Source organism: Martes martes, assembly GCF_963455335.1.
Source record: "Martes martes genome assembly, chromosome: 2".
In the NCBI taxonomy this organism is placed as follows: domain Eukaryota; kingdom Metazoa; phylum Chordata; class Mammalia; order Carnivora; family Mustelidae; genus Martes; species Martes martes.
Genome location: NC_137889.1, coordinates 112,260,276 through 112,836,991, shown reverse-complemented (window position 1 = coordinate 112,836,991; position 576,716 = coordinate 112,260,276). Strand labels below are relative to the sequence as shown.

Here is a 576,716-nt window from a genome sequence, read left to right as displayed (position 1 = left end):
CTAATGTGGCCATGCACAGTCAAAAGTTCCATGGTTCTAAGGCAGTGTGATAGCATTCACCAACTGGTAGCAACTTTCCAGGACTTTGAACCATATAATGCCCCACCCACATCCAAGCATTTTTCACAACATTTCTCAGGTACTACCTCCTTTGGTGAAATTTTTCTCACCTCTCCAGACCACAGTGTTTGAACTCCCAGGCCACTTACTACTGTCAGAACCATTTTTCTCATTATTTAACAACATATGAAATAGGCCTAGGAACTGTCACATATACACATGCAACTTATTGTTTTAAGTATTTAACACATTCGTAATATGCAGATACCACATTTTATCCTTAGGATATACATCTCTCAAACTGCAAATTAAGGTCTACAAAGAGCAACTCTTATTTTTCTGCAACTACACTAGGTCTTTGCCCATTCCTCTTAAGGGAAGAAATGTAATATGATCAATTACAGGTGTATGCAGACATTTATGGATTTCCTAAAAACACATAAATTGTACTTATAGGGTATGTTCACTAATTCTAGAATACTAGGTTAAGGAATTATGCTTTAAAATTTGAAAGTATAAATTTAAAAGAAATTAAGCATTATCTCATACAGCTAATAGTGAAAATCTTCATTTCAGAAGAATATGCAGGTCAGTCATTCATTCAACAGATTTTTAGTATCTGCTATTGATTCTGATCTGTCATAGATACATATAGGGGACAAACCTTGATAAGACACAATCGTTTGTATCAGAAAGCTTTCAATATATCAATACAAAGTATTTCTTATAAATAGGTGTTTTGTGTATATATTTATAACAATGATGGATCTATAAAATGATACTAGTATCTACTATCTAGAAGAAAAAGAAAGAGGAAGGAAGAGACGGAGAAAGAAAGGAATTTGAAGCAAGTTTTCCACTTTTGAGGACAGGGTTGAGAAAGAAAAACCACACCCTTCTATATGACCACCAAACCACTGCCATTAGCTAAAGGTCAGACTCAGAATGATCAGATCAAGAATGGCAGATCTGGTGTTCTTAGGTTCCCAAGGCAGATATTTTTAGTAGCATTGATGTTTATCTGTTTTCACATGAAATGTGGATATAAGTCACAGTGTGTGACTCGACTACTTTTGAGTAGTTATCAAAATGTTTTTCTGGGGGTGGCACAGTCAGTTAAGTGTTGGACTCTTAGCTTTGACTCTGGTGGTGATCGCAGGGTCATGGGATCTAGCCCCACGTCAGGCTCCATGCTCAGAGTGGAGTCTGGTGGAGAGTCGCTCCAACTCCCTCTGCTCCCCCCCAACCCCGCCACTGTGCTCTCTCTCTCTCCCCTTCTCTCTCTCTCTCTCTCAAATTAAATAAATAAATCTTACCAATTTTTTCCCTCAAACTACAACTTTTATTATATTACAAATGAGTTATTCATTGGAAAAAAAAAAAGAATCTGCTATTCAAAACATGTATAAAACTGGTAGGCCCCATATGTGATTCTCTAAAAGTGATAAAGTAAAAATTGGGATTTGTCTAAATTATGATAGCTACATTTAAAATTATTGTTCATATATCTATCCAACAAACACTACTACAATTCTATTATGCATTAAGCACCTAGGAGATCTTAAAGTGTTGTTTATACTGATTTATATTTCCAAGTAGTTTATTCTAATCCAAAACCAAAAATATTTAAATGTTTCTTCTGCTCTTTAACACACAGAAATTACTCTTCTACATAGGTATATAAGCAACAGCAGCTGATTTTAAAATAGTAAATAGGCAGGGGTAAAGGGAAAAAATGAATTTAAGGGCTTTTCAAAATTTATCTTAAAGTACATAGTAAAGACAACACAAAATTATCACAATTTTAGTAGTACTAGAATATTCTATGAAAGACATCTGTTCCTGGGTTTAAATGATGTAATTTTGAGATTTAACATGCGTTTAACAAACATAAAAAAACTAGAAGGGTCATGAAGAAACTAACAGCAACCAAAACAAGCTGGTTACAAAGTATGCCTTATTCAATTAAAGTTCAGATAAACCAGTGTACACATACTGCAAATTTAAGATGTCCCTAGGCATCAGTAACTTGTATAACTAAACCTTACATAGTTGATTTTTTAAGGAACTCACAGTTTGTAGTCAATATGCCTTTGAATGGGTCTTCTCAATTCTTGCTCTTTTCTCTTTTAGGTAAAAAGTTTTCCGCTTTTTTTCCACTGAGCCAAGGTATTAGTCAAGAAACTGCCTTAAAAGTAAGTAGTAATGTTCCTTGGTCTTTAAAAGAAAAGATCAACACTGAAAATAACATGTAGGTTGATACCTGCAAATTTAGATATGTGTGAGCTCATTGAAGGAATTCTCATTTTAATTAATTTTCTTAGGATTAATCCTTACCTAATCTATATCTATGTCCTATGTCAAAATGTATACAATAGAAAATAGATATAGATGGATAAACATACAGTATAATTTATCTCTAATATGTAATTGATATACATATATATATACACATATGTATATATACATACAGAAAGCTTAACCAACAGAAATTTTATTCTTTTTAAGATTTTATTTATTTATTTTTAAGATTTTATTTATTTATCCGACAGAGAGAGAGAGAAAGAGAGAGAGAGGGCAAGCACAATCAGGAGGAGTGGCAGAGAGAGAAGGAGAAGCAGGATCCCTGATGAGTAGAGAGCTAGACTTGGAGCTAGATCCCAGGACCCTGGGATCATGACACAAGCGGAAGGCAGATGCTTAATGACTGGGCCACCCAGGAACCCCAACCAACAGAAATTTTAATGGTATTCTTAGAGCATCATAATACCGTTGCCTATTTATTTAGTGGGTTCCCCCAATTTTTTACTAAATTTGTATTTTTTTTAAAGATTTGTTTATTTATTTATTTGACACAGAGACAGAGATCACAAATAGAGAGGCAGGCAGAGAGGGTGGAAAGCAGGCTCCCCGCTGAGCAGAGAGCCCAGTGAATGCCAACACTATCCCAGGGTCCCAAGACCATGACCTGAGCTGAAGGCAGAGGCTTAACCCTCTGAGCCACCCCGGTGTCCCTAAATTTGCATTTTAAATTGGGATTCAGACTTCTGATTGTCAAGAAAAAAAGAATAAACATATCCATATTCACTAGAACAGAGAAATTTATATAAAAATGAAAGGAAATAAAACCAACTATACCTACACTTAAACAGCGAGCAAAGAGTAGTAAACCTTCCAAGCTGGACCAATAAAAAGGATGCCTTGCAAGGAAACAGTAAACAAACATATTCTATGGAATGGACGCTCATTTTCACTCACCTCATACTCAAGATATCACAATATTTAAAGGAAAAGAAAAATCTGAACTACCCTTGCATATTTATATTTCCACCAGGAGAATGAATACAACTTTAATAAAATATGCACATTTTATTTGATAATTAAGGTAATTCCATTCAGAACTAAGTAACATAACAAACTGTGAGAGACCCTGTCAGAGATGGTTTCTCTTTGTATTAAAATAAAGATACAAAGATCTCTTTGTATCTCTTTTTATTTCTCTTGCAATAAAAATACTGATGTAAAAAAATAAGCTGCAGCTATTCTCCTGGGAAGTTAAAGGCAAAGACGGAAGTATGCTCCCTTCATCTTCTTCATCTATTCTCTGGTTTAATTCAGCTATTCTCCCAAGAAATAGTACTAATTATAAAAACGATAGTAAGGGGGCACCTGGGTGGCTCAGTGGGTTAAGCGTCTGCCTTCAGCTCAGGTTGTGATCTCAGGGTCCTGGGATCGAGCCCCACATCGGGCTCTCTGCTCCGTGGGGAGCCTGCTTCCCCCTCTCTCTCTGCCTATCTCTCTGCCTGCTTGTGATCTTTCTGTCCAATAAATAACTAAAATCTTAAAACAAACAAATAAACAAACAAAAACAATAGTAAGTTCTCAGTCTGTGTGAGTTATTGTATTAGCTGGCTAGGGCTGCCCTAACAAAATACCACAGACTGGGTGCCTTAAACCACTTTCATGTATTTTCTCACTGTTCTGGAGACAGAATGTCCAAGATAAAGGTGTCAGCATGTTTGATTTTTTCTGAAGCCTCTTTGTTTGGTTTGAAGTGGCTATCTTCTCTCAGTGTCCTCACATGATGTTTCCTCTGTGCTGGAGCATGCTTCATGTCTCCAAATTTTCTCTTTTTATGAGGACTCTAATCTCGTAGAATTAGGTCCCACCCTAATGGCCTCATTTCCCAACTTAATCGCCTCTTTAAAGGCCTTATCTTTTTTTTTTCTTTGTTCATTGAATATGCAAAGATTTATTTATTTATTTATTTATTTATTTATAAATTCAATTAACCAACATAAAGCATATCATTAGTTTTTGATGTAGTGTTCAATAATTCATTAATTGTGTATAACACCCAGTGGTCATCACATCACGTGCCCTCCTTAATGCCCATCACCCAATTACCCCATCCTTATCTTCAAATACTGACATTCCAAAGGCAGTGGGGCTTGGGGCTTCAAAATATGAATTTTGAGAGCAATACAATTCAGCCCATAACAGTTATTCTTACTGTTATTATCTTGATTATTACATTAGTCTGAAAACACACTTATTTTACTTGATCTTCATAGCTACACTGAAGGTTTAAGTATATCTCCATTTAACAAAAGGTTCAAAGACCTGAATTAAGATTTTTTAAAGAAGAAGGAGAGAAACTAGAAAACCTTCACTGAAATTAAGTTCCTTTTGGAAAATAAGTACCAAGAAAAATTTCAGTGTAGATTACCTTCCCTATCATCATTCTTTCCAGCCTGCTGCCAGAAAATTCCAACTTGCAGCCAGAAGAAATCTTCCCTTCAAGCAGGCAGAGCACCCACACACACACAAACAACCATAAATGATTGGTCTAGCAAAATCCTTCAATCCTTAGTTTTAAATTCTTTCCCCTTTGCTCAGAAGAATTCAAAGTTGATTCTGGGTAGCTGATGAACATTTGGTTTTCATCACAGGACTTCTTGCATCAGGGTTTGGCTTTAATCTTTAGGAAAGAAAAGCCACCATGTTGAAAGTGGTCAAAAGATTTCACTAAGTACATGAGACTAAAACAGTCACCTTTGCTTAGAAGTGAAGTGGTAGTTTCCATGGCAGCAGCTTTGGGGAAGGAGAGCAGCCGCTACAGATTTCTTTAACTGTGCCTTTCAGAAAGGAAAAGAAAAGAAAAGAATCAGATATTCAAATATATCATAAGCTATTCAATTAAGCTCAACAAATATACTTTGGGACCCTACTCTGTGGCCTCCATATTTGTGAATGTCTTTATTTTACTTAAACTAAGCTCTTTTCAGGAGTTCCAGCATTTTCGCAACTCCATAGGGATCTCTCTACAGGCCTCTATATCACGTTATTCTATCAGACCACACAGATGCCTTTTCCCCTGTTTCTCTTTGCTTTTTAAATTTCATTCCTTTCCTTTTCTCCAAGGGATTAAAAAAAAAAGATATTTTCTTGTTCATACTCAAGCAAAAATCTATTGAGTTCTGTTGTTTCAATTTAGAAGGAATTAGATGTAACCAAAACCTACTAAAGAAATATATGGAAAGCTATGATTACAATGGTGTATCTCAAGGGCACCTGAGTGGCTCAGTTGGTTAAGCATCTGCCTTTGGTCCTGAGCCCTGTCTCCCTGCTCAGCAGGGAGCCTGCTTCTCCCTCTCCCTCTGCCCCCCCAACCTCGCTTATGCTCTCTTTCTCTCTTTCTCACACTCCATCTCAAATAAATAAATACAACCTCAAAAAAAAATAAATAAAACAAAATGGTATATTTCATCCTTTAAAATATTCTTCTCCATGTGTTTCTTTGTTGGGAATAAAGACATATAAGAATCACTGATGAATTAAGCTGGCTGGAAGTGTTTGCTTGTCTTGTCACATTATGTTTTTGCCGACTCAAAAACTGTTAAATGACTTCATTGTTCTCTTGCTCCTACATGCCATATAATAGAAGGCAGTTTTGAGTTAATCTCTCTTACTGGTATATATAAATGATATCTATAACATATTTTTTATATTTTTCCAAATGGGTGACATTTGAGCTGGAAATACAATTTCCCTTTAAAACAGCATAACAACAATGAGAAAAAGAAAACTCCATTTCAAAATGAAAATCAATTCCTCTATATAATAATGATTCAGGACATTTATGCCCTTTTTGCCCATTCCATTTCTTCCACTATCTTATAAACTGTCTCTCTTCATTTATATCCTTCTGTAAGGAAGGGGCAATGTTGTAGCCTTGGTGTTTTTCCAAATCTGCCCAGAACCATGAAACAAGTGGTCCTTGCAGCCTTTTCACAATAGACATGCTGTGAACTGGTGTGTTTTCACACCTCCCCCCAAGTGGCAGCTCTAAGGTAATCCTCAGGCTCTGATGTGGCACAGGGCCTGACACCACCAATTGATTCATATAGCCTATTCGCCAGTTGAAAAGAAAAAGTAGATGAGATTAGATCTGGCATAAAATTTACATATACATAGAGAGAGGGATTGTGTTTTACCATGTTTATAAGATAAATTGTCTTCATCCTAGAAAATAGGTACAAATGAACCAGTTAATTTGTAACAGAACTTTATTAGCAAGTCTATGAATTGCCAGATGTTCTTTTTCTACTTACATATTGAGTTCAATGCTGACATTAAACTCAATAATATATGCAAAGATGCAAACTTTGAGGTATTTTTAATACAAAAACCATATGCTGACCTTTTTTTTTTTTTCCGTTGGTCAGAACATAGAAAATCAGCAGTAAGTTCTTAAGATATTACACACTCAATCTATTGGTTACATGTTTTCATAATTTCTGCCAGTTGGCACCAATATAAGAATTTTACTTACAATTTTAAGCAAAAGTTTAGCAAACTTACTTTTTAAAAAAAGGGGGTGGTTAGATCTGAAGGAACAATTAATCCAAACTCTTAATAAGCAGAAGTCACTGGGCTGATCTTAAGGATAAAATGTGGTCTAAGAAGGAAGGTGTGCCTTCAAGAAGTTTATAAGATATTTTAGGGGAGAAGCCAAAGAAATCTAAAATATATCAAAAACTAACAGCTGAATCCTATAATTTGAGAAATGGGATTTTTAATAGATCAACAAACATTCTTTCACACTCTAGTTCAGCAAACATTCTCTCATACTCTTTTATTATGAATCTTAAGACTTTTTTCCTAAGAAGTTATCCTACATGTATAAAATAATCCTCACTCCTACACCAACTATTTTTCCATAAATTTTTAAAAGCACAGCATCTTGAGATTGCTAGATTTTCAAGATACTTGAAAAGATTATTGGCTAAAAATAAGAAAATTAAATTATACATTGAAATTATTGATAATCAAATGCATACAAAATAGTACATTGTATCAAAGTATTCAACTGCACTGAAAATCAATTTATTTAATATAAAAAATGCTTGATGTGGTAGCATATTAATATATTTGATATATAGTAATAGAGAATCAGATCTCTAAGAATTCCTAGACTCTATGAAGTCATTTAAATGGTCATGCCCCAACCAAATATCCAAATGGCATTGCTAAACATTTTGAGTGAACAACAATGAAACGCAATTAAATAGCAGGGTTAAAGTCATATGAATAATGTAATAAGCCTCAAAAAATATCTTTACTAAAAAAATAATCGGAAGAACACAAAAACATTTTTTAGTATATAATAGTCCAATGATCTGGACCAGGTAGCAAAATTTCAGTAAATGCAGCACCCAAATCAGTACAGCAGTAATACTCTAATTGTTTTATTTTCATTTTCTTCACTTCCAATCTATTAGTAACTGTTGGTTGACCAGTTTTCTCTCTGAAATGATGCTGCCACTCCGACCTCTAAGTCTCAGTTCATGCTTTCCTCACAAGGTAAGTTTTTGCCTTTCTCTCTCAGATCCAAAGCCACCCATTTTTCTAACCATTGTATTGAGAGAAAACTTGCTATGCATTTTAGTGAAAATGCAGTATCATTTTATCGTTATGAAGGACACATCTATTTCTTCATGTTCTTTTCAAATACAAGAAGAATTTTGACTGCTCTCTTCTTTCATATCCACAGACTGGGAAGCAAATAGGGGAAAACTGTGACATCACCACAGACACCATGATCCAGAACTGCCTGCGCTCACCCATAATCCATAATTATAAGCTCCCCACTGCCTGATCCTATCCCCTAAATCTAGGAAAGCTGCTTCAACAGTAACCTAGTGCTGGACTGTGTGCCACCCTCATGGAGGTGGCTGGTTCTCCTTGGATTTTGATTGTTGCCCAGAATCTCTGCATTGGTTCTTGACCTAGAGTTCAGGGGCTTTCTCCCTAGGTTTTGGATTGGTTGTCGTCTCTCCAATATGATCCTTCAACATTATTTGACAGTTTGGTTCTCATTCTCTTCATGGTTTTGACCTTCACTTTTCCTGCCTGCCCACTTTGTTGCTTCCCCCGGCACTCTGAACTACTCATCCGCTTCTTCATGCACCATTTTCTTTTGTTATTATATTATTTCTTAACCCTCAGCTTCTGAACTCTTCTCTAGTCCTACTTGACAAATCCTGTTCACCTGACTAGAGTTCATCTTGCATTATAAAATCTATTACAAACTTTTAAAATAGTGTTTATCTTTCAAATATAAATTTTTGACAGGTATTTTACATATGATTTACTCTAATCTACATAGCAGGTTATCATTCCCCCCCTTCTTAATGATGAGAAAAGTGAGACTCAACAAACTTAGACCTTAGTTTCTCTGACTTCAAGTCTACTCTGGGTATCACAGTCGAGACATTTTTTAAAAATAGGATTCTCAGGACATACTCTAGAACTTCTGATTGTAGTGACTGCCAGGGGCTAAGCTGAGAGAATCCAACCATGAGCCAGGTCTGAGAGCCACGGTACTACACATGTTGTCACTACCATACGATGTGTAACCTTCATTATGGGGTACACAACCCCTAAAATGAAATGTGGATCTTTTTTAAAGCTGGCAGTGTGTTCTTACAGATTTGTGAGGTATAATTTACTCAGGGACCTTCTGTGTACTATTCTCTTTATCTGAAGACTATGTTACACCTTCTAGATCATATATTATGCATATTTTCCTCTTTTAACCCAGACCCAAATTTGAAGAGCAGTTGGATAACCCCAGTAGTCTTGGAGTGAGAATTTTTCTCCTGAGCCACAAAAGACCTACATAAAGACAAAAATTATGACTATGAGATCATAATCATATGGACACTTACAAGTTTACATTATGTACTAGGAGAAAATAATTATACAGTGAAGTGTGCTCTTTTAGTCATTAGCACAAAGAAGTATAAGCAACTGTATTGTTCCTATGAAGAGATCAAACTTTAACCTAATGACTCTAAAAATAAATCTTACTATTGGAAAATAACCATGAACATTTCTCATGACTGAAGGATATACTTTATTGTATCCCTACATTCCAACTAAAAACAAGAGGCAAAAATCATTAATTCATTCCTCTGAGACCTCTTAGGTGCTTCAAAGCTTGAAGTCAAATATTAATTTTTAATGTAAATTGAGATGCATAAGATAGTTGCAATTAATACTGCTACTTGTAGTCCTTAAATGAATCATTAAACACTCAGATGTTTTAAGGGAATATTGAATGAATCTTTATACTGATGGATTACAAAAAAATGAGAACAAAGCATCTAGATAGGTATTTTACCAAACATGATAGTGACCATAATTTTTTCTACATTTATGAAAGAGAGAGAAATAAGGAATAGAGATATCCAGTAATCTTCTGAATCGATTAAGAATTTACTGGAAGATAGAGAGAGAAAACCCAGGATGTATGACTGATGATTGCTCTCTAAATGCAACAGTGCCTCATGATGCTCACATTAGTGTTCCTACCTTGCTTTCCCATTGTACCAAATTGTCTTAGTCAAAAGTGTCAGAAACGCTATCAATTATGTTTTTCTTACAAGTCAATAAAATAATCTAAAAACTGATGTTTTAAATCAAAGTAAATCAGCACAGTGATGGAAACCATCAACAAAGTGAAAAGGCAATCTACTGAATGGAAGAAAGTATTTGCAAATCCTAAAACTGATAAGGAGCTAATGTCCAAAATGTATAAAGAACTTACATTCAGTAGTAAAAACAAACAAACAAAACAAAACAAACAAAAAACTCACAACAATCCAATTAAAAAAATGTGCAGAAGATCTCAATAGACAGTTTTCCAAAGAAGACATAGAGATGGCTAACAGGTACATGAAAAGATGCTCAACACCACTAATCATCAGGGAAATGCAAATCAAAACCACAACGTGATATCACCTCACATTATCAAAAAGACAAGAAATTATAAGTGTTGGTGAGGCTGTGGAGAAAAGGGAAACCTTGTGGACTCTATAGAAATATAAATTGGTGTTGCAACAATTTTGGAGGTTCCTCAAAAAGTTAAAAATAGAATTACCACATAATCCAGCAATTCCACTTCTGGGTATTTATTCAAAGAGAACAAAATCAGTAACTCAAAAATATATATGTACCTCCATATTCATTGAAGCACTACTAACAATAGCAAAGATGGAAACAACGTAAGTGTCTATGGACAGATGAATAGATAATGTGGGATGTGTGTGTGTGTGTGTGTGTGTGTGTGTAATACTATTTAGTCATTAAAAAGGATGAAATCTTTCCATTGCAACAGCATGGTTAGACCTTAAGGGCATTATGCTAAGTGAAGTAAGTCAGGCAGAGAAAAACAAATACCATACAATTTCACTTACATGTAGAATCTAAAACAAAAACAAAAGCTTATAGATACAGAAAACAAACTAGTGGCTGCCAGAGGTAGAAAGTGGGGCATGGGGAAAATGAGTGAAGGGGGTCAAAAAGTACAACCTTCCAGTCATAAAATAATTAAGTCGTGAGGATGTAATGCACAGCATGGTGACTATAATTAATAACAATGAAAATTGCTAGGAGAGTAGATCTTAAAAGTTCTCATCACAAGAACAAGAAAAAAACATCCTGTAACTATCTAAGTTGACATATGTTAACTAGACTCATTGTGGTCATCACTTTATAATGTATACAAATATCAAACCATTACGTTGTACACCTTACATTCAAATAATGGTATATGTCAACATACCTCATTATACACATACAGAGAGAGAGAGAGAGAGAGAGAAGACCAAATAAGGTATGTTGCTTTTGTTTGGATATTTTATCTGTGGTAGCACTATAAGAAAATAGATCTGGACTTCGGTTGGTCAAAACTTCACATAAAAGTTCTGAGTTGAATATAGTTGATTTTGGAATAAGCCCAAATAAGGAAGAGGATCTACTTCTGAGATGGCAGCCCAAGAGGGCATTATGCCAGGAAAGAGTTTAAAAGCCAGGAAATGAATCAGGCTTGTGAATGGAAGGAGTCAAACACATCACTAAATCAGGAGGACCAGGCAGATGGAAAACCAGAAATATGTACCCAGCTTTAAAAAATGCCCATTGCAAAGGAGATTGAGGTCAGATGGGTTGATGTTTTCCTGGTTTATTCATCTATTCCACTGTTCTTTTTATCCACAACATGCTGGGTCAGGGTAATTTTCATTAAAGCAAGGCATGTCTACTTTCGTTATGTGGTGTTCCTTTAACAGAGAAACCGTGTTTTCTAAATTCTGACCTGTTGTCTGAAATTATGCCTTTTATGAACTCTAAAAAATAGGCTAAGAGAAGGATCTCAGCATTTAATATAAATAGCATATTTTTTCAAGGATGGGAATTTGGCATATGTACTAGTGTTGAATTTCTGAAAATTATTCATTCACTTATTCATAATGTATTTTTACCCTAGACAAAGCAGGATCGTGTCAAGTGCTAGAGACTGCATATTACCAAATGGCCACAGCTTATATTTAGTAATGTGAATTTCAAAGGAAGAAGAAATTCTCTAGGTCTTCACTCATATTAATATTGCTCTAAGCAAGCTATTATGTATAAACCCGAGCAAAATAATAATAGTAATAATAATCTATGCCTTGAAGAGCCAAGCAAAAGGAGAATGTATCTAATTTATTTTGTTCTGTTAAACTCCATTTACTTTACACCCTGCCAAAAGATTGCCTTCTTTGCATAACAACCTGATAGATAGTTTTATAAATCTTATATTTATAATTGACATTCAGACAAAGCATCTCTAAGAAGTATTTCAAAAATATATCTCAAAATTAATGCCCAATGGCTTTTTAAGGCTTTTCTGCAAATCTGTACTTAAAGTCAAACCCTCACCTTACCGAAATAATACTATTTTCTTTGCCATAAAATTTTCCAGTTATAAAAAATACATACAATTTTTCATCTGTTATGTTTTCTCTATTTCCATCTATAAGCTTTAACACTTTCGCTGTGCTGGGAGAGAGGGGACAGAGGATGTCCAAGCTTTGCTTCATAAAGCCTTAGAAAATGGGGAGTCTGTAAGCAGAAAAACATTTCATCGAGTTACTTTTAAAAACCAAGCATATTAAACCCTGACATTGGGAGGTTTATTGTGGTTTCTTTTAATTTAACATAGAGTCACTGATAAAGTAAAATACCTCTAAAATGGATGTTTGAAAGTCAAAGATGTTTTTACTTCTCCACTAATAAAAAGGTGAAGAGACCTGGAAATTGAGTTTCTTTGTGTATGTTTGAGGTATGTTTAATTTTCTACTTCTTTAGTTTTCCTTTAGAGTTTAATTTTCCTGCTTATTGTAATAGTTATAAAAATGCTTAGAATAAGCATATATGTATACTTTAAATCCTCACAATAACCCTATGAGATAATTATTATCCTTATTTTATGGATTAAGAAACTAAAAAACAAAAAAAATGCAAATAACGTGTCATGAAAGTTATTGGCTTATATTTCAATGGTGTCACTGATATTCACTATTCAAATATCACAAGTAAACTATTTTTTTTGAGAAGTAAACAATTTCTTGAAGGACTGTCATGTAATAAGAAAAAGATAAGAGAAAGAGGAATTTTATTCCTAATTACTGATTTTTGAAGTTAAAACATAATTACTGTTTAATATACTCTGCTTTCTTGAAGTTGAACAACCAGATACAATGTGTATATGAGTTTAGGATCAAACTCAAAGGAGGCATTTTCATTAAAATTTAACAGATCTAAGTATAAGTCATTATTTGAAAAATTTTCACCTAACATATATAAATAGCAAAGATTTTTTTATATGAAGCAAAATAGATACAAGTGTCTTTCTTTTTCTTGCCTCTTTTCTTTCTATAATTGATTTTTCTTTTTTCCAAATATAAGTATTTTTAAAATTATATTTATTGACTTTATACCTGCATCAAATCCAAAAAGTATTGAATTGTTACCTGTAAATACTTGCGTAATGGCAATTTCTTGATGTTAAAGTAGCCATCCTTAATAAGGGTTACACAATCACATATGGTCTAGGCAAGTCTTTGTCAGTTTTAAAATAACACAGTCCTACTCAGGATGTAGTAAGAACACAAAACTCCACCCAGGTGTGGAATATAAAGCGTGATCATTTCCTGAGAGAGGGCTTAGAGCCCATTCTTCCCAGATGCTTCAGTATTTTTTTAGCAGTCTTCTATTTGCTTCTTCCACAGGGAACAGCAGAATTCCAAGCATCTCCCTTACAACCTTCAAAGTAAGATTTCCATCATTTGCAACAAATATTGTGATTTTGAAAAGCTACCATCAAAAGCGTTAGACTATTTGTTCAGAGGCCATTGCAAATCACAGGGAATCATTTTGTTGCCAAATGCTGACTCTGATAATCTAACTAGGTTAGTAGGTCATTGAAAAATTTTTCCCTCATTTTAAGCAAATCTTTTATTAAGGGGCAAAATGCCATAACCAAATATCAACAGCTCACTTTTTCTGTGGTTTTTAAGAACTAGCTACAGAAAAATAACAAGTCTTTGAACTACATGTTAGAGCTTGAAAAAAAGCCATGCCTTGGCTCATCTCTCTTTATGTATGCTAGCAATAGTAGAGTGACAGATGCCCTTTTCTGCCCCTGTGTCCTCCTAATTTTCTTTACTCACTGGACCAAATTGCAATATGGATAAACATAGCTTCTGCTCTTATTTTATCATGATAATGGTGAAAAATCCTTAATTTTTTCCTTGTTGCCTCTACGTCCTTCTATATTTTTTAGCACTGAGACTTATTTGTGCTTGGTTTTTCTATTTACACAATTCCATTATGAATAATCTGATTAATCTTGTTTATTCCAAGTATTCCCCACCCCCTTTTATAAATTCTCTGTGCAATTCAGATTCTCATGTTCTTTTGTTTTCAATTAAAAGATAGAATTATTTACTGAACAAGAAAGGAAAAGGCAGCAAAATGTGGTTGAAATCACTGGACCTGAGGGCGAAGGCCTGAGTCGAAAATCCAACTCATTCATTCAGACTTTGTCCAAAATAACTGTTTTTAAATTTCCAGTTCTGTGACAGATAATGAAAGAATATCGTACACAGAATATTTATTGTCACCACTCTGTGACACAGTCTGGTGGGGAACTCAAGTGATAACCAAATAATCACACAAATAAACATGTAATTACAAAATGTGATAAATGCATAGGTTGTAGAACTTGACTACACCAGGGATGGTGAGGAACGCTTCCTGGAGGAAACAACATCTAACCTGAGATATGAAATAACAGGGGAGTAGGGTCAGGAACAAGGAAGATTGGTCCAGGCAAGGGAAAGGGTTAGGGAAATTCTTGAAGCAGAGTAGCTTATTTATTTATTTTTTTAATTTTTAAATATTTTACTTGTTTGACAAAGAAAGAGAGAGAGTAGGCAGAAGCAGAAGCATGCACAAGCGGGGGACGGGCAGAGGGAGATGGAGAACCAGGTTCCCCACCAAGTAGGGAGCGTGCTATGGGGGTCCATCTCAGGATCCTGGGATCATGACCTGAGCTGAAGGCAGCTGCTTAACTGACCGAGCCACCCAGGCACCTTCACAGAGTAGCTTGTATAAGGAATTCTAAGGAATTCTAAGCCCCTAGATAAGAGAAAGAGAGGTTCCAGGTATCCCAAAGGATAATTTGAATTATAAAGAAATTGAACTATAAAGTTCAATTTATACTATAAAATTCAAAGAAATTGAATTATAAAGAAATTGAACTCATGTGATCACACATTTGCATTTTAAAAGAATGACTGTGCCAACTCTGTGGAGAATGGATTAGGAAGATACAAGAGCAGAATCAGGGAAGAAACCATTACAGGAATCCAGAATGTAGATCATGGCCATTTGGATCAGTAGAAGGAGAGAAAAACAAATGGATTCAGAATATACTTCACTTGAAAAATAAAACCAGTAGGATTTTATGGTAGATTGGATGTGGTAAATGAGAGCGTCAGCAGGGACTTGCAAATTTGGGGCTTGCATATCTACCACTGACTGAAATAGAACACTTTTTCAAGGAAGATCTTAAGTTTGGCTTTAGACTGCTATATTCGAAACTGAGGCTTATAAGGGGTATCTATAAAATGAAAGAGTGAGCAAATCAGCTCCAAGATTCCCTTTCAGCTACATACTTTGATTTTTTCTTCTGTCTCTTTTAAATCTTATCTATAGGAAAAACCGGGAAATTGAATGTCCTTGTTCTAATAAGTTCCTTGATAATAATCAGAAAATTTTAGAACTGGGAAAGAAGTAACTTTACCCTAATGTTGACTAAGTATATTTTCAAGTGTACTTTCAAAGAAATGACTTTTGGAATTCAGTCTGTCAACTATAGTTTATTATTTTGGCCTCTAAACGAAATACAGTATTAAATTTCCTATCCAATTTTTTTTTTTTTTTGCCAGTGGTTCTCAAACACTATTATAGGTCTCTGTTCCATGGAGAAGAAGAGGAGTAATAACAAAGAATTGGTTTTAAAAAATGCTGTTAAAAAGTGGAAAAGTAGGGGCACTTGGGTGGCTCAGTTGGTTAAGTGCCTGACTTGATTTCGGCATGGGCCATGATCTCAGGGTGGTGGGATCAAGCTCCATATCAGGCTCCACAAGCAGGTGGGAGTCTGCTTCTCTCTCTCTCTCTCTCTCTCCCTCCCTCTGCTCCTCCCCTCACTTGTGCTCTGTCCCTCTCTAAAATAAATAAATAAATCTTTAAAAAATAGTAGCAAATCAGCACACACATAAAAATAAAAGATCAGTGAAAGTAAATTTTAAGGTCAAGTTACAAATGTATTAAACAATTCACACATTCCAGGAAGCATAAATCATGATTAGTTCAAGGCAACACTACATTTTCAGTGATGATACAGAATCCTTCCTGAAAATGGTAATAATCCCAACCACCTACATGGACATGTTAAAGAGTTTGGCTGCCGTGATAAGTAGCTTGTAAGATGGCCTTCAGTGATCCCCATTCCTCGGAATCACATCCTTGAATGAAAAAAAGCTGGTCTTTCTGGACTATACTTGAGACCTAACTCCATATCTAACTAAAAGGTGAGAGCCTATCAGAAAAATCTTACTCATTCATACTATATACAGAGCAGAGCATCCATTTTTTTTAATTTTTTATTTCTTTTCAGCGTAACAGTATTCATTGTTTTTGCACCACACCCAGTGCTCCATGCAATCCGTGCCCTCCCTAATACCCACCACCTGGTTCCCCCAACCTCCCCCCCCCCGCCCCTTCAAAACCCTCAGGTTGTTTTTCAGAGTCCATAGTCTCTCACGGTTCACCACCCCTTCCAATTTCCCTCAACTCCCTTCTCCTCTCCATCTACCCTTGTCCTCTATATTATTTGTTATGCTCCACAAATAAGTTTTTAGCTCTTCTCCGAAAGATTCAACTGTCAGTAGGAAGGGGCAGTGCAAATGCTAGCTATGACCAAAACTTTTAATTTCCTACCCAAAAATTATATACATCTTAAAAATACCTCCATGTTATCTCATGAGAATATCATTCATCTCCACACGAACCTTGAGAAATCTTGGAAAGATAGAAATAGCACGTTAACATGGTAGTCACACTTCAAGTTTCCTGGGATATGCCAATTATTTCGTATAATCTGTACAACTTCATAAAGAACATTAAATAGCACGCTAGATAAAAACCTGGGATACTTTTTTTTTTGAGAAGCACATTATTCAAGGTTTTATCTAGCAATTGATAGAACAGGGCTTGTATGTGAGTCTGTCAGTTTCTGAACTGCCTTTTCCCCATGGCCCTATTCTCATCCCTCAAAGATACGCTTAAAGAAGGCAGCTCCCAACTATCCAAGGGATCTTTCAGACCCTTTCAGATGTCACCAGCTATCATAAATCCTTGTTTCCTCACAGGGCCAGTAGCAGATTTCCTTGCATCCTTCATTATTAGCAATGCATCTGATTATTTTAGAATTCTCCAAAAAGTATTAGATTATCTTTTCAAAGGAAGAACTCCTTCAAAGGATGTCTTTCCAGTGGTACAGAATGGTTTTTCTTTGTATCTTCTGTCAATTTCTTCTCTCTCTGTCTCTCCTACAGCCAGATGTGTATTTCTTTCACATTACTGAAGTGTTTACATTTTATTTTGGTTTTATGCCCTCCATTAACTCTAGCAACTCTTTCATCTCTAGACCATGTGGGGAAGTGCTCGTTAAGCCTTTTCCCTCTCTCAAGCATGCTGTATGGTCTGTTTACGATGCTGGCGTTCACCTTCAGCAGGAAGGAGGAACTCTCCCACCAGCCCCTTAGACAGCCTTCCAGCTTCCATCCTCCTAGTTAGGGCTGGCATCTGTAATAAAAATCTTGCCTCTTAGGGCACAGCACTTACCAACTTGCTTGGCTAACTATGCAATAGGAAACAGACACATATATGGTTTTCTATGTAAGCTGGTTTGGACAGGGCTTCATTCCATACAGGAATGAATGGATAGGGATGACAAGGTTATTTTTTAATTTGAGCTCCATCCCACTATACAGGAAAGAATCTCTGCTGAGCCAGCTAGCTGCATATTAATTCTTTAACCCACCCTTTCTGGAAAGGAAACTGTTCTCTCAGGTGAGCAAGCCCTTGAGTAATGAAACTGGCCTCTGAGTTCAATGCACAATTGTGTTCTGTTCAATATTGCCAGTTGAGAAAGACTTGGCTAGATAGAATTTCATTAGCCTCTATTCTAGTGTTTGCCATAATATACTTCTTAAATATTTGTTGAGCAGAAATGTAAGAGTAAATTAACAAATATGAGAGTTATGTTATCCCAGTGTGCCTGTGGAAGACAACATCATTTTTTTTCAGCAAGACATTTGATGGAATTTAGCAGCATCAGGAGGTCCCAACCAATCTCTTTTCCAAAGGTGGGGATGGGTATTTAACTGAGGCATTTTTAGAAGCTAAGAAGAAATACCAAATATCCCAGGACTTTCATATTCACTGAAGATAATTAGACATAATATAGGAAGGAACTTTGTTTCACACAACATCAGTTTCCATGGCCCCCTTTTCCTTCAGCTAGAGTTTATTAAGAACTTGGTATGGAGCAGCCACTGTGGTAAGCCCTGGGCCTAGAATAGTGAACAAAACCTAACCTAGTCCCTACTTCCAGTATGAGGATTGGCATTAGCTAAATACAATGTCTTTGTAAGCTGAAATAAAGATTTTGGACAAAAAGGAATATGGAGTAGATGAAAAGCAGGACAGGTATATGATGAGATCTGTGATTTTTTTTTTTAAGTAATCATTGAATGTAGAAAATCAATTGGAGAAAAGCCAAGTAATTACTCACTAGTAAAATGTTCTAATGTCATTTTGCAAGGGAACTGACTTTTCAGATTAGTTAATGAAAGTACACATAGAAGAAACCTCATTTTGTGTGCACTTGTCTGGAATTTGAAAAAGAAGTTTTATATTCTGTGAGGGAAAACATGTAAGCTGGGCAAAGCTTACATTCAGGCAAAGCTGCTCTATGTTCATGGTATTTTTGGTGTTTACTGTGTATTCTTTTCATGCATGTTTTAACTGGAATAGGGTCTGAGTGGGTGGTAAGCAACCACCCCTCGTTAAAACTTGCTCTACTCATTTGCTCTATAAAGTTTCAGAATATGGCTACCCGTGGGACTAGATTCAATTAGTTATTATTTGTGAATCAAAGTATTAGGTCAACACGGATCCTTAAAATAAACCATAATATAAAATATACCATCATACCAGATTCCTCTAGTTAGTCCAGAAAATGACATTGACAGGAAATTCAGCTACCATGATATAGAAATGTTAAATTAGAATAGTATTAAAAAAAAAACTTTCTACTGAAAGTAATTTAAATAAAATATATTTCAAAATGTTTAATGAGATAACTCTCCCATCTTTTTTTTTGGAAGATTTTATTTATTTATTTGACAGAGAGAGAGAAATCACAAGTAGACACAGAGGCAGGCAGAGAGAGAGGGAAGCAGGCTCCCCACTGAGTAGAGAGCTCAATGCGGGGCTCAATCCCAGGACCCTGAGATCATGACCTGAGCTGAAGGCAGAGGCTTAACCCACTGAGCCATCCAGGTGCCCCTCTCCCATCTTTATCTTTCCATCTTTATATAATACATTTTTGTATGTGTGCTGTCTCTGACATTCCATTATTCTTCCACTATTCTGCTATGATCTTTTCCTATTTAACCTCAAATTAATTGAAATACCACTATTTGCTTACCATTCCCTACACAGTTTAAACTTTAGAAAGTCTCTGATATTTTATTTACTTCCTTCCCTTGCATTTGATCTTTTCTACTTCACAAGGTATGAACTAGAAATATTCTCATTACAAACCTCATCTAAGTTTACCACACTGAGGAAAAGCATGCTTAATGCAAATCAGAATTATTTTCTATCTATCAATTATTAATTTGAAAAGCACTCATCATACTAGCTGGATACACATAATTACTGGTTATTTTGTGTTGAATTCAAATACACATAAATTAATTGGATAGTTCCACAAAGAGATACTATATGATTAAATGTACATTTACATGTAAATTTTTATAAAAACTATTAACATATCATAAAGTACAGATTCCTTAAAATCATTCCAAATTTATGAATGTTACAAAACTTGTTTTGATGTGGTATTAAACTCAAACAAACAATTAATACACTCAATTTCTTTTCAAAGGTTTTTAAGGAGCATATAGGGTTTTTTTTCTAGATTTATTTATTTTGTTATTTGAGAGAGAGAGAGGGAGAGAGCATGTGCATGCGCACACGCGCACACGCACACACGCAGGGGAAGGGCAGTGGGAGATGGAGAGAACCTCAAGCAGACTCCCTGCTGAAAGAGGACTCTATCCCAGGACCCCTAGATCATGACCAGAACCGAAATCAAGAGTTGGACGCTTAACCGACTGAGCCACCCAGGCGCCACAAGGAGAATATAGTTTATAAAACACTTTGTGGGTCAAAATCCCCAATATGCTAATAGAAACATCTGCAGAGAATCTGTTTTTTTTTTTAATTTATTGTGGTAAGTAAACACAAGATAGCCACAATAGGAAACATGTCTTTTAAAACCTTATTTTTATGAGCCAGATCTTCAATATTAAAAGGAAATTATATCAATTGCAATAACATTTAAAGCACTGAAGGGCTCTTCTCATGAGATTATTTTAATATGAAAAGCTGACAACACTTTTTAATAGGGAATGCTGTTTTAAAAGGCATTTAAAAAAATCTTATCAACAAAATTAATGCTCTCCATTTTGGACAAGAAATATTGCAAATCATGTGCATTTGTTTTAATGTCGCCAAAAGATGGTGTTATTGTTTCAGCTAACCCATTGACTTAAAATCAAATGCTTCCTAAGAGTTGGGCATGGGGAGGCTAAGCAGGGGAAAGGAGAGGTTCCCCTCAAGAACTCATCATAATATAAGAATATATTCTTTGCCAAATCTACTTATTTTCTGAAAATTAAATTCTTTCTGAATAATTGTGCATAAGAACTGATCTTACTAATGATATACTTATGGAGTGCTGTGTTTTAATTATTTTTTAATTAAAATCTTCTGGCCTTTAATTATAAATAAGAAGGAAGACACCTACTATAAAAGAATAATCAAGAACATGTAGTGAAAAAGGAAAGCAGGAAAGCAGAGGCAAGAGTCAATTTCATTGACTCTTTAGTCACTGATTTGCTATGTGACCTTGAAAAGTTAAGGAATGACTTGAAGCCAGACTCTCTTTACTCATTTGTGAAGTGAATACATGGTAATGGTTACCAGCTGTTTCCAGGATTGATGCGTTTGGGTGTGATCCTCCCATGTTACAGAAATACACCCCAGCTAGGCCTGGCTGAGCCTATTACCAAAAGGGACTGGGTATATCAGAAAGCATCCGGCCTGTGCCAGGCACCACACAGGATGCCACCCAGCTGGAGGCGGTCCAAGATGGTGACTAGGAAGATCCTGAGCCTGCCTTCTGCAGACATACCAAATCTAGAGCTACACATGGAACAATTCCCTCAGAAAAACACCTGAAAACTTGTTAAACATTTCCTTCTCAGCGGCCAGTGAGAAAAGGGGAGGAGAGGCTGGGACGGGGTCTTGTCATAAACCCACAATCAGAAGAGAACTTACAAATTCAGAGCTTCTTTCTGAGGCAGGAAAGGTTGGCATCTCACACCAGGACCTCAACTTTTACAATCTGCACCTGAGAGATAAGACCCCGAAATATCTCACTTTGAAAACCAATAGGGCTTTTGTCCACAAGACCCAAAGGGATATAGCAAAGTAAGAAACTGCCCTTAAAGGGATCATGTGCTGCCCTACTCACCCCAGGACCCCAAGAAAAAGTTTGAAATACACCCAGCCTATATGTGAAGGAGATCCATTTGCTAATCTTAGATTGTCCACCAAATGGACAGTGGCCTGTTAGGATACTCTCTGGGGGCTAAGGTGCAGGCAGGTGTAATTTTTGAGCTCTCTCTCTTCCTTGTTAAAGTCAGTAAATGTCAGGGAACTTTTTTTTTTTTTTTAAATCCTTGGGGGTGTTTTCTTCATGCTCTCCCTCTGCAATGCTCCACAATGCCAGTTTCCTGGGGTGGGCCGGCGGGGGGGCATTTATACACACAGCTGATGCCCTGGTTTTTATGTCTGGTGTTTTTTGCAGCTGCAGCCCAGGGAGCACCCTTTGATCTCCTGTCTCTCATGGTCAGGAGTACTTGCATTCCTGGATCCCATGAAACTCTAACAGTCAGACAGTTCTTCACAGACTCAGAGCACTGCACAGATAGCAACTAAAACACACCCCCTGTTTTTCTGAGAAAGAGGCTTGTTTGGTTGTCTGGGAGCTTTGGGCTGAAGGGCAGGCTTCTGGTTGAGCTCACTTCATAGGAGCTTACAGAGGTGCTCTCAGGGAAGGAGGTCAGCAGACTCAGGCTCTGTGCTTTCCCTCTGCCTTGCTCCTTCTCACTGGTATCTTCCAGGAAGGATCTTATAACTTTGTCTGATGCCCTGATTTTTGTAGCTGCTGCTAGAGGACTCCTCTACATCACCTGGTTCTGGTGCCCAGCAGGACTTATGCTCACAGTTCCTACAGGACTGTATATATTTGCATACTTTAAAAGTTGTTGCCCAAGGCTTTGGCTTCCAGTCAGTCTGATTCTAGGTGCTGAGATCTCCCCCTCTGGGACACTGACAGGTCTTGGGACACCCTCACAACTGGAAGCCATGAAAAATAAAATAGGCTAATTAGATAATTACAAAGATTCAAAAAACTACCAAGAGCTAGGGCAAGGTTCAAATGATAATGTTCATCTCTTCTACATGAAGCTATTATTTCAAGACTGGAAGAGGTGGCTGTTACACCTAATACATAGAAACATGGAGATTCAAGCAAAATGAGGAAATAGGGGAATAGGTTTTAAACGAAAGTACAAGACAAAACCTCCAGAAAGAAATGAACCAGAGATAAAGGAACAGGGAAGAGTTCAGAGAAATGGTCATAAAATTGTTCACCAAACTTAGAAGAATGAATGAACACAGTAAGAAGTTTAAGAAAATGACAGAAAATAAAGAAAGTACCGAACAAAAGTCACAGAGCTGAAGAATACAATAACTGAACTGAAAATTACACTAGAGGAGCTCAACAGCAGACCAGATGAAGACTGGATGAAGCAGAAGAAAGGCAATTCGGGTGAGTGTGCAGAGAAGGACGTTGGGCACACTGGGAGAAAAGCCCTCTCCTAGTCACTGCAGAACCAGGAACAGAGAGGGCAATAGGAAAAGGAGGGAGAAGAAGAGAAAAGAGAGACAAAAATCTAGCACATTTTGATCATCACTATAAAATGCAGATAGACATAGTACTTCAGGGTAAAATAATGAGAATTAAAGAACTTGACTCTTTTTGGAAAAACCTTAACAAAATTCCTGAAATATGAAAGTGCTAAGAAAAAGGGGTTTTATGGAGGTGGCTTGGGATCCAGACTGACTAGGTTCAGATTCCTATTCCAGTATATGATTTATGTAACTAATTAATTAATTTCCTTTTGTCTCAGTTTCCTTAGTTATAAAATGAAAGTGATGATACTACCCACTCACAGGGCTGATGCAAGGATAAATATGTTAATAACCACATAGCACAAAGAACGGTGCCTGGCAGCACTAAGCCATTCAATAAATGTTATAGTTACAGTGAGCTTATCACTTCCCGCCAGATTCTGTGCATGTTGCTTTCACAAGATTATCTCATTTTCCATGTCTAATTAATGTTTTCTGGCGCAAAAAAGGCTATATGGTAATTTGTATTCTCTTTGAAAAAGATATCATGAGGATAATATTACATTTATGACTCAAAGAAATCTAATATAAAATAATTTTAAAGTAGATAGCACTGTACAGTATGCTATTACTAATCTTGAAATACCGTAATAAAAAATCCATTGATGTTTTATTTATTCCACAAATATTTACTGTTTTTTCACTATGTACCAGACATATGTCGAAACTCTCTATGCAGAATATTAAAGAGATTTCTTTAGAAAAGCTCTTCTTATTATCTGACAAAGGTTAAGGTCAGAATAAACTTTCTACCAAGTATATTATATTCATTAATTTTATTCCCATTATATTCATTAATTTTCCCCTCTAGTTTTGTACTTCCTTTCTAAGAAGACATTCAGCTTCCTGTTTTCTTCTCACTTTGGTCTCTGCAATCAGTCCTTGTTGGTCTTTCCATTCCCATCTCGAGATGCTTCTCCTTTAGGAAGGCTCCATCAATTCTAATTCTTTGTATAATGTCCTGAGCTCAGATAGAGCCAAATTAACTATAGCAGGAGGATTGTTGCTGTATAGCAAACCATATCCAAACTGAGTAGTCTGAAATAACAGTCACTTCATTTGCTCCTGGTTCTGTGAATAAACTGGGCAATTATGGTCTGGGCCTGCTTGATGGATCTCTATGGTTAGATGGTAACTCAGCTGGGGCTCATGGTCCAGAATGGCCTTATTTATAGCTAGGTGGTTCTAGTATGCCTCATCTCTGGAAGCAGGGACGACTTGTCTTTGCTTCATGTAATCTCCCATCCTCCAGTAGGCTATCACTGGTTTCTACCCACAAGTTCTGAAAAACAGAAAGAGAAAAGGCAAGTCCCCAGATACAAGCACTTTTTAAACCTCTGCTAATATCACTTGTGTCCTACTGACCAAAAGAAGTCATACAGTCAAACTCACATTAAAGGAGAGGAAAAAAAAAGGCAGCATACAGAGATGGGAAGAATTTATGACTAGTGTGCACAAGAGGCTAAGCCTTAAAAAAAAAAAAAAAGGCAAAGTATCATAAATAGTGGATAAAAATTAAATTTTTGGTATTTGAAAATTCTAAAAAGCATTAAAGTGATTATAATGAAAAAAATCAGTACTATGCTGGATTGTCTTACACTTATGATAGAAGATCTTGATGTTTTAAATTACATATGGAGCAAACATAGGCACTAATTTCTTTTCATGACTTATTTTCTTAGTCTATTTGGGCTGATAAAACAAAATAACACAGGCTGGATGGTTGGGGTCTGATCCCACCCTGGGTTAGAACCTCTGTTTTAGACTCTCAGAGATATACATCATCTTCACAGCACTCATTGCGACTGTAACTTATCACTGTTATCAGTTCTCCCAGTAAACTATAATTTCCATAAAGGTGTGGACCATGTCTATTTTATACCCTGTTGTATGTATCACCAATGACTGACTAATAGTGGACACTTATGGGGGTTAATTGAATGAATGGCAAATCAGGAGAGAGGAAAGAACAAAGAGATAAGTATACAAACATATCTTTGAAATTGATTAAGAGGATGTGAGCTAAGTAAGGGAATAAATAGTAGAGAGGCCTGCCTGCAAAAGTTAACAAAGGAAATGGTTATCCCCTGAGAGAATGATAACAAATAAAGATGTATTTTGTAGGAATTAAAGTAGAAGAAGGGTGTGAGCAAAGATTTACCATTTTGAGGATTAGAAGGCCCAAAGTGAAACTGAGCCCAAGGGTGGCTACAGTGGAGGTAAGTAGGACATTGGGCAATGAAAGTAGTTGTTAAATCAAAAGGCCAGAAATAGTACAATAGGCCTTGGCAATAGGGGCACCTGCCATGGGTTCCCACCCTGTGAGAGACTATCGTCTGGCCATCCTTCAGTCATGCTCCTTCCCAAAAGGCAGGGAGCCCACCCAGAATCCATATACCTCCTTCAAGATCATGTTTGGAATGTCTGGGACCTGGAAATTCCATGCAAAGATCACTCTTCATGTCTGTCCTCCTGAGGGTGGGTCACACAGCTACAGTTTGCTCTCTGGATGAAGGGGAAAGCAAGACAGGACTGTTAAAGGGCAGTCTGGTCACATGGCCTGGAGGGGCTACATACTTTTACAAGGGTCTTGTGGTATAGGAGCAGGAGCAGGGGAAGAAAGAAAAAAGAGTGAACAAGGACTGGGAACAACCTAACCCACCAACTAGGAACATGGAACTTGGACAAATCCAGGAATTCTAATCTTGAATCAGGCTTCCAGCTCTCAAATTGGTATCTTTGTTTTCCACATAGATTCCTTTGCTCTCCCTATAAAAAAAGAGAATGCAAGCCTTCTAGGGCAGAAATAAGTTGGACAGAAGCTAAACTGATGAAGTCAGAGATTTCAAACTGAGTCTTGACTTATTAGCTTGACTTATAACTATTAAATATTTAAATATATGGCATATAGACCTCCATTTTTAATCTTGACACCAGCCCTGCAATGTTAGGGGTGGGTCTACCCAGGATGTATACCTTATACTAGAAATCTATGATTCTAAAATGGTCTTTCCCTGTGGGTTGATCTTGGCTGGTTATGGACTTTTCAGTATCCATAACTCTTGTTTTTATGTGGAAAGTTAACTAGACTATTCCACAACCGTTGGCTTAGGGTTAGAGTCCCACCTACTCTTTTCAGACGGACGCTGAGTCATGTATTTGCTCAGGAATCCCTAGAGGTTTTCTGAACTCAGAGAAACGAATAAAATTAGGGAGAGAAGAAGAACGTACAGGCATATGGTATTGGATGACTTCAAAACACTTTCATGTATATTGTCCTAATATGGTTTTTAGAACTACTCTGTAAAAATAGATAGGGAAGATATTACTTCCTTACTTGACGGTTGAGAAAATTGAAACTCCGAGAGCTTGTGCCATGGTGAATTTGAAACTAATCTTCAAATATCCTTTTCTTTTTCAAGTAAGGAAAGAGGTGATGTATTTACAAAATTTGAGGGCTTTTTCCTTAACAAAATAGGATATGTAAACCTACAGTGAATACATATATGTAATCTCACCATGAGAAGATGGCATAAGCACTTTTTGAAAAGATACAAATTCCTCTAAGTTGGTTTCTGTTTGAAATCTCTCTGACTTCATCAGTTTGGCGGGTGTCCAACTGGCTTATGCCCTAGAAATCCTGCACTTTCTTTTATTAATGAGAGAGAAAGGGAACCAAAAAAAAGTGAATCAAAAGATATAATTTTAGGGATAGTTTTTATCTAATTCTTTATTTTTACTTGAGGTCACTGCGACTTAGAAAAGCTAAGTCAGTTGCCCTAAATCTCAGAGAGATAGAAGGAAGAGCTAGCATGAAACCACATCAGATCCAGATCTCTGAGTTTTCCCCCTCTCTGTGTCCTATGTAATAGTCTTTACTTCCTCCAGTTATTTTTATTCTTTCTTTCTTGTTACCTTCTTTTTGACATGGTCTCTGCTACTAGTTTGAAATTATATATAAGATATGCTTACATATGTCTTATATGTTAACATATATTTGTGTATATATAGTTCTGGTGTACAAAATATTTCACATTATTTTCACTATGCATTACTTTAGATGGTACTTTATGTCCTTTATTATATTCATAATTATCATTTCTAGTTGTCATAGCATTGCATCAGGTTGATGACTCATGATTTATTTAACCCATTTTCTAGCACTTAACACTAAGATTTCTATTGTAGATAGTGCTCCCATGACCAGTTTTATTAACTATTTGTTTTATTCTACTACATTATTTTCTTAGGATAAAACGTCAAAGAATGATACTACTGAGCTAATATGTAAAGATATTTGTAGTTTGTATGTGATACTGTGATATATACTGCCATGTTATTTTTTGAAAAATATTTATCAAACACTCTCAGCAGAGTATCAGTTTCCATCCGCTCTTAATGATACCACAAATCATATATCATTCTTTTTACTAGTTTAATAGGTATAGAAATTACAATAGTTTGTTTTACTTTATATTCCTTTCATTACAAGTAAGACCAACATTTTTACTCTCTTTTGATCCATTTCTATTTGCATTGGTTGTCCAAATTCTTTACATATTTATTATTGGAGGTCAAGATATTTTTCTTAAAAATTTGAATGAACTCTTTTAGTGGAATACATATGAACTCTTTTCTTGTTATGTAACTAGAAATACTTTCCCAGTTAATTTTCCTTTTTCACCTTAGTTTTGCAATTAATTTTCATACAGTTAACATTTCCTGTTAAATTGAACAAGAAAAACCAGTAGATACCACAATTTGTTTTTATTTCTCAATGTCTCTAAATTCCGTGGGCCTAGCTTCTCTTGCCCTTCAAACTTCTGGAGTCAATCCTAAAAGCAAATAGTCTTGTGATTGCTTTGCTTCACAAAATCTGATATTCAGATTTAGGATATACATAGTTATGAAAACTCTAAAGTTCATTTAAAGCATATCTTTTGTCCCTTCCCCAGATCAGTACTACTTCAACCTGGAAACCTACAGTATTTCTCTCATTTACTGTTCATGTTAACTTCTGCTACTGTTACTAGCCTGGAAACCTAGAGTATTTCTCTCATTTACTGTTCATGTTAACTTCAACTTCTCCTTCTCCAGGATGAATGTGCAAGGAGGGAGAAAGGTGAGAGAGTCACGTAAGTCCTTAAATGACCAGTATTATGCACTCTGGGCCTGGCAATTGTTCAAGGCTAACTTTTTGTTGTATGTGCTCCCAACCAACTTTTGACCATCTCCTATCTGCAGTATCTCTAGGCATAAAATGGAGAGTTAGCCCTCCAGACTGGACACTTACCTTTTGACTTTTTTTTTTTTTTTTTAATCTGATTGAGTCTGTGGGAGACCTTTCTGAACAGGACCAAAAACAACTCAAGGCCCCCCTTTATTCATACATGGCCCACAACTGGTTCCCAGGAAGGCTTCAAATATCCTTTGTCCTGACAAGCTGTGGGAGAGCTGGCTAGTCCCTGGGAGCCTCTCTCTTTCTCTGCCTCATTGGCAGTCAGTCCTGAAGAGGCTTCTTCAAGCAGCAGCCAGACACGAGACCACTTGAATCTCGGAAGGTTAGCACCTCCCTCCTCAGGCCCATGTGGGCAGGGTGAGGAGTTCTCAGGGCACACCAACAAGTTATTAAAATGTCTCTTCGCTCATACTCTCCAATCGCCACATGCTCTGACCCTCTTACTACCTTTCCATGGGTAAGAATGTTAAGAGTTGTCAAACTGGTTTTTAATAATCTCCTTTGAAAACTGGCATCTTGTTCTGGCACACCTCTTAGGAAATCACAGCTTTGAATCTTGGTATCTTAGTTAAAATTTCTGATTTAATAGTCTGTTGTAAGTATTTTATAATTATCTGTCATTGAAATTTCTATATCACTTAAAAACCAAAAATAGAAGAGTTTCCCTATCTATATTTCATATAATCAATTAAATTTTCTTTTGGGCTTCCTTTAACTTTTTTTTTTTTTTTTACATATAGCTCTCTAATTTCAACTAGATGTTTTTCTCTTGGTATGTGCTATAAGATATGGATTAATCTTTTTTTGATGTGGTTATATAATTATCTAATTATTATGTTCATCATTCTAAATGCTTACTTTCTTTTATTTTGAGAAATTTATTTTCACATATTGTTTTCAGTTTTTGGCCTCTCCTTTCTTTCATCAATCAGTATTAAATTATTGTTGTATAGTAATAAGTCCTATCTATGGTCAGGTAGGATCTTTATGTCATTTGGTAAGAGTTTATCATGCATATAAGAATAGTTCACAAACTGGGAGTTTTCAAATCAACAGTGGAATGAGGCTCAGAGGTATATACTTATCAGATAGTTCATATAGTGACAATACAGGGCTGTTTGTTCTATATGATGATTGGTTATGGCACTGGACTTTTCTTAGTGATAGGTTAAAAGTGATTACCTCAGGTCAATTTTGGGGAACAGCTTGTTTTGTCTGTTATTCTTCTTTGTTGAGTTCTGAATTATCATCGGACTGAGATTTTATTGGAATGACATTACACTATAAATTAATTTAAGAATAATTATAATAGGAATAAAAATTAAAATAAGCCTTAATACTACTTGCAATGGCAAAGGCTATCCTATGTGCTTTCATGAATTAACTCATTTAAGTCTCAAAACAACTGTGCTCAACTTAATTATTGGCTTCATTTCATCACGTCTTCTGGCATCAACAACTTTTTTATAACCTCATCCAGAAAAGGACATATTTCCCACCCCTCAACTCTGAGCTTAGTTATAAGATTTGCATTGGTCAGTGAGATGTAAACAGGTAAACAGAGCCTTGATATGTGTTTGCTTGGTTCAGCTTGATCTCTTGTGCTTCACCTATGCCCCAAGAAGAATTTGTGTCCATCCCACTGATCCCAGGAGGAGATGGGAAACAGTTGGAGCAGACCTGGCCCAGCAAATCCTCAAATCCATAAGAACATATTATTGTTGCTTTAAGCTTTTGAATTTTGGGGGTAGTTTGTTACACAGCATTGTTTGGTGATAGATAAGTAACATGACACACTATGAAATAGGTATTGTTATTATCCATATTTTGCAGATAAGAAAAATGAGGCAAAGAGAGGCTCAGTAACTTATCAGCTAGCAAGGGGGAAGTATGATTCCATGGTGCATCTTTTTGATCAACTTTATAAAACTGAGTCCTTAGTTTAGAAAACAGTTTATTCAAAACTGTGTATTCAAATATTTTCAACTCCCAATATAAATATATACTTTTCCTTATAAAGGCTTTGCACGTCTCATCTGGTTCATCTAACATTTATATGATTTGATGATTATCAATTTCTTTTAATAGATTTTGAGTTAAAAATAAAACCCTGTTTTCTTTTCAAACCTACTTTGTTCATCAATACTTCAATACTACAGAGCTCTATCATTGTCTATGTTGGTAAATTCAGGGAAAGAAAAGAGCTTTAGTAAGTTATTTGCAGAGACCTTGTTCCAATGAATTAACACCTACTATGTTCCTCATCTCCCTGTTCTCTTCACTCTTGGCTTTATTGACCTTTCTCACTTCCTCGTGTGTCAGTTCTCTGCTTCTTAGCTACTTGATAATCTGTTCTCTTATGATGTCCTTCTCTTGTTTTCTCTTGGTACAACCACCTGATGTAACTTAACCTAGGTTTTTTCACATGTAAAATGGTAATAATAGCATCTATCTGCAGAGGCTGAGAGGAGTACTGGGATAGTTCATGAAAAACCACTTAGCATAGTGCTGGCACCATGCCATTATTGAGTAATGTTCAATAAAACTTGCCATCTTTGCAGTTACATTTCTCTTGCTACTTCTTGGTCTTCCCTATCCTAAATAGCTCTGTCCTAGGCCCCTTTCTCACTTCTTATTCTCCAAATTCCCTTGGGAAATTTTACCTACCCTATCTAGATGTGGATACAATTTTCTCTCCTCCCTTGTTCTCTGAGGTCCAGACCCATATATCCACCTATCAACTGCACTCCTCCATTGGGATGCTTCACATATCTCAAGTTCAACAACACCAGAGCAAGTTTTTCCATTTAGTCTTCAAACTGCTAGTCCTTTCAAGACTTCTACCATTATAAATGGTACTACCATTCAGGCAATTTCCCTAAACCTGAAACTAGGTATAATCATTTATTCCTCCCTCATTTTTATTCTCCAATCACCAACTTCTATTAGGTTCACCACTATATCTTATACATTTATATGGTTTTTATTCTTATGACTTACATGATTCTTATAGTCTTTAAAACATATGATTTTTATAAATTGATACAGTCCAAAATTGGGAACACGCTACTTTCTGGATGCCAGATCGGGCACTTAGTCTTATTGAGTAGCCTTGACTCTAGATTTCACTAGCCTCATTGAGACCAGACACTAGCACATTTCAACCTCAGGAGGTCAGTACCTTTGAACAGAACAGACCTTTGGCTCATGCCACAGGGAGAATACTACAGATCCTGCCAGAAGACCTAACTATAGATGAGCCGGGTTTAGAACTTGGCTTTTCCTTCCAGTCTTTCTTTTCAGTGTACCTGAATCCAGCAGTGCCTGCATGGTCTATTACCCCTGTCACTCACCCACTTAAGCTTTAATGCCTTTCCCTTCTTTTCTTGATCCTGGCGGCTTGGCTATATCCCAACTTTAATTCTTCCTACCATCTAACAGAAACTCACTGTGCAGCCCTCAGATGTTCTGACTCTAGATTTATCCACCCCTTTTTCAGCTGTGTTTCCCATATTGTATTGATAGATGGCACCAACGTCATCCATTAAATAATCCTATCAAAACTTCGATGATTTAGCTTCTAAATCAGTGGTTTTCAAAATTCTATACATACCACAATCACCTGGAGAGTTTTTCTTAACATAGATATCCCCAAACTCTGGATATTTTGATTTCAGTCTTGGGTGGAATTTCCTATTTAAAAAAAAAAAAAAAAAAGCCCTAAAAGAATCTGATGAGCAGCCTGGTATAGAAATTGATATGCTACACTGCTATGCAAATAATAAAGAATTTTACTTAAAATTTAAGCAGTAAGAACAGATCTTAAAATTGTGGAAATTACCAGGTTTCCCCACTGTAAAAATTCTGTTTAAAAAGTCTGCTTTCACACATTTGCTGAATGAAAGATCTTGTCTTTGACAGTTCAGATTTTCTGAGTTTCTAATGTCAAAAACCTTGTTACTTTTGGGTAGCTATGTTTATACACTGTTGAAATTTTAGTGTCACTCACATTACTCAAATTGTTACAGCTTATTTCAACAGAGACTTCCCAAGAAAGAGAAGTGATCTTTACTTAACAATTACTGAATCAGTTACTTAACCACCCTAATCAGAGAGCTCTTGTTTCTTGAGACAATGGCTCAAAGCAGCCTTCATTCTGGAGTCTAATGAAGAGTTAATAAAGATGAATAGGGAGTTGATTATATAGAATGCATATCGAAATGGCCATATTAGGACAAATGTTTCTTTTAGACTGTGCATGAATTTAAACTTGGTGACTATTCCTTCATTTTTAAGTACTTACTGTGCTTATAAACCCAAACAAGCAGCAATTGAGTTTTAAATCTTTTTAATAGTCTATAAATCTCTGGAGTGACTATTTTCACAACTTTTTAAGCCTACATTCAAACATTAGCTGTATCTTTGAAGCATCTAATTACATGTTTAGTTGAAAATAAGTGTCTATAGAAGAAAGGGAAATAGGGTAGCAGGCATGCTCTCTTACTAAGCAAAAATAACAACAACGATTTATCTAGGTGTAATGAGAACAACTACTTACCAATAGTAAGCTAGGGCATTTCAGCCCATGCATACTGGGGGCTATGGGAAATGCTTTATGGTAAGGATTAACACGGATGTTTCAAAGAAATTTGTGCAACTATCCATTTTAGTGTTTTTCTATGATTTTCTTAACTTCTCTATTTACTGATAGGCTTTTCTTTTTTTTTTTTCTTTTTTTTTTTTTTTTACTGATAGGCTTTTCATATGCACTCCTGAATTCCACCCTGGCATCCACGACCCATGGTCTGTCCCCTAAAGAGCCCCAGGCCACACTGTGTTGTCTTACTTTGATCTCCTTCTCTGATGGTGACCTTTCTGACAATACCTTCTATTATTTCTTTTCTTTTTCCATCCTCCAGTCAAAGAAGATCCTTTACTGGGTCCCTGATTCCTTTGTCTCTTGTTTTTCTCTTAAGTGATTAATTACTTCTTTCTAAACTTTTAACAAATGCCCCCTCCCAGAAGATGATGTAGTCATAGCATAGTTCTTTAACTTAAGGAGTATACTGCTATAGAAATTTCACACTGTGGCAGTTGTGTGATTCTAGGCTTTGTTCCTTCAAACCACTCCCTAAATATGTCCTGGGATATCTTTTCCTATTTTTATCATGTCTTGCCCTAACCAAAAAAACTTGGATAGACTCAGTGCTCTTAGGGTAAAATTCAACTCTTCAATTTTTTTGGACTGAAGCCCTTATTTGTTGCCTCTATGTCTATAAATCTATACCAGAAAGGACCGTAATATGACTTACTTAAGTACTTTTTCATGTTACATCCTTCTCAAAGGACTTCAACACCCTAATGCCCTCAAGTCAAGTTCCAGTCCCTTATACCTTTTCAAATCTTCTCAATATCTGGTGTGATCTGAACTTCCTAACATCATATACCATACTAACCCAGTCAAAATGTGTCTCAGGCAGCTGGTCTTCCCTTTCCTTTTACCTGAAATGTCCTTCCTTTAACTTCCTCTCTTTCCCAAATTTTGATTGTCCTTTAAGGCATAGCTATAATCCCATCTCTTGATTAAGCCTCACCTGAATAATCAGTCTGCACTAATTTCATCTCGAGGCAATTCTATTTCCTCTCTCTCTCTTTACCGAATCAAATAGTACCTTTAACTTTTGTAATGTCATCCCATGACTGTGTAATGTGACTATATCTAGGCTAAAATAAACCTATGGTGTTGTTCTGTAAGTGAAGCTGATTCCTGAATGCCAAAAATGCTGGCTCTAACGTCAGGAAAAAACAGCTAATTTATAGAGGGTCTTTAATCCGGGATTTCATGAGGACGCTAAAACTACTGCTTAGAGTGCATGAAACCCAATCTTGTTATGAGAAATGTGAAGTTTATGTGCTTATAATACCAGTGTATGTACAGTAAAGGAGGGCACTCAACAGCCTCTGATTTCATTCTCAAGGTATTCCTTGTGGATGTGGGAATAACCATTATCCATTTCCCACTTTGGCTAGGGCACTCAACCAATGGATTTTCCCTTTGACTCACATCTCATTTGGCCTGCTGTAGCATGACTATTCTTGTTTCTTGGCTCTTACTGCTAATTGTAAATAGTTCTTAGTCTCCCTTAATATTCGTACTATTTACTCCAGAAATGGCATTTTTAGGGCCAAAATTCTGCCCTTCTATCCTCAATGTGGACAGCATGTATGCCTTGTGTGAAGATCAGAATTCTCTAACTCTGGCAGCTGTGTTCTCTCTGCTATGTGGCTAGAAAATATCTTAATGTCCACTTGTGGAAGATTATCTTTTGAAAAACATGGGTTTTGAAGACAGATTTGCAAGTCTCAGTTTCCTGTAAAAGGGGATAACAGCTTTTCCTCAGCGCCACTAAGGTGCTCTGTTCTGCAGAAGCGAAGGCCAGGGAGGGGTGAGGCCCTCATTTCATCCTGTGATTAGCACCTTGCCTGGTAGCATCCATTCAGCATTCACCTGCACCATGGCCTCCATCTGGGACTCGTCTGCTTCTATTCAACCCTCATCCTGCACAACGATGAGGTGAGGGTCACAGAGAATACAAGCAGTGGGTGTAAATGTTGAACCTTCCTGGCTGGGCTTGTGTGCAAAGGCTCTGGCCAATGTGAACAACAGGAGACTTATCTGCAAAGTAGGGCCTGATGGACCTGTCCCAGCAGCTGGTGCAGCACCAGCAGAAGGTCCTGCTCCTTCTACCACTGTTGCCCCAGCTGAGAAGAAAGTAGAAGCAAAGAAAGAAGAATCAGAGGAGTCTGACAGTGACATGAGCTTTGGTCTTTTTGACTAAACTTCTTCTGTAATCTGTTCAATAAAAAGTTAAACTGTTAAAAAAGAAAGAGGGGTGGATACCAAACAAAATAACATTTCCCTCAGTTTAAAGGTTACTTCCCTGCACCACCTCACCCACTAACCATACCCAGTCTAAGTCAGATTTCTTTGTTTTAAAATTTCTCTTAAATTTGTTCCTTTGCTTCAGAATACTGCAGAATAGTAGGTAACATTTGGAGTTTGGGGATGATTCATTGATCAGCTTATCTCTTCCCATCAATGTAAGTTCCACAAGAGCAGACGCTGTGCCTAATTTAGTTAACCATTACTTTCCCAGCTACTTGCATTGGCTCAGCTCCTCAGATATTTGTTGAATGGAAAAATATGCCATAAAATTGGTAGAGAAAGAAAAGTAATAAAGTATGTAAAGCACTGTATAAACACTATAAGGCATAGGTATGTATATATGTACGTGTATATATGGTATATAATCAGCATAGAGACACTATGGTTATCATATGGTAAGTCATAAATGTTAACATTATTATTATTATCTACTCTTCCTTGAAATCTGAACTGAAAACTGCCCTCTTTCTTGCAGAGCAACACGGACACTTCTTGCACTATGTCATTGACTAACCCCAACTAAAAGCAGTCAATCCATCTGAATGACTGTGGACACTCAAGAACCTTGTTAGGCCTACAAAGCTGGGAGCCTTACCTCAGTGCTTTCTAATCTCCCAATATTCAGTTCAATCATTACACATTTGGTGATTTACCTTACAGAATTGTTAAGATCATATTTCCAAATAGGACTTCTAACATGGCTCATCTCTCCACAGACTAATCAGAATGGCCTCACAGAAGAAAATAAACTGGTAGAAGCCTACACACATTAGCAAAAATTACCTATACAGAGCCCACGGCAAGTTTCACAGGTGCTAAGTTTCCATTTTACAAAGGTTTTGCCTAGAAACTAAATAGGAACTTTAGCAACAAAGAGGAATTAAAAACAAATGGCTAAGTGAAATGTAGATTTATGCTTAGGCAATTGGGAGAATCTGGCTTTTTATGTGCCAGCCCATAGTAGGTGTTCAATAAATAACTTGAACGAATTTTGGAAAAGAAAAACATGTCTCAATGGTGCTTGCATTGATTGCCTCCTCTATAGGAACCACAAATCCCTTTCTTGATGGAGCAGGGCTTTAAAAACCTGTGATTCTAGTAAAAGCAGGCATATCTTCCTAGTCAGGACAAGCTTTTAAAATACTTTCACTCCACATAGTTAAAAAAAAAAAAGTGATGAAGTTCCTGGAACTATTAGGTGGGAAATGGTTTCTTTACTGCAGGAGTGCAGACTGGGCTCTCAGTTCCCGAGGGTGAAATGTGTAACTCCTCCTCGCCCCACATTCTTGGCTGGAGATGCCCTGTGGGTAAGTTTGGGGAGCGGTAAGAATAAGGGGACAATTTCAATATCTTCACGTAGGTAGAACCTCTTGAGGAAGTCAGCTGTCAAGGCCAGCAAAAGGGAAAGGAAATTCAATTTAAAAACTTGTATTCGTGACTCTTAAAAAAACGGGGGGGGGGGAGGGAAGGCGGGGATACAGGAGTAGGAAAAATGGGGGGGGTGGAGGGAAGAGACTAGTGAAGGAAAACTAGAAGAGGAAGAAAGTATGCCACGCAGTTTGTTGTTTCTCCTGCTCTTCTCTCGCACTCCCTCCAGAAGCTAGAAAAAGTTTGCAAGCGCAGCATTCGGGATGGGCGAGAGAGCTCTTCATCTACGGACCCACGAAAAGAAGCGCCCGCTTCACCCCAACCGATCCGCGCCGCCGCGGTCTGCCCCTTGTCCGGATGATGGAGGGCAGCCGGCGAAACCCAGAGAGGAGTTAGCCCTGGCGGACCCCCCTGGATCCCGCAGGGGTCGAGCAGAGGCGCGCAGCTTTCTCTCCGTCCCGCAAAGCCTCCCCTCCCTCCTCCTCCCGGAAAGGAAAAAGGAAAGACCTAACCTCTACACCAACCTTACCCCTCCCCCTCTTCCTGGAGGAGCTAAAGCAGAAAGTACCGTTCCGTGATTCACTGGACAGAAAAGAGGGAGGAGGCGGCAAAGAACGCCCGGTGCCAAAACTAAGTAAGTTGGCTGACAAAACGCACCCATCTTTCCGCGCCTCGGCCGGGTGCTCCAGCTCCGCGGAGACCTAGTGGGCTCGGCGTGGAACGGCCGCCGGGGCGGGGACCCCGCTTGGCTCCCCCCCGCGCTCCAGCGGCCCGGAGGACTCGGTGCCCGACGTCCCTGGAGGAAAAGGGTGGTTAGCCGCGGAAAGAAATCAGGAAACTGGGCTTTTTCCCCCCTCACTTCGCCGCCTAGTGTCGGGGAGATTGGCAAACGCTCTGGAGAGGACCGGGAGAAATAGCCCTGGAAAAGTGGAGAAAGTGGTCAGGAAGTCAGTCCCCTTCAGGCAGCTGTTTATCGGCTAGAGCCCGAGCGAGGCGTGGCGGCTCAACTTCCAGGGTTTTCCAGGTGAGGGGACGCCGGACGGCGGGTCCCAGCGACCCGCGCGCGCCCGCGAGAGCCTCCCCCTCAAAGTCCAGGGCGCTCTGGCAGGGAAAGCCCCCACAGAAGGTGGCTCTCAATGCCTTACTAGACTTTTCCTCCCGACAACTTTCGGGTTATTTCCTTAACTTTGTGTGGAAGCTGCTCGGGGGAGCGGGGAGGAGGAGAAAGTGAAATTTGGAGGAGAAGAGCGACTCCTTGTTTTTCCGACGTCTCACCATTTCTAGAAGGTTGACGTTGTTGGAGGTGGTGACAGCTGAGAGGGGCGCAGGACTTGTTTCCAGGTGGAGACGGTCCACCGCCTGTTCGGTCGACCCCTCCCGCGTGCATGTGGGCGGCGGCGGCGGCACGCGGTGCGTGGTTCTGCGAGTGGAGTTTCAGCCGCGACCCAAGTGAATGGCCCCCAGGGGCTGTGCGGGGCCTCCGCCTCCCCCGCCTCCTCGAGCCTGGGTCTGGCCGGGAAAGATGCTAGCCATGGGGGCGCTGGCAGCCTTCTGGGTCCTCAGCCTCCTGACCTACGGTTACCTATCCTGGGGCCAGGGCTTGGAGGAGGAGGAGGAAGCGACCTTTCGAGCTCAGTCTGGAGAGAGACCGGAACCCAGTACGACGGCCACCTCCCAACCCCATCTCATTTTCATCCTAGCGGATGATCAGGGATTTAGAGATGTGGGTTACCATGGCTCGGAGATCAAGACTCCCACTCTTGACAAGCTTGCTGCCGAAGGAGTTAAACTGGAGAACTACTATGTCCAGCCTATTTGCACACCGTCCAGGAGTCAATTTATTACTGGAAAGTAAGTGTTACCACTTCGTATATTTATTCCTTGGAGAAATCTTACGCATTTAATTAAGACCGAGCTCCTAATTTTAAGGAGTAGCAGAAAAAAATATGGCAAACGAGTGAATGAATGAAATGTGGTATTGAGTTACGGTGAGTATTAAATTGGATACCTTGTTAATGATCTTGAACGTCTCCTCTCTAGTCTCATTTTCTTACACTCAAAGCCTTCTGGGAAGTGCCCTCCAATTTTTTAAATGAGGTTAGTACTTGTAAAGTCTCACCTACCAACCACATGTCTCCAGAAGGGGTCTCCTTTTCCAAATCTATTTTGTTTTTTGAGCATGCTCAGATTTGTTTCAGGCGTCGCAACAGAATTCACCATCGCCATTACTGATAAGAAAGACAGATGAAAAATGTTCTGCAACTCAGTTTGCTCTTAAATCTAGAATTGAATACTCAAAGCTGTAAGTTCTCATGGACATAAAAGAGGTCAAGGGAACAGATGGAAAGCAATGTAAAATCAGTGTACAAATGACTGTTCGGGTCTTTGATAGGTAACTTTCTCTAACTGGATCAATAACGAGGGCCATGTGTGATTACCAAGGTGATTCTCAAAACGCAAGGAAATTCAATGATGAATGTTCAGCAGGAGTCAAATTTCATCTGAAGTTTTCTACTACTCCTCACATGTCTGGGAATTTTCTGGTTAACTCTAAGAGAAATCAGATTATTTGGATGCTTAAGTAAAGCCTTTTTAATTTGTTGCTTTGCTAAATCGCTAAACCTTCTGTTTAAGACAGTCACTCATTTTCAAAGTTTATTCTATCCTATTAGAAGATAGGTTACTGTTATTGATTTGGATGTCCAAAGTCAGCCTGTGCAACAGAGATAGACCAGGAAGTCTGGAGGTCAAGCCACCACTGGCCAGTGGTAGAATAGAAGCCTCTGGTTCAGTATATGTGTCCTGCGATTTCAGTGTCAGGGAACCCTGCTTCACGAAAGTTGTTCTTGGAATTGGATCCTCTCAAAGTAGCCAGTATCCATTGGAAAAAAAAAAAAAAAAAAGATTATTTTGTAAGAATCTCAGTCTTGCAGAGACTTTTGCTTATAGCATGATTTCCACTGCTTAGCAAACTGTCAGAATGTAGCATCACTGCCAGAAAAAAAAAGGAAAAAAAATCCCATCCTTTCCTTTCCTGAGAATGAGAGATTTAAAAAAGTCTCACTGTACTTCAGAGTCATTTTAAAGGTTATTTGTAGCAACAGAAAGTCAAGGGTGTTTGATATTTATAAAGGAGCAGATTTTTGGCTGGAAAATAAGTCCATCTGGTGGCCTGCAGGTCAAGTTCTTCATGTCTAATCCCAACCACCCTTACATTTGGCTTATGATATAAATGTGTCATAAAATCTCACTAAATCTCTTCAACTAATTTAGAGAATTTAAATTTACTGAGATAGCTGATAGTAGTTGAAAATATGTACATGAATTATGTGAATTTTATCTTTCACAATAGAGCATATGCTATAAGGCTTTTCACCAAGTAAGAACATTTAGTTCCTAAACATTATCTTGCACTGATAAAATATCTGGTTTTATCTTTCAATCTTTATGTTTACTTAATGACATGAAGCAGAAATGAAGCTAGAATAATTCCTAACTTTTTTTCTCTTTTTTAAATTGAAGATAATACACAATGTTTCATTTATTTTAGGCATACAACATATTTATTCAACAACTCTATATATTATGCTATGCTCACCAGAGTGTAGCTAATTTTTCTTTTGTCAAAGGTTGACTCTCTTGTTCTTTCAATGCAATCAAACATCTAATGAAAAGATTTATTCTCCTATTAAAATTTTCTATTCAGTGCGACAAATTGTGTAACTGTTCTATAGATGAGAAGTTTAAATAGATACTGTACTTGATTTAAATTTTTGTTTGATTTAAACAGTTGAAGACATTTTCTTTTTTTTTTAATTTTTTATTTGTTTTCAGTGTAAAGTTGAAGACATTTTCATTTGCAGTTCTCCTTTTAGACTGGAAGCTTCCTTAACATGAACACAAATATAAGAAAGAAAGTAGTGACAGAAGCCTAGTTGTGGGCCTAATATTAATAGTGCATAACTCAGGGATTATGGTCATTTGTCCTCTCCATGAGCACATGTGTATACTCTCTGGATCTTCTAAAGTAAATCAAAACAAAAACAAAGAGCAATAAAAACCTAACTGTCCTGAATTATTTTAAGTGAAAAATGTGTTATGTAAAATATGAGAGGATTCAAATCTTTTATAAAGAAAGTTAAGATGATTAAACTGTGGCTACTTTTAATACTATTAACAAATCAAGCCTCCTTTTAGGTTTTGCTGAAGTTCAAAATGTAAAAATATTTTCCCCTATACTGCATAAATGTGCTGCAAATTCCAGATTGCTTCAATAATTTATATCATACTCATCTGGTAATACTAAATATCAGTTGGACTGTCAGTAAGCATTCACTGTGTACAGAGAGATCCCTGTATTGGAGCTCTGAGGAATAAGTAAGCAGTAAGCCTTAATCTCTGGATAGTGGTCTTCAAATTTAAATCTATGAAAAGAATCACTCAAAAGCCTAGTTAAAATGCAGATTTCCAGGCCCAACTAGCAATTTGGCTTCATTAGGTCTGGGGTTGAGCCCAGAAATCAATAGTGATTTAGCAAACACTTCAGGTTATGCTGATGTTAACAATATCAATACAAATTAAGGGTGTAATTATTAAGTGCTAACATCCATTGTTCCAGGGTAATGCATTTTTGTCTCATTTAATCTTTACAACACCCTATGAGATAGTTGCTGTTGTTATGTTCATTTTTTTATAGTTATGGCAAAAAAATTTCAAGAGACATAGTAATGCAGGGGCTTTGTACATGGGACTTCCTGAAACAGCACTGTCCGTGTTCAGAGTTGGCCTGGTGATAAAAAAAAGTTCGATTGAGAAAGTGGCTGTCTATATTTGATTTATTTCAAAGTAATTTTCTCATCTTTTGTTTTGTTTTTCACAGTTTTACAAATAAAGACATGGATAAATGATATCATTTCTTCTTTTTTTAAAGATTTTATTTATTCATTTAAGAGAGAGAGAACACAAGAAGGGAGGAGGGGTAGAGGGAGAGGGAGAAGCAGGTTTCCCGAGGAGCAGGGAGCCTGATGAGGGGCTCAATCCCAGAACACTGAGATCATGACCAGAACCGAAGGCAGATGCTTAACCAACTGAGCCACCCAGGCACCCCGTGGCATCATTTCTTCTTAAAAGAATATAATAAAGGAATCAGAAAGAGAATTAAAAGTTTTGCAAAATTTAGAGGTACCTGAGTGGCTCAGTCCATTGTCTGACTCTTGATTTTGGCTCTGTGCAGAGTCTGCTTGAGGATTTTGTCTCTCCCTCCCCACCTCTGCTGTGTGCTATCTCTCTCTCTCGCTCATTCTCTCTCAAATAAATGACTAAATCTTAAAAAAAAAAAAAGTTCTGCAAAATTTAGACATGCATTTTATGCAGACTTTAGGAAAAATTGACAAACTGAACTAAATTTATATCTTTGGCAATAATTTTGTTTTTGTACTATTTTCTTGTTAATTTTTCTACTTGAAGTACCATGATGATGATTTTTATAAATGCAAAGGTAACTCAAATGTGTATTTGTAATAGGATATTTGATAAATTCATTTTGTGTTAAAAAAAAAAAAAAAACAACCTCCTTCTTCTTGCCGAGGGTAGTCATTCTCCTGACTTCTAACACCTCAGGTTAATTTTTGCCTTGTGTTTGAACTGTATCTTAATGGAATTATAGAAAATGCACTCTTTCATGTCTGCCTTCTTTCTTTTAACATTATGTTAGTAAAACTTTTCCATGTTGTTGTCTGTAGATGTAATTAATTCATTCATCCTCATTACTGAACACTGTTCTTTTGTATAAATATATGACAATTTATTCATCCATTCTACTGTTGACAGACATTAAGGTGGTTTCCAGTGTTGGGCCATTATAAATAGTGCTGCCATGAATGTATTTGTATGTGTTTGTTGATGAACATATGTATATGTTCTTTTTGGATATCTATCAAGAACTTGGATTGCTGGGTTATGGGTGTATTCATTTTCTGTGGATAGTTTTGCAAAGTGTTTCCAGCAGTTTACACTCTTACCAGTTCACACTCCTAGCAGTGTATGGAGAGTTCTAGTTATTTGATATCTTTGTCAACATTTGATATTGTCTTTTTCAATTTAGCCATTCTGGTTGTTACACACTGGTATACCATTATGGCTTAAATTTGCATTTCTCAGGTGAGTAATGAAGTTGGACATCTTTTTATATTTTTATGGACTATTTAAATAATCCCTTTTAAGAAGTATCTTTTTAAGTCTTTGTCTATTTTCTCATTAGGTGATTGTTCTTTCTTATTGATTTGTGATAGTTATTTATATATTCTCTCTCTTTGTCAGATATTTCTACTGCAGATGTCTTCATCTACTCCATAGCTTACTTTTTCACTCTTAATAGTGTTTTTGATGTCAAGAAGGTTTTAATTTTAATGTCGCCTAATTAAGACTCTTTTTCTTTTTATATCCTATTTAAGATATCTTTGACTAAATCAAGATCATGATTTGATCTTTTTCTCCTAAAAGTTTTATTGTTTTATTTTTATATTTAGATCTATAATTCATCTGAAATTAATTTTCTGTTATGGTATAAGTCAGGGTTCAAGATTATTTTTTCCCATGTGTATGTCCATTTGACCCACACTATTTATTTAAAAAGCCATACTTTCTCCACTGCACTGCAGTGTCACTTTTTCATAAATCAGAAAAATGTAGATATTTGGTTCTATTTCTGGACTCCATTCTGTTCCATTAGTTTCTTTGTCTATCCTTGTGCCAATACTACATTCTTAACTCTTATAGCTTTATAATACTGATATCTGGAAGGTAAGTTCTCTGACTTGTTGTCCTTCAAAATTGCCTTAGCTTTTCTTTAACAGTTCATTCATTTTAATATGGGAGAAGGGAAAATATGAATGTACAAATACAAATAGGTTGGGAGATTTGGTTTTGGAATATGGAGTAGTTCTTTTCTCAATTATTCTACTCTCTAAGTGAAATAACAAATGAAGCCATTAGCTGAAAATAAAGATCTGGAGGTTTAAAGACAGAAATAGAAAACATTCTTCTAAGAGAATGAGAAAATGAATTAAGTAGAGAAATGCTGTACAAATACAGGGCATTCAGCTGAGCCCACTTGAGATTTGCAGTCATAAATTTAAACAGAGATCAGTCATCATTTGTTTGTTTTCCTGTACCATGGCCTGGTGCTGATGTGCAGAAGAAGTGCCATTGAAAAGGTAGACTTAAGGGGCACCTGGGTGGCTCAGTGGGTTAAGCTTCTGCCTTTGGCTCAGGTCATGATCTCAGGGCCCTGGGATGGAGCCTGCTTCCACCAATCCCCACCTGCCTACTTGTGATCTCTCTCTCTCTCTCTCTCTCTCTGTCAAATAAATAAATAAAATTTTAAAAGGTAGATTTAACTAGATTTGGGGCTTTGGCAGATAGTGGGATCATGGACTCTAAATTGGCAAGGAAAAGAAGAAGACAATAAAGGGCTAATGTTCTCTAAGAAATCACCAGGGTCAGTGAATTGACTATCTTGCTGGGGTTGAAGTGAGGATACTGTAATAAACTTGGAAAGCTAGATAGATATTGGTAGTTGGAGAAATTTGAACTTGGGATCAAAATTGTGTGAGTAGTACAGTTTTGGGAAATGTCAGGGGCATGGATGCTAAGGTGAGGTGGAAGAAAACGTCTTCAGACATGAGGAAGGCACAGTTTTAGAAGGGCAAGCTATTGGATAGATCACTTCAGCAGATATTGAAATCATTAACAACAGTGAGAGAAGCAACATTCAAGAGGATGGTGAACCAGGTGCTGGAATCATTTATGAGTGGGAGGTAAGGGTCAGGGCCTGGAACTGGGTAGGTGAAGCAGTCAAATAGGAAAGATAGTCTATGATCTGTTGCCTTGCTTTTCAAAGGAGTTGAGCTTTTAAATGAAGACAAGAGGCAAAATTGTCTGAAAGTGCCAGTGAGGAACTAGGAGGACATTCATCTCTGCTTTAGGCTCTGTGATGACTGGGGTATAAGTAAAAGAACAGCCCCAAGTTGAGAGGATGTCAGGGATACCCAGCAATCAACTAAAGCAAGAAGGTGGAGAGAAAGTCCAGGAAAGAAGGGTGGTCATAGTAAATTTTCCTAATGTCAGACTTTCAGTAACAGAAGGCATCTTGGCAAAAGTTAGGGAGTTAGCAGTGGAGAGGGATCCGTTGAATCAGAGTAGAGATATACAGAGATATATAGAGATTAGAACCTGTATGAAAGACAATACATTGGGAAGACTGGAGTTAAAGTGAAAACACAAATGGTGCCAAAAGACATGGTAGGATTTTCTCTACACAATCTCCTGGGAAATGATGTGTTCAGTTTTAATTTTAGTCTCATTCTGGAGATTGAATGAGCTCCTGACCCTTCATCAGCAACTACTGCAGCCATACTGTATATAGTCAGCCACACAGTCAGGAGCTCTGGGGGCTTCATCTGGTCCAGAAAGTTAGGATCCATGTAGGCCTCCTCTGTAGACTGCAATGGACTATACTGGCAGGAAAACATGTTTCTTGGGAGTTTACAGAGTATTGTTCTAGATATGAGATTATTAGTCAACAACTATGCTAGTGTTGAAAACCCTGAAAAAGTAATTGAATTCTTTCAGCCACTCTCACAGGAGAAAGAGTCACAGAAGCTAAGGAGAGTAGGGTTTGGTGATTCCATTTTGTAGGCATGTGGGTGTACATACCCATTTCCCCTCTGCTTCTATTGTAAACATAACATCAAGAGTCATACATGCTTTCTCTTCCATCCACTTCTTTTATCCAAAGCCTAGTTTTAAGTAGTGTTCCACATACTGAGAATACACAATAAATATCAGTTGCTAAGAGTTTGCTTATTACATTTGTAAATATTTAGTTAATGCATAAACATCTAGAGAAATGTTTATGGTTAGAAGTTTAGAAGAAACAGAATTTTTCTTCCAAGCCTCACTTTGGCTTTGGAAAATGACTGTAACAACAAAGAAGAGGGTAGCTTTAAAGCCTCACATATCCATTTCAAAAAGAACAGCTCAATAGAGAAGACCATTCAACAAATAGCTGCCTCTTCCTGTTTGACCTCACAGGTTTTTCTGACAGTAGAATCACGGTCAAGTAAGCTATTGGCACACTCTTGTGATCAAAGTCCCTAATTTTAAACGAGTCTCTTAAAAAAGGTTCCCTCTGAAATGAATCTCTATTCAGGTAATCCTAAGTGAGTTTCCTGAGTGGCTGTTCTGAAAGGTGGACATTTATCCAGGTGTGGAGAGTTGGGAACATTTTGTTTCATCCAAATGACCTCTCCCAGAGATCAAAGGTGGGAGAAGCGAAAGACTTAGAGCCCCTGATTCTAATATGAGCTCAGTATGAAAGCCTCTTTTATTTCAAAGTTTGGTCTCATTCAGATTTTTTCCTACAGCAATATTCCAGAATTAATTTCACTACAATCTTTTTCTGTATTTTACTTTGATATAATTAGAGTGTGTTGCAATGTTCTTTTACCATTCTAGATAGTAAATATTCCCAGTAGTGTTACCTCATTGAGACATTCATTCCCCTGTGTGCTCCGTTGCAAAAAAGACTTTTTCCTCTAATCATTTACTCCCTCTCTCTTCTGATTCACTCAGCATATTTGCTTTATTCCACCATGACTCTCATTACATCACCAGCCTCAGCAAACACCCTCCCTGGGTTGCCCTGACTACCACAGAATTGGACCAGAAATTAATTTTTACTGACCACCTTATTGTACCAGTCACTTTTCAAATATCCTGTCATTTGATCTTCACACCACCCTGAAAGTAAACTATTTTTATTATTTTGAAAAAAAAATAGTTCTGAAATATCTAACAGACGTCTTCCTTTCATGGATGATATATGAAACTAATAGAGAAATCATATAAGTTGATCACAGTCACACAGCTTCTAAACAACAGAGCCTGCATTTGAACCTAAGCCTGGGTATCTTCAACAAGACCCTTGCTGTTTTCATAACCTCATTCTGCCCAATATGAAAATTGTAAGTATATTAGTCTAGTCTTTAAAACAGTTTTTAGCCTTATTTTCCTCTCTCAAGCTTCACACTCCCCTCCAGAAAAAAGGATGATTCACTGTTTCTTGAGCACATTCCATACTTTACTTTCTTCCTTCTTTTGCACATATTGTTTCCACTCCTTGGAATTCATGCCCTATCTCTCTTTGCCCAAATGCCAGCCACTCAGACTCACCTAAAATACTACCTTTCCTGTATAGCTTTCCATGATTCCTTAGCCAGAAATAATTTATTCCAGTGATGACCTTTCATAATCCTTTCTATTACTGTCTTACTACGCATGATTTCCACCTCATTCATAGGTGTCACTGGACCTCATACCTCTGGTTTATAATCTCCATAAATCTCACAGTGCTTTGTACTAATAGGCACTAAGTATATGTGTGAAGAATGAGTGAATGAACGAATGAATGAATAGATGAATAAATGATTATTTCTCTCTGGAAGGCAATGTGATAGAGCAGAAATAGCATAGAATTTATAGTGAGGAAATCTGAATTACAGTGCTGATTCAATGAACAAATTCCTGACTGACCTTGAACAAGTAGTTTAATCTCTCTAGGATTCCATGATTTCACCTGTAAAAAAAAGGAATAATGTTATTATTTATATTGCCAACCTTAAATTGATCAATTGAGTTAATATATGAAAACAGTGTGAAAACTTTTAAGTATGATACAGCTTTTAAGTAAAAATTATTTTAAATTTAGAGCTACAGCTCTGTAATTTTTTTTAAGATTTTATTTATTTATTTGACAGACAGAGATCACAAGTAGGCAGAGGCAGACAGAGAGAGAGCAAGGGAAGCAGGCGCCTCACTGAGCAGAGAGCCCGATGTGGGGCTTGATCCCAGGACCCTGGGATCATGACCTGAGACGAAGGCAGAGGCTTTAACCCACTGAGCCACCCAGGTGCCCCAGCTCTGTAATTTTTAAGCATATGCAAACTTTAAAGGAATAGTTTCATTTTTTTTTTAAGTTTTCTGTGATACAGTCATATCTCTTTTCCAATTTCAGCCTATCAGTGCAAAAAGTTAAAATTAAATCTCATATGTTTTAATTTCTATACAGAAGTTTTTTTCGTATGATATTGTTAGTTCTGAGATGTTCAGGAAGGTGATTAGGGGCATATATTTTTTCAATTTCTGCACTTGGAGATGGTGTGTGTTGTTGTCATCATGCGTGGCAGAATCTGATGGAACCCTGCTAAGCTTGTGACAACTGAAAGCAGATGCATATTTAAACAATGACATTAAGAATACAACACTAAATGAGAAGAAATGGAAATAGGGTAATGGAAAGGCTGGTGATTAATTACTTCAAATTCTTTCAATCAAAAACAACTTTAAAATTTTACTGAATATCATTAACATATCTCATTCAGCTTTGAATGCCAGTTCACCCCAGGGTCTATAGCTCAGTAGGTCCTCAATAAGTTGTTTTGAATTAAGACATTGCTCTTGGCTTCATGGGAATTGAAATTTTATATGTTCTGTGGCCACTATTTCAGTCACCTTCTAAATGACTATATTCCCTGCAGCATCTGCCTCTAATATTAGGACCCGGGTAAAATTCAACATGGTCAAAATCACACCACTCCCCTGGTTAAAATCTTTTAGAAACTGCCATTACTTATAGGCTAAAGCCTTATTCCTAAGATTTCTATATAAGGACCTTCAAAATATAGCTTCTGATAAAATTCTGGTACAATCTCCCAACACATTCCCATTTATACTTTCTCTGGATTATCACTGCCAAGGTACTTATACTTTCCCACAAGGGCTATGTCTCCGAACCCCCCCGTTTCCATCTAAGCAGATTTCCCTTTGATAGAATATCCTTAATTCTCCAATTTGTTGCATCCCTCCAGATCCTCTACTACTTTTCTCTCTTCTCCAATCCTTCTCTGACCATTTTCTTACCCTACTCCAGGCAGAATCGAGTGCATTCTTCTCTTTTCCTACAGCCTATCCTCTTTATATCTTTATAATATTTGTAATTATTTATGCACCTATTTCCTTCCAATTCCAAAATGCACAATACATTAAACTATAAACTTCTGTCTTTTTTAAGATTTTATTTATTTATTTATTTATTTAAGTGGGGAGGGGCAAAGGGAGAGGGAGAGGCAGAGACTCTCAAGCAGACTCTGCACTGAGCATGGAGCCCAGTGTGGGGCTCAATCTCACCACCCTGAGATCGCAACCTGTGAGGTGAAACCAAGAGTCAGATGCTTAACCAACTGAGTCATCAAGGTGCCCCTGAACTGTAAACATCTTACAACATAGTCTATTTAAAAAAAAACACACACACACACAAAAATTCCTACTGATTAAAAGGAAGGATTCTGTAAGACACCAGCCCCCCTATATATGCCTCATTTTCTCATGGGAAAATGACTATGATAATTACAGTACCTATCTCAAAGGGTTTATTGTGAGGATTAAGTGGTATTCTGTACATAGAACATAGAGAATAGAAACCTATCACATACAAATAAATTTATTTATTTATTTATATAAATCTTAATATCTTGGTTATTATCTTCATGCTGGACAACTTTAAGCTATCCCACAAATAATGACTGTTGATAAACAGACTCTCAATAAATATTTCTTCAATAATTTTACTGAATCACCATTGCTGATCAACTGAGATTTGATACTGTATTTCACAGAGTTAGGTAGACACAAATATTCAGATTGGTAAGAACTTTAAGCAATTGTTCAACTATAATTTTAACTTTATCATGTTCAGAGAAAGCAACCATGTTAAGTGGAAGTTATTTGAGGAGCAGTGTGCTATCTGGGAAGGACAGTAGGAATAGGATGGAAGATCTGGGTCTAAACACCAGTTCCTTCCTACAGTGAAACATTAGATAGGTTACCTTGTGCCTGGTGAGTCTCATCAAATGAGAGGGATAGGAGCTAATAGACCATTACTTTCTGGTTTGGTTATCCTATTAAACAAGACCATGTTGGTGAAAACATATAGAGTATTGCTTGACATATAATAAATAATAAATACATTCTGGTTTTAGGTATAACTGAATTCTACAGGGCATTTATTTTGAACAGAAAAGGAAAAATCTTTCCAAAGTTTCAGGTACTCTTTTAAATTTTTTTTTTTTCAAATTGGGGATGTGTAGAACCTTACCAAAAACTCTGACAATACTCATGAACCTTTTGGGCTTACCTTTTGTAGGCTTTATACACCTTTTCTTGGGTATGCTTATGACAGCCAACACAGTGCTAGAACTCGTAGAATTCAAAGGGATATCACATGTAATTTTTTCCAATCCCTTAATTTTGTGACAATGGATAGGAATTCTTTCCACTGACCAAACAGAATCAATAATAGTACATCGCTATCATAACACCAACACCAGTCTACTAACCATCTGGGCCTCGTAGGGAAGACAAGCCAGAAATAATCACTAGGTCATTGTCCCCATGCTGAGGAGATATAATGGGCTTTTCTCAATACTTGGTTGTTCTCAGACGTAAGGGAACCAGACCTAGATGAGAAAAAGGCTGAGGAAACTAACTGGACCTTATGGGATTACTGGATTCTTCTATGCACAGTATCTGCACAGGCTTTGTGAGCATGGTTTAGCAACATTCATTTTCCAATAAGGTCCAGCCAAGAAGTACATTGCAGCAGGAAGATGAGTGGCAATCAATATTGGATTAAATTCATGATCACAAATCCAAAATAGGCACTCAAAAATGCCCAGTGATTTTTTAACTTCCTTTAGTATATGTTCCATTCTTTAGAACTACTATTTCAAAATTTCTTATCTCCTCACACTGCCAATCATGGGCTCATTACCTTACTTCAAAATTCCATTGACAGAAATAATAATGAATAATCTATAGCACAATGTTAATGTATACTATAAATTATCTACAATTTTAACATTTTTAATCTGTGATTTATTAGAAATTTATAAAAAGATTTGTCATAATCTTGGATCTGAAGATTTCTAGAATTTTTAAATTGTTTTATCAGACTTTAAAAAATTATCTTCAATTTGAATAGAATAAGATTAAAGACTGTATTATATCCTTTGAACACACCATGTTTTTGCACAGAATAAGGCTGTAATAAAAGTATGTGAACTGAGTGTATCGAACTTATCAAATTTAAAATGTTTTAGTTTAGGGCACTTAGTTGGCTCAGTAGGTTAAGTGTAAGACCTTTGATTTCAGTTCATGTCATGATCTCAGGGTCGTGAGCTTGAGCCCTGCGTCGCACTCCGCACTGGGCATTGAGCATGCTTAAGATTCTGTCTCCCTCTGCCCCTCCCATCGCTATAGGAAAAAAATAAGGTTTTGTTAGTTTAGATAATTTTTAACATATTTGAAAATATAATCTCAAATACTTGAAATCAGGTTGAGTTTTTTTTTTTTCTTTTTTTGTTTTGGTTCTAGTTTGGTTGTCTTACAATGCTCTGAAGTATAATTTAATCATAATTTTTTCTAACTAAAAGGTTTAGTTGAAGATAAAATCTTGGGAATAGAGATGTAACATTTATTTGGCACTTAACAAGTGTTAAGAAATCATATATATGTGTGTGTATATATATACATTACATATATATCATTCTATAATATATATTCTCTAATATGTCTATGTATATATCTCTCTTTCTTCCAATATGTATATAGACCTCATAACTCAAGGGTAATTATTATTACCCACATTTTATATATGAAGAAATCAAGCTCACAGAAGTAAAACATCTTGGCCCAAATCCCATAGTAAGTAATGAGTCTAGAATTCCAACCCTAAACTGTGATTGTTCCACTACATTACTCGCTACTCTTTCGAATGGAAATTAATAAATATCTTATTCAAGTAAAGCCACAACAGACTAAAATAGATATAGCTATTCTAAAAAGCAGAAACTCATTTTCAAACTGGTTTTCTCATACAATTTGGGGAAATTGGAATAAGTTCTTATTATTCACTTATTTCATATCTAAATTAAGGATGACACTATTAGTTTACCTTTCAAAATTTGTAATACTTAAATTGTTAATCAAACTATACTTTCTCATATTGAGATGAAACAAAGAATTTAAATGGTCCAAAGGGATTTAAAATATAATCCCAGCTCTATTTTTGTTACGATATTTTGAAGTAATAGATACCTACCTCCTATAAAATGTTTAAATTTGACTTTGGGAAGTTTTAAGGATTTATTTCATATGCATTATCAACCCTAACCTCTTAAATATTAACAATTAGACATTTAGAACTGTAAGATGTACATAATAGTGCAATGCCTAAGAATTACCTGGAGAGCTTGTTAAAGCCTTCATTCCTCTGTACCCCACCCAGAAATTTTGTTCGGAAGGTCCTGGGTGGGGCCTGAGATTCCTCATTGTGGGTAAACAGCCTGGTGATAACGAAGTTGTTGGTCTGGAGACCACAATGAGTGCGGAGTTACACCGCGATACAATTTTGGTCTCTAAGACTCCATGACCGTTTATTACCATCTTCTTTCTTTTTTCTTTTCCCACCACTTAACAGCCACTGTATGCATAAGACCGTTTAATTTAAATGCCATCCATGTAGCAAGTGTAGTTAATTCGTGTGGTTTTCTTTATATCCTCTGTAGTGGAAAACTTGTTTCAGGTTACATGGATCTGGCTCCTGGAAGAGACAGCTTCTCTATTAATGTGCTTTCAGCTCTCCCACAAAATGAATGATAAAAAAGATTCCTATTTTGGGCAAAGCAATTGGCTCAAGAGCAAAAGCAACCGAATTTCTGAGAACTAAATCGTGAAATTAAAGGTGCTAGGAGATATAGATATTTTAGCACATTGTTCTCTTTTAGAACCTTTCTATCACAATGCAAACTTGGAGAAAATGGACATTTATTTTGAGGTCTTGTTTAAATCAATACATTAAGAATTTGATCTAGTTTGCATCAGTTTCAGGATGAGTTCAGACATATCCTGATTTTTTTTTTTAAGTGTTCTAGCTGGTTTGAATTAGTTGAGGTATTCATTGTCATCATTTACCTTTAAATGAAATTAGGTCACTTGGGTCAACAGTCTGAGATTTGCTAAAATAATTCGGTGATTTGGTTTTAACAATAGAACTTCTTAGATCTCTTTTCTGATGTGGCTCTGAGTGATCACAGATGCCAAAATAATAAATCAAAATAAATACATAATTTAAAATAGAGAGTTTTTTTATTTTATAAGACAAATGTTAAGCCTCACCACAAATCTATGAGGAAGGTAAACGTTAATATTTCTCAATCTTACAAAGGAGTCTCCCAAGGTTAAATGCATACCCTTAGAAGTTCTTATAAAGGAGAAAACTACACATTGACTAGTTTGTCACACTCATGTGTAAACCTTCACAAAGCTTTCCGTTACCAGTTAATGGTTCTGGAGGTAATCACCCTTGATTTAATTGGGCTTCTTGTTTTTATTTCGCCAAGATTCATTCAGCATTCATTCATTCAATACTGAGCACCTACTCTTTGCCAGATACCATTCCAAGCACTGGGAGATGTATCAGTCAACACAAATCTACAAAAATCCCTGTTCTCACGACTTTTATATTTTAATACAAGGAGATAGATACAAAGAAGTGAAATATATAGTGTGTGAGAGGACGCTATGCTCTGTGAAGGAAAACACGACAGGAAAGGGGATGGGAGTTAAGAAGGCAGTGTTGTAGAGGTCATGGAAGGCCTCATTAAGAAAGTAAAAGAGGGGGGTGCCTGGGTGGCTAATTGGGTTAAGCCTCTGCCTTCGGCTCAGGTCATGATCTCAGGGTCCTGGGATCAAGTCCCGCATCTGGCTCTCTGCTCGTCAGGGAGCCTGCTTCCTCTTCTCTCTCTCTCTCTCTGCCTGCCTCTCCGCCTACTTGTGATCGATCTCTGTCAAATAAATAAATAAAATCTTAAAAAAAAAAGTAAAAGAGGGAGTCTTGTTATGTTGGTGCTCTGGGCAGACAGAAGGGCAGAGGCATAGGCATAGGCCCTGTGGTAGGAGCACCTTTGGTATGTTCAGGTGACATTAAGAAGCCCATCTAGCTAGACTGATCAGAGGAAGGATAGGGGACAGTTAGAGGAGGTGGGGCCCATGTCATTAAAGGAGCCAGATTCTGTAGTGCAGCGCAGGCCTGGGCAGGATAGGGACTGTGAGCAAAATGGGAGCCATGGAAGGCTTGGAGCGGAGGCATGACATGACCTAACTTAGTTTTAACTGATTTGCTTTGGTGCTTGTGTTGAGGATAGATTGTAGGAGTAAGTTTAAGGTTTGTAACAGGAAGCCCTGGTACAGAGATTATCCATTACCCTGTGTGGGGAAATGACAGGCTGTGGAGAGGGGTGATGGAAAGCAGTAGATTCTGAGTATCCAGAATCTCCACAGGTAGAGCAGATAAAATATTTTCATGGAGTGCAGATAGTTTGGGAGAAAAAAGAGGAGTCGAGGACAACTTTAAGATCATTCATTTCGCTATTAGCAGAAAAAAAAATGGGCTCACTCAAGCAGGTGAAGTTACTACTGATTACAAATTACAGGAATGCCTTCAGCAATTACATTTTACACTTCAAAGCCCACCAATAAATGAGAGCCTTTGTTTCTCCCTTCTCCTTTGCCTGACTCTCTGAGTTTTCACAATATGAAGGAGTACCAGAACATATGCATTTTTTCATTTAGCAGTAGGTCTGCAGAAGGGCATAGTAGGTGGAGTTAGAAGATCTGTATTTGAATTCCAGCTCAGCCACTTGCTAACATTTGGAAGGAAAGATAAAGCAGTACAGGGGAATGTGGAGGAGGTGGCTCTGTCACTACAAGAACAGGGACAGGGCCTCCTTTGGCCCCAAAGTTGCCCAGAATGGCATTCACTAGGTGAAGCCGCCATTCCCATCACTTTGCCACCTCAGACTTGAAGACACAAACCCTACAGAACACATTACTAGTATTAGAGTTGCTCAGATGGTTGCTTAAGAAAGGAAACCAACAAGCACAGCCAGGGTATAAACTGGACGCTCCTCTCTATTGCCATTACACTGAAAATGCTGCTACTTCAAACAGATTCAATGTCAGGTGTATATACCACAAACACACACACATGCATGCGCACACGTTTCTCCTCTTCAATTGGATTAAAGTCAAAGCCAGAGTTGTCTGAGTGGCACTTGGTTGAATCTTCACCTGCATTTATGGAGTAACGACTTTTAAGGACTTATTTCTGGTAAGAATTTTTTTTTTTTTTATTTGAGGTATGCTCCTTTTGTCTCTTAGTTTACAAATAGTTAAAAATAGAACAACTGTTTTATTTTTAGAAAACAGTCATTTAAAAAAATTTTCCATGTTGCCGATCTATTCTTTTTGTTCTCTGAGTTAATAAAGTTGTTCTTTAAATAACTTATGAACCACCCTGAGTAAGTTGTATGCTGGCTTCTGTGTTGTTTTCTGGGGCAAAGAGTTAGCAGCTGTGCAGATACAGAGACAAGCCTTAGTGAGATAAATGTTTGTTTTAGTGTGTTCATTCACCTTGGTTACCCCCTAGTATTAAGACTGAAAGGTCCACCCTGCATCTGACCTAACAGTGAGTCCTCACTTTTCCTTTGTTGGATTTTGAAGGATACGCACTGTAAAAAATTTCATACTGAGGCGAGAGAAATTTTTAAAATTATTTCTTAAAGAACACTGAATCTCAAGAGTCTTTTACAATCTGAAATTTCTCCTCAAAAATCCCCTCATTTTAAATATTTGTGGGAAACTTCAGTGAAACCATGTTGTCCTGTCCTATAGGAGTTGCCTCACTTCCCATTGCTGAGGACTTTCCTGGCCTTTCTGGGTCTGGAATCAGGGCTGTAGCCTCACGCCTCCAGTTTGTCTACGCAGGACCCACACAGTCCCTGCTTTGTCCCAGGGCTTCCTTTTGACCTCAAGGAGCTGGCCAATTCACAGGTTTGTCTGCCACACGTAAATTGATTTATTTCCTTGTTGGACTTGAAACTTGTTCTGTGACTTAAGAATTCTTCTTCTGTGGTGGAACTTTTTATTCAAGTGAGGCCTTTGATGGAAAAGCTCAGTATATAAAACAGATGAGAGTAGAGAGCCTGGCAGAGGTTCCTAGCCTCAACCCCTTCCTTCGAAGGCAGGCTCAGAGCCCCTCTGCCCAATCTCCAGGGTTCCTGGGTCGTGGTTTGAGATATTCAGGCCTATTTTATCTACTCTGTGAGTTATTTCCCAATAGGTCAAGAAAGATACGTGACTGACTTAATGCTATAAATGAGTACTTTGTGGACAATTCAGTCATTCTCAAGAATAGAGAATATGGGCATTTAGTTACAAAATGTACAAATAACGACACAGTAGCAGCAATATAACCTATCTCTCAATCCATCTTCTATAAGTCAATGTTTTGATTACAACGTAGTTTTGTGTTTGTTTGTTTGTTTGTTTGTTTTTATAAATTACGATGTTTGTCATGATGCTTTTAAAGAATTGATCATAGTTTTTAAAGACAAGGCAGTTAGTAATTACCAATAATCTTAAGGTATTGTGATTCTATAGTGCAGGGGCATGAAAGCCTTTCATATCCAAACTAGGGAACATGGAAGTACAAGGGAAATAATAATGAAGCAACAATATCTGTAGGTTAGAGAAGACTTTCCAAGTAATATCAGACTTTCAAGGTGTTTTTCTTTTCTTGTCTGCAAATGCCATTTCAGTAGCCCAGTAGAGAGTACCAGGAAGCTTTTATTTAATTACTAAGTTATAGGTAAGCATGTTGAAGAACAGTTATTGAGAACTAATACTTAAAGTTTGTCCTTCGTCTATGCATAGTCTATGAAATGCCTACGATGACTCTACTGCCTCATTATTATGTCTGTAATTCTGTAGTAACGAAATCAGTGGGAAATTGCTAAAATGAGAAATGAGAAGTTGGAAAGACATAGTAATAAGAATGGAAAAGAGAGCAAAACTTCAAGAGATAATCCATATTAGAATGGATATTGCTGAATCCCCAATAGAACATAGCTTGAAATGAAAGAAGGGAAGCTACAAGACTTTCAGGAAAGGTCTGTTTGGGTGGCTGGTAGATCATATAACATTAATCAAAGTAGACATTAATCAAAATGCAAGGGGGCAAATATTCTGATTTTAAACTGTGCTGCTTGTCTTTATATTTGCATTCTGCTTCCAGAAACCAAATGCCTTTTGATAATATGCAACCATATAAACACATTCTGTGAAATAATTAATCCCACATCATTGCCATCCCATTGTAGTTGCCAAGTGGTCTAAAAATATCATGGTAAATAAATATAAACTAAAACATAGCATATGTCTGTAAAATTTTTGTTTAAATGCTATACATGATCATTGTAAATCCTATATAAAAAAAATTATAGCAAACTGAGGTTCCTCTAGTAAATGTTGAAATTCAGAAAAACTAAGACATGAAAACAGTAAAATCTTACTTCCCTCTTACTCTGGTCTTTCATAAAAGCTAAAAATTCTGTCTCCTTTGAGACTGTGAAATTGTTCACAGGTTCACATATGTCCCTAACATTTTAATAGCTAACTGTCTCAGAAAGCTTTATGACTCTAACTCATGTTTGGCCAGAATGATTCAATGTTAGGAAATCAATTCACTAGATCAGAACTAGTCTGTGCATTTGAAATATTAAACAGAAGATCTTTTAAAGGAAATGTTATGTATATTTAGAAGTAAAGCTGTTAACAAAACAGAACACTGGATTGAGGGTGAACAGAAATTATTTTCCCCCACAGTGTGCTGTTGGCTTATGAGGTTTATGTTCTGTGTGAACCACTCAGAAAGATGTCTACAGCAATTTCAGGCACATTACTTAATTTAACATTTCCCTGGAAAAAAAAGTTCTTTTTAGACAGTTCTAGTTATTATTTTAAAAATTTTATAGTGCTTTTAAGTTGCTATTTTAAGAAGAAAGACATCATTTTTATCACAGCCCCCCCCCCCAAAAAAAACCTAAACCACAAATGGCTTTGATTTTGGAGAGGTTACTAAAAGGGCTGGTGGAATAGGAATAAGAGAGTGGTATGATTTGTGAGAGAAGTTTGACTTTGAAACAAAGGCAAGAGAGAAATATTCTGGTGATTTAAAAAGTAGCAGGTTCAAAGAGAGGGTATTTTCAAGATAGTGAGACATGTGCTTGAGGATGTGGGTGAAGGTATAGCAGAAAATAAAAGGGAATTTAGGGGAAAGTAAATCTTTAAAAAATTGGAAGTGGTACATTTTTATCACAATTGCCCTCTTCTCTTGCCTATTTAAGTCTTATTTATCCTTGAAGATCCAGATCAATGTCTGTCTGCCTTTCTCCAAACCCTCCTCACCTTAAGCACTGTTATGCATGCATTTGTATATATGTTACAGCTAACAATGAGATATTCAGGTTAAAATCCATAGAGCAAAAATATATAAAATCTGTGATGTAGGGGCCTGATATTTGTCAGAGTAAATGGTTTACAGGCCATCTATAATTATCACGGGTGTCTGGTTTGGGGAACATAGTACAAATAGAAAAATTACTAATGGATTTCTTAATTTCCGTACACATAGGGAAACCTTAGACCACATTTTATCTTTAGTCGTAACATTGATAATATTGTACTACCGGTTATGCAATAATTTTTTATTTAACCCTAATTTTGGCGCTGTAACTCTCTCCCTAATTAGACTGGATTTTCATAGAGCAATGCTTTATGTACAGGGGCATTCAATAAGATGGCTGATTTGTCATCTCTTTTTTCACCGAACCACCTGACTGAGTCCAAGTTGCATCAGGAGTGCTGTTGTTCAGTTTCTTTTCCATGGTATTTTGGAAGGAGCGAGTAAGAGGAAGTAGAGGCTCCAGGCAGTGGCAACAGCTGGAAGGCATCTCTAATTAGATTCCAGGCAGACTTGGGCCACATTTATAACTTTCCATATGCTGGCTTACAGTTCCTTTTAAAAAGGTTCCCAAAACAACATGCAAATTTAAAAAGATTCGCTGCACTTGTATATTTCACTTAATATGAAGTTGTTTTCCTTGAGCACCTTAGCATGGAACATAGAATGGTAACCACTGAGTGCTAAGTTAGAAGATGTTATCCAGAAAGGATGTCTTAGGAGGTCTGTGTGCTTGACTGATTTGTTATTTATTCATAAAAGTTTTAAGACTTCCATTACCTCATAAAACTAAAAGATATAAGCCTAGCAGATGAAATTCTATCTGACTTTTAAGTTTTTCTCTCACGTATGTGATTTGAGGCCTCTCTTGTAAGTTACTGTTTTTTTTAAGAAACACAAAAGAAGCAAACCATTGTGTTCAATATACAAACAAATCAGTGGCCGTGAACTATGAAACATGTGTTGTGGATTTGTGATTATAGTGTTGTGCTCAACAGCAGAGAGAAGGTTTGGAGTGGTTGTATTTTATTTTTTTAGCATTCTGTCCTGGAGAGATTGATTTAAAATTTCCCTTCTCAAGGAAGTTAAAAGTTATATTTGTTGCAGAAGAACTTTAAAGACCCATTACTATTCTCAAATAAATGATGAATCCACTTAATTTTAGATTTTAAATTCTCCAGTAGAACTTATTGCTTATTAGTTTTGTACTTATGAAGGATTCGTTTTTGTATTTGCATTCTCCGGAGAGGTATCTGAAATTAACTTAAAAAAAAAAAAAAAAAGATTTATTTACTTATTTATTTATTTGAGGGCTGGGAGGAGTAGAGGGAGAGAAAATCTCAAGTGGACTCCACACAGAGTGCAGAGTCCAACCCTGGGCTCCATTTCACAACCCTGAGATCATGACTTGAGCCAAAACCAAAAGTCAGGTGCTTTGACTGCACCCCATAAGATTTTTTTAAGATTTTGTTTATCCATCAGAGAGAGAGAGAGAGCACAAGCAGGAGGAGAGGCAGGCAGAGGGAGATGCAGGCTCCCTGCCGAGCAGAAGCATGATGTGGGATGCCGGCTCCGTGAGGTGCTGGATCCAAGGACGCTGGAATGGGGGCACCAAGGATCCTGGGATCCAGACTGTATGAGGTTCCCTGCTCAGCAGGGAGCAGGGAGTCTGCTCCCTCTCCTTCCGTCATTTTTCCCTTCTCATTTTCTCTCTCTCAAAAAAATAAAATTTTAAAAATACAAGATAAAAAAACATATGTAAGTGAAATGGTGGTAATACCTTTTGGAGAACTGAATATAAAAGAACTGTCACCATCCCAAGGCATCAGACATCACACTGAAGACTTCATTGCTAATAACTTAGTATGTAATGAATCTTCCTCAAGACCCTCCTCCCCAAACCTAGCCTTACCTCAAAACATTTCATATTTATGAGCTTCCCACAATTACTAAAAACAGTAATTGTTCTAAAGTAAAATGATTCTCTAATTTATGATAACATATATCATTATTTAGGTTCATCTTGCCCATACAACTACAATCGCCTATGAAATGGTCCACTGCCACCAGTCTCTTCTCTTCACCATTTTCCCTCGCATAAGCCCCTGGAATTGTCTCTGTAAATGACCAGCGAGACTGATCCCGTGAACTTTTCATTTTGTGAACTTACCTCTTTTACATGCCTCTTTGTCTTTCCACAGGCTGTTCCTATTGAGGTGTTCTTTACTTCTTTCTCAGTTTATATGTGATTTATCCTTCAGAACTCAAATCAAATTTTACTTCCTTCAGTTATTCCTATAGATGAGTTTCCCTTTTTTTATTCATAGATTTTATTTGTACTTACCAGGATTGTAGCACTCATTGCCATATTCTCCATTGTACGCTGAGCTCTTCAAAGGCATAGGCCTTGTCTCAGATATTTAAATTCACCTTGTAGGATTACATGGCATATAGCAAACAGTTACTAAATATTTATTAAGTGAATGTGTGTTCCCACTGATTCTAGCATATTTATAGTATTTCTTAGTATTTTTTATTTTAATGTCCTAGATCCCTTTCTCTTTATTTTTTCTGTCATATGACTAATAAGTATTTCTTTATATTCTAAGGGAATAATATATTAACCACACCCTGTAAGAAGAGGAGGCTCCTTTATTATTACGAATAATTTGGATCCTAATTTTTTATTCTAAATATATGTTTTCATAAAGAAGGCTTTGCCTCACTTTCTTTCAAAATCAGTGCAAGCTGTATCCTCAATGCTATCCTCATATTTTTAGACAAAGAAATTAAATACTATATTACAATTATTTTTCAGCTTGGGCATATTGCTTGAATGAATATTTAACTTCTCTAGTGCTGGTTTGAAAAATTAATCTATTTCCATACGAGTCTTTTTGTTAAGTTGTTCCATCTACGAATTATCCAGTCTTGGTAAAGAGATAGAGTTCAATGAATACTTGGTTCTCGTTTGCATCTTGGTTACAGCTAGTGAAAGTGTAGCTTATGTCAAGTCAACTGGAGATACAAAGACAAAGGGAAGAGAAAGGGAAAAAGAAATGATCAAACTGCAAACCAAACAGCTACCATTTGGATACAGTTGTCAAAGAGGTATAAATATGTGCTGTATATTTTTTAGACATTTTATATCTATTCAGGTTTGATCATTCATATATCCTGTTGAGAAATAGTTATCCTATACCTCTACCATAAATTTCAAATAAAATCTTTTAAAGTTATAAAATTGTTTTGTCCTTCCTGAATAAAACCCACTAATTTTACTTATTATAAATTATTATGTAAATAGAAATTAAGTAATATAAATTATTTGCTGTATTCCCCTAATATATTAATTTTCCAATTAAAATAGGATATAATAAGCAGAAGTTGAATTATTTTCTGTCTTCTTGTAAGTAAGATATATTATTACCTCAAATAATTAGTAAGTTTTATTTCCTTCTTTAGTAGTTTTGGATATAGTCCATTTGCTTATGTTAGGTTGGAGTTACCTGATAGCCAAACAATCTCCACAAGGGAAAATTTTCATTAAAAAAAAAAAAAAATTCTACAGAAGAAAATTCTAAAGTCTTCTTTAAAAAACTCATGGTTATTTTCAACCACATAGACAGGTAAGTTTTCCTTTGCAACCAGTTGTGAATTCCAGTTAAGCTTCTTCTATCCTTCTTCATATTCAATGGAATTAGAATACTTCTAAGCTATCATTTTCAGGGCGCCTGGGTGGCTCGGTTGGTTAAGCAACTGCCTTCAGCTCACGTCATGATCCCAGAGTCCTGGGATTGAGCCCCATGTCGGGCTCCTTACTTTGCGGGTAACCTGCTTCTCCCTCTCCCTCTGCCTGCTATTCTGCCTGCTTGTGCTCTCTCTCTCTCTCCCTGTCAAATAAATAAATAAAATTTTAAGTTATCATTTTCAGAACTTATAAATGCCTTAATTCATTCCTTAGCCTTCATTTCCTTGACCTTTTGTTTTTGTGGAGTGTTTTCTGTATCATCATGACTAGATCACACATATAATGAGAGCCTGATATGAAGTAAATGTTTACAAAGTACTTTAGTTTTCATAAATTATATAATGGTGTATAAAGATACATTTATATTATAGTTTATATGTGGCACGCACACAAAAATTTTGTGACACTAGATAATCTCTCAACTTAAACAGGGTAGAATAGAAGAGACAAAATAGAACACACTAATCCAACCGGCATTGCATTCTTCTAGTAGAAGTGGATTTACATGAAATTTTTTCATGTGGAGGAAAAATATACCAGTGAAAATAAACAGGTTATATGTTTATCTACTGGATTAAGTTCCTGAATATTTGGGCCTATTTTAACCTATGAAAATGGTACTTTTGTACCTAATACATTACTAAAATGATGATACAATGCCAAGAAGTGGCAGATACGATGAAGAAAAATAAGGCAACTTAAGGAAAAAGAGAATAAAAGGAATTGCCCTATTTCTATAAGGCACCAAAGGAAGGTATCTGTGAGGCGGAAACATTTACAACCTTAATGAAATAAAGCAAAAGGTTACGTAAAAGTGGGCTAGGCTAAGGAAGCAGCAGTGGCAAAGGTGTTGGCCTGTTTGAGACGTGTGCAATGAATGAACAGAGCATGGACAGAAATGAGAACAGAGACAGATTCTGTCTTGCAGCCTGTGGTAAACATTTTGAAACTTAACCTAAGGGTGAGGAGATGCCACTGCAAGGTTTTGCACAGAAGTATGGCATGATTTAATTTACATTTCAGAATTATTTTTTGTAGCTCTAAGTACTTCGGTCAGGCTGTATGACACAGAGGGCTATAGCCTCCCAGAATAAAGAATAGTGTATCTCCCAGGATAGAATGGAATTTGTTTTCCTTACTTAGAGCCACTTGGGATTTTGAGCTAGTTCAAGAGGAGCTGGTCCACAGAAGTAAATTTTGACTGTCAAACTCTACTGTAAAATGTGAACTGACACACCTACACAAATGCAGTCTGACTCCTCATGCTTCCAAGGCAGGCTTCCCCACTCCTGGCTGGAGCCCAACCCAAGTGTTCAGAAGTAGAGAGCACCACCACGGTTCATCACAGGCTGCAGGAGCCTCCATAGCTTATTCACCTTAACTTTGGCCGGCTAGTGAGTGTGGGGCTTTGTCCCTGATGCCAGCGCCCTAGTGGAAGAATTTGGTAGAGTTATGGCAGTGTCGTAAAAAGGCAGCTATCTAGTCATTTTTGGACCTTTCATGGAGGGAAACCATTAGAGGTTTGATGATGACTGAAGAGCACATTTATTTTGGCCTCTGCACAAGATCAAAATCTATAAAGAAACAGACTTGTTAATTGCATTCTTTATTTCTCTTAAAATAACTGAATTGCCATTTGCAAATGTTTAAAGAATAGCATTCTTATTTTAGCTGCTCAGAACTTTATAAAACTATTCCTTATTTCAATCAAACATTTTTACATTTGGCCCCAAACTAGAGTGAATATATTTGCTTAAAATTTGAGATAATTGTCTTCAAGTTTCCTGGAATATTATACTATAGAAACATTTCAGGGTTTTGGTTTTTCTTGTTTTGTTTTGTTTTTTAAGTGTGAGCTCAAACATGCTTAACATCAAACTGCTATAGCAATTACATTTTATAATTAAAGACATGGCTATCTATTCTTCCCTCTTCTGAATAAATGTATATCCTTTATCTTTAGTCTAGAAACACTGATAATAGGGACAGGAACTTTATCAAAGGTGATCAAATTTAGTGTGACTTGAAACTTTCTGTTCTTAGCACATTTTGTTTTAAATCGGTGCTCTTTGTTCTGAGGTATTACGTCACTCCTAATTGTTGGCCCATTTGTGTAGAGCACATGTCAGTAACCATGAGGACCCCTGAGTGAGGTTCTAGGGCTTCTCTATGGCTGCAGTCTACCCAAACTGCAAATTTCAATACATAGAAAAAATATATATTTGGTCATAAGTAGATCCAAATTAAAATGTTTAAACACTTTTGATAGTATTTCCCAATTTTCAGTCTAAAAATGCTGTTTCCATAGTACAAATGGTGCAGAAATATCTTCGCAAATTTTATTAGTCCATAGCCCCTACCATTAAAAGATACTAAAAGACAACATTTTCCAAAAGTAACATTAAAAAGTTTAATCACAACATTATTGTTCTTACAATGAAGAATTTGTTAAAATGTTTTAGAGACAGGCAGCACACCATAGCAGAATTTAGGCTGGATTTAGAATTAAAAAAAAAAAAAAAACAAAACACAACAACAACAAAAAACAAAATAAAAAAAAACCCCTCATCTTGAAATCAAAAGTTATGGCTTAAAACATTGTCTTTTGCTATGTGATGATAATGATCCTCATCTTAGCTTCTTAAGCCTTAGTTGCCTTACCTATCAATGAGGATTCTAATGCTTGTGAAGGGTAAGCAAAGCAACATATAGAACAGAAAGCACTATACAGATGTTAGTCATTATTATTTTCTTGGTATTTATCAAGTTGTACCCATATGAATTTGGTGTTTGAAAACACCAAACGGACTGCATCCTTGTACTCTCTGTTATAATAAAAACTATGACACAACTCCTGCAGGGTGACGCAGAACCTGGGCTTCCAAGTAATTCTGTTGATTTTTTTTTTCCTGAGTTTTCTGTTTAATTATGTAATCGTTCAGATTACCATGAGTCCATGCAGATTTAGGACCTAAAAGAAGTTGGTTAATTGGTTGAGTTTATGTGTAAATAATTACCAGTCTGCCCACTTACTTTGATGGACATATGAGAATTTGGGCGAGGGGGAGGGAAATATAGTATATCTGCCAGTTGCTCAAGCTAGATGTATGCAGTGTCACTGCACACATCTGCCAAAACTTTGAGAGGTGGTTTAGTGTGTTCCTGACAATGAGTGTCTCTGGTTTTCACTTCTATCCTTCCATTATCTCCTTCCTGTGTTAAAAGTACCTTGATCTCCCTTTCCTCAGATTTCTCCAATAATTAATTTCATCCATCTGGCATAGACTCAGAAGCAGATGCTGTGTGCTCACATATGCTAAAGAAAACAGTCAAGAAATTGAGAGGAGGAATAAAAAAGAACACAGCTCTGTTTGTAGGGGTAAAGAATGGGACCAAAATAACACAAAACAGATAAATGCACAGAGAATAGCAAAGGGGAAGCATTACTGCATTAGAACAAATTGAAAATCCTTTCTAAGAGGTTCCAGATATCTGGCTCCTGGGGCTTGGGGTTGAAGATCCATAGACCTTTTTGGAAACAGTGCAAATGTAAAAGGCATGGCTCTATTTTCAGCAAGTGGGCCTTTGGTGGATCGCTGCCCAGTATGATCTGGCTTCATCTGTCTCACTGCTATGAGATAAATTCCCACCTATTGGCAATACCCATACATCAAAAAATGCCTACAGTGACTTTGGAAATCTTTGTCCTGGGGACAGTTTGTGCAGTGAGAGTTAAAGGAGATAGATGTGGACTTCTAAAGTACAATCTCTGTTTAACTTCAAATGAAATAAGGGAAGATATTTAATTTTTGGAAGCTGTGCTTCTTAGGTATTTTGTCTGAGGCAGAATTTGAAATAAACATTTCATTTATTTTCTTTTACAAGTATTTAAAAGCTGTATTTTCATAAAGAATGAAAACATAAACAAGAACATAACCCTAAAATTTTGTTCTATTTCACACTCCTTACAGATTATATATTTTAAGATCAGAGAAAGCTATTATGGAAACATTATTTATTAATTTCAATGAAAATTCTGTGTTATTGCAAACAATATTTTACATATACCAGGAAGGAGGGAGACAAAGAGGAGGGGGGCCATGGCTAATAGATTTCTATACATTCACATATGTAATGGATAGTTTCACATATCTAATGAGATATCAGTGACTCCAAGAAACCAGAGGACACCCATCCCTTCAGAAAACCTAAAATAGATGTTGGTGATAATATATTGTTTTAATTACTTCTTGTCTGAGAAAACCATTAGAAACCCAAAACAATAAAGCTATAAAGAGTCACACTCACTAATAAGACCTATACCTCATTCTAGAATATATTCTAATATACATAGAAATATTACCTTTTGAATCTCACATTTCTTGAAATAATTTTATTCAAACTTATGTCATGCATCTTTGATATAAATGACTTTATCATTACTCCTGCTACTTTTTTTATCCTTTTCACCCCAGAGCACTTTATCTTTACTTCCATCTAAGTTATTTGACATTCAGCACTTCTAAAATTCTTTTCTTGTCCTACCACTGATCATTTCTTTTGATTTTTATAGATACTAAATTGAAAATCTTTTTTTATCCTTTAAAATATTTTCTCCCTTAATTAATGAGTTAGCATTTTCAGGTAGGTTGATCTGGTACCACATATGTAGGGCTGGTATTTGCGGTCAAAAGGTGCAGGTCCTATTTGAAATTAAAATTATTATTGAGAATTCTCATTGCATTACATTTGTCTTAACTCCATTGTACTAAACCAAAGAGCCATATGTTGTCTTTACAAAAGTTTATGTTCATCTTAAGACTTTAAGGAAAATAGAATGTAATAAGAGAATGCGTTTTGTTTACATCCTTTTTAAAAAGCAGAATGAACTTCAAACTGAGGGCTTGCTGAAGTACAGTTACCAGCAAATAGTAGCATGAGACAAATGAGATGTGTTTGCTCCCCAAAGATTCTAAGAGAGATGGCCGATTGTCACAGCTTCTACCATGCTGTCTTCCCAGAGCTCCAGTTTCCTTAATCAGGAGACTGTACAGTCTTTCAGCATAGAGAACACAAGCTTCAGAGCTCAGCAGGCCTCACTCTAGATCCCATGTCTGATACTTCAGTTTCTTAATCCCTAGTATCCCTTGTCTAAAGCTCGGATGCTGTTACTTTCCAAAGGTTGTTCCAAGAATGAGAGATATTGTTGGTTATTGCTCGATAATATAGTGGTCAATAAATTGTAGGTATCATTGCTGAATCTGTACTATTTTGATCTTAGTTTTCAATACAGACTTCAACTGTGGCACCAAGATTCCTGGTGTCAAAGCTATTTTTTGACACTGGTATCAAACTTCCTAAAAATGTTGTCATTGCTGTGTCCTCCAACTGGTCATGTCCCAGTTCTAGCCCAGTTCTTATGTGAACCGTATCTAAACTGCAATTTTTGGATAGCCTAAAAGATTTGCCTTTCTTACAGAGGGTGGGCCATCTCTAACCTGTAGGTCTCTCGGTCCTTTTAACCAAGTGTCACGCACTCAGGTCCCTATTTCTCAGCTCTCTAATGCCCTCTAGTGATTGCTTTCAGCACTACCTCATTTGGTGGTTTATTCTAGTAGTGAAACTCTTGTTTACCTGGGTTCAGACTGTAAGAAAAGTCAGCTGATTTGAGAATCTACAGTGGATGAAATTACACTCCATATTTTAAACATTTACATATGTATGAAAAAATTGAAAAGCAGCCATAACAGACTCCTGAAAAGAGAAGGTATCAGAATATTGAAGATGTGTAGGATCTCAGCGACAAAAAAAGTCTAGATTATAGAAACAAGACTGATTACTTGGTTATAGTGCCCTGATAAAAAAAATTCTACTTGACTAGGAAATGATTGTAATTGATCAAGTTAGTAAAGGAATCAGTGATCAATAGAATCTATTTTAGATTCATTGAGGAAGAAATTATGTCCCCAAAATATCATTTACTTTTCTTTTGGCATGCATGTCAGTATCAGTGGAAACTATAGATATACAATATCTTAGTTTCAACAAAGCTTCTTGAAAAGATGATCCTTTTTAATAAAAAGAATTAGATTGATAAGTAAAAATTTGAGCCATTCAAAGTGGATTGAGTAATAAACCAAAGTTAACCTGAGGGCAGGTTTCCAGTAACACTTTCTAAGGCTTTGATCTGAGTTAGTGTTGTCCCCTCAAAATCTTTAACATGTGATTCCAATGAAGACATATGTTGTCAAAATTAATTTGGGAGGAATAACTGAAGTATTGGATGACAAAATCAAGTATCCGCTGGGTCCCTAAATGGCAGGAAGAATGAGAGAAAGTATCCAGAAATGGAAAATTCTCTGTAGATCCACAAATTAAACTGTTCTTCTACAAAACACAGGAAACCTGGCTTAAGGAAAGTATACATGAAAAAAAAATCATCTTGGGCTTCAGCTGCCTGCATGCTCACCATGTGCCAACACTGTGACAAGCTGCCAACTAAGCTAATGTGAGTCCTAATAAGTGTAGAGTTGAGATCAAGAAAAGTAATAGTCCCGTTGAATTTTGCACTGTTCATACCACATCTGGAGTATTATGTTCAATTTAAAGTGCCAGATTCTAAGAGGGACACTGACAAACTGAACCTCATGCCAAGGAGACCTGGCAAGTGCAGAGCGCAAGGACTGGCTGAAATCACTGAGATGACTCAGACGTGGTAGCTGTCTTCGCGTATTAGAAGAACTGTAACGTAGAAGAGAGTCTGCATTTATTAAGATTCCAGACGAGTCAAACCTGGATCAATCCAAATAAGAAGCTTCTATTAGCAAACTCTTCAGAAACAAAATGAGCTGTCTGGTGAGAAATTGAACTCCCCGCCACTGGAAGCGTCCTAGAAAAAGCCATAGGACTAAGAAACAAGTATGGCTCTTTAGAACTTTACTGTTCGGGGTAGTTAATGCCTTGCTTATAAACCTTTAACTTTTAGGATCTGTATTTCCTTTCTCTCTCTTTACATTTGTTTCTTCACACCCAGAAACCCTCATTTATTTTCTTTTACTCTCCAATCCCTCCGTCCAAACATGTGCAGAGTTGGATAAGGCAGTGCCATAAACAGAATTACAGCGTATCATGGCCAGGGCTGAATGCCAGTGCTTCAACTGTATGCAGATTTCTTTGAGAATAAGATGCTGTCTCAGACCAGACTCCAGAGAAAAAAATTTCCATTCCTGTCCCCAGTTACGGTATAATCAGAAAAGCATAGCTTCTTAAAGTGTAAGCCGTTATATTCGGTGGCCATGAAAATAAAGAGAACACAGTCACTTTAGCATAAGCCTAAGGAGCTTCTGTGCAGCGTTTTGATATTCATATTACAGAACCAAGTAGAGTTGATATAACTTCGGAATTTGCAGGTCTTTCAAAGTATAATCAATTCTCTCTCTCTCTCTCCATCATTCCTTCTTTCCATTCCTGCCTCTTTTCGATCTCTCTCTCTTCCAAGATTTATCTCACAGCTGTTGCATAGTCTTTCTCAGCAGAATGATTGAGTGTCCCATTCCTTTGTTTCTCTTGAGTTGTTTCCTTATTACCAAACCAAACTGACTGCCCGGTCCAGGGCTCATCTGGCTACTGCCTCCTACATCCGTGGCGCTAGAAATAGCTTCCTCTTCACCAGCTGGCAGTAAAGCAGCCATGAGGGTACACAGGGCAGCAGGTTTGGGAAGAGCATCAAAAGAATGGGGAGGGTGTAGAACAGAAATGTCCTTTCTTCTCTGTGATGGATTTCCTTCAGGGCAGCTCTAGACAGCGGAAATCTCTTCAAGGGGAGGGAGACAGAGAAGCTGTTCTTTCGGAAGCAGGTTTCTCTATCAGATGGCCCAATATTTACTACCCCTATGTAATTACTTTTCAGTACATTTTATTAGAAGCTATTTTTATTTCCTGAGAAACCAAGCTTCTTGCATCTGTATAGCATGCATTTCTCTGGACCCCTAGAATCCTGGCATTTACAGTGTCTGACTACATTCCTGGGTTCAAAGTTGGGAAAACCTAGGAAAGAAAGTCTCCACACTACTCTTTTCCCTCCAGAGTCTTTACTGTCAAGTGGAAGAGAGGCTGTGAACATTAATAACAAGGATTTCCTGCTGTGCAGGGGCGCTGGGAGGTGTCAGGAGCTAATATGACACATTTGGAGCAGAGTACAGATTTCAAAAGCATATTATTAGTGATGAGACTACCGTTTCATCTCTTTATGCCTTCATTTCTCCATGTTTAAAATGACACTAATATATCTATTCCATGGGGTGACTATGAGGAGAAAACAGGAAGGAGGTAAAACCCTTAGCATAGGGATTGGCACAGGGTAAATCCTCAATAACACTTGGCTATTCACATCATTCCTGTCTATTTTTAAGTTGGGCAGTGAGGGAACCATCAGTAAATACCTGAGGAATGAAGGCGGGGACCATGGAATACCAGTGTTAGTTCAGTATGTGCAGATCTTGAGCTGCATTCAGAAATGACTTCTCGAGTGTGCTTCCTCAGTTCCTGTTCATGTGCTTCCTTTTCCTCCTCTGATGAAAGTCAAACAGAAGGGAAAAAGGCTGTCTCTGGCATTCACTGTATCTTCAATTCTAACCAACAAAAGAAAGTGTCATTGGTGAGGTAGCACATATCTTAAAGGTGTTTTTTTTTCTATTTTATTTTATTTTATTTATTTTCAGTGTTCCAAAATTCATTGTTTATGCACCACTCCCATGCTCCATGCAATACGTGCCCTCCATAATAAGCAGCACCAGGCTCACTCAACCCACCACCCCTCTCCCCTCCAAAACCCTTAGTTTGTTTCTCAGAGTCCACAGTACCTTGTGGTTTATCTCCCCCTCCAATTTCCCCCATCTCACTTCTCTTCTCCATCTCCCAGTGTCCTCTGTGTTATCCCTTATGCTTCACAAGTAAGTGAAACCATATGATAATTGACTCTGCTTGACTTATTCCACTCAGCATAATCTCTTCCAGTCCCATCCATGTTGTTATAAAAGTTGGGTATTCATCCTTTCTGTTGGAGGCATAATACTCCTTTGCATATATGGACCATATCTTCTTTATCCGTTTGTCCGTTGAAGGGCATCTTGGTTCTTTCCACAGTTTGGTGACTGTGACCACTGCTGCGATGAACAGTGAGGTACAGATGGCCTTTTTTTTCACTACATCTATATCTTTGGGGTAAATACCCAGTAGTGCAATTGCAGGGTCATAGGGAAGCTCTATTTTTAATTTCTTAAGGAATCTCCACACTGTTTTCCAAAGTGGCTGCACCAACTTGCATTCCCATCAATAGTGTAAGAGGGTTCCCCTTTCTCCACAGTCTCTCCAACATTTGTTGTTTACTGTCTTATTAATTTTGGCCATTCTAACTGGTGGAAGGTGGTATCTCAATGTGGTTTTGATTTGAGTCTCTCTGATAGCTAATGATGATGAACATGTTTTCATGTGTCTGTTAGCCATTTATATGTCTTCTTTGGAGAAGTGTCTGTTCATGTCTTCTGCCCATTTTTTGACATGATTATCTGTTTTGTGTGTGTTGAGTTTGAGGAGTTCTTTATAGATCTTGGATATCAGCCCTTTCTCTGTAGTGTCATTGGTGATTATCTTCTCCCATGCCATGGGTTACCTTTAAAGGTGGGTTTTAAGAAACTCTTTGAGCATGTGTTGTTATAAAGAGATAGAGAAAATTCTAAGAGCAAGGGTGCCTGGCAGGCTTAGTCGGTAGAACAGCATGTAACTCTTGATCTTGGGGCTGCAAGTTCAATCTCTATGTTGGGGGTAGTGAGTGCTTAAAAATAAAATCTTTTAAAAAACCAAAAACCCAGAAAGGAAATTCTAAGAGCAAAGCCAAATACCATCTAAGAAGCATAGAAGAGGATGTGGAATAGCTATATCCAGTCCATTTGTGGCACAGGACTGCACTCTTCTCTTTGTGCTTCTGTAGTAATAGAACTGGTATGTTTGCCAATATGTGCTTTATTTTTTTGTATGTGCTTTAGAATGTGGTTCTAAAATATGATTGCCTAGACATAGAAAAAAAAATCCATGAAGTGCAATAAAAATCAAAGCTATAAGCATAACATTAACAATATGCTTGGGAAAAAATTCTAGAATTCAGCATGTTTGCAGATATTATCAGGAAATAATAAAGTATAAGAGTTTGTTTTTAAAATAAACAAAAATGCTTAGCTATTATAAAATATGACATTTCATATAGCTGTAAGGTTCCAGGGAGTGTTCAAACCTTGGTTAACTGTAAGGAAGTTTCTGAAGAAAAGAGTAATAATTTTAAAGTTTTTTGTGGTTTAAATTTCTTGGTGATTGTAAACTATTTGGTTTACTGATCTGTACTTATGAAAGAATATAAATTGTGAGAAGTAATTCCTTACCTGGGCTGATAGATAAGACAGTAGAATGAAGCCATAAATAACTCACAAGCATATTACTTCTGTTAGAAACATTCTTCTCCAACCTCTTTGGGTCTCCAGCTGGGCCTCAGAAGTAAGCTGACATCAGACAGATTAACAGGAGAAAAGCAGGCAAATTGTATTGAATTTTTACATGGACCTGGAAGCCTCCACAAGAGAATGAAGACCCAAAGAAGTAACCAGACCAGGAAGTGTTTACCTTTTAAATAAAGACAGAATACATTTGCGAAGAGTGGTAAAGAAATAACAAGGTTTCTTTACACAGCCTTCTTGGCCCTAAATTCCTAGTGATTAGGATGCCTTTCTTCCTTCTGGTACAGGGAGAGAGCCTTCCACATGGGAGGTTTCTCTCCTGCTTTTTGAGAAGGGGTGTTAGAATGACCTTCCTACTGCTGCTGTTTTCTCAGACTCCTTCAGCTTAGGACATTCAGTATGTCAAGGTGTCATTATTTAGAGTGGTGTGTCCTGAATTCCATCACTTCATAATATAATAAAATACTATATTTTAAAATATTTTCATCAGATAACAAAGTTTAAAGGCCTACTTTTCAAATGTTTTAATTAAAGAAAATACTCTGTATTCAGATATGTTTGGTAATATGTTTTTGCCCTATTACACTTATCTAAAGAAAGCACAAAGTATCTCAAGCTAAATGATCAAAAGCAAAAAGCAAAATTAATTAAAAATGCAGTTTGTATAATTTCCTTATTTAATTGTCAAGGCAGTTTACTCTCTACTGGATAAAGAAAAAGCCATTTTTCACTTATAAATCACAGTTAAAGCACCTACATATCACAATTTGAAAATTTTGAATTTATGTCAACATGTCAAAATACCTTATTGAGAAAAAGAAAGTCAAATGTTTTCCATGTAGTTCATGGAATGGGTGAGAAGCGATATTCATCAGTTTCTTTAGTTCATAGTCATCAAATATTAGATATCACTAATTTTGCTGATGCCTCACTTCTAATAAATGAAAATTTAATTATGTTGAGTTTTAAATTGCATAAATAACTTTAAACTGTTTTTATAATATTCTTAAAATTTGTACAATTAAAAAAATCATAACTGTGTTTAGGAAAAAACAGTACGAACCTAGAATCCACTGTATAGGAAAGCAAAACGGCTATAATTCAAATCACTAAAATAATTTTAATACTACGTTTTTTCCTTCTGGACTACCCACTGGGCTCAATTGGAATAATGCATGTGAAAATAAAGTTATATAATTTATACAAAATACAAAAAATTATAAATGGATTAGATTATTATTACTATTATTAAGGTCAAGGAGAAATGGAAACTTATGTAAATTAAAATAGAAGTTGGAGAGTTTGACATATTTAATATATAAATCATATAAACTGGCATGTTTGAGTGTACATGCATGTGTATGGGGGGTATGTTTGTGTACTGTGTGTATATAATGGAACCTTTTAAAAAAATATTTTATTTATTTATTTGTCAGAGAAAGAGAGCACAAGCAGAAGGAGAAGCAGGCTCCCCACTGAGCAAGGAGCCCAATGAGGGACTTGATCCCAAGACCCTCAGATCATGACCTGAGCTGAAGGCAGATGCTTAACCGACTGAGCCAGCCAGGTGTCCCTAATATAAACTTTCTTGATTTCCTTTTTACTCTGAAATGTTTGTTGGACCCCATGTGCAAAATTTGAGATGCTGATCCACTGTAAAACATATTTAAATTGTCTTTAGAATATGAACATTCTTTCCTCTCAGGTACATTTTTTTAATGCTTCTAAAAATGCCACTTGAAGTGCAAAAGAGTCTTCTCTATGTGGAACTTCCATGTGTGTCTGCATTATTGTATTTATGCATAATGATTTGCAAGTCATTAAAAGGCGGTGGTTACATTTAGGATTTGTTTTCGCTTTAATTTTGGAGCATAGTTCCTATTGTTTCCAGTTTTAAGAAAGTGTAAAGGAGACAGAAAAGAAATCTGTGAAAAAGACATCTAAAAGAGTGAAGGAGTAAGTTCTGGCTTACTATTTTATTTATTTCCTTTTATCCAACCTGGGGAACACAGAAGTGACCTATACCTCCTTCATTTTAGGCTTAAAACTCTTCACAATAACAACAGGCACATTATTTTTATACCAAGGAGGAAAGTGATTCTTATGGGGGAGAAATTTAAAGTGTGGAAAGGAAGTAGTTTGTGTGACATTGCTTTCCTAGATGACGCTGCCTGCAACCTATAAACAGATTGATATTTTGAAGCTACCAGTATCCTCTACCAACAATCAGGATTATGGGTTCAAATCAGAAAAGAAGTTATGTGGAAATTACTGGGAGAATTATTTTTCTTTTCATTAGGATGAGAGTAAGAAGAAATCAAAGAGTGGACAAAATGCAGGTATATAAGTTTCTTCTAAACAATAGTTCTTTCATCTATTTGTATCAATGTTAGATCCGTAAAGGTAAGCCGCATTAAGGATTTTTTTATGAAAATGGAAAATTGCCTGGGTGGCTCAGTCGGTTAAGCATATGCCTTCACTTAGGTCATTATCCCAGGGTCCTGGGATTGAGGCCAATGTCTGGCTCCCTGCTCAGCAGGGAGCTGCTTCTCTCTCCTTTTGCACACCACCGCCCCCTGCCTCCGCTCCTCCTCTCTCTCACTATCTCTCTCCCTCAAATAAATAAATAAAATCTTAAAAAAAAGTTATCTTCCTTTAAAAAAATACTATGAAAATGAAGAAATGGGATTTATAATGGCAATTAAACTGGTTTTCTCATAGTTGTTCATAATGGCTTTTTGAGAGAATGAAAAAAATCCTTTAGAATGTAAGTATCTTACGAACAACTGTATATACACACACACACACACACACATATAACAATAATAATATTATTAATTTATTTTTATTAATTATTGATTTATAATTAATATTAGTTAATAATGATATAAATCACAACAATGATGTAATAAATAATAATATAACAATCACAATAATCTCGACTGGTCAATTATAATTCTAACTATTCAAAGTTTACCAATTTCTGTTATCTCCTCTTTAAATGTCAGAAGTGGACATTTTAAGAGAGACCACCAAAGAACTAATCACAGCAAATCACTTCCTATTCAGAATTCGAAAATTCCCCTTTGATTTTTACTGCACTATTGTTACTCTTGTTAACATAAAATTTCAAAAGATAAAAATACTACTGTCACTCAAATATAAAATAAACATGTCAAAGATTTATTTTATTAAATTCAGTAAGGAGAAATTCATTAAGGAGAACACTATTGAGATGTCAATATTAATTTAAATGAGAATTTGAAGAAGATACATAAGCAATCACGAATACTGAAATGAATTTGTTAGTAAGTGCAAAACTTGTTAGTATTCATGGGGCAATAGTGTTTGGAGTCATCTTTCTGTAGAGCAGAGATCAGTTCTACCTCTATCAGACAAAATTCATTTGTGTTGTTATCACTGAGAATCATTTGTATTACCGTTGGTTTTTTGACACTTGACTTCTAACCCCTACAGAACTGTAAAATAGCCCAGCCAATAATCAGACTCCATTCTTAAAGAATTGATAATCCCCAGAGGATCTGGTAGAACACGCTACCTCCCTGCATACCCCTGAAAGGACATTTGGAAACCTCTTTCCTGTTCTTGAGAAATAGTTCCTTCACTATATATAATTTTATTAAACATACTGATTTTGATCACTGTTTTTGTTTTGTTTTGTTTTTGTTTTTGTTTTTGTTTTAGGTAATGGATCCCTTTTGGTGACTAGATAACTTTAAAATTATGAGGCCATTTTATGAAGCCTCACCCACCTGATGAGGAGCAATGACATTAATATAATAGTCTCATACTTTTAAGACAGAGCTATTGACTTCTTCGTGTGTTCCTTTCCTAGTTTTCCTATTGTCCACAGTTATTTAATCCCAAATCCTAGGAATCTTGTTGACTTCTGCTTATCCATCTCCCTCATCCCAAATGTATAAAGCTACACAGATATATACATATAGAAACCTACATAAACACATATCCCTTGTCAGATCTATGAGCAAATCATTCCCTTCCCTAAGTGTCAGTTCTCTGAGTCTCCTGGTTCTAAACCACAAACAGCACTTGCCTGGGCTAATGTAGCAACCTTCATACTGTTCCCTCTTTTGTCACCAAAATTGCCTTCTCTACAAGTCAGCAGAGAGATTTTGAAAAACTTAAATTGGATCATATTACTTCTTTGCTTAAAGCTTTCCAGTGGCTTTACCCTTTCAGTTAGAATAAAATAAAAATTTTAGGACATAGCCTACAAGGCCCAACACATTCTGGTCCACATCCCTGGCCTTGTTACCTACTATCTTCTCTACTTCACTGTGTTCCAGCCTCACTGTCTTTCCCTCTATTCATGGACACATCTATCTGATTCCCAGCTCAGGACCCTTACTTTTATCACTCCTTTTGCTTGAATGACTTTCCCCCATATCCTTACTTGAGTTCATCTTTTCATTCAGGTGTCATTTCAAAAGCTACAGCTTCAAAGAAGACTTCCCTTGCCTCCTCTCTAATGTACCTTTCTTCAGTCACTCTACCAATTGCTTGTTTTAATTTTTTCCATAGCAGTTATTACTACCTGAATTTTCTTATTTTCATTTGCCTTGTTTATTATCTGACTCCCCAGTGGGGAGAACAGAGCTATGGTTCATATACTCTAGTATACCTATAGTGGTGTTCAATTAATATTTGTTAAAGCATAGGTAAACCCTAGTAAAATATGTTTGCAATATGTACTTAGGAATTTCTGCTTTGTTTAGGAATCTAAACTGCTACATGTAATGTGAGAGAACATAATGGAATGGTGCTCAGGACAGTAATAGGTCTAGTCCCCCATAGTATCATAGAACATAAGAGCAGCAAAGATTCCTGCATAAGGCATTTGTAGGTACTTTAGGACTGGGAGGTACAAGTAAGTCCTCAGATGTGAGCCAAGGAGTAAAGCAGAGATTCGGGGATCATGGGAGCCCCATGATAGGAATAAGAGCAGGGAAGGTTGAAATGGGAGTCTATGGAAGATGCTGACTCCTCTCTGTCAACTTTTAAAAAGTATCTGAGCAGCTCTGGGCTCACATGATAAATGTTGGCCAAAAGGAGGTCAGCGGCCCCCAGATAAATCCTGTTTGGGTTTCAAGACATGTGTTAGAATCAGCCAAAGAGATTCAAAGCCTACCTTTGTAAACAACTGTCTTGTGATGCTTTGTACTCCTGTTATCACTATTATTATTATTATTTTAGTATCTAGATAAATTTCTGACTCATTAGACAAGACCTTTTCTTCACATATATTTATTAGTTGCACCAGTTAATTATTTTAGGCTATGATTGAACATATGACTTGGGTGCTGTTTAAGTAAACATGTGATATATTTTTTTCATATTTTTATGATTTTTCCATTTTAAGAAAAAGTTTCAAAATTCTAGCAGAATTGTGCATTGTGTATGTGCCAAATTAAAATGAAAATCTTAAAAGATCACTCATATCCACTGCTTGCCAAAATCTAAGAACATTCCCTAGTCATTGTTGATTGCGCTTGCTTTGTACCTTAGTGGGAGGAGGAAAGCTCCATGGCAGAGGTGGCATATGAAATGGGCCTTTAAATATGGAATTGGTTCCAAAACAAAGATTAATATCAAGTTAGATCTCAGGAGTAATGTTGTTTGTGTTTATTTAGAATAGTGAGGAAGTGAGTGCTAGTTACCTGGGTCTGTGAAAATATGCAGCCATTAATTTCAAGGGCCACATACTGAATTGTCTATACTATGTACTTTGCAGGTAACTGATTTTTAGCAGCAAGATTTTGTTACTGTGCTATATCTATAAAATATTGAATTGAAAACTGTCTGAAAAATTAACTTGAGGATAAAGGGATAGGAGGCAAGAAGAAAAGGTGGAGATGTGAATTCATTGACTGCATACATAGTTTGACTAGGTCTTCAAGTAATCCCATGATCCGATGTTCCTTTGAGTTTCCTGCTCACTACTCATCTCATCCATTCCAGCAAAACTTGACAGTTCTTGTGCTCTTCAAATTTAACACATTTACCTAACAAGTTTCCTTGTAACTGGTATTCAGTTTTCCTCCTTCAGTTTAGTCATACCTAAGGAATTTCATTCTCTAACCTGCTCTCACCAGCATCCCTACAACTCTCCTTTTGGGAACCATGACCTAAATACATTCCCTACTTCTCTAAACCTCTAACTTCTAATCTGTAATAACAATAGTATCCAGCTCAAACTTGTGCCAAAGTAAATAATGAAAGGTTTTGAGCATTCTCATTTTTAAATTTTGCAGTTCTAACTTGGCAATATTAATTTACCATTTTGTCTTGCTATACAGTAATTTATACACATGATTTATTGTTTCATCTAGGTTCTAATTTAATTGAAAGTAGAAATTGCATATTATTTTCGTTTTGACCAAAGAGTTTATTATGGTGCCTTATACATTGGACATTTATGTTTTCAATTTGAATTAAGTGACATTTTATAGTTGTTAACAGCACACCAGTCTTGAATTATGATTATTGGGGTCTTCTGGACAACACATGCCAGTATCAGACACTTTAGTTTGTTGCAAGCCATTGGAAAGCATATAGACCATGTCTTTTTATCTTTCTTTTAAGGATTTTATTTATTTGAGAGAAGGAGAGACTGAAAGAGAGCACAAGCAGGGGGAGGAGCAGAGGAAGAGAGAGAGAAAATCTCAAGCAGACTCCCCACTGAGCACAGAGCCCAATGCAGGGCTCAGTCCCAGCAGCGCCCTGAGATCATGACCTGAGCCAAAGTCAGATGCTTAACCAACTGAGCCACCCAGGCATCCCCATGCCTTCTCAACTTTGCACTGTCCTATTGCATTCCTAGTAGATTTTCTTCCTACCATTTAGAAGAAACCATATGGTAGGAACCAAGTAAATAGTCACTGAATCAAAACATGAATACAAACACATGACTCTTATATTCTTTAAATTCTCTGAGATGTAGAAAAGCAATCTACTTTGAATTGCTTATTTATGTAATTGAGAAGTGGTTTTTTTTATGTTAAAGTCCCTAGAAACTCTTAACAAGTGTATCTTATTTTCAGAATATGATCTGTTCACATGTTGCTGTGTATATCACATTTACATCGAGAAAGAAGTCATTCATTCTTTCTAGAAATATTTATGAGCCTCTACACTCTTTCTGGCTCTGTCAGGAGCTCAGAAGTTCAGATGTGGAACCAAATGGAAAGATTTATTTACTTTCTGTTGATAACCCCTCAGAGGCTACTCAGGTGAAAAGGCTCTTTATCCCTGTAATCTAGAGGTTGACTTCAGGAAGGTATTGTAGAAACTGGAAGAGAACAAGGAAATCAGCTGGGTAAGGAACTCTTAAGAGCCTTGCTTTAAACATATATGCCAAGATTCAAGAAATATGCTTGCCATCTGTCAAAATATTTAGATCTAACATTAAAAAATTCTCATATTCAAATTTATAATCCATTTTGAATTTATTCTTTAACTCTTTCTTAGAGCCAATTTTAGGCCAAGTTTTAAAGTGGGTGGAATCTATCTTTGGTAACTCTACCTCCTTCTCTGGGTCTTCTGTCTTCATTCACATTTTCTAGGCATTCAGGATATTCCTGTTGCTTTTAATTCTCACTGAGGTTTTAGTGACTTTTAGACTCATTAATTTTCTTGTGTTCATAGACTTCAATGCAATATAAATAAAAGTGCTGGCATGAACATATGAATAGAAGACATTAAAGATATGTTAATATTTATTTGAAATAATCAAATTCTTAGAAGTGTTTTTTTATTTATTTTGCTTCATTATTATTCCGCTTTTATGAGTTACAAAATAAAAGTTTTGGTGTTTGAGCTATAATAAAATATCTTCTCCTCTATGATTAATGACAGTGCCTAATTATTTTGTGATTAAGGAAAGCCTACAGTGAATCTGATTCTGATTCTAAAAGAATCCATTCTAGCTTTTTAAAAAAAATTTTGTACAAGTGTGAAGAGCACAGGGTGTTTCATGTAAGTGATGAATCACTAAATTATACTCCTGAAACTAATATTATACTATATGTTAACTAATTGAAATTTAAATAAAAACTTGAAACTAAAATAAATAAATAAACAAAAATTTTAAGAACTACTTTTATAGTTAGATTATTTAAATATAGTATAAAAAGTAGCAGCCAAAATATTTTTTAAAAAGTCACTATTTCTAATCCTAGATATTAAAAAATATATCTTTATGTAGTAACATTCTCTAAATAATTTTTTGCATTTAAGAAAAAATGTTATTCTGTGTTTCTGGGTTATAGTGGGGAAGACAGTATTACTGTTTTTATGAACTAGGAATTAAAGACACTATAATTTTTTTATATTCCTTGCCTAATATTTAGTAGGTGAATCCCATATAGCATTCTGTCCAAAAATAAACTGCGAATATTCAACAAGTACCAGTTGTTAATGATGAGTCCTTTTTCATGGTAAATTTCTTCATTTGTGATAGCTAACTTTATTCCCTTCTCCATTCCACCATGACTCTACATTAAAACACACATACTGTACTATTTCAGTGGTATTATACATTAGACACTGTACAATGCACCAATAATAATGTAATGAAGAAGTCAGAAAAGGCCTTCACCTGCCTGGAGCTTAATTTACTCTTTCTAGTAAGCAGGGAGAAGGGGACCGTAATAACTCAGTGAGTAAGATAATTTCAGATTATTCTAAACAGGAAATAAACAGGTTAATTTGATTGAGAATACTATTTAACATTCAAGTTTTATTCACACATGTATTCATCCAATTTATTTACTTGTTATGTAACTAGTATATACACAAGAAATTACAAACTCAAGTGTCTGTGTGTGAAGTGTGTAAGGCAGCAACCTAATGCAAGTTGTAGATGTATTTTCAGATGTTCTTCCAATATGTTTTACTGGCTAAACCAGAATCCCCTTTTGGAATGCATCTGGTCTACTGCTGTCTACTTCTAAATATCTTCTTTTTAAGGCAACAGATATATTCTCTTTCTTTTGATTGCCAATCTGATTCATGAACATTCATTCATTTATTCATTCCCTCATTCATTCAATAACCTTTAAAGTGACACCTTTATTTCATTGTGCTTGTACAAAATGGGAAACCAGGATGATAAGACTTCGACTCTACCTTCCAATAAATTATAAGCCGTGTGCTGTATGAACACTTCTCTCATCTTTCTGTCCACCCAGCCAGAATTAGTTTCCTCATCTTCCAAACATCTGAAGAATTTTCTGTCTTATATATTTTTTATATGTCTTATCCTCCCTGCTTAGCTATTTCTTATATATCTTGGCATTCTTCATGTCATCAAAAGTTGTTACTTATTCTCACATATTGTTCAATCTATGTTCATTATATGAATAAGGGAAATGTCAGTCAGAGCTCTTGCTCATATGATCACAATGTTTTCTACAGGTTAGAGGATCATTTTTTCACTTATTTATATCACAAATTATGGTGAGGATATAATGCACAGAACCTCCTCTAATGATCTGGTTTTATTTGACATTTTATTCCCTCAGTTGGTATCCTTAGCTTATTACTTATGCTTAAAAGACTGTTTAAAATACATTTTAAGTTTTAAGAGAGACTGACTTTCAGAAAGAAAAACTATTAATTACTATACTAGGGAAAGTTTGAGAATCGGGCTATACACTTAGGATAAATGGGGAAGTAGGGGAATAGTTGAGGAAGCTAACAAAATAAGGACATAGTATTCTAAATCAGGTTATAGGAAAACTGGTTTTGTTTGCTCTTACTTTCTTAGACCAGTTCCCATTCCAGTATAGTAAAATAAACCCCAATTGTATAATACACAATTTCAAATTATTTATTATTTATTATTTTTATTATTTTTTCAAGGAGGGAGGAGGTAAATAAAAAGTTTAGTTTGGGCTTTATTAAGCATGAGGCATATTTTAGACATTAAAATGAAGTTGTCAGGTAAGCAATTAAATACAAGAAACGGGGCTTTGGAAAAGAGATTATATCTGAAGGCATACATGAAAGACATTAAAAGCTATGAGATTATATGGAATCCAAAGATGAACCCTAAGCACTCTAGAGTTAAGAGGTCAGTGGATGAGGGGGATTTCCAAAAGTATACTGAAAAGAGGCAGCCAGTAAGTTAGGGGGAAAACCGAGAAAGAGTGTTCTGGAAGCCAAGTGAAGAAAATGTATAAAGGAGAGGGAAATGGTCAGCTTTGTCAAAAGCTACTCATGGGTCAAGTGAGAGGAAGGCCGAATATTGATCATTGGATTTAACAACACAGAGGTCAGTGGTGTTCTTGTAGTAGAACGATAAATAGAAAAACTTAGTAGAATATGTGCAAAAGAGGAGAAAACTAGGTGGAGGCAACAGGTATCAACAAGTATTTCAAGGAATTTTGATGTGAAAGTGAAGAGAAAAAGAGAAAAATTTTCTGAAAAAGTAAATAGGGTCAAGAGAAAGTTTTTGTAAGTTGTAATAAATAATGGCAACAGCATATGGTAGCTGATGGGAATGGTTCAACAGAGAGGCAAAATTTGCTGTTGCTGAATATAGAAAGACGTTCTTGAGCAGGTAAGAGAGAATGAGATCTATTGCACAAGGTGAAGGATTGGCATTAGCCATGAACATAGGAAGGAAGACAAGTGTGTTATGAATACAGAAGCAAGGAGGTGGTAGATTGGATTGAGTAACTTATGAAAGTTTGAATAGAATCTGAGTGATCCCGTTTCCTTTGGGAAATAAGTAACTTTGCCAGTGATGGGAAGGTAGAGGGAGGAGCCGTTAGAGATCTGAGGTGAAAGGAATGGTATGAAATGTGTATCTAGGAAAGTGAGAGGCAATGAAGGAGGAAAATAAAGTAAGATGAGGGCCAGCATCAGGACCCACTTGAGATTAGTGAGCATGACTTTAACATTAGACCAGTACACTTCATTTTAAGTTGTTCTCTGGAAATGGTTTAGGCAGAGTTGGAGTTAATCAGAATTGGAGTTTTACCAATAGAGTATGATAAAGTTAGAGGGAAGGAAACAGAGTGGTACACATGTGTAAGAAGGTAATTACGATGATGGCACATGGAATTTAAACTAGGCAATTGGGTATAGGGGTAATAGAAAGGTAATATAATAAATGGATTACTAGTCTCAAAGAGAACAATTTTTTATTAATTAGGATATCAGAAGGAATGAGCAGGAAAAAAATTGGAAACTATGACTAGAGAATGAGGTGCTTAAAATTGTGGTTAGAGTGGGGTTTCCATAAATGATAGTGAGAAGATCACTAGAGTTGGTAGCTGGGTGAAAAGAACATGCGAGGAGAGGAAGTCAAGCAATCAAGAGTCCAAGGCATTGTAAGAAACATTTGTGTGGATACTGAAGTAGAATGAAGAATGTTTTACAGTATGGTAAGAGCCAAAATCTTCAAGAACTTAAAGGGAAGAATGATATGGAGAGGGGGTGCTAGAAAAATGTGATTACAGTAGATTCCATAGTCTGATAACGTGAGATTCAAAGTTTAGGGTTACAGGGAGAAGAAAGAGAATTATTTGGAAGTGGTAATGAAATGCAAGTGGGGTATTTGCATTCCAGAGCACTTCCAGGCCCAGTGGTATGAGAGGTGTCAAAAAGAGAAGAGCCACAACTTGAGAAGGTTATAGGGGATAGAGTGTATTCATAAGAGAGCCAATTTTCAGTGGAAACCAGAAGATAAAGGTCACATTCAAGAGGAGGCTGAAGATAAAGGGGACTATGCTTATGACTGGCTGAGAGCTCCAGAGGGCACAGTGTGCTGGAGAGGAGTCCGAGGTGGAAACAGAAAGATGAATATACAGAGCCTTCTGAAAATTAGAGACTGAGACATGAGAGGCCCAGGTTTTACCTGGGGTGTGACCAAATAGTACTGGTGCTGAGCAGGAGAGTTGAGGAGACCTGTCAGTGGTGTGGGAGAGTGCCTTGTCTATGGTCTGCAGAACTAAGAATATACTATAGGGAAATAAACATGTTTAACAAATGATGTTTGATGTTCATAAGTGGAAAGGTAGAATGTGAATAAGAATAGAGTCTAACTTAAAAAAAAATAATAGAGTCTAACTTTTTGCTAGGAAATTCTGCTTTAGATCATTTGCAAATTGATGGTATTCTGTAGAAATTTAGCCTAAGCTGATCTTAGCTTATAAAAGAAAAGGCCTTTTAGGGATTGTCTTTTATGAGTTTTGTCAGATCTAGGCTGATACTGTGGTTCCAAAAATTCACATATGTTTTGACGTTGACTTCATGGGAAAATCTGGAATTTCACGTAATATGATTTGTTTTCCCCATATTTTTCTTCAGTTCTCCAGAGTCTAATAATATTTAGCTTTATTGTGGTAAAAGGAACTTTGTTCTCTGAGCAAACCAATTTTCTGGTCCATGCATCAGATTTAATTACTCTAAAAATACATATATACCGTGGGGCACCTGTGTCTCAGTTGGTGGAGTGTGTGACTTTCAATCTCAGGGCTGTAGGTTTGAACCCCACATTGGGTATGGAGATCATTTAAACAATAAAATCTTAAAAAATACATATATGTTCTTAAATTCTCTGCTTATGAATAAAAACCAGGCAATTGCCAACTAAATAATAGCAAATTGTATAAGTCTCTGAACTATTTAACTTTTCTTTCATTTCTTGCATCCTTTTCTGACTTTTTAGCAGATTCTCTTCATTGCCATTTTTGAAGCTATGATGTTCAGTTTCTGTCTCTGTTGGTTTCTTATCACTTTTTTCTGATTGAGATTAATAATTTCATTGTCCTCTTGTTTACATTTCAGTTTGTCTTGACATTAAAGTGCATTTGAATTTCTCCTGGATCAAGATATTTTCTTCTTCTCAATTTAATTTTTACTTTTCATTTGTTCTTATAATTATTACTTTTATTCTTACCAATCTTTTGAGCCTCTTGACATAAGTTCTTGCTTGCGCACAAAGCTTCTGCAGAGGAAAGACATTGGTAATTCCAAAATAATCTAAAAATTCTTTTTAATCATGACTAGGTAAAAATACTTTCTTGGAGACATTTACTTTAAACAAAGTTCACTAACATAATAAAATCAGGGATGCAGCAGGGGAGAGTACATCTGTTCTTTCTTGGGGGTTGTTGTCCTCTCTTCTAAACAGGTGGAAATAATAGCCACTCCTTTCATCACTCAACTGACCTCCTCCACTACCCTTTTTTACTTTGGTTATCTCATTAATTCTTTTCTCCTCTTCACTTAATCTTGGATCATGGCAGTTCCAAAAGGAGTGTAAAGTTGTTAATGAAGAGGAAAAATTCATACTTATTATTTTTCTTCTTGCTCAAAATGTTGTATTTGGGTCAAAGCAGAGAAAGCTGAGCCATTAACAGTCTTTATTTTTATGCGTATTTGTTTATACTTCTATTGGCTACAGTTAGCAGACTTAGAAACATGTGTGGACCATATTGAAAAATAAAATTAAAAAGCAGTACTTAATTGTTGATAATTAATTGGATGATATTTAACTTTTTAAGTTTTCTTGATCAGGGTGTGGTATTTTTCAACCACTACATTGAAAATGAAACTTTTTCTGATATTATTAGATCATTATTAGATTCTTAATAGCCAGGATCATAAGATAAAGTACTCATATTTTTGCTGTTAGGATAAACTTGTCTCAGGAACTGGACAGATTAAAGAGTCCAATAAATGAGGCATCCAAATGACAGAGCAGTCTCAAGGACACAAAAGTAAAGACTGCCCCTCTGATTTACTTTTTGGGATGACTTGCAAATTATTGTTCCTCATTCTGAGTTACACATTCATTCTTTTTTTCTATATGTGCTAAGGCCATTGGTAAAACTAACAGTCCCCACCAAATGACTTACATATACTACAATTCTTGCCTAATATGTTATTTTTGTAGCTTAGTTCTTTTTTTTAAATTTTTTATTTCTTTTCAGCGTAACAGTATTCATTGTTTTTTCACCACACCCAGTGCTCCATGCAATCTGTGCCCTCCCTAATACCCACCACCTGGTTCCCCCAACCTCCCACCCCCCGCCCCTTCAAAACCCTCAGGTTGTTTTTCAGGTTGTCTCTCATGGTTCACCTCCCCTTCCAATTTCCCTCAACTCCCTTCTCTTCTCCATCTACGCTCGTCCTCTATATTATTTGTTATGCTCCACAAATAAGTTCTTAACCGGGTTCATCCTTTTTTTCCCCTTCTGAGTTTGTGAAGATACTGTTTTCACACACCCCTTCACAGTAACCCACACTGTTGTATTGTCTACAGTGATGCTGGTCCTTATTCTATGGAACTTCCTTTGATTGACCGGACATTGTGAAAAATGAGGTATATGAAGTTGGCTTCTAGAGCTCTCATTTTCTATTTCAGTATTTCCCTCCCTTGTAACTGAGATCCATTGCCTCATTGCACAGTTCTCTTCTGGTATACCTTGTTGCCTCATACTTCATTTTGTGGAGAGCCTCATGGCTCCATACCTGTCTCTTCCAGATTCCATTTTTTTGAAACTTTATGGTTCTGCATTCCTTAGTAGATGTACTCTCTACTTGCTGTAACTTGAAAGCTAGAGCATCTTGAAGACTATAGAATTCTACTGGCAAAGTCATAGCCGCAGACATCCTAGTTAGCTAGTTTTACCTAAGCTTTTACCACGCAAGGCCCTTACCCCCATCCCCAATCCTGGCACTTGCCTACCATAGTGAACCACTTAAAATTCTGCCACTGCACTTATTCACATCATTTAGCCTCTGTTTGAAAGGTTCTTTCCCACCCTTCTTCACCTTTCCGTTCTACATTTGGTCTCTGCTTAAATATTCCCAGGGAACATTTCCTTGAACTTTCTTGATCTGCAAACATTTGAGTCCTCATATCACACTGTCATCACCCCTATTTAAGCACCTAACCCACTGGATTGAAATCACCTGGACATTCATCTTTTATTATTTGGCTATAAACTCCTTAAGATAAAGCACTATGTCTTGTTCACCTTTGTTTGAGCAGCACATTGTTGGAGAAGGGAGGGAGGGGATAAGTAAAAGAGGAAAGGAAGAAGTTAGTTATACAACTAAAGAAGCCTAAAGAGCTATGGGTCTTTTCTTCTACCTTTAAACAGACAAAAGTAAATATTTGCTGGAAAACCTTCATAAGATGAAGGATAGGGACATAAATCTGAAGTTTTATAGTTATGGCATAAAATAAAACAAATTATCTTTGTTCTGAGCTATTCATCTCAATGTTTCTGCCTAATTTACTTCTTATGATTCTTTTAGAATTTTATATCACTTTGATATGCAAATGTTAGATCCATGCATTGCTCTGGGAATATATTTCATATTTTATTGATTATAGGATGCCATTAATAGTGGAGAACCCAATATATTATATAAAACCACATAAAATATGTAATCAGTTATAAAATACTTCACAATTTGGGAGTTGTTAAGTTATGAAAAATGTGTATTTTAGGATTAAGGACTAAAGTAATAATACTAACAGTAAAATCTAACATTTACTGAATGCTTACAAAATGCCAAGTACTTCACATACATTATAATACTTAATTCTCAAAATAACCCCAGGTGGTAAATCTACTATTATTATCATATTACATACAAGGAAACTAAATGCACAGAGAGGGGTGTGTGGAGGGGTATAGTGTGGGTATGTAGAAAGAGGAAGAGAGAGAGAGATTGATTGTAAAGAATTGGCTCACATGATTATGGCAAGTCCAAAATCTGCAAAATAAGTCATCAGGCTTGAGACCCAGGGAATGGTTGATGTTACAGTTCAAGTCTGAAAGGAGAATTGTCTTTTCTTTTCTTTTTTTTTCTTTTCCTTTTTTATTGTGTTATGTTAGTCACTATACAGTTATAGTTAGTCACTATACAGTTATAGTTAGTCACTATACAGTAAGTACATCATTAGTTTTTGATGTAGTGTTTCCAAGATTCATTGTTTACATATAACACCCAGTGCTCCATGCAATACGTGCCCTCCTTAATACCCATCATGGGGCCAACTCATCCTCCAAATGCTCTCCCCTCTAAAACCCTCAGTTTGTTCTTCAGTGGAGATCAGTCTTCTTCTATCCAGACTTCAGCTGAAGGAGGGTAATCTGCTTCATTCAAATCTGCTGATTTAAATGCTGACCTCATCTAACAAAAATATTTCCACAGAAACATCTAGAATAATATTTGAACAAATATCTGGGTACCATGGCCTACCCAAGTTGATGTATAAAATTAATATCCCAAAGTTCACTGAATACTTTTGTATGCAGTAAAATAAATTACATTGTTCCATGGCTTACACTGGAAAGGAATTTGACTAGTACTGAAGTTAGTTGCTTTTATATAATCAAACAAATTTGACATGTTTAATAAATCACCAGATAGAACACTCTGAGTTGATATTATATTGTCTCATGATATTCTAAAACTCTTTGCTGCTATCTTATTATTGCCAAATATGACTTTTTTGTTTTCTGTAATGTATGAGTAAAAGTATGAAGACTGCTTTAAATGTTATCATTTTCTCCATAGTGAAAATACAGCAGTGATTGATGGGAGTTGAAACCACTGTTACTTCCATCAAATAACTAGAGAACATATCTAGAATAGTTCTATATTTGGAAAAAAAAGCTTAGCAATAAAGCTGATAGGATGATATTATGTTATGCATACTATAATTAAACATTGAACAATAGCTAATCATAAAAGAATAATTAGAATATTTGTTAATAATCTTCCTGTTTATGTTTTAAATATGAAAATTAAGTATTAAATTACATTTCTTCATTGATTACAAATTCCTAGTAATTGGAGCTATTTAAAACAATAGCAATATTTGATTTGGTCTGGTTTTTAATTTCACACCAAGGATTTCAGCTCATTACTTTCCTAACATAGCATCTTTGACTAAGACATGATGTTTTACTTAAGCAGAGGACTGCCCTTGGAAACAGAAGTAGAGACAGAGCTATTTCCTGTATTTTTTTTAAAAAAATTGTTTATGTGTTTGAGTGAAACAGAGAGGGAAAGAGAGAACATGACCGGGAGGTGAGGGCAAAAGGAGAGGGAGAAGCAGACGCTCCTCTGAGCAGGGAGCCCAACCCCGATGACCTCCAGCCCACAACCCTGGGATGATGACCTGAACTGAAGGCAGACACTTAGCTGAGAGAGCCACCCAGGAACCCCAATTTCTTATATTTTTAAGTGATTTTCTGTGCGGTTGACATTACTTTCCTCACAAACTGTGGTGTTGATATTGTTGTCTTTCCCACTAGAATAGGGAAGATGAATCACAAGGAAAAAAATCTTCCCTGTTCATGTTGTACAAGCATGATGGTTGTTACTTGATTGATTCTTGGGACTATTTGAGAACTCATTGATATTTGCCTATTTGTTTAGACTCATTGTCCACCTGAAGTTTTCACCAATTTACCCCATTCCTGGTGTTGTCCACCAGGTGTCTGCATGTGGCTGTTTGAAAGATGAACTTCTGTGCTGCATTTGGGTTAGAAAATACTGAGTTACAGCCTTTATTTTAGTAGTTTGCAAAATACAAAGTGACTGTAGCTTTCTGACTAAGAGGGCAAGCTAAGCCATTTGGCAAGTTTAATGAGCACAAGACTGGTGAGATCATTCCTAGAATTTGGGGTTAATAATCACTAAGATGGTGGCTTCATTTATATCTTGGATGAGCAAACCTGTTTAATCAGCTTTATGTTTAACCTGGCTCTTGGTAAAAAGTTACATTCCTGGTAGATTAAACACATTTTGTGGTTTCAGGTGAATAATTCTGAGAGCTCTTGCCCCTCCTCAACAAACATTAAACAGAAAAACTGTCATTCAAGATAAGAAGGAAAAGAGTAAAAACCAAAAGAATCTTACTTAAATCTTTTGCACACACCTCCCACCATCTAGTCTCCTAACAGCCTGGCTCTTTGTGTTCTTCCTTCTGTTGGTGGAATGAGTAATACTCCACACAGTTTATGAAAGTTGCAGAGCATGTGTGTCAACAAGATTCTTTTCTCTCAAGACTTGTCATCAAATACCATGGTTTCCTATATAGTTTCTTTTCATTTTAAGCAAAGCTGACTCAAAGTTTAAAGCTTCTAATTTTTCTTTCCACACTCTGGTTTCCCACTGGTTTCACAGTTATGGTCATTTAAAATGTGTATCTGCATATCTATTTCAGAGAACTTGAAGCAACATTCTGCGCTCTTTGATGAATCTCATTCAACTTCATACAGTGCCTACACCATCCAGCCATCCCATTTCATTCTCAGTTAATGCTCCAGTATGTCATTGTTGGTGCCATTGCTTTTAATCTAGCACTTTCCAAACCTTGTTAGTGTCCCAGATTAAATCATCCAAGAATGTAAAGGTGACTTTTGTAGTTATCATGGGCCTTAGGGTTATTTAAAAATTCTAAAATTTCAGGTGCGCCTGGGTGGCTCAGTGGGTTAAAGCCTCTGCCTTCGGCTCAGGTCATGATCCCAGGGTCCTGGGATCCAGCCCCACATTGGGCTCTCTGCTCAGCAGGGAGCCTGCTTCCTCCTCTCTCTCTGCCTCTCTCTGCCTGTCTCTCTGCCTGTCTCTCTGCCTACTTGTGATCTCTGTATGTCAAATAAATAAATAAAATCTTTAAAAAAAAATTCTAAAACTTCAGTTTTATTCTAAAATGTGATAATGCATATTAAATACCCAATTGACTTTCCCATAGTAGGCAGTTAAAACAAGCAAATTGTTGTAAGTCATCTCCCTCCATGGACTTTTTAAAAAATTTACATATAATGTATTATTTGCTTCAGGGGTACAGGTCAGTGAATCATCAGTCTTACACAATTCACAGCACTCACCATAGAACATACCCTCCCCAATGTCCATAACCCAGCCACCCTATCCCACCCTCACTCCATCCTCCAGCAACACTCAGTTTGTTTTCTGAGATTAAGAGTCTCTTATGGTTTGTCTCCCTCCCGATCCCACCTTGTTTCATTTTTTCTTTCTACCCCCGTGACCCTCCATGGACTTTTATTTAAGTATGGACCACTCTTTAGTCAGCCTCTAAAGAGACATATAGGCCTCTGGATTCTTTGTGATTTCTCTCCTTAAACAAGTGTTCATCTTAGGAGAATTTCATCCATCTTTCAGCTTTTAACTCCCAATAAAAATTATTTATTCATAGAATGTTAAAACTGAAAGTCTTGGAGGCTCCCTAATTCCAGACCTTTTATATATGAAATTTTACAGTTTTTCCTGATATTGGCTAGTGTGCTTCTTTAAGTATATTACCAATTGTTATTCTGGTCTGTTCCTGCAAATGTATGAATAGTTCATGGTGTACAGAGATGTTGTGAAGTGATACTGGATGATTTTTGTTTGATGCTTTGTGCTATGAATGTGTGCTTTAAGCCTGTTCACCTGTACCTAATAGCTACTGAACACTTTTTTAGAGAATATTTTATGATACTTCAACATTCATGGAAACATACATATTCTGTAGAGCCTTTTTGTTTTCATTCACACTGAAACTAGCCTGTTCCAAGAAATAGTAATTATGACCTTTGGCACAATGGTAGTATTAATTTTTCTCAGAAACTAGCTGTTGGCTTTATACAACGGATATCAAGCTGCCTTCTCTTTTATTGAAATTCAAAGGAATGTAGAGCACTGAATTCGATACTCAAAAGGAAGTGCTTCATTTTAATAGAAACAGTGCATCTCTAGTTCCTACCAGAAATTGCTAATAAGTCTTAACCCTACTCATTTTACAGAGCATGATTTCCTGTTAAATATGAAGCTATTTCAACAACCAGATTATCTCTATGGGAGGGATCTACAGGACTGTCTTGCTTCATGCTCTTGTTACTTAATAATGATAACTAAACTTCCATAATATTTCATTCTTCAAAGAGGGAATTTATATATTTTACCTTATTTAATTTTCACAACAATCTGAAGAGAAAGGCAAGTGTATGATTGTGACCATAGTAAGTGAAAGTCAGGTGTCACAGGAGGTAGAGATTGAACTACAGTCCACAGCTCACTTCCATAGTCAGGACTAGCAAAAGCCATTCCCATTGTTTTTCTTTGCCTTTTTCAGCCTGCACTCCTCCATCACCCCATTATTCCAGATTCCTCTCTTTGTACACTGAACCATGAATCTCAGCCTTTCTCCTGTCTCCACAAGATCCCCAGTGCTTTTCTGAGGTATGATTAACTTTTCTGAGAATGCAGGGTCATGTTGCATAGCAACAGGTTTCTGCCATTTCCCTGGCTCTTCACCTCACAAACTACTCCTTCCCAAAGTCCACAAGCCTCAGATATGTCCCTCCACCTCATACAGATTGGGAAGGTTAGGTTTAAGAAGCGTAAATGATGAATCCAAACGATGAAGCACGATGTGAAAGCCATGTGTCTCATTACAGATTCAGGGCTCCAGTCATGACTTCAACAATATTAACAGTAACCATTTGTTCAGCCATTACAGCTTGCATAGACATTTAATTTGCATTGACATGTTTTAATCTGTTTAATAAACCTATGAGGGAAGTATTATTATTCCATTTTGCAGAAGCAGATATAGATACACACAAAATTGTCTTACCTAAGGCACCGCCTATTTGTTATTATTTAACTTTACACTTTCCTTTGAGATTTTACTTACATATAATTGATTTCAACTACTTTTCCTAGGAGTTGAAAGTAGTCTGGACTTCTTTTTTTCTTTTTCTTTTTTTAAAGACTGTATTTATTTATTTACTTAGAAAGACCACAGGCTGGGTTGGGGGGAGGGACAGAGGGAAAAGGAGAGAGAATCTTCCGCAGGCTAAGCTCCATGCTGAGTGTGGAGACCGTTGTCAAAGGGCTTAATCCCACAACAACCCTGAGATCCTGACCTGAGCAGAAATCAAGAGTAGGTGGCTCAACTGATTGAGCTACCCAGGAGCCCCTTCCAAGGATTTCTGTTAATAACTAGGAACTCACAGTCTCATGGTCACTTCTTTCAATAGCCTTTGATCTCAGCTGAATCTCATATTCTAGTCTAGGTGATATGTCTCTCAGCTTCAATGCAACCCAAATATGAAAACCAAATCCAACTACTCTGCTCAGGGGGTATAGCTCAGGGGTAGAGCATTTGACTGCAACTACTCTGCTCAGTGGGGAATCTGCTTCTCCCTCTCCCTTTGCCCTCCCCCACTCATGCTCTCTCTCTCTCTTTCTTTCAAATAAATAAATAAAAATAAAATCTTAAAAAAATCAAATACTCTAAGAGCAATTTAATAAATATTATAGAACATTTAAAAAGGGGGGTGCCTGGGTGGCTCAGTTGTTAAGCATCTAGAAACTAAAGGAAGTGATATGGAAAATTTTCACAATTAATGTACATTTTGCCAGTCAGCTTACTAAAAAAATATTTGTTTCATTTTGCTACAGAGTTAATAATGGATTCAGTACTGGAAATTTTACAGTTAATCTCATATTCTTTTTATTACAAAATACTGCTTCATAAAATCATTCCTTATTTAGCTTTGATAATGATTGATTTATCTATTCAGAAAGTTTTAACCATAGAATAATTTAGGGAATTTTATGACATCAGTGTTCCTCACTTTTGGCCTCAGGGCCTGCTTACATTCTTAAAAATCACTGAGGATCTCAAAGAACTTTTGTTTATATAAATAGACTTTTTTTTTTTACCATAATAGAATTTAAAACTGATAATTTAAAAAATTTGCTTATTAATTCATTTAAGAATATAAGCCAATTACATGTTAACATAAATAAGATTGTTTTATGAGTACAATAGTCCTCCCTCATCCACAGAGACTATATTCCAAGACCTCCCAGTGGATGCTTAAAACTGCAGAAAGTACCAAAACCTATATATATTCTATTTTTCCTATAGAAAGTTTAAAAATTAAACTCTCTAAGAGATTAACAATAACTAATAATAAAATAAAATAATTATAACAATATGCTATAAAAATGTTATGTGAATATGGTCTCTCTCCCTCCAAATATCTTATTATACTAGATTTACTCCTCTTGTGGTAGTGTAAGATGATAAAATGCCTATGGGACAACATGAAGAGAGGTGAATGACACAGGTGTTCTGATGCAGTGTCAGGCTACTATTGACCTGACAATACTTCAAGAAGATCATCAGCTTCTGGACCATGGTGGACTTTGACTAAATGAAACCATAGAAAGTGCAACTGTAATCAAAGGGAGACTGCTCTATAACTGTAGTCTTCCAAAAAATAATAATGAGAAGATTAGCACTATTTTTTTACTTTTGCCAATCTCTTTAACAGCTAGTTTAATAGAAGAAAAGTAGATTCTCATTGCTATATCTTATTATTATTGAAGTATATGAAGGAAATTCAACTTCATGGAGGCATATAGTTGGAAAAGGAGAGGTATTTGAGCCATGTTTCAGATAAATGTGGATATTCTTCTTTGATACCACATCAAAAATTTGACAAATCGTAGTTTCTTAGAGAGTCTTACTGTGTTAGGTGAGCTCAGACAACCAATAGGTTGGAAAATGTGTTAAGTCTGCCAAAATTCTAGTAACCTCATTGCACTCTATAATTTTTTTCTGTTGTTTTTCTATTTGTTAGAAATTGTTCTAAGCACTTTAGATCTACTAATTCATTTAATTGTCTTGGTAACTCAATGACAAAAGTACTGTTATTAACCTCATTTTATGCAAATACTGAGGCCTCTGAATCTGTGAAATGAAATTTCCATGTTTCTGCTCAGTTCTGTTGTTTTCACAAGATAGTAAATTCAAAGTAAAATAAACTTAATGATAAGGATAAGTAATAGAATTTCAAAGTTACTGATAAGCATATGACATCTGGAACACTAATAATACATTGGTAAATTACAAAGGGAGATAACATAACCCTCCTTTAGCAGGCCAAAATCACTTACTATTTCCTTAGTATATTTCCAATTATATTATCTATTGAAGTAGAATGATCTATTTTTGATAACTTGTTTCTAAAACATTATTTTCCTGAGTATGATATCTAAGAACTACATTAATAGAACTTTTGAATATAATCTAACACATTGCACTTTTGTGTGCACTTTCCCTTATATTGCTATAAAAACACCTTAAACTAATTTTGAGAATCTGTGTTTGGGATTCTCATAAGAAGACAGCTAAAACAACATAGGTTTTCAGGATTTGCATAGCTCTCTAGGATTGCAAAATCTTAAGAACATAGAGATAACAGTTTGGGATCTTATAATACAAGTTTTAGAGGAGTTGTCAGGAAAAAGTATTGCATGAGGACATATAATTCCTCTCAAAGGCACAGGAAAGGAGCAATGAGCACTAGCAGAAGCAGTACCATAAAGAGCAGTTTTTACTGCAACAAATATTAATGGTACCTTCTGGGAGATTTCCAGGACAGAGTCAACTGAGAAACCTATGCTCAATAATGGGTGTGTTTTCCCAAGGTCATAAATGCAGATTTGTATAATATATTGGAAGCCTATTTGTTACGGTATGAATAAAGAAAAAATTGGATAGTATATCCCACCTTAGATTTATCTATCAAATCTTCCTTCTGATAGATAAGGTAAACATTAATTAATATTAAAGTACTCAAAATAGAATTTGGGGGAATAAGTTTATCTCTCCTTCTGAAATATATCAAGATGTATATATTAAATTAATAGTGGAAATTATGACTCAGACAACTGATAAATAAGTTGGGTTTTGTTTACTTATTTTTTTAAATTTTATTTATTTATTTATTTTTTACAGACAGAGATCACAAGGAGGCAAGAGGCAGGCAGAGAGAGAGGAAGGGATGCGGGGCTCAATCCCAGGAACCTGAGATCATGACCTGAGCCGAAGGCAGAGGCTTTAACCCACTGAGCCACCCAGGCACCCCTGGTTTTTGTTTATAAGTCATTATAACTCAGCATACTGTAAATATTCCTATAGACTCAATACCTATTCCTGTCACAAACTATTTCCATTCAGAATATTTATTTCAAAAAAAATAAGGCTAAGTAATTGGCAAGAACTTGGGTCTCCCTATAAAGCAATGTGAATTGTATTTTTTGAATTCCTCATAAACATTTAGAGAAATTGACACATTTGTCAAGTAAAAGGAAAGGAAAGAAACTCTGTGGAGAAAACAATTGACAATTGGAAATTCCAATCGGAATGCTGGGAAGAAAGAGAATGGGCAAGATACTAGTTCACTAGCTCCAAGCAATGGAATCCCGTATTTGCTTTGGTTTGGTTTTGGTTTTATCACTTTCATACAATAGGGCAGTGGAGGAAGAGGACATGGAGTTGGAGTTGAAAAGATGCTGGGCAGGAAGGACACAGGAAAAGACAAGATGTGGTAATAATTAGTATAATGAGCACTTGTATATAATTTTACGGTTTACAGTATGTTTTAAGCATTTTATTTTATTTAATCCTAACCAAAAAGGGAGTGGGGTATCCTGTGGAGGTGACACATTGCTAGTATTAACATCTCTGTTAAAAAAGAAGAGACTGAGACAAACCATAAAAGACTCAATCTCAAAAAACAGACTGAGGGTTGCTGGGGGGAGGAGGGATGGGAGAGGGTGGTGGGGAAATGGACATTGGGGAGGGTATGTGCTATGATGAGTGCTGTGAAATGTGTAAACCTGGCGATTCACAGACCTGTACCCCTGGGGATAAAAATACATTATATGTTTATTAAAATTAAAAAAAAAAAGAAGAGACTGAGGTTCAGGTTAAGTGTCTGTCCCAAGGCTACATAGCCAGTAAAGAGGAGGATTCAAGTCCAGACATTGGGATTCCTAAGACTGTGGGTTTTTCTCAATAATACTACCACATAGGCTGGATTATTTCCACAATACATCCTAGAATACATTTTTGATGTCAAGTCATTGGGCACAACGTCCAGAGATAAAATATGGCCTCTACTAAGCCCTCCACCAACCTGATTTCTAACAAATAGAAAGGTACACATTTTCCCACTTACTATCCAGGAAATGGCTGGCTGTCCTCAATGAGACATTGGGGCTACAGACCCAACCCTGACCACCAGGGCAATCCCCTTGGAGAAAATAAAGAGGATTGTTGCCAGAGCACATGTGAAATAAACACTGTGAACTTTACCGTTAGTGCCCTTTTTAGTCTGTAAGCAGTGAGCCCTCTCCTGAGGAAAATAATATGCCTATATAATGATTACTTTCTACTTTACTTGTAATGTTTGGATAACTTTCCTGGAAAAAAAAAAATAGAGGGCTGATTCGCACCTGCAGCAAGAAGGATAAAGATTAACTATGATAAAGATGTTCTGATAGTAAGCCAGAGTGGGGAGAATCTCCTCCCCTGGTGTATGTTTCAAGGCAATAGGTTTTATCTATTAGAGATCTTCAGGGTGTATTTATTTATCCTTTTTATTTCTAGTTTTAAACATTATTTTTATTATCACTGTGTAACATTTCAAACTTATCAAAGCTTTTTGAGAATACTATGACAAATACTCTGGTCATTTTTCTACTTTTTTTTTTTAAGATTTTATCTATTTATTTGACAGAGAGAGAGCGATCACAAGTAGGCAGAGAGGCAGGCAGAGAGAGAGGGGGAGAAGGCTCCCTACTGAGCAGAGAGCCTGATGCAGGTCTCAATCCCAGGACCCTGAGATCATGAGCTGAGCAGAAGGCAGAAGCTTAACCCACTGACCCTCTCAGGCACCCCTCATTTTTCTACTTAAAGGAGAAGTTTGAGGACACCTGGGTGGATCAGTCAGTTAAACATCTGCCTTGGACCCACATCGTGATCCCAAGGTCCTGGGATCAAGCCCCACATTCTACATTGGGCTTCCTGTTCAGCAGGGAGCCTGCTTCTCCCCCTGCCTCTGCTCCTCTCCCACTTGTGCTCACTCAGTCTCTCTCTCTTTCTCAGATAAATAAATAAAATCTTTTTTTAAAAAGTTGAATGAAAAGAATTATTATATAAAATTAACACAGCTATAGCCATCCTCTTATATATATAGTAGATGAAGGAGTATTTATAATAATTATTAGGACAAGGGGTCCATTCTAATTTGCTAATTTTCCTACTCTCATTTAAAGCTATGTATAAAGCTCAACACTTCAGAATATAAAATATCAGTTCCACATCCTTATCTGCCAGACTAATTGCTTATTAATGCTGCCATTTTAATAATAAATCCTAAGCTATACAAAATAATTCAATATCTGTATTCAAGACAGTATCAATAGTCATCACTGTAAGAATTTAGAGAGAAACCAGCAAAAGGGCAAAGTCACAGACAGAAGTCCGTGAATTCAGCTTTTAGGGAAAAAATTATCTAATACATACCATTTGGCACCTAAGTGCTAAATCTAATGATGCCTGTGTAAAAATGCATGACTCTAGCCTTGAGAATTTGGTCATTACCAATTAATGGAGTTTTTATTCAACAGTTCTCTTTTTCTTTAGTTGAAACTACTATGTAGGATAGAATTATAAGCATCTTTTAAAAAATAACGCTAATCAACTGAAAGTGTTAGTAAACCTAGTGGCTTTGAAGAATGTAAGTTCACAACTCTCTCTGTAGATTTCCTGGTGTAATCTGAAACCTGTCCTCATCCACAGACAGCAGGGAGAGACCCAAAAAATCAGCCACTCCAGGTTGGTAGGTGACATTTTTGGGGGGTGGGGGTAACATTTTCAATAGTAGCAACAGGAACTTATATAAAAGGCTCGTCCCTGCACCCTCCCCCAAAATCTTAAAAGCCTATAAAGAGGCCCTAAGTGGACTCAATCACCTATACGGTGCAGGTCCTTTCAACATCATATTACCATCTCCAGGTTCTGTCCTTGGAGCAGCCTTTGGGAGCAGGGAAGATAAGTGGAACCCACATTCCCAGGACCAGGGAGAGGGTGAGGAGCCTCCCAGTGCCCATGTCCAGCTCAAGGGTTAATTGACAGGCATGTCTTTTTGGTCACATTCCCCAACAATTTTATAATGATTACATATTCCCTGCTAAACCATCTTTACTTTGAGTTTATTTTCACCTGACTTGCAGCTAAGACACTAATGAGTTCTACATGAGTTTGACATGAAATACTTTCACCTATGTGGGGGTAATTTCAGTGCAAAGATACTCAGTTATTTGAAAAGAAATTCCTAACCATGACTAAGAGGAAGTAATTCTGTTCAAGACTGCAAGAATGTTACCACTTTTTTGTGGAGCTAATTCCTAGAGAAGCCATGTGGTGAACATAAATGTCAAACTCTTCACAATTTTTTGTCTTCAAAGTTAGAACTATAAAGAAAATGTTGTACTTAAATATGGCAGCCCTGGGGCACCTGGGTGGCTTAGTCGGTTAAGCATCTGACTTCAATCTTCCATCTGACATGGATCAAGCCCCATGTCAGGATCCATGCTGAGCAAGGAGACCGCTTCTCCCTCTCGGTCAAGGATATTTTCTTTAACACATCCTGTCTCTAGGGCAAAGTTGATAATGTAAAATGTGGTTTAACATTTATGTATTCTCTGGCCCATATCTTCAACTGCATTTTCTGTTTAGAATAGAGGACATTAGAATTTGCACATTAAAAAAAATTTAATAATACTCTGTGGTAGTAAAGAGAATAGCAAAAAAAGTTAGAAAATTTTATTTTGACATTTTGGTTACATTTTGTTTTATGAAATATATATGGTCTTTAAATAGTCTCTATAAATTTAATAATTGTAAATACTTCTGGAGTTCAATTTTACTCTGTAAATAATTTTACAGAAAAGGAACATACTAACTATATAAGTGATTATTCATTTAGACAAGTATTTGGTAATCTTTTATTTATGTCTTAGATTTTTTTTTTAATGGAGTAGAAAGTATCAGTCTTCAAAAGGATAATTTCAGAAGGGAAGACAACATGGAAAAAAAAGTCAGGGAGAAGACCGTCTAGCTGGGAAGTAAATTTGCCTTTTGATGGAAACTACCAAGAATTCACACACACACTATAGATAAGACTGTAAACAAACCAAATAAAAGTTTCATCCACCTGATGTGGATGTGCAGCAAGCCAGTAAAAACTGACATTCAGCTTTTGCTATTTATTATTGCTAAAGAAAGACAGGCTATTTATTGGTATGGTTCCACCCAGGAGAATTGGAGCTAAAACTCTAAAGTTCCAAATTCCCTGATGGCTTGCCAATGAAGGATTTTAAGGGCAAAATTTGGGGTGGGGGTCTCCTGAAAAGGGGGACACTGTTGATTAGGCCCATGAAGTCATGCTAGCAGGTGCTCTGGTGCCACTATGTCTAATTTCCTGGCAGCCTTTTCCATCTCAAGAGACTTGGAATCTGAAAAATATCTTTATTCTTTATTCTAAAGAGCCACGAGGGGCATCTGGTGATTATATCTTTAGAGTAGTACTGATTAATACCTTAAGGTGAGTAGAGTTGCATTCCCACAGTTTCCTTGGTCAGTCCAGCCCTGCTTGGGGCAATATGATCTCTCGTATTCGTTCTTTCATCTGAATTGACAAAATGGACACTGGCTTTAAGATTAAAAGGAAATTTTCCAGAAAGAAGTCACTTAACATGTGATTTGCAGCCATGTTTCTAATGAGACCAGGAAAACTGTATTCAGTGTAGCAAAAGCTTTGATGTTGTAAATGTTAACATATTGTACATGAGCAAGGCAATTTCAAGGATGAACGGTGGGTGCTGATGAGGAGGAAAGACCATTCAAAGCCAGGAATTTTTAAATTTTTAAGTTACTTGACAAGTTAATCTTTTTTTTTTTTTTTTTTTTTTTTGTTAAATGGAGCATCTTCTCTGCTTCTAAGGGATAATTATAGAATTCATTTAGCTCATTCCATCTGCTTTCTTCTGGTCTAAAGGTGGTCTCTTGAGTAGATGTCTAATAGGAAGAATATTCCTTGATGAGAAGAACATTTTCATTCATTTAGAATTTAATTTCTTTTTTTATTTTAAATTAAAAATTAGTCCCATATGCAATTATGTAATTTTAACACCCATTCACATAAGTTTCATTTATAATATATATAAAATATATGTAAATTTATATATCAGGAAGTGAAAGCTTCCTCTTATTATTAATATCTCCCTGGAAATAATTATGTTTAACTATTTGGAGTATACCTTTACATTTTTCTCTTTCTATGAATATACACTCACTCTCATTGATTTACTCATTCAACAAATATTTATCAGTGTCCTGTTATGATGAAACAGGTGATGCAGAACAGCAGTGAACAGTCCCTGCCCTCATGGAATGTACACATTTTTCATTATAAAAATGTAATAATACAATAGAAATTCTGTCTTACCCAGATATTCTTTTAGTCAACAATACAGCATAAGCATTGTACCACATCAGCACTAGGAGCCCCACTGTATTCTTTTTTTTTTTTTCCCTTCTCCTTCCATGTATACATCTTGAAATGGTTTATACTCACCATCTGTATACATTTTTTCAACCAAAAAAAAAAAAGAAAAGAAAAAAGCCAAATATTTTACTGGGAAAATGGGTTTATTCAGGTATGGTTAAGAGTTATAATTCAAGACCTGCAAGCTAGAGCAAAACCATAGATAGGCAAGTCCAACAAAGGAGAGGAAGACTATTTTATAGAGAAGAAGGTGAAAGTTGGGAAAGTTTGCTCTGAACTAAGGTCCATTGGAGAAAAGTAAGAGTTCAGGGTGATTGGCTGAGAAACCAGGGTAGTTGATTTCTTTTAGGAGATGCAGTGTACATGTTTTCCTGGTAGGGCCTATAACTGATCATCCGTTCCTGTTGAAGGTTCTTTTGTTGTGATCCAAAATTGACAATTCTTCCTGTAACTGATGTTGAGTGGTATAGCTCCTTTTAGCTTCCCAACTTCACTTTTGTGGAAAATTAATATTTCCACAGTTTCCATTTCCATTCAGGTCTCCAAGCCACTAAAATCTGGACTTCTTCTAAAATATGGTTTATTAGGTTGTCAGGGAGAAAGAATTTCCTCTGCCCTTCAGGGTCCTTCTAGCTGAACTAAGAATCAAATTGACATAAGACAGATTAACAGGAGAAAATCAAATTTAGTTTCATATGAGACATGAAATTCCGGAGACAGGAAACATGAGGTTTACTTGACTAAGGAAGTACTTCTCTTTGTATGGGGGTACAAAGAGCAGGAAGTCTATTAGCAGGAAGGTAAGGGGAGATGTTTGGAAAATAAAGGTTGCCCAATTATATGGTTAAGTTTCTTAGGTAAAAAGGAAATTATGTTACTGTCTCTCTTTCTGGTACATCCAGGAAGTTGTGGGGGAGGTAAAGAGCTTTTTCTGAATTTGCTGTGCTTAACTCAAAATAAATTTCACCCGGGAGGAGTAGCAGGCTGAGATGACATCAGTAGAAAGAGATCAGCTAGATAGTTTATCAAACCATTCTGAACACCTACAAATCCAACAGGGGATCAAAGAGAAGAAGAGCAACAATTCTAGAAACAGAAAATTAACCACTTTCTGAAAGGTAGGATGTGCTGAGAAGTGAATCCAAAGCAACGGGAAGAGAGACTGCAGGGGGAGAAGCTGGCTCCCAGCAAGCAGTGGAGCAATGGAACACAAAATCTGAACTTTTAAAAGTCTGCTCCACTGAGGGACATCGCTCCAGAGGCTAAGCAGGGTTGGAGCCCTCATGGGGACAGCGTGGTCTCAGGTACCTTGGGGTCACCGAAGGATCAGGGGTGTCTGATTATCACAGAGCTTGCAGGTATTAGAGCAGAGAAGCCAGTCACAGAGACGGAGCTGAGGAGTAAGTTCTCAGCTCAGAGTTACCTTAAACTGTGATCCGTGGCACAGTCAGACCACTGCTCTTTGAGCGGGGACCCCACAAGTGGCAGATCCAGGGAGACCTCCCTGGAAGAGCGGCAGTGCTCTGCTGGGTTTGGAGACTCCAGGTGGGGCTGTGTGCCAGAGACAGAGGTGCTCAGTCACAGGCTGGGTGAGTTCGGAGTGCAGCCGGAGGTCAAGGAGGAGTGATTAAGCGCTTTTCTCTGAGGACACACTGAGGAGTGGGGCCCCGAGCTCTCCACTTCTCTGGGCAGGAGACTGGGAGGCTGCCATTTTCATTCCCATCCTCCAGAATTCTATGGAAAGCAATCAGGGAACAAAAGCTTCTGAGAGCTAACCAGAGCAGATTACTTAGCCCAGGCCCTGGCAAAGGCGGTGCAATTCCGCCTCAGGCAAAGACACTTCAGAATTACTATAACATGCCCCTCCCCCAAAAGATCAGCAAGAAACCCAGCCAAGACCAAGCTCACTTATCAAGGAGAACAGTGGAATTCCAGAGGAGGAGAAAGCAAAGTATGGAATTCATGGCTTTCTCCCCATGATTCTTTAGTCTTGCAAAGCTAAATAATTTTTTTTATTTTACTTTTTTCTTATTCTAATTTTTTCTAACCTTTACTCTTTCTCTTTTAACATTTTTAAATTTGTTTATCTTAACAATATCTTTCATAAAAAAATCTTTTTGAAACTTCATTATTATAGTCATATTTTATCCTTCATTGTATCTAACTTTACTTTTTGTACACACATAGGGTTTTTTTCTTCTAAAAAATTTTGGGATACAACTTCTTCTAATAGATCAAAATATACCCTAAATCTAGCACAGGGCTTTGTTCTAGTCTCCAGCCTGAGCAAATCCTCTCCACTTTCTTTTTCTTTCTTTTCCCAACCAACTTATCAATGCCTTTTTCAGAATTATTTAAAAATTATCACTTTACAGTCATATTCCATCCCTTCATCGTATTTACTTTTACTTTTGTATTTTTATATATATAGGTATATATGTATATACATACATACATACATGTTTTTCTTTCTTTAAAATTTTGGGAAGTAGTATCTTCTAAGAGACAAAAAGTACTCCCAAAATTAAGTAGGTGGCTCTCTTCTATTCACCAGTCTAATATCTATAATGCCTTTTTTCTTTTTCTTTCTTTTTTTTTTTTTGAACTTCTTTTTACCCCTTTCCTCCCCCCATGATTTGGGGTGTCTTTGGATTTGGTTAACACACATTTTTCTGGGGTCTTTGCCACCCTTTTAGTATTTTATTCTCTCCTTCATATACTCTTTTTTGTTTTTTAAAGATTTTATTTATTTATTTGACAGAGAGATAGAGAGCACAAGTAAGCAGAGTGGGAGGCAGAGGGAGAGAGAGATGCAGGCTCCCTGCTGAGCAGGGAGCCCAATGTGGGGCTTGATCCCAGGACCCTGGAATCATAACCTGAGCCAAAGGCAGCTGCTTAACCCACTGAACCATCCAGGCGCCCATCCTTCATATATGCTTATCTGGGTAAAATGACAAGGTGGAAAAACTCACCACAAAAAAAAGAACAAGAGGCAGTACCAAAGGCTAGGGACCTAATCAATATGGACATTGGTAATATGTCACATCTAGAGTTCAGAATGATGATTCTCAAGGTGCTAGCTGGGCTCAAAAAAGGCATGGAAGATATTAGAGAAACACTGTCTGGAGAAATAAAAGCCCTTTCTGGAGAAATAAAAGAACTAAAATCTAACCAAGTTGAAATCAAAAAAGCTATTAATGAGGTGCAATAAAAAATGGAGTCTCTTACAGCTAGGATAAATGAGGCAGAAGAGAGAATTAGTGATATAAAAGACCAAATAATGGATAATAAAGAAGCTGAGCAAAAGAGAGACGAACAACTACTGGACCATGAGGGGAGAATTCAACAGATAAGCAATACCATAAGATGAAACAACATTAGAATAATTGGGATTGCAAAAGAAGAAAGAGAGAGGGGAGCAGAAGGTATATTGGAGAGAATTATTGTAGAGAATTTCCCTAATATGGCAAAGGGAACAAGCATCAAAATCCAGGAGGTGCAGAGAACCCCCCTCAAAATCAACAAGAATAGGTCCACACCCTGTCATCTTATAGTAAAACTTCCAAGTCTTAGTGACAAAGAGAAAATCCTGAAAGCAGACCGGGACAGGAAGTCTGTAACATACAATGGTAAAAATATTAAATTGGCAGCAGACTTATCCACAGAGACCTGGCAGGCCAGAAAGAACTGGCATGATATATTCAGAGCACCAAACGAGAAAAACATGCAGCCAAGAATATTATATCCAGCTAGGCTATCATTTAAAATAGAAGGAGAGATAAAAAGCTTCCAGGAAAAACAAAAACTAAAAGAATTTGTAAACACCAAACGAGCTCTACAGGAAATATTGAAAGGGGTTCTCCAAGCAAAGAGAGAGGCTAAAAGGAGTAGACCGGAAAGGAAAAGAGACAATATACAGTAACAGTCACCTTACAGACAATACAATGGCACTGAATTCATCTCTCTCAATAGTTACCCTGAATGTAAATGGGCTAAATGCCCCAATCAAAAGACATAGGGTATCAGAATGGATAAAAAAAACAAAACCCATCAATATGCTGTCTGCAAGAAACTCATTTTTGACCCAAAGACACCTCCAGATTTAAAGTGAGAGGGTGTAAAACAATTTACCATGCTAATGGACATCAAAAGAAAGCTGGGGTGGCAATCCTTATATCAGAAAAATTAGATTTTAAGCCAAAGACTATAATCAGAGATGAGGAAGAACACTATATCATACTCAAAGGGTCTGTCCAACAAGAAGATCTAACAATTTTAAATATCTATGCCCCTAACATAGGAGCAGCCAGCTATATAAACCAATTAATAACAAAATCAAAGAAGCACATCAACAATAATACAATAATAGTAGGAGACTTTAACACCCCCATCACTGAAATGGACAGATCATCCAAGCAAGAGATCAACAAGGAAATAAAGGCCTTAAATGACACACTGGACCAGATGGATATCACAGATATATTCAGAACATTTCATCCCAAAGCAACAGAATACACATTCTTCTCTAGTGCACATGGAACTTTCTCCAGAATAGATCACATCCTGGGTCACATTTCAGTTCTCATCCTGTACCAAAAGATTGGGATCATTCCCTGCATATTTTCAGACCACAGTGCTCTGAAGCTAGAACTCAATCACAAGAGCAAATTTGGAAAGAACCCAAATACATGGAGACTAAAGAGCATCCTTCTAAAGAATGAATGGGTCAACCAGGAAATTAAAGAAGAATTGAAAAAAATCCATGGAAACAAATGATAATGAAAAAACGACTGTACAAAATCTGTGGGACACAGCAAAGGCAGTCCTGAAAGGAAAATATATAGTGATAAAAGCCTTTCTCAAGAAACAAGAAAGGTCTCAAGTACACAACCTAACCCTACAACTAAAGGAGCTGGAGAAAGAACAATAAAGAAAGCCTAAACCCAGCAGGAGAAGAGAAATCATAAAGATCAGAGCAGAAATCAATGAAATAGAAACTAAAAAAACAATAGAACAAATAAACAAAACTAGGATCTGGTTCTTTGAAAGAATTAATAAGATTGACAAACCCCTGGCCAGACTTATCAAAAAGAAAAGAAAAAGGACCCAAATAAATAAAATCATGAATGAAAGAGGAGAGATTACAACCAACACCAAAGAAATACAAACAATAATAAGAACATATTATGAGCAACTATAAGCCTGCAAATTTGACAACCTCAAAGAAATTGATGCATTCCTAGAGAAATATAAACTACCACAACTGAACCAGGAAGAAAATGAAAACCTGAACAGACCCATAACCAGTAAGGAGATTGAAATAGTCATCAAAAATCTCCAGCAAACAAGAGCCCAGGGCCAGACAGCTTCCCAGGAAAATTATACCAGACATTTTAAGAAGAATTAATTTCTATTCTCCTGAAACTATTCCAAAAAATAGAAATGGAAGGAAGACTTCCAAACTCATGTTATGAGGCCAGTGTTACCTTGATCCCAAAACCAGACAAAGATTCCATCAAAAAAGAGAATTACGGACCAATATCCTTGATGAACACAGATGCAAAAATTCTCACCAAAATACTAGCCAATAGGTTCCAACAGTACATTAAAAGGATTATTCACCATGACCAAGTGGGATTTATTCCAGGGCTGCAAGGTTGGTTCAACATCCACAAATCAACAATGTGATACAATACATTAGTAAAAGAAAGAACAAGAACCACACGATACTCTCAATAGATGCTGAAAAGGCATTTGACAAAGTACAGCATCTTTTCTTGATAAAAACTCTTCAAAGTGTAGGGATAGAGGATACATACCTCAATATCATCAAAGCCGTCTATGAAAAACCCACAGCGAATATCATTCTCAGTGGAGAAAAACTGAGAGCTTTTCTACTAAGGTCAGGAACACGGCCGGGATGTCCATTATCACCACTGCTATTCAGCATAGTACTAGAAGTCTGAGCCTCAGCAATCAGAGAACAAAAAGAAATTAAATGCATCCAATTGGCAAAGAAGAAGTCATACTATCACTCTTTGCAGATGATATGATACTTTATGTGGAAAACCCAAAAGACTCCTCTCCAAATCCACTAGAACTTGTACAGGATTCAGTAAAGTGTCAGCATATAAAATCAATGCACAAAAGTCAATTGCATTTCTATATACCAACAAAAAGACAGAAGAAAGAGAAATTAAGGAGTCAATCCCATTTACAATTGCACCCAAAAGATAAGATACCTAGGAACAAACCTAACCAAAGAGGCAAAGAATCTATACTCAGAAAACTATAAAGTACTCATGAAAGAAATTGAGGAAGACACAAAGAAATGGAAAAAGGTTCCATGCTCCTGGGTTGGAAGAACAAATATTGTGAAAATGTCTATGCTACCTAAAGCAATGTACATGTTTAATGCAATCCCTATCAAAATACCATCCATTTTTTCCAAAGAAATGGAACAAATAATCCTAAAATTTATATGGAACCAGATAAGACCTTGAATAGCCAGAGGAATGTTGAAAAAGAAAGCCAAAGTTGGTGGCATCATAATTCCAGACTTCAAGCTCTATTACAAAGCTGTCATCATCAAGACAGTATGGTACTGGCACAAAAACAGACACTTAGATCAATGGAACAGAATAGAAAGCCCAGAAATAGACCCTCAACTTTATGGTCAACTAATCTTCGACAAAGCAGGAAAGAATGTCCAATGGAAAAAAGACAGCCTCTTCAACAAATGGTGTTGGGAAAATTTGACAGCCACATGCAGAAAAATGAAACTGGACCATTTCCTTACACCACACACGAAAATAGACTCAAAATGGATGAAGGACCTCCATGTGAGAAAGGAATCCATCAAAATCCTTGAGGAGAACACAGGCAGCAACCTCTTCGACCTCAGCCGCATCAGCTTCTTCCTAGGAACATCGCCAAAGGCAAGGGAAGCAAGGGCAAAAATGAACTATTGGGACTTAATCAAGATTGAAAGCTTTTGCACAGCAAAGGAAACAGTTAATAAAACCAAAAGACAACTGACAGAATGGGAGAAGATATTTGCAAACAACGTATCAGATAAAGGGCTAGTATCCAAAATCTATAAAGAACTGATCAAACTCAACACCCAAAGAACAAATAATTCAATCAAGAAATGGGCAGAAGACATGAACAGACATTTCTGCAAAGAAGACATCCAGATGGCCAACAGACACATGAAAAAGTGCTCCACATCACTTGGCATCAGGGAAATATAAATCAAAACCACAATGAGATACCACCTCACACCTGTGAGAATGGCTAAAATTAACAAGTCAAGAAATGACAGATGCTGGCAAGGATGCAGAGAAAGGGGAACCCTCCTACACTGTTGGTGGGAATGCAAGCTGGTGCATCCACTCTGGAAAACAGCGTGGAGGTTCCTCAAAAAGTTGAAAATAGAGCTACCCTACGACCCAGCAATTGCACTACTGGGTATTTACCCCAAAGATAAAAATGTAGTGATCAGAAGGGGCATGTGCACCCAAATGTTTATAGCAGCAATGTCCACAATAGCCAAACTATGGAAAGAACCTAGATGTCCATCAACAGATGAATGGATAAAGAAGATGTAGTGTATATATATATATACAATGGAATACTATGCAGCCATCCAAAGAAATGAAATATTGCCATTTGCCATGACGTGGATGGAACAAGAGGTTATTATGCTTAACAAAATAAGTCAATCAGAGAAATACAATTTTCAAGTGATCTCCCTGATATGAGGAAGTTGAGAGGCAATGTGGGGGATTTGGGGGTAGGAAAGGAATAAATGAAACAAGATGGGATGGGGAAGGAAATAAACCATAAGAGACTCTAAATCCCACAAAACAAACTGAGGGTTGCCAGGGGGAGGGGGATAGGGAGAGGGTGGTTGGGTTATGGACTTTGGGGAAGGTTTGTGCTATATAGTGCTGTGAAGTGTAAACCTGGCGATTCACAGACCTGTACCCCTGGGGCTAATAATACATTATATTTTAATAAAAAATTAAAAAATAAAAATAAATAAATAAATAAGTCAAACATTATATATATATATATATATGCATATATATATATTGCACCCCAACGTAGCCCGTCTTGAGGCAGCCTGCCCTTGGCCCCTACAAGGTCATACATGCTTATTGCCAAGTTCAATTGATGTCTTTTAATTCTCACCTTTCTTGGCTTCTCTACCATATGTGATGCAGTCAACTCTAAAACTGCCTTTTACTACTCTAATTCATGCAGCAGCTATTTCATCTCAAACTCTTTCACTGGTGCTCTTGCTTTTCTTCTGAGTGATTATATTTCCTGGGCTCCATCTTTAGCCTTCAGTCTCCATCTTGTCTTTAGATGGTCTCATGTACTCACATGAATTCACCTGCCACCAATATGCTAATGAATCTCAAATCTTGGAGTTATTTCATCTTTTACATCCCCAGCTGGATATCTTACAGGTGCATCCAACCAAACACAGAGCAGGATTCATCATCTTCCTATTCATTTCTGTTCTTCTTCCTACTTTTCTTAACTTAATGCAAGAAAACTCCTTTTACCCCACCACCCAGCCCAGACCCTTGGGACTCATTTTTAACATCCACTGTCCCACTTTCCGCATAGCCTATAGCACTCTCAGATGTGCCTCATTAGAGTCCTCTCCTCATCCTTACTGTCACCCGCCTCTGTTTCAACTGTCAGTGTTTGTCTCATACACTGGGCAAACATCCCTGCCTTTGTCTTATTCCACTACAATCTACCCTTCACACTATAGAGTGTTTTTTCTAATGCAAACTTTTGTTATGTATTAGTCTTTTCAAAAGTTTTTCAGTGGGGGGCACCTGGATGGCTCAGTGGGTTACAGCCTCTGCCTTCGGCTCAGGTCATGATCTCAGGGTCCTGGGATCGAGCCCCGCATCGGGCTCTCTGCTCAGCGGGGAGCCTGCTTCCTCCTCTCTCTGACTGCTTCTCTGCCTACTTGTGATCTCTGTCAAATAAATAAAATCTTAAAAAAAAAAAAGTTTTTCAGTGGTTTTCTGTGATCATCACATTAAGTACAAAAGCCTTTGTACAGCTGTATGCTATAATACAACTCTGTGTAACTTGGCACTTACTTGTCTCTGTAGTCTCATCTTGCATCAAGATATGTCCAAATCTCTGTTCTCATATTTGGAACTGTTGATCCATACAGGGCCAAATTCTCTACCCTTGTGCATTTGAATGTTCTGTTCCTCTCATTGAAATACTCTGCCTTCCCTTCAACTCTTCACCTGGATGACACCTCCTTCCTCAAGAATCACCTCAGATTCATGTTCCCTTGTGACTTCATGCTTTTGTCCATATTGTTCCAGGTGTTTCAAATATCTGCCTTTTCCCCATATTCACCTAGGTACTACTACAGCTCAAACATGGCCCCTTTGAAGAGCATTTCCCAACCCTCTATGAGTACTCAGAGAATGCTGTGGTTGTCTTTCTTGCAGTATTTACTCCTGTTATGATAATCCTCTAATTGTTGTCTGTCTCTAACACTAGACTTGTTACCTAACTATACATCATAGCCCCTAATTCAGGAAATGAGGGGAAGCCCTGGTGTGTTGCCATGTCAACTGCTCCATCCTGAGGAATCCCAATAAATCAAAAGCATAGCTCCTGGCTGGGTTTGCCAACAGTGTTGCCCAACAAACTCAGATAAACTTGTCACAAGAGAAGCCAATAATTCAAGAGAGGGAGTTTTGGAAAAGAGAGAGAGAAATTTATTTCAGGTGCAGACTGCTGGGAGAGGAGGCAGGCTTGAGCCTTAAAAACAGACCTCTCTACTGGCAACGTAAAATTTTATAAGGAGAGGATGGAGGTGGAGTTGCGTGCAAGAGAGCAGGCAGAAGGTCCATGATCATGAAGAGGGGTCGGTATGTGTTCAGCCCATGAACGTGAAGGGAAGGGGATGTGTGTGGTCTTCTAGGCAGTCCATTGCTCTCTGGACTTTTCTGGCCTGGTGGTTAGAATGTTCCAGTCATTGCAAAACAACTTCATTAATGCCTCAAGAAAGTCTGATAAGAAATAAGCACAATGGATTTTAGTTAGAGCGTGAGGTAAACTATCTTTTCTATTTCTGATTTTAACTGGTGGAGTCTATGGTTGAGCAAGAGGGCTTGCTAACTGAGTGCCTTGTAAGCAGGAATCATCTCCTTCAAATTTATGACCCCCAAAGTTAGCAGTGTCTGGCTAATGGTAGGTAAACGAGTTTTAAATAAGTAATTCATTCCAAACTATAACTTGTTTTTCATCTCATGAATGAATATCCATTCATTCATGAGATAAAAATCTAGACATTGAGTTGTTATGGTACCTCTTTCCCACTTATACCCTTTGTCAGAAGATATAATTAACTGAAAGATAAAATTAAGTTCCGTATCTTGATAAGTCCCAAAAGTTCATTTTTGCTTTTGTTTCTGTTGTCTTTGGAGATGTGTCTTGAAAGAAGTTGCTGTGGTCAGTGTTGAAGAGGTTACTGCCTATCTTCTCTTCTAGGATTTTGATGGATTCTTGTCTCATGTTGAGGTCTTTCATCCATTTAGTTTATCTTTGTGTCTGGTGTAAAAGAATGGTCGAGTTTCATTCTTCTCTATATAGCTGTCCAATTTTCCCAGCACCATTTGTTGAAGAGACTGTCTTTTTTTCCATCGGATATTTTTTCCTGCTTTGTCAAATATCATTTGACCATAGAGTTGAGGGTCCATATCTGGGGTCTCTACTCTCTTCCATTGGTCTATGTGTCGGTTTTTGTGCCAGTACCATGCTGTCTTGGTGATCATGGCTTTGTAATATAGCTTGAAATTAGGCAACGTAATGCACCCAGCTTTGATTTTCTTTTTTCAACATTTCCTTGGTGATTCAGGGTCTTTCCTGGTTCCATACAAATTTTAGGATTGTTTGTATCAGTATTTTGAAAATTGCCATTGATATTTCGATTGGGATGGTGTTGGAAAGTATAGATTGCTCTGGGCAGAATAGTCATTTTAATAATGTTTGTTCTTCTGATCCATGAGAATGGAATGTTTTTCCATCTTTTTGTGTCTTCTCCAATTTCTTTCATGAGTGTTTTGTAATTCCTAGAGTATAGATCCTTTACCTCTTTGGTTAGGTTTATTCCAAGGTATCTTATGGGTTTTGGTGCTATTCTACATGGAATCGATTCTCTAATTTCTCTTTTTACAGTTTCATTGTTAGTGTATAAGAAAGCAACTGATTTCTCTGCATTAATTTTTTATCCTGCCACATTACTGAATTGCCATATGAGTTCTAGTAATTTGGGGGTGGAGACTTTTGGATTTTCCACATAAAGTATCATGTCATCTGTGAAGAGAGAGAATTAACTTCTTTGCCAATTTGAATACCTTTTATTTCTTTTGTTGTCTGATTGCTGTTGCTAGGACTTCTAGTACTATGTTGAACAATAGTGGCAAGAGTGGGCATCCTTGTCATGTGATTTCAGTTGGAAGGCTCTCAGCTTTTCCTCATTGAGAATGATATTCGCTGTGGGTTTTTCATAGATGGATTTTATGAAGTTGAGGAATGTTCCCTCTATCCCTATTCTCTGAAGAGTTTTTCTCAGGAAAGAATGCTGTATTTATCAAATGCTTCTTCTTCATCAATTGAGAGGACCATGTGGTTCTTGTCTCTTCTCTTATTTATGTGTTCTATCACACTGATTTGCAAATGTTGAACCATGCTTGCACCTCAGGGATGAATCCCATCTGGTTGCAATGGATAATCCTTTTAATGCACTGTTGGATCCTATTAGCTAGGATCTTGTTGAGAATTTTGGCATCTGTATTCATCAGGGATATTGGTCTGAAATTCTCCTTTTTAATGGTGTCCTTGCCTGGTTTTGGGATCAAGGTAATGCTGGCCTCATAGAAAGCTTCTGCACGGCAAAGGAAACAGTCAACAAAACAAAAAGGCAACCCACAGAATAGGAGAGGATATTTACAAATGACACTACAGACAAAGGGCTGATATCCAAGATCTATAAAGAACTTCTCAAACTCAACATCCCAAAAACAGATAATCAAATCAAAAATGGGCAGAAGACATTAGCCTACAAAGGCTACAAGACCTACAAAAGGCTAACAGAAACATGAAAAAGTGTTCATCATCATTAGCCATCAGGGAAATTCAAATCAAAACCACACTGAGATGCTACCTTATACCAGTTAGAATGGCAAAAATTGACAAGGCAAGAAACAACAAATGTTGGAGAAGTTGTGGAGAAAGGGGAACCCTTTTACACTCTTGGGAGGAACGCAAATTGATGCAGCCACATTGGAAAACAGTGTGGAAGTTCCTCAAAAAATTAAAAGTAGAGCTACCGCATGACCCAGCAATTGCACTACTGGGTATTTACTCCAAAGATACAGATGTAGTGAAAAGAAGAGCCTATGTACCCCGATGTTCATAGCAGCAATGGCCACGTAGCCAAACTGTGGAAAGAGCTGAGATGCTCTTCAACAGATGAATGAATAAAGAAGTTGTGGTCCATATACACAATGGAATATTCAGAAAGGCTGAATGCCCAACTTTTGCATCAACATGGATGGGACTTGAGGAGATTATGCTAAGTGAAATAAGTCAAGCAGAGAAGGTCAATTATCATATGGTTGTGCTTATTTGTGGAACATAAGGAATAGTATGGAGGACATTATGAGAAGGGAAAAATGAAGGGGGAGAAATCAGAGTGGGAGATGAACCATGAGAGACTATTATCTCCAAACTGAGGGTTTTAGAAGGGAGGGGGTCAGGGGATGGGTGAATCTGGTGAGAGGTATTAAGAAGGGCACAGATTGCATGGGAGCAATGGGTGTTATATGCAAACAATGAATCATGGAACACTGCATCAAAAACTAATGATGTACTCTATTGTGACTAACATAACACAATAAAAAAAAAAAAAAGAAATTAAGGCCTATAAATAGAATGACAGTCTTCAAGATAAAAGAGTCTTTTGGAAGGAAGTGATAAAGGAACATCTTTCAGAATATGGAAAATGAGTTATATTTTTCTAATTTATAAATATCTGAGTGACATCTAATTCATATACTATAGTCTCTTATACCTGGTTCCTTCCCTTCAAATACCAATTTCTCCAGCACTATTGGCTGATTTTGTGTTCTATAACAATCCTAGACATTGGAGTCTGCATGGAACCATGAGGATTCATATTTTATCTTTGTATGTATCTTGTATTTGTAAGGGTACATTAACTATGTAATTGGATTAAAACAATAATGTTGTATTACACATTCCTAGACAAAAGAGAATTCGAAACTACTGCCACTACCAGAACCCAGTGATATAAATTAATATTTAAAAAGATTACAGAAGTCTTTACACATTCTAATGCCAAGCTGAAAGGCCCACTTAGCTTTTGTCTTTTAATTTGGCAGGGAATTGAGAATGATTGCTATTGATTTTAACAGATTTGGCATCAAATCTAGATTTACTATTGTTCATATGGAATTTTCTTCACATGGTACCCAGATGGTAATAAAAAAAAGTAGACTAAATTTCAAAATCAGTTCATTTTTTTAGTCATGATTACTGCATTCAGGAATATTTTGTGAAAAACCTATTTTTTAAGCTAACTTTATATTATTCAAAGAAAGGACTGAAATATATACGGATGCATTGTGGAAACTTCTTTATCAAATACCTGTACGTAATATTATAAACTTGTTTATGTAAAGCTGCTCTGAAGTTGCACGGCATTCTTTAAGGAAACATTGACCTGTCATCCTTGATCCGTGAATTCTTAGAGTTAGAAGGCACCTTAGAGGTAACCTAACACTCCTTTCCCAATTCAGATACATCTTTTTTATTTTTTAAATTTTTTAATTAAAAAAATTTTTTTTAGGATTTTATTTATTTATTTGACAGACAGAGATGACAAGTAGGCAGAGAGGCAGGCAGGGAGAAAGAGGAGGAAGCAGAGAGCCAGATGCGGGGGCTCGATCCCAGGACCCAGGGATCATGACCTGAACCAAAGACAGAGGCTTTAACCCACTGAGCCACCCAGGCGCCCCTCAGATACATCTTTTACAGAATCCCTGGCAGATGATCGTATAGTTTATTTTGTTGTTTTTTTCTTTCCTTTTCTTTTTTTAGTTGTGGGTTTTTTTAGTTGTTGTTTGTGTTGTGGTTGTCTTGCCATGTACCATTTTGTAATGTTATCCGTTAGTCGGAGTTGTATACTTTGGAACAAAACAGAGATCAGATGGCCCATCCACTGTTCACCAAAATATGAAAGCCACAAATTCAGAAGTCCTTGATTTTTTCCTTTTCCTTTCCCACTACCCTCCCTTCACTGATTTTGTCCTATCAGTTCTAAATTCAAATTTTACATCGGATTTATCCACTTACTTCCATTTTTACTGCCACTAGGTGGTAGTCCAAGCCACCCCTTTGACCTACACTACTGTAATAGCCTTCTCATTAACCCCTGTGTTTCAGTTGTCATTTCTTCACAATCAACTTTCTGTACCAGCTCTCTCCATATTGGAATACATACACCACAGGGCAATGCAGGATCGTTCATTAGGATACAAGAACAAATACCAGAAATTCTATTGATATTTATTTTTATCCCATTCTTTTTCATTTCTGTTTTGTGTATTCTTATAATGTTCATAAATTAGTACAGTAGTGCATGTGTGCCATTTATAAATAAATAAGCGTACATTTATTTGGGGGACCATGTTTAAATATTGAGTACTCTATTCCAGATACATTCTGATTAGCACAGAGTAGGATTATTACTTCTTAGAATTTGCACACTGCCCTTATATAATGTAAAATCTTATTAGCATTTTAGCTCTTTCCTGTTTTGCTTTTTTTCAAATTCATAGTCTGATATATCCAACTTCCCAGATCCATAAGAAACATGTAAATCATTGTTTTTTACCATGCAGTGTCTTCCATTTATTCCAATTAGATTTTCTTACACTTTTTTAAAAAAATTTTGAAACAATCTCATATTCCAGAGAAAGTCAAGTACCATACATGTACAACACAAATAACATTTTTTCCTGGACCTTTTGAGAGTTCACTGCCAACCTGATGATCATCTCTAATACTTTTGCTTATATTCCCTACAAACAAAATCTCTTTCTATGCTGGGTCCTGAGACTATGAAAACCAGGAAATTAACATTCTTAATCCCATTTAATCCTTAGACCCTATTTAAATTCTGCCAGTTTTCCAAGTATGTCCTTTATCATAACTATTCCAATTCAGAATCACGTTATATTTATTTGTCATGTTTCCTTATTCTTCTTTAAATTGGAAAAATAAATCATTCCTTCTTTGATTTACATTACCTTGACACATTTGAATAATTTAGACCAGTTATTTTGTAGAATATTCTTCAATTTGGGTTTGTCTCTTGTCTTCTCAGGTTATGCATATAGATTCAGGTTATGCACCTTAGGCTGGCACACCACAGAAACAATGCTGTGCTCCTCTCGTTGCATCCTATCTGCAGGCACAGGACAGTTGGTCCCAGTTATTGGTGATGTTAACTTTGATCAGTAGATTAATATGGCACTTATCAGGTGCTTTCACTTTACAGTTACTCTTTTGAAGATTTTATTTATCTACTTGTCAGAGAAAGAGAGTACAAGCAGAGGGAACAGCAGACAGAGAGAGAAGCCGGCTCCCCACTGAACAAGGAGCCCGATGTGGGACTCGATCCCAGGACCTTGGGATCATGACCTGAGCCGAAGGCAGACGCTTAGCTGACAAAGCCACGCAGGCATCCCTGCACAGTTACTCTCTTATCACATGTTTTGTGGGAGGTATTGTGAGACTATGTCATTATCCTATTCCATAGCAAATTTTTATTATTTGCCAATTTATTTATAATAGTATGGACTCAGCGTTCCCTATTTTATTCAGTGAGTAAAATTTTTTTACTATCGCTATTTATTTTGATACTCACATTGTCCCATATTTGGCCAGTGAAATCCCCTTCATTCAGCCTTCTACATCTTTTTGATGTATTCCCTTCACTCTTTGAACACCTCCTTAATTTTTTATCTATTTTCACCTTCTTTGTTTTGACATTTCAGGCCATTTATATTACTTTGAGTCTTGATTAGGCCACTTATAATATCAACTCTTCCTCCTATATGATATATATCAATATACTATTTTGTATTTTGAAGAATTATTGATCATCAAGCTAGTTGCTGCTGCCTAGTCAAAGTCACTATCAGGCCAAAGATTCTTCCCTGGATTTCAACCATCTTCTTCTTTTTTTTTTTTTTTTTTAAAGATTTATTTATTCATTTATTTGACAGAGAGAGATCACAAGTAGGCAGAGAGGAAGGCAGAGAAAGAGGGGGAAAGCAGGCTCCCTGATGAGCAGAGAGCCTGATGTGGGGCTTGATCCCAGGACCTGAGATCATGACCTGAGCCGAAGGTAGAGGCTTACCCCACTGAGCCATCCAGACACCCTCTCCTTGAAAGAAAATAATTTGCTAACATTCAGTGCTCTTCTCCATGACTAAAAGCACTGACTCCATCCCAACCTGATCCCAAGGTTCAGAGAACTCATACATTAAAGTCACTGCCATTACTAGTAGGATCTTGACTTAGAGCTCACTTAAGGATATTAAAGCTTTGGGTACCAAGAGGTGGTGGACAAAACAAACAACAACTTTGTCCCCGGCACACATTTTTTTATATTTATTTTATTTCTTTTCAGTGTTTGAGAATTCATTGTTTATGTACCACACCCAGTGCTCCATGCAATACATGCCCTCCATAATACCCACCTCAGTATACTGGTTAATTGAGCAAATGAATAAATACAAATAAACTAACCCAAATTTTAAATGGGTCTAACTGTTCAATAATCTGTGAGTGTTCATGGAAAAGCCTTTAAAGCCAAAAATCTGGATTCCAGATTTTTTTTTTCAAGGATTACAGCTGTAAAACTTGACAAACCACTAAATTACTCTGAGTTTCAGTGTTTTTTGTTTTTGTTGTTATTAGATGAAAATAATAAATGGAACATTCTTGCCTCATTCACAGACTTGTACAAGCCAGAGAAATCATGTAAATGAAAATTATCTGTATGCCTTAATTGGTATTAACGTGTAACATTATCATTCTTTTGGTGAATACACAATGTAACCACATGGTTATTTTTTCATTATTTTATAAGAAAATGAGCAGATTTTTGAAATGCCCATCATTTTCCTAAACTGTTTACCTAATGCTGATATTTTTTTAAAAAGAAAATGAAGCTTGTAATTTTTTAATTAATTAAATAAAGTAACATAGAGAAGAAAAGAAAATGAAGCTAACTTAGCTTTTTGAAATACTCACAAATCATCTACTTAAAAATTGTTCTCAAATTTCTCTGGGATCAATATAAACCTCACTATTTGATTTACAAAAATCCTTCCTTTCTTTAATTAGAAAGTTAGAACAGATTTGCTTCTCAAAACTGATGACATTTTTTCCCTGCTCTTTGATTGTTCGAAAAGTACTCATTTTAATTTTTTTAAATTTTATTTATTTGTCATAGAGAGAGAGAGCACAAGCAGAGGGAGAGGCAGGCAGAGGGAGAAGCAGGCTCCCTGCTGAGCAAGGAGCCTGATGTGGAACTTGATCCATGGACCCCAGGATCACGACCCGAGCCCAAGGCAGACGTTCAACTGACTGAGCCACCCAGGCATCCAAGAAGTACTGATTTTAACTCTTAAAAAGAATAGAGAGAGAATCAGATTTAACTCCTGTCTTTCAGGAATCATTTCACAGGTTGGTGGGGCAGGCTGGAGGAGTTGGGGGTCATCTCTATGTCTCTATTCTATCTATAAAATTAACATAAAAGTGTCCTACTTCTCACTGTTATAGTGAGAACTGAACGTAATAATGCATGTGAAAGAATGCCTATAAATAATAAAACTTTGTACAAATATGTAAGGAACATATGACTCAGAACTTGGAGGTAATAATAGCAAAACCTGTCATCTATTGATGTACTCTCCTTATCAGATTCTATGCTCTCTTTCAATGTTACAACAACACAATATGTATTATTATCCCTATTTTACAGATGAGGAAACTGAGGATCAGAGGGGTTAAGTACTGCCCAAAGTCACACAGCTAATAAGCAGTGGAGCAAATTCAATCCCAGGTCTGTCTGACTCCCAAACTCTACCATTAACCCATGACCCAAACTCTACCCCAAACTCCACCAGTTTGGCCCCAAAGTCTTGAATCCATTTAATGAGTCTGTCCTGAAAAGTTCTCTTCTGTTTATGAGCTGCTGCCAAACCTTAATGTTGTTGGTTCTAAATTTTCCAATATGAAGACTGTTCTAGGTTGTGGAAACCATACAGTTAATAGTTCTGATGTCACTTATTTATCTGCTAACACTGTACCCTCTCCTGAAAGAAGCAGATCTTTTCTTTCCTACTCTTTTTTATGTGAGCATTTTCTTTCATGCTTTTCAAAAGGCTCAATTACTTTTGCTTTTAGTACTAGCTGAGAAAATGCCCAGTTTGATTATAAAGACGCATTGGTTAGCCATTCAATGAATTGAATAGATACTCTCACCAAGTACATTTTCTACATAGAATTATTTAGTTAATAATTCATTAAAATTCTTACCCATACAGATTTTTCCATTTTTAAATTTACTCAGTGCTTACACTGATAGGTGTTACCAATTTGTCGTGTACTCATACAAAATCGATGGTTTCACAAGTAAATGTTTTGGATCCTGAACTGGATCATCAAAAATTATCAAGGATAATAACAATATTTTCTGAATTTGGTGTTAAGTAATGCTTGTGAAATGCTTATTTCTTTGAGAGTTTTTATATTTTAAATTACTACAATTGTGATCATTGTGAAACTTTGACAGCTTAATGATCAGCAGAGTAGACAAGTCCATGTGGAATGCTGCTTTGCATTAGTGATCACATTTCCCTATGGGGCCTACCAAACCATCAGTGTTACTGCAATTGATATTTCAAAAGAATTCACAGTTACAATATCCTGTCATTTGAAAATTTTAAGTAAATTGCACTATTCACCCAAGGTATGTATGACATGATGGCCTTTCAGTTTCAATCAGTTTTTAAAATTTTTAATTTTGATCTCAATATTACTCTCTGTAACCTGATTCCAAGAACATTTTCACATCTACCTTAAAACCTTCTGCAATCTTCATTTTCTCAGAATTTCTGTATTTTCTATTTTAAAAGTCCTTTTGAACTTATATAATGACTATAGAATCAATTGCTTTTAAATGTTGTGAACTAATAGGCACATCTTGACCCAAAAGAAAATTCATACACTTATGTGATGATAACCCTTCTCTGAGGAAATGTCCTTGGCAAAATATCCTTGGGACAAAAACAATGCTGGAAACTAACATTCACTTAATTTTAATGTATAGAAGGTGTTGCCTTGTTTTCTTAGACTATAAGTAATGTAATTTTTTCTTAAATTGAGACACTGGAAAAAATATGAAAGGACTCTTTTCCTTCTGTTTTGGGGGAAATGTAATCCTTCTTTAGCATTAGCTGAAACCCTAACCCAAAATGGTTTTTCAGAATAATGTACTGTGAACCAGAAAAATTCCCTTTCTCTTTACAGAGATCTAACAGGTTGGGGACTAATTATAAAATATATTTTGACAATCAAACAGCAGACTTTTATATAACTTTTGCTTGTATTTTTAGTGCTTCAGAATTAGCTTGAAATAGATCTCAGGAAATGATTCGGGAGCTAATGTGAGATCCCCAGACTAAAAACTAATAATACTCCTCTAACATTTGTATCCTTTCCCTCATCACATTAGCTTTGTATGTCATATAATTAATGAAGAGTTTAAAGTTTATTCAGATTAATTCCATTAGAAGAACTTTAAAAACACTGAGATAAGGGTGCCTGGGTGGCTCAGTCGGTTAAGCATCCAGCTCTTGATTTTGGCTTAGGTCATGATCTGGGTCATGAGATTGAGCCCTATGTAGAGCTCCGTGCTCCAAGTTCAAGATTCTCCTTCTGCCCTTCCCCCGTCCCACTCACACTCTCTCTCAAAACAAAACAAAACAAAAGTGCTTTGAGATAAGTGGTGAGATCTTAGTTTCAAAAGTACTGATTTAGAATCAGATGTATTTCAAATGTTAAATATGAAGCTAATTAGGATAATACTTCTGAGTCAACCATAGAAATGCTGAACTGGTCATATTTTACTTGAGGTAAAGTTTCTCTTCATAGAAACATTGTTTAATTTAAGAATCATTGTAATATCTCTTTTATCCTGCACTGACAAAATTTTTACTCTTGTCAAGGTATCAGATACACACCGGACTTCAACATTCTATCATAAGACCTACCCAACCCAACTGTTTACCTCTGGACAATGCAACCCTACCTCAGAAGCTGAAGGAAGTTGGCTATTCAACACATATGGTTGGAAAATGGCACTTGGGTTTTTATAGAAAAGAATGTATGCCCACCAAGAGAGGATTTGATACCTTTTTTGGTTCCCTCTTGGGAAGTGGTGATTACTACACACACTACAAATGTGACAGTCCTGGAATGTGTGGCTATGACTTGTATGAAAATGACAATGCTGCCTGGGACTATGACAATGGCATCTACTCCACACAGATGTACACTCAAAGAGTTCAGCAAATCTTAGCTTCCCATGACCCCAGAAAGCCTATATTTTTATATATTGCCTACCAAGCTGTTCACTCACCACTGCAAGCCCCTGGCAGGTATTTTGAACACTATAGATCCATTATCAACATAAATAGGCGGAGATATGCTGCCATGCTTTCCTGCTTAGATGAAGCAATCAACAATGTGACCCTGGCTCTGAAGACATATGGTTTCTATAACAACAGCATTATCATATACTCTTCAGATAATGGTGGTCAGCCCACAGCAGGAGGAAGTAACTGGCCTCTCAGAGGTAGCAAAGGAACATACTGGGAAGGGGGCATTCGGGCTGTGGGCTTTGTGCATAGTCCACTTCTGAAAAACAAGGGAACAGTGTGTAAGGAGCTTGTGCACATCACTGACTGGTACCCCACTCTGATTTCACTGGCTGAAGGACAAATTGATGAGGACATTCAACTGGATGGCTATGATGTCTGGGAAACCATAAGTGAAGGCCTTCGTTCGCCCCGGGTCGATATTTTGCATAACATTGACCCCATTTATACCAAGGCGAAAAATGGCTCCTGGGCAGCAGGCTACGGGATCTGGAACACCGCCATCCAGTCAGCCATCAGGGTGCAGCACTGGAAACTGCTTACAGGAAACCCTGGCTACAGTGACTGGGTTCCCCCTCAGTCTTTCAGCAACCTGGGGCCCAACCGGTGGCATAACGAACGAATTACCTTGTCGACTGGCAAAAGTGTTTGGCTCTTCAACATCACAGCTGACCCATATGAGAGAGTGGACCTGTCTCACAGGTATCCTGGAATCGTGAAGCAGCTCCTACGGAGGCTGTCACAGTTCAACAAAACCGCAGTGCCTGTCAGGTACCCCCCGAAAGACCCCAGAAGTAACCCTCGGCTCAATGGAGGAGTCTGGGGACCGTGGTATAAAGAGGAATACAAAAAAAAGAAGCCAAGCAAAAAGAAGGCTGAGAAAAAGCAGAAGAAAAGCAAGACAAAGAAGAAACAGCAGAAAGCAGGTTCATTTCCAAATTGCCATTCAGGTGTTTGCCATTATCATGGATAAGTACACATTTTTTCCAAAACTGGTTAAACTTAAGTCAGTCTTAGTCTTTTAGCTGTTTTCTAGGTAAACCAGCAAATCTGGCTCAATAATATCACTGCCATTAGCACCAGACTTATTTTCATGTCATGGTCACAAGGAAAACAGGTCTATTCGATGCCAAAGGTGCTACCATTGCAAGCCACACTTGGAGAAGGATAGAGACGTTTATTCCTTTTGCTCCTTTATGAAAGTGCTCATTCAGGATTTCAGCTGTTGTGCTTCTTTCAACTGCAATCAATGAGTATGTTAATTTGATGGAAGTTACAGGGTAGCGTGATGAAAACTACTTTTGAGTAGTTTTGAGGTTGCCTCGCCTCAAAAGGCCTTGAAAAATATTTTTTCTTAGTGAATTATTGTATCTCTATCTTATGATACTTGGCTTTTCTAAATTAATTCCATTTCATGTATCACTTCCTTTCCTGTGAAAATAAGCTGTTTCCTCCCGTGTAAACAGCTTGCACCTCATTTTATCATGCATGGGGTAATGGCAAATAAGAATGTTTGAGCACACTGCCAAAACATGAATGTAACTATTTTCTAAACACTTTAACAGAATGACATTTCAACATAAAGTACATAATTTATTTTACAGAAAAAAATATTGTTTTCATAAAGTTATACAAATGACTTTTATTTTATTTTTATTTTCTATATACTGTTAGAAGTTTATTTCATGTCTTTAAGATTACCAAGCACTGTAATACTATAAATTACTGTAATACTGTGTGAATTCATAGAATAGAAAAAGAAAATTAGTCAGAAAAAAATGATAATCATCATTGTTCAACTATTATTTTGAATGTAAAAAGATGAATATATTCCTTACAAATTACTTGGAAATTCAGTGTTGTATGGGGTTTGAGAGACACCTTTATTGTTTCTATCATAAACATTTTATTTATGTGTCTTTATTATTAAAATGACTTATTTCACAGCACTAACAAATTTCGTGTGGTTTTCCTGATCCAATTTCTAGATAAAATTATATTATTCATCTTAACAAGAAAAATCTTTACAAATACGCAATTGAAGCTATGATTTTCTAACAACCATAGTAAATAATACAGATTTTGCAAATAAGAGGTGTTTCTACTTGGCTATTTCAGAGACAAAAATATTATTTTTGTTAATCTATAACATTTGTAATGATCCTCCTCTTACACAAAGTAGATATGGTGGGATGTGATTTTAAGCTCTTTATTAATGACCACAACTTTTTTTTTTAAGATTTTATTTATTTATTTGTCAGAGAGAGAGCACACAAGCATGGGGAGCTGCAGACAGAGGGAGAAGCAGACTCCGCACTGAGCAAGGAGCCCAGTGCGGAACTCAATCCCAGAACCCTGAGATCATGACCTGAGCCAAAGGCAGATGCTTAATGGACAGAGTCACCCAGGAATCCCCTTCCATATCTTTTTCCAATGAGAATAAATTAGCTCACAGTCTTCTATCTGGAAATGGCTTCACAGATGTTATTAGCTATTTGTAAGAGTACCTGCCACCTGCACATGATGCTAGGTAGACTGTGATTTAAGAGAAGTCTGTCTTGCAGGGTGCCTGGGTAGCTCAGTTGGTTAAGCAGCTGCCTTTGGCTCAGGTCATGATCCTGGGCTCCCTGCTCAGCAGGGACTCAGCATGCTTCTGCCCCTCCCCCCACTCAGGTGCTGGGCTCTCTCTGTCTCTCTCACAAATAAATAAATAAATTTTTTTTTTTTAAGTCTGTCTTGCCCTTAAGAAACTAAAGTCTAATATAATAATCATGTTAAAATATTGAACAAAAATATTTTCAAAATACTGTCAGCAAATCTCTAGCTATTTCAAGATGTCCAGGAAGGAAAATACCATACAGTTGGCTCTCACGTCCTAATCATTAAAACTATGTTAATACTGGGCATTTAGTCTCGGGTGTCTTTTTCCTAAACTATGATTCTCAGGCTGCATTTCCAGAACTGTCTGTGGCTTTTTCAAGTGTAAACTGCAATTCTTTAAAACCTCTGATCCTTTTACTAGGAGACTGAAAGAAAGTCCTGGACTGAAAAATAAGTTTTCCACTAGTTTTGTCAGAAAGTAGTTTGTGGATATAGCTATGTGTCTTGGGTGAGAAAGGATATAAAACAGTTAATTCAAATAAAAAAGCAACAAAGCAATAAATAGCAAGGCAGCAAACACTTTTGGTGCCTTTTCAGAGAAAACCACCACCCCAGGTCTGTCAAGTCTACTAAAGGAGTTGTTTCATCTATAGTTACATACTCTAACCTCACTTTTCAAAAAAATTGAGTGACTGTTAGTTTGCTTGACTGGGCCGTTTTTGAAAATCTTAAGGATAGAGAAAACACTGAGCCACTGACCGTTGAGTAAGTATACAGTAAATACACTTTAGCATTTGCTACTCCAAGGTCCATGAATTTGGCATCAGGATTAGCTTCTTAAGCATTTTATTCATAGGATTCTTGAGCACCCAAATTGTGAATTTATCAGTAGCCATCAGAATATGCTGGTAGAAATAAGCTGGCTTGCCAAAAGCAGCACATAAAATTCTTATGTCATAAGCTAATAAATTCATTATTCCCTCTTAGGGAAAATTACTTCTCAAAATTTATACATTCATTCAACAAATATTTATTAAATCCTACTATCTGTCAGGTAAAATTCTGGGTGCTTGGGATGGATCAATGAACAAAAGGATTAAAAATGTTTACCTTTGTGCTCTTGCCAAGTTAGGCAGACAATAAATAATGAACATAAGTAATAAGCAAATTATATACATAGTCCCCCACCTTAGGCACAGTTTTGCTCTCCGTGGTTTCAGTTACTCTAAGTCCACTGTAGCCCCGAAGTAGATGATCCTCCTTCTTCTGTATCTAAGGTCAATAGTAGCCGTCCCTATGCCTATGTCATTCACCTTGCTTCATTTCAACATTTCAACATTTTTCATCTCACATCATCACAAGAAGGCATATCATATCAGTACACATATCAGTACAGTAAGATATTTGAGAAAGAGAGAGACCACATTTGTGCAACTTTTATTACAGCATATTGTTATAATTATTATTTTTTATTAGTTATTGCTGTTAATCTCTTAACGTGCTTAATTTATAGATTAAGCTGTATCACAGATATGTATGTATAGGAAAAAACATAGTATATATATATAGGGTTAGGTATTACCCGCAGTTTCAGGCATCTCCTGGAGGTCTTGGGACCACTGTACATAGGTACTATATAAAGTAATACGAAAAGGAAAAAGTAGATCAGGAAAAGGGGAGGATTCATTCAACGCCAACTTTATCCACCTGTTCATTCAACATTTGTGAAGTGCCATATGCAATGATATCTGCTAGGGTCTGGTGACAAGTATCATCAGACGAAGTTCCTTCCTTCAGGTCTTGTACACTTTCCTGGGAGACATACACGAACTGAATAATCAAACCTCCTCATCTCCCCCACGCTTCTTCCCTAATTGATCTCTCTCTGCGGCACTTCTCACCCTTTAATATATTTCATGTTTTACTTACATATTTTCTTTATTCTCTGACTCTTCCCTCCAGAGTATAAGCTTCTTAAAAGTGGTTAATGTCTGCTCTGTTTACATCTGTATCACCAGTATATAAAGCAACACCTGCCTCAAAGTCAGCATTCAATATATAATTTTGAATGAATAATCACATATACTCATATGTTCAGCTATATTTGCTTCAGTTTCCATTTCCCATTTTTTTTGTTTGCTTTCCACTTCTTATATAGGGATTTCACTTTTGAAAATAGAACTCATCATCCCTAATACTTTCCCTCATAATAATAGCAATAATGTGAAATATTATTTCACATTTCTAGCACTATAAAAAAGGTAACTCTGATAATGTATGTTGTAAAAAGAGTGTTATAGCAAAAGCCAAGCAAAAGTCACACAAAATTGAGAGCCAATTTTATCTATATAATCTTTATTACCTAACAGGGCAGAATACTGTTATTCTTTTTTTTTTTTTTTTTTAAATTTTTTTTAAATTTATTTATTTGTTAGAGAGAGAGAGCAAGCACAGGCAGACAGAGTGGTAGGCAGAGGCAGAGGGAGAAGCAGGCTCCCCGCCGAGCAAGGAGCCCGATGTGGGACTCGATCCCAGGACGCTGGGATCATGACCTGAGCCGAAGGCAGCCGCTTAACCAACTGAGCCACCCAGGCGTCCCGAATACTGTTATTCTAACACTACATTGAATATCACAGAATGCATTAGCTGAAATGAGAGTTTCCAGAAAGGAGAGGTGGGGGCTTAAATTGTGAATAATTTTTTGTAGCAAGTGATAGAAGGAAAAAAACATAAATAGCAAATAAACCTCTATGTCTTCATAGAATTTTGAAGCCACATGGACTATTGCTCCTATCCTTGGGTGTTCTATTACAAACCTCTCCAGTCTGGCAGAGCAGAATTCTTCTTGGAAGATAGGTTTTTCCCTAAGCTGGTTGTAGTATCTCTATGAAGTCTGTTGACTTATTGGCTAGCTATGGCATTATTAAACCAGGACACCAAAATGTCCTTGTGAGTTAGGCAGTCACATTACTTAACCTTTCATTTCAGATCTATGACTTGACAGAAATTTCCTTTCTCTCACATTTTTCTACAATCATATACTTGGTTGATTAGCTTATGCAATTTTGTGTAAAATTAATCCCAACAATCACAAGGAGCAAGAAAACAACATAGGCTCATGAGAAATGCCTCATAGTCACTCTCTGCAGAAATTCTCTAGCTGAAAATTTTAAGTGAGGAGCATCTTATGAATCAAGTAAAATTTGTCTTTCAGAATAAAAATCCAAAAACAATTTTCAAGAAGACATATTAATCTCTCTGGAAACCATACCTTAAAGAATTAACGTTCCTTCAGCCTTGAGAGTTGTGAATGCCTGGTAGATATTTTCAACTGAACTTCTAAATCATAAACAACTATGAGAAAAAAAATTTTATAACTAAGGTTAACAAAAACAAAACCTTGATTTTTATGTAGCATCTGAAACTGTATTTTCTCATGTCACCATCACCAGACCTTCCAGAGGCTCTTTTTCAGCAAAAAAAAATGATAACATAATTCATACTCAGTCATGGAGATGCATTCTACATGTCCCACTAACATTTCTCTATTTGTAGCTTTTTGTAATTGGAGTATCAATGCCCTCTAGCACCTGGGACATAGGGAATTACAAGCATATAGCATCCACATTATCTCTCCTTTGCAGTCACACTTAATTTAGCAACAAAATATAAGGGTTCAGAGTCTATCACCCCAAAATATGCTGCCTTGGCATATTGGTTACTTTCAGTGAGTTAAAGTTAAGTTAAAAATGTCAGATGCAAAAAGGGACCTCTGACTTTTCTTTTTTTTCTGGAAAGAGGAGATAAAACTCCCATGAAAAGTGTCCTCCCTATAAAAGAGGAAGGAAGACATGCTTGTAACCAGAGAAGGGTACTGAGAGAAATCTGTACAAACTTGTTAAACTGATCCTCATCTCTCTAGTCACTATTCCACAGTTAACTACCCTACCCCAAACCCCTTTGTTTTGTCATGTTGTCACAATTTGCTACCCTTTGTCCAACCTAGTACATAGCGTTCACCTCTAGCTACTTCTTTGTGTCTTCATTTTCTAGTGAAGGTGCCCATGTACATGTAAAAATAAAATATACAGTCTTTTTATTAAACTTGTCTTTCTCGTCTTCAGGTTTTGCTCAAAGACCTAAGAGTTGACTTAGCCTTTCAAAGATTACAGTGACAGCTGCTAAGATAAGCTATTATTTCCCAGCTGGGAGAAGTGGCTGCAGTGACAGTCAGACTAGGTAAGCGGATAAGTGGAGAGATTTTTCTATTTTTTTCCTTTGGCTCCATGCCTGTGTACTTCCTAGCATCTGGGCTATAGTTGGGCTGTTTCTTTCTGTCCTCTATGGCTTCACATTTTACATATTTCGTACCTTCATTATCCATCCCTGAGTCCCATACCACTTCCTGCCACAGAACTAGGCACAGAGACACCTGTGTCCAACAGATGGAATCCAACAGATTCCTCCCCTTCTAAATTTCCCATAAAGAGATGGGTGTGTAGAGCTACCCTCATCCCCACTGGTGACAGGAAGTCCTAAGCCCCACACTTAAACCTTTAGCAGCAGAGATCATGGTAGAAGGGGAGTTGGGGGGAGGAAGAAGAAAAGTGTTTCCACAGGAATAAAGTGAGATACATCTCCCTTCAGGTTTGAGCAGCTTAGCAGCTGCAATGCCCAAAGCTTTACTTCACTTTTGGTAACTAGTTAATGCTTTCATCTCCTGTCTGCAGGAGACAGCAATAAACAAAGTATTTTCTACTGCTTTGGGTCTACCCAAAGCCCACCTTTAGGAATTCCTGTGCTTTCTCATCTAGCCTGGAGGAGAAAACAACTGAGCCTTCTAACCTTGTCTACCTACCCACAGCCCAATTTGGAGAATTCCTGAGCCTTTTCTTCCCTTGCCTCGAAGAGAAAACAAAAACCAAAAGCTCTATTTGGGTGCTTGTTCCAATCCTACCTCCTGGTCCTCAGCCATCCTTTCAACATGGCGGCTACTAGTTTCTGTTGACATCTTTCAACTCCTGTTAGTCAGCCTATGAGGTTCTCCTGTGTCTCTTCCAGCAAACCAGGTTTCAAAAAGGATCCCATCCTTCTCAGCAAAACTGATACATTTTTACTATTTATATTTCTTCATAGTTATTCTGAAAGAAACCCTGACCTTGCTGGGTTAGAGATCAGAGTCATTATTATTATTTACCCATGATGACATCATCAGTTTCCCAGAGGTGACCTCATAACAGCCCATGGTTAGGACTCCATGTCCGTCCAGGAATTGTATCACAAGAAAAGAACCCAGAGATTAGGAATTGGGGTTTTACATAGGAGCAGGATAACTTCCCCCCCACCCTCCTGAGAAAAAAAGAGAAACCTCTGCTCTGCAGGCTTTCACAATCCTTTGGAATGTAAATGAATTCTCTCAAGAAGAGAGGGGGAAGTCTGCGCCACAGAATGCAAAGCATTTGGCTGTGGAAGAGGTAAGTTTCATTACCCTTTGAATGAGAGCAGATGGTTCAAGGTCAATCTAATACCCTTTAACTTACAAGGCTTGTCCTTTCACCCAGGTGCCAGTAATGTTTTCTCTGAAAGTCCTAACTCTGCAGAACCATGAAAATATCCACTTCTTGACACAGATCAGTGGGTGCCTGTGGCTGAATGTTGGAGCAGGATTGACAGCAAACAGGTAGGAGAAAACCTTCTGGGGTGAGGGAAGAACTTTAAGACTGAACCATGGGGTCTCGGGATCAAAATGGTGAACTGCCTGCTGTTGCAGCATTAAGCCGGGGGCTGGAGGGTATTCAGAAATGGTATCACACAATACCACAGGGTTCAAGAAACTGGAGTTAGTGCGAGAATGATGACCTGAAAGAGGCCCGGAGGCTTCCTGAGAACCTGTAACACCACAGGGTGTTTCACACTGAGAGAGCTCGGGATCTGACCAGGAGGAAACAGATTTTGCCTAATGAGCAGTGGATGCAATACGAGGAGGGTAAATTCTACCTTGAACCCCATCTGAAAGAAGTTCTTTGGGAAACAGAACAGAGAGAAGAATGGGCAAAGAGAAATCATGGAGTGGAAATCTGTGGTTGCAGCTGCCCTCAGATATTTTTAAGAAGTTGGGTAAATCTGAAGTGTACAACTGAGAATTATTTGGGCTGCAAATGTACTACTTTAAATAAATGTCTATCGCAATTTAAAAAAAGTAAATTTAAAACCATGTTAATAAAAAGCTGAGTTGCGGGGATGATTTCACAACTGCACAATGTACTAAAAATTACTGAACTGTACACTTGAGGTAGGAAACTGAAGGGACCCCATGAAAGACTGCTTTTTTGCTGCCTCTATTCTTACAAGGGCCTACAACTCTACCTTACACAGGCCTTAATGTATGTCCTCCTCGTGAAGTTCAAGGAGTTACTGATTTCTTTGGAGTCTTCCAGCATGATAGGTAACATCTAAGGAGTAACTGGATGAGGTCACCACTGACTCCAGACACCTTGATGCCAAGACTCTTGGCTTCAGGGCTAAGTGACTTATGGAGGGGCACCTGAGCACTTGTCCTTGTTTTGACTAGTTCTTGGATGCTTGGGAGGACATGTACACCAGACCGCCATCCTCGGTAAAACCCCCAGACACTAAGCAAAGATGACAGTCTCTCTCTTTCCTTTCCAAGTCTCCTGGGCGCTCGGTCTGAATCTGCACTCTCTCTATATCATCAATAAACTCTCCTCTCATGTCCTCTTGGCTTCCGTTCGATTTCTATACTTCAGGAAGCCAAGGACCCTCTTGGCTGGTCCTGTGGGACCCCCCCTCTGTGTCCTTGGACCTGACCTGCCTACATCACACTTACAATGGGCAAATTGTGTAAAATGTAAGTTATTCCTCAATAAAGCTTTTAAATATAAGCCATAGATTGGGAAGATTATTTATAACAACTATAACTTAACAAAAGATCAGTTTCCAGGTTATATAAGGAACTCCTACAAATCAATAAAAAAAAAAGAAATAAAGTTCCCTCACAAAAGACGACACACCCAAATGGCCAATAAATATTTGAAAATGTGCTCAAAATCTTTAGGTATTAGGGAAATGCAAATTAAAGTCATAATACTATACCATTACACCCCCACCAGAAAGGCTAAAACAAAAAAGACAAAATAAGTGTTAGCAAATATCTTGAACAACTTGGTGAGGTTGTTCATGGGTGTGTAAATTGGTGTAACTGTGTTAGAAACTTTGGTCTATCAATGAAAGTTGAACATAAATATCCCTCTGACCCAGAAATATCACTCCTGGGTATATACCCAAGAGAATGTGTGTGTGTGTGTGTGTGTGTGTGTGTGTGTGTGTGTGTGTGTGTGTGTTTTCACCAGAAGTCATACAAAAGGATATAGCATGATTCATACTAGGTCAACACTGAAAAACACCCAAATGGGTCCATCAACTATAGAATGAATAAATAAATTATGGTATACTCACAAAAAGAAAACACTTCTGTTCTTCTACTCTCACCAACACTTCTGATACCACATATGTGGGATTTTCCACACCAAGAAGTACCCCAATTCTTGGTGGACACTAACTAGGTATCCTCCAATTTAACTCAATTCTGACACAAACTGCCTGGAGTTAGCACAGATCCCACAGGTTAAGTGCTCAGTCCAACAAGACTGCCCTTCCCCTGCTTCTGACTCCAATCACAAGTCTATGCCTCCCATACTTCTGACTGGTGGCAAACAATAAATCAGGAATTCCCAAGACTCCCTCTTAAGGTTTGATCATTTACTAGACTAGCTCACAGAACTCAGAAAAAGAGTTTACTTACTAGAGTATTGGTTTACTATAAAAGCAAACAATTCAGGAACAGCCTGACAGAAAAGATACATAGGATAAAGTGTGGGGAAGAGCACAAAACTTGCAGCTCTCCCCAGGTGTGCCTTATCTCCAAACACCTTCATGTGTTCAGCATCTCAGAAGCTCTCTGAATCCCTTAGGTTAGGGTTTTTTTAATATAGGCTTTATTACATAAACATGGTGGATTAAATCATTGGCCATTAGTGATTAACTAAACTTTGAGTCCCTCACTTCTCCCCAGAGGTCAGGAGATGGGGCTGAAAGTTCCACTAATAATGTTGGGTGTCCTGGCAACGAGCCCTAATCCCTAGGGACTTTCCAAACGTTACCTCATTAACATATTAACTTAAATTTAGGTGTTGTTGAAAGGAACCTATTATGAACAAAAAATGATGCTCTTTTCACCTTATGGCTCTAGAACTATTTCAGAAGCCAGGAACAAGAACCAATATTATAACAATGTTCCTGTGGCTCTTATCACTTTGGAAAACATAATGGTTTGAGGAGCTTCGTTCAGAAGCTTGGAGGAAGACCAAAACACTTTTCTTATTATATCACAATATCACATCCATACTGTGGAACGTTATTTCATAGAGAGAGAGGCGTGTGCAGGAATCACCACAAGTGGAGCATTGGGGTTCTATGAATTATCTCGGTGCTGCTTATGGGAGTACGTTCATTTTTTTACAAATTTATTAAGCTACTCATTTTTGGTTTGTGTACTTTATTTTTGTTATGGTTCACACCAACCGCACCACTACCAGAGTTCATTGTATATGTAGAGTCTATAATATATGTCTACTCTGCATGTGTGTGTGTGTGTGTGTGTGTCATATATATATATATAATAGGTGTGTAAAATAGGCATGTCTACTGTGTACCTACCCTATGACACAGCAATATCTACTCCCAGATATTTGCCCGAACCTGGTGATAAAACTAATAGGTAACTAGCAGAATATTTTACACACTATGGTATACAATTAACCTTGAACACAGAACAAAAAAAGGCCTAAAAGAGTCACCTAATATTTTAATCATGTTTTTTACCACGTTAACCAGCATTCAGAAATCAGTGGGAACTAAATAAATATCACCCCCATTACATTATAGATGACTGCCACCAGATATCATGCTAACAGGTTTCTTTCAACTGATTGAAGCTGTAACTAATTTTATTATTTTTAATTATTCAAATCCAAATCCTTTCAAATTAAATCATAAAACTAGGGCAATGTGAATAATCATATTAAATGGTAAGTGCAATTTTATCTGTATATGCATTTCATTCACAACTGATTCATGTTTAATAATCACAGTTCAAACTCAATTCTAATCAAAAGTACTAACAAATGTAAATTTGAAATAAAGAACCATACCTATGTGCATTTATAGCTTTCTGGTTATATGATACTCTACTGAGAAAATATGAATGCCCCTGCTTAAGATTCCCTCTTGGGGCACCTGGGTGGCTCAGTCAGTTAAGTGTCTGCCTTGGGCTCAGGTCATTGATCTCAGGGTTCTAGGATCGAGCCCCACATTGGGTTCCCTACTCAGCGGGGAGTCTGCTTCTCCCTCTCTCTCTGCCCCTACCCCCACTCATGCTCCCTTTCTCTCTTTACCAAATAAATAAAATAAAATAAAAATTTTCTCCCTCTTCCTCTGCCCCTCACCTGCCTTTCCCTCTCTCTCTAAAAAAAAAAATGAACTTTATTTACTATTACCAGATTCTTAAGTATCATTGTGAATATATTTGTATGTTTAATTATAATCATATGTTTGCTTGAATTATGGTTCTCAGAAGTAATTACAGCTGTTATTGGCTATTAAATAAGAAAATGTATTTGTAGCTCAAAAATTTGTCTTGTTAAATTTCCTGGTGGAAAAAGGCATGTATGCTGACAGGATGTTAATTAATTTTAATGGATTCACATTATTACCCAGCACAATAAAATAATAAACAAGGCTCTACTTTGTGGATTGCGAATTATTAGTATTTGTATTATTTTCTGTTTGCATTGTCAATATTTTTATACATATGATCTTTTCTAAGTAAAATTGATGTAAGATTTAATTTTAAATACTTGTGAACAAAGAATATCTCACCATATTCTATTAAACTGCATTAAGCCGTTCAAACAAGAAAGTTTAAATTAGATTCTACTAACATTCAGCATTTATGCAGTTGTCAAATTACCTAACTCATGCTTATTGTAGGATAATTTTAGTAAAATATATTTTGAATTATTCTAAATTGTCTTAAATAAGTTGACTGATACATTTACAAAACAATAGTGTTTTATGAGGTACATAATTCAATCTCTAAATTTGATTTATTTCAATTCAAAGCAAAGGGATAGTTATGATAAACTTCAGGTTATTAACGCATTATATTCCTCCTTTTCCCTCTAACCATCATTTGACCATTTTTTTCTACTATGAGTTATTCTGTTTCATTTATAATTCTTAAGTAAATCTTGGGGGGGGGTGTCTGTATGAAAATGCTGTAATTTCCTTATAACTTGTTATTAATGCTAATTTACTCCATAATTTATTTGCCCTTTAAAGCGTCTTTCTCTTTGACATTTATCTTAAAATTTCTTTGTAGGAAGCCAGTTACTGAGCTGAAGCATTTCATTAGCTGATTTGGATGCTGTACACGCTCATGAAATACTGCCAAGTAGATCTTTGAACATTTTGCCTGTCATGGCTTGTCTTTTCTCTTACACTAAAAAGTATTATGTACATTATTTACATACAAAATACACATTTCTGAAATCTGACTTCCAAAGTCCATTTTTTTTATCTCACCCTTGAGGAGTGAAGGAACTTAAACACATAGATTTCGACTATTGTTCAAATGTCCTAGCATCTCTTTATCTTAGGAAAGATACTAAAGAAAAGTATATTATTAATATTGTTATTATTATTATTTAATATCTCTTTGAGAACCTTGAAGTATAATTTACTTCACATATGTCCCTTATAAATAATGAGTAATAGAGTCGCATTAGCCAGGTTAAATTCATTCTCTCAAGTCTTACCTCACTTGTCATTTTTAAAATCCTCCGGGAGTCAAAAATTAAACCAGTGTTGATGAGTGAACTTCCTATAGCTGTGTGTGAAAAGAGAGAGAATGCCCGTTTTATAAAAACATCACTAACTTCATTCCATTTCTTTTTTACCCCCTTTCTCTGGATCAGACTACCAGTGTTGATAAATAAGTGGAAGAGACCTAGGTAGGGAGAGGCTTCACATTGCCGGCTACATATCCTCTACAGAGAACACAAGAATTTCACCACTTAAGTTCAGATCTCTTATTTACTTCTTGCTTCCATGACGAGAACCATGAGAAAGTTGTAGGAAAACTGCATTCTCTTCAACCAGCTATTTGTATTTATTTTTCTATAAAAAAGGAAGTTGGGCTAAATCAAAGCAAAACAAAAGGCAAAATTGATTTTTCACAAATTGTAATGTTTAAAAATAGATGTCACTGATTCCCTTGAGCTTGACACATTACTCGTGGGTCTCATCTGAGCCTCACATCATCCTTTGGCTAGAGGCGGTTCACAGAGCAACAAATAATCAAAAGCCTGAAATCAATCAAATGATGAGTTCAGCCAATCTTCTCTCAGTACCTCACGCTCACTTTTCCACCCGGAGAGACTCACAGCCAGGGAAAGTAGCTGTTCCTGTTTGTTTATAAAAATAAAAAGTAGTGTGTACCTAATTGCACATAATAATACAATAATATTATTATTGCTAGTAATAGACATATGTTATTATTTATTATGGTTACTAATAGAGTTACAGTTACTAAGGGGCATATTTAAACATATATCATTGCTAAATTCATTATGAGGCATTAGCTTAAGTTAATTAAAGCTCAGAAGTAGATTAAAATGTTTTTTTAAAACTGTCTTTGGTGGCTCTCTAAAGCAAACTTAGGATGAACAGACAAAATTAGAGAGGTAAATTTTAGGTCAGTATAAACAGAATGTTCTAACGATTAATGTTGCCTTTACTGGAATATGGCAGACCCAGAAGTCTACCTCTGTTTCCTATTATTGAAGGAAATATAACAGACGTGGAATCACTAAATGGGAGGGACATATCCAGACTCTGTGTGTTAGTAAGAGCCAGGAGACTTGTCCACAGCCCAGACTGCTATAATAGTTGGGGTCCAAAACCACCTTCCACAGGCACCCTGAGAAATGGCTCCCATAGTTTCTCTAGCCCAGTGTTCCTTCCCAGGGGTGATTCTAACTAATATATAGTAATTGATGTGAATACATACATATATAGTTTATTTGTTTTCCCTGACTTAACTGAAATCAGCAGAACAACAGAGTTATGCCATATTCAGAAGCTTCTGAGTACACAGGCTCAACTTCTTTCTTTAGAATGTCACTCGAATTTTCTCACTCATGACTTCATCTTTTGTCGACGGCATAAACCTGTCCCAAATTCTTTTCCAAACCTATCTCTAAGGAAAATAAGGCCACTCTAATTATGATTTACTTCACATTCATGTGGTTTTCTCGTTATAATGTTTTAGCATAATATGACACTCTTGTTGTCAGGGCAACCTAAAAGCACAATTGTTTCCTTAAAACTTACACCTACCTTGCCAAACTCCCTCTGTATTCCTGTCTGGTCTCACTTTTGTGTCATTAAGATGTAAGCATTTGGCAGTTTCCCTCTTCTTATTTTGGCATTTTTCACAAGGTCCTGTTGGTCTATACACTTTTTCCTTTGATTCACTGACATTTTATTTTTATTAACTAATTCCAGTACATTTTGCCACATTAAAAACAAGATTTTGTTTGCATCTTTTACATGTTTCTCTCAAATTTTTCATCTCCATTAAGCAAAATAAAGAGAAATCAGCTTACGTATTTTTAAAAAACCCTATATTTTAGGGGTGCCTGGGTGACTCAGTCATTAAGCGTCTGCCTTCAGCTCAGGTCATGATCCCGGGGTCCTGGGTTCAAGCCCCACATTGGGCTTCCTGCTCAGCGGGAAGCCTGGTTCTTCCTCTCCCACCCCTCCTGCTTATGTTCCCTTTCTTACTGTCTCTCTCTGTCAAATAAATAAATAAAATCTTATAATAATAAGTCAAATAAATAAAATAAATAATAATTCAAATAAATATTAAGTCAAATAAATAAAATAATATATAATAAAAATAAAATAAAGTAAGTCAAATAAATAAAATAAATAAATAAATAAATAAAAACCTACAGGAGCATTACAACCACTTGTGCCTTTTTAGTTGCATCATAGAGTCATGTCTTCTTTAAGATACTTTAAAAAAAAGTAACTTGTGCCTTTTTAGTTGCATCATAGAGTCATGTCTTCTTTAAGATACTTTAAAAAAAAGTTCGAATTGACTTTTTTTTTCCTTTTGGTGCTAAAATTGATACATTCGGAACCCCTCTGACAAACCCCTCTGACAAACTAGCCTCTTTATCTCTTTTTCATACTACCTCAGGTATTTCTGAAAGCATCCTTGTTTTTGATAACATCAAGATATTTCAAGTCTATTCTTATTTTCCTAATTTTAAGTGGAGTGAGCTCTACTCCCAGCTGCCCTCATTACTTTTAGGGGAGAAGAATAGTAGAAGCCATATGTTGGCATTAGATCATACATTAGACTATTCCTTGTGATTACAAGAGGTAGGAAGAGTGACACCTGAGAACCAACCCAAGAAGTTCCTGCTTGTGTTATTCACACACACTGAATACTGGAATAGAAAAGTCTATTCACGAATAACGAAGGTATAATATTGTAGCTTTTTCAAAATTATGGAAATTTATAAGGGCAAAAGTAGTTCACAAAAGTGAAATTTTGTGACGGATTTTTCTTAACATAATGAAACAAGTCATATATAGCTACTAGAGTTTGCTGGAAGAGAATGGACCATCAGTAATAATAGTGTTTGCCAATAAAGAGTTCTGCTTTTTCCTCTTATATATTTAAAACTGAAGAATGCAACTTGAGGAAACTAAACCGGAGTTAGTTTCTTTCTATGAATGATAGGGCTTTCAAATAGATGACCTGGGAAAAAGGTCAGAGGGCCTATACTTTCTGATGTTAATCAGTTCATTACTTTAAATAAAACAGCATTGGTAAATGAAAGAACCAAGATCTCAGATGACAATTTGGCATTTCATGGCTGTAATTCATATGTCACAACAAGGACAAATAAGCCCTTGTGTTTTTACCACCTCCTAACGGTTAAAATCTAGACCCCCATCACATCAATTATCTGGCCAAATATCCAGTGGAAACAGGAAAACTTAAAGTAACTTGAAATGATTTTCATGTATGTTTGTACTTTAATAGTATATAAAGTAACAGACATTTTCAAAATGAAGTTCTGGAAATACATCCTGAAGATACATTCCATAAAGTAAAACTTCAAAAATTATTTCTTTTTTTTTTTAGGATGTGGCTTTGTGGATTTGTGAAAAGTATTGCCCTTTGTTTTAACGTTATTTGGAACCTTTAGGGACAGACTAATTATTGCCAAATTTCCTGCAGCTGGCAGCCATTCATATGATGCACATGTTTGCGATCAAATCTCCCTCAAGAGCTTAAGGTGTTGCATCAGATAAGAGTTGTTTCATAAACCTTAGCTGTGTTTCCAAGAGCTGTTGTTTTTCTTAATTGCATCAACTACAAGTTTGCTGAATACATTCATAGATATATGCTGAGCATTACTTCAAGGTTGATCTTCATTTATTATAACTGCTCTTTGCTTACTGAAGGACAAAGCCTGAAATTAACTGTTACTATGAAATCAGTAAGAGTTCATAAAGAACTAAACGTTAAATAAAAACAAATCTTACTAATACTTGGCCAACATATGAGAAGGCAAGGACTTGAACTGGATTTTTCACTAACATATACTTTTGGCTGAATATTTTGTGTGGCAAGAACCTGCCTTTTTCTTGTACTAGTTTGTAGAAGACTAACAGTCATAGTCACTCAAAATTTTTTAATTATTTTACTAGTATGACTGAGAAATGGAATAGAAACGAGAATTGAATTTTGCTTCCAAGTACAGTGTAGTTTAGGATTCAGAATTAGTCTCAAAATTATGAAATTGAATTTATATAGGAAATTAGCACCCTAAAGTTCTCAGGTTGAGTGGCTCTGTATACTATTCATTCTGGACAATTACACAAACCAGAGTGCTTTCTTACCTATATTTCACATATTTTACCTTCATTGTTTATTTCCAATCTATTTGTCGTTTGATGTTATCTCCAACAGCCACAGTTGTCCATATTTTAAAACATGATTGTTTTATTACAAACATTAGTTTCTTTAATATAGACCAGGGAATTCAATGATCTTCAGTAATGTCTGCATACTATTTATGTAGTGGGCAATTTGTGTCTTCAATAAATTATATTATTATAACACAAAGTTGTGAAGTACCAGTGGAAAACTTTCATACTTTCCCAGAATTAATGCCTAAAGGTCCATAGTCTGACACCAAGTAATGCCAGTGTGTTCTTGTTTTCCCAGAAGTGATGCCCAGAATCCACATTCTAATGTCAAATTCTAAAATCAAAAACTACCAGCAGTAGGGCCAACCACTTTGAAAAGATTTCTGAAAGGCACTATTTCAGCACAGCTGGAACCATCCATTACAGCAACTCTCCATTTCTCCACTTCCCCTGAACTATGTACAAAGAAGGAAGTCTAAAAGTCATCCTTAAAGGGAATGAGAGTTTGTGGAGTAGCTTTCCATACTCCTCCCATAGGTGAGGAGGAGCATTTAAAATATTCTTTCTGGAAAATAAATAAATAAAATAAAATAAAATATTCTTTCTGCTCCTACACGGGTCAGGACATCAGAAACACTGCCCCTTCCACTAAGTTGTGACTGCTGATCATCTGCATGTAAAATTTTCTAGTCTACAGAACAGCAGGGCACTTGCTGCCCTAAACTTAAAGCTACTGATGAGAGAAGAGGGGGATAAGAGAGAGGAGGAGAGACAACTACCAGGGGGTATTGCCTGTATCCCCATCGTGGGATGTGGCAAGATTACCTGTTTCCCACAAGCACAATGGGCATAGGTTAGAAATTGAGTAATTTTGCTAGTAGTCTCCAAGAGAGCTACCAACTAGAACAAGAATCCCCAACCACAAGAGGTAATGAAGTGAAATCCCCATGGCAGAAATGGGGAGAGTAAGTGGTTAAGCCTCAGCTGATTCTCCCAAGCCGTGGCTGGAAAGGGTAAGAATCCATTAGGGCTCTTCACAGAACCAGGGAACCTCTGCCCATTAGAAAACAAGCATTTGGATGCCTACCACAGAGAAGTAGCTGGAACTGACAGAACAAATTGCCACGCTGGATTTAAGTAATGGAAGAGCATTTCAACTAACAGAGGAAACATTAGCCAATTATCCATAGGCAGCTGTACGTGGAAACACGTTTTGACTCTTCTCCCTCTCTGTCTCCACACCAGAGGACTAAGAGCTTGAAAAATGACAAGGTTGTAAGAGTGTTTGCTCCACTTCCACCAACACAAGTCCTGAACCACTAGGCTGGACTTAGAAAGGAAAGGAGAGCTTAAATTGGTTATAAAATTTACATTCTAAAATAGACTATCTATTAATAACCACAGTAACTTGTATTCTTTTTCTTATGGGAAATGCCTGTGTACATCTCATTCGTGAAAGAAAGACCTGTTTAATCTGTAATTCCATGGTAACAATTATTTCCTCTCAGTACTTAGAATATATTATTCCACTGTTTACTGCTTCCGTTTCTGCTATTGAGAAATCTAATTTTAATCTAATTGTTCTTCTTTTGTGGTTAATCAATTTTACTCTCTGATGGTTTAAGTAACTCCTCTTTTTTCATTAATGTTTTGATTTCACCACGTGTAGGTGTATATTTGTTTTAATTTATCTCCTTGGAATTCATTGAGTTTTCTCAATTTGATACTGGTACATTGGTGCTTTTATAACATCTGAAATGGCAATGATCTCTTCAAATATGTCCTTTTCACCACCCTTTCTATTTTGTTATTCTGGAATTATCGTTAGGGGTATCTGAAACTCTTCCCTCAAGCCTCTCTTTCACATTTTCATGCCCTTCTCTCTGGTGATCCTGGATAATTTCTTTGCATCAATTTTCCACTGAGTTATTCTTTCTTCGACTGTGTAATGTGTTATTTTATCTATTGATCAGTTTAAATCTAATTTTATATTTTAATTTTTAGAACTTCTGTTTGGTGTTTTATCACTAGTAATTTGGTCCTTGTTTATATTTTTGATTCACTCTTAAAGATTTAAAAAATTATCATTTTTCTGATTATTACATCTATAGGCTTTGCAGGTAGGTTCATCATGTTTTATTTCTGCTAACTTTGCTTATGGCTTATTTCTTCATGTTTTTAATGACATCTTAGTGGGAGATGATATTGATTGGAATTCTGAGAAATGTTTGAAAGTTGTTTCTGAAGTTCTTTTCCCCATAACACATCTGTTTTCTTTTGTAAGGTTCTTGGGGCCACTACCAATCCAGAATCATTTTAACCTAATTATTGGCTTGGTTTTAAAGTCACACAGTAGTGTGAATTCATGCCACATTTCCATGTATGTTAAAATATTCTGATTAGAGAGGTGCCTTGGTGGCTTGGCTGGTTAAGTATCCAACTCGTGGTCTCAGCTCAGGTCTTGATCTCAGGGTTGTGAGTTCAAGCCTCACATTGAGCTCCATGCTAGGTGTGGAACCTACTTAAGAAAAATTCTGGTTAGAAACTCTTAAAAGATTTTTGTTCTTCTTGTATTTGCTCTTAAATTTATATTCTGTTCTACCCAAAGCAAATGTGTTTTAATGTGTGCTTGGAGTTTGTTTTAATCAAGTATGGTAAGACGACAGATAATGAAGGCAATTGCCTCAAAGAAAGACTTTCTTACTCACAATTTCCCAGAGAATGGGCCATGCAGGCCCTGCAAAGCCATGTGGGGAATCACCAAGGTTGGTCAGAAGGCAGAGGAGCAAGAGAAAAATATGGACAGAGGTTTTATCATGATTTTTGCAAGAAGGGAGGGGTGGGCAAGCTGAGCAAGCTTAGTACTGTATAGTTTGAATAACTGGGGGGGCTCTGGACTGTGAAGTGGTCCCTAATTATTGGGTACTTGGTGTTGAGGTGATTTAAAGCAAAGAGAACCTTGGCTTGTGTGAGAGTTACACAAAAGAGGTGGCTGAGCTTAAGGACTCAGGATTACTTGGTTTGCATATGAGTGTATGTTCACAGGCGAGTCCATAGCTGGCTCTAGGAATTAGGCAGCCCTGGGAAGGGTAGTCTTCCAAAGATCAGCAAGGCACCAAGATGACCAAGTATTATACAATTTTAAAACAAACTGATAAACAAATATAATACCCAAGGTAGACGTGCAAGTATTCTCCATATCTTCTTCTGTAAGGGGGTTTCCCCCTCAAGTTCAGTCACTGAGGGTATTGTCCTCTGGGAACCAGGCTCTCAGATTTTTATAGTTATCACTGACTCAGACTTCTATGAAATTCAGGCCCGTGGTTTGCCTCCAGCCCCTGTGGGTACACGGGCCTTAAAAATCCAGGCTCAAGGTTAGTAAGAATTAGCAGGGGCTCTCTGGCAAACACTGACTCTACTGCTCCCAATCTGGTATGTGGGGTTTGTTGTTGTTAGTTCTGCCTTCTGATGATTTTTCTGAATTTACTACCACATCAGCAATGATTTTTAAAATATTATCACATTTAATTCATCGTTTCAGGCATTCTCTGCTTCACTAGTCAAATATTTTGCTAAAATTAAAGTCTTTGGGGTGCCTGGGTTGCTCAGTTTGTTTAGGCTCAGGTCATGATTCCTGATCTCACTTTTGGGCTCTGAGGGCAGAGTCTGCTTCAGATTCTCTCTTCCTCACTCACTGTTTCTCCCCTCCAATCACTCTCTCTCTCTCTCCAACATAAATAAATAAATAAATAAATAAATAAATAAATAAAATCTTTTAAAAAATAAAATTATTTGATTTACCCTTTAATGTCTCTTTGCTTGTTAAAGGTTATTCTTAGGGGCACCTGGGTGGCTCAGTGGGTTAAGGCCTCTGCCTTCGGCTCAGGTCATGATCCCAGGGTCCTGGGATCGAGCCCCGAATTGGGCTCTTATGTTCAGCAGGGAGCCTGCTTCCTCCTCTCTCTCTGCCTACATGTGATCTCTGTCTGTCAAATAAATAAATACAATCTTAAAAAAAAAAAAAAGGTTATTCTTAAATTCTATTAAAAGCAAGAAAAAAATTCTAAAATAGTAACTAATTAAATTTCAATTTGGATTTTTTTTAGGCTTTCAAATGGTTTTGTACATTTTGAGCGATTGCCATGAAAGTGAAGCTACTTGAATTTTTGGCTAAATGTTTTGTAATTTTTATTTTCTCTAAAAATTTGAAAACCTTTCCTGTGACTTCATATCTCGCAATCTGAAATTTAATTTTAAAATCTGAGAACATCTGTATTCCCTTTTCTTTTTTTTTTTTTTTTTTTAAATTTTTTTTTTTTTTTTTAAAGATTTTATTTATTTATTGGACAGACAGAGATCACAAGTAGGCAGAGAGGCAGGCAGAGAGAGAGGAGGAAGCAGGCTCCCTGCTGAGCAGAGAGCCCGATGCGGGGCTCGATCCCAGGACCCTGGGATCATGACCTGAGCCGAAGGCAGAGGCTTTAACCCACTGAGCCACCCAGGCGCCCCCTGTATTCCCTTTTCAATATTGAAACTATTTTTGTAAAAGACATCAATATTTCTTAACATACAGATCAAATTTTCCTATTTGCTCACCTTGGAACATAGAAGCCATAGATCTTACCTTCTGAATATCCGATATCCTCTAAAATGGGCACTAAGAAAACATTTCAAAAGCCAACCAAATTAGACTCTGTACATATTAGATAATAATATAAATGTGTAGTCCATAAATTATTATCAGGAAATAAAATTTGAATTACATAGGATGTTATTTAAATGCTGCAATTTAAATACCAAATTAATTTTCTCAATTTCTTTTCATTTCAAGTTCTGATACTACTAAAAAATACAAAAAGTTGATACTACAACTCTATTATCATGAGACAACTATGCTTGATTGTTCAACACAACAGTTTTAGTTTAATTTATTGTTTCATTATTTTATTTTAATTAAAATAACCTGAAACTTCCTAAGAGTCATTTCAGCACTTTTATGTTACCAAATTGGGAATTCAGGCAACTATTGTCATTAATTAATCATCATTTCCATTTTCTTAGGAGTCACGCCAGATCTGACAGCTAACTAGCAAGCAGGAAGTTTAGAAAGGCTGGTTTAACAAAAGGGATACGAACAAACACGTTCTGTATTTCATGTCTATTCCAAAGTCATTTGCCAATTAAGTTATCTGACTTGTGAGAATTAAAGTAGTCTATTTATGTCAAGATTAGCAGACAGAGGAAAGAGGAAGAGTACTGAATAAACAAATTTCCCTTCCATAAGAATTTGGGTCAATCTCAGTAACCATCAAAGATGCACAATTTAACACAAGATATTTTTCAAAGCCTTTCAGATTAGCGAAGAAAACTGTGTGAAAATACCAGGGTTAGACAAAGTAGAAGTAAAAAAGATTTTTTTTTTTTTTGCCCTGTTTATATACAAATTGCTATCAGCCACAGGACGAATTGACATCATATATCATTAAAAACTTTTTGGGGCGCCTGGATGGCTCAGTGGGTTAAAGCCTCTGCCTTCAGCTCAGGTCATGGTCCCAGGGTCCTGGGATTGAGCCCCCCATCGGGCTGTCCGCTCAGCAGGGAGTCTGCTTCCTCCTTTCTCTCTGCCTGCCTCTCTGCCTACTTGTGATCTCTGTCTGTCAAATAAATGGGTGGAATCTTTAAAAAAAACAAAAAAAACTTCTTAAAATGTGTATATTCTTAATTCAACTCAACTTTCAGAACTTTTTCCTAAACAAAACAAAACAGAGGTAGTAAAGATGTAGATAACAAATGTTTGTAATTGTGAAAGCATCCAACAGGAGTGAGGTCTTTTACTAAAATCAGATGAAGGAATCTGCATAACTCTGCTCTTTGAGGAAAAACATGCCTACCCTTGAGTTGACTCTTAAGTCACCTGCAATGAAAACCTTTCTTTATGAGGGATTTCTCCCATCATCCTGCCTTTTGCCTGGTTGTTTCCTGCCTTTACTAAAATTTATTTCTGTAGTTCATCGCCTCAATTTTCACCTAAAATTTGTTATTAATAATTTATATTCTGTCCTTAATTTTTATTCTATTTTATTTTATATCTTAGATTTTTCTGGCTCTTATTTTCTTATAACTTAAAATTTTATTTCTATAGTTTTAATACAAAAACTTTATATTCTTAAAAACTACTTTTAGTAATCTCTTTCTTAACTTTTTACTTTTTAGACCTTACTTCTTAGGCTGAATCTATTTATTTTCAAGTCTATTTAATTTTCTCAACTCAGTTGCTTTTTCTATATTTTAAAATTAATATTTTTTCTTTGGGATAAATTCTCTTACCTTAAAATTATACTCGATTCCTGCTTCTTTTGTTTTTAGACTTCATCTATTTTAAATGTCCTTTTTCCGTTTATTATTATATTTTAATTTTTTTTTCCCCTGTAATGTTGAACAACCTCATTTCGTGGCTCATGTTCAAGAGGAGAATCCTGGCCATGCCCACCCTTCCTCCCATCTGCATGATGAGGTCAGGTGACTGTTCTGGCAAAGTCCTTATTAAACTCTGCTTTCACAGGAGAATGTGGGTTCTGCTTGCCAGCTCCATTGAAACTTAACTGGCAATTAACTTGAAATGTAACTGGCAACATGTTGCAATTGCAATCCAGTTCTTAACAAAGGCTTATTTGAAAGAAACATGACTGACTGAAGACTGGGAAAGAGTTGTGCAATCCTTCTATGTCTAAGTGCTTCAGTGTGAATCCCTGAATGAAGTCAAATCATCAGAAAGCCTGCACCTGAGTTTATAGTATTCTGGTGCTATCTAGATTGATCATACTAGAGTTGGTGTTCTCTCATTGGTCTATTTGAATAAGTTTTAAGAAATTGCCCTATGAAAGTGTTAATATATCTATGGTAGAGAAGTTCCCAGGAGCTAGTGTCCTGGGAACAACTGTTTTGTTTTTGGTTTTGTATGACTATTGATATGGTCGATTCTGTCTTATTGACTCTCTGAATTGTGTAACCCATTTTTTTTTTCCTTTTTGTTGGCTGCTAGAGAGCACAGAGTCAAAATCATGGCTCTTGTCCAACAAGCACATAGTATCTCTTGGCAAATATTTTACTACTCCTAGTTTCATTATATTTCTCTCATTTCAGTATTCCCTCTGCAGTGATTTTCTTAGTTACATATTTTCATTTTATCCATATATATTACATGCATTGTTATACTTCACCTTAAAGAATTTTGAAATCTGAAATACTCTGAAAGAGAGAGAAGCAGAAAAGATCACCATTATAACCCCATTTTACACATTAAAAAACCAGGACAATGTGATAATAATAGGAAGCCAGTCAGTAGCAGAACTGAAATCGGAACAACCACCGTTTAGTTATGAAATGACTTAAAATTCAAGAATCCAAAGCCATCAGACTCTTCCTGTTATAATTGCCAGCTTTCCGTCAACACTGGGGATCAACCACCAGTCAGAAATAATCAAATTCTTTGTGCTGTTTTCTCTACTTTATTTTGAGTAATATTAAAGTTCCAGAAATATCAGCCCAGGCAAATCCAGCGAGTATAAGTAACTAAAAGTGTTAGCTCCCACCTCTTTGCCATATGTTCAGAAAAATCTCAGGCAAGATCAACTTCGTGTTTTGTGAACCACCCATCTAGAAACATTGCAAGCTTTACTTGGGGGGCGGGGGAAGGAGTTACGGCAATTTTAAACTATACCAGTATGGTCAAGGATATGTAGAAGAACATAAAAGAAAGATTCATTTTGCCATAAAGATTCAATTTTGCCATTTAATATTAAACAAAATACTTAAATAATACTTGCAAATATTTCAGGTATTAGATGAAATGACTCTACCAGACCCAATTTCTAAACCACAAAACTTGGAAACTCAACCTCTGCTCTATAGAACTTTATATTTGTTTTGGAGCTTTATAGTGTGTAAGTACCATCCAGAGATTTTCCTTCAAGACTATCTTTGCTTTGTTTTGTTCTCTGACTGTAAAAGTAGCTATTCTTATTGCAGAAAATTAGAGAAGCAAAAAGCATAGAAATAAAAATGAAAACTTCATAGAAATCATTTTAGCTAACATATTTTCAGGACCTACTTAATAAAAGCAGAAATCTAAGCATCTTACATACATTTTCTCTACTTCCCAACAATGCTATAAAATAGATATACTGCTTAGCTCTATTTTATGGTTGAAGAAAACAACACTAATGATTTCCATCAAGTGATTAAGTGAATAAGCCACTAATTATAAAAGTTGTAAGTGGCATTTGATGTATTACATTCCAGTTTTTATTCATTTGCAATAAATAATGGATGGATAGGTATAGACAAAGAGAAAGACAGATGGATAGATAGGTGAATAAGTAGATAGAGAGATGATAGATAGATGGACAGGCAGATACAGATACTTTTCTTATTGTTAGGACAATCATGTTTGAAACCTGATTCTGCCACATACAATTATCTCATAAGCAATTTTGTGTTTGTGTGTGTGTGTTGAAATTTTACTAAAAATTTAAAAGCCTGCTGAGTCAGTTTAAATTACATTCAGCTGGAAGGGACAGCAAACCTAACAGATAAGCTTAGCATTTAAAACATGTAAGTGCTTATCTACCTACAAGAATTCTGAGGGTAGGTAGATGTGAAGCAGGGCAGTAGTTCCAGGATGCCATGAGCAATAGAGCCCTTTCCATCTTTCCCCATACTGTTCTTAGTATATAGAAGTGCATCCTCCTACTGTCACCTCACTGTCATATAGTGGCTGCCACATCTGTAGCTGCCATGTTTCAGAAAAGAGGAAAAGAGAAAAAGAAAGAGGGACATGACCAAAGGTGTTGTGCCTCAGAAGCCAATCTCACCATTACCCATATCTGGTTCATACAGTATTTCAGTTAACTTACCACTGCTTAACAAACCATCCCAATACATAAAGGCTAGAACATCAACAAAATGGCAGACAACTGCTAAATGGATAGGTTTTACTAAAGAGAGCTAGTCCCTGCTCTGAGTAACATTAGCTGGGGCAACTCCACTGGGTCTGGAGAATCCAAGATGGCTCCTCCCAGAAATCTAGCAGTCAGCTGGTGTGGCTAGAATGACTAGGGGTTCAATGGACCTCTTTTCTCTTTATAATTCCTCCAGGATCCTTCTCCCTCCCCATAAACTTTTTCTAGTTAGACAGTTGGAATTCTTTACATGATGGCTGGCTTCCAAGAGCATGAAAAAACAGAAGCTGCAAAGTTTATTGAGACCTAAGACCAGAAGTCAACCACCATCACTTTCATACAGTCTACTGGCCAAAGCAAATCAATGACTAGTCCATATTTAAGGGTAGAAGACTTTCACCTCTTGATGGAAGGACAAGCATATATATAGAGGGATGGAAGGAATTGTTGGTGGCCATTTTTGGAAATAGTCCACCACATGTAGATACTCCTATTCCAGTTACTGTTTAAAAACAAAACAAAACAAAGCAAAAACTGAAGTAGGGGTGCCTTGCTGGCTCAGTTGGAAGAGCATGTGACTCTTGATCTCAGGGTTGTGAGTTCAAACCCTACATTGGGTGTAGAGATTACTTAAACAAACAAACTTAAAAAATCTACAGTAGATCAAAAAGGATTCAATTAATAGTGAGTCTGCCTTAGTTAAAATCTTTTTTTTTTTTTTAAGGAATTTCCATTCTTTCTCTCACTCTCTGTCCCAATGCACCCTCTCTTTCTAGTTTTCTTATTCTCTCTAGCTCTCAATCTTGCTTTCTCTGCAACACACACACATACACATAATCACCTAGGGTAAAATGATTTTTAAAAAATTGATTAAAAATTAAATATACAGCCCCCCCCCTTCCCTCTCTCTTTCCCTCTCTAAAAAGCAAAAGGGGGCACCTGTGTGGCTCAGTCAGTTAAACATCCAACTCTTGGTTTCAGCTCAGGTCATGATCTCAGGTCTTGAGATCCAGCCCTGAGTTGGGCTCTGAACTGGGTATGGAGCCCGCTTAAGATTCTGTCTCCCACTGGATGCTGGATGGCTCAGTTAAACATTTGCCTTCGGGTCAGGTCATGATCCCAGGATTCTGGGATCAACTCCTGCATTGGGCTTCTTGCTCAGGGGAACCCTGCTTTTCCCTCTGCTTGCTGCTCCCCCTGCTTGTGCTCTGTCTCTCTCTCTCTGATAAATAAGTAAATTAAAATCTTTTTAAGAGTTTTTTAAAAGAATATCTCTCTCTCTGTCCCTCACTTCTCTAAAAAATTAAATATACACTATATGCAGTTTAATCTTAACTAAAATTAGAAAAAAAAATCACACACACAGTTTTCTGTGTGTAGGTGGGCTATAGGTAATCTTTTTGTTTCTTATTTTTTCAGTATTTTCTGATTTTCCACAATAATATGATACTTCTGTATCAGAAAATAGTAATAAATGCTCCTTTCTGAAATCTGATTTTTTACTAATGGTATAATATTCCATTATATAGATGCAAAAAGGTGATATACACATTCCCTTATGATTGGATATTTAGGCTGTTTATATTTTCCCCATTAAATCATGCAAAGATAAGTGTATTTGAATAAATATAAATTTCTTTTCCTAGCAACTATTTTCCAAGAAATGTTATTTCCATTTAGACTTTGACCAGCTGTATATAAATCAGTCTAAGCATATTTTCAGCATCATTGGGCATTTCAGCATTTTAAAAATTTATGGCAACTTATTTTTACTTGCATTTTTTATTATTAGTGAGTTTGACATTTTATAATGTATATTTATTGGCCGTTTGTTTATTTTCAGGTCTAAATTGTCTACATCCTTTCCTGTTTTTCTCTTGGAACTAAAATGTTTTTAATTTATCATTTAAAGTCTTCATACAACAAAGCATATTATGTATAGTAGTTTTCATATATATATGTGTGTGTAGTTTTCAATATGTATACAATACATATGACAACTCTAGTTATCAATTTGTATATAAAGTAATCTGGGGAGAGGAAAAAAATGGATTCCTTAGTCTACACCACTGGGTTTTCAAATCAGGTGTGTGTGTGTGTTCAGGTCAGGAGGAGAGGGCTTAAATGAACTGGGCTTTGAAAATCCCATAAAAATTACTGCTGTAGATTAATTTTATAACAAAGAAGTTTTAGTCTATGAATAATAATTCTAGATTTGTGCTTGGTATCGCTCATTTTATTCAAGCTGAAAAAAGGATTATATTGGAGGTATTTTCTTTAAAGAATCTTTTTCAAGGTTGGTAAATGGGAGGCAGGAATAAAACATCATTTTCTAAAAATAGTGACATTTACTTATGAAATTGTGGAATTCTAAACAACTATACTCTGGGTAACTTAAGGGCTCAAATCCAATAGTTTAGTTTTTTAAAATCTGCTTTATTTAACACTAAGAAGTGTGTTAAACATAAAAGCCAGGTCATTCCTCTTGGCTAGTACTAATGGCTAAACGTTGTATAATTTCCAAAGCACTCTTCATATACTTAAAAATAATGAGATGATACAATCAAACTAATTGCATCATTTTATTCCTTACAATGGAACAAATATTCCTATGTATTCATAAAGAAAGATTCTAGGGGCGCCTGGGTGGCTCAGTGGTTAAGCATCTCCCTTCAGCCCAGGTCATGATCCCAGAGCCCTGGGGTCAAGCCCCGTGTTGGGCTCCCTGGTCGGCAGGAAGCCTGCTTCCCTCTCTCCAACTCCCGCTGCTTGTGTTTCCTCTCTCACTGTCTCTTTGTCTAATAAATAAATAAAATATTAAAAAAAAAAGAAAGAAAGAAAGATTCTGGTGTGCCCATGACATGTAAATTGTCTCATGAGCATAAAAACTTTTTGTTATTGTCATTAATATGGACAATTAATACACAGTTAAATGGGTTACATTTGTTTTGCTTTCGAAAATTACATGGGGGAAATTCTATACTGACATAGTACTATATAATAAAAGGAACATGATAGAATGTATCACCCAGATGCAGAGTTTTAGATTAGTGGGGTACAGTATTACTATATTGGCTATACAGGGCCTAGAGGAGAAAAAAGAGGAAATAAATGGAAAATTTTCTTATGTAATATTATCCACCAGAGGGAGCATAGACAGTCAAAAAGAATATAAATAATAACTAAGGTTGACCATTAAACTAAATAGATTTTCCCCTAGGCTTCAGTATTAAAAAGAAAAAGAAGATTTCCTAAATGACACCAGGCCTCTTTTAGGGAAGCAGAATGTCATAAAAAATCAGATATCATTTTGAACAGTGGCTTTGTGGCTATATTTGTATTTTGAATCAGGCCTTTCATCACAACAAATTATAAATAAAATATGAAACCTTTGCTTCACACATTAATAGTCAAATGCTTATATAATGCATGCTTAAATTATTTTTCACTTTACACAGTGAATCCAAACCAGATAAGAAGAAAGCACCTATTTTTAAAGTCTATAGCCTCATTTAATCTAGGCAAATGTGAATAGGAGAGAAGTAGTTGCTAAGAGATGACAAAGTTCACCCAAACCAACGAAATTTTAGAACATCTCAAAGAGAACAAAGCCAGAGGCTCCATCAGCTGATGCAGCCTTCTGAGGCTACCTGCATATTAAGTGATTCCAATGACTATAGAACTCCCTTTCTGAAATGCTACTGTTTTGAAAAGAATGTAAACCATAGTGTGGTTTTTCAAGGCCAATACTGAAAGTATTTCTGAGCACATTTCAGTTTTATCTTTTTCTTAGGCATTATCTCAATGTTTCTGGTTTCCATCTTTTTTGATCACGCGGTAAACGCTGCTATTGTATTCAGTGACCATTCTATAACTAAAAAGCATCACTAAACATAATTATTACAGAATTACGACAGTTGTGCTCTCCCTTTATATATGTTCACGGAGCTGCCCATGGTTGCACAGATGGTAGAGTAGAAGCCTGGGTTTGCATTCTGTAGGATAACTGGGTGTACCTAATCATACGTGTGATCGCCCCAAGCAGTCCTCCATCTGGGCTTTTCCAGTTAAGATCTGAATCTCTGCAACCAGTAACTATTTTCCCTTTGTGCTTCACAGGGGTCAAGAGCTCACATTCTTCACTATATGAGAGAGTTGTGAAGGGTTGTATTTTGTTAAAGAAGTTTTCTTGAATTTGTGAACATTCTGAAGGAAATTCTTACAATACAGAAAGCACTAACTTTTGTGGTACTACTTATTCTGTAGACTGTATGTATATAATATTATGTCTACATGTGTCTGCATTCTCCTATCTGATACTGCTAGTACTCACTGTAGCTATTAGTAGCGTTTTATACTGAGAATCAGCATGAGATTGGTTGTGTACTTTTGTAAATAACCAAGAGATATTTTATTAACACTTGACAGGTGAGTGAATTAATAAATGATATTGAAGTTTTGGCCTCAAAACTACTTTGATTATGAGATGATTTATTACTGGGTCAATAACTAATGAATTGTCTGATGTAAAAGGAATTTTTTTTTTATTTTACTTTATTGGAACACTACTAAAACATAACTAAATTCTGACCAGTGGTTTTAAACATTTCTCAATATATTTTATCGGCTCCAAAACCTACACCTAAACATACTAAAGGAACTATTTCAAAACCACATTTAGGAATAATTCAAAAAGCTAAAACAAAAAGGAATTCACTACTATGAAAAAAACAAGTAAAAGGTGTTTTTAGCATGTTAAATCGAATTGTTCTGCTTTTTATCAGATTACTAACTAAAGTATATAAGTTTCAGGGCACCGAATTTTGAAAATGCTCTGAAACTTAGGGTATATACTAAAACCAGAAAGTAATGAAAAACATGTAAAAGAGTGGTTTATTTATGTTATAACAGGCATTTGAATATGAAATTTTGTTCTTTCTTATGTGATGTTATTTTTTCTCATTATTTTATACCCAGCAGCCTGAGCTTCAGTACCAGCTGACCCTGAGGCAAGAAAGACAGTACGGCACAGTAATTTGTAAAGTAAAGCTAATTTTTGGTGAATCATTCAAGGAATTCATTGCTTCTCAACATTTCAAATTAACCTTTTCATGTCACACATTATTAGAAATAAATCCAATTAAATTACATAGCTTCTGTGAAATGATTTCCTCTCAAGATGCCATTTCCATCTCTCCAGGGGAAAATGACATTTAAAAAAACTAAAACTAGAGAAATTATAATTTTAAACTTTGTGTGCAAATATATGTGTTGCATTTAACACTATTACTTTCTCATATGTCTGTCTATTCATATGTCATATGAATAGCTCATCCAATCAAAAAGACCCAAGAATGTGGCTTCCCACAGACCTGATTTCCTCACACGAAGGAGACACCAGAGACACTGAGGTAAGAAGCATCAGAAGAAATTTTACATCTTGCATTCTCTTATTTTTTTTTTAACATTAATGTTCTCTTTCCTTTTGGAACTAAGACCAAAAATAACCAAGGAAAGTAGGCAAAACAAGATGATGAATAAAAGGAATTTTTAATTTTTAACCCTACATTTTAACCCTACTAAATGCATTTTTTTTAAGTATTCAAAACAAAGACTTGTAAGGGCACTGTTGGCCCACAGACACTTCCCCTATGTTCCTTTATTAAGGCCTGATAGACTATCTTGAAATGTAACTGATCTCACATTCCAACAGTTGGGATCTGGAGAAACATTTATTTTGTAACATTCACTCACAGCTATAAATGTCCTTGAACTTTAGTAATTGTGTCCTTGTTTTCAAATCAATGGACATTTTTGAGCACCAGCTATTGCTAGGTGCTATGTCTTACGGGCAGAAAATGTGTTCTACTTATAGTTAACTACCTGAATTTGAGCTCAGGCTTGACACTTGCTAGCCTGCCATCTAGGACCCATCCTTTAAATGCTCTAAGTCTTACTTACCTCAACTGCAAAATGGGGATAATATCTACCTTGGCAATGTGAAGTAATGAAGGTTAGATGCATAAAGTATCTTGTCCATTGGAAAACACCAAGCAAGCAAATATTATTATTGTACCTTTAGTACCATTAAAAAAATGCCTCGTTTATTGTTTTTAACTGCTTAAGTTAAATGTGAGTTAAACTGGTTAAATTTAACTGGTCAGTATAATGTGAATCATGTAAACAGTGCTTGACAAATAGCGGATAAACTAATACATTTGTGAATAGCTCATAGCAGTGAAAAACTACCTCACTAAAGAGAACAGTATGAGGTAGAACTATAGTTCTACAGTGGGGTTCCAGTCCCCATTTGCTGCTAATCCCTGGACCTTCTCTGGAGACTGTGTTCCCTAGTGGACCCAGAGACCTGGTTTGGAGATGGGCTGTGCTCTCTGAGGGCAACAGGGTAAGTAGAACCAGATAGTAGCTAACAAGGAGACTTAGCTCCTGCATGTAGACTTATTTCAACACCGGTGTTGGATTTCTGGGATTTTGTTCCACTCTGGTAGATGGAATAGAGAATAAAATGGAATGTCTTCCCTTCACATTCATTCATTCACATTCATCTATTGAATAAAATTTGTACTGTTATTTACATCAGCTGTTAGTAAACCTTGACATCTAAGGAGTAGTTGATTCCATTTTTCAGGCAGTCATTCTATTTAATGTTACCATTTATATTCTATAGCCATTAAGTATTCTCATTTCCTTTCATAAATCTGCCTTTTTTGCTTCTTACTACACAATTCTTTTAGCAGAATAATAGCAGTCAAAAAACACTTTTTTTCAACTATTGCTATTTGCCTCAATATCTTCATGATCAAATGTACACATCCTTTACTTATAAGCTGTAAGACAGATTTAAGAGATATCCTCTGGCTGTTTTTAATCTGAGACTTGAAAGGCATGTTACCAACTTGAAAGGCATGTCAGTGAGAGATGAGAAAATATTAACCAGTGTAGCTCAAATAAATATAGATTTGAGTTCCTACTATGTGTCAGGCTCTATGCCAGGCATTTGGGATTAAAAATATAATAAATGTTCTTTGTTTATGAAGAACTTATAGATAAATGTGTACTATTACTTAGTTAACTATATATAAGATGGAAAGCAGTGAAAGGGACAGAGTGAATCTCAACAAAACCCAGAAGCCAGAAAACTCAAGACCTAGGGTAAAAACTGAAAGACTTCAATTCCTTGTAGTCTCATCACATCTCTGGGACTGTTTTCTCATTTAGGAAAGTAAGAAAATGGCTCAGAAAGCTTTGATGACGCTATGACTTTAGTAGTTTTAAAATACGTCCACAGGTTCTTAGATTCTCCCTTCAAAGAGTGGAGCTTCATTCTCTTCCCTTTGAGTGTGGGCTGGTCTTCCTGACTACTGAGAACAGACTATGGTGCAAGAGACTGGGAATAAGTCATAAACGGCATTGCCTGCTTGCCCCTTGCTCTCTTTTTAAAAAATTATTATTAATAGATTATTTCTTTTATTTAAGAGGATAGAGTATTGCTCTTCAGTTGACAGAAAGTAAGTTCTTCTTGCTCTCTTTTGGGTTGCTAATTCTGGGGGAAGCTCAATACCATGTAAGCAACCCTACGGAGAGGCCTACATGGCAAGGAACTGGGGCCTCTGGCCAAAAGTCACATGACTGAGCCATCTTGGAAACAGACCCTCTGGCCTAGTCAAACCTTCAGATGACCACAGCCCTGGCTGACACTTTTACTGTAATCTCAAAAAACCCTGAGCCACAAACACCTAGCTAAGTCATTTCTGGTCTCCAAACTTTCAGAAACTTTACGAGATAATAAACATTTGTTGTTTTAAGCTGTTAGGGTTTGAGAGTAATTTGGTACAAAGCAATAGGTAACTTGTACAATGACACTAGTGTATAAATTAGTAATGTTATATAATAAAAAATACTATAAATAAATAATGAGTAATAATTTTATATTTTGGCATGGAGAATTTGGGTTTACTTACAAAATCATAGAAGACTAAAAGGAAAAGATACAACTCTGTTAGAATTGGGCCATATAACTTGATAACTTGGCTTTGATTCTACACACAGCAAGAATGCAAGCCCACTGGGGTAGTTTATTATCATACAACGTTTTATGAGCCTGACTGGCACTCAGTAAATATTTGTTGGACAAGGGAGCAATGAAAAATGACAAGGAAATGTGTTAGTCTGAGGATAATATGAACACTAATGTTAGAGAATAACCATTTTGTGCGAGACACCATGATAAAGAGTTCAAATGAATAAACAAAGAAGTACTTGTATTATTCAAAATGATCGATATGCAAGTATCCATTGCTTAAAACTAATTTGGAAAGAGGGAAGATGTAGAAAAGGAAACTGATAGAAATAGAATCCTCTCAGGCAGAGCAGAAACAGTGATTATATGAACCCAAGATAATCCTAGAAATTGTGCCTTATCAGTGTCTCAAATAGATTTTTTTCCCCTCGGCTAGGCGATTTTCCACAAAGAAAAAAAATTTAGTAAAGGGTGTGAATCCATGAAATGCAGTTTTAACCAGTGTTTATTTAAAACTACTTAATGCCCAAAACAATTACATGAATAAGGCCAGCTTGGTTACCATTATCTTTAATGTTGCCAATATAATCATGTATTATTTTTCAAAGGTTTGTCCTTTATCTCATCATATTGAGCTAAAGCCACAAATAAAGACACAATAATGGTGATGATAAATTAAAATTTAAAGATGTTGCAATATTTATTGGTTATATACAAAAATGTTTTACTTAAACCGTGTACTTTAAAAATTTATAAATGTAGATTCTATTAAATGTCACCTCGATTAGGGTCTAGATACATCATTAGAGTTTGACAGAAGAGATTGGGCTTCAAAACAGACCCAATTATCTACTCTCATACCCTTTCTTTTTTACGTTTAATTGGAGTAACAGCCATCTCTCCTGCTGCTTATTAGGTCTAAATGTTCACACACCAAATGACTTGAGGTAGAAGAGAATATTTTATTTTATTTTATTTTTTGCAACTCACATTCCTTCAAATACTAGAACCTGTACATCCTTAACTAACTTGAATTACGCCTTTTACCTAAACAATATCAGCAATTAAAAACAAATAAACTGAGGGACACCTAGACAGCTTCGTAGATAGAGAATGACTCTTGATCTTGGGGTTGTGAGTTCAAGCCCCACGTTGGGTATACAGATAACTTAGAAATGAAATCCAAAAAACAAACAAATAAATAAATTGAACTGTAATCTCTTCAAAAATCCTGAGCACTCATATCTGATACACCCGCTCCAGCTCACTTACAGGCTATACCTAAAAGATATATGAGGCACACATGGGGCATTTACCCAATGACTTTCAGAACTGCCCCCTCACACCTTGCTGCTTTTCCTTGTTCTTCTGTGCCGAACCTTCACCTGTTCCCTCGTGTGCTGCCTGACACACTGATTGGCTGCAGTCCCACTTGGGGAGTTTTGGCTCCGTGTCCTACCGCTCCAAATCACAGTTTTTCTTCTGCACATCATCTCAAATTACACACTGATAAGGAGCTCTTGTGAAAATGCCTCCAACCCTTCTACATACCTATGACCCTCCTCACAGTTGATATTTGGCCAGGCCTGGCCCACAGGGTAGACACAACACATCACAGGTTTGGCACACATATGCAAAGGATTATCCTCCCATGGTGTGCACGCTATCATCTGACCTTCCCAGGAAAACCGGCCTTCTGCCACCTCCAGTCCTCCCTATGTAACTCTTTTTAAATCGATCCTGTTCCTGAAAGAGTTTTCTTCAAAATTTCTCTCAAGTGCTAGATTATTCACTCTGCGTCAAACCCCCAGAGCAAGAGAATAAGAGCCATTGTACATGCAAATACACACACACCTTATTCGTGGCAGGGAGCTTCCACACCTCAAAAATAATTAAAACAAAAACAAAAAAGCAGAAGTTGGAAACTTGGCACCCAATATTAATGGTTTGCCCACCCCTGATATGCACAAACACACAAACCATCCAAAGTGCATTGAACTCAAACAGTGACTGATAGGAGCTCATAACAAAATCCTTGGGCCTTCTTCAATTTCAAAAACCTGACACGGACTACTTGGAAGGGTAAAAACAAGAAAAAATGACTCTGAGATCAATATTTTCCATGGGTGGAAAGAGCTTGTAAGAAACCATAGAGGAGGGGGGCGCCTGAGTGGCTCAGTGGGTTAAAGCCTCTGCCTTCAGCTCAGGTCATGATCCCAGGGTCCTGGGATCGAGCCCCGCATCAGGCTCTCTGCTCAATAGGGAGCCTGCTTCCTCTTCTCTCTCTCTGCCTGCCTCTCTGCTTACTTGTAATCTCTGTCTGTCAAATAAATAAATAAAATCTTAAAAAAAAAAAAAAAGAAACCATAGAGGAGTAAAACAAAAACAAAAAAATCTTGCCCTTGGCCTGTGAGTGTTTTGTCTTTACAAGGTCACACGCCAGTGCATCCCCAGGACTTTGAAGGTTGCGTGGAGTAATAGAGAAGGAGTAGAGCAACAATTATATTTTGAGCCCCCTCCGTGTGTTGGGAGCATCAAAGCTCTGCCTTCAAAGAGCTCACATTCTCATGGAAGAGACAGAGAAAAACAAAAGAAATAAAGAAGTTTAGAACACACGACAGGCAGTGCCAGTGGTTTTAAAAAGAAAAAAGAAAAAGAAAAAAAATTGGGCAGGTCAGGAAGGAGTATGGCAAGTTCTGTGAGGTGAAACATGGGTCCTGGGAAGGCTTTTCTTTGGAAATGACATTTCAACGGAGGCCAGAATGAGACGAAGAAGAGTGAGCTGTGCAGAACTGTGGGGAGAATTTCAGGTGGCAGGAATAATGAACAGAAAAGTCTGGGGCCAAGAACATGTGTGGCGGGTTCAATGAATAAAAAAAGAACCAAAGCGTCTACAACAAAGAAAAAGGAGAAAAGAGATAGAAAGTTACTTCCTAAAAGTAGTCAAAGGCCAGATTGCATAGGTCCTTGTAAACTGTGGTAAGGGCTATAGAACTGTTTTCGTCCCCAAGTGCCCTTGGAAGCCATTCTGGGGAGCTTTGATGATTGGTCCCACTTTTTTCACTTTCTTGTGATAGGATGATACACTTACACACACCCTTGGCCATAGTCCTGCGCAGTCCCCTCCCACGTGTGTAATGTGTATTTCCTTACAGCAGTGACACACACGCCTTGCTTTGGTCAATGCAATGTTCTCTAATGTGGCACAGACAGGCTTACGTGTGCTCACATGTACATGGGTTGTCTTGGCTTCTGGAGCTCCCTTGATTACCATTGGAAGAGTAGGCTCTAGGCTGTCACTGCGCCGTCAGCAAGGGTCCCAGAATAAGACTCATAGAGCACACCGGAACCCATCCCGAAGCCAGAGGCAGAGTGACCCCAGTTGACCTGTGGGCAAGTAATGTTGTAAACTACTGAGAGTCAGAGTGGTTTGTTTAGCAGCTTTATTGAAGCAAGAGATGACAAATACACGACTGGAGGGTTTAAGTCAAAGGAAGACAGTAATCTGATGTATTTTAAGAGGACCACTCTGACAGCTGTTTAGAGAATAGAAGGAAGAAATACATGAGTGGAAATAGAGCAATTCAGAGACCACTGCAAGAATCCAGCTGAGCAAAGACAGTGGCTAGACGTGGTGGTTCCGGGGGGGGATAGTGGAGCTGACGGGATTTGGGGATGACTGGGAGGAAGTGAGGTGTGAGATAAAGAAAGAGCGTGACAACACTATTGTACAGCAATTTTATCATCCAGCTTGTTATTTTATCCAGCCCACCAGCCCAGTCTATGTTGCTAAGCATAAAAATCAGCATATAAAGAGTGTTTTTGTCAACTGCCATGCATTCAGGGACTACAGTTGCTATAGCAGCCAAGCAATTCTCTTTGGGCAGCCAGGTGGAAACCAAATTGTCTTGAAGAATCCTAGAGCTGGATAGGGAGATTTTCTCTAATACCACATGACAAACTTCATCATTGCCTTTTTATTTTTTTAACAAGAATATCTAAATCAGGATGCTCTCTATGGCTTACTACATAATTCTCTTTTTCTAAAACCAACTCTGTTTTTCCATTTTGCAGTTCATAGTTTGTGCTGAGAATTTTACAGATATTGGTGTTTCAAGAGGTCATTCTGTCAAATTCTAGGGCATCTCCCTCCTCAGCTGAATGCGTACACATTGTTCGGTTTCAGAATGACCAGTGTACACTGCTCATTCACATAAGGGCTTTTGACTCAAATATGTATCTTCTCTCCTACCTAGGAATCCAAGTCAGACAGTAATGGAGCCTCAAGGACTGCCTGGCCTCTCTCTTGTCATACTTCTTTCATGTAAGGAGCCAAACTAAACCTGGAAGTCTGATCCTGCTTCTCTTCCCATATGGCTCACCCTGGCATTCCTCTCACTAAAACCAAGATTCTCTACTTGCATAAAATACACCCAGCTCAGGAACTCTTGTACTCTGTTGGTGGGAATGTAAATTGGTACAGCCATTATGAAAACAGTACGGAGGTTCCTCAAAAAATTAAAAATAGAACTACCATATGATCCAGCAATCCCACTTCTGGGAACATGGCCAAAGGAAATAAAATTGGTATCTTGAAGAGATATTTGCGCTCCCATATTCGTTACAGCACTATTGACAATAACCAAGATATAGAATCAACCTGAGTCTCCAGGAATGAATGAATGAATGAATGGATAAAGAAAATAGGTCATATATAATGGAATATTATTAAGTCTTAAAAGGAAAGGAAATTTTGTCATTTGCAACAATATGGATAAATGGATGAAAGTTGAGGGTATTGTGCCAAATGAAATAAGCCAGACACAGAAATACAAATACTTCGTGATTTCACTTATGTGAGAAATTCAAAAGAGTAAAACTCATACAGAGTAGAATGGTGATTGCCAGGGGCTGAGCAGTAGGGGAAATGGGGAAATGTTGGTCAAAGAATACAAACTTTTAGCTACGCTGGATAAAAATGTTCTGGGAATATAAAGTACAGCATGGAGACAATAATTAACAATACTTCATTGTATACTTAAAATTTGCTAGGAGAGTAGATCTTAAATGTTCTCAGCACAAAAAAATGGCAACTATGTGAGGTGATAATATGTTAGTTAATCTGATTTTGGTAGCCATTTCACAATGTATGCATAAATCAATGCATCATGTTGTATACCATAAATGTACACAATTTTTGTCAATTACACCTCAATAAAGTTGGGGGGAGCGGAAGTACACTCAGCCCTCACCAGTAGTATGACAAAGGGAGAAAGACAGCCTTCAGGAGTCCCACATGTACTGCTTTCATGTTTCCCATTAAAGCTTTAGTCTCCAACTCCCATGATCTGAGTGACACACTATCTTATAGTGCACCCAACCCACCATCTGCACTTCTATCTAACACGCTTTGTTTCTACTTTGTCTATTTTGTCCACAATGGCCCCTGATAGGCATTTATGCTCCTCCTCCCTGAGGAGATCAGAATGAGGGAGGACAAGCAGGTGCCAGTACTTTGATGAACTTATTTCTATTTCTGGATATCTACCATGCAGCATAGTAGATTACATACTTCTTATTGTTGTACCATATGACATTCAGAATCAAACAATCTAAAAATGCCTAATATCCACCTGCCAGCCAGGGAGGGAGCTGCTCTGGTAGACCGTAATAGAGAACTAGCCTCTAAAGCTTGCAGCTCTTCACAATAGACAGCACTGATGTAAAAACGACAGCCAAACATTCATTAAACTCATTAAAGTCCTAAGAAACTCAAGAGTATTCAAAATAAATTGTATTTTGGCACAAAGAGTTTAAGGAGAAATCTCCTAGGAAAGAGTTTAGAATTGCTAGAATTGCTTGCAATCTGTAGGAGGGCTACATTTCCTGCATTTTAAAAAGAAATCTCATAAATGTTCGAGAGAGATTTATTGTCTGTGGTTTCTATGCAGCCAGAAAGCACTAGGTAAATAAGATGCCTTACTGGTGAGAAAGCTGTTACTTGTTCTTATATCCTCGGTGAGTATGAACATGCTATCACAGTACAATTAAATCCATATTTAGAGACACTAACCAGGCACAGAACCTGCACAGTGCAATCACACTCCTCAGGGAAATGATTGCTTCATGCAATATCCCTCCTGGGTTCTCTTTCCCTTCCTGTTCAGGGACACATGTGCCACTTAGCCTCTTCCATCACATTAGAGGTCACAGAGGACAGGTGGCCTTAATGTCCTGTCTAGAATCATAAGAATCCAGACAAACTAAAGGATTAATGTCACAGGTTTTTAAGAGTATAATACTCTCTGGAAACAATATTATTAAGACAGCCCTTCAGGAAATAATGGAATCTTTTCCTTGGGGTTTTTAATAAAAGGTCTTTCACATACTAAAGTATGATGGGGAGAACACCCATTGCAATATATCTTGGAGCTACAGTTCACAATATTTGGAGTTAATATTTCCTTATTTTCCCAAATTACATTTCATTAATGTGATTTTCCATGTTTTGCCTTTTTTGTGTGTGTATGTTATAGCTTCAGCAAAATATATTCAGTTGCTGTGCTATTTGGCTAATGGACCTGGATAATGAACAAGGAAAAAATAGAAAGATAAACATAGAACTCAATATTTATTTACAATTATGTGCCACTTTCTAAGATGGTCTTGGACTTGCCTATAACCTAATTTCTTTATCAGTTTCTTTTCTTTCTCCTCCTCCTCCTCCTCCTCCTCCTCCTCCTCCTCCTCCTCCTCCTCCTCCTTCTTCTTCTTCTTCTAGTATTGTGATCCTTTCTCTGCAGAGCTGGTTTACTTTATAGCTGAGATTTTAAAAATATTTTATTAAATATTTTGAATCTAAAAAAAAGGGACAGTCTTTCAGGGATCCATTATTGTTAAATCTTGGGAGAGAAGAGATTGTTTAGCATCTTTTGAGAAAGTCAACTCTATGTCGAATGTTCTCTTGAGATAAACATTTACATTTGAGGAGTCAGGAACTATAGTTAAGTTCTGCTACTCCTTTCCGTAGGACCTTGAGCAAGTTCCATTCTTAACCTCCGTGTATCCATTGTTTCCACGGTGATACGTGGTGTGTGTTTATGTTCCTCCTCACTGAGGGGGTAGGAATGAAGGAGACGTGAGGGAGGCCAACACCTCGTCAACTTAATTCTTCTTTTCTTGATTCTTAGCATACAGTACTGAGTACTGTGTCTAGATACTATAGAATGAGATAAAGCCTTTGATTTTAGAACTAAGAAATGCTTTATAAATTTGTTTAAACATTTTTAAAATCAATATACGTATTTGGAAGAATGTTTTTAAGACATACAATGTATATATATGACCTCTGTATCTCATAGCCTGCTAGACATTTCTACTGGTATGTCTCTGAGCACCTCCAGCTCAACACATTCAAAAGCAAACCTAGTATTTTTTTCCTCCATGAACAGTCTTCCTTCTAAGTTCCCTAACTCAACATTTATTTCATCTGGTCAACAAAGCCCCAAACAAAAGCATTGTCCTGTGCTCCTCTCTCCCCATTTCTACCATCCTATCACACAATAAGTCAGAAATCCTGCCTGTCATAATTTCAAATTTATTTCTTTCCCATTTCCACAGTCACTGCTAGATCTTTATCATCTCTCATTTTGATTACAAAGAAAACCTCCTAAACAGATTCTCAGCCACCTGTCTCTCATTTCCCTCCAATCCATCTAGCCCAGTGCCAGAATTATTTTACTATCACTTAATCTGATAATATCTTTCATTGACTTAAAAACGGACTTTGGTGACCCCCTGTTGTCTGTAAGTTAAACTCAAAGTCATTTCAATAATGATTTTTTTTGATCATCTAATACTACAAGCCACACCTTCTACTGAGTGTGATGAATAGGAAGAGGAAAAGGCGGGGCCTCCTAAGCAGCCCATAGTGTACTTCTGGGAGAATTGGCTATATTAACAGCTATTTACAATACGGTGCAAAGGATGCAACCACAGGAGCAGCAAAGAATAGGGAGTGACCCCTCATATGAGGGGCTTCAGAACGGGAAGATGTCTGAGCTTGGGATGGGTATGCCAAGTCAAGGCAATGGCACATGCAAAACGCATAAAAAGCAAACAGCACTCCAGGATGTATTTTTTGCAGTTATTTTTATTGCTAAGAACATTGATATCAAGAACTGAGACCGGAAACACTGGAATATGAGTCACTCTTGAATATGGTGTTAGGAGGTTGGTAGTGGGGGTAAGGTGGGTAAGCTGGGAGTGGTCAAGACACAAAAACAACAGATGAGGGGGGTGATAAATTTTAGTTGAAATATCTAAGTGCAGGTCAGAGATGGATAGCTTGAGAGGGACTTGACTCCTCACGGCTGGAGGGCAAAGCACGGAAAGCATGAAAAAGAATGCAGGCAGCCAAAGGAGCAAAAACTGGCTCTTGGATGATGGCCAGCAAAGAAATAGAACTCAGCCCCACAACTACAGCGAAGTGGATTCATCCACCAGCTTGAATGAGTTCTCGCAAGGAATGCAGCCCCAGGCGAAATCTTTGTTTCGGCCTTCTGAAGCCCTAAGCAAAGAACCCAGCCGGGCTCGCATGGACTTCTGACCCACAGACATTGTGAGAAAATAAACTGTGTCACTATTAAACTTGTGGTAATTTGTTACAACTGCATTCGAGAACTAACAGCCAGATCATGTTCAAATTAGCTGTGTTTACACACTGATTATACTCATTAGAAGTTCAGTTCACTGAACTTAGGAACCTCCCATTACCCCTCGGTGAGGCTTTGTCTTAGGATATGACTGGACCAGAGAGCAAGTGCAATCAAGAATCAACCGAATTTACTGGAAGATCTTTAGGTTCCTCATCTCAGCCTCATAACGGACCTTCAGATTGCGACGTGGTTGTTATTAGTTTCATCTGAACTTAAGAACTTCATCTTTGGGCTTAGAAAAGCATCTCATTAATACTGGGGTCACAACATGATCCTGAGTTCGCTTTAAGAATCTAGACATTTTGTTTGAGGGTTCCTTCAACAACTTAAGATATTTTGTTATCAAAGATTTCTGTAACCTAGCCCTAATTACGTGCCCTATAACATGCCCATTCCTGTGTCTGCCTGATAGCCGGTTCCCCTGCTATCTTCTCGTGTGCAAGTTGGGTTCCTGAATGTGGTTTCTCCTATTTTGGTCAGAGCCCAGGGCTTCTACCCTGCAAAAGTTACAACTCGAGTTATCCATTTTGTAGCCCTCAGCTAAGAGTCATTCTCCCCACCCCACCCCAGGCATGACCTTCCAGGTAAATTGCCAGTTTGAACAAAAAATTCTGCTAGATCAGAACCTCCTCTTTCTAGGAGTGGTCTCCCCCCGGGCACCCCTTCCCTGGAGATAGGATGTTCTAATAGCTGCAGGGAAACATGATTTGCAGGTTACAGAACTAAAAACATGTTGATTTCATATTAAAATCTTTTCTTTTTTAGAGTCAAATTTTTGAGATCTAATCTTTCAGGATCCATTAAAAAATTCTAACTGCTTCCATTTCCTAGATGCCTGTGTGTCCCTGATTTCTCATGTGAGAAATGAGGACAGTAATAATAACCAGGCTGTGGGGGAGGACTGAGTGAGTTAACAGATGAAAAGTGTTTCAAGCCAGCAATTCCACTTCGGGGAATATGTTAAATAGCCCTAAAAGCATCAGCTAATAAGAATGTATGTGTAAGAATGTTCAGTGCATTTTGCTACCACATTGTGGTAGCAAAAAATAAAACTGGAAACAACACAAATATCTCTCCAACTGTGTATAGTTAAATAAATGTGGTACATACACACTACAGAACATTATGCAGTTGTTTTAGACATCTGTCGGGTATCATCTCACATCCTCTCAGTCCACACTTTACTCCAGCTGTTGCTGTAGCAACCAGCTGCTTATAGGTACAATTGACAGCAACCTCCTTCAGCTGCATCACATATTTCTTGATTTGTGCCCAGAGTCTCGGTCCATCAACATTTGGAACATTTGCAGGAACTCATAGCCATTTCAACACAGGTGCAAACCTGCAATTGGAAAGAACACAGGGCTTATCCTGTCTATTAGAGAGTAGAAACAAGCATATAAGTGGTTTCTCTCCTATCCTTCAAGCAGATGATTCTGAGATGTACTCTACACGGCTCCTCAGAGGTCCTCGTTTCCCGCAGTTCTGGCCAGCTCCTTAGGGTACCACTAGCTGACTTTCCCTTTCCCCCTGTTTATTCTTTCTAGCCCTCCATTCCTGGTCCTTGGGATCACTTTCCAGAATAAGCTGCCTGCAGGCAAGCCCTTATCTCGGGCTTTTTGGGGGGGAAACTCAGATTACAACAGTAACTATTTTATAAAATGAGAAATCCATTTGTTGACCTGGAAGTTTATCTATAGTATATCGTTAAATAAGGAAATACAAAGTGCAGATAAATGTGTGTGATGCCATGTATAAAAACAAGTAACACTAAACTGTGTGTGTTTCTATAACCTTGGAGAGAGGTCAAAGGGTGCCCATCAAGTTGGCATTGGTCTCTTCAGGGAAGTGAAAGGAAATTGTTAGCTTTTCTTTAGTAATTTTTTTTCATTATTTTACTATAGTCAGCGTGTCTTAATTTCACATTTTAAAACATTGTGAAAAGAAAAATGATCTCTGAAATTGGTATCAAGTCAACATGACAGGAAAAAGAACTTCTAACTGGGTGATAAGGAAGCAAATAACAGTACAACTGGACTTAAGTTGAAAGACAAAGTCTACCATAAGCCTTTTCATGAACCTTGGGTAAAAAAATAATTTCTTACCTGAGACCTTCATTGTAAAATAAATGGCAAAAACTATACTCACAAACCTAGCATACTGGCTGTGACTTAGATACACTCCAGAGATCCCTGAATGAGGAATGAGCCACTCAGTAAGGACTCAGGATGATTAATAGATAAACAGACGGACGTCCACTCCTGCAGCATTTCCAGAGGTGTATTCAGCAAGGCTGAGCCACAGAATGAGAACAGCTAGTCTCAAGAAAGAGCCTGGTTGAAAAAATGAAGGCTCTCACAGCACAATAGCGGCAATTCTAGCTAGCATCACGTGCCGTATCAACCTTGGTATGGAGCTCTTCAAACTTCATCGAAAGAGACACACAGTAAGAACTCACACAAGATTTTATAAAACTTAAACATCTAATCTGAATAAATTTCCATTAGCCTCATACGCTTTTATTCCCAGGGGGGTTCATTATGAATTAGGAATGGGCATTGACCACGTGCATGTACGTTTTAAAGAGGATACTTTTGAATACCTCCCCCAAGTGTAGACCTCCGCTTAAGCATCTGGTCCCACTAGTTAAATAAGCAAGAGATGAAAAAAAAAAAAAAACCCTTTAAAATATGAGACGAAAGAATGAAAGAAGCACACTCTAAAAGACATACTCTGTCAAGAAATGGTTAACTTATGGCATGCAACGATAAGTACACGTTTCTATGGCACTAAATAAGTGGACCAAGGAGGCAAACCCTGGGATGCAAAGGCTAAGGTGATTAACCACTGGTTAATTTGATGTGTTAACTTAGCTAGGTCACAGTGTTCAGCTATTTGGTGGTTATCAACCGAATGTTTGGGTCTCCCCCAACCCCTCACCCAACGCATATGTTGAAACCCTAACTCCCAATGTGATGGTACTAAAAGGTGGGGTCTTTGGGAAGTAATTAGGTTTATCAAGGTCCTGAGCCCTCACGTTGAGGTTGGTGTCCTTATAAAAAGATGAAGACTAGCTTGTGCTCTCTCTTGTTCTGTCTCTCTCTCCCCCTCCCTCTCCACAATAAGAGGATACAGCAAGAAGGTAGTCATCTGCAAACAGGAAAAGGGCCTTCACCAGACAATGAAGCTGCCAGCACCTTGATTTTGGACTTCCCAGCCAACAGAACTATGAAAAATTAATTGTATTACTTCAGCCACCGGTCTATGGTATTTCATTTTAGCAGTCTGAACTAACTAAGACATTGGCCAAACATTATCCTATTTCTGTGATGGTGTTATTGAATGAAGTTAGCATTTAAATTGGTGGACTTTGATTGTCTCTCATAATGTGGGTGGGTCTCATCCAATCAGTTAAAATACTGACAAGAACAAAAGACTGGCCTCTTCCAACAAGAAGGAACTGGAACTCAACTGCCATATTGGCTCTTTCTGGGTCTCCAGCCTGCCATATTTCCTTATCAGATTTTGGACTCACCAAGTCTTCCCCATCGTAGAAGCCAATTCCTTAAAACAAGTATCTTTATATATACACATCTATGGTAGTGTTTCTCTGGAGAACCGTGACTAGTATTACCACAATGTATTCAAATGCTCTGCAAAGCAAATTGACTCAATAATATAATTAGTGATAATTATAACAGTGAATACTCACTGAATGCTTATCTGAGTTCCAGACATTGTTCTAAGTGCTCTACAATTCAACTCACTGATTCTGCACAATGATGCTATAAAGCTATCATCCCCCATTTTACTGTTGAAGAAACTATAGCGCAGGGAAAGCACGCTGCTCAGGGTTAAACTGCTTAGTGAGTGGCAGAGACATTTATAAACCCTTGGGTAGTGTTTTATTGCCCCAATTCCTACCATTCCTATAATTATTTTTTAGCAAAGAAACAATACCATGCAAAGACACAATCCTATAATTAAATATCTTGTATTTCTTCCTCCTTCTTCCCATACTACTCACATTACAAACTACCAACTATTCATATAGAAACCTCTAGTCTTCCTTTCAATTCAACCTGCACAATGCTGTACACTCTTCTAGGTTTTTCTGATTTTTACCATTTTAAATATTGGAGATAGCTAATAAAAATGCAAACTAAATCTTGCCTATAGACATGCCAATAAATCCTGGGCAGAGGAGAGACAGTCCCCCCACCTCCAAAAAAATAATTATTCCTCTATTTGCAAATTTATGTCAATATTCCCGATCAATAAATGTGTCTGTTCTTTGGATTCTCTTTTGAGAATCCTCATTCCCTTACTGTGAGTTAAATAAAATCCTTAATACATGCTTATCTTTTATCTTGTTGAAGAATCATGATTTTTACCTTTCTTTAAAAATTATTCTAAATGCGGGGTGCCTTCGTGGCTCCGTCAGTTAAGTGTCCTCAGGCCATGATCTCAGGGTCTTGGGATTGATCGAGCCCCACATGGAGCTCTCTCCTCAGTGGGGAGTCTGCTTCTCCCTCTGTGCTCTCTCTCTCTTTCTCAAATAAAAATCTTAAGAAAAAATTATCTTTAAACAACATTATGTCATTTATCCACTTTCAAACTTTCAGTGCCTCTTTGATGACTAAGATCCAAGATTCTTGCATTAGCATTCAAACTTCTTTATTACCAGAATACAAGCTACACTTATTTTTTCTCTAACTTTGCCCTTATACACACTTTCCTCTTGAGCCTGGAGGTCTTACTCATTGTCCTGAGTGCTTCTTGATGTCATGGCTCTGCCTCTTATTTGAAGTTAGTTTATCTCTCCTTGCATCTAATTCCTATTCTTCCTTCGTGGACAAGATCTACTCTCATCTCTTCTGTTAAATCTTTCATAACAATCCCATACAAATTCTTTTTTTTAAGCATTTAGCATTGTCATTATTCTTTTTAGACTTTATAAGTTGCCCTTTATTCCTTTAAAGTATATCCTATTGCTCCAAACACCATATATTCTTTTATTTCCCTGTATCCACCACAATACCTAGCCCAATCCCTTGTACCATGACTCGATTATTGGTTTAACAACTGACTGGGCACATTAGGGGGAGAAAAGCTTCTATTACACACTCTGTCTCAATCTACCGCCCTATTCCAAAGCGAAAGTACATATTTCACTTATAAAGGCTAACACTTGTTATATTTTGGAAAATTACTATTAAAAAAAACAAGGAGGTAAAGATACGCACACACAATAATAGCTTGATTACACTCAACAGGGAATGCATCTTAAATTCCTAGTTATGAATATTTTAATGAATAGTATCAATAAAAGCCTCTTACCCTTTGGCCTATTTGTGATGCTAAGGATTCAGTTAGTAATAATAGCTCTTTGAGGACAGAGGGAACTCAAAATAATTTCTTTTTCAAGAGCATAAAAGGCAAAGATCCTCCAGGGAAGTTTTATAAGCCATTTCTAAATAGAAAACAATTACCAAACTTTCTAAAAGCACAGATGAATTGTTAGTTTTGATAAAAATAGATTTAAGCTCCATCTGAGAAAAATACAATGAATAGACTTATAGAAAGCAAAATATTTGCCATAAAAAAGAATCCTCAAGTTCTACAAAATACGTACAATGCTTAAATAAAATACACTTGAAAATCTTACCGTTGTTCTGTTAGTGAAGGTCACACATCTAAATTGAGAAGCTTTTGCCATCCTCATTGTCAACCTCTCCCTCATGCTCATCTAGAAAGCTGGGTGATTAAAAGCATGAACTTGGTATTTAAGGTCCTGACTTTACCACCTGTGCGACCTGGAACAAGGGACTCAACCTTCCAAAGCCTTAATTTGCTCTTTCACAAGGTGGAAGCAATGATGGCACCACCCTGCAATATTCCCATGAAGATTAAATGAGATAATGCTCGCAACACACAGAGCATAAAGCTAGGCACATGCTATGTGCCCGGGAGATGTCAATTATTGTTATTGTGACATAATACGTCAGAGGGAGAAAAAAACACACAGCAAATGCTTTTGAAGAAGTAATAATGGTTATTGAGATAGATGATATTTGCAAAGCCAAGAGTATGTCAGAATTGGCCTGACACAGAATTCAGAACAGCTATAAGGCTTAAACAATAAGTTGAAGTGAGAAGCTCTTAATAGGAACCATTAATAGAATTTTCAAGGTAACTTCCTTTACAGACAACTCTACCAGCTAAGTGAGACTGGTGAGACAGAACATATTGAGAAATAGTCAGATCTCCCTCAGGCTTTAGTTCGTTATAAATTGCTTTATTTAATGCACACATGTTATAAACTAAAATCTCTACAGAATAGAGCCCACTACATCACAGAATTTATTTTTAATGACCTTGGACCTAATCCAAAGTCTTTTAGTTACATGAAGTTCCATAAGGACTTTATTAAAATAGGGTTACAACAATCATATGTCCTAGTCTCTGAAGGTGGCATTTAGAAAAATCCAAATAATTTCAAATAATTTATGAATTGAAAGATTCTTACAGAATTTCTCATTCAAATCCACCATTTTATAACTAAGGAAATGGGAACATTGAGAAACTGTCTAGTAATGTTCTTTAGTGCAAATCCGAAAAATGCATTTAAACTGATGGTCCCAGTTAGGGCTTATTTTGACACATCTTCAGGAGCTTCTTAGCAGAGCAGAACAAGCCAGGAAGGAGGCAATAATTCTGAGAAAGATACAAGAAAATTCTAAGCAGACACATATGGTTTTCTTCTTAGAACCTATAATAGTGACCACATGGTCTTCCATTTCCTCACTCCTCCCCCACCTTGTTAAGCCTTGGTTTATGGACCTTTTATTGAGCAGCGGCTCTCACTACTCAGATGCAGAATCATTCTTGATGGTGGCAAATGGCACATGAACACATAGACTCCACCAACATCTCTGGGATGAAACTTGTGATTTTAAAACCTGGAGTGAGGGATGCCTAGGTGGCTCAGTCGGTTAAGCGCTTGCCTTCAGCTCAGGTCATGATCCTGGGGCGCTGGGATCAAGTCCTGCGTTGGGCTCCCTGCCCTATAGAGAGCCTGCTTCTCCCTCTGCCTGCCGCTCCCTCTGCTTGTGCTTTCTCTCTCTGTCTCTGTCAAATAAATAAATCTTTTAAAAAATAAAATAAAACCTGGAGTGAACCCTGGTCTCTCACAGCTTTCTCCTGTCTATATGACTGGTCCTATTCACAAGAATAATAGTAACAATTAAAAAAAACCCTTTGTGCATGGCTAGTGTTACAGTTAATGATAATTAACTGGATTGATTACCATCACATATCAGGCACTGGTCTTAGAACAAACCCTAAGAAATAAATGTATTAGCACCCCTTTCATGGAGGTGAGGAAACAGGAGCAAACAGCGTTGAGTAAATTGCCGCAAGTCGCTGGCTGGCATCCAAATTCAAGGAGTCCAGCTCCAGGACCATACCTCTAATCTTTATCATCTTAATCCCCATATTCTTCATCCCTGGATTCCACTATACATCATTTAATCCCCAACAAAATCTTTTGCAATAGTATTTGTTCCGCTTTACTAGTGATAAAACTGAGATTTATAGAGGTTACGTTTAAAGAGGTTACAAAACATGATGAGTATGTGGGAGAGCCAGGATTATAATCCAGGTCTGACTGATTCCAAAGCACACACGTGATATTAAAAACTGCTTTTCTGGCTTTCACAGCACCATCTCCTGCTGAGATTAGAAACCGGGGGCCCTGGCTCAGCTTCTGGGAGTTGCATCTTGCTCTCTCTAATCCTGGCTTACAGAGAGTCCATCTGGAACTATGATATGGCCATCTACCCTATACCGACTATTGTTACTTCTTGCGAACCCTTCCTGCCCTGAGCTGTCATGCGGCGCTGTCAAGCTGCGCTCATCGCCCTTTGGACACCGTACGTTGGAGGCTGGCCACTGCTCTGTTGGGAACCCAGACAAAAGCCAGGTTAATTTCCTCAGCCCTGGCCCCAGCTTCCTTTCTCATCCCATTATCCCAGAGCACTTACATTCAGTCTCCCTTCCTGTCCAAATTATCCAAGTCTTTACAGTCAAAGGATATTCTTAATTTCAAATAGTTGACTGCGATGCTATTTATCAGCACTTTTGTTTTAAACTATGCATGTGCATACATATATATAAATTATATCTTTATCTTATGTATTTCAATAAATAATCTAAAAAACTTTCATGCTGTGACGGAAACACAGAACCATACTTAGTCGTAAAAACTACTTGTTCATCTTCGTCATGGCGTCTCAGTGCTTTCCTCTGAGGTGTATACATATCTCTTGCTGCTCTGGAATGATTCTATTCCTAAGTCATATGGGTGCTCAACTGCACTGCTTAGCAGGATGGGATGCTTTATCCTTAAGTCATTAAATTGTGCGTTGAAATAGCTATGGGAGATTCCGCAAGGTAATCCAGTTGTGTCCATTTTAGTCAGCACCGACTTGGAAATACTTTAAATTGCCATATCAGCTCCATTGCTAATGAACCGATCGCCCTTGAAAAACAGCAGACACCTTTTTTTATTGCTCCCGGGACTACAATAAGAGCTGTCTGTCAAGAATTTGGCCCAAGAGATCAACAATGCCTTTAAAAGTGTTCACCATGTAATTTTCATGCACATTTTTAAAAAAGAATGAGTGATTGACATAATATTAAAGATACCTACACAAAATTAGGTGCTGCCAAGAGTGGAAGAGAGAGGCTATGCCCCTAAAGTGATTTGTTTTTTCTTTGTGTGCATTTAATTTTAGTCTCTATTAGCTCCTTAATGCAAGACTTTGTTTAAAAAGATCACTGCTCTGAACATTTGACAGATATTTTCTTTTATGTGGACAGGTTAAAAACATTTAAAGCAATGTCAATTCTAAAAGTGCTAACTGTTGGAAATACCTTTCCAACTAGATGTTATTGATGTCTGCAGTTCTGAGGAAACCGTTTCTTTTAGATCTTGACAGTCCCTTAAAGTTATGCATCTTGCCAAAGTCATAACTCTTAAGATGAAGCAATAGTTGCCTATTCATTCCTGCAGACATATTTTGGCCTAATTATGTAATCATAAGCTGAAATGCTCTCCTCTGAATCAAAATGACCTTCCAGAGGTAGAAGGCGTAACATTTATCACCGTTTTAAATATTTTTATTAAATGTCATTTTCAGTCATACACTTAGCAAAAGACTTTAAATTTAGCCAGAAAAGAAAGTTCTGAGAATACTGAAAGATACTATTTGCACATTTTTCTTTAAATACGAAAGGGAAGAATTTCAGCAGCACCATCTGTAAACTCCCATGGCTCTCATCGTAGGTGTACACATTCTTCTTAAAAGGAGTGGCATTTACATTACAACTAAAGATCAACAGAGGCCGATGTCCAGAGCAAAAATAATCAGTGAGGAAATACAGGAATTCTGCTTCTACCCACTGGGGTAGCTATTGTAAGAGATGCCTCACACACTGAATAAGCTCAAGGGTGGGCATGAGTTGTTTTCTGTGCCTGGAAGAGCAACAAATAACAGAGACAGCCTGACTTGTAGAGCCGGACAATACAATATCTGCATCCTGGTTCTTCCTCCTCCCACATGTGTAGTAACATTGGTCAAGTTACCTGTGCTCCTAAGCCTCGAGTCCTTCCCTAATAACAGAATTACCCGTGAAGCATGGAATCCACTTCTTAACGACCCAATTCCATTACTTCTCTCCTGGTTTTGCCAATCAAGGCACTAGAATATTAACTGGAATAACCAGACCTGGGTCACTGCATTTAGGAATTGACATTAAACAATAGCTATCAGGGTTATTTCATTGTGAACTTTATGAAAATAACAAAAATATTTATGTTAATTAACTGAACCTACACTCTATGATGACCGATACACCAAATGTATGGCATAACCTTATCTATACTGTACAAAGAGGTCTATTAGTATAGTCTTCCAAATGATTTGATTGTTTAAAAAAAAAAAAAACTCTTGTTTTTTAAATTTCTAGAAAATTTCTAGCCATCCAGAAATAGAAATAGAATCCAGTTCACTCTTCTACAAAATTGGTTCTAGGATATCTGTTTCTTTCTGACTCTTAATAGGTTTTAATTATGCTTATGTACTTGCCTAAAATACAGTCTTCTAGTACAGGTCTTTCTTTCTCTTAACAGATGTTTATTTAGCTGTTACATGTGCAGGGCACTGTACCTGTTGATTTCCTCAGAGTCGGTGGAGTTCTCCAGAAGGTCTTACACTTTGTCAGGTATGCTTTAACATGCCGGCCATGTGATGCAATGCCTTGTTTGAGGGAAGCAGTGCCGGGGATGGGGCTTAAGATCAGCTTCCTCTGTTTTAATTGCTCCATTCTCTCTGCGGGACCAATATTCTTCTCCACGCTGTGGGAACTTCGCAAGGGTTTGAATGTCTTTAGGCAAGACAGTAATTTCCTGTTTGGAGCATAAAATGAAATCAGATCCATATGCTCAGTGCCATTATACTTTCAATGTAATATATTAAATACTCTTAGCAACAGTAGTTCAAAGTCATTCCTATTTAATCATTTCACGCTCACTATCTCCTAGTGGTCGTGAAAAGTTACATAGCAAAATCCCAGGGAGATAATATTTTCCTGTAAATGCAAAGCATTTAATCCCTGCTGTTATAACCAGAAGGGCATTTAATGGCGGGTGACAGGAAATAGACAAATAGGTAATGGATTTTGAGTAATTTGAGGGGGAGGAGAGAAGAGTAGAAGCTAGGGGTGGGGCAAGAAGGAATAGGCTAGAGAAGAGTGTTAACAGCTGAATCGAAAAATCCTTTCGAAAACCAGCCTAAAAAGAAGATGCTCTATTTTTTCAATGTTATTTTAGAGTTATATCATAGTGAGGGTGATTCTATAAAGTTAGCTGATAATTCTCTACCTGTTCCTGTAATAATTATTTCTTATGCCTTCGAGTATGTCTTTTGGAAAATTTTAAGACCACCTGAGTTATTATTAATTTCTGCTCTAGCCTATATGAGAAGGTAAATGACTAATAAAGACTCTGCCAGGAGGATACTCAGTTTATAACCAAAGAGAGTAGCGTTCAGTGAGAGCGAAACCATCAATTGAGAGACGATTTTGAAGAATCTTAGGAGAAGAAGAAGAGATTAGTGATGACGAGTCAACTTTCAGGGACAGAAAGCGATTTATACATAAAAAATATTTAATACATACCATTGCATAGTTCTCAAGTAAAGACATTATAGGACAGCTTGAGACAGTTGGAGGTGAATTGACTAATTATAGTGTTAGATTCCCTGTGACTCCAGCCACATTCCAGCTTCTGGAATCAATTCTGAACATCTATGGTCAGTTATATCTTGCGCTTTTGCTCATGCAGAATATACCTGGCAAACCCTTTTCCACCAATGTTCCACCATGTTTCTCGTTTTTTAAATTTTAGCTTAAATACTACTTCCTTATAGTCTGAACGACCTGCACCTTCCTCTACACATCCTTGTCATTGGGCTCTTATTGTTAGCCCTTTTGTTTTATTCACTATTACAAGTTTGCCTCAACTAGCTTATGAAGATAGTTTGCCTGTCTCACAGTACTGAAGAGAGTGCTTCATAACGAATAAGCATCTGATATTATATTTAATACAGAATAAGACATAGGGCATAGCTCAAAATATTAGAAGATAGATTTAAATATCTATCCATTAGGTGGCACGGCATTTAGTTAGTTCAGGCTTCTCTCAGAATTTCTTTGACGCTTGTATTCTATAGATAAACATAACAGCGCTGCATTACAGCATGGGATTTTGGGGAAGATCACACAGGCAAGGCATATGAAAGTGTATTATAAGCTGCAGAACACTCTACAGAAGCCAGATCTTACATTTACAAAATAAACTGTGATTTGACCACATTGCATGTGAGTTTCCTTCCATGATTATGTAAGCTTTTCTTTACCCTCCCATGATGACTTTGTAAATGGCTGCAAATTCTTAGAGACTCCTTTCGTGGAGCAGCGAAGTTCAATTCCATGCCCCCCTCCTCTTTCCACCCCTAACCACTAGATTCTTGGCTGTTTTTATTACTCTCTCATAACTAATAGAACGCACAGATGTGACACTGTGTGCCATGAAAAGCCATGAAGCTTCTTCCAAAAGGACCTTCTGGAATGCTCATTCACAGGATGCTTCCTCTCAAATTCTGGCTGCCATGTTGTGAAAAGCCCAAACCACACAGGGAAGTCACAAATGAGGGCTCCTGGGGAGAGGTCCACTTTGGCATGTCCTTTAGCCTCCAACCCAAGCACCAAGCATTGTGAGAAAAAGGCAGCAGATGATTCTGACTAGGGAGACATCCTAGTCAACCCAGTCATCACAGAGCAAAAAAAAAGCCAGCCCCACTTTGTCTTTTCTGAATTCCTGGCCCACAGAATCCATTAGCACTATAAAACACTTGTTGTTTTATGCCACTGAGTCTTGGGGTGGTTTCCTACACAGCAGTAAATAAATGAAAAATGTTCTCATATATGGCCTGCCAACTTGACCCTTATCATTCCTCAGCTGTAATAGCCAGGCCAGGCCAGGCCACACTAAGGCAGAAAACAACCCAATAATCTCAGTGGTTTTAAATAACAGGTGCTCACTCCTTACTCATGCCACATGTCCATTGTGAGTCAACAGGGAAGTTCACCTCATCCTAGTCACTCAGGGACTCAAGCTAATAAACACTGCCAATCACCAGCCTAGAGGCAAATAGAGCTCTGAAGGGTCTTGTACCAGCAGTTAGACGTTAAATCTGGAAATGACACGTTACTTCTGCTGTTGGCTCATTGGCCAGAACTAGTCACATGGCTCCTCCTACCCATAAAGGTGCCAAAAGTATTAGTCCTGTCACTTATTTTGGAGGAAGAGAGCCAGAAATACTCCAGAAGCAGTACTAATGATGACCAAATATGCTCTTTCATAGACCTTGCCTGCCTGGGCTTCCCAGTCAAACCCTCTACCTCACCCTCGAGTTCTGACTTTCTGCCCTGAACTGTGTTAGCTCTCCCCACCTCCCCCCACCGACAGCATATTTTACTGCTACCATTTCACCATTTGGGAGCCATATCTATATCTAATCTTCCTGCCTACCCTTCCTGTACGTTATCTGCATATAAAGCAGTGACTCTGGTGGTCTCCATGACAACCAAGACTATCTAGTGCTTCTGCTAAACTCCTAATCATGGGTTGTTTTTTGGGTTGTTGTTTCTTTCTCTTTCTGTCAGAGCCCAAATCGGGTTTGTATAGAGAGTTCACCATTTCCCTTTCACATGAAAAAAAAAAGTCTGGACTTCTACTCTGGCCTGATATGATTACTTACATGAGGTATCAATTAAAGGTATTTATAAAGAATAGAAGGAGGGATGGAAATGAAAACAAATGAAGTAAGGAAAAAAGAATGAATTTTGCTAAATGAGAACACAGAAAAAGATTCCAAAGTAGGAAAGAGAGGGTAAATATAGAAAGGAATGGACCAGAGTGTATTCTGGTGCAAATTCTTGACTATGTATTAAATTTAAGGTCAAATGTTTTTTACTTATTCACTTTATAACACTTTGAAAGTTCAAATTCCTTGCATATAAAATGAGGAAGTATAATACTTTCCCTACCTAAATAATAAGGTAGTTGTAAGGATAAAATTAGTCTAGCTAACAATATATTAAAAGTAGAAAGTACTATTCAATGGAAAAATAATACTATCACATTTATTTCAAATAAACATAGGAATGATGGTTAAAGAGTCCCCTGGCTTTGGAGGGATCATAGAAGGCATTAGAAATTCTCAACCTATAATATGGCTCACCTTGGATGTTTAAAATTAGGCCAAAGCTGGTGAATGACAGGCATAATTAATGGTATGGAATATGAAGCCACCAAGTACAATTTGGAGGAAGTCTTGCCAAAGGCCAAAATCCAGATGCATAATCCTCTGGTAAATGCCTTTGAATGGTACTGATGACCTAAGTAATTCAAAAGCCTTCTATCCTTAAGATTTTAGCAAAAATTGACCTGCTTAGCAGTTCTAATTGAAATGTGCATGTTTCGAATTCCATGACTTTAAGAGCTTTCCCTCTATTATCTCTTGTTACTCTTTTTCTGATGCTTTTGGTACACCCTTTTCTTTCCCCTATGCTAACTGTGTACACTTTCTCAGGTTTTGAAAATCTATTTTTATCCGTTAAAATGACTTCAACCAGCCAAGTTTCAAGGATGACATGCACAACTATTTTTTTAAAGAGTTTATTTATTTGACACAGAGAGAGAGAGAGAGAGAGAGATCACAAGTAGGCAGAGAGGCAGGCAGAGAGAGAGGGGGAAGCAGGCTCCCCGCTGGGCAGAGAGACCGATGCGGGGCTCCATCCCAGGACCTTGAGACCATGACCTGAGCCAAAGGCAGAGGCTTAACCCACTGAGCCACCCAGGTGCCCCACAACTATATTTTTATTCCTGGAATCTCTCACAATTTATAGACTCACATTTCCTCCTGCCTCTAACAAGACTCTCAGTAAAAACAGCTGGCTACTATTAAGCTGCATGGTATCACTCACCATGAGAAGAATTTTACATAAACCATTTCAATGGATCTATATACTATGATTAAGTGCAAAAGTTATCCCCATTTTACAGATGAAGAGACTGAAACTCAGGGGAATGGAGTAATTTATCCAAATATGTGGTAGGGGAAGCATTCGTGCCTCAGTGTATCTTACTTCAGAGCCTGATCTCCTAATTCCGATGCCTTAAAATTTTTCTTATGGATACACAATCAGCATCTCAAAATCAAGACATCTAAATTCAAAAATCAAAAACTTGCATTTTGTCCTCTCTACAGTATTTTTACTAGTTTGTTAATGTTTTGCTAACCATTTGGGACCAAAGCCTTGGAATTATTATAAACTTACCCTGCTTCCTTCCACTCCCCACCACATACACTAAATTCTGTAGATTAGTTATTCCCAATATCCATCCTACCCAGAGCTTCCATTCCATTTCTGCTGCCATTATCCTCATGCTTGTTCTCCTACAGTAGCCTCCCAGCCGCACATTCTATCTTAAGTCTCTCCTTCCAACACTATTCTCAGACCAGTGATCCGAAAGCATTATTTCGATCATTCCATTCTTACAAGCTCAAGTCCAAACCTTTCGCCTGATGCTGCAAGATTATGCTTGATCTACCCTAGATATATCTGACATGACCTCTTTGTGAAAAAACCAACTGAGCTGCACTGATGACTATTTCTTGAACATTCCTCTCTTCTGGCTTTTTTTCTCATTATTCCATCAAAATCTAACAGCCCATCTCTACTTATAAAATCCTACTCATTGTTTAGAGTTCTGGTCAAGTGCTACTGCCTCCATGAAGCCCATCTGGGTCTCCTTGATAAGAAGAGGTTTGTCTCTCTGATTTTATGAATACTTGGTTTATACCACTATTAATATGCTTATACAATATACCTTAAGTTCTGGTTCTGTGTGGTTAGTTGTCTTATTTTCTCTTCCAATACGAGGGAGGAAAATGCCATCTTTTATTCATCTGTGTATTTCTCGGAGGATCTAAAACAATGCTTTGCAGGTAGTAGGAGATCACCGAAATATTACATGAACGAACATGAAAAAGAAACTCAGACATGGAGCATATCTTCAGAAAATTATCATATAAATCATAGGAATGAACAGTTTGCAAATCTTAAATTGACTTTTTTATGATATGCCTGGTATATATAGTTATATATATTAGTCATCAGTGACTGTGTTCAATTATTTATCTTCTAGAAACTACAACTCGGCAGAAAAGAATTTTGTTTTGAAGAGCCTATCTAATTAAAGAATACTTGCTGGATCTCTAACAGTCAACATTGGAGAAAAAGCAAAGCAATCATTTCCAAAGTTTTCTACATTACCCACTATAACCACGCTTCATGCCAAACGAAACAAAACAACAATAACAAAAAAATCCCCCCAAAACCCATGAGGACTATTTTGTGTGAAATGATAAGTTGAATTTATATCTTATAATGGAGTTGATCACTAAGCTTCTGCAAATTTCAACAAAGCAAAACATCTGAAACATTAAATGTTAAAAATAAATGATTCTCTCTCTCTCTCTCTCTCTCTCTTTTTTTTTTCCAATCCAATACCCACCTCCTCTTGTAAGGCATACCCACATGTTCAATGTAAAGCCAGAAAAAACTATTGTAGCAACTTATGATGAAATCAAATCAGAATGAAAGTATCACACGCAATTTGCGGTTGTGTTATTACTTCTTACATGTTTTGTGGTAGTACCTGTAAAACATTTTCTTTCACACGAAAATATTTTAAAAGCACTGTCTTCTTAAGGAGATTTTTTGGTTGGGAATATTCACTGCAGAAGTTGTGGAGCAAGTGGGAAGCTTAGAGTTCATTTCAAATCTCTCGTTGATGCATGAATTTCTGTTCATCCCTGACAAAAGGCCATGCTGCCTCAGAACATTGCCATATGAGGTCCTCCATGAGGTTACCTACTCCTGTTTCAAAGAACTTCCACTGTCAGGAAATTCTTTATTAGACAAAATTCTACCCCTGTCCTCTGGAGTCCTGAATAATAGGACTGATGTGTCTTAACACTACAATCCTTGAATTATTTCAAGATAACTATCATGTCTTCTGTCTTCCAGACAAAGTGTTGTGAGATAAGGGCTTACTTTTAGCCCAGCGTTAAAGGATATAATTATTCCAAAAGCCTTTCACAGGATGTGAGATTACATGATTTTGAAAATCTTCCCTAATAGTTTCAGCTGAATGTCCTTACTCCTTCACGGTGCTATGTACCTCCAACCACCTCTTCTGTCTGCTCTATCCAGGCGAGTCCGTTATGATTTGTTCCTGGCAGAGGAAGTTACTTAGAGGTGATATTGGAAATTCATTTATTTATTGAATTTCATTAATGTACATAGTTACAGATCCATCTTGCTATTATCTGACCTTGTCATTCCCACAGACTGGCTCATCTCTGACTAGTTGCTTTGAATTTCATCCTGTTTTGTGCCTAACCACCACTCACTACGCCTTCTTCTGTGCCAGATATCTACATCTCTGCTTTAGTAATAGAGCAGCACTTTACCTAAAAGTAGTAATTTGTGTATATTCCGAGTGTTGGCTCTCCCTCTGCTTTCTAAATAGCGCTCTGAGGACATTTCCCCCCAACCCACATCCAAAGACCCAAAGGATGGAGCCATTAGGCAGTTTGAGATGAAAAGGTTTTGAAGCTGCTTGAAGCCTGAATTTTTCCTCTTCTAGAAACAAGATGATTTAGAGGACATGAAAGAGGAGGCCCCTCTAGATAGTAAGTGGTGGAGAAACCTGAGCCTTCAAAGCATGAATGTAGTCTGCAAAAGGTGGTGAGGAATGAAATGGGTCAGGAATGGGTTCAAGAAGAACCTTTCAGGGCGCCTGGGTGGCTCAGGGGGTTAAAGCCTCTGCCTTCGGCTCAGGTCATGATCCCAGGGTCCTGGGATCGAGTCCCGCATCGGGCTCTCTGCTCAAGAGGGAGCCTGCTTCCCCTCCTTCTCTCTGCCTGCCTCTCTGCCTACTTGTGATCTCTCCCTCTGTCAAATAAAGAAATTAAAAAAAAAAAAAAAGAAGAAGAACCTTTCATTAAAGAGAATAAAAATTTTCTTCTTAGCTGTAGTCATAAGAGGACCTACAATTACCAACAGCCATCCATATTTGGTGCCCTGAAAAGTCTATTCATACACCTTTCTTTTGCAGTATTTGAAGAATTGTGATTTCTACATTTGTTAATCACTATTTGATCAGTGTATACCTCTCTCCACCTGAGCACATATTCCCTGGGGACTGCCGGGTCCCCATTGCACTTACAGGTGTCTGGGCCCCTAGAACACAGTCTGATACAAGTAAGCATTCAGTAGATTTTTTTTTTTTTAAAGATTTTATTTATTTATTTATTTGACAGACGCAAGTAGGCAGAGAGGCAGGCAGAGAGAGAGGAGGAAGCAGGCTCCCTGCCGAGCAGAGAGCCCGATGCGGGGCTTGATCCCAGGACTCTAGGATCATGACCTGAGCCGAAGGCAGAGGCTTTAACCCACTGAGCCACCCAGGCGCCCCATCATTCAGTAGATTTTTTATTTGCAATGAGTAAAGTGTGAAAAATAAATTATGCTAATGTGGAAAGACTACAGGTTCGTTAAGAATAGGTCATTAGCTGGGGCACCTGGCTGGTTCAGTCAAAGGAGAGTACAACTCTTAATCTCCAGGTTTTGAGTTCAAGCCCCAGGTGGGGTGGAGAGATTACTTAAAACTACAAAGAAAAATAAGAACAGGTAATTAGCTACCTGTGTATGTTGGGTTTTTTGTTTTGTTGTTAAAGATTTTATTTATTTATTTGACAGAGATCATAAGTAGGCAGAGAGGCAGGTAGAGAGAGAGGAGGAAGCAGGTTCCCTGCTGAGCAGAGAGCCCAATGTGGGGCTTGATCCTAGGACCCTAGGGTCATGACCTGAGCCAAAGGCAGAGGCTTTAACCCACTGAGCCACCCAGGTGCCTGCTACCTGTGTATGTTTAAGTTAATTATTGAGTACCCTGATGTATAGTTTATCATTATGTTGTTCAAGTTTTCCTCAACTAGTTATTCTGTGGTATTCCATAATCCTTTGTTAAATAACCTATTCAGGCATTGTAAAACAAACACATTTGAACTGGGCAGAAGCATTCAACCACCTGGAGGCCACCAGCATAGAGTTCAATAAGAGACAGCTACAACATTGGCATTCTGGCAGGAAGAACTGCACACATGGTGTCTAAACACAGACTCTTCCAGGCTGGATAAGCCAAGTATTACATAAGAAGCAAGTGTCAGCCAATGTGGGTTATTCCCGACCATCATTCCTAGGTTCTGCTCCAATGCTCACTTTTGGACTACCTCAAGGATTTGTTATTTATTTGTTTGTTTGTTTGTTTATTCAGAAACCAGTTTGAATAGTCAAAGTAATAGAGCAGAGAAAATATCAAAGAAGTTGATTATATTCCAATTTTTGTTATTTGAAGCACTTAATCAAGTGATTATGAATTGTTTCTTTGAATAGGAGTAATTTTGAAAGAACTTATTTAACATATGAACTTTATGTGAAAGCTAGGCAGACCTCCTTTGACCTTGAAACCTAGCCAACCAGATCATTTTTCCCCCTTCTCTGTTTGCTAAAGGGCTCAATGTTAGGCTAGATCTCTTAGAATCTCGGAATTGGTATATGTATTTAGAAGGGAAAGGAAAGGACGTAAAAGTGATTATTTTGTTCTTGGAAAGCAGGATCTAGCACCATCGTTCACATCAGCTGTGCTGTACAGGCATCTTTCTGTAATTTCCTCTCAATGGTGGGTTTGTTTTGGTTTTTGTTTTGTTTTGTTTGTTTTCTTAAAGATTTTACTTATTTATTTGAGAGAGAGGGTGCGCTTGCGTGGCTCATGGTGGAGGGGAGGGTCAGAGGCAGAAGCAGACTGCCTGCTGATAAGGGAACTCCAGGTCATGACCAGAGCCAAAGGAAGCTGCTTAACCAACTGAGCCACGCAGGCGCCTGTTTTTTTTGTTTTGTTTTGTTTTGTTTGCTTTTTTTTTCCTGCTGCTTTTTCCTGCCTTTTTTTTTTTTTTTTTTAATTGAGATGGAGGAAGAAATGAGCTGGAATGTTGCGCTTTATCCCTCTTCCACCACAATCCTTCTGACCACCTTTGACCTGAACTTTTTCCACATTCAATCTACCTAAAGCTACTTAGCACTTTCAGGAAGAGAGAGAGACACACAGACTCAGAGCGAGAGACTGAGAGAGAGAGAACAGGGAAGAAGAAAACAGGAAGTCTTATTGAGAGAGGTATGAGAGCTCTTGAAAGTTTGCCCAGGCTTAGCAGGGAGGGGACAGAATGTAAGCCATCAGGGTTCCTCAAGCTCCTTTCTGCACTGTTTGCATTAAATATCACTAGCTTTTGAGAATGGTTGTTCTTCAAAATTCAGTCACTGATCTCTGCCTGATTCAAAATTCCATCTATGCTATGATTTGGAACCATGGGTTTAATTTCCATTTGCTTCTTTTTAATTGACTTGATTTTTTAAAATGATGAATGGAAAGCAGTTTCTCTCAAATTAATATTGTAAAATATGATTGACATTTAGAATTTACTAGTTTCCATTCTCAAAAGCCTGGGGAAAATGAAGGAAACAGTTCCAAAATACCACTAAATTATTCTTAGTATGCCTACTTGAAGCACTGTTAAGCCACTGTTAAATTTACATGTTTATATTCACGTGTCATCTACTTAGGTACATAAAGTTATAACTGACCTCATGGTAGAATTCGATGCTTTCTTGGTATTTCTCAAGGCCTGAAGACATAAAGTTTTCATCTAAACACATAATTATTACTACTCTTTTTAAATTGATAAATTCTTAGCCCCAAGAGTATGAAATATTGATTGATGCCACACATTGTTTGCTAATATTTACTTTGTCTTATTTTAAAAGTGATACATGCCAATCAAGGAAAATACTGTGTGTGTGTGTGTGTGTGTGTGTATGTTTATGTATAATTGTATATAATGTAGAAATTCAGTGGTACATATGTATATAATATTATATATATAAATACAGATGAATAATTATTATAACTGTAACTATTGGTTATTTTATATATAATAATGTATATAATTGACTATAATGTATAAATTATATAGTATTGATACACACATACACACTTGTGTAGTATGTATACACACACTCATACACATAGACATATACATCCCAGAAACATAATGGTGTAAACATTGGTTGGTTGGTATAATATTATAAACATTGGGGCTGTTGGCATCAAAAGTTCCAGTTTTCTTTTGGGATCCATCTCCCATCTCCCCATGTGGCCCCATCTCACCCCTCTTTGCTTTCTATCTGTGTAGTGTGGATACACTTCCCCATTCAGCCCATGAATAGAACAAATGACTCATGCAGAAGCCAATCAGAGCAACGCAATCCTCTCGAGATGGGGATGAGATCAGGGGTGGACACATACACTGTCCTAGTCCAATCAGAGAGACTTTTGGGACATTTGCTGGGAATACTTGGACAAAGATATTCTCTCTTTTCTAACGTAGAACTTCTATAACAATTGTACCACTACATGGAGATGAAGAATGAATTTGAAACAATGATTAACAGAGTAGAAGGATGGGAGAAACTGCTACCTGAAGACATTTTGTGAATCCTAAACCCAATTGTTCTTGAAACCTAATTGTTCCTATTACTTTTGGACTTCATGTGGATTGTATATTCACCATATTCAATTGAATTTTCTGTGACTTTCAAGAATCTTTACTATAACACTGATTATCCAGAGATCACAGGAAATTTCACCTACCTTTTCCCATCTTTTTTTATATCATTATATAATTACAAGTGGGTGACATTTTTCATAACAAAAAGGACCTTATTAAATATGATTCTATAAATGTAATTTCTGGAGTGAATAACAAGCTACATTTTACTAACATCCTTGACTTATAAATAAATTATATCCCTATTAATCTAACTGGTTTCTAAGTAAACTTAAAAATCCATCTAAATAAAAGTTGATGCATTAAAAAAAATTGGAAGAATGCAAGATGGTATAAACACATTGGAAATCAGTTCAGAGATTTCAGTTCGACTGTTCAATAGTTACCCAAAAGAAATAGTCACACAAAAACCCATATGTGAATCTAAATATTGGTTTTATTCACAAGCTCCAAAAGCTGGAAACAACTCAAAGTTTCTCCAGTGGTGAATAAATCAACAAACCATGGTAATCCATGCAGTGGAATACTACTCAGCAATAAAGGGAAAAAGGTGGGATGTGGCAGATAGAGATAAGAAATGGAACAAAAACTACTGTATCAACCATACAAAAGATGGACAAAAAGCAAGCATTATAAAATGAAGACATAAAACAAGGCAGGAATAAGTCTAACAGTAAACAAAAAGTAGTGAATGGATTAAGTTCCTATATTAAGTAACAGAGACTCAGACTAAGCAAAAAAACCCAGGTTTATGAGAGACGCATCTATAACCAGTAACAGAAAAAGGTCAAATTAAAGCAACAGAAGCAAATGGTGATGAACTAGAAGTAAGTGTAAAAGTAACTCAGGTTGATTCATCTCCCTACTGCTCTCCTTTATTTCACGGTTCCTCTCATTGTGTTCCGACGTATTCCATGTAAGCACTGTTTTTCACATATCAACCTATTCGCCTGAGTAGAAAACGATCTTTCCACTCCATAGTTTTAACCAAAGTTAAACCTGAAACCTCTAAGTGGAAGTTGTCCGTTCTCCCAAGCTTCCTGTATGGCCTGCTGTGAGCTTTTTTCCTTCTGTGGTTAATGCAGTTTCCTGTTTTCCTCCTCCAGCCACATAGAAAAATCCCTGGGCCTCTAAGATTCAGAACTATACAACTAGCTCAGCTTTTGTCCCTCTTGTGTTCTGTTGGTCCTTAGTTATTCTCCTGCATTTATTTGTCTTTGGCACCTGGTTCATTCTATCGTAGAAAATCTTAAAGTCATAATGACCTCGGGCTTTTTTCCTTAGTAAGGAAGGACTCTAAGGAGGTTCCTATGATTCCCCCTTCGTAGTGTTCACATGTCTGTACAAGCCCTACCCCTTCATGTAGGGTGCAGCCTGTGACTTACTTCCATCCAACAGAATGTGGCAGAGATGACGGGATGTCTCTCTAGTAACTCTCTTTGCTGCTTTGATGACGTAAGGGCCGGCTGGAAAAGTCCACATGGTGAAGGACTGCAGGCAGCCTCTAGGAAATGAGAGTAACCTCTAGTTGCTAAGGGCTATATTCATCCCATGGCCAGCAAAAAGCCCTGACCCTCAGTCCTATAGCCACAGAGAAATTCAGTCAACAATCTGAATAAACCTGGGAGCAAATTCCTCTACAGTCGAACCTCCAGATAAAAATATAGCTCGGCCAACACTTTGATTGTAACCCTGTAAGACCCTAGGCAGAGGAACATGTTAAGCTGTGCTCAAACTCATGACCCACAGAAACTTGGATAATAAATGTTTGAGGCCACTAAATTTGCGGTATTTTGTTACACAGCGATTGATAGCTGAGGAAATAATTTCCCTTTGTGTTTCTTCCAAAAAACAGGTACCTGCTGTCATAGCTCGACCTGACACCTTGTTGTTCCCTGGGAACTAAAATCTCTGGAAATTTAAACCAAGCTATCTGATACTCTAAGCATATTTCCTATCCATTCTTTCACTTCTAAGTGCTGGAAACTGGAGACTTCTAGTCGCTTGATCTTTCAGATGCCTATACATCTTCTTTACAGACTTCTGCAAGTATCGTTCTTTTTTCCGTGTGTCCTGGACCTGGTTGATGACCTAAATTTTTATCTGACTTGCGCCGTTGATCTTCTTGTACAACTATCCTCTCCTGCTCCTGCCCAGCTAAATCACAAAAATGGTAAACCCAAGGGTTTCATGATCATCCCCCACCACCGCATAAATGATCATCACTGCAAGAAATTACATAGACATTCAGGTCAGCACCTCTGAAACATAAGGATTTCCATGAAGAGATTGCTTTTCCATCACAAACTCTTTCAGAGAATTTAGCTCCAGACACTTGAAACATTTTTACTGGATTTACTGTAATTCTGCATCCTGCTCTTTGTAAAAACAAATGTTTTTGTTTGTTTGTTTGTTTTGCCAAGAAGTACGTAAATTATTTTGACTGTAAATTATTTTGCCAAGAAGTATGTAAATTATTTTGAGGGGCTTTGCAAAGGATGTAAGTATGTTACTTTGAATTACCCCATTTGGACCTTGTCTTAACTCCTAATCCTGTTTATATTTGAGATACAAATGAGCCTCCTTACTCTATTACATCTCTATTAAACTACCTGGAGTCCTTGTTGCTATAATACTTTTACTTTAAAAAAAAAAAATTCTGAATAAGCTATTATTATCCTAAAGAAAATGTTGAATTTAAGGCAAGAAGTTTGAAGTGAGGCTGGGATGACCTGTTAGAAGAAAAGATCATATTCTGAACTTAGTATATATCATTCTGTTAAGCTGAGTTCTTTTTAGCTTTTAGATCAATGTGGTAAAAGATGGATGTGAAAAGGTTCTGTGGTTACTGAAAAGGACTAATATGGTTTGTTCTGAGTTAGGGAAAATTGGTGAGAAAATAGAAAATTTTCTGTAACTGGATTAAATACTTACGGGAATATTGTACTCATAAAGTCACTTGGAAAGAAGAAATGATGGCTGTGTTTCTTCAGGAGCCAGTTGGCGAATGCGATGGTTGGGTGAGAGACCCGAGTTCTCAATCTGACTAGAGCCCACACTGACACGTAGCCCATCCTTGCTTTGTCACATCTTATCCATCAGAAATGATCATCATAAATGTCCCCAGGACATTTTTCTAACTGCTTAGCATGCCAAAAGGAAAGAGTCTCAGCAAAGAAAGCAATTTTATTATAAATATGGACCCTAGTATAATCCCAGTGAAGGTGGCTATTTTCTATCCCTGAGAAAAGCTTTATTTAGAAATCCATCATCTACAGATGGAAAAGAATAAATCTTTTTAAGATGTGTATTTTTGACATCATTAACGTCAATCAAAACCAGAGGACTGTATCCCACCAAAGTCACAACATTGTTGTAGTACATGGTGTCCATGTTTAACAGACAATTCATCAGCTTATCAATCAAGGGAATCGCTGAGAACATTTTCATTCTATTAAGGCCCAGCTTCCAGGTGGAGAAAATGAGCAGTGGTATTATTCTCATTGCTTTGAGCTACTCAACCCTAATGCACAAACATTTTGACCTCCACCCCTCGTCTTCTCCCTCCACATGTCTAAGAACCTTTCAGCAACATGTCAGCAGTCAGCATCTCTTTTCTCTTTCTACTCGCAGGATGGCAACTTTAATTAGTAGTCTCTCCTCCCACTCTCATATGCTCTCTGTACTGTAATGTTTTACTTGCGACTACCCCAGCCCTCCTACTGACTCCATTAGAGAGTAAGCCAGGAGCAGACTCTCTCTGACTCAAGCTTTTGGTTCCTCCTTTGTTTTTCCTGGCAGATACAGTTCCTTCATTATATGTAACACCTACGGTAATTGCTGCTGCTTCAAAAAATCTTTTCTGAATGTTATTAAGAGATGCAGGAGGGAAAGGCGTTCACAAAATAGAGATATTACTGTTATTTACATTCCAGCATTCTCTGAGGGGAAAAAAAAAGTGGAAAGCTTTTTACCCTGGTGTCTCATTAATTCTGACAACACCCCTAGAGGCAGGGAAGTGACAAGACCATTATTCTTGCTACAGTGGAGAAAACACGGAAAAACCCAGAGAGGTTAGATATCTTGTTGAAGGTGACACACAGTTATTGGGAGCCTGGAGGGAAGAAAGCATACACACAAACCTCAGGTTCCTGACTCCCTGGTACTTCAGCCATTTCCCCATTCTGTCTGTAGGTATCTGTTTGTGATGTGTACCTTGCTGTTAAGGGCTTGTAGGCTGTTAATTATGTGACAAAAATGTGGGGTAACTCAGACCCCGAAAGATCTCAGACTAACCTGCTTGTGCAGACTTATCAATATGAAGGATCCTATTTCCAAGTGAACATCCAAGTGTAAACTACAAAGGCTATCGTGATGTAAGGGAATGGTAAATACTAAGGTCTGTGATGCTGGGAGTGTATCCCCTCCTGCTGGTATGTCATCACGTGTGGGCTCGAAACCTGAAAGCTGCATTTCCTCTAAGTCCTTTGCAGTTAGGGTTCTGAGTGCAAATGAGGTGCTGACAATAAGATGAGCCTATGCAAAATTTGGAAGCCACAAGTGAAGAGGAAATATTTCTGGGCTCTTTAATCTGCTCTTGCTTGCAAACGTGGCTCTGGAGATATTTAGGGGTTTTGCAGCACAATTTGCATCCCAAATGTGGACAGGTAGCTAAGCTGGCTTTGGCAAAACTTCCTATTTAGCCGCAGCCACACTGTGGCTCATGGACCATAGCCACATGTTTGTCTCCTGCTTGTGGGACTTACATGATGTAAATGGCCCTAAACCCACCACAACCCAAAAGGACTAGAAGTGGCCTAATTTCCACATAGAATAATCCTTCATCTTTTTTCCAAAAATGTTTAGAAGAGTCATAGCATTCAAAATCCGTGAGATTGCCTGACAATCACTGGAAGAGTTTCTTTCCAAAGGAACTCTCCAGAGGGGTATGCATCACGCAGCTCATTTGCTTTTGCTATGTTTGCTTTCCACAATACTCTTCTTTCTGTTTCTGCTCAGATCCAGCTCCCCATGAAGACAGATCTTTCTTATAATTCCTTCAGCACTTTATTGGATTTCCCATGGTACTTTTTCCTCGCTGTGTGGCATGTAGAGGAGCTGAGGAGGGAGAAGAGGAAGGATGCGCAGGCCACCACGGCAGGACCCTGGGCAAGAAAGGGCAGCAGAGAGAAGTTGTTGTCGTTGTTGTTGGCCATTTTTACTCCAGAAAGAGGGAAAAGAGAATAGGTCATTGGCAAAAGAGGAGAAAGGAAAAATGATGTTAACCAGGAAAGGAAATGAGCCACAAGAAAGCACAAGCACCACGTCACTAGCATGACCATATCTCAGATACTGGTTCCAGAAGCCTAAAAGAAGAGCATCCACTATGGTTTCTGACAGCTTGGAGAGAAACACTTAGGAAAACAAGGCTGTTTCTTATGATTTACTTAGATGTAAGGATAATAATATGAAGACAGCAACAACTAATTTTTATTCAGCATTTATTATGTTCCAAGCACTGTGCAGAGTGTTTTACAAGTATTATTACCCCATTTAATTGTGTGACAACCCTATGAGCAAGTACTATTATTAAACCCATTTTATAGATTAGAAAACTGATACCCAGAGATGTTAAGTAAGTTATCCAAGCTAATAGGTGACTCATGGACTTCTAAGATTATGCTTTTAACTACTATGCTATAATGTCTCTCTGCATTGAGATTGGTCCAGAAGGCATCATAATTTTCACATAGAATTCACAGATATTTAGTAAATATATGATATTTTTCCATTTAATTATTTTCTGTAGCCTTATTTTATGCACAAATGCAAAGAGGAAAAAAGAAGAGCATTGTCCAGTGTAACCATCCTAGTCTTAATTGGCGTGGGTGGAAGTATTTCCAGCAATGGGGACATTGCTAAACAGATTCCCCTGGGCAGTCTATGGCACTTTTTCATGTACATATTTTACCCCAACTCCTAGAGAGCCTGCTCCTCATGGATTGCTTTTACAAACACGCACCCCAGGTTCAAGTCAATTTATGGTGTGTGTGTCAACTTGAACAAATTACTTAATCTCTCTATATATTAAGTTTCTTTATGTGTAATGAAGATATCATTGAACAATTATAAAAATTAAATTTCTATCTCCTTAACCCTTCTGTATCTTTTGCTCACAGAAGACATCCAGTAACTATTACCCTGTGGTGGTGGTTGTTAAGAAACTACTGACGGTTATTGAAAATCCTTTAGTGAGAACACAGGGTAATTCCTCCCTGATGTTTCTTTTCTTAGCCTACCATATTGTTGCATTTGGCAAGTATTGGAGACAAGGAAAGGACAAGCAAGGGCAATTGGGCATTTAATTTTATCCATATATTGGGATTTAGAAAAAAATTGTTTTTCATACATATTGTCGTACTATACACAAGGTGAGGTGGATCAGTTGTTATTTAAAAAACAACAACCACATTTTAATTGAATTTTTAGCTACCACTACCATACCTATGCTTTAGGTAGGCTGTAGCTTCTTCATTTCAATCATTTGCTCAATGAGGAGCTAATGAAATATTTAGGATATTTACTCTTTCAATATTTAAATTTAATTAGCTTTGGAGATAGACAAAATCATCCAAAGAATAAACATTTATAAGCAAGACCCACATTTGTCATGCTTTATCATCTAGACAACCGTAGCTCCTTTTGCTTGACCCTGATTTAAAAAAAAAAAAGGAAAAAAAAAAAGCATGCATGTTCTTTGCAGCCAGATGGGTTAAAATGCAATGCACATAGTCACAGATAGAAAATATGATGAACAAACTCTTTTTTTCTTTAGATTTTGACATAGAATTTAGAGTAGGTATGAAAAAGTGGCTTAGATAATAACAAAGTAGAAATGGAAAATGTCTATGGTTAGATGAGTGCAAACACCAATCCAAAGAAAGGTAGTTGTACGAAGTGCCTGGCTGGCTCCGTCTTAAACTTCTGCTTTCGGCTCAGGTCATGATCCCTGGGATCCTGGGATCCAGCTCAGCATCAGGCTCCCTGCTCAGCAGGAAGCCTGCTTCGCCTTCCTCCCACTTCCCCTGCTTGTGTTCCCTCTCTCGCTGTGTGTCTCTTTCTGTCAAATAAATAAATAAAATCTTAAAAAAAAAAAACCCAAAACCAAACAAACAAAAAAAAACTCAAAAAACAAAGAAAGGAAGTTGTAAAAAAACAAAAGGTGACAACAGGCCCCCAATGGCGTCACCTATGCCAAGCCTATGTCACCAAACCAAGACTTAATACCAAACCTAATTGCAGTTTCAACCTTTTCCAGGAATGTAATCTTATCTGGTCAGTCTGGAATTTTCTGGTCAGCACTAATGAGGTAGTCTGGCTCATAGACCCCTCCTGTCCTGTGTTTTGCTAGAATAACTCCCTTGTCCCACCCACCTCCTTGTACTTACAAAAATCTTCCTTTCTTTTCAAATTTTTTTTGTTTTACTTACTTTTTAAAATCTTCCTTTTTGAATCAAAGCTCTTCAAAGCTCTTTTTTGTTTGTTAGATGGAGTGCTGCCTGATCCATGAGTTGTGGAATAAAGCCAACAAGATCTTTAAATTTATTCAGTTGAACTTGTTTTGTTTTTTTTTTAACCATAGTCAAATTTTCAAACCTACACAAAGTCACATTTTCTTTTATAATTTAAGCATCCACTGTAGGCAAAACTTGGGTTACACTTTGTAGAAGATAGGAGTGAATAAAACAAGTACCTCGTGGGCAGAGAGCCCTATACTGTATCATTAATTAGCATAGTAAAGCAGTGAATCAAGAATAAGTGGCGACAAGGACCTTCGTATCTATACCAAAATACTTTTCCCATCATCACAGCAAATACACTTTTATATAACTTACACTACAGGATTTATCTCATTTAATCCAATGAAATAGATTCTACTATAATTTTTATTTCTCATCTACAGACAAAGAAACTTGGGTCAAGAGTTAAAATTACTTGCATAAAGTTTACATGACAGTAAATAATCATTATAATGTCTTTATAAAGGGTCCTTTTTGGTTAGTTAGACAATTGGTTGCCTTCAGGCATTAGGAATGTGTAATTTGAATGATACTTCAGCTCCGCTGGTCTTGACAAGGACAAATGGCCAGAGGGGCCTCACTTGTCTTCATATATAAAATGAAAGACATGGAAGGTCATATTAAAGTTTCATCCCTTTTTTCAAATGCTTCAGTTTTTTAGAAAATTTTATGAATATTAAATTGCAGCAACATATTAGGCATCGTAAGAGGCTACATGTAGACTTCTGTAGATCAAAAGAACCAATTTTCTCTGAAATTATGCATATACTTACGCAATGAATACCAGAATCTTCTGAAATATCCCAATAATCAACATGAAGATAATACTGCTGCCTATGAATCCCGATCCCTAATTTAAATGGACTGTATAGAAGAAAACTATTTAATATTGCATTCATTAGGGTAGGGGTCAAAATGCTGAGTCAAGGAATACTGTCAAACTCACCAGTTTAGGGTTGGATAGCTTTTCTGAAACGGCTGTTTATGTTTGTTTAAGTGTTTCCAGAAAAAACACAAAGAAAATGATAGGGAACTAGAAAATAATAAGGAAAACCATGATTCAAAGCATATCTCGCTGTAACTCTTGTAACTAATCAACGCATGAGGAGGAGCTTCTTGTGCTTGGTCTCTGGCTTCGGCATGAGAATCTTAATTTCTGTCTGGTTTCCACTCAATGTTTCCATGCCTACTTGCATACTTGAGTACATATCCAGTCTTTAAATAACAAAGGGATATTTAAAGCCGGACAATAAATGAGAAAAGCCAGACATGGAGTGAAACGTGCTCGTCCCTTGGAGAAACCAAATGGAATTCCCGAGAACTGGTATTTCCATTGCAGCTCAGACTTCATCCCTTTTCAACAAGAGGCAGAAAATCAATGATCAAATGTTGTAACTTTCCACTTCAGGGAGCACAACTTGTGTTTTTATTACAAGTATGCCAAAAGTCTTAATTCTTAAATGATGACAAATTGTCTGCATCAATAGAAGTATGATTCAGTTTCATTTATAAACGTATATAACAGATAGTCCCTGAAGTTCTACAGCAGCTTTGCAAGTGGGGTGTTAAATATCAAAGCAGATACAAAGGTTTATTTATCCTGGTGGAAATCTCCTCTAACATTAGAACCTCTTCCTTCCATTGTAAGCTCGTCCCTGTTTAAATAGAACACTTAACAGTTCGATGTTTTGCTAATTGTTCCTGAATGAGGACCAGAATTAGTTCCTATTTCTTGCATCATGGGGAGAAGAGAATACAGACAGCCTATGACCTGGGGGTTCCACTGCAATCTGCCTAGACGAGGTCTTCCTCTGGAAGCCCTGCCGTTTCTTTCTAAAAGGCTCTCAAGAAGACTTAACATTTAGATTTCCTATGAATTTTCTTCTTGTTAGTTTTTCTCCAAAAATGTCACAAGAAACTAGAAACCAGAAGGTGTAGAAAGGGAGCTCAGAGAATCCTGCCATCGTAAGGACAGACTACTCTGCCGTGGAATGATTTCCTAAATCAGATTGACTCCTAAGGATGGCAGAATACTAAAAGCACCTTTTACTAAAAGCACCTAAACAACTGTGTCAGAGATGTCCCTCGTGGGCATTTTGGAGACTTGATATTCTTGTCATCTTCTATCTAAAGAAAGTATAAGGGGAAATAGAATGAGTTGGTTTTGCAAGGAGACATTTAAAATCTTATATGATAGAATTGGCAGAAGAAAAATGCATTTCAGAGGAAGCTTTGGTTATATAATGCTAAGCGCTTTGCCAGGTATCTCCCTGTAATGTATCTTTTTATCACATTTGTTACAAAGCACTTTCCCCACTATAAGTACTCATCTCAACCAATGTAGGGTTTATTGATGATGTAATCATTCCAGGGTCCCTTTTGAAGTACTAATTTGATTTATAAAAACATCTTCTCTTTCAGAGAAGAAAGGTTCGATTTTTGGCTTTTGCTTCTAGCAAATAACATGTTAAAAATGTACTAGAAATGCAACAACTAGATTTTTTCACATCCTAGTTGTTTTCCTCCTGTGAATGTCTTTTAATTCAGGCCATGAGTAATCGCATCATCAAAAAGTATGTGAAGATATTGGCCAAAGCAAAAGGACTATCTTTTAAGAGTAGAGGATAAAGAATTAAACAATGTGTCTTCTTAGTTAACAAATGGCTGCTTTAATTCTTATCTCTCAACTTAAAAAAGTATCCAGTTGAAAAAAAAAGTATCCAGTTGAATGCCTTGATTTTTTAAATTAAGAAAAATGATTTTTGTAATTAACCTTTTTAAATTAAGAAAAATGCCCATAAAAAAGGAAAAATGATTCTGGTAGACAAAATGTTGGTTCACATTTTTCATCAAATTATTTCCTATCAAGGCAGGGAGCAAGAGGAATTTGAATTACTAAAGTGAGTTTTTTTGAAAAAAAAGCAATAGAAAATAGGAGGAAAAGAAATTCTGCCTCTCGGTATCTGATACCTTAAATTTTCAGATACAGGAAAAGTCTCCAATAATGCCATGTAAGTTACCACCAACCATTTATAAGGTACAAAATCACATACTACTAAAGTACAGTGCTTTTCCTAAGATTAGTATCCAATTCAATATGTAATTTGATTCATCATGTAATAATACAACACAAGAAAATAAATGATGAACACACACACGCTTCTATCTACAACACATCAAAATGGTTCCAGAAGCAAAAGAGCTGTGCTGTTTTCTTAAGACAAGAATTCTCAGACAGTCAATAAATTTTACATCATTCAGTATCTCGTAAATCTTCATAGGACTCATCCCTTCAATTCAAAGGCAAATGAAAAATATATAGCTATATTTTGTAGCACATTGTTGCAATCATACTACACATTGGCAAAAGGAATCTGTGGGATAGGAACTTCTATTAATATCCATATAATCACTACTAATGAGGTGATTATCCAGTGCTATTATAATGGAACTACCGTAATTTGAATGGTTTATATAATAATTTATTTTAATAACTTACACTTTTTTTTTTCAAAATGCATCCATTTTAAGACTTTTGTTTAAGGACATTAGTGAAAAGAAAATATTCCTTAGAACATCATGCTTGTTGGTGGCTTTTATAACTACTATTCTCTTTTAAAGGGCAATACCAGAGGGATGGGGAGATGTGACTGAAGCTGCAAATTTAGTGTGGCAGACAAGACAGCCCCTTCCTGCTCTCAGTGCACCCTCCCCACCAAGAAATGCCTCACTAAGATAATGACAACTTTAGAGTGGCAAATGCACAGTCCACTTCCCTGGTAATGTGACATTCCACCACGGGCCCTGCTTCAGAGCATGACCCAAGGTGGGGAAGAGTACAGTTGTTCAAGCTGACAGCAGCAGCAGCATCCTCTCCCACCCCCCATCATCCTGCAGCAACTTTTCCCCTTTGCTCTAAGACTGTTTTACTTCCCCTTTGAAGGGCCATCAGGAGAAATATTGCAATAGTTGGATGCTGGTAGTATGAGAAAATAATTTTTAGCCTTTTTGGTTTGAGTTGTTTAGGTCAGTTCTAAATTCACATAAAGCCAACATTTTGATGATATCATATATAGTTTATTATTATGCAGCTATCGTAGGAAAACAGTCTCCTTCATTTTATTTCCTCAGATTTCAAAATCAAACCAATGCTAGAAGAGCATATCTATGAAAATCAGTAAAATTATCAAGATAAGTAATATTTCCCACTTAAAATATTACCCTAGATTAGCCTTTGGTTTCAGAATGATTGAGATATTTTTAATCCTCTTGAGTTTTAGTTCTTTCTTTTTAAAGTCTAAGTACTTTATATACTTTTTCAAAAGTATAAGTCCCATGAAAAAAACAGAAGATTTTAAAGACTCAGATAAACTTTAACTTAGAAATGTACTCACATATGTTCAATCTCTTTTATGATGAACTGACTTAAATGAGAAAAAATATAAACAATAATGGCACCGTATGGCATAGCACAGAATTATTACCCAAGGTAGTAAGTAATTTGCTATCTAAACTCTAAAAACATATGTAATCTTAGAGTTAAAATTTGCAATCTGGAGATCACAGATGATTGTACGTTAGCAAGTTTTAATATTCTTATTTTTCAGTTCTGCCCAAACACCACAAACAGCTTTTGTCTTTGGGCCCCACTGCATGCCGATGGGCACATTAAGACACATTAATGAACAATTTCCTCAGAGACTATGCTTCCATTCATGGCCTCTTTGCTGGACACCATCCCATCCATTGTTCCTGGGTGTCTCAGATGGCCTTGGTTCTGTTATTTAACTCCACCACTTAGACCACAGCTGTTTTTCCAGCATTGGACTCTGACTGGAGTGCATCCAGTCTACTGGCCGAGTGACACCAATCAGATGACCTCACAAGAATTTAAATAAGCCTCAATTTAAAGGCAGAAACTGTGGTTGTCTGCAGGGTGGGCAACCAACATCCTGAACCAAGCAGCACTTCCAACAACTCCCCTCGCTACAACACTGGGTTTCAGCATGCTTGCTGTAGCTTCGGATGGTTCGTTGGTTTACCTAATATGCTTTCAGTTAGAGTCTTTATTATCTCTAAAATGTGCACGGAATATATCACAAGTCGTGTACAGATCACACGCAGTCTCAGTCTTGAGGCTGCTCCAGGAGAAACGTGGATAACCCAAAATGATATATACAGTGAGTCCTCCTAGAGGTAGAAATTTCAAAGAGAATAAAATTAAAGTTTTAAAAAGGGTGGTGACTTTCTCTCAACACTCCAAAGCTAGTAACAACAGGGCTGGGATTCTCTCTATTTCCCAACTCCAGATCCAATACTTTAATATTCACTCCATTTTCTTACAGGAGTCTAGCATGCTGTGATCCATGTAATTTTTGTCCTTTGAGTTGTAAACACTGTTCATCAAATGGCTGCCACATGATTTTATAAAGGAAAATGAAAACATTGTACCTGTTTAAATGAGCCTAACACCCTTATTTTATATGAGAAAAATAAGGCTTGGGGATGTTCGTTGATTTTCTATGTGGAGACAGCTCGATGATGGTCTAGCTGTGGAGACCGGGTGTTAGACTCTCAGTCCACTCCACACATGCACCTAATCAGTGCAATGCTAGTTAGTTTTCTTGACACAGACTTTAAAGACAATGTGCATCTAGATGTCCTATACGTGACAGACAGCTTAGCCTGATGCATTATGTATACTTATAATAAATAAAACACATCAAAGAGATGTGTTCCCCTCTTGATTATGTGAGTGTTTTCAAGAAAAGGAAATTGGTCTTTGGAAATAAAATGCAGAAAGGGTAAGAGGCTCCTGTATTCTACGATTAGCCAGACTTAAGCTGACTATAACAGAGAGTGTTTTCCCTGCTGCCATCTCTGACTCTACATCAGGAGTGAAGAAATGCATGCCCTTACTTTTAGGATGCTTTGCAGGATCCTAAATACTAATTACATACACAATCATGTCAACCTTGCTCGGATAAAATTCCATATGCAAATAGGAGTTTTAAATTGCTAGCTATTAAATCCCTTTTTGTGCTTTTGCTAAGCCAGAGTATGAGTTTTCACATAGGAAGAGAGAGTTACAGAGATGTTATAAAATCAGGTTACTGAATTAAATTACCTAAGGCTCTAATTAAAGAAATGTATTTTCAGAAATTATTTAAAACATGGTAGAGCATTGCCAGCATCTAGTCTTCTGTCTAGAAATTAATTAAATTTTCCAAACCAAACAGCCATCCCATAATCACCCATTACGTATGCACAAAAGTTAGTGTTGTGGGCCAGTATCACTGCAACCGTTTCTATGCCTTGTCTATGTACCTGCTGTTGGTGAAATTTACTAAAAGGTTTACTCTCAAATCTTAGGACTACATAACTGTTAAAAGCTAGTGAGTCCTGGGAACCTAGGTGGCTCAGTGGGTTAAAGCCTCTGCTTTTGGCTCAGGTCATGATCCCAGGGTCCTGGGATGGAGTCCCGCATCAGGCTCTCTGCTCAACAGGGAGCCTGCTTCCTCCTCTCTCTCTGCCTGCCTCTCTGCCTACTTGTGATCTCTGTCTGTCAAATAAATAAATAAAATCTTAAAAAAAAAAAAAAAGCTAGTGAGTCCTAAATTTTATTTTAGAAGAGTTACTTCATTTAATTTGCTTTCTAACATTTTAGGTAAATTTTTAAAAATCTCCAGGTGCACTCATCAGACTTGTTTATGTGGATAAAAAATTTACCGCTACAAAGGAGAGAGGTCAAGACAGTTTAAAATACTACCGTTTCAAGGGACAAACTCAGAATACATGGAGTGCTTAAATGAATAGGAAATTTTAAAAAAATTTATATCAACTTAATTTTCTTTAATTCATTAATTTGGTTTGTTGTTATCTATAACAATACATTTTCTAGTGGAACTAATTTTTCTTCTACTGTATGCTTGGAAACCTGACCTGTCAAATATCTTACTAGATATCCACCCCTTACTGAACTTTATATAGACAGAATCACATAGTACATATTCTTGCCCAGCAGGCATCAGTATGATGCTTGTCAAATCCTCCGTGTTCTATTCTGTCTCAATGCTGTATCACCCATATTGCCTATTCTACTGCTTACGGACCTCGGGGTGTTTCCATTCTGGGTCTATTAAAATTATACCCATAAGGGGAATCTGGAATATGTATTTTGTCCCATTTTGGTTTGGTATAAACCAAGATTTCCATGTCATAGGGTAGTATATGCTCACCATTAGTGAATAATGCCAAAGGGTTTTCCAAAGTGATTGCACTAATTTATGATCCTACCAGCTTCCATCCTTACAAATGCTTGTGATTACAAGTTTAATTTTGCTGAACTTTAGTCTTCCTACGGGTGTATGGTTACATCTCATTGTAGTTTTAATTTGCTTTTTCTGATTACCGTGGAGGTTAATTCTTCTTTTTATCTATTTACTCACCATTAGGGTATCATATTCTGCTTGCTTAATTCTCTTGCCCCTTTTTAAATCAGGCTCTCTTTTGCATTCACTCTTACTTATAAGGCCTTCATTATATATCCTGGATACAGAATGTTGTCAGTTATAAAGGGTTTAAATATCTTGTCCATAACGTGTCTTTCTGATGTATTAATCTTTTTAAAATTTTTTATTAATCTTTTGATTAATAGAAGGTTTTAATTCCATTGTAGTCCAGATACAATTAGCATGATTAGTGCTGTTGGTGTCACTTTAGAGAGATCTTTGCCTATTCCAAATTCATGAAGATATTTTCTTATGCTTTCCTCTAAAAGGGTAGTGTTTTACTATACACATTTTTATTTACAAATTAATATTTGTGTGTGGTGTAATTCATTTTGCTTCACATGGATATCCAATCAACCCAGTACCATTTGCTGAAAAGACACTCCTTAATCTATTGCTCCGAAATGCCAATATTATTAAAAATCAGGTGACTATATATGTGTGGGTCTGTTTGGGATTTGTACCCTTGATTTATTGCCCAGCCTTTGATCAGCACCACCTGAAATTTTGCGAGCTTCATACCAAGCGAAAACCCTCCACCTTACTCTCTTTCTTATTCTTTCATTGCCACAAGGTTGCAATGTGTTGCAATGTAAACACTCTGGGCTTTGAAATTAATCACACCTCAATTTGATTATCCCAGCTCCTAAATTTACTGTTTTTCTTGAAAATATTATGAAAACTCTCTGTTTCCCCATCTGTAAATGGACATATGGTGAACAAGGAAACCCACACCTTGGTATTCTTGCCCTTGTATAATAAACCCTCCTCTTGAGTATGGGCTGGACCTAGTGATTCACGGATCTAATGAATAGAATATGGCAAAAATAGAATATGGCACCTACTTTCAAGGTTAGGTGACAAAGTGACTGTGGCTGCTGATGTGATGCTCTCTCTTACTCACGTATTCACTCAATTTAATGGAAACAGCAGCTAGGTTGCGAGCTGCCCTATGGAGAGGCTCGTATGGCACCAGCCAACAGTCAGTAAGGAACTGAGACCTCAGTCCAAAAGTCTATGAGGAACTGAATCCTGCCAATAACCATGTAAATAAACTTGAAATTGTATCCTCCTTCAGTCAGGCCTTTGGAAGTGATCACGGCCACAGCTTTCACTTTTATTACAGTCTTGTGGCAAAAGCACATGGCTAAGCCATCCATAGATGCATGGCCCTCAGAAACTAGGAAATAATGTTTGTTGTCTTAAGCCCCCAAATTTGGGAATTATTTGTTATTCAGCAATAGATAACTAATACAGAGTGTAAGCCACCACAAAGTTTACGATCCCCAGCTGGCTTTCGATATTGCTGGCTAGTTAATGAACAAGTTTTGTTGATTTTGCACAGCACTTGGAATTCAATTTAAAACAATGATAGGTAATTGAGCAAGTAATAGAATCTGTGATCTCCAGAAGCATTGAAGTGACCCTCCCAACATCTACACTTTTAAATACTAGAGGAATTGAGAGATACCTGTGATGGAAGGAATCAAGAGTGAGCTCCTCTATTGGCTGTTGGTAATCACCCCAATCGCATCACCAGACACATTTTGGTTGTGGTATTTAGCACAAGAAATTTTTCCTTAAGATTAAGCTGTAAATGGATTCTTCTTTGAATCTCACTACAAATTCTCCACATTACAAAGCAATTTGCAGAACCCAAATCTATCATGACTCTGGTATAAAACCTGATTAATAGTCATTATAAAAATAGAAATTCAGTTCTTTCATGCTATGGTTCTCTTTATAAATCCTAGCACCATACTTATTTTTTCTATTAAACCATTGACCATTAGATTTAAATTTAACTCCATTTATTTGTGATACACTAATTGGAATTTCTTTCTGTCACATCTAACCAAAAGTAGTTTCATCCTATCACACCTTTATTTCTTTAGGTTTTTTTTTTTTCTCCCCTAAACAATATATTTTTTAATTTATAAGTATGCACTTTTCTAGACTGTTTGAAGATATTTTACATTTTTAATTAAATTTCTAGAACAACATCGATAAATAATAGTGTTTAAAACATGTGATAATTAAGATTCCTTTGAATATTTATAGACATACAGTCCCTAAAGGATATAATATAAGGGTAATGAATAAAACTGGGAAGGGAAAATAAATAAGAAAATGAGCTACAGTAGATATTATTACAAACATTTATTGCAATGATTATTGCAATGATTATTACAAATATTTATTGCAATGATTAAGATGCTTATATGCTGAATCATAAAACAGAGCCATTAACTTTAGTGGAATAATCCTACCTAAAGCTCTGTGTATCTTCTGACATTTTTCATAACCCTGTGGGGAAAAAATATCACCTAAATGAAAACTAGCAATAAGCTCATTAAATCATGTCAGGATTTCCTTTCCTTTGTCACGCTTTGTCTAACGGGCTTTCCCTTTGAACAAGGAAAGCAACAGATATGTAACACCTGGTATATCCAAGGTAACAAATGTCATTAAAACTATCTTTTGCTTTTGTGCCTCTTTTTTTTTTTTTAATAGTTTTGAATTAGATGACTCCAATGCTGGCATAATTTTTTTTTTGTAATGTATCCATCATGACTCAGACTCTTTCTGAATCAGGGCCCATGGGCCAGCCATCAACAACATTTTCCTTTTCTAGAACATGAGAGGTCTGAATTTTGCCACAGAGGCCTGTCTGCCAGACAGACAGAACCTGCCAGTGCACACAGGAAGCAGGCCTATAATTTGAATGTTTGGCTTTTCATAACTCTGGCTATAAAATAAGAATCATCAAGACAAAAAAAAAAAAAAAAAAAAGTTGGGTTGGCTGCTGGATTTACTACCCAGCTGCTCAAGAAATTCTCAGGACTTTTTAAATCTTTGAACATACTAGCAAGCAATATAAGTTCACATTAACAGTTTTAAAAGCATAGCATAACTGTCCAGTTCCACTGATGTGTCCTTTACCTGTGACACTTCTGAAAAAACTTTAGCCATGTCTAAGATCCTTCAAACACACATACACACTCACACTGTTAATTAAATGTGTCTTGCAAATATTTTTGAACACTTCCTAAAGCAAGGAACTCCTTCAATGTTCCTTTGTTTCTGGCCCTTGCAAACATTAGAATTAGTATAATGTATTCTCAGGGGCTACTGGTGTGTTAAACATCCAGTGGGCTTTATATGGGTATTTTTGATCATAACATCACACTTAATTTCATATTATTTTTCTATTCTGGAGGTAAAGGCAATTTATTATTTATATTTATAAAATGACTTAAGTTTTGAATGAAGAAACTCTATGTAAGCGTGTCTTATTGATGAGGGAGCAGGAGGCTGGCTGAGGACAAAGCAAAAGCTGGCACCTTGCACCCACTCTCCACCCGCTCCCCTTGGTAATATGTGTGACGTTCCTCGGCACCCCTGGCTGCCCTGAAAGAAAAACAAATAGTTAACTTGCAGAGATCACAATCCTGCAAGGCAGGAGTCTCCCTTGGTTTACAAATGTCCTTGAGATTTACAACAAAGAAGTTACCTTATCAATAGCTCAATTTCCAGAGACAAACAACTCAGTTCCTCAAGCCCTAACATCACCCTCCCCTCCATAAAAACTGGAGGCTGAGGTAGAAGAGAATATAAATAAAGTTAAATTTCTTCTTCCTTTTGTTTTTTTTTTTAATGATTTTATTTATTTGACAGACAGAGATCACAAGTAGAGAAGCGGGCAGAGAGAGAAAGGAGGAAGCAGGCTCCCTGCTGAGCAGAGAGCCCCACACGGGCTCTATCCCAGGACACAGGGATCATGACCTGAGCCAAAGGCAGAGGCCTTAACCCACTGAGCCACCCAGGCGCCCCAACTTAAATTTCTTCTAAACCCAAATCTCACTAACAAGGACGCTTGATGGGAAGAATGTGACATTCCACCAGGAAACTCCCAATTGTCTTCATGTTAGTGCCTCATTAGAGGGAAAACGGCCTTGGCTTGATAGTAACCAGGACTTCAATATCCTGACAGTCTTCTTTACCCTGATAGCCCTTCTAAACACCCCCTTTGTCCTCACCTACCCAACTCCTGTGTATATAATCAACCACTCCTCACATCCCCGGGGCAGATTCTCAGTCTGCCCATGGGTCCTGTCCCCATGCTCTAATAAACCACCTTTTTTGCACCAAAGACGTCTTAAGAATTCTTTCTTAGCCGTCGGCTCGGAACCTCACCCCACCGAACCTCACCTAGGTTCAAGAACTTCATCATTATGTCCTTATGTTATAAATACTAGCCTCAGAGATGTTTTAACACCTTTACTGTAATTCACCTTGATCAATGAGAAAAGATTTTTAAAATCCTACTTCAATGAGAATAACTACCTTCCGTAGGACATGAATTTTGATTTGGACTTAAAGAATATGCTGGATTCTCCCTGCCAGGAAAGAAGGATAACAGCATTGCTGGGTGGGAAAAATGATCCAAGCAAAGGCCTGGAAAAGCAAAGCTGCCTGAATAGTTAGGGAACCCCAGTTTTACAGATAAAACTACAGCCGTGGACAGATGGTCAGGGATGAATTTTAAGAGTTTCCATGCCATGCAATGAATTTGGGGCTTGATTCTTCAGAAGTTGGAGGGCAACAGATGCTTTTAAGCAAATCAGTGGCCTGTTTCAGACGAATGATTGTTTGCTCACAGAAAGGGAGGAGAGAGAAAAAATGACAATAGAAAAGTCCATTTAAATTACTATTCAAATAACAATGGTCAAGGTATTTTGGTCTTAAAAATACTTCAATCTCTTTCATCTAATTTTCTTGAAGCCTTTCTTCCTGGCCAGGATTTTAAAAAATTTTATCATGCTGAATTTCCATTTAGCTCATTATCTTTAAACTTAAAATTGCTAGAAATGCCAATAGATTTCCAGTTCAAGTTACAGGCCTATGTGATTTCTAAATGTATATAATCTGCAAATACTAATATGAGTCATCTTGCTTTAATTTTAAATCTATTAAAAGGTGTTTAAACTTTTCTCTTCTTGAAGAATAAAGTCACTTTCTACTTTTGCCCAATTCCTGATGCCATAAACTCTCAATCACATTTATAAGAAATACAGTTACATTTTTTGAATTATATCAAAGTAAAGTTTATTTCCTTTTTTTTTTTTAAAGATTTATTTATTTATTTGAGAGAGAGCGAGTACAGAGGTGGAGGGAGAAGCAGACTCCCCAGTGAACAGGGAGCCTGACATGGGACTCCATCCCATGACCCAGGGATCATGATCTGAGCAGAAGGCAGACGCTTAACGGACTCAGCCACCAGATGCCCCCATAAAGTTTATTTCTTGGACACAGTATGATTTACTTGATTTTGTGAAAGAAATTCTAGGGAAAGATCGGAATATATCCAAGAGCTATTATGAAGCCAAGACCAGTCGGCTGGCACATTTGATTCCATGTCTCACCCCTCACTGCTGTGTTTCCTACAACCTGTAAAGATGTCCCTCTTTCATCATCAGAGTCCAAAGGGACAATAACAATTACTGCAATAGGGAGCAACAGGCTAGGGAACTGACCTGCCAACTTGACGAACTGCTCCAGCTGGGTGGCTGATTTCAATCAATGTCAGACTTAGACTGGGCCAAGGCTAGGGCTGGCCACTGGCTGTGGAGATTAACTGGAGTCAGGAAAGATAAGTTGCAAGGCAGGTACTAGATCAGCTTCTGAGGCCTAGAGTCTAAGCCAATAAGCCAGGGAGCACCCTAGTCCAACACTCTACAGAGCTTCAAGGACAGGCAGAATCTGGAAAAGTTGTTTATGCCTCACAATAAGAGGACATTTAAAAAGAGACAAAAAGGAAATGAGGGAAGAACATCATGGTTTGGTTTTCTATCCCCTTTAGGAGGAGAAAATGACAGGTACAAAGGCAGGAAACAGCAAGGAGGCCAGTATGGCTGGAGCAGAGTGAACAAATTGTAGAGTGGAGCAGCTGGACTCAGAGAGGTAGCCGGAGGAAGGTCATGTAGGGCTTTGAGGGTCAGAGAAGAGGCTTTGGACTTTACGGAGTGCAGAAAGAAATGACATAATCTGACATGTTCTTTAAAATTCATACCAACTGAGGGATGAAGAATAGATTGTAGGCATCTAGAGCAGATGTAGGGAGACCAGTTAGTGACTTTCAGTAATTGAGACAAGGGTTAATAGTGTCTTGAATGAGAATGGTAGCAATGGAGATATTGAAATGACAGATTCAGGATATATTTTGAGGTATAACCAACAAAATTTGCTGATGGGTTGAATGTGAGATGAAGAAAAGAAACAAGAAAGACTGGAGTTTTGTCTTAAGCCACTTCAAAGATAAAAGTTTTCATTAACTGTACAATGACTTATAGAGACTACTGAAAGAGCAGATTCACGTGTTTAGGGTGAGGGATCAGGTGTGTGGTTAGGGACAAAAAGAGTCTGAGATGTTTATTCATCCGTGTGAACATGTCAAGTGCGTAATTATATGTACGAAAGTGAAGTTGAGAAGAAAAGTCTAGGCTGGAGTCATGAACTTTGGAATCTAATAGTATAGATATCATTTAGCAACATAAAATTAAATGGAGATTACTTGAGAAGTGAATGTAATTAAGGAACAGTGGTGTTCCAAAAACTGAGTTTGGGAGGTTCCTAGAGTTAGAGACTGAGAAAATGAAGAGCAACCCACTGCAGACAGGGAAATGATGAGTGAGATAGGAGAGAGAGTGTTGTCCTAAAATCCAAGAGAAGATAGTGCTTCAAAATAAGAGAACTAATTGACTGTGCTAAATTCTATGAGAGGTCAAGTAATTTGAGGACTAAAAATAGACTGTCAGATTGAGTAACAAAGGTCACAAATGGCCTTGACAAGAGTAATTTTAGCTGACTAGGGAAGAAGGACTTGTGGTGTGGGTTCAAGAGAGAATAAAATAGAGTATAGACAATTCTTCCTTGAGTTTTTCTACAAAGGGGTATAACATGGACAGAAGATGTTATAAAAATGGTTTTGGTTTTTGTTTCCTAGGTGAAAGATACTATAGTATATGTGTATGCTGAATCAGATGATCCCACAGAGACTGAAAATTATGATGATATGGAAGGGCAGTACCCCTGGAAAAAATGGATGCTCGTACGTTCTGGGACTAGCCAGCAACCTTGTTGGGGAACGGAGTGGGACTTGTGCAGTCAATCACTCACATTTAGCTCTTCTCCCTCTCTGAATTCACCCTCATCCTAACCAACCATACTTTATTCTTAGAGTGTCAAACTCAAAATTTCTGGCAGCATGTTAGTATTTTCTCTTCAATTTTGTATCAATTATACACTTCTCTCTTTCTTAGAGCTGTTTGTTATACCTATTAATATTATTAAAAAATAAATGTTAACTCGTTGTAAGTACCAACATAAAACTTTCCTCCTCTGCTCCACCTCCAAAGGTGTCCCTCACCCAGAATCTTTTCCTTTAATATGTCACCATCATGGTAAAATGTAAAGAAAAGGAAATATATATTCTGAGCATGTTAGGTGAGAAAATCAGAACTAATTTTTTTGTTTCATTGCAAATAGAATCACGAATTTTAGAAGGATATTGATTGCTCTGATATTTTGTATTATCTCTCTGTGTTCTAGCTGACCCTTCCGAACATAACCTCTTGCCTTTCTGGTTTACCATATCATCCAGTACAATTCCTACATGGCCAGCCCCAAATCCTGACTTCTGCTTTACTCTATACCCTCAGCATCTAAGTCTTATCAGGATAGTTGGTTTTAGGAGAAGACTTAAAGCTCTGGCAAGAGAGTCAGTAGATAAAAGTTAAAGGGAAAGATAGGATTTCTGAGATCACAGTTGATAAGTTTAATCAGCTGAGAATAGCTAATAACTCCTGTTGGTTCTGTATCCTGTTCAAATTTTTAAATACTCAACAGGATAAACGCTACTGAGATGTATCTAGAAGTTATGTCAGAGAATATGTCTGATCTTAATCACTCTAGACAGAAATTGTTGAGTGTTAAAATAGCTAAACCTGGGTAAACCCCTAAAGGATTGGTCAGAGTCCAGCAGTTTTGGCAGATTAACCAATGAAACTTAAGTGCCAGGACACGTGGGTAGCTCAGTCGGTTTGGCATCTGCCTTCAGCTTGGGTCATGATCTCAGAGTCCTGGGATCAAGTCCCACAACGGGATCCTTTCTGAGCAGGGAGTCTACTTCTCCCTCTGCCTACTGCTCCCCCAGCTCATTCTCTGTCTCTGTCTCTCTTTCTGACAAATGGATAAATAAAATCTTAAAAAAAAAAAAAAAAAAGAAAAGAAAAGAAACTTAAGTGCCAATCTTTCAGAGGTTGTAACCTACAGAGTTAAATTCGAATTTTGCCAGTCTGGACTCGTCCCTATATAGACCTTTAATTATATAATGAATCAGCTACTGCTCCATTTTCCTATAAACTTTAAGATAAGCCTATGAAGCATCAAATGAAGTGATGATTTGCAAATTATCTGCCTATTTGGTTACGAACCACCAAACTACATAATCCAAGACCTTGAGTTCTACTGGCTGTAGTTCTTTTATGGAATCATCTGACTTAGCTGGCCAGTTGGATCAAGTTGAATAAATAAATGCTTTATCTATTAAGGATATCTTTATGGACACCAATCCTCACAACCGTTTCTTGTTCCAAAAAAATACCTGCTGCTGCTGGTGTTACTGTTTGTCTCTTACATACAGTCAAGTTACTGTCACATGCATAGTATCAACAATTGAATGTTTTGATCACTGAGTAGCTGGAATCCTTTCATTTGTCCAGATTGAACTGATACTCCTACAAATGCTCCAGAAGATAAGAATAGGATTCTTTGTTACTTCTGAGATCTGAGGACGGGCTAAAATCTTCCTCTCTCCAGAATGACAGAGAACACCTATTCTGGCCTTACACATCTAAACTTTTATCAGTGAAGGAGATTTGTATGATTCTCTTGCACAATTTACTGCATAGAATTCACAGCAGGGACTCTATGGCATTTGGATGTGCCCAAGCCCAACATGGGCCCTGGATAGTCAACTGCATTCTGCTTAGGGACGGAGAGGACTATGAAGTTAATAATGCATGAGGCTACTTGGCTTCTTATATTCTAAAAGAGTGTTATAATTTAAATAATTTAAATGCAAAATAGAGTATCATATTTTATTACCTACATCAGGATTTCTGTGAAACTTCATGACATTCTAGGATATTTCCATATTTCTTTCTGTCTAGGTAGAATTAGAGTTCTTTGCATATTCTGAGCTGAGATTATTCTCAGAGTATAATTTGCATATTTTGTCCCAAGTAAGTTTTGATCAAATCTGAATTATATAAGCTATTTTTCTTTTATATCATTTATGCTCCAGAAAGATATTTTTGTTTTTTTAAAAAAGAGTCACATTAATAAATAGTAAATATCACAACAAAATTAACAACCTTTATTTTCTCCATTTTTATTACTATAGTATTGAATCTGCATTGGCAATAGTTAGAATGAGAAAATAAGCAGAATCAGGAGAGCAATTTGATAGAATTGAAAAGCTTTAGAATCAGATAAACTAGGACTGAGTCCTGGTTTCACATCCTCCCGACTATATAACCTTCCCAGCTTTCTTACCTGTGAAACTACAATAATGTCGTCTATTGTTATGATCTGAATGTTTGTGTCTCCCTGAAATTTATACATTAAAATCATACCCCTCAATGTGGTAATATTAGGAGGCAGGGCCTTTGGGGATTAATTAGGTCATGAGGATATAGCTCTCATGAACGGGATTAGGGCTTTGTAAGAAGCACACAAGAGAGAGCTTGCTTCTTTTCTCTCTCTGCTCTTCTGGTGAGGATACAATGAAAAGAGAGCCAGCTGTGAACTTCGCCAGGAACCCAACCATTCTAGCACCCTGATCTTGGACTTTCAGTCTCAAGAACTGAGAAATAAATGTCTGTGGTTCAAGCTACCCAGTCTGAAGTGTATTCGTGGAGCAGCCCCAGCCGACAACTTGCAAGTCCAGATTGGATACACACAACACCCAGCACAATGCTTACCCATAGGAAACTCTCAAGGGCTCATAACACTGCTGATGCAGTTTTTTAATCCACTTTAATTCTATCCAGCACTTAATAGGTCCTAAGTTTGGTACCCAGTTGTGTGGATATGATCCACTTTGTGGTGCAGATACAAAGTAAGCCAAAAATTGTGGGTCAAGGAGTTCAGTGTGTACTGAGAGAGACAGATACATGAATAATGACAATGAAATGCCATACAAGTCCAAAGAGCTATTTGTGCAAATCTCTTTTGGTTACAGAGGAAATGACTAACCACGAGACGTGGAGGTTTGGAAAGGGTTCACAGAGCAGGGGACTTTTTGGGCTTCGAGATTCGGCAGGAATTTTCCCAATAAATAAAATTACTTAGTAGAGACGGCCTTAATGGGAAGCAAAGGGCACCAAATTGCTGCTCTTTCACCAGAAATACTAGACCCAAGATTTCTAGATATCCTTTGCTCTGAAGTCTCTGGGATGAGACTATTTCCTCACCACCACCCCACCTCCAGCTGCAGGCAAGACCAGCCACCACATGACCTTTAATCACTGTCCTGTGGCTTCTGAAACAAATCCCATCATGCCTCAACACCAGCTCTCCTGTATCACCACGAGAAGTCTGAGGTTCCCAAATGACCCAGTTTCACACAGATGTTCCCCCGCACCTTGTTCCCAGCCTTCACGGATCTGACCGTATCTCCCACACTCTTGGCTATCCAAGCCCTTTCACTCAAACGTGTTTCCTGACAACAGGAAAGTCCTCTCCTTCCTTAATGTCTTCACTGAACATGTCCTTCAGACTTTTGCTGATATTTAACTTGGTTCCTGAAAACACTGCTTTCCTGGACCCTTAAAGTGAAGGACTTGTTTTTATTTTTTCCTCTCATGCTTAAGTACTATACAGGCCTGGAGCTTGAGGTAGGGTCCTTTCTGCTTCCTGTTCTTACTTCCAAACAATCACTCCTTTCTCCCTTTGAAACTCTCATGTCTTTTGGAACATTCATTCTCATACTGCACCACTCTGTATCCTTCCTTGTCAGGCCACATATGGACCTCTGAGTCATTGTTCTTCACTCATTAATACTTTTCTTGCCATTATGGTTATCTACTTCAAAACCCAGCTATACAATCCAGCTATCACCTTGGCCTCTAAATTCTTTTCTTTCATTAGCTCTGATAATCTTTTTCTCCATTCTTTCTCCATGACCCATATGTCATACCTTCAAACATCTCATTTTGATTGTCATCTCTTGTTCTGTCAGTCTATTCCCTCTAGGACTCCACTCATGTAATTCACCAGCTCATCACGACCACTGATTCTTTGACCCTATAATTCATCCTCATTCATCATAACCCCATGTCTAAACATGTCATATTATCCAGCTTGTTTTTCATGATTCTGCCCTATAATTATTTCTCAAATGAATGTCTTTAACTCACTTTTTCTTTTCTCCCTCAAGCAATCTTTCCTGCCAAAACCTAAACTCTGCTGCTCAAATCCACCTATCTGTTGGATGCATTAATCTATCCTGCATTCAAGTGGCTAAATACTCCTAAAGAATATTACATAATCATGCTTATTGGAGTCACCCATTGAACAACATCTTGCCCAAAACAGTGGCTATTTAATGTCTTCATCTGTCACTTCCTATGTGAAATTTTTTTCCTAGGTATATTTACTTATTACGGTGTTTTACAACTTAGAGCGTATTTATGTTTAAAACCATTGTAAGTACACTTTCACATAGTGTTCCCTCTAGGTAATATTCCATGTGTCAGTGGCATGACCCTTCACAACTTCTTTTTCAGCTCTTCAGAGAGTACCCAAAATGCAGAATTTCCTTACCACTAGCTGGACCAAAACTTCAATTGCCAGAAATTGCTATGCATTCTTAGTGTATCAGGCATTTGTTTCCTATTGTGTCTTGCCTTGTTTCACCCCTTAAAACCATTAAGAATCTATGGCAAGATCAGCCTTTAAATATCTAGCCATCTAACACTATACTAACATTCTCTCTCACCCTGGTCCCCCATAAAAGATTTTGGACCATGTGCAATTTCCCAACTTCTAATTGTCAGATTTTTTTTTTTTAAGATTTAATTTATTTATTTGACAGACAGAGATCACAAGCAGGCAGAGAAGCAGGCAGAGAGAGAGAGGAGAAAGCAGGCTCTCCACAGAGCAGAGAGCCCGATGCGGGGCTCGATCCCAGGACCCCGGGATCATGACCTGAGCCGAAGGCAGAGGCTTTAACCCACTGAGCCACCCAGGCGCCCCTAATTGTCAGATATTTTTAAATGACATTTAGCTTCCTACTATCAGATACTATTAAATGCACTGACCTCAGTTCTCCCAAAGCTCATGAAAGATACATCCTCATCTGAAATCATTGCTTTGTCCTGGATTTTGAATTTAATAAACCCTAAATCTAAGTCTGCTTTAGGAAAGCTGCTTTATATCTACTGCATCCTTTATTGAATTTTTACGGGGGGTGGGGCAAGAGACTATGGAGAAAGTCTCTGTTCCCTTATTTCTAGAATAATAAGAAAAACAGAACAAATATCATGAGGTTTTGTGATATTTCAATGAGTTAATATACAAAAATGTTTTACTAGAATCCTAGCACATAGTAAAAATTCAATAAATGTTGCTTTTATAATTATGATTATTATCTAGACCCATCTCTCAATCCCGGGCTTCACATTGCTAAATGCATGCCAGTCCAAGGGAAGAATACTCAATTTTTTTCTTTTTTCTGTTAACTGTCCTTGCTCATTTGTCATCTTTTCTTTCTTTCTCTCCAGGCAATCTCTCCTAGTCTTTTATTTGTTTCTCTTCCCAGTAGGTATTTTATTGGCTTCTCCCTATCCTTATTGTTAACTCTAATACTTCACTTTAATTACATTATATTCCAATTTCATTAAGATTATCTGGGAAATTTATAAAATAATAATTGTTTAGTAACCATCCTAATGGTACAATTGTTTAGAAGTAAAGATTCCAACAAACATTAAAATTAATTTTAACATTTGTTAGTCATAGGAGAGCCATAGTCAGTGTATCTATTTCTCTTTTCATAATTTACTGGAAGCCTTTAGTGCAATATCTATCCAGTTTTTTGCTCTCTACTAGCTTCCATTTGAGCACTGCTCCTGCTGCACCACACTTGGAGAGAGTTCTCGGTTCCTGCTAAACCAGCATTGCCCTTGCTTCTTTCCAGGTGCCCTCATAGTCATCTGCCAGGGCCTCATCAGCCATGATGATATGTTCTTCAACATCCATAAGATCTGGGAGATCCCAGATCCTATGCCTGGAGGTGGAGGGGGAGATGGTCAGTAGAACAGTGGGTAACTCTGGTGACTAGATCATTGGTGAAAATGTCACCCGTGAAGACCCCGAGGGCAAAGGTAGCAAAAGCACAGTTGTCACTGTTGTTGATATTGTCATGAACCATCCCTAGTGGGAAACCAGCTTCACAAAAGAAGCCTACAAGCACCTCAAAGATTACATGAATTTAACCAGAGGCAGACTTGAAGAACAGAGACCAAAAAGAGCAAAACCTTTTATGACAGGGGCTGAAGAACAAACCAAGTACATTCTTGCTAATTCCCAAAATTACCAATTCTTTATTGCTAGTGAAATGAATCCAGATGACATGGCTGCTCTGCTGGACTACTGTGAGGCTAGTGTGACCCGGTCTATGATTTTTTTTTTTTTTTAAGATTTTATTTATTTGCCAGAGAGAGAGAGAGAGTACACACAAGCAGGCAGAGAGGCAGGCAGAGGCAGCGAGAGAAGCAGGCTCCCTGCCGAGCAAGGAACCCGATGCGGGACTCGATCACAGGATCCTGGGATCATGACCTGAGCCGAAGGCAGTGGCTTAACCAACTGAGCCACCCAGGCGTCCCCGTTCTATGATTTTCTTAAGGACGGTTTGGAAATGGAAAAATGTTAACCAATTTGGCTGTTACTTTGGATTTATCACCTGTTGTCATAATGACTGTTGCTTTTCATCCATACAACACCAGGACTTAGACAAATGGGACTGAAGCCATCTTGAGCTCTTCGTTAATTTGGGGCTTGATTTACTTAGAGCAGAGGCATTGTTTTAAGGGGAAAAAAACACATCATATAGGTTGTCTAAAAACAAAATGCACTCAAACTAAGACAAAAAGTATCTATCAGTACTACTACATTATTAACAAGGACTGCAAATTTCAAGCCCTCTAGTGGTCAATACCATGTTGCTCACTCTAAGACTTCCTCAAAGATAAAAAATACTACACCTTCCAAAAATATTTCCACCATAAGATGACAGACCATTATCTTTGTCCGCCAAACAGTGTACCATGTTCTAGTTCAAGCTGAATAATTCATTATATCAAAAAAAGAGTTGTGAATACCAGTGTTAATTCTTAAAATCGTGTACCTATCTTTACTCTTAATAAAAAAAAAATTGAGAAACAAAAATAAAATTGTCAATAATTCCTGCCTTGGGTCATATCTTTTATACTATATTTAATTTTTAATTAATATTTAATATATTTAATTTTTTATTATGGCATATAATATAGGCTTTAGGAGCAAATATGACTACTTATTACTTATATGCATGTCTTAGAGGAGTTAATAAATATTTCTAGGTATCAGGTTCTACTAGTTTAAAAAATCTAGATCAAAATATGAATCTTATAGGAATTATGAAAAGGAAACAAGATTAAAATGTATACCTTAATTAGCATACTGCATGGAACAGAAAAGCGGTCATGAAATCAAAATAATCATGGTGGTGCTACTTTTGAGTGATAAAGGAAACCTAAAATATTTCTCAAATTTCTTACAAAAATGGTACTCTTACTGGGATTATCTAATTAAGTCTAAACTCAGGTGCATTTTATGTCTACCTAAATAATAATTATTCCAACTTTTTAAGTTGTATATAGCTTGATAAGGTGGTTACCCTGTTGCAAAACTGTATGGGTTTTGTTTCTAACTTTAACACAGATACTGTGTGCCTTTTTTTTTTTTTTTTTTTTTTTTTCGGTAGGGCTAAATCTCAAGGACTAAGGCAACATTGGGTGTGGTTTGTTTTTTTTTTTTAAATAACTAATTATAAATAATGGCAGTGATTACATAGAGTTAATTTAGGACTATTACAAGTATTTAAAATAGAAATGAAAAATAAAAAGAGATGTGACAATATTAATGTAGAATATCTTACTTCTCTCAACTCTAAAAAAGTAAACTAACTTTCTGATGAAATTATGTACTATTTAGCTGGTTATGTTTTACTTATAAAATATCCTTGTTCCATTGTGTGATTAAGTATGTGTATATTACTATGAAAATAATACAACATAGTCTTCATTTTCTTCTACAAAAGAAAGCTTAAACCTTTTACTCATATAGACCAGGTGATTAGGTATCATATTTCACTGTAAAATCATAAACTCAAGCTTTAATGTCCTTTATATATAAAGATATACATCTGTTTTTGTTTCCTTGATTTCATACCTCTGCCAAACTTAGATCTAGAAATGTTTAAAAGTAGTTCTGCAGGGTTCAACTTATAATAAAAAGGAAGTAAGTTTGCCAAATAAAATAAAAGATGCCCAATTCAATTTGTTTCAAACAGTACAGCATTGGTGGTATAGTGGCAAGCATAGTTGCCTTCTAATTTGTTTCAGATAAGCAATGAATACTTAGTGTATGTCTCATGTAATAATTTTTTAAGAATATCTAAGTCTCAAATATTACATAGGTTAAACATATATTAAATAATTATTCATTATTTATCTGAAATTCAAATTTAACTGGGTACCTGGCATTCTTATTTGCTAAATCTGGTAACCATAAAAGGAAGATAAAACTTATTTTGGAAGAAAATGCAAAATAAATATTTCAACAATAATCCCTTATATTTTAATTGAAAAAAAAAATGTGGATCTCCAGTCTACTAGAAATGCAAGGTTAGTACATAAACAATCTTATGAATATGGAGAGAGAAAAAGAACTAGTTCTTCTTCCAAATCTAGAGAGTTTCTGTTGCTCTTGGCACAATTTCCATTCCAATATAAATTTATTGAGTAATTGGCTCTTAGGAGATCTCTAAGAGTTAAAGGTTAGTGGACAGTCTGAAATATAGAAATTCTAGGAATTGTGAATAAATGTCTTACCTACCAATGCCTAACCAATTCACAATTTTTAAAAAACATATCCTACTTTCTGAGTCATAGCTAATTGAACCAGGAGTGGAAACCACTGTCAATCAAAATCTCTTCTCCAGGGAATCAGAGCTTGAACAATATTAAATTTCTTTGTGTGGCTAGACCTGATATATGCAAAACCATGGCCATTTGATGGGATCTCTACTTGCCCATATGCTGCTTTTTAGAAACCAGAAAAAGTCACCCTTTCTAGGACAACTCAACCCTGAGGATTCACAGCGTGGCTAGCAGAACCAGATTGCATTTTAACTATCTTGGCCAGACACAACTTGTGTAGTGAACAACCTGTACAATCTTATGGAATTGCCTTGCCATTTTATGCCCTGCAAAATAAAAAGTAGAGCACAGAAAGAAGTATAAATGGCAGGGATATAAGGCTACTGCTGGCACTATGATGTTTTTCTGTTTCTAAATTCTAAACCTCCTTGAGACAAAGGTCTCTTTCTATCACCGTGTTTTTAAAAATTCTCTTGAATCTTTATAAGAAATTCCTCCATTTTCCTCCATTTTGCTTAAGGTAGATCATGTTCATTCCTGACACTTGAAAACAAAATATTGTAATTAGTTACATAAATATTGGCTTTAAAGTAATGTTTTAAGAATCACTGGCAGATTCTGATAAGATTCTGGCAATAATCTGTGTTGAATTGACATTTGAATATACCAACGTGCATTCATTTCACTTCTGGTTTGATCTTGGTTTCAGAATCTGACAAATCCTTCCGTGAACAAAAAGGTTTGCCTTAACTGCATCCAGAATGAATTTAGTTTTCATTCACTTCCTATGAATAATGAGCTCCTCAGGCTGGGCCATAAGCTGTGTTGTTTGATATAGATGACTTTTCTTTTTTGGGAACAATTTGTAAACATAGAATTAGAGAGGCAGTAAAGAGAAGGAATCAGAAGGTTTTATACAAAAACAGCTTAATGACATGAAAGAAAGAAACACTAGGATAAACAGGAACAAGAACGGAACCACTTAATGTGTTACTAAGACCTCTCTGGGCAGTGGCTTACATCTTACCAAAGCTTTTTGTTTTGTTCTATTTTGTTCTGTTTTTATGATTGTGGGGAGGAAAACTCTGCTTTTTTCATAAATTGTGGGATCTCAAGTCTTCACAGAGCCATTTTCATAGACATTTACCTACTTCCAGGTGAAGATAGAGGAAGCTGTTTTTTCATTGTCTTTCTACCATTTTATATGAGAGGCAAACTCACTCTAACAGTTCACTACAGACATCTTGTGTAGAATCATCTGTTGAAGCTTCCATTTCACACAGTATCATCCAGAGGATGCCCCTACCGTTGTTTTCCTTCTTGACAATCATAGTTTGGGTATAAATACACACTTGGCCATCAGAGAAATTACCATTTCTTGAATCTGACCAAGAAATATAGAATAAATTAAAGTTTCAATACTTTTTTTTTCTTGACTTATACTTAATCTCATCCTACATCAACAAAAATCCTGAGATCAAGTTTCTTAACTTCACTGATTAATTTAAAAATTTTTTCTGACATACAGTCACATATAAAATAAAAATTTTCATCCAGTGATTGTCTAATTTATGCATCTTTGTACAGATGTTAAATTCTTAGAAAAAGCTTTGGAATCCTAGAGACCTGGATCAAATGATAGCTCTATCTGCCTTCTAGTCCATGTGAACTTACAAAAGCAAACACACTGTTAATTGAATCTTGTTTGCTCAAATATACAACAGGTATAACAAGCCTTACTTTCCACAGTTCCTGAAAAGATTAAAAATATAAATATATGTAAAGTGGTTAACAAGGTGTTTGGCACATAGTAGATGCAAAAAAATAATAGTTACTATGAGGGGAATACAGATGAGCCTGATAATTTAGGTTCTCCATTTCTAACTTGGTTTCATTTTTAATATAGAAGGTGACTAGTGGGCATCATAGAAGACTAGAGAAGTGGGCTGGTGATTTGGAGGAGAAGGCTCCATTGGTGAAACACTCAGGAGACCATTGCAGTCACCGAACACCATGCTAATAGACTCCCTCTGTGATGATGACATATAAGCAAGAAGGAGGAAATCCTAATGGGTAGCTTTTTTCCCCCAATAGGTAGTTTTAATGAAGATTTTTTTTATTTATTTTTTAAAGACTTTTGTTTATTTATTTGACAGAGATCACAAGTAGGCAGAGAGACAGGCAGAGAGAGAGGAGGAAGCAGGCTCCCCGCTGAGCAGAGAGCCCGATGCGGGGCTCGATCCCAGGACCCTGGGATCATGACCTGAGCCGAAAGAAGAGGCTTTAACCCACTGAGCCACCCAGGTGCCCCTAATGCAGATATTTTTAATATAGAATCCACAGGATTCCTATAGAATCTACAGGAAATAGGGAATACAAGGAAGAGATCAAACATTACTCTAAGGATTGAATTTGAACAAGTGGGGAAATGGTACCATTAACAGAAATTGAGAGTTTGGAAAGGATACACTGTGGGCCGAAACAGGAAGTGCAATAGAAGAATGAGCAACTCTGGAGGGCTATAGAGGCTAGGAGTTATGATGTGGTTGTTACCTATATGGAGCCAGTAGGCAAGGATTTTGGCAGTATTATCCACTCCAAAGTAGTGGGGAAGGCCTAAATTTAAAGAAAAGGGGAAGGAAGAAGAACAAAGCAGAAATATGAATACTGTAGGAACAATTCTTAGCAGTAGGAAAACCAGAAGAACTGGAATTGAGGAAGTCAAAGGAAGACTCATTTCAAGAGAAGGTGGTAATGGGCTATGCAGATTTCCACACATTCTCATGAGGATGAGCCTTGAGTCAAGTTGCCTGGATTTGGTCATTGGGAGTCCCTGGCCAGTTAGTAGTAGGATTCTCAGACTGGTAAGAGAGATGGAAATGAGAATGCACAGACTTAAACAGATGACAGTGGTAGATATTGATAGAACCCATCTGAATGAGATCCTTCTTTCACACTTTGGTGTTTTTTTTTTTTAAGATTTTATCTATATATTTGACAGAGAGGCACAACAAGAGAAGGAACACAAGCAGGGGGAGTGGGAAAGGGGGAAGCAGGGAGCAAACACTTAACCACTGAGCCACCCAGGCACCCCCTTCTTTTACATTCCTGAGGACCACTTGGAATCTGGCTTTGCCAGCCTGTTGGAAGAGCCTGGTTTGAAATTCAGGGAGTAATCGCTTTCTCGGCCTTTTGGCTAAGATCAAGTGTGAAATTCAGGGAGTAGACCACAGAAATATGCTGAGCAAATGAGGTGTGCTGGGAACGTTAAGGAATAGGGCTTGCCTCTAGTCACTGAAATATCCATTGAGGGCTTAGGAGTTTATTAATAACTTTCCCCCTTATCGCTTAGTCACATTTGCAGATCCTAACCTGGATTAGTCGGTAGATGAAGTAAGAAACTAAGTTGAGGAACAGAGGTACCGGAGCCAGGGAGAAATAAAAATTGGACAGGGCCTACAAAAGAGAGAGGAAGGATGTATTCAGCTAAACCTCTATAGCAAGAGGTGATAGTTACATAAGCAATATGTTTAGAAAATGAGTCATCTATCTCTCTAGAAAAGCAGTTGTTAATTGGCTAATATTATTTACCCACTTAGGCCTTAGTGCAGTTAAATATCAAAGTAGGAAATTCACTGGTTTTCTCCGGAAGACATGACTTCCGCAGTCCATGTGTTTTACGCCACCCTGATTCTCCCCTCAAAGAGCAGCCACACTTACATAGCTAAATATTTTCAGACTTACCCATTTGAAAAAAGTAAAGTGTATCTATGAGTATCTAGCGGTGGCATTTAAAATGAATAAAAATATGGAAGATAATATATAGTAATTTAAAGTACACCTTTTGTAGCTCTGTAGTAGAAAACTATCTCAGAGGGTTGTGAATCATAAGCAAACACTCAAAAAATATGACCTATTATTATTATCTTAGTCTAAAACTTGAGTCTAAAACTTGAAGTGGTCCTTATTTCTACATTTAAACATTAAATGCTCCAGTTTTCTCATTCCATAAAATGAAAAAAGTGTCCTGTTGGTTACATGATTACTGGGAAACTGACATGCAAAGAATATTTACTACTATTCCTCCATCCTTTTTTCCCCAACACCAAACAAGGAAATCTCCAGGAAGAAACCACAGAATTGATAAATTCTAAGCTTTTTTTTGATTCTGGAATGTACATTCTAATTCTCAAATATATGCAAATTCAAAAGTTTTATCTCTTTAGAACATTCATTGCTTTTAGTATACACATAAAAGGTATTCAGTGAAGGAAAATCCAAAAACACTGGAAAGAAATAATTCATACACCTACCCCCAAAGATAATCACAGTTAAAATTTAGGAAATTGTTTGAAGTTTGAGAATTTTATCTATCTCTCATCTCTCACTTAGCTCTCTCTCTCTATCCATCCATCCACCTAAATAACAAACATAAACCAAATATAAAACTGAGATTAAGCTATACAAAACTAAATTGGGATTAAAATAGACTCTTCAGTTACTTGAATTTTTAGTTAACATATTATGACATTTTTCCATGTCAGAACTTTGCAAAGCACGATTTGATGCAATGATAGCTGCATATATTTTATTGTACAACTTGCTGGTATTTGAAAGAGCTTCTTGAGTTTCCATTGTTGAACTCCTCCAGATTATCTTCAGGCAACCTGTTAATGCATTACCAACTCATTACAATAGGGAGAATACCAAATAATGTTTCAGAAGAAAGAAGTCAGAGATGAGATATGCATAGGACTTGGGGCCTGGCCTCAAGATATTTAAAGAAGTCTTCCAAGAAGAGAAATGGAGAATTAGACAAAGTCCATGATACAAGAGCTTAAAATTAGCAGGTACTGTAGAGTAGCTCTTGATAACTAAACTGATAAGTATGTTATTTAGCAGGTGAGCAGATTACTCTGATAACTTGATCTGAAGGAATTACCCTGAAGCAAACAGTAAAGTTATTTACTGATTTATGGTATTATGTTTCCTGAGCAGAGTTTCCCTAAAAACAACAACGGAAAAACCAAAATCTAAGTCATGCTAACATAGATAGTCTAGAGTTTTATCTAATTCCTATTAACACAGATGGTCTCAATTTTCAATGTGTTTTTTTAATCACTTTAATATTAAATTTACAAATATATTTTAAATATTCAATTATCTTTATTTTCACCACTACTGCCTAAATCCACGCTATCACTTTTTCTTACGTTGCCTTCTAGCTGATGGCTTTAAATTGCCAGCATTCATTTTCCACAAGGCAACCAGACTGAACTATGGGATGCATGCATTTTAAAATCCTTGCAGTGTTTCCAGTTTTCTTTTTTCTTTCTTTCTTTCTTTCTTTCTTTCTTTCTTTTTTTTTTTTTTTTTTGAGTAGGTTCCAAACCTAGTGTGGAGCCCAATGTGGGCCTTTTACTCACGACCCTGAGATCAAGACCCGAGCTAAGATCAAGAGTTGGACACTTAACCAACTGAGCGAACCCAGGTACCCCTTCAATACTGTTTTTCATATAGTTTTAAGTTCCTTGTGAGACTCACAGACCCATCCCTACAGCCTCTTTGGTTTATTGCATGCTATCCAAGGAAGACCACCTTTGGTTCCTTGAATTTGCCATGTTCTATCTACTAGAAAGCTCTAGCCTGTACTTTTTTTTTTTTTTTTAAGATTTTATTTTTAAAAGTAATCTCTACACCCAACATGGAGCTCGAACTCACAACCTGAGATCAGAGTCACATGCTCTTCCAATTGAGCCAGCCAGGTGCCCAGCCTTTCTCTGACTTTTTTCTTTTTAATCTAGTTAATTCCTACTTATTTTTCAGCTCTCATTTGCTCATCCACCCTCAGAAAAACCTTCTTTGCCTACTCCACTGGACAAATACATTCTCATAGCTCCCTATATTCTTCCTTTATACTATTTACATTTTAATGTAATTAATAAGTAATGATTTATATATTTAATAATTTCATTTATTTAATAATATAAATATATTTATATATTTAAATATTTATAATATTTAAATAATTGGTTTAATGCTTACCTCCCAAATATTCATAACACTATTTATTTAGCTCTATATTCTGTCCTCAGAATACGTGGTATAATATTTGAACACACAATTTATACAATAAATGTTTCAAAATTAATGGCAACATTCACATGTGGGCTACAGAAAGAAGTTCTTTGTTTTCCACATACTTTGATAACCCACCCAGCTCAATTGCCTCTGATTCCAAAAACACCTTTAAACTCTTAATTTGAGGGCAGTACCTCTTTGTTAAATGAACCAAGTAGTTGTGGAAAAAGTGTTCCTTACAAATAAGCCATTAATTGAAGTTATTTTTTTTTCTTGGAGTAAGAAATGAAATAGAAAAACATTAAAGGGAGCCCTGGGTGGTTCAGTCATTAAGTGTCTGTGTTTAGCTCAGGTCATGATCCTGGTGTCCTAGAGTGGAGCCCCGCATCAGGCATCCTGCTCATTGGGGAGCCTACTTCTCCCTCTCCCACTTCCCCTGCTTGTGTTCTGTCTCTCGCTATCTCTCTCTGACAAATAAATAAATAAATAAATAAATAAATAAAATCTTTAAAAAAAAGGAAAACATGAAAAATGGGAAAGTTTTAGAGAAAAATGTGCCTGGCCCTTTGCAGTGGCATTGCTAGAGCTTCCAGGACCTCTAAAATTTCCCCTATTGAACGAAATGTGTGTGTATAGTAGTAGTAGTAGTGGTGGTGGTGGTGGTGAGTGAAAATGGTAAACTGGTTCTTTTATTTATTTTTTAACTTACCTTATAGATACTTGTTCTGACTGGAGTTGGACCATTTTACAACACAGCTAAATCTCGATAACCTCACTAATGGAAACTGGCATAATATGGAAAAGTAAAATATGGTCATAACCCAAACCACCTATTTCCTTTAAAACTTTTTTAAAAAGATTTTATTTATTTATTTGATAGACAGAGATCTCAAATAGGGGGAGAGGCAGACAGAAAGAGAGAGGAGGAAGCAGGCTCCCCACTGAGCAGAGAGCCCCATGCTGTGCTTGATCCCAGGACTCTGGGATCATGACCTGAGCCAAAGGCAGAGGCTTTAACCCATTGAGCCACCCAGGCGCCTCACAAACCACCTATTTCCATTCATTCATTAACTGTACTTTTATTTGGGGCGCCTGGGTGGTTCAGTGGGTTAAGCCTCTGCCTTCAGCTCAGGTCGTGATCCCAGGGTCCTGGGATAGAGCTCCACATCGGGCTCTCTGCTCAGCAGGGAGCCTGCTTCTCCCTCTCTATCAGCCTGCCTCTCTGCCTACTTCTGCCTACTTGTGATTTCTCTCTCTGTCAAATAAATAAATAAATAATCTTTAATTACACTTTTATTCATAAACTTTACGTTATAGTGATACTTTACATTTATGCAGGACTTTCGATTTTAAGAGGGTTTTTTTGGTTTGCTTGTTTGTTTTATATGCTTTGTTTTAGATAAGGGCAGGCTAAACTATAGAAACAGAAAGGATCCTTAAAATTCAGTTCCTTTTAGAACAAAGGTTTATTTCTTTAGTTTAGAGCAGGGGTTCCAGGTTAGCAGCAGCTCCGCTCTCTCTTTTCTGTTTTTAAAGACTTTATTTGAGAGAGAGAGAGCAAGAGAGCACAGAGGGAGAGTGAGAGGGAGAAGCAGACTCCCTGCTGAGCAAAGAGCCCAGTGTGAGGCTTGATCCCAGGACTCTGGGATCATGACCTGAGCAGAGGGCAGACACTTAACAGACTGAGCCACCCAGGCAGCCCCTAGCAGCTCTGCTCTCATGAAATCTTTCAGGGACTTGGGCTGACCGTGGGTCTGCTATCTTCAACATGACCCTTAGAAGATTATCTTGGGATTTGCCATCTCAGTCATTCAGGAAATGTGAGGGACATTAAGGAGCATGCATGGGGAGCTGTTTTGGAGGGCTGGGAGCAAGGGAGAATGCAAAACCTGAAGTGGTATGCATCATTTCTGCTCATATTTCCTTGCTAAGAATTTAATCTGGAGATAGAAAAGTCTGGTAGGTGTTTTTTACCTATGTGCTCGGCTCCAGCCCTATTTTTTTAGAAGGATAGAACAGATTCTGGTGGATAGGTTTAACCACATGTATTATCTCATTGGCCAAATAAAAATTTAAAGCCACTTCTCTTTCTATGTTTTAAAGGAATGAATGGGCATGTCTATAACCAACTTCTGAGAAGTGAAGAAGCAGAGAGGTGAGAAATATTAGAGGCCTTGGTGATCTAGAAAATTAATAAGTAGTGTTTGAATAACAAATTATAACAAATAATAATAAATTATCTAGATCTGTCACGCAAATAAGAGAAGTTACTATAATTATATAGGATTTGATGATAATAAACTGAGTAAGAAAACATTTTAAAATCTGTTCTGATTTGAGTTTGTGTTGCCTAGTTAATATACCAAAGCCTTGACATTGGCCCCTTCATGAAGAAAAAAACAATCTTCGACTTTTGGCAAAGATAATTTAAACCATTGATTTTTTTTTTTTAAGTTAAGTTTGAAAATGAAGAAAGATGAGGGAAATGCTACCCTCCTCTAAAGTCACCTGAATTAAGAGGAGTTTTAGAACAGATAAGGCAATAAGGGCACCTGGATGGCTCAGTTAGTTAAGTGTCTGCCTTTGGCTCAGGTCATGATTCCAGGGTCGTAGGATTGTAGTCCCATATTGGGCTCCTAGCTCAGCAGGGAGTTTTCTTCTTCTGTCTAGCCCTTCTCCCTGCTCATGCTTGCTGTCTCAAATAAATAGATAAAATCTTTTAAAAAAATGAATAAACACACAGATTAATAGAACATAGAAAGTAATGAAGTAATTCCATGTATAAATGACTACATGGCTTTTTAAAAGGTCTTTTAAAGAAGTGGGAAAAGATTAGCAAAACTAGCTATTTTAGGGGAAAAAAGATGAAAGTAGATAACTGCCTCATACCTTTCACAACAATAAATTTTATTTTATTTTTTTAAGATTTTATTTATTTACTCGACACAGAGAGAGATCATAAGTAGGCAGAGAGAGGGGGAAGCAGGCTCCCCACTGAACAGAGAGCCCGATATGGGCCTTGATCCCAGGACCCTGAGATCATGACCTGAACTGAAGGCAGAGGCTTAACCCACTGAGTCACCCATGCACCCCACAACAATAAATTTTAGATGGGTTAAGATACTAATCATAACTGTATTAGGAGAAAATATAGGCAAATATATAACCTTGTGAATAGGAAAGACTTCTTAAACAAGTTGTAAGAAACAGACAAAAACAGATCATGAAGGGCTTTCTAAAATACATGTAAGATTTTGATCTCCATTTCAAGGTAACTAGAAAAGTGATTGAAATATTTTAGCAAAGGAATTGTGGGATCAATTTGTTTTCAAAAGTTCATTTAGATATATGGAGGAGATGGAAACTAACATAAGAGTTAATGGAATTGAGAGGCTTTTCTTAGCAAACTGATAGAGAGATGACAACACTTCGGTCTAGAATGCCAGTGATGAGAAATACGAAGTGGACAGATAATTCTAGAAATACCTGGGACTCAAGGTATGGGATGGTGACAAGAGAGATCCATCTATGAAACTGAGCGGGGTCCAGACCAGGATATGCCAGATAGGGCACACTAAAGATTTTGGACTTCTTTTCTAAGGATATAAGTAAGCTGAGGAGTGACATATTAGATTCCTTTAGTATGAATTCACTACAGAAGCATGACCTAACGCCCTAATCCAAGTGAGAAAAGGTGGTGGCCTAAAGGAAGGCATTTGCTGTGGGAATGGCATGAGATATAGGGACATGTGATTGGTTGGGGGAGTAGGGGAGAGGGACTGTTACAGGTGACCCTCAAGTTTCACTGAGATACAGAAGAAGTGCAAGTGAAGAGGGAATATAGGAGATGAATTTTTGACATGTTAAACCAGACATAGAGGTGGAATATCTAAGAGGAAATTTCCAATAGGAAGCCGGAAACACATCTCTGAAGCTCAGGGAGAGACTGGAGTTGGAGATGAAGATTTCAGAGTTATTAGCATTTTTTTAAAAGATTTTATTTATTTATTTGACAGACAGATCACAAGTAGGCAGAGAAGCAGGCAGAGAGAGAGGAGGAAGCAGGCTCCCCGCGGAGCAGAGAGCCCGATGTGGGGCTCGATCCCAGGACGCTGGGATCATGACCTGAGCGGAAGGCAGCGGCTTTAACCCACTGAGCCACCCAGGTGCCCCTCATTAGCATTTTAATATCTAGCAGACTCTTATTTTTCTCCTTCCCCATTCGCTGTGTGCCTGTGAGGGAGAGGGCCTATTTGACTCCGTGAGGGGTTATGTCCCTTCTTTCTCCTTCTCCTTACCTAGGCGTGAAGGACTGACTGGTGAAGAAATAGGAAAGTCCATGTGTGGAAGGGAACAAAATCTAGATGTGATCTCTCCTCTAGAACTGCATGTAGGTCAAGCTGAGGCTGGGACTTGGCCTGAAGTCACACACTGGGTTGTTGTTTGTTGGTTGGTTGTCTTTTGTCCTGCTTCCTCCACATCCTTATCCTTTTCTCTGAGAGCTCTGTCTCGATAAATCACTTGTCTAGATATCTTTGTCTAAGGGTCTACATCTGGAGAGCCAAATTTAAGACAGGCAATAATCAAAATAATGAGTTATTAAAGTAGCCTGTGAAGGGTGTGTGAAGTAAGAAAAAGAGCAGCCTAGAATGGAGGGCTGAAGCACACCATTTACCATAAAGGTGGAGAAAAAAGAGCTCAGGAATGAACCCGAAAAATGTAGACAGAAATGTTGTGGGGGCGGGGAGGTGCTGTGAATGGAAAATGTGGTGTTAGACATGGAAACCCATGGAGAACATTCTAAGTCTTGTATGGAATGATCCAGAGAAGTAAAGGAATGGAAGGATTGAAAATGATCCTCATTATAGGAAAAAGACCTCATTATACCCTATAAAAGATTGGGCTTTTTTAATATTTTGGAGACAAAGACTGATGATAACATATATTCTTTTTTTTTTTTTAAGGTTCTATTTATTTGACAGACAGAGATCACAAGATCACAAGTAGGCAGAGAGGCAGGCAGAGAGAGAGAGAGGGAAGCAGGCTCCCCACCGAGCAGAAAGCCCGCTGCGGGGCTCGAACCCAGGACCCTGAGACCATAACCTGAGCCAAAGGCAGAGGCCCAACCCACCGCCCAACTGAGCCACCAGGCGCCCCCCCCTTTTTTTTTAAATAAAAGTATTTTTAGGCACCTGTTATGGCACAAGCCTCATACCAGCACTGCAGTAGGAGACTGAAAGTTCCTGCCTCCACAGAGCTGATAGTCACAGTCCAGTGGGGGTAAGTGTTGCAACAGTAGTGAGAGTCATTACCCATGTACAGAGGAAGACTCAACACCAGCCTATTTGTGTTTCTGTTTTGCTAATGGTTAACAACCATTTTATAATAGAGTTGTTTTGGTTTATGCATCATATTTAATGTAGTCTCCTGCTACAGTTCTTTCTAGCAATGTGTTAGGTAGCCTGGTGGAGGATCAAATATGCTAACCCATATACTTGGAAGTAATGGGAAAAAAGCTACTTCTTCATTGTGGGGCTATCCCTTATTTCCTCATTTATTATTTCCTCATTACACATTTATGTTTATTTGTAGGGAAAAAATTCTTTCAGGACATGATGAAACAAAGAATACCTTTTCTGTTGTGAGTTCTTGTTTTATGAATAGGTCATTTCTTCATCTGCAAATTCATCTTCCATGAATGTATAGTTTGGTGAATAGATTATCCACTCACTAGTGACTATATTTGTGTCTGGCTTTCTGTGGTTAAATTATTATACCTTGAGAAGGTTAACTGGAAACACCACCAGCAAGCTGCTTTCTCCTCTTTGCCTCTAAATCTTCAGTAAAAAGTGGCTACAATACAGACACTGCTAAAATTCTCAAAGCAGTCTACTTATTATTGATAGTCTTTGCTCTGGAGAGCTATGGAGATAGTATCATCTGTTCATTGTTTCTTATCTTATAACTCCGTAGCAAGGAAAATCAATGGTTGTCAATATCCATTTTGTTTACTTAAGTATTAGTAATTTCTCCTTTCTCAGTGGGTCTACTGAACACTTGCAATTTCTAATTGCAAATGGCCTAAAAGAGAAACAATATATCTTCTATCTTTGGTTCCCCCCCCCCGCCCCTGTATTTGTATGTAGAGATTGTTTCAGTCTATCTTCTATCTCTTTGCTACTTTTTGTTAGTTAATGCTATCACACACACACACACACACACACACACACACACACAAGGGATGGAATATATTTAGAGCAAAATATTGTGTGGTCTTGGTACTAATGTGATTTCATCTGATCGAAATCTAGCAGTTTAGGTAATGATAGGGTTCTGCTTACAACTAGTTTACCCCCAAGTCTCCCCTCCTCATACTTTACCCCTCCTCCTTTGTTGGCTGTTACCCTTTCCTGTATTAAAGAATACATTTTAGGGGAAACTGGGTGGCTCAATCTGTTAGTATCTGCCTTCAGCTTGGGTCATGATCCTGCAGTTCCAGGATCCAGTTCTGCATTGGGCTCTCCCTGCTTGGTGGGGAGTCTGCTTCTCCCTTTGACCCTCCTCTCTCTGGTACTTTCTTCTCTCTCTCAAATAAATAAATAAAACAAAACAAAAATTTTTAAAAGAAGATTAAATTTGAATGCTTTTCTTCCATCTTAGCAAATAGAACATTAAGAGCTTATAACACTAGCTGATCTCAATTTTTTGTTATTAACCTAAATCAATTGAGAAACCAAGTATGTACATGTTTATAATTTTTTTACATTTATATTTGAACAACATATTTTATTTTTTATATGATATTCAAATTTTAGAAAATGTCTTAACTTTAGGGGCGCCTGGGTGGCTCAGTTGGTTAAGCAACTGCCTTTGGCTCAGGTCATGATCCTAGAGTCCCAGGATCTAGTCCCACATCAGGCTCCCTGCTCGGCCGGGGGTCTGCTTCTCCCTCTGACCTCTCCCCTCTCATGCTCTCTCCTCTCATTCTATGTCTCAAATAAATAAATAAAACCTTAAAAAAAAAAAAAAAGAAAATGTCTTAACTTTAATCTGGTAATCCTTCATTCCCATTCTGTAACTTCTGACATTCTTTTCACATTTATGAATTCCTACTTCTTCCATCATAAGATGGATCTTCTTTCATAGTAGTAGTGGTATTTAACTAGTTTAGGAATTACAAAAACTCATTTCAAAGCCACATTTTTCATTTCCTCATATTGACTTGTGTCTTCACAGTGAGATCTAATCATTTGAAACTTTGGCATCTGTCTTTTTTTTTTTTTTTAAAGATTTATTTATTTGACAGAGAGAGATCACAAGTAGGCAGAGAGGCAGGCAGAGAGAGAGGAGGAAGCCAACTCCCTGCTGAGCAGAGAGCCCGATGCAGGGCTCGATCCCAGCACCTTGGGATCATGACGTGAGCCCACGGCAGAGGCTTTAACACACTGAGCCACCCAGGAGCCCCTGGCATCTGTCTTTTATTACAATGTAAAATTTAGTAAGGCTGGTATATCTAAAAAAAAAAAAAAGGAAATTCCTTCTTCCTTTATGGACCTCAATGGCAAGAAAATTTGTACTAGATCCTTTTCCTTTGATGTAAATTTTTAATGTATTTTTAAAATCCATTTCTCTGAATAAGCACTTTTAATCATGGGATACTGTAACTATGTTGACTGAAAATGATCACCTTTAGACTGAATTTTAATTGGCATATTAATTGTCAACAACTAACTTTAACATAAAAATTGTAATTAGGTAATTTAAACCCCAAAATAACTAATTTGCCCATTCAGTAAAATTGTTTGAGCAGCTATTATGTGCCAGGCACTATTCTAGTTGCTGGAAATAGAGTAGTGAACAAAGTAGACAATAACTCATGCCCTTGGGGAACTTACATTTTAGTTGGGAAGTATAAACAATTAACAAGGAAAAAAATAAAATTTATAGCTATACTAGACAGTAATAGATATTAAGGGGAAAAATAAAGCAGGCAGTACAAATAGAAATCGTGTCTGAAAAATGTGCAGTAATTGACAGAGTGGCTAGGGAAAGCTACATCGATAAGTTGATATTTGAGAAAATACTGGAAGGAGGTGAAGAAATGAAATAGGAGAAATGAATATTCCAGGAAAGAGAGAATAGCAAATGTGAAGTCCTTAATCAGGAGAATGCCAAGTCATGCTCCAGGAACAGCAGAGGCCAACGTGGCTGGAGTAGAATGAGCCAGGGCACAAATTGAGGGTAGGAAGACTAATGGAGTCAGGGTGGAGGGCAGATCTTGGAGGGCCTTGTAAGTCATTTTTAGAATTTTGGTTTTTGGTCTAATTGAGATGCTAAGTCTTCAGAAATTTTTGAACAAAGGCATGATTTATTCTGACTCAGATTTTAAGGGGACCATTATGCCTGCCGTGAAGAAACTAGAAGGAAGGGAGTCAAAGGCAGAAGTAGGAGACCAGGAAGAAGGCAAGAGATGATAATCCAAGTGGAATTTCTATGTAACTTTAGGATTGTTGTCTTAAGAAAGCTCAACTTCAGAAATAATGTCAATATTTGTTTAAATAAGATAAATATTTTAATGAGTCTAAGATATAAGTGAAGGAACAACACAAATACTGAGCAAACTGTTAAAAATACACATTATTTCTTAATAATACATCAATATTAAAACTGTTATGTTTCCTTCATTGTATCATACAATCATCATAACCATTCACAATTATTGATATTTAAATAACTGAGATAAATACTGTAATTATATAGTCCTCATTACTTGAATACTTAAGAAAACTTTTTTCCCTGAGTTGTAAAATTTAATATTATCTTTATTTATTGTTTTAATTTTACTTTTTGTTTCATTTTTAGATTCAGAGAATATTAAATGATTGCATTATAACTTGGAACTATATTGCTAAATATTTAATATATAAGTTAAAATCTTTAGCATGGACCAAATCTCCTTTTTAAAATTTTATAGCTCAATTATTAATATTTAGACAGCTTTTTTTTCTTTATATAAGTTTTGGTACCATCTTGTATTATTACATTTTACACAATGTTCTAATTGCTTTTTTATGGGTGGGAAAAATATGTATAAAGTTCAAGTTTGTTACAATAACTGTTAAAATTTGTGAATATTTTGAAAACTTCAGTAAAAGCTCTACTATTGCCAGAATGGTATTCCCCAGGAGGAAATGACCCTGCGCGAGGTAATTTACTAATCAACAGCAGCCCCTGGGAGCGAGCAACGATTTCTCTAAACGTGTGTTCAAGTTATCTTTTATCTTCCAGCTGTGGAATTTTGAGTCCATGATATAATGCTAGTGAACAAATTATCAGAACTGCAAAGTTTTTAGGGTCCCATATTGTAAAACGAAGGACAGTAATTTGGAAATACTGTTCATAACCCTTTTGTTCTGCCTTTAAGTTTACAATTACATAGTTTATTAAAGACAGAAGACAATAAGAAAGGCCCAGAGGTTGTTTTAAAATCAGTGATTTATTTCAAATGTAATGCATAATTGTTTCCCCTATCTACTGTATGCTAATGAATAGGACGTATTCTTGAACTGTTAAGTGGCTTTTCAGACAGTCAATTACAGAGTATAGTTATGTGTCACTATCTAGCCAGATCTTTGATCATACAAGCAGAGCACACTCCGCCTCCCCTTTTCCTTTTCTCCTTTGCAAAACGAAACGGGCTAGATAGTGTTCATGTGATGCTAGTGACGTCAGTCCCAACCGGGTCGCGTGACCGACACCCAACCTTCTCAGCACCGGCCCCCGCCTCCGAAGCCGGAAATCTCGCGAGAAACCGCCTTACTATCAGAACTCACTGAGGTTACAGGGGAGTTACACTGAAGAGAAGGTGTGGCTCTGTGGGGGGGGAGTTTTTGCTTTTCATTCTAGCATTCAAGGCCGAAGCAAAGGCCTTCGGGGGTTGCCGGAGTCCCAGCAACCCAACCTAGAAAACGGCGGGGGGGAAGTGGAGAGTAAGGTGGCAGTCATATCAGAAGTGAAACGTGGCGCAAGGCGGGCGTCGCCCCTCGCTAAACCGGCTGGGAGCCGGCGGCGCGGCTTCTGCTGTGGGGGAGGGGGGGCGAGAGTCACTGGGAGGCTGTGGGAGGCTGGGACCCTTCTAAGGAAGCAGTCAATTGCCCACATCCGGTCCCCAGTGTGTCAACACCTAGCGACGCCGAGATGAAATGGTTGCGCACCTCACGCTCCCACTCGGGGCACCGCGGCTCGCCGGTCGGCTTGGAGCGGTTTCTAGTGCCCCGCGCCCACAACAGGGCCGGGGGCCTCCACGGGCCCCGGCAGTATCCCCTTGCAGCTCACGATTTACCCCGCACCTTTCCGCTAAATCAACCCCAGATTTAGGCGGCAGCTTAATAACGAGTTTAACTGGGTAATTTTGACTTCTCCCCTCATTCACCTGAACCCTCTCCAGGCTTCTCCCTCGTACATCCTCCGCCACCCACTTGGTCTCTTCCTAGGCGGGTTTGCGCGAGTGTGAGACCTAGGGCGGGAGAGCGAGATCCGCGAACGCGCAGGGCTGGGAGTCGCTAGAGGGAGGTGTGGGACCGGCGAGGAGGGGGCTTCGTAAGGGAAGGGGGCTGGCAGGCGGAGAGAGTAGTGGGAAGAGGCGGGAGGGGGAAGGAGGCGGAGGGCTGGGGACGGCGGACTAGGCTTCGCCCCATCCGAGCGCTCTTTCTCTCGCCGCGCAGTCTCGAGGCGGCGCGGACTCGTGGGGGAGCGTCAGGCAGCCGAGGTGCCCGCGGGAGGCAGGCCGGCCCCGGGCGCGCACGCTCGGCTGAGCCCCGGCGCGCCCTGCGCCCGCGCCTGCTGACAGCTGCAGCTGGGCTCGAGCTGTCCGCTCGCAGCTACTCGGCCTCCGCCCCCTCGGGCTCCCTCCTCTCCGCCCTTACCCTCCAGCCCCGGTGCGCTAGTTTCGCAACTGCTTGCCTCTCGCCCCGTGCCCGGCTGTTTTCCATTTCCCGGCCCCTTCTTCCTGAGTAGTTTGCCCCCCGCATTTGGGGAGAGGGGCTGGAAAGGGGGCGGGGGGAGCCTCCAGAGGAGAAGGAAGCAAGGGCCGGTGGAGGAGGAGGAAGAGAATCGCCGGACCTTGGGGAGGCGACCCCACACCACCCTTTCTGGTCATCTCCCCTCCCGCCCCGCCCCTGCGCACACTCCCTCCCGGGCGAGCTACTTTCGGACGAGGAAAAAGTGAGGGCGGCCCTGGGTGACAGCGCCGCGGGGCCAGTCCCGGGGAAGCCGCGCGTCTGTTCAAGTCTTGTCTGCCACGCTCCCAGCCAGGGACTGAGGATGGCTTCGACCACAACCTGCACCAGGTTCACGGACGAGTATCAGCTTTTCGAGGAGCTCGGAAAGTAAGCCTGCATCTGCACGTCCCCTTTCCAGCAGAGGGCGGGTCGCGTTACCCCCGACCCACCGGCCTCCCGCGTGGGGCGAGGGAGTTTGGGAGACCAGAGGAGAGGGAGGAGGGCCAGTGGTGTGGCAGCTTTGAGAAAGGTGCTGGTTTAGCAAGAGGAGGGGACAGAGACGGGACCAGACCCTCCACCCGGGCTGTGGCCGATTCCGATAATCCTAAACCCACCTTCTCCCGCTCCCCCACCCTCTTGCACTAGAGATTTAGTGGATTTACGATCCCTGCAGTTGTAGATGTCATCCTGAGAAGTGTACGAGCGTGTGTGTGTGTGAAAGGAAACAAGAACCCTTGTAAAATGCAACATAGATCATGTTTTCTGTAAATAGAGATGCCTCCTGGTTAGCCGGCGTGTCGGCCGTACGACCCACGTACGGATGAGAACTCAGTGCCACAGACGGTGCCATATTTATTGATGCCGAAAGTTCAACTTGGCGTAGAGTCTATTTCGCATCCAGTAGTTGTTCTGTCCAGGAAAAGGGTCACCTAAAGGAACTCGACCCCCCTGCCCCGTATCCACAATTATTCTTTGTACCAGATTATTCGCTCATCACCATCCTTCCTACGATTTACATGTACCTCTTGGCATTCTCTGGGAGGATTTATTTATACAGGCAGCGGAAAAGACTTGGAGACCGAGAGAAAGCTTCCCAAGGGTAGCCTAGCGTTGTATAAAACGACCTCCTACACTCGACTGGCAGAACTACTCGGAGAATTTAAGGAAGGGGACGGGAGACCTCCTGAGGACCTTGTGCTTAGGGACCTAGGGGCCAAATCGTGAATGTTGATTTATGTAGCATCCAACCCAAACCCAATTCCTCTATCACTAGTGCCAACTATTACTTATGAAAGGGGTGCGTTTATATATATGTGGTTTTTTATACAATTGAATTCATGAAAATGTAATTATCCTTTAAATGTAATGAAAATTAAATCCTTATATATTTATGTTGTCTGCTGTTAAAACATGGAGAATATGTCGGAAGAGCTGCTTAATTCAAATCTCTCCCTTCCCCTAGCTCAAAACAGGGTACAGAGAAATCACCATATCAGGATTTGTTAAACCACACAACTATTCTCAAGATTTATATTTTAATGAAAACAATCGCCATATTTACTTACTCAGAGCCACATTAATTTTTTTTGGGGGGGTAACAAAATAAATAGGCAGCAGATTTTTGCTGCTCCTCCTCAGCCATGCTCTTTGCAAGGTTTCTTCTCTTTTCTTTCTTTCTTTTTTTTTTTTTCTCAGAGCATTTGGTGCTGTGTAAGTGTGAATTGTAAAATGTTTTCAAATTTCATGTGCAAACAAGAGCCGTCATAATTGGCAGTTCCTTTCATTTTGTTGATTAATAATGTGTGCTCCCAGTTAAATAAAATTTACTTTTATTCTTCAACATTAAAGAAGGTTTGGGTTTCCAGGAAGAATCGTTCATTTTCTGGATATTACTGTCGTGCACAGATATTTTACAAATCATTAAATGCAATAAAAATGCTCAGATTGCTATAATTTTTTAAAAGAATATCAGAGCTGATTATATTGATGACATGCTAATTATTGGTTTTCAGGGGGGCTTTCTCAGTGGTGAGAAGATGTATGAAAATCCCTACTGGACAAGAATATGCTGCCAAAATTATCAACACCAAAAAGCTTTCTGCTAGGGGTGGGTATTTTCAACCACATATACGGTATATGTTAATTTGTCATGTTGATGTTGGTTCTGTTGTCTGTAGATATATAGTTCTAACTGAACTGTAGACTTAGGTGTCCTATTACGTTTTGAGATTATTTCCTTCCTGAATGCCTCTTGGTATGTATAGTTTTAAAGTAAGTGAACACAAAGAATTTTAACAACAAATTATTAAATAATTACAACTGTCCTATGAGCAGTACCATACATAACTCTATTTTAAAGCAAATAAGTGTCACTAAGTGCATTTTGCCTTTAGCTCTGCTGTGAAATAACTTTCAGAAATACCCTGGAATGGAAAAATGTAAGTCTCACACTGTCATTATTCTCTTTTGCTTTTAAGAGGAAAAATAGGTCACAGCTCAGTTGAATCATATTTCAGTTGTAGTTACACTTGAACTTAATTCATCAAGGTATATTTAACAGTAATAGCTTTGGGAGGAAACATTTATCATTGCTATGTTCTAGGAAGTTCAGCTTGATTTTCATGTTTCTGTGTGCAGTCCAGACCTTTGCTGGGTCTTCCGCATTAAGCCTTCTCATGGACTCCTGTGTTGTATTTTACACACGTTTTATAACCACAGAGATAATTCTTATCATAAAATAGCTGTTGACATACGCAAAAAAAACTTGAAGGGACCTCAGTGCATACTTTCTATTTTGTTGAACTCATGTGAAAGTACTTACACTGAAATGTTAGGCATTCTAATTATTGTGAGCACGTGTCTGAGGTATTTCCATGGGAATTTATGGTTTAATGAAATTTAAATGAAATTAAAATGAACAAAATGCCACAGTATAAGCCCATTTCGGTGACCTGGTTTATTTTAAGTAATGAGAGAAGAAATCCTATTAGGGTTATTTGCCTCGTTTAATTTGTCTTCTAAAAAGTCCTGCTTCGTAGTATCTTGGTATCCTTGAGTTTGATCTGTGCCATGATCCCCCCCACCCCTATTGTTACAAATTCTACTTTTAGCAAATACTTGAGGTTTAGATTGGCATTTCAGTTTATTCTTTTGAGTGAGATTTTGTTGTTATTTCCTTCATCCGATTTTAACAGTATTCTGAGGAAAATCTATGTGCAGAACTAACTAGTACCATAGCTTCACAGCTTGAGAACTAATGAGAAGCACGTTATGCTTGATTATGTTCTCCTTTCCCTTTTCTCCCCAGTCAAGAGGAGTTGCTAAACTGTAAATGACATTTTATTTTTTAAAAAGAAAAAAATGAAAATGTGTAATTCTTTCAGTGCTTATATGTTTTCTTCCTGTGTGCCAGGTACTTTTGGCAAGAGCAGGGATATCAGTTCTTTTGGAGGCATTATGACCCCTGTCTGAAATCTCTCAGTGGCTTTAGATTTTCTCTCAAAACAAATCAGTCTTGTGCTTCACTTTTACTGATTTCCTTAATTAGAGTCATCCCTCTACACTACCCTAATTCATACTCCCTACATCAGAAAGGCAAATACACGTGTCTCTGCTCACACGTATTTTATTTTCCTTTCTTCTGCCTCCAGTCTATGGAAGATAAGTCTTCTCTAACCTGATGGAATTTCTTCTTCCTGCCAGTGTCCTCACCTGCTTATACTCTGCTTTAAAGAACATCTACACCCAAAGCCACCTTGCCTCATCTGGATTCAATGATTCCAATTACATTTAGGAAAAGTAATTAGGGTGAAGTACTAGAAGACATGGTTCTTCTCCTTCTCCAGTTTTCTTTCCTTGTGACTGATTTTGGGCAAGTTTCTTAACCTGCCTATGTTAACCCTTCTGAGGAGTGAGGTGGTAAAGAAGCAGGTGTTGGAACTAAATGCCCTGGATTTAAATTCTGATTCTCCTCCCTATTAGCTATGTAATCTTAGGCAATTTACATACTTTCGATGAGTCTTCATTTTCTCATCTGTAGAATGGAGTAATAATGTAACCCTTCCTCTTATAGGGTTTGTGAGGAGTGAATTAATATGGTATAGAAGAGCACCTGGTACATAATATGTCTTCAATGGATATTAGCTGCTATAATTATCTCTTGGGTTGTTGTAAAGATCAGATGAGATTACTTACATGAAAGAATGTGAAAATTATAAACCCAGGGGCAGCCTTGATTTAGCTGTGAGAACCCAATTTGAATCTTGGCTTTACTACTTCGTGTATAAATTTGGTTTAGTCACTTAACTTTTCTTGATCTCAGATTCTTCATCATTAAATGGGGCAGAAGTATTCATAGGGTAGCATGGGTTGTTTTGAGGATTCAGTGAATTTTATGAGAATCACTTCTTAATTGCAAAGTACTGAGTCAGTTTTACCTATTATTGCTCTCTTGTAAAATGTTATAGTACTTTCCCGCAAAATGTTCAATTTATTTTATCACCACAATAATTAGAGCTGCTTATAGCATATTTATACTTTAAATGTGTACGTTTGTTTAAACTATACCCGTATTAAGTTATAAACTCTTAAAACAAGCTTTCATTTTTTAGTGTAACATTTCACGGCATTGAGTATATAGGAGGGGCTCAGTACAGAGTGACTAGGATCAAATGTGCCTATTAAATGGTTTGTGAATAAGTTAAATACTTAGTTTATCCCTAAGAACAACCAAATACTAGATGTAATCTATAAAGTAGTGTATTAAGAGCATATGCTTTAAAATATGAACATTTCTTTAAAAACACTCCCTTCTCAGAGTATAATAATCATTAAAATGATCTTAGCAGAATAATTTTAAGATAATATATTTAGAGGGAAATTAGAATGATATGTAAATTAGCATACTTTATTTTCCTTAACATACTGATTTTTTTTTCTTTTGACTGCGCTTAGCAGTTGTTGTAGAGCATGTAATTTTTTGTACAAATTTTTGTTTGTGTTATTTAAAATACCATGCCTTTGTAAACCCAAGCTTTAAGCCTGTTTGTTTTAAAGAGCAGGTAGGTCCTCCATCTCAAATAATTTTCTTTAAATGTAGCATTACAACTGAAAAGGAAAGACCATTGTCAATACATTTAAGACCATGAGGGATTGCCAAAAATTTGGCTATCTTCCTGCACAAATTTGCACATCCAACTATACTGTCACCCAGGCATTTTTCTGTGCCTAGATGTTAATGGATTTCCAGCAGACAGTTTCAGTTGCATTTCCTCTCAGCTGTTAGTCACACAAACCATATTTGGGAGACTCAGAGTCTGTTGAAGAATTTCTTCTCTTTTACATTAACACGTGCATGCACAGAGCATTCATTATATGATACTGATCAGATCAAGTACACTGATATATAATTTGGCTTGTTTTAAAAATAATGTAGAAAAGTTTCAAACATATGTGAAATTTCTGTCTTAAGTTTTTCATTAGATGGGATTAGAAGGCATACTTAATAAGTGGTGGTTAGTGATGATAGAATTTTATCTCCTATTTTTACCATGGGAAGTGGAAATCGTATCATTTTGGTTCCAGACAATTAGGTTGGTACTTCACAAATGCTAATTTGCTCTGCGGTTTTGATATGTTGTTGATTTTGACATGTTTATAACTGTAATGTATTTGTCAGGTTATGTGGAATCAATGAAGGGTTGTGATTGCAGTTCAGAATCCAGTGGACTGCTGGTTCTGATGGAAGATATCCTTAGAAATAGTATTTGTGATTTATTTCACATTTTAAAGGCTTCCTGTGGTAAAAGATTTTTTATGGTAGTAATGACTTCTTGATGTTCATTTTCCAATGTAATTTTTGATCATTAGAAAGCACTTTTTATTACATGGGGTCTGATATGCCACAAGTCATTGCATTTGTAAAATGTAAACTACAATAGAAGCTTTGAAATAGTTTACCCTATTACAAAGATATTTTAACTTTACTCCTTGGTAAAGTTAAAAAAAATTTCATTTTATATTTCTGTAATACTTCATAGATACAACACAGTTAAATCATTTGGAATTCGTTGATTTTCTAGTTTTGTTAATTCCCAAATTGATGATCTTAGTAGACTATGAATCAGGACTCTTTTTTTTTTTTTTTTTAAAAGATTTTTATTTATTTATTTGGCAGACAGAGATCACAAGTAGGCAGAGAGAGAGAGAGAGAGAGAGGAGGAAGCAGGCTCCCCGCTGAGCAGAGAGCCCAATGCGGGCCTCGATCCCAGGACCCTGAGATCATGACCTGAGCCGAAGGCAGAGGCCTTAACCCACTGAGCCACCCAGGCACCCGAATCAGGACTTTTTAAAACTACTTGACCATATACACCAAATTAGGTCTCCTCTGTGAAATCTGAATGTTGCATATATGTCCTCAAATAGTCTTTTTTTACATTACAATAGAGATGTCAATAACTAACTTTTGTTACTTTTTGTTACTTTTGTTTCTTCCTTGGCATCCAGGCAGTCAAGAAATTACTGCAGCTTTTCAGCTTTGTGGTTACTTGTTTTAAATTGGAAGCAGAACTGAGATGTTAAAGATGAATCAGATTGTTCTGATTACACATTATTGATTTGGCAGTTTGGAGCTAATTGGGCAAATTAATATTTTTGAAAGTTTCTTGGTTTGAGCAGTGTTTTAAGAAAAACTAGTAAATTATTTTTATTTTTGCATATGGAATTTCTACAACTCTAATTACTGGGCCCCAAAGTGGCACATATCATTTTTAGCATTTAGTGTCCTTTAGTTATGTTTAGTCGTATTTACATTCTTATGTAGGTTTTAATATTAAATATCTGTTTTCCTCTTTTGGTGAATGAGAGCATTATTGATATTCCAGCTGGTTAGGGGATAAAAATGTATATCTGCATTTTTAGGAAATAATAATCTTTTCTGTATTCCAGCATTATTCAGATAGGCAAACTTAATAAAGAGTAGGTTGTCAGATGCCTCACTGTGATATTAATAACTAGTGTCAACTGATCATGCAGTAGGAATTGAACACCTGGAGAAGAACCTTCATTGTTTATACAATTAGATTAATACTTTTCATTTCCCTTGAAATATTGAATCAACTCAGTATAAAAATTAAAATTTAGTAGTAAATTTTTATGAGCCCTTTTAAGGTTAATAATCATGAATTGTTATAAAGCACACACTGGGATTGTCTTGGGCATTTAACTTTGTTAAGTGCTAAGTAGAATTTGTTAAGTAGAATTTTATTTAATTTTTAAAAGTCTTTCTTGGGCTGATACCGAGGCAGACCAGCTCTTAGTGTCTCTAGGACTGAGTTGGCATTTTCTTTTTTTTTCTTTTTTTTTTTTTTTAACATCTGTCTCTCTGCATTTATTAGTGTATGGTGTACACAGTGTTTCTTATTATTGACAATTAGTTAATGATTATTTAGTAAATTGTGCAGCTATACATTAAGTGGAGTCTTAGCAATTTTGTTATTCTAAACAAAAAAACCTTTGTAGTAATTTACATTTCATACTATATAGATTATTAAACACATTCACTTTTGTGGCCTTATTTTATATATTTTTATTTGTAAATATTGAATGAATACAGTAGGCAGAGTGTTAGGAAAAGTAAGTCTATTTACACAAATAGACATCATAGATGACATAAATGGTTTAAGTCTAGCATGAATAAAGTGCTGTTGATTTTCAAAGGAGGGAAAGATTATTTCTGCCTCAAGAGGTGATAAAAGGCTTTTATATAATGTGGATTTAAATAAAATTTTAAAATTATAATGCAGGTAGGGTTCAAGTACAGAAGTCTAAATAAACAATTTGGTGAGATTATTCAGGGTCTTTTGTAAAAGGACTATCTCTTACACATCTTTTATTTTCTCAGTGCAACATATAGAATCAAGTATTTCTTTGGGAAAATATGGAGTTCCAAATTGTGAGAGAAGATAGTGTTTTCATTGCTATAGTAGCATGAAATCAAATTGAAGTTTGACAGTCCCTTCATACTGTTTTCTGGAAGGAAAACAGTGTGGTGAAAAATCTTATTAAAACATTAAGAAAATGATTACAGAAGAATTAAGTGTTTTGGTAAATTCAGTTAACTGATTGAAAATATCTCAATACACAGTAAGTTCCTAGGATTACTTCTTCTAAATGTTTCAGTTTTTGCTGAAAAGAGAAACTCAGTCCTTAACCAAAGCACAGAGTTATTCAGGCATTCTGTTTCTCCCAGCTCAACTTGTTTAACCAGTGAAGAATGGAAGACAAATGTTTGTTGTTTTTTGTTGTTTCTTCTTAGAGAACACTGTTGTATGTGTCAAATTCATACAAAAAAGTGGCAAGTGAGAGAAAAATATAAAACTCTCAAGTTTTATAAATATTTTATAAAATTTATAAGTTATAAAACTTGACAGTTTTATATTTGTTGGAAAAGTAACTTAAGTGCAGTAAGTCATATAAAGGTATATAGATAATATTGTCATGTAATATTTATGTACTGTTAATTATTCTACCTAAGAGTCTCTTTTTTTGGTTAGATTATATAGGGATTAAAAAATTTTTATTACATAAAATCTTAAAAATGAAATTATGTTTTACATATTATGAAACAGCGAGTACCCAATAAACCTCTAGTTAATAGCTAGAGTATTTCCTCTACTTTTAAAGCTACCTGTGTGTCCCTTTCTGATTCCCATCTCTTGCCTTGCTCCAGGAATTAATCACTATCTCTTACTTTTAAAGGAGAGAAATCTCTTTTTATTTCTCTATCCCCTGGAACTTTTTAATTAATTGGTTGATTTCACTTGGCCAATCAATTACCAGTGGAAAATCTATGCTCTCATTATCTAGGTATATTTAATTGTCTTGTATATGTATATATATTATATTGTACATACATAAATTTATGAAATAAACTGCATTAATTCTCATATTAGTATATAATTTTATCCTATTCCTTAAGGCTAGGGAAGGCGTAAATTATTTGGAATTTATTTAGTAGTAGGAACTTATTTTCTTCTTATGTCTTTCTGAAGTAATTTCATTAATGATGATGCCTACACATTGAAATAAAGCAAGAGCAAGTTATATAAAACTATCTTGTTAAAGGTAAATATAGTTAGTGAAAACTAGATTTTTATTCTATCTTATAGAGAAGTTGCAGAGCTGAGATATGTCACATCATGCCATAAGTGTTTAAATTAAAAGTTGATATCTTGGTAAAGAAATATTTTTGTGATTTTTGGAAACTGTGTTCTGATAACTTGAATTTCTGCTGTGAAGTGTATTCATTAGTAATCCAGGCCCAAACTCTACTCCTCCCTGATGAACTCAGTAATTTCCTCCTTCTATGAATGGTGCCATAATTTTCCTGGACTTTCAAGCGTGCTTGATTTTCTTTCTCTTCCTTAACGCATCTCAATGCTTTCCATCTCTTCCTTTTTCACCAGTCTAACTTGAGGTCCTTTTTTCTTGCTTCAGCTCTTTTAAACAGCTTCCTAAACAGGTTTTCCAGCTGATGGTTTCCACGTTTTTAAAATTCATTTATTCAGTTCATCATTAGACCTTTCAGTACACACTGTGCTGGGCATCTTGATAAATTGTAGGGATACAGAGGTGAAAAGATAGAGATCTGCCCTTAAGTACTTTGTGGTCTATTAGTGTGGATGATCACTTGGCAAGTACAGTATAGTTTTTGAGGACTATAATAGAATTATGCACAGGCCTTTCATGTAGATACAGGCTGAAGGAGGTTGTTGTCACACATTTCTTGAAGAGATGTGTGAGATTGTGTTTTTGAATGGCAGTTGAGCCTGGCAGAGGAGGGAGAAATGGTTGTCCAGGCAAAGTAAGCAGCCTGTTCAGAGGAAGGGAGAGCGTTCTGGCTCCACCCTCCAGAAGAGTGAGTACAACTAATGCTGTTGAGATTCTTGACTCAGTTCAGGTGCTGCTGCCTCCATGATGCTGTCTTTAACTCTTTCTCTACCCTTCCTTTCCTTCTTTAGGCCAAAGTGATTCTTTTCCTCCTCCTTTGAATAGCTTTTTCATGTTCCTTAAGCAGCGGATCACATTTCTCCTTTTGGATTTTAGTTACATATGTTGTAGATTTCAAACATCTTGTGGACATTTTTAAGCTTATCTTTGAATCTGTGTGCCTGGTACAGTAATAACAATGTTGAAGATACTTGTAAATGTTTGTTGGATGCTGGACAAAATAATGAGTAAGCAAATAAGATTCTGTCTCCAGAACTACACATACGCTTAACACAGAGAGACCTGTGACAGAGAAAGTAAGTGAAAATTGAGTTAGGGTTTCATGTCAAATGGGATACAGTAACTCTATAAAATAATTTTTAATCCATAAATTATTTCATTGGTTCCTTGGTGACAAATTATGCTTCGTTGGAAAAAGTATATAATTTAATAAGTTTTTGAGCAGCTATATGTAAATTCTTATTGCTGTCTTTTTAAACCGTGTAATGTAACATGGCTTAATAATAAGGGGTTAACATTTTCATGGTCTGTGTGTCCATTAGTACCACTTCAGTAATGCCAGATTCATGCTATCATTAAATTATTTTAAGTGTTTGGATTTTTAGGTTTCTGTCCATTCTCCAGAGGTGCTTACTTTTGACTTTTTTTTTTTTTTAACTTTATTTACTTATGAGAGAGAGCATGAGCAGGGTTTAAGGGCAGAGGGAGAAATAGACTCCCCATTGAGCAGGAAGCTGGACATGGACTCAGCTCAATCCTAGGACTCCGGGATCATGACCTGAGCCGAAAGCAAATGCTTCACCGACTGAGTCACCCAGGTACCCCTGACTTATTTTTTAATGAAGCTCATTTAAAAAAGAATCTTGGCGATACTTTATATAGTTTTGGATACACAAATCATAGATATTATTTGTTTTTAGAGAGTATTTGATCTTTTTAGTAAAGGCAGTTGGAGGCCAGCTGTTAGAACTGCTGTGTCTGTCAATTCAGAAACTTGGTAAAAGGACTAGAAAGTGTGCTTTTCAGTATTGGGACTCCCTTAGAACAATATATGTTTTAAAGCACTTATTTCTTTATTAGGGGTTTCACAATTCTATAATTTTATGGTGTATCATATATGTATGTATACATATATATATAACATATATTCACACACATATTTTAAGAAGATATGCTGTTATTTTCATAAAAACATGCAAAATATTTGTATGTAATCATGGTGGAAAAAGTGAGTTGTGATTTGTGAAATTAGTTCAGCTGAACATTATGGCCATTTTGTAGAAATTTTATCCATGATTAATTTTTAATAAAGCAAGTTGTATATGCTTTCATATTAAAGATTATATATACATTAATATTTGCTAGGTGCAGATAGAATTGTATACTTTGGACATATCTCTGAAATAATTTTTAATTATTCATTACCAATTTGTATAGTACATTAAAAATTGTATCATAAAAATATATGTATACTAATTATGCAGTCTGGAGAAATACAGAAAAACAGAAAGAAGACAACATATTCATTGTTCAGTTTTCCCAGTTACTGTTGAGGTTTGTCTTTTGTTTTTTTAATTGGTCAGAATACTGTACTAAAATATACAGTTTTGTGTCCTGCTTTTTTGCATAATATTTTAAAATTTCTCTGTTACTACAAATCTGTTGAATTCTTAATAACTGAATTATACTTCACTGAGTAAAATATTCGTATATTTAGTGTTATTACTTTTTAAAAAAATTTTGCCTTTTGGTATGATAACTGACAAAAGAGTTAAACATTGGTGAAACTTTTCCATATTTTTGATTCTTAGGAGATATTCACAAGGAGAATTAATGGGTCAGAGGATGTAATAGCAAAATTCTTGATGAATTATTGCCAGGTTGCATTTGCAAGTTTAGTTCATTTCTGCTTTTGGGGGAATCATGATCTTAAATTTTGGTTTACTCACCTTCTTCCGGGCCCTCTGCTAGGTATGGATAAACAAAGGTGCAAAGATAAGGTCCTTCATCTCACAGTGAAGTAGATGTGGAATCAAGGAAATTACCATATAGATTGTTGAGTGTCACAGTGGAAATCTTTACTCATTCTGAAGTGTAAGGACAAAACTGTTGGGTTGGTGAAAGTTAAGGGAAGACTTCCTACAGCAGTTGATATTGAACTGGGTTTTGAAAATAACCAGTTTTGAATTTAAAGATGGACAGAAAAAATAAATTAATAGGAGATTATTTAAAAAATTCATGAGAGGGCACCTGGGTGGGTCAGTCAGCTAAGGATCTGACTCTTGATTTCGGCTCAGGTCATGATCACAGGGTCCTGGGACTGAGCCCCAGGTCGGGCTCCATGCTCAGCTCAAAGTCTGCTTTGAGATACTTTCTTTCTGCCCCTCCCTCCACTCATGTTCTCTCTCTGTCTCTCTAAAATAAATAAAATCTTTAAAAAAAAAAATTATGAGAGGTGAGGTACTCAGGAAGTGTCAGTAAAGAGTGAACTTAAAAGAAGATAGATGCATACTTTTTTACCCAGAATGACTGATTTATCATGTATAAATTTTCACAAAAGCATGCAAAAAACTGGTGAAAAGTGATGAAAAGTTCTTTTTGCAGTGAATTATTGAGTACAGCAAGATCTGTTGGAAGGTATTAAATAAGGTGGGTTGTGGGATTTTATAGCCCTGAGTCATTAGGGGTGAACAGCTGATAAGAGAGGAATAGCAACTTCTTATCAACCTCACATTTTGTTTTATTTAGCTCTGGGGCAATCAAAAAAAAAAATTCAGTGACTAAGTGGAAGATAAAGGTGAGGAGGATAATTAGTTTTTTTTTTTTAATTTGCAAGTAGTGTTATAAAAGTGCCCTAGGGAATCCCGTTGGTGTTTATAAACAAGGAAAGTTAGTCTCTGCAGTTGTGATATTAGATTAATGGCTGTTGTAAAAAATGCTTGTATGTTTCTGTTCATAACCAAAAATAAGATGTTTAATATTCTCTGCCTGAATTCCCAGTGTCTGCATTAGTACCTGGTACCCTTCACAGATATCTATTGAATAAAATGAACGATTCCATGACTCCCAAACTGCATCATTTTAGGATTAATGAATATGCATTTAGGGACCCAGAACTTTTAGCACTAAGATTTGTATACATTATTTCCAGCTATTGCCTTTTCAAAAAAGTTTTTTAAGGAAAGGTCAAAATTGCACAGGCAGATTAATTCTGTGATATAATTTAGCACAACCTAGTGCTTCGAAAATAAGTCATTTATTTCTATCATTCGATAATGGGAATTTACTCATTTACTCATTTACTACTTAGAAGATAACTTCAATTTAGATATTTAACCTCCCTAGCTAAGTTCAGTCATGCAGTATATTCTCTCTGTCTTTAAAAGGATCTTACAGCTGTTACAAAAAAAATTGTAAGATTTCCCCAGTTTATTAATATTAAGGACTGTATAAGCCAAAGGAGGAAATATTGTTTTACTTTCTCTCTCTCTAATACATAAAATTCTGGGTAGAGTATTTTGGAGTTGAGGTAGGAGCTTTGTTGAGCAGAAAATCTTCTATTCACTTCAAAAGCAGTGATTCAAGGTTGATATAGTCATTAGAATGTAGGTTGGAAAAAATTCTGATTCCAGATTGCTAGCAGAAATTTCAGGGTCAAAGTCTACTCTGTTCTCCTGAGTGTAGATCAGTCTCCTGATTTCAGACCATTTCTTCATCCTAGTAGAATTGGAGAAGGCAAAGAAAAAATTGTCAAAGAGAAGTTTGCCTTCTGTAAATAGGATTGAGACTTACTTTTCTCTAATGTTTATGTGATCTGGCAATCATTTTTGGAGAAAACCTTTGGGTTGACAGCTTCCTATGCATCGTTATGTTCAGGAAAAGGGCAAACAAAATTGTTAACCTTAAGTTGATTTGAAAGAAGAAATGATATTTTATATTGACAACCAATTACTGGATTGCCCATAGCTTTGTATCCTTCATTTAGTCCTGATAATCATAGAGTCTGTATTCTGCCAACGACATTATAAAAAGAGGGTCCTAAGGCATGAACAGGGATGGCTGAAGGATCATTGGGAGAGTTTATCTTTTAAAATAGTAATCGTTCTTAAAAATGGAGTTCATAGGGGCACCTGGGTGGCTCAGTGGTTTAAGCCTCTGCCTTCGGCTCAGGTCATGATCTCAGGGTCCTGGGATCGAGCCCTGCATCGGACTCTCTGCTCAGTGGGGAGCCTGCTTTGCCCCCCCCCCCGCCCCCCGCCTGCCTCTCTGCCTAGCTCTGATTTCTCTCTGTCAAATAAATAAAATCTTAAAAGAAAAAAAAAAAACTTTAAAAAAAATGGAGTTCATATTTGTTGAACACTTGCGAACTTTATTAGGTAGAGACCTTAAGGTATATGTTTGAATAATCCAAATGGAATAAATCCAAATTTAGAAAGACCAGCATTAGAAATATTCTGTGAACACACACAGGCCAGTTTTAAAAATAGTGCTTAGCTTTGAAAGGATAATTTCTCCCCACCCTGCATGAAAATGTTTTATTCAGACCTTCAATAATAAGCTTTGGGGGAAAAAAAGTGTTGGGGAGGGGGAATGTGAAATGAGTCTTCTGAAAAATTCTTGTATTTAGCACCTTTCATGCAAGGATTTTAAGACATTCCCTAATGAACCTCCTAGTACTTCTGTGGTGTGAGTAAAGGACATTGAGGGATTCTTGTGCCCAGTGCCATAAGGCCTCCCATCCTCAAGTGACATGTTGCCATTTGTTTCATGGTGCACATCACATTCCTTCCAGAGCCAGAGCCAGGGAATGGAGGAAGCAGTATTACCCAGGTGAAGGAGCATAGGGGCAGAGAGATTTAGGTAAAAAGGAGTTAATTACCTAATTTGGAAGTTGGTTAAGTCTCTGTGTCAGTAGTCTCATTCCTACAAAAATGTTCTATCTTTAAAACATTTGATATGCTGCTTTATCCCCAAGAAAATAAACTATCTCACTTTTCCTCTGTGTGACTGTGTACTTTTGGAAGTTTAACATTTAATAGTGAGGAATATGACAGTTAATATGTACTATTGTTGAGGAAAGAAAGCAAGGTTAGCATTTTCTTTAAAGACAGTAGAAAAGAATCATTTGTATTATTCTTGGGCAAAGCAAGCTGTAAGGGACATGGAAATAATGAGACATGGTCAGTTCCCACAAAGAACTTACAGCCTGGTTTGGAGAATAGGAGACACACATAATTATAGAAGAGATAAAGATGAGTAGCAAAAGATGAGTAGCAGAAAAATGTAATATGATGATTCCGTGTACCGAAATGACATTTAGTTGTGGAAATGAGCAAAGTAATATTGAGGAAGTAGAAATTAAGGTGGGTGGATAGAAGGAAGGAAGAAGAACAAAGACATTGGGGTGCAGAAAGTCACGTAAGATTCAGGGAAGAACCAAAAATACCCGTTTAGGCAAAAGATAGATAATCTGTGGGCATCTGGGTGGCTCAGTTGGTTAAGCATCTGGCTTCAGCTCAGGTCATGATCTCAGGGTCTTGGGATTGAGCCCTGTGTTGGCTCCTGCTCAGCAGGAAGTCTGTATCTCCTGCCCCCACTTGTGCTCTCTCTCTTTCTCAAATAAATCTTTAAAAAAAAAAAAAAAGATCTGTGTAAATCAGGGAAAAGGCTTAGGGGTACCCGTGTGGCAGAGTCGGTTAAGCACCTGACTCTTGGTTTTAGCTCAGGTCATAATCTCAGGTTCGTAATCTCAGGGTTGTGAACTGGAGCCCCATGTACTGACAGGCTTTGCGCTCAGTGGGAAGTCTGCTTAAGACTCTTTCTCCCTCTCTCTCTGCTCCCCCCCAATAAATCTTTTAAAAGAATAAAAGCTTAAAACCATGTAATGTGTTTGATTGCCAAGCCAAGACTATTGTCTTAAATACAGTGAGAAGACACATTAAAGAAGGCATCTAGGACATTACTTGGCAGAAGTGAATAAGCAGGATGGATTGGCAAAGAGTGTGAGATACTGAGTTCCGAAACCTTATTATATGAAAGGATAAGGAAGAGAGAGGATACAAGGATAACTGAGTTTGTAGTTTGAATAAAGGGGAATGTTTGTTCATGTAACAAACTAAGAAGTGAAAATCAGCTGATCTTGATAAAGATGATGAGTTGACATGCGTTTGATGTACAAGCAGTATATTCAGATTGAAAGATCTAAAAGACCATTGAAAATTGGGTGTGATATTTGAGAAAGGGCCTCAGGAAGCATATTATATTGGTTAAGAGCATTGGCTCTGAAACCAGATTGCTAGGGTTCAAGACCTGGCCCTACTACTTCCTAGTCCTTGTGATCTTGGAAAAACTTCCTGATTTTGCCAAGCCTTGGTTTCCTCACCTATTAAACAGCAATAATCAGTTTAGCTACTGTTTGTGATTTGTCTGCCCAGAGTTGATGGTAAAACCCATACTAGTAGAAAAGGTTGGAAAGGGGAGAATATAGAAAGCAAGGAATGGAGAGTCTAGGACAGTGGTATGGGGGTGTACATCCATTTTAATGGGTGAAAGGAGGAAGTAGGACTAGTGTAAGAGAAATGGAAAGGTATGTCAAAAAAGGAGGAGGAAACTGGGAGAATTCAGTGCTTTGACTCTGAGGGAGAGAAGTTTTGCAAAGGAGGGGATGGTAATAAATGCATGCAGTGTGATTGAGAAGTATACAGAAATGAAGACTGGGAAAAGGCCTTGTGTTTTCATTTGGCAGAATTTCAGTAGTGTTCAGGAAGTGATCATGAGTATTGGGCCAATCTGTTATTCATCACTACATTCTTGTGACTGAGCATGTGGCATGAAATATAGTAGGTATTTAATAAGTATTTGCTGAATGGATGAAGAAAAATTATTTCTTGGGATTAAAGAATAAATGGAGATAACATGAAAAACCTTGCTTGTTTAATAAAACAGGAAAAAAGAGACAGACATACTCAGGAGTAATTCCAGGGATTAGCCAGGTCAAGGGAATTAACTTTGATGATAAATAAAGCTGAAGCTTATTTGTAGGAAGAGAAACAAAAAATCAGTAAGGAATAGAAAGACTGTTAATGCAAGGCAAAAGTGTGAAATATATTGGGCAGTCATGGGGACTGTTGGGTGTTAGTGGGAACAGATTTGTTTAGGAAGAAAGACATTTCTTCCTAGAGAGAGCAGGATAGCAGGAGAGCGAGAAGGTAGCACACATGCTGAGGTGTTTTGAGATGGAGAAGAAGACTGATACAGTTCAGCTGAGATTAGTAGAAGTAGAAGTAGGATTGAGAGTTTAGAGGGAACATACTTGTTATGGTCTTTGGGGTTTGTAGAGAAGAGTCTACCAAAAGCATTCTGCAGTGGATCTTTAACAGAGCTAACATGAATCTCACCCCATGACGACCAGGGAGGTATCTAGGAACCCACTAGGGCTTGACAGGGTGGGACAACAGGGATCCTGGTACTTTTTAAACATTTAAGATTAAAAAAAAAAAAAAGCCTTAAAAAAAAAACGCAACACATTAATTTTCCTTAGTTTGAATAGCTAGTAAGAATAGAGCAGCTAGAATTTAAAATCCACCCCTAGGTAATAGAAAAAGCCCTTGCCATTGTCATTCTATTTTGTTCTCTGGGTATATCCAGCAGGAGAGATGAGGTAGGGAGGCAGTTAGAAAACAGAAGCTTGGAAAGAAAATTTTATTCTACAAGAATGACAGTCAGAATAATTCCATTTAGGAATGTTTGGTAGCAGATTTCTTTTTTTATCTGGAAAGAGAAGCCTGGGGGATCTTTAATTCAGAATCTAAATTTCCCTTATTTCTATTCAATTTTGTTCAGTTTCTCTGCATAAACAAAAGCCTCTGCAGGCAGCTTTTAATGGTTCAGAGTTGTACATAATTTCATCAGTAGGAAGGCACTGTTTATGTAGAAAAATTACTGTAGATCAGGAATATGAAATAAAACTGTAAAGACATAAGCTAGTTCATTTTAGATGTTTTATTACCAAAGTTTGTAAGGTTTATCACTGTGAATATTTTATTTCTTGTGTGCCTTGCTTACTTTCCTACCTCCGTATCTTTGGTTCATCGACTAAGATGATAACCGTAGTTTGACAATTTTTCCCCAAAGCATTGGTATTCTTAATAATTTCCTTAAAAGTCCGTCATTTTTCATTTGGTTTTTCTAAGTTCACTAAAAAAAACAAAGCTTTCTTTGCTCCCTGAGAAAAGCAATGGACTCAACAATTTTTATCAAGGTAGATGTGATCAGAATGTGGGTCATTTTTTTTTTTTTTGCATAAAATATTTTTCTGGTCCCTTACTCATTTTCTCATGGGTTCCCTTTGCTATTAACTATTGATGTGTAATACATAATTACTCCTACTTTTCTGTCTCTCTACCACCCAGTTTCTCATATAGAAAATTATCCTGAGTTCAGACTTTTAAGTTCTAAAAAGAAAGCATCTCTACAACTTTATCAGTTTTTAGCTTTTGTGTAGTAATTGGAAATTTTATGTTTTTTATGCTGATGATTTTTTAGCTCTGGACTTCGTTTCTCTGGTTCCCATAGTATCTTGTGTCTTATCTTACCCTCATTATGTTAGTCATCGTTAATTCATTTATTCACATTAATTCACTCATGAACAAATACTTAAGCAGCTGCTATGTGTAGACATAGTTCTTGATTTTGGGAGATACAGAGGTGAGCAAATTTGGTATAGGAGAGGCTGGAAGAATCATCTGGATATGAAGTAAGTAAAAAGGACTACAAGTTAGTGACCTAAAGTGAGGTAGCTTTAGGTACCTCTCTGAGGATGTAACATTTGAGCTGAGGCATTAATGATGAGAAGAAGCAAACCATGAGAAAATATGAGGGAGGAAAATTCTAGGCCAAAGGACCAAGGTGACAATGAGCTTGCACAAGGATAGAAAGAAAGTAATCATAGCTGGAGTATAATTAGCAAGGAGGAAAAAAGCACACAGTGATCTTGGGAGGAAGGCAGAGGACAGATTGAGTAGAGCCCTTTGGCCAATGTTAGGGAATTTGGAACTTATTTTAAAAGCGGTCATAAGCCATTTTGAGGATGTGAGCAGGGAAGTGATGTGACCAGCTTTTGGCTTAAAAAACCTCTCTGGCTGCCAGGTGGAAGATAAATTGTAAGGGTGTGTGAATGAGAACAAGACCAGGAGAGTCTTGCAGTCTATGGGAGATGTGATGATAAGGGAGAAGATAGTTTTTGGAAGGAGAAAATATAGGACTTGCTCCTGGAAAGATTGTGAGATATAAAGGAAAATGAAGAGGTATGACTGCTGGACTTATGGCTGACTCAGCTATCTAATGGTGATGCTGTTAACTGAGATGGAGAATAGTGGAGTCGAATTAGATTATGGTGAGAAATCAGGAGTTAAGGTTTTGATATTGTGTGACTCATCAACCCCAAAAAGAAACCTCTTACTTTTTAGTGTTCCCATTCTTGCTTCTCTTCTTCTCCCTCAACTGCAGGCAACCACTAATATTTTCTTTATAGATTTGTTTTTTTCTGGGCATTTCATATTAAGTAGAATTGTACATTATATAGTCATCTGTGATTGACTTCTTTCATTTAGCATAATGTTTTCAAGGTTCATTCATGTTGTAGCACATTTTATTATTGAATAATGTTCCATCTTAGGGATATAGCACATTTTGTTTGTCCCTCTATCAGCTGATGAACATTTGGTTTGTTTCCACTTTTCAGCCACTACAAATAATGCTGCTATGAGCATTTGTGTCCCAAGGCTTTTATATAGACCTATGCTTTTATTTCTCTTATATAAACCTAGGAGTGGAGGAAATACTATACACATGCAAACACACACACACGCACACATTGAAGAGTTCGATGCAAAGTGAAGAGTTCGATGTAGATAGTACCCTATAGTTATAGTGTAAGAATTATTGATTATTAACCTGATTAATTTGCATTTTGACACATGTGTATGTAACAAATAGGTAACAAAATATTGTAATTTAGATATTTTGACGTGAGATAAAAATGGAAATAGAATTTCAGTGTAAAAAAGTGAATTATGACCATTTTCCCTTCATGTGTAGGAATAGAGATATCACACCAAATAAGAAGGTCTTTATTTAACCATTATTTTAAAATAGCTGTGCCCACGGTTGAAAGGAACATCTGTTTCATGTCAAAGAATCATCAATCCCATCTGTCTATTCCTTGTGATCTCTTTACTCATGTTCGCTGTTACTAGAAAGAATTTGGTGTGGGGATCATTATTTGTATCCTGGGTTTTTGTTAGAGTATTGATGCAGATGGGCATTTTTCTGTTTATTGAGTGGAAAGTATGGTTAAATTCTTATCCTAGACCAATGCCTTCTGCTCCTCCTTTGTCAGAGAGGTGCCTGTTTCTGCACATTACTTTCCAGGCTGTAGTATATACTCGTAGTCTGTTGACATTGGTGTAAAATTTGCTAGGATTTTTGCTTTTGAGGTGGCGACTGTTTTGGGGAGTGTTGGAGGCAACAAGGGCCATGAAGGCTGAGATAAGCAGGCTGAAGTTGTCTTTCACTAAAACCCCAGATTAGCTGATAATTAGTGAGAAGTTTCATTTCCATCTTCTACATTTAAAAGTAAATTAGGATTCAGTGAAGGCCTAAGAATGCAGCACCCTGCCTTTCTTTCCCGTAAAATTTGGATGACAAATTTGTTTTCTTTTGCAGCATTGTGTTTTCTAGACCTGCCTGACAATACAAGATTAACCCATCTACGGAGTATTTCAATGTAGTGTACTTTTAAATGCTGTAAATGTTTTAGGAGTGGGGAAAAAAAAAAACTAAGGAAGTTGCTTTTTAGGAGGGATATGCTAATCTACATTAGTATTTATTTTTCCCAATATTAAAACCCTGCTTTGCACTGATGGCAGGACATTTTTGGGTGGGTTCTATATTGTATATATTAATAATTTGATGTATATTTCAAGTGAGTTAATAAGTATTGTTCCCCACATTACATCTTTCATAAAATGCTGTAATTAATTTTAAAGACTAGGTTAGATTGATAGCTAGATCAATAGCTAGAGAGATTTATGTCTTTCACAGTTGACTTTTCTCAAGAAATTTTTGGTGACATGGAGAAATCTATACGGGAAAAGTTTGCCTTAGTATTTGAAATAGTGAATATCTGGTCATGTTTTTTCATTCTGTTTTTTAGTATCATATTTTTCATTCAGACCATGTGTATACGAATGGAAGCATAATACAGGCATGCATTATGTAGTCTTTCTGAATACACACACACGCGCACACACACACGATTCCTAAGAAGGACATGTAGAAATTATGAAAAGTACTAATTTTTGCCAGAATCCAAGTAGGGCAACAACACATTTAAATATTTTGTGTGTTCACTCATTATGCAATATCCTATTTTCATTTTAAAAAATCAGGTTGGCAAGTGAGCTGGAAATATGAGACTGGCTAACTTTCCCACACATTCTTTCTTCCTTGTGGGTTTTTATACGGGTATATTTAAACAGTCTCATGAAACCATTATTTGTGGAGGATGGATTGGAAGAGAACATGTACAGACCATCTTGTATAATATCAGGGCTAATTTGGGGAGAGTTATTAGAAAACAAAGTACAGTGATTTCATAAATAGGCATTTAATTTGTTTCATCTACCTTAGTTTTTCCTTCTCACAAAGTGATTTTCGAAGAAATAACATCAATTCTTTGCTCATTCTTTGCATGTGCAATATATAAAAGCTGTAATTTACCATTTCTCTCATACAGAGTTGTAAACTTTAATTTCTAACATCAGCGAGATGACCTTAAGCAATTTGTTTAATGTTTTGTTATTTGAAAGCCTAATTTGGATTTGTGAGAAATAATGAGGGAACCTGCAAGGAACATTGTCTTGAAATCTACCATTTTAATCATTTTTAGGTATATAATTCAGTGGTGTTAAGTACATTCACATTGTTGTGTAACCATCACAAGTATCCACCTCTAGAATCTGTTTATCTTCATACAGAAAACTCCGAACCCATTAAACAATAGCTCTCAATTCTCTCCTCCCCTTGGCCCAATTCTCTCCTCTCCCTTGCCCCTGGCAATGGCCATTCTTCCTTCCTTCCACCTCTGAATTTGACTACTCTAGGGACCTCATATGAGTAGACTCCTGCATTATTTGTCCTTTTGTGACTGGCTTATTTCACCTCGTGTAATATCCTCATGGTTCATTCATGTTGTAGCATGTGTCAGAATTTTCTTCCTTTTTAAGGCTGAATAATGTTGTTTATCGATATACCACATTTTGTATATCCATTCATCTGTTGGTGAACACTTAGGTTGCTTCTACCTTTTGGCAGTCATGAACAGTAGGGATTTTTAAGAGTGCTATCTAAAAAGCTGTTTATGATCATTAAATTGAATTCTAATTGGATGAAATAAAGGAGGGAAAGGAGGAGGGAATATATATTATATACCTTATAATTTTGATTTCTTGATTATACACAGGAATGTGTGTGGTTGTTTTACTCCAAGATACTTTTCTCATTTTGTAAGCTGCTTATGTTGAATATTCTACTACATGAATAGAGATATTACAGTAAAAGTCATGATGCATATTTATTTATCCAAAAAGAAAAATGGAATTCCTTATACTATACATATTTAATATTCTGATGCAGCTTGCTAGTTCTAAAGTCTGATTTATATTTTGACTTTTTAGTGTAGTAATATGATTTAATAAGTCAAGGGGAGCCAGAGAGATATTTCTTCCTTTTCTAACACTTAGCTTTGCAGTATATATTTATTTCTTTTGCCTTTGCTCTGGCTTTCATAATTACTTTTCATTTAACTAGTTTTATCATATTAATGATAATATGAATGAAAGACCATAGTGTTTATGTTTTCCAATCTAAAATGTCCTGTACTGTTGCTGAAGAAATATTGATTTGTTGAGTACTTAATTGAAGTGATATGGAGTATTGTCTGTGCTCTAAACTTATAAGGTATCTGCAAACATTTACTAAACTTTTGCAGGTACTTATTTAGGAAGTATATGCCATTGAAAGGGAGGGAGTATGTGCCATTACGTTATCTGCTTCTTCCTTCGTTTCTCTTGTTTTAAAGCAATACAACAAAACTGAAACAAAGTTTAATTAAATTGAGCTGATTAACTTTTGCAATGAATTACTTTTCTAAATCAGAATCTTTTATTTTTTAAAGATTTATTTCTTTATTTGAGAAAGGGAGAGTGAGCACAAGCTGGAGGAGCAGAGGGAGCAGGAGAGAGAATCTTAAGCAGACTCTGCCCTGAGTGTGGAGCCCTTCTGCCTCAGGGCTTGATCTTATGACCCCAAGATCATGACCTGAGCTGAAACCAAGGGTCGGACACCTAACTGACTGTACTACCCAGGTGCCCCTAATCAGTATCTTTTACATGCTAGAAGATATTGAAGTATGGCATGTTGTTTTGGTTTTTGGGAATAATCTAAATGAAGAGTTTATGATTTAGTATGTTTCATTGTGCACTTAACACCTGACACTGGATAGAATAAAACTATATTCAGAATACATTAGCATTGAGGTACAGCATCTAAAAGCCTTCAGAATAAGTTGGATGACTTGGAAGATCTGGTTGTATATGAATATTTCAAAGTAAAATTACAGTCGTGAGTGGGAAAGAAAGCTGTGTTTTGCTTAATTTTTGTTTTTGTGGGGTTTTTTTAGGATTTATTTGAGCAAGTGATCTGATCATAGTTCCACTGCCTATAAGTGATGGGTTTATTGTTCAAATATGGCAGACCCCAAATATACTCTTATACAATTATGGGCCTGTTAGTAGGTTGAGGTCTTTTTATTCTGATAATGAATCTGGTAGACTTCTAATTGAGTATGGGTTGTAGATGAGGAGATAACTTCCTTTTAAATAATCTCCATCTGTATGTCCTTGGTCAGGAGTTATATAAAGTTGGTAGAGCTTCTTTAAGTCTTTCTGATGATCTAACAAAGAAGATAAAAGGATATTTTTAATTTTTATTATTTCTGATATTCAAAATATTGGCTATTTTCTTTTGTAGAAAGTTATGGGAACTCATTTTCTGTTGCCATTTGCAGTGGTGAGAGTACTAATATATTTATATAAATATAGTTTCTTTAATGTCATTTGGCTTTTATCTGTGTACTTGAGTCTCCTTCCTTTAAAAAAAAATTTTTTTTTTACTAGGTAAACTCTATGCCCAACATGGGGCTTGAACTCATGATCCCAAGATCAAGAGCTGTGTGTTCACTGAGCGAGCCAGTCTTCTTTTTGTTTTTCCTTTCTTTCTAATTGTTTTATGTTAAGTGTAAAATTTTCTCAGACACCTTATTGTTTCCTAGAAAAATGCTATTTATTAAGTTACTACAGCTTTGTTTTAATCTTTCTGAGCTTCATATCTTCATTATTAGAATTGGAATAACCTTTGTCTTATGTATCTCTTAGGGTTATTGGGAAAATCAAATGATTTGATATGAAAACACTCTGCAAATTATGAAAGACCATATACATTTTATTTATCTCTATAAAATATAGATATAGTTACATACTATAGAAGTTTTTTAAAGGCAGAATTTAACATATACTATTCCCTATATGTTATGCTGACAAGGCTCCTGTACGCTCTTGATGTTGCAGTTTCTCTGATAGGCAAATTGTGTTGTTTTGTATATGTGTGTGTTTTGTTCGTATGTTTCTTGAATCATTTTCAGAATCCACTTTATTAGTTTGGTGATTTTACATCATAACCTAGAAGTTTACCATATAAAATAATTTAAAAATCCTGACTCACTTAAGTTGATTTTTTTAATTCCTCCCCCCCCCCCCCCCCCCCCCCCCCCGCCATCTTCCTAAAGCTGTTAGGAGTAAAACTGGTTTTAAAAACATCCTGAAGCATTTAAAAAGATTACGTTTTTGCATTTTAGTCTTGTTTTCCCTTGGTTTTAATATGAGTGAATATGTTGTATTTAGAGAAATATGTGTTCACAGTAAAATGTGTTTTTCCATCAGCTTTTCAAATCGCTATATCTTGTTGATTATGAAAGCCTTGTCATTTTAATAACCAGTCTTTCTAGGCTGTCAGCTAGTTCTTCAAATGCTAAAGCTGCTTTGGCATTAATGGCGAAACCTCCTACTTTCTTATTGTCAATAGATAATACTGAACAATTTGAACTATTTGATTTGCATACTCGTTAAGTGATTTGCGTATATGCCATCCATTTGGAAAAATTATTTTGAAAAGGCTAAATCTAGGAGATTACTACAGGAATGAAAAAGAACAAAATACTCTGCTCTTAGAATATAGTAGAATATTATTCTGTAAATTTGTTGCTGATGATTCAGTAAGTGGTTCTGTGAGCTTTCCTTCCAGTTACCAACTCTGAAGTAGATCCAGTGAAAATCACCACAAGGTTCTCTGTACCCATGTAATGTTATATTTTATGAAGAACTTAAAAAAAAAAAAAGTTTAAACAACTGAACTAATGTCTAGTATAATCAACGTCAAGAATAATGCTTTTTATATTATTCTTTAACTTCTTGTGTTTTTTAGGGATTTTGTGTGCAAAGATTTTATTTTATATCCTCGAATGAAAGCTAAAACACATTAAATTACCCTTATTAAAAAAAACTGTTAAACACCAGAATTTCAAACAAAATTCTTGTTCTTTTGTTCTATTATGGAAGTCAGGTGAGAATCTTTTTGATATTTGAAAATTGAGGTTTTTTTTTTCCTTAATAAACATTTTTCTTCTCAGTTCTGTTTAAGCCAGAATGGAAACTTACTCTTATTTGTACATATTTGGCCTACCCTTTGGCTTACCAGTGGTTGAGTCATGAACAAAGTTACTTAATGTATGTATTTTAAAAGGCAGATGTCAAGTAATCACCTTATAAAGAGGCTCATTATAATTAGATGTGTGCATCACCGTTTACTCATGAAGAAAATAACATTTATATAATTTCATACTTTAAAAGCTACATGCTTGAGCAAAGCCTATATTTCTATATTTAAAAATGAAATAGCGTTGTACCTATATGTAAAAACATGTTTAACAACTCTTTTTTTTTTTTCCATTGCTCTGCTTTTAGAATGATAGCCAAACTTTCAATAGAGTGGCAAATTGATTTTGATAATTTTAATATTATTAGTATTTTATTTGAATTTTTGATTGTGTTTGTCCACTTGACTTTTCTTCTCTTTGAGGATTTTTAATTCACTTAAATGTGTCTGAAAAAAAGTAGGAAAAAACAGATGTTCAGTTAAGCAATTATAAAAGGATTTGTACTTGCTGAGAACAGTTTTTAAAATCAGACCAGCATTTAATTAGTCTTTGATCTTTTCATTTCATGCCTCAACATTTTAAAACTGACTAAAGACAAAATGCTTACGCAGGAGAAAAGACGTTGAGGACCAAACTCCTTCCATATATACAAAGCAACTGCTATTCAGATGCATGGGAGAGTCACAAAGAATTTTTTTTTTTAATTGCTCAGAAGTATCACAAAATGGTACTTTCCTGGATTCTAGTTTGCTGGACACCGCAAGCAATCATTAGCACATTTCAGCTTCACCATTTCAGTCTCTGCCTCTTTGCACATACAGCTCTCATGACCCAAATTGCTTTGTCCCTCTTTTCCACTAGTCCCCCTCACCTCCTTCTCAAACTGAACTCAGATTTCTTAGTGGGAAACTTCTTGATCAATTTGTCCTACATGACCTCTTTTACTTTATATTCATTACATACTTAATTTTTATCCTATATTAATTTGAAATTATTTGGAAGTTACGGGATAGCCACTCCTATGTCTTCATTTGTATTGTGTAGCACTTCTTGTAGAGAATGACTTCCTAACACATATTTTTTTTGATATGATGCACTAGATTGATGAGATATTCCGTAAGTTGTAAATCAATAAGCATGAATTATTCATGTCACTCAAATTTAGCTTTTTTAAAAAAAAAATGTGTGAAAAGTCACACTTTAAAGAGCACTGAAGAAAAGTTACTATGGAATGAAAAAATTTCAAGTCTTTTAAATGGGATTTATTAAATGGAAGCTTTAGAAAAACTAGTGTTTGCTTTGAATTATTAACCTACTCTTTGGGTGTTGCTGATATTTCTACTGTGAATATTGATATTGTGTCTTTTAGCTTATGCTCTCCGCTTGTGTAGGATCATGTCTTGCAATAAGTAGGCACAGAGCAGGATGGGGGAACTTGGAAAGCTCCAGTTTAAAAGTTCCCAAACCTTGGGCCCAGGTCTTTGTATTCATGTATACTGATTAACATATGTGAAAGCATGTGAACTACCATGTAACTAATACCATTATGAATTAATGCCATTTTTAATAAAGGCAAATTCACTGAAAAGTTTTATTGAATTTGTAAAAGCTTGACCACTAATACTAGAAACCCCATCACTGTCGTGTGGCAGTCAAGTGCTTTGACATTGAAAGAGGGTACCAGTACCCCAAGAGTCTAGGCACTACTGCTGGAGTCCAGTTATCTAATTTTAAAGATGAGAAAATGGGGCCCAAGGAAATGAAATAACCAATCTGGCCTCATGCAGAGAGTGTTAGAGTTAAGACTAGAGCAGAACTCAGGTGTCCAGTGACTTGTAATCATAGTACTTCTCATTAGAGCTATGGTCTTTATAAAGGGGAATGGAATTTGTGAGTGGGTGGGACAAAGAGCAATGACCCTTTCTTAGATTACTTTTAATTTGAAGTGACTTTTTTCTCCAACAGGGAATAAGAGGCTTGATGAGTGGAGATAATTGTTACATAGTGGTTATGAAAATGGGTTCATTTATTACACTGTTAATTTTTTACTTTTAGGACCCTTAGTAATAGCACAATCATTATTTTCATAGTACTCTTAAACTTTTTGAAATCATTTTTACAGTTATAATTTTAATATTTTAATATCTTTATAAAGCCTTGAGAGTATCTTTATAAAGATTTGGTGAGACCCCCCTTTAAGACCTGGGAATGTTGATACACAGAGAAGTTCAATGAATGGCCTGTAGTCATGGATTTCTCTGTCTTTGAATATGGGTCTCTTAACCCTCAGTTCTATTTTGTGCCCATTACCTGTGTTTTAATTTTGTGGCATGTCTTTGCTTTTCCATGTTCTTTAGCAAGGAGGCAGATTTACCAGAAAGGTTGAAATGCTAGGCAGTCGATTTGGCTTTTTCCTAGTACTTATGAAGAAAATCAGTTTACGAATGTATTGAAATTGATGACTTAAATAACATCTAAGGGTTATATGTGTTGCCTTTTTAAAGTCAGTGATTTGAAATATGTGGTAATACAGTAACTGCTAAATAAGTGACTTCCTGTTTGTGGTTTTTCTGTTCAGTGGTAAGTCTTATAACTGTCATGTAAGTTGACAAAAGAAGATGTAAAATGTGATACCTTAGATGTATGGTACACATAGTACAAGGGTTATAAGAATTAACAAGGGTAGAAAAAGCTCAGTTACATACGCAACTCTACAGAAGGAGGGTTAAGACAGTGAATTGAACTAGGGAGTAAGTAGAAGAAAGTTGGTATGAGAAAACTGATTTTAAAAGCAACACTTTAAATCCTTCTATAGCCAGGTGAAGGAATTACATTAAAGTCCCAGAATTTCATGAATTGGAGTAAGAAAATGTCATATAATGGAAAAGGGACCTTCACTGTAGGATTGATTCTGTTAATGTTATATTCAAGATAAATGTTCTTTTGCAATATGTGTTTGTAGTTTGGTAGAAAAGGTCTTTATAGCAAATAAAACATAGTATATATGACTAATATTACATATGACTGAAATATAGTATATATGACTAATATGACTATAATATATGACTAATATATAATATATATGACTAATATTATTCATGAGTATCTTAGTAAAACATCTCTAAGAAATAGGAAGAACTTTATTTTCGTGTGTATGAAATTCTTTCACCTGATAAGGGGGGCTTTGTTTCATTACTGTCCTCATAATTTTAATTTATCATGTCACTTAGAAGAAGTATAAGACAAAACGAAAGTCATGAGAATAAGAACAAAACAAGAAAAAGTCATGAGAATAAGAAGTGAATAGAACCATATAATGAGGAGCTTAGAAAAAAAAGTTGACAGTATGTTGCTGAAATGAAATGAATTAGTATTAATACTAACTGAGAAGTTAAGAACAAGTTATAATCATCCTTGTGGGTTCATTAATTAATATAATTAATTATATAATTAATATAACAGATCTGTATTAGGCACATACTATCTTTAAGGATGCTGAGTGAACAGAGTTTCTGTCTTCATGAAGCTTACAGTGTAGTGATGGGAGGTGGAGCAAACATACACGTAAGGTGTATGCAGGAGTTGATATGAGCTGTCAAGGTGATGTGTAATAGAAACTGATTCTGGAAGACCAGCTTTAAATAGGATATCCAGGAAAGGTTTCTGAAGATAAGACATTTGAATTGAGGCTTAAGGGAAGAGGAGAAGTAGGCAAGACCACATGAGGCTGAAGAGATGACAAGTGCAAATATAGGACAGATTTGACATGCTGGAACAACAGAGAGAGCGGGTGTAGTTCAAATGCAGTTAGGATGGAGGGGCTGATCAAAACTGGACAGGTAAGAAGTTGGGTCATGCAGGGTCTTGTGGGCCGTGGTAATAAATGTGGTTTTTATCTTGAGAACATTGCTTAGCCATTGAAATAATTTAAGCAGGAACACAACATGATCTAAATTATGTTTATAAAATAATCACCCTGGCTTTCCTAGGATAACAGATTGAGGGAAAGTGCAAAAGCAGAAGCTATAAGAGTAGTTAGGAGACTGCTGAAAATAGTCAGTGGTGGTTATGATGCTGATTTGGATGTATGTTTGAATTTTGTGGAGTTCCCCCCCATAATCTACATTTATTATGGCTGAAAATTCAATCCTGCGTTTTCCCATTGTCCACTGGAAAGCAGTTTTACAATAATCACTGCTTTTTGATCAGACCAGTGCCATAAGAAGCTTTTTGTTGTAAACTACTGTGGCAAGAAATTAGTTTTTGGGAGAGATTGCATATGCACTTACTTATGATTGAATTAGGCATGTTCTTTATAAAGCTTTGACTAATAATGAAATAATAATAGTTAAAGTTTTTTGAACTCTTATTTTGTGCACTACATATCCATTTTCTCATTTAATCTTCACAATAATCCTATGATGGAGACACTGGTATCATCTACAATTTGAAAATAAAGAAATCAAGGGATTGAGAAGTTAAGGAACTTTCCAAGGTCACACACACAAAAAGCGGTGCAGTCAGAATGTGAACCTAGTTCTTTGTGATACCACAGCTAAAATGCTCACAAAACAACAACAAACTAACATATCTCTTATTGAGAAACAATTTACATGTAATAAAATGTTCATATCTTAAGTGTATAACTGTATAAATTTTGGCAATTGTAACCACCTATGTTGCCACCTCTCCAAACGAAATATAGAACATTTCTATAACTGCAGAAAGTTCCTTCTAGTCAGTTCTCCCCCAACATCCTCCCACCCTACAGACAAGTACTTTCTAGCTTCCATTACCATATGCTGGTTTTGTCTCTTCTTGGATTTCATATGAATGAAAACAAACAATATATTCTCTTGTGTCTGGCTTCTTTCACTTAACATGATATTTTGGGAGACTCATCTATTCTGTTGTTTATTTCTTATTCTTTCTTATCTCCAAAGAGTAGTATTCCATTATATGAATATAGCATAATATATCAATCCATTTACCTGTTTATCTGACACTTAGATTGTTTCCAGTTCTTTGCTGTTTTATGAATGAAAGTGCTATGAGCATTTGTGTGCAAGATTATGCTTTCATTTCTATTAAGTAAATACTTAGGAGTACAGTTTCTGGATTAGAAAGTAAGCTGTGTATTTACCTTCTTAAGAAACTGCCAGACAGTTCCTAGAGTGCTTGTACCATAATACTTTGCCAGCAGCAGTGTATGGAAATTTCAGTTGCTGAACATATAACCGACATTTGGTATTGTCATTGTTTTTATTTTAGCTGTGCTAGTGGGGATACAACATGGTATCTTCTGTGGGTTTAACGTGCATTTCCCTAGTGACTTACGATGTCGGGCGCTTTTTAATGTGTTAATATGTTGCCCATTAGTATTTTTTTTTTTTTAGGATCTTTGCCTTTTAAGATATTCTTAGATTATTTGCATCTTTCTTTCTTTTCTTTCTTTTTAAATTTATTTGACAGATCACAAGTAGGCAGAGAGGCAGGCAGAGAGAGAGGAGGAAGCAGGCTCCGCACTGAGCAGAGAGCCTGATCTGGTACTCAATCCCAGGACCCTGGGATCATGACCTGAGCTGAAGGCAGACGCTTTAACCCACTGAGACACCCAGGCACTCCTATTTGCATTTTTCTTATAGGTTTTTAAGGTTTCTTGATATGATCCAGGTACATTTATTTTTGTCAGATCATATATATATATATATATATATATGTACATATATATATACATATATAGTATGTTTTCTCCAAAACTATTTGCTTATTCATTTCCCTATCAGTGTCTTTTGATGAGCAGAAATGTATAATATTTATGGAAGTCCAATTTATCAGTTTTGTCTTTCATAGTTACTGTTTCCTGTGTCCTAAGAAATCTTTGCCTTCTTCATAGCCCCACATAGATTTTCTCATGTGTTTTCTTCTGGAAGATATATTTTAGTTTTAGAGCTCGGTTGTTGATCCATTTAGAATTTATTTTTGTATGTGGTATTAGGTAAAGGGCAAGGTTCATTTTTTTTTTCCATGTTTATATTGTCCCAGCACTTTTATTGAAAAGACTTTCATTTCCCTTTGAATTGCTTTGGTGCCTTTTTCATGTCGCTTGACCATATATGTGTGGGTCAGTTTCTGGACACTTTCTTGATTCATTTGTCTTTAGTGCCAGTATGACAATGTCTTGTTTATTATAGTTTAATCAGGTAGCGTATGTTTATTTTTTTCAAACTAGTTATCTATTCTAGTTCTTCTATTTTTATATAATTTTTAGAAATGGCTTGTCAATTTCTTATAAAAAACTGCTAGGATTTTTTTTGGAATATCCTTGAATCTATAGACCAATATTGCAAGAATGGGCCTATTAATATTGAGTCTTCTGATCAACAATTCTAAAAAAATATACATTTGGTGTTGAGTGGTTATCCTGTGAAAGCGGGTGAGGTATGTGTGCTTCATTACCTTATGAGGAGTAGTTAAAATTTCACCATTGTATATGGTTCTTAAGAAACATTGTTTTCCAAAAAATATGTAGTCTTTTGACTACAAATGTATTTTTTATACTGATGAAAGTACATCATCTGTCATATATTAATTAATTTACCTAGTAAGCTGGTCTGTGGTGACTAGTATTCTCATAAAATATTGCATGTAGAATGTGGAGACAGAAAATCTCTTAAAGTAACTATGAGAGTGGCTGCCTTTTCTAAGTCTAGGGGAAATGTGTTTGCCTTATAAATACAACAGAACTAATGAAAATAACAGCTTTTGGGATTTGAGTTTGCCAGTAGTAGTAAAATAGTGATTCAGAGTATTCATCTTTCAATACATAACACTGGAGGAGTAACAGAATACGTAGCTTATGGGGTTACTGTGATGATTACAGCAGGAAATCTACGTCAGGTGCCAACCACATTGCTTGCAGTAGGGTAATCTGTCCATAAACTTCTGTCTCTTTATCTTTATCTAGATCCAGGACAAGTTCTGGGTACAGGTGTTCAACCTGTGTAATCTCATGTGCTTTTGCTTTAGAATGCTGTTGTGGACCTTAGTATTCAGACTTTTTGTAAACATGCTACTTTTCTCAAATATTAGTTTAGTTTTGAGTCCTACATCTCACTCACTCTGTTTAATTGATAGATGGATAGATAGATGAAACCTTAGTATCCATTTTAACTTGAAGTATTTTTTTTCTTTCACTGGATTTGAAAATATTGCTAACTTAAAAGAAAGAAATTCCATATTTTTTTTTCCTGAATCCAGTGTTAGAAGCTAATTTATGAAGTCATGGCATTTGTTATTACCCTAACACTAAAATATGAATTGTTTTTTACTTCTGATTCCTAATTTATAACGAGTTTTAAGATATTCATTATGTGAGATGTTATATCACATCATCTTTAATGGTATTACTTGGAATGTGCAGCTAATTGGTATAAATTGTTACTATTACATAAACATAATGGGCTTTCAATGTAGATATCAGCTCTGAATGTAAGTCAGAGATGGAGATAGGGAAGCCTGAAAGGAAGAAGGAATGTATGTAGATGTTGTTTAATGCTTTTTATCTCCTATTTAAGAAAACAAATGATTAGTAAGGGGATGATTTATTTTAAATATAAATAAAAATAGAATTTTATTCCAAATACTTTGATTAATATTATGCATTATTATTGGACTTAAATTTAAGGACTCCTTTTTCTTCCTGTGTCTAGTGCGTGAACATCTCTGTGTGTGTGTGTGTGTATGTCTCTGTGTGTGTTGTGAATTTATCTCCATATCTCTAAATCTATTTTGCAAATTCAAGTAATATGCAGATTAAATAGGGTTACCCTTCTTTGGCAGTGTGCCAGGGAACCTAGGGTATATTTATTTCTAAATACTGAGTTGATGTTTAGGCGTTAAATGGTTTATGATTTTACATTGGAAAGATATTGAGGAGCCGAGAGATACTGTTTGGTTTAGAATTTTGTTTTATGGCTGGAGCATTTCACTTGCAACACTATGGAGATAAATGGTCTCTCCCTGCCGTCACCACCCCCAAGGCAATTTTAGTCTGCCAACATCAGTTAGCCAGTGACATTATGTTAATGGTTTCTAAAGTCTTTAATGGGTATTAATTTGGAAAAACATAAGATAAAATTCTATGTAATAAACACATCTTTTAAACAAATGTTTTTTATGAGATCTAAAAAACATACCCACTAAAATATTTAACATTCCACTTAAACTCACTTACCCTGTTTACTAGGTGCTTTATTTCTTATTTGAGTTTTGGTTATCTAAGCATAGTTTAATTATGATTTTTATAATTGTTTTAAGTATAAAGATTTTAAGAAATATTATTGGTACAAATAAATCCAATAACAAAACTAGATTCAGTAGGATTTACATATTGGAAGCCAGATGTGATGGTTCAAACTCATGGAACTGTGTAACTTCAGGTATTTTTTAATGAAGGTGATCTAAACAAAGAGCAGCTTAGCATGCTATGCCCTGACATTAAAATAATTGAATTTTAAAAATGAACAGTATTCGGCTTTTCACATTATCATACCTTTGAGAATAAAAAGTTCTTGTCAAAATGGTAATTCAACACTTCTACCAAATAAAATTGATTAGCTGTATTGATCAACTAAACCTCCCCGCCCCCCCAGTCAGGAAACAAAAAGACACTATATGTATAACTGTATATGTGTATATGGATGTGGTCTATATATATTTGTATATATTATTAAAATTGCTTTGAAATACAGTAAGTTTTCAAAATAAATTACTCAATTAAAAAAAATAATACCTTTTTATCACTAAAAAATTACATGCTTGTTTTTAATTTGTTAGAACCAAAGGAGTAAGATGTCTGAGAATGTATTGTTAATAATATATCTGAATTATTGGGATGCTTGGGTGGCTCAGTTGGCTGGGCAACTGATTTTTGGTTTCAGCTCAGGTCGTGATTTTGGGTTGGTGATCTTGAGCCTGGCATTGGGCTCTACTTGGGATTCTCTCTCTCTCTCTCTCTCCCTCTGCCCCTTTGCCTGCCCATGTTTCCTCTCTCTAAAAATAAATAAATTTTTTAAAAAAGATAACTGAATTATCAAAATTCAGAGGACTGAGTGAAATCTTCCTTAGTGTTAGGATTCACCTTATTAATACAAATTGAGAGAAAATATTCTCAATTCTGGGAGCATAGTGTATGATGCTGCACAAAAAGGCACAAAAAGTGTTTTGGTTTTAAAATCTTTCTCTGTGCTCACAAGATGAATGTTTGTTCTTTCTTTCTGTATATCTACTGACTTTAATTTTTAGAGCTTTTAGGTTCATGGCAAAAGTGCAGAGCTTTTCCATAATACTCTCTGCCCCAACATGCACATCCTTGGCAACTATCAGTATCTGTCCTCAGAGTTGTAATTGTTTACAATTACAATTGATGAACTTACAGTGAGACATCAGAATCACTTGAAGTCCATAGTTTACCTTAAGGTTCACTCATGGTGTTTACACTCTGTGGGTTTTGATAAATGTATAATGACATGTGTCCATCTCTATGGTACCATACAGAACAGTTTCACTGCCCTAAAAATCCTCTGTGCTCTGTTTCTTTAGTCTCCCTCCCCACTAAGCCGTGGAAACCGTTGATCATTTTTTTTTTTTTAAGATTTATTCATTTATTTGACAGACACAGAGACAGTGAGAGAGGGAACACAAGCAGTGGAAGAGTGGGAGAGTGGGAGAGGGAGAGGCAGGCTTCCGGTGGGTGTCCATGGAGCCTGATGCGGGCCTTGATCTCAGGACTCTGGGATCATGACCTGAGCTGAAGGCATACACTTAATGACTGAGCCACCCAGGCAACCCCCCACCATTGATCATTTTATTGTCTCTGTAGTTTTGCTTTTTCCAGAATGTCATATAGTTAGAATCATATAGCATGTAACCTTTACAGATTAGCTTCCTTTACTTAGTAATATGCATTTAAGTTTCCTCCATTTTTTTTTTATGGCTTTTGATGGTTCATTTCTTTTCAGAACCATGTATTACTCCATTGTTGGATGAATCCCAATTTATTTATCCATTCACTTACTGAAGGACATCCTAGTTGCTTTCAAATTTTAGCAGTTATGAATATAAAGCTGTTATAAATATCTTTGTGCAGGTCTTCATCTGGACATGGATTTGTAACTCTTTGGGGTAAATGCCAAGGTGTGTAGTCACTGGATTGTATGGTAAGTGTATGTTTAGTTTCGGGAGAAACCACCAAACTGTCTTTTAAAGTGACAGTACCATTTTGTATTCCTGCCAGTAAGACTTCCTGTTGTTCCACATCTTTGCCAGCATTTGATGTTGTCAGGGCTTTGAACTTTGACCATTCTAGTAGGGGTGTAGTGGTATTTTATTGTTGCTTTAATTTGCAATTCCCTAGTGACATATAATGTAGAATATTTTTTTGTATGCTTACTTGCCATCCATACATTTTCTTTGGTGAGATGTCTTTTCAGATCTTTGGCCATCTTTAAATCAAATTGTTTTCTTACTGCTGAGTTTTAAAAGTTTTTTGTACATTTGGATAATAGTCCTTCATCAGATTTATCTTTTGTAAATATTTTCTCCCAGTTTGTGGCTTATCTTCTCAATATTTTGACAATGTCTTTGTAGAGCAGAACTTTTAATTTTAATGAAGTCCAACTTATCGGTAATTGCTTTCATGGGTCACGCTGCTGGTGGTATATCTGAAGAGTCATCGCCATACCCAGGTTCATCCAGATTTTCTCCCACTGTTCTCTTCTAGTAACTTTATAGTTTGGCATTTTCTATTTAGGGTTATTATCAATTTAGAATTAACTTGCGTGAAACATGTTAGGTCTGTGTCTAGAGTCTTTTTGACATGTAGATGTCCATTTATTGTAGCACTATTTTTTGAAGGGGCTATCTTTTCTCTATTGTGTTTGTCAGATCAGTTGATTGTAGTTATGAGTATATTTCTTGGCTGTGTATTTTGTTTCATTGGTATCCTTGTCTATTTTTTTGCCAGTACCAAACTGTCTTGATTAATGTGGTTTAATAGTGAGTCTTAAAGTCATATAGTGTCAGTTCTATAACTTGTTATTCTCTTTCAATATTGTGTTGACTCTCCTGATTCTTTGTCTTTCCGTATAAATATTAGAATCAGTTTGTTGATATTCACAAAATGACTTGCTAGGGTTTTTATTAGGCATTTATTTATTTTTAATTTTATTTTTTTCTTTATTTTAATTCCAATATAATTAACATACGTGTTATATTAGTTTTAGGTGTGCAGTGTAGTGACTCAGCAATTCTATACATTTCTCAGTGCTCATTTTGATAAGTATACTCTTAATCCCTTTCATCTGTTTCACTCATCTGGTTATCCACCTCCCCTCTGGTAACCATTAGTTTGTTCTCTATAGTTAAGAGTCTGGTTTTTTGTTTCTCTCTCTCTCTTTTTCCTTTGTTTCTTAAATTCCACATGTAAGTGAAATTATATGGTATCTTTCTCTGACTGAATTATTCCACTTGGCATTATACCCTTTAGATCCATCCATGGATGGCAAGGTTTCATTCCTTTTTATGGCTGAGTAATATTCGAGTTGTGTGTGTGTGTGCATGTGTATGTACATTTATTCATTTTCTTTATCCATTCATCTGTCAATGGACATGGGTTGCTTCCATAACTTGACTGTTGGAAATAATGTTGCAATAAACAGAGGTGCATATATCTTTTCAAATTAATGTTTGTATTCTTTGGGTGAATATCCAATAGTAGAATTACTGGATCATAGAGTAATTCTATTTTTAACTTTTTAAGGAAACTCCATACTGTTTTCTAGAGTAGCCACACCAGTTTGCATTCCCAGCAACAGTGCAAAAGGGTTCCTGTCTCTCCACATCCTTGCCAACACTTGTTTCTTGTGTTTTTTATTTTAGTGATTAGACATTTATTTTTAATTAATTTTTTTGTTTTCTCATTAAAAATTTTTAATTAATTTTTTATTGGAGCCTAATTTAAGTTTCCAGTGAAATGGACAGATCACAAATTTATAGTTTAATGAGGGACGTCAAATGCATTCACCTATATAACTCAGGTCTTAGATCACTTTCATCACTACAGAAAATTCTCTAGGGCCGTTTTCCAGGCCTTCTGTGCCCTACTTCCCACCGACCAATCACTGTTTTGATTTCTGTCACCATAGATTACTTCTTTTTCTTTTGGAATTCTATAAAAATGGAGTCACAGGTTATTTTATACTATTCTAGAACTTCATGTCAGGGAATCATGCAGTACTCTTTTGTGTCTGTCTTCTTTCATTCAACATTGTGTTTCTGATATTCTTTGTTTTTGCATTTATCATTGATTTGTTCCTTTTTATTGAAAAGTAGTATTTTATCATATGAATATTACCACTTCTATTGATATATGTACTTATAATGTATATAATACATAATGTGTGTGTGTGTGTGTGTGTGTATACATGTTTGTATGTGTATATATAGTTTCAGTTTAGGGCCATTATGAATATAACTAAGAAACACTCTTATATGAGGCTTTGTGGACTTATGGTTTTTGGATAATTTATTTTGGATAAATTTCAAGGAGTAGAATTACTGAATTCTAGGTTATATATCTTTGTTAAGAAAATTCAAAGTAGTGGGCAGCTGGGTGGTTCAGTCAGTTAAGCATTCAACTCTTGATTTTGGCTTAGGTTGTGATCTCAGGGTTGTGAGATGGAGCCCTGCTTTGGGCTCCACGCTGGGGGTGGAGCCTGCTTAAAATCCCCTCTCTTTCTCTCTCTCTTCTGCCCCCACTCTAAAAAAATGAAAAATTTTGAAGTAGTTCTCTAAAGTTAGGCCATTTTATATTCTCACCAGCAGTGTGTCAGAGTCCCTGTTGCTCTATAATCCTAAATAACGTTTGGTGTTACCAGTTATTTTATGTTAGTCATTTTAGTGGATGTGTAATTATATCTCATTGTGGTTTTGATTTTCATTTCTCTAATGCCTAATGTTAAACATCTCTTGTGCTTATTGCTATTTTTATACTCTCTTTTGGTGAAGTATTTTTTCTTAATTTTATTTTAAATAGGGTAGTTCTTTTTGCTCTTGTCTTAAAGGAGTTCTTGATATATTCTGGATACAAATCCTTTATCAGGTAAATATATTGAGAATATTTTTCCCCAGTCTGTGCATTACTTTTTCATTTTCTTAACTATGTGTTTTAATGAGCCAAAGGGTTAAATTTTGATAAAGTCTAATAATTCAGCAATTTTTCTTTCATGGTTGATACTTTCTGTGTCCTGAGAATCTTTGCTTACTTGAAGAGCACAGATTTTTCTCCTGTTTTTCTCTAGAAAGATTATAGTTTTAGCTTTTATGTTTAGGTCTACATCTATTTTTAGATGTAATTTTTATGGTGTGAAGTAAAGTTAAAGATACATTTTGTACTATATATGTATTCAGTTATTCTGCCATTGATTTTGAAAAGACTTCTTTTATATCATTGAATTACTTTATATTTATTGAAAATTAATCACCTAATTGTTGGACAATTACTGGACCCTGACATGTATTTTCTTTATATATCCTTCTGCTAATTCTATAATACCTTATTACTGTAGCTATATAGAAAATCATGAAATCAGTTTGTTCTTTCTTTTTAAGATTGTTTAACTTTTCCCTCTCACCCCACCATATATATTTTAGAGACCACGTGCATGTATGAGCAGGAAGGGAGGATCAGAGGGAGAGAATCTTAATCAGGCTCCATGCCTAGTGTGGGCTCAATCTCATAACCCTGAGATCATGACCTTTGTTGAAATCAAGGGTCCCATGTTTAACCAACTGAGCCACCCAGGCAGGCACCCCTTGTCTAGGTATTTTGTACTTCATTGTAGATTTCAGAATTTGTTTGTGAATATCTACCACATTTTGCTGGGATTATATTTGGCATAACAATAATCTACATAGCAATATGGGGAAAATAAGCTTCTTTTTTTTTTTTTTTTAAAGATTTTATTTATGTATTTGACAGAGAGAGAGAGATCACAAGTAGGCAGAGAGGCAGGTGGGGTGGGGGGCGGGAAGCAGGCTCCCCGCTGAGCAGGGAGCCGGATATGGGACTCGATCCCAGGACGCTGGGATCATGACCCAAGCTGAAGGCAGGGGCTTAACCCACTGAGCCACCCAGGTGCCCCGAAAATCAGTTTCTTAACAATATTGTGTTTTCTAGTCCATGAACATGACATATAAAATAAAAAGCATAAATTTTTAAAAAAGTATTCTTTAAATCAGTGATTTGTAGTTTTCATTATTAAGGTTCTGCTCATTTTCATTAACTGTATCCCAAGATACTTTATTTTAATGTAAATGATATGGTGTTTTGAATTTCATTTTCTAATTGTTCATTTTTAGTATATAAAATAGAAAGTAATTTGAGTTTTGTATACCGCCTTATCCTGCAAACTTGTCAAATTCACTTCTTTCATTGTTTTGTAGATATTTAAATAGTTTCTATGCACAGAATCAAGTTGTTTATGAATAAAAATCCTTTTACTTTTTCCTTTCCCAACTTTAGCCCTTTATTTCTTTTTCTTGCTGTATCATACTAGCTAGGACCTCCAGTTCAGTATTAAATAAAAGTGATATGAATGAAGACAGTAGATATTCTTGATTTGTTTCTGATGCTAAAGGAAAAGCATTCAGCCTTTCAGCATTCAATATGATGTTAGCTAATCTTTCTTAAATCCTTTATCAGATTAAAGTTTTTTCTATGCCTAGTTTGCTGGAGTCTTCCTCCTTCCCCCATCTCTCCTCCCTCTTCCTATCCTTCTTGTGACTATTTTTTTTTTTTTCTTTTTGGTCAGTATTTGATATAATTCACCAGTGAAACCATCTGGGCCTGAAATCTTACACATGTGAAGATTTTTATTATGAATTAAGTTTCTTTCTTTCTTTTTTTTTTTTTTAAAGATTTTATTTATTCATTTGACAGAGAGAGAGACAGCGAGAAAGGGAACACAAGCAGGGGGAGTGAAAGAGGGGAAAGCAGGCTCCCTGCTAAGCAGGGAGCCTGATGTGGGGCTTGATCCCAGGACTCTGAAATCATGACCTGAGCCAAAGGCAGCCACTTAACGACTGAGCCACCCAGGTGCCCCATGAATTAAGTTTCTTAATAGATGACAGGCTATTCATAATTTCTGACCTTTTCTGTGTTACTTTTGTGTGTGTGGTTTTTTTTTATTTCAAGGAATGTGTCTATTTTATTTATGTTATTGAATTTATTGGAATAATATTCCCTTATATATCCTTTAAATATTTTTGTGATATAGAAATATGTCATTTTCAATACCTGACATTGGTGCTTTATGTTATTTTCTTAGTCTAGAAAGCAGATTTATCAATTTTATTAATCTTATCAAAGAACAGATTTTTGGTTTCATTGATTTTTGTTTTCATTTTTCTATTTCATTGACTTGCTCTTTCTATTTACTTTTGGATTAATGTGCTTATATTTTTTCTGGCCTCTTAAGGCAGAAGGATATATTGTTGGTTTTAAGACTTTTCTAATATTAGCATTTAAAGATAGAAATTTCTCTCTAAAATTGAGTTTTTAAACTCACATTTTTTAAAATTATACTTTATTTCAAGATAATTATTGATTTATATGCTGTGGTAAGAAGTGATATTAAGAGAGTCCATGTACCCTTTACTCATTTTCTCCCAGTGGCAACATCTAGCAAAACTTTAGAATAACTCCACAACCACAAAATGAACACTGATACAATCAATGAATCTTATTCCACCAGTTTTACAATTTACACACATGCTTAGTTCTGTGTCATTTTATCACTTGTGTAGGTTCTCGTATCCACCACCACAGTTAATGTACTGAATAGCAAGATATTTTCCATTGTCCTTTTATGATCCTCCTCCCACCCTGCAAAATTCCCATATCTCATGCCTAACCCTGGTAGCACTAATTTTTTTTCAACTTTATAATTTTGTTATTTGAGAAATATTATATAAATGGAATCATATAGTATATAGCCTTTTGAGATTAGCTTTTTAATTTTTTTAAAGATTTTATTTATTTATTTGACAGACAGAGATCACAAGTAGGCAGAGAGGCAGGCAGAGAGAGAGGGGGAAAGCAGGCTCCCCGCTCAGCAGAGAGCCCGATGTGGGGCTGGATCCCAGGACCCTGGGATCATGACCTGAGCCGAAGGCAGAGGCTTTAACCCACTGAGCCACCCAGGTGCCCCAGCTTTTTAATTTTTAAAACATTTTTGAATATTGACTTATTAGAGAGAGAGTGAGAGAGAGAGAGAAGCTGAGGGGAGGGACAGAGGGAGAGAATCTCAAGCAGACTCCCAGCGGAGGACAGAGCCTCATATGGGGCTTGATCCCATGTCTCATGAGATCATGAGCTGAGCTGAAACTAAGAGTTGGACACTTAACTGAATGGGCCACCCAGGCACCCTGAGATTAATTTTTTAAAAACTCAGTGTAATTCCCTTAAGATTCATCCAGTTGTTGCATGTATCAATATTTTGTTCCTTTTCTTTCTTTCTTTCCTTTTTTTTTTTTTTTTTTGGTATGGATCAGCCACAGTTTTAACCACTCACCTGTTGAAGGACATCCCTATTGGCTTCAGTTTGGGGCTAGTAGTAATAAAGCTGCTGTGAGCATTTGTGTATAGGTTTGTGTATGGGCATAAATTTTAATTTCTCTGGGGTAAATGCCCGTGAGTGCAATTGCCGGGTATATGGTAATTGCATGTTTAGTTTATAAGAAACTGCCAAACTGTTTTCCAGACTGGCTGAGCCATTTTAAATTCCCACTGGCCACATATGAGTGATCCAGTTTCTCTGCATTTCATCAGCGTTTGTCACTGTCTTTTATTTTAGCCATTCTGATAAATGTATAGTGATAATCTCATTGTGCTTTTAATTTGAACTCCCTTGATGGCTACTAATGTTAAACATCTTTTCATGTGCTTATTTGGCATCTGTATTTCCTCTTAAGTGAAATGTTTAGTTTTTTTGTTCATATTCTAATTGAATTGTTTCGTTTTTACTCTTAAATTTTGAGAGTTCACTGTATATTGTAGTTACTAATCTTTTCTTGGATATGTGGCTTGCAAAAGTATCCTCCCCATCTTTACAGCTTGTTTTTTCATCTTTCATCCTTTACAGAGCAAGTTTTTAATCCCCATGAGGTCCACAATCAGCTTTTCCTTTTATGAATTGTACTTTGGGTGTCGAGTTTAAAATTATTTGCCTAGCCCAAGATCCTGACAGTTTTCTCTCATTTATTTTTCAAGTTTTACGTTTTGAATTAATTTTTTGTATAATGGTATATTTCGGTTGATATTCACTTTTGGGGGCTATGTATAACTAGTTGCTCAAACACCATTTGTTGAAGAGGCTGTCCTTTTTCTATTGAATTGCTTTTCTACCTTTTGTCAAAATCACTTGAGCATATAATGTGGATCTTTTTCTGGGCTATCTGTGCTTTTCCACTGATTTACATGTCTACCTCTCCTACAGTACCACACTGACTGGATTAATCTAGTAAGATTATCCTGTAGAGTGATTTTTCCTCCTTTATTCTTGTTTCAAAGTTCTTTCAGCTATTCTACTTCCTTTGCATTTCCACATAAATTTTAGAATCATCTTGTCAATATCTACAAAAAGTATTGCTGAGATTTTGACAGGAGTTATATTAAATTTGTAGATTAATTTAGGGAGAATTAACATTTTTATTGACCTTTCCATCCTATGAATATAGTATGTCTCTTATTTAGATTTTTGATTTGTCTTATCATTATTTTGTAATTTAAGTATACAGATCCTATACAAGTTTTGCTATATTTGTACTGTGGAATTCCCTTTTCTGTTCGTTTAGCAGTTGTAAAAGGTATTTGATTTTGGTTTCCACATCTTCATTGTCAGCATATGGAAATATTATTGATTTTTCTGTACTGATTTTATATCCTTTGACCTTGCTTTTTTTTTTTTTTGTAGATTACTTGAAAATTTTCTTTAACGTATTTTTTTAAGACTTTTATTAGAGAGAGAGAGAGAGAGCATGAGCAGGGGGAGGGGCAGAGGGAGAGAGAGAGGCAGACTCCCCACTGAGCAGGAAGCCCAGGGTGGGGGGTGTACTCCATCCCAGGACCCTGAGATCATGACCTAAGCTGCAGGCAGACATTTAACATACTGAGCCACCCAGGTGCCCCATGATCTGACATATTTTTAAAAGATCACTCTGGCTGTCCTGTGGAAGATAAATTGTACCAGGGCAAAGGTATAATCAAGCAGTACAGTTAGGAAGCTATTAATCCCAGCTAGAGTTATGGTGATTTTCTATAGGGTAGTCATTCAGTAGAAAGAAATGGTTGGATTTTGATATATTTTGAGGATAGAACCCATGGGAACATTTTTTTTTTTTAAGATTTTATTTATTTATTTGACAGAGATCACAAGTAGGCAGAGAGGCAGGCAGAGAGAGGGAGGAAGCCGACTCCCTGCTGAGCAGAGAGCCCAATTCGGGGCTCGATCCCAGGACCCTGAGATCATGACCTGAGCTGGAGGCAGAGGCTTAACCCACTGAGCCACCCAGGCACCCATGGGAACATTTTTGAGAGGAAGAGAGAAGTTAATACTTTCTCCAACAGTCAATTTTAACTATACTGTTACTATTGTGTCATTATTATTTTAAAATAACTTGCTAGAGATGGGTGTGTGTGTTTGTGTGTGTGTGTGTGTGTGTGTGTGTGTGTGTATATATATATATATATATATATGAATGTTTGTTATAGGATACAAAGAGATCATCCTTCAGTTTTTAAAGAGTGTTTAAGAATACTATAAAAGAATTGAGTTATTGGTAATACAAGTGCCCAAGTTGTTTCCAGTGTTTCCTGGCTACTCCAGAAATCTATGTTGAGATAAATTTTAAAGTGATTTGTTATAAGCAGATTAAACCTATTAGTAGCTGCTAGAAGCTGCTTGTGAACTATTTAGGGCAAGAAAGCTTTACTTCACATTAGTGGCTTAAAAGACAGAAGGACTTATGGGGGGAAAAAAAAGGACTTGCTTCTTCTAGGCAAAGAATTTGATGCAGAGAGTTGGCATACACATATTTTAAAATGTATTTTATATTGTTAAGAGTAATTCTTCTTTGGAGTAAAATTTAATAGGCCACAGTTATAAAGTATAAACTTTAAAGGTTCTTCATCAAACCCTCTTTTTACTTTGCAAAAATAATCACAGTTTATCTATTAGTTACCTGTGTATAAGATTAGTAGGTGTAGTTATTTAACTGGGACTACTAATTTCAGAAGGAAATAAAAGATAATTAGGTATGTGAATAGTTCTCTATTCAGTAATCAAAGATTTTAGGAAGGCAAATTCAGCCTTCCCTTCCTCTGCCTTCATAATTTAAAACTAGAACATAGAGATTTAGTAGATCATTTAAAAGCTATATTTACAAAAAAAGGTATTTGGTTTACCTCAACACTCACTTTTGGAAGTAAATACTTTGTTTTACTATTGCTCATGCACATGATAACAGTACATTTGAGAGATATATTTATTGCACAAGTGTCATGTAGTTCCAAGCCCCTGCATTTTTTGAAAATTTAATTATGAGCATGCTCTAAAATTCATCATATTGGATTCTCCTAGAGGCTTGCATAAAATTTAAAAGCCATTATATTATCATCCTTATATTTTTAAACTTATATTAAATGAAAAACATCAAAGACAGTTTTTCTGCCAGCAAGGTAAGATATATATTGCTTTCTTATGTTTTATAATATTTTTACAAGCGTTTTATTGATACTATTTCTAGTTAATCTTGAAAATTAATATAAAGGATAGACAATTCTGGAAAATATAAACTACCTACAAATTAAAATGTATTGCTTTCTGAGACATCTACCTTTCCCTCTTAATTTGTAACAGTAGTTGCATTCTGAGAGAGAGTGAAAAGATGGATCTCAGTGGTTTATTCAGCAAAATGTAAATTTTGAAATTGTGGATTTATTTGACCTGGTCACTTTTAAAAGTTAGGGAAGAGCAAAATAGATTGGAAAAAATTAATCTTTTAAAGGAATAATTAGAATATTAGGAGGTTTTGTCTGTTTACTTTTATGTGTTCATAATAGTATCATTGATTGTTAGTTATTCTTTTGGTTTGCAAAATATCCCATATAGTACCGAGTATGAATTTGTGGGGATTCGTTTTTAGAAATGCATAAAGCTAAACATTCTGCCCGTTAATGAGTGTCCTTCCTTATGTTACTAGTACACTTTTGCTGGATGTCATTATTTTTATGTAGTTTTTTATTATAAGGAAAGATTTTGACTTAGAGGTGAATTCTATAGGCATGTGATTTGTTCAAGATTCATCAGATGAGAGCAGTGTCATTCAAGCAACAAACCCTTCCTTGTGGCATATAATAGAACAGTACTCAGCTCTTCAAATTTGTGTTTTGTTTGATAAAAGCTGAGCACTTGATTAAAAATATAGATCAAGTTTAAGTAGTCTAACATTTGTGATCTATATTTTTTACTACTGTCAGAGCAAATGACTGCGATGGAGCAATCATGAGAAAGGTGGTGTGTGTACATACTTAGAGTCCTTATACCTTGAGGCAATCCCGGGAACAAACTCCTTAGCAATCTTAGTCTTCTGTGATGTGACAGGAATATGGCCTTTTCTCTGTTTCAGAGTGTTGAATTTTTCAGAGAAAGTAATGTCTCTTAATTTGTGTGATAAAGTTTAATGACTCTTGAAATTACTCCAAAGCAAGGTGTTGTCAGTATTTTGCAATACAGTAATGCCCTGGAAATGCCAGTAAGTTTTTCTGAGAAAAGATAATTATTTGATCAAGTCAGTTTGAGAAACTTTTGTTAATCAAAAGAAAAATATATATATGTATTTACTCTAGGATATCTCAGAGCCAATGTGTAGTGACATATGTTGTGAATTTCTAAGAAGGAATGTATGGTTCTTGGTGTTGCCAAAACCCACTTGATCACATAAACCACCTGTAATATCGGGAAGTATGATAGTGCTGCATAGATATTGAGAAATATATCCTAAACCTGACTTTATTTTCTTGTAAGAAAACAGATTGGAAACAAATATGGTGAAATGTTAATATGGGTTTAAACATGGTGAATGGTAAATTTTTTTATTGCATTATATTCTATATAATTAAAACCACAGAAAAAATGCATTCACAGAGATTTGAGTTTTTGTAGTTTTAGTGTTAGGGAAGCATGGAAGAGGAGACTTTTGCAATTACCATAAAGATAGCTTGTGCCTAAATGATGTTTGAATGTACCTTGAAACTTCCAAAATGTCTAATTTGAGATGAAAGAACTAATGGCATATAGCTTTTCCTGGTAGTTACATTTAAGTGAGCCAGGAGTAGTTAAAGTCTTTAAATAGCAGTATACTTGTACAACATCTAGACATCCAGCTTGGGAAACATGAATTGCCATTAGCTTTAAATTACAACTCTTTATGTGTCTATGAACTTGAACCTAACTCTAAAGATAATGAGTAATTTAAAATAACTACAAACAACCATAGTCCTCTTGGGTCATTCTTGGACCCATTTTCAAGTAGGTCAAAGTTAATTGTTGTCTACCCCAGGCTTCCCTCAAGCTTGACTTTGTCCCTCAGGAATTGGTGACTACAGCCTTTTCTACAAAAATATGTCATGAGCTGATAAATTTACATGCAATAAAATATAAGTGAGGTTGAATAATGAGTTTCATTTTCTAATGATACTTGCATTTTGAGTAGCTTAAAAGACTTACACCAAAATAATGAATTTCTAAAAGTGGAAGTTAAGGCTTTCTTCTGTAGATTGGGGGTAGATGTTTTGATAAGTGCCTTTCTATGACCTCTCAAATCCATCACTTTGAGAGGTGATGACTCTCACCTATACTGAGGAGACAGTATATACTCCTGTCTATAGGAGAGCATATGGAGAGACATATAGCATATAGAGACATATAGCATATGTCTATGCTATACTTAGGAGACAAATGAACACTTGATTTTAACAAGGAAAATAAAGTGAGGGAAAAGTTTATTTAGTAGAAGGATAATGTTATTTTTAAAATTACAAATTAGAAACAAATTAGAAATCATATACTCTCTTTACCCTGAAAAATATTCAGTATTCAGATACTCTTTATATTCATAGAACAAAGTATAGGCTAAGGTGATGACGTAAGAGCAGAGTTAGTGAAGGCCCAGTGATAAGCTTCCAGTAAGTTGACTGTAGGGTCATTTTCACCCGATAGTCACTATAATAAAATAAATTTCCTATATCATTTATTTTCATAGGCCAATATAAAGGCTAGTTCCATGCTGATAGGAATCTTTGGGGAATAACTATTTCTTTCTTTTTTTTTTTTTTAAGATTTTTTATTTATTTATGTGACAGACAGAGATCACAAGTAGGCAGGGAGGCAGGCAGAGAGAGAGGAAGGGAAGCAGGCTCCCGCTGAGCAGAGAGCCCGATGTGGGCCTCGATCCCAGGACCCTGGGATCATGACCTGAGCCGAAGGTAGAGGCTTTAACCCACTGAGCCACCCAGGTACCCGGGGGATAACTATTTCATTGCAAACCAATATTATTATTTTATTTTAATTTAGTTTAGCAGTTGCCTTGAGGCCAGATTTCATCAACTTATTTACATTTCTCTTTTAGTTTAAACAGGCATAAATCGCTAAGTAGAAATATGTTCACACCTATGCAAGTAGATATCTATAATAAAGATAAAAGATTTAATATAATATTTAATAATAATTTGAATTCCTCAGTATTAAATATTTTCTTTTTGAGGTTTCTTACAGTTTCCATTAAGATAGTTTGTGTAAAAATGGGAGAACCAATGGCATTATCCTTGGCTGTATTAGTATTTTGAAACAGTATTGCAAAGAATAAGTTGGGAAGTTCTAATTTGTACATATATTTTATGTATATATTCAACTTTATATGTGATAAAATAGATAATATAGCATAATTGATAGTATATTTTTACATATTCACAACTATGTTTAGATGCAGAAATATTTTATATATTTACATTTAATAAAATTATATTTTGGATAAATTCATAAGTATCAGAAATTAAAACTACCATGAACAGTTCCACAGGATTCAGATTTTAGAGTGTGAGCTAGATGGTATTTATTATGTAGCACACGTTTCAGAATTAATCCAAAGAAGACATGTATTAGAGAAACACTTGATCTCTCACTGTAGGAGTTGTGCACTTGACCAATATCTAAGGGCTTATTAAGGCTGTTTCCCATTACTCAGTATGAATTTAGTATATCTTCAGTCAGTGATCTTTGATTCTGTATTTTCTCTGAAAATACCACAGACTTGCCTTCCACTTCTGGCATTGTCTCACCTAGTTGCTGAAGTTGTGGTGGCAGCAAGAGCTGAGACAGCAGCACAGTGTCAGGAGGAGTAGTCCATGGGGATGGGACTGCAGCCACATACAAGATTTTAAGATGTGTTTCAGGTTTGGTTAATACAGGAACATTCTACCAATCAAAATATTTATCCCTCAATTATAATCCCTCTATTTTCATCTTTGAATAAATAAGGAAAAGGAATAATTGATTGACACTTGGGACTGATTGTGTGTGTGTGTGTGTGTGTGTGTGTGTGTTGAAAAATTTCAGTTAGGTGCCAAAGAGCAAGGTGTTTATTGTCTTCTTTGTGGGTAGAAGCACATGGCCTCAAATAGTCCTGGGAGCTCAGAATGTAACTGTATTTATAGCTTTAGATCCTTGGCTTTTATTCCTCCCACCTTAAAGACCTATTTGGATATCTTGAGTTTGTGCCAGGTGGGAATCAAAATCCAGACAAGGATTTATTAATTACTATGTCCTATATGTTCTAGAATTGTCCTTTTTCATTGGCCTCTAGGTAGTTATGAGTTTCTAGTTTATGTCCTGTGTAGCCTAGAAAATACATATAGCTTAGCTTGCTGCAGACATATATGTCATGGAAATCTTTTGACTCTTTCACAAATACATAAGTAAGTCTTACCAAAGTATCTTTGTTCTTAAATATCCTGAAATGCAAGTCTGTAGTTCTGAGATTTGGTGTATTCAAAAAGATTGGAGCTTTAGATTTCTGCCTCCCAAATATCTTAATTCTTTCTCTATTTTACTTCTCATATCAACATCAGACAATGGAAATAGTGTTAAAGATAAAAATGCAGGTTTTCCCCTTTCCTGACATGACATTAAAGTAAAAATAAGTGCCATCCCCAACCCCAGGTTGCTTTTGCTCACAACAAAAATGGAGTTCTATGTAGTTAATTCCTGTGTATTTTCTGGAAAATTTATATTTAGTTCTGAAAGCTCTCTTATATAAGCCTATATCTCTTGTAGTAGTTAGCTTTTTTCCTTCTACTGTGTATGCAAACCACAACAGATCGGACTGTTTATCGATGTGGGTACCCTGTGACATTTGGGTTTTTATGGACACTTTGCATACGGGGATATGTGACATTTGGAAGGCTGTCAGACTATATCAGTTATCTAGTGCACTCTTGTTAGATTTAGATAATCAGCTCCCAAAGTATTTAAATCATTCCACCCTATTCCTTTTACCTTTTAGGTGAACATTCTCCTGTTTAAAAATAATCTCCTATTCTTTGCTAGCTTTTTTGCTTGTCCTATGTTCTAATTGAATTGGAAGGTAATAGACCAGTGTTTTAAACACTTGTTTCAATTGGAACCTAATATTATTTAGTGAATATCAGTGCATTTAAAATAAAAATACATAGAGTCTCCTGGGTGGCTCAGTTGGTTAAGTTCTGCCTTTGGCATAGTCATGATCTTGGGGTCCTGGGATAGAGCCCTACATCAGCCTCCCTGCTCAGCAGGGAGTTTGCTTCTCTTTCTCCCTGTGCCCCTCCTCACTGTTTGTGCTTTCTCTTTCTCTCAAATAAATCTTTAAAAAGTTTTTTCATGTAGTTTGGTTCCAATAAAATGTGTGTGTGCGTGCACACATACACCCACACACACACCCTCTTATTTTGAAGGGAATAACACATGCCTTAGTTTGATAACCTGTTTTATGGGATAGACTATTAGGAAGGTTTAGCTTTTAAAAAGATTATCTGTAAAGCTGTGAAGAAAACTTTTCCCACTCTTGATGTAAAAATTGCTAGGTGATTTGCATGCTAGAATAATTTTACTGTAGTGCCTGTGAAGTGGTCAGAGTGCAGAAGTACTCCTAGTTACCTGGCAACAAATAGCAGGCTAAAAGATGTGAGCTGCAATTCTTGAATTTAATTGTCAGTAAAGAGATTCTCTAGTCATGCAGCCCAATTCCTGGCAGTTGTTTGTAGACTTAGTTGCTCATGGATAATCTGTCCCCAGATTTTGTTTTCTGAATGTGAAACACCTTGGAAGCCTTCAGATTATACTAACATTGACCTTGCTGTAGACCACTTAAAAAGTGATAACCTGTAAGGGAAAATATGGAGCCCTTTTGATTTACCCCAGTTTGCCTATGATACAGTAACACAGTGCTCTTCAAAATAAGGCTCAGATCCTTGAACTCCAACAAGAGAGAAACAAGAAGAGGAGAAAAAATTAGAGGATGGGAAATTATAGACTGAAGAGAGGTCTTTTTTTGATTGTTGGTACTAGTACTTTCCTACTTTATAGTTCTGTGAATAGTGAGAGCAACAATTCAGTTTTAAGTTATTATATCTCTATTCCTTTTGGAAAATTGAAAACCTCATGTGTTTGTGTCTGTCAGGGAATGGAAGGGAACTAACATTACCTGAGCACCTAATATGTCTAAAAAATTATACCAGATACTTCACACAGATTATCTCACTTTTTATCATCCTCACTTTTACAAGGTGAATGTTGCTATCTATAATCCCCTTCCAGTGAGGAATGCTCCCACAGAGTTGAAGCATTTTGAGGTTCAAAGTCTTGCCCAATGTCACATTATGGTTTGATCCAAAGCAATTTTCCTTGCATTGCTTCCTATAATTCAGAGTATTTGATGATGTTTAGTAACAGCAAATAGTTCTCTATATGCAATTTAATATGTCTTGTTAAAGAATATGTAAAAAATAGAGTTTAAAAGGATCTTGTAAATCAGATTGTAGTTCTCACTCTAGTACCTTAACCACTCTAGGAAAATCAAATTTCTGTGTAGTTTTAAATAATTCTGGAAAAGATTCTATTATTTCCCTTAATAACCTAAATCTGTCATTGCTTGGATTTAAGCCGTTTTCTTCTCGTTTGTCCTATATAGAAATGGAGAACAGCTGGTTACCGTTCTCAGTATAATAGTCCATATATTTCAAGGACATTAAAAAGTATCCCCTCAACTCTGTCTTTAAAGCCAGAATACTTGTGTCCTTTTGATCTTTCTTCTTTTTCCAACCCTTTCATCATCAGTGTGGGCTTCCTTCCTTTTTATTTCTCTACATTCCCTTTCAGATGTGGAGATCATAACTGGGCATGGATATCCAGTGTGAGTCAAGCAGTGAAGAGTAAAATAAGAAGCTTACCTCAGAGTTCCTAAACTAATTTTCTATTTATGAACCCCAGTAATGTGCTTGCTTAAAACACAACGAGAATGGTGGCTTGCTCTCACATTTCACTTAGAGGTCTGCTATGGTGCTGGATTTTTTTTCCTCCCTGTTGTACTTCACTTATTTTACCTAGCAGATTATGTAAAAGCTATGTATTTCATATTCTAAAACATGTTATTTTGCAAAATGACAAATAAGAACTGCATAAGTATAAAGAATATTTTGATGGTAAAGAAACTTTTAGAAGATTTTAACAATGTAATCACATGGAACACATTAAAAATGCTTTGTTTTTTATATACAAATCTTGAAATATTTCATATATACCTATTTCATATACCTAAATGGTTGATAATGCAGCTTTGCCTTAATGATTCAATTAATTACATAGGGGTTTTCTAATATACCAACTCCATTTTGAATACTATTTGAATCCATCAAAGTTCCTTGTTTCTAGCTTATTTACTAAGGGGAACTGAAGCTTGTTATCTATTATAATGATCTACTTTCCTGAGGAAATATTAAGTAGTATGAAATATCAGGCCAAGTTTTAACCATACCATCCTTTAAAACTTACTCCAAAATGCACATTCTTTATTAAAATAGACAGCATTTGTTTCTTTCCCATTTCAGAACATTTTTAGTTTATAAAATCACTTTGTTTCTTGGAAAGTGTTGTTACTGTAGTATTTTTTTTCCAATTTTTGATTTGCTTATTTTATTACTCAATTTGATGCCAATACATTATCTTTTCTGTTAAGGGTAAGGAGATTAAGGGGTGCCTGGGTGGCTCAGTCCTTAAGGGTCTGCCTTCAGCTCAGGTCATGATCCCAGGGCCCTGGGATCAAGCCCCATATCCGGCTCCCTGCTCTGCTGGAAGCCTGCTTCTCCCTCTCCCACTCTCCCTACTTGTGTTCCTTCTCTCACTGTGTCTCTCTCTGTCAAATAAATAAAATCTTAAAAAAAAAAAAAAGTAAGGAGATTAAAGTTATTTTTATTTAGCTAGGGAATATCTTGTTTTTATCTAACTTAAGTGGGTTAGCTTTTATTAGTGTTTACCATTTTCATTCTATTACAGTGTTGTAAATTTGCCAGTTCAGAATTGGAGTTTTTCGCACATGCTTTCCAGTTTAATTAAAAGTTTGTGCTCTCTCAGTAAGTGCTACATAAAGTTCTTGAAAGGCTGTTTATCACTGCGTGTAATAACATCAAATCAGTCCTTGATAAAAATTAGCTTCTCTCTATAAAATGTATTCCTAAAAAAATTTTGGCTGAGTACAACTATTGGAGAAGCATTTTGAAGTCTCTTCTTGCCAGTTGGTTAGCATCTTCTTTATGTAACAATGACCCATTAAGTTGGACAATTTTTAGAGAGTAGCAGTATTCTCTCTTTAGCCTTGATCTTGACATGAGACATACTTCTTGGGTCTAGTCACTTCTTGTCTTCCCTTCCACCACTTTCAGCAGTGGTATTTTGTGACACAGGGATACATACCTCTTCCTGACAACTATTCCAGTGCTCCTTTTCTCTGAGGCCTTGCCCAAAGACTAATAGAATGGGTTTCTTCTTTGAATTCTAGACATAACTCTTTACTTCCTTTTAATATGTTGGGGAGGCTTACTAACATGATGAATATAATAGTCCCTTTAAATTCCATTCATCATCAGTTTTTAAGAAAATTCAATCTCCAGTCTAAACAGATATACGGAGAAAATAAAAACCACTACTGAATAGTCTCTCATAAGTACACTTTTGTTAGACCTTTTTATCTTGAAATAATTTATGTTTATGAGACAGTTGCAAAGAGAGTATAAAATTTTCTCCGATACACATCACTTAGTTCAGAGCTAAAAGTTTTAAAGGCAGAATAGCTTACAGTGTTTCCTGTTTAAAAACCATGTGCTGGCTCCCTTTTAAAGGCATATGCAAAGGCCTTTGGATGGTTGAGTATCTGTAGATGGTAGTATTGTGGAGCACATAGCTGCTGAAGTGTCTGAACAAGCTTTTTTTTTTTTTTTTTTTTTTTAAAGATTTTATTCATTTATTTGAGAGCGAGAGACCAGGAGCAACGAAGATTCCCTGCTGAGCAGGGAGCTGGACATGGGGCTGGATCCCAGGACCCCTGATCGTGGGATCATGACCTGAGCCAAAGGCTGGCATTTAACCTACTGAGCCACCCAGATGCCCCTGAACAAGCTATTTGAAGTAGGGAGTGCTAAGCTACATCTACCACTTTTAAGAAGGAAGGGGTATTTCTGGAACCACTCTTGTTTCTGATCAAACATAGAATGGTGGCAGCAACTTTGACATAGAATGTCAAAGTAATTGCTGTTATTTTTTGTTTTTCCCACTATGGTTTGACCCCTGCTTTATCTTTAGACACTCTTATTTTATTGAAGCAACTTATTCTCATGTGACTTGCACTACTATAAAAGCCTTATTGATAAAACTTTTTTGGTAATTCAGTTTCACTGCTTTGTTCTTCACTGATTGATGTACTTTTTAGTAGAAAGGTTCTTAACCTGCTGGTGATGCACTATAGTTGATTCATTGTGGGCTTTAGAGTGTGTATGGGAATTTGGATTTTTTAAAAAGGGGGATATATAGATTTTATGAGTTTTTTCAGAAGTGTGTGTAATCACTCCCTGCTTTCTTCCTTATCCCCAAATTAGTAACCCTTCTGATCTAGTGTGAGAAAGATAGCTTAGAAAATGTCAGATAAATTAGGTTGATATTCCACATTGCTAGTGGGATTTTAAATGTATATTCTCTATTAGTACATGTAAAAAGGTACATGTTTCTGGGTGGATCAGTCAGGTAAGCATCTGATTCTTGATTTTGGCTTAGGTCATGATCTCTGGGTCCTGAGAGCAAGCCCTGCCTTGGGTTCCATGTTAGGCCTGGAGCCTGCTTTGCTTAAGATTCTCTCTCTCCCCCACTCTTTGCTTCTCTGCCTCCACCTTGCACACATGTGTGCTCTCTTTCTCTGTCTCTCTCTCTCAAAAAAATATACATATTTCTATCTGGAATGACATTTAGTTTTGGACTTACTCTAAATAAAATTACTTTAGAGTAATAAAATTTAAATTCCAGTCAGGAAAATTAATTTTCCCTTTTTCTTATAACATCAAAAATGTTAAAACATTATAACATTTTTCTTCTTCTTCTTTTTTTTTTTTTTTAATTTCTGCCTGTGAGAACATCCTTTTTTTAAAGATTTTATTTATTTATTTAAGAGAGCGAGAAAGAGATAGCAAGAGAGCACCGGCAGTGGGGAGAGAGAGAAACAAATTGCCCGCTGAGCAGGGAGCCCATGTGGGACTCAGTCCCAGAACGCTGGGATCATAACCTGACCTGAAGGCAGATGCTTAACCAACTGAGCCACCCAGGTGCCCTATAACATTTTTCTTATAACATTAAAATTTCTTTTTTATGATTTGTAAAATGTGCCAGAATATCTCAAGGGTAGTTAAATAGCTTATAACCATGAAATTTTAGTAGGCACAAAGAAAAAAAAATTACAGATTATGTTAACTTTTATACTAGAAATGTTAAGGACAAAAAGTATGGGAAGCTTGTTATGTTACCAGGGGAAAACTAATGGAAATACTAATCTTATATATTTATAGAAGACATTGAAATTTCATTTTAGTATCCCTTCTGACTCCCAGGTAAGTACCTCTTATCTCTTTAAGAACAATATTGTGTTTCTAAGGCTATTTTATATCAGTTGTATTTTCTGGGGAATCGTATAATTTGCACAAAAACAAGAAAAGGGCTTTTGAATTATTGAGATTTCAGAAGGCATGATTTTGCCACATGAAGCATCTGGTCTTTAAAAAATTAAAAAAAAAAAAAGATGTGATAAGAAATAGAAAGCTGTACCTGTGGCAGAAGTTTGAAATATATTTTGAGGAAATATACCTTATATTTTACGCCTTCTATAAAGTAGAAAATCAGTTCATCATGAGAGATTATGCAGTTCTTACCTAGTTGTCATAGTTATTTCATTGCATCTCAAATTTATTTTTCTCATTCAGAGGGTATTTAAAAAAAGAAATATTTTTAAAAGCCTGAATCATTCTAACTTTTTAAAAATTATGATTTGAGGAATCTATAGTGCATTGAAGAAATTCTCACAGATTTGGTGACCAATTAAGACTTAACTCCTTTTTATTTTTTATTCTACTATAGTATTTTTTGCAGACCACTAAGTGTTGTTATTATCATCTATCTGTGTTCCCCACTCAACTGTGGACTGCTGAAGGGCAAAAATTGAACCCTATTAAATCTATATTTTCACATTTAGCACAAATCAATCTGTATTCTCAATAGCTAGAAGTCAGTAAATGCCATTTAAATGAATAAATTCACATTTGTCAAAACACTATCCTTTGTAGTCTTTAACTGTGCTATCCAATATGGTAGCCACTAGCTATATGTGACTAATGAGCACTTGAAAAGTACCTAGTCTGAATTGAAATTTGATGTAAGTATAAAATACACACTAGATTTCAAAGACTTCGAATGTAAAGTAGTCGTTAATATTTCTATTTTAATTCCATGTTGAAATAAGAGTATCTTTTCTAGTTTTTGATTAAATAAAACCCGTTAGAATTGAGTGCACATTTTTTGCCTTTAAAAAAAACTGCTAGACAATTTCAAATTCCATATATTTGTAATGGGATTACAAATATATATACATATATTTGCATTAAATTTCATTTGACAATACTGTTCTGAAGCAAAAGTTGGTAAATGATGGCCCATGGGCCATATCTAGCCTATTTTTATATGGCCAATGAGCTAAAAATGGTTTTTATATTTTTAAGGGGGTTGTTTCTTTTTTTAACAAAGGGTATGCAACAGAGACCATATGAGATACACAAAGCCTGGAATATTTACTCTCTGGCCTTTAATATAAAAAGCTTATCCCTGTTCTAAAGAAATTAGGAGGATATAAGTCATGGTTCTTACCCTCCAGGTGCCATGTAGTTTAATGGAAATAACATTTTTGAAATGTTATATATAACACAGTTGAAGTTTTATTAAGTGAGAGTGTTCAGTGTTCAGGCATTGTAAGAGGTACAAGTGGACCAGAGGTAGAACGTTGAGGTGGCTTGGGTAGGCAGAGTAGTGGATGTGTTGCTGTGCTCCCCAGATTCCCCTTCAGTATGTGCTTACTTTCTCAGCTGGTTGTGAATGTTATCAACCCCTTTAGGGGATTGCCTTTGTAGAGCACCACCCTACCCAAGGTCACACCCGTCCCAGGGTGGCTGGTTTCCAGTGAGTGGTCAGGTTGAATAAATATACAGGTCTCACCATTTCAGCAAATGGTAATAGATAATTCTGAAGGGCCATTATAGCTACAGAGCTCCTGGAAAGTGTTGGTTGAGGCTGTCATAGCTCAGCTTTTCCCTCTTCCCAATTCTACATCCTTCCCCTTTCCTCAGGTTTTGATCCCCAGGGCATTCTCTAATTAATGTTCTACCTATTAAAGTCTATCTCAGTCTGCTTACCTAGAGAGTCAAACCTGCCTTGGGCAGAAACAGTAAGTAAATAGTATTCCACATGTTGAGAGTTGAGGTGAGAAAGGGACAGAGGCAAAAACAAACAAGAGCTCTGTTAGGGACAGTGAAATTAATTACCTGGGTAGTGTAGAGTGTTTATGTTTGAAAGGATAGGCTAGAAGATTGCCGAAAGGGCTTTCTCTTGGGAGAACAGGAAGCTTTTTGAACAGGGATGTGACATGAAGAAAACAGTGCTCTAGGGGAGTTACTCTAGTAAAGAGAAGTGCAGATTATAAGAGCAAAATTATTAAAAATATATCCATTTCTATGCTAATTTTTCTTCAGTGTCTCATTCTGTGGGTTGTCAGTAAGTGATGATTGAATGCATTGTTTAACTAAAATCTTACTAGTTGAGATTTGAGAACTTGAAATTATTCTGAAGGCTGGATCAGGTTCCCTGTCTTGAGTCTAGTTCCCAAGAGGGTAGGAAGAGTGCCCTTCTAGAGTGTCCTGGGCTCATCCAAAGGGTTGCCTGGCGTTTTACCCACTCCAGTTTTTCCAAATGCCAGCTGACACAGCTGAGCCTACTCTTGCCAGTTGAGTTTGCTGTGACCACTTTCTTCTCTTCTACAGAGAAAACAGAGTTGCCCACAGCTAGAATCAGGAGGGGAAAACTGAATTGGGTGGTCTTCCTAGATAGGTAGATGGCACAGTTTATCTGTGGCCCCTTGTGTTTCCTTCACAGTTTTACACTGTTCCGTCTGATTTGGAGGGAAGTGTTTTATTTTTGTTGTTGTTTCTTGATCTGAAGGAGTTGGTTATTTGATATTGCTATTTAGAGCTAAGAAGGAGAAGCCTTTGTTACTAGGGTTGGGCACTCTGGCACAAGAATAGGCTTTAGAATTATGCAAATGGAGCCGGTGTCAGTGACCCTTCTGGAGTTGAAATAGTCTATTCTCTTACCAGGGTTGCATCTCCAAGAACCAGCAGGAAAAAGAAATATTATTTATACTTACACACACACATATATATGTATATATATAAAATATATGGTAATTTTCTCAACCTGAAAGGTTTAATCCTCCCTTGGTTTTTATTAAAAATTGCTGGAATTTACTTTACTTAAATTTCATTGACAAAAGCAAAGATGGGTAACATGCAGTTGTGAGCTTATTAAAAATAATGCTTTGGGTCACCTGGGTGGCCCAGTGGGTTAAGCCTCTGCCTTCAGCTCAGGTCATGATCTCAGGGTCTTGGGATCCAGCCTCCAGCCCCTCATCAGGCTCTCTGCTCAGCAGGGAGTCTGCTTCCCCCATCTCTCTCTGCCTGCCTCTCTGCCTACTTATGATGTCTGTCAAATAAATAAAAATCTTAAAAAAAAAAACAACAAAACACTTTGACAAGGCAGTGAAATGGTTTCCTATTTGAAGTTGGCAGATTTTCTTAAGGTGTTTTATAAAAAGTAGCCTCAATCTTTGCTGGCTTTGGTCACAACCTCTGAAGTAAATTCAATTTCAGTTGGCCATTGAATATTATATGCGTGTCTTTCCATGAAATAATTTTGTAAAATCTGATATGCAAAAAGTACCAGATGGAGAGATTATGGACAAGTAGGAATGTAGGATGCTTAAGTACATAGTCTTTTGAAATGAAATAAACAAATAGTAGAATTAGCTTCTTAAGATGATTCATAGTTGCAACATTTGCATTATAAAAGTGCCTAGTGTTTTCTTAAAAGAATGACTATCTCTTCCTCAAAACTTTTCTTAAAACTTAGTGTCACTGATTCAAAACACAAGTTAAGATAGGAAATATTTTTAATGAATGCAGATCCATAGGAATGGGTTTCTTAATTTAACTTTGCATCATAACAATTTGGTCTCTACATTAAAAATATTTTGTGTATGCTCTCTATATAACTATATCAGAATTCCCAAAGTGTGTTTTGTTTTTATTTTATATAGGGCTAACTTTTTATTTCCCATAAATCTTATCTTTGTTAGGGATGGGAACAAGATGGTAATGGGTTCGATCACTTTTTAGGTATGGAGGACGATTGGAAAGTGGGGCAGAATGGGAGGGAGAATGTGGTAGTGTCACTTTTCTTCTAGAGCTTTTAGACTGATCAATCATAGTTAACCTTTTGATAAACCGTTTAGATTGTATGCTTAAGCATTCATGACACAATGTTAAAAGGCATCTACAGTACTTATATATGTCAGTATATTTCTGAGAGAATATGGTTGTCTGGAAAGTAACATCTTGGTAGTACAAGTGTGTGAGTGGTGTTATGGAAAATAAAGTAAGAAAAGGATATCAGATAAGCAGAATAAAAGTAGTATTTTACGTAATGGTTTTTGCTTTAATTTCATGGCATATTAGAGATACAGCTCTACCTCTACTGTTTTCCAGAAAACATCCTCTGTGCCTTTAATCTGTTCGAGCTGGTTCCTTAATCTCCTTTAACTCCTTGTACTGGTAGATAAGCCTAGGGATCATACCATATTTCTTTAGTTGGTAGAATCCCTATATTTCTATTCTTACTAGATGAGTGTAACATTTAAGACTTTAAAAATATATTACTGAGGTAGGTATATCCTTTCCTAGAGGTATGTGGGCAATATCTTATATAATTGAAATACAGATACTGCTATTGATCTAATAGACATACTTCTAGAATGACATAATCCCAAATGTGTGTGTGTATACACATATAGAATGTTTCTTGAAGCATCGTTTGGTAATAGAAAAACTGGACCCAACATCCGTGTCTATCAATTGTTGACTAATTAAATAAACCAAATTATTGAGTGTCATGTTAAAAAGTTGATATAAGTATAAATAGAAAGATGTACATGATATCATTAGATGAAAGAAAAACAAATTGCAGAATAGTTTATGTAGTGTGATCTAATGTAGGTGGATAAAAAAGAAAATGCCTGGGTACATAACTGTTTCCTGTCATCAGATATGTCTGGAAGGACATGTAGGCAGTGAAATTTTGGGAGAGTGGGAGCCAGAGGAGAAGAAGATAAGCTTTTCATGTTTACATTTTCCTTTTTGTACTATTTGAATTATTTTGGCAGTAAACTATTTGTATTATGTTTTAAATTTAAATGTTAACCACTGATAGAAAAATTAAAAATATATATACATGTATAATAATGATGATAATGGTAGCTAATATTTGTTGAATGCTTATAGTGGATCGGGCACTGTTGTATACATGTGGCATATATTTATTCACTAAATTATCACAGACACCCTACCAGGTAGAGCTGTTGCGATCCCTGCTTTTTAGTTGGTGAGTCTAGGTACGAAGAAATAATGTAGTTTTATGTCCAAGTCAATGTATGAGTAAAGAGATAGTGGCATTGGTATAGAATGAATGTTACCATTTATAAATGATCTCTCTTTTTGTGACCTACAAGACTAAACACTGTGGCTTCCTAGTTTTGTGAGCAGGAAGGAAAGAGAATGTAGGTTCTTTTACCCTATGACTTCTGCAGCAGTTCTTAGGCGTTTAATTCAAGGAGAAAAATGTCTCTGATAAATTCCAAAGACTTCTTTGAGGGAGTTGTTTCCAGGGGAGAGATCAACTATGCTTGGGAATTTTTTGTAGGTATTTCAAAACAGAGAGGTATTATGAGCCATGTCTCATAAGAACTGGCCTCATAAAGTAAGAAAAAAATTATTTTCATATTTTCCAAGATTATCGAAAGATGCTAACAAGTGATTTTCTTTTTTGCAATAGTTATCCAACTACAGAAAGGCTTTGAATGTATTTTAGAATAGGATTCTTTCATTCAATAGATATTTATTGTGTATTTGATAAACCTGTAATTTAGTATATTTTAACAACCAAATTGAAACGCCTGTGGCTCTCAAAATCTTCCGCAATCACTTCCCCTTGTGTCAATTAACTTTTTCCTTCAGTGTTCTGCAAGAAACTCCCTCAGCATCAACTGTCCTGTTCAATCTGGCGTTTTCATCATTCCCCTGGAGCTACTTGCCAGGAGATGAACTTAAGCACAGGGTTTTTAGTGTCCTTGACATCTATAACAGGGCCTGTACCATAGGAGACTTATAGCTTTTAAACAAATAGTGAATGAATGTATTCATTTTGGTCTTCATGCTCTTTCATATACACATTTCCATATGTAGATCTTTCCCTTCCTTTCTCTCCTCAACCTTTTCAAAACCTTTGCACCAGAGTCATTGTACTTACGGAGAGACCTTTAGTCAGTATCGCTGACCACCTCGCTCAGTCCCACTGCCTCCTATACCAAATCCAGACTCCTTTGAAGTTTAGGGACATTGTGCTCCTCATACATCCAGGCATTATTTCTTTTTAGGCTGTTTTTCAGACTACTTCAAAACATACTTACACATTATCTTTTCTGTGCCTCATGATGGAACCATTTTTCTTTTAGATGCAAGAGTTAAAAACATGGCCTTTGAACAGATGACCTGAATTCAAATGGTGATTCTTTTACTTCCTAGCCATGTTAAAATTTCTTAAAGTCTCTGAGTCCCAATCTCCTTTTAAAAAGAAAGATAGTCCTAGAAACTTGTGTCTTAGCATGTTGTAAGGACTCACTAATCTATTAAAGTGCTTAGCACAGTGCCTGGCATATTGTAAACATTCATTAAGTGTTAGCTGTTATGAACAAGTTGCTTCTCTGTGTATTTTTTCTTATCTCTGAAGTTGAGGAAGTAGGGATTGCTTCTGGACTGCACAAATACTGCTACTTAATAGCTTTTGTTAATAGATTATTGGTAAGGTGGATGAGAACCCTTAAGAGGACAAGGAAGTTGATGGAAATCTGTTATGAGTGATTGTGTAGAGATTTTAATTCCTTTGGTTGTTTCTTATGGGTCCACTAATTTATTAAACACATAGTGATTGGTTACTTACTATATGGCAGGCACCATTCTAGGTTCTGGTGATACAGTAGGAATCATGGAACTTACATTTTTAGTCATAGGTAAAATATAAGTATGTGAGATGGTAATAAGGGCCATGAGAAAAATGAAGCAGCAGAAAGGGGGTAAATTGTAGATATACAGAAGTGTATGTGTGTATGTCTGTCAAGGGGTGTGGATTACAATTTTAAATATGATGGTTAGAAAAGATTTCACTTTGTATGGCATACTTAGGAAAAATTCTGAAGAAGGTAAAGAAATAACCGTGTATACCTGTAGGAAGCTTTCTAACCAGAGGGATCAAGAAGTGTGAAGGTCCTGAGTTGGTAACATACAGGCTCTGTTCAAGGAACAACAAGGGGGCCAGTGTGTTTGGAGCAGGATGAGTCAGAGAGAAAGTAATAGGAAATGAGGTAAAGTGTGTGTTGGGCTGGGGCAAGTACAGAACACACACAATACTGTAGACCATAGCCATACCTGCGTCTTTTATGCTGTGTAAGGTGAAGAGCCTTGGGAAGGTTTTGTGTGTGCGAATAATATTATCTGATTAAGTTGCAGTGAGATTACTCCAGCTGCTGTGTTGAACAAAGACTAAAGTGAGCAAGGGCGGGGGCAGGGAGACAAATTAGAAGCTATTGCACTGATCAAGGAGAGACATAATGTTGGCTTGGACCTGGATGATTGTAGGGCAGGTGGTGAGAAGTGGCTGGATTCTGGTTATCATTTGAAAGTAGAGCCCATAGGAGCTGCTGACAATTGTATCTGAGGTATGAGGGAAAGAGAAGAATAAGGAGTGAGATGTGGGCTGAGCAACTTAGAAGGATAGGGTTATTTATTGAGATAGGAAACATTGAAGAATCATAGGTTTGGAGGGAAAGAACAAGAGCTAAGTTTGGACATGTTAAATTGGCATGCCTTTTAGACATTCAAGTAGAGATAGAGAGCTGACCCTTGGATATAGTTTGGAATTCAGGAGAGAGGTCAGCGTTGGAGATCTAGAGCTGGGCTTGTCAATATATAGATGGTATTTGAAAGGTAGAGATTGGGTAGTGAATAATTTGCAGGTTTCTCCTGGCCCTCTCATACCTTTTTTCCATTTAGTTTCTCTGTCTTTATTTTATCCTTCTTCTTCTTCTTCTTCTTCTTCTTCTTCTTTTTTTTTTTAAGATTTTACTTATTTATTTGACAGAGAGAGAGAGAGAGATCACAAGTAGGCAGAGCAGCAGGAGGGGCTCAGGGTGGGGAGCAGGCTTACCGCTGAGCAGAGAGCCCGATGTGGGGCTCGATCCCAGGACCCTGAGATCATGACCTGAGCTGAAGGCAGAGGCTTAACCCACTGAGCCACCCAGGTGCCCCTATCATTCTTCTTATTTATGTTCTCATCCCATAAAATCCAAAATGACAGTATTGTCAGTTATCATTCAGCTTGGTTGACATGGAGGGGCATTCTATTTTTCTCATTTTGAGATAATCAGAAATAAGTATTCATTTTAGTGAGATGAAGGATTCTTCTTGATGACTCTAGTTGTGATAGATCCTGTTCTAAATAGGAAATTGGAAATTTATTTTTATGTTTGTTTTAACAGAATTTTTTATCAGCTGTGTGCTAATCAGGGTCTACCCATCCACGAATCAGTCTATAAATATGTGTAGACACTAGGTACCTATGCTGTGGATGATATTATAGAAGTGTTTTTCTGAAAGTTTCTGGACTTGGAAAACATACTAAGTTGAGAACCTGGACACACACCTGCAAACCAATTAAACACAATGTAGGACAATATGCAATTGTGCCTTAGGTTGTGTAGTTTAGCAGTATAAGGATGAGCTTATTAAAACTGACATTTTGATATTTTTGGTAATGTCCTGGTAAATTACCTTTTTTTCATCATATGTGGGTGAGATGTGGTGTCCCTGCTCTGTGCCCAATAACCCATAAGTCTTGATGATTCCCACGAGGGGTATTAGAATCAGTGCCACTAGGTACTTCTCACTGAGGATAATGAACGTGTGACCAGCATTCCCAAAGTAAGATCCTCTTGTAAATCCAGATGTTGATGTTTTCATTCATAGAAGTGTTCACTTTTTGAAAAATAAAGTATTTTTTAGTGAGTTGCAGGTTGCCTCTTATTCTGGATTATTAACTTCTCAAAACATAAACATATTGGTGGCACTTGAAGAGCAGCTTTGTTACAAGAGCTGAAAGCATTAATGAAAGGTTATATTAATGCTTCATTAATAAATCACCAGTGGGTAAGAAACTAGATCTTCCTTTTCCTGAAGACCTTAATGTATCTCCATGCTCTAGTGGTTTAGAGGTCAGGAAAGTCCTAAAGTTTGAGGTCGGGTGATATCGTATGGCATTTCCATTCTCTGGACAGATTGGCTGATTCTTACACCCCTAGATTAATCCACTAACTCAGTAAACTAACTACTTCATGTGGATAATGAATGCATCTTTTACTTGCATATAAGATTTTTGAAATCTAAAAAACATAAGAGGTTTGTACTTAGAGGAAGAGAATTTTGGTTTTTGCTTGGTAAACAAAAGTGAGGGAGAGTGGATACAATAAAACTCAATTTCATTTAGCTTTGAGATGCTTAATAGAATGGTTTTATAGTAGATAATGTCTTCCTAATTGGGTTCATTTTAGTAGGTATTAAAATATTACTTACTTAGGGTAGGAAAGTCTGAAACATTTCCTTTGAATAATCCCTAAAGAGTTTTCATCTAGATAGGTGAAAACATTTTTACATTTACATTTTACATTTTACAATAATAAGGTATTATTTTATTTTTATACTTACATTTTGTAATAACCATATCCAACCTTAAAATTCATAGGAGAAACTTTTAAATTCCTAGGTTCTGAGCAAAAATTTCCAGTAGAACCCTATTAACTTTCAAAAACCATCCCAGTTGGAGTGTAGGGATTATGAGTAACAATTAGACTCAAGGAGAAAGGAAATAAGGCATTAATTTTTCTCCTCTGCAGCTTGTTGCCTTTGCTTGATGTTTCCATTTTTCTCTATAAGGATCGGAAACAGAGGAGTATTTAAATATGAAGAAGTGAGTTAGCTGATCTTTTGCAAGGGCTTGACTGAAGCTACCAATAAAAGACAGTATTTTTTTGGGTCATCTCCAAATACCTCACATCAGTGAAGTCTCAGGAAAAAATCTGTTTACACTTTGGAATTTAGCCAAACTAGCTAAGTCTGTCTTTGGCTCTCCTGACTTCCAGGCTGGTCTCCTAGGAATTTTTTTATGGGAACTTTGGAGCCCATAAACTTTACAAATGTTGTTTCTGACAACACAATGGAACCACACTGGGAAGGACTGCTACCCAAGGAGATTATTTAGGTTTGACTTTCTTATCCTGACCCCTTACTCACAATCTTCCTTGCCCATTGTTCTCTTTTGTCCAGATATAGGTAGGAAGGTTAGCTCAAGAACCACTTTATAGCCAGCTGCTGCAGATTTGTTTTATTTATTTTTTTCACATCTCCTGTGGGTCAGAGGGAATTTAAATGATTTCCTGTGGACTTCTGCCTAAAAAAGGAAGTAAGTTTAACGTTTCCTTTACCCTGGGATGTGATGAAAATCATTATAAGCAAGTCTGAAAGTTGTATTGATATGTCAATGATAGCTTTGTTTTAATGATAGTCAATGAAGATAATACTCCTAAGAATAACATAAACTTTATACGCTTGTATTCAGGAAATATATTAGGTGTATACATTGATGTTTTGTGGATGCATGTTTCTATTTCTATGTTTTCTTGTGCAATAGGAATTTACATTGTGTAAATGTAAATTATCAAAACTTAGTATTACTCAAAAAGTTGACCCTCTGAAGATTATAGACATTTTTATTTAGTGGATATTATCAAATTGATATTACTTGATTTTATTTTTATTTTTATTGCAGTATAGTTAATATACAGTGTTACATTAGTTTCAGGTATACAATATAGTAATTCCATACATCATGCTGTGCTCATCCCAACAAGTGTACTCCTTAATCCCTGTCACCTATTTCACCCATTCACCACCCATCTCCCCTCTGGTAACTGTCAGTTTGTTCTCTGTAGTTAAGAATCTGATTCTTGTTTGTCTCTCTCTCTTTTTTTCCTTTGCTTATTTGTTTCTTAAATTATGCATATGCATGAGATCATATGGTATTTGTCTTTCTCTGACTGACTTATTTCACTTAGCATTATACTCTAGCTCCATCCATGTTGTTGCAAATGGCAAGATTTTATTCTTTTTATGGCTGAATAATACTCCATTGTGTGTGTGTATAGATGTATACATATATATATATATTGTATCACATCTTCCTTATCCATTCATCTATGCATGGACACTTGGGTTACTTCCATATCTTGGCTATTGTAAATAATGCTGCAGTAAACACAGAGGTACATATATCCATTTGAATTAGTGTTTTTCGTACATTTTGGGTAAATACCCAGTACTGTAATTACTGGATCATAGGTTAGTTCTATTTTTAATTTTTTGTGAAACCTCCCTATTGTTTTCCACAGTGGCAGCACCAGTTTGCATTCCCACCAACAGTGCACAAAGGTTCCTATTTTTCCACATCCTCACCAATACTTGTTTCTCATGTTTTTGATTTTAGCCATTCTAAAGTCATGTGGTGATCTCTCATTGTAGTTTTGATTTGCATTTCCCTGATGGTTAGTGATATTGGACATCTTTTCATGTGTCTGTTGGCCATCTGGATGTCTTCTTTGGAGAAATGTCTGCTCATGTCTTCTGCCCATCTTTTAATTGGATTATTGTTTCTTGGGTGTTGATTTGTATAAGTTCCCTATATATTTTGGATACTAACCCTTTGTCAGATATGTCATTTGCAGATATCTTCTCCCATTCAGTAGGTTGCCTTTTTGTTTTGTTGTTTCCTTTGCTGTGCAGAAGCTTTTTATTTTGATGGAATCTGATATTTATTTTAAATATATTTTATTAGGAGGGCTAAGGGTATTTGTTTTCATTCTTTTCTGGTAGGGTTGCATTGGTGTTTCGGTGTACGAATGGAAGAAGTATGGTCAACAGAGAAATTCTTATGCGGAGACAAGGCATCTGGAATGAATGACAAACTTTGAGTGTAGAAATAATCTTTTCTTAGGTAAGAGGAGGTTAAGACTGAGACACCAAGCAAGGACTCTTAAAGTATTCAGTGATTTCCTCAGAAGCATTTTAAGTTGTGCTTATGTAATTGTTTCATGGTTGACTTTATTCTTCTCATGTATTGCTATTTTTCTTTGTCCTTTTCTCAGGAGTAGGAAGAAAATTTCATTAAAACACAAAACAGAATTATATTTATTGGCCACACTTCACAGAAGAGTCATCGTGTAATTTGGCCAGTTTCCTTCACTACCCATTTAAATAGTGTGGCAAATGTAATTGGGATTTCCCCAGCCATTTAGGAACATCTATAAATCTTTTTAAATGTAAATGTAGCCACAGAATGGCTGTAGCCCAGGAAAGTCTATTCAGCCTGATGGCATTGCCTTTATTCCTACCATCAGATTTCTTGTCACCCAATTTTCCAATTTGAAAGGTATAATTAGCTTTAATCTTATAAGAAAGTATGCATCTTCATGTCCTAAAATACTGGTAAAGCAGGTATGATACTTAAGCCTAGGAAATTATGCAGAACATGTAGGGTTATCAGTCTCTGAGTTTAGGAAGAGAGTGTTGTGATGGATAATCCATGGAGAGTGTTCCATTCTTTAAAAGAATCTTTTTTTGTGACAGATATAATGGTGAATTGTCTTGATGCATTTGAGTTCTTGTGCATAGAGGTCACTCTATTAAGAAATACTTTGTGTTGTAAATCTCAAGACAATCCTGTATCTTAATTATTCTGTGCTTGTAATAATAATTTTTTAGTGCAGTAAAATAATCTCATTTTATGTCTGAGAGTTTTGAGTCTCAGGGCATTCACAAACAGTCCCTTTCTTATTTCCTGTATAATCTATTACCAGTATCAAATAGAGAATTCAAAGAGAGTAAGTGTCACAAGACTACGGGGAAACTAATACATACAGAACTGCAGTTCTTGAATTTTGGTTTCATTGTAGTTTATACATTTAGCACAATACATGGTAAAAACAATGAATATGTCAAATGTAGTCAAATTAAAGCTGCCTAGGATTGATCTGGAAGTAGTTCAACATTAGTAAGAAAAAATTAGCTATTTTAAGGTAGAGGAGAGGTCTAATCATCCTCATATGTGGGTGGTTGCCTGGGGAAATCATTCAGTAGATACTTTGAAAATGTAACTCTGGTTATTCAATAATAATAATAATAATAATATTTCCAGTTACTCTTCTGCTTCAGTTTTTCCAAGGTAATAACTGGAGGCATAGGACTAGACTTTAGCATAAGCACAGATCTGCTTAGGAGGACCTTCTCACAACTGGGAGTTCACTTTCCATTATGTCACAGATTATTTCCTTAAATGTCCCAGAACCCTCCCCCATACATTCCTTGCCACATGCTGTAGGAATTCAAACAAGGTATTTTATTGGCTGGGGTGGTTAGACCTGTGACCTCTTGTTCTCTTATATTTTATTAGCACATTTACCAGTATGAATTCAAGAATGGGGGTGAGGTTGCATTGGAGATGAGTTATAAATCATGCTGAATTGTACCAGAATCTTCTGTTGCTTTCTTTGGTCATCACATTTTGAACATTCTTTTCTTTGGTGTAACTACATTTGGTTCATTTTACCATTCTTGATCTGGTTTCATGTGTCATTTTTACATGGATATTCTCCCATATCACCCCTTTCCCCACCATGGTACTTTGGGTATTCAAACCAAGTTAATGTTAATTCCTATGCAGTAGTTTTGCCATTTAGTCAACTAATAATTATCGAGCACCCATTATGTGCTTGGCACGTACTCTTTGGAGAAACAGTGTTAAACATGACAACAAGTTCTCTGCTTTTAAGAAATCAGTAGTTTAGTGGGAGTTAAAGAATGGGAGGAGATGGGAACAGATATAAGTAAGTAATCAAACACATTGTGTTAAGATTCAGATTGTGTTAAGTGCTATGAAGGCAATAGACAGGTAGAGCAATGTGATTCAGACTAATAAGATGATAGTGGGGCTGCTTGGGAAAGAGTGGTAAGAAGAGGTATATTGGTAACATTTGGGCAGAGGCCTGAATAATGAGGAGGAGCTACCCATTGGAAAAAAACTAAGGGAATAGTAGTTATACCAGAGCGGGGGGAAAAGTGCAAAGTCTCTGAGACAAGAATAAGAAGGGCATGATAGAGGAAAAGAAAAGGCGATAGTTTGTGTGGAATATAACAAACAAAAGGGAGAGTGGAATGAAATGAAGTTGGAGAGTTAGGGAGTGACTGGTTTATGTAGGTTACTATTATAGGCCTTGAATCTTAAATTGTGTTCCCCATGAAACACTCTGAGATGGAGATTTGCATGAAGGAAAGTTATTGGGGAATTATCTCTGGATCAACATTTGTGAGGGAGTGACAATGGACTGGGCAGAGTCAGGTGTTGGAACTATATATAGTATATCCAAAGAAAGGCCTCCGTCTATCTTTTGGTAGGCTATAGAATGGGGTTGGCCCTTCAACAATGTCCCATCTTTAGACAAGGAGCTGGGTCTTTAAAAGTGACCTATTAATAGGTCATTAATAAATGCAAATACGACCTTCACTGAGAGGACTTAGCTGATCCAGCTCACAACTCCTGGGTAAAGCCTCTGCTAAGAGCCAGCCACCTCCAACAATCTCAGCAGCTAAGGAATGAGTGCTTTGGTCCTGAACAAGGGTGCCTCAGCACTTATCACACTAAGCATTCAGTTTTGAAAGTTCAGCTTGTTTTTCAGAACACTGTTTACACTTATATTTTTAAATAGTTGGTAAATGAATGAGGTGACAGCAGACCCAATTATATACATACACACCTCAAACAGTTTTGTTTTCATTCAGGGAAGGAGGACAGGAAAAGGTGTAGGGATTAGGGAAGAGTCTTCTCTCATTTTTTTCCCATCTTTATCTTCTATTTTGTTCTGATTTCTCTGTTTAGCTATTTTTTTCAAATGTGTTCGTAGTTCTCTTTATACGTTAACCTCTTTTGCTATTTTTTCTTCCATGGTCACTTTTTAGTAGAGGACCAATTTTGAAAGAGACTAAAGACAGTGTCATAAATCCATCTCAACTGTTTAGACAGGAAACGATGATGTGGCTTAGGGCAGTGGAAGTTGGAAGGCAAAGGTAAGGTAGATTTTAGGTATTTCGGGTTTGGAGAGTTGTTACTCTGTGTCAGAATACATGAATGAAGGAAAGAAAGGAGTAAAAGGGGGAGGAGCATGTTTAGGCTGCAGGGACTAGAAGAGGATAGGTTCTGTTCTATGGAGGATGTTTCCAAAGTGCCTCATAGCACAATTATATGAAGATGGACCTCTGGCAGCCAGAGATGTTTGGAAATCAGAATAGGGGTCAGGCTACAGACATGGATTTTAGAAACATTTATGTGGAGAGGATAATTGTGTGAATAGATGGTTTACTCTGCTATTTCTAAAGTCAAATACATGTAATAGAAACCATGTCATTTAACTGGAAAATGGTGGAAAATTGTTTTATTCTCACATATTTAAAGACAGGGGCCTGGTTAGAAAGGAGAATGACCCTCTGTACCCCCAGGGGTTTCAAGGTCTTTTGAATAAGGCTGCTTTCCAGATGAAATTCTGAGAAGATACAGATCTTGTGAAGTTCGCACAGTTTGGCAGATCATAATGTAAAGAAGAGATCCACCTAGTTGGCCTCGTGCTGCTTTTGGATGGCAGGAGTTTCAGACTACTTTGGAATAGATTTAGTTTTGATAGTTGATGTTGGAGTGCAGAATTTTATGAAAGACTTGTTCAAATTTAGCAACTATAGAAATCAGTTGTTATTTAACAATTAAGAGACTGTTTTTTTCCTTTGCTGGGTCTGATCTATCTAATCATTGTGTTATTTGGTAAGGTATGACTGTCTAATTAATTGAATGAAGTTTTTTTTTTTTTTCTGTGTGTTTTTCAATTTGTAAATGTAGGTGTTACTCTGTTATACTGCCTAGGAAGTTTTAATTCATGTTTTATTTTGTAATAGAAAATCACCTGAAAATTACAGTGTTTGTAGGAGATTTTCTGTAATGATTGAGCCAAGAAGAGATATAGGAAACAGAGAGCCTAAAGATTTAATATTTCATGTTAAGAGTAAAAGGAGAATAAAAATATCCCATTTGTATTTGCCTGCTTTTATTTTATTGACCAGATCAGTCAGGAGCTACACATTTTCAGCTGTGGGTAGATTTTCAAGAAGTTCTTGAGTTTCTTATTTCTTAAAAAGCATATACATCAGATAAAAGGCTTTAGAAACAAGATTTCCTTGTTTATTATTTTTAAAGATTTTATATATTTGAGAGAGGGAGAACACAAGTGGGGGTGGGGGTAGCAAAAGGAAGGGGAGAAGCACACTCTCCCACTGAGCAGGGAGCCCGGTATGGGGCTTGATCCCAGGACCCTGGAATCATGACCTGAGCCAGAGGCAGACTCTTAACTGACTGAGCCACCCAGGCGCCCCAAGATTTCCTTGTTTAAGCACAAGACAAACTTGGTCTTACTGTGGCAGACTGTTTTATTACCCCTTGTGGGACTGTAGTTAATTCTGAGGTGGAAGGCAATGTCCATCAGTCCATTCTAGTTACTAGTGCTCCTAATAACAGGACTGATAATTTTTTAGGCTATCGGTTCTTTCCATCCTAGTTGGTTAAACCATTTGAATTGGATTTGATTGATGGTGACCTATCTTGCCCTTAGGAAGGTTTATAGGGCACCTGGGTGGCTCAGTGGGTTAAGCCTCTCTCTGCCTTTGGCTCAGGTCATGATCTCAGGGTCCTGGGATTGAGGCTCTGCTGAGCAGAGAGCCTGCTGCCCCTCCCCCTCTCTCTGCCTGCCTCTCTGCCTGCCTCTCTGCCTACTTGTGATCTCTGTCAAATAAATAAATAAAATCTTAAAAAAAAAAAAAAAAAGGAAATGGTTCATATGTACCTGCATGCCTCAGTCGGTTAGGCGTCTGCCTTTGGCTCAGGTCATGATCCCAGGGTCCTAGGATCAAGTTCTGCATTGGGCTCCTTGCTCAGCAGGGAGTCTGCTTCTCATCTATCCTCTCCCCCTTCCTATACTCTCCCTCTCTCTCTTTCACATAAATAAATAAAGTCTTAAAAAAAAAAAAGATGATTTATGGCCATAGGACAATTGATGTTGATTTAGTCAATAAACATTTATGTATCACCCATTTGTATAAACATTGTACTGTTAGAGGTTTTATTACTATTGTTGATCATGACTAAGTAACGATTTGTAACCAATTAGCTGGAAACATAAAAAGTTATTACTGGCTCTGAGATAAATTTTCCTCCCCTTTGAGAACACATGGCTGAGGGGCACCTGGGTGACTTAGTCAGTTAAGCTTCACTCATGTCATGATCAGTCCTGGCATAGAGCCCCACGTAGGGGGTGGGGGTCGGGGCGGGTGTGTGTGTGTGTGTGTGTGTGTGTGTGTGTGCGTTCCTGCTTAGTGGGGAGTCTGCTTCTTGCTTCTCCCTCTGCCTGCCACTCCCCCTGCTTGTTCTCTCTCTCTCTCTGACAAATTATAAACAGAATCTTTAAAAAATGGCTGAAAATCTAATGTAAGGACTGATGAACTTATTTCCTTCAAGTGAGGGAAAGCCAGAAACGGGGAAAAACTATTAATTTCTTGTGCTCAGTTTAGGAAAGGTCACAATAGAAACAAATTCAAAGAAGAGTGCACTAGTGCTCCTGGCTAGTTCCCAGGTGATATTATATTGTCTATTATATTGTCACTCCCTTCTTTTTTTTTTTGCCTTCTACCTATGTTATTTTCTTAAGGGAAACTTATTTTAAGGAAAAATCATTTGAGCAATTCAGTGTGTGTGTATATGCACACATTAAAAACAAGAAAGGAGCTTAATATGTTTGCATTAAAACTTACGGCATAAAATTCCACACTGACCAGGATGGATGAGAATCATTCTTTTAGTGATCAATCAGGGTTGAAAACTTTTTTTTCAATGATCGTTTAAAAAATATATTCATTGTTTTATAAAATACTTAGTTTGTAGCTCAAAACTTTTGCAGATTTAATTCCCCAAATTCCTAATTATTTGGGGAAAGAAAACGATTCCAGAAGTAAGTTGTGTACTTCCTTCTTAAATTTGAAGGTAAACTTCTCAAAGGGGCAATAAAAATCCTCTTTTAAGAAAGTTAGAGATCCCCCCAAAATATTAGAATTATTACGGCATTTAGAAAAATAATTTAAGATTTTGGTTTGCTGTTTGCAAAAGAGGAAAAGTAAACTATTCTCTTTAGTACCATTGGTTATGGATGTTTTAAAGATAATGGAGAAAACCTACAGATACATGACAGGTGTACCAGAATGTACCTTTTCATATATATAAATCTCAATTATTTGAACTCAGTTATTTGAAAATATTTTGATAAATGTTTCCCATTACTTTCAAGGTAAAAATTAATTTAAATATTACTGTGAAAGATGTTGTTTAGAATCAAGTATAGTACGTTTCAGTTATTTGACATTTATTCATCATTCATTTATGTAATTTATCTTTTTAAATTGTAACTTTCAAGGAAAATATGAGAAAATATTTATCTCTCCTAGTTCCCAAAGGTATCTATTTTTATTCTAATAAATGGTTAATTTTCACGACTATATTGACATAAAGTTAAAATGTCTCAACACTTTACAGTATTACCTGTTTTTGTTTTCATAATTTACAGATCAATTACTGTCCTTTAGGTTTATGAGTTTCCTTTTTAAAATTTAGAATGTAGGTTATGTACATCTGTTCAGATGATGTAAGGTGGCATCACGGGCTCCTTACACATGATGGTGGGCCCAGGGAATCATTTACAGTCTTGGGAGATAGGTTGAGATGCCGTTTGGAGAAGCTGTTGGATTTGGAGAAGCTCCCCTTCATTCATTTGCTCTCTTCGGGTGCCTTAAAGAAGGAGCGACTTTGCTCATCTCTTCTTAGAGGCACATGTGCCCGTCAGAGAAGAGGAAAAGCAGGCCTAACTTTTCGGGGAACCCGCTGCTGACAGTGGGGTGGAGTGGTTCCACTGCTTATGTTGCTGAAGCACATTATTTAAAACTGACCTCAAGCCTTTGAACTGCTCAGTTTATTTTTAGAAATAATGACACTAGAGCACTTTGAGGCCTGGATGTTATTTCTAGACTGAAGAGTAATATTATTTTTCTGAGAAATTGAATTTGGGGATTTTAAATGGATTTTTGGGTAAAGATTTCTGAAGCTTTTCCAGTAAATAAGGCTTTCTGGGCAGAAAGAGAAGGGAGCAGTGTCCTTCCTCTATTTCTGCTGAGCTTGGATACAAAGACTGAAAGACTGCCATGGAAGGGGTACATAATTTTCCTTGTCACTCATTCTGAATGAGTCCCCTAATATACAAAGGAGAAAGAAGCGTTCATTATTTTTAGTCATCTACTTTCCAAGTTACTAAATTTTAAATTCCTATTACACATATAATATCTACTAGGTTGTCTATAGGGAGTACATTTGTGTTTATAAGTTGTAACCTGGCATGTCTCTTAGCTTGCCTAAGAGATTGGAGATGGGCAGACACATACCCACCCAGCCCACACACACACACGTCTGATTTGGAATGTATAAATAGTAAACTCTGTGTGTGTGTGTGTGTGTGTGTGTGTGTGTGTGTGTGTATATATGTGTATATATATACATACATATGTATTTTGTATTATGTGTTATTTATATGGTTCATAGTTATTGTATTTGATACTTGTACAGAGAAATGTCTTCACTAATCCATTTAATTTTTGCAGATACAGTTTTTGTTAGCCTCCTAATTAAAATCCTTGCCTTTCATTTTCTCTGGTTTCATGTTCCACAATTTCCATATTTTTCTAAAATAACAATAGCCAGTACTTATTATATGCCAGGCATTCTTCTTTTTTATTCATAAACTTCTCAACAACTCCATGAAGTAGGTACTATTAAAAATCCTCATTTTATAGAAGAAGAAATTGAAGTGCAGAGAGGTCAAGGAGCTTGCTCCAGGTCGCAAACCTCCTGAGTGTAGAGTTGATATTTGAACCCAGGCAGTCTCATGTTAGAATCTGCACACTTAACCACTATATCATACTGCCTTCCAAACAAAAATGTGTTTCCTCAGCCTTCTAACTAAAACCCACATTTTCTGCAGCAGGACATGCTAACTTCTTAGCACAGGACTGATTTGTCAGCTCTTTATGATTCTCCTCAGCTCGTATTTGGGGTCCTTGTTCCCAGTCAAGCACATTAGACTATTTGTCCTTCTCCAAATATTCCAAATATATATATATACACATACATATATATATATATAAATTTTACTTTATACTGTTAATCTTGATATGCTTTTGTCTATCATTGTCTAACTAGAAAGCCTCTACTTATTCTTCAATGCCTAGCTCAAACTTTACCTCTTTTATGCATTGTAGTAAAATTGTTTTCTTTTTCATCTGTACTTAATATGTAACTGTTTTGGTACTTGTCTCATCATATAGTGTTTTTTCTTAATATTTTTTCTTCTTGATCTATGGGACTTCCTGAGGTTAGGGATTGTTTCCCTCAGTTTTGTATCCTCAGTACAGCTAATACAAGTGTGTGATTTATAGTAGGCACTCATGGAATAGTTTCAATATTAAATTGAATTCAACACTGAATCAGAGTGTTGCATCCTAGGACTGCAAGAAGGTAGAAGCAAACTGAATCTGGCTGCAAATCTCAATTGTCAAGAAAAGGTGTTATGTACCTTTCACTGGGAGTGCTGTGTTCCCACTGATGATTTTATGTGACCATCTTATAACCACACTCAACCCTTGGGCATGTTGCCATGTTCTGGGTGCTGCTGTGAGGGGCCCTGCCTGGTTTGCAGTCAGAGTTTCCTGTGCAGGTGGTGGAGGATTTTGAAATGCCTGAAACTAAACCATTACACCCACTTAAAATAGTTTCTCTTGTCTGTGTATGATAAGAGGTAGGTGGAAAAAAATTAGTGTACACAGACTATTTCTTGGAGTTGAGATTGCCAAGAAAATGTCATGAATGGGGTAAAATAACACCTCTGAGTTGTGTTTAAAATCTTTTGCCCCTCCATTCTTCTATTCACTTTAATTTAGAAACTCAGTTTCCAGATGTTGGATGAGCATTGACTGGTTTCCCAGTACCCTCTTTTATTCTGTTTTCTTAATTATAGGTCATCTGATGCAAGCGTATTTAGGGAAACTGGCAGATGATAGAACATGGTGAAACCAAGAGCATTTTATTTCTCCAAGGAAAGTAGTGAATTCAGTCAGATTCTTTATAGTCATAGAGCACTGTGTGTTTTCCCTTCTTTGGTACAGCAAAACTTTGATGAGTTTATTTTGACTTTAATTGAAGAATGTTTGAATTAAAACATTCACTTTAATAATAGTGGAAGAACACTTTCTTGTGTTTACTGTATTAAATGATAAGATGACATAATTTCTAATTTTAAGTAAGGTAAATGAGAAATTAGAGGTCTCTTCATGATTTTAACAAAACAGAGGACAAGACATGGAGATTACTTGAGGATTTTAGACACCTCTGTTGGAGTAGAAAAGGAAACAAGATGAATATGTTGATCATCTACAATTTAGAAAAATTAATAGAATTACCAGTTTTAACTTAATTTATAAAAATCTGAGTATTTTTCTCATTTCTGTTTTTAAAATAGTCTATTTAGAATTATTTAAAAAAACTCAATACATTAAAATAATATATTGTTCTTCCTCTTCTATCAAAATAGTTAAAGCATTTAGCTTTATTCTGTGATGGAAGGTTTTATGTATATAATCTAATTTAATTCTTGCAGTTGCCCTGTAAAGCATTGTCCTCTTTTATCATGTAAACATAGAAAAGGAAGCTCAGCAATTACTCCAGAAAGTAAGGAGCAGAGTAGAATTCAAAGAGACTTTGATTAAATAATGGGCTAGCCTGGTATTTATGATTTTTGCTCTCGATAATATAATCACCTGTATTTATAGCTTGGAATAAATTCAGAGTAAAATTTGAGGTCAGATTTTGTTTTTTAGTACAGTTTTGAAGTTTTCTGTGGCTAGCGAATGATCTGTTGGGATTGGCCATGTCACTCACTAACTTTGTACTGAAAACAAAGAATATACAGTGTATCTCATTTTCCATTTTTAATCTAGAAGCATCATACAAGAGAGATGAAAGGGAGGAAAGGAGAAGAAACATAGCTTAAGCTTAAATACAGCTAGCAATAAAACTAAATATTTGCTTTGGTAAATATAGTCAACAGGGACCTGAGACTTGGTCTTCCACTGGTACTTTCTTAATTTACTGAATATTTATAGGAAATTTACAGAAAATTCTTTTGTATTTCATTCTCTCTGATTCTTAATTTAGGGTTATGCTCTTTGTGACCTACCTATTTCACAGAGATGGTATTGATTAATTAGACCCTGCCAGCCAAATGCCCAGTGCCTGCTCTAGAGAAAGGTGTTGCATAAATCTGACCTGTCATTAGGAGGCCTTTGTTTGTCTCCAGTCCCTGAACGGGGTGGTGCCATTATTCCATATCCCAATGCGATTCATCTACATTCAGGCCAAGGGCAGGTTTTCCCATGAAACACATTTTTTTCTTCTAGTTCTATGTACCAGGCAGATTTCTACTTCTGTGGACCTCAGTGTCCTCATCTGTGAAAGCAGCAGTCCCTAGCCAGATAATTCCTTATTTATTTATTTATTTATTTATTTATGAGAGAGCAAGTGAGTGCACGTGCATGGAGGGAGGGATGGAGAGAGAGGGAGAGAGAATTTTAAGCAGGTGCCATGCCCAGCATGGGGCCAGGCCTGTGGAGCTCATTCTCATGACCCTGAGGTCATGACCTGAACTGAAATCAAGAGTCAGACACTTAACCAGCTGAGCCACCCAGGCGCCCCGAGCAGATAATTCCTATGGGAATTTACCCTAGGGTAACTGTAATTTATAAATTTTTTTTTCTTCTCTTGGCCTCTCTAGCTTCTCTGACCTATTAAACAATTTTTTTTAGCTCATGTGCTGTTAAAGAACTGTGGCAGACACTGAGATAGGCCATTCAGATCCCCCTTTAAGGAATGCCTTGATGGCCAGAGGTGGGGAGAGTAGTCACCAGAGCCTCTAACAGTTAGTCAGCTTCAGCTGCTGAGAGCTGGCTCTCCCAAGGTCCAGTTGTTTAAGGCATTGCATCATAGTTCACATTCACACTCAGCCTGACCTTTCTTCCCTCCCCATTCTTTTACAAGTATTGATCCCTTTAAATATCTTGTACCCCACACTGTCTTAATTTCTGCCTCCACAGAACCTGAACAGTGATAAGAATTTAAACATAATAAGCAAATGGTACTAGTAAAAAGGAATTCCTCAAGCCAGAAATGAACAGACTTCTCTGTAATAGACTTGTGCTGTGTTCTGTAGTTTATTAATTTGGAGATAATATTTTCATATTAAAACAAAGCTTAGAGGCACCTGGGTGGCTCAGTGGGTTAAGCGTTTGCCTTTGGCTCAGGTCATGATCTCAGGGTCCTGGGATTGAGCCCTGTATCGGGCTCTCTGCTCAGCGGGGAGCCTGCTCCCCCCACCCCTGCCTGCCTCTCTGCATACTTGTGATCTCTCTCTCTTTGTCAAATAAATAAAATCTTTAAAAAAAAAAAAAAAAGCTTACTCAAAAAGGAAGAGTTCAGTCACTATTAGGTTTTGATAGAATTTTAATATAGAATAGTTGCATAGGATTTTTCCATTGGACATGGAGCCTTTGAAAGGTGAAGTTCTTAGTTCTATTAGTGATATTTATAATAAGTTTTAAAATTTTTATTATCATTTTGATCCCTAAATAAATCTACCTTAATCTTTGTGTTTAGTTGACTTTTATCAGTCTTTGGAAAGAAACATCAGTACATCAAGTGTTACAGCTCTTTCCAGTATTCATTAGAGATACATAAAGTATTTTTTACCTGGTCCTCAAATACATCATTGTGTTAACAGAAACCATCCTTCCCTTTCTTCTTTCTTTTTTCCTTTATTCCTCTCTTATGGTTTGTATTTGGTTGTCTTTGTTCTAAAATACTAGTAAATTTGACAGCTACTATGAGCTGTATCCTTACAAAGAATGTATGCTGAGTGTTTCCAAGAAATTAAATTTTATATTGTAATGGAGGGCTGATGTTTCCTTGTCTGTGCTTTGATTTTGAATTTGCATTTAGATTTGGCATAATTTTGGGGGATTTTGAAATGACAGTTCTACAAACTCAATTATGTGACTTTTTGAACATTTGATTTCTCTTTATCCATGATTGAGGGATATAACTTAGTATTTTTCTCTTTTCTTTTACATGTTATTGTTGATTTTATTTTAACCCAGAAGAGCAGAGACTGGTCTGTATGGCTGGCATCTAGAGAATAGTTAAAGAGAAGTAAAGGGGCTTGGGAGAAGCAAGCATTTGAAAAATAACATGTGTTAATAAAGAGAATAAGAGACTAAATTCTGGCATGTGGGTGTTACTAAACCTTAAACTACTTTTGATTTTACCCATTTTTTTGTTTATGTTGGGGTCATAGAGTAAATATGTTAGTTACTATAAGCCTCTGTAAGTTTAAATAGGTCTTTAGCAGTAACAATGTTTCATACTATTTTTTTTTCATCTACCCATGCATTCATTTTAACAAATTTTCATCTCTTAATGATATTGGTACACCATACTCCCAGAGCAGTACTGTGTGAATGGAATGTGTTCCAGGGATAAAATAAAACCAAGGCAAAGAACACGCTGTATTATTTCTTTCTTGTTAAGTACAGGCACAAGCTAAACTATACTGTTAGGAGTCAAGATAGTGCCTACTTGGGTGTGAGAGATTGGGGCTGGGAAGGGTTCTGGGAGCTGGTCATGTTCTGTTTCTTCATCTGGGTGCTGATATGGGTGTGTGCATTTTGTGAAAGATCATTGCACAACATACTTATGGCATATATAATCCCATATGCTTGTTCATGTTTTTTTTTACCTAAATAAATATATTTTTTTTAGAATCCCAGATGGGGGGAATGCCTTTGGGTTAGATGTACTTCACATCCACCTAGATTTTAAGAATTCCAGAATCAAATATAGAATCACTGAAGTGAAAACATTTCAGTCTACCCCACTATGTCATGAGGGGGTGTAGATGCCTAGAAGGCTTTGGAGTCTTGCAAGTGTCCTATGGTGCTATGATTTCACATCTTACAACCAAGGAGAATGATGTACAGTGGGGTCCCACCTGCTGAAAAGTACCCTGATCCAGCTGCTCCTTTGCTTGAGTTCTTCCTATTGTGGGGCTCAGCCTGTCACATAAAAGTAGCTCCTTCATAGGATTATTCTTTATTAAACAGGGGATTTGAGTTAACATAGCTTACAAAGACTTCTAATGACAATTCATACACAAAGATTTTCTTTCATTTAACCCTCAGGTAACCTGATTTTCATCTGACCAGAACGGTCAAGGTATAAAATAGTCTGTTTGTTTGAAATTTTACTCTAGCTTTTAAAATCTTTGCTGTCAAAAATAAATTAATAAAAAATCTTTAGTTTCATGGCAATTTATTTCACAGCTATTTAAAAAAAAACAAAATAGCTTTGGTTGATCTTTGAGACTTGAATCAGGTGCTACTAGGTACTCTTCTATGTGTATTTATGCAGATTTCCTACATAACATTAGTATGCTATCCCCTTTAGGTTTGTACTTACTTGGCCACCAGGAAAATCAACTTTTTTTTACTGTATACATGGGGCTGTTTTTACTTGAGCAATTACTTCACTCAAGGCCTATAGTTCAGATTTTAATTTTATCGTATTATGTTACATAATGATATATTAATATATATAACACAAACTTGATTTTTACCTTTCTGATAATATAATGAGTAATCCCATCTTTGTCAGTCCAACAATCTGAATTTTTTAGAATCTATGCTCAGTTCTCATCCAGTGGCCAATGCTGACACAGGGCCTTCTTATTTGGATGCTTTTTGTCTTGACTGATTCTTACAAAAGCCTCTTGATTGATTAACCAGATTATCCTCATATACCTGTGGCCACTGAAGAAGGAAGTAAACCAAGTTATATCAAGAGTAGTCTCCATTCTTTCTTACTCCTGCTTTCTTATTTGTACCACATTTTCCGTGTTTATTTACCTATTCACTAATATATATTTATTGTTTCTTTACTATGTGTCAGACATTGTCTTAGGTATAAAATATAAAATTATGAACAAAAAAATCAGTAGATCCTGCTGTCCAAACCTTACAGTTTGTTGAGATAATCATTTTTTTTAGATCCTACAACTGAATTAAAAAAATCACAAATGTGGCAATTAACAATGAAGTGGGATTTGTACTATGTATGAGAGCCAATAATATAGTATTTGAGCCTGTTAGAAATGGCTTCCTTGAAGAGAAAAACTTGTTTTAGAATATGAAGAATGAATAGGTATAAATTAAGCAAGTAAAGGAGTATTCCGGCGATGGTGATAGCATGCTCAAAGGTTCTGAGGTGGAGAACTCATGGCACATTTGAGGGACCCAAATGGCTGGAGGTGAGAGTGCACAGGGATGGGGAGGAAAGTGAATAATGGAGAGGACTTATGGATTGGAAGAAGTGGTTGTGTCAGTGGATTGGTGGTCCTGATGGTTGAAAAAAGTTACCTAGAAGGCTTTGAGCACACTGTTTGGAAAATGAACAGTTGGTGGTTGGGGTTTTTAACTTCCTGACTCTGGAGGAGAATGACCAAGTTTCAAGGAATGACTACAAGAGAAGTGACTGAAATGGGCCAAAAGTAATCTCCAGATCACTGGAGACAAAGGGGTCAAGGAACTGAGAAGCCCTGTGTGAGTGAGTTATCCCTTTGTTGAAGTAGCCTAACATGTTGGCAGGCAGCAGATGAAAACTGGCTAGGTACTACATCTCTAATAAACAAAGTAGAGTGAATGGTTGGGGTACAGGGAACAGATAGGGGAAGAAGACCCACTAAACCAAATAAAAATTTCCCAAGATTTGAATGGTTTGTATGATAGAGATAGCCTGGATCTTGAATGATCTCTTTTCCATATTTTCCTTGTATTTTGGCCAGTATATGGACATAAAAATCAGAGCTAAAGGAGTCTCCTTGTTTGGGTTACAAATTCCGAGATGACAAGAATTGTGTCTTAATCACTTTTGTAGAACCTGTGTAGATCTTGGCTTACCCAAAGACAAATGGTAGATGTTGATGAATAAAGCATAATAAATTATGAATGAAGTGGACAGTGCAGCTATTTTTAGATGGAAGATTTTGTTGTTTTTATTTTCATACAAGCCTGCAAATTTTATCAATTTTACATGACTTTTACCTCTGTGACTATAATTGCATTTGCATGTCCACTATTTACATATTAGTCTTGTGTTTTTTCTCCCAAAAAGTGAACTTTTTAACTAAAATACTTAATTTCCCTCTGATTCCATGGGAACTTTACCATTTATGCAAATATTTTGAGGAGCAAATTAGTCACATCCTTTTGACAGAAATTGCATGGAGGGGCATCTGGTATGATTAGGGTATGTTTCATCTGGGAAGGATCTTCCTGCCTCCCCAAATTCCAGTTTGTAAGCTTTTATCATTCAGTTGTTTAGCCATCCATCCAGAAGTCTGTCTTTACTAAGCAATTGCTTTAGAGATTCAGGTAGTTTACAAAAGTATACAAACTGTGATTTTACAGTCCGAAGTAGTGTGTTATGAATATGCAAAAAAACTCCCCAAAAACCTGGCAGGACATGGATCAAGATGTAAATAATGATATATCTGGATAGTGGTGTTTTAAGTAATATTTATTTTAACTAAAATGTGTCACAATATATGCCTACATTTCCTAGTTGAAATCTATCATTTTTACAGTAAGATTTTTAAAAATAATATTAGGGTGAGAGAAGGTAAATAGGAATGGGGGCAAATAAGTCAGGAATAAGACTATGTGAAAAGGAAAAAAAGATTTATTATGTAGGAGATAGATGACTTGTCAAGGATGGAATATACACAGGGGGACTATAGCTGCATATTTGATTCTGCTGTGAAAAGCTAATGCAGGATGCTCTCTTCAAAGACCTCTGGTCACAGTCCCATATTTCCAGGTCACTTGGCAGACTTCCTACAGTCTCATGTTTTAAGGAGCAAATGGTATGGGTTTCTCCCTAGTGCCAATGGCATTTTATTCCCTGGGTGAGGGGAGAAGTAGCCATTGATTTCTTTAAGCTGTGATACAAAAAAGTGTTGAACTCCCAAGGGTTCCCTTGCCCTCTTTCCAGCTGTTAGGGAGTCTTGTTTTGACTCTCATAATACCTGTGGATTGACATAAATCAGATTTTTTTTTCAGTGTCACTCTACAGACAGTAGACATTTAGCATCTGGGCCGTGGGTCTGTTCATTATAATGGGAATAGAAGTTAATTTCATGTGTCAGTCCAGGACAGTTTTTTTTTTTTTTTTTTTTTTTTTTTTTTGCTGATGGCTTTAAAATTTTCCACAGAGAGGCAAGCATCTTCCTATTTAGAGTTTAGAAAGAACCAACTTCAGTTTGGGTGACATTTAATAGGCCTCCTTATAAACGATAAGCATCTAGCCAAGCAGGGTTACAAAAAGCTTTTGCTTTAGAGCTGGCCCAGTTTGTAATGCCATGCCAATGGCAAATATGTCTTCTAAATGATACAGCACTTACTTGAGATAGAATATTCTGGGTAAAAGATAAATACTCATTACCAATGAATGATGAAGGAGGACATCTAGGATGTTGAATTAAGAATGACACTCTCTTAAGTTCAGGGAATTCTGTCCTGCATTTTAGACACATTATAACTTCAAGAACTGATGGAATAAGATTATACACTCTAAACTGTAAGTTTATCTAGAAAGTTTTAAGGTGATTGTAAAGTATACAAACATATTTCGCAGGTATTCTAATGTAATTAGACATGGGAACTCTGAAAGCAGAAGAATGCAATGTGAAAGAAATAACAATATTCAGCAAATCCAAATTCTAGATGGTTTTAGACTTCGTTAAAGAAAATATTTGTAACCTCTATTATATGAAAGCCCTATAAACAGATCATATGCACCCCACTGAGACCACCCCCTCCTCAGCTCCCAGAAATCCATGTAACCTATTCACTCCTGCCCTGGAAGAAGTCTTGGTCAGATCTCAGAGCTTTGGTACTTCCTTTGAGTCACAAAAACAGTCTCATTTCAGAATTAAAAAGTTCTGGCCAGTGTAATATCATTTGAAACTTCTCTCCTCTGCCAAGTCAGGTCTGTTTCATACTTGAGAGACTTCAGGGATCAGAGAAGGTATAGTACCCAACACTTTGTCACCTCACTTCCTCTCCCACTCCCTGGTTGCTGTGTGTGGCCCTTTAGGAGCTATAAGGAGTTATAAGGAGATGTGCTTATTTGATTTCACTGGTACAGTTCTAATCCAGACTGCTACTGTCTGAGAAATGCTTGATTACTGATCTCATGGGACATTTTTATGGGTTTTTGGACAGTTCCTCTTAGGGACCACTGATGACCATTTTGCTAATGATGGCCATATTTCCCCTGTCTGGATGGCCATGTTTTTAGCTGCCTATCCAGCTCCTGGGCTTCTGCCATTCTACTCCACTTTTGGGTCACATTGGCTCTCCATGTAGTTCTCATGGGGATTGTCCATTGTAAGACAATCTATCCCATTAGCCAGACAAAATTTCATGCCTGTAGAGTCCGATTTAAAAGGAAGACATTCTTGTTTTTCTCAAACTGTAGGAGATGAATCTTTTCAAATATTTCTCTCAGACATACCTTTCTTCCCTCAATTTAGTGCTCTTGAGTAAGCTTTTCAGTGTGGGATAAAAGGGGATGCAGAGTGTTCTGAGGACTCTTTGCAGAACAGTCCTCCCTCATGTTCTCATTGTCTGCTCTTGTACAGCTGGAAGTGAGAAATGGGCTCATAATGGTAGTATGGCTTCAACTGACCACCTGACAAGTCCTGAATATATGGTTTTAGCATCTTGTATCTGACAATGTTTAATTTTTAGCCTTCAGAATTTCAATTAAAAATGAAATTATTTTATTTTAATGTCTTGTTTCAGTAGTTTTTTTTTTTTTAAATTTAGGTAGCTACATTAAACTTCCTATTGTATGTGTGTGTGTGTCTTTTTGAGTGTGTATAGGAAATAAAAGCATCCATAAAATATGGGTAAAATAGAAATATATGATTAAATATGTAGAGACAAGATGAGGTATCTTGAATTTTTCAACTTGGTTGAATAAATGATAGTTTATTAGTTCAATAATTGTTCAATAAATTAGTTCAATAATTCAATAAATGATAGTTTCACTTTCCATCTCCACTTCGAAGGGTATTATTATTATTGTTATTAAATCTGTGATTTCTGATTTAATTATTAGTTCATGAGTAGTTAGACTATAATAAATTACTTTATCTTCCAAAACATCAATCCATGTCCTTGTGCCTGCTTAAAAAAACGCTTAATAAGTACGTTCATAATGGGTATGTATGTTTAAGTACCATGTCTGATCTAGGTATTTTTTCCCCTAAATATAAGCATAAATCATCTCAAATATGTAACATTCTCAGGGGAGAGAGTATGTATGAATTATAATTCTTCACTTTTATAAGATTTGCTTTTTATCCTTAATTCCTTGCAGATCTTATACTGGAAGTCATTCTTTTTCTCCCTGATTTTCAACTTGGTGATATTTTTGCTATGGTTGGTCACTCATGACTAATGTAATATAAGTCATGTATAGCTTTTTAATGAATAGCTTAACAATATAAATAAGTATCTTTTTACTTAAAATTAATATAAGTTTTGTGAAGAACTTTATTGTGTGTGATTTTTTTATGTTCAGAATTTGAACAATGTTACCTTCTTCTACTTTTTTTGTAACTATAATAGTGAGTATGGACCCAGAGATTGCAGCTTATGCAGTTTAGGAGATTCTCCCTAAAGAAAGAAAACAAAATTACAAACACAAGATGAAACTCAAAAGGAAATATATATTTAGAATAAAATAGTCATAAGAAATTATGAATTTTGAGAAGCTGACACATATTGCAAAGCAAAATGAAATTTAGAAAATTAGCAAAAAGTTGCTCTTTCGCCTCTGTACACCCACACTCGTGGGATGATTTGTAGTGCAAGTTCATGTACTGCGGTGCCCTGCCCTCTCATCCCACCACAGACTGGGAGGTGGGTGTATTCCAGGAAGCAGTCTTCCTTTGGGATGACCAGTCATAACACAACTATACCCAAAAGTGGCTGTGAACCAGGTTTAAATATGTTTCATTATATCCAAACTTAAATTGTATCCTCCACTTAGCTTCCCCTTGGCTAGATCTCAAAAAAGTTTGTGGCCACTATAGTATCACTAAGTATAAGGGGAGATATGATTGAAGGGAAGAGGTAGTGGAAGGAAACAGTGATCATAATTGATTGTCTTGAAACACCTTGTTTTGCAAGTTTTATGAGAACATATGATCATATAGCTAAGATTCTGTTAGGAGTCTGAAGTTTAAGATTTCTTAGCTTCACAGTTACCTCTTCATGAGGGAAACTCATGAACAGAAAAGTGAATAACTGAATGTTCCAGATGCTTAAAGGAATGATGAAAGTCCATGTATCTCCTTTCTTTCCTTCATTCTTCTAAATTGTTGTCCAGGGGCACCTGGGTGGCTCAGTCAGTTGAACATCTGACTCTTGATTTCTGCTCAGGTCATGATCTCAGGGTCATGGGATCAAGACCCACATAGGGCTCTGCACTCCTCATAGAGTCTGCTCGTCCCTCTCCCTCTGCTTACCACTCCCCCAAACCCCACATCCTGCTCCTGCTCACTCATTGTCTCTCTTCCTCTCTCAAATAAATAAATAAATAAATAAAATCTTTAAATTGTTATCCAAAGTTATTTTTTATCTTTGTTTTTAATGTATTAATATTAAACTACATAAAGAAAAACATCCTGTGAGAACTGTATGTTTTCTCCTTTTCATGTTTTGAATAAGTTGTGTGTATTTGATTAGTAAAAAAACATATTTAAGAACAGCAACATATGTTTACCACAGTAAGAAAAATTTATTTTTTGTGAAATCCCTAAAGTAAATGCTCTCTTGTGTTACTGTGCGACTGACTATAAAAGTCATCTGGACCAGTGGAAAAAAATGGTAAAACGTGGATTGTATTTCTCTTCAGTATGCCTTCTTTCCATTCTGGGTCCCCGTGGTCTCTAGGTAGTAAGTTTAAAAGATTTTAATACAGAATGTCTCAAGTGACTTATCTCTGTTATGCCTAAACATGAGAATTGAATTGTGCAGCTAAATTCTTCTAAAAGCACAAGTAAAATTACACTGAGGGGAGAGTACTATATAGACCAAATTCTAGAAACTGAGGACAAAATAAGATACAAAATTCATCTCATTACCCTTCTACAGGAATATGATCAGAATAATTTTTTAAATGTCATAATAGGGTGCCTGGGTGGCTCAATGGGTTAAAGCCTCTGCCTTCGGCTTGGGTCACGATCTCAGGGTCCTGGGATCGAGTCTTGCATCAGGCTCTCTGCTTGGCAGGGAGTGTGCTTCCTCCTCTCTTTCTCTCTGCCTGCCTCTCTGCCTACTTGTGATCTCTCTCTGTCAAATAAATAAATAAAATCTTTTTAAAAATACCATATGAATTATTAATATACAATTAAAATAAAGATATAAATTTAAATATCTGTAATTCTTAATATGCATCAATGAATATCCTCATAATTTGTTTATATAAAGGTTTATTTTGGAGTTTTGTTGGCTCAGTCAGTAAAGCATGGGATTCTTGATCTCAGAGTCATGAGTTCAAGCCCCACATTGGGCATGGAGCCTACTTTAAAAAAAAAAAAAAATTTTTTTTATGATGTTAACAGTCACTTGAGCCAAAACAGCTTAAAATCATATTACTGAATCATCTATCTGTTCTGTGTGAACTCTCAGTCTGACACCTTGTGTTCTAAATGCCATGTAGGGAAGTTTGCTCTCCTCCTGTGAACATGCCTTGACTGTGACTTGCTGCAGAGACTTGTCCTAGCTATCTGTCTTTTCTGGATACCACTCTCCTGGTCTTTTGCTTCCTGATTTGTTTCTCCTGACAAAATTCTTTGGTGATCCTCACAGTACACGTTCCTTGCCTTATAACATGTAATGAGTGATGCCACCATGTTAAAATGAGAGTCTCACAGGCAGGCAGAAGCACCTCCTATGAGAGGCTTTGAACCTAAGAGGAAAGCTGGCTGATGTCACCTAGTACTAAAGGGGCGTAAGCAGGGTTTCCTATCCATCTCTTCCCTTAATCATCTGGAGGATATCTACACTCTAGCAAGAATCTTTACAGCATTCTCTGCCCTATGCCTAAATTCTATACAGTTACACTCCCTCTTCCTCTCAGAGGAAAAAGCTCAATTCAGATTCTTTTAGCATATCACCTAGATCTAATGAGAGGCTTAATAGGAGATTCTCCTAAGATTTCTGGTTTGTCAGAACAGAGTATTCCCATCCCTTGTTACATTCTTGGTAGGTATCTAGATATTCTATATTTTCTGTATAATCATATATTAAGTATTTATATGAAAGTATTTTACATAAATTAATACCCACTATTTGTAGTTCTGAGAGGCCTGTACATATTGTGTGCTTGCTTAAATTGCTACTCAACAAAAGCCTTATAAAATATTTTGTCTTGTATTTCATAATTTTATGTAAAGCATTGTTTTCATAACAGATATGTCATGTATCTGACTGAATGTCATTTTTGTGGGGCACCTGGGTGGCTCAGTCAGTTAAGTGCCTTTGGCTCAGGTCATGATCTTAGGGTCCTGAGATCTAGCCCTGGGTCAGGCTCCCTGCTCAGTGGGGAGTCTGCTTCTTCCTCTCCCTTTGCCCCTCCCCCAGCTCACTCACTCACACTCTCTCTCTCGAATAAATAAAATCTTAAAAAAAAAAAAAAGAATGTTGTTGTAGTGGAAGAAGAAAAACATTTCTCCTACAGGACAGCATAAGAGTGGTACCATCAAATTTCACTGTTTATTCCTTTACATTCCTAGAAAATAGGCTAAATATATTATCCAGTAGCTTTTTCTGAAATAATATGATGTGATAAATTATTTGTCAGACATCATTCATTTTGGATATGTGAAATGAATGAATAAAAATATATAGTTTGGATAGAAAACTAGTCAGTTTAATTTGTTTAAAAATTTTACATGCACATTTTTTCCCTGTATTCTTGTTTTTGAGATATTTAGATTATACTGTAACACTGAATAACTATGAGTTTTTGTTCATATTTTACTGTATTGATTTGTCTCTTTTTGACCATAGATCTCAGTGGTTATCCCACTGTTTCAATTAACAATGAATGCCTAACTAGCATAATCATATGATTTTATGGAAAAGTTATTTTCATAGTATATTAAAGTACATATAAAATGATTAATGCTTGATGGAACTAATAACATCTGTTAAGAATTTTGTTTTTTTAGAGTTACAGGTTTCTAGTAATAATAGAAATAATGATGGTAACCATAATTTATTGAGTACCACTTTGTCCCAGATATGCTGCCTGGTGCTAGATATTTTATGCTCGTTTTATAGATGACTCTTTTGAGAAGTCAAGGAACTTTGATACCCAGCTAGTTGTGAGTGGTAGAACCAGATAGCAGCTCTTGGGTGTTCTACTCTGAAACCTGAGGTCTTTCCATCCCTCTGGGTTGTCTCTGTGTCTAGTTCTGCGATATCAGGAGCTTTCATGATGAGCCTTTTATTTCTCTGGCGCCCGTGGACAATTCCATCTTCCTCCACAGGTGAAACTTCAGAAAGAAGGTAAAATGAAGTAGAGGCCTGGTTTATCTTCCATGTGATGGATGTTTAAAAAGGCCAGGGAAAAAGGGTTTTCTGTAGAAATCATAAACCGTGGTTTGTGGTCCATATAGAATGAAGGTTTGACTGACATCATAATTCAGAATTTAACATTTGCATGAGCTTCCCACACAGGGGGGGGAAAAATGCTATTCAAAAGGTCTCACTCCTAAGTTCAGATATATGAACTTTAGCACATATATCTAATTCTACTTTACCGTGAAAGGAAGAACATTATCCTATATAATTATAGAATCTTACTGATTTACCCAGGATATTAGTGGGCAACAGAAAGTAGTGGGAAGTGACGAGTACCTAATGTCAGAAATAATAGAATCTAGGTCAAATAGTTAAAAAAAATAGATTTATGATATGGATTAAACTAGTTTAAAATAAAAGGATAAAATGAAAGATAATATTTATTTATGATTTTTTAAAAAAAACCTTTGTTAAATGAATATGATAGCTTTAAATCTATATACATCATACTCAGGCTTTGTAATGAAGTGACCCCTTTAAATAGCTCTTTCTAACTTACAGTGTGGTTTTAAATGTAACCTACTTAAATAGACAGAATCTATATTCCTACCAAAGGAATGCCTCATTTAGCTTGAAGTAATTTCTCTAACAAGAAAAATGTATTCAGAATGTAATTCAAAAAAATCTTTAGGAATAAGGCCTATGAGTAGCCACATTATAGTGCGTTAGAATTCCTGCACTAAAGATTGTACCTTTTTTTCAGAAAAGGTCTCTTCAGGTTTTCACTGCTAGGTTATTTGTAATTATTTTATATTCTCATATCCTTGTTTTCATCTGTCCTTAGTTCAAAGCAGTTATGAAACAAGGTAAGGGCAGTTGTCATTAATTCATTTATTCATTTGACAAAGGTTTGTTTAATGCCTGTTATGTGTACCTGAAATCGTTTTATGTACTGAAGATACAGCAGTTAAGAGCAGATAGTGAAAAACATGTGAAGAAATAGAAAAGGTATAATAAACAGATGCGACAACACAAAACTTAAAGTAGTTTAGGTCCATTTTGTTTAATTGTCCCTCTTCTGAAAATGGATAGCCAGGCAGGTGTGGTTCTAGATGGTGAGCAGGGCTGTCACTTGCTTGAGAGTGTCGTTTCTTTGAAACCAAACAAATGTGACAAAGTTAAGAATCGAGTTGGGTTGGTTGTAGTGGAGAAGCCAGAAAAGCAGGATTAACCTGCCCTCAAAAACTGATAGATCTAAGGCATTGCTCTCATGCTGGTGCAAGGATCAACCAAGGAGGTAGGAACAGGGAAGGTAGTAGCTTAAGCTGGCAAGCCAGAAGGTCAGCAGAACAAACATTAATGATGGAGTTGGATTGTAAACATTCTGTTTTCATGGGCGTGAGGGGTGACTCCTGCATAAATGCTATATAAGATAATTTTATGGGTGGGAATTTGTCTGTGAGGAGGGGCATCTAGAAGAATTAAACCCTCTTGGGTGTGGCAAATCCATGTCTTCCTTAGGTTGCATGTTTATACTCATGTGTGTGTTTGGAGTGAAAGGGGGTAAGTGACCAATTATGATAGCTACCCACCTCTCCCTGCCCAAACCATCCCTTTGCATTGCCTGTGCTGACAAGGTGATTCCATATTGAGGGGTGTGGGGCAAACTGAACACAGGGCAGTACCCTGTGGGCTTTGACACCTCTGTAGCCTCTGAGGGCTTCACTGAATTATAGGAGAGTAATAATAATCATAATAATGACCCAAGGGTGTCAAAAAGTTTAAATTATTTTGTATGTCATTTATTTAAGAAAGCAGTGATTAATAGGTTTACCCCCAAGGGGTTAATGTTTTAAGTTGTCATTTGGGGTAGGGGAGGTAGTTACCTTTGAAATTTACTTGATGGCATTTCATTGGCTGATGTTGGCTGGATAAAGAAGTTGTTGCTTTATGTAACTTTAGTGATACTCCTGTTGCTATGTGGAAGTGATTAAGGGCTAGCCCTTTAATTTTCATTTGTGACCAGAGTTATTTTCCATAAAGATTAAAATTTGATTTGGAACAGGAGTGTCATTAGGCTTGAACTCACATTTAGGACCTTATTTGAAATAAATACCTTATTTAGTTTAAAAAGTATCTAAAAAGAATCTTAAAGCTGAGAAGAAGTGACTACATTATTCTCAAAATTCTCAGAAACTTTTAAAATGCTGAGGTCTTTGTCCTGAGTAAATACTGTTACCTACTGATACCATATCAAAACTGAATGATGATAGGGGCACCTGGGTCGCTTACTGGGTTAAAACCTCTGTTTTCAGCTCAGGTCATGATCCCAGCATCCTGGGATTGAGCCCCACATCAGGATCTCTGCTCAGCAGGGAGCCTGCTTCCCACTCTTTCTCTCTGCCTGCCTCTCTGCCTACTTGTGATCTCTGTCTGTCAAATAAATAAATAAATCTTAAAAAAAAAAAAAAAACTGAATGATGATATATTTTCTTTATGGCATTGTTTGTAGGGTAGATCTTCAGCCATATTGCTAATAGCATGTATCTTTTCAGACCTGACAAATTATAGCCTGAAGGGTTGTATTTTTATTCATGTAACAGTGTGGACTTGAGCTTCAAGGGAAGAAAAAAGTCAAACTAATAAAGTTTGAATATTTTAATAAATATTAAATGATAAATCAGTCTGGTTCTATAGTAGCTGCAGCATGTGTGGGTAATGAAAGAAAATTTTTAGATGATAATAAACAGTATTATGGATGTCTTGCCTTTTATAATCTGTCTTTTTGTCTCTTACCATTGTGAGAGCTGGGAATGGTGAGGTAGGGATGCGTGATTTTTTTGTTGCTGACTGAATTAAAAGTAAAGGAAATTTTAAATGTAAAACTTAATCATCTCTTTAGAAGGATAAATACAGAAATGTACTTTTGGTATTAATAGGTACTTAATCACTCCTCCTCACCTGTCTTTTCCCTCTAAAGGAAAGTTGTAAACTTGATGCCGAATGTGAAGCATTTCAATTATTGCTAAATTCTGGTTTTAATGAAAACTTTAGTTCTATCATTGTGTTTGGAATGTCAGAGCATGCCCCATTAGGGGAGCACAGAATGCCGTAGAAGTCATAGGAGATCACTAAGTTATGTGACTGTATGGAAGAAAAAGTAAATGAAGCGAAAGCTCATGAAAACATCAGCACTATTATAAAGTTAAATGTGGCAGGCAATCTATAAGATGGCTCCAGTGATCTTTGCTTCCTGGTATTCCTGCCCTTGTATACTTACCTCTCCTTAAAAGTGAGACATCTTCATGACTTGTTTCTAACCAATCTAATATGGCAAATGTGATGGGATGTCACTTCTGTGATTAGGCTAGATATTTTGGTGGCAGATTCTTTACCAGAGTGGCTTCGATGAAGCAAGTTGATGAAGCATGTTGACACATAACAAGGAAATGAGGGCAACAACCAGCCAAGAACTGGCTAGGAACCAAGACCCTCAACTCAACAGATTTGAGGAACTGAATACTGCCACCAACCAAGCAGGCTTGGAAACAGATCCTTCTCTAGTCTGTAGATGAGACCCCAACCCTAGCTGATATATTCATTGCAGCCTTTTGAGAAATCCTAAAGCAAAGGGCTCAGTTAAACTATGCCCAGGTTCCTGACCTACAGAAACTGTGAGATTATAAATGAGTGTTATTTTAAGCTTCTGTATTTGTGGCTATTTGTTATATAGCAATGTAAAACTAATACTTTGGTGTATTTATCAGTTAGGGCTGCCGTAACAAAGTAACACATATGAGGGGTTAAACAACAGAAATTTATCTTAGCAAATTCTGGAGGCAAGAAGTCGAAGATCAGAGTTTCAACAAGTTGGTTTTCTCCTGAGGGCTCTCTCCTTGCTTATAGATGTCTTCTCCCTCTGTCTTCATGTGATCTTTGTTCAAGGTGTGTCTGTTCTAAATGCCTCTTTTTACAAGAACACCAGTTATGTTAATGTAGGGCTTACCCTAATGACCTCATTTTAACTTAATTACCCCTTTAAAAATCCTGGGTCCACATACACAGTCATTCTGAGGTAGTAAGAGTTAGAAGCTCAACATATGAATTTTACAAGACACAGTTCAACCCATAAGAACAAGCTATATAAAATTCTGTAATTATGTTTATCTTTATAGCTAAAACTCTATTACCACATACTGTTGGTAAAGATCTTTTGTCATCTTGTTTTTCTTTAATATATAGGTATCTGGTGATGTATATAAATATTAAATAATAATATATACATAAACATATCACATGGTATAGCGTATGTATTTGCATATCCCTGTCTCCACAACAAAATTATAATTTCTATAAGCATATGTTTTACATAGGATACTTTGCAGGATTTAAGGTAGTATTAGATGCTGTTTCAAATTGGATTTAACCTTTTGTGTTTACTTGTGTATTTTTTTTTTAAGATTTTATTTATTTGTTTGATAAAGAGCACAAGTGGGGGGAGCATCAGGCAGAGAGAGGGGAAGAAAAAGGCTCATCACTGAGAGGAGAGCCTGACATGGGGCTCGATCCTAGGACTTGGGGATCATGACCTGAGCTTAAGGCAGATGTTTAACCAACTGAGCCACCCAGGCACCCGTACTTGTATATTTCTAAATGAGAATATTCTAGAAGTAGCTTATCTTAAGAATGAGAACCTGTTAAAGAGATAGGGTGTTTGAAGAATTTACGTTTTACATTTACTTGAGGCACTTCTAGTTTTAGGCAATGGTAAGGCCAGAGAATACCTGTCTTTATATTTCATAATCCAGATATAATGGATACACTGTTAGATCCAGTCGAATGCTGTGCTGATTCTTTAAAACACTATCTCTATTTGAGTTATTAATAACACCATATACCCTCACTGAGTATAGAGATTACTTAAAACAATGACACTATACTATATTTGAAATATTTTTTGAAATTGCTAAAAAAAAAAGTTATATGACACAGGTTTTTTTTTTTGTAGAATATACCAGTGGTTCTCAAAGGTGTAGTAGATCCAGGAGTCCCTTGAAACCCTCTTAGAGAATCTACAAGTTCAAAACTACTTTCATAGTAAATCTAAGATACTATACGCTTTGTGTGAGTGTGTATGTGTTTTGACATTTATACTGATGATACAAAAGAAATAGTGGATGTAATTGCTGGACCTTTGCATGAATGAAGGCAGTGATATCAAACTATACTACTCATCTGTATTTTTCAGCTCCATGCACTTATAGACTAAATAAACCTTTCTTCACTGAGGATTTCACATGATGAACCAGTTAAAATTATTACCATCATTAAATCTTGACCTTTGACTGTATATCTTTGCAACATTCTACATGATTAAATGAGAATAATGTGTAAAGCACTTTTGCTCCATACCGATGTGCAGTGGTTGTCTCAAGGAAAAATACCTTGCAGTTGTTTGAGTTGGAAGCTGAACTAGGTACTCTTTCATGGGATACCATTTTTACTTGAAATTACAACTGAAAATCTAGCTATGATTATTCAGACTTAGATTATTGAGAGACATTTTCTCAAAATGAACAAAATGAAACTGTTGCTTAAAGGAAAACAACTGACTGCATTTTTTGGCAATAACACAGGTCAGGCTTTCAAAAAAAATAGACTTTTAGAAAATTTGTATTTATCCATGAGAACAAGAGGAATTCCCAAATTTAAAGATTATTCTGGTGATGTTAGTGGTGATACTGTTTTTATAATAGTACATAATGAAATGTATCCATGTTTGGAAGAACCATATAACATACTAAACCAATATTTTCCAAATGGTACATCATGTTATAAAATTATGCCTGGGTGTAAAAGAAGTACAATAAAGAGCAATGAATTTTAATGTAGCAGAGTAAAATTTTATTACATTAGAAAATTTATTATATTCATGTTGAGAATTAATTTGATTTAAACATTAAAGTTTGTGACTATTGATATGGTTCATAAAGTGCATTGATAAAGTTTTAGATTTCACAGGGCAACTAACCTTTAAAAAACTATCACTTGTTTAGTTTTGGGATGATTTTTGAGAACAATATACACAATTATTTGAAAAGGCTGTGACGTACTCTCTTCCAACTACATACCCTTGTAAGGTCAGATTCTATTGGTATACTTCAACCAAAACAATCTAGTACAGTAGATTGAATATAGAGGCAAACATGGAGAATACAGCTGTCTTCTATTAAGCCAGACATCAAAGAGATTTGGCAAAGATGTAAAACCTTGTTACTCTTTCTTATTTTTTTTTCATTTCAAAATCATTTTTTTAAGTATAATTGACACAGTGTTATAGTAGTTTCAGGTGTACAACATAATGATTGGGTAAACATGCTCTGCTTACCCCAAGTGAGCTACTCATTGTCCTTATACATTCTAATTATAATGTCATTGACTTTTTAAAAAATAACAATATTTTTCCATGAAAATGTTATTGTGCTGGAGTTAGAAAATCAACATTTTGCTACTATCATAGTAAAGACTGGTTCATGCAGGAATCATCACAGAATGTACAATCTATAGGGGAATTTTGATGAAGACCAGGGTGTTTTCTTGGCCATAAAAAGTCTCACCACATTTTTGTTAGTGACAAAGGAAAAATTAAAAGAGAATATTTAGCAGAGAAATTCAACAGCACATTGACCTGGCAATCAAAGTTACCATTTTTGAGAAGCAGTTGGACAGTGTATACTTCCATATGTGAGAGCCGGAGGAGGATAGTGTTCTAGCTGAGAATGCATAGCCTAAATCAAATCATGAGCAAACATTTGACAATACCAAATGAGAATCATTCTTTTTTTTTTCTTTTTTTTTTTTTTTTAAAGATTTTATTTATTTATTTGACAGAGAGAGAGATCACAAGTAGTAGGCAGAGAGGCAGGCAGAGAGGGGGAAGCAGGCTCCCTGACAAGCAGAGAGCCCAATGCAGGGCTCTGGTCCCAGGACCCTGAGATCATGACCTGAGCCAAAGACAGAGGCTTAACCCACTGAGCCACCCAGGCACCCCGAGAATCATTCTTTTTAAAAGATAGACATGGTATTCTTCAAAACTGTCAGGTCATAGAAGACAAAAACTGTGGGAATACTCCAGAGTAAAGGAAACTAAGGAGAGATGACAACTAAATGCTACATCTGATCCTAGGCTGGATCTGCATTAGAGGGCAAATACCCTATAAAGGGCATCGTTGGGTTAAATATACAAAATTAACATATGGCTGGTAAAATATTGTACTGATGTGGCATTTGCTGAAGTTGATAACTATACAATGATTTTAAGAGTATCATAATTTTAAGGTAATATACACTGAAATTTTAGGGGCAAAAGGGGCCTTCATTTTTGTAACTTACCTTCAAATTATTCAGAAAAAATTTAGGTATAAATATAAACGTGTGTGTGTGTGTGTGTGTGTGTACATACATATATATCTGTATTTGGTGTTAAATATGTGAATACATATACACATACACAGGCACATATACAAACATAGAATATAAATGATTTTTTAAATGGGTAAAATGTTAATAATAGATGTATCTGAGTAATCTGTTATATAAGTGTTTTTAGTACTGTTCTTCAAATTTTCTGTAAGTTTCAGTTACTTCCAAATAAAAAGTTTAAAAATTAAATGCAATAACTTATGTTAATGTAATGGGTTCATTATTTTTTTAAATGAATTAATATATATTTAACTTTTTTTTTTTTAAGTTTTGTTTCTCATAAAGTAAGCATGAATAGATCTAATCCATATTAATAAAACTCTTTGGGGTCCTTGATAATTTTTAAGAGTGTTAAGAGGTTCTGAGACCACAAAGTTGGAGAACCGTTGGTATAGACTATGTGTGGGTAGTTAGGTAAGTGTTCCTCTCCTCCATTTAAGGCTATTTTATGACTCTAGTTAATGAGAGCTGATTTGGTAGATGCCACTAGTAACTTAACCTCTTTATACCTTAGTTTTTATAATTTTAAAATAGGGATATAATATTGCCTATCCTCAGAGGACTATTGTAAGGTGTAAGTCAGGTATCTATATAAGGCTTTTAACTATTGACCATTCTGCAGTGGTGTCTTTATTGGCAATGTGTGTTCCTGCTCTGTTGCTTCTTTTTGTCATTTATTATTGTGCTTTGGCCAGTGATTTTGGTTCTAAATATATGCATATGAACCACCACAAAGAAACCAAAGAAGAGTATCAGATAGTTCATAAACTGCAAGTTTACAGTGGTCATGCCCCTTCAAAGAAATGATTAGGGAAACATAGAAGGGTAAAGATGAGCAAGCAATTTGGGATTTTGGGAAGTCTCTGATATAATAAAGAGCATCATAAACCTGGGAAGGGGGTGCCTGGGTGTCTCAGTGGTTTAAGGCCTCTGCCTTTGGCTCAGGTCATGATCTTAGAGTCCTGGGATCGGGCCCCACGTCAGGCTCTCTGCTCAGCAGGGAGCCTGCTTCCCTTCCTCTCTCTCTGCCTGCCTCTCTGTCTACTTGTGATCTCTGTCAAATAAATAAATAAAATCTTAAAAAGAAAAATAAACCTGGGAAGTTGGACCAACGATTGTATGAAGAGTAGTTGATAGAAAATATGACTGGACAGGAAATACTTCTTCATTGGGGACAGACTGGAACCATACTTAGCACTATTTCCTTGGTATGTCAAATTCCAGATAGGCATTCTCTGATTAAATGTGTATGTGTATGTTGGGTTATTTAAGTTGTTATAATAATATATACTTAAGGTAGAGAAAGAACTACTATTTTGTGACATTTTCCCTGTTTTCTCAGCCCTGTCTAAATTCAGCTCTATTCTGTATCTCACTCTATCAAGCATCAAGCCAATGAAAAAGAAAAGAAATTAGATTTTTAAACATTATTATGTTCACCTAATTGCAAATTATCACTTTTTTTTAAAAACAAGTGTGGCTTTATTTTTTTCAACTTTTTCTCTTTTACAGATAACTATAACTGTTAATACAAGAAATTATCACTTTTTAAAAGATCAAAAGATACAGAAATGTAAAGGCTTTATGTCATCTCAGTATGCTATTTTATTGTCTTTTTAACCTTCTTTCCTAAGACTTGTGATTTGTTTTTTTTAAACAGATCATCAGAAACTGGAAAGAGAAGCTAGAATCTGCCGTCTTCTGAAGCACCCCAATATTGGTAAGGAAATCTTTTCAATGTATTTTAAATGTTAGTGTTTGTGTTATGTATTTTTTAACCACAACATGTGCTTTAGTAATATTACTTTAGTAATCTAGACTGTTTGCAACTTTTAAGAAATAAGTTCCTAATTTTTGGTTTTGGTTACATTTGATTCTTCAAGAGTTTTTGAAATGTTTTTCAAAGGGTAGCAGTTAATATACTAAAACTTTAAAAATAGTATAAAGTATTATTAATTGAGTAGTGCTTTTATGTGTCTTCAAGGATTGTTCAGCTGCTGCTGCTGAAATTTGGAGAGACAGAATTTATGTCATTATTTTAGTCAGCTAAGTTACTTTTTACCTATCCTGCAAGGAGTTTTTCGTATAGTTATTGATTTTCCTCCAGAAACTAGTAAAATTATTTTACTCTGTTATCCCCCATGAATTATGAAATAGCAAGATAATGTTCAAAATAAAAAACTGATGAATATAAGAAAAATAGAAGAAACAAAGGAAAGAAAAAAGAATACAAAGAAAAACAACAAAAAGAACAAGAACATGATTCTGTGTTAGTGGTGTTGATTATTTTAGATCAATGTCACTGCCCCAGCTCTGTGAGTTTTATTGTCAGCCAAATTATTTGTGATGTAGAAGTTGTGAGAGAAAGTGATAATGCAGTAGAATTGCAAAATCATTCACTGAGAAAGTTTATAGTTCTTCTATTTTTGTGAATGGGACCGTTAAATTTCTATTCCCGACTTGAAGTTTCTAGCATCCTGCATGCTTCTTAGGTTCTTAAGTGAATGAATGGACACTACCAAGTAAATCTGGAGCATTAACAAACCAGCAGCTGTCTAATATGAACCTTCTGGTTGGAGAGAGAAGAACTCTGAAATGTAAATCTACCTCTTTTTCAGTGTTTTACCTGATAGTCTTTGGCATTTCTTGGTTGGCTATCTTATTTTGCAAGGGCTGTCATAACAAAGTATAACAGATTAGATGGCTTTAACAAAGAAATTTATTTTCTCATAATTCTGTAAGCAAGAAGTCTGAGATCAAGGTGTTAGGGTTTGTTTCTTCTGAGACTCTTCTCCTTGGGTTGATAGAAGATAGATATCTTCTCCCTGTGTCTTCACGTGGTCTTGTCTCTGTTGTAAATTTTTCTTCTTATAACAGCACCATCATATTGTATTGGGTTCCACCCCGATGACCTCATTTTAACCTAAATGCCCTTTCAAAGACTTCAAATACAGTCACTTTCTGAGATCCCAAGGTTGAGACACAATTTTGGAGAGACACTATTCAGTCCATAATATTGGCTAATGAGAAATTATACAGTATGAACTACTATGGTTCAAAGAGCACTGTTCTTGGGGCGCCTGGGTGGCTCAGTGGGTTAAAGCCACTGCCTTCGGCTCAGGTCATGATCCCAGCGTCCTGGGATCGAGCCCCACGTCGGGCTCTCTGCTCAGCAGGAAGCCTGCTTCCTCCCTTCTCTCTCTGCCTGCCTCTCTGCCTACTTGTGATCTGTCTGCCAAATAGATAAATAAAATCTTTGGGCAAAGAGCACTGTTCTTGCTCAGGTTTAAGATAAAATAAAATTTTTGTTTGGTTCACTTTGTTATTCTTGTGAAGAAGAGTTGTTATTTGTTTTGTTTTTAATCGAGGTCTTTCTGTGAAACTCTGCTTTTGGAAATAATAAAACTGGTTGTCCTCATTTCCTCTAGGAGACCAAAGTCAGACATTCTAAAGACACTCAAACTAAAACAAGAACAATTTTCATTTTGAAACCCCATGCAGAATAACCTTACTAACAAAGGGGAAGTTGTATACTGGGGAAATTTCTGAAGTTTTTTGACATAGCACCATTAACACACTCTGACACTACATATAATTTTTTTCAGTGGTCCATAGCCACCAATGCCGTGGCTTTTTGGTCACTTCACTTGAGATTTTCTTCCATCTTTCAAGATTTTGGGAGTACAAAAGCATCTATAGAAATTTCAGGTCCTGAATTCCAAGATCCATTCCTAATCACAAGAGAGATTTTGTAGTGATTTTGTACTATAAGATGGGAATCAATAGATTAAACTAAGACACACTCAAAAATCATAACAGTGGCAAATTACTCATATTATTCATTCACTCAGCAAGCTCATTTTCTGGGAGTACAATAGGAATACAGCAGACCATTATACCTGCCCTCACATAGATTGCATTTTTGGGATAGACAGACAGTAAGCAAAGTATAGGATGTTATATTGTCATAAGTACTGAGGGGGAAAACAGGGAATGGAAATTGGTTTTGTTGGGGGATTATGATTTCAGATAGGTTGGTTGGGATGACTTAATTGAGAATGAAATTGGAATAAAGATCTAAAAAAGAACAGGAGGAAGCAAGTCATTTGGCTTCCTGGGGTGGGGAGCATCAACGGATAGAGGAAACAAACAGTCTGTGTAAAAACCCTGAGGCAAGAGTTTGCCTAGTTGATTCCACCAAAACTTTTTTTCTAATTGGAGAAATGTGGATGAATTATTTTTCATTCTACCTTACCTTAAGTGATTATCTTAATTAATCTTCATGTTATGTAGTTTGACAATGTTGTATTTACTCATATGAAGAGAAATGATTAAACACCAATAGTAATTGTCAAAAAGTAGTAAGCAGTAGTAAACAAAGGAATGGTTTCAAGATAGGTGCCATGATGGATATCTGATTATCCTGGAGAGCAGGGGCGAACAGTGCAGTAAGCAGAGTGCTGCTGCTCCTGTTTGTCACACTTGGTTAACAGCTTAACACGAGTCACTCGCACTGGTTCAGTTTACTCAGGGAAAACAGCATTTGGTCTTGATTCTCCTGAAATAGATAAAGTGATATCCAGTGTGAGACTCTTACCTCTTCTTCCCTTTCCTCCATTCTGTTATGTGTAGGTTATCTTAAAATCTGCCAGGTTTTAAAACTTGAAGGAAGGAAATACTACTTTGGACAGTTTTTCCTCTGGTGAAATTTTTGCTTGTTACTTTTTTTTTTTTTTTTTTTTTTAATGTGTCTTTCTCTTGGCACAGAATCAATAATCTGGGAACTTGCAAGTAAAAGGTTTCTCTTGGAGAAACACATAAACCAACGAAAATTGGTAATTCATAAACCACTTTTTTTCCTTAGTGTTTTTTTAATGTTTTTCTAATTTTCAAAGTAAAACACTGTGGAAAGTTTGGAAAATACAGTGATGTCTAAAGATGAAACCAAAGGAAATGACTTTTAATATTTGTTATATTAATTTCTACCTTTTGTTGATAAATCATAACTTTCAGTATTCTCTTCTACATATTTTCATACCCATTTAGGGTAAACCATGAAAACATAATTTTTAAAATTATCTTAATAAAATTTATTTAGTATTGTGGTCATTGTCAGCCATGTTCTAGGCTCAACACACTGGTGATGAAGTGGTAATCAAGAGAAACAATATCTCTGCTTACCCAAAGGTCATACCCTCGTGTAAGGAGATAGGCCATAAACAAATGACCATCATTATAATGTCATAGAGGTTAGTTCTATGCAGAGAATTAAAATAGCGTAGATTGACACCAGGGGATTGGGTGACTACTATCAAAGAGAAACAGAATCAGACACATGTTTAAGTCAATAGACAGATTTTATTCAATATTATTGTATTAGGAGAAAGAGCTGAGCTCAATTCCAAATCCAGCAAAGACAACTAGGGATTTATAGCCAAGGAGCAGAATGAGAATTGAAAATTGCTGAGAGGAGACATCAAATGTAGGGGGATTCTTACTGAACTTACTAAACTATAGACGAGATTCTTATTAAAGGAAGGCCAGAGGTTTAGACATCAAGGGTGAGGGATGAAGAACTTGATCAGATGTCAAGGGTGATCACGTATCAAAGATGGAAGGATGACTTTGTAGGATTCTTTGCTAAGACTAACTTAGGCAGGTTGAGTATAGAGCCCAAGAAAAGGCCTAGTCAAAAAGAGGGCTCAAAGGAGCCTGCCTAATTTGGGGGATAGTCTTTGTCACTACATTGAGTGGCTTGTCAGGCAAGATACATCTGCAGGTGTCATATTTAAATTAATATCAAAAGATAAGAATCCATCAAGGAAAAGCTCAGGGAAAAAGAGTTTCAGGCAAAGTAAATTTCCCCTGTTAGAGAAAGAGTCAGAGGATTGGAGTGTAGCCCTCCATGAGTGAACGAGAGAGAGTGACCTGAGATGGGTCAAAAGGATAGGTAGATGCGTGACCACATAGGGCATTGGAAATCAGGTTAGAGCATGTAGGTTTTATTCTAAGTGCAGTGGGAAGCCAGTAGAAGAATGATAAGCAGGAGTACATCATCTGATTTGTTCTGCCTGCTGTGTGTAAAATGGATTGTAGTCACATGAACACAATCAGAGATAATAGTGCCCATTAGTTTCATTAGAATCCAGTATTTATCACCCTTGGCGCCATCTTTTTGGTAAGAATTTAAATAGATCCAGACTGACCTCTTTTCTGTGTGCTCCTCATAGTCCATGAAAAGTACCATGCACTTTTTGGCTCAACAAATTTGGGAGTGCAGGCAGTTTCCTAAGCAGCTCCGTCTTTGCTCTGTCTTCAGAGGAGCTAGACAGACTATTTTGTTTGAGCCCCAAATGAGAAAGATTGTAGTTAACCTTATCTTGAGGTGTTGAAGCAATTTGGCAAAAACATCTTACCTCAAGTTTCTGTTTAATTAGCTTATTTTTTATTATTATGTTTATCCTTTATTTTAATAAAATGGGATTATTTTCTCTTGAGTTATAAACAGATCTGTGATAAATCAAATAATTTGAGCTATATGTTAGCATATCCAGTAAGTGAAGGAAAATAACTTTAAGGCAGTGAAATAAAGTACTTGAGGTAATAGCCAAATTGTTCTCAAAATTATTTTATATTTCCACTGTTTTTATACTTGATTTTTGATAAGCATTATTACTGAGGAATTTTTTAAACCTATGGCAAAATCCAAATAACTCAAAACAAGAGAAACTAGGGAGATCAGGCAAAACGCTCATTTAATGCAACTGTATAAATCTGAAAAGAAGTGGGCCAGGAAAGGAAAAGAGAAAATATCAGGAACTTTGATCTGATTCATCTGAGGTCCCAAGGGAGAAGATAACCACTTATTCTTTATTTGTAAGGAGATCAATATTTGAGACAACTTTTCAGTTGGTGGGATGATAAATTTTGTGGCTGGGCTATCCCATTCTCTAAAGACCTGAATTTACACTTTGTGTAGACTTTAGAAAGAGCAAGACAGTTTTGAAAGTGTAAGGGAACATTTATATTTGTAGAAGATCAATATCTCCTTTGTAAGGTAAGCCTTTTAGTGAGTGATATGGCTCAATGAATTCCAGTAGCTAGAGAGCTAAAGGAAGGGCTATGTGGCCTTTAATAAAAAGGATCTAGTCTGCTCTAGTGCCCTGGGTTTCTAGTACAATGAGTTAAATATTCTGAGATCACATCATAATATCTTAATGATTATCACCTTCCTACCAGCTCTCTCAGTCACTACACCAAAACACATGAACACACTCATACATTGTTGTAAGGCATAATAGATAAAGACATGGTATTAATGGAAAAGTCTATAGACTAAGTGAACTCCACTTTATTCTGCTTCTGACACTGGGTCTGTCCAATGAACTGCTGAAGCATTTTCCATTTGCTTATTAATGTCTAGTTGCTCTCTTTGTACAGCAGATAAAATATTTGCCATTTTATTTTCTTAGAATTATTAGGGAGAACTAGATAGTTCATCTTTTTGGTGAGGAGTTAATAAACTTTGGAAGATACTTAATGTAAATAAACAGTTGGGTAAATTATTAAGGGGCATTACTTATACCATATACTGACTAATTGATCATTTCTTAATGTCTAGTAGCTTTTTCCTGAGAGATATATATTCAACAGTGGAAAAACATTTCAAAAACTTTAATGTATCACTCATATACACATACATATGTAGTCCTATATATTCATATATCTGTGTGTGTGTGTGTGTGTATAAAATTAGAGAATCACAATATTGCAGTAACAAAGATCTTATAGTTATCTAGTACAAACTCTCATATATTTTTTTTATAATTGAAGAAACTAAAATTTTCTGTACCTATATGACTTATCCAAAGTCACAGTTCTTTAATGATGTATAAAGAGGCAGTCATGTTTAAGGGAACCTGTGCAGCAGCAAGATTGAAAAGGCATGGTAATCATTTTCCCTTTTGAGGAGAATTTTGAAGTTGTTTTTGCTTCAAATCAACCCTCCCCCAAAATAGGAAAAAAAAAAAAAAACACAGTAAGTTAAAAACTTCCAATACTAATAGAAGAAAAGAAAACTTTGGGAGAGCGTAAGTAATACCTGTCTATTCTGATATGGAGCCACATGTTCCATAAAAATATACCTAACAGGTTTTATGGTTTGATGTATATAACAATACATAAAGTTCCATATGCTGACAGGTAGATATTAGAAAATATATAAAGCCTTTACTTACTATATAAGCAGGTTTTCCGTGTCCATGAGGGATAATTTATGGCATCTAGGATATACATAATTTCCTTTTCCTAAAATGTGAAACTGGAAGAACCCTTAGGAATTACCTAAATCCAGCCTAGATGCTACAGATGGAATTTTGGAGGTTTCAGTAGGAAGGTAATGCCCAAGGTCACATGTGGATCTCCAGGGGGATTAAAAATGCACAACTTGCTTTGCATGCAGTGTTAAGATTTGAAAATGAGCTGAATAAAAGAAAAAAAATTAGGTTGGAATTCTAGTGAACTTTGTCACTACAATTAATAGCAGAGCTGTTAACTGTGTTATCAGATACCAATCTAAATGCTTTCCATGCATCCAGACTTTTAATCTTCAAAACAAACAAGTGCCATTCTTGTCTCCATTTTACAGACACGGAATAGAAAGCCCAAACAGGTTACAGAGTGAACTAAGGTCAGACAGCTAGTAAGTAGTAGAGTTGAGATTCCAGTCTGCACAGCCTGGTATCACCATCCATACTCTTCAACACGACACTGTATGGCCTTTGGTTGTAGGACTCTGAATTAGTCACATTGTTATTTAATAAGTGAAGAACATCCAGATTTTATGAAGATTGGTTGTAATAACAGGAGACTGTTTTCCTAGAGATATTATGTAACTTTACTGTTTATTTCTAGTCCTTACTCTAGGGGGAAATAACATAAGATTATTGAAACACTTAAGGAAAATACAGATATTATAGAACTAATTATATTTTAATGACAATAATTTTCAGCATCTTTGTGCAAAACCTTTTAAGTGGTTGTATCTGGCCCTGAATTAATTATTTACTTGCCATGCAAGACTACTTTTTACTCTCTTCTTATTGATGGGAAAATGAATGACAAATATTTGTCAGAAAACAATGAAGGTTAAGGAAACAAACCAACAACAGTAATTGATTGTGTAACATATGACAAATTTTTTTAAAAAGCTATTCTTTAAATTGTAGAAAAAAGATCAGGATATAACACTTGTGAGATGGTGGATTTCTAAAATCAGATAAGCCCTTGGAGTTGTATGTTATGTATATGTATGTTATGTATATGTATATGGAGTTGTATGTTATGTATATGTATATGTATAGGGGGGAGGCAGGTGTTTTAAGCAATCATTGCTTATAGCTTATTTTATTTATTTAGTTTTGCTTGTAACTTATTTTAATAGAATACAGAGGGAATACTAATTTAGAGTTTTGAGATAACTTTTGAAAGTACAATTTAGAGTCCAGTTATAGCATTCATTTCTAGCATTTGTAATGTAAACCATGGTTTAAAGTTGCCACTTTAGGGGAGGTAACTCTATATTCCTATTACTTATAAATTTGAAAATAAGAATTCATTCTGTCTTAAAATGTTCCATAGGTAGAAGTGTTTGCTTTCTGTATTTGATTTGCATCTGTTTCACAAAAACTTCCCCAGATCTAATGAGCTTGCCATAGAGTAATGATTATGTCAGATTATTGTTTGATAGATTCATTTTGATGATTATTTAGTTTAAAAAGCTAATGGCTTATATTGAATAAATTAGGTACATACAGTTATATGACTTGAATTCTTCCTCTTATTCTTTCACATTTTGTACTTCTGTAGTAATTTATAATATATTTCCTATAAAATAATAGAAGTAATTTGGTAAGATTTTGTTCACACTATTGAAGTTCAGTAGTTTTTGTAGTTTATTCTTTAAATATTACTTTCAGCTTTTAGTCATGAATTTATTTTGTAGATAGCTCAACCAAAGGCTTAGTATAAGAAAAATTTCTGTAGCCTACAATGTTAATCACTGAAGTAGATGGCAATAATTTTTATGAGTCTATTATTTTGAAGTATAGGAAATCTTGTCTTTCATTTGTTCTGCTCGGAATTGACTTATGAAAATTGGAAACAAATTGTGTAAAAACTTCCCTCCATAAGTATATCCTGAATTGTGATTTCCTTTGGTATCAGTATTTTTGCATATATAGATGAGTTTACATTGGATTTGTTAAAAAACATACACAACTATGCTTTAGTTGTTAATCTGTTTTTTCACTAAGAGCAGAGCTCTCACTTTCAAATTAAAGTGGTGAAGCCTAGTGTTCTATTTTAATTAGATCTGAAAATTTTTTTAAAGATTTTATTTATTTATTAGAGAGCAAGCATGAGTGGTGGGGAGGAGCAAGGGAAGAGGGAGAAGTAGGCTCCCCCCGAGCATGGAGCCTACTGTAGGGCTCAATCCCAGGACCCTGGGATCATGACCTGAGCTGAAGGCAGTTGCTAAACTGACTGAGCCACCCAGGTGCCCCAGCTCTGAAAATATTTCTTAAAAGCTTATGAAAAATATAATAAAGAAAATATACCAATTTAGTTTCTTTCTACCTATTATTTTTTCTTCCAGTTTCTTAAAACAATCCATTGGATTAGTCTTTTTTTAAGTCCACATTTGATTTCAGAATTAAAGAATAATACCAGCCTGGGTAAAGGTAAAATGAAAAAAAGATGAGCAAAACGAAAGTATATTAATCTGCATGTTGTCTTCTCTTCCCAGTGATTAGTATTAAGCACTGAGTTGAATACTGCTAACTCTATTGGAGTTAAAATACTGAAAGATCATTACAAGGATGAATGAGCCATAGTCCTTGACCACACATTCATGATTTTGGAGGGCAGGTAGTTCTGTGTGCAACTAAAATATAATGTGGTTATGTACTTTAGTGACGCTATTACTAAGGTGCCATGAGAGCACTAAGGAATAAACTAAGAATTTTAATTAAAATACATTGGATAATGAAAAGAATTTTTGCCATAAAGAAGTAGGTATTGTACTCAATAGCAGTGAAGGAAAGACAAAACAACAAAAGGAAAAAATCAGTTTTAAAAGTTCATGTTACACTTGAAGAATGATAGAAAATCAGAATGACTGGAGTAACTGAATTTGCTGGCTATAATGTTTGATTGGGCATTATAACAGTCTTTTGACTTTTCTGTGCTGAAGTGTTTGATCTCTAATCTTTAGAAATGAGGAATTATTAAAGACTTATTTATTTGACGCATATGATTTTATTGGTTTCTTAGGAGAACAATTTTGGCAGTAATACACATGACTTTCTGGAGTCGGGAGAAATTTGTGTTAAAAGAGTATTTGAAAGTCTTTATATATAATTAATTTATATATAAGGCAAATGATGAATTTCTGAACCATGATTAATTTATATATTAAGGCAATTAAGTTATATATGAGGTAAATGATGAATTCCTGAACCATGATAATGGGAACAGAGGTGGCAAGAAAGGTAAAGATAATAGAGATATTGTGAGGGTAGAATTATGAGATCTTGGGCAGTAGTTAAATTGTGATAAATGAATAAGCTAGAAAGTGGTTTCTCAGAGGTTTTTAATATGGGTGACTGGAGAGATATTGATTTTATTAAGGATAAGGAACAAAGGAGGAAAAGGTAGTTGGGAGAAATTAGAAACTTAGTTGATTTAAGAACATGCTGACATGAATTTTTTTAAAAAGATTTATTTATTTAATTGAGAGAGAGCACAAGCAGGAGGGACAGAAGGAGAAAGAATCCCAAGCAGACTCTAACCTAGGGCTCAATCTCACAACCCTGAGATCACGACCTGATCTGAAACCAAGAGTTGGAGGCTTACCCAACTGTGCCACCCAGGCACCCCTAATGAAAGTATTTTTTAAAGATTGGGAAGTACCTTTTAAGGGGGCCCATGGACAAAGAAGGAACAATAGAAATAGCGAACAACATCCATAAGACCCTGATCATTTACTTTTTGCTAAAAACTCTTAGCTTTTCCCCATTTGGGCATTCCTCTTCAGGATGGAAGTGGTTGGCAGTGGTTATGACCATCCCTCCTAGGCGAAGAGAACGTAGCTAGACTTTTGGTTTTGGATCCTTTTTTTTTTTTTTCCATGCAGGAAATAAAGATTGTCAAGTTGGATGCTCACAGTATCTTTTGAATAAATAAGATAGTTACTGCACCAACTGTATCACTGAACTGTGGCTGAACATTTCTAAAATATTCCCCCACATTCTGTCAACTAGAGTAAGGCTCACTTTTCATGGATCTCTCGTGCTTTAGTGAAACATGTATCTTTTAAATGACTTAGTAACTTGATAATTACTTTGATTAGGATATAGCCTATTTGACTTGTGTGTGGGATACTGCATAGAGCTCTAGAAAGTGTGAATATGTATTTTGGAGACATTTACATGTAGGAGAGTGAAAGTGGATAAATGCACACAGCATTGTATTATGAAGAGGGTCAAAGATAGGTGATCACTAATACCTAGTCATGAGGAGCATGAAAATTATTTTTTAAGAACAATAACAATAGTAATATTCTTAGATTATTTTTAATCTGAATGTGCTTTAAAACAAACATAAAATATATAAAATTGTATTTTGGATGAAAAAAGGAAGTAACACTTGGGGACAAAATAGTATAAAAATAACAGTTTAAGGAATGCAAGCTGGTGCAACCACTCTGGAAAACAGTGTGGAGGTTCCTCAAAAAACTGAAAATAGAGCTACCCTACGACCCAGCAATTGCACTCCTGGGTATATATCCTAAAGATACAAACGTGGTGCTCCGAAGGGGCACGTGCACCCGAATGTTTATAGCAGCAATGTCCACAATAGCCAAACTGTGGAAAGCGCCTAGATGTCCATCAACAGATGAATGGATAAAGAAGATGTGGTATATATACACAATGGAATACTATGCAGCCATCAAAAGACATGAAATCTTGCCATTTGCGACGACGTGGATGGAACTAGAGGGTATCATGCTTAGCGAAATAAGTCAATCGGAGAAATATAACTATCATATGATCTCTTTGATATGAGGAAGTGGAGATGCAAGGTGGGGGGGTTTGGGGGGAGGTAGGAAAAGAAAAAATGAAAAGATGGGATTGGGAGGGAGACAAACCATAAAAGACTCAATCTCAAGAAAGAGACTGAGGGTTGCGGGGGGGAAGGGGGATGGGAGAGGGTGGTGGGGAAATGGACATTGGGGAGGGTATGTGCTATGATGAGTGCTGTGAAATGTGTAAACCAGACGATTCACAGACCTGTACCCCTGGGGATAAAAATACATTATATGTTTATTAAAATAAAAAAAAATTAAAAAAAAAAAAAAAAAAAAAAAACAGTTTAAGCTTCATTTTAGCAATAATAATTTAAATGTGTTGATTTTAGATAGGCTTATATCAGTTTTTGCTCTTATATCTATAAGGAAAGGACCAAGACTATGTTTGCTTAACAGGCTTAATTTTGTTGGAGCTATAATAAAATTACTATATTGAAGATCATATTTTTTCTTCTTCCAGTTGCCATCCCCCAAACAATGTCTCATTTAGAAACTGGCAGTACCAGATACAGATTTAAACTTATTTGCTGGAACTTGACAAGTGAAGAGCTCTGATAAAACATGGTTTTCAAATGTCTCAAATTTGTATTCTCATATCTGTAGATTATTCCAGTGACCTTTTCTTTTGATATTCCTTTTATAAATCTGCCCTTTAAAATTTAATTACATCTCCTGGTCACTTTCTAAGAATACATTCATAATATGGACAAAAATACATTCATAAAATGAGATAAGGCCACTCCCCTTCCCCTACCCCCAAAAGCCAAAGAACCATTGATTTAAGGTAGGTTTTCAACCTTGGGAGATTTTGTAGCATTTACTCTTTCTTCTTCCTAGGGATATTTTAGCGCTATGTGTTTGGGTCATTAGAACCGGAGGTGTCCATCTGACATCAGTTCAAGAGAGGCCACAGATGCCACTAATACCCTATAATGGATAAGACAGCACCTCACAAGAGTGAATTATTTGGTCCAAAATATTAATAGTGCTGAGATTGGGAAGGCCTGATTTAAGGTAACAACAACAATAACAACAATACGGCAAAGGGCTAGACTACTTGGTTTAGCTCTGGACCCATGCAATTTTCTTATATATATTAAGAAGAAAATAGTCAGTATGTCCCCTTAAATGAAGGACAAGTAAGCAATGACACTTATATAGACTATCCTGTGAACAGAGATTTCTAGAATATTCCCTTTTAACCGAAGAGTAGAAAAATAAAGAACGAGTTTAAATGTCAGCCATAAATGAAATGAAGTCACAGATTAGAATATTGGTGTTTTTTCCTAAGTCATTGAAAAATGATATTTATATATTTAAAGTTTTTTTTTTTTTTAAATTTAAAGTGAGGAGTAAACTAGTAAACTATTTAAGTTAATATTGAAGTAAAATGAGGAGAGTATTTCCCAAGAATCATAAAAAGAGAAGTAATTCTCTGGGAAATAATTTTATCTTCATTATGAATCATTTTGATTTTATCCTTTTTGGATCTTGAAACTTGTTCAGATAAACTTTTTTATCTGAACATAGATTCTTCTTATCCACAAAATTGCATATTAACACCAAAGATTCTTCTTATCCACAAAATTGCATATTAACACCAAATTTTTCATGTAGTTTGAAATATTTCATAGACTAGTAGAGCCCAAATATGGACCATTCTCCATAGATTTCAAGTTAAAATGGAACAGACCTTATTTTGAAGAAATATAGTTCAGTGGTCTCTTTATCTTAAATGTGATTCTCACGTTAGTCTTAATGACCTTGTAATTCACATAAAAAGATTTACAAGTTTCTCTCCTTCTCCCTCTCCTGCTCCCCCTGCTTCTGTTCCCTCTCTCACTGTGTCTCTTTCTGTCAGATAAATAAATAAAATCTTTAAAAAAAGAAAATGAATAATGTAACATTTTGGATATGTAGCTAGTATAGAGAATAAACTGCTTTTGACATAGTTTAGAAATATCTAATTAAAGCAAAGCGTAGAAATCGCATTATAAGCAGAAGTTAACCTAGCATAGACTCGTGCTGACAGATGCTAATTAAAATCCTTTAAAAATCTGTTTATTGGAATGCCTATATGGCTCAGTCAGTTGAGCATCTGACTTTTGATTTTGGCTCAGGTCATGATCTCAGGGTAGTGAGATCGAGTCCCACATTGGCCTCAATACTGGGCGTGGAGCCTGCTTAAGATTCTCTCCCTCTCCTTTTCCTCCTTCCACCACCCCCCCCCAAAAGAAATCTGTTTATTAAAACATATTTTACTAGGCAATTTTGGCAAGCCTGATTTCTTCCTTCCATGCTAAAGGTAATAAAATTCATTTAAATAAAATAGATCATTTAATTTTTTAAGTAATTTGGGCAGGTCTTCTCAGTTAATCCAAATCAGTGATGTGTCAGTGTAGCAGTTGCAAAGCATCTCTCAATAAAATGAAAAGAACAAATGTTGTAACTCTCCCAAGGTTTTTCCAAAAACTAGAAAATGTTATTTTTTGAGACAGTAAGTGAAGGGGCATGTTTATATTGTAGTCACTTGTTATTAGTTTGGGAACATTTTAATGTTTAGTGAAGTGGCAAATTCCACTTAATTTTAACAGGATTCTTTGGGTCACTGTGAGTCTGATCATGTCTCTCCGCAGCTCAGAAGCTGCTTAGTGTCTTTCTACTTTACTCAGGGGACAAGTCCTAGAGCCCTCACAGTGGTCTGAGGCCTTATATAAGGCTCACTTGCCTCTTTACCTTCCTGATCTTAGCTCTTCCTCTCTCCCTCTCACTTGCTCTGCCCCAGCCCCTCCGGGCTCTGGGGGTGGGAGAGGTTCCTGATCTGTACCCTGTGTTCCTTCTGAGGGCACTGCTCCTCCCCCTCCCCCACAGGGATGCTGGCTCCCTTCCTTCAGCCTATGGCTCAACTATTACTTCATCCAGGAGGCTTTCCCTGAGCCCTCTGCATAAAAAGGCAGCCTTCCTCCCCAACCTGCCCACCACCTACCACCCACCCACACTCCCTATCTTCCTTCCTTATATTTTTTTCTCTGTAGCCTTTATCATGATACTGAATATTTACTTGTTGATTGATTTTCTACTCATTAGCTCTGTAAACCCCAATGAAGACAGGGGCTTTGCTTATTAACTCTATCCCCTGTACCTAAAATAGTGTTTCACTGAGTCTGTGCTCAATAAATAAATGTTGCAGGCATTAAACAATACATGTTAAACAATAAGCATATTTTTATTAAGTGTAGATAATCTGAAGGGGAACAAACTCTTCTGTTAATGTAATTGGAAAAAATATATACATTTTAGCTTATGACACAGCTGTTTTTATTCAAGCAGAGGGTCTGTCATAGAACTTTGGTTTTCCTCTTGTTAAAATGAGTATCAGTGGGCTAGGGTAAGCCCATACCTAAACAGACTACAAAAACAGGAGAGCAAACAGAGCTTCTACCTGGTTTGGAAGATCAACAAACCATATGAACTAGCATACCTCTTTTTAACTGCCTGGTCTTCCTGAACAACCCTTATCACTTAGTCTAAATTCCCATCCTACTGACTAGAATCTTGGCCCAGACCCCACTTGGGGTTTCCCACACAACCTGGCAAATCTGACTCATCTTTGTTGAGTGTCAGGGCCATTGTCACTTTTATCTAGCCCATACCTAAAACTGTCAGCTGCTTGCCCACCTTAGGGAGCATTTTAATGATACCCAGGAAGCAGAACTATACTATCAATAAATGTCACCAATTTTTTTTTCTTTTGCCAGATCATCTACAGATTTGGTTAGTGAACCTCATTCTTAGACATTTATGGGATAGTCCTTAGTTTGACTGCGCCACACTTCAAAGTCAATGCCTACTGTTTAGACAAAATTGCCAAACTTTTGAGTAAAGAAAGAGGGTTGGTTGTCAGTGTAACTTCTCCTTTTTTAATGGGCTTGTCCTGTCCTCACTAGTTCTTTTGGCCTTGCTCTGCAGCAAGGATTGGCAAACTTTTCCTGTAAAGCACCCAGTAGTAAGTATTTTAGGTTTTGCAGGCCATGCCATCGCTTGTCCTTATTTTCAGCTTTGCCATTGTAGTGCAGAGCAGCAAACGCTTCATAAATGAGCTTTTAAATAGTTGCTGCCCACCTCTTATGTCTCACCAGCCAACTAGCACACATGCCTAACCTACAAATGTCAAATTCAGTTTACAACTTGAGCTGATATCACTCAAAGCTTACCAGTTTTTTTTTTTTTTACTTGAAAATTGATTTTCTGTTTCAGATTACATCTGAATTTACATGTCCTTGTGCTGTCTCCAAAATAACTTTGAGCCCTGACTTTTTCTCAGGGTGTTATCTTTTCTGCTTATTCTGATATTGTTGAGGTATTTTTTCTTTTTGTATCTAATCATCCCCCCTCACCCCTTACTGTCCTTCTCAAAACACCCTGAGTCTACCAGGGTCTGCACCTCTTATGAATGGCCTCAGTTGAGAATTTGCCTTTGTTAATAATGCAAAACCATTATGACCACTATAGGTATGAACTAATTTTGATATAATAGAGGAGCCTTCCTGTAAGAGTATAGAAGAGGACATACTGTATTTATCTTCATTTACAAGTATCTCATAAGGAAATCCCTGTATTCCTTAAATCTGTTTGCTCTTTTGGAGCTGACATGGATCTCCTTAAACACTCTGCCCAGTTTAACCAGAATGTGAGCCCTCGTGGGCAGCCTGATATTGCTCAGACAGGGCAATACCCTTTGTCTCCATTTTGAACATCTTGGCACCTTAGATAAAACAGAAATTTCCCCTGGTGGGAGAAATGAGCAAACCACATTTAGGCACAGAGCCATTTCAGTAGGTTATCAAGATGGTCAGTGGAAGGCGAGACTTCTGGTTTCCGCTGCTAACCCTGGGAAATACTGACCCACTCTCATTCACTTATTTGTGTATAAATGTCGACTGTGAACTGCCAGCCATGGTGAACAATTCTTACTTTGTGTCGACAACTTATCAGAATTCCCTGGTTTCAAAAGACCATTAATACAGTCCCAGACCCTGTCCTACTGCTGGTAATTGATACTGCTGACATAGCTCTTGTTTTTTGACTTGTTCTTTCTGGGCTTGGGACTATTTGTTCTACACATTTGAAGTCTGGGCTCGTAAGCCCCCGTGTGTGACTTTGCAGACAGCCCTGTTTGCAACCTGAACCTGTGATAGCTTTCTCTGGCCTTGACCTTCCATCCTCCAACTTCCCACACCATCCTCTGCTTTCTTCTCTGTACATTAATGCTACTTGCCCTTGCTACCTGACTTACCTCTAATATTGTGGAAGACAAAATTATCCCATTCCACTCAAAGTCACATTTTTTTAGACATATATTTGAATAGATATAGATTGAAGAAATACAACTGGTCTTCTGAGAAACATTTTCACTTCTGGGGATTTATTTATTTGATTGTCTGATTTCTAATCCTTGAGTTATAGAAAAGAAAGTTCCTGCTGTGCCTAATATAATTTGATTATAGATCTGTTTATAAGTGATTTTGTAATCTGCTTGGGTATTCTCTTTTTCTTGTTCATATTTTAAAATTATATGTCTTTTATTTTGCATTTTTTAAAGTTTTTATTTAAATTCCAGTTAACATACAGTGTAGTGTTGGTTTCAGGTGTAGAAATTAGTGAATCACCAGTTCTGTATATCAGCCAGTGCTCATCACAGGTGCACTCCTTGATCCTTATCATCTATTTCACCTGACCCCCCCCCCCATTCACATTTTTAACGTTATCCCTGTGTTTATTTTGCAAACTGAAACCCATTGTCTAAACACTTTTCATAATTATGTTTAGTATTATTTTAATATTAATATTTAATTAAATATTAATTTAATATTAATATTTAATTTCCCCAACAACTACTCTTTAGATATTATCCTCTCCATTTTTTGATTCAATTCAATAGATATTGAGCACCTGCTATGTTCCTTGTATGTATGAAGAAGCTCAGTCTCAAAAAGATTAATTAATTTGCCTGAGGTGACTTAGTTTATGAAGGGTGGAACCAAGATTCAAATACATTTGTTTGATTCCAAAGTTCACATTTCTACTCTACAAGCCTTCTGTTCCTTACTTCCTCTTCTGCTCAAAGCTATGTGAGCTCTTTGTGCAGCTGCATTGCTTTTTATTTAAATAAAGCCCTAGGATATGGCATACATGGCACCAAATATTGTTGACGTGTAACTTCCCTTGTGCAGGAAGTTCCCATTTGCACATGAAAATACTCAACAGTTTAAAAGTGCATGCAGTTAAGTGCCCAAATTGGATATACAGAGGACAGAGTCTCGTGTTGTCTGTGGAATGTTTTATGTAGGATATTGGGCAGATTTGAGCACCTCTAAGGACAAGATTTAAGGAGGGAACAATGTTGTCCCCAAACCATAAAAATTGAAAGGAGTCCTTTCTAGGGATATTGCTGGGTAATCATCCTTCTCTAATTTAAAAAATTATTTAAACAATCAGTTTAAGTAATTCTTCCCCATTTCCTTCTCACTGAATAGTTGTTTGTTTGCTTTTTTAAAGAAGCACTTTGTTTCTATTTCCTCAGCTTCGGCATTCAGGATTCTTCTCTTATGTTACAGTGAAACTGCTTTCCTCATGATTAGCAGTCACCTCCTTGTTACTAAGTTAGTGAAACCTTTTAGATTCTGGTCTTACTTGATCTCTCTCTAGTGGGAAGTGTGAGTCACCTGCTTTGGCTTTGGTAACACATTGTGTATTCTAGATTTCTTCTTTGTTTCTAACAACTTATTTTCAATCGTCCTGAGTTCTTCCTTTGTCTGTCTTTTAAATCTACCCAGAACATCTCTTTCATATGCTGTTTACCCCCAAACCTATTTTTTACTGGTTTAATATTTCTGTCCAGATATGTTTCCTAATACCTACTGGAATATTTCCTTGAGTGCTATACTGGTACCTTAATAGTAATACCATGCATAAAATGGACCTCCTTTTCTACTGCTGCCCCACCTGACGCCCACCCAAACCTGCTCCTCTGCTTGGGTTCCCTGCCTTACCTTGTAACCTTACCTAAGCCAGGAACCTGGTATCATCCTGCCCACCTCTCTTTCCCTTGCCGACTTATATAATTACTTAGCAATTCCTCTTACTTAAGTTCCTAAATGACTTTTAAATCTGTTGCCCCCTCTTTATCCACATATCCGAGGATAGGCTCTAATAAACTTTTGTTCTTCTCAACTCTTCACTTTGCTTCTAAGAAAGGGGCTTTTAAGAATGCAGATCAGATTTGTCACTCTTCCCTTAAAATCTTTCCATGGGTCTCTATATCCTCAGGTTAAATTCTAAAATTCCAACTTTGCAAAAATCTTTTACATTTCAGTTCCCTTAATTTTTCTCTACTCCTCAGCAATATAGACCACACCTCCTCCTCCCTCTACCCCCAGACTCTAAGTTTTCCATCTTTTCTAGATGCCTTTTTACTTATACTGCTTTTGTGGGAAGTTGCTGCCCCACCCGCTGCCCCCAAGCACAGATAATCCTTTTTTTTAAGGTCTATCTCTGCCATCAACCCTCTGCCATCCTTGACACCTATAATGGGTAGTCTGGGGGAAGGTTTTCAGTGTACAAAGGTGCCTACCTGAAGGGATGAGTCAGGCTGATTGCAAGGGCTGCCTTTTTAAAATTTCACAGAGGAGCTGGGCAGGCTAGCAGCTACTCTCGTATATTACCTATTTATATATGCATACTCCCCCCAGATTTAGTTCATTGGCTTTAGGGACCTCATTCGCATTTTCTCTTCAGGGCCTAGCACATAAGTTGCCATTAAGTCCAGCACAACCTATGGCATAATAATCATGTCTGTTTATGTTGCTTTCACAATTTAGTGTGAATTTTTATATTTATTATTTTTATCTGTTTCACAGTGAGTGTAAGTCATTAGCTACCTGGGAAGGGGAGGAAGTAGCTGAAAATGTTATCTTTTACTTCAGATGGGAAGCTCTGCCCTTACCACATTTTGTCCCAGACAGGGCACTTTGGATTATCCCTATGTTTGTCTGAGTCATTCCTTTCCTGTTGGCTAGGTCAAATTGGCAGCAGATCTGGGGAATACACACACACACACACACACTCCCGAGTGTGTGTGTGTATGAAAGATTTATTTATTTATTTGAGAGAGAGCACAGGAGTGGGGAGAGGGGCAGGGAGAGAATGAATCTCAGGCAGACTCTGTGTTGAGTGCAGAGCCCAACGTGGGGCTCCATCTCATGACCATGAAATCATGACCTGATCCAAAACCAGGAGTTGGATGCTTAACCGACTGAGCCACCCAGGTGCCCCATATTAAATAGTACCTTCTCTAGAGTTGCTTGAACAAAAGCTGGATAGGAGCATAGCCCTGATGAGTTTGCTTTTTAGAAGCAGGTATCTACTTAGTGAGGGTGAAATTCTTAATTTTTCAAAATCTGTCTTTGCTAAGGCCATAAACTGATCCAGTTGCCTCCTACCTCTGTTTTCCTAAAAGTATACCTTGCAGAACAGAGAGAACATTGCATCCTGCTCCTTGTAAGTATCTAACCTTTCCCCCTAAGGAGATAACCCCAGTAGGAATCACAGCTTAGGAAAGAGGACACTTCTTGTCTGGTACTCTCATCCTCAGGCCACTTTCTCCAAACACCTCTCACTCTTGCTCTCATACTCTCTCTCCTTTCTTTTCTCTCTCTGTGTGTCCCCCCTCTTCCCCCCCCCACCCCCAACACACTTGCTTAATTGCAGCTGTTTTCTGTGTTTCTGTTCAGCTGTGTAGTTTTCAGCCTCATCTTCCCAGTCTGGTTTCCCTTTTCTTCACCTAAATTTCTTTACACTATGCCCATGCAAATGTACAGAATTATTTGCCGACACTACTAGCTCATACCTTCTGCTTAGAGGTTTTGGAATTTAGGGTGACTGGTGGGTCAGGCTTTTCAGCTACAAATCAGGTGGCACCAAGAAGTGATTTGGGAGAGGGAGGATAATGAGCTGTACATCCAGTTAAGGGCACACAGGGACAGGGTTGCTATTCTTTCTTGTGGGTGTAGAACCTTAGGGAACCAGTTCAGAGACTCAGAGTCCTTGTCTGAAATTTTAAAATTGATTATTATTTCAAGAACATTTCAACTCTTGTTTGCCAGGCCAGCCAGGGCCTACATACTAAAGGCCTACAAACCAACCTACAGGTAAAAAACTTACACTTTTGTAGTTTCTGAAAGAAAATTCAGATTTTATCTTACCTGATATTTTATAGCTATTTCTGTCTAAGTTTTATATCAGAGTATATCTATAGTTGATAGATTTCAGAGGACCTACTGAATAGTTGGATTATTGCTTGTTGGCTGCTAAAGATTGTTAATTATGTGCCCAAACCAAAACAAAAGAATGCATTTAACTTCTTGAATGAGCATTTCTGAAACCAAACACGAATGAAACCAAAGAAAGAAAGATAAGGGCTCATAAGTTTATGAAACCTGCTAACAGGATTTAAAATAACTCCCCTTTATGCTTTATTCTCCCTCAACTTTCTTGTCCTTCTTGATATATTTTATGTTATTTTGAAAAATAAAATTGAGGACATGCTCCATTTTGGATGTAGAACTATTTTGGAAATTGTAGGAAAATCATTACAGGTTTAGAATTATACTTGGCTTACAAAATCAGTTATTCATCCATTTAACAAATACTTGTTGAATATTTGTCATGTTATTTACTCTTATAGCTACCTATGATATGGCAGTGAACAAAGTTGATAAAATTTCTAGGCCTTATTCTGCTTATACTCTGGGGGTAGGGGCTTAGGATAAACGAATTGTGATAAGGGAGCCAAACCCAGAAGTGAGTGAGAGAACAGACTTTGCAATATCTGAGGAGGAATGAGCCTTGCAAGGCTAGTGAGCTGGAAGCTTGCCTGGCATGGTTGAGAGCAGCACACAGGCCCATGTGGCATGATATGGTATGGAGTGAGGGGTCAGGCAGTTGTTGGTGATGCCACCAGAGAGGTGACAGGGGCCTTCATGTTGTGCTATAGACCTTCACTTTCTCTCCTACTAAGATGGTGTTATGGACTAAATGCGTGTGTCTCCCTCAAATTCCTATGTTGAAGCCTTAATTTCCAATGTGGTGGTACTTGTAGGGCCTTTGTGAGGTTATTAGGTTAATATGAGGTCATGAGAGGTCGACCCTCAGGATGGAACTAATGCCCTTATATGAAGAGGAGGAGACTAGAGGGCTGCCTGCCCCTGTTCATATGAGGACACATTGAGAAGGCTGACCTCTGCAAGCAAGGAAAAGAATTCTTGCCAGGAACCAAATATGCCGGCATCTTGATCTAGAATTTCCCAGTCTCTAGAGCTTACCACATTGCTTAAGCTACCCAGATTTGGGGTATTTTGTTATGACAGCCTAAGCTAAGATGCGAAGGTTTTGGAAAGTTCTGAGGAGAAAAGTGAACTGATCTGACTTCTGTTTTAAGAGAATTACCATGGCTACTATGTTGCTGGAGGCCTGGAAGAGCAAAGCAGAGCCTGGTAGACCAGTTAGGGAACAGTTACTGGGATGGTGTCTTGAGTCAGAGCAACAGTAGTGGAGAGGGAACATCACAGTCAGATTCAGGATGTATTTCGAAAGTGAAACTGAGTATGTTGTGGTTTGGTTGTCAAACAGAGGGGACTCAAAGATAAATTTTGAAAAACTGTAAGGATAGAGTTGCCCCAGGTGGAAATGAGCATGGCTCAGGGTTGGGATATGTTGGAAGAGTAGAGGATTCATTACACATAAAGTTAAAATGACAAATGAATCTTCAAATGGAGATGTCAAATAAGTCATTGCATATGAGTCTGCAGTTCAGTGGGAATTTGGGGCTAGATATGAAAAATCAGGAGTTGAGGGCAACCAGGAATGATATTTAAAATAATTTTAACAACTAGTATGGCCTGAGTACAAACCAGCCAGGATGGGTACCTGCCTTAACAACAGACATGGCTGTATGGCTCTGCATTAGCAGAATATACAACATACATCACATTTGCTAAATATTCCTTCTTACTTATTACAGATAAACTATAAATTTAACAGATAAACCATAAATGTAGATTTCCTGTAAAATCCAAAAAGATATGACCTAGAAAGTGTAAGCACAATTATGTTCTCATTTTTCTACTTCCTGATTCATATTATGTCCAAACTATTTTCCCTTAGGGGTTAAATATAAGTACTTAACATAGTAACATACTTTGTTGATTGATTGATTGATTGATTGATTTACATACTTATTTACTTACCTGTACCCTTGAAACATACTGACATATTTTTAAAGATTAAAATATTTAATATTTTTAAAATATTTAAATTTAAAAGTATTGGCTTTCAAGTACAACAGACCTGTTTTGGAGTCCTGGATCTTTGTACAACTTATATTTATAGAAACAAGTTTTTTTTTCCTTATTTTTTCTGAAAAAAATCTATAAAATTGAATAAAGTACCTCTTCATTGTATAATGAGGTTTAGAAATTCAATATGTAAAAAGCCTATCATAGTGTCCATTATTTGTGGTATAATTCCCTATCTAAATCATAAGATTTTAGATATTGAAAGGACCTTACTTTCTGTTATATTTCTATTTTTTTAATTTAAATTCAGTTAATTATCATACAATTTATTATTGGTTTCAGAGGTAGAGGTCAGTGATTCATCAGTCTTATATAATACCCAGTGCTCAGTACATTACGTGCTCTTCTTAATGTCTATCACCCACTTACCCCATCTCCCCACTTCCCTCCCCTCTAGCAACCTTCAGTTTGTTTTCTGTGATTAAGAGTCTTTTATGGTTTATCACCCTCTCTGGTTTCATCTTGTTTTATTTTTTCCTCTTTTCCCCTATGATTCTCTGTCTTGTTTCTTAAATTCCAAATATAATTGGGACCATATGATAATTGTCTTTCTCTAATTGACTTATTTCACTTAGCATAATATCCTCTAGTTCCATTGATGTCATTGCAAGTGGCAAGATTTCATTTTTTTGATGGCTGAGTAGTATTCCATTGTATATATATACCATATCTTCCTTAATCATTCATCTGTGGATCAACATCCAGGCTCATTCCAGAGTTTGACAATTGTGGACATTGCTTCTATATAAACATTGAGGTGCAGGTGCTCCTTCAGATCACCACGTTTGTATCTTTGGGGTAAATACCCAGTATTGCAATTGCTGGATCATAGGGTAGCTCTATTTTCAACTTCTTGAGGAACTTCCGTACTGCTTTCCAGAATGGCTGCATCAACTTATATTCCCACCAACAGTGTAAGAGGGTTACTCTTTCTCCTCATCCTCGACAACATCTTGTTTCCTGACTTGTTAATTTTAACCATTCTGACTAGTATGAGGTGGTATCTCATTGCGGTCTTAATTTATATTTCCCTCATGACAAGTGATATTGAGCTTTTTTTCATGTGTCCATTGGCCATCTGTATGTCTTCTTTGGAGAAATGTGTTTGTTCATATCTACTGCCAATTTCTTGATTGGATTATTTGTTCTTTGGGTGTTGAGTTTGATAAGTTCTTTATAGATTTTGGATACTAGCCCTTTATCTGATACATCATTTGAGAATCTAGGCTGTGGGTTATTTTTGGTTTTGTCCACTCTTTACTTTGCTGTGCAAAAGCTTTTTATCTTAATGAAGTCCCAATAGTTCACTTTTGCCTGTTTCCCTTGCCTTTGGAGTTGTGTCTAGCAAGAAGTTGCTGCCTGTGTTCTCTAGGATTTTGATGGATTCCTATCTCACATTTAGGTCTTTCATCCATTTTGAGTCTATTTTTGTGTATGGTGTAAAGAAATGATCCAATTTCATTCTTCTGCATGTGGCTGTCCAATTTTCCCCACACCGTTTGTTAAAGACACTGTCTCTTTTCCGTTGGATATTCTTTCCTGCCTTGTCAAAAATTAGTTGACCATAGAATTGAGAGTCCATTTCTGGGTTCTTTATTCTGTTCCACTGATCTATGTGTCTTGTTTTTGTGCCAGTACCATACTGTCTTGATTATTACAGCTTAGTTATAAAGCTTGAAGTCCAGAACTGTGATACCACCAGTGTTGGTTTTCTTTTTCAGCATTCCTCTATTTGGAATTCCTCTACTTGGGGTCTTTTCTGGTTTTATACAAATTTTAGGATTATTTGTTCCAGCTCTGTGAAGAAAGTTGATGGTGTTTTGATAAGGATTGCATTTAATGTGTAGATTGCTCTAGGTAACATTGACATTTTAACAGTATTTGTTCTTCCATTCCATAAGCATGGAATGTTTTTCCATTTCTTTGTGTCTTCCTCAATTTCTTTCATGAGTGTTCTATAGTATTCTGAATAGATTCTTTACCTCTTTAAGTTTATTCCTAGGTATCATATGGTTTTTGGTGCAATTATAAATGGGATCGACTCCTTAATTTCTCTTTATTCTGTGTTGTTATAGAAATGCAACTTACTTACGTGCATTGATTTTTATATCCTGCCACTTTGCTGAATTCTTGTATGAGTTCTAGCAGTTTTGGGATGGAGTCTTTTGGGTTTTCCACATAGAGCATTATGTCATCTGCAGAGAGTGAACGTTTGACTTCTTTGTCAATTCAGATGCCTTTGATTTCGTTTTGTTGTCTGATTGCTTAGGCTACGGCTTCTAGTACTGTGTTGAACAGCAGTGGTGATAGTGGACATCCCTGCCGTGTTTCTGACCTTAGGGGAAAAGCTCTCAGTTTTTCCCCATTGATAATGATACTTGTGTGGGCTATTCATAGGTGGCTTTTATGGTATTGAGGTATGTTCCCTCTATCCCTACACTGTGAAGAGTTTTAATCAAGAAAGGATGCTGTGCTTTGTCAAATGCTTTTTCAGCATCTATTGAAAGGATCATATGGTTCTTGTCCTTTCTTTTATTTATGTATTATATCACATTGATTGATTTATAGATGTTAAGTGACCCTTGAAGACCAGGAATAAGACCCACTTGGTTGTGGTGAATAATCCTTCCAATGCACTGTTGGGTTCTATTGGCTAGTATTTTGGTGAGAGTTTTTGCATCCATGTTCATCAGGGATACTGGCATATAATTTACCTTCTTGGTGGGGGTCTTTGTCTGGTTTTGGGATCAAGGTAATGATGGCCTCATAGGAAGAGTTTGGAAGTTTTCCTTCCATTTCTCTTTTTTGAAACAGCTTCAGAAGAATAGGTATTAATTCTTCTTTAAGTGTTTGGTAGAATTCCCCTGGGAAGCCATTTGACCCTGGGTTCTTGTTTTTTGGGAGGTTTTTGATTAGTGTTTCAATGTCCTTGCTGGTTATGGGTCTGTTCAGGTTTTCTATTTCTTTCTATTTAGTTTTTGTAGTTTATACATCTCTAGGAATACATCCATTTCTTCCAGATTGCCTAATTTATTGGCATATAGTTGCTCCTAATACGTTGTTATAATGGTTTGCATTTCTTCAGTGTTGTTTGTGATCTCTCCTCTTCATGATTTTATTAATTTGGGTCCTTTCTCTTTTCTTTTTGTTAAGTCTGGTCAGGGGATTTTCAATCTTATTAATTCTTTCAAAGAACCAGTTCCTAGTTTTTGTTGATCTGTTCTACTGTCCTTTTGGTTTCTGCTTCATTGATTTCTGCTGTAATCTCTGTTATTTGTCTTCTGCTGGGTTTAGGTTTTATTTGCTGTTCTTTCTTCAGCTTCTTTACGTATAAGTTTAGATTGTATATTTGAGACCTTTCTTGTCACTTGATAAAGGCTTATATTGATGTATATTCCCTACATGGGACTGCCTTGTTGAATGCCAAAGGTTTTGAGCAGTTGTTTTCATTTTTATTTGTTTCCATGATTTTTTAAAATTCTTCTTTAGTTTTCTGGCTGACCCATTCATTCTTTAATAGGGTGCTCTTTATCCTCCAGGTATTTGAATTCTTTCCAACATCCTCTTGTGATTGAATTCCAGTTTTAAAGCGTTGTGGTCCGAAAATATGCAGTCTTTTGGTACCCATTGAGACCTGATTTGTGACCCAGGATGTGATCTATTCTGAAGACTGTTCCATGTGCACTCAAGAAGAATGTGTATTCTGTTGTTTTAAGATGGAATGTTCTCCAGACATCTGTGAAATCCATCTGGTCCAGTGTGTCATTCAGAGCCCTTGTTTTGTTGTTGATCTTCTGCTTAGGTGATCTTTCCATTGCAATATTATATTACTATCAATGTGTTTCTTTAATTTTTTTTAAGATTTTATTTATTGATTTGATAGAGGTTATAAGTAGTCAGAGAGGCAGGCAGAGAAAGAGGAGGAAGCAGGCTCTCCGCTGAGCAGATAGCCCAATGTGGGGTTCGATCCCAGGGCCCTGAGACCATGACCTGAGCCGAAAGCAGAGGCTTTGACCCATTGAGCCACCCAGGTGCCCCTCTTTAATTTTTTTTATTAATTGGTTTATATTATTGGCTGCTCTGATGTTAGGCATAAATATTTGTAATTATTAGGTCTTCTTGTTGGATAGACACTTTAATTATGATATTGCTATATCATAGTGATATATCACATTCCTCATCTCTTATTATAGTCTTTGGTTTAAAATCTAACTTGTCTGTTATAAGGATTTATACCCCACCCCAGCTTTCTTTTGGAGTCCATTAACATGATAAGTGGTTTTCCACTCCCTCACTTCAAATCTGGGGGTGTTTTTGGGTCTAAAATGAGTCACCCACAGACAACATATCGATAGGTCTTGCCTTTTTATCCAAACTGATACCCTTTGTCTTTTGATTGGGGCATTTAGCCCATTTATATTCCAAGTAACTATTGAATTTAATACCATTGTATTACCTGTAAAGTCACTGTTTCTGTATATTATCTCTGTTCTTTTGTGGTCTATGTTACTTTTGGTCTCTCTCTTGCTTGAAAGATCCCTTTTAATATTTCTTGTAGGGTTGGTTTGATGATCACAAATTCTTTTAGTTTCTGTTTGTCCTGGAAGCTTTTTATCACTCTTTTTATTCTGAATGACATCCTATGATAAAAACAGTCTTAGTTGTATACTTTTCTCACTTAGCACCCTGAATGTATCATGCCAGAGCTTTCTGGTCTGCCCTGTCTCTGTGGATAGGTCTGCTGCCAATCTAATGTTTCTGCCCTTGTAGGTTACAGACCTTTTGTTCGAAGCAGCTTTCAGGATTTTCTCTTTGGCTGTGAGATTTGCAAGTCTCACTATTATGTTGGGGGTGAACCTATTTTTATTGATTTTTGAGGGGCATTTGCTGTTCCTCCAGGACTTGGATGCCTGTTTCTTTCCCCAGACTAGGGAAATGAATGCTATAATTTGCTCCAAAATCTGTCTCTCTCTCTCTGTTTGCTCTTCTTCTGAGATCCCAGTGATCCTAATACTGTTTTGCTATATGGTATCACTTATCTCTCACATTCTCTCCTTGTGATATCACATTGGATCCTTGTGATCCAATAGTTGTTTATCTCTTTCTCTCAGCTTCTTTATTCCCCATCATTTTGTCTTCCATATCACTAATTCGTTCTTCTGCCTCATTTATCCTAGCAGTTAGAGCCTCCATTTTTTATATCATCTCATTGATAGATTTTTGATTTGACTTGGTTAGATTTTAGTTCTTCTATTTCTCCAGAAAGGGATTCTCTAGGGTCCTCTATGCTTTTTCAAGCCTGGCTAGTATCTTTATAATCATTATTCTGATTCTAATTCTGAGATCTTACTTATGTAATACTGATTGGGTCCCTGGCAGTCAGTATTGCCTCTTGTTCTCTTTTTTTCAGGTGAATTTTCCATATTGTATTCTTCCCTGAGGATAGGTGAACAAAAGAACAAAATACTAAAATGACAACAGTGAATCCAGAGAAATGTACACTAAACATATCAGAAGAGCCCTGAAACTGAAAATTAAAAAAAAAAAAAGAAAAGAAAAGAGAGAGATAGAATATAATCAGACAGCTGAACAGAATAGAGCAATACACTGGATCCTGTTTAAATTTTGGTCTGTTTGTTATAAAATTGGATCCCAAAATTATAAAGAAAGAAAAACTTATATGTGTACAAAAATAAAATTAAATACAATGAAAGGATAGAATGTAACTGTAAAAATGAAAATTAAAAGATAAAAAACAACAAAAAAGTAAGGTATATAAACAGACAGGAGCGAACAATTCACTATATCCTGAGTGTATTTTGGTTTGTTTGTTAAAAGAAATTACACGGGGCGCCTGGGTGGCTCGGTCGGTTAGAGCCTCTGCCTTCGGCTCAGGTCATGATCCTGGGGTCCTGGGATCGAGCCCTGCATCGGGCTCTCTGCTCAGCGGGGAGCCTGCTTCCTCCTCTCTCTCTGCCTGCCTCTCTGCCTACTTGTGATCTCTCTCTCTCTCTCTCTCTGTCAAATAAATAAATAAATAAAAATATTAAAAGAAAAAAAAAGAAATTACACTTTATAATTGTAAGGAAAGAAATACTTACATATATACCAAAGTAAAATTAAATACATTGAAAGGAAAGAATGTAACTGTAAGATGAAAATTAAAAATGACTTTAATAAAACAAAACAAAACAAAAAAAAAAACAAAAACAAGCAAAAAAGAGAATGTGATCAAACAGATGAATAGAACAGAGCTATACACTAGATTTTGGGTATATTTTGGCCTGTTAGAAGAAGCTGCATTGCAAAATTGTAAAGAAAAAAAACTTCTATATATACAAAAATAAAATAAATCTTTTTTACTTTTCATTTTTACAGTTACATTCTATCCTTTCACTGTATTTAAGAGAAGAGTTGATAAAATAAGAAACTGGTTGATAAAAGAAAGAGAAAAAAATAAATTAAAATTGAAAGACTAAAGAATCATGAGAAAGAAACCATGAATTCTATGTGCTATATTACCCTAGTGCTGGAGTTTTGCAGTTTTCATTGATCAGTAAACTTGGTCTTGGCGGGATGTTCTTCCTGATCTTCTGGGTGAGGGACCTGTTGTTTTGATTCTCGAGTGCATTTTCCCCTGGTGGAATTTCACCGCCCTTGCCAGGGGGCCAGGCTAAGTAATCTGTTCCAGTTTGCTGTATGTGGCTTTTGTTCCCTGAAGGCTTTCTGAGCAGCTTTATAGTATGAGAATGATAATGGCAGCCTCCAGTCTCTGGCCCTAGAGCCAAAACCTTGGGCCTCACTCCTCAGTGAGCCCTCAGAGAAAAGCAGTCAATTACTCCCGTCTCCCTGGTCTCTGTCCATAGTCTGTGCCCTCCCAGCCTGTGACCAAGTGTTACTATTTCTGGCACAAGACCCTCGTCTGAGTCTCCAAACCCAGCAAACTCCTATGGGGCACACCCATGCCGCTCCTCTGGGGGAGGAAGGAGGGTCTCACTGGTTCTGCCACTTTTTGGGCCCCTGATTGGAGAGCAGTCACCTGACTATGGCACAGTTGGAGGTTTATGGCAACCCGAGTCCTGGGCTCACTGCAGCCAGCTTCCTCACTCCAATGCCTGGGAACTCTGCTGCACTCAATTACCCCTAGTCTTCCAGTGACCCCGAGGATCCTGAGACCACTCTGTCTCACCTAGGATTCTACTCTGCTTCACCACCTGAGCACCTTTCAGGCCGGGACATCCCTCACCAAAGCAGACTTCTAAAAGTTCTGATTTTGTGCTCCACTGCTGTATCACTTTCTGGTAGCCAGCTTACAGAGGATCCCTCCCCCATCCTTTATCTTCCCATATATCACCTTGGATTCACTTCTCTGCACCTCCTACCTTTCAGAAAGTGGTTGCTTTCCTATTTGTAGAGTTGCATCTATTTTTTTCTTAGCTCTCTGGTTGAATTTGCTGGTGTTCAGGATGATTTTAAAGCTATCTAGCTGAATTCCTAGGACCAGGTGAAACTAAGGTTTCCTACTCCTCTGCCATCTTGGACTCCTCTCTTGAGTTTGTAATGATAGTCAAACTGTTATGGTAATATTCGTGCCACCTAAATTGGATTGAGAATGTAATCTGCATTCAGAAATCTTTGGGCTTAGATTTATGCATACCAAGAGGAAATATAAGTAGTTATCAAAGGGAAGACCTTGATTTTGATTAGTTCTTTCTTGCAAGTAAGACTTTGAAAATCTACCAGAAAATGCTTTCTTATACTGTGTAAGCCATCAGTATATCTTTATATAAATATTTGCTTGTTATACCATCACTAAGCAGTGGTGAGCCCCTTACCACTGGTTAGTTGGTAAGCTTCTATAAGGACACAGATTCTTTTCTTTCTTGCTCTGATTTTTCATCGCTATCACCATTGTGTGAAGATAATTACAGGACCAGGTATATATGTGTCGGGTAGAGGAGAGTCTGGTCTTCTAAACTTCAGAAGATCCTGCACATTCGAGTCACTAATGCAACTTTTTTCTAGACAGATGTGGGGAGAATGCTTGGCTGTCTTCCCAGATGGGTGGAAGTGAGGTCAGAGACTGTTTTGTTTGCTGTTGATTCCTCAATGCTTAGAAAGTTTGCTGGCACAAATTGGTGCTCAAGAAATGTTTGTTAAATTAATACATAGAAACAAAGTAGTATAATGCTAGTTGTACCTTGGTGTCAGAATTTTTGAGGGAAACAAACAGTGAGTATCTCATTTTTGTGAATGTAGCTTGTAACTGATTTGCAAATGTCATTACCTAGCTATGACTGCTGGTATTGGACTTAATGTCCTGTTGTGCTCGATGTTACTGGTTTTTTCTTTCCATTAAAATTATGGATTTTACTTACCAAGTTTTCTCTTCCTATCAAAGAGATAGAGAAAATACTGTAGTTTACATTTAATTACTGGGTCAGTATTAATTGCCCAGTTCTCTCTTTTCTTGGAAAGAATTCTCTCCTTGGAGAAATCTGAGGCCCTCTTTAAAGTAGATCCCTTTTCTAATTTGTTAGATAAGCTAAATGTCAGAATCCAGCTGTGGACACAGCCATGATTCAAACTGCTGATTCCCCCCAGTTGAAAATGAAAATATGGACACCTTTGAAGGATCAGAGAAGGGAAAGAAGTACGGAGAAACCTTGATGGCAGCTGTTTTGCGAACAGCAATCTGGTAGGCTGGCAAAGGCTTCTCAGTGTTTTGTAGGACTCTACCGGAGATCAGACTATGCTTTTTACTTGTGCTTTTTGTCCTATTTTTAAAAGCAAAGAATTTCACCAGAACTATTTCTAATAAAACATGTACAATACCTCCCAACTGTTATGTGATTATACATTTTTAACCTAATTCTTAAAATTATATCATCTACTAATATTTTATTGAATGTATGTTACATGCCAGGACTGATGCTAAATGCTCTGTATACATTATCTTTTTTAATAGTCATAGTAACCCTCTGAGCTTAAATACAGTATTGTGTTCATTTCTACAAATGAAGTAAAGAGGCAAGGTATATGAAGCACCTTGCATAGTTACCCAGAAAGTGGCCAAGCTGGGACAGCATGCCAGGCGTTCTGTGTCCAGAGCCCACACTTGCCTCTGTACTCTCTCACTCCATGATGGCTCTGGAGGCCTGGGATTATTTTGTTTATCCTGCTGAAGGGACAGCTGCAGTAATGACCAAATATACTGTGACATTAATTCCCCCTGGAAATGTAATTTGATTATGTTTGGTAAACTGAATGAATTTCTGAATTCTGTAAATGCAGCTTTTAATTGATTTACAAATGACATTGTTTGGAGCTTTGCTGGTATTGGACTTGGTATCCTGTTGTAGTCGATGCTACTGTTTCTGCCCTCCACACATTGATTGTGTTTTCTGTTAGGTTATTTTAATCATGTCCTTTCAAAGTAGCCATCTTAAGAGAAATAAGTAAAGGTGGTGACTATGCTGAAGTAGGCTTTGTGTGGAAATAAAACCTACATGTAGTGGGAATTACCTTTTCATTATTGCTCTGCCCCAAAATTGGCAGTGAGACAAATGAATAAATAGATAACCTTTAAAGAATGCAGTTTTGTATATGTACACTATTAAAATCAATGAAAACTATTGACATAGGATACCTTTTAATGTCTACATTTAGTTTCCTTAAATTGATTTGCTTATAAAATTCCTAATACAGTCTTCAATACAATTTACTATATAGTCTGTGGCCAGATTTCCTGACTTTGATCTTTGCAAGAGAAAGAAACTATTACTCCATTTAGAACAGATGGATGTAGGAAACAAGTTACCATATGAATGACCTTTTATGCCTAGGCATAGATATCCTAGAAATATATGCACTGAACATTACTTCATGCCACTATAGTACTTGGAGATTCTGTGCCATTCTTGCCACTTTCCAGTTGAAATTGAGAACTTAAGTTTTGGGGCCTGAATTGCTCAGATTATATTCTGTTTCTTCCTAAAAATGTTTTTCAGTGTCTATAGACTTAATTTTTATAATTCTTTTCTTACGAGGACTTTTAATATTAAATCTCTTAGCAAGTTCAAATGTACAATCAATATTTGTAACCACAGTCACCATGCTGTGTGTTACATCCCCATGACTTAAACTGGGAGTTTGTACCTTTGATCCCCTTCTTCCATTTTACCCACCCCATAGTCCCTCCCTTCTGGCAACCACCAGTCTGTTCTCTATATCTATGAACTTGATTTTGTTTTTTAAATTCAACATATAAGTGGGATCATAAGGTATTTGTTTTTCTCTGCCTAACTTATTATTTTACTTAGCATAATGCCCTCATGGTCTATCCATGTCATTGCAAATAGAAAGATCTCATTCTTTTTTTGGTTGAATAGAATTACATTTGTGTATGAACATGTATGTATATGTATGCGTATATCTTTTTGAATTAGTGTTTTCATTTTCTTTAGGTAAATACCCAGAAGTGGAACTGCTAAATCATATGGTAGTTCTATTTTTAAATTTTTGAGGAACCTCCATACTATTTTCCATTATGGTTGCACCATTTTACACGACCGCCACCAATGTACAAGGCTTCTTGTTTCATTATATCACTTGTTATTTTTTTGTCTTTTTGTTAATACAAAATTACAACACATGTGAAGCGATATCTCATTTTTGTTTCAATTTTCATTTCCATAATGATAAGTGATGTTGAGCATCTTTTCTTGTGACTGTTGGCCATTTTAATCTCTTTAGAAAAATGTTCAGATACTCTGCCAATTTTCTAATCAGGGTTTGTTTTTTTTTTTTTTCTTTTTCCTTTGCCAATCAGTTATATACATTTTTAGAAATATATTTTTGATATTAACCCCTTATCAGATAATTTAAAAATATTTTCTCCCATTCAGTAGGTTGTCTTTTCATTTTGTGGATGATTTCCTTTGCTATACAGAAGCTTTTCAGTTTGATGTAATCCTAGTTGTTAATTTTTGCCTTCATTGCCTTTGCTTTTGAAGTCAGATCAAAAAGTTCATCACCATGAACGATGTCAAGGAGATTGACGCCTGTTTTTTTTCTAGGAGTTTTATGATTTCAGGTCTTATATTCAAGTTTTTAATCCATTTTGAATTTATTTTTGTCTATGGTGTAAGATAGTAGTTTAGTTTCTTTCTTTTGCATGTGGCTGTCCCAGTTTTGCAACACTGTTTATTGAAGAAATTGTCTTTTCCTCATTATATATTTGCTTTATTAGTCATAAAGTAATGAACCATGGATGTGTGGGTTTATTTCTGGGCTGTCTGTTCTGGTAAATTGGTCTATATATCTGTTTTTATGCTAATAACACGCTCTCTTAACTACCATACTTTTGTAACGTAGACTCAAATCAAGGAGTATGTCTCTACCTTTGTTCTTTCTTAATATTGCTTTGGTTATTCTGGGTCTTCTGTGGTTTCATATAAATTTTAGGATTGTTTGTTCTATTTCCATGAAAAATCCCTTTGGAATTTTGATTGGGATTTCATTGCATCTGTAGATTGCTTTGGGTAGTATGGCTATTTTAACAATACTAATTCTTTTAATCCATGAGCATGGGATGTCTTCCCATCTATTTGTTTTTTCTTTAGTTTCTTTAACGTCTCATAGTTTTCAGTGTACAGGTCTTTTGCCTCCTTGGTTGAATTTATTCCTAGGTATTTATTCTTTTTAATGCAGTTATAAATGAAATTGTTTTCTTAATTTCTCTTTCTGATATTTTATTGTTAGCATATAGAAATGCAACAGATTTCTGTATATTGACTTTGTATCCTACTACTTTACTGAATTTATTAGTTCTAGTAGTATTTTGGTGGCATCTTTAAGGTTTTCTATATATAAAATCATGTCATCTGCAAATAGTGATGCTTTTACTTCTTCCTTTCCAATTTGTATGCTTTTTATTTATTTATTTGTTTTTTCTTGCCTAATTGCTGTGGCTAGGACTTCTAGCACTATTTTGAATAAAAGTGGTGAGAGTGGGCATTCTTATCTTGTTTCTGATCTTAGAGGAAAGACTTTCAGCTTTTCATCATTGAGTATGTTATTAACTATCAGTTTGTTATGTATAGTCTAATTATATTGGTGTTTCTTCTGTTCCCACTTTGTTGAGAGATTTATCATAAATGGATATTGAATTTTGCCCAATACTTTTCTGCATAGATTGAAATAATCATATGATTTTTATTCTCCATGTTGTTAATGTGGTGTATCATGTTGATTTCTGTGTAAATGTTGAATCATCCTTATGTCCCTGGAATAAATACCACTTTATTATGATATATTATCCTTTTTTTAATGTATTTTTTTTATTAATTTCTTTTCAGCGTAACAGAATTCATTATTTTTGCACTACACCCAGTGCACCATGCCATACGTGCCCTCCATAATACCCACCACCTGGCTCCCCCAACCTCCCACCCCCTGCCCCTTCAAAACCCTCAGATTGTTTTTCAGAGTCCATAGTCTCTCATGGTTCATCTCCCCTTCCAATTTCCTCATCTCCCTTCTCCTCTCCATCTCCCTATGTCCTCCTTGTTATTTGTTATGCTCCACAATAAGTGAAACCATATGATAATTGACTCTCTCTGCTTGACTTATTTAACTCAGCATAATCTCTTCCAGTTCCGTCCATGTTGCTACAAAAGTTGGGTATTCATCCTTTCTGATGGAGGCATAATACTCCGTAGTGTCTATGGACCACATCTTTCTTATCCATTTGTCCGTTGAAGGGCATCTTGGTTCTTTCCAGTTTGGTGACCGTGGCCATTGCTGCTATAAATACTGGGGGTACAGATGGCCCTTCTTTTCACTACATCTGTATCTTTGGAGCAAATACCCAGTAGTGAATTGCAGGGTCGTAGGGAAGCTCTATTTTTAATTTCTTAAGGAATCTCCACACTGTTTTCCAACGTGGCTGCACCAACTTGCATTCCCACCAACAGTGTAAGAGGGTTCCCCTTTCTCCACATCCTCTCCAACACACGTGGTTTCCTGTCTTGCTAATTTTGGCCATTCTAACTGGTGTAAGGTGGTATCTCAATGTAGTTTTAATTTGAATCTCCATGATGGCTAGTGATGATGAACCTTTTTTCATGTGTCTGTATATCTTCATTGGAGAAGAAGCATCTGTTCATGTCTTCTGCCCATTTTTTGACATGATTATCTGTTTTGTGTGTGTTGAGTTTGAGAAGTTCTTTATAGATCCTGGATATCAGCCTTTTGTCTGTACTGTCATTTGCAAATATCTTCTCCCATTCTGTGGGTTGCCTCTTTGTTTTGTTGACTGTTTCCTTTGCTGTGCAGAAGCTTTTGATCTTGATAAAGTCCCAAAAGTTCATTTTTGCTTTTGTTTCCTTTGCCTTTGGAGACATATCTTGAAAGAAGTTGCTGTGGCTGATATCGAAGAGGTTACTGCCTATGTTCTCCTCTATGATTCTGATGGATTCCTGTCTCACGTTGAGGTCTTTATCCATTTTGAGTTTATCTTTGTGTCCATGTATTATCCTTTTAATGTGTTGTTGAATTTGGTTAATATTTTGTTGAAGATTTTTTCATCAATGTTCATCAGGGATATTGGCCTATAATTTTCTTTTCTTGTGGGATCTTTGTCTCGTTTTGGTATGGGGTAATGCTGGTCTTGTAAAATTCATTTGGAAACATACTATTTTTTATTTTTTTAAGAAGAGTTTCAAAAAGATTGGTGTTACTTATTCTTTGAATGTTTGGTAGACTTCATCAGTGAAGTTATCTGGTCCTGGACTTTTGTTGGGAGTTTTTTGGTTACTGATTCATTCTATTTTCTAGTAATCAGTTTATTCATATATTCTCTTTCTTCATGATTTAGTCTTGAAAGATTGTATATTTCTAAGAATTTATTCTAGGTTGTCCAATTTATTCTAGTTTTCCCATATACCTTGTTGGTATATGATTGTTTTTAGTAGTCTCTAATGATCCTTTGTATTTTTATGGTATCAGTTTTAATGTCTCCCCTTCTCTTTCATTTCTGATTTTATGTATTTAAGGTCTCTTTTTTTCTTGGAGAGTCTAGCCAAAATCTTGTCAATTTGGTTTATCTTTTCAAAGAACCAGCTCTTAATTTCATTGATCTTCTGTAATGTCTTTTTAGTCTCTGCTGTATTTTTATTTCCTTCTTTCTTCTAACTTTGGGCTTAATTTATTTCTTACTTTCTAGTTTCTTTGTGGTATAAAGTTAGATTGTTTATTTGAAAATGTTCTTGTTTTTTGTGGGTTTTTTTTTTTTTTTTTTTTTGAGGTAGGCCTGAATTGCTATGAACTTCCTTCTTGGAAATGTTTTTGTTGTACCCCATAAATTCTGGTATATTGTATTTCCATTTTCATTTGTCTCAATACATTTTTTGTTTTGTTTTCTTTTTTTTTTTTCATTTTTTGTTTTCTCCTTTGATTCTTCATTGACTTATTTGTTATCCAGTTACATGGTGTTTAATCTCCACATGTTTATGATTTTTCCCTTTGTTCTTGCAATTGATTTTTAGTTTAAACCATTATGGCCAAAAAGCATGCTTGATAAAATTTCAGTCTTAATTTTGTTATGACTTGTCTTGTGGTCTAACATATGATCTACTCTGGAGAATGTTCCATGTACACTTGAGAATAATGTGTATTCTGCTGTTTTTGGATGAAACATTTTGTATATATCTATTAAGTCCATCTGGCTTAATGTGTCATTCAAGGACAATGTTTCCTTACTGATTTTCTGTCTGAATAATCTATCCATTGTTGTAAGTGAAGTATTACAGTCCTCTACTGTTGTATTACTCTCTATTTCCCCTTGTATCTGTTAATATTTGTTTTATATATTTAGGTACTTCTATGTTGGGTGCTTAAATATTTACAAACGTTATATCCTCTTGTTGGATTGGCCCCTTTATCATTTTGTTATGCCCTTCTTTGTCTTTGGTTTAAGGTCTATTTTGTCTGATATAAACAAACTATCCTGGCTTTTCTTTGGTTTCCGTTTGCATGGAACATCTCTTTCCATCCCTTCACTTTTGATATTTGTCTGTGTCTTTCTTCCTATCTTGCTCTTTTCTTTTGTGGTTTGATGACTTTCTTCAGTGGTATGCTTAGATCCCTTTTTCATTTTTTTGTGTACCTACCATAAGTTTTTGCATTTTTTTGACTACCATGAGGCTTATATCTAACAGTCTAGATTTACAATAGTCTATTTTAAGTTGATAATAACTTAAATTTGAATGCATTCTAAAGGTCTACATTCACTCCTCCACTCACCCACAATTCATGTTTTTGGTGTCACATTTTACATCTTTTTATCTTGCATATCCTTTAACTAATTATTGTAGCTATTATTTTTACTACTTTTGTCTTTTAACCTTCAGATTCACTTTATAAATATTTAGTGTACTACCTTAACTATATATGTACCTTTAGCAGTGATATTTCTAGTTTATGTTTTAATGTTACTAATTAGCACTCTTTCTTTTCCTCTTAAGGAAATCCCTTTAACATTTCTCGTTAGCAGCTGGTTTAGTAGTAATGTATTATTCCTTTAGCTTTTGCTTATTTAGAAAACTAGCTCTCCTTCAATTCTGAATGAAAACATTGCTGGGTAAAGTATTCTTGGTTGGAATTTTTTGCTTGAGCACTTGGAATATGACATGCCACTCTTCTCTGACCTGTAAAATTTCTGGCAAAAAAAAAAAAAAAAACTTCAGATGGGCTTGTTATCTTGTTCTCTACTAGTTGTTTTTCTCTTTCAGCTTTTAATTCTCACTTTGTCTTTGATTTTGATATTTTAGTTTTAGTGTGCCTTAGTGTGGGTTTCTTTGGTTGTAAGTTATTTGGAACTCTCTGGGCTTCCTGGATCTAGATTTCTGTTTCCTTCCCCAGGTTGGGAAATTTTCAGCCATTATTTCTTCAAACAAGTCTTCTGCCTCTTTTTTCTCTTCTCCTTCTGGGACCCATATAATGCAAATGTTGATTCACTTGATGTTGTTTCATAAGCCCCTTGAGCTGTTTTCACCTTTTTCATCATCATTATTATTGTTTACTGCTCTCATGGAGTGAGTTACACTGTCTTGTCTTCAAGTTAACTGATCCTTTCTTCTATTTGTGTAATCTGTTACTGAACCCCTCTAGTGAGTTTTTCTGTACAATTATTGTTATTGTTCAACTCTGGCTTCTATTTGGTACTTTCTTATATTTTCTATCTCTATTGAAGTTATCACTGTATTTATTCAGTTTTCTCCCATATTTGATGAGCATTTTTATGACCATTACTTTGAATGTTTTATCAGATAAATGACTCATCTCCATTTCATTGAGTTTTTTTGTTGAGGTTTTATCTTGTTCTTTTCATTTGCAACCTATTTTTTTGTTTCCTTATTTTTCATGACCATTTGTTTTATGTTTTTGGTGAAAAAGCTATCTCTCTCTGACTTACAGGAGGGGCCTTGTGTAGGGTATGAACCTTACTGTTCAACCTTGCTTTAAATCTTGGTTGATTCTCAACCTCTGTGATTATCTTAGCAGCCTATTTTATTTTTAATACCTCTCAGTTATTGAGGTTGTGCCAAGACCTGTCTGTGTCCCAGTAGAAGAGATCTCAGTCTGCACCTAATTTCAGGTTGATGAGAAGCTAGGACTTTAGGCAGCAATGTACAAAGTATGCAAATATATATAGTCCTGTGAGAAAACAATTGTAAACCATTATGGCTTCCAGACCAGGTGATCTGGAGTCATCCCCAAGCAGTAGTTATAACAGTTGGGGCTCTAGACAAGCATATAAACTCCTTCTTGGGAGTTACCGGTGAGCTGTAGTGAGGTAGAAGGAGAGTATAAAGACAGCATGTACTGGTTTCTGTTTCCTGAGAGCACTTTCAGGGCCTCTAGGAGGCCTCTCAGATTGCAAGACCAGGAGTTTACCCCAAGGCCAAAACTACTAGGAACTCAAATAGGCCTTTTTCTCAGAAAGACTGGGGTGTGTTTCAGTATGCTATCTGTGCAGTGCCCTGGGGGTAGTAGTTTGCCAAGGAACATCTCCAATTGTTATAGAATTATGAGATCCAAGAATGCAAGCCCATGTGCTCCCAAGCCAGGTGCTCAAGGAGTGTCCCATAGGCTGCTGATATGAAAAATCAGGCATCACAGGTAAAAAAATAATAATAAATAAAACAAAGCAAAAACACACACACAAAAAAACCCCATCAGTTGTGTCTAAAATCTCTCCTCCAGAGGACTGACATTCAGAGTGTGGTAGGCCCCTGCCACCTGTGAAAGGAAGAGATAAACCACAGGAATGTTGTCCATTGGCTGTAGGAAGGCAGAGGGAGGTGCAAGTATGGTTCCCACTGGCTTTAGCAAGGCAGGGGAAGAGTGCCAAGACGGTGTCTGCCAGCTGGAGTCTAAATATGGCTTCCTTCATGAAAAGGAGTTTAAAAATGTGCCCACCTCCCACTGGCTTTAGCAAGGTGAAAGGAGAGTGCAAAAAATGGCACCCATCAGCACCTCTGTGCCCAGAGAGAATCCCAACAGGCCTGTACCCTACTAGAGGATGCTTTAAAATTAGCAAATTAATTTTTTCCACATAATTTCTGGGTGCTTTTTAAACTGCTAACTTTGTGCTGGGCCCTAGAGAAAATGAGTCTGCCCTTTAAGAGGAGTCTCTCAGTTTGCTACAGCTCTTTGGGTCTCATAGACCCAAACCCTGTTGGTTTTCAAAGCCAGATATTTTGAAGGCTTTTCTACCAGGTGCTGGTTGTAAGAACTAGGGTGTCTGATGTTTGGGGTATGAGCACTTCACTCCTCAGGGGGAAGTTTTGATTTGTGAGTTTCCTCCTAATTATGCATTGACGTGTGGGAGGTGGGGTTTATGGTGAGACTACATCTCAGCCTCTCCTACCTGCTTTGATGTGGCCCATTTCTTGTTTGATGGAAAGAGCTGTTTAGCTAGTTTTCAGATCTTTTCAAAGGGAATTTTTCCTTCTGTAGCTATCGATTCAGTGTGTCTGTGGTAGAAGGTAAGTTTAGAATCTTCCTGTGTCACCATATTGGACTGCCTCCTATCTCTATAGACTTTTAAACCAAGGCCTAGCAGGACAGGTACCGTTTAGTGACCATATCATGTGTTACACTGTGGCAAGCTGATGACCTGAAAGTCATAGGTGTACTTCTATTAACTCTATCTCCTTTGATTTTTTTTTTAATTTTTTAAATTTTTTTGGTGTTGAGGAAATGCATTTGGTTGACTATTTTCAAAAGTTTTCTGAAAATATTTTGAAGTTATACTTTTATGATTAGAACCTGTCCTTGTGTGAATCAATTTATTATTGCAAATTAAGTCAGGGAGCTGGAATGCTCATGCTAACACAGAAAACAGAATAATGGATGAGAGATTGTTCTCTTTTTTGCTCTAAGAGTTATGTCTCTATTTGGAAATGAGTCCTGCTTTATGTTCTATTGGCATTAACACTGAAGTTGATAGCAGAGGTAAAGATTTGAAAACCAGAGGGATACATGAAGACCCTTAACCTCAAGAATGACAGGGAAGCTACAAGAACCTTGATAAGCACAGATTTGAATTTGGGGGAGATTTTCAATTGCTCAGGAACCTCTCTATTTACATCATATAAGGTTTCATTTTATAATAAATGTTTACTACCATACAGACATAATTTGTTTTATTGTTCTTTGCATATGGTCTTCTCAGATATTGCATTTTTTGTTTTGTTTTGTTTTGTTGCAAATTGAAGGTTTGTGAAAACCCTGCATCAAACAAGTCTCTTGATACCTTTTTTTGAACAGTGTTTGCTCACTTTGTGTCTCTGTGTCACACTTTGGTAATTTTCACAGTATTTCAAACCTCTTCACTTTATTTTATTTGTTATGGTGATCTGTGATCAGTGACTCCAAGTTGCTGAAAGCTCAGATGATGGTTAGCATTTTTTAGGAATAAAGCATTTTTCAATTAAGTTATGCACATCTTTAGATATAATGCTGTTGAACACTTAAACTATAGTTTAGTGCAAGCATAATTTTTATATGCACTGGGAAACAAAAACCATTTGACTCATTTTATTGCAAAATTTGCTTTATTATGGTGGTTTGGAACTGAACCCACAATACCTCTGAGATACAGCTATAGTTATTCTGTAACTTACTATGCCAGAGTTCCTGAGAGAAAATCATTTAGTGGCTTGGGCCCTGACGTCACAGTTAACTCCAGCTGTTCACTTTCCCTGCCCGGTGCCTAGTCCAGTCCATTAGCAGGTCTTGGCTGCTCCATCCTCAAATTACACTTCCCAAGTTGCCTCCCCACTTAAGCTGCATTGCCACCAACCTGGCCCACACCACCACTATGACTGATCCACAGGTGACTTTGGCTCCTTTACTGGGCTCTTTGCCTCTGTTCTCCACACAGTGGCCAGGTAAACTGAGACTACTCCTTCGGCCAAGTCTTAGCCCTATCCCTGTCCCCAAGGCCCTGTTCCCCCACCCTAAGCACACATGCCTGTCCTCTTAGGTGTGATGGAATTGCCATAACCTATGATCTTTTAAGTAGTCTTTCTAAAGTTGGGAAATCACAACATTTTGAGTCCCATCTTACTAACTTAGAAGTCAGAAATCAAATTTTCAGCCTCTCTTGCAGCTAGTACACAATCATGTTACCTAGGAGTGTCCAGTCTGACAAATTTTACCATATGTAAATTGGGGATTGATCATTGTCAGGAATCAGGTTTTGCATGGACATTGTATTTTGTTAGTGAGTATGCTAGCATACTGCTCTGATTTGAGGCATTAGCAGTCATATAATATCCAATTTTTTTTTAAGATTTTTTATTTTTGTTTATTTGACAGAGAGAGATCACAAGTAGACAGAGAAGCAGGCAGAGAGAGAGGAAGGGAAGCAGGCTCCCTGCTGAGCAGAGAGCCTGATGCGGGACTCGATCTCAGGACCCTGAGATCATGACCTGAGCCGAAGGCAGCGGCTTAACCCACTCAGCCACCCAGGCACCCTATAATATCCAATTCTTGACACAGAATTGACATTTATCCTGGAGGCATTGGCAGTTGTACATTATTAATATTAATGATGGCGGATTTAGTGGCATCTCTATGTAAATATTTCTCACATTGAAAATAAAATTCTTTTTTTGCTATCCAACAAATGGATATTTAGTACAGTGACTTGAATTAGATGTGAATAGGAAGATAAAGATGAGCCTAGGTAAAGTGTTGGATTTATGTCTAGATTGTCTGGTCTATGAATAATATGGACCTGATTCACCATCTGCTAAATTAAATTGTTCTTTTTAGTCAATATCCTAAATGTCCACTGAAGAGCTTTTTAATTTTGTATATGTGCTGCCGAAGCGAGCACAAGCTTTTTAATTTTGTAAATTATGCATCATTTCCTTTGTATAAGTCTTGCTGATGGAATTTGGCTTTGAGAACTATTAAAGGAAAATGGCAGGATGGAGAATTTATTTTTCTATCCTTTATATTTTTACTAAGAATATAATCCAATTGTTGGGAGTAAACTTATCTGGCATATATTATTACCTAAGGAAATTAAGAAGACGTGAAATCTTTTTCACTATTAAATCAATTCACTACTAGCACTGAGACCCTGAACTGGGAGACATAGGACAAATACTGCTGTCAGGTGTTTGTTTGAACTGTATATCATGATCCATTACTGCTAGATGTAATGAAATAAATATTTAATAAAAGATATCAAAATGCCTTACATGTAGTAGGGTTAAGTATCATTTTGTGTAACATTTTTTGGTTTTATGTATGTGTATTTTTACATATATGCTATATAGAATATAATTTCTACTGAGAGTCGTTTCTTACTGAACAAGTTAAAAAGACCAAAAGCTTACTTTTAGTCAGTTGATGCCTTGTATCTTTTCTTAAAAAAAACAAATTATTAAAATTCTTTTGAGTCCATTTTTGGTTTTTAAAATTAACTATGTCATAAATGGTCACACAGAAATTGTGACCCTAGGAATTTCTGATGCAAACTTATTTATTCATATCATTCAGTTACACCAGCAGTTTATAAAAGGTTTCTGAGGTTCAGCCCATCGGGTAGTTCTCTTCAGTCTGCATTTAGCATAGTTTCTTCTTCATTATTGTGTAGATTTAATGAATTATGCAGTTGAAAGAATACGTTTGAAATAAAACACGTTAGTTCCTTAAATCCGGTGTATGATTCATTTATGGTTTTTGTTGTTGTTGTTTGACTGTTTAGGTTTTGTTTTGTCCAGTTCTAGAAGTAAGTAATTTTTCAAGTTTGTGGAAATGTTCTTTCACCTGTGCTTGACATTGTCGGGTGCAGTTTTGCTTTGAATTACTGGCAGCTCAAAGCAAGAGGAACAGGTACAGCTGTTCTTTTTTTTTCAGTTCTTAAGATTGTTCAGGCAAACCTTCAATCTAGTTCAAAACTTTTTTGTTTAGGAGATATTAAGAATTTTAAATTTCCCAATATGACACTGAAGTGATATTTTTCTAAGATTTTATTGCCCTTAAAAAATGAAAATAATTTTTTTTAAAGATTTTATTTATTTATTTGACAGACAGAGATGGCAAGTAGGCAGAGAGGCAGGCAGAGAGAGAGGAGGAAGCAGGCTCCCCGCTGAGCAGAGAGCCTGATGCGGGATTTGATCCCAGGACCCTGGGATCATGACCTGAGCCAAAGGCAGAGGCTTTAACCCACTGAGCCACCCAGGTGCCCCAAAAATGAAAATAATTTTTAAAGAAGGAATTCACTTTTACCAAATAGAAACCATTGCTTTCATTTTAATTACCTCTCTTTTCTACTCTTGCTCTTGCCAGAGAGCCCCAAATATTTTGTGAAATGAGGAATAATTTGAACACCCAGAAGCTTTGTAGGAGGAAAGATAAGTCCTTTGAGAGAATCAGAGAAGATGATAGATATCGAACTCTATTCACACTTTACTGTTCCATGGCAGGAATCCAGAAGAAAGGTCACCTAGACTTCTGATTTAATGCTCATATTTAAGTATAATTTTCACATTAGTGTTAATCATAGTTCATTTTAATATTAAAGAAGTCTTTTTTTTTTTTTTTAAAGATTCTATCTATTTATTTGACAGAGAGAGAGAGATTACAAGTAGGCAGAGAGGCAGGCAGAGAGAGAGAAGGGGAAGCAGGCTCCCCGCTGAGCAGAGAGCCCGACACGGGGCTCGATCCCAGGACCCTGGGATCATGACCCGAACCGAAGGCAGAGGCTTTAACCCACTGAGCCATCCAGGCGCCCCCTATTAAAGAAGTCTTTTTAAAATTAATGAGGCTGTATCTCTTACTCCTTTTCTCTTTCTTTTTTATTTTCTTTCCTGAATGGAAGCCCATCTTATAGTAGTTTATAAACTGCAGCGTAATTTGCTAGTGTAGTGTCTAACACAGTGTTATCATATATAGGCATTCTTTAAATAATGTTTATGGTTGTACATAAAGTATTAAGTATTTAGGAAGATTGTATCTGGAAAAAGGTAAGATTATAAAATAGATTGATCAGATGATAACTGATATATTTTTACTTTATAAATGATTAACCACATAGGTTTGATTTCCTCAAATACAATTAAGTATTTGTGTTTATTAATAATACTCGATACTTGATAGTGGTGCTGAAGAGCAGTTAAATATAATTAAAGACCTAGGAGCCATGGTCAGTTGAAACTTCATGAGTATATATTCCTCATTATTAGCAGCTTCCATATTTGCAAATTCACTTGATTACTTAAATCTATTTATAATCCCATCAGTACCTGGGGCACTTTTGTCATCATTCTTGGACATTCACAGACATGTGCAGAGCAGCAAAAAGTTGGAATCACCTGATGTGCATGGCATTCCCAGCTGAGGTCTGACAAGGTCACAGTCTGCTCTCTTACATCAGCTCTCATACTTGAAGCAAGTGTCTTTTTCACTATTTAATGCCATATTTTTGTGCTTTTTCTTGGTAATTTTTCTGTTTAGAATGGTCCCCAAGCATAGTGCCAAAGTCCTGTTTATTTTCTAAGCTCAGAAGGGTTGTGATGTGCCTTTTGCAGAAAAACACACGTTAGATGTTTTGTAGCAAAACTTTCTTCAGACATGAGGTATAGCACCGTTGACTGAGTTCATCATTAATGAGTCAGCAATATAAATTAATTTAAATAAGGTTTCTTTAACCAGAAACACATATAAAATGTGCTATGATGAGTGCTGTGAAATGTGTAAACCTGGCAATTCACAGACCTGTACCCCTGGGGATAAAAATACATTATATGTTTATTAAAATTTAAAAAAAAAGAAACACATATAAAGCAAAATATGCATTGATAAATTGACAAAATGTTGGGACTGGAGGTTTGCAGGCAGCTAACCCTGTATTTTTCCCAGAAGCATTGGTTCAGTATTTACTAATGCAGCATCCATTGTGACTTTGTAGAGCATAACTACCACAAATAATGAGAAATAACTGTTTTAAGCAGTCTGAAATTTGTTATAGGGAAAAAATGATGGGAAAAAAATGATTTGGACTGGAAGAATCAAATTTACTTTTGCTTTTAAGGGAACATATTTCTACATAGAATTAATAGCATAATTATTGGAAAGACATTTTTCTCTACTTCCTTTAGCTTTGAAGAGAGCATAATATGGCAATGAGTGATCAAAAAGAAATACTGGATAACTGCCAAGTGATAATTTATTGCCTTATTCATAGATAGAATATAGCCTATTATTTAAAAAAAATTTAAGAATCCCTGTGAAAAATATTTACTCTTTATTTGTATAATCAATTTTATAAGAAATGTTGCTTAAAGTTTGGTGCTGGTGTACTGTTTTAGGTGAAGCAGATAGCCAAGACCCATCTAACTCCAGCCCCCCAATTTACATATGAGGGATGGAGGCCCACATCCATTCTGTACTTTGCCAAGATTGAAGAGCAAGCTATTTGTAGTTAGGGCCTAAACTAAAGATTCCATATTCAGTGAAGTATTTCTGTTCTTCCTCAGGCTGTCTATTTGCTGAAACCCAACTGTTATACATCCTCCAATAACTGCCTAGTGACAGCCATAAGTGTGAAAGATTTTATTTCACACAATATTTTATACAAATAAATTGATCAAATTTTTGATACAAAATTTACTTTTTTAAAAAAATTTTATTTTATTTTACTTTTTCGGTGTTCCAAAATTCATTGTTTATGCACTACACCCAGTGCTCCATGCAATACATGCCCTCCATAATATGCACCACCAGGCTCACCCAATGCACCACCCCCCACCAAAACCCTCAGTTTGTTTCTCAGAGTCCACAGTTTCTCATGGTTTGTCTCCCCCACCAATTTCCCCCAACTCACTTCTCTCCATCTCCCAATGTCCTCTGTATTATTCCTTATGCTCCACAAAAGTGAAACCATATGGTACTTGACTCTCTCTGCTTGACTTATTTCACTAAGCATAATCTCTTCCAGTTCCATCCATATTGATACAAAAGTTGAGTATTCATCTTTTCTGATGGAGGTGTAATACTCCGTTGTGTATATGCACCATATCTTCTTTATCCATTCGTCCATTGAAGGGCATCTTGGTTCTTTCCACAGTTTGGCGACCATGGCCATTGCTGCTATGAACATTGGGGTACAGATGGCCCCTCTTTTCACTACATCTGTATCATTGGGGCAAATACCCAGTAGTGCAATTGCAGGGTCATAGAGAAGCTCTATTTTTAATTTCTTAAAGAATCTCCACACTGTTCTCCAAAGTGACTGCACCAACTTGCATTCCCACCAACAGTGTAAGAGGGTTCCCACATCCTCTCCAATGCTTGTTGTTTACTGTCTTGTTGATTTTGGCCATTCTAACTGGTATAAGGTGGCATCTCAGTATGGTTTTGATTTGAATCTCCCTGATGGCTAATGATAATGAACATTTTTTCATGTGTCTGTTAGCGATTTGTATGTCTTCATTGGAGAAGTGTCTGTTCATGTCTTATGCCCATTTTTTGACGTGATTATCTGTTTTGTGTGTGTTGAGTTTGAGGAGTTCTTTATAGATCTTGGAAATCAGCCCTTTGTCTGTAGTGTCATTTGTGAATATCTTCTCCCATTCTGTGGGTTGCCTCTTTGTTTTATTGACTGTTTCCTTTGCTGTACAGAAGCTTTTGATCTTGATAAAGTCCCAGAAGTTCATTTTTGCTTTTGTTTCCTTTGCCTTTGGAGACATATCTTGAAAGAAGTTGCTGTGGCCAATGTCGAGGAGGTTACTGCCTGTGTTCTCCTCTATGATTTTGATAGATTCCTGCCTCACATTGAGGTCTTTTATCCATTTCGAGTTTTTCTTTGTGTCTGGTGTAAGAGAATGGTCAAGTTTCATTCTTCCACACATAGCTGTCCAGTTTTCCCAGCACCATTTATTGAAGAGACTGTCTTTTTTCCACTGGATATTTTTTCCTGCCTTGTTGAAGATTATTTGACCATAGAGTTGAGGGTCCATATCTGGGCTCTCTCCTCTGTTCCACTGGTCTAGATGTCTGTTTTTGTGCCCATACCATGCAGTCTTGGTGATCACAGCTTTCTAGTAAAGCTTGAAATCAGGCAGTGTGATGCCCCCAGTTTTGTTTTTCTCTTTCAACATTTCCTTAGCAATTCGGAGTCTCTTCTGGTTCCATACAAATTTTAGGATTGTTTGTTCCAGCTCTTTGAAAAACACTGGTGGAATTTTGATTGGGATGGCATTGAAAGTATAGATTGCTCTAGGCAGTATGGACATTTTAACGATGTTTATTCTTCCAATCTATGAGCATGGAATGCTTTTCCATCTTTTTATGTCTTCTTCAATTTCTTTCATGAGTATTCTGTAATTCCTTGAGAACAGATCCCTTACCTCTTTGGTTAGGTTTATTCCCAGGTATCTTATATTCCTGGTGCTATAGTAAATGAAATCAATTCTCTAATTTCCCTTTCTATATTTTCATTGTTAGTGTATAAGAAAGCAACTGATTTCTGTACATTGATTTTGTATCCTGCCACATTACTGAATTGCTGTATGAATTCTAGTAGTTTAGGGGTGGAGTCTCTTGGGTTTTCCATATAAAAGGTCATGCTGTCTGCAAAGAGAGAGTGTTTGACAACTTCTTTGCCAATTTGAATACCTTTTATTTCTTTTTGTTGTCTTGTTGCTGTTGCTAGGACTTCTAGTACTATGTTGGACAGCAATGGCTAGAGTGGACATCCTTGTCATGTTCCTGATCTCAAAAGGAAGGCTGTCAGCTTTTCCCCATTGAGGATGATATTCACTGTGGGTTTTTCTTAGACAGATTTTATGAAGTTGAGGAATGTTCCCTCTATTCCTATACTTTGGAGCATTTTAATCAGGAACGGATGCTATATCTTGTCAAATGCTTTTTCTGCATCATTTGAGAGGACCATGTTGTTCTTCTCTCTTCTCTTATTGATTTGTTCAATCACATTGATTCATTTGTGAATGTTGAACCACCCTTGCATCCCATGGATAAATCCCACCTGGTCATGGTAGATACTCTTTTTAATGTACTGTTGGATCCTATTAGCTAGGATCTTGTTGAGAATCTTGGCATCCATATTCATCAGGGATATTGGTCTGAAATTCTCCTTTTTGGTGGGGTCTTTACCTGTTTTGGGGATCAGGATAATTCTGGCTTCATAGAAAGAGTCTGGAAGTTTTCCTTCTGTTTCTATTTCTTGAAACAGCTTCAGGAGAATAGGTATTATTTCTTCTTTGAATGTTTGGCAGAATTCTCCAGGGAATACATCAGGTCCTGGGCTCTTGTTTTTTGGGAGGTTTTTGATCACTGCTTCTATCTCATTACTAGATATTGGTCTATTTCTTCCTGATTCAGTTTTGGAAGTTTATAGGTTTTCAGGAATGCATCCGTTTTGTCTAGGTTGCTTAACCTAGATATATGCTTATTGGCATATAACTGTTGATAATAATTTCTGATGATTCTTTCTATTTCCTTGGTGTTAGTCATGATCTCTCCCTTTTCATTCATAATTTTAGTAATTTGGGTCCTCTCTCTTTTCTTTTGGATTAGTTTGGCCAGTGGTTTATTGATCTTATTGATTCTTTCCAAAAAACCAGCTTCTAGTTTTGTTTATATCTCTAGTTTCTATATCATTGATCTCTGCTTTAATCTTAATTATTTCCCTTGCTGTGTGTGGAGTTGGCTGAATTTGTTGTTGATTCTCCAGTTCTTTAAGTGTAAAGAGAGCTGGTGTATTCTGGATTTTTCAGTTTTTTTTGAGGGAGGTTTGGATGGTTATGTATTTCTTCCTTAGGACCGCCTTTGCCGTATCCCATAGGTTTTAGACCAAAGTGTCTTCATTCTCTTTGGTTTCCATGAATTGTTTACGTTCTTCTTTGATTTCCTGGTTGATCCAAACATTCTTAAGCTTGGTGGTCTGTAGCTTCCAAGCATTTAAATTCCTTTCATACATTTTCTTGTGGTTGAGTTCCAGTTACAAAGCATTGTGGTCTGAGAAATATGCAGGGAATAATCTCAATCTTTTGGTATCATTTGAGCCCTGATATGCGATCCAGGGTAACAGTTATCCAGGCAATGGCTAGGTTGGAGAGAACCATAAGTGACAACATAGAATCTCTAAGGACAGAAGTGAAAGGTGCCTGGGAAGAAGTTAAAAATGCCATCAATGAGATCTAATCTAATCTAAATACTCTAACAGCTAGGGTATTGGAGGCAGAAGATAGAATTAGTGATCTAGAGGATAAACTGATAGTGAAAAAGGATCAGGAGGAGGCATGGAAGAAACAGCTTAGAAGCCATGAGAACAGAATTGGGGAAATAAATGACACCATGATACGTTCCAATGTCAGAATTATTGGCATCCCTGAGGGGGGTGAAGAAAGAGAGAAGACTAGAAGATATAGTTGAACAAATTCTGGATGAAAATATTCCCAATCTGGGGAATGGAACCAGCGTTCGTGTCCTAGAGGTAGAAAGAACACCTCCCAAGATCAACGAATCTAGAAGGATCTCGAGGCACTGGATTGTGAGACTGATGAATCATAATTTTAGACGAACTTTTGAGGGCAGCTAGGAGGAAGATATTCCTTAGGTACAGAGGAAGATCCATCAGAATAAGGTCAGACATGTCCACAGAAACCTGTCAAGCCAGAAGGGGCTGGCAAGACATATTCAGGGCACTAAATGGGAAGAGCGTGCAGCCAAGAATACTTTATCCAGCAAGGCTGATATTCAGAGTGGATGGAGAGATAAAGAGCTTCCAAGACCAGCAAGTTTTAAAAGAGTATGTGACCACCAAGCCGCTACTACAAGAAATATTAAAGGTGGTTCTATAAAAGAAGTAAGAATGCAAGAGTGACATAGAACAGAAATTTACAGAAACAATCTATAGAAACAAGAACTTCACAGGCAACATGATGTCAATAAAATCGTATCTTTCAATAATCACTGTCAACGTGAACGGCCTAAATGCTCCCATAAAATGGTACGGGGTTGCAGATTGGATAAAACGACAGGACCTGTCCATATATTTTCTACAAGAGACCCATTTGGAACCTAAGGATACATCCAGAATGAAAGTGAAGGGAGGGAGAAGCATCTTTCATTTCAATGGGCCTCTAAAGAAAGCTGGGGTAGCGATTCTCCTATCAGATAAATTAGATTTTAAACTAAAGACTGTAGTCAGAGATAAAGAAGGACACTACATCATTCTTAAAGGGTCTATCCACCAAGAAGATCTAACAGTTGTAAATATTTATGCCCCCAACATGGGAGCAGCCAACTACATAAGACAACTGTTAATCAAGATAAAGAGTCATATTGATATGAATAATAGTAGGGGATCTTAACACACCACTGTCAGTAATAGATCATCCAAGTAGAAAATCAATAAAGAAACAAGAGCATTGAATGACATATTGTACCAGATGGACCTCATAGATATATACAGAACATTCCACCCTGAAACAACAGAATACTCATTCTTCTCGAGTGCACATGGAACTTTCTCCAGAATAGACCAAAATTTACTTTTATTAATAATTATTTTCATATAATAATTAGTCATTTAATTTAATCATATCACATTTAGTGCTTTTATGTGTAATGAACTGTTTTGAACTCCTGACATATATTATTTCCTTTAATTTTCACAGTGGGCTATTGGAATGATTCTCTTATTATCCCCATTTTACAACTGAGAAACTGAGGCATGGAAAGGTTAAGTAAGTGTCCAGGATCACATGGTTAATATGTGACAGAATCAAAATTAGAGCCTAAGAATACTAACCTAAGAACTCTGGCTCTTAAACCCAATAATGTTCTGATACCTACTTTTATTAAGATTTACTTATTTATTTGAGAGAGAGAGTATGGGAGGTAGGGGGGCAGAGGTAGATGGGAGAGAGAATCCCAAGCAAACTTCACAATGAGCATGGAGCCCAATGTGGGGCTTGATGATCCCAGGACCCTGAGATCATGACCTGAGCAAAAACCAAGAGCTTGACTGACTGCACCACCGAGATGCCCCCTGATATCTTCTTTTCATATTATATTCAGGGAGGCCAAGAGTGGATTTCATTCACTAAAGAGTGAATGCATTTATATACTACCTTCTTGATTTCTCCAGTAAGATGTATATTAGGTGTTTCTAATTTCTTTCCATCGCCCCAGCCTGCCACTCCTCCATCTTTACTTAGTCTCATATACCAGTTACTCAGAACAAAACCCTTGAAATCATACCTTCTTCCTTTCCTTCTCTCATATACCACATCTATCAGCAGTACCTATCAGCTCTGCTTTCAAAATATATCCAGAATCTGATGACGTGTGTGCTTTCAGTGCCACTACTCTTGCCTGATATTCCATTATCTTTCCATCACCTAGCTTTTTATATTAGTTTCTGTTTCTGTCTTTGCTTCCTTACAGAGTATTTCAGCACGCCATTTACAGTGTTATTTTTAAAACAAGCAGAACAGTCTTCCCCTCCTCAGAAGCCTGTAGTGAATTCCCATATAGCTCAGAGGAAAGATCAAAGCCCTTAATGGCCTCTTCCAAAGCCCTATAGACCCCTGACACCCCACGCCCCAACGCAAGCATGCTCATACCTCTGACCTCCTCCATTACTATGCTCTCTCTTGTTGAATCTGCTCCCGACACAGTTTCTCAAATGTATCAGTTGTAGTCTTCTATCACATTTTCTCTGAGCCATCTCCGTGATTTGCTCTGTTCATTTCCTTCTGGTTTTTTCCAAAATTTTTTTGTTTTTTCCAAATACCCTCCTCTCTCCCTTTTGATACTCACTTACCCCTTACTCTTCTCTTTTTTTTTTTTTTTTCCAGAGCACTTAACCACACTCTTACATATATATATGTCTATTTGTTTGACATTGATTTGTCTTCACACATTTGAACATTAGCTTTGTGAGGGTTGTAAATATATTGTTCCCTGCTTCATTCCTAGTAACTGTAGTACACTGAGGGGATCTCAATAAATAATCACTGGAAAAATAATTCATCATCAGCAACTATTTATTGAATGCTTGCTCCCTGCCTTCAACACTTTGTGGATTAAGCAAGGCATATATAAATAACTAGAAGATAAGTCTGACCTGGCTGCGGTCTTTTGTGTTTGCTTCACTGATCACCAGACATCTGGCCAGCTAGGCAGGTGGTCCCTTCCTCATTATTGCACATGCTTAGTTGGAGAGAAGAGAAGATTTTGCTTCTATCAAGGACATAAATAAAACTCTAGGACAAGACAAGGTTTGATAAGCATTATAGCTAAGATGATCTTTTTGTATGAAGTTAAAAGCAATCCTTAGGATGCCTCTATGTAGATTATAGGTCACCACATGGTCCAAAGTTTATCTTTATTTTATAATTATAGAAAAGTGGTCTTATCGTGCACCAAGAGTCGTTTTAGGAGACCAGCTTAGCCTAAGCCAACCCACTGATATGCTAATACCAGAGTCCATTAGTTCCTTAATAAGCATTTACTTAGTTTCTTTTATATGCCAGAATATACTAGTCATGGAGAATACAGAGACCAGAAATACAGCACCAGATTTTGTGGGGCACTGTGTTGTTGAATGTACAATGTGTTGTCTCATTTGTATGAGAGTTTGCATTAGAAGGCACATGAAGAACAGGAAGTTGTTTAATTCTACACAATCAAGGCTTTTCTATCAAGTGAGCAGGAATGTTCATTTTAACTGACTAAAGCACTTAAGAGCAATAGCATTCTTATTCTTTCCTTTTTTAAAATCATTTTACAAAAATATTATATCAAACATATTACAAGGCTATTGAAAAGATTCAGTTTTGATTTTATTTTGTATTAGTTACTTTCAGGCCATGTTTCCATAATACACCTTGGGCCTGAATGGAAATTTGATATAATTTCTGATTTTCTTTACTTGATTATGTATCAACAAAAACCTTAGAATGTGTTATTTCCAAAAGGATTAAACTAATTCAAGATTGATAATGTTTTGTATTTTTATTTCAATGGGTAATTTTTACTTTGCCTTTTCAAATTTTCCTGAAGTGAAGCTCGAAGGACTATAGGAAATAAAGGAAGAGAAGTCATTGTTGAGTCCATGGACCAAGGGCAGCTGACATTGAAGCCTAAGGAGTAGATAAGCTTTCCATAGTAGAGACTGGTAGGTAACCTTCTAGGAAAGGAAACTTTCGGGTCTCAAAAGTCAAAAAGGGTAGGTTCCTTAGGGAATAGTAAGATGCCCTGCTTGTCTGGAGTATAAAGTATAAGCAATAGATCATCAGTTAGTACCTCAAGGCCAAAGAAGGCCTTGAAAGCCTGGCTCCTATGTTGTTGCATATTTATTTAATAAACAATGAGAAGCTCATTGAGGACAAGTGATAGCAATGGAGCTAAAGAACAAAAGTCCGAAAACAATCCATATGTTCTTTCAGAGGAGACTGGTTAAGTAGACTGTGGTGTATCATATAGTGTGATACTATACACCAGTTAAAGTATTATATATTATCTAAAATGTCAAAAAATTTACTAATTAATAAGTGGACTAACAGAGTGTCAAAGCCAGTTTAAAAACCTGTAAGAGTAACAGAAATATTTACAACAACAGAAAGAATTCTGGAATGTGATTGCTGTAGGCAATTATTGCCTATAGGCAATAAAACTATAACCTTTGAGAATCTATTTATGTCTGTATAACAAAGCACTCATTTGTATTGTTATCAGACAAGAAGCATTTGCACTGTTACCTGTTTTGTACAAGTGAAATACTCTAACCCACAGATTGGCAAACTTTTCCCATATAGTAAATATTTTGGGTTTGTGGGCCATATAAAGTCTCTGCCCTTTGTTGTATGTTTTTTATTTTACTTGTCTTTGCAGTCCCTTAAAAATGTAAATGGCAACAACAAAAAATTAGCTCACTGGCTGTGCAAAAATAGATTGCTGCCCTAATTTGGGCTGTGGACCATAGTTTACACATTCCTGATTAAGGCCTAATCAATAATAAATAATAAAACAGAACAAAGATCTGTCTTAGAGAATTGGGTAATCCTTGGGTGAGTCAGTTAGATGGTGTTCCATTATGGTGTTCAAGAGACATGTATTCATCCTTTTTCCCATTTGCAGGTTTGGGGTATATGCGCATTGTTTTAACTGAGGTGTCTGATGCTATGAAAGTATTTTCTGGGGACATGCAAATCCAGTCACCCAAGGAAATCAGTTAAGCAGGCACGACAGTGGTAGTTGAAGGATCAAACAGAGGTATTGCAGGTGTGTCCGTTGTTATGAGGGAGAGACAGGTGATGCTATGGGAATTTGTTTGAGAGGCCAGAGGGGACTTCCCTGATGAAGTGATACTTAAATTCTGAAGCATAGCTATGGGTTAAGTTGGAGTGCAGGGAAGAGAAGGCCAAGCCAAAGAATTAGCAGTGAAGATGTGGCTTGCTATATGAGGGAGCAGAGTCCCTTGAGTCTGAAAGAGGACTGCTGTTGCTGGAGGGAACTGGAGGGCAAGTGTGAGGGAAGTTGAAGAGGTGGAGCCTGGTGGGTGGGATGACCACTCTAACCTCTTTTCCAAGGGCTGTCCTGATTTACTAGTGTAAAAATTAATCACCCTCTTTTACTCTCAAAATGTCCCCGTTTAGATGATAAATTATGTGATTAAATCAGTAGGAAGACATTAAAGAATTTTAAGGCTGGCAAGTGTGATCTAATCAGATTCACATTTTGAAGTGATGGCTGCCTTGTGGATAATGGATTTGGGTAGGCCACAGGGGATGCGAAATTCCTTTTTAGTAGGAAATTTATCTTTCAGGTTAAACAGCTTGTTCAATTTTCTCAGTAGCAAGTCAATCCAGGAAAAAAAAAATCAGGGGACTATGTTGTTTGGTGAAATCAGTTGGTCAGTAGATACAGACTGTTGATTCAGTAGCCACTAGCAGGTGAGGGCATTTTACAGTACATTTAGTTATCACTGATGCTTTGTGTAGATTTGTTTGTCACCTCGTCATGTTGTGTTCCTGTGTTCCCATAGGCGTGTATAATGAGAAGACCATAAAATAAAACTATCAGGATATGCTTTGTAAAGCTGTGAGTCTGATCCTCTGGACTACAGAATCACAAAATTAGCAAGGGGATTTTGTCCCAAAGACTGCACGCTGTGTGAGGACAGGAATCACCACTGACTTGTTCATAGTTACAGCCCCAACATGTGGCCCCTAAGTAAACTGGCTGAATGACTGAAAGAATGAACTCCCCACCTCTAACAAGAACTTTGTTTCTTAAAAATCTTAGGTACAACATTTATAAAGCTCCTTCAGACATTTATGCCATAAGCTTAAATCTGAATGGAGACTGTGGTCAAGATTATAGAGATAAAAATATTTACCAAACAAATTTGAAACATATTTCCTGTGAATGTTTTTCTGTTCTGTATTAAAGGATGGTTTGACATAAATTTTGCTTAGTAATAAAGATGGCAAACCAATTTCCATCAAAAGAAGAATTAATGTCATGTAGTTTCTATTGAGAACAATTTAAGATGTATCTTCTTTTTTCTAGTATTCCTATCTGGAAAATAACCAAGAAGAAAAAAAATTAACCTGATTATGAATATATTAAAATTGTTATGATATAAATGAATAAAAATCAGATTATCCTATAATTTAGATGCTGTAAATACAGGAAATATGCATAAGCATTTACAATCACAGTAACACTTTAATAAGATTAGAACCCCCCCAGGAGTATATATGATAGTAATAAAATGACAGAAACTCATATTCCTTAAATGTGATCTTTAAAAATTAATATATTTATTTAAAAATATGTCTATTCTAAAAAAGAAAAAGTAAATATGAAAATTTATCAAAGAAGATCTTCAACAATTTGTTTAACTATTGGGTTAATATCTAGATTGAGAGAATATTGCCAAGTTTTAATACCTTTTATTATTTTTTCCCCTTTGATTATATGACAATAAATCTGATGTCATAATATTTGCAAAAGACCCTCTGTTCTCCCAGTGGTCTCTGAATTATTTCTTCTTCTTGTGGTAACTGCAGTCTGCCTTTCTCTTGAGTTGGCTCTTTTCTTTCCTCTACATACTGCTGAACCTGGGGGTGGAGAGGTGTTTTCTTGCTCTTCGCTGCTTTTATAAAACCACTATTAACACCTTCTCCCTCAGTATCCCCCACCCCCCATCTTTGAAACATTTTCTCAGATTTTAACATCCTACGCTTCTTAGTGCAACAATTTCCTGCCATTCGTTTGGTTACCCCTTGATTTGTTGTGTTCTGTAGGAACTACCTTCTCTTTCACCACTTAAAACCATCAGTCTCGGTGGCTTTAATTAGCTACATAGATTATGGGAGCCACACGCAGGCCTCTCACAACCAGTCCTCTCCCTTTCAACAATCTTTTCTTCTACTCTAGGGGATCAGCAATCTTTATCTATAAAGGGCCGAACAGTAAATATTTTCAGTTTTCCTGGCTGTATAGTCTTTGTTGCAACTATTTAACACTATAGTTCTAGCTCGAAGGCAGACATCAATTATAATATATAAACAAATATATATAAATATATATAATATATAAACAAATGGATATATAAACAAATGAATGAGGCTGTGCTGTAGTTAAAACTTCACAAAAAAGGCAAAAAGCTGAGTCACGATTTGAAGAAGATGAGGTAGCTAGCTGAGCCGTATCTGGGGGAAAAGAGTTCTAGGCAGAGGAAACAGCCAAGTGCAAAGTCTGAGGCAGAAATTTGCCTGGGGTTCTCCAAAAGCAGCAAGGAGTCCAGTGTGGTTGGAGCACAGTAAGCCAGAGGAAGAGTGGTGGTGGGAGAGGACAGGGAGATGATGGGGGGCAGAGGGTGGACTTTGAGGGATCTTATAAGCCACAGTTGGAGAGCCATTGGAAGATTCTGAGCAATAATCAGATTTAAGTTTTAACAGGGTTGTTCTGGCTGCTGTGGTAAAGACAGTGAGGGGACAGGATAGAATATATATATATATATATATATATATAGAGAGAGAGAGAGAGAGAGAGAGGGATTTGCTTTCAGATGAGCAACTGGAAAGATATGGAAGACACTAGGTAAAGCAGGTTTTAGAGGCAAGATCATAAGTTCTTTGGGCTTGTTTTGAGATATCTTTGAGGCAGGCAGATGCCCCCAGTATTTGAGATGTCTGATATTCGTTATAACTTCCCTGATGTCATGATAAGAAAAATTTAGTCTTTACTTAAAAATAAATTAAAAATCACTGACCCAGGTGAACTAACTGTTCATTGAATGCTTATCCAGAAACATATTCCCAGGTACCTGATGCTGATTGCTCCTGACTGCTGTAATGGTGCTTCTAGCTAAATTTATTAATATCCTTTATTATTCCCACAGTATTGAATTTGTGAATGAATTCACACATAACTTTTATGTTTTTCTTCAGTTGTGAGCCTAAGATCACAGTTCGTTTTCATGTGTTTCATGTTTGTGTATATTATACAGAGGAAATAAACTGATGTTTTTAAGTAATTTCAGCATAAAAATAGTTAATTGAAAACCATTATGAGATAATATAATATGGACACTAGTTTTATAGTAAATTTCTTATCATTTTAATAGAATTTTTTAAAAAAGATTTTATTTATTTATTTGACAGAGAGAGAGAGAGAGATCACTAGTAGGCAGAGAGGCAGGCAGAGAGAGAGGGGGAAGCAGGTTCCCTGCTGAACAGAGAGCCCAAACCCGAGCAGAGAACCCACTGAGCCACCCAGCTGCCCCTCATTTTAGTAGAATTTTAAACTCAGGTGTTTTCTGCTTGTGGGATGAATCAAACTTGTAAAATACTTTATGCAAGGAATGATTTTTTGGAAAGGGATTTGAGAGATGAGACCATTTGGGCATGTGTGTCTTCAGGGAAAATTTAGTTGCAAGTGTTAAGATAATATGGTAGTAAGCTGCAAGGAGAGGATGATCTAATAAGTTTTCCATTCATTCTATGCTCTAAGGGCTATTGTCAGAAAAACAATTCATCTGCTCAGTAATTTTTGAAAAAGCCTTCTTTTTAATTTGGCAAGATAAATGTTTTAAGCTTTCCCTCTAGTTATTCATTTAAAGTAAATAAAAAATAAAGTCAGGTGTGTTTTAAACTTAAATTTCTTTGAATGTTAGAGGAAGAAGTCTTATTTAGGGGATTGTATTCAACCTTGTATTGATAATAACTGTATTATTTATTTTGTGTACTGTTTATTAGCTGTAATCATCCAGAAGTGTAGAAATGTAAAAAAGTTGGAAAAAACCTTACAGGGTCCTCTTAAAGGATTAAGCAATACAGTGCTTATCAAGCATTTTTCGTGTGATCTACAGTTTAAAAAAATAAAGGTTTTATATCATGACCCAGCATATAACATATATGTATAAAAGTCAAGCAAAAGTTTCACAAAGCTATGATTACTTTAGATGGGAAATATTTTTTGTTTTAAATGCTGTCTTGATCTTCACTATGAAAAAAAAGAAATCCTTATCTTGTCTGTCCTTTGGCATGATACAGTCTCCTTCCTGTGTGATGTCCTTAGTTTATCATAAATCACAAAGCCTTGTTTAATTTTAAAAAGTAGCTAAGTACTGTACTGCTTTAAGACATTTAATGTGTTTGTGTCTTGCTGTTAAATATGGACCCAAATGAGCAGCATGGTGTGAAATTACTGATAGGGCTTCTCTTTTTGACCCAGACTGTGGAATGCAGAGTGGTTGAACCTGCATTGGATTCCACAATCAGAAAGATAGTAATGCTGTTCAGGTACTTAGAGCTGAGAAATTACTAATGGCCATTTTTTATCTTCTTAACCAGACAGTCTTATACATTTAATACATAGTAGATAGGTGTGTACATTTTGAATAAATTTAACATAAAGATGGTATTGGCCCAGGGCACCTGGGTGGCTCAGTGGGTTAAGCGTCTGCCTTCAGCTCAGGTCATGGTCTCAGGGTCCTAGGATTGAGCCCTGCATCAGGCTCTCTGTTTAGCAGGGAGCCTGATTCACCCTCTCTCTCTCTGCCTACTTGTGATCTCTCTCTGTCAAACAAATAAATAAATAAAATATTAAAAAAATATATGGTATTAGTCCAATGCTCTGTTAAGTCCTTATAATTACAGTACATAAGAAAGTGCACCATCTTAAGACTTGTGTAATATACAAGTCATATGATAACAATAGTTTCTTTTCCTTTAAATATTCCTAATATTTAAGAATATCCATGAGTGATCACTGATTAGCTTTATATAAATATTAGAAAGTGGAATAACTAAAAGATGAGGCAAGGAAAAAGAAAATGAAAAATCTGGAACCACTTACTGAAATACATAAATAATTTTGATGCAGAATTGAAAAAGGAAAGATTTTTTTAAATGAAGGAAACTTGAAATAAATACTAGCTTTTCCAAGAAGTGAAATCATTTTTCCAAAAAAAACAAATTTGAACAAGTAAAATGGATTCATGCAATTAAAATATGCAACAAGATAATCTCAAATTATTTGAAAAGGAAACAATATTTCTAGATACTACTAGGCTTAGTAATAAACCTCTAATTTAATTTCTCCTCACATATACGGTTTTATTAAAAATGAGCAGGAAAGTGTATTAAATGAATTATCCATTGATTTTTTTATTAATCATCTCTGAAATTCTATATTTAGCTCTTTATGACTTTTTTATTTCAAGCAAAAGGATTGCTTGCTCTTTCATGTTATTCATGGTGTTACATGATTGCTATAGCAGGTAGACATATAATTAGCAACCACTGGTCGTGTTTTTTCACGTTCTGTCATCTTCCCAGGTTGAAATTTTTCTGAATAATATATATTTTGACAAGTCAGAATCCTCTTTGAATAATCTGTTTTTATGACTAGCTCTGGCCTATTAGAAGACATCATTATTTGTTCCAGTCAGCCCTGAATGTTACTAATCTGATTTTATAGATAGTGAAGCTAATATAAACTTTCTTATTTTTAATCTGGAACCAGCAAATGGGGTGAGAATTTGGGAATAAGGATGGAGATTATGGTCAGCATAATTGGTGTGCTTTGATTTTCAGCACTGATGTTCGGATCCGATGACTTTTTTGTACTTTTTAAAATAGTCTTAAAATTAATGTGGTTGACATTCCCCACTGAGTTTTCATGTAATAATTATATTTGCTTTTCAAAAATGAGTTACTAATTAATTTTTCTTAAGTATAAGCACTGAATTGCTTTTAAATATAGTTTAATTTTTTTTAAAGATTTTATTTATTTGACAGAGACATAGTGAGAGAGGGAAGACAAGAAGAGGGAGTGGGAGAGGGAGAAGGAGGCTTGCTTCCCTCACGAGAAGGGAGTCCGATGTGGGGCTCAATCCCAGGACCCTAGGATCATGACCTGAGCCAAAGGCAAATGCTTAATGACTGAGCCACTCAGGTACCCCTAAATATAGTTTAATTTTTAAAACATTTTCTTGTCATGACAGAAAAGTATTTGAAATTTTATTAAAATAATTTTTGTAGTTCTGATGTTAAAGTTATTTTAATATTTGAATACTGAATAATAAAGTTTATTTGGCATTTATTAATGAGAACATATTGGTAAGTATTTGTCAAAAATACATACCCTTCGTGCAACTCTAGGAATTTGAGTTCAGGTATTTAAGATTAGGACAGATCATGGTTTTTGTCCTGGTTGAGTTTATTTATTTGTCTTAGCCAACAAAGTCAAATTTCCACATTTTATGCCTAAATTTTAAAAGTATCATATTAAGACAAACAGAATCAAAGAATAAATGCTACAAAATATTGACTTCGATAATAATAACAAAGAAATATTTATATATCTATATCTGACTATGTTTTTACTCAAAATGTGAACAATGTACGTGAATCCATATTTCAAAGAACTTGAGTGTATATATTTTTCAACTATGCAAATCTAAATATATTTTAAATGGTATTGTTTTATTAACTATTACTTGTGTTATAAGAAGTAGAAATTTAGAAAACATGCACATACAGATTTGCCTTCAGTGTTTGAGAAATGTTAGTCTGATTTTGAATTTGGTTTTCAGTGTTTTTATGTCTGTTTGAAAACTTTTCTCTCTAGAAATGATCAGCTTTGTCACAAAAGACCCAGTAGCAATGGCTGAGCTCAAATTTCTCTCTAGAATAGTGCCACTTGAATGTTACAATGTTTGAGACTTGTGTGTGTGCTTTTTTTTTTTTTTTTTAATTTAACAAATGAACTCATTGTTGGCATCCCTCTTTTAAGAAGGCTATGGTACATTGCATGGCCATACTTGGCTAGTGCTTACTCTAGCTCTGAAATATAATTCACTACTGGTGGGAATATAAAAAGCATCTGACTTAAAAGATGCCATTTTTTCCATCCCAGTATGTGAACCAAATCCAAATCCAACTTCCTCAATCCTTGTAACATAATAAAGCTCAAAATGCAAAATCTACCTCATTTATAACCAGGACTATTGCTCAGAGCTGACAAATAATGATTATGGGAATGCAATATAATCTTTTCTGTATGAATTATTTTATTAGCAGTAAGATAACATTGGCAACATTGCCTTGCCATGTTTAGTTTTAGAGGTTTCTAATAACTGATATTTTGAGGTACAACTCATTCTTTTTCTGCTAAAAAAGTTCCTTGTGATAAGGAAAGAATTCTTTGAGGATAATGGGCCAGTCACAAATTTCAGATTGTTTTTCTTGTTTATTTATCTATTATTGGTTAACAACTCCCACTCCAAACTTAGTGGCTTACAACAACACCAGTTTACTACTTCTAATTGCTCTGCAGACTGACTGGATTCATTTGGATAGTCGTTCTACTCCGCATGATGTAACTGAGGTGATAATTGCATTTCCCTTCAGCAGTGAGTTCTGCTAGCAGTGGAATGTCAACATGACCTCTCATCCTCCAAGGTTTCTCTCCATGTGGCCTCTTGTCTAAGTCTATCCCAAACTTCTTTTTAGCATAGCATGTGGTTTCCAAAAGGACAACTCCAATATATATGAGTTTATAAAGGCTCTGTTTGCGTCACACATGCTGATCACGCAAAGCAACTCACGTGGCCAAACCCAGAGTCAGCGTGGGAGAGGACTACATAAGGACATGAGTATTAATAGACATTGATAGGCATGGTCTATTGGAAGCACCAATGTAATAGGCTGCCACATCTTCATAATAAATTCTAGTAGAGAACAGCAGGTAGTGAGTATAGTTGAAGGGAAGAATAAAAAGTAGTATAATTTGAACCAAATGTATGTCGTATAAATAACTTCACAAAATTATACTTACCACCCTTGATTGTATTTAGAGGATGTTGTTAGGAAATAAACAGGGAGGGAAGTATGCTGCGATTGAAACAAGTGGCTTTGTATGCTATTAGTCTTTTTTGAGAGATAACAAATCATCGTAAAAGAATATGTTCACTTTCTTTTGGTAGAAATGTTCTTAATATATGTCATCAAAATAGATAAGATATACCTAATAAGCAATTTTAACATGCTTCTATTTAGAATTTAATTTTCCTAGTCTTTCCCTTTTCTCCCTTACATACCCATTTCCACTTCCTAACACCTGCACACACACATACCTCTGTCTCTTGCCATGTTATCATAGTATCCATGTCATTGGAATGTTAATTTTGGAAACAAATAGTTAAATTTATGGTATTTTACACATTGTCCAATTTTTTAGATTCTTTAACTAATTAGGATTTTTGGTACATTAAATGTCCTATCAGGTAAAGTAGCTGAGTCATTGGGTATTCTAACATTCCTAATTTGAAGAGGAGATTAACAGTTTTCTAGGGATTTAGGGACTGCATAGAAAGACAAATGTGGCTGGTGTTAGCTCTGTATCTTAGATATCATCTAGCTGTCTCTATATCCCCCAAACTACAGCATCACATTTTAAACTTTCTAAACTCAAAGTATTTTTCTTTTTTCTTTTTGCTTTTTTTCTCCTTAACCCTGCTTTTCATTCTCTAGTCTAATATTAACTATTTCTTCCTCTTTAATTCTTTTTAAAATATTATTTTATCCTGACAAACTAATTTGTACTCTGTGTCTTGGGGTGAAGAGAAGTAGTTCATTGACAGATGTACTTTAGGGATTCCATATAGTATTCTGAGCAAGAACCAGGTCTTTGGAATCCTCCAGCTCTGGTTTACAGCCCTAGCCCGCCAATTACTAGCTGTTAAACCTTGGAAGTTTCTTTCACCTCTTCAGGTCTATGCATATTCATTTGCAAAACATGATGGGAAAAGATCTTATATATTAACTAAAATAACTCTTGAAAAAATTATTTGCATTGTGTTGACATAGTAAAGACTGTAGTTGTTATATCTTTTAACCCCCTAAATGAAAAGATGTTTTAAAATAAATAGGAAGCTTCTTTTGCACTTAAAGAAAATTAATTTCTCAGATAATTACAACATCCTGTTTAGTCTTGTTTGGCCCCTTTATGGAACCAGTACTTAACTAGAAACTGCAGTGAAATCATACAGGAATGTAGGACCAGAAGAGAAAGCAGTGATCCCATGATAATTTGAATGCAAATGACCAAATGAATAACATATGAGGGGGAGAAAGAAAAAGAATTAGGCCATGAGTCTCCTGAATTTTGGAAACATTTTAGCCTCAGGAACACCTTTTCTCCCTTTATAAGTCTAATACTTAATGCCCTAGAATTTTAAATTTTATCCTGGATAAGAACTGTTACATGGTTACCATTTATGAAAACTCAATTATTCATAAACTTTATTTTACCTTTGAGCAAACTTCCGAAAAGAATGACTACCAGGATAGATCATAACCTGTGTTCTCAAATGCTTTCCTCATTATCTTCTTTATTGTTTCTGTCTGAAAACCTCTTAATGATGACTGTGATTAATTGTGTCCACCCATATGTACAGCTTATGGCAATACAAAGAGCAGTCATAGCAAGAACATAGTGCAGTATGTTTCAACATGGAGCAGCCACAGTCCTCTCAAGGCTGGCCATGTCTGCAATCTTGGGCTAACATCTCTGGTGAACAGAATATCTTGTATTTCCTTCAGCACGGAAATGAATCGACAGTTACTTGTAGAAAGAAACTAATGTGAGTTTTTGTGAAAGTAAACACAGTTTCAACCCATGGCAAACTGTTAAAAAAAGACAAACCGTGGGGCGCCTGGGTGGCTCAGTGGGTTAAGCCTCTGCCTTCGGCTCAGGTCACGATCTCAGGGTTCTGGGTTCGAGCCCCACATCAGGCTCTCTGCTCAGCAGGGAGCCTGCTTCCTCCTCTCTCTCTCTGCCTGCCTCTCTGCCTGCTTGTGATCTCTGTCTGTCAAACAAATAAATTAAAAAAAAAAATAAAAAACCACTTCGGTGTTCATTTAAAAAAAAAAAAAAGACAAACCATGAGAGACTATGGACAATGAGAAACAAACTGAGGGTTTTGGAGGGAACTGGGGGTGGGAGGTTGGGTGAGCCTGGTGGTGGATATTATGGAAGGCACGTATTGCATGGAGCACTGGGTGTGGTGCATAAACAATGAATCTTGGAACACTGAAAAAAAATTTAATTTAATTTAATTAAAAAAAAAAAGAGGGAGAGGATGGAAGATGGATTCTTTTTATTGATTGAAATGGCTTGAAGATAAAAAGGTAATATCCTTGGTGTGTAAGACATTGTCTTCAGACTACAGAAACATATCATCAATTCTGAAAATGATAGAGTTCAAAGTCTCAAGAGGAAACCAACCCATCCTTAGAGTATTTGTAAACGGTGGAACATCCATGCAAAGATGAAATTATATAGTTTGGTTAATAAATGAAAAATTGTGATGATTTCATTTAGTTTTGTTTTCCAGTTCTTTAAGAGTGGAAGGAGGTAGAGAGATCATAAGGAAGGAAGGAAATGTGTACATATTTATCCCCAGTTTTTTCTGCTGTATCAGTAAACTCACTCATTTATAATTGATCTCACCTGGTTAAATGGCTGGTTAGAAATAGTGGAGGTTGTTTTGGAATTGTGTGATGCAAAAGTAGTGAACTCGGGCCAAACAGTTTATCCTTAAGTAATTATTATGTGCTTGCTGGCTAAATACTTTTGTGAAACTAGTCATCACCAAAACCAATATACGTTGATCGTTAGGCTTGCATCCAAGCAACTCTTAACTTTTTAAAAAAAATAATGTACTTCCAAATGATGATGTACAAGTATTAATAAGAAAGTGATAATCATACTAAGAAGATTTTATTCCAAATAGAACCAGAAAGTAATATTTCTCCAGTTGTACCTGAAATTTCCACTTCTGTTTAGCTCTACAACCCTTTGATCTGAAAACCTGAGATCCCCATCTCCACTTCAACTTTTTATTTTGAGATAGCGGAAGAAAGAAAGAATCATTTCCTCCTGCTCACATTGTGATTTTACTTCTCATTTTAACTTCGATAGGATGGAAATCATCTTACTTTCACCGAATAACTGTCTGACTTAAGTAGACATAGCATTCGTTGGGCTTATTTAAACACAGGTTGTATTAGCAGCTGCTCAGTGAGGTAGGTATCTGTGAGACTGTGTCATTCAAGAAAGCCACTGAATTACCTGTCATCACCTGACTTTCCTTACTGTGCTGAATGACTATGAACAGAATACACCATTGAGACTAACTTTTGGTTTTCTTTGGCAGTGTAAGTTTAAACAAAGGTAGTGGGCATCTTTGATTTTGGTAAACTGAAGAATACCCTTCACACAATTAAAGTTATGGGAGAATTATTTGATATTAATAGTTTTATTTTAGGCATATATAGGTATATCGAGCTTTGGTGGGGGCGTGGACTTGGAAGAATGCCTAGCACATAGTATAGTAAGTGCTCAAAGCAATTATATGAAAGACCATCTACCATTTGTCAGGTCTCTGGGAGGGATTAAAAAACCTGTGAAATACGATAACTGAATGGTAGTAATGATGAGAAAGAAATTCTTTATAATGGAACAAAAATTCTTTCGTTCTCTACCTTAGAAAGGTTTCTAAAGAGCGATTCAAAAAAAATTTTAATAGCGGCCCAAGGATGGTGTCTGAAGGGGATGGAACTAGATTGTAAAGAATGGACATTATATTAAGTCTGTGACCTTGAGAATTTCCTGGGTACTGCAGACTCCCTCTGTAGATCATTAGAGTTTGTGTGACGATCTAAATGTTCTTCGAAATCCACATTTTCTATGTGATGGTCATCATTGCATGGGGAACATACTAAGGACCAGTGGTAGTAGAAATCATTATCCTTTTGTGGTGACTTCTCTAAAGCAGTTGTGTCCTGCAGATTTGTTACTTTTTCTGCCCTCTGTTGCTCCCAGTGAAGGCCAAGCCACTTCAGGTGATTTAGGTAAATAGGAAGCATTAACCATCTATGGGGATGCATTGGGGGAGGCAGGGGACTTGTGCAAAAATAAATAGCAGGAAAAGCAGTATGTAAGTTATATATGTATAGTTTACTTTAGAGTTACAGTAGATAATGAGTGTTTTCCATTCAGAAGAGCAAAATATTTGTTCTGGATAGCTATCAGTGAAAGTCTAGCTCATTGGAAAAATTGAAGTAGTATTAATTTGAGGAACTAGTAGATTTTTTTATTAGAAGTTCTACTTACATATTTTTGGCTGACTTGGTAAATGAATTTTGGTGACTTGAGTTTAGAAGTAGCATAATAAAAACTCTGTTGACAGATTGGCCAGGAAATGCTATGTAGAAACTCTCTCCACCCCCACCCCCACCAAAAAAAGCGGGGGGCAGGGAGAGCAGAAGTCCTAGAACCTGGTAACTTCGCATAGATATATTTAGTATTATAACAGTCATTAATATTTATTTATCCCAGCAACATGTGGATTATTTTACTTTTGTTGTCTCATTTAACCTTTTCAACCATTTTGTAAAGTATAGGTACTATTGTCATTATAAGTTGATTAATTTGATTAAGCCCACACAAGGGCACCTGGGTGGCTCAGTCAGTTGGACATCTGGCTCTTGATTTTGCCTCAGGTCATGATCTCAGGGTTGTGGGATCAAACCCCACATTGGGCTCTGCACTGAGTGTGGAGTCTGCTTAATTAAGATTCTCTCTCTCTCCCTCTCCTTTTGACTCTCCCTCTCCTGCTTGCCCTCTCTCCTCTCTCTCTCTCTCAACAAAAAAAAAAAAAAAGAAAAGAAAAGAAAGAAAAGAAAAGAAAAAAGATTAACTCTACACAGTAATAATAATCAGAACCGGAATCTAAACCTTGGGTTTATCTGAACCAAAGCCTTGTTATAAAGGATACTAGTTAACAGAGCATAGAAAAAAGATGTTGCCAGCACTTTTAGTTAGGAGACAGAAGCCCATTAGAAGTCTGGTTTAATGTTAATCATTGGCATATGTATAACATAAACTTTTTTCTCCCCCTGCCTTTTTTTTAGTGCGACTTCATGACAGCATATCAGAAGAGGGCTTCCATTATTTGGTGTTTGATCTGTAAGTACAACATACTTTGTGTTCATTTATTTTTGCTATTTGAAGACCATTTTGAATTAAACATTTTTTTTCCTAATTTGCAGTCTAAATTAATGACCCTGTATATTTTTTAGATATTCTTCAAATAGCATTCAACTCTAATTCTTTTGAAAAAATGTGACTGTTCAGGAGTGTTTATTTAAAATTTATATTAATCTTCATAACTGAAACAGGAGTGTTTGAATTGTTCACTGTGATACCATAAGCAGTTCTCAGTTTTATCTCTGGGCATACAAATGGCTAATATGAGCTAATTTTCCATTGAATTTCTTGGACTTTGTATGATTTATCGTCTTATATAAAAAGAACCATAGCTTGGGGCGCCTGGGTGGCTCAGTGGATTGAAGCCTCTGCCTTCGGCTCAGGTCGTGATCCCAGAGTCCTGGGATCAAGCTCCGCATCGGGCTCTCTGCTCAGCGGGGAGCCTGCTTCCTCCTCTCTCTCTCTGCCTGTCTCTCTGCCTACTTGTGTCTGTCAAATAAATAAATAAAATCTAAAAAAAAAAAAAAAAAAGAACCATAGCTAACATCATACTAAGTGGTGAAAAACGAGGGGATTTTTCTCTAAGATCAGAAACAAGGATGTTTACTTCACCAGTTTTATTCAACATAGTCTGAAAGTCCTCACCACAGTAATCAGATAAGAAAAAGAAACGAGAGGCATCCATATTGGTAAGGAAGAAGTAAAACTTTCACTATTTGTAGATGACATAATACCATACATAGAAAACCCTAAAGACTCTACCAAAAAACTATTAGAAGTAATAGTCAAGTTGCAGAATACAAAATTAATATGCAAAAATTGGTAGCATTTCTATACACTAATAACAAAGTAGCAGAAAAGGGAAATTAAGAAAACAGTTCCATTTACAAATGCACCAAAAAGAATAAAATGCCTAGGAATAAACTTAATCAGGACGGTGACCTGTACTCTGAAAACTATAAAATACTGATGAAAGAAATTGAAAACAACACAAACAAATAGGAAGATATTTCATGCTCTTGGATTGGAAGAATTAATATTGTTTAAATGTCACCAACACCCAAAGCTATCTATACTTCCAGTGCAATCCCTATCAAGATACCAGCAGCATTTTTCACAGAACTAGAACAAATAATACTAAAATTTGTAAGGAACCACACATATAAAAACAAAACAAAACAAAACAAAAAACCTAACAGCCAAAGGAGTCTTGAGAAAGAAGAACAAAGGTGGAGGTATCACAGTCCCAAATTCCAAGATATACTACAAAACTGTAGTAATCAAAACAGTATGGTACTGGCACAAAAAGACACATACATCAATGAAACAGAGTAGAGAGCCCAGAAATAAACCCATATTTATGTAGTCAATTAATCTACGGCAAAAGAGGCAAGGATATACAATGGAAAAAAGCCAGTTTCTTCAATAAGTGGTACTGAGAAAATTGGACAGCTACATGCAAAAGAATGAAACTGGACCACTTCCTAACACATACATAAAAATAAACTCAACATGGATTAAAGCCCAGTAACTTTGATATCAGTCATAGCAACATTTTTCTAGATATGTCTCCTAAGGCAAGGGAACCAAAGGCAAAAATAAACTATTAGGCTACATCAAAATAAAAAGCTTTTGCACAGCAAAGGAAACCATTAGCAAAAGTAAAAATGTTGCTTACTGAATGGGAAAAGGTATTTTCAAATGGCATATCTGATAATGGATTAATATCCAAAATATATAAAGAGCTTTTACAACTCAACCCCAGAAAACCCAATCCAATTAAAAAATGGATAGAGGATCTGAATAGACATTTTTCCAAAGAAGACATCCAGATAGTCAAGGGTCACATGTAAAGATGCTCAGCAGCACTCATCATTAGGGAAACACAAATTAAAACTACAATGACATACCACCTCACCTTTTAGAATGACTAAAACCAAATACACAAGAAATATTAAACGTTGATGAGGATGTAGAGAAAAAAGAACCCATGTGTACTGTTGGTGGGAATGTAAAAATTGGTGCAGCCATTCTGGAAAACACTATGGATGTTCCTCCAAAAATTAAAAATAAAAATAACATAAGATCTAATAATTCCACTCTTGGGTATTTATCCAAAGAATGTGACAACCCTAATTTGAAAAGAAATAAGCTCACCTATGTTTATTGCAGCATTATTTACAGTAGCCAAGATATGGAAGAAACTTAAGTGTCCATCAGTAGATAAATAGATAAACAAGATGTGGTGTGTATATATGTACACACACACACACACACACACACACACACAATAGAACATTACACTGTAACAAAGAAAGGGTGAGGTCTTGAGAAAGACAAATACCATGTTATTTTACTTGCATGTGTAATGTAAAAAACAAAAGTGAATAAACAAACAAAAAGCAGATTCAGAGAACAAATTGATGGTTGCCAGAGGGTGGGGGTTGTGTGGAAAGGAAGGGTAAAATTTATGAAGGAGAGTGGAAGATACAGGATTCCAGTTATAGAATGAATAAATCAGAGAAATAAAAGACATAGGGGAATATTTTCAGTGATATTGTAATAGCGTTGTATGGTGACAGATGGTAGGTAAACTTATGAGCATAGCATAATGTATGGAGATGTTGAATCACTATGTTGTATACTTGATACTAATGCAACATTGTGTGTCAAATAGAAAAAATTGAAAGTGAACTATAATTCAAATAATGGAAAAAGACTAAAAGTAGGGTCCTTGAAGTTGGTTAATTCAGGGGTTCAACAACAGTATCAGATGTCTATCTTTTACTTACTTGGCTTTGTTCTCAAATTGGTATGGTTCAAGGTATTATATATGACATTCTAATGTCCAGTGAAAGACATTGTCTCTTGTTCTTTATAAGAGTGAAAAATTTACCCAGTAAATGTTTCATTTCCTCTCACTGGCTAGGATTAGGTCATATATCATTTGACATAGTAATTTCACTTCTAGAAACATAATCCATGGAAATCATACCCTAAATTTAGATAAAACTTTATACCAAAAGATGTTCCTTGCATCAGCTTTTATAATGGGAAAAAAAAGAAAAGAAAGAAAGGCAACTTAAGGATCCCATAATAGAGAAATAGTTGCATAATTATGGTAAATTCATATGATGGACTACTGTCCAGCATTTTCATGTAATGCTTGGGAAATAGATAAGAAAAAGATATTTTTTGTAATATGACTCTAAAGGTAGGTTAGTGTTAGATCTGGTTGATTCAGCCCTTCAGTGATGTAGTTAAGAAATCAAGTTTTTTCTATCTTTTTGTTTGTGCTCTGTAGTATGTGAGTTTATTCTCAGGTTGGCTGCCACATTTTCAGATATTAGTGACTTTCACAGTGAGAAAAATGGACAATATTAATGCCATTGCGTATGTTTTTATCCTTTCTCAGCAGTCCCTCAGGAGATAATCTGTTAGTGAATCCCTGCTATTTATTTATTTATTCACTTATTTATTTATTTTAATGAATCTCTGTTTAGAATTTCTTCTTATGCCCCTGCCTGAATCAGGTATTGATGAGGAAATGGAACTACAACAATTGGCTTTGACCAACTATAAATTTAATATGTAGGTCTTGGGAGGGAACTGGCTTCTCTTGATTCACCATGTGCATGGTCAGGTAATATCTAAATCATGGCTTTGTTAACAAGAAAATAGGAGAGTTTTGCGTATTAGATAAGCAGCCACGTGTGTCTACCATGTTCATGATTGGTGTGTGCCAGAGAATAGAGACTGAAGCTCTGATTACGTACAGCCCCACTGTAGTGCTCCTCTCCATAGTCACAGTCCACCCATGGCTTGTTCACGTGCCTGTAGTTTGGCACCTCTCCATATTGCACTAGTCCTTCCTCTTCAGTCCTTTCTCAGAACTCATATTTTTACTTTTTCCATTGTCCTTTCTTCCATTCTCATGTTGTAAGATCCTTTTATTTTTTTAATGATTTCCTTTCTTCCTTAATGACTTCCTTAGCCATTTTTTTCAGAGTAAATATGCTAGCAACAAATTCTTACTTTCCTTTTTCTAAGAATGCCTTGATTTCCCCCTTCACTCCTTTTTTCTAGATAAAGAATTCTAGGTAAACAGTTATATTCTTTTACTGTTACATCAGTTCCTTCTGGATTCTCTGATTTCTGATGAAAAATCTTTTGTCATTTTGTTTTGCCCCTAAGAGTAAGGTGTTCTTTTTTTCCAGCTGCTTTAAAGATTTTTTTTTTTCATTGCCTGTAGTTTTTAGAAGTTTGACCATGATGTGTCTTGGTTTAGATTTCTTAAGAGTTTATGTTATTTTGTGTTCACTTAACCTCTTGAATATACAGGTTTATGTCTTCTGCCAAACTTGGGAAATTTTTAGACATTGTTTTTTTTAATACATTTTTTTACCCTTGCCTTCTTTCTCTTCTCCTTCCAGAACTTGATAACATGAATGCTAGATCCTTTGTTATAGCCATATAAATTCCTGGGGCTCTGTTCATTTTTATCTTCTTTTTTTCTCTTGTTCACATTAGAAAATTTATACTGTTTTCTTCAAGTTGACTGATCCATTTTTTCCTCACTTTGCTGTTGAATGCATCCATTTCAGTTATTGTATTTTTTTCAGTTCTACTGCAGACTGTTGGTTTTTCTACAAATTCTCTGTCTTTGCTAAGACTTCCCATTTTTTCTGGTCAACTGTGTTTTTAATTGCTCACGGAAACATTTTATTAGGCTGATCAAAAATCCTTGTCAGATAATTCCAAGTAGATTGTCATCTTGGTGGTGTTGGTGTTGGCATCTGTTCATTGTTTTTTTCTCATTCATATAGAAATTTTCTTGGTTCTTGATATAAGCAGTGATTTTGTATTATATCTTAGACATTTTGGGTATTATTTTATGAGACTGAGGATCTAATTTTAATCTTGTTAACAGGCCTCCTCTGATAACACATTGGCAGGAGTTATTAGGTACCATCTTACTACTTTCAGGTGGAAATAGAAGTCCAGGTTTCCTATTTAGCTTCCCATGGCACCCCAGGGGTATTCCTCCTCACTGCTGGGCAGGGCTTGGGAGAACAGGGATTTTTTTTTTTTTTTTCAATGCATTTAGTTAGAGAAATGTATCTACCCTATTTTTTTTTTCAGACCTGTTGTTATTTCTTAATAGATATAATTTGTTAGCTATCCTTTGCTATATAAATCACAGATATAGTATTATAAACTGGGATATGTTTTTCATGCTATAATAAATGCTGAAATGAAAAACACTTTTGCTAATGTTCATTTACCTGAGTACCATTATTCAGAATTGGATTTGATAGTGGCTCTATCAGAGAGGATATACTTTCCTATACCCTCTTATGTTTAGTGCATGAAGGCGTGTGAATTAGACTAAAGGCAGATGAACAGAATAAAAGGCACATGTTTTTTATTAATATGTGCATGAGAGTTTGTAGAAAAGAAGTGAAACTGAAAGAAACAGTGAAGGTGTCAAATTCTTCTTAGATGATAAAAATTGCTCTTCCCTCCCTAGTACTTGGAACAGATACCTTCCTCAAAGAGAAATTTATGCCCTGCTTTTGGGCAGATAAGGGAAAGGTAGAGAACTCTTCCTCTATTTGTTTGTTCTCAGTTGACTTTAGCTCAAAATGGTCTTTTTGCCAAAGTGGTATATTGTAGGGTGGTGTATTCTGTTCTGCTTCAGCTTCAAGAAGCACATCAGTGTTGGGTCAGATATAAAAGGGCAATACTCTTCTCAGGCCATGCCATATCACTTTTCTATAGTTACCAAGTTATATTCACATTTAAAATTGTATAGTTTTCTATATTATTAAATGGAGAGAATGATAAGAATCACGGAGTTGAGAATAAAGTTTATTTTTGTATGCATCGTATTTTAAATAATTGGTACAGAACATATAAAAAAGCAGTTCATGTGAATACAAAATAAGATTTTCAGTTACAGTGGATTGTATCTGTCACAATGATACTTGTGTTATTAATGTCTGAAACCAAAGTGTAAGTTTACATTTGAACCATAGTAACATTAAATATGCTACATCAGACAATTAAACCTCTTTTGCTAGACTGAAAAGCTCAGACTCTTTGCAATTGTTCTTCAGTGTTTAAAGTTTTAAATAGGAGTTATGAGCAGTTTTCATCAAAATTCTTTGCCAGTAAATGAGATTAATGAATTAGTTAAATACAGTCCAATAAAGCATCCAGCTTTAGAGACAGTTGGAAAACAATGGTTTAAAGTATAGATTTTCAGTGATTAAAAAGAGATTACAACAGATGTAATCCCTCTAAATTATCTAATTGTGGTACTTTATAAAGAAAAATAAATAGCTTTAGAAAAATGAATATTTTATACATCAGTGAAATACTCATATGGGTAAATTGGAAGTCATTTAGCCAATCAGTTCCAAGATAAAATAACTACTTAAATTCCTAAAGAAGGAATGTTCCTGTGTTTGTCCTTTTGATGATGGTTTTGGCAGTGTGGTACTTGTGCATACTTCCTGTGGAATGTCAGCTATTCACAATCTAATGGGAAGTTCTATTTTTATAGGTGCCCTGAGTTTTCTTCTAATGGAATACTTTTCCCTTTCTAAAAACCAAAACAGAAGAGGCAATGAGTTCATTTAAAAAGAAAAAAAAGTTTCTTTTTGTTATTTTAAATTTACATTTTTCATTCAGGTATCTAGCCACCTTTTCGAACTATACAGCAGTAGTAATCACTTTTGCAAATAGACTCAGTAATCAGTGGGAAAGACCTGCCTGAAAGCAAAGACCTCTTCACAGCAAATGATGAAATCATCCTTCCTCCGGGTTTGCACCCAGCAGGGTTTTCCCCACACACCTCAGCAGCTCAGGGAGATAAGACATGTGGATTTATCTGAAATCTAGGGGAAGGCCAGGCAGGGAAATGATGGAGCTAGAATTGTAATCCCTAAGGGAGAGGCCTGCAGTCAGAGCCATTGGCCTTAGGCACATAAGGCAGATTCAGTCCATTTCTTTGAAAATAAAGCCTTGACAAGGGCAGTCATCTGAATGTGACATATATATTTCAGGAACTGCATGTCAGCAAAGATTTGTATTATGTGCATGTTGGGTGAATGTATAATGAAGTATGGAAATATCACAGCCCTTTCTAAGTAAATGTATAAGAGAATAACACTTGGGTTGAATTTTGTAATCTCAATAGGGAAATAAAATAGATGGATTAGATTAAGGTTTATGGGCAAAAGTGCTGATCCAGGATGAAAAGACTTAAGTTTCAGTCTCAGAGCTACCCAGCGCTAACGATTTACATTATATTTTCTCTAATTATTTTTCTCATACGAAATGGGGCTGTGGGACCAGGTGAAAAATTTGTCAGACATCTCTCAAGTCCTTTCCTGTTCTGTGAGGCCAGGATGCTGTTCTCATTAATTTGAGATTTCTGGTAGAATTAATAAGGACTCCTGGTGACATTTTTAAATATTAGAAAATTGTTTATGCTTTTAAGTTATTAGAGAAAAATTCTATTATTACATCTTTAAAAAGAACTTTCTTTTCCCCTAGCAAAAACACATTTTGGAACATGAAATACTTCTTCGCCCCCCCCTCCCCCCGTTTTAAAGTATCTGTGTTTTTGCTCCCATATGAGAAATTATGTTCATCAAATATCTAATGGGTACCTACTAAATGCAAGACACTATGCCTAATGCTTTAGGAAAAAAGGTAGTGTTTCTGAACATTTTAAAATAAATGTCCCATTTTGATAATTTTAAAATTGAATACTCAGAGAATCTGATGTGCTCCCTCCCTGTATCTCATTTTATCATTTTTATACCAGCCAGAAAGCTTGGTCAGGTTGCATGCTTTGTAGTTATTACTGGGAAGACATGTATATTTTTCATTTTTACAAATTTGAAGTTATATCAGTATTAAATGCTTTTCAGAAACTATGCCCCTTGGACTGGTGAGGAGCTGATTATTATATTGGCAATATCAAGACTAAAAAACTAAAAGAAAAGACACCATTCCCTTTTTTGAAGATTTTATAGTTCAGAAAGGGGGTTAGACAGCTTTAAAAAATCTGTAGTATAGACCTAATGTGATAGAAGCTGTTAAGAGGTAGGTGAGGTTTGGGAGAAAGAGCCAACATTCACTTAGTCAGGAATACCCACAAATGCAATGGGAAGAACTAAAGTTGAAGCAGACGTAATTATGTCTTTTTCTGTGTCTTCATTCAACAAATGTACCCTTAGTCTGCACTATTCTCTATCAGGCACTGTGGATAAACTGATTGAAGGGAAGGTGAATGACAGTTTTTCCCTTCAAAAGAACTAAAAGCAATCTCGTACAGTTATAGCATTCTTTGATCTTCTAGAATATTTGATTGTATAACCCACAGGTCAGCAATTTTATAAAACACACAAATATAGTATAATAAGTTTCACAGAGTCTGGGAACACACCTGTGTGTGCCCTCATCATTTGGTCATCTTTATGGTTGTTTAGTAAAATTCTTCTCTCATGCTGATAATATTCTGTGTCTCACAAGGAATATATATTCCATTTATATTCTAATGATTATTAAATCTTTTTAGGGGTAGAGGGCTAGTCTGATTTTTCTGAACATCTTTGGCCTGTTAATCACAGCAAATTTTATCCTTCTTAAAACCTACCTGGTATATTTCATTTGTCTTATATTTGATTTTAGTATTATTTGGTCACATTTGATTTATAACAGTGCATATAGGAAGTAGTGGCAAAAATAATTTCCACTCTCTGATCAAAATGTGGAACACACAGATTGAAGATTACTTGATCTATCAGTGCACTGTAAACAGCACTTGAGAATAGGCCTCTGGGTTGAACTCCTGTCAAAAGAAAGAAAACTGAATCAGTAATTATAATATAGCAAAGTATATTTTGTTGTGAGCATGGATAATGGAAGCAAAGAGATCAGATCAGAGATATGAACCCTGTCAGAAGTTGACTACGCTAACATCCAGGTAGAAGATAGTAAGTACCTGAAGTAAGATGTTGGTAGGAACAAAAATAGAAGTTATAAGGTATAAACCCTCTGAATATACTTTTCAGAACCAAGTTGAGTCTCTGAATTTTGTTTTTAGTTGGCACTTTATACGCAAGAAACAGTCAATCTACTTAAAGTAGATATTTCAAATAACAAAGAATCTCTAATGCTGTAAAGATATTGCATTACATTTCTCATTTGGTTTTAGAAAAGTGTTTGAATGAAAATATTTTGGTTATTTTAAAAATAAATGTAATGTCCACTATAGTGGAACTCTCTAATTCTAGAATTATAGAGGGTCACTAGGAAAATACAGCTTTTACAAAGTTATACTAAATAATTTCAGTGTCCTATTAGTTAGAAAATTAATAAAATAGTAATGCATCTGTTATATTTTTTACATAAAAACATTTATTTGTTTTTTTGTTTTTTTTTGGGGGGGGGTTATTTATTTATTTTAGAGAGAGTGAGAAAGCACGAGCCGGGGAGGAGGGAGGTGCAGAGGGAGAGGGAGAAGCAAAGCCGATTCTCCACGGGGCAGGGAGTCTGACACAGGACTCCACCCCAGGACCCTGAGATCATGACCTAAGCTAAAGGCAGATGTTTAACCTACTGAGCCAGCCAGGTGCCCCCAGAAAAACATCTTCAATGACCATGACATATTATACCTTTAATAGAAAGTTATAGAGATATTCTTTTGATTTCTTTCTGAATAGAAAGCAAAGTAAATACTCAGCTTTTGTCATGTACTGTGGTGCTGCTACAAGGTCGCAAACTCAGCTCTTTTACCGACACATCATGGTTCTTTAATGTTCATGGACACTTTCAGTTTGTATGATATAATATATAACCTTGTCTCATGAATATTCATTAGTTAATAACCTAAAGGAGAAGGAGGCTCTTTGTGATGAATACTACCTGATGGCTTCTTTAGAATTTTTGTCAGGGATAATTGTCTTAAATTCCAAAAGGCCAATTTCTTTCTTATTTGTTCATTTTGTAGTTCTTATTCTTTAATAGAAATCTGAATTTCTTGATATTATATCAGCCCCATCTTTATGTTTATGAAATTGGAGAAATTAGGAATTCAGGATTTTTGAAACTTTATAATATTTATAAAATTGTTTTCTACTTTTAATAAAGTATATTTTTTAGAGCAGTTTTAGGTTCAAAGCAAAATTGAGTATGAAGTACAGAAAAATCCTACATATGACTATTCCTAATCACGTCCAACCTTGTCACTATTGCCTTTCTGCACCACACTTTGTTATTTGTTACAGCTTATGAATCTACATTGACACATCATTGTTGCCTAGAGTCCATAGTTCACATTAGGGTTTACTCTTAGAATTGGACTTCAAAAGGGTTTTGACTAATATAATGTCATGTATCCAGCATTGAAGTACTATACAGAATAGTTTTACTCCCATAAAAATCCTCTGTGTTCCACTATCCATCTCATCCTCCTCCCTAAACCCTGGAAACCACTAATCTTTTTACTGACTCCATAGTTTTGCCTTTTCCAGAATGCCATATAGTTAGAATCAGACAGAATATAGCCTTTTTCACATTAGTTTCTTTCACTTAGCAATATGCATTTAAGTTTTCTTCAGGTCTTTATTTTTTTTTTAAAGATTTTATTTATTTATTGGACAGACAGTGATCACAGGTGGGCAGAGAGGCAGGCAGAGAGAGAGGAGGAAGCAGGCTCCCTGCTGAGCAGAGAGCCGGATGCAGGGCTTGATCCCAGGACACTGGGATCATGACCTGAGCCAAAGGCAGAGGCCCTAACCCACTGAGCCACCCAGGCACCCCTCCTTCAGGTCTTTAAATGGATTGATAGTTCATCTCTTTTTGCACTGAATAATACCCCATTCTCTAAATGAACCACTGTTTATTTATCTCCTCATCTACTGAAGGGCCTGTTGGTTGCTTCTAAGTTTTGGCAGTTCAAATATAGCTGCTATAAATATTCAGGTGTAGGTTTTTATGTGGACATAAGTTTTCAGCTCCTTTGAGTAATATCAAGGAGCACAATTGCTGGATTATATTTTAAGAGTATGTTTAGCTCTGTAAGAAACTGCCAAACTGTCTTCCAAAGTGACTGTATTATTTACACTCCCACCAGCAATGAATTAGAGTTCCTGTTGCTTCAAATCCTGTTAGCATTTAGCGTTTGTCAGTGTTTTGGACTTTGGCCACCCTAATGGATGTGTAGCAGTATATCATTTTTGTTTTAATTTGCAATTTCTTAATGACATATGATGTGGAGCATCTTTTCATATACTTATTTTCCATCCATGTATCTTTGATGAGATAGCTTTTCAGGTCTTTTGCCCATTTTTTAATCAGATTGTTCATTTTCTTGTTTTTGAGTTTTAAGAAGTCTTTGTATACTGTGGATCACAGTCCTTTTTCAGATGTCTTTGCAGATATTTTCTCTCAGTCTGTGACTTGTCTTTTCATTTTCTTGACTGTCTTTTGCAGAGCAGAAGTTTTTAGTTTTAATGTAGTTTACCTTATCAGTTCTTTCTTTCATGAATCATGGCCTTGATGTTCTATCTAAAAGTCATCCCCATATCTAAGATCACCTAGATCTTCTCCTACAGTATCTTCCAGGAGTTTTATAGTTTTGCATTTAACATTTTGGTCTAAGATCAATTTTGAGTTGATTTTTGTGAATGGTGTAAGGGGTCTGTGTCTAGGTTTTTGTTTGTTTGTTTTTAACATGTGGCTGTTCAGGTTTCCAGCGTCACTTGTTGAACAGTCTGTCTTATTGTATTGCCTTTGCTCTTTCATCAAAGATCAGTAACTATATATGGGTCTATTTCTGGGCTTTCTGTTTTGTACCATTGATCAGTTTGTTTATCCTTTCATTAATACCATACTATCTTGAGCACTGTAGCTTTCTCTCTCTCTCTCTCTTTTTTTTTTTTTTTTTTTTTTTTGAGAAAGAGTGAGTGTGAGGGGCAAAGAGAGAAGGATAGAGAGAATCTTAAGGAGGCTCCATGATAGGCATGGGGCTTCAGTGGTAGGCATGGGGCTTAATTGCACAACCCTGAGATCATGACCTGAGCTGAAATCAAGAGTCAGATGCTTAACTGACTGAGCCTCACACATGCCCCTTGATTACCATAGCTTTATATTAAGTATTAAAGTCAGATAGTATCAGTCTTCCATCTTTGTTCTTCTCTTTTAGTGCTGTATGCTATCCTGGGTTTTTTAGCTGTCTGTATAAACTTCAGAATCAGTTTGTTTACATCCGCAAAATAGCTTGCTGAGATTTTGAGGGGCATTGTGTTGAATTCATAGATCAAGTTGGTAAGAACTGGCATCTTGACAATGTTGAATCTTCCTCTCCATAGACATAGAATATGTGTCCATCTATTTAGTTCTTCTTTGAGATCTTTTATCAGAGTTTTACACTTTTTCTTATATAGGAAATATTTACATATTTTGTCAGTTTTATACCTCAGTTTTTCATTTTGGGGGAAGTGAAATGTAAATGGTAAAGTGTTTTTGTTCTTTAAGATTTTATTTATTTATTTGAGAGAAAGAGTGAGCATGAGCAAGAGGAGGGGCAGAGGGAGAAGCAGGCTCTCCACTGATCAGGGAGCCCGATGCGGGGCTTGATCCTAGGACCCTGAGTTGAAGGTAGGCACTTGACTGACTGAGCCACCCAGGTGCCCCAAATGGTAGTGTTTTTAATTTCAATTTCACTTGGTCATTTCCAATGTATAGGTCATTTCTTAATATAGTAAAGTGATAGACTTTTGTATGTTAACCAGGTATTCTACAATTTGCTATATTTGCTTATTAGTACCAAAAACTTTGTTGTTGATTCTTCAGGGTTTTTAACATAGATAATCGTGTTATCTGTGAACAAAGACTAGTGTATTTCTTCCTTCCCAATTTGTATGTATGCCTTTTATTTCTTTTTCTTGTCTTATTGCATTAATTAGGACTTCCAGTATGATATTGGTAAAGGAGACATTTTTATCTTGTTCTTGATGTCAGTGGGAAAGCTTCAAGTTTCTATTAAATTGATGTCAGCTTGTGATATTTTGTAGATGTTCTTTATCAAGTTGAGGGAGGTCATTTCTGGTCTTAGTTTTCTGAGAGTTATTACCATGAATGGGTTCTGAATTTTGTCAGTTTTTTTTTTTGCATCAACTAATATGATCATGTGATTTTTCTGTTTTAATGTTGATGTGATAGATAGCATTTATTGAATTTCACATGTTAAACCAGCTTAGTATACTTGAAATAAATCCCTTTTTTAATGATATGTAATTCTTTTTATATTCTCTTGGGTTCAATTTGTCAATATTTTGATGAGGATTTTGTATCTATGTTGGTCTATAATTTTCTTGTAGTGTCTTTATCATGTTCTGGTGGTAGAGTAATGCTTGCCTCACAGGACCTATTGACATGTATTCACTCTACTTCTGTTTTCTGGCTGAAAATGTAAAGAGCTAGTATTATTTCTTAAGTGTTTGGTATAATTTACCGGTGAATCCATCTAAGCCTATTTTCTGTTTTGGGAAATTATTAATGATCTGATTTCTTTAATAGATAGGCCTATTTGTATTATCTATTTCTTCTTGTGTGATTTTGGCAGATAGTGTCTTTCAAGGAATTGGTCTACTTCATCTAGGTTGTCAAATATGAGGGCATAGAGTTATTCATAATATTTCTTTATTATCTTCTTATTGTCTGTGGTATCTGTAATGATGTCTTCTCTTTCATTTCTGATACTAGTAATTTGTGTCTTCTCTCTGTTTTTCTTAGTTAGCCTGATTATAGGCTTATGCATTTCATTGATCTTTTCAAAGAACTAGCTTTTTTGCCTTTGTTGATTTTCTCTATTGATTTCCCATTTTCAGTTTTATTGAATTCTTCTCTAATTTTATTATTTCTTTTCTTCTGCTTATTTTGGATTTAATTTGCTACTTTTTCTTGTTTTTTTAAATGGAAGCTCAGATTATTGATATTATATCTTTCTTTTCAAATATAGGCATTCAGTGCTATGAATTTCCCTATATGTATTGCATCCCACAAATTTTGATAAGTTGTATTTTAACTTTCATTTAATTCAAAATATTTTTAAGTTTCTCTCAAGAGTTCTTTGACCCATGTGTTGTTTAATCTCTAAGCATTTTAGATTTTTCAGCTATATTTCCAATATTAACTACTAGTTTAATTCCATATAGCCTAGAAGAGACATTGTATGATCTTTATTCTTCTACACTTGTTAAGGGGTGTTTTATGACCTATATTGTAGTCCATCTTGGTGATTGTTCCATGTGAGCTTGAGAAGAATGTGTATTCTACTGTTGTTAGATGAAGTAGTCAAAGATGTCAATTATATCCAGTTGATTTATGGTGCTCTTGAGTTCAGCTATGTTGCTAATGATTTTCTGCTTGCTGAATCAGTCTATTTTTGATTCACCTATTTCTTCTTATATTTCTGTCATTTTCTGCCTGGCATATATTAATGTTGTGTTGTTAGACACATGCCTATTAAGGATTAATAGGCATGTTATTGCCTATTAATCCTATTAAGGATCCTATTAAGGATCCTATTAAGGATCGTCTTGAAGATTCCTTTATTATTAAATAGTGTCCATCTTTTTTCCTAATAACTTCCATTTCTCTAAAGTCTGTTCTGTCTGCAATTAATAAAGCTACTCTCATGTTCTTTTGAGTAGTGTTAGCATGGTTTATGTCTCCATACCTTTAGTCTTAATCTGTGTATGTCTATAATTAAAGCAAGTTTCTGACAACATGTTGGGTCTTGTTTTTCTGACAGTCTCTATTGGTGTATTTAGTTCACTGATGTTTAAAGTGATTATTGATGTAGTTGGGTTAATATCTACGATATTTTTACTGTTTTCTATTTGTTTTCCTTGTTCTTCATTCATATTTTTATCTTCCACACTTTTTCTTTTTCTTTTTTTTTTTTTTTTTTTGGAACTTTCTGTTGTCATTTCCTCAAGTTCAGAGATTCTTTCTTCAACCGTGTCCAGTCTACTAATGAGCTCATCAGTGGCATTCATTTCTTTGTATTTCCTTTTTTCTGTATTTCAGAAGGGTTCCTTTTCTCCTCTCATTGCTAGAAACATGAGATTTCTCTTTGATAGTCACTGTGAGGGCCTGGTAGAGCTCCTGAAGGAAAATGTACAAAAATCTGTTGGCACCCCTTGATTGGTCCCCCTAGAGTTTTATCTTCCAGGCTTGTCCACTGAGCCTTCAGTAATTTATCAAGTATAGTTCAGATTTTCCTGTCACATACTTGTTCCCGCAGAGGTTTCTGCTCCATTAAATTGTTATTTTCTGTGTCTTTCTAGTTCTGGAGGCATCAGTCTCCTTTGTGACCTTATTTAACAGATCTATGAAGAATTGTTAATTTTTCAGTTTGTTCAGGTATTTGTTGTTAGGAGGGAATGACAACTTCTAAGCTCCCTATATTTCAGGCAGAAACCAGAAGTCCTCACAATGTTTTTTTTAATCTTAAATTTTATAAAATTCAATTAAAAATTTTTAAGTATTATTGGGAATTAAAAAGACAAGGCAGTAATCTATTAGCTGGAGGTCAGAAATCAAGGCTAGAAATTTAGATTTTTCTTAAAGATTTTATTTATTTATTTGACAGAGAGAGCAATCACAAGTAGGCAGAGAGAGAAGGGGGAAGCAGGCTCCCTGCTGAGCAGAGAGCCCAACACAGGGCTTGATCCCAGGACCCTGGGATCATGACCTGAGCTGAAGGCAGAGGCTTAACCCACTGAGCCACCCAGGTGCCCCTAGAAATTTAAAATTTTAAGACCTGTTTTAGGACAATTAGAAGTCTGACCTATGTGTTTCTCGTATACTGTAGGCTACCAAGAGTGATAGAATGAGTAGTTTGAGTATTTCTCAGGAAACAGCTGAACTGTACTTAATTACACTCCATTGGAATTTTCTGTCCAGAGTCATTAAAGAGATTTACTACCTCTTTTGTTCAGATTTTAAAAGCAAAATTTTCTCAAGAAGTTAGTTATATGTAAAATAAGAGATGTTTATTGAAGTGCTAACTTCTTAAATAAATGCCTTTCACCTCCTGGGTCATATGATACTCCTTGGGAAAGGCTGACATTACTATCTTAGGTATTGTCATGTTAGAGACAGGTAGTGTCTGTGGACTGTCAGTGACATTCTGCTGTGTAAGAGAATCTGGAAAAGTTACAGTTTAAAAGATGTTAGACTAAGTTTAGCAGTCCACTTCTTCAGTATGTGATGATATTTTCTGCAATGCTCTCATCCATTCTATCTCCCAGCCTGGAGTTTATAGGCAGGAAGCCCAAGTCCCACTTGATCCCTGCTTACTTTTCACTTCTGCTAGAGACACCCCAAATTGGCAGGTGCTGCTATTAGCTTGCAGTTAATTCTCTGCCTAGCTTTGGTACTTTAGACATTCTCTGTAAATAGATTTGCTATTATAATACATTCATCCAATGACTAGAATACTGATTGGGTGCTAATTATATGCCAAGCACTTTGCTAAATACTAGAGATAAAACCATGGATAAGACATAGTCCCTGCCCACTAGGAGCTTACAGACAGATTGGGGAAAAAGGATAGTAAACTATGCTGAGCCCTAAGACAGGGAGAGCTTGTGGGAAGGAATGGTGCCTAATGAGTTCAGGGATGAGAATATAGAGGAGGAAACTCTATTCTGAGATTTTAAAGATAAGAAGAATCTAGTTAGTCATTGATTCTAACTCCTCCCTGCAATGCCAAGAGGAACAACATAATGCAATATCCCAAGAGAGACTGTAGACAATTCTAGACATTTGTACCTCAGTGTGGATGAACCGTCAAGTTTTTTGAGGGATAAAGAGGGGAATTATGAGGTTATGTGACTGAAGAAGCAGGAAGTAACCAATTCTCAAAGCTTTTTCCTTATTTATCATTCCTTGAACTAAAACCTGAAATGAACTAAAGCCTGTTTTTTAAAAGGAGAGTTAATAAAAATGATATAATAAGATACATGTTTAGAAGAATCATTCCAGCTACAAGTTGAGGAACATATTGGCATCCTAATGTGAGATACTAGTTTCTGGGACTAAACAGTGCAATGGGAATGAAGAAAAGTGGAAAGCTTTGAGAGTAATTTAAGAGGTAAAGGTAATAGAGATGATGATTAATTGGACTTGAAACTCTTTTGTTGAAGCCTTATGTATCTTGAGAACATTCCATCTTTAAGATAACTAAAATAATCTGATTAGAGAAAAGAATATTTTATCTCCTTAATGCTTTCACTAGCTAAATGATAGCCGTGCAATTGAGAACAGTTAGAACAATGACCTTTTGTTACTAGACAGTTAGCAGACTCAGAAATAGTTACCAGGTCAGTGTTTTGGAATTTTGACTATGTGAATAAAACAAGTAAAACATCTAAAAGTATGTGGCTTGACAAACAAGAAGACTTCTCTTTATCCTCTAAAGCAAGGATGTAAACAGCACTAAAACATAATTGGCACTTCATAAATACTTGTTGAATAAATGACTTGAATTATTTAACATTTTAAGCAACTCAGGAAAAGTAGAGGCAATTATTAAGATTACTTACATCAACTTTAATTGCGCATATTCATTCTTGATCTATATATACATAATATAAACTCCTATTGTGTGATGTGCGCCAGTTTTGTGAAGGGATGAGGGCAAATATCCAATTGAATAGAGTTATTCTTTCCCAGTAGTCGGGATAAAACTTGTGAAAATTACTGGTTTGCTAATTGATTTGCTTTATAAAGATCAAACTAAAATATATGAAATATTAAAAGTGGTGATTATGATTTAGAAATCATTTTGTAGGTAATATATGACTAATAATATAATTTCAGTATGAGTCAGTATTTAAACATTGTTTCTTTTATTATGCCTGTTATCTGTCAGTCTTTCAGCCTGCTTACCTCTCTGTTTAACCATCGGTCTCTGTAGACATCCAGCAAGCCGTGTGTGTGTATATGTGTGTGTGATTTATGTGTTTTGTGTATGTGTCGGTGTGGCTATAAATTTGCCAAGATTTTGGCAGAGAAGAATAGTTGTTTTAAAGGAATATGTTTCTTTTGTTTTGAAAAATATTTGAGAAAGAAACAGAAGTCTTATTTTTCATAAATGATTTTGAATTTTATGTTTTGAATTCCAAATCAGTAACTTGACCTCAGTCAGGACTTTCATTAAACCCTCAAGAAAAAAGTTTTATCATAAAATTTTGAAGAAAATTATGTTATGATATTGTCCATTTTTCTGCTTTGCTCTTTTAGTGTAGTGATGATGTGTTTATGAAAAGTTTTTTTATATACTAGATTTACCAACTTGAATCATGAATTTTCCATTAACTTTTACTGTAATTTTTATATATCTTGCTAAAAGGAGAGTAGGGAGTCAAATCTTAATTAATAATTTTTTAAAGGGAGACTTATTCTTCCTTTTAAAGAACCTAATATTTTTACCCATACCTGATATGTTTATGTTTACTGGCTTGGTGCTGCCCTTGACAAGAAATTAAATCAATTTACTACTAAGTTTACCTCTCTTCTATATCAGTTAGGTCTCTACTGATTTATTTTCCCAGTGTCTTCTTCAGTTTCTGGAACAAGAAAGTGCTCAAAAACAACTACAGGATCCTGAATTCATGTATTCATTCATGTATTCATGCAACAAATGCATTTAGTATTTATTTTATAGTTGGTACAGTGTTGGTTCTTGGGGCCCATGATGAGTTTGGTTTTGTCTCTCTCTTCAAGGCATTTGAAGTTTTTTTAAGATATTCATTAAACATGCATGTATTCAAAATATCATAGAGGTTATTTAGCTCTACCATATTAGTAATTTCCTTCTACTCTTCTATATCTCCTCTAGTTTTTTCTCATTTCCTAGACATCTAAACATAGGAGTGATCCAAGGTCTTGGTCATTGGGTATCTTATATTTTCAGTTTATACTTACTTACTAAATATCTCATCCAGTATTATGGTTTTACATTCCATCTATAAACTAATGCCACCCAAATTTATAATTGCAGCACAGATCTCTGCCTGAATTCCAGACTTGGATATTCTGTTGCCTACTCACCATCTCCACTTGGATGTCTAACTGATGTTTCAAATTTAAAATGTCTGAAACTCACCTATTCATCTCCCTACAGCAAAACCTGCTCTTATCAGTTCATGGCAACTCCATTATCCCAGTTGTTCAGGCCAAAAACACTGGCGTAATTATTGACTCTTTTTCTTACATACTCTATCTGATTGATCAACTGTTAATTTCAAAATATATTCAGATTTTGGTAGCTTACCACCATGTCTGTAGTATCACCTTGGCCCCAAATGCTGTCCTGTCTTGCCTAGATCACCATAAAAACATTCTGACTAGTCTCCAAGTTTCTGTCCCCACCTTTCTGCATCTACTCCCAATACAGCATCCACAGAAATATCCTATCAAAATCCAAGAGCATGGCACTCCTCTGCCCCAAGCACTCTGTTGTGTCATTGTTTATTACCTTCCTCCTGCCTACCTCAGCTCCAGTCACACTGCCTTCCTCATAGCTTGAAACAAGCTAGGCATTTACTCTGCCTGTTTCTTTGGCCCTCAATGTTCTTATGCCTGAAACTTGCCTGGCTCACCTCAGGGCTTGGCTCATAAGTCACCTTCTCAAGGAGGCCTTCCTAGGTACCCATCTGTAAGTTGCCATTCTTTCTTCATCAACTATTCCCAACTCTTTCTTTGCCTTTTTTACCCCCCTCCTTGACACCTATCACTATTAATCTAGGATAAATTAAACTTAATTTATGTGGTTAGGTATCTGTATTACCCACTAGAATGTGAGCTCCATGAATGCTGGGACCTTTTTTTTTTTCTTTTGTTCACTTTCTTATCCCCAGTTCCTAGAATATTCAACAAATATGTTGAATAGTGGGCATTCAACATATTTTTTTAACGTAACAGTATATGAGGAAGCTTTTGGAAAGAATACACAATTATTTTGTAAAGAGTTTAGAGAGTTTAAAATGAATGTTTTAGGTCTCCTTTTATTTACTTGTTACTTTGGGTACATATGGTGCCACAGTGCCAGCTATTTGAAAGTCCAGTTGCCTAATTACTAATTAGCATGCTCAGAATCATAGAAGTAGATTTTTTTTTTTTTTTTTTTTTTTGCCAAAACTAAAAATGGAGATTTACTTTAGCCAAGTATCTATTTTGGAGCAAAATGTGACATTATGAACACACATTTTAAGAAATGTGAAGGTAGCTATGCCTGTATGGTCAAAATGGATTATAATGTTCTCAAGCATGATAATTATGATGTATTTAAATTCAAATGCTGATTTTTCTTTATTGTTATGAATGCTTAATTAGCTGATATTTACCATCTATCTTAACTTTTTCTTAGGGACATTTTGGTTACTTATTTTTAGTCAGCAAACAAAGTAGGATATTCAGATACCCTGCAAGCCTGATGCTAATGACTAATCATTTAGGCAATTAAAGTCATTCCTCTCATTCTTTCTCAAACCCACAAGGTGCCAAGATTGAAACATGCAATGTATACATGGTCTAATGTATTTCTTTAGCAGTCATATTTGTCGTTGGAGCCTCAGGAAAGAAAGACTCTTTTGTTTGCTTTTTAATCTCTTATTTTGGAATTTGAAAACTATTCAGCCCTTTACAGATACATTGACCCAACTGGGGAATTTTCATGGGCAATACAAAATCCTTTCTACCTGCTCTTACTGGAACAAAGAAACCACTGATCTGGGTGCAGGACATGGTCAGCGTTTGGTTTCATGTCCCAGCTATTAGTGATAATATGGACATTTCCTAAGGACTTGCCTAACAGGCAGTCTTAAAACCCAGAACACTTGGGGACTGAATAGAAGTGAAATGGTGAATAGATAAGGCATAGTGCCAAGACTTAAGGTATTTAGACCCTTAAGATTTATTCCTGGAGTTCGGAAAAACTTTGCAAGCAACGGTTACTCATACCCTAGGGAAGGAACAACGCTTTATATGCTCAGACTTCTTAAAGCCTTGATTCTATAACTTTGACTTCAGTGTTAAATATTTCTCTTGTTGGCCACCTCAAAACGGGAGTTCTTTGGTTATTTAGATAATCTCTTTACTTAAAGAAAACAGAGAGGGATTAAAAAGAAACATCATATTCTTTGTTTTGAGTGTTGCAATGTAGAGTTTTAGGGACTATGATGTTGACTTGGTTTCCTCTGAGTAGAAGTATGACTATATATGAAACAAAGTTCCTGACTATGTGAATAAAACCAAGAATAAAAAGAAAACATACTCAAATGAAATTTGTTTAGATGTATGTTATTGAACTGCCCTTATCGACACTTTATATTATTGGAAAAGCATTTGGTTTTTGCAAAGGAGTGTCTGTAGTCGGAGCTAAAAATTTGTTAAGTATTATGAACCTCCCTTCCCAAACCATGACAAGCATATTTTTACATACTTCTTCATTTATGCTGCATAGTATCTCTGTGAGGCATATAGTATTATTTAATTCTTCTTTATAGATAAGGAAATTGAAGCAAGAGAAGTTTCTTGTTTTAGTCCAAGGTCACAGCATAAGTAGCTCTGCTAGGACTTAGATTTTCCTGACATGGAAGACAGTGTTCTATACTTGCAGAACTTAAATGGTGGTATACCAAGTAATTGCATTTGGTTTTGAATGATTTGTTTTATCTTTTCCCCCTTTAGTCCAAATGTTAATGTAGGGTTCTCAGAATTCTGTTATTTTCATTCAGTCTACCTTTTGCACCGCTCCCTCACTCCGTGGGTCTACTCTTACCTGCGTGTCCTTAATATGCAGCTAACAGAATACCAAATTCATCCCCCTCTTACCATAACTATCACATTTTCATAGGAAAAGAGGGGGGCTTTTCTATAAACTTTTGAAAGTTACAGCCCTCAGTCAGTAGTATTGGAGATGGCTTATTTGTTGAATATAGAAATAAACTCTAGATTTATAGGAGTTGGCACATTTGAATTAAATCCAAATGTGCACAATCACAGCATATTTAGGAAAATGGAGACTGAGCAGCACCTCCCATCCTAGGTGATTCTGTTGAGAGAAATGGAACTAGAATCACTTGTTAGATAGAATCACCTAAGAGATAGACTTGAGTTTTGCTTGGAAGTGGTGACAATAACATGTAAAGGTTGATGTATTCTTTCAGGACTCTTTATGTTGCAAAGGACAGAAGTCTAAAATAGCTTCAGCCAAAAGGTTTATTTCCCCAAATAAATGAAAAGTCTGTTGTAGATCTGGTTTCAAATGTGCTCAAAAGTGGTTGAGTTTCAGTTGACTCCATGTACTCTTTTCTAGTTTATTATTAGACACATTCTCCCATTATGGTGGCCTCCAACAGTTCCAGTCTTACATTTTTCTTATGACAATAAGTCTCCTTGCAAAGAAAGCCTCCTTTTCCAGTTAACCAGCAAGTTGTACCAAAATTGCATTGTATTATGCACCCCTGAACCAATGACTCTGACCAAGGGAATTACACAGTTAGTAGCCTGTGGACCTGGAAGAGGATGGTGGTGAAAATAGTTTACCAAAAGAAAAAGGAGTGCAGCTCTCAGAAGACAAATAAATGCCAGGTAGATGAAAAACAACAGAGGTCCACTGTAGGCAGGAAAAAAAGAGGCCGATGGGAGTCAAGCCAAAGGAAAAGTGTCTTTGAAGAAGAGGAAACAAGGACCAGAAGTCAGTAGTCTAGGAGAATAGTAGCAAGTCTTGCTGTATGCTAGTAACATTCTCTTCATAAACACAATTACCTCCACTTTAGTACTGGAGGCAATATTTAAAAATTATCTACATAAGAGGAGCTAAATACTTTTTATTTTTTAAACATAAAGGTCTATATGCTTATCTTTAGTGGAAATTTAAAATCTTGCATATTTAGTTCACTCATTATCAGATAAACTCAGATGACTCTATTTCTGCTTAATGCGTCTTTCATCATGTGGTTCTCTGATTCAGAATGTCAAAAATAATAAAGATACATAAGGTAGTATAAATTTTACAAAATTAGAGAATACCTGTGAATTATTCTGCATATGTTACATATGTTTTATCATATACAAAGAGTACCCATATATATGTGTATATATGTATGCATCTATACATATACATATATATTTGTATATGTACATATATATACACATGAGGCTGGGGAGGGACATTCAGTGAAGCTTAGGGGAAAAAAGTCACATTAGAGTTTCAGCTTCGAAACTGAAATCTCTTAGGTTGATTATACAAAAATATCTTTTTGTTATTTTTTAATTTATTACTCAATTTCTAAGTTTCAAATTCAAGTAATACCTGCTCTTATATTATCTATAGATATTTTAATGAACAAATAGGCAAATTTCTAACTTATTTTATCACCTCTTCTCACTTGAAAAAGTTATGGAAGCTATTGATTAAGGAATTGAAAACATAATGTTTAACTAACAGTTACTAAAAATAAGCTGCAAAGTCCCTAGTTAATGTTTGGTTAAAAGTGAGGTGATGAGAAAGGACAGCAAGTCAGTATGGAAAGCACATAAACAGCAGGAGAGTGACTCAGCCTCTGGTCTCAGTATCAGCAGGTATCTGTGAATAGTGAGTGATCCCACTACTGGTTTTAATGGGTCATTAGGCAAAAATAGATAGACATGAAGGACAATTATACACAACAAACATAATAACAGTAAGCATTATGAATAATTTTTTACCCAGCATCTATTCTGCTCTTCTTTGGTAACCACCACAATTTAACTATGGGACCACCTCTCCCCCATTATGTAAAACCCCATGGATCTGTCCTAGAAAGTGTCCTGTGCTCCCTTATCTAAAGGGGAAGCACATGACTTGAGCCAGACCTGTCAAGTGCTCCTCCTCCCACCCAGAATTTGAAACCTGAACCAAGTAACTGAAATATGAAAAATGGTAGGAGTAGACTCATGGTGGGGGTTGCCTAGAAGATCCCCAGTAGTTGCTATGGCCTGGAGACAGAAAGATTTCCTAGTTCTTCACTTCTGGGCCTGCTACTTCACGCTTATCTCTGATTCTGAGTGATCCCATGCCTGCCAATAAACTCTTTTCCATCGTGCATAAGCCTGAGTTGGTTTCCATGGCCTTCAAGGCAATGAACCATAGTTGAAGCAGAAGAAAAAGTAAGGGGAAAAAAGAGAGAAGAACAGAAAGGAAAGGGAAAGAAGAAAATAAGTAATTGAGGAAAGAGAAGAGGACCCATGCCTCAGCCTGTCTAGTCTCAAGGAACTGTCACTCATTTTTTTCTCCAGAAATAATTCTTTTAAAACTCCAGCTCCACTCTTACTCTGTCAGCCCCAGAGTAAGGTGGTAAGGTGGTGACTCTTTAGTCCCGAAACTCACTTGCTTAGATATGACTCCCAGCTCTGCCAGCTACTTCCTCTCTGACTTTAAACAATTTGCTTAATCTCTTAGGGCTTCATTTTCCTCAATTATTTTTAAACAAAAGTAACAGTATCATATAACTTCTAGGATTTCTGTGAGAATCAAATGATTTGGTTAATGTAAAACTTACAGAGCAATGCTTGGCTTAGAGTAAGCACTTAACAGGTGTTACCTGTGATTATGAATCTGAGCTCTGTATAGAAAGAAAAAAAATTGTTTCTATTCTGTCCACCTCATTTATACCTCATTAGGAGAGTCAGTAATAATTTATTGAACACCTAATGTGTGATTTTATTGTACTAGGTGCCATGGGGAATACAAAGACAAAGGCACAGTTTCTGCCATCAAATTGCTCACAATACGATTTGATGGTTGATGCAGTTAGATATAATGCAGGTCAGAAAGATGCTGTGAGAAATGTGGAAAAAGTACTTGGGGAGTTTGGAGAAGATTTTTTTCCAACAAAGAATAAAAAACATTACCTATATTTGATCTTTAAGTATGTTTAAGGTTTTGCACATAGATTAGGAGTTGTAGTCAGAGATCAGTTTGAGCAAAAGTGAGAGGTGAAGTGTGTTTTGTCTGAATGACAATAAATAACCTGGTTTGGCTGAAGATGTCTTTTACACTCTTCACCTGGAGTCAAGAAGAGGCCTGCCAACAAACACTTGCCTCTCCTGTGTTTTTATTCCCATCATCAGGGGTGAAGAGGGAGGCCAGGAAAACCCCCCTCTTGCCCCCACCCCAGCATCTTACAACTCACCCAGCCTTGGTGCTTTGAATCCACTTAAACTCAATTCATTATGTACTTCTTTAGCCCTGCTTTTGGTAGTCACCCCAAGATATCCCAGATTCTCAGGTCACTCCTCATTTCTTACATGAATAGAATGTAATAGAATAGACCCAAAAACTTTTGTACAGCCTTACTGTACTCTGACGCTGACAGCCTAAGATCCCAGAAGACACATTCCAGGGAGCACTGAAGGACTAGCAACTCTTGACCCAGTTCTGTAGATAAGGAGCTCCTTTCTGCCGACAATGGAGAGAGATTGCTGGAAATACTTAAGATATCCACATACAACTCTTACATTATATTTTATAATGCAAATACAAGAAAGAGGTTTCTCCGCATCCCTGCTAATGATTAAGCTTCATCTAAGGATAGTTTAGATTTTTCAGGTCCATAAAGGCATGGATAACATGTACCATCAGAGCAATGGTGGCCCTGATTAAAGCATTTCAGGCATTTCAGTCTGTCTGCACCATACACTGAGCCAATGGGAGGTTACTTACAATGGAAATAAAATGCACTGTCAGGTGAGATGAATTTATGTGTAGGAATCTATATTGTATAACACATGGAAAAAAATTAACATGTAGTTGGTTATATGAACTGTGTCTTTCTAAGTACATTTTGCTTATACCCTTGTCTTACATAAGTTTAGCTGTGGCAAGTAAAACTGCAAATTTCATTTTCTCCCAAATGCTTCAATTTTAAACTGTAAGTGCTGACAGTGTTGGTTTTGAGCATTTATCCCGAGGAAACCTGCTGCCTCACGTTTTAGAGGAGTTGAATTTCATAATGTATGATAATACCTATTTGTTCTGAGTCCAGGTAGCACCCATAGCGCTACCATAGCATATTTCTAAGTAGTATTTGAATAGGACTTCTAACTTTTTTTCTAGGAAACAATTGTTTTTGTTTTCTCCCTAGTGGATTCTGTCATCCCAGAGAGTGATACCAATAGAGATAAGTATTTTTGTATGTTAATTTAAGTATACCCACATGAAATATATGAAAAACAAATACATGAGGTTTTTAAAACTTAATTAAATTACATTGTTTGTACTCCATGCAGGCTGTGCATTAAAAGGTACAGATTAAAATTCATAGCCCTGGAAAATTCTTATTTAAAACCAGTGGTATACCTGAACGAACTGGGCAGAGACTCAGGGAGATGCTCAAGATCAAATTCAGCATGGCAGTAATTTAAAATTAAAAGCTCTTGATGACAGATGAGACCTGTTTTAGCCTTCTAGGTGAGCCCCACCTTTTAAAGGCAGGATTTGATTCTGTGGAAGAGAGAAGCAATCACGGGAGGACAGAGTGTCTCTGCCCCAGTAGGGAGTGCCTGTCTTCCTATTTAGTGTGTGATGGTGTTAAATAAAGCTGTGACCTTTGATTATCTCCCAAGCTTTTCTACCTCTCCCTTGGCGGAATGCCATGGATAGTGTATATTTATCAGCAAGTTATGGTCTAAATTCAGACATTGTCTAAAGCTCATGACAGTAAGTGTCTACTGTATGTACTGTGCAGACTATTCAGCTGAGAGGCACTCTGTCAATCCCTAGAGACTGGAGACCTCTTATGGGTTTCATTAGGTCCTAGATTAGAGGATTAGAGTAGTCCCTTCTTTATTTATTTAAATAAGAGCCTAAGGTAGGGGGTGGGGAAAAAGCCTAAAGGTAGGCTATTAGTAGAAACAGTATCTGTTTTCTGTTTTACATATGATTCAGTCACTCAAGTCCAAGTATCAATATATACAATTTTTATGTTATTTCTTAAAGACATATTTTTTTAATGAAAGCTCCTATAATAGCTTATAAGCTTGTTTCTTTAAGGTGGAAAGAGGAATATTTGAAATATATAGTTTTGAGAAGTTTTAGATATAAGTTGATGATGGAAACTTTCTCTATCTCAGTCTTCTGTGGTTGTTGCATGACTATATATTTTTGTCAAAACTCATAGAACTATGCACTAAAATGTGAATTTTATTATATACAAATTATACCTTGATAAATGCAGGTCAAAGAGATAGCTGTATGAAATGGAAGTCATGTGTCCTAAATGCTTTATTTGTTTTATGCTTTACCCTCATTCTATTCATGGAGAGCAGATCCCACTCACACCCCAGAATGAGCCACCCTGCATATCATATGATTCTGACCTTCTAGACACAATTTATGGTTTAGGTATGGACACCTAACTGGAGCTAGGTCAACTTGGGTTTGGAACCAAGACACAGACTGAAACTGTAAGTTAATAGATTTGGAGCCAGAGTCAAGCTATGTGCTCCATGAATCTGTGGAAAAGTGAGAGTTCTAGAGAATTCCCAAAATGTAGAAGAAGCTAGTATCAAGGAAGAAATATTGAGTGGGTATGTGGAACACTGAATAAGAGCCCTTGTATCTTCATAGGAAGAGAAATGAACATAATACCCTAATGATTTTCAATTTCACAGAGGTTTGGCTGAACTTGAAATGGGTCTCTCTGACTTTCCTCCTCCATAAATCATTTACTTAATGTAGCCAATGTGAGTTTTGGTTCTTATGTAAAGGTCAGGAAAATTATCCAATGACATTTGATGTTCTTCATCCCAAATTATGGGCCAATACCAAATTGTTGATAGCATCACCCTTTTTATTCCTAAAATACATGGCTCTAGTAGGGGGAAAGAAAAATGGAATCTTACAGAAGTCTGAGCCATTTCTGTTAGCTCTGTTTTCACCTGGAAATCTCTTTCTTTTTTTTTTTTTAAATAAAGTACCATCAGAGTAAGAATTTCAGACCTTACTTGGCATTTTTCTTCCTTCCTAGAAAATTATTTAGATACAAAAAGGTTAAATAGAATCATAGTGATTGATTTTAGCTTCTTCTACTCATAAAATTATCTTTTTTGTAAAGAAATCATTTTACCTTTACTTTTACACCCAAGTTTTGATGACTAATCGATTTTAAAAAATAAAACAAGATAAAAGAAAACTTCCAAAGATTGGAGTAGAGCTTTAAAAGTTAATTATAGCCAACTTGAATTAAGTGCTTAACAAGTGCTAGTGGCTGCACCCAGTGCCTTGAATATATTATTTTATTTAATCCTAAAAGTCTGATGAAGTAATTATTATCATCAGTTTACAGGAAATAAGCCTTAGTGAAGTTAAGTAAACTACTTAGAGCTCCACAGTAGTAAGTTCTAACACCTAAATTTGAGCCCAAACTGATGACCCACTCTGACCTACTCTTGAGTCTGAGCTTTTTTTTTTTTTTTTTTTTTTTTTTTTAAAAACTCACAATCCCAAGATTAGGAGTCACATGCTCCACCCAGTGAGCTAGTCAGGAGCCCCTTCAGTCTGCACTTAACCGCAGTGAAGAATATATCAAAGTATTAGAGCTAACGAAGGAATCATCAGATCATTTTTGGATTTTAATCTGAATCTCTTATCTAACTAGATAGATAATTATATATAGGTTATATATAATTATAGGTTACATATAATTATATATAGGTTTTAGAAAATGTGGTGAGTCTTATAGAACCAGTACTCAATATACCATAATATAACATATTAATCTTTATGTTAAAATTATTTTTCATCCTTCAGAGGAACTCAGTTTTTGAGAATTTGTAATAGTAATTATCATTTAACAGTGGTAGCAAACTATAGTTCAATGTTGCTTTCTGTGAAAGGCAAGAACAAGGCTGTCCAAATTGCTCTTTACTACTTTAGAAGATGTGAGTTGACATTTTAACTCTTATTTCTTCCTAAACTTCTCAGTTAAAAATCTTAGGAATTTTTTTGGGCAAGTATTTAGGAAAAAAAAAGATGAAAATAATTGGGTGCATCTTACCTTTTTAATTTCTCTGTTTTGGCTATCATTATTAATTAGTCTTTATCCTCAAAGAGAATTTTAGGAACTTAACTATTAGTACGTCTTATGTTTGTGAAATATTGGCATAAATAAATTCTGGCCCTGATAAATAAATAATCCTCTCTCTCTTTCTTTTTAGCTCTATTAAAATCCTTTCTTTGAAAAAGTTTTAGTAATCTTTCTGGCTTAAGATGGCATATTGAAACTGTATCAAAAATTTTGCCTCTTCCCCCTCCACCCCTGCCACCTAATCCCTACCACACAAGCAAAACTGGCTAAGACTTTAAAAAAAAAAAAAAAACAAGGGGCACCTGGGTGGCTCAGGCATTAAACATCTGCCCTCTACTCAGGTCATGATCCTGGGGTCATGCATCAGGCTCCCCCTGCTTGGCTGGAAGCCTGTTCTCCCTCTCCCACTCCCCCTGGTTGTGTTCCCTCTCTCCCTGTGTCTCTGTCAAAAAAATAAATAAAATCTTTAAAAAAAAAACCGAAACAAGCAAAAATCCAAAAATTAATATGAACCAAATAAGGAATGGGGCATAAATTAAAGCAATATATTTGAAAACCTTGTTTCCAGTATAAAAAGCAAATGATTTCTGAATTGGAACAGAGAGGCATAATATAGCTTAGTTCTTAAATACACTCTGTACTTCTAGAATTGTACCACTGAGTTGACCCAATCCTGACAATTCTCACAAATACCCAAATACTTAAAGAAACAAACTTAGTGGACCCTTATCCTTTTGTTCTTCTGACTGAGAAGTATTTGAAGCAGAGAACTAGGACTAATAATAAAAGGGGAAATTTGGACAAAAGGGCAGATTATGACAGAATTGAATGGGCATTTCATTGTTGAAAAAAAAGATCCAAGATATAAGGATCTCTTCCAGTGGGAACAGAGTGTTTTTCTCCAATGAGGTGGGTTGAACTCTGGTACAAAGAATGTACCTCAACTTTAGAGTAGATCCCCAGGTATTCTGGAAAGACTACATACCACAGACCCAGACTCTGTGACTCTCTCCACCCTGTCATTCTCTCAAGCTACAGAAACATGGTAGGAGTGTGAAACATCACAGCTGTTAGTCAGTAGCTTGGAAGATGGGGAGGAAGCATGTGGTCTTATTTATGGTGAGGAGATAATCAAATCAGGCATACTCCTTCAGAGCAAATACAAGGTCTTGACTGAGATGACCAAACATGTGGGAGAATGTGAAGGGAGCTATGACATAGCACTTAATGCAAATAATTATACAAACCTACTAGAGTTAAATGAAAAAATAAAAATAGTGTGCACCAAAGAACCCCCCAAAAAAAAAACTATAACACACTCAAGAGCAACATACTAAGAACACACTCAATAAATTAAGAACCCAAAGCCTAGAAGTTAAAAGGGATATCCTATACCTGAGGAAACAAATTGAGGATCAAATGAACATCATTATTGAGTAAATGACTGACAAAATATGAAGTGAACACCACTGATTACCTAATTAGTGACATAATAAAAAGACTTGTGATAATTATAGCATATGTGGATGAAAGAGATGAGAATATCTTAATTTTAGGAAATAGAGTAGAACAGAACTAAGCTAATTCAACATAAGAGTAATTGGTGTCTCTGAATAGAAAACCCAAAATAAGGAACAGAATATATAACTCAAGAGAACTTATATAAAATGAAGAGAGAATTGAATCTGTATATTAAAAGTACAGTATGTTCCAGGAAATTTTGAATCAGAACATGAATCCAAAATGTGTCCTAGTTAGACTGATACATTTGTAAGGTGAAGAGAGAATTCTTTAGGCATCTGGGCAGCAAGATGCTATTGAAGAGAAAAGACAGTGTAAAAATTCTCAAATATAAGAACACTGCCAAAATACAAAATTCACTGGGCTCTTACAGGGCCAGGGTAGGGGTTGGGGGTGGGAGACCTGGAGGAACTACTTGAAAAATTGAAATCCAGAGAATGAAACAAAATTAAGAATTCATGAATGAAAAGGGCTGTGATAAAAGGTCTGGCTATGAGCATTTAATCCTCTCTGAGATGATATGAATACTAAACGTTCTGGGTATCATTGACAACCAACAGAATGTGAATGTATTAAATCCAGACAATTTAGAATTTATAACATAATTAACCAAATAGGTGAGGGAGGAGTATTAGAACGGAACATGACAGGGGCGCCTGAGTTTCTCAGTCAGTTAAACATCTGCCTTAGGCTCAGATCATGATACCAGGGTCCTGGGAGGGCCTCCCTGCTTGGTTGGGAGCCTTCTTCTCCCTCTCACTCTGCTATTTCCCCTACCCCCCACCATCTCGCCCCCCACAACCACCCCCACTTGTGCTCTGGCAGACATTCTCTCTCTTTCTCTGTGTTAAGTAAATAAATAAAATCTTTTTTAAAATTTTTTTAAAAATTAAAGAAGAGGGGTGCCTGGGTGGCTCAGTGGGTTAAAGCCTCTGCCTTCGGCTCAGGTCATGATCTCAGGGTCCTGGGATCAAGCCCCGCATCGGGCTCTCTGCTTGGCAGGGAGCCTGCTTCCCTTCCTCTCTCTCTCTGCCTGCCTCTCTGCCTCCTTGTGATCTCTGTCTGTAAAAAATAAATAAGTAAAATTTTAGAAAAAAAAATTAAAGAAGAAGGGAATATGAAAATATTAATGTGCTTACCTATAATTAAAAGCAGAGAGTCTATTGATACCATCTAAATTAAAGCATGTAGTTAAAAATCATTCTTAATTTCTTAACTTTTGTTCAAAATTCTTTTTTTTTTCATTTTATTTTATTTCTTTTCAGTGTTCCAGAATTCATTGTTTATGCATCACACCCAGTGCTCCATGCAATATGTGCCCTCCATAATACCCACCACCAGGCTCACCCAATCCTCCTCCCCACTCCCCTCCAAAACCCTCAGTTTGTTTCTCAGAGTCCACAGTTTCTCATGGTTTGTCTCCCCCACCGATTTCCCCCAACTCACTTCTCTCCATCTCCCAATGTCTTCTGTATTATTCCTTATGCTCCACAAAAGTGAAACCATATGATAATTGGATCTCTCTGCCTAACTTATTTCACCCAGCATAATCTCTTCCAGTCCCGTTCATATTGATACAAAGTTGAGTATTCACCCATTCTGATGGAGGCATAATACTCCATTGTATATATGGACCATATCTTCTTTATCCATTCGTCCGTTGAAGGGCATCTTGGTTTTTTCCACAGTTTGGCTACTGTGCCCATTGGTGCTCTGAACATTGGGGATGGCTCTTCTTTTCACTATATCTGTATTTTGGGGGTAAATACCCAGTAATGCAATTGCGGGTCAGAGGGAAGCTCTATTTTTAATTCTTAAGGAATCTCCACACTGTTTTCCAAAGTGGCTGCATCAACTTGCATTCCCACCAAGAGTGTAAGAGGATCCCCCTTTCTCTTTTTTCAAAGCCTCAGAGTAATCTTTTAAGAAATATGCCTGCTAGCAATTTTTAAGATAAAATTCATTTTATTTTTTCTTCTATTTCAAATTTAATTAATATTTTGCAAATTAAGTTTAATGAGTCCTTTTTTTTTTTTAAATGTCTCTTCACGTTTCTATCATCTATTTATCTTTCACACACTCCTGCACACACACAATTTCTGGTTTATGGATTTGGAATACATTTTACTTCTTTTTACTTTTATTTTGCACTTTTCTGCGTTTTAATTCTCTGTACTGAGCAAAATTAAAAATAATTGATTTTTTTTTTCTTTAAAAAAGAATCAGGTGAGGGAAGATTGGAAACAAATACAATAGTATGTAAACAGGATTAAATTTGGGGAAGCTGCAAATATAGATTTTTATTTTCTGTGTTTTCTTGAAATGTCAAAAATTAAAGTATTTAAAAGAACTTAATAGTTGATGTTTGCATATCTTCTTTAACTAGAAGATACTTATAAGAGATTAACATGTGTTCTCAAAAAAAAAAAAGAGCAAAGCAGTTTATGCTTTAAATCTCCACTTATAAGGAATTCAGTAAGTAAATAAGGTCTTTATATAACTAAATTTTTATTCCCCCCCCAAAAGTTTGCTAAAGCTCATGAACTTCATTCCATAAAGAATCCCAGACCCTCCATCAGAATATATCAGCTTCATATGTTTTAACAGGTTTTATGATCTATCCAAACCTGCTGACAATTAGAAGCTGAATATTCAAGAGGAGAAAGAGAGGCCAGAGAGTCCCTGGAAGCTGATACGGTGATTGCAGAACAAAAGGAAGAAAGAGCTTGACTGCCTGACTGAGGGAGGAAATAAGCACATTATAAATGAGGGGGAAAACCAAAGCAGAACCAGAGAGGACTTAGTGTGGGAGCAGATTTTTCTGCTCACCTCTCTAGTTCTTAGGCACAGAACACAGAATTTTATAATCATAATCATGCTCCTGAGCCATTTAAAACATTGTATTCTATATATTAAGAATTCAGAGGTATTCAAAGTACATTTTTGTGTGCCCATCAAAATAGTTACACTGAATTTTGTAACTTAAAAGATGATTTTTTTATTTGGAAAAATAAGAAAATATCCCATTCCTAATGATGCCAGGAAAATGAGGCATTTCTCTAATTGTTATACATTTTGTTTCATGAAAACACTCAATTAACATATAGGCACATAGCATTAATCTGTCTTGTTTTCTTTCTGTCTAAGGAATGGGTGGCAGTTTTCATATAAACAATTATCCTTCTTTTTAAGTTCCTTGAAACAACAAGTGCATAGAATATGCCCTCTTAACTTTGGTAGTTTAACAGCATAATATTCTCCAGAGGGGAAAATAATTACATTTATTGCCTGAGTTTTGTGGAGCTATAAATATTAGTGTAGAAAACCTAATTGGTTGTTAAAACTTGAAGAAATGAGCACACAGATGCTCCATTTATTTTTTTCTTCAACTTGTTCCACCTATAACACCATATGCTGTTTACAAAGATGACATGTCCTAGCCTTACAAGAACCTTTCTGGAGTTCTCAAATCTGGTAGTGGTGAATGACAGCATCTTTCTGCTGTCTACTGAATTAATGTTTTCGTGTACAATGATTTCTAGCCATATTTGAATGCATACTTAACATTTAACAGAGTTTGAGAGTTGGCAAATAGTCCTACATTTTCCCATTGGCTTCAACAGAGAGAAATATTGTCCTCAGTGAGGATTGTCCAGTAAAATACTTTTGTTAAAACTTTTCTTAGTTCTAGAACATACTTTGCTTTACAAATTCCTCATAATGTGTGTTTCAAAAAGCACTTAATGATTGTGTAGTATTGACAATGAAAAATAAGTGTCTCAGTTTGCAAACCAAGACTCAAATTTGGAAATAATCTTTGACATGTATATGGTGAGGAATCAGGACTTTCGGATTTTTGGATTCTGACACTAGATCTCTTAGTGATTAATGTCCTTGGAGATATTAACCCACTGTTTTTGCTACAGTAAATTATCTCAGCAGTCCTTTCTGGGCTCCAAAGTATTATAATTTATTCAGGTGCTATTCATGAAATCTAATATAGTCATACTACATTTTAGAGTAATAACATAACAGCAATATGGAGAATATATCTGTAGAAGGGAGAAGTGAGTTTGGCCATAAGAGGCAGTCTGGTAGTTAATGTGAGACATGGTAAAGCACTAACTTTGCGATAGAGGTTGGAGAGGAGGTGATCACAAGTCCAGAGATGTTTTGGAGCTAGAATTTGGCAGAATGTGATAAACCACTGGATGGTGTGGTAAGGAAGAAAGTGGAATTTAGCTTAATTGAGGTAGGGCTATGTAAATAGTAACTCCATTGTAATATGAGAAGGTAGACTAAAATGCATATATTTTTGCACGGTGCCTTTGGGATGTCCATGAGACATTGGCTGGAGCTAGGTAAAAGATGGGAGGTTAATATTAGGAGAGAGAATGAGGGTAGACAGATTTTGATGGGAGATTCATTATTAGGCTGATCAGAAGAAGCCAGTGGAGAAGCAGATATTGAAGACCCAGGAAAAAGAAGTGGGGGTGGAGTGAGGGGGGACTAAAGACTAAAGTTCACAAGGAAAAAAATCAGGAACAAACTAAGATCATATCTGAAGCCTTTGAACTTTGAAGGAGGGAGAGGTTTTTCTCTGAGGTAAGAGAGAAGAGTAAGTCTGGATTTATAGCAGTTCAAATGTGGGTGTTTGAAAATGTATAGAGATAATTCTGTAAAACCTGTCCAGTTTTTATCCAGAAGCTTCTGTTTGCTTGATTGTACAAAGTCTGAAGGTTATATTAGGAATCAGTATTCATTATACTGCTGAACCAGGGTCTTTGCTATTTCCCTGTCTTTTCACTTGCAGATTCTCCATGGGCCTAGTGTGTTTTATTGTAGTATTCAGGGTAGGGCCAAGTGGGAGCTTAGTTGAGGAAATGGTTGGTAATTCCTTCAAACCCTCATATGTTGTGTTTTTCCTAAAAGGACGGAATTGAAGTCAAAATGCCCAGGCAAATCAGAAACATAATTGTAGTTTCTGAATAAATTGGTAAGTATCAAAAAAATCACCACCTCAAACAATTTCAGTTCCCGCTAATAAAATCAACTTCCTTAAAGATCGTGTGTGTCTGTGTGTTTTAATGACAGTTTCAGCTCATCTACCAGCTTGTAACTGCTACTATTTACTAATAATACTAAATATTTTTATTTTTTATGAGAGATGTCCACTTTTACCATTTTTTTTTAACCTTCTAAATGATTTCAAAGGGCTTTCAATGTAAAAATAAGATTTCAAGATCAATCAGTCTTTGTCAGCTAATAATGTTATTTCCAGGCACTTTTCCCTTTACCTGCCAACATTTATAATAAAACGATTCATTCTCTGGTTTACTAAGCCATACTATGGAGAGGAAGAAGGGACCATTTCTTGAAGGTACCATAGCCATTGTTTTTTTGTTTTTGTTTTTGTTTTTTAAATAACAGGTACTGAGTCTGTTGCTTCATTTTTTTGAGGACTGTTATTATGGTTCTGCTTTTTACCTGTCTTGAAGTAAAATAATCTTGCAGGAATCAGGATAAACATATCTCTCCACATAAACAAGATTGATGTGGGCTTTTGAAGTTCTTTGAGAATATTTTTTTGAGTTAATTGAATGTATTGTGGCCAAATTGGTATTCTCGACTCTCTAGTGCAGTCTGTGTTCTGTTAATAACATTTATAAAACTAGCATCTCACAAAGAAAAAGTTTAATATAGGTAGATAACTGGATCAACAGACAGCTGTACATAGATCTTATAAAAAGAAATTGGAAAGCTATCCATAAGTAATAATTAAAATATTAAAAATTATATAACTTGTTTTTCTCACTTAGCGTTTCTACTTTTGTGAATATTATTGGGGAAAACATGGTATTTGATTTGGTCTATCTTCATTGTAGTCTCCAGGATTTTTTTTAACTAATACGAAGAATACAGATTAAGTTTTCTAATTATCTGTCAACTTAGATGATGAACTATTAGCAATTTTAAACTCCTGACTTAAAAGAAAAGAACAAATTGAATGAAAGAAAGTATTTTAATGCAAATCATAGACTTATAATTAACTTACTTTTCGTCTTATAAGCCTTTTTAACATTGACACTATGTTAGTATTCAGAGGCTAGATCTCAGAACAGAGATCTTTGTTCATTTATACTAACATGCAAATGTATATTTTCCTTTTTTGTTTCTGTAAGGATTTTAATCTGAAATCTTTTCGGTTGTCTAACTGGCATTTTCTCCAAGGCAACTTTGAAGTAACCTGACCTAGAAGTTTCTATAAATATGCCTTTCTTTGAAAATATGAGGTGAATGAGATAGGTCGCAGAGAATGAAAACCCAATGTCTATATAGTGTCACTGGGCTGTGGCCCCATTTGAAACACTGAAGCTTTCCCAGTGAGGAGGAGGGATGTAGAACTGACAGTTATTATCAAAGTTAACCTAACCCTCTAAGGCAAATCACCTGGAGCTAAGTCAGAGGAGCCTTTTTTATATGTCCTATGCCCTAAAACCAAGTTCCCTTCCCCAAATATAAGCAAAACTATATGAGTCTTGTTTATAGTAGAACTTTGGTTGATAATTCCTTTTTGCTTTCTCTTTTTTCAGACGTTTACATTTAATTTTTAGCATTTGCTTAAGCTTTCAAGATAAATGTCATTTACTCTACTATGTGTTCATTTTAGAGTTTATAGTTTCATTTTTATTATTTTCTATATTTTTCTAGCATCAAATACAATTCCATATAGTTGATGCAAAATAAGTATTAGATATAATATAGTCTATGCTAAAAATCCATGGTTAGAAATATGGTAAAATCTAAATGTGCTGTTTTTGGTACCTTATCATTGTAGGATGCAGTAAACATTGTGGTTGAGACCATGATATATAAATTCAGATCCATATATGTGTCCTGTATCAGCTGCTTTCTAGCTATGTGATTTTCTGCAATTTATCTTTCCCAGGCCTCATGTTTTTCATCTCGAAAATTGACATAATATTATTCATAAGATGTTTGAATAGATTAAATAAGACAGTCACAGTGTGCCCCAACAAAGCAAGTGCTTAATAAATCTTACCTTTTTCTTTAAATGTCAGCTATTATGGCAAATACCCTCAGGGTGTAAAATCACATTTGGTATTGGCTACCTTGATGACTCCATCTCAGTTACTTAGCTATGTGAGTAGAAGTATGTACCCCTCCCATTAAGGACACGAAGGCAGGCAAAGACAAAGGAAGCAGGGCTAGGCTAATCTTTCAAAGGACCAAGTCTCAGGTATATTAGCTCTTTTGAACCCTTAAAAACATCTTGTCTTTAAGCAGTTGATTGGTCTTACAAAGGAAAGAATAAAATGTTATGAGAAAAAGGTATCTGGAAACCAGTGTTTAGTGCTAGATATAAAATATTGTGATGGTGGGACCTAAGAAAGATGAATTTTTATGCTATGAAGTATGTGTATCCATTTATGGATTGAGTATCCATTTATGATTTTTCCTTGTTGATAGAACTCAGGGGGTGCAAAAATTTACATTTTTACTTTTACTGCATTAATCTGACAAAAAAAAAGACTGCAGAAATTTGAAACCCTGAAATTTTAATAATTTGCTTATTATAAATGTATAGCCTATTTGTGTGACTTTGGATGCACCAACTTCTCTATGCCTTAGTGTCTTCAGATAAACAAGACAATTGAAAGAATAACCTATGGCTTAGGTAAAAAGCTCCAATAATATACAGTTCTCTGTATTTTTCTTTAGAACAGGGTATAATCTTTTGAATTATTTCCTTCACACAAATTTATTCTTTTCAGTTTCTGTATAGACTTTTCATTGCAAATCTCTATTCATGCTACATTACCTTCAAGAATAGAAACAAGACATAACAGTTGTTGACACAGCAAAAGTTTATGCTTTTCTATCCTATAATAATAGGTAACATTGTTGAGCTATTAATATAGGCTAATTATTTTTCTGAGTATAAGCTTTATCATATGTAAACTGAAAACAACTATTGATTTTGTTACTATATAAATGATGGATAAAGAAGTTTAATAACTTCCCAAAGAATAGTAAATGATACAGCAAAAATTAATTCAGAGTCTGACCAGGACCTTGTGGATGGATGGCAAATACTTTCCTGAATGCTACTAAGAGTATCTAAGTCTTATTATTACATTATTCCTAAGTTGTATTCATCTTCACATTTTCTACTCATTTCTTCCTTATACTTATTTGTGCTGCTCTAAACATGGATGCCCTTGTCCTAGTTGATAAAGGGCATTGCTTCTTAAAAAAAATCTCAAAATAACTTGTTATTCTTGTGTTTTTTCATATTGGAATAATTAGTTAAAATCTTTTCATAAAGAATGTTATCCTAAAATTAATTTGATTACTAAGAATGAAACATTATAGCCTTATTTTTTAGTAATATTTTATACCCTATAGAAAAATGGATGGAAATTTATGGATCTCTTAAGTTGTATACCTTTAAGTTTGCAATAGGGGTGATTCATCTCACGACAAGGTTTGATATATATACCTTGTTATGTCAGCAAGTTGTTTCAGCTCTTTTGAAATTGTGGAGAATTGCAGTCTGGGGTTCAATTAGTGAAGTTGTGGAAAAGAAATAGAGATGTATATGCCTGAGCAGAGAATTTTCTGATCTGTTTAGAGCTGCATTTTTAACAAATTAGATTATATTTACTATAAAGAAAAAAACAAGAATAAGTTTGCTTCACTGGTGCTATTTAAAGTATTTAAAATTTAGGAGAATCTTTTTGTACATATGTATGTTGTTGCTACAAATGGTTTTTCTAAACTTCAACATAAAAGCCAATTTAATATTGTCCATAGTGTTATTACCCTTAGAGAGGGTAAAATTGCGTCAATTCTGCCTTGTGAAGAGGGTCCTGTGCTATAATGGCTTGGATTAAATATGAGCAAATTCTCCTAAAACACTGTGTGAGGTACTTACAAGTGAATTGTTTGAAATTCTGGTATTAGATATGTTGTATTTTTTTATAATCTATATATAAAAAGAAACTTTGAGTGCATTTTTAATTAATCTCTATAGATGTAAACAAACTTTGATAGCTCTTTCAGCTATTTTCCCATTATACCAAATTCATTAGAGAATAATCTATAAAATAATGGGATTGGACCCTTACCTTATACCATATACGAAGCTTAACTCAAAATGGATCAAAGACCTAAATGTAAGAACTAAATTGTAGAACTCTTAGAACAAAACAGGAAAAAATCTTCATGACATTGGATTTGGTAATATTTTCCTGGATATGAAGCTGGAAGTACAGGCCAGAAAAGAAAAAGATAAATTGGACTTCATAAATTTTTTTTTTTTTTTATCCATTGATGTGCTGACAGAGTGGCATACTCCACAGGTGGACTAGAGTTTCTGTGTTCAGGACCCTTTCAGACCTTGCCCTATTTATCTCTTCATCTGATTCCTTCATTTGTATCCCTTATAATAAAGAGCTAATTGCAAGCAGAAAAAAAAATTGTGTATCAAATGACACCTTCAGGGGAGCAAAAAGATGACCCACTGAATGGGGGAAGATATTTGTAAATAATATATCTGATAAGGGGTTAATGTCCAGAAATCCAGAATATATAAAAACTCCAAAAATTCAATAACAAAACAACACAATTCAAAATTAGGCAAAGCATTTGAATAGACTTTTTAAAAAATATATACAAATGACCAATTAGCCCATGAAAGAATGCTCAGCATTGCTAATCGTTAGGGAAAGCACAAAATAAAACTACCATGAAAAACCATTTATACCCATTAGAGTGGGAATTATAAAAAACAAAGTTTATCAAGGATATGGAGAATTTGGAACACTTGTGCGTTGCTGGTGGGGATGGGAAGTAGTGCAGTCATTTTGGAAAAAATTTGGCAGCTCCTCAAAAAGTTAAACACAGAATTGCGGTATTTAACTTTTCAGTATATACCCAAAAGGATTGAAATCAGGGACTCAGATACTTACGTACCGAAGTTCCTAGCATTGTTCACAATAGCCAAAAAGTGGAAACAGCCCAGATGCTCATCAACAGATAAACGGATGAATAAAATATATATATACAGTGGACTATTTATTCAGCCTTAAAAAAGAATGAAGTTTTGGTACATGCCATAACATGGATGAACCTTGAAAATATGCTAAATGAAGTAAGCCAGACACAAAAAAACCAAACATTGTATAGTTCCGTTTCTATGAAGTATCTAAAATAGGCAGATTCATAGAGAAAATGGGGAGTTTCTGTTTAATCAGTGCAGAGTTCTGCTTAGGGTGATAAAAATTTTTGTAAATGGATAGTGGTGATGGTTGCACATTGTGAATTGTGTTTCATGCCACTGATTTTACAGTTGAAATGAGTAAAAGGATAAATTCTGTTATGTGTCCTTTACCACAATTAAAAAAAATCACTTTACCACAAAAAATTATTAGAGATAATCTAAACATACTATATGGATATTTTCTATTTATAAATATGTGGTTTAAGTGTCAAATTATTATTAATAAACTTCTAAGTTTGTAAACTTGATATCCAGTACAGTAATGATTAGTTAGGTGCTTGCTGTATATTAATCAAAGTGGACTCACTATATTGAAATAACGGTAATTATATCTAATGTTCACTGGGTACCTATTGTGTACTTGACACTATTTATGATCCTCAACCATACTAATTCCTTTAAGGCTAACATCAAGTAAGTACTAGTTTTTGTTATTTTATCAATGAGGGCACTGAAGCTCAGAGAGGTGAAATGACTCTCATAAGCCACACAGCCAGTAACTAAGTAGCAGACCCATAATTCTAACACAAGATGGCTAACTTCTAACCTTGTCATTTTAACCAACCTCAGATTTTATCCATATTTGTTATAATATCCATATTTTATCAATATTTGTTATAATGTTCATTTTTTAGTTCTGATCTGCTTTTTCTTGTTGATCAATCTTAATGCCAATGAATATAGTAATTCATTCAATAGACATTTATGTCTTGTCTTTTATTTGCATTTACTCTTTTTTTTTTTTTTTTAACAATTTGTTTATCTATTTGATAGAGATCACAAGTAGGCAGAGAGGCAGGCAAAGAGAGAGAGAGGAGGAAGCAGGCTCCCTGCCGAGCAGAGAGCCCAATGCGGGGTTCGATCCCAAGACCCTGAGATCACGACCTGAGCTGAAGGCAGAGGCTTAACCCACTGAGCCACCCAGGCACCCCTGCATTTACTCTTCTAAGCTCTGGAAATATACAGTGACGCACAAGATAAACTTACATTGTAGTAGTTAGAGGAAAAGGAAATAGATAAAAAATAAGTACACAATTAAACTCTGCAAGATGATTTAGATTATTTGTAGTGCTCTGAAGAAAACAGGATGATATCTGGTGAGTGATGAGAGGCTGATGGCTGATTTAAAGGGATAGTTAGGGGATGCTATGAGGTGTCAGGAGCAGAAGCCTAAATATTAAAAAGATCTGGAAGTAGAGACTCCACACACAGTGAGCAGTAGGCACAGCCCTAAGAGAAAGTGACCTCCGTGAGGAGCAGAAAGGAGGCCAGTATGGCTTAAAACATCACAAGTACCAGGCGATAGGGATCCAAAGCAACACATAACTCAGGTATGGGCCAGAGCTCAGAAGGCCATGTAGGCCAAGAAAAAGAATTTGGATGTTATATGTGTGTTGTGGGGAACCGCGGAGGGAGAAAAGCCAGGAAATTAAATGATCTGATTTCATTTTACAAAGCCTTATTTTGCTATAGTGTGGTGGAGGGATTATGGGAGGCCAGAAGGGAAGCGAGGGAAATGGATATTACGGAAGTTCAAGGGGAAAAAAACAGTAATTCGGACAAGGGTGAGGACAAGTGAGAGAAACTGAAGTGCCACTTGAAAGGGTAAATTGGACTTCTTAAGGTGAACTGTACATGTGCATTGCCAATGTATAAAGGATCTTAGACATTCAGGGCTTTAGGGGAAAGTATGGGTTTAACAAAAGGAATTCCTGCTCCTCAATCTAGGTCAGAATTAGAGATGATTTCAGGCTCATAGGATGATGACTTGACTTTTCCCTGGAGAGAGCCTTTCCTTCATTGGTCCCTCTTCTGACTGAATCTTTCCTGTTAATAGTCAGAACTCAAGATAATATTGAAAGAAAAATGTGGCATTGTCACAGAATAAGTAATACAGATTAAAACATATTTTATTTTGGGAAAATATGTAGAAATTCTGTTTCGTATTTCAGAATATGAGATAACACAACAAAATCTTCCAGAGGTACATGTGGGATCGTTACTAGCCTCTGCTAAATTCATGTGTTCTGCAAGAAGCCAAACTCTGAATTCAGAAAATCTTCCTCTACTTCACTATCTTTCGTCAACATCTTTCATCATTCCCCCAAGTGATTTAGATCTCATATTAAGGTGAATCTGTCGTTTGCATGGCAGAGATGCAAAGATCCGTAGCACTTGTCTTGCGTGCACAGATTCATACATTCTTTTACTGTGTAATTTCTATAAAAAGGCATTCTTCCAGGCATTTGGAAAAAAAAAAGTATTGCATGAACCCTTTTTAATTTAGCATATTGAACAAATTTATACGACTGTAACCCTGTCTAATCACTGACCCCCAGACCCCATTTATTCTCATTCACAAACCAGTGCAGTGTGGCACTGGCTAGAAAACATTTCTAATCACAGGCTTATCTGCATCTAGTGACCTAGTGGCAAGATATTTGTGGTCTGATTGGGGACTGACCACATCCTGTGGTTACATGTCATTTTTTTTTGAAGACTTTTTAAATGTCTTAACTGCTTTCATTTGATGTTCCCACTGACTTATTTGTGGTAATAACTAAGCATTTATGCTTTGAACATTTCAGCTGATGTCTTTTTATGTATTGCTTATGGGTATTTACATATACCTGATGATGTTCTAATACATTGTGTATTTTCTAGGTTTGGTTTTTTTTTTTTAGGCTCTACTACATGGGCTCTAATACATTGACACTTGGTAAATACTTATTAAAAAAATAAATGTGCAAATGACTGGAAGGACAGGAGTTTAAAATCGCCCCTTTAAAGGAAAACTTTAAAAATTTTTAAAAACTAGTAAAAATTATTCAGAATTCTACTACCCTATTTCACTGATTTCATATTTGCACCTTCTTCACAATAATGTTTATTGAGCTACTCATTTGTCTGAGGCATTGTGATAGGCTCATGTGTTAGACATAGAGGATACAAAAAAAATAATAAGGCATGGTTCTTGCTATTTTTGATTTTGAAATACAGTTGGGGATTTAGGTGTATAGCAGATGGTCTCAGTGTCTTATGAAATTTAAATCAACTAAGCACAGTGTGTTGTATGTGGGTTTTAGAGAAGGCTTCTTGGAGAAGTCTAGGGCCTCTCTCTTGAAGAAAGTATAAGCTCAAGGAAAACAAAAATCAAGGCTATGTAGGCATTATTATCAGTGAATAATATTAAAATACATGAAAACATAATGCATATAGCTAGAGTCCAAGGCAATCGGTATGGAGTAAAAAAGTGAGAGAGCTTTACAAGTGAGAGTCAGGCCATGGAAGTCTGTGTATGTCATGGTAAGGATGTGGAACTATGCTCCAGGCCAATGAACCTTAGATTTTTGGGAATAGGTCACTGATGCCTGGACACTGCACTTGAAGCATGTATGTAAGATGATCCTAGTGAGAAGCCTTGATATAGGGAATGGGTAACCATGGAAGAAGTTTTTAGCAGGGAATTCACATGGACAGATTTGCTTTTTAGATAGATCATGCTGGTTGCGATATGAAGGGAGATAAAACTGGAAGGAGGGTGATCAATATATTTCTCCAGTTGAAAGATTATATGGCCATGACAGCAGTAGAAGGGATGAAAAAAAAAAAAGGATTGTGAATCAAGAAATATTTAAAAGACAAAATTAACAGAGCTTATTAATTGATGGAGAAAAGTGGATAAAATTAGTCAAGGATGAGTAGCCAGGTTTTTGGCTTGGTTGGCTTTGTGGACAATTGTTTTGTTAAATGAGTTTTGGGATATGAGAGGAGCAGCAGGTCTTGGGAGACAATAAAGTTAATTGAATTTAAGATGCTGGTGGGTCATCAAGTTCCATATTCATTGGCATGCACATGCCAGCTTATATCATAAGAAGTGTCATTTTCACAAGGGAATTACCTTATTCCATATCAAACACTAAGGAGGTGACTGGAAAAAGAAAGTGTCTATAAGTAAGACAAGTAGGAGGAAGTTCCGAAGAACAGAGGGCTGTGGAAACAAAGGATTATATAGAACAGTCGTCAGTGTCAAAAGTAGTAGAGAGAGCCAATATAAGATGAATAGTGGCTTAAATGAGTTTTGAGAATGTTGATGTGTTGTGGTGATCCTTCCCTCTCTCTTGGCTGGATGAGAACATCAATGAGATTAGGAAGGAGCCTGGAGGAAATGGAGGAGTCAAAGGGCTAGGATTCTTTTTGAGGAAAAATCACATTCTGTGGTCACAGATTCTAATATATGTATTTATTTATTCAAACTTTAAATTCATATCAGCTTCTCCTCCCAACGGCCATACCTTTAACCTTGTCATCACCCAGAACTACTTCAAGGAACTAAAGGGATAGATGTGGGAAGGGCTGACCAAATGGACAGTGAAGTCAATGAAAATAATAGCAGGATATGTGGAGGAGAGGGTTGAAAGTGACCATACATAATGGTAAGGGTAACAGAGATGAGGGGGTGATAGGTGGTAATATGGCAGATGGCACAAGCTTTGAAGGAGAAGGATGTTTTGTAGGTAAATGAGGGAGAATTCATATGTATTTATATTTGTGCAATGATAAGCATGTACTGAATTATTTTGTATTCCAATACTTTCACTTGTACTGTAAACATATTTTTCATGTTCATACATCATCCTCATTATTGTAATTTTAGTTTTAGTGTAGCATCTCATTGTATTGTTGCATCATAATTATTAACCTATTATTGTAAAGGTGGTCATTTAGGTTGTTTTCTATACTTCTGCTATTAGAGATAATGCTTCATTAAATAGGTCCAATTATATAGCTTTGAATTTCTTAATTTAATTCAGATGCTTCCTAAGTTTAGTGATTTTGCAGCTTTCAAACATCATAAAATGCAAATTCCTAAAGGGGAATTTTTAAGTAATCTTAGATTCCTTTTGTGAATCTAATAGTCCCATTTTTATCCAACAAATGATACTCTAAGCATAGTATACCTCAAGTCAAAGAATCAAGGATGGTGGTGAGAGTAAAGGGCACAGAGAAAAAGTCATGTCAGAGTAAGAAATTGGAATTTTTACTTTTAGGGAATCAGGGGTGATGTTTTTCTTTCTTTTAAAAATTTCTTTAATTTAAATTCAGTTTAATGAACATATATGGATATTATTTGTTTCAGAGGTAGAATTCATTGATTCATGAGTTGCATGTAACACCTAGTGCTCATGACTTCAAGTGCCCTTCTTAATGCCCATCACCCAGTTACCCCATCCCCCACCCATCTCCCCTCCAGCAACCCTCAATTTGTTTTCTACAGTTATGATTCTCTTGTGGTTTGACTCCCTCTCTGTGTTCATCTTATTTTCTTTTTCCTTCCTTTCCCCTATGTTCATCTGTATTGTTTCTTAAGTTTCACATATGAATGAAATCATATGGTGTTTGTCTTTCGCTGACTGACTTAGCATAATACCTTCAAATTCCACCTATGTCATTGCAAATGGCAAGATTTCATTCTTTTTGGTGGCTGAGTAATATTCCATTGTGGGTGGGTGTATGTATGTATATATATGCATATATATACATATATATGTATTAGTAATATATTATATCTTATATATAATATAATAATATATTTTATATATATGTATGTGTGTGTATATATATATGTGTGTATATATATATATATCTCACCTCTTCTTTATACATTCTTCTGTTGATGGACCTCTGAGCTCTTTTGGCTATTGTGGACATTACTGCTATAAACATCGGGGTACATGTGCCCCTTCAAATCACTATGTTTATATCCTTTGGATAAATACCTAGTAGTGCAATAGCTGGGTCATAGGGTAGCTCTATTTTTAACTTTTGAGGATTCCCCATACTGTTTTCCAGAGTGGCTTCACCAATTTGCATTCCTACTAACAGTGTAAGAGTGTAGGTGTGATGTTTTCCTTAAGAAGGTGAAAATTCATTTATGTGTGAAAATCTTCCTATTTTCCTTTTTTTTTAAATCTTCCTATTTTATATTAATCTATTCCAATTTGGTTGCCAGGCAGTAAAGTTGTTTCAATATAAAGAATTAATATAGGAAATACTTTATAAATGGAAAGTAGATATTTAATAGACCCAAGTGGGAGTTTAGTTATCTGCAAGGGGAGTCTCTGTATCATAGATTCACTAAAGAATTTTCAAATTCTAGGATGGCTTCCTTTTACACTACCATAATCTGTAATATTTTTCATTAAATTCTTTTCCTCCCTTTTCCCCCAAGGACTGTTGAATGTGAAAATTTATTTAAGCAAACTACAAATCTTGATATTGATTATATTGATTATATTTGATATTGATTATATTTGATACTATGCTGAATTTGCTTATTGTGATCTTTATGTAGTAAAGAGTTGAGTATAGGTATCCTCCAGACTCGAATAATGAGGTTAATTAAATAGACAAGCTCTGAGTGGTCATCTAAAATAGAATTCTTCTACCACCTCTTCTTCCATTGTTTTCAAGAAGTACCTCCTAGAGAATAACCTTTCCTTCTCTTTCTCCAACATTAAAGATACATAGAATAGCACCATCCATCAGTCTATCCATCAAGCAATCCATCTAAGAGTTGAAAATACAAGACGTTGAAACATACCAGGGTTTCCTTTTTAGGGTCTCAAAATGATTTAGAATGTCCAATACCCTCTTTCCTCTGGGGCTGGAGGCAGGGAGAGGGGAAGAATACACAAGAAAAACCAGAGTGAGGTTTCTATGAGAGACAAAGTGAAGAAATCTGTCAGTGAAAGAAAACCCACACATTATACTTTAAACACCCAGATTCAGGGTATCCGAGGATGCTTTACATTTTGATATCATGCTAAATCTGATTTGTATTATACTAACTTAACATTTACATTTCTGGCCAGGATGAATTGCTCTCAATAATGATCCCTATGAATATTATGTGTAAGAGTATTTTTTTAATTTTCAAATCCACATTCTAAAGATCATATTATCTTATCACCAAATAGTGCTAAAACTACTACTAACTGTGAATTAGGAGTTTGTAGCTCTGTGGGAATGAATGAAATTAAGCTTTACATTCCTGATAACCTAATTGTCTATGGAAAAATATTTCCATTAAACCAAGTGACTAAACCAAGCTTCAGTACATTAAGCACTTAAGAGAGTGACTTTCACATAATAAGCAGCAAATAAATACTTTTTGATTCAATAAACAGTTATTAAATTCAAGTACATTATATATTCCTGAGCTGTTGTGATTTTAAAAAAATGGAGGTAATCCAAGATTTTTGTAGATAGCAATTAAGTATAAATTTGTTATTCCTTTTTTTGCTTGTTAGCCTGAATAAGAAACATAGGTACATATGTGAGGAATTTTGATAATTTAGATTATTTGATAAGGTATCTCACATCCCTTTTGGAAGGTGAAATAAGTAACACACAAATACATGAGTAAATGAATAATTTTTAAAATTGATAATAATTTGAGTGATCTCAGCCTAAGTATGTCTTTCTATTCTAGATAGGCAGTATGCTTAGAAAGTGAGCATAAGATTTAAAATAAGTACTTAACACAGTAATTTGCATGTAGCATGCTGATGTAAGGTTCTTAGCTATTTCTTTTTTTTTTTTTTAATAAACATATAATGTATTTTTATCCCCAGAGGTACAGGTCTGTGAATCTCCAGGTTTACACATTTCATAGCACTCATCATAGCACATACCCTCCCCAATGTCCATATCCCCACCACCCTCTCCCGTCCCCCCTCCCCCCCAGCAACCCTCAGTCTGTTTTTGGAGATTGAGTCTTTTATGGTTTGTCTCCCTCCCAATCCCATCTTTTCATTTTTTCTTTTCCTACCTCCCCCCAACCCCCCCACATTGCATCTCCACTTCCTCATATCAAAGAGATCATATGATAGTTGTCTTTCTTCGTTTGACTTATTTCGCTAAGCATAATACCCTCTAGTTCCATCCATGTCGTCACAAATGGCAAGATTTCATTTCTTTTGATGGCTGCATAGTATCTATTTCTTAATGGAACGCTGGCAGAACGAGGCAAAGAAGGCTTTATTACCTTTTATTTAAAATAAAATATAGTGTCCTTTCCTTAGAAAAATATTCTGTAATTCAGAAATATGGCTGTTCATTAAGAGGTACAAACTTCCAGTTATAAAATAAATAAATCATGTGGATATAATGTACAGCACAGGGAATATAATTAATAATATTGTAATAACTTTTTATGGTGACAGATGGTAACAAGACTTATTGTGGGGATCATTTTGTAATGTATAAAAATATTGAGTCACCATGATGTACACCTGAAACTAATAGGATATTGTATGTTAATTGTAATACTTCAATTAAAAAAATGGCTCTTTAGACCAGCCAATTAATTTGAATTACTGCAGCTTTACTGTGATGCTATTTTTTTATTTTGAAATTCATTGAACATTTTATAGCCAATAAAAAGTAAGATTAAATTACACAGTAAATGGTGCTACATTTTTTCACTCCTACTAAGTAAGTGGGTATGTTTGCAAGTGTATGCATACACTTGTGCAATAAACTATTCATTACTATTCTAGCGACCCAACTAAAAGTGCAAGCAAAACAAGAAATCTGTTATCCAATAACAAGTGTACTACATTGGCAGTAGGATACTCAAGCTGAAGGTTGGAGAAGAACCTGTGAACATAAATGCTAAACCTAGAAACAAGTACTAAATTACTTGTTTATTGTCGACTAAATCAAAAGTCTGGGAATAAAGCCAGGAATAATTCTTGGTATTTTTTAATGAAATTACTGTCCCAGGCATCCCTTCAAGAAGCATTGTTTCTATAACCTTGTATAAAAATTAATCCAGCATTATCTTTCTGAAAAACCACTAGTGTTTGGTTGTTTTGTTTTTTGTGTTTTTTTTTTTAAATCCTCATTGGATGATTCTTTATTCAGATATTTGGGGAAATGTTGTGATACCAGAAATTAATTTACCAGTGTGAAAGCATAATCACATAATCCCATACCAAAAAGAATCTTGGTAGAAAGTGAAACATTGATAACATTTGGGAGAATATAGCTTCTGGAATTTCCAATAGTGGTAAGGTAAACCATGAGTACCTGTTGTGAAGAATGGAAGGAAACAATATTGGAACCAAATAAGAAGAGACTGTGATTCCCACTTCGATCCTTTTGTTCCCTTTCTCTCTCCTTTCTCCATTTAGACCCCAAGGCTGCTTGGGCATTCCTGTCCCACTTTTCTTTCTGGTTAACTTCCTCATTCATGTGTGTTCCTCTTCAACACCTCATCTGTGAAGTTTTCTCTGACCCCCAGAAAGAATTTATAATTCTTTCCTCTCTTTTCTTTTATTATTTGCGAATTTTTTTATTTCCTCCTCTCTTCTTGGCAAGCCTTTGTAGATTGTAATTTCCTGAATCCGGATAACAGTGGTCTAGAAGCCTCTGTGAAGCCTAGAAAATGGGACAGGTAGCAGGAATTCATCGTAAACTGCAGTAAGTGACAAGATGTGAAAGGACTCCTGGCCTTATTGGCATTGGGCATCAGTTGATAAAATGCTCCACTGTGCATGTTACTTACTGGTTATTCATCAGTGAGCTCTTACAGAGACCACACATGTTGTTGCATTTGTGCTAATTTTTCTTCCTTCTATCTCACCAAAAAGATGAGTGTTGGGTGAAACTCTTCCTCTGTGAATGAGAAGATCCCCCGTTCATTAGGATTTGCCATGTCTTAAGGATCCTTGCTTTATATTCATACCTATGCTTTTGTTAAAGTGTATTTCACAGAAACTTGATTTTGATTTAGGTTTCTGCTTTTTCGATAAGACCATATGATAGATTTTATATCCTTATATTCGTGTGTGTGTGTGTGTGTATTCTTATCTATATCCTTTTATCTGTTAGTATGGACAAACCTCATATATACTAGTCACAGCTCAATGTTTGTGGAATTAGTGTATAAATGACACTTATGTATAAGTGACAGGCTTACTTCTACATGAAGTTACTTGTGTTACCAGAATGAAAACCATGAGAACAAATGCGTCTCTAACTGGAGAACTTAGTAGGGGAACTTCTGTTCCCCCCCCACCCCCCATTATCAAAACAATAAGCACCATTTAATAGCTTGCAGCCACAGGTAGCTTGAGTCCTTCCTTTGTAAACAGCTAGACACTCACTGTGATCAACAATAACAGTATGTCCTCTGCAGCAGAGACTCTTTTGCTCTCCTGAGTATTTAAGACTGATAAATGCTAGTGTCTCCTCTTGTCTGTCATCTTAGAAAACTCTAATGTTCCAGAACCTGGAAAATCTGATGTCTTGGGGGATGTATTGTCAAATTACTAGCTTGACTCATCTGTCACCTCTATTCCAGGATTCTTTCTGGAGTACTGTTTGTCAGAAATATGTTAAAGTCTCAGCTCTGGGTATAAATTCACTCATCATTTGTACAGACTTTGCTGCTTTTATAACATGATCTAAACATTTTGTGGCTAACTGTGGGCTCATTCCTCTGATGACTAAAGCCAACTTTTAGATGAATTACTGAGACACAAAAAGTGTTTCAGCCTAATTAACTTGTGAAATTTTTGCTGCAGTGTTTTTTTTGTTTCGTTTTTTGTTTTTCAGTCAGAGACAGTTGCCTTGACACTAACAATGAAAACTTATATTCACAGGAAGATTCAGCATAGCCTCAGCAGGACTCCAAGGCTGTTCAGCAATCAGTAAAAATATTAATGATGTATTGTTTATAAGGTGATGATGATCACTTAGTAACATTCATCAGAGGGCTAATGGCAGATTTTTAAAAAGTGATTATAATTTTTCTCTGAGGATCACATAGGCATGATAAAATAGGAGCAAAAATTGTGGTAATACAAGAGATTTTTAAGGTGGCAATGATTTTAATATGCAGATAAATTAAAAATAATCATGTCCATATTGCTTGAAACAAGTATAGTGAATGATAAGAGATAGCACAGGTGTCAAAATTTTAGTTTAGCTTTTATGTAGCAGTACTTCTGATTTACTGAATTCCAATTGTGTAGTTCATAAGTTATTTCTCTGCAGTACTCAAATTATTTCTAATTAGGTAAAATGTTCTACTCTTTTTAAAGATTTTATTTATTTGACAGACAGAGATCACAAGCAGGCAGAGAGAGAGGGAGAAGCAGGCTCCCTGCTGGGCTCGATCCCAGGACCCTGGGATCATGAGCTGAGCCGAAGGCAGAGGCTTTAACTCACTGAGCCACCCAGGCACCCCTGTTCTACTCTTTTTAAAACATATCTTGTAAATATTCTCTTGTATTTCTTTAGAATATCTGTAATATATGTAAATCTTTAAATGGGCATTGCTTTTACTTCTGTTTGAGGGTTTATATTTTTTTATATACATTAAAGCATAGGGTATCAGGTATCTTGTTAAGATGTTTGGTGTATGTTAGAAATTTTCCCTTCATTTCTTAAGTAGGCATGTTGTTTTACAAGTGAGATCTTATAAATAGATGATATATATGTAAAACAAATGCCATATGTATGTGTATGTGTGTGTGTGTCTGTGTGTGTGTGTATATATATATAGCACTGGGTATAAACATGTAAAAACATCTTTTAAAAATGTGACTAATGGGGTACCCAGATAGCTCAGTCATTAAGTATCTGCCTTGGGCTCAGGTCATGATCCCAGCTTCCTGGGATAGAGCCTTCATGGGGCTCCCTGCTCAGCGGGAAGCCTGCTTCTCCCTCTCCCACTCCCCCTGCTTGTGTTCCCTCTCTCTCCGTCTCTCTCTCTCTGTCAAATAAATAAATAAAAATCTTTTAAAAATAAAAAAATAAAAATTTGACTAAGATATGCAATTAATTTATATGGATAATGCAGAAAATTAAGTGGATATTATAAGAATGGAATTTTTATGTATATGGTTTATTTACCTTGCAAATCCCCTGAGTATATTAAGTAGTATTTCTCCTTTGGTCTCACATCTTCAACTGAAGATTATTTTTGCCCAACTGTGGGTCCAGGCTATAACTCTCTTTCAGCTAGATCCCCTCACTTCTAAGAGAGTCTTGTGTATTTGGATATGAGCCCAGCTTTGACTATAGGGACTGGAAATGTAAGGAATAGACCTGATGCTTGGCAGGTGGGCCTCAAGTCTCAATAGACCATTCATCATTGTCTACCTGGATGGATTATCAACTTTCTATTTTATTTTATTTTTTTATGTTCAGTTAGCCACTGTTTGGTACATCATTGGTTTTTGATATAGTGTTCATATCAGCTCTCTCACTTTATCTGTGTGTACACATATATATATGTACTCACACACACACACAGGCACTGTGATATCAGTTGTCATCTCTTCTTCAAAAGAGTTGAGTGTATTATTATATTAATTCATCCATCCTCATAATGTGAGTGTATGTGAGAAGCAGAATTTTGGTGAGCTAAGAGTGAGACTGGTGCAAAGCTACGTAATTTCAAGTTATCAACTGCCAAAGAGATAAGCTGCCCCTTAGTTGACCAGCCTCAAGTTGGAAGAGAGAAGTACCATGATAAGATAGGAGAGAGGCAAACAATTCTGCTGGTCTCTCCAACATAGCTTGCACAGCACTATTTAATTTTAAAATTTCCATAAGGACTTAGTAAAGGATTCTATAAATGTGTCATACCTCACAGACACCACAGAAAGATCATTTACTTTCAAATTTGGTATTTCCAGGACAAGAACACCTTGGGTGTCTCAATGAGTTTGTATTTCAAAGAGGTTCTGGGGTTACAATAGTCAAATCTTGGTGAGTAGGGGATAGCATGAACTGAATTACTTATGGAACTTTGTCAAATATCAACAGAGCCACTGTATGCCTGTTAGGTATTTTCTGTGCCATTAGAGAAAGCTCCTGGTATGGGCACTTTGCTCAGAGAATGGAATAAGGCTGGCTTACAGCCCTCCCTTGCCTCCTTGGTTTGTGCCTTCGTGTAAAACACAAATTGCACAACCTTTATCTGGTGGGTGTGAATTGTGAGAAATGCTGTCTTTTCTTTTTGCAATTTTTGAATATGCAAAATACAGCAAAGAAAAATTTTGGCCTGACCTGACCTCATACAGTTGGCTAATATCAAACCAGAATGTTGAGGCCATTTCATTTCTATTTGACCATGCTGCCTAACAATGAAACAAATTACTAATTTTCATAACTGGCTAAAATAGGATTGTTTATTAGCTTTCCAGAGTTTGGTATAGATAATTTTCTAAAGCCCTCTGAACCCACAGAGAGAAATAGGAAATAGCAGTATGTAGTCTTCATTAAATTATACCCTTTATTTCTTCATTGTCATCATCATCATCAGATATTTTGGTTTGATTTATTTTTTATTGTGGTAAAATACATGTAGCATAAGCTTTGTTCTCTTAGCCATTTTTAAGTATAGTTAAGTGTCATTAAGGTACATTTACATTGTTGTGAACCATCATCACCAACCATCTACAAAACTCTTCATTTTGCAAAACTGAAACTCTATACCTTCCTCTCTGAGACCCTGAGTTCCTGGCAACTATCATTCTATTTTCTGTCTCTATAAATTTGACCACTCTAAGTACTTCAGTACAGTATTTGTCTTTTTGTGACTTGCTTACTTCACTTAGCATAGTGTCCTCAAGGTTCATCCATATTGTAGCATATGACAGGATTTCCTTCCTTTTTAAGGCTGAACAATATTTCTTTATCTATAGATACCACACTTCGCATATCTGTTTATCTCCCAATGAACATTTGGATTGCTTCCATGTTTTAACTGTTGTGAATAATGCTGTTGTGAACTTGGGGGTACAAATATCTCTTCAACACCCTGCTTTTAGTTCTTTTGGGTATATATCTAAAACAGAATTGGTGGGTTATATGGTAATTCTAGTTTTAATTTCTTCAGGAATTGTTGTACTGTTTTCCACATCAGCTGTACCATTTTATATTCCCATCAATAGTGCACAAAAGTTCCAATCTCTGTATCTTCACCAACACTTGTTTTTTCTTTCTTTCTTTCTTTTTTTCTTTCTTTCTTTCTTTCTTTCTCTTTCTTTCTTTCTTTCTTTCTTTCTTTCTTTCTTTCTTTCTTTCTTTCTTTCTTTCTTCCTGTCAGTCATTCATCCTAATGGGTATAATTGGGCATCTCATTGTGGTTTTAATTTGCATCAAACTTTGTTTCTTAATGTATAGCCTTACAATTTATTCCTTTCCCTCAGGACGCATTCATTTTGTTATGCACATCTTTGTAATGCATTGCCTGAGTGTTTAATCAAAAAATCCTAGATTAAGGCATCTTGTTAAACCACACACACACACACACACACACACACACACACACAGATTATATAATAAGCCTAATGGCTGATTTTCTCATTTGAGGTTGGAGATATAAACAGAACAAAAAATAATCCATTCATTTCTGCTTTTGCTTTATCCTGTGTGCCCTTAACTGTGTTTAGCAGTGTTGTTTTCATTCATGCTTTTTCTTGGTCATTGAATAGGCAAAACAGTTTAAGAATATGAGTTATGATAGTGGTTCATATTTTTCACATGAATTCGTGAAAGCTAGGTGGAATGAGAAAGGAATTGTAATGTAGAATTGGCATGAGTTTTAGGATTGAGGGAGGATACAGAAGGTATCAAGTGTAAAAGTAAGGTGAGAGAAAATGAAATCCAGAATGATGCTAAAGGGATAGATTCAGCAATTATAGATTAGGCAGAAAAACAGGAATAAAGTAAGTGTTCTTTTGAAGGATTTTGAACCATGCCATCCTATTCCTCTTTCCCACTCTGTTTAGTGAACATAGGTTGGACAGAGCCCATGAATATACCATCCTCCTTCTAATATCCCAAATTGTGCCTCCCCCAGTAAATCGCCTCTCTCCTTCTGACTAGAATCAGTTTTGAATGGAACAGTTCCAATGGCCTGTCTCAGTTTTATCATCTCAATTATGATTCTTTGTCTAACTCAGCAAATCTGTTTACATCAGGATCAATAAGAAACTCTTTGGACCTTCTATGAAAGAAAACTCTCAGCCTTTTTAAATTTCCATAATTCAATTTGGAATTCATTCAGAAAATCATTTCTGAACAACTTCAGATAGTCCACTACTTCAGAGGTGTCATCAAATATTTGGTATTCAGCTAGAAAATAACTTACATAAGAAATTGATCTTAGGGGTGCCTAGGTGGCTTAGTTGGTGAAGTGCCTGCCTTTGGCTCAGGTCATGATCCTAGGGTACTGGAATTGAACCACCTGTTGGGTTCCCTGCTCAGTGGAGAGTCTGCTTCTCTCTCTCCCCCTGCCCCTGTGCTCGCTCTCTCTCGCTCGCTCTCTTTCTCTGTCTTGTGCTCATGCTCTCTCTCTCTCTCAAATAAATCTTTTAAAAAAAGAAAAGATAAGAAATTGATCTTAACTAAATAAGATACTAACAATGGTATTAAGAATGAAACCAGACTTGTGCTTTGAATCCCTCCATCCCCAATTTGCATCAGCTCCCCCCTTTACCTACCATTGTAGCTTTTTTTTTTTTTTAATCAGCAGAAAAGTTTTATTTCTTTTGACAGAGATCACAAGTAGGCAGAGAGGCAGGCAGAGAGAGAGGAAGAGAAGCAGGCTCCCTGCTGAGCAGAGAGCCTAATGAGGGGCTCGATCCCAGGACCCTGAGATCATGACCTGAGCCGAAGGCAGAGGCTTAACCCACTCAACCACCCAGGCGCCCCGTAGCTTTTTTAATAAAATATTTTATTTATTTGAGAGAGAGGGAGCTTAAGTGGAGAGGAAGAGCAGAGGGAAAGGGAGAAACAGATTCCCCACTGAGCAGGGGGCCTGATGTGAGGCTCAATCCCAGGACCCTGGGATCATGACAGGAGCCAAAGGCAGATGCTTAACCACTGAGCCTCCCAGGCATCCTACCACTGTAGCTTTAATGGGACTGCAAATATCTGAGTCTGCTTATGTCATGGTTATACCACTTGACTAATCTTGAAACACTGATCATTGACCATGTACTTTGAAAGTATGCAAACATATGAGAGAGGCATAATGTCAAATGAAGTTGGACGTATAGATGTTCTTGTTCTCTATATTTATAGTGACAAGAGGCATAGGGTCAGTTCTTTAAAAACTGAAATATAGCTAGCTGTCTTCCAGAAATTGTAAAAACACCATGCTTTTATTCCCTTCTCAATCTCTAATCCAAACATATGCCTTATAATGAATTCAAATAATTCTGCATTTGTGATCTGACATGATTAGTTCATAGACAAACTCTGTCTTATGGGAAAGATACTACAAGATCCAGAACTGAGATAAAGGATTTTTGGGGGAAGACTGCTTGAGAAATCCTTACCGTCTTACCAAAATATAATGGTAAGTAATATGATACCAGGAATTAACCAACATTATGGCATTGACATATGATATTCTCACACATATACCTTTCTGTGAGATATAAAACTCTGGAATCATTCACTTGAAAGCATTTTAATGAGCTTGTCAAAGGCACTATGACTCAGCTCTAGTTATTTTATAGTGAACACATAGGACATTCTTCCCTCTCAGAACTACCATGCTAGTAGAGAGACAAACATTAAACAAATGAGTACATAAGCAAATACGTAATTATAATGGTGACAGGTCTTATGAAGAGTAACATAGGGTTCTGGGGGGTAAGATAATGTAGATGAGTGGAGGTCTAAAGATATAAAATTAAAACCAAATTTTAAGGATAAGAGGGATTTACTCAAAGTAATAGTGGTAGACAGGTTGGGAATGTCGGGGAAGAAAGATAAGCATGTGAGAGGGCCTAAGGATGGGAAGGAGTTTAATGTACTTGAGTAACTGGAGGAAGGCCATTTGTGGTTGGAGCAGGAAGTGTCAAGGAGAAGGAGTGTCAAGGAGGGTCAGAAGGCAGGCAGAGTACAAATTAGGGAGATACTTGAAGCCCATGTCCAGTAGCAAAGGACAGCTATTTAAAGGGCTTCCTGTAGGCATCAGACAAAATATGAAGCATATTTAAAGCTTTTATCCGGAGAACTGATGGCAGAGGGGAAGTTCAGCCAATCAAGAAGCTTTTGGAGAAGTACAGGTGACAGACAGTGACTCCTCAGGCTGGTAACATTGTAGTGGAGATAGAAAGAAGTCTTAATTCAAGATCTATTTCAGAGATAGAATCAGCAGGATTTAGTTAGAGATTGGTAGATAAATAATACAAAAGATAGGAAAGCTTCACCCTCAGATTCTAGCTTACAGGTTAAACCGTGGAACTGTGACAGATGCTTATGGTTTCATTCACCCATTTAATTACGTAATCATTTATTCACTTAGCAGATTTACTAAGGTCCTTCTGTATGTCAAGGACCTGTAAGGATACTAAAGATACAGTGTTCCATTGTAGATGTCTGCCTAAATGTCCTTTCCAGCAGTGGTTAGCTTGATTGACCATGGATGTTAAAACATAGTGCTGAGAAGACCTAAGTTCTTAATTATATCTCTGTAGATTTTGTTCTCTTAGCTCGGGGGTTCTCATCAAGGATGTCTTGGGGGCTTAGAGGGGGTGACTGTAAATGATGTAAATAGACACACTGGTTGCCACACTGACAAGGTAGCACCATTGACACCTAGTGTGGGGCCTGGTGCTAACAGTCTCATCATGCAAGGGACCATCCCACATGGCCAGAAAAGGGGGTAACACTCTTGCTGGTGAACACTGGTCAGCTTTACTTTGACCGCTGACTTAGTCTCCAGCCCTGGCCAGGAGTTTGACTTTAAAAAAGAGATATAGGGGCACCTGGGTAGCTCAATCAGGTAAGTGTCTGCCCTCAGCTCAGGTCGTGATCCTCCCCTCTGCCTGCTGCTCCCTCTGCTTGTGCTCTCATTCTCTCTCTCTTTGTAAAAAAAAAATAAATAAATAAGTAAATCTTAAAAAAAAAAAAAAAGGATATAAATGGAATGCCTTTACATCAGTATTCTTTCCAGTCTTTCTGCATGATCCTTTGGGCTCTCTCGAGACCCTTGACTTGCTCCTCTGCTCTCCAGATTGTGTCCAGGGGGCTCCTATTAGGGCAGCACAGATGAAAACAAACCCCTTTTCCTTCTTGTGCTATATGTTCTTGGGAAAAGCCTTTAATTTTCATTACTTGCATTTTCTTAATTGCAAAACAGAAATAGCACTAGTATCTACCTCATGGGCATGTATTGTAACCTATAGAGACTTAGAACAACACATGGCCTTGGCACATAGTGAGCACCCAATGGGTATTTGCTGTTGTTGTTCAACCACATAGAAGGCCGTGTGCTGGGCATCATGAAGGTAAGAGACGAACACATCACTGTCGTAGCTTCTGTCTTGGAGGAGATGACTAGAAGACATGCCTATCACCCAAATGCAAGGCAGCATATGATATGTTTTTTGACAAAAATCTGACTGTAGTGATTCTTTGTTAATATGACTCTAGCTAATGTTGGAAGCCCTAACATCCTGGAGATTCTGCTCAGAGCCTTGGATTAAAGGTCTGGTGGCTTCAACTCACTGGGTTTATTGTTCAGCTTTATACTTAGTGTTTGAGAGGAATTGCTTCTTTTTCCAGGGGATATTCCTGGCCTTGCTTTGGTGAGGTTACCTCCTACTGTGAGTTAGCTGGGCCCTCCTCTTAGCTCCTGTTTTTCAACTTGGCTGCATCCTGAGATTCCTGGGTTTCCCCCCACCACCTCGGGCATTTCTAATCACTGTATCATTGCTGGTTCTCGGGTTAATGTGGTACCATTTGATCTTCCAAAGCCCAGTTTTGCACTATACTGTCTGCTTAGACTCATAGTCAAGGCTGTAATCCTAATGAAGTTTTATAAATGTTTCATTCATTATGAAACTACTTTCAACCATTTCTGATACGAATCATATATAGACTAGGAAGAAAGGAACAATTCATTCTGCTGGATAACACAAAATGAACCAACATCCCTATAAATAATAATAGCAATAAAAATATTTATCTTTTTGATATGTGAAATCTCATCTTTTCATGATTCTAGGATTATCTTATTTTTTCCCCTGGAAGCCCTAATATTCTAGAGATTCATAAATGATAATTAATGCTTCAGATATATAATTGATATGCCTCATATCATAGCAGTACTCCGACATTCATTTATTCACTAAGTCTCTATTTAGTTAACAGTTTATTCATGAGACTGATTTAATTTGACTTTGTATGAAATTTTACATAGCACACTAAAAATTTTGTTTTAAATCTGTAATAACTACTGCTTAATTTTGTGCTCCATTAAGCAATAATGTTAGTATAGAAATGTGTTAAAAGTTAGAAAATGTAATAGTTTATCTTCACAGCAGCATGTTCTATTAGAACTCCATTTTTTCCTTCCCAGACATTTATTATACATGTAACAGAAATGATAAAATGGTTTCATTTGCACAAGGATATTTTTAAGTAATGGGAAGAATAATGTTAGAAAATGAGAAACAGTGCTGTCAGAGATGCTTAACATAAAACTCTGTACACCTTAAATTTCTTTAACAGCTAGGGTAGTTCATTGAAAATTACCAGAATGGTAGGCCGCAAGAGTTTTTAATATTCGTCTTTAAATACAAACACCTAGAAATAAAACCTATTGCTATAGAGAGCCAAATTAATGTTTTCTTTTTCCTTTTTAATTGCACATAAAGTCCAGACTTAAAAGTAAATGGACAGCATGATCTTCTGACTTGGTTAATTCATGTAATCATTACTTCAGTACTGCTTAATTGAGCAAATATTATGGGTTAGATGCGGTGGTAGCAAAGGTCAGTAAGTTGTGATTCTAGTGATTTAAGACATGACAGAATATACAGTATACTTAAGGAGCTACTATAAGCAGCAATTTCATTAATGGCAAGAAGTTTCTTTTTTTTTTTTTTTTTTTTTTTTTTTTTTTTTTTTTAGCAATGAGCTTTTTATTCAGTATCTGTTAAACACTTTACAAACCACACTTGTGTATAATAGAGAATCTCTAGGTACCTATGATCAAAAACAAAGATAAATATGGATATATATCATATTCAACTTAGTCACATTCAAAGAAAGAAATCCCACAAACTATTATTATCACTATAGGGATGATAATGGATTTGTTGGAAGTACCTTCTATCTAATATTTAATTATTTTCTATTATAATTTATCTTGGGTGCATTATGTGATTGCATTATTATTGTTACTCTAACTGGAGATAAAAACTAACTGAGCTATTAAACGGAAGTACATGTACATGTAACCGTGGCTTTCAGAGCAAACCCATATGTAGTTTTAAATAATTTCAGAGGCACATTTTAAATGTAAAGAATGGAAATAATGACTTAAGTCTTATAGGTCTTATAAATATCCAGAATACCATGAAGAAGAGTCAAAGTTGCATAAACTTTCAGACACATTAAGTTTTTAGTATTTCCTCTTTTCCTTTAGGAAAGGAAAATACAGAAGAAAATAATAACTGGTCATCTCTGGAATGTTATTATTTGATGATTTAGAACTTACTAAAGCAAATGAAAATTTTTTTGAAAAGCTATCTTAAGAGTAATTTTGTCTCCCATTCCATAATGAACATTAACCAAGCTTTATACCTTCACCCAGTACTTTTTCTTTTCTTAATTTTTAAAGATTTTATTTATTTACAAATAAATATATTTGACAGAGAAAGACACACAGCAAGAGAGGGAACACAAGCAGGGAGAGTGGGAGAGGGGGAAACAGGCTTTCCGCTGAGCAGGGAGCCCAGGGCGGGGCTTAATCCCAGAACCCTAGGACCCTAGGACCATGACCTGAGCCAAAGGCAGATGCTTAACAACTGAGTCACCCAGGCGCCCCCATCCAGTACTTTTTCAAATGACCAATGCCTTCTAAACTTCTGGGAAGACTGACAGTGTAATTGGAATGGTTACATTGTGTGTGGATTGAGAGCAGGGGCTGTGAAATGGATGGCCCACCTGTGCCGCTTAAGTCTTGGGCAAGTCACTCTCTATACGTCCACGTTCTTGTCAGTAAACTGAGTTAGTGGTAAAACTCAGACAATAATTGCAAGGATTTTTGAGTTAATATAATAGTACACTGTGTAGCACATAGTAAGCAAATATTAGCTATCACAAGGTTAAGCTCCAAAGCTGAAATTTCCTTTTAAAATCAAGCCATATCATAAAAGAGGAAAAAATGGCTGATAAATGCATGAGAAAATGGTTCACTTCACTAAAAATCAAGAAATATTAACATGCAGTAACTTTTCTAACTTTTTTTAAACTGGAAAAAACCAGGCACCTTCACAACATGCAACCATTGTGGAAGGCAGTTTGCCCTGCCCTTGTATACATAAATGTCTATCTCTTTATTTCTTATTTTAAATAAAGAAAATGTTCTTACATGAAATGGTGCCCATGACCTAAAGTGAAATGAAAATACAATAGTATGATTTCACTTTTGTGAGAAAAAAATGTGAGAAAAAAATATGTGTTTTGTTTTGTTGTTGTTTTGTGTGTGTGTGTGTGTGTGTGTGTGTGTGTGTGTGTGTGTGTGTGTGTTTGCTAGGGAGCAGTGTGTTTAAAGATACACAGAAAGTTAAAAGGATATGAATAGTTAAAATTAGTTTATTCCGGAGAGTGGAATTGGTGTTGAGATATAAGGGCTTGGTACACGTCCATATTTTTTGAATTTTGCAAAAAAAAATTATGTTAAAAACATGTATTGGGGTGAGGAGGAGCCTAAGCCAGAGAATTACTGGTTGGGGAATTCTAGCCCCAGAACAGCAGAAACAGATCCCAAAGGTAGTTCTATCTACTTACCTAGAGAGCCTTGAAATCCCTGGTTTGAATGTACTTTGTAGAGTAACTAAATCCAGTTGCTGAGTTGTGGGAAAGTCTTCACTTAAAGATGGAGAACAGATGTGGCTTCTTAGTTGGCAAGCGATCAGTGCTTCCTTCTAGGGACATTTCCAAAAGCCCTAGGTCTGTGTTCACTGGCAAATGCATGGAGCATAAAGGAAATCGGGGTGCTTAACAAGGAAAATCTAGATAGCACTCAGCCCAAAAGTGGTATGTATTTTGAAAGGCCACCTCTAGCCCATAAAGGCATGTTTATTGCATTTTAAAAAACAAGCCCTTTCAGAGAGAGAAAACCTGCAAACACATACTCTGCAGGCTTGATAGTAATCATCTTCTCTTATTGTTCAGAAAATGTTTCTAAATTGTTTCACACACTTCATCAGACCTTAGTTAATAGAGAATTTAAATGAAGAGTTTCATAGAGATTATTTTGTGTAAGAGATATCACTGAATATATTTATGTCATACAGAAAATTGTGTCCTCAGGATCTAGCAATAGAAAGACATGTAGAAAAGAGGACATGTTTAGATCAGTGTAAATTGTTATGAAAACTGTTAAGTCTTGTAATGTTTTACAACACCTTGTTTTGGTACTTTTCAAAGTAATCTGAAAACAAAAATTCTACATGAACACGGTGCAAATCCATTGATGCATATTTTTGTTTTCTTTTCTAATGTCAGTATCTTGTTTGTCTTTACAGAGTTACTGGAGGTGAACTGTTTGAAGACATAGTGGCAAGAGAGTATTACAGTGAAGCCGATGCCAGGTAAGTGACTTGCCCCAGGGGCAAGATACAAGACTTAACATTCAAATGACACTTGTTCAGTATATATCTTTACAAATGCATCATAACCCTTAGTATTTATGAGACTCTTATAATACCATCTTGGACAACTTCTCATGATGAGTCCCTCTTAATTGCTGTTTCTCTCTCTTAAGGATTTCCAGGGTAATTGTTTGGGGAAAACAAAACTAGAATCTGGTCTAAAATAGCATCTACAGTTAGTCTTTTTAAAAATAAATAATAAAATCTGTACCCTACCTGGAAAGATTTCTGCTGAAGAAATTTACTTTTTTAGTGAAGTTAAGAGACCAAAAATTCAGATCCTCTGGTCTCTAGGTCCTGAGCTGCCCATTATGGCAGCCGTTAGTAACACATGGCTATTTCAATTCAGTTAATTACAATTAAATAAAAAATTTAGCTTCTCAGTTGTACTAGCTACGTTTTGAATGCTGAATGGCCATAAATGACTAGTGGCTACCAGTTGGACATAGCAGATATAGAACATTTCCATCATCACAGAAAGCTCCACTGAACAGCCCATGTTTAATCAGAGACCATAAAAAGGACTACAAAAATCCAGTGGTCTCCTTAACGCATTATTAGCTGTTTAACTCTTTGGAAATTCCAGGATGGCTTTTGTAAACCTCATGGGAAAAATATTTGTTCAGATATTTCAGAAGATTCAAAAGGATTTTCTAGCCTTGTTAACTGGCATCATCTTTACAGAGGTTAACAATGGCTATACATTTTCTCTCATTTGAAACTTCCTACGCTACACAAAGCCAACATTTTTGGAGTGAAGTGACATTGATTTACTCGCCTAGACATTAGTTAGACTTTTTCATGTTAGTTTTCCTTGGCATTTCTTTATACATATTCAGTAGTTGGTACTTAATTTGAAAGATCTGGCCTTGAGCTATTGACTCATTATTAACAACGTAAATGAGATGTTGTGAAAATTAGTTACTTACTGTCTGCCCCCATTCTCTAATTCTTTCAGAGCTTCCTAAAGCTTGCTAATCCTACTGTAGCCTGCACTCAGCAGATAGTCAGCTGATAGCAGGTTCCCTCCCCGTCCCTTCAAACTAGCATATGCACACACAGGCTCACTTGCAAACCTCTAATTAATCTTCTTGGTTTTATGCCAGTTTATGACATTCTGTGAATCTTATCTGTACATGACTACAGTCTAATTTTTAATGGAATTTTTACTGTCAAAGTCAAATAGAAACTTCTGTGTCATTTATACTATCATGAGTGACTCATCACTTGCTCAGTTCACCCCAGTTCCCATGTTAGGGCCCTGAAAAGGGGCTTCAGAGTAGCCTTGCGAGTAGCTATTTGCCCACTTGCCCTGAGAGAGTAATCATTTTCATCAAGGTAGTTAACAAGTTAGGGAGTTACATTTATTTTGTTTTTTGAAGTTATGTTAAACAGGTCATTGTGTTTGAAAAGTATTGTTTGAAATTAAAATAGAAACTTTTTTCACTGTTGAAGAGCCCTATAGATAATAGGGGAGACCCTATAGGTTGGATCATTTTATATGCATGTTTATATTAGGTTTTCAAATTCACTAGAAGTGAGTATTTTTTAGGATAGGTCTCACACAAAACGAAGCAGAAGGAACATTCTCTTCCCAAGAACAAACATAAAGAAGTCTTTCTCTACTAGTCCTCAGGGGCTGAAGAATTGAATCCATTCTCACCAGTAAAAAATGACGAAGTTTATTTAATATGAATTATTATGTACTTTATTTTGCATTATTCATTAAGCCTAATGACATATCTGTGGTTTGAGAAGAGAAAGTGAAATATTTCTAAAACATAGTACAAAGTAAAGAAGAAAAAAGTCACAGTATTTAAAAAATAATTACCAACACTCAAATAAGCTCTGTTATCAAAAACCAACCAATGTTTAGCTCTTTTGGTGGGACTCTTTATAGAGTTAGGGCTGGATAATCATAACCTTGATCGCTTTTTTACATTCACATTGTAAAAAATCAGATGGTGATTACTTTTTATAATTCAAGAATTTACTTTCAAGTAATATTATTTTGTACATTAAATAGTTGAAAATGCCTTATTAAAATGTTTGCTAATGAATGTAGCTCAGTACATAACATGCATTTGAATTGCACAAATGTAAATTTATACCAAATGTGTCAGTGTGATCTATATTATTTTATGTCAGCTGACAGCTCATGGGACCTTACAGGTGTCAATCAATGATTTATCCCCTCTAATTTAATTAGCTGTCTGACATCAGTGAGCCTTTAATAAGAATAGTATAAATTGTGCTTTTTGACATAGTGTAAGGAAACTTTTCCTTCACTGAGGTATATGGAAATATATCTGACAATTACCAGTGTTCCAGGGGATTTAAAAAAATTTTTTTTCATAAGTTCCTAGTCCTTCTCCAGAGTATGCCTGTCCTGAAGAGGGGTTTATTTTATGTCATGGGTTTACTTGAAATTCCCCTCTGTTATTGGATACTTGCATTAGTTTTCCTCTTACTGTATTCTTCAAGAAGCACCATTTCTAAGTCAAAATGATAAATGTGTCCCTCCATTTTTTTTTAACCCTTGTTTCACATGCCACTTCATCTGTGTGTACCCTCTTGTTTCAACACCTATGTTTAATTGTGACCTCAGATTTTAAACAGTTTAGATGTGTATGAGAAATACCCATAAATTTTATATTGCTGAAGAATTTTCCCAGAACATTATGGGAATATTTATAAATTTTTCTCCTTGAGTATGGAAATTTTGACTTCTGTATACCAGTGATTTAATTTGTACATTTTCAATGGGAAAAAAAACACAGCTCAAATTGTTTTGTCTGAACATGTCACAAATTCTATGTTGGATGTCATTTTTGTTAGAACCAGAATTAGCTTTATTCAGCATTATTAAATTCCAGTGTAAAGCCAAAAATGTTGTGAGAAAATAGAATTTTTGTTTGTTTGTTTGTTTCATTTTAACTTTCATTTTATTTTGTATTCAATGTGATTATGTACCTTTAAAATGTTCTCCCTTCCATTCTGCCCTTGTATCTTTACAGTCATTGTATACAGCAGATTCTAGAAAGTGTAAATCATTGTCACCTAAATGGCATAGTTCACAGGGACCTGAAGGTCAGTATATGGAGTCCATAAATCTGAATCAAAGGAGGTTTTTTTTTGTTTTGTTTTGTTTTATTTCTGGGGAAAGGGCAGAGGGTGGGTATTTAAAATGGTTCCCTTGCCTTTCCCAATTTTTCCCTAAAATGATTACATGATGAAATGATAATGCATGATGCCTCTTTCAGTTTGCTCATCTACAGGCTAAATATACATCATAGCAAAAAGGGAAGGACAATATTAAGAACACAACCTGTCAAGTTTCCAAGCAGTAAACTACCAGAGGCGGTTTGGGGGCAGGCTTTTCTGAAATGTCCAGCATTTGCCTGGAGATAAACGTGGCCTGTGATGTATGTCCGCCTGTAGATTTAAACACCACTTCTGTTCTGAGACCATGGGTTGCTGTAGCAAAACAACTGGTTACACATTGCTCCATTTGAGTCTGATGAACCCTCAGGCAAGAGATAATAATTGCCAGCTAAATTAAAGCACAAGAAGTTAATGATTTATCAAAAATTCATTACTTATCCTAATTTAACCTTAATAGTGCCTTAACTGCTACCGTGATGGCTTTGGAATGATACTAGAAAAATGGGAGGGAATGGGGAAACAGTTTTTTTATGTGGGGTGGAGGTGGACCACAACAGCTATAAAAATTTTATTTGCATTCCAGTTCTTTTCCTATCAGAATTCGTAACTAGGAAATGAGCTACTGAATTAAATATTTTTAAGGTGGTCTTTTTCTAGATCAAGTGGATCCACATTTTCGCGCACATCTGGCAAGATCCTGATTGCTCTGAGGTAGTAGTCACTCTACTTGAGCAATATGTTTACAATACTGAAGGTGGTAAAACACAACCCCAGTTGTCTGCTGGTTTTGCACTTTAACCCGGTCTCTCTGAGGGTGTACAGACAGTGAGTGTAAGCTTGGAACTAACACACGCCCCCTGGTGTTTGCATGCAGTCATTGCATTCAGCAGATCCTGGAGGCTGTGCTACACTGCCATCAGATGGGCGTAGTCCATCGGGACCTGAAGGTGAGTAATGCTGTTGGAGAAGATAAACCACCACACAATTCCTAATGACTGTTCAGCTGCAATTATGCCTGTAAAGGCAAAAATATGAGCAAGAAAGTTGTGTGGACTCATTCCAACACATTACGAAAACACTTTCCCTCACCACAGCCTTATTTCATCTCCCTCATCCACACTTGAGATTTACATAAATCCCATTTCATCCAGAGGAATAATGTCCTACCATTAACAATAAATAGGGTGCTGTATTTCCTTCCTCCTAAGAATACAGCATTTGATGTGACTTTGCGTAAGACTGATGATCTCTTCTTCATTCTAAACCTGTTCTGTGGACGTTGAGCAAACATACTATTTTAGAGTCATACTGTGTATACCTAATATTATGTAAATAGTTATGGAAATTATAAAGAGAATAGAGACAAAGTTATTAAATAGGTTCTTGGCATTAAGGAACCTCCATTTGGGGCTCTGAAGTCTCTTTTCCTTAATAGTAGTCCCAGGAATTCTGAGGGCATTGAGACTTCCTGGTTCTTTGTTTATTTACATTTCTAGGTAGCAAGATACTAGTGCCTTTTAAAACAGAAAGGAAAAAAGTAAAACAAATTTTAATATAAAATAACATTTATATAACATATATATGGACTAATATTTTTAAGACTCCACTCTGTTTCTGATACCACTGAGGATGAGAAATGTTTAGATCATTTAGAAATTAAATAGTTCAGAAGGAGACTACTCTTTCATTCATCTTTCTGTCCCCTTCTCTCAGAGTCTAGTTTCACTCATGGAATTTCAGAGATATAGTGAAGGCCTAAAAATTTAAATGAAACCACTGGGTAGGCAAAATAGCAAATGTGAGTACTATATAGTTGTCATTCTTTGTTTCAAGCTTCATCCATATTCAGACATTAATATACAAAGGTGCCACAAAGGTTTGCAATGTCTTCAACTGTATGTGTTCAGTGGGAAGACCTGGGCTGGTTTCTCATGTGCAGACTTCTCTAATAATGATAAATCTGTAGTTTCCATTCATTTAGTATGCTCTAAAAGAATATATCTCTAAGGATCCATAATAAGTTATTTGAAGATGTGGTTTGTAAGCAAAGCATTGCCTTAGGTTTCTGGAATTTTCCTTTGATTTCAGTTTGAGTCTTAGAGCTTTAAATGTCAAAAGCAAAGATATGGTTAATGGCTTTTTTTTTTTTTTTTTTTTTTTTTGGAGAGCCAAGATAAGACTGTGTACATCTGCTAACACTTTACCAAATGTACCCATCATGATTAAGGGAAAACAATATGTTCCTCTAAAAATTCATGTCTTTGGCAATCACCTCAAGAATTCCTTACCAGCCATGTAGAGAGAGAGAGCCCCTTTTTGTTACTTCTCAGAACTCACAGTACTACTTTCCTTTTTAAGTGAATATATATGGGCATGCATATTTATTTATGCGGTTTTATTACATACTCTATTTAATAAATTTGTCATTTGAAACATTTTACTCTACGTTAAATAATTAGAAGTATACTCTAAAAACCAAGGATGAAAAATGTGAATTCTCTTACATGACCTTTAAAATATATCTTGTGGGGTTATGATATTAGACTTCTGTAAGTGTTCAAACTCAAATGAGCTCTTCAAGGCTGGAACTTTAATCAGAGATAGCAGTGGGCCTAGGATGTGGGCTGAGAAGAAGGTCTATTTTCTGATATATGAGCTAAATCCACTAATTAAAAACTCAGGCAGGTGACTTTTAGGGAGGCTAACTACCAAAAGAAATAACCTGCTGAATCACCCATCAGATTTCTTTCAAGGGATAAAAAGTGTTTTTGTTCTCCATTCTTATTCTGATTTTAGGAGAGAATGGGGTGAACTTTTTATAGAGCTAGTTATAATTTTTGTAATTCTTTTGGTTTCTGTCGAATTGCTGACTAGAACAGACTTCAGTTGAGTCTAGTTTTCGGTGCATGTTTCAGTAGGCCATTTCATAACATACTAAGAGTATATTAGAGGCATTTTACACACACCCTGAATGTGCTAAATCCCTGGCTTTGTTTTATGTCTTTTATACCCACACGTATACTTTATCTGATAAGTATATAGCTTGTGATAGCATATTTGCCAGTATATTAAAATGAAAATATTGGTAAAATTTCTTATTACCAAGCTTTAAACAAAAATTTGCCCTTATTATTCTTGGGTCATATATTTTGTTTCCCTACCCTGACTTATATGTTAATTCATATAGAATACATATGTTTGGTGCACACTTTAATTTGTCCATATCACTGAGAGAAAACCACAGGAAATGTTATGTTCTTCATTATTAAAAGTACCTATAAGCATATGAGTGCTGTACATTTTGTTTATAAGCCCCTTCTAGAACAACAGCTATATTACTGTACTGGGCCTACCTAGAATACTGTTCTACTCCATGGTATCTAATATAGGACTTAATACCTAGTAAATACTTGTGGCATATGCTTTCAATTTTGGAATGAATGAAATTCAATCAAAAGCACATTTATAATATAAAAGGCATCACTGAATAAAATAGATTTTTATGTATGTTAATTAATATTGAATAAAGAGGGCAAGTATCACTCTTTAATACAGTGATATCATTAAGATCATTATTTGAATAACTGCCACTCTTGGGAGCTTATTAGACAGTGGAATCCACCAGATGGAAAATTCTAAGAACCTAGAGACAAGGCTGAGGCACAGCAGAAAATTGGATGATGTCCCAGAAACAAGCAATAGGAGAAGGCTCCATGTGGTGGGATATTAGCATAAAGGAAGCCCATCAATCACAACCAGGCGGTATCCAGTGGATACGTAGACCTTTCATCTGAGGTGAATCCACTGTCAGATCCAAGCAGTATTAAGGAGTGTAGTGGTGACATAATTATAGTACTATAGTTCAGGAATATGACTCGTCTTTGGGAGGATTTGGATCAAGGTGGGACGTTAGTAATAAAAATGATAATAGCTACCATTTATCGGGCAGTTACCCATGTACCCTGCACTGTGTTATCATACGAATCTTAACAACAGCTTTATGAGGAAGCCACTTTGATCTTCCCCATGTTGCATAAGGAGAGATTTAGCAACCATGAGTGAAAGAACTTTTTCATGGTTGCTCAGCTAGTAAATTGTGAATTGTGCCCAAGCATTTTGGTTCCAGGGTCTGCATACTTAATTGCTACCACTTCTCAGCTCATTAGTTGGATAAATCAAAAACTTTAGAAAGGCCAAATAATAGGTCAAACAATGATGGAAAGTAATTTTGCCAGCAACATTAAGAATTGGGAAATGGGTCTAAGTTTAGTGAATCAAATGATTAAAGTGATCCTGCTTATGGATCTTCCAGAGCTGTACAAGATCTGTATTATTAGAAATAAGGAATAAGTTTAAGTTATGTTTAAGATACAGTGTGGAGTTAGGGGGGTGCGCAACATAATTTGTTAATAGATGTCCAAAGAAAAAAATTCTTATTTAACAAATTAGTAAGGTGGCATTGGTCACAGCCTTTGGAAAATGAGACACAGAGAAGAATGAAATGCATTTGGCACATTTGATTTAGGCCACATCAAGACAATCAGTCTGGAGTGCCTAAAAATAGATTGTTTATAAAGAGTAGATTACTGTAACTTAGTCTTGAGTGTTTGTGAGCTGATAATTGAAAATTTAGGTATAAAAAGAGAGGATTAAATGTTCATCAAACATTTCTTAAGCACCTATTGAGGTTCTATCAGAGTTGGTGGGCACAAATTATAGAGCGAAATCAGAACAAACTTTGTGTGGCTAGAACATACAGGCCACGAATTAAAGATAATTTTAAAATATGTATCAGTGCTATTCCTCCCAGAAAAAAGGAGATAGGTCAAACAAAAACTGGTAGTAACAAGTGACAACTCTTGAGGTCACATGAAATGGAGAGAGGTGTTCTTTCATTTAACAGTATGAAGAATGTAGTTTCTGTGAATCAGGGAACAGAAGTAAGTCAAAGCAGACAGTTTTATAGCTCTGCTTTATCATATAAGTATATTTCACACAAAATAGTAAGATTTCTTCGGTTCAAGGTACATCAGAGATGGTTACCAAACTTCATGAACAGCATCTGGATAGAAGGCTTCATACATAAAACAATCTTTTAGCAACACATCAACATCTGTGAATTGTCTCAGCAGAAAATGGTGCTTTTTTTCTTAGCCTACCTCCTGAAAAACAGTATTATTTAATGGAAAAATCATCAGATCGGGGGATGGATATGAGAGAGAAGCAGAAGAAAGGAAAGAGAGGGAAAGGGCAGAGAGAGAGAGAGAATAGATTTTAATGAGGATAATAATTTTGGAGATGGGGGAAGGGATTTTAAATCTAAATTAAATACAGGAATAAAATTAAAGACCAGAAAGGAGAGAAATTAATTTTCTGGGGGAATATGACATGTATTCAGTAAATCCTCCTTAGTAGTAGATACATTTTGAATAATTATAAAATTGCAATTGTTCCTCTTTTCTCAGAAGTATACTCAGATAAAAGTTTAAAGAACTTATCATTTGTGTATAAAGTATGTCTAGGTGTTTTAGATGCAAACTGTGTAAGTGATAAATTCCGTAATTCATCGGTCATTCTTGTGTTTCTTTGTTGAACCTGACCGCTGTGTGTCAGGCAATGGAGAAACAGTAGGTAATTGGCACAGTCCCACTGGTCTGCTTCTTTCAGAGAAGTATTTGCTAATAGTATAGAAGTATGTGCTGATAGTATCTGCTAATAATGTAGAAGTCAATAAGAAAACAGGAAAGGAAAACAGATGATTCTTAGGAACTTGCTCATGTATGCTTGATGTTGGAAATAGTACTTTGTAACCACAGACTTTCAACACATGGCATCAGCTGAGAACTCCATGCTTAGGTACATAAATTCAAGTATCCATTCCATATAAAAATAAAAGCAAAAGTCACTTGTACCATTTGCACAAAAGAACTTCTGCCATGTGCATGAGTGAGCTTGATATTCAAGCTTTTCAATTCATGTGCTTTCACTTAGTTTATCTCTAGGAGTGTTGTTCACACCTTCTGTGGCAAAGGAAAAGTGACTGAAAACACACCAAAGCACGGAACGCTTAACTTCATGTTGAAATAATTTACACTGTCCAGTAGAGGAAAGAAATCTAAAAAGATCATGTCAATTCTTAAAAACAAATATCTACAGAAATGAAAGGATTAAATAATATAGAATGATAAAACTAATAACTGTTTATGATATTCATTAAAAAGCTATAAAAAAGTAAAACACACATGATTTCACTACACATAAAAATTCCTAATGTTTGAGTTTTGTTGGCTAGATAATCACATATGTGCACAGATCCTACCTCATTTAGAGACTGAAGGGTTTGAGTTATTTTATCTCCTAAGTCATTCCCAGTCCTAAAAGTGATACCAGCAACCTGCCTGGGTACTTTGAGATACTTGGACAGATTCAAGAAAATCTCAAATCACAATGAAAGAAGTTGCTGTTGCATCCATATGGAAGCACAGAACAAAACTGCCAACAGTTGCTGCTCATTACAGCTGATATGCTATAAATGGTTGTTGACACTAAGACCAGATGTCATGGAAAATCCTGCATCATTAGGAAGCAATTGGGTGGGGAAGGAACCTGTGTGTGAGAACATCAGTAGAATCTATTTAAAACCCAACCTAAAAAGTGATTGCATTATAGGAATTTAGAGATAATCTCAATATATAAAGATTAGCATAATAGATTGCATTAAATTTAGGAATATAGACATCCCCCAAGTTATGAACATTCGCTGCAAATATTCAGCATCGTGCACGTTGACATGGCCAGCTGCACTGGAGTGTAACAGCTAATCACCAATATGTATATTGCTCCATACTGAGGACAGAGCTCTGGTGATAAAATCCAGTGAGATTTTATAATTGTATATACTGTTATGAGAAATATGCATATAATGTTCATTTGAGAGATGAAAGAACTAATTAGCTCCAACAGTCTATGAGTTACCCATGTCCACACAGGTAATAACAGTCAGTCCTAGGACATAGACCTAGTTCTGCATCTTTTTTCTAGATCATCATGTTCCCCATTTCTCTCATGTTCAGCTATACATTGGAAGACCTGTGTTTCTGATTTCACCTTTCTCATTTGCTTTAGAAAATCAAATTGCTGAATAGTAGCGGATAATGGTGGTGGTCCTTTTAAGGGAGCAGCCACTAATTAGCTGAAAGAGTCTACCATTTCAGCTTTTGTGAATTACAGTCACAAATTATCTTCTTTTCTGTAGGTGTTCAGAATTTGAACTAACCTACTTGCCAGTGAACTTTTGTAATACAACACATATTTAAGTTGGATGCCATATAAATGGCAGAATGTGATAACAGGATTATTCAGATTTTGAATATATTCCCAAGAGTTGTATATAAATCACATTTGTATGCTATTTCTAATGTTTCATTGAAGCTGGCCATTAGAAGCAATCTTGTGAAGAAATATTTTATAAAGAAAATAATCCTTTAGTAAAGTCACTAAGCACCTTTATTTTTCAGTTTGCATTCCATAATTCTGTATTTTAGGTTTGCTTAAAAGATATGTATAAACATGAAGCCATTTTAGTTCTATTAATTTTTAAATCTCCACAGTAACCTTGAAAGAGCCCTGCCTTTTCCTGTACATAACTGCAGCTGAACAGTCTTAATGGGTATAAGGTAAAACACTGATCCAGATGGATTAATTATTTCCCTGGATGACTCACAAGGCCCAATAGAGAGGTCTTCTAGGTCATCTCTAGGTATGAATATTTGCCCCAGTCATTCAGAGGCCATGTATGATAAAACTCTTAGGTGTTCCGTTTCTTCTGAATTGGCAGATACTTGGTTTAAAGTTTAAGGGCGTAATGCACATAGCACTGCCCAGAACTTTTTGATCTAGTGATAAGAATAAAAGCACATTAAATATTTTAAAAGTTTATTTACTGATGGCACTGACATTTGCTCAGCAAACTTCAGTACTATTTCATTAAAAGATCTAAAATGACTGATTTCTAAAGTAATTGTGAATGAGTCTGTGGTTGACAAATTAGGACAGATGTGTATTAGCAGAGATCTCTGACATCTCAGTGCTTTTGAATGTAAAGGTTACAAAGAATTAAACTATTGCTTACAGTTTGGTGCGGTTTTTCAAAGTCATTTATTTAATAAATTAATAGCTGGAAATCACTTTGTGATTAAATTAGAAAATGCATGAATATAGTAGGCCATAAATTTTAGTTGTGAAAATAAAATGTCAAATATTAATAATATGATATGGTTAGATACTGTACTACATTAATAGATAACCAGAGTCCCCATTTTGGATGTTAGGTTTTTCACTGAAGGTTATTTCAGCATGGACATCTTTCATATTCTTGAGACATCTTCATCCCAGTGTCCAAATTAAATTATCATGTATTTAGTGTTGAAGTGATTTAAAAAGCCCCATCAGCCCTAAGAAATTACAAAGTTTTCCTTACAGTTACCTATTGTCATAATAGAGATGAATCTGATGGCAGTGAACAGCAATAGCCTGAAGAAGTCTGGTACTTGATTAAAACTTACTTGCCTACACTCTTACTTCTTATAGACTAAACCTAATTTTTTCAAGTTCTGGTTATGAGTCTTTGCTAATTTGCATGGCTGGCTTAATTAATAAATTAAATATTGGTTTAGGCTGTGTTTATACAAGGTCAAAACAGCCAACAGAATTGCCTAATTCAGTAAGGAAAAAGGAGCCATTTCATGAAAAAAAATATTGAATTAGTTTGCCAACACATAAACAGAATCAATTTGAATGACCTGAATATTTAGATTTCCAGACAATTGTTTTGGCACTTGTAGACTCCATTGTTTCCCAACTTCTTTCAGTCCAAGGCACACCTCTAAATTTGCTAGGTTTTAGCCCAAGGTAAGGTGTTGAACTAGTCTTCCAAATGTGGATGTACCAGTCCAGCTGTATGTTCATCCAGATACTTAACGATGGTAGACTTCAGTGTATGTATTAATCAGCCTCCTTTTCCTGACTGTCTTCTCTCTTCAATTCCCAAAGTCCACAAAGGTGGTTGGGGGAAATTCAAGACTTTGCCCTCATGCCTATTTTCAGAGTTCCTGTGTGTCTCGATGCCCTGGTTGGGAAACAGTGGTATAAACACAGCCTTATTCCAACACCGAGTTATCAGTCCTTGAGTAATGATTAATACCCAAGAAAATGAAAATGTATCTTTGTTAGTATTTCACGATGCGAGAACAAATATATAAGGAATGCTTTGAATCACACTTTGTAGACATCTGAATTATATTTTAAAAAACTGGCTTATAAGGAAAAAATGCTAACTATAACATTTGGCAAATAGTATACTCTTTCTGCCTTTAAGAATAAACAGATTCTTAAAGACAGCAATTTAATATGTAATTCAGAATAAGACTCCAAAATTTGTACAGAAATTGTTTGGAAACATTGAGGAATCAAATGACTACATTTGGGTCCAAACTCTTGAAGTCAACTAGGATTTAATTTGCACAGTTTCATTTGCCAAATGTCTGTAGATTGGTCCAACTCTTGTTATCATTTTGCCAAGTTTCCTTCTGCTGAAAATGTCTGTACTCTTATTAGGCTTCTAAGTCAATGTCCATGGCCAAGTCTGGACCTCAGCAGCCCTTGGAAACATGTGAGCAGGTCAAGACAGGTGCTTCCATTCATTTGATCTCTCCCCAACTATATTCTCTTTTCTGCCTAGTATCTCTCTAGTACATTTATGCATCTGTCTGAAACCTGCACACATGATAATTTTTAATCATTTTTCTAACCATATTTTCCCTGGGATTTAGGAATGACAGGCTCCGGGAGAGAGGACAGTGCATGACTTCCCCCCCCCCCCACAATCTTACAAAATGTTGTTAGTTTTGAATAGTCACTTAAAATAGGTTCTCACTTCAGTCTCTTTTTTTTTCTTTCTAAATAAAGCCTGAGAATTTGCTTTTAGCTAGCAAATCCAAGGGAGCAGCTGTGAAACTGGCAGACTTTGGCTTAGCCATAGAAGTTCAAGGAGACCAGCAGGCGTGGTTTGGTGAGTAGGGCTTCTTTCTACTTTATGTTGCTCATTCTCTTCTGGCTCATCATAACCCACTTCCCAGCCAAAGTAAAACAGAAATATTCCTTCTAACAATAGCCTGACTAAACTGAAGACATAAGACCTTTATAAGCATTCCATTTTATTGACATTAGAAGGTGTATAATCTAGAAATAATTTAAGAGAAAATATTAGTAGGAGAGCAGTAATGTGTAGACTTTTTCTTAAAACATGAGTGAGAAAATAGATCCTTGTACTAAGAATTAATAAGGCAAGTTTGCATTGTTAAAAGAGGACTTTTTGAGAGAAAATTGACTGTTCACATAGAACCTTACTTGATGCCAAAAACTGCTGTGTAAATAGTAGGGACATGGCAAATACAGAATATTTCCACATACTTCGTAGTTAGCAAATTAAAGTTTAAAAATATTATAGCATATGTGTGTGTGTGCGTTCATCTTAATTATCTTCTATTTCTTCACACTGCCAGTTTCTGCTGTAAAATTTTGATAATTTCAAAATTTCTTTTTGGTGAAATGTCTGTTTCTTTACAATTAAGAAAGAAATTAACTCTAAATTAGAGCATTTCTAACCAGGCTTGTGTATTGTTTCAGTATTTATCCTGTTGGATTATTTTATTCACTGTTTCTTTTTTTATGCCTCTGTTTTTGCCATTTCCCAGTACTGACCCATTTTTTTTTCATGTAATCTCCCAAAATATAACCTCTCCCCAAGCCTCTAACTTCTTTTCTGACATTCAGTGTATTGAGGTTAGATCATTTTTAAAATGCCCTTCACTTCTAATTGCTTTTCCTCTGAACAACAACAGAAAACAGCACTCAAAAAGTGCTTACTTTTTTCATTTTATATGCAGAGACTTTTTGTGTTTTCCTAAATCTAAGGTGTGAACAGGGCCCCCAGGGTTCATCATTGTCTCTAATCTGTCCCAGCTAATAAGTGGGAGTGGGTGGCAAGGCTGCCTTTCCTCTACAGGCAGCTTAATTTAGGATCTTATTTTTTGCTTACCATCCTATTTCTGTAGTACCTGACTGTTACCCTTGTCCACGATTCCTCCTAAGCTTAATACCGCTGTTTACAGTAAGTCTCTCCTCACCTACCAAATGAATTTACAATCTTCAAATTTGGCATTTGGTTTGTCATATTTTGACATATGAATAAGCTTATTTCTCTTAAATGCAAACTGAAAGAAGGTAGGACCTCGAATAAGTACTGTAAATTGGAGATTCAGTGGCATCTTTGTATACTGTATAAGGACACAGTTGACACAGATAAAGAATATATGGTAACTTGGAATTGAGGTCCAATAGAAAGTAGGAGGGCTGTCACAGAGGTGGGCAGAAAAATTAATGGGGATGCTTAAATTAAGCAGGAGGTCATGCCCCTCAAGATACTGAAACTTCTGTATCAGTAACTGTTTCCCATGGAGTGTGAGAGCATTTAACAGGGCATGCAGGAAGGTGCCCTGCAGCACAAGAGAAAGATGAAATTCTGCGTCTGGGGAACATTTTGGTGATTGGGGTAGTGCTTCTGCTTCCCTAGTGGGTGAATGAGAATTTGTTGACTAATGTGCAAGGAGATGAAGGCCAGACTGAGGGATCAGCACATGCAAAAATCTCCGAGGCATGAAACTACTGTTTCTATTTATGGAATAGCAAGAAGTTTGATATAGCTAAAGTATAAAGTATACTGGGATGAGTGGTAGTTAATTAGGTGGGAAAGGATTTTATGTGCTTTTGAAGGATTTGGCTTTTATCCTAGAAGTTTCAAGAACCCAGTGAAAAATTTTCATTAGGGAAGGACATAATGGGGTTTATATTATATAATGATGTTGTAGGTAACAATGCGGAGGGTGGCTTAAGGATACTTACTCTGAAGGCAGGGGACCAGGTAGGCTAATACAGGAGTTCAAATTATGTATGATGACAGCTTGAACTAAGGAGTATGCAAGAGCAAGCAAATTCCAGATAATATATAGAACAGTCAGTGACTCTAAACTCTAAGGAAGTCTGTTTAGAGGAAATCAATGCTCCAGAGTTTGGACTCTAATCCCATCTAGTCCCATTTGCTTCACAAGACTCAGGGTATGAAGCAGGACACCAAAACAGAGACATAGGCTAGGAATGTAATTGCCAGAGCTGGGTAGAAGGTGGTGATAGGATATTAGGAACAAGACAAGCCCTATTATCAGAGCCAAGCTACAAATTAACATCAGTAACTTGGGTTGGTGCATAAAAGAGTGATATAATTGAGCACCTTAAATCTCCCTTGTTTTTGAGCTCTGTGTTTTATCTACTGTGCTAGATCATAAGCTGCTTGATGGTAGGATTTTGTGCAGTAGAAAAAAATTCTGGTTTTTGAATTAGAATACCCAAGCTTATATCCTGGGTCTGATTCTTAATAATCATATGATATTGGGCAAGTCACTTTAAATCTGTGAGGTCCATGTCTTCTTTGTAAGCAGTGATAATAAACATTTCTTTGCAAGGCCAGTTACGAGTCCATAGGAATATGCCTGGGCTTTGAAAGGTGTTGAATAAGTTTTCAAAACCACCTAGGTGTGAAACACAATGCCACAGTTCTCTGCCTCCTCAGTGAAAGTTGTTGAGCAAATCGATGAGTGAAAAACCAATTATCAAGTTAGTGAAAGCAATAGCATCCAAATGAAAGTACACAAATTTCAAATTGTGATCATTTATGTTTAAAAGTGATCTGATTCCAGAAAAAGAAAGACAGATTGGGAATAAAATCCCCATTTCTTTTTCAGTATGATACTATGACTGTTGTTTTTGCTAAGATACCTATTAGAATAACAACTTTTAAGAGGTGAATTTTAAAAAGTGCTCAACATCACTCAGCATCAGGGAAATACAAATCAAAACCACAATGAGATACTACCTCACACCAATCAGAATGGCTAATATTAACAAGTCAGGAAACCACAGATGTTCGAGAGGGTGCGGAGAAAGGGGAACTCTCCTGCACTGTTGGTGGGAATGCAAGCTGGTGCAACCACTCTGGAAAACAGCATGGAGGTTCCTCAAAAAGTTGAGAATAGAGCTACCCTATGACCCATCAGTTGCACTACTGGGTATTTACCCTAAAGATACAAATGTAGTGGTTAGAAAGGACATGTGCACCCGAGTGTTTATAGCAGCAATGTCCACAATAGCCAAACTATGGAAAGAACCTACATGTCCATCAACAGAAGAATGGATAAAGAAGATGTGGTGTGTATGTATGTGTATGTATGTGTGTGTATATATATATATACACACACATACATACATATATATACATATATATATACACACACACATATATTCCATTGGGTGTGTATGTATGTGTATGTGTATATATATACATACATACACATACATACACATACATACACACCCAATGGAATACTATGCAGCTATCAAAAGAAATGAAATCTTGCCATTTGCCACGACATGGAAGGAATTAGAGGGTATTATGCTGAGCGAAGTAAGTCAGTCAGAGAAAGACAATTGTCATATGATCTCTCTCATATAAGGAATTTGAGAAGCAGGGTGGGCAGTCTGGGGGTAGGGAAGGAAAAAATGGAGCAGGGATCAGGAGGGAGACAAACCATAAGAGACTCTTAATCTCATAAAACAAACTGAGGGTTTCTGGGGGAGGGGGAGTATGGAGAGGGTGGTTGGGTTATGGACATTGGGGAGGGTATGTGATACGGTGAGTGCTGTGAAATGTGTAAGCCTGACAATTCACAGACCTGTACCCCTAGGGCAAATAATACATTATATGTTAATAAAAACTAATTAAAAAAAAAAAAAAAGGTGGGGCGCCTGGGTGGCTGAGTGGGTTAAAGCCTCTGCCTTCTGCTCAGGTCGTGATCCCAGGGTCCTGGGATCGGGCTCCGCATCGGGCTCTCTGCTCAGCAGTGAGCCTGCTTCCTCCTCTCTCCCTGCCTGCCTCTCTGCCTACTTGTGATCTCTGTCTGTCAAATAAATAAATAAAATCTTTAAAAATAAAAAAATAATTTAAAAAAGAGGTGCATTTTAAGTCCCAAGAAAATTCCGCATTTCAAAACACGTAGAAAAAACAGTTTATAAGCTTAAGAGAATGCACAATTTTTTTTCTTTTTTTTTCTTTAGTTTGTTTTCATGTTATTCTATGCAAGTGAATCCTCATGGTAACCAACTTGAGGAAAAGGAAGCATGTGATATATTATATATCTTTTTGTTGTAGTACCTGACATATCAGATTTTTAAAGTAAAAGCATGTTTTAGTATGAATTACTTGATATGATATTTATTCGATATTATCTACCATCATAGTCTCGTGTATTTGATTATTTTTTATCTAAATTAAAGTTAGTTAACATATAGTGTTTCAAAGGTAGAATATAATGATTCATCAGTTGCATGTAACACCCAGTGCTCATTACATCATGTGCCCTCTTTAATGCCCATCAGCTGTGACTGATTTATTTTGTCTTTTAAAATGTATTATCAGTGATGGGGAGGGAAGCCTTTTTATTTTTATAAAGTAACTTAATTTAATGTTAAGAGAAGAGCAGAACTCTTTCATTATATGTAATGCCAGAATTTCAGGCTTTTGCTCAATTTTATTTTATTTTATTTTTATTTATTTATTTATTTTAAAGATTTTATTTATTTATTTAACACAGAGAGAGATCACAAGTAGGCAGAAAGGCAGACGAGGGGGGTGGGGGAAGCAGGCTCCCCGCTAAGCAGAAGGCCTGATGCGGGGCTCAATCCCAGGACCCTGAGATTATGACCTGGGCTGGAGGCAGAGGCTTAACCCACTCAGCCACCCAGGCGCCCCCAATTTTATTTCAATAAATATAAGAGGTCTACTACAAATAAGAAAAATAAAACTACACAAGGCTTATAGCAGCTATTTATTGTGTTTTTCTCATTTTTAAGCCTAAATCTTTCTGTTTCTCGTGATAATTTCTTTTGTCTTCCTAGCTCTGATCTATTTTATTACTAGCCAGAAATGCTAGGAGTAACACCCTGTGTCACTACACTTGTTAAGATGGCTAGAAAATTTACCAAAAAGAAATATCCAAAACAGCCCATTTTTCCTGTGGGATTAGAAGTGGTGTTTGCAGTATGTTTCTAGTTCTTTGTTGCTACTAGGAAAAAAGGGTAACTACCACCACCTTCCTTCATGGAATAATTGTTTTGCTTGATTACTATTATGTCTCTTTTTAAAGTTTGCTTTTCTTAAGGCAGTGGATACATTGCCAACAGTAAATATGTTTTGTTTTTGGTCTGCTCTGATATTCCTATTGGTTTTTCAGAGTGAGAAACACATATTATCTGTAAAGAAGGTAAGCTCTCATTAATTTCCCTGTTAATAGCATATATCATGATAAATGAGATTCTTATGAGTTTAATCTCCTGCTAGAAAAGACTTTCTCTGTCTTACTCCCAGTATTTTGGTGTTCGTGAGAACACACTGCACAGTACACAGTTCATTAATGTTTATCCATTTAGAGTATGCTTCAGTACTCTTAGGAGTAAGGACCCCACTGACTGTTCAAATGATAATTACGTTAAATAAGAATGAACATTGTGGTGTTCTGTTAGCATTTTAGTCTCCAGAGAAGGTCTGTAATAATTTAAGTTTAAAATTATCTTTTCATTTCTTAGTCACACAGTGACTTCATATCTTTTCTCTCTAAATGAAATATCATTAACATCCCGCCCCCCAGGAAATGTATTCTACTAAGATATTTAAGGCGTATATTAAGGTTTACTAATTCTAGAAAGGAGATTATAGATTGTATATGAAAAGGTGGTAAAAATTCAGAATAAGGAAGGACCACTGAGAATTGTAGTTAGCTAAGGAGATCTCGAAATGGAAATAATTTAGAACCCACTCTGTTAAAGAAAAGGTAGAGATGGAAATTGAGGCTTTAAGGAACAGAAAAAGTAACATCAAGTGCAAGAATGAACAGTCTGTTTTCAAGAGACCTTAAATAGATTAATCAGGTCAAATGCTCAGGACTAGAAAGAAATCATGCTGAATGACTGAAGGAGAAACGAGGAAATAAAGGGTCTTAAAGTGTAGGCTAGAAACATGGTCTTTAATCTGGAGTTTGGCATTGGTATCTCATTGAGTTCCTTTGTCTGTGTCTCAACCTGGGAGGAGTTGGAAAGGGACCATTGGAATGAGAGCAGGTGTGGCATACCAGTAGCTCTTTAGAACTCTCATGCCCATCCTTGGAATTAGCTGACTTCACATCACTCCCTGATGTCATCCTCAAAGTTTAGGTAATGGAACCAACATGATTACTAGGAATTCTTTCACCTCACAGCTGTCAAGTAAATGCTTCCTTTAAGTAAGTTTGAGAATAGGGGTAGATCCACTATGGTCCATGTGAAGCTTAAACTACAATACAGGCATCTTTTCTTGGAGTCCCTTCTTACTGTCCACTCCATCTTCCGCTATAACAAAGGAAAGGAATAGTAATAAAGGGGCCTAGGGGTTAAAATCCACAATCCTTTGCCTTACTTTCCAAGGTAATTTTGTTCAGAGGAATAACCATGCTATTTTTTCTATCTCTATATATGTATATACATACTTACTTTTATATCTGTCTGCACATTGTATTTAATAAGTTTGAAAATGAGAAGAAAAGGCTCCTTTCTTGGGCACTTTGAATCCCAGTAAATATAAAATGAGTTTCTTCAGTGATTTGTGGTCGGAGGAATTCCTGATTACATATCCTTGTAAAGAAATGTTTCCAGGTTTTAGGTGTGCCTTTAAATAAAACTTCCAAGTGGTTATTTCGGGTCTTTTTAAAAGTACCTATTTTTATTTGCAAGCTATTATTTTCAGAAATAAGGAAAATGTCACTCTAAGTTCCAGCTCTAAATTGATTATTATTTAAGCATACCTTATTGGAATTTACACTGATTTATACAATAATGAAACTTTATTTTGCCATCTAGTTTCTCCTACCTCATCTCTCTCTCTAAATTCTAGTTGGTACTTGTTCAGTAGTGATTCTTCCAAATGTTCCTGATTCTTTTTCTTAGTTGACAGTGATAAGTACACACTGAATATTTATTAGTACAAAGAGATCTCTTTGATATATTTAGGACTTATTTCTTCTCCTGGTGAATTCTTCGATTACTCTCAGCCCCATCCCCACCACACAGACTACCTGACTTTCAAAAATACTGACTTAGGATCTACCTTTTTTGTTCTTTTGTTTTGTAGGTGAATGCTTCTCATAATAAAATTATGTCGGTATCATGAAAACTATCATCTCTTGCAGAGTTCTAATCCTGTCTTCAAATTTCTCCCTGTTTCTTGTCAGGCATAAGGGAGGAAGGACTTTTTCTCTCCCCTCTTAGGTCTGTGGCTGAGGGTTGTGAGTCTAACTGACAAAAGACTAATGAACAGGAGAAAAGCATACAATTTTTTTGATGTTAATATTTTAACTTTTATGTACACACAGAGGCCTTTCTAGAAAGTATACGAAGACCTTAAAGAAAGGCCAGACCAAGGGACATATATCCCATTTTTAATGAAGAGTGATAAATTGTGGAGATTTGATAAGACTAAGGAAAAAGGGGTTTTGACTCGGGATATTAAATTGTGGGGGAAATAATGAGGAAAAACATGGGGAAACTAATGGAAGATCAAGGTTATTTTAGTAAGGTTGGTTTGTACATACCCATCTTGGCACCAACTCCCATCCCAGGAATGTTCTCCTCTTCCTGTACAGGGAGGGCACCTTTTCACAAGAAATGAATGCCCTACTTTTAGGTAGAAAGGAGATTAAAAAGCCTGTCATCTACTGATTCTCAGTTGACTTCAGCTAAAAATAATCAGTATACCACAGTGGCATATTTTGGGGTGGTGTGTTCTGATCCCCTTCACAGGTTTAGTTTCAAGTCCTGCATAAATAAGTGAGAATAAGAACTGCTAACCAAATAGACTTAAGTATACGTGCTGACTATATAGCACAATAGAGTAGCCTTCCCCTTATCTGGGGAAAAATGCGGGGTTTTTTTCCTAATAAGCTACAAAGCAGATTAGTGTTGATACTGCTATAGAGAGAAACTATTGTATATTATTTTAGGCCTCGTTTTATTTTGGCAAACAAATCATCCGATTTAAAAGTCCCAAAAATGTTTTCTTCCTTAGTTTCCTGTTTCACATTGATTTTGTCCAGTCAGCTTTGACTCATTAACTTCCATTTTCCCTAGGTTTTGCTGGCACACCTGGATATCTTTCTCCAGAAGTTTTACGTAAAGATCCTTATGGAAAGCCAGTGGATATGTGGGCATGCGGTAAGGAATCATATTTCCATGCAAATTTTGCAATATACCAGTATAGTTGAAACTAGTATTTTTCAAATGTGAAGTTAATGTTCTCTTGTGACCAGCTTAGAGCAGTAGTTCTCAAACCTCAGCCTACAAGTCACGTGGAGGGCTGGCTAAAGCACAGATTACTACTTCGGACTGAGTATGTCTAGGGTAGGAGCATCTGTGTTTTTTCCCAAGTTCCCAGACAATATCAGTGCTTTCAGGGTCAGGGAGCACTTTGAGACCAGTGACACAGAGCGTCCCCAGGAGCGGCTGTGCATTTATGCTGCCGTTGTCCCACAAATGCCATGTTTGCACCACATGTTTGGCAGGAAGTAAGAGAAAAAAGTGGATCTTGGAAAAGAATGACACTGGTCTGTCCTATGGACTGAACTCTGATTTAGGCCATTAGCAACCAACTCCAATCAAGTAAGTATCCTGTGCAGGTTCCAAGACATAATAATGTGAAGGATTCCCACCAGTTTTTCAACGAAATTTCTGTGGGTTAACATATACAGCAAATAGGTGAAAAACTGAAATAAAAGGGATACTATAGGATGCTCTGAAAGATTTTTCAACTGGGATTATAGACACAAACTAGTCCTCTAGGTTCCTGACACTGTATCATCACTATAAGTCTGTAAATAGTTTGGTTTTAGTGTGCTGCAGACAGACCTTGTTGCCTTTGGTGTCTGTCAGTAAGCCTGCAATGAGCTGGTTTCACAAAGAAAAGGAAAGAAAAGAAAAGACTTCGATTCTGAAAGTAACTTTTTAGATTTGGTTTTACTGAGAAAAAAAATAATAAATTCATTACCTCTACTTCATAGTGATGGGTTATCCCTAACCTATAACTAACCACCCTGTATTTCTTGTCAGCTTTATCTTATTAGCAATCTTAAACTGGGTGCATGTTGGGCCTCTAGGCTTACCTCTGTGCCTAGGAAAGCAGTTATGGGAGGAGTCACAACACCTGCATTCAAGTCTTTGCTTTACACCTACAAACCCTATCTCTAGTATCTTAGAGTTGGTTTCTTCACTTGTAAAACAGGAAAATATTACCCTCATAGGATTGATTGTAAGGGTTCAAACAGTTTGTAAAGAAATTTAAAATGCCAACAGCTATTACTCTAAAAGTTTGGATAAATTAAAGGGTAAGGTTGTAGGTATGCCCCAAGCTCTGACTTCCTCTTCCCTATCTGAGATCATCTAAGCATGAACTCTATGCCTTTGGGTTAGAGCACTGTCACAGAATGTCCTTGCTCCAATCTAAATGCTAATGGCAAATAACTCACATGTTTCCCTTGCAACAGATCAGATCTCCTCACAGATCTGTCTTTGCTGATGAATCTGAAAAGCAGCAAAGAGCATGCTGAGAGACAGGCAGACACAGATGGGTTTTCCAGAGGATACATACAGCTGAGGGCAGTGTAGCTGGTGTGTTTTGCTCAGACCCTGAACACTAGCGGGTTCATGTGGTAGAGACTGGTCAGTAGCTGAGTCAGGCCACTCAAGAGGCTTTCCTTACTGCCTTCATCGAAGGTCACCTCTAGCCTCCTCCTGTCTCCCTTTCTCTTCATCCCTTCTTCTTTTCATCTTTCTCCTCCTCCTGTCCACCTGCTTCAGGGGCAGGAGGCGGTATGTGCAGGGGTTGAGAACCCTCACCCAACTCTTCAGTGCTCTTGCTGTAGGACCTGGCACCAATTTTAAGTAGGCCTGGTATCTCAGCTTCCTTGTAGGAAATGGAAAGTAAGAAAGTATTTCTTTAAAAAAGAAGTTCCTAGATAACTGATATGTAGCCGTGTGAGAGATACACATTTTATTAGATGATCCAGCATTATTGTTTGGATCATCAGTTGAATATTAGAACTTCACCTGGTTACCTGAATACCAACTGTCTGCCTCTCTCATTGCTTTCTTCTCATGTCAGTTCTTCTCTTGCATGCCTTTGATTCTCCAAATGTGTTATTGTGGACCAGTTTCACAGCTCCTGAATCATATTTCATTCATTCAAATACTCTAAATAAACCATTCATTTAATTCTTTCATTAGAAACATATTTTATATAACATTTATCTATATCTATATATAGATATAGATAAATATCTATATCTATATATCTATATATCTATATCTATATCTATATAGATATAGATATAGATATAGATATAACTGATTCTGCTCCACAGAAGAAACCCTAATACAAAATACCAGTTTTGGGGGGTTTCTTTTAAATAATCTGTTATTCTTCGGCACCAATAAAATTGATATATTATGATATATTATGAAAAAATGTGTGTGTGTGTGTATATATATATATATATATATATATATATATATATATAAAAATATAAATGTCCAGCCCCTGCATGGGCTCTCTGCTTTAGTGGGTCTGAGCTGAGTACAGGCAGTTGCATTTTTAAAAACTGACATATCATCAGAGTTTCAACTCACTGCCTTAGACTCATTAAACACACTATGCTCAATTTTGTATTGCTTTGGTAAATTTGAGTATACTTGGCTTTTGGATTTTTTGTTTGAGTGCATTGTTTGTATAGATAGCATTTTAAAATGTTAAAATATTAATAAATATTAATAAATATTAATAAATAAAATGTTAAAATATTTTATAATAGGATTTCACATCTGTAAAATGTGAAGTAACTTATAGGGTAGAAGCTCTAACTCTCTTGGCTGGAAGAGGGAAAAAAGATGGGCAAAGAGTTTCTTCCCTCCTTATTGTCTAAGCTGTAGTACTTTCTTAAGAACTGTGAGGAAATAGTAGATAGCACATGTATACCTGCAGACACATGTGCACACACATACAGGTCTCATGATGACTCTAGAAACAGAGCCATAGGGCATTTCCCAGATTTCAACCTCAGTTTTTCCATAGGAAGAGCCACCTTTCACTTTGCTCAGTTCTTTTTTTTTTTTCCCAAAAAATTTTATTTATTTATTTCAGAGAGAGAGAGGGAAAGAGAGAGCAGGGATAGACGCAGAGGGAGAGGGAGAATCTCAAGCAGACTCTGTATTGAGCCTGATGTGGGGCTCACAACCCTGAGATCATGACCTGAACCAAAGCCAAGAGTTGGATGCTTAACTGATGACCACTCAGAATCCCCTCACTTTGCTCAGTTCTATTCTTACCTTTGCTTTCTTCCCACAATTTTCTACAAACAGCCAACTCCCTTTGTGACAAGCCATGCTCCATTTAGAGTATATATTTCCTAACAGTTCTCATTTTCCTTAGAGATTGTGACTTTTTAAAAATTGTGTGCCTTGAAATGCATTTGGGATCACACAGGTTACTACAGAAATGCCTTAGATAGTCCAATATCACATATTTGGGGGAAATGGTCCCCCTTCCATGAACATCATAATAAAGTCTTCTGCTTTTTGTTACATTCCTGGATCACTGCAGTGGGTTTGGAATATTGTTTTACCATTTTATTTTATTTTCACTTCACTCCAGTAACATGAAAGTTACATTAAATTCTCTTTATTTCTAAGACAATCCACCCTTCTTCACAGAACCACCAAGGTAATGTACACATCATTAGATTGTTTTAGGTAATGGCACATCTTGAGAGAAACTCTTTTTTGGCCATTCATCAGCACTGGCTCTTGCCTACTGAATACTTGTTTTCAAGTCTAGACATTGGGTAGTGTGATAGGAAATGACACTGCCCAGATAACAAAAGAAATGCAGAATAAGACACTTAGCAGAATGGCAGCTCATCTTCTGTGAATTAAGCTGTGAACGCTCACTACAGCAGATTGTCTTTTTAGCAGTTGACATAGAGCAGAGTGAAGCACACTGTTGGTATAATGGCTAAAAGAAGTCTGTACATTATCTTTATTAGAAATATGCAAATATTGGTACCTAAGAAATTCCAAATGCTTTACCAGCATTACCTTGCTTTTGAGACCTCACATGGAATGTAATCTTACCTGTACTCAGTCTTTGAAAGCAACTAGGCCAAATAATAGACACTGATGAAGCAAGAACATATCTATGTGTTGTACCATTAACAACAGTAAATTGATTTTGATGGCTTTCTTGCATATATAGCTGTTTCCATTATTCCCTAGTGGAATGAGCACATGTTCTTTATAGATGTCACTGAATCACTGGATTTTAACAAAACTTTCTTCTACATCTTAGCTCAAAAAATAATAAATGTAAGCCCACATAAACATAGCTAACACACACACACACACACACACACACACACACGTGCGTGCGCGCACACACACACACACACACTCACCTTTCTCTTAACTATGGCTCTCTCTGAATTAGATATCACTCAGAACAGTTATGAGTGATAATGAATTAGTGACTATCACAGAATGATCATGACTTTTCATGAATCTTAAGTAAGATTCTCTGTGGTGATGCCAAAGAATTTCCATTTGATCAGGCTTGCTAGGTTATCCTCATGCACACCAACATTGAACAGCATTACCCTAGCTAGTTGCAGATTTCTTTAGGGCAGCATATTTTAGGACTCTTGCACAATATAGCAGAGGTTGCAAATAGGTGGTTTACAGATAGGTTGGCCAGACTAGTGGGCCTTTCACTTTGGGAAGTGTTGACATTTATTACTTATATTTATAATTTATTATCAGGAGATTTTTTGTAAAACTAACAGTTTCTGGCTTCTCTAAAGTAATCAAAAGAACTAATAACAATGTGCTTTTGTCCTTAAATAGCAGCTATACCTGTCAGATAATGGACATGTGCTCTCCCCTAGGTACCAGTGCCCCTGGCCCCCATACACAGTACAGGCTCAGGCATTCATTTCTGTCTGATGCTGAAAGAAATGTCAGTTTGCCACCCCTATTAAATGGCGTAGTTTCCATCATCTGGAAAATAACTTTCTATCTTACTGACATTGATCGTCTAGATCTTTGTTCTACTGATCGTTGGCCCTGTAGGTCAGAGTTAATTAAACATTTCCTATTTGAATTGTATGATTTTTTTTGCATCAGGTATTACACTATAAAAAAAAAGCCATACCTATTCCTCATATAGTTAATTATGCATTTCCAAACTCCACTCATAGTATGCCCTTTATTGACTGAGAGCATTAAGTGGATGTCTTGTTAGATTGTTCCATTAACTTCCCATGGAACTCTGAGTTTCTCAGCATTGCTTCTTTCTTACTCCTTTCATCAGAGCAGTCATTAGAATGCTTTAATCATTAATGTGATTATAAGTTTAATCATGTTTCTAACTCCAACTTTTATTAAAATCATTTTTGAATGTTCTTGATAATGTAATCTTTCTACCTAATCAGTAATCAGTGCTTCTCAGCTCTTATTAATCAAATATCTCTAGCATCACCCAAGCACAAATATGCATATATGACAGTTAAAACTAATTTTAACTTCCATTTTTAAATGTTACATGAAGCTGACTATGTCAAAATAGTTTTTTAAACTTTTTGTTTTGGAAATTTTGAAGCATACAGAAGTTGATAGAATAATATGATGAACTGATGGCTAATCTTATCTCATCTGTACCATCCTATTCATTCCTCATCACCCAGATTATTTTAGTCAAATCCAAACAATATCAATACATCTATACACACTGTAATGTTTACATTACAGTTCTTTTAAAAAGAGTTCTTTTAAAAGGCTGACAATGATAGCAACACTTCAAAATTTAATATAATAATAACTACTTAAAACCTTCAAATATCTTCTAATGGTGGGGGATTTGCTCTCTTATCCCTTAGTTTTGTTATTTTCGTCTCTTAGGTCTCTTTTAATTTGTAGTTCCTGCTTCTCTCTCTCTCTCCCTCTCCTTACTTTCCTTCCTATTTCTCTGTTTGTTGAAAAAACCTGCAGTTCCCACAGAGCACTCCTATAGAGTACCTGATATTGATCTCTACATAATGTTTGCCACTATAAGCAACCAGGATTCCTTGTAGAAGTGGCTTATTGCAAGGATGGATCTGGAGCACAAGATGATACAGGTGTACCTTGTTATAACAAAGAAAACTGTTAAAGGCCACAGACTTTTTTTTTTCCTGGCAAGAACACTTCAGGAATGATATAACCTCCAAAGGTTGGATGTTTCTCATGATGTTAGTAGCCTTTGATGTTCGCTACCTAGATATTAACAGGACTCAGGAGCCAACTTGAAGAGGCTTCTTCTGGCTAATGATGGGACAATTAGAGCATAAATGAGAAAAATAACAGTAATGGATTAAAACACATCAAACGAGTTTAAATCTCTGCATTCATGATGATAATCAAAATACAATAGCAATCTTAACCTTTGGATTAGGGGTTAGTTAATGAGGAAGCAATGTGTCATTTCAAAAACTGATTAGCAAAAGGGAAAAAAAAATCTGTTACTCTACCTTTCCTGTATGACCTGTAAGACAGGATAACGAATTAATTAATTAAATAAGTTGTTCTCAGACTAAAGAAGGTATAATAGAATTACAATATCATTATTTTGCAACCCCTAATGAACTACTAGGTAGCGATCATCAAAGGCACTAATGTCATGAGAAACATCCAACCTTTAGAGGTTATGTCATCATCCCTGAAGTGTTCTTGCAAAAATAAATTAATTAATTAAATAAATAAAAGTGAAGATTTTGATTGGTTTTTAAAATTTTACTGCCTTAGTTATAGAGAAATTTAAAAAAGGGTTGGTTTTTTTTTTACATTTTTTTCTCTGACCTAGGAGAAAAAGGTAAATATTTGAGCTATAAATTAAAATGTAAAATATTAAATTAAATAAAATTAAAAGGTAAAATATAAATTAACAGGTTAAAAAAAGGTAAAATATTAGAGTTATAAATTAAGAAAAAAGTAAATTGCCCCCTTACTAATGGGGCAAAGATGCTCAGACAATAAAAACGTTAAAATAATCAAGTTAAAGTACCTAGCTAAAGGAAAAAGTGGATGCAGGGAACATTAAGGCAGGACCAAATTGAAACCTTACCAGTAAGAGTCAAGGCCTCTCAATTAAACACAAACATTTTAAAATTTAAAATGACCATTCCTGTTAAATTTCATAGATGAAGAAAAAGTAGCTGCAAGGAACTTTTAAGACATAATTTTGTCAAGCCTACTTGTGGCTGAAACAGTTAAATCACACAAACTCTCATACTCCATTTACTCATCTGTAAAATGGGGACAATAACATTATCTACCACACATCATTGTACGTGGAGTAAATGAGGTAATGCACTAAAGCACATGTAGCTGCTCAGAAAAATGTTACCTACAATAAAACTTACTATTATAACATGACTCTCATATTATTATAAACTTTGAGTAAATAGAACTCCAAAAGTATATAATTCAGGAAGACCTAAGACTCCAATCTAATGATAAATCAAAGTAAGCTTACAAAATAATGTTTATTTAAATAGGCACTGAAATTAAACATCAGTCTACTTAATAATACCTATGTAGTTTTTGTCTTAAAACTTCTGGCCTGTTTTAAAATCTTCTCTATTTGTATAATTATTTTAGTAAAAGTAGATTTTTTTTTGATAGAAACTCCTCAATCAAACAATTAAATTATGGGCATTTATCTATGTAGTGGCTGACAGTTCTTGAGGAACCAGTCATCAGTGGGCCTTTCCCTTCACAGAGATAGACTGTATCAAGTGTCGGCCAGCAGGGCTATAGACATAACACACAAGGACAAAGCCTCAGAGGCAGGCCACGCTTGCAACCCAGCCTAGGACCAGAATGCTAAATGACTCCAATGGAAGTCTGTTTTATAATTGCATAACAGCTTACCTCAGATGTTTATTAGAACAATGTCTAATTAAAAATTAGTGTAAAAAAAATTAGTGTAGGCTAATAGTAGAACAAATCAACGAAACTAAGGGCTGGTTCTTTGAAAGAATTAATAAGATTGATAAACTTCTGGCCAGACTTATCAAAAAGAAAAGAGAAAGGACCCAAATAAATAAAACCCTGAATGAAAGAGGAGAGATCACAACCAACACCAAAGAAATACAATTATAAGAACATATTATGAGCAACTATACACCAGCAAATTTGAAAATCTGGAGGAAATGGATGCACTCCTAGAGACATATAAACTACCAAAACTGAACCAGGAAGAAATAGAAAATGTGAACAGACCCATAACCAGTAAGGAGATTGAAGCAGTCTTCAAAAATCTCCAAACAAACAAGAGCCCAGGGCCAGATCGCTTCCCAGGATAATTCTACCAAACATTTAAAGAAGAATTAATTCCTATTCTCCTGAAACTGTTCCAAAAAATAGAAATGGAAGGAAAACTTCCAAACTCATTTTATGAGGCCAACATCACCTTGATCACAAAATAAGACAAAGACCCCATCAAAAAGGAGAATTACAGACCAATATCCTTGATGAACACAGATTTGAAAATTCTCACCGAAATACTAGCCAATAGGATCCAATGGTACATTAAAAGGATTATTCACCATGACCAAGTGGGATTTAGTCCTGGGCTGCAAGGTTGGTTCAACATCCGCAAATCAGTGTGATACAATACATTAATAAAAGAAAGAACAAGAACCATATGATACTCTCAATAGATGCTGAAAAAGCATTTGACAACGTACAGCATCCTTTCCTGATAAAAACTCCTCAAAGTGTAGGGATAGAGGGTACATACCTCAATATCATCAAAGACATCTATGAAAAACCCACCGTGAATATCATTCTCAATGGAGAAAAACTGAGAGCTTTTCCGCTAAGGTCAGGAACACGGCTGGGATGTCCACTATCACTACTGCTATTCAACATAGTACTAGAAGTCCTAGCCTCAGCAATCAGACAACAAAAAGAAATTAAAGGCATCCAAATCGGCAAAGAAGAAGTCAAAACTATCACTTTTTGCAGATGATATGATACTTTATGTGGAAAAGCCAAAAGACTCCACTCCAAATCTGCTAGAACTTGTACAGGAATTCAGTAAACTGTCAGGATATAAAATCAATGCACAGAAATCAGTTGCATTTCTATACACCAACAGCAAGACAGAAGAAAGAAATTAAGGAGTCAATCCCACTTACAATTGCACCCAAAACCATAAGACACCAAGGAATAAATCTAACCAAAGAGGCAAAGAATCTGAACTCAGAAAACTATAAAGTACTCATGAAAGAAATTGAAGAAGACAAAAAGAAATGGAAAAATGTTCCATGCTCATGGATTGGAAGAACAAATATTGTGAAAATGTCTATGCTACTGAAAGCAATCTACATGTTTAATGCAATTCCTATCAAAATTTTTTTTCAAAGAAATGGAACAAATAATCCTAAAATTTATATCGAACCAGAAAAGACCTCAGATAGCCAGAGGAATGTTGAAAAGGAAAGCCAAAGTTGGTGGCATCACAATTCCAGACTTCAAGCTCTATTACAAAGCTGTCATCATCAAGACAGTATGGTACTGGCACAAAAACAGACACAAAGATCAATGGAACAGAATAGAGAGCCCAGAAATAGACCCTCAACTCTGTGGTCAACTAATCTTTGACAAAGCAGGAAAGAATGTCCAATGGAAAAAAGACAGTTTCTTCAACAAATGGTGTTGGGAAAATTGGACAGCCACATGTAGAAAAATGAAACTAGAACATTTCCTTACACCACACACAAAAATAGACTCAAAAATGGATGAAGGACCTCAATGTGAGAAAGGAATCCATCAGAATCCTTGAGGAGAACACAGATAGCAACCTCTTCTACCTCAGCCACAGCAACTTCTTCCTAGACACATCACCAAAGGCAAGGGAAGCAAGGTCAAAAATGAACTATTGGGATTTCATCAAGATCAAAAGCTTTTGCACAGCAAAGGAAACAGTCAACAAAACCAAAAGACAATTGACAGAATGGGAGAAGATATTTGCAAATGACATATCAGATAAAGGGCTAATATCCAACATCTGTAAAGAACTTATCAGACTCAACACCCGGAAAACAAATAACCCAATCAAGAAATAGGCAGAAGACATGAACAGACATTTCTGCAAAGAAGACATCCAGATGGCCAACAGACACATGAAAAAGTGCTCCACATCACGTGGCATCAGGGAAATACAAATCAAAACTACAATGAGATACCACCTCACACCAGTCAGAATGGCTAAAATTAACAAGTCAGGAAATGACAGATACTGGCCAGGTTACGGAGAAAGGGGAACCCTCCAACACTGTTGGTGGGAGTGCAAGCTGGTGCAACCACTCTGGAAAACAGCATAGAGGTTCCTCAAAAAGTTGAAAATAGAGCTACCCTATGACCCATCAATTGCACTACTGGGTATTTACCCTAAAGATACAAATGTAGTGATCCAAAGGAGCACATGCACCTGAATGTTCATAGCAGCAATATCCACAATAGTCAAACTATGGAAAGAACCTGGATGTCCATCAACAGATGAATGGATAAAGAAGATGTAGTATATATATATATATATATATATATATAATGGAATACTATGCAGCCATCAAAAGAAATGAATACTGGCCATTTGCCACAACATGGATGGAACTGGAGGGTATTATGCTGAGCAAAATAAGTCAATTAGAGAAAGACAATTATCATATGATCTCCCTGATTGAGGAATTTGAGAGGCAAAGTAGGGAGTTTGGGGGGTAGGGAAGGAAAAAATGAAACAAGATGGGATCGGGAGGGAGACAAACCATAAGAGACTCTTAATCTCACGAAACAAACTGAGGGTTTCTGGGGGAGGGGGAGTATTGAGAGGGTGGTTGGATTACGGACGCTGGGGAGGGTATATGCTGTGGTGAGTGCTGTGAAATGTGTAAGTGTGGCAATTCACAGACCTGTACCACTGGGGCTAATAATACATTTTATGTTAATAAAAAAATTAATGTAGGCTATTCCCATTACAAAGCTAATTTTCTTCTTTACCCCCTAAACCATAGCTGAGGGATAAAACTACTTAGGTATAGCCTTTCTTCTACCTGTGTCCTAGAAACACAAACACAGACACTCATCATCATCCTTATTATTAGATGCATCTGTTACATCTGATTGTAAAAATAATATAAAAATAAATTTCAATTAATGTACACTAAGTTTATAATGTGAAAAATAGAAAAATATTTTTTATGTTGTGAAGATGAGGTAGCAACATACTGAAATTTTTTTTTCATGGTCTTTTTTTCCTTTTTAATTCCACTATAAAATAATTTTCAGTTTTGATTTTAAAGCTTTATAAGTTTTTTATTTAAGAATGTTTAAATATATTGTTATTTAAATTGTTCTACTCTGGTTGTGATTCACACAAATTTAAGAATCTGCTTTGAAATGGAACTTCCTGAAATAGGCTGTCATAGTCTAGGGTGATTAAACCACCTTTAAAAGCCATTTTAGCTGCCACACTGTCTACTATATAAAGATGTCAAGTCTGATGGACAAGAGCATGGCTAGAGCTCCCTAACAAAGAAAAGCTAAAGAAATCCAAGAGATCGACACTGGTTTAAAAAAAAGCAATCTTTGGCCATGCCAGTCAAAGTTTTACCTGTCTTACCCATCTGTCCTTTGTTTCCATGGTTTAAGGGAAACAGCAAAACAAACAAACAAAACAGTAGAGGTCAGAGTAGTGGCAGAAACTAAAGACCTCATGCAGGCCAATAAACTTTTCAAAAGTAGAAGGGGATTGGTTCAAGATGGCAAGGTTAGAAGATCCCAAATTCACCTCCCCCCATGGATATCCTGACTCTGCAGCTTCATATGGAAAAATTTCCTCTTTAATAAAAACAACAACAACAACAACTAAAAGCTGGCTGAGTACATCTGGCAAAAGAAAACCACACTGAAGTGCATAGCAGAGGCTGGGACACAGTCTCACAATAAACCCTGCCCATGGTTCCATGACCAACAATGAGGAAAAAACTCAAAACCCAGGCCTTCTCCTTGAGGAGTAAAGGGTTCATACCCCATAGCCAGCACTTCAACTTTTAGGACATGCACCTGAGCACCAAAAACATCTAATTTTGAAAACCAATAAGACTCATGTCCCAGATGCACAAGGGTATCGTGATCTGAAAGACAGCTCTTAGTGGGCCTGGATGCTTGGACATATCTGCCCTAGGGCCCAGCTCAGAGGCAGTCTGATTGCATCCAGACATAAAGTAAAGGAGGTTGACCTGCTTATGTTACAGTATCAGCCTGTGGGCAGGCATCTAACTTAACACACATATCTGGGAACCTAGGAATATTCTCTGAGGTGGAGACTGGCAAGTGCTGTGTCCGTGCTCTCCCTTTGGGGGTGCTCCAGAGCACCAGGAAGGAAGATTTTACATGTGTCTGGTGCCCTGATCTTTGTGGCTGCTGCCCAGGGGATGCCTCCTGACTGGCTGGCTCTGGAGGCCAAGGGGTTTTATATTCTTCATCTCATAAGACTGTAATTATCAGCATCACCCAGAGAGGAGCTTATATCCATGTCTGGCACCTTGATTTTTGTACCTGCTGCCAGGCGACACCTCCACATTACCAGCTCTGTTGGTCAGTGAAGCTTCTGCTTGTGGGTCGCACAGGACAGTAATTGATGGAGAGATAGTTCTTAAATAGCTACCACAAGAGGCAACAGGTCTAGGAGCTTGGTCTTTCTGTGAAGGGGGCCTATTAATTAAAAACCATTGTGCAGCCTGAGCAGCAGGTTTCTAATTAAACACACATCTAAGGAATGACTATAATCCTTTCCAGAGATGTCAGAGAACACCACTATCTTCATGCTGTCCTTCTGCCACACTCCAGAGCACCAGTGTCTCCTGGAGGGAAGCTTTGCATGCAGCTCGTGTCCTGGTTTTTATGTCTGCCCTGTTTTTGCATCTGCCCCTTAGAGTATGCCTGGCAGGTCAGGGAGACTTGCATTCCTGGGTCCCACAGAACTGGCAGTTGGAGACAGAATTCTTGGCTGGCTGCCACCCCAGGATACTGCACAGACAGCAAATTGAGGCATACCTCCTTCCAGTCTTTCTGTGAAGGGGGCCTCTTGGCTTGTCTTAGAACTTTGGCCTGAGGAGCAGGCTTCAGGGTTGGTACACATCTAGTAGATTAAGAGCTATTCTCTAGGAATGTAGGTTGTAGACACCATCTCGGCACTCTCCTTCTGCTTTGTTCCAGCTTGCCAGTATCTCTCAGAAAAGAGATGATACATTCATCTGGAACCTCCATTTTTGTGACTGTCACCCAGGTGACTGCCAGATTGCTTGGTCAGTGGGGCTTATGCTTGTTCCACAGGACTGACATACTTGCATAATTTTTAAAGCTGGTACCTGAGGGTCTGGCTTCCATACAGCCTGGATCTAGGTAATGAGCTCCTTCTCTTTCAGTCACTGACAGGTCTTGGGACATCCTCACCTACTGAGGGCTCATAAAAATATAGTAGGCTTTTTGGATAACAATAAAGGTTTGAGAGATAGCAGAGTTGAAAGACATCTTTGAAAGTTCATCTTCTACACAAGGAGAGGCTGTTGTTTTATCTACTCTAGGGATCAACACTTTTCATTTGAAGTAAAATGGAAAAAAAAAAAAAAAAGAGGCATATATTCCAAATGGAAGAATAAAATAAAACTTCACCAAAGAAAACCTTAATAAAATGCAGATAAGTAATTTACCTAATAAAGAGCTCAAAATAATGCTAATAAAGATGTTCATCAAATGTGGGAAAATAATGGATGAACACAGTGAGAACTTCAGCAAGGAAATGGAAAATAAAAGAAAGTACCAAATAGAAATCACAGAGCCAAAGAATACAGTAACTGAAAAACATACTAGTGAGGTTCAACAACACATTGCATGAAGTAGAAGGAAGGATCGGTTAACATGAATCCAAGCTGCTGGTGGAACTCACCCAATCACAGCAGCAAAAAGAAAAAAAAAAGAAAAGAAAAAAAAAAGAGAAAAGAAAAAAAATGAAAATAACTTAAGGGACTTATGAGACAACATCAAGCAGACCAACATTTACATTATAGGGGCCCCACGAGGAGGAGAGAAAGAGGCAGAAAACATGTTTGAAGAAATAATGGCTAGAAATTTCCTTAAGGAAGATAAGGAGGGAAGTGGGGAAGGAAACAGACATCCATATCCACAAAGCCCAGAGGTTTCCAAATAGATGAAATCAAAGAGACCCACATCAAGACACATTATAATTAAAATGTCAGAAGTTAAAGATAAGAAAATAGTAAAAGCAATAAGACAAAACAAATAGTCATGTACCACGGAACCCCCATAATAAGTGTTTCAGCAGAAACTTTGCAGACCAGAGTGAGTGGCATGATACAATCAAGGTGCTGACAGGGAAAAAAACTTCCAACTAAGAATATTCTACCTAGCAAAGTCATTCAAAATTGGAGAGATCATGAGTTTTTCATATAACAAAAACTGAAGGAGTTCATCAAACTAAACCAGCCTTACAAGAAACGTTAAAGGGATTTCTTTAAGCTGAAAAGAGAGGTTACTAATTGGTGACAAGAAAACATATGGAAGAATAAATCTCACTGGGAAGGTAAATACATGGTAGAGATAGTGGATTAATCAATTATAAAGCTGGTATATGGGTTAAAAGACAAAAGTAGTAAAAATTCTATGGTCGTGATAACTAGCTAAAGGATGTAGAAGTAAAATGTGACATCAAAAACAAAGTGTGGGACAGGGAAGAGTAAAAAGGTAAGCTTTAGAATAGGACCAAACTTAAGTTATCAACTTAAAAGTAGACTGTTAAAATTAGAACTTAGCCTCCTGGTAACCACAAAGTGAAAACCTGTAGTATATACGGAAGAGAGAAAGAGAAAGGAATATAAGTATACCACAAAGAAGTCATCAAACCACAAAAGAAGAGATCAAGAGAAGGAACAGAGAGAACTACAAAAACAATTAACAAAATGACAAAAATACATACCTATCAATAATTACTTTAAATGCATATGGACTAAATTCTCCAATCAAAAGACATAGAGTGGTTGTTTGGATTGGGAAAAAAAATAAATAAATTTACACTGCCTATAAGAGACTCGCTTCAGATCTAAGGACACATAGACTTAAAGTGAAGGAATGGGAAAAACTATTTCAGCAAATGGAAACCTAAAGAAAGCTGGAGTAACTATACTTGTATCAGACAAAACAGGCTTTAAAATGAAGGCTGTAATAAGAGACAAAAATAAGCATTACATAATGATAAAGAGGTCAATCCAACAAGAGGATATAACATTTGTATATATTTATGTACCCAATATAGGAGCATCTAAATAAATAAATATTAACAGACCTTAAAGGGAGAAATAGATAGCATTACAGTAGTAGTAGGGGTTTTTAATACCCCATTTACATCAATGGATAGATCATCCAGACTGAAAATCAGTAAGGAAATATTGACCTTAAACATGTTAGACTGGATGAACTTAACAGATAATTACAGAATATTCCATCCAAAAGCAATAGAATACACATTCTTCTTGAATGCACATGTAACCTTTGCCAGGAAAGATCATACGTTAGGCCACAAAACAAGTCTTGTTCAGGGACACAAAGAATATGTCATCCCGAAGACAGGTGAGTTTCATCTTTAGGTATTGACCTACTATGCCTCTTCAGGATTCTTTGGTCCTTAAGTTAATAAGGAAATTAGATAGTATGACCCATTAGGCCAGATGCACATAACAGAAATATGTTTCCCATCCAAAAGCATCTGAAAAGCACATTCTTTTCAAGTGTACATAGAATTCTTTGGTTTATGTTTCAAACTGCCACATATTATCAGAGTTCTTGAACATAAGAACAGGAGTATTCACCCTCCACCGAATGCTTCAGATTAGATCAGAGAATGTCTTTTGAAAGTTTTCCAAATACCGTGTTTCCTCTCTTTGGATGGGTGTGGCTTAGTGTCATTGTGGATCTGCCACATTTAACTTATTGTTGCCTGAATGATTAAACATTATGTTAATATGCTCATTCTGTCCAGGTGTCATTCTCTATATCCTCCTGGTGGGATATCCACCCTTCTGGGATGAAGATCAACACAGACTCTATCAGCAGATTAAGGCTGGAGCTTATGATGTATGTAATAAATGTTCATATAGCTGTAGATGAGTGTTTGTGTTTTGTCTTTTGACTAAGAACCAGATTTTTTCATTACAGGTTTAACTATAATTTTCAACTGTTTCTCTTACTTTTTTCTTTCTCCTAGGGAAAGGGAGATTAAAAAGTAAGGAATGTAGCATATGTATTCAGTTTATATTTCCTTTTAGTTCACTATCTCCTAGGATAGAAAGAAATACAGTTGGAAGTCTCTAAGGAAGAGGACCTTGCTTGTAAAAATTTTGGGATCTGAGTGCATTTTAAAACATAGAAAAATTAAAAGATTTTTGCTTTAGAAATGATTACTGCTTGTTAAGTTGAATTATATTCCCAAATGTTAATCACATAATTTTAAATAGTGTATCAGTAGTACTTTGCAGTGATCCATGTATCAAATAGAGCATTGTTCCATTGTATTAGCTTGACTTTTTTTGTCCTGTTTCTATAATGGGCTTCTGTGCAAGCTTTCATTTGAAAAATGGGTTTCATAATTTTAAAATGTTTGAAAATCACTGTTCTAATACATTTAATTTACAGTTAAGAATATTTGAAAGTATGAGTATGAATTAAGTCCTAAATCTAAAAAGTAAGGCCTTATCAATTTTCTCTTTATGGCTTAACTTTGTGTTCATTGATATAATTTTCTCTCCTTTGACAAATATATCTGTAAATATAATTTACCACTACCTCTGGGTATACCTCACATAGTCAGCCTTCTGAAAATTAGAGTTCAAAGTCTGGAGGTGCTTTCCATTTATTATTAAGTGGGGTTACTAAAAGAAGTAGGCATTATTGGTCTGTCCTGCTGTGCCCAAGTTAAAAGCTCAATGTGGAAGTGAAAGGAGTTTTTTAAAAGTCTGTATTATATTGTATCAGGCCTCATGAACTCAGCATGTCGTTTCTGTATTGCATGGAACACTGGGTGTTATATGTAAACAATGAATCTTGGAACACTACATCAAAAACTAATGATGTACTGTATGGTGACTAACATAACCCAATAAAAAATAATTATTCTACATATGGATGTGTGTATTGCAAGAATTTAAGATGTATATTCTTTTAATTTTGAAGCATTCTATTCTAGTCAGACTAATAATTGGACCAAATTATGATTTATGTGGCCATAGCTAGCACATTCATCATTTTTACAGACTACAACTAGGCACCCCCCTGGGAAGATACAGCTATGCAGATGCACTGTTTGATCAATGTGAAGGAGGGACTTTGTTAAAATTTTAAAAATGAGAAAAAGGCACACCTTTATTTAGGCTGAACCAGCCCCCAGTTTGCTGTCGGAAGATCTGTACACCATGAAGGAGCAGCCTTGAATATTTCTTCAGTAGCTCCTAATCATTAACAAGTTTTTAATAACATTTGGAATTAAAATGACAGTTGTTAAACTGGTAAAATTTGAAGTATTGAAGAGTCACTATCATTTCTTTTCGTATTTCATTTTTCCAGTGGGTCACAAAGTACCCATTTTATAACTACTAAAAGTGAACTAAAGTCCATGATACAGTGACAGTGGCATTTGTTCCAAGATTATCTATTGAAATTCATGAACTGAGAAAAGGACCTGATATTCTGTCTGTTGCTTAGAAACTAATGTGATGTAAATTTTTCTGAACCTATCAAAAGTAGTATTTCTACTAATAAATTATGTGAAAATGAGGTTGCATTTTTATCAACACAAATTTTAAATGAAGAAACTTAGAATAAATAGTTTTATTGTACAGTTATTCGTGCACAGATGGATTACTTAGAGAAGTTATGAATACTGGTTCCTTTTAAGAACTTTGCTTTGATGAAATTTGTAATCAGGCAGATTAACCTTTCTGAGATGTTAAAATGGAGTCCTGCTAAGGTTCTTGTAGTCTGAGATTTCTTCCAGTACTGTATTACAAATAGCCACAAGTAGTAGGTCAGTTTGGGCACAGGTAATGGAAGCTGTGTTATTATCTCTAGTATTCCTGCTCATGAGTTATGAAAGTATGTAATACCTCATATTTTTTTGTAATACCTCCTTTTGAATCTTGGTGTAATAGCATGATGACATCAATACATGTGACAGCCTGTCAGCTTTATTGATGCTTGCAAATAAAAGATTGCATAAAATTTTATTTTCAAACCAAATAAGGATGCCTTGAGAGGACTAGAAGATTCTTAAGTTTATTTTTCTAAATTTTAAAGTGTATTTACTAGGTATAATATGCAATTTAGGATAGATATTTAGCCCTTATTGGTTATTTTTCTTTAATATATGTAAATATAGACAGAGGGGATATATATTGCTGTATATCAGTTTATCTATCTGTAGATATAACTTCTACAAAAAGCAAATGTATGACAAAATTCACTACTTAAGGAAATGATTAGTTTGCTTGGTTCTTCCCTGTTTGACTGAGTGTATCTATTTTTTAAACTCTTTATAAATTTGTATTTTTTAAGTTTCCGTCACCAGAGTGGGACACAGTGACTCCTGAAGCCAAAGACCTAATCAATAAAATGCTTACTATCAACCCTGCCAAGCGTATCACAGCCTCAGAGGCACTGAAACACCCATGGATCTGTGTAAGTGACAATTCTGTAAAGACCTTAGAAGAAAAATTAAAAATAAATTCCTCTTTAAAATTGTTTTCATGGATTTAAAATGATTTTTGCAGAAAAAGATGAAACTAAAATTGAATGAATATTTCACTTAAGGTGTTTAAGAAAAATTTGTAATGATGATTGCTGTTTGGGATAGCAAAATCTAATTTACATAGATTGATGAATATTGCCTACAATAATACAAAGAATGAGTATTTCCCCTACCAGTTATTGATAATACTCATGAACAGAGGTCAAGGAAATGACACCAAGATTAACTACATCCCAGTAGAGAATACTGGACAAAGTTCAATTATTTATCATTAAACAGCTTTAGTGGGGAAAAAATAAGGTTTAGAAGCTTGTAGTAAAGTTATACTAGCAAGAAAGAATGGCCATAGTAGCCTGAATATACTTTAGATGTGCTAAGAAAAACTGAAATTTGGAAGGAATGTAGAGATTTCAGTACATTTCTAGGGTTAAGTGTCAAATGTTAGGGCAGTAAATATGGTCCTAAGTAAATGAAAGACAGTCCAATAGAAATATAATTAAAGACATTGAAATAAAGGTGATTTGGGGAACTATTGATATTCATTTCTATACTTTCTATAGATAAATGTTGCAAAAATAGTCTTGGCAAAACTAGTCATCCATTATTAGGGAACTTTTTTTGCAAGTAAATAATCACAAGTTCATCATATGGGTTCAGGCCCCATTAATGTAGATTTGATGAAGTTGAGATAATGTAATACTTAGTATGTTTTGAATACCCTAAGTTTCCTTTCTTCCTCTTCCAGCAACGCTCTACTGTTGCTTCCATGATGCACAGACAGGAGACTGTAGACTGCTTGAAGAAATTTAATGCTAGAAGAAAGCTAAAGGTAAGTAATTTTACATTTTTGTGGGGAGGTAGACTTGGCAGAGTGAGAAATGAGATTCTCTATGAGAAAATAACTTTTCAGCAAGGCTTTTAAATGTGCAGACCTCAGTAGTCCCTCTTCTTCTGGCTCTTCAGAAAATGGAATAGCACACTGGAAGTAAGTCTACAGTGAAGAGTTAGGATCTCTGTGCAGTGTGTGCTGTGGTTCCTCCCTTCAGAGGAAAACAACTGTACTGTGTCTTGGTAATTGGAATCTGGCCACACACATGAGGGCAGCCCCAGCATTATGTAAAATATAAACCTGCTGCTCTCAGGAAACAAAAACCAAAAACAGACAAATAAAAATCTCCCGGCTGAAAGTAAGGCTAGGAGAAGATATGTTATCAAAGACTATTTATCAGGACAAAGATTGGCTTAAGCAACATTAATTTCATATTCTTTATTTTTCTGACAGGGTGCCATCTTGACAACTATGCTGGCTACAAGGAATTTTTCAGGTACATGTATTAAGAATTCTCCTTATTCACTGCTCTCTTCTTTAGTAGTCATCTTAGAATTAAAAAAAACCTAGTAATAGAAAAACACTGTTGTTTAGGGATAGCAAATATATGGCATGGATTCTTTCCACACAGTGCCTGTCATTAGGAATCCGCCTGGGTACTATCTCCACAGAGACATTAGGCATGTGACTGCACTCTTCACGAGAGCTCTCAAGCAGCCCCTCCCCTGGTCAGTGCCATGCAGCCTGTGAAACCCACCTACCATCCTAGCTGGGGTACACATAAGTTGAAATATGTACTTCTTCCTCTTAAAGCTCAGCATTTCAAACCTAGAATTAGTTCATTGATATTACATCAACTAATAGCTATAAATAAAATTTTTTTGTCTCATTCTCATAGGGAATCCCAATAAGCAAGATTTTTAAAAGAAGACCATTATTGAGGAACCCAGTTCTCTTAGGCCCAAGTTCTTTCAAAAGTACAGTTGTATCTTGGCACACTATAAGAATGGTTGCATATTTCAAAGGTATCTAAACTCAAGAATTGACAGAGGACCCTACCTCACAGTAATATCACAGGATAATAAATGTTCCTCAAAATGATTCCATGGTAGAGAAGTGAGTTGGGGGAAATCGGAGGGGGAGACAAACTGTGAGAGACTGTGGACTCTGAGAAACAAACTGAGGGTTTTGGAGGAGAGGGGGTTGGGGGGTTGGGTGAGCCTGATGGTGGGTACTATGGAGGGTACGTATTGCATGGAGCACTGGGTGTGGTGCATAAACAATAAATTCTGGAACACTGAAAAGAAATAAAATTTAAATAAATAAATGATTCCATGCTAAAAATAAAAATTATTTTTTAAATAAAAGAAGCTAAGCCATTTCTTTTTAGAGGAGTGACTTCCTAAAATGAACATAAATATGTCCAGAAATTACTTGAATTTTGGAACCCCTTTCTTTAATAGATGATCACAAAGGACCATGTTTCCGAAAATCAAATTTTGGTAAATGCTAATTAGTCTTATGTATGGGGAGGAACTGAAATAGCAAGAAAGCTGCATTTGGTGAAGTGCCTATTGAGACATGGAAGGATTATCAAAAAATTTGCCAAAAATACTACCACTTTACTTTGCTTACTATTTATATAAGAAAGATCTGAGACATCAAATTACCCAGCTACTCTTCAATGATTTCTCCCTGTACATATTTAACTCCTGGGTATTATAGTGCATAACCTTATCAGATGTTCTTTAACCTTTTCAACCTATTTTTCATTACTGTTCCCTGACTATATTAAATGGTCAGCTTTTGCCCCCCATTATATTTAGTTATACATAATGTGAAACATAGGAGGCTTTCCAAAGGCTTCCAGTGACCTGTTAAACAACAAAGATGAGAAAACAATGAGTAATGCTACAAATTGAGGAACTGTGTTAGTCAAATGTATGTATTTTGTCCAGTTTGTTTGGTGTAATAAAATGTTGTTACTGCCTTTGTCAAGTTACCTGTTTTATGAACAGTTGGTTAATATAGTTGACATTTATATGGGTGAGTTCAGTATCATCTCATTAAATATTAACTAATATATACTATATTCAAATAAATCTTTCACTGTGGCCCAAAATTAGTGAATTAATAAAAGATAGGATGATTAACATATTTTGTTAAAGATAAACTAACTTGAAAAAATCACTAATATTATGTATTTTGTTAAAGTCTTAAATACACTCTTAGGCATAAATTGGGCCTTCTTAAATACATAAAACACTCATGTATAGAAGCTTTTTGTGTACATCACATTTTCCTTTTCATTATTGTGTAAACTAAAAACTCATGACTAATGTGTGAATTTTATATTGTTTCTGATGTCTTAACATGAAAGGCAAACTTTTTTTTTTAATCCATCACTTCAAAACCAACTGAATAACTTGGACCGAGTTACAACATCTTGTACTTGATATTGCATTTTAATTTTGAGTATTTTATTCATTCTGCTTCATTAGGAAACATGCTCTTTATAGTAATTTGTCCATAAGTATATGGTTATAAAGTTGTTTTTATTTTTTTTTCTTTTCTCCCTTTATGTGGAATGTATTTCTTGTGAGGTAAGGTGAATAGTAACCAAAAGGGACATTTCTGCATCTCCCAGGCCAAATCCCTGCTTACCCTGAATCATTGTCTTCTCTTTGCTTGCTATTGCAATTTCAATTATTCTGAGTTTGCTTTCTAACCTATTAACTGCCACAGAATTTACTTAATATTGCTTTTTAACTCTAAGCAAATGGTATTATAGCTAAGGCAACTATTCTTACAATGCCAATTAATAATAAATTAATAGCTTTGTTGCTAAGGACTAAACATAATTAACATTTTTGTATTTTAAATAAATTTAAAATTATACCAAAGTGATATCAAAATAATATCCCAAATCAAATGGATGTCAGGAAATTACATGTTCATGCAGTTCTATTATAGCTAGGTATTTCCCTTCAGATGCCAAAGTCTATACTGATACACTAAGTAATTATATACATACATATATATAATTTATATATTTTATAGATACACATATATATAAAAAACATTAAATGGAAACAGGTGTATACTTTGTCCTGCATATTCATAAGTGTTCTACATTTGCTGTACTAATTGTCATTAGCAGTTATGTAATCTGTTCACTGTGTATGAATGTACCCATTCATTAAGTATATTTTTTGAAAAGATAACTTCACCTTCTGATATACTCAAGAAGCTCAGTAACAGAAAGAATGCTAAAAGCTGTCCTTGGAGAAATTGAAGTTTCATATGAGACCATATACTTCAGCGGTTCTTTAATTTAGTGGAAGATTGTGTTTTGTTTTATATCTTACCTCAAATTTTATGATTTTTAATTTTTGATGTAAAAGGCTTTTGCTTATGAAAGCCTTATATTCTGATTTTGAAGTATAAAGGAAGACATCATGCCTTTTTTTTTGAAGGTCCTATGCTGTTTAAAAATTTGCTCCTAACCAATAATATCCCTTTTATTTTAAATAAAATTAATATCAATTTTTGTAAAAATGAAAGCTCTGACTTCAAATACATATATTTTAAAAGGGTGTTATTTAGCCAGAGCAAATTTTCACAAATAAATTTCAAACCTTTAGAAAGAGGGGCTTAAGTGGCAGAACTGACATGGTCACCATACTTGTGGTATGAATGAACATGTAATACAATCTGTCAGCTAATGTCTGAAGACTGAAAGCAACTTTCTGGATTACAAAAGCATAGTCCAGTTAAAGTTCCAGTATCCTTTTCGCAACCAACAGTGAAATAAAGTCCAGTAGCATAACTGGCAAAGTGTTCAATTATATGCAATGAACTAAATAAGAATTTAGTGCTAAATTTGATATAGCAAAACCAAGAAAAGCGATACTGTATTTCAATGTCCTGTAAGCTCGTGCTCATCAGTGTGACCTTGATAATTTGGCATATGTTGGCCATAACTCAGTAAAGGTGGTAGAAGGAAATAATAACCTGGTTTGTCGCCTGGCATGGATTTCTGCGGATAACTCACTGAAATGATTTTACTCTCTCGTTTTGCAGCAGCCAAGAGTTTGTTGAAGAAACCAGATGGAGTAAAGGTAAGTTAAACTTAAACAGGTGCTCCTAAAATCATTACTGACTTTCAGATGCTGGATCATTTTTAAATGTTAAATATAATTTGTGAGTTTTCACAGCTTGTATTTTTTATAGTTCCTATAAAGGATACAGGTTGAAGTATAAAATAATATGTAAAGGTGACTAATATGTATGGCAAGAAAAAGTATATTTTTCTCTTCTAGTATAATTAAGTAATCTGACAAAATAATACTTTTATATGGGGTTGTTGTAGAAACTGAATGTCTAAATCCTCACTGCTTTACTACAGTCCTAAACTACCATAGTGACCTGAAAATCAACAAAAACCATATGTTTTGCAACTAGTTATGCTATGTTCTTGAAGTCTGCTGAAATGTATAACCTGAAAAAAAAAAAAATCAAGTCATAGGGTCTGGGAAATTAAATGTCAAATAATAAATTTCTCTGCTTGGGCAGTTTTTATAAAGGTCTTAATTGTTCTTGCTCTTCTATCATATGGTATTGAGACATACTCAAGGTGAATATTCTGAAAAATTATATAAAAATTTTCCAGAAAAGATAACAACAGGATCTTTTGGCTTTCTTAGATTTCTAAAGAAAGTAATACGACTTATTTTCTATTGGTTCTATTTTGTTTCATGGGAATTTATCTTTGATTGAATATAACCTTATATTTGTATTATGTTTGTTATCTTTCCGGAGTATTACCTAAGTATTTTGTTTCTTTAATCCTTTTCTTTCTCTTCCAATGACAGATGTGTACATTCCTCATGAACACTTAAACATTCTTGGGAATTAGTTAATATTCTAACATTTGAACTTGACCTAAAGTTAGTTGGTCATTTCATTTTGAAAATATAACATAGAAGATCATTTATCACATCTTATGTTCATGCCCAATCATTTCTTCACCTCCTGTTTATGTGTGATTTGGGAATTTCCAGAGCTGTGGTTACCATGCACTTGTGATTCCCATTAAGATGGCATTTGCCTTTTACCAATTGCTTTCCTCAACCTGTAATGTTCTCTTCCTTCTGTTTAGTTTATTCAGTTTCAGTTTCATTAATGATGGTTGGTGTTGCCTTTTTCCCAATGTTACATTGGTGAAAATGTGATATTTTAAATTTTCAAAATGTTTCATTGTGTGTTTTTCTGTACCTTTCAGTGATGCAGAGGCCACAATCCCTATCAAGATATTTATTTTTACTACTATCCTTATATAGAAAGAAACATTTCCAGAGCAGACAACTTATAGCTCCTCTTTAAAGAGAAATTTATTCTGTGCTCCTTGCTTTGATACTTTAAAAATTCAACCGGTCATATTTTTTTCTTTTCCTTTCTCTTTGACTGGTCAATTCAGAAAAGGAAGTCCAGTTCGAGTGTTCAGATGATGGTGAGGATCTCTATCTGCCAGATTTCTCCTCCTCTGAAAATTCACACTTAGGAATAAAAACAGTCTTATTTACCCAAGTTAGTTTAAGTGGAGAAAGTGTAGGACCATTACACATCAGTGTCAATTAACTATCAAAACACAGTACCCACATTCACATAATACTGTTTATCTTTGAAACTGAATTTCTAAAATATGTAAAAAGTTCATACTTTTATCCATGTGCTATTAAAGGATCTTTTATAAGACCAGGGTCCAGCTTTCTCTTGACACTGAAGAGATCATGACATAGTTAATGCCTGTTTAATGATAAGTGAAGGAATACTCTAGGATTATTTTTAAGTGATGATCATGATTACTAAAACAGTTATTTTTAGGTCAGATACACTATAATGCATCTACCATGAAGTTTATAAATAGTGTGAAAGTAAGCTTACAATGGACCCATCCTAGTTAAGCATCTTATAGAGGAAACATTTATTAACCTCAAAACTGAATAACCTTAACACCTGAGAAATAAAAATATCTTGCCCATGCCTCATAACAGTAATTCAGTGAATTACTGAAATATCTGGTTTGATTTAGTTTTGTTAAAGAAAAATAGCTTCCATAACATGAAATAACTACATTTCATAAACAGAAGTTTTAATATGTTTAAAAGACAGCTTATAGTTTAACTCGTACTTAATATTTGACTCTTTAATAAAAAAGAAGTCCTCCTAGTCTTTTATTTAGAAGTTCTTTTACTTAGAAAACTTTTACTTAGAAATTCTCCTATTATTTTTCAACTAATTAAAATTACAAGTACCTTCAAAAGACTTCCCATAGTAATAAAATATCATTAAGTTTATCTTTACATTAACTTAAAAAGTTTGTAACTGTACATTTAAACACAATTAAAAGTGGTGGTTGAGGCTCATATTCATTTAACTCCTATTTGCCATGCCTGACAATAAAGCATAGCTCATTCAGGAAGAATGGCCCTCAATTGGAAAGGTTGACTTGGTAGTGTGTATACACTGTGTACCTCTGTGTGGATGTGTCTAAGGGTGTGTGTTGTATGTGTGTGCACACATTTGTGCAGAGAAGTGTGTGTGCATAGTTGTGCATGTGTGACGTTTTCACTGAAAGAAATCAGTTCTTCACAACCATTCTAGAAAACTATTCTCTTCTCTCAAAACAGAAATAAAAGTATCTCGAAAAAAAGAAGTAAAAGTATCTCAATATATTCCTCTTTTACTTTTGTATCCATTGATATAAACTGAATATAACATCATAAATACATGTGGTGCTTTAATTATAAGTACTTCTGATCATTTGACAAGAAGTCATCTGTGTTTTGCCACACACTCTTCCTGATAGGAAATTGTGTGTGCATCCCTCCTTTTTTATCATGTATTTCATACTAACATAAGTACTAAATTTTGATCTCTTCTTAATAGATTCCATTATCTCTTATCTCTTTCTGGCTGTTGCACAAATTTGATACTAAATTCTGTATACTTTTATGTAAAGAAAAATTTTAGACCATTTGCAAAATAGAGATTTATGGTTTAACATTTAAAGAGTTTTTCAGTAAAGGGCACCAGAAGTTTTCTCTTTTCTTGCATGTCACAGAGCATAATGTTATAGCTTATTTAAATAATATTTATACCAAACAATCACACAAATGTGAATAAATAGAAAAGCAAAATATTATATACCTAAATTAGTTTCTTTAACCTTCTATGTTCTTCCCAGTAGTGGTTTCAGTATGATCTTCAGGTATAAAATACAAAAGAAAAAAACTCCCAGAAAGTCCAATTAAATTGGTGTAATTACTTATAAACTCATTTGGTATTTATCTGTTTTATACAGTACGTTTTTCTCTTTGAGACCCTTAAGAACATTTATACTAAAATTATGGAATATGTTCCTTTAGATAATAATATGTAAAGAAAATAGTAGTAGATAATGTAGTACAAAAGAATGAATGTTAATTTATACTTCTGTTTGGTAACCATAATGTAAGTTATCATACATGAGTTTAAATGAACGTTGACTATTACTGTTTAGTTTTTTATCCTTTAGTGCCCAAACTCAGTTGTGATTTCAAGTTGTCGCTTGTCTACCTTGATTTTTCTCTGTGCATCCATTATAATACTTATTGACGCCTGAGCTGCTTTCACAATGTGGCTTCCGTTGTGATATGATCTTTCTTTAAGGTCAACCCCAATATGTTAAAGCAAAGGAGTGATATTACCAAACACAATCTTCAACAGTAGCACTTTGAAAGGAAAGCAAAAGAGTAACACTTTGTCAAGAAGCACAGTGTTTTCCTCTCAAACAATTGTGAAAAAGGTCTTTTGACATTCAGAATATAGTAAAGAATTCAGTTTGCCCATTTATAATTGGAGATGTGTTTTTTTAAAGAGGCCCAGATGTACCATTTAAAAAATATAAAGCCTGCATCTCATCAGAAGATAGAGGTTTTGAATTGGATACCTACTAAGCAAAGTGATGATGGCTTCTCAGAGAAAGACAGTCTATGTGTGACTTCAGGATCAAGAATAAAATGAAAAAAAAAAAAGTGTTCATAACAGAGAACAATTGGAAGCTGGAAACAGAATCCACCTTGAAGAGTATGAAAGTGTTTATATTTATTTCATACTCTAAACTTGATTTGAACTCCACTGAAGCAGTTCTTTGGTGGCTAATGTGCCACAGCCAAAGCACCAAGTCTGTTTTATCATTCCACTGTCACAGACACGGTCCTAGCGTGTATGACTGTAGAATTGATTATTATTCTTGTCAGACATCACAGTGTCTTTCACGTTCATCCTCAGTGGCTCTTTATTTTCAAGTCTATATCTCCACATAGACATGCTGCAATATAGAGACGTTAGCTACGAAGGGGTTTAAGGCATCTCTGTTTCTATTTTCTGCATACCTACAGATAAACAACAAAGCCAACGTGGTAACCAGCCCCAAAGAAAATATTCCTACCCCGGCGCTGGTATACCTGGACTCTTTGTAACCCTTCTTAAGTTCTTTATTGTTTATGTCGTTTCTCTCATTTGCTTTCACTCTATAGATACATATATTATATAAGTACTTTATTTTGTTGGGTTTTCTTTTGCTTACAAAGATAATGAGAAAAGTTCATTTTGTTTCTTTTTTGTTGTTGTTGTTAAGGTAGTTGCCAAGCAGTGTGTTTCTAACATGAGATGATCTCATTTCATTGTCGAACATTATTCTGATAGCTGTGGTCTCTGTAGTTGAAACTATTGCATGCTGCTTTAGAATACAGTAGAATGCGCTTTGGTTGCTCTTAGCTCTTCTTCTGATGGTAGCTCTAGATGATGCAAAAAACGGTTTCCTCCTTTCATGATAGAAATATTGACATCAAGGAGAGCTAAGGGGATTATTGCTAGACAACAGTAATGTAGACCTTATTCAAAGTTCCCGTTCCCTCTTACTAAAAGACAGCAGGGCTTTGTAAGACCTCACTTTTTGAGATAAAGAGGCATTGGGTAATTCTGAGCTTCTTGTTTGCTGTGTTTTAAATGATCACTGTTTCACTTTAATCCAAAGAATGAAGTATATAACAGAGAGCTTTGAATGATCAGTGGAAACGAGTTTTGCCCATTTTAATCAATTCACACTATTTACAACTAAATCATTTTAATACTTTGAGATAGTGTTATGTTAAAAGTCAAGATTTGAATACTGGCATTCAGTACTCTGAGTTCCCTAATGGTTTATTCAAACTATTACATATTTTGATATAGGTTTTCTGAAATAGTTCTGATTTTTTACTATCCTCTGTACTGTTATTTTGAATGAATAAAAAATAGTAAGGGATTATTTCACTTGGGTTAACCAGAAGGTTCAGTTTAAAAACAAAGGAAAAAGGACATATCAAGACAGTGTTATCTCTGAGTAAAAAACAATGTCAATCACACCTCTCGCCAGGGAAAGGAAGAAAGGTAGCAGTAAATGTGTTCTTTGTTATGGCATAAACCGTGGTGAAGAGGAGATCCTAGAGGACAGAAGAGTGCTTATAGTGGGAAAAAATTTTCAGTGGGTTGCAGTAACTCTCAGTTACCAAGACATCATGCAATGAAAGTGCCAAGCATGCCAGTAATATATGGACACTGAATCTTTTTTAACATCAGTCATTTGAGTGTTATTTTCCACTTGGGAATGTTTCTTCAATTCTCTGGTAGAAAGCAGAACGGAATAATATTTTCTTCTTAGTAAAGCATGACTTTACAAGCAAATCTGTATATGTAGTCCATAAAGCTGAAATTTATTTTTAGGTATAAATTAGCATGGCATTTAATAGCAGTATGTCTCAGATTATAGTGGTTATATGATTAGTCCTAGAATCCTTTAAATGAACCTTTCCAATATTCCATAGAATTGCTAATGGACTTTGGAAATACATTCTTTAGGATAGCCTTTTTTTTTAAGCAAGGCACAATGGTCTAGATTTTCAGAGTATTTATCTGTGTATTAACTATACATTACTAACTATAGTGATGACATCTATAATCCATTCTCAAAGATGCACCTGAAAAAAAGTCCTCAGAAAGGATTCAAGATCATTTTAAAGAGCTCTAATCTCCAGTGTTCTTGGTCCGTTTTCTATTAGGACACACATTAACAGCCTACTCACTAAAGAAAAAAGAAAAGTTCTGTTTCAGAACTTTGTGAAACAGTGAGTGCCTCTTTAGGTCTCCAAACTTCAAAGCCTTGTCTGTGTACCAGTCACGAATAAGGTCTTTTGCATGCTGCTGCTGTGTACTGAGGTATCCTATCTCATGGACTCATCAGGGAGATCTTTCATCAGTGATCTTGTCAGCTGCTACCTCTGACACTAGTTAACATCGCTTAAGCTCTTGTCACTATTTAGTTTTGTCAGCTGGCTCACTCTGCTCTGTCCCTCAGACTAGTAAGAATGTACTTACCAATGCGAACTGTTTCTTTCTCTATTTTGTTCTCACTCAGGAGCCCCAAACTACTGTAATCCACAACCCTGATGGAAACAAGGTATTCAGAAAGAATCAACATCATCTTGCTTTAACAAGATGACACATTTCATCAAATATCCAAAGCAAAATTCATTATCTAAATACGGGAAAGAAAATTCTTACCCTTTTTTACCACACTTTTTTTGGGGGGGGGGACCTCATTTATCTAGAATTTTATACATATTTCTTTCAAAACAATAATGAATGACATCTTGAAAAAGAAATGAATGGAACCATTAGCCAATAAAAGTCGGTTTAAGCAAAGTCTTTATGTCAAGATGATTATGTATCTTTAGCAATTCCATCTGGTCTTTTTTTTTTTTTTTCCTTCTCCATGCCCGTTTGTGCATTGTACTTTAGTTATATTCTGCATGAAATTTTAGAATTTCTTGCTATCTCATTTCACTGTCTTCAAAAAAATCAACTTGAGTTCATAAGTGTTTGTTTAAATTAATGTTGCTTTTGAGTTTTATTTATTCTGTTGTCATAGTGCTTTTTCTGTTAATTCCCTATTGGTGTTGTTTTTGTTGTTTGGCATGAAATTGAGGATAATCAGGGAGTTTCAATTCTTATGAAATGTTTGTTTTTGTTGAGTTATATGCATTTCAGTAACAGATATTTAACCACTTAGGCTGAAAGAAGACTGTAATGTTTTCTGTCTGTTGTAGATTGTGTAGCCTGTTAACTAAATAATAGTACTTGTGTACATGTCTATAGGACAAAAGGAGACATTTTCTGAACATATTCCATGTTTCCAGTTTACTAACTCTCATATGTTATTGTATCTCTAAGGGAAGGAAAAAATATTTCATCGATTTTTCTCAAATACTAAATATAGTCACAGGTCTAATTTCTCCTTACTCTTATCAACAATGTTTAAGTCTTAGAGAACACATTTCCTCTGGTTTAACATTTAGTTGATCAATATTAAAATCATTAAAGTTAAAAAAAAAATCAAGTATTCTTTAATATGAGATGTATTTTATGGTCATAGCACAAAATATTTTAAGTCCCTAAAAGACTTATAGGACTCACGAGCATCATATAGGAGAAAAAATTTTTTAAAGTATCATTAGCAAATGAAAGACCAAGCATAACAGCTGGAGTGGATACTTCAATAGCTCTAGCTATATCATTTGTAAGAGTTGCTGCATGATATTTCTTGCTTACATGAATTTTTTTACTTTTACAGTGCATGGGTTTACCTTCATCTTGAGTTTAAATTTGAACACTAGGTCACATTAAGAAACGCATGAAGACTATTTGCTTTTGTTTTGTGTATATGGAGAGCTTCTGGATACACATTTAATTAGTCTGTCCCTTTGGCTTAAATATTATATATAATATTTATATAAATTGATTGCTTTTTTGGTTATTGAATCTCTACAAGGACACTGATTGGTATCTGCATCATTTTCCAAAATCGGTTTTTCATCACTGAGCACATAGCTCTGGATTGGAAGTTTGTTTCCAACTTCTTTCAGCTCTAGCCTTTCATCATTTCAAGTAGATAATTGTGTTCTTCTTATGAATACTACTAAATTTCTTTGCTAGAAAATATTTTGTTAGCACATTATTAGCGGAAAAAATTTATCAAACCATTTTAAGAAACTGTATCTTAATACTGGCAGTTACAGTATCCTTTTAAGTGTGCTTATTAATCTTCAACTTCATTTGTAGTTTTACAAAGAAATAGCTTTGTCTTTCCATTATGGGAGCAGGTTTCTTATTGATAACAGCCAGTTTCTAATTAAGAAATGGATGAAAAAATCAAATTGTCCTTGAAAGTAAATTATTCATATAATTCCATTGTGCTGATCACAAACATGGAAATTCTTGTTAAAAGCAGTTTCAGGGCGCCTGGGTGGCTCAGTTGGTTGAGCGACTGCCTTCGGCTCAGGTCATGAACCCAGAGTCCCGGGATCCAGTCCTGTATGAGGCTCCCAGCTCCATGGCGAGTCTGCTTCTGTCTCTGACTTTCTCCCCTCTCATGCACTCTCTCACTCTCTCTCTCAAATAAATAAATAAAATCTAAAAAAAAAAAGGAAATTTCAGCATAATTCAGCTTAGTACCCCTAGCTTCCTGATCGAATTGATAGAATGAAATGCTTTCTGTCTCTACATAAGAATAAGACAAATAGGCTGTGAATTCAGTGCTTGATACAGTTCCTTATACAAAGAAGGGGTTATTTACTGATTAATTAGTTGGTAAGAGAAATTGTTCTATTTTAGGGTCAAATTCATTAGGCTAATATATTCAATTCTGATAAATATATAGAAAAAGCACACCCTATGGGGCACTGTAACCAAGTATGGCCTTACACAGCTCTTAAAATAAGTTGCATACTTTGGCTGCTTCTACAAATAACCTACATTTATCATACTTCAGAGTAGGCCACCAGAGCACTCCCTTTTTGAAGTGTTTGCAGCATTTGGCATTTTATTTCTGTTAAAACCACATAATGTACTTGTCCATCTGCATGTCAATATATGTACACAGCTTGCTGATGAATTTTGCATGATATGTATATCACTTGCCAATTTTAAGAAGAAAAAAAGTGAAGTTTTCCATTGTTTGCAACTTAACACATGTTTTCTTCTCGACAGGAGTCAACTGAGAGTTCAAATACAACAATTGAGGATGAAGATGTGAAAGGTATGATTAAATCAGAAGTGGAAAATCCTAATTAGAGTTCCATATAAATCAGAAAAATAGTTGTTACAAATAACAAGTTTGGGAACTAGGCTTCTTCTAAAAAGCAAAAGTATTTTTCTTTTCATACGTACACATTATGTTGATTATATATATAGATTTTGTCAATTTTTTCACATTATATTTTTTCTCTGTTTTGAAATATACACAAACATAGGACATTCGGGCACATTGTAATTTTAAACTTGTAATGACAGTCTGGGGACATAATATCAAATTGTAAATGTATCCGTTAGAAGGTAATATAAAATGTTTTTCTATGTCTAGAAAACAGCTTATGTTCAAGAACAGAGTATGGAAAGGACCATTGTTTAAAACCTTTAATGGTCTCAGTGAGTTTCAACATTTGTCATCCTTTTTATCCTAGGTTTTTGTGCACTTTCCCAGTATATTCTTGACCTCCATTCACTTGAGTTGCCCAGGTTCTTTCAGAAATATAAATGAGTCATTGCCAGCATTTCTATGAACATCTCACTGCCTCTGCACATACCTCTAAACATACTTTGACTTCTTTTTTGGTCTCCTGACTGTTTTAGAAGAGTTAATTTTGCTTCAGTTGCTTTCACAGTTTTGTGTTCTCATTTTCTTAATTCTGTGTATGTAACTACAGTTTCTACTGGCCATTTGTCGAGAAGCCATTCCAAAAAAAAAAAAAAATGGTAAGAATAGGATGTTTAAAGAGTATTAAAGATGGGGGTGCCTGGGTGGCTCAGTCATTAAACGTCTGCCTTCAGTTCAGGTCATGATCCCAGGGTCCGGGGATAGAGCCCCACATCCGGCTTCGTGCTTAGCGGGAAGCCTGCTTCTCCCTCTCCCACTCCCCTTGCTTGTGTCTCTCTCTTTCTCTCTGTTAAATAAATAAATAAAATCTTTTAAAAAAGTATTAAGGATGTATTAAAGGAAAATAAACATAAAATAAGTTCAGAGAAATGATTCATCGATAAACATTATTTGGAAAGATTATTTACCTAATAGTGTCAACATGGGCTTTCATTTTGTAGTGACATTAGTAAGACAGTTTTGGAAAACTATATTCATGTTATAGAATAAAGAACCTGGAAACTCTCAGGTCAAGGAGACAGATAAGAAATTTAGGAAATAAAAATGCATGTAGAGGGGTGCCTGGGTGGCTCAGTGGGTTAAAGCCTCTGCTTTCGGCTCAGGTCATGATCCCAGGGTCCTGGGATCGAGCCCCACATCGGGCTCTCTGCTCAGCAGGGAGCCTGCTTCTCCCTCTCTCTGTCTCTGCCTGCCTCTCTGCCTACTTGTGATCTCTCTCTCTCTGTCAAATAAATAAATAAAAATATTAAAAAAAAAAAAAAAAAAAAAAAAAAAAAAAAAATGCATGTAGACTGCAAGTTACCAGTCACCTATGCTGACTTTTTCCTCTTTGGTTGAATAGAAGAGCTGACTCTATTATATTAAAGTGTGCTCTCTATTTATAATTTAGTGCACTGACCTAACTCTGCTAGAGGTAGTCAGTCATTTTTTTTTTTCTCTTACAGTGGAAAGGTGGATAGCTGTGTCAATGATTTTATTTAGTAGGTCTATTCATCTCGCTCTTGCCCCAGAGCTAAAATTTGAACAGAAGTAATTTTATGAATCATTGATGCCAGTCACATTATAAGGAGATTTTTTAACCAGATAAGCAGATATGCCATTTAGCTTTCTCAGTGATTCAGAAAGCATCATCTTTGTAAGTATTTTGGATTCATTAGCTCTTTCAGCCAAGCAAAATGTTTATATGACTTTATACATTCTTCTCTTGAGCAAGAATCAGGGGAAATAAACCTGTGCATTATCCACTAGAAAGACTGAATCTTTAAACAGCTGAATAGTATTAGAATAGCAACACCTCACGATAGCAATTAGTCCTAATAAACATATTTCTTGGTGATCACAAGCAGGGTTTTAATAAGTGATCTTTCTCACCTGAATTTGAGTCTTTACTAAGTTTTGGTTTAGGATGATCGCTATTAATGTATATAGATGTCAACATATAAACAATCCCTGTCAGCCCTACCTTATAGTTTATAATCTTTTTTGATGAAATAAAATTGTATCAGCACCTCTCAGAAAACAGTTCTCTCCATATCACAACAATGATACTGGTTTCCTTTGCCTCTGGGATTCCACAAATTGAGATAGTATTTGTCTTTATGATTAGAGGCTACATACACCAAATATTAGCAAAATTAAAGCATAATATTAAGATGGAAAGAAATGTCCAGTTGATTACTGACCCCAAAGTGTTTTTATTTATTTCTTTAAACTCAGTGAATAAGTTATTGAAGTTTTTGCTTAATTTTCTTTGCGTGAATGTGGCCACAGAGTCACAGATATAACACATTAAGCATCGTTTGTGTTCTCTAAGACCCACACAGCTCTTTGGTGGCTGACCTTTTTAAATATTGAATGATGTCAGAAACCTGTCAGACTGGAAGACACTTTAAAAAATCACTCAGGCCATTGTTCTGACTCCAAGACAAGCATTATATAAAACTGTCATTTAAAAAAACTGTCATAAATATTTTTAATGTATTTATTGTGCTGGTGATGTGCTTATATGGGAATCTCTTCATTAATCAGGACACAGTCCATCAGAAAGACCCTAATTGATTTCTGCATCTGTATGACTGTGCTCTTTTCTCTTTACCTCAGAGTTTGCTACATATAGCTCTGGGTAGCTTGGTAGAGAGTGTTTTTTGACCAGCTCTGTTAGAATCCAAATTACCTATTATCTAAGCTCTAGGAACTCAAAAAGACATCAGTTATATAACCTGACCAAAGCCACAGCATCTCTACAAAGCCATATCCTACCTACAAAATTTCCTCTCTTTCTTCCACATATACTTTCCAATCCTTTCCCTTCTGTATACTACTCTGTTATCAGGGTGAAACACCAGACTTCGGGATATATTCTTAAATGCATATTCCCCTATCATGCTCCTGCATTCAGTCACCTGCTCCACCCATTCCTGCTGGCTGTCCCACATAACACCTACACCTAGACTTCTATTGTTTCATGGTAGTGTATGATCCCTGGAATACCGTAGCACATGCTCCCATAGTACATAATTCCATGCCAATGGAGTACACTTCTGTCTGATCCCCAAGGACCAACCTGGCAGTGACGGTTCTACACACTCTCTGCTGTAAAGAAACACGGCAGGGGGGATATTAACACATCAGGGTGATCTAAACAAGGAAGAAATGAAAACCAACAGGAGAATACCTTTTGTTGGCCTTTTCAGGGGCAAAAAAGGTAGGCCAACTACTCTTAAGGAGGAAGAAAGTATTAGTCATAGTAGATGAGTAATCCTTCACATTCAGGGAAGCTGGAGCACCTAGAGAGCCAGAATTAGTAGAAAACTCATTTTCTTTGAGCTCTTCCTGTTAGTTTCCATTCAGAAAGGCCTTTAGTTTTCATAAGGCCCCAATCTATGTGTTATTCTTGAACTGTATGTAGGCTACCTCAGTTTTTTCATTCAGCAGATATTTATTGAATGGCTAACTGTTTGAGCTCCACATCTTTTCTTGGTGACTAGTCTTATTCAAGAGCTTTCATCAACTCAGGAGTCAAGATGTTCTTCTGTACACTTTACATGAAGCTTTTATGCTATAATTTAAGCTGTTTATCTCAGCTAATTCAATAAATATCAACAAAATTGACTTTAAAAACTGAGACCCAAGATAAATGTGTTTTATTTTTAAAAGTCCTTTTTCATTTTTAAAAAAACTTCAGTATATAGTTTTAACCACATTTCCCTTCCTAAGCTCACAGTCATCCTAAGGGATTGTTTTACAATTTTTCTTTTTAAAAAGCTTCTAAGTTCACTGTTTTCTCTGTCCAAGCCAACGTGGACTTCCTAGTGTGAACCTCTTGAGCCATTTCTTAATTTTGTCCTATATTCAAAAACCAAATATTATCTCTATGTCTGTAAACTCAGCAGGAAACTCCGTGTAATGGAAAGACTGTAATGGCTTAAAAATAAATGGGAATCGTAATGAGGCATAGCTATGACCGTAGAAGCACTGTGCAGTAAAAACAGCTTTACGTACCCCAAAACAAAAGTTTTCCTATTAGAATTCACTGGTGTTTCCAAAATACGGATTTTTAGGTCTAAAATTGTTGAAATAGTCATTCCACTTTGAATACATTTCTAGTAAAACAATTGCTTTTAGATGGCAACACTTAACAGTGCGGCTCTCTATGAGTACGGGTGTCCTTAAAGCTAATGATACATAGCAATGGTCCTCTCAGCGCTGTATACATTTGAAGACTGTCCTTTGGTTTGTGGCTTTAGCCACAGTTTGCAGGGCCTGTCGCTGTATGCCACAGTGTCTCTCCACCTCATAACCTGCCAGCGCCATTGCCCAGAGTCAGCTGCTTCTTCCTGATGGGTATGCATCAGTTTGGTCCATCTGCTGCTCTTCCCTAGACTTCTAGAGTTGTGCAACACCTATCGAAGTTGGGCTCCTCTGTGCCCTTATGTCATCTCTGTTACACATCCTGCTTCCAGCGTCTCATTGCATACAGCTCACCATTGAGTAGCTGCTTGGATCTCTTGCTGCGTTTCATTTTTCCTTACAGTGGAGCTCTGTGCAACACGCAGAAATGTATTGCTATGAGCAGGACTGTGTATGGGGACTTCATTCTGGTTTATCCTCTTTTCCTTTTGCTGACAAATAGATGATGATAATGAGGTTGCATTGTTTGCAAAAGGCCCAATTAAGGGCAAGGGTTGACACCCTTAGCATTTCAATGGGACCTGGTTTTGATGACATCTGGATATAAAGGCCTTGGCTCATCTGCAAAATCATGTGGTTAATGAGCTTTTTGTGTATATCTTTGTGAATCTGTACATTAGTGGACAGTGTGATGACTAAATACTCAGATTCGACTATTCTTACGTTCTATGTTAATGAAAACCTTCACTGCTGGGTAGAATTCCCTGAGGCAGATGATCACATATTACCAGTCTTCTTCAGATCCCCTTGTGGTTTGTAACTCAGCATTTGTCCTGCATGCCTTTCTCTCTTCAAGAGAATCTGCGTATCAAGAAACTTCTGGTTATTTTATTGAAGAACCTTTGAGGGGCGCCTGGGTGGCTCAGTGGGTTAAAGCCTCTGCCTTCGGCTCAGGTCATGATCCCAGGGTCCTGGGATCGAGCCCCACATCGGGCTCTCTGTTCAGCGGGGAGTCTGCTTCCCTTCCTCTCTCTCTGCCTGCCTCTCTGCCTACTTGTGATTTCTGTCAAATAAATAAATAAAATCTTTAAAAAAAAAAAAAAAAGAACCTTTGATAATTATGTCATTCCATTAGCTTAAAACTGTCTTAGAAGACCTGCAATGTAGTGCATAACTTCTTTCAGATTTCTAATCCAATTTTGATTTTTAAAAAGGTTTATTTAGAAAAATTCATGTCTGTATGTGTGTATCTGCCTGTTAATCTTTTAACTTTTAAATCAGGATCCATAACTTATAGAACTGAGGCAGAATTTATTCTGCTCTACCACCAATATAAAATAACTTCATTTCTCTTTATTTTTCTTTTTTACATTCCTTTATTTTACCTCCATACTCAGTTTTTTCATTTACTCTTTGCCTCCTACTAGGTTTGACAAATTTTAAATTTGTCAGTGATAGCCTCAGGCTTCTTTGGCCATGCTGACAAAATACAGGGTCAAAACAACTGCCAATCTCACTTAAAACAAAGTCCTAAATCAAAATGAACAAAACCAACTAACAAAAACATGTAGCTACTCATTTTATCATTAAGAAAACGCAGGTTCATCCTATATTAATAAATTTTCTCAGTTCAAAGTTTCTTTTTTAGCAAGTTTGCAAAATTCTATATACTTTTAGAGAATAATGGAGCATTATTTTATTAAATACTTCATAAATTCTAAATCACATATACTCTAAAATTCCTGCCATCAATTTCCCAATCTTTTTTATTATTAGGTAAAAATCTTGGTATTTACAAAACATGCTTTTCATAATGTTTATATTAAGACTAGGCTACAGGTTTAGTATGTTTACTGACAAAGACTTGTGACATAGAAAACATATTAATGTATTGTATTTTGGTCAGGTTTGGTTCTCTCATAAGAAAAAAATATAATTTGTTCTAACATACCTTACCAATACTTATATTTAAAATGACCACCAAGGACCTAGATCAAGGCAGAACTTGTTAATTGAATTAGCAGTTGGCTTTTAAAACTGAAGCATAAAAATATTTGCTAATTGCTGTATTTTTTTATATTATTTTTTGAAAACAGATGAACTCCTATTTAAATTTTATTTTTACTTTCTCCTTATTTGGGGGTTTTTTTTGGTATTTTTAAAAATTTTATTTTATTTTTATTCCAGTATAGTTAACATACAGTGTTTTATTAGTTTTAGGTGTACACTACAGTGATTTAACAATTCCATACATCACCGGGTGCTCAACACAAATGCCCTCCTTAATCCCCATCACCTATGTCACCTCTCCCCCCCCCCCACCTCCCCTGTGGTAACCATCAGTTTGTTCTCTATAGTTAAGACTCCGTTTCTTCATTTCTTTCCCTCCACCCCTATTTGTTCCTTTGCTCATTTGTTTTGTTTCTTAAATCACACATATGAGTGAAATCATGTGGTATTTGTCTTTCTCTGACTTATATCGCTTAGCATTGTATTCTCCAGCTCCATGCATGTCATTGCAAATGGCAAATTTCATTCTTTTTTTATGGCTGAATAATATTCCTTTGTGTGTCTGTGTTTGTATATGTATATACATTCACCACATCTTCTCTATCTATTCATCTATTGATGAACACTTAGACCACTTCCATAATTTGGCTCTTCTGAATAATGCCGCAGTAAACATAGGGGTGCATGCATCCCTTTGAATTAGTGTTTTTGTATTCTTTAAATAAATACCCAGTAGTGTGATTACTGGATCTTGGGGTAGTTCTATTTTTAACTTTTTGAGGAACCTCCATACTGTTTTCTATGGTGTTTGCATCAGTTTACATTCCCACCAACAGTGCATGAGGTTTCCTTTCTCTCCACATCCTTGCCAATACTTGTTCCTTGTGCTTTTATTTATGTTTTTATTTTAGCCATTCTGATAGGTACGAGATGATATCTCATTGCAGTTTTGATTTCCATTTCCCTGATGATAAGTGATGTTGAGCATCTTCTCATATGTCTGTTGGTCTTCTGTCTTCTCCAGAGGAATGTCTGTTCATGTCTTCTGCTCATTTTTATTTGGATTATTTGCTTTTGGGGTATTGAGTTGTATAAGTTCTTTATATATTTTGGATACTAATCCTTTACCAGATATGTCATTTGCAAATATCTTCTCCCATTCTGTGGGTTGTTGTTTAGTTTTTTTTATTGTTTCCTTCACTGTGCAGAAGTGTTTTTTATCTTGATGTAGTCCTAATAGTTTTTTGTTTGTTTGTTTTGCTTTTTTTTCCCTTGCCTCAGGAGACATATCTAGAAAATTGTTGCTATAGCTGATGTCAGAAAATTACTACCTGTGCTCTCAACTCAGAATTTATGGTCTTAGGTCTCACATTTAGGTCTTTAATACATTTTGAGTTTATTTTTGTGTTTGGTATAAGAAAGTGATCCAGTTTCACTCTTTTGCATGTTGCTGCCCAGTTTTCCCAACACTGTTTATTGAAAAGACTATATTTTTCTCAGTGGATAATCTTTCCTGCTTTGTAAAAGATTAATTGATCATGTAATTATAGGGTTCATGTCCAGGTTTTCTATTCTGTTCCATTGATCTATGTGTCTATTTTTGTGCTAGTACCAAACTGTTTTGATTACTACAGCTTTTTTTTTTTTTTTTTTTTTTTTTTTTGATTACTACCGCTTTTGAAGTCTGTATTTGGGATGCCTCTAGCTTTGTTTTTCTTTTTCAAAATTGCTTGGGCTACTTGGGGTCTTTTGTAGTTCAATATAAATTTGGGGGTTTTTTATTATAGTTTTGTGAAAAATGCTGCTGGTATTTTGATAGGCACTGCATTAAATCTGTAGATTGCTTTGGGCAGTATAGACATTTTAACAGTACTTGTTCTTCCAATCCCTGAGCATGGAATATCTTTCTATTTCTTTGTGTTACCTTCAGTTTCTTTCATCAGTGTTTTATAATATTCAAAATATAGGTTTTTCACCTCTCTGGTTAGGTTTATTCATTGGTATCTTATTTTTGGTGCAATTGTAAATGGGATTATTTTATTAATTTTTCTTTCTGCTGCTTCATTATTAGTGTATAGAAATGCAGCAGATTTCTGTAGGTTGAATTTGTATCCTGTAAACTTACTGAATTCGTTGATCAGTTCTGTTAGTTTTTTGGTGGAGTCTTTAAGGTTTTCTGTGTGTAATATCATGTCATCTACAAATAGTGAAAGTCTTACTTCTTTCTTACGAATGTGCATGCCTTTTCTTTTTGTTGTCTAATCACTGTGGCTAGGATTTCCAGCACAATGTTGAATAAAAGTATTAAGAGTGGACATCCTTGTCTTCTTCTTCTTCCTGACCTTAAGGGAGAAGCTCTGTTTTTCCCCATTAAGTATGATGTTCAGTGTGGGTTTTCCATATATGGTCTTTCTTATGTTGAGGTATGTTCTCTCTAAACCTACTTTGTTGAGGGTTTTTATCATGAATGGATGTTGTGCTTTGTAAAATGCTTTATCTGCATTTATTGAAATGATTGTTTTAATCCAGAAATGTGATTTTAATCCTTTTTCTTATCGATGTGGCATATCACATTGATTGATTTGCAAGTGTTGAACCACCACCCTTGTATCCCAGGAATATATCTCATTTGATTGTGGTTAATGATTATTTTAATGTATTGTTGGACTCAGTTTGCTAGTATTTTGTTGAGGATTTTTGCACCTATGTTCATCACACACATTGGCTTGTACTTCCTCTCTTTCTTTCTCTTTCTTTTCTTTTCTTTTTTTCCCCAAAGATTTTATTTATTTGTCATAGGGAGATATAGAGAGAGAGTACAAGCTGGGGAAGCGGGAGGGAGAAGCAGGCTCCTCCTCCTCAGCAGGGAACCTGATGTGGGACTTGATCTCAGGACCAGGAGATCATGACCTGAGCCGAAGGCAGACGCTTAATCAACTGACACCCTTCCTTTTTTTTTTTTTTTTCCTTTCCTTTTTTTTCTTTTCTCTTCTTTTCTTCCTTTTCTTTTTTTTCCTTTTCTTATATCTTTTCTTTTTTTTTTTTTTTTCTTTTCTTCTTTTGTGGTATCTTTATCTAGTTTTGATATCAGGGTGATATAGGCTACATAGAATGAATTTGGGAATTTTCCTTCTCTATTTTTTGGAATAGTTTGAGTACAATAGGTATTAACTCATCTTTAAATGTTTAGTAGAATTCACCTATGAAGCCATCTGGTCCTGGATTTTTGTTCGTTGGGAGTTCTTTGATTGTTGATTCAATTTCCTTGCTGATAATTGGTCTTTTCAGATTTTCTGTTTCTTCCTGCTTTAGCTTTGGGAGGTTAAATGTTTCTAGGCATGTATCCATTTCTTCTTGGTTGTCTAATTTGTTGGCATGTAGTTTTTCATAATATTCTCTTACAGTTGTTTGTATTGCATTGGTGTTGGTTGTTATCTCTTCTTTCATTGGTGATTTTGCTTATTTTGAGTTTTCTCTCTCTCTCTCTTTGATGAATCTGGCTTTTGTTCATCTTCTCAAAGAACCAGGTCTTGCTTTCATTGGTATGTTTCTCTGTTTTTTTAGTTTCTATATCTTTTATTTCTGCTTTAATCTTTATTATTTCCTTTATTCTGCTGGTTTCAGGTTTTATTTGTTCTTTTCCTAGCTTCTTTAGGTGTAATGTTAGGTTGTTTATTTGAGATTTTTCTTGCTTCTTGAGGTCATCCTGTATTGCTACAAACTTCCCTCTTAGAACCACTTTTTCTGCATCCCAAAGGTTTTGGACCATTTTGCTTTCATTTTCATTTCTTAATATGATTTCTTTTGATTTCTTCTTTGATCAATTTACAAATCATGATTAAACGACCATTTTTATAACTTTGAATTCATTTTAATAATTCAGAGTTTAAAAATCTAACAAATACTATTCTTAGATATTTATGTGGAAGTTAAAATAAAAGAGGTAATGAGACTTACAATTTATATAATCAAAAATTTTGTAGTCAACAAGATTTAATTTACATTATACTATAGTTGCATATATATTGAGTGTAAAACTTTCTTGTTTTTTCCATGTATCTCTATTTCCTGTTACCTAATAAAGTGGTCCAATTGAATAAGCAACTAAATTTAAAGTTATGTGCAAGTTTTAACATATTTTATTACTTTCTCTGTCTCCTTTACCTTTTCAGATTGTAATTTCATTACTTTTTTAATGACATAAAAAATATTAGCAAGGATGTAATTGGAATCCAGAGTTTACACTCTTGTTTAATAGTTCTTTTATCTAACTTACTTAGAGCAAGTTGTATAACTTTGTGCCTCAGCCTTCCTGGTTACATAATTTAGATACTGCAATCAATAATACAGAGTTATAAGGCTTTTATCTACCCTACTTTAATGCAGTACTACTAAGATTGTTATGAGGTCTTATATTTTTTATGTGTGAACAATTATACATTATAAAGTAATATATAATAAATATAGATAGTAATAATATAAATTATCCAAAGCAATTATAAAAAGACATTTAATTCAAAGTTGAATACAGGAATAAATTGCTGCAGTTTTGTGGAATATTATTACAATGGAAAAAAATGGTGTCTACCAACCTGTATATTCAAAATGTTATCATGGCACTAATGGACTGTAAAATTAGTACTTTAAATACATCCCAGTAAGAATTATTATGGGGCTATATTTCATGTTTTTAAAATATCTACAAATATATATATATAAAATATAAAATATCTACTATATAAAATTATTTTACCTCATATATTTCTATGCAGAAGTTAAATTACAACTATGTTTTTATTAGCTATGAATTATATAATTCTGAAATTATTAGATTAAAATGCTTTAATAAAATACTATCTCCTTTGCTGAGTTTGTATTATTTTCTATCAATAACTATATCTAGAAATTATGTGAAATTAGGTCTGTATTATTTAGTGATTCTTCTTATACATCAGTGAATCAGTAAAATGGCCTTTGTTGGTGGTGGTGATGGTGGTATGTACTTCTGCTCAGACCCCTTTGATTTGCGCAGGAGGCATTAGGAGTAAAGTACTCAAATAAATCTGACTCCTGGGCATTTTTACTATTTTACCTGATTACATATCATTCGATTTCAGACCATGTTAGGTGGAGAACTAAGATATTACAAGAAGTAACAGAGAAGGCATTACTGAATGAAGGATCTTGATGGAAGAGATTATGTAGAAGTAAAGGGTTTTTTTTTTTTTTTTTGCATTTGAAATAGTGGTATTTTCATTATTCAATTCAAATAGTCAATGACCTCTAGTGTAAGTTTACTAAGGAGGCACTAGCCACATTCTGGCCCTCATGAACAAGGCTAGAAAAGACAGAGATGATTCTGCATGATAATATACCTTCTTTGTTTCTGGCTGGTATTCAGATAATTCTAAAACAAGGAATAATGTTCATTAAATAACTATAAGGGCACAGAGTCATATGTGAGCGCTCAGAAAATTTTAGATGCATGTAATACATGTAATTCCTTTTTTATTTTAAAGATTTGTTTATTTACTTGAGAGATTATGCATGTATGTGCAGATGCCCATGGGCACCTATGAGTTGGGGGAGGATCAGAGGGAGAGAATCTTCAAGCCCACTCCCAGCTGAATACCTAGCCGAGACAGGGCTGGATCATATGTAACATATGTATACATATGTAACATATGTAATTTCTAACAAAGAGACCTCTACTTGAAAAATTTGATCCAATTTTGATTTTTAGAAAGAATTATTGAACACTCATTGTGTGCTGGATATGGTAGACTAGGCTGAGGCTAATAAGGCTTACCTTTTTCCTCAAGGAGTTACCCGTCTTAAAGTATCCTCTTTAATGAAATTATACCTGCTGGTACATTTCCCCAGTAAATGGCTATTTTTGCATACAGTTTTGTTCTTTGTTAAAGAAAATTTCTTCCAGGATACATGAATAAAATGTTTGTACTTAAAACTTAGTGAATTAGTCTATTTTCATTCTTTTTCCTTCCTTCCTGCCTCCCTCCCTTTCTTTCTTTCTTCCTTTCCTTTCCTTTTTTTAATATGTAATGTAACATTGTTCTCTTGACCAGTGTTGTTTAGCAGAATTTGCCAATCCATTATATGAAAATAAGCATCATGGTTGGTACAAAAGGACTGATTTAGTTACTAGGATTGCTATGATTTGTTTAACTGTGGTAAAATAAGTGTCCCTGCTAAAGCCATGTTATACTACTAATTATATGTAAAGTGTATACTTCATTTTATGTATATTTCAGTACCCAAAGGAAACAATTTGCTCTATGCAAATACCTTTAGATGGTTCATTTGATCTCTTTAGATTAGAACAGAAAATTAAAAACCTATACTTAGGTTTGAATATTCCCAAACTATTCAGTTGTGTGTTCTTTAAAAAGAAACATAAGAATTCCTTGTAAAACTGTTTCTTGTTATAGATTAAGTCATGCTTTTAAAATGTCAGTGCTTACTGACACCTCCAGAAAACATCCCTCTTTATTTCTCCTCACCTACATCATACTATCCATGCAAGTCTGCAATGTTTTGATCTGATTGCATTATTCCAATACTTCATATCTCCAACTTTTTTCGTGTATCTGTGTTCAAATGCATCTATGAAAACTGAACTTAACATACCTATGGTATATTCTATATCCTTTAATACTCCTGGGTCATCATCTTAGAGCTTTGTCTCCTCAGTTTTGCTTACACCCTACATCCAGTCTATCAATCAGTCAATCAGCAAATCCTACTGTTTCTCCTTTTAAAATACGCACATTTTCCCCCCATTTGACAGCTGCTCACCAACCTCCACTTCTACCACCCTGGTCCAATATACTATCATTTTTGTTGCCCATATCACTGACATGACTTCCTTAGCCACTCTCCTTGCTTTAGCATTACCTGATTATAGTGGATTCACAACACTGTAGTCAGAGTAACACTTTTAAAATAGATTGCATAATGTTCCCACTCTGTATTTTCCAGTGACTGCCAAAGCCATTTTGTTATTTTTTATTTTTTACATTTATTCCAATATCGTTAACGTACAGTGTTACATTAGTTTCGGGTGTACAATATAGTGTACCAAAGCCATTTCAGAATTAAAAGTCCCTCTATGACAAGAACTTCCACCAGCTATGCCACCCAATACCATCTGGCCTCATCTTGTATTATATACCTCAAGAACACAGTTCCGGAAACTGTATCAAGCAGGTTCCTGCCTTAGGGCCTTTACACTTTCTGTTCCTTGCCTGATACACATTCCATGTTGCTTACTGCTTCTTATCTTTTTGTCTCTGATTAAATGTTACCATCTTAAACATTGATGACCCTACTTTAAATTGTCCCTTCAGATCCAGCAATTCCATTCTCCTTCTCTGCTTTGCTTTTTACCTAGTGCTTTACACCATGTGAAATATTTATTTACTTGTTTGATGTCTCTCTGTTCCTCTACTAAAATGTAGATTTCTTCAGAGCAGAGATTTTTATTTTGTCCACTGCTGTATCTGCAATATCTAGACCAGCGTTTGGTAATAATAGGAATAACAAATATTTAATTGATGGAGGAAGGAAATATGGTGGATATCAACCATGCCATTTCCTACCAGCCAATAAAATGATAATCCTCTAAAATTATGATCTCATCGGGACGCCTGGGTGGCTCAGTTGGTTAAGCAGCTGCCTTCGGCTCAGGTCATGATCCCAGCGTCCTGGGATCGAGTCCCACATCGGGCTCCTAACTCGGCAGGGAGCCTGCTTCTCCCTCTGCCTGCCACTCTGTCTGCTTGCGCTCACTCTTGCTCCTCTCTCTCTCTCTCTCTCTGACAAATAAATAAATAAATAAATCTTAAAAAAAAAGATTTATGATCTCATCACAACTTTTTATCTTTATAGGTTTTTATGCACATGTCCTCTGCCCCTCCCCCCATGCTTAAGAGCTAAAAATATAAAATTGCAAATTTAAAAAGTAATCCAAATAGAATCCTCTTCCCTGTTTGGGTGGAGCACGTGCTTTGATGTCAAAAATACTAGGTTTGAATCCCAGCCTAGCCCTTGATGGGCTATGTAATCCAATTGCTCATATAAACCTCTCTGAGGTTAATAGTATCTCACTTCTTAACAATTTTTTTTTACCTTCAAAAGTGACAGTGTCATATGCAATATTCATAATAATAATAAAGCATGGTCATATTGATAATGTTTGTTAAATGCCTGGCCCATGATAGTTGCTTAGTCAAATTATACTATTTCTGGCCGTTCTTTCCTAGTATTAGATGGTATAAGCACAAAGGTTCACAATTAAAAGAAACTATAAATTTAAAGGGACCTGTTTTTCTTTTTAATTTTAGCATCAATGTTTCTACTTTCTAAGCCATTTATTTCAGATAAGTGGCTAAATATCTCTAAGTGTTAAGATCCATATATAGAATCCAGCCAACTTACATACATAAACATAAAAGCTGCCCAAGTACAGAAAATTTCATTTTTTTGCCTTAAAATAGAAGTTTTTTAAAGATTTTATTAAAGTAACAGTATTCTTTTAACTGATGAATTTTAAAGTTAGATTATTTTAATTCACTGCTTTTTTCCTTCCCTGGTACCATATGGTAGACATTAAATAAATTAATAAATTATTTATGAGGTTTTTACATTAAAATTTTGAGTTCAGAGACATACTTTGTTTCTAATTAAATATAAATATTTTAAGTAATGATTCAGTCTTCCCTTATCTAAACTTATCTTTTGTCCTTGAATGTTTTCAAGTGTTTTGAAAAATTAGCTCACTTTTGGTTATTTTGATTATTCTTGTTGAGAGTTAAAAATATGTAGACTGATTGTTTTCCACAAAAGTAAAACACTTACTTAAAAAGAAGCATATATATGCAAAATTATTTACACACTTCTCAAGCAAAATGTCTTGAGAACCATAACATAAAATATCCCTCTTGGAGATTATAATTTTCCAATTCAGCATTTCCTCAAAGGGCCACTAACCATCTCCATAGAAGTTAGCAAATCAAGTGTGAAAGACCTATTTGTTTGTTAAATAATTTATTACAAAGGATTGCTGATTTCTTTAACATCACTACATGTGGTTATTTAGTATATGTCCGTATAGCAAAACACAGATGACAAATGTTGAGGAGAGAATTTTAGATTCTATTACTCAAACTTTTAGGAAGTTTGAATAATAGAAAACCCATTGCTATTATATGTTTTCAAATTTAAAATGTGAGGAAAGGAGAAAAAATGCTTCTCCAAATTCTCATTCGTTTATAATTTGAACTAGGGAATATTTTCAGTTGGGGAAAGTAATTTGTGGTGGTGGTATCTGTTTTGAGTAGAGAATATTTTTATTCCATACCTAGCCTACATTACTCAGACTTCTAGTATTCTAGTGAAGTATTGTATCACATTATACAAAATTAAGGTGAACAAAAACGTAAAGATATTCCTGAATGGTAGAGACATACCTCTGAAAAGGTTAATTGTCTTTAATGACAGAAAAGGTAGCTTATTTGAAAGAGACAGCCATAATTTTTTAGAGGTATTTTACCAGTACAGAAAAAGTGTGAGTATATGGGATTGTGTATTTTTAAATCTTTATTTAAGAAAAAGAAGCTCTTCATTCATAACCTATACTAGAAAGAAGTGTAGGGTAAGATGGGATTTTATAATAGTATCATTTAAGTAAAGAGCTAATAAAAATGAAATGTGGTGTTTACTTGTTATGGAGGATAAAACAACAGAAAACTGTTTGAGATGAATGTCTGAGGATCTTTACCAGAGTTGGTATCCTTAGAGTCTGTATTAGAATTTTCTAACATGAGCAGTGTTGTGAGTTATTGAAGAATTTCCTTATTAGTGTTATTTAAGTTATACCTCACTTCTCACCCTTTTTTTTTGTGTAATCTGCCCATAGAAGTGCAAGAGATAATTTTTAAAGATGTTTCCTGTGGTCTGCCCTGCTGAACTCCCAAGTCAGTATCTCCTTTTTAGCTCAAAATTATTCTCTATGGAAGGTTCTTATTGTTGTCTTAATCTCAGTTAACATAATATAGACTTGTATTCTGTAAGTGTGGACTGTTAATTACTCATCAGATAACCTGAACGTTGTCTTTGATGAATGTTCGTCATTTGAATTCAATGGAAAAAGGCAAAGCAATATTATTCCCTACTCAAAAATACTGTATACACTCTGAGTTACATTTTATAATAATTTGTTAATTTATTATAATTTACATTTATAATACTTCCTAGAATAAATGGGAATGACAGTAATATGTTCTGAAATGTATGGTTCATAAATTTAATTATTACTGTGGTCACATTGGTTAAACCAAGAATAACTTTACTGGATTTCTAAAATTTGGCCAAGATAGTCCAACAAGTACTTTTATATTAATTTCCTAAGCTAAATTTAGCACAGGATATCCTAGAGCTGAACTGTTAATATAGTGCCAGTGTGAGGTATCACTTGAATAAAAAGCATTTGCTCTGAGAACTCACTTAAAAACTTCTGGTCTGATAGGATATTTTCACCTTTCCAAATTAAGCTTTGAAAAATGTAGTAACTAGTCACAGAAATGACTCTTGGTCCTACGAGTCTTACCAGTGTGATCTGTCAGATGCATGGGGACAACAGAAAAGTTATAGGAATTCACATCATTTTGTGAGAGGAAGTGTGTGTGTGTGTGTGTGTGTGTGTGTATGTGTGTGTGAAAAGTGGGAGGTATGTGTAAACAATTTTCCTCTAAATCTAAGTAAGTTTTCCAAGTTGTGACAAACCATTGTAAATTTATATCCAGACTGACTGCAACAATGCCTTTTCAATCCAGTGGTCTGGCATCTCAAAAGGCAACAATGGTCATCAAAGTTAAGCATATAGGTACATAAATATTACATTGAACTTTGGTCTTTGTACCTACAATGTCATAAACGACTGTATTATATAACTGACTTACCAAGAGAATTTATCATTATTCCATAATTTTCCAAGTTAAAAAAAAGCTCCTTATTTATGTTATTTGTCTTATAAGCTTGTTCCACTAGTTCCCTAATTTACTATTGATTATACGTGCTCTAGTACTCTTGAATAATGTATGAGTGCAACTGGATTCTATGATATGTTTTGTGAATTGGCCTCTCTCTTCCCACTTCATTGGACCTCATCTGCCCTTTCAGTTCTCATTTATTGGTTCTGGAAGCTATGGATTGGATAATGATAGACTTTGTAATGAAAGCACAAGCTACTATTTTTGCAGCTGTTGAAAATGAGAATTAGCTAGAAAGTGTAGAATTACAATTACAGGAGATGGTGCCGCATATTTTTGGGTGGTAGTAAGATCTGCTGTGTTATCTTAGCAGCTTCATCAAAGGGAATGGTTCAAAATGGGACAAGCAGAAGTACTTAACACAAAAATGCAAAATGACATTCTTAGAGGTAAAATATCCATATAGTGGTAGGTGATTAAAAAAAAAACTGCTTTAACTTCAGTCTTATTGAGACAACACTGCTGTGAGAAGTTTTGAAATATGACTAAGCTTGTGTGAACCTGGAGACAAGGAGAAAAGACATTAGAAGGTCAGCTGGGGCTCAATAAATGTGGAGACAGAATAATATTGTGTACCCTTACTATACTCTAACTGTTACTATAGTTAGCCTAATTCTTTCTCTAAAAGCAAATCCAAGGATATCACACTTCAGTTAATTTTGGTAGGGTTTTGTTTGTTTGCTTGCTTGCTTTTTATTTTTTGTTTTTGCAAAACAAAGATTTAAAATGGTTTTATAGTATAGAGGACATGCTCTTAAGCTTTTCTTGCATTCTTGATCCAAGGGAGCACTCACAAATCTACCAGTTGAATTATTCAGGAAAGTGTAGTTATCAATAAACTTACCCAAGAATATATTGAATTCTATTTCTTTGCTAAATACAAATTATATACTTTTTATATAGTAATGGAATAAGTTATTAAAAATAAAATATCAAGCTAAACAACAACAATACTAACCGGGGGGGGGGGGGCCTACTCTCATCACTGCGGTCTTTTAACCCTTCTCAGTATTTTTTTTTCTTTTTTTAACTTCTGGCTATTCATACTGAAGGACAAAGCATTAATACTTTGACAATTACCTTGACCTGAAAGACACATGCTTTTTTTTTTGGCTGATACTATGTAAAATTGATTGAAGTGGTCAATTGGACACATTATAATTTTGGAGTTTGGGGAAAATTGAATTTCCTTCATATCAAAAAAAAACAAAACGAAAACAACTTCCCAAATACCTAAAAATTCTAAGTCTCATTGTCTCTTTTCCAAGTCTTACTATTTGCTTTTGAGAAAATAACTTTGTCACCTTAGTTCTGCAATGAAAGAGATACTCCTTGAGAAAGTTTAGTATTTCTCTTATCATTCAGTATAAACTTGAATGCCAGGAGACTACAAGTTTTTTTAAAGATATAATTGATATATAGCACTATATAAGTTTAAGGTATACAGTGTAATGATTTGACTTACATATATTTTGAAATGATTACCATAATAAGTTTAGTTCAACATCTAAAATAGATAGCAAAAAAAAAAAAAAGGTAAAGAAATGTTCAAAAATTTTTTCTTCTGATGAGAACACTTGGGATCAATTTCCTTAACAACTTTCACATATACCATCCAACAGTGTTAACTGTAGTCATCATGTTGTACATTACATCCCTAGGACTTATTTACCTTATAAGTGGAAGTTTATACCTTTTGACCACTTTCCTTCAATTCCCCCTTCCCCTATTCTGGTATTGCCTCTGGTAACCAGAAATCTGATTTCTTTTTCTATGTTTGTTGTTTGTCTGGTTGGTAGATCCCATATATAAGTGAAAGCATACTGTATTTATCATTCTCTGTATGACTTATTTCACTTAACATAATGCCCACAAGGTCAGTGCACATTATTGAGGAGACTACAGTTTTAATCCTCAAGCAGCTGATGTGAATCTTTGAACTAGTTTCTTAAAATCTTTTTCTTCCATGTCATCATCTCTTAACTGCAAGTACTATCACACCTATCTGATTCAGACACATCTTAATACTAAAATACTCAGGGTGCCTGTGTGGCTCAGTCCATTAAACATCTGCCTTTGGCTTAGGTCATGATCTTAGGGTCCTGGGATGAGTCCCACATCCATCCGGCTCCTTGCTTAGCAGGGAATCTGCTTCTCCCTCTCACTCTGTTCTCTCCCTCCCTCCCACTCCCTCTTTCAAATAAATAAATAAAACCTTTAAAAAAATACTAAAATACTCAATGGTCTTCACAATGTTGTGCTATTTCTAGCTTAAGTTAGCTGAGGATTGAACAGTTACTCAATTGCTTTTAATGTGGCTAGACTGAATTCTTTCATATAGCAAATATTCTATATAACCATGTATAGTTTTTTAAACTCTAAAACTTTTACTTAAGCCATTTTTAATGAAAAAATAAATACACATCCCTTAACTTTTTAAAAAAATATTAAATATTTTATTTCTTCTTTAGATCTAGAGTCATTTTAGGAATGACCTCACCATACTTTATAACCCAATGATATCCTCACAAACCTTTTTAAAAATGTAATCCTAGGGACACCTGGGTGGCTCAGTGGGTTAAGCCTCTGCCTTCGGCTCAGGTCATGATCTCAGGGTCCTGGGATCGAGTCCCGCATCGGGCTTTCTGCTCAGCAGGGAGCCTGCTTCCCCACCTCTCTCTCTGCCTGCCTCTCTGCCTACTTGTGATCTCTGTCTGTCAAATAAATAAATAAAATCTTTAAAAAAAAAATGTAATCCTATTTTCACTTATACTAAATGACCCCAATGCTAGAGTTTTCTGTTTTTAAATATTTGCTAATCATTTATTGTCAGGTAATAACAACATAATGGGGCTAAGACTAATAGTATTTCTTCCCCCAATTAACATTTTATGCTTTGAAACTTTGAAACTTTGAAACTTTGTTCTGTTTTTATAGAACAAAGTACAAAGGTGATGTGAATAATTTTTTTTTTTTAATTTTGAGGGCCTCTAGTGATTAAAGAGGTGAGTTTTTTACTTACTGAACAGGTGGCTTCTGGATAAGTGAGCTTTACAACAATTCTTGAATAGAAATTTGGTAATTTCCAGGTTTTAATTTGAATAAAATATTATAGATTAAACCAGTCAACTCTAAAATTTTCTATGGGCTTGATTTTAAAAGCCAAAATAATGGAAATTACTCTCCTAAAGGTTAATACATCAAACTAGTGAAATAAAAATGAAATCACTAAGAAACAAGCTGTTAATTGCATAGGAAATGACAGACAGCTGAGTTGATAGGCACCTTTTTCTATAAAACTATCAAGAGCATGAAAATAATCCTAATTTGTAGATTTGCCTAAGACAATAACTATTCCTAAGAGTTATTTTTGTTAATGGCAGCATGGAAAAAGACAGTAAAAACATGGGGCACTTCGTTTTGTGAAACTGGTATAATAATTAATTACAACCTTGGCCCAGTAATTCAGTAGTCAGTCACCTTGCCAGAGTAAGTTCAAAGTCACTTAGGTGGTTCGTTTAAGTTTATGATTTCAAAATATTGAATTAGGCACTGTGGGCTGGAAAGGAACATAGATTAGCGAATTAAACAGATATCTCAGCCAAATAAAGCTCCAGCCCTGGCACAGCTTCTGACTTCGCTGGATGACTTGAGCAAGTCACTTAACCTCCCCGTTCTTTAAGTCTGTGCCCAATACCTCTGAGAAATGTAGGAAGAAGTTAAATTAAATAGAACTGTACCTATTGGCAAAACGTAGGTGAGTGGAGCACCTGGGTGGCTCAGTCAGTTTAAGCATCTAACTCCTGGTTTCAGTTCAGGACATGATCTATCCAGGGCTCCATGCTCAGCAGAGTCTGCTTGAGATTCTCTCTCTGCCTGCCCCTACCCCCAATCTCTCTCTCTCAAATAAAGAAATCTTTTTTTTAAGTGAGCAGAATTGCTAATAAGCTAATATACCTCAAAAGGCTATAATGTTAATTGTGCAACTTCTGATCATTGAATAAGTTATTAACCTTTAGGCACAGTTCTCTAAAAGATTTCAGTGTGTGATACTTTGCTAACATTTTAGTAGAGATCAATTTGCATCAATAAATTCAGTTCATTTCCTAGTCCAAGTTTCATAGTAGGCCAGATAGCCTTCTGAATAAGGTTTATTATCAAGTAGTTTAATCTCAGCGAATTGGTTAATCCAAAATCTGTAACTATTGAAAAGCTCAAGCTTGAATAACTAGAACCTTTCTCTGTACTCAATTCCCTTGAAAAGAAATTATAAGTTTAAACATTGACTAGATATGCCTAGTTTCTCTTACTGGGCCTATACAGATTACTCTGGCATCTAAAATACCATGGCCTCTGCTGATCCTGAGAGATGCAAGATCCATGAGCACCTTTTCATTTAGCACCCTCACATTCAGACTGCTATCAGACATCATCATCATCACCTATATACTTGGCATTTATCTAATGTTTCAAAATGTACATAATATTTTATAGGCCTTATTTGTGTATTTATTCATATGTGCATGCATTTACAGACATTTACTCAGTGCTAGGCATTGAAGCTAGAAAATGGTCAAGTCCTGGGCAGAAATGTGAACATCCTGTGGTGATGCTCTAGCAGGACCACAATACAACCAAAAAGCTTCAAATAGAGCCTAAGGAAAGGCTATAAGGAAGAGATAATTTTGGAGCAGAATATTGAAGATTTTCAGACAGAAGAGGGAGGGTTTCTGGAGAGGAAAGTCACAGCATTATCAAGAGCCAGGACCAGCTGAGGAAGAGTGAAGCCTTTGGTGAAGTTGTAGAATAGGTTCTGTGGGACTCCTGGGGGAAAAGAAGTGTCAAGAGTCAAAGCTAGAAAAATAAAGTAGGGAGACCTTTCAAGAACAAAGAAGCTTGGGCTTGGCCTCTAGATGGTGGAGGATAGGCATGGTTAGCTCTATTCTGTAGAGATGATTTTGCAACAGTGAGGGGTGGATGGTGGGAGGGTGTGGGATGTGACCTTGGAGCAGGAGGGGTTAGGAACAACTAAAAGCCTGAATCTGAGTAGTGGCCATTAGCCTAAAGAGGAAGAAATGGATCTGAGAAAGATTTGGATGAGTGAAGAGGACTGGTGATCATCTATATGAAGAAGTGAAAGAAAAGTAAGTGTCAAGGCTTTTGGTTTGGGCAACTGAGTAGATAATGTCTTCATTATCCAAGACGAGTGATACAAGAGAAGCAGTGGATTATGCAAGGGAGATACTTGAGGTCCATCTTGGGCACCCCTACTAGGTCTGAAATGCCAGGATAACCGGAGATGTTACAGTGCAGTTAGAAATACGAACTTGGAGCCTAGAAAGGTTTAAGGTTAGTGATAGAGATTTGGCAGTCTTCATTATGTGGTCAAAGGCAGAGAATAAGTAAGATTGCCAGGGACAAGCAAAAAGATGAACAGGCTGAGGATATACGTTGGGAAACATCATCATAGCTGATAATGAAAAATTATGACTTGTGGAGGACAGAATATGAGGACAAGACTGGTAAAATTGTGGTCTCATTAGCAAAAGTGAGGAAATCAGAGAAGGAAATTTGATGTTTAGTTTTAGACAAGTTGAAGACTTTTCTTTCATCATCAGTAGGCAACAAGACATGCTTCTTTATATCTGAATTGGTTCCATTTATCAAATATATATTTTTTAAAGGCTATCTGACCCTCACTAAAAAATGTATATGTTGGAAAGGCCACTGGATTGGGAGTCAGAAAGTGCTTGAGTTTGTTCTGGACCACTATTCATTCAAATATTTATTAAACATGTACTATGCTAGATATTGGGTTGCAGTGGTAAGGTATCTGCCCCCATGGAGCTTACAAATAGAGAAAATGTAATCAAATATACACAAATAAATATGTAAATACATGTGTACTAACTGATTTTAAACAACAGTTGTAGGATATGTGTGAATTTAAAACATAGAGATAGAGACCTCTCCTAAAATGAGGGTCAGGGAAGGCTTTTTTTGAAGAAATAATAGTTGAAATTTGATTAAAGTGGAAGCAGAGATAGGGGACAGTTTTCCAAGAAGAGAGGATAATATATACGAAGGGCTGACAAAAGAAGGAAAAATGCCCCTTTTGAATTTCTGAGAGTATCCTATATGGATAGATTGGAGAGGATAAAGTAAAAAAGCCTTTAAATGGGTCTGGTGAGATGGGCAGAGTCTATATTATTGAAGATTTCATAAGTCTCCAGATATTTATTCTGGACAAGAAGTGGTGGGTGCTTCTACCAGAGTGGTAGTGAAGAAGGAACGAAGTAAACTAATATGTAAGACATTTTAAAAAATAAAATCAGCAGAACTTGAAAAATTAATGTGGGTGGGGTGAGGGAGTCAAAGATGAATCTCAGGGTTTTTTCTGGTTTGCACAACTGGATGATGATGATGCCATTTTACCAAGAGGGAGATCCCTGGAAAAGCAAATAGATTTGTTGGGGGGTAGGAGTTCATAAGCTCAGTTTAGGGTATGTTGAGTTAAAGAAGCATTTGAAATATCCAGGTGAAGATTCCAAAATAGGCATTGACACATAGATCTGAAGGAAAGGACTAGAAAAAAAGAAGCAACAAGGCAGGAGTCATTGGACCATAAATGGCAATATAAAACACTGGTGTGGACAGGATCATAGGGATACAGTGTCTGTGGAGAGGAGGGCCTCAAATCGAACCTTTAAAAGGAATTAAAACATATAAAGTCCAGGTAGAGAAAGATAACATAGCAGATGAGAGTGAGATCATGTGACCACATAATTAGTAAGAAAAGCAGGAAAAAAGTGAGTATTTCAGGAAGGAGGGTAGGAGTAATCAGCAAACACTATGCCTTTGGGCAGTGCCTATAATCTGTGTGTTTACCTGTTAAACAGGTAATGTTTGTCTGCATATCATTGTTGATCAGATCTGATATTGTTGATCTGATCAGATAAGATCTGCTAATGTTTGAGAAATGTTGAAATCTGTCATTTTCATTATGTAATCATTCTCAGTTCCCAGGGCTTCTTGTTTGGTTGGTTGGTTGGTATTTAACACTGGGACCATTCAAACTCTTATCTTACTCTCCCAGGCCTCTTTAGAACAATCAAAGAGCCAAAAAGATAGGAATTTGAACATGAAATATTCCTAGTTCTTTTGCGTAGTTGCATGGAAGCAATTATATTCAGGATCTGGAGCATCTCTCCCACTTACTTTTCTCTCCTGCGGTTCCCCTAGACACCTGGAAGTCCCCAGAAACTACTTTGGGACTTGTGGGTCAAGGCTTGAGTGCCTCCATTCTGTAAATGAAACCACTGGGTAATCAGTTCTCTGTTATTAAAGTGCTGGCTAAGGATGGAAAAACTTTTGGTATTCAGAGGATGCTGTATTGGTACACTCTTCCTTCATCTTAAGGGTTAATTAGTGACACATCACAAGCTGTCCCCACTTTGACTTCTGGAGTCGTCATTACTTAATCTTTTCAAAGAGGGAAGGCCAGATGATAGGGGCCTCTTCCTGCAGATCTTAGACATCCAGTCACCTGGGACAGTGATTGTCCTTCACCCTCACTGCTGAAAAGTAGAGCTAACTAGCACCAAAACCTCACTCTTCCTGTAGGTCACTGTGGCAATAGTCTCAACCACAATAGACTACTGTGTACAAATGATTCATTTCCAGACTTCTGCTTTCCTTTAAAGAGTCTGCTGTCATGTGCTGCCTGTGACTCATTCAAGCTCCTTTGCCCCAGGGAAATAAGCACTCTCAAGATTCCTGAGTTCCAGGCTCCTCCGAAGCCAAGATAGTCATGTTGTTTTTTAGATGGTGCAGCACAGAAGCATTCTCACTAATTCCCACATGCTCTACTGCCAGTTAAAGGACCATTGTTTCTGCGCCTAAGAACTAAGAGAGAAGGGAATTTGTTGCTTTGATTATGCAGGCCAAAATTAAGCCAGTTGTAGCATGTAAACTATTAAAGAGCCAATAAGTATTTCCACAGTGATTCAGAGGGTGAGAGATGGCCATATATATACTTGATATTTTAATTCCATATTTTGCTTATCAGGGAATGCAGAGACTTTTGGAAATTTCAGAAAGTGACCTTGAACTTTTCAAACTCAATAAACTGTGTTTGCCTAATGAAGCTCTACAAAGGGCACTGATTTTGTGTTTGTTTCCCCCCTTCTTGTTTTTAAAAATTGACATGGTTTTCTAACCTGTAGTTTTTTACTTAGCAAACTGAGAAATTTAGCAGTTTTAAATAAGGATTTAATATTGAGGAGGAAGTTTTGGTAGTCACACTTTCTTAATCTCATTTCCTGAGCACCATCTCACCAACATCCTTTATATTCCAGAATCGGGTCAGCTGTCATGCATTTTTGCCAAATGTTCATACTGTTGAGGCCAGAGACAGATGAATCACTTATTGCCGAACTAAATTAAGCTAAAATGTGCCATTGGCGGCATCTCTATTACAGAATTATTCCCTGCTACTACTTGTGTCAGTATGTTTTGGATGCTTGGATATATTATATTCATAAATCAAATGAACAAAGGCAAAAAATGTTTTAAATGTGTGTAGGAGCTAAAAAACCTTATGTTCTTTTTTTTCCCCTAATATAAATGAAAGCTAAATATGTAACTAAATGTCAAATCTAGTCTATATAGTGATTTTTAGATACTATCAACCTTGACATTATTGTCAAGCATTTTATGGACAAATCATATTTTATAGTTTAGTCTCATAGAGTATAAATGAAGTCAAGTTCGGTTTACTGGATGTTTATTTTAAATAAGGAATATCATAACCTGGATAATGTGAACATTTAATTTTGTGGTTAAAACCTGTTTAATGAAGATCTGCTTCATTGAGAATACATACTGGTTGCCTTTAATCAATAACAAACTAAAACCAAGCTTTTCCTATGATGAATAGCAACTTCACTAAGATAGAATGGATATAACTTTTTGTGACTCTCCCAGTTTATTTCCAGTGATTTAAGGAAATTTCACACTGTTCTTAAAGCAAAACTCAGAGAAATTTAATTTTTAAAAATTTCATGAATTTCGTTAGTAACAGAATAGTATTCTGAAGTCAAAAGATTATCATTAATAGCAGTTGATCAAATTCACAAACTTATTGAGCATCTCTTTTATTAAAGACATTGGAATAGGGGCGCCTGGGTGGCTCAGTGGGTTAAAGCCTCTGCCTTCAGCTCAGGTCATGATCCCAGGGTCCTGGGATCGAGCCCCACATCCCTGCTCAGCAGGAAGCCTGCTTCCCCCCTTCTCTCTGCCTGCCTCTCTGCCTACTTGTGATCTCTGTCTGTCAAATAAATAAAATCTTAAAAAAAAAAAAAGACATTGGAATAAAACTTAAAGGATACCAAATAATAATAATAATAATAATATCCCCCACCACCCCCCACACAGGGAGCTTTTAATTTAACAGAAAGGTAGTTACACAGTGAACAAAGTTTAATAAGAATTTAAAACCAGTAATTTAACTAAAGGTGTCATGGTATATAGCATATGCTTAATTACCAAATGAGTGATACACTATAGGCATTCAAAAAAGGCAAAGAACACTTGGAGATGTAATCAGAGAGGAATTTACAGGAATAGGTGGGATTTGAGCCAAGCCAACTATTAATAATTTTACCAATTGTGGGCTAGAAATAGAAACAAAGCGTGTTTGGTGTTGGAGTGACAGCTCTGCGGGGCAGCTTCTATCTAATTATCTGCCTACATCCACATAGTGATTCATATGTTTGTCTTCCAGTTCACAGTTTACTGAAGGCCATTTGTCTAAATATGATGGCAGTTACAGTGTTGGCACCCCCTTTTGTAGAGTTGATTGGGCTGAAGTGTAAAAAATATACAAAGTGTCTCATTGTAAAAGAGCATCTATGCTCTGAAGATAGACATTTGTTAATATTCAAGAGAAAAAACATTTACAAACTCAAGTTGATAAAGGTAACAAGAACTTATTAAAAAAAAAAAAAGTCTTGAACTTCAGGTGCCTGAAGGTCCTGTTAAAAATATAGATTCTGAATCTGTAGGTCTGGAGTAGAAACTGAGAATCTTGTGTGTCCATCAGTTTCTCCGAAGAAGTAGATGATGCTGGTCTCTGCACTGTGAGCAGCAAGATCACAGAGAGAATACACCACGGCTCAGGGAGGGCTATGTCTTCAACAGTAAAACCCCATTGAAGGAAAATAGCAATATTGTTAGAGTTTTGTGAGAATAAAGGACAAAAGCCACATAAAATGCTCTATCTTTGCCTTTAGCACGAAAGCAAGAAATTATCAAAGTCACTGAACAACTGATTGAAGCCATCAACAATGGAGACTTTGAAGCTTACACGTGAGTAGAGGCACACTTACTTTGCTTTCGTGCATATGACAAAATATCTTCTATGTGAATGCATTCTTCAGTGTACCAGAATTCATGTATATTTAACCCCAGGTTGATGTTAGCAGTAGTTTTATTTCAAGGTATAAATTAAGTGTCCCCAGAGGAGAAATCAATGTAAGATCTAGAGAGGAAAGACAAGACCTCTCATAGCAGGACTGGGGCTTTCTCTGTCAATTTACAGATGTAATCACCAGCACCTCTGTGTGGGGAAGGCATTCCAGGCAGAGCATCCATGAGAGCAAAACTATGAGAGAGAAAAGCACAAAAAAATGCATTTTGTTTTAAGAAATGTTTTGCCTCACTCTGTCGAGGTTCTGGGACAGAGAGAGAGAGAGAGAGAGAGAGAGAGATCAGGAGGCAACGTAAGGCAGCCCTCTTCCTCTTCAGCCAGTATACCTCATCTCTATCTCCATCTCTTTTATGAGTTTGTTTCTTAGATAACAATTTATTTGAAGGAAGGCCCAAATGCTTAGTTTATGAACTACTGGATCATAGAGTGTGTAAAGGAAATCACTCCAATCAAATAAAAATAAAGCATTCAAATAAATAGGGCACGAAGGCCTATTTCACAAAGTATGTGGGTCAATAAGCTAGCTATTTGGGGGAAGATAAAAATCAGTCTAAGCCTCCCCCTTATTCCATACAAGTGAGCTCCTCTTGAATGAAAGAGTTAAATGCAAAAAAGAGATTGAATTTGATCTCTGATTGGAACAATTTTTCTAAGTTTAAAAGCAAAGGAAATAATCACAAATGAGAAGATAAAATGATTAGGCAACCCAAATAGATAATACTTGTATACTTAAAAAAAAAGCCAAAATAATAATTTTAAAAAGCCAAAATTTGCAAATTTCAAGGCAAGAGCATTTTCTGCCCATCAGTTCAGCAGGGATAAGAACTGCTGACAACCAAAGGGGTGCAGATCCTACAGGACTATGGTGACTTTCCTGGATGGGGTATAAATAGAAACAAACCTTTAGGTTAGTTGTGGTGGCAGGAGTTGGGGGGACATGTAGCTCTTATATACCAGAAAGCATTTATGAAGTTTCAAATTGTCTTAGCCCTCTAATTTTACTTATAACAAAATTTAACATGGTGTGTATTTTTAATGTAAAGCATGGATAAAAATTATAAACATTTTTTGAAGCAGCATTCATAATAGTGAAAAATTGGAAGCAACTATCCAACATTAAGGTAACCAGTAAGTAATATGTGGTGCATTTGGTACAGTAGATGTTTTTGCAGTTTCTGGCACTCTGGCAAAATGCTTATGATATAGTCATGATGTCCATAATTATTCCAGCTACATTTTTAAAAAAGCATTAAAAATGGAATGAGATATACCCAACTGGTTTTAAAAAGGATAAAAGGACATTGCCTTGGGAAATGCAATTATGTGTGAAGTTTTTTTTTTTCTTTTTTTCCCCAATTTTATGTAAGGTATTTCTTTAATCATCAGTTACAAATAGTAAAATATAAAATAAAGGAAAAGAGTAATTGAGGGTAAGAATTAAATCCAAGATTGCTACTTATAAATTGTATATGTGCATATAGATGCAAACACATGCATATACATATGTATTTGTGTCAACTGTTTAACATGATTTAAAATAAATACCTGAAATGAAGTAGTACAATATGAAGTTTGAAAGAAAACTATGTCAGAGACCAGAGTTCCCTTTTAGACAGTTGTGAAGTCTGTGCCATAGAACCTGCTCTTTTATACTTTTTGCTGATAACTTTGTTAGACCAATAGAATTCTCTAAACATGAAAATACTCTTTAAGAACATATGTATTTTTTTGGTACTAGCATTCTCCTGTGGAATAGTAAAAAGTGTGTTTTGGTGGGGGTGGTAGCCAGGCAAAACTGAGATATTTCCTATCTTCTCCAACAGTTTAATGTAAGGTGTTTTAAATAATGCAATCCCTTGGAATCGCATCAGTTTGCCTATGGAGGCCTGTAATCTGGCCTGATGTTGCTGATAATCCAACAGGACCTTCCACTTGGGAGCTTTCTGGATGATAGAATACATTGGTCAAGTCCTTCGAATACCTGTTCAGAGCATGTGTGCCACACACATACATCAAGGGGCAGCTTTGTGAATCCTTTATTAATCCAAAGCCTATGACAGGCGATAAATGCATACATACATAGGAGAGAGAAAGAACAGATTAACAGGTTTTCAGATCTGTTGACTCTTTTGATGGTTAGGTAAAGAGATTGATCATGGCACAGTGATTCTCAGATGATTTTAGTGCCAATATGAGGTAGTAAAAAATTTTGATTCACCAATGTTGACAACCAAAAGTCATATTTATAGAGGAAGTAGTAGCCCCTGGCAGAATAAATTCCATTATCATAGAAACAGTGCTCTTCCCATTTGCCTCTTAGAAAGAGATTATATATATTTGACTTTGAGCTTGGTAGTACCTGCCCACCACCAAGTCTAGGCAAAATGTAAAATGTAAATGTAAAATGCCTCCTCACTACACCTGCTACCCCTGCCTTTAAGGCTTTTTTTTTTTTTTTAACACAAAGGATAATCACTGGTTTGTTGTTTGATTTTTAAAGTATCTTCTACTTTTAAAGTTTTCCTTAATATCAGTTCCACATTCTATGAACAATATTGCAAAGAACCATAGTGAGCTTTTGAAACTTGTATTTCTGTTGAACAGTTAAAATGTTTTACCTCCCAAAAGGGGAATGTTTTAGATATAGCCCCAAAATAGTCCCAAATCCTCTTATCTACTTTGTAAACTTCCACTGATTTGTCAAATCCAGATCTTCTGTCACTTCCTCTGAGAAGCCTACCTTCATCACCACAAGCCCAAGGAACTGTTTCCCCCTTTGTTTCCATGGACTTACACAGATGGCCCAGTACTCACCAGATCAAACGACTAACCATTATTCCCCAGACATACTCTATGTTCTCACACTACTATGCTATTGTCATTGCTACCCTCCTCCTTCCTACCACCTTCCACACACTCGGACAATTCCTACATATTCCTGAAAGCCCAGCTCACATTTTTTTTTCTCTTAAATCTTCTCTGTCCCATATGTAAGTAATCTGGTTTTTAAGCACTTTGTATTTATTTCTATTTCAGTCTTAATTGTTGCATTGTAATTGTTTCAAAAAATATCTGCTACATAGTAGGTGTTTAACAATTCTTTGTTGAATGAATTTCTCCAAAGAAAGTTTAAAAATGTTGCATCTCTTTATTGAATTACATTTCTAGGATTAAAAAGGAAACTAATTTGTACATTTTATTACTTTTATTTTTAAAAGTTCAATAACCTTTGAATACAGCTTTTCCAGGAAGTAAAGAATGTGACACATGCCTTCAAATCAATAATATAGATTCTTGACAGGAATGTAGAAGGTATCAGAAATTATTCCAACTTATTTAATGTCAGAGACAAAGTTGGTTTTGTATGACTTGGAGAGTGTACTGGACTTAGTATTTAAAAACTAAGAGAAAAACTGGAGAAAGACTAGAAAATTCACCTTGGAAATATGAAAAAGCAGAATTTTTTTAAAAAAGAGATTCCTAAAGTAGTATAGATTATCATCTGCTGGAACTTGCTATATTATCTTTCCCCATCAGAGTTCTCTGCAAAATGCTTTTTTAGCATTTGCTCCTCAATCCACCTTACCAAAGCCTGTGAAAGAAATTTTATATTGTTTTTTTAAAGAGACTCCTTCACTATTTGATAAATAAGAGTGGATATGTGGGAAACAAAATGTATTAACTCATGTATTGATTACTTTAATTATATTTTTGGTTTTTGTTGTTGTTGTTTATTTGTCCCTACAGGAAAATCTGTGACCCTGGCCTTACTGCTTTTGAACCTGAAGCTTTGGGTAATTTAGTGGAAGGGATGGACTTCCACCGATTCTACTTTGAAAATGGTACATTTATTCTAAATTTAATAACATGCCTTTTCCAACTTCTCTTTGAATTTCTCCCAGATTTGCAGTTTTCTTTGCTGTATTCTACAATGAGAATTTTCACCTTAGTCCAGCATTTTATATCCTAAAATTTTCTGTATTTGAAATTTTTTTAAAAATGACAAGCTTAAAAGCTTTGGTATTTTGAACACTATCTGATTTATAAAAGACAGTGTTGATTGAATATACCCCATAGAAGTCCCAGTAAATGTATAAGCTGTAAAATGAATCACCAAAAAAGTAAGTTTTCATAGAACATTGTGTGTATATGAAAAAATAAAAGACACCACAGCATGTCAGAATATTTGACATAAGGAATGCTTTCAAGCATATTTAGTGCTCATTTTCAAAGTAAAATATACGTGAAAATGAGTGATCAGGTAAATATTTCAGTTACCATTAAAAGAATTTTAGTGGTCTCAGAGCAAAGAGCCACACAAAAGAAACTCCTACAGAAATCCTTGAGGTCATCAAAAAAGAAGTAACCTAGAAATTCCTTTTATCCTCTTTTCCTTATGCCTAAAGACTAGGTATTGTGTTTCATTTGCATGATGGAAAGAATGAATTCACCTCTTTTCAGTGATATCTTGGTAAATTAAGAAGTGTAGTAATGATTAGGATAATCAAGTTCACTTCTAGTAATTATAAGCATTAGCAAGAATGTCTGCCTTGGCATGGGTTTTTTTTTTTTTTTTTTTTTTTTTTTTTTTAATATTCACTGGGCATTTGCGAGACAAAGAATTATGTGGTAAATTGGCCTTACAAAGCTTCAGTAAATTTTCTCATCCTCATAATGTATCTTTCAGTTGGTTCTCCATTGACACCATCTCATCTCTAGTAAAGAATAATTAACCCCTTAAATATTTAACTTACTTCAACACAAACTATGTATCATTACTTACCATAAATACATATTCTTCATAGTGAGGTATTCTTCTGTGTATGATTGTGGCACTGGGTAGTTTACTCAGATCTCTTCTGAGAATAGGAAGCAGGTTTGGACAGCAGGTAACAACAGTTCAGGCTGTGGTAGTGATCTAAAAGAATGACATCAATCATCATTTGCACTAAGTCTTCACATCTCTTGATCACTGAATAATTAGAATGTGTAGCTATTGTCAAAACACCAAAGGCTAGAACCTGCAGAAGGCTGCCTAATCAAAGATTGAACTAAAGAATCAGAACCAGGCTAGATGACCAATAACCAAATTTTGGATTTTCAGTGGTTGACCACCACTGGACTATTATGGAATGGACTTTATGAAGTAAAGGAGTCACAGGATGAAATAGGAAAACAAATTCATGCTATAGCCAGTTTTTTCTTGTTTTGTTTTGGAAACCATTATCTGCATATTTGATACTTGTTATATTTCCCTTGTTCCATGTTCTTCACCAACTAACAAAAACGAACAAGACCACAGGATATCCTGTCACCTGCTCCCTGCATCTGGGCCAGGCCTTCTCCCTCTGTTTTTGTATCATGGCTTCTGTTTCTAACCACTTCCCATTGTAAATAAATACATCTCCTACCAAAGTTTCCAAAGTGACATTTAAATTCTCTAATAAAGGGAAACACAGAAAATAATGACTATCTACTTTTGCTTTTTCTATTTTCCTTTATACTTTGCCAGGGACTCAATTACTGCAAACAATTCACAGTTGAATGAACGAATGAATGAATGAATGAATGAATAGCATTGTGTACATTAGCCCCAGGTGAAGTTATTGGTTTTGATTTACTTTATGCAGAAACTAAGTTCTGTTTTTCATGTTATTCTCTTTCAGCTTTGTCCAAAAGCAATAAACCAATCCACACAATTATCCTGAACCCCCATGTACACCTGGTAGGTGATGACGCTGCCTGCATAGCATACATTAGGCTCACACAGTACATGGATGGCAGCGGAATGCCAAAGACAATGCAGTCAGAAGAGACTCGTGTGTGGCATCGCCGGGATGGAAAGTGGCAGAATGTTCATTTTCATCGCTCTGGGTCGCCAACAGTACCCATCAAGTAAATATTTCCAGGCTGTCAGCTTCTTTGTTAATACACCCATGGTCAGCGTTTTTTTACTTATTCCATTGTTAATAACATGATATATGTTATTTAATGCTAGCAGTCAGTTACATAGGTGGGAATGCTCAAGAAAAAACAGATTGTAACTATAGATAGATCAGACCAGCTGTTTTTGTGTTGAAACACACACAGTAGAAACTGGAGGATACCCTAGCAACTGGTTTCTTTTTGTTAAATCATGTAATGAGGCAAACTATGACTTCATCGTCACAATTGGCAGAGGAAGGTGAAGAGTTTCTAAAGTGGCCAATATAGTGTCAGGAACTTTATAGATTATCTACTGGACTCAGTTACAGATATTAGAAAAAATTTATAAACATAACATTTAAAATACAAGTAGCAGTTACCTCAGGATCTTCCTCCCTATGCCACTCTACCTCAGACGTTATGTCTGCTCTTTCAGTCAGTAATTGGATGAATACTTATTGTACATCTCCTAGGTGCTTAACTTGTACCAGATAAAACACAAGGTAAAAGTTATATTCTAGTTTAGAAAAAAACTTAAATTCTACTTTAGAAAGCAAGTTATCACTGATACCAAAGAAAAATTATGAGGTTCATAATTTCAGAGTAGAATGGACTAAATGACCAATATAGCAAACTGTTAATAACAGTTTGGAAGTATACCTTGTGTAGAAGATATCACTTAAGACCTTGTCCAACATTCCAAGTGGCATTTGGAGACCTGGAACAAATAAATGGTAGAGAATCAAGGAATATCAGAAAGATATGACAATGTCAGGATGTTAGTTTCATATGGTAGAGGAGTATAGGTAAGGAAGACTGGCTCCAACTAGAGTAAAGGGGAGTATTAAAGGGAAATAAAGTTGCATAAGTGAAGGGAAGAGATGAAAACAAGAAGGGGAATTTAGATTCAGAAGTTCGGCGCACTGCTGATCTCATTCCAAATTCTCTCACCAGAATCATCTGTAATATTTGGGGGGTTGGGGGGGACTGGGATGGGAGAGTCAAATTTATACAAACAGCCATTCAACTCCAAAGAATCTATCAAAATTACTTAGTTTAATAACATACCACAGTGGTTTTCAAAGGCCTTCTCTATAGCCTTAATAATTACATATCACTGTTGGATATGTAAAAAGTAGATGAAGGGAAAAAAGATAGCTGTTATTTTTAGAATGAATTCCAGCATATTAAGAGAATGACAAAAGGAATATAATAATGAAGACACCCATGTTTGTGTGTTTTTTACCCCAAAGAGGTACAGCACTAATTGCCAGTTAATATGGAAGGGATTACATTCATACAGTACTATAGGGTTAGGTTTTTCTGCAATTCCCTGAAGTATTTATGGGATAGAGCCTATTTAAGAAAACTTCATTTTATGCCAGGTGGCTTAAATGGGGCTTCTCTTAATAGGCCATCCTGTATTCCAAATGGGAAAGAAAACTTCTCAGGAAGCACCTCTTTGTGGCAAAACATCTAAGGCCTGAAAACCATTCACATATGGGTCTTGTAAGTAACATCCTGCTCCGTGATACGTTGTGAATGGAGCTAATGACTAAAAAGCTGCATGGCTGTTTTTTCTTGCCTTTAAGGATATTTTCTTTTGCATTATATTTGATGGAAAATATAAAAGGTCTTTGAAAACTTAAAGGATTTTTGCATGAGCTCTTGAGTCTAATGTTCGGCCTTGTTTTATAGCATAAGCCTTGTTTTAAAGGTATTAAGTGCTGAGAAGAGCCTCCCTTTAGCATATGGATCTTGGCATTTTCGGATATCCTGGAGTTCCTCATCGGAGGTCCAGTCTGGGTCAATTCAGACAACTCTCAATTATCCAGACCTAATATAAGTCAAGCTCTAGGATTTTTTTGGTCTCTGTTTTTCTAGAGGTAGTCATTTGTGTTACACACTGGGCTAAAGTTAATAGATAAATTAATTTGCTGTGCCTGACTGACTATAATGGTATTTGACTATGAAGACAGGCAACAAGAGGAAGTCAAGCCGAAATTTAAAACTTACATAATGGGTAATTCCAGAGGATAATTTAAAGTTGACTGTAATTAAATTCATGCCTGTGTTTTTTTTTAAGATTTGTTTCTTAATTTGGATTAGGGTTCAGATATGTGTGCTAATATTGTGAATATCTCCTCCACTCAAAGCACTGAACCTTGTCAGAGCTTTTAAGAAATAGTGCTCCCTGCTGTTGGATTAAAAAAACAGAAAGAGACCTCCAATTAAATAATTATATGTTTTCCCTAATTTTGAGGCTGTATTCCTCATTAAATGGACTTCTAGGTTTAACTTCCCAAGAAAAATGACAGAAGCTAAGAATGCACTTAAACTTCTCACTCTTTCAACAAAATGATATGTTTAGTAAACATGAATGGTTACAATGCATATTTAAGTTCAATAATGTGATTGAAGCCTGGGTTCCTGTTTCTATTTTCAGCTTAGCTCTGTGTGGACAAGTTGATAGATAACTAATATTGTTTCCTATTTTAATATTGTCTCTGTTTAACATTGTGTGTTTCATCTCTTAATGATTACAAGCAAAGATCTTTTATAGAGTTGTATTTTTGATCTATTAATTTAGCTGAGTTACAAAACTGTAGCCTGGTCACATCTTTGGCAAAACAATTTGACAATATTTTGTGAAACAATATAACTTATTTCTCACTCCCCCCCCCTTTCTTTCAGCTAAATATCAACAGTGCCACTTCTGCATTCTCTGTTCTCAAGGCACCTGGATGGTAACCCTGGGCCGTCCTCTCCTCCTCTTCATGCATGTTTCTGAGTGCATGAAGTTGTGAAGGTCCTACGTGTAATGCATATGTGATGCACCATCTTGTCATATATTCCTTCCTAAACATTGTTTACACTTGCACTATGGGGATGTTCCATGCAAACTTCAATTACTGTTGGCAAACAATAGGGGGAGGTCAGACAAAAAAAAAATTCCACAATATTCCAAGTACAACCTACTCATCAAGTTTCTGTTTATGCCAAGATACAACAGACTTCAAAATTATTCTCTGAATGACAATTTGTAAGAGAAACGTAAATTTTTAAAACTCTTTGCTGTTAATCAGTTTTGGGCTTATTTAACAAAAAGCAAAAAAAAAAAAAAATATATATATATATACCTTCTGTTTTTGTGGTGTGATCCTGGTTGAAATTGCTGTCTAACAAAGTAGGTTGATATCTGGGTAAAATCACTCATGAATGTGGAAATGAGATTCAGTTGGTTCGCTACCATCTAAAGTCATGTTGTTTTTGGTCAAACTGTAAACTGGAAAAATTCACATAATTTATGAGTGATCGCTTTAAGACATATTTACACTTTTGGTGAATTCACTGAGTTTCGTGTTCCTTTCTCAAATATGTGCTCTCTTTTCTCCATTTGCACTTACTCGTTGCTGTTTGCTTTTTCTCCATCCTATTCTGTCTTTTCTCACACACTACAAGACAGAAAGGAAAGTGAAATTTGCATCATGGACGTAACTAAACTAGCACTTTTGATCATCTTCCGGACCCACAAAAATGTTGTCAAGATTTTAAAGCCTTCTTATTCTGCTTCGGCTCTAGTTTGGACATAGGGATCCTAGGTCAGCGGTATTAGAATTGCTTAAATTTCAGGTAAAAACAGTGAGGTTCCTAGTGTCCCACCAGCTGGGGGGACTGGCAAGAAGAATATCAGGTTGTAGTGCATCAGGGTTTCGTGTACACACACTTAGTTCTGCCTGGTGGGAGGGGCCCCTCCTGCTCCACAAGCAGGGCTAGTTTTCTAAAGTCAGAGAGGCCAGCGAGTGATTTCCATTCTCATAAGTGTTTAGAACTTGATCTCTGTGGCTTGTGCTCTCTTAGCTTCTCTCTTGTGTCAGTAACATTATCTCCCTCTTTGGAGTTCGGATTTTCCAGTTTAAAAAGAAAAGGGAAATGCCCAGATTTTCTTTGTGCTTCTCATTTCTTCTTTGTTTATTCAACTCCTGTAAGGCTGTTTCTCTTCCCTGAAATGCTTTATAGTGCATGGTATCTTCATCAGCGTTATTTTAATAATAGTAATTCACAATCTTCAGAATCCTATTTTTAAAGCAGAAGCAAAAAACTAAACAACCCTCCCTCTTTCTCTCATGTCACCTTTCTGTGTTGACTAATCACCTTAGATATTGTTGCTAGTGGATGTATGGTAGATGGATTGAAGCTTTTCTGATAATTACACAATTTAAAAATATGTATTTAAAATAAATATATACAGTAAATGTATTGAGCCATGTTAACCTGCCAATGAGATCTGTGAAAAAGTAATGGCCTCGTTTTTCCCTTTTTGATTTCTTTTACCTTTTTGTGAACCGGCTATACGTGGCATACATGTATTTTAAAACTAATAGGTATAGAGTGGTTTTTTTTTTTTACACTTTTAACTTAGCATGTGGTGTTGAAGTATTACCGTAGATCAAGTTTGTCTTCCGCACTAAGATGTGAGGAAATTGTGATTTGTTCTCTCCACCACAACTGAATTACACATTTATTATCTTCTATCATTTTGAAACACTGCAGTTTACCATGGGACACTGTATATATTTCTTGCCATAATGGTAAATGACTGATTGATATATTTAAGAGTTAATAAATTTGTGATTTCTGCTGACAATGTGTCCATCTTTTTTTCTTGAGAATAGGTACTAGATGCATTCATGATGCTGGCCAGTGCCAACAGCAATGTGTCCTGCTATGGTCCCATTAGTTCATAACAGTTTACCTTTGATGTAAAGATAAAGGCAGTTTACTATATGCACAAAATAACAAACTCTGCTGGGAAAATTTTTCTGAGAACAAAATAGTTAAAAACAAGAGTCCTAAAATTTCTCAATATGTCCTCCAGTCCATCCTTCAGTGGGTGCTAGGGTGTTCCTTTTTTAACCTAAATCTGACTGTATAACACTTCAGTGTTATCTTCAGTATACAGGCAAGCACCTTGTCTCCTGCTACTCCTCAACTTGAACTTGAATGTACAGAAGTACATCTTCTTTCAATTTACTGCAAGCATCAAGCATCTATGCTGCTTCTCACCTAGAATATTCTTTCCCTTACTACTTCTTCAACCTAATTCTTACTCATTCCTAAAAATCCAATTTAGAAAATCATCCATTTGATTAAACTTTCCTAGACCCTGCTTTAAGCTTGCTCATCCTTTCCATATAGTGTAATTTGGGTCTAATTCTCCTGCCAGCCATGCAGTTTTGAAAATACATCTTTGTGTCTTCTCTACTGGATGGAATATAATGTCTCTAGAGGTAAGAACTCTGGGTTCATCTTTCTATCTCTAAACTCCAAGAGGACCAGGAAGGGAGAAACTGTTAATAGTTTTGGACTGTTGGCCAAACCATGAATGGGAATGTCAGGACACAATCGGACACTCCTGGGTTTAATGTTCGGCTCTGTTGCTGTTGTCTTTGACACTCTGAGCATGGTGCCTCTTCTCGCTGAACTTTAGTTTCTGTATTTGTAAAATGAGAACAAACATACCAATTTTCTAGGGGTATTGTGAGGAGTAAAGATGATGGGTACAAAGTACCTAGAGTAATATTTGGTAGATAATATTAAGTGGTAGCTGCTGTAACTGTCATAATCACTGATACTAATACTCCCATTGCTCCTTGCTCAGGGGAGTGGAACACTCTTGTTCTATGGGCTGCTTTCTTTAAGTAGGTTTATATTGCTGATATTGCTGATACTCATTTCAAAGATCTCAGCGGGAAGAGGAGAAATACTGAATAAGGTAGTCATCTAGCCGAAAGCAGAGAAATGGCATGAAGTAAATCAATATATTCTAGGAAAACTCTCAAGGAATCCTACTCTTAAGTAACTGAAATTCTGAATCCTTGTATAAGTAATCATATATAATGTAAGGGTTAAACATAGATGGCCCAACACTTGAGTGATGTCATTAAATAAAATTCTTGATATCTACAGTTCAACTGTTTCTATGGTATCTTTTGTCTGGTTTTAAGAAGTGGGAATATATAAAAAGATTATAATGAACATCAGCATATTAGACCAGGTATCCAGATCTGAACAATAAGCATGATAAGCCACCTTGGCTGAAGGAGCCACAGTATTCCTACTTTTCTATCTAACAAAACCAATTCTCAAAAAGAGGCTGAAATGTTCTCCACTAGATTCTAGTAGGAAAAATGGATGAAATTAAGTATTACTATTACCCCGAAAGGATTTATATTTTTAAAGACACTTACTAGTTTACAACACAAGACAACAGTTTTCTGGTTTGCCCATAAAAATGTTCTTAGCTTTTTGAAAAAATGTTGCCAACCTTTGAGAATTGGAGATTCCATGCGAAAGTTATGATTTCTGGGTTAATTTGAAAAATTGCAGGATTTTGCCCCACTGGTCCTGTGCTCATCAGTGGTAACAGAAAAGCCAATGCCCCTTTTTAGAGGTGACTGAGTGCCCTGCCTGTCCCAACCCCCAGATGCTCTGCTCCTCTGAGTTTGCCACCAGCTTCTGCAGGTGCCGAAGGTTAACCCCTTTCTGCACATCACAGAGCACTTCTGTGGGCACCTCAGGCTTCAGCAGAGGCACGGGCATTTGGTTTGGGAGGAGTGGTCCCGGTCTTCCTAAACCCTACTACTTAGGCAGCTGTCTTCCTGGTAGGTCTCTCCAGCTAAAGTACCCAGAATTATTTTGATTTCATTTTAAACAAGAAAATTTGGATCCACAAAAATAAACCCAAAGCACACAATTTTTCTGAGTTACTACTTGATGTATTAAAGGAAGAGCAGATGCTATTTTCATGTAAAATAATGTATCCCTTTCTCCAAGTCTTGAATGGCCAAGAACCACCAGGAAATTTTTACTGCCAGGTTCACATAGGCAGTGCAGGATAACTGTGAGCTATTTATATAAATCCTAGCAGTGTTCTCTCTATAACTAGATGTTTAGAAACTGCTTTGGGGCTCAGGGGTGGCAATTTACCATAAGGCCAAAATCCGGACTCAGATAATAACACATAATGCAGCCTGAACTTAATAACTCTCTTGCTTCTTTCTCACTCCCCTGGAATCCCACAATTGTGGTGATACCCACCCATCTGTGTGGGCCATGCTCATATTCCTGCTGCTGAATGTGGCTGAAGCCAAGCCCCAACTCTGCTGACAGGTGTTCTTTACATTCATGGCCACTCACACGCCTCGCAGATCCTTGTGGCTGCCCAGGATTCCTATTTCCCTAGTCCATTTTCTCCCACTCTCCCACCAACTAGCTCAGACTTTCCTTTCTGCCTCCCACCTCCAACCCGTCCTTCCCCATCCTCACTAAGAGGGCCCTGCTTCCAATGTCACTGGAAGTGATGAAGCGGTCTCAGCATCTTTCTCTCTGCCTTCTCTCCAGTTGCTGTGGGTAAATAGCTCATGCGCCTGCCGAAGGCCACACCCATCCCATAGCACCCACTTGTGGGTATCGCCCTAGCAACTCTCCCCACTTACCGTCATTATAAATCATTTCCTCCATCCCCTCCAATGCCTGCTTCTTCCCTGTGTAGACACACTCCTTAAAAGGGCTGCCTGCACTTGCTGTTGGCAGTTCCTCCCCTCCCATTCCTTTTAAACCCACTCCAGTTGCCTTTACTGCTTCACCAAAGTTTTTCTCAGTCTTCAGTGACCACCCTGTTAATTCCAAAGATCGACGTTCAGTCCTCATTTTACTTGATCTCTCAAGTTGTTCACTATCTCAGTCTTGAAACGCATTTTTCTCTTGTCTTTCAGACAATACACTTGCCTGATTTTCTTCCTATTGTTCTAGATGCCCCTTTCTAATCTCTAACTGCTCTCTTTTCATCAACTTGCCTTTTTTGGAACTTTGGGGGGGGGGTGGTCTTCACTTGCTCCCAGGATAGTTAATCCAACTTCAGTGGCTTTAGATTATATTAATGATTCTCAAGTATACATGTCCACCTTGGATGACTGCCCTAAATTCTAAACATCAAGATCCAACTGCCTATTTGAAATCTACAGTGTCTATCTAACTGGCGTCTCAAAGTGAAATGTCCAGAACTGAGCTCTTGAGAGTCTGTACCAAAACCAGCTCCCCTCTGTCCTTCCCATATCTCAAGTATTTACCAACTCAGTTATTCCTTTGATCAGGTTAGACATCCTAGTTTCTTTTCTAACTCTGCTCTATTTGAAGTCCTGTCGCTTTTACCTCCAAACTGTAACCTGAATATGACCACTTCTCACAATGCCTTCTGCTGCATCCCTAGGCCAGATCACCATCATGTTCTCTAAACTACTGGAATATCCCCCTAACTGGTCTCTCAGCTTCTGTTCTTGTCTCTCTTTACTCTTAATGCAGCCACTAGAATGAGCTTGTTAAAATACAAGCCAAAACATGTCGCTTCTCTGCACAAAACCATCCAATAATTTCCCTTATCACTGAGAGTAAAAATCAATGTCCTTTGGGTGACCTCTGAGGTTAAACTGCTAAGGATTCCCCCTACCCTTCTCACTCACTCTTCTATAACCATGCTGGGAATGCTCCTACCTCAGGGCCTTTACACTTGCTATTTACTGTGCCTGGAATACTCTTTCTCAAGATCTTAGTGGCTATCTCCTTTGCTTTCTTATTTATTCCTTTACTGAATTAAGTGACATTTTCAGTAAAGCTTTCATTGACCATCTCATCCAAGACTTCAAACTTAACTCCCTTACTGGACACTTTGTATTCTCCTTACTGGACTTTTTTTCCTTAGCACTTACTATTTAACATCTTGTTTTCTTCATTTTACTTATCGGTCCTCTCCACCAGTAAAAAATTTAGTCTGAGGCCAGGGATTTTTGTCTCTTGTTCACTGATACATTACCAGCTCTTAGTACAGTGTCTAGAACATAGCAGCTGCTGAATAAATATTTGTAATTGAACAAATAAATTAATGAGTTATAGTTAGAAAAGCTGAGGCTCCCTGCCCATTTAGAAGTTCCGTCAGAGTAATCCCTGGGGTTGTGCATTGCCTGCATAATTACTTGGAAAAAAAAAAAAACTACTATAAAAAACTTTTAGTGTTAATGCACAAATTTGGTACTTTTTTAGACTGCAAAGAACAGAAAACTTAATTCCAGACATCTTAAATAATAAGGAAAATACATTTTTTTTTTTTTACACAACAAGATATAGATGAGTTAGCTCCAGTGTTGTTTATTTCAGTAACTCAACAACATAAAAAAGGAACCAGGTTCTACCCATTTTTTAGCTTGCCCTTTCTAGGGTATAAACTTTATAGTCCAGGTTAAGAGACCTAATAATGGTCCCAAAATAATGACTTGGTTCCTAGTGTTACCACCAGACAGGCCAGCATCCAATGGAAGGATTCATGCTCTCTCTCCTCCACTCCCCAGCCCCCAGTAAAGAAACACTTCCAGGTAGCCCAATTGGCCCAGAAGTGGCTCAGCAGCCACATCCTGTTCAGCTCAGCCTGATTTAAGGACCTAGACCAGAGCTATGAGTGGACTACTCTTCTTTAGATTATGAGTGTTCAGCAAAGGATGGATATCTAGACTGAGACTGGATTATACTGCTTTTTTTAAAGAACGGATTTGAGAGCCAACATTGTCCAGTATAATAAGTACCTTGAGGAAGTCAGATAAATCATTGTTTTTACTGTCCTTTTTAAAGCTGCTCTTTAATGCATGTCATGAGAGGAGTTGAAAAATGTGAGGAAATGAACTATCTTCTCCAAACCCCAAATCTCCTCCACTGATGCATTTTCTCATGTGTGTGTTCCTGATTTGCCCAGTCAGTTCAAAGCACTGGAGAGTGCTTTCAGCACAGAAGTCTTTGGGACGAGGGAAGTTTAGTCATTTCACTGGGTTTGGATTTCTTCCTGGAACTCTGCTCCCAAGCAGGACCTATTAAGCCACAATTACATCCTGCCCCCTCCAGATAACCATCTTTGCTCTGCCCTAACTTCAATGAAAAAAATTTTTTAATACAAAGTGAAGACCACTTGGTGCCCAAAACCACGTTTAGTGACCAGTGTTCTTCAGTTCTGCTTCTCTTTTATTTGTTTGTTTGTTACTTTAAATAAAGTAGGAAAATGGTGGTGGGGGAGGGGAATACTGTAACAACTAAGTAAACATCAATGATTTTCCTCACCGTCCACCCACTTGGTACTGCCTGTTTGCAAAGGGAACAAAAGAACAAGCGGTTCATCTATAGAAACTGTCCCCGCATGGTCTGAAGCAACAGTTTGCTGCTGTGTGGGAAAAAGTGTTTAGCTAACTGATTTGTGATTAAGTGGTGTTATGTGTTACAAATATAGGTGACTCAGAGACATCTTCTACTAAAGATGAGGTTGGTTAATCACCAGTCTTTCTTTAAAAAAAAAGAAGTCTTAATTCTCAGAATTAACCTTCCTCTCGTATTTGCTTTTTAAATATTTTCATGATCGCCCTTTCACCCCAAATAAAATAACTAGATTCTCTATTATTCAAACTATGAGGAAGGGACTCCCTCGAGGTCATGGGACTAAGAGAATGACTTGAAAGAGTGGGGATGGGTATGTGAAGAGAGTGGATAGGAGAGAGAAAATCTTAAGCAGACTCTGTACCCAGTGCAGAGCCTGAGATGGGGCTGAATCTCAGGACCCTGAGATCATGACTTGAACTGAAATCAAGAGTTGGACACTCAACTGAATGAAGTCACCCAGGTGCCCCCAAGAGGATGACTTCAAAGTGACAACTGAGTTCATACACATGCATTCCCCTCTTTCTGTTCATAAAAAAAAAAAAAAAAAAAAGAGGAAGTTCATCTTGAGACTCCATCTGCAAAAAGATGAAAGATTAATATACATACACGTCAGCATATGAAGAAATGTAGAAAATGAAGCACTTTAGGATGACAAACACGGATATAAGCTGGCAATTAGAAATGGTGAGTAGGGAAGAAAAGAAAACAAAGTTTCCTTATATGCAGGAAACAAGAACAGAAGCATCCACTAAGTGCTTACTAGGTTAGAGCCATGGTGATAAAAATCTTCCCAAAAGGAGAGATCTCGCCCCTTGCCAGATGGCAGCTGTGGGCTTCTATCTCATTCTTAACCTGGTGCCACTGCCCTCTGATTCATGCTGAAGACACAAAACTCCTTCTTTAACTTACCCAAGTAAACATACCCTACTTTTGGGAGAAGTCACAGTCATTATTCATCCCCTAGTAGCCATTTAGAGGGTCAGAGACATTGAGGCTAGAGAAGCATCGGGGCCTTGTATTGTATTGTGTGATTTCTATTCTGATGGTCTGATGCCACCAGACAGGAAGGAAAGAATGCAAGAAAGGGAATTTTGAAGTTCCAGATTCTCAGCAGCACAAAACCTCAAGTTTCTCTTTTGAGTTAATCTCATCTCTGTGCTCCACATTCACTCATTAAAAAAAAAAAAAAATCTGTTAAAGGCAGGAATACACTCACCCTTCCAAGAACAAATATTATTTCTTCCAGGACACAGAAACAAAATACTTCACCAGCTACCTCATGATTAATGTACTTTCTCATTCCTCACATGTTTGATTTCTTTCCTACTTCCTCTTCAAGCTAACTAGAAAAATTAAAGAACCCTATTGCTTTTATTATTTCAAGAGAGAGTCTTTGAAATGCTAAAGATCTTTTTTTCTTACCATTCTTCATCTGCAGAAAAGAAATAGGGATGCTTGGTGCTCTAATTACATACATATAACAAAAATATCATGCTATACATTCTTATATAACTTGCTTTTCTCATTTACTACAATATAATAACAGATATTATTTCAAAACTATGCCTTATAGCATTACTTTTAGTGGTCTCATACTAATCTATTTAAATGGCATGCCATTTATTTAATCAATTACCTACCATTGAACACATATGTTCTTATTTTTAAGGTATTAACAATAAGCAATGAGCATCTATATACCTAATTTTTGCTATTTAATTATTTCCTTGGGGAAACTATCAGAGAAAAAAATATTGAGTCATGCATTCAACCTTAGCCTCACAAAAACAATGATAAAGCAGATGTATATGGCAGAAATTATCATAGAGATTAAATTAAATATCCAAACTCATTCACTGGAAAATTTTACCAGGTTTCCTCATTGCATGTCCACTATATTCTCCACTGTCCAAACAACCACAGCTCCTTCAAGCTACCATGCTAGACTCTGGTCACCACATTAGAAGGACAAGATACCACATAGGAGGGAAATTTCAGAACACTGTTGCTATTCATTGTTTTAGTTTTGAAATGCTGTTCCCAACTTGTTCTTTCCACTTGATTACATTCTCCTCCAGATGTTTGGTACATGGGCCTTGCTGTTTAGTGTCCTGTTTTTGTTTTGTTTTTTTCACCTCATCTTGGGCTTCAAAATTGACATTTTCCTAGATATCATTTAGGTGGCTCTTAATTATTTTTTGGGCTGGCAGTTTCCCTAAACAAGCCTAGGAAGTTCTGATGGAATTTGTCTGGATTATCAGTTTGGGAACTATAGACTGGGGGAAATGACTATGAGAACTCAAAATGATCCAAGATCTACTGTAACTTCCTCTTACTATTTTTGTTTTATTGGTTATGCTAGTCAGGGTTTTCTATATACATAAATGGAAACTATAATAAGGAATTGGTTCACGTTACTATGGAGGCTGACAATTCCCAAGATCTGTAGTTAGCAAGCTGGGGACCCAGAGGAGCCAATTGCATGGGTCCAGTCTGAAAGGCAGCAAGCTTCAGACCGAAGAAGAGCTAATGTTTCAATTCAACTCCAAAAGCAGGAAAAGACCAAATGAACTCCCCAGCTCAAAAATAGGCAGGAAGAGTTTCCTCTTACAAGAAGGGTCAGCTTTTTTGTTCTACACAGGCTGTCAACTGATTGGATAAGGCCCACACATACTGGGGAGGACAATCTGCTGTACTCAGTCTACCAACTCAAATTTTAATCTTATCCAGAAAATTCTCACAGACACACCCAGAAGAATGTTGCTAAAATATCTAGGTACCACTTGGTCCAGTCAAGTTGACATAGGAAATTAATCATTACACCAATATTAGCAGTAATACAAAAAGAAAAAAATCTGTCTCATTTTTAAGAACAGATAAGTGGACATCTTGTAGATAGCATCTAATCTAATGTCCATTTTATGAGTAAGAAATCCCAAGGAATGGTTATTGCCAATTATAAAAATGGAATGAAAAATAGTGTATTTATGAAACCTGAAACAATGTTTCTCAAACAATTTAGTCATAGGACATTTTATACTCTTGAAAATAATTGACATCTTCATGAAGCTATTATTTATATGGGTTCTATTTATTGACATTTACCACATGATGAACTAAAACCAAGAAGGTTTTAAAGCATGATAACATGCAGGCACATCATCCATTAGCCCTTAGAGCAATGAAGTCATCATGCATCACTCAGCCTCTAGAAAATTCCAATGTGCAATCATGAGAGAAAAAGAAAACAGGTAGTTAAAACTGTAGTATTATTATGAAAATAGTTTTGATCTCATACAATCCTTAAAAATGTCACAGGGACCCCCTCGTATGTTTTTGGGTCACACTGAGAACTTCTGGCCTAGAGGAAGTAGGAAAAAAAGCGTAGAGTGAGTAATCAAACATGTAGTAATGTTCCTGGAGGCTTAAGCACCAAGAAACCATTTGGAGTCCGCTCTCCCTCAATACATTTATTGATGGATATAAATAGAGATATTAAATAGAGAATTAATTAAAACTAGGATGAGAACAAATTATAGGTTATCACTGATCAGCAGGATAAGCTGGAAAATAGATTTGGACAGAAACAGGAAGAAAAAGAGCAGCCAAACATAGTAATCAACTGTATGAATATGATATTTGCAGGATGGGAAAGGAAGGGAGAATAAACATCCAAATTGCTCTAGGTCTGCCAGGCTGGAGTATCAGGGACTGGATTTACCCTACTGCTGAAACAATTTAAAAAACAAATGAAATATATGAAGAAGGGTCTTCAGGCATTGGATATTAAGTTCCATAGGACAATGATCTCTGAAAGACAGAAAGAAACAAGGTAATCCCTAAACTGTTTACTCCAGTTTACAGCCTGGAGAAAGTTTCCAGCCTATAACACAAGGGGTCTAAGCATTGCTTAGTAGTCTTGTTAAGTTGAGTAGATGGAGGTGGGAGAACAGGGAGGTCTAGGCAAGTAGAACTCTCAGGATAAACCTCCAGAAGGAGGAGAACTGCTATGGAGATTTCAAAACATCTTCTTGAGTCTTCAGCTGAGTTGGGCGGGGGGACACCTGAAGGTTAATCCCCAGGGCTCACACAGGATTGGGAATAGTTTGTGCTTTCAACAGCCAGAGTAGAAAATTCTTATAATTCACAGGGCATCAGATAGTGTACTCAAAAGCATATTAATCCTATGGTGGGAAAGAAATGAGCCCTAAAGACTTTCCTGATCCCACCTAACAGATATTGAAAATAAACTTCGAAAGGATCAAGCTGTTTCCAAGTAACTTAACTGAGCCTGAGAAAAAATTTAGGAATACAGGAATACAAAATATCCAGCAATAAACAAGGTCAAATCCACTATGTCTGCATATAAGAAATGTCACCAGGCACGCAGAGAAGCAGGAAAATGTGAACTACTGTGAGAAGAAAAATTAATAGAAGAAACAGATCTAGAGAGAATGCAAATGGAACATTAGTAGACAAGGGCATCAAAATTTATCATATTTTTTGTGTTCAAGAAGGGAAAGAAACAATTTGAGTGTGTTGAGAAAAATTCTAATATATGTAGAAAAAGTTTTAAAAACTTCTAAATATGAAAACTACAATATCTGAGATTAAAATAGAATAGATGTAATTATTTTCACATTAAACCTACCAAAAAAAAAAAACAAAAAACAGTGAAGTTAAAGACTAACAATTGAAATCAGACAAGATGAAGCATGGAGAGGAAAAACCAAAAAAGCATGACTGGTATGTCAGTGTACTGTGGGCAAATTCAAGTAGCCTAATACATGCAAAATTGAAATCTTTATAAGAGGACAGAAATAGGAAGAGATGAAAAAATATTTGAAGAAATTATTGCCCAAATTCACCAAATTTGATGAAAAATATATCTGTAATTTGATTGTGAAATGCCTTGGTGTATTTTCTGTTTCTTGTATTTAGGGTTTGTGAGCTTCTGAAACTGTGGATTATATGACACTGGAGTGAAAAAGGACAACTGTAGGAGCAATGTCAGAGAGGAAATGAGATCCAGTGGCTCAGAGGATGGGTTGCCTTAGATGGGAACACTGATAGACCTTTTGTACAACAGGAGGAAAAGTGAAGGATAGTAATTCACTACAGATGAGATAGTAGGTTATTGGAGGGGCGTATGAAATTTTCTTCTCCTTGGTCCTACTGTTTCATATTACATAGGAAGCAAAATTCTCAGCTTAATGTGAAGATGTAAAAGAGATATTGGGCTTTTGAGGAGGAAAGAAGGTAGGAAATACTGTTGGGGGAGGGAGGAGGACAAGAGTATCCTAGGCTAGGGAAAGGTAGCTGGATTGGCAGAAGTTCTGAGAATCCACTAGGGTTTGTGTTTACATACCTATGTCAGCTTAGTGCTCTCCTGTCATAGTCACCTTTCTAAAAAAAAAAAAAGAAAGAAAGAAAAGAAAAAAACCAACAACAAAAAAACAAAAACAAAAAGAAAAACAAACAAAAAAAAACAGATGAGGACATCAGAAGAAAAGAAAATTACAGGCCTACATCCCTGAGGAACAGAGATGCAAGTATTCTCAACAAAATATTAGCAAGCCAAATTAAACAATACATTAAAAGGATCATATAGGGGCACCTGGGTGGCTCAGTGGGTTAAGCCTCTGCCTTCGGCTCAGGTCATGATCTCAGGGTCCTGGGATCGAGTCCCGCATTGGGCTCTCTGCTTAGCAGGGAGCCTGCTTCCTCCTCTCTCTCTCTGCCTGCCTCCCTGCCTACTTGTGATCTCTCTCTGTGTGTCAAATAAATAAATAAAATCTTTAATAATAATAATAATAATAAATAAAAGGATCATATAACATGATCAAGTGGGATTTATTCCTGTGGTACAAGGTTGGTTCAACATAGGGAAAATGAATGTGATATACCACATTAACAAAATGAAGGACAAAAATCAGATGATCATCTCAATAGATGCAGGAAAAGCATTTGGCAAAATTCAACAACTATTTATGATTAAAACTCAACAAAGTAGGTGTAGAAGGAATGTATCTTAAAATAATAAAAACCATATATGACAAACCCAAAGCTAACATTACACTCAATGGTGAAAATCTGAAAGCTCTTCCTCAAAGACCAGGAATAAGACAAAGATGCCCACTCTTACTACTTGTTTTCAACATAGAGCTGGAAGTCACACACAAGGCAATTAGGCAAGAAAACAAAATAAAAGACGTCAAAATTAGAAAGGAAAAAGTAAAACTGTCATTATTTGCAGATAACATGACACAATATATAGAAAGCCCTTAAGATTCCACCAAGAAAAAAATCCTGTTAGATTACACAAATTCAATAAAGCTATAGGATACAAAATCATATACAAAAATCTATTATATTTCTATACACGTATAATGAACTATCAAAAAGGTAAATTAAGAACACAATCTGATTTACAATTTCATCAAAAAGAATATTATACCTAAGAATAATTGTAACCAAGGAGTTGAAAGACCTGTACATTGCAACTGTAAGCCATTCATTAAAGAATCTACAGACACAAATAAATGGAAATATATACTATGCTCATGGATTGAAAGGATACTGTCAAAATATCCATAAGTAATCTAGAGATTCAATACAATTTCTGTTTTGCCCAGTGGCATTTTTCAAAGAAATAAAACAATCCTAAAATTTGTATGAAACTACAAAAGACCTCAAGTAGTCAAAGCAATCTTGAGAAAGAACAAAGCTAGAGGCCTGATAATTAAAACAGTATAATTTTGGCATAAAAACAGACACATAAATCAATAGAACAGAATAGATAGCCCAGAAATAAACCAACACATATATGGTCAATGTATGACAAAGATGCCAAGAATACATGATGGAGATAGGACAGTCTCATCAGTAATGGGGTTGAGAAAACTGGATAGCCACATGCAAAAGAATAAAAGCTGGACTACTATCTTATATCATATGCAAAAATTAACTAAAAATGGATGAAAGACTTGAATGTAAGTTCTGAAACCATTAAGACTCCCAGAAGAAAACATAAGTGATAAATTCCCTGACCTTGGTCTTGGAAATGATTTTTGGATTTTACATGGAAAGCAAAGGCAACAAAAGCAAAACCAAGTGAAACTATATCAAACTAAAAGGCTTCTGCACAGCAAAAAAACAAAACCAAAAACAAGCCAAAAAAACCCAACAAAATAAAAAGGCCACCTACAGAATAGGAGAAAATATTTGCAAGCTATATACCTAACAAGGAGTTAATATCCAACATATAAAGAATTCATACAACTCAATAGCAAAAGAACAATCCAATTTAAAAATGGGCAGAAAATCTAAACAGACATTTTTCCAAAGAAGACATACAGATGGCCAACAGGTACTTGAAAAGATGCTTACATCAATAATTATCAAGAAAATACAAATTAAACCATAATGAGATATCACCTCACACCTGCTAGAATGGCTATCGTCAAAAAATAAAAAAATGGAACCACTATATGATCTACTAATTCCACTTTTGGGTAGTTAACCAAAGGAAATGAAAGCACTAGCTAGAGAAGATGTATGTACTGCCATATTCATTGCAGCATTATTAACAATGGCCAGTATATGGAAGGAATGTAAGTATTCATCAATGGATGCATGGCTAAAGAAGATGTGGCAATACACACACACACACGTGAATATTATTTAGCCATAAAAAGGAAGGAAATCTCGCTATTTGTAACCACATGGATGGACCTTGACAGCATTATGCTTAATTAAATAATTCAAACAGAGAAATACAAATAACATATGATCTCACTTACATGTGGAATCTACAACAAAAACAAACAAAAAAAGCCAACCAAGTTCATAGATATAGAGAACAGACTAGTAGTTGACAGGTGGGAGGGTGGGGTTGACAAATTGGGTAAAATGGGTTAAAAGGTACAAACTTGTAGTTATAAAATAAATAATTATGAAGATGTAGTATAGAGCAAGGTACCTATAGTTAAAACTGTATTAATACTGCATTGAATATTTAAAAGTTGCTAAGCAAATAAATCTTAGAAGTTCTTGTAACAGGAAAAAAATTATAACTATGGGATCAGATATTAACTATACTTATTATGCTGATCATTTCTAAATTATAGACAAATATTAATTCATTATGTTATATACCTGGAACAAATATATGCTATATGTCAATTATACCTCAATTCAAAAAATCACATAGGGGCACCTGGGTGGCTTAGTCAGTTAAGCCTCTGCCTCCACATCTCAACTTGGGTCCTGGTCTCAGGGTCATGGGTTTAAGCTCCACATTGGGTTCCATGCTGCGCATGGAGCCTACTTAAAAAAAAATTATATCATGTATGTTATAGGAAACAACAAAGTTGACTGGGAAATTACAAGTGCTCATGCTTCTAAATCCTATATACCTATTCTTTAATTGTGTGATCTCATTTGATTCTTCATGCATTAGGTTGTTTTGAGAAATGATTTTAAGTTTACCAGATTAGTAATGAAATATACTATTGTTTGGATGGGGGAAGAGTTACATAATAATGATTTGGTTAGTTCTGTATTTAAGAAGATTATTCTGGCAGCAGTGTGGAGCGTATACTGAAGTGTGTCAGATTAGAGATGTGGATTCTGTGGTAGGAAAAATAACCTGTAAAGATGTCCATAGACTAACCCATGGAATCTGGGAATGGGTCGATTTACATGGCAAAAGGGATTGTGCAGATGTGAATAAATTAAGGATCTTGAGATGGGAAGCTTATCCTGGATTATCTAGATTGGCCTAGCATAATCACAAGAGTCCTTATAAGGGGGGAAAAAAGAAAGGAAGGTTAGAGAAGATTACAGAAGAAAACATCAGAGACAGAGAAAGGAGAGATCTGAAGATGCTATACTACACTACTGACCTTGAAAATGGAAGGAGGGGCTACATGCCAAGGAATGCAAGTGGCCTCTAGGAGCTAGGAAAGACAAGGAAGCAGAACCTTTCAGACAGTATCCAGAAGGTATACACTGATTTTAGCCCAGGGAGAGTTCCAAGTCTCAGAATTGTAAGATAGTAAATATGAGTTGTGTTAAGCCACTGAATTTGTGGTAATTTGTTCCAGCTGTAACAGGACACTAATACAGTGTTCAACAAGGCTTTTAATGCAGTAATCCAGGTGAATGATGGAGATTCCTGAGCATGTCACAGTACATGTAAGAAGAGGGGATGAGTTACTGGATGAATTAAAAACCAGGCATTTAGTAGAGTTGTGAACAAAGAAACTTAATATCCTGGTTTCCAAATCAAAAGAAAATTTTCTCTAAAAAAGAAAGTATGGAAATTGACTAATTTATCACCACAAATCTTTCTTCTTCAAA

At 36.2% G+C, this 576,716-nt stretch overlaps 2 protein-coding genes across 18 annotated transcripts; both read left to right on the top strand.

Annotated features, from left to right (window-relative positions):
* Positions 1-38,358: 38,358 nt before the first annotated feature.
* On the top strand, positions 38,359-123,890 carry ARSJ (arylsulfatase family member J; the record flags this gene model as incomplete). The annotated part of the gene is made up of 2 exons (XM_080797627.1): positions 38,359-38,756; positions 122,486-123,890. The coding sequence occupies 2 exons, from the start codon at positions 38,359-38,361 to the stop codon at positions 123,888-123,890; spliced, it is 1,803 nt and encodes a 600-aa protein (XP_080653753.1).
* Positions 123,891-234,876: 110,986 nt separating this feature from the next.
* On the top strand, positions 234,877-561,747 carry CAMK2D (calcium/calmodulin dependent protein kinase II delta; the record flags this gene model as incomplete). Of its 17 annotated transcripts, none has more annotated exons than XM_080796519.1 (22): positions 235,785-236,533; positions 238,159-238,253; positions 336,296-336,355; positions 405,255-405,309; positions 468,909-468,974; positions 472,052-472,124; positions 482,166-482,268; positions 490,524-490,607; positions 506,590-506,684; positions 509,157-509,279; positions 510,095-510,178; positions 510,632-510,674; positions 514,262-514,299; positions 515,658-515,690; positions 518,623-518,682; positions 520,680-520,721; positions 523,310-523,358; positions 550,978-551,053; positions 554,922-555,016; positions 556,841-557,069; positions 558,513-558,608; positions 559,794-561,747. In XM_080796519.1, exons 1-21 carry the CDS (start codon positions 236,469-236,471, stop codon positions 558,577-558,579), a joined length of 1,635 nt encoding a protein of 544 aa, XP_080652645.1. In that variant the 5' UTR covers positions 235,785-236,468. The 17 variants fall into 17 exon arrangements, with proteins under 17 accessions (XP_080652658.1, XP_080652646.1, XP_080652645.1 ...); XM_080796526.1 differs by lacking the exon at positions 472,052-472,124 and adding an exon at positions 473,074-473,146 and having other exon boundaries at positions 559,794-561,743; XM_080796532.1 differs by lacking the exons at positions 515,658-515,690; positions 518,623-518,682 and adding an exon at positions 234,877-235,011 and having other exon boundaries at positions 236,456-236,533; positions 514,265-514,299.
* Between the last annotated feature and the right edge of the window lie 14,969 nt (positions 561,748-576,716).